We start from the raw sequence: 517,718 nt of genomic DNA on the forward strand, positions 1-517,718 counted from the left end.
GGACTGAGGACTCCCAGGGGAGGAAGCAAGTTAAACTGGAGTCTTTACATTCCTCCATTCCTCATCTCAACCCATACAGTTGACAAAACTCTCATTAGCAGACCCCTCCTGAGACTGGTGGCTCCTCCATTGGCTTGGAACAGCAGAGCCCACTGGTCGGGTGATCTGTGACGTCCCTGTGCCACAGGCCCTGGAAAGTGGACTTCAGAGTGAGTGGCTCCCTCGCAGGGCCGTCCTGAGCAGGTGGTGACATGGGTTCGCATGCACAGGTGGCACGGTCAGTGACAGGTATCCTGTTCACTGCGGTACCCCAGTGCCTGGTGCAGAGTAGGCGACCAAAAGCATTTGTAGAAATAATAAATCCCCTCTTGTCCTGGTGGAAACTGAGGCCCAGAAACACACTGATCCCACAACGAGCACCAAGCAGTCATTCGGCCAGCTGAGGACTTCTCTGCCTGCAGAAAATGTCTCGCCAGTCGTCCACCATGTCCTAACAAGAGCCTGGTAGCTGTGCCCACAGGTCCCAGGGGCTTCCACACCCCTCTGTCACCACCATTAAAGGAGATAATTCAGAGCAGCCCTGCCCCACACACAGCTCACACCCAGGACACAAGGCCCTGGACAGTCCACCTTCCCTCTGAGGGTAGGGAGTGGGGACCCTTGGAAGGAGCATCTTGTCCCTAACCCTGACCCCTTTTGTCCTCCTTGGGGTGGGGGGGGGAGGCATGATACATTTTCTACCTGTCACTCCTGACTTGATACAAAAGACTGCAACATCTTTAGGAATGACTCAAAGGGAGAACACACAGCTAGGGTGCTGACTCTATTTCCTGCAACTCAATTCTTTCCTGCTTTCACCAAGGGAGTGCCACTGGCCTGTTCTGTGACTCAGTTTCCCCTTCCAAGCCTCCAGAATTACACACAGCACAGGGTGTGGAGACCTTGTGGGCCTGGCAGGCTTCTGGCAGTGACATAAAGAACCCAGGGTAGGGGTGCTTTTGTCCCCCCGGCAAGCTGGGTAGGTGCTGTCAGAGACCTTCTCATCAGGGAGCCTCCTAAGAAACCCATTTGGATAAAAGGTCTCCACACCCACCTGGAGGGGAAGTGGAGAGTTACTCCCAGCTGGGCATCAGCAAAACCCGAAGCTGGGACAGCCAGCCGGGAGGCAAGTCTTCACACCCCACCTCTTGCTGCACCCCGGTTCACCTCCAGAAGTGAAGCGTGAAAGCCGGTGAGGAGAGTGGAAGGGCCAGACCCTAACAACAGGGAGGCTGCCTTTTGATCACGAGGGCCATCTGAAGCCCCACAGCTCTCACAAGATGGGGGTGTGGGGGCAGGCCGTGTTGCTTACTTGTCCCCAGGGCCCCGAGCAGTGTAGGGCGCTGCGGATGGCGCGATGGTGGAGCCTCCCACGTCTCGCCTCCCCTCTCAGCAGCCGGGCGACGGGGCCCACTCAAGTATGGCCACCTGGTATGGGAGAACCCGGGCGCCCCTTCCCACCCAACCAGGGCTGGGGTGCACGGCCTCAGGCAGCCTGGCAAGCAGCCCCGGGGAGGGGCCCAAACTTTCCCCGGGCCCCACCCTCCGTCCTCCACCTCCTCCCCAGGCCGGGCGAAAGGAAACTGAGGCGGGAGGCCGGAGGCGCGGGCGCCGGGCGTGCCCCTGGCACAGTCCCCGGGAGGCGGCGGGCGGGCCTGCTCCGCCCCCGCGCTCGGCCCGTGCAATCCGGCGCCCGCGGGCGGGGCGGGGCCGCTGGCAGCACCGCCCCGAGGGGCCGGGGAGGGGGCGGCGGGAGGCGTGCGAGTGGTGGCCTCCCGGAGCGCCGGCCGGGGCGGAGCGGGGGGCCCCCCATGCACTGCCCGGCCCGGGCCATGACCCCCGCTGCTCTCTCTTGCAGACTCGTCGCCCCGGCCCCCGGAGCCCGGCCACCGCCGCCGCCAGCACCCGGGCGGGCCCCGTGCATCCCGGGCGCGGCTCCGCAGTGAGCCCCCCAGGAAGCGGTGAGTGCCCCGTGCCGCGCGCGCCCCGCTGCCTGGCCCCGCGCTGCCCACCCACCCCTTCCAGAGCACGCCGCGCTCCCCGAGAGCCTCAGCCGACCAAGCGGCGTCCACGCCCCACCGGCTCCGGCTGCGGGAAGGGCGCGCCCGGGGAGGCCAGGGGGTTCCGGGGGGCGGTGGCGGACCCTCGCGAACCTGGGCGTCCCCCCAACTTCTCGCAGGCTTTTCTGCGGGGAGGTGGATTTAGGGAAAGTTGGGCCCAGAGCTCAAGTTGGGCTGTATTGCAACTTACCCCGGGCGGGTGGGGGTGTGTCCGCGCGTAGACACCTCTGGCCCCCCACTCTCCACCCGACACCCCGCGCTGTCACGAGTTCCTCGGGAATGGGCCAGACCGCCATTCCTGAGAGCTGGAAAGGAGCCCGGCCGGGGGTGGGGGCAGGAGGCCTCGAGAGGAACCATTTCCCCTCTATCGAGTATTTCAAACTATATTATTTATGAGGTGCCTCACTTAGGGGCCCCCTTGGCTCCCAGGGCATCAAAGCAGGTTTGCAACCGCAAAGGGCGACCAGTGTGAACCCACGCGCGACTTCTTCGGGCTGGCTGAGCTCAGCGGAACTGGGGGAGGCTCTCAAGAAGGGGGACCCGCAGCTCCGCTCGCCCGGCCGCGTGGAGTCGGGGTCAAGGGCGGTCGGACTCGGTCCGGAGGCGCCGGGCTGTTGGGCCGCGGTGGACCCGCGGGGAGAGTCAGTCTCTACTGGCCGAGCACCCGGTGGATCACAGGGGAAGGGGAGGTGGAAGGCACTTCTGAGAGAGTGGAGCCTTTGTGGCACGAGCGCCCCATCTTACAGATGAGGAAACTGAGGTTCAGAGAAGTAGAGCTGGATGGGCAGGCCCTGGCGTTTCTGCCCCACCCCCAGGAATCCCCTCGCGGGTCCCGCCCTTACCTGTCCAGGCCACACCCACCTTGGGTTCTTTGTCCCCACCCTGGGTACCGGTTCCTCCGGATGAATGGGTGGATGGATGGATGGATGGATGGATGGATGGATGGATGGATGGGAGAGAGGAAGGGAGGGAGGGAGGGAGGGAGGGAGGCCAGCGGTGTATTTATGGAAAGACTTAATCCCTCTGCAAGCCCCAAGGAGGCCGAAAGCTTCACCACCTAATCTCCTCTCCCTGGAAGCCCTTCCCTTGCTTGTGGGGTGCAACTCAGTGGGCACTGAGCCGGAGTTTAGGTCACCTCTGAGGACTGGAGCTGGGAACTTCTCCTCAGTGAGCGTGGAAAGGGAGCAGTGCTATTTAATGTGTACCGAGCACTTGCAGTGTTCCAGACCCTGCGGTTAAGAGCCAGTCCCTTTTCATCCTCTGACCAAGTAGTGGTGTTATCCCCATTTTACAGATGAGGACACGGAGCTTTGTGAAGGTCATAAGGTGGGTAAGTGGCAAGGGCAGGCCTTGAACCCCTAGCCCCCACAGTGAATTGCTCTTGAATATGGCAGGGGCCAGGCCAGGCCTCTGGGACCAGCAAATGCAACACCTCTGCCCCATTAAAATCTTATGAACATATAATATACACATGGTAATATGTGCACATCAAAAGTGTAAACCAGAAACAGAACTTCCCCAGGAATGTCCTCCTGCCCCTCCCAGCAGCAGTCACCTCTGGAGCCAGCGGTGGGTCCCATGTCTCCCAGAGGCAGTGCCACATCCGAAAAACTTCAGGAGGTGAGCGGGCAGGTACTCACTGCTGTAGGCTCGTAGTGTGTGGCTCCTGTCATCAAGGCTGTTGTGAAAAATAGTTGCATGTTTTTCGAGGCACCTGGCTGGCTCAGTGAGAAGAGCATAAGACTCTTGATCTCAGGGTTGTGAGTTCGAGTACCACATTGGGTGTGGAGCCTACTTTAAAAAAAATTTTTTTTTAAGATTTTATTTATTTATTTGACAGAGATTGAGAACAAGCAGGGAGAGCAGGAGGGAGAGGGAGAGGGAGAAGCAGGCTCCCTGGCTGAGCAGGGAACCCGATGTGGGGCTCAATCCCAGGGCCCTGAGATCACGCCCTGAGCTGAAGGCAGATGCTAAACGGACTGAGCCACACAGGTGCCCCTAAAAAAATTTTTTTAATTGCATGTATTTTTTAAAGGTTTTATTTACTTATTTGACAGAGAGGGAGAGCACAAGTAGGCAGAGTGGCGAGCAGAGGGAGAGGGAAAATTACGCTCTCTGCTCAGCAGAGAGCCCAACATGGGGTCGATCCCAGGACCCTAAGATCCTGATGCAAGCCAAAGGCAGGTGCTTAACCAACTGAGCCACTGAGGTGCCCCTAATTGCGTATTTTTTAAACTAACCCTGTGGTTAATTAATCATTAACTTGACTTCTAATAGCATAACCCTTATTTTTAAATAAACATTTTTATTGACATATATGAAAAGGTACACAAACCTTAAGCATTGAGCTTGACAACACAGAGGCTCAGAGCGGACAGTGGGCAGGTATTTTGCTGAGAGTTACATGGTCAATCGCAGGAAAGCCAAAGCTGAACCCCAGGTGGCCCAGGACCCTTCTCCATGACAGAAAAGTAGGTGGGGATTTCAGTGGGTGCCTTTGCCTCCCCGCCCCCATCGTTTTTCACTTCCTGTTGGTGAGCGGCTGTGGGCCAAGCAGCTGTCCCCGCTCCCCCCCCCCCCCAGAGAGGAGCTCGCAGCCTCCTGCAGGTCTGTGGGCTAAGGCCAGGGAGATGCTCATGTTTGCACTCTGTGTACCAGGATGGGAGGCATGTTAACGCTTGTAGCATCTGCTCCCAGCACAGACCCTTTGGCTGGAATTGCAGGAATTCTAATCCTGTTACAAAAAGCAAGTGCCTTTTCTAAAGAAGGAAGAAAACCAAGATGTTCCCTGTGCCTACTGGGAGCCCAGGGTGGCCAGCCTGTTAGAACCTTCTTCCCGTGTTTGCAGGGAGGAGACGGGCGTGGAGAGATTGCCCACGTCCCTGGCTGGGAGCGGCACCCGGTTCCATCCTTACTTGGTGGGCGCACCCACCCAGCCCAACTGTCACATTCCTCAACTACGCTTCTTCACCCCACGCCCTCTCCTTGGGCTTCGGGAGGCCTTTGTGAAGCAGCCGAGGTGCCACACTGCTGCGGCGAGTCATGACCTCCCGAGGGCCATTCCGACTCCATCCAGGAGGTGGCTCTCCGGAGACCAGCATCAGACTCCCAGTCGGACCCGGCCGTGCACTCACTTTCCCGCTCTGGGCCTCCAAGTCCTCATGTAGGAAACCCGTGTGAGCACCAAGACCACCTCCATGGAGAGCTGCCGGATTTCACAAACAAAATACAGGATGCACCTGGCTTGCGACTCTTGATCTCGGGATCGCGAGTTCAAGCCCCACGGTGGGTGCAGAGACTACTTAAAAGTAAAATCTTAAAAAAAAAAAAAAACCCAGACACCCAGTTAAGTTTGAATTGCAGATTAATGGTGAAGGCTTTGGGGTCTGAGTATGTCCCATGCAGAAATTGGGCGCTGTATATTTTATCTGGAGCCTTTTACCTCTGGCCCGCCCCTTCCAGCTCTTGGTGCGTATCATTCACTCCGGAAAGACGTCCCCTCACACTCCGGAGCCCAGCCTCTGGGCCACAAAAGTAGTAGTCAGCCTGCACTGGGGCCAGACTTCCAAGAAGCAGGGTTCCCCCCTCCCCCCGTCAGTGGTTCTGTGTCTTGGGCAGGCAGCGCCACATCGGAACTACTTTTCACCTTGTGCGGAGAACACACTGGCTTGCTTTCCCCCGCAGTGCAGACGTGTAGAAAGTGAGCCGGGACGCGCTCACCGCAGTGGGCTGGTAGTTTCTTCCAGGGGCTGTAAAAACCGTCACAGACAGCTTGGCCAAGTGCGTCCTTCCCCTGGAGATGCTCTTTGAGAACGCCGTGTGGTGTGCAAAGCAGCTGATACCCATCTCTCTCAGTGGCTCAGAGGAGAGGCGGCCCGTGCAGGAGGAGGAAGCGTGCAGCATTGCCGTCCTGCCACTAGAGAGGATCCTGTGGGGGCCATTTGGCGGTAGAGCGATTTTTATGCCTGGGTGCAAGAAAGAACCTGTTCTACTTCAAGCTGTTGTGCAAATAATTAACAATCCGCTGTTTCAAAGAGAACGAGCAGCCCGGTGCAATATGAAAGGGAGGTTTTTCACACTCCAGCAAAAGTGTGAAAGAGAGAACATTTATACCTACACTAGTGGTTCTCCCGGGCCTGACTGCACTTGTGCCATCTTGCCGAGCAAAGGGGACCCCTCCCACTAGATCGTTTCTCCCCTCCCATTAAATCTCTTTTTCCTTGTTGCAGAAATCTGTACCTTTTTTTTTTTTTAAGATTTTATTTATTTATTTGACAGAGAGAGAGACAGCCAGCGAGAAAGGGAACACAAGCAGGGGGAGTGGGAGAGGAAGAAGCAGGCTCCCAGCAGAGGAGCCCGATGTGGGGCTCGATCCCAGACCGCCGGGATCATGCCCTGAGCCAAAGGCAGACACTTAACGACTGCGCCACCCAGGCGCCCCAGAAATCTGTACCTTTTAACAAACAGAGGGCAGAGCCACGGCGTATAGGATGATGGGGCCCTGAAGCCGAGCGCCGCTGGGACCCCTCGGAGCACCATCCCCCCGGCTGTAGAATGGGGTGGCAGTAATGTTTCTCTCTTAGGGCACTGTTAGGGTTGAGTGGAGTAATTTTTATAATAATCTTGGCCCAGGACTTGGCCTCTTAAAAGCATTAGCCGGATATCTGTCAGCTCTCATTGCCGTGATGCTGCTAGCGGGGGAGTTTAAGGTGGAAGCAGCCGTAGTCCCGGCAGTCGGGCCTCCATTCACACAGTTGGAGAATCAGGCTTCAAGTCCTCCCCCTCCAAACGGCTCGGCCCGTTCATGGGCTCTGTCTGCGGTCTCTGGCCAGGCTGGCCCTCCACCAGCAGCCCCATCACAGAGGGAGTGGAGTGCACCACCCCTGGGAGCATCTCCTGAAACGGCAGCCCAAACCAGGGACCACTCCATGGGCCGCCCCCCGGGGTGGTCTTCTAATGCAGCGCCCTTACAGGAGTGCTGGTGGCAGGGTGCCTCTTTGACAGCCGAGGACACGGAGACTGGGGGGGGCCGAACTTCAGCACCTCTGGCTCAGAGAGGGAAATGACTTGCCTGAGGTCACACAGCTCTTGGACCCTGGTTCTTCCTTGTTGCTCCGGGCCACTTCCCACCTGCTGCCTACCTTCTGTCCTGTGGGGAGGTAGAGGCAGAGTGACCGACCAGAGTTACGGCCTGTGTGCTGGGGGACAAGAAACGTCAGTGTGTGAAAATTCTCCATTTGGGAATTAGCGAACACAGAATCGCAGTACACAGACATGACCCCTTGATGTGACCTTGCCTGACCCTGGTGCAGCTGCTGCTTTTTTTTTTTTAATATTTTATTTAATCATTTGTCAGAGAGAGGGAGAGAGCACAGGCAGGGGGAGCAGCAGGCAGAGGGAGAGGGAGAAGCAGGCTCCCTGCTGAGCAGGGAGCCCAATGGGGAACTCGATCCCAGGACCCTGGGGTCATGACCTGAGCCGAAGGCAGACACCTCACTGACTGAGCCGCCCAGGCGCCCAGGATTTCTCAAACACAACAATCCGTCATGAGCTCCCACCTTTCAGCCTCAGCGCCCCTACCCTGACTATGTCATCTCCCTGAGCCCACAGCACCACAGTGCTTTTTCTGGGGCATTTTACAGCCAAGTCCTAACCTTACTTCCTCTGGGAGGCCTTCCCCCGTAAATCACTGCCTAAACCCTGGGATGGGACGCCCGTAAGTGCACAGTGAAGTCAGGGTGCACTGTGCACGGCGTGTCTATACTAGGCCGTGATGTGTGAGCTGCTCACCATGGTCAGTGGGGGTCCTGGGTGTGTTCATGAGCCTGACCTCAGGGGTGCAGACCCCCAGGGCGGAGACCCAGCCTGGGGCGGGTTGGGAGAGACAGAGGTAATAAGGTCTATGCCACCCCCTGCTTACCCCCCACGCCCAACCCCAGGGAACCCTGTAGTTGAAAATGTTGTCGCTCTAGGGTCCAAAGTGCTGGGTTTGAATCCTGACCCCACCTCTTGCTACCCATACAACCTTGTACAAATTAACTAACCTTCCTGTGCCTCTGTTTCCTCCTCTGTGGAATGGGGATGGGGATGGTCCCAACCTCTCAGGGCTGTGGCAAGCATTAACTGACCAGCAATCTCCATCCAGGGGCTCTGAGGGGCACACAGGGAACACTCAAGAGATAACACCTGTTACTCCCACAGGCCTGGCCCTTCCTCTCCCCCTGAAGGCTACCCTCTCCTTGGCATCGCATCCTGCACATTATTAGAATCCCCTGGGGAGCTTTTAAAAAATCCCAATGCCAGGCCCACAGCCCAGGCCAATTACCCCAGAATCTCTGGGGGGGTACCCAGGCATCTGTATCTCCTTAAGTGCCCAGGCGAATTCGCGGTATTGTCAGAGGCAGGGCTGTGTCCGCCGCAGTGATGAGCATCCCCTGGGTCTTGCTGAGATGCAGCCCCCGAGCCTGCCGGCGGGGTGGGGCCTGAGAGCCGGCACCTCTCACATGCTCCTGGTGGTCCCATGCTGCTGGCCCAAGACCACGGTCCAGGTAGCATGGCCGTGGAGAAAGGCCCCCGCTGGAATCCACTACCTGTCTTCCCTCTGTGGCTGTCATAAGTACTAGCGTCAGACACTTGCCGGTCTTGAGCCGTATGCCCTCTGATAATTCAGTCCTCATGCTGCTCAGTGAGACCCCAAGAGCATCATCCCCATTTTAAAGATGAGGAAAGTGAAGCCAGGCTCTGGTCCGGCCAGGAGGGCACACAGCTCCAGGGCCTGCCAGCAAGTCAAGAGACACTCCCCCAGTGTCTGTCCCTCTCCTGCCCTGTCTCTCTCCCTCCCACTCACTCGTGTTCTCTGCCTTGTCCCCAATCCCCCCACCCCGTCTCCTGGCAGCTGTCTCCTGGCCCCCTCTTTCCTACCTGTCCCACAAACCCAACCTGGATAAAATTGAAACCCTTGCCTTGGGTTTCTCTAAGCCAGCCCCTCCTGGTCCCATCTCCTAAGACTGCATGTCTCCCAGACTTCCAGCTGCTTCTCCGCACCCTCACTGTCCCCCTACACACACACACCTCCCGCATCCCTGTCTTCCATCCTAAGGTTCCACAATTTCTGGCCCAGAGCGAGCAAGCGTCTCTGACCTTCACAGGCACATGACTCCCCGGGGGGCCTTGTTAAAATACCGATTCTGGCTCAGTGCGTCTGGGTGTGCCTGAGATGCTGCATTGCTAACAAGCTCCCAGGGAGGGGGGGGCTGCTGGTCTACCAGCACAGCCTGGGTAGTCTGCGCCTGGGGAACCCCAGGATTTCCTAGCCCTAGATGCCAGCCTCTGTGCAGGGCAAGGAGAAGACGGGTTCCAGGGCACAAGGCCAGGCCTCAGTCACACACCCATGTTGGAGATCCGAGGGGCTCCTCTCGTGGCCACCCTCTACCCTCGCCCCCAGCCAGCATGGCACACAAGCAGCTCCCTGTGAATGGAGGGATGAGCCTCCCCTTCCCCAGGAGGGCCTGCAGAGCCTCACAGGCCCCAGGCGGAGGTTGGGGCCGCCCCAGGTTGGAACGGCAGCTCCCTGAGCCTTGATTTCCCTGTCTGTGAGTGGGGATGGTGGTAGCACCTCCCAGCACCCCAGCTGGCACTGAGGGTCGTCAGAGCACACAGGTGCTGAGCATGGCCAGCTGCTGCCCATTTCATTCCTCGTGCAGAAGGCTAAGGACGCATCCTATTGCTGGCAGACTGTGGGAACGCTGGCAGGGGCCGTTTTAACTCCCGTGGACTGAGGCCCAGATGGCCTTCAGCTGTTAGATCTCCATAGAACGTGCATTTAAATGAGGGGCCGTGCCCTCACAGAAGGTAAGCCCATCGTGGTAGCCTGGGGCTGCCCTGCAGCCTGGCCGAGGAGCCTCACGTCCTCCTGTCCCTACTGCTGAAGCCAGCCACCGCCTGCAGCCCCTAAAAGAAAAGGCCCGGTCAGCCCCCCACTACGCCCTCCCCTCAGCCGCACCCCACACTCCAGATCTCCCGTATACTTAGCTCTGAGGCGCCTGAAAGTTTTTCCACCAGCACAGACTCATCTTTGAGCAAACTCAGCTCAGATGTAGTCAGCACGCACCCTGACCTCACCAGGCCCCAGCGGTTTCTCTCCCCGCTGCTTCCTGTTGTGTCCTGGTGGGGCGGGGGTGGGCCGCACGTGGCCAGCACCAACAAGCCCTCTCTCCACAGGCCCGCAGACGTGCTACCATGGGGCTTAAGCTGTCCTGCCTGAAAGGTAAGGGGGGGGCAGCTCCCCCACCAGCTCTTCTGGGGCTGGGAGGGGGGAGGTGAAGGAATGAGGCTGGAGAGAGGGGGAGGATACACCCTGGGAGGGGGGAACCACCACTTAAGGCAACATCTGTACACAGCAGGTGCCTTATAAATGCTTGCTCTGACTCTGAGCACCCCTGCAGGCCTTCCCTGTCACTGGCAGGTGAGTGATGTGGGAAGGTCGCAGTGCTCCTGGGCCTTGGCTTGTTGCTCAGGGGGATTAACCCCAACCATGGAGAGTAAGGGAAGAAGAGCCCCCCACAGGCACACGCCAGGGGTGTTTGCTCTCTACCCTGTGGGCCTGTTATCACTGACAAAGGAGGTCCGGCTTGCTGGGTGCTGGGGAAGACCAACAGGGAGAAGGTCCTGGAAGGACACAAAATCACTGTGGAATGTGGTAGGTGTTGGCAGAGGCAGCCCAGACACCTGTCCTGTGCCCTAGAACTTTCTGACCAGCATCTGGATGACCCAGAGACACCTCAGACTCACGTGGCCCACACAGAGACCTCTCCCCTTTAAGCCCATTATTCAGCAACAAATGCTCCCCAGCTTGAAATCCAGGAGTCGTTCTCATGGCCCTTGACCCATGTGTGGCATGCCCAGCAACGCTGACTCACCTCCTGGATGTTTCGGGGGTGCCCCTGGCCCCGTCCCTTCGCCGCAGGAGGTCAGGGTTGTGGGAAGGTCCAGGCCAGAGTGAAGGGCCCGCTTCGGTCTGGCTGCTGGGATGCTGGGATTCGGTGAGCTCAGGAGAACATCTGGTTGGCCCAGCTTAGGCCTTGTGCCCCGCCCCCTTGGCCAGGGGGTGGGGCATCTTGATGGACAGTTCCTCCAAGAGGATGCGCAAGTGCGGGCAGTGGTTCCCCTGGAGAAAATCAGAGTGTCGTTGGCAAAGTGGGGTTGAGATGCTGGAGAGCCGTGTGCAACCCACGCCCTTCCAGGGCTTGGCTCCCCTGAGGCTGCAGGCTGAGCCCACGCAGGAGTCGGGGGCGTTTGTCAAGCAAGCATCTGTGGAGGTGGAGGGCCAGTGGTTGCATCCAGAATGAGCCCCTGGTGCTCAAGGACCCTCCTCCTTTAGACTTTGCATTGGTGTCCCCAGTGCTGGGCACAGAGTAGGCATTCAGGACAAGCTTTTTGTTTGGGTTTTTAACCGTGGTAAAAGACACGTAACATACAATTTGCTGTCTTAACCATTTTTGAGTGTACAGTGCCCAGGCACTAAGGACAGTCATGTTGTTGCGCAGGGGTCCCCACCATCCACCTCCAGACCTTCTCCACTGTCCCAGCCCCACCAACTCCTCAGCCCCTCCCCCAGCCCCATCTCCCATCATCCTACCTCCTGTCCCTGTGAATTTGCCTCCTCTAAGGGCCTCCCATGCCTGCAGTGATACGGTACCCCTCCTTTCAGGACTGGCTTATTTCACTCAGCATCATGTCCTCAAGATTCCTCCCTGGTCAACCGTGCTGCAGCGGGTGTCAGAATAGCCTTCCTGTTTAAGGCTGACTTATATTCCCTGTGTGTATACACCACGTTTGGTTTATCCATTCCTCCATGGGCAGGGGGTGCCTCCACTTTTGGCTGCTGGGCCAGGACATCTTTGACGAGTCAACCAAGGCCCTGGAGGGACCCTCGGGGCTGCTTCCCTTCCAGCCCAAGGCGGGGATCCACCCAGGGGAGGAGACCCCAAGAGCGCAGACCCTGAGAGTCCCTGGGGAACATCCAATGCCCCCCCCATTTCCTCTTCTCTGCAGGACTGAGAGCCCAGGAGCAGGCTGAATGCTCCCCGTACTGGGGGGCTTTTAAAAGGGCCACCTTCCAGCCAGGCCTTGGAGGAGCGAAGGGCTGGAATGTTGCTGGAGCAGCGAGGTTTGCTCGTCAGGGCCTGCCACTGGCCCTGGGCTGCCAGCCCTCTACCCAGCCCTGATCTCTGGAGGTGGCAGGTCTCTTGAGTGAGACAGGCAGGGGGAAGGCGTGAGGGGCAGGGAGCCGAGCACAGGACCCTCTCTCCATGCTTAACCAAGAGGACCCAGGCCCGCGAGCCCAGAAGCCCCAGACCCTCCCCCTCCCTTAATGGACCGGCCACAGCGCAGCCACCGCAAAGCGCCAGGTGCTGCTCGGCCCCTCCCCTGCACACTGTTGTCCACGTTACCTTCCCGGCCCTTGCCGCCTGGGCACTTGTGCCTGCAGGCATGGTGTTACCCCACTGTGGGGCTGCGACGTGTCTGTGTGTCATGTCTGGCTGCCACTGGTATGTGTCTTTCCACACTCTCTAACGCCTTTGTCACATCCCACCAAGAGTTGGTCTTCGGGTGGTTTCCAACTTGTTGCTTTTGTAAATAGTGCCATTTTGAACATCTTTGATTTCTGATTTTTTAAATTATTACTTCTTTGGGATAAATTCCAGAAATCAGAATGACCCAGTCAAGTAATTAGAATACATGGTGAATTCTTACTGGGGGCTAAGACTGCACAGAGCCCTTTTCTGTGCATATTCTGTGTGGATCCACTCCCCTGGCTCCATGACAACCGAGTGAGTTCTCCTGGGATCCCCAGTTTCCAGACGAGGAAGCCAGGGCACGGAGAGGCAGTGCAGTTGGCCCGAGGCCACACAGCTGGGACCCGGTGGGATCTGAACCCAGGCAGGCTCGTTCCAGAGGCCTTGCTTCAACCACTTCAACCACCACTGGTATGGCCGCTTCTGAAGAAAACATTTTAAGTTGACATTTGAAGCAGTCACTGTAGCCAGAAACGTTTTCAACACGTTCTCGTTCATCTTCACAGTCTATGAGATGGTGTCAGAGTTTCCTGGAGCTGCCGTAACATATTACTACACACTGAGGGGCTTCAAGCAACAGAAATGTGTTCCCCTACAGTCTGGAGGTTACGAGTCCTAAATCAAGGCGTCAGCAGGGTCGCCACGCTGCCTCTGAAGTCCTCCCTGTGTCTCCCTGCCCCTGGGGGCTCCAGGCGCTCCTGGGCATGTGGCCACGTCCTCCTGTGTCTGCCTCCGTCCTCACATGGCCTCCTCCCTGTGTCTCTCTGTGTCCTTTCTCTTAGAAAGACACCAGTCTCTGAACTTCCAGCCAGCCTTAAATCTGGGTGATCTCATCCCAAGATTCTTAATGAATCGCATCTGCAAAGACCTTATTTCCAAATAGGGTCACCTTCTAAGGGTCTGTGTGGATGTGGATTTGGGGGGACACTCTTCACCCCACCACGAGTCACTTCACCCCTAAGCCCTGCACGTGCGGGGCAGGAAGGTACTTCTCTGGTCTGACAGCAAAGACTCAGCCCAAGGTGGGGACTGGTGGAGGGCGTGACACGGCAGAGAGGAACACAGCTGCGCCGAAATCCTTCTGTTTCTGGTCCCAAAGGAGAGTGGGTATAGCGGAGCACTGGGAGTGGGGTCCTGCTGCTCAAGGGTCTGGCCGTGGCAGCTGTGACATGTGGGAATGCTCTGCTGTCCAAAGAGCGCCTCCTGCCCCGAGCCCTCTGTTGGAAGGGCTGGCGTGGGCCGGGGGTCGCGGTGAGCCAGGTGCTGCTCCCAGAATGGGGTCTCTCCATTCACCTATTTCATGCTCACTGCAGCTGGACAGTGTAGGTGACTTCACAGAGGGAAGACCGAGGCACGGGCCGCTCTCACTGGCCGGTTGGGAGGGGCTTGGCTCAGCAGACGGGGGAGGGGTGAGTGGTTCTCTCCAGGTCAGCAGAGGGTGGCACGGCCCTAGGAACAGCACGGTCGGGCCACCAGACCTGCGGGCTCACATCACCTGGGAACTGGTCAGACATGTGGGCCCCTCCCAGATCTACTGAGTCAGAAACTCTGGGGGGTTTTAACAAACCCCCTGGGGGATTCCAGTGCCTGCTCAAGTTTGAGAACACTGGGGACCTGGCTCTGGGGTCAGAGGGATCTGAGTTCAGATCCCACGGGTGTCCCTGACTGCAACCTCGTACAAGTCACTTCACGTATCAAAGCCTCAGCTTCCCTATCTGTAAAATGGGGTGATGAGTGGGGACATCTCCCGGGCCAGGTTTCGAGAGTGATCTGAGCTAGATTGGCACTAAAGATGGTGCCCAGTGGACAGGGTTTCCCGTCTGCCCCGGCCCTCTGTACCTTCCCACTGTGGCGGCAGGTGCAGGTGCAGGGGAAGTCAGTCTGGAGCTGTGGCCTTTCCTGCAGGGGCCACCTCAGGGGCCGGTGTGGTCTCTGGGGTTCCCCAGAGGGTGCCAGCACCAGCCCCAGCCAATAACAGTGTCATCATGAAGACAGGCTCCTGGGCCGGGCTGGTCCCAGCGCACTGTCCTTCTGGGGCCGCCTGGGACTGGGCGGGAAGGACACCAGGAGATGGAGACTCTGTCCGGGCTTGGTGGCTCATTCATGTGTTTTAACGACTATTTTTCAGAACAGTTTTAGATTTATAGAAAGGGCAGTTTCACATTTACAGTTTCCCCTCTAGTTAAGGCTTGCGTCGGCTCTGTCCCTTGGTCGCGAGCCCTGAATTGGTCCGGATGCATTATTACCAGTAATGTCCCTGCTTTGTTCAGCTTTCCTGTTCTCCCCTCAGGCCCTCTGCTGTCCCAGGAGCCCACCTTACAATTTCTTGTCACGTCCCCTCTGGCTCCTCTGACTGTGACAATTTCTCAGAAGCTCCTGTCTTTGTGACCTTGGCCGTCTTAAGGAGGACTGGCCGTCTGTTTGGGAGGACAGCCCACTGTTGGGATCTTGCCAATGCGGGGGGGAGGGGGTCTTTAGTCTCTTCTGCCGAGCAGGTGACGATGGTGATGGTGGCGACTAGGGACACGGGTATGCCCTCCCTAACGCCCCTGACCGTCCAGGCATTTCCCCCACTTCCCTTGCAGGGGGGCTCAGATCCTCTCCTCTACTCGGCCTGTAACCCAGGCATGGGGTGTTTGGGGGCTGGCAGTCACGATGCCCGTTTTTGATTGATGTCAGGAGGCCTGAGGCTAGCCGCAGGCCACAGCGAAGATGAGAGTCACAATGCATCACGCCTTCTAGCGCGAACTCTTGGTCCCAGCTGCCCGACGCTGCGGGCGGAGTTGGCCGAGAGACTGCTCATTACACAAACATTGATTGCATCCCTACTGTGCGCCGATCCAGGCCCAGGTACGGGACTTCAGACAGGAGCAAAGGAGTCATGCTTCTTGACCGCGTGGAGCTTGGAGAGTGAGAGAGAGGTGAGCGTTACTCAGAACAGCCACTTGAGTGCCGACTGCCACGTGCTACGACGGAAACCTGTGGCCCAGCCCTCAGGCAGGGATGGCACCAGGGAAGCAAGCAAGCCTGGGAGAGCTGGTCTGGGAGACAGTGGGGAAGGGGAGAAATGGGAAGAACAGCAGGTGGTCAAGGAGAGAAGCAGCGGATGGTGGGGCAGGGAATTTGGGTTTACTCCAGTGGGGGCTGGGAGCTCCATGTAACGGGAAGGATAAAGGCATCCATTCGGCTAATACATTTTGAGCCATTTTCAGAATGCGTGGGGGGCTTCATACGTTTGAAAGGAAGGCAGCATGGTGGGGCCCGCATCAAGGTAGAACATGGCCAAGGTCACCGTCTTAGTGTACTGAGCTTCTGTGTTCCATTTGTGCAGTGGGCTGCAGCTTCCTGCCCACGGGGATCCTCGCTGCCTGCCCTGTACCCCCTCCCCGCAGGGAACAGAGCCGAGACCAGCGCTGTGTTCCCCCGCAACCTTCCAGCTGACCGGCAGGCAGCTGTCGGGCATCCGCTCTGGGCCAGGCTCTGCACCAGGCCCCAGGGAAGGGCCGTGGACGGCTCAGAGCCCCTGCCCCCATGCAGGAGAGGCAAACACGAGTGTGTGAACAGAGAGCCAGACTGGTGGGTTGTGTGGTGACAGCAGTAAAGGGAATTAAAGTGGTGTCATAGTGTGCACAAGGCAGGTGGGGGCCTCTTGTAGCACAGACATCAGAGCCAGCCACACAGAGGCCAGGAACAGTGCTCCAGGCAAAGGGAACAGCAGATGCAAAGGCCCTGAGACAGGAACAAGTTTGGTGAGCCGAAGAGCAGTGTGAAGAGGGGAGTGGGACAGGAATGAGGGGCTGAGAGGCCAAGCAGGAGGAGCTGAGGTCCCTGGGCGGGCAGGACTGTGGCATCTGAGGTGAGGTATCGAGAATTTCTTGTATTAGGAGTAGGGAGCATTAGAATCGGTGCAGACCAGGGGTCTAAGCCTCCATGTGATCCGACTTGCAGGGCTGCAGCCCAGGGCGAGCGCCACTATCTGGGGCCAGCATCCTTGCTTTTCACATGAAACCTGGGCTGGGGACTGACTGCCTAAAGTGAAAAGGTTGACTTGGCTGGAAACCCAGGAGGCAAGGGCCCAGAGGGCAGAGAGACCCCCACCTGCTCCAAGGAGGGGTGCTTAATCACAGACTGTCTCAAATGCCGAAGCAGATGGTACTTAACTTGGCCCCGCCCTGTCCCCATGGGAGAGCCAGCAGCCCTCCTGGCTCATGGCCTGGATTTAGCCCCATGTCCTGCTTAAGCTAACCCCCCCACCCGTGCCGCCCCGCACGTGCTGTCCTGAGGAAGGAGGGAGGGACAGCTAAGAGGGCCACAGTCAAGTTGGCTAGCCTGGGCATGCTTGAGGACCAATACCCAGGGGAGGCTTGGGCTTCCGTGCACTGGGGCTCTGGAGCTGAGCTGGCCCTGCACAGTTGTCCCAGATCAAGGGGACAGGCCTTTTACCTGTCCATCTCCTGGTCGTGCTGTAGGGCTATGCCAGGAGGGGCATGACCTTGGGCAGGGCCTAGATGAGGAGAGTGAGGGTGTGTCTGGCCCTGAGAACAGGGCCCCCTTAAATTGTGTATCCTAAGTTCCTTGAGTGCCCCACTTCAGTCCCTCCCAGCTTGGGGGTGGGCAGGTCCTAGGGACCATCAGCAGGCAGCACTCGGTCTATAGGTTCCAGTGGGGGACTGTGGGGACTGGGGCTGTGGGCCAAGAAGGCACAGGCCCCAAGGATGCCTGTCCTTGAAGTCCTAGTCCTGTAGTCCCTACAGCCGGCCTCAGCTCCTGGCAGCCCACACTAGTGTCCTAACCACGCACTGCCCATGTGTCGGTCAGAATGGGGGGCCATGCAGGGGAGACCATGAAGGTGTAAGAAAGGACAGGCATCTCCGTCTGAACAGCTAGGGAGCCATGTCTCGCACACATGGTTTAGGCAAAGGAACAAGGGGCAGAACGACAGATCTCATACCACCACGCACATTGGAAAAAGGAAACAAATATGCCCAGGAGAGTGTTTGCACATGTAGACAGAGAATGCTCTGGAAGAAGACACAGGGAACGGTAACCATGACTGCCTCCAAGAGGAGAAGCTGTGAAAAACAGGGTGGCTGGGGGTTAGCCAAGAGCTGGGCCCAACAGACAGGCTGGAGTCTTCGGTGGCCAATGTCTCTGGCCTGGAGGAACCAGCTGGGCCCAGCGTCCCCATTCCCAGGACTCTGGGGACTTCACTCTCGACTTCCCTGGGCCCAGTGACCACACACTGGGCCAGTCTCCTGAGAGGAGCATTCCCATCCCTGCTCCTGCCTCTCTCTACCTGTTTACTCTCTCAGCCCTTCACCTTGATGGGAGTTCTCCTGCAGCAGCATGGTCCACCTTCCTCCTTCTTCCCTCCTAAGTCTGTCTGTCTGTGTTAGCTCCCCTTCAGAAAATGCTTTCTTCTCCTTTTCATTACTTTATTTTCTGAATATGTAAAATACCTCGTGGTACAGAATGTAAAATGTACAAAAGAATATGTAGGAAAACGTAAGTCTCCCCTTGCTACTCTCCTGCTTCGAGACAGCCATTGTTACTGCTTCCTTGGGTCTCCTTCCAGAACATTCTACGTCTGCATGCACAGACATGGTCCTGGGCGTATCCCTTTCCTTTTTCCAACATGCATGGTGGCATTAGACCCGCCATTCTGCCTCTCCCCCCATTCCTTCCACGGATCTGCAAGTGTGGGAACGGGCTTCCTCGTGGACCATGGTGCCCGTCCTTTTGCACAGTGACACAGTATTCCCTCGTGTAGCCCGCCCTCAGGGTCTCACCGTCCCCACCCTGTCTTTCACCCACCAGGGAGCCTGGCCATGGGACATTCCCAGAAGTAGCACTGCTAGGTTAGAGGGCGTGCAGCCTTGTCATTTTGAGAGTTGTGCCATGTGACCTCGGGAGTTGCAGCCAAAGGCCCTGCATCCTCCACGTGGGGAATGACTAAGCTAACAGTGGTAACGGCCTTTTTTTTTTTTTTTTTCATTCTTGCTGATCTCATGGGTGAAAAGTGCTATCTCGGGGAAATTTGTTTCACGTCTGCAAGAAAGGTTTGCATTCTTGTTGACGTACGACGCACGGGCCGACCAAGGATGCCAGCTGTGACGGAGCCGCTCCATGTACCTTTTCACACACCCGCCAGCGTCCTCGTCCTCCCCCAACCCCTGCCAGCACCGGTCAATTCTCCTGCCTCTGTCCTTTCCCTGCCCCCGACCTCTGCGTATGTCACCTCTTTCGTTGAGCAAGGAGCTTCGAACCACCCAAGCCATGCCCAAAACTCCTCTGAGACCCTCCTCTGTAGTGGCTGGGGAGACCCACTGTGAAGGCACAAACTTCCCCAAGCCTCAGTTTCTGCAAAGTGAGGGCTGAGATGCTCTGGGACAGAGCCGGGGCCACTTCCTCTCTGTCACCCTTGCACGTGGCAAAGGGAATTCTACAGCTGACACGGCACTGCCTCCGGGGCGTGTGCCGTGGGCAGCAGCTATGCGATCAGGGGCAAGTGGTGCAGTGTGTCTTTGCCTCAGTTTCCCCCACTGTCAGTCAGGGCCACCGCAATCCCCTTCAGGGTGTTGCTTAGATAATCTCAGGTGCTGACACCTGTAGGGGGCACAGGAGGCCCTCCATACGAAGTGTTGGGGGGTCATCATCACAGCTCCTGTCTTTCCTCTCCACTGAGGCCAGCACCCACTCTGGCCATTGGAGGGGCTCCCCTCCTGCCCTGTCCAGAGCAGCCCCCTCTGGTTTGCTGAGCCTGCACTGGCACCAAAGGCGTGCAGGGCAGTGGCTGTCCGGTGTCTCTGCACCCAGCCAGTGCCAGATCCCAGAGCACTTGGCTGCCCTCAGGCCCAGGAAAGGCCTGTCCACATGGAGCTGGCCGTGGAGCTCACCGGGGAGCACAGGGAAGGAGGCAGCCCGGCCTCCCAGGAGGACTCCCTGGGTAGAGGCACAGCCTCAGCTGTCCGTGGTGGCACTCGCTGCCGCTCTGCTTCCCAAAGACCAGATGCCACTTGGGCCTTGAGCTTTTGATCTGCTCTGCTGTGTGGCCACCCATCTGTGGACCCTCTCACGTGTCAGCTGCCCATAGCTGGGAAGACACGTCCCCGTCCTCAGGGCTTGGGCTCCTCCAGGAGCTCACGGTTTTGCTCAGGATAGCCCCGCTCACCTCCTGCCTCGGGGACTAGCTGGAATCTACTTCCAGTGGCCCCTGGTGGCAGTAATAACAGTCCTAGCCCCACTAAGCGCATGCTGTGGGCCAGGCTTCCCCAGACACCTGCCACTTAATGAAACACATCCTTAGGAGAGCGCTGTGGGTTACAGGTCACTATCCTGGGTGAAAATTTGAATCTTTATCCTAATAAGGGAGGCAAGGCAGATAGCCCCCTTTCAGTGGTCCTCTCTGTGAGTTTGCAAACAGAGGCTCAGAGAGGGTAAGAAGGATGCTCAGCCCACACAGCTGGCGGAAGGCAGAGTAGGACCACCAGTCCCTGTGGCTCTGGGCATCCTGCAGCCCCCTCCTGTGGCTCCAGACCAGCCACAAGGGACAAAGGAAACCAGCAGCTCTCAGGGGCCTGCTCAGAAAGGCAGAGCTATTGTGGTGATTAGTAACAGCTATGACCGTGGCTCTCGACTTCTCAAATGGGGGGGGATTTTGCCCCCCACCCTCACCCCATTACCTAGAGTTGTCAGATTTAGGAGGGGAAAAAAAAACATAAAACAGGATGCCCCAGTTACATTTGAATTACAAGTAAACAAGGAATAATTGTGTAGTATAAGTATGTCCCAAATATTGCATGAGGATTTGTACTAAAAAATTACTGGTATTTTTTAAATTTGTATTTTATCTGGTAACTCCACCCCCCTAGGAAACGCGGGCAGCATCTGGAGACCGTTTTTGGTGTCACAGCTAGAGGGCGCTACAGCCTCTAGAGGCCAGGGCCAAACTGTGCACACTGCATCCGCACCGCACGGGGTGGTCAGCGGTGCCCGCTCAGCCCCACCTCCCGCGGGCCGGGCCGCTGCCAGGTGCTGTGCCTGCTTTCTCTGACTTGGGTTCTCACTCCACCCTCACCCCATGGCCGAGACCCACGAAGCGCCCCAGAGAGGCTGGGGTCCGGAGCCAGGACGGGACCCCACCAGAGTCCAGAATTTGCCCTGGCGCTCCAGGCAGGCGGGCAGGCGCGCCGCGGGTGGCAGGGAGGGGGCGCCTTCGCCCCACCTCACCGCGCCCCACCCTCTCTCCGGCTCCTCCTCCCGGGCTCTCCCTCCAGCGGCTCATCCCTGACGCAAGCTGGGGCTTTTTCCTTAATTAAAAAGAGATTTAAAACATCCACCGCGGGCTCCACTGGGCCCCGGCTGCCTCGGAAATGTAGGACCGCCCTCAAGGCCCTGGCCTCATCCATAATAATGCAAGGCTTTCTGCTTAATTGGAATAAAAAAAAATAAAAAGATTAAGTGCATCTGAAACCCTTGGAGGCATTTGTCGGCTTGTTTTTTGAAAGACCTACACTAAATCCGACATCTGACATCCGGTCATCTCTGAGGAGTTAGTGCCGGCCCCAGTGCACCCCATTCCTGCCCCAGGGCCTTTGTGCCTGCTGCAGCTGACCCAAGTGCCCTCAACTTCCCTCCATTTTTCCTGCCACCGCCCTCCGATTGGCCCCGCCGGAAGCCTTTTCTGACTCCCACCTTCTAACCCTGTCCTGCTCCTTCTCATCATCGGCTTCTTACTACTGATCCAGGCTCCGGAAAGTGTTTGCTTCCTTGTCCTGGGAAGGCAGGCTCCATGTCAGTTCCACATGACCCTGGGCACGGCCCCTGAGTCCTCTGTGCCTCGGTGTGCCCATCTGGAAGATGAGCTTCTCACACTGTGGGCCTCACTGGGAGGACAACATGATGACTCCCCCTCGAGGAGCTCATACAGCCCCACCTGCCCCCACCGCAGCAATGTGAGCCCTCCCGACAGCGGCGTGAAACACCAGGGCCCTCTCTGTTTTTTCCCAGCTGCCCCTGAAATCTTTGGGGCCTCACTCCCGCTCTGGGGCCTGGAGGGTGGTGGAAGGCGCAGAACGGTGGGAGGAGCAGAGAAACATGCTGAGACTCTTTCCTCCTCTGCTGTGTCCCCAGCACCTGAGACGACACCTAGCACATAGTGGGTGCTCACTAACTGCCTGCCAGCCGAGCACCTCCCCTGGGCCCGGCTCTGTGCCGCAAGGGAAGGGAGCGTCAGGTGAGAAGGCCGGGGGCCAAGCGAGGCGGGGTCACAGCCAGCCAGCAGAACTGAGAGTCAGGGTCTGGAGCCCCCGGAGCCCGGGGTCAGTCCAATCCAATAAGGAAAATACGTCTCCAAGGGTTAGGGTGGAAAGGACTATTTTGTCAGAGCCTTCCCCACTCCAGCTGTCCTACAGCAAGGGTGGGACCAGGTCCCTGACCTGCGTTCAGGGGGCTAGGAGTAACAGCCACTGGGTGGCACCCAGTAGGTACTCAATATTGGCTGAATCAAGAAGTGTGAAGGCCAGAATCTCATGCTCTTAATAACCACCTATGTTCACTGAGCGAGCTCCGTGTGGCCAACTGTGTGAATTTCTCACCTGCAAAATGCCCATAATGGTTGCACCCCCTTGGCTGGAGTGAGGATGTCAGTGTGGGTCTTAATCCCCCTTAGCACCCCCTGGAGGTGGGGACGATTTTTTACCTTCATTTTGCAGGTGAGGAAACAAGGCCCAAAGGGGTGGTGTCATTGCCAGGTGTATTGAAGCCCAGGTGAATGTTCTGGCCTCCATTACCTTGTGGGCCCAACAGAGACACTGTGTGCGCGACGGTGCCTTTGGGAAGAGTGGACACAGTCCCAGGGACGCGGTCCCAGGCAGAGTCTCCAAGCCAGTCCGCATGCCATTTTCAAAAGAAGCAGCAGAGGGCGCCCTTGAGCCACGAAGCCTGCGGAAGGCAACAGGTGTCGGCGGTGGCCTCGGAGTGGCCTGGAGGCTTCGGAGAGCTGCACAGGGAACTGGAGCAACCTGAGCAGATCATAGGCCTGGCTCAGGGCTTCTGAAGGATGAGAAGTGGTGGCTGATACCAGAAGGGGCAGGGCAGGAGCTCAGGCCTGGAGCCACCTGGTCTCCACGTGTCCTCCCAGCACCTTCTTTCTCTGAACCTTGGTTTTCTCGCCTGGAGAATGGCCATGGGTCCAGTGTCCACCCCAAGGGGTGGTGTGAGGAAGCGGCATGGTCCTCAACCCCAGTCTCCCCCAAGCGCCAGCCCAAGGGCTCACCCTTGGCCATGCCTCCTGCACTAGGCAACCATACGCCGAATGCCAGGTACTTCGTGCCTACAAGACAGGTGTAACTTAGAGTAGGCTCAGAGTAGTGCCCCATGTTCCCACAGTCACCCTAGCTTGTAGGTTCCCTGCCCTGGCTGTTAGACTCATGTGGGTGCTTTTAAAAATCCTGGCAGCCCCAGGGGCACCTGGGTGGCTCAGTCGGTTAAGCATCCGACAACCCTTGATCTCAGCTCGGGGTCTTGATCTCAGGGTCATGAGTTCAAGTTCCATGTTGGGCTTCATGCTGGGCCTGGAACCTACTTTAAAAAAAAAAAAATCCTAGTGGCAATGAAATCAGGCTCTCTGGGTGTGGGGTCCTCGGTCAGTAGTTTTCACACTTCCCACGTGATTCCCAGTGGGCGGCCAAGATGGAAAACCGCTTCCCTCAAGCTGGGAGAAGGGCAGAACCAGGTTTCAGAGGAAGTCTGTCTGGCCTCACAGCACAGCGTCTCCCCATATCACCTGCAGAGAAGGCCGGCTCCTGGAAGCCAGGGTTTTGGCAGTCGGGCCTGCTCTAAATCCAGGACCGAGAACAGTACATGCCCCAGAGCAGGGGCCCAGTCAAGGTCAGGTGACCGCCACCCGTTGGAAAGCCTTCCGCACAGGCTCCCTATTGCACCCTGAAACCTTTCAGCATTTCTGGGGCTCTGGGATCTGCTCCCCACCCCCTGCTTCCTTGGGGCCTAGCCCCCTGGAATCCCAGCCAAGCCCACCCCTTCAGGAAATGGGCTTTTAATGGCCTGAGGCGGGCACATAATTAACAAGTAACAATTCTGGCTTTAGCACAAATGAGCTCCTTGTCTGGGGCAGGGTGGCATTTGTTTTTAATCCCCAAAGTAGGCTTTATCTCCTGAGAGCTTTTTCTCTCTCGCTCAGCCACCTCTGCTAGAGGCTGGGCAGCCCCCGGGGGGATTTGAGAGGTGCTGAAGTCCCGCCCTCCCTCTTTCCTCCCTCCTCTCTCTTTCCACCTCCCTCCTCCCCTCCCCTCTCTCCTCTCCACCTCGAGCATCTCTCCAGGGCCCACTTAGTGACCTGATGCTTCCTGATTAAGAATGTGGGCTTTGTCGCCAAGCTCCCAGAACCTGTTAAAATGCAAATGTGGGGCCCGGGAGGAGTGTGGCTCTTCCCTATTAGCATTTTATTTTAGAACTTGGGAATATTCGCGGGGGAAGCGGCCTTGGAGAGGGAGCAGGGAGGCTCCCTCCTGTTACAGATAACAATAATCAGGGCTTCCTTTTGTCGCCAGCACTCCATGAGACGCTCTTTACGGATGATTATAGAGAAAGCTAACGGGAATTGAGCACCCTCTAGGCCCCTGGCTCGCTGGGCAAGTGCTTTACGCGAATGCATTCATTTCCTCAAGCCCAACACCCCTCCGGTGTAGGTACTGTGGCTCACAACAGCAGGCAGGTCTTGGGTTTTGTTCTTGTCTTCGGCATCAAGCAGCCTCAGCCTTCTGAGGTTCTGTCACCTCAGGCATGTTCCAGATCCACACCCCCTGACTTCTGGGTGTTACAGGGCAGGGATTGGTGGCCTGCAGCCCTTGGGCCAAATCTGGCCCTCTGCCCATTTTTGTCAATAAAGTTTTATTGGGGGGCACCTGGGTGGCTCCGTCGGTTTCAGCATCAGACTCTTGGTCTCTGCTCAGGTCTTGATCTCAGGGTCGTGAGTTCAAGCCCCGCGTTGGGCCCTGCAGCCTACTTTAAATATAAAGAAAGAAATAATAAAGTTTTATTGAAACACAGCCGCTCATTCATTTGCATATCATCAGTAGCAGCTTTCCTGTGACAGTGGCAAAATTGAGCAGTGGCAGGAATAGACTGCAGAGCCCCCAAAGTAAAAAATACTTCCCATCCGGCCCTTTTCAGAAAGCTTGCCAGCTCCGTTATCTAGAATTGTGGTTACGAGAAGCACCAGCTTGCGGAGTTGGACAGATTGGGTTTGGGTTCCAACCCAGGCTCCAACCCACACTAGCTGTTCAACTGACTGCAACTGTTTCCTCCCTCTGTCCTCAGTCTCCACATCCGTGAGATAGGGCTGGTTAGACTTCGCACCCCAGTGAGGCACAGTGAAGACCGAAGGAGAAAGCGTCCATGGGGCGCGCAGCACCACGTCCAGCATGCGGCGAATAACCCGTACATGTCAGCCATGGCAGGTGATAACAGGACCGCCTCCTCCCAGCGGCTTCCTTTCATCCGCCTTAGGTTCTGGGTTGTACTGCTTTCAATCAAGGTGGCGGCAGCCTCGGTGGGTGCTCCCGAGGGGCTCGGCATCTGATGGGGAGACCTGGCCTCTTCCCGCAGAACTAGCTGGCCTCGTCGATTTGGGGGGCACCGCCCCAGGGAGGAAATAGGGTCAGGGTTCAGGACGCAGAGGTGGCTGGGTCGTTGCCTGGGAGAGCCACTCCAGGCTCAAGTTTGGTGTGAGTGAAGGAGGAAGCCGCGCAGGGCGGGAAGGCTGCTGTGTTCATGGGGAGCAGGCCGTCTGCCAGGCGCCCTGTCATCCTCTCCCCAGCCCACAGACGTGGGTCCGGCCACCCTGTTTTGTCAGTGAAAACAGGAAGTCAGAGGGAACACAGTCCAGAGAACACCCTCACTCCTGACAGCAGCTGCAGGCGCGGGGGTTCCATGATTCCCTAGAAAGACACACAGAACTCGCTGAAAGCTCTTGTACTCGTGGTGATGATTTATTACAGGGGAAGGGACGCAGATTCCCATCAGCCAAGCTGAGGGAGTGTGTAGGGCGGAGTCCAGGAAGGTTCCAGACAGAGCTCTCATTGTCCTCTCCCCACGGAGTCACAGACGCATTACACTCGGTATAGCCGTGAGATACACACACTCACACACTCACACGGTGGTGGCAACCAGGGAGGATCGCCTGAGCCTCAGTGTTCAGGATTTCTACTGGGTGTTCTGGGCTGCATTGTGTCCCCCAAAATTCATATATTGAAGTCCTAGCCCCCAGGACCCTAGTATGTGACCTTATTTGGAAATGGGGTCCTTGTTGCAGATGTGATTAGTTAAGAAGAGGACCTGCTGGAGTAGGGTAATAATCGAGCAGGGGTTACTGTGGATTGTAATCCATGATCCAGTATGACTCGTGTCCTTATGAAAAGGGGACATCTGGACAGAGACTCACACACAGGGAGAGGTCGTGTGAAGACAAAGGCAGAAATTGGGCTGATGTGTCCATAACCAAAGGACACCAAACACTGCCTTCAAACCACTGAGAGCAGAGGGGAAGCACGGGACACAGTCTAGGAGGAGCCGGCCCTGGCGGCACCATGCTCTTGGCTTCTGGCCTCCAGACTGGGGGAGAGTAAGTTCCTGTAGTTGGAGCCCCACAGTCTGTGGTCCCTTGTCACAGCAGCCCAAGGACACAAATACAGCGGGACTCCATGACAAAGGCACGGTTGATTGCCAATGAGGCAGATCTGTCCCCAGTCCCTTTGGGTGTCACCCAGAACCCGCGTGGCTGGACTGTCCAATGTGACGAGGGTCCCAGGCAAACAAAGGCTCTCCTGCCAGGCATGGCAGCCCAGGGGCTTAGAAGTGGCCTCCCAGAAGCTGAGCGCAGAGGCCAGACCTCTTTACCCTGCAGAGGCCCAGAAAGGCGGTGTGACTTGCCCAGGGTGGCACCGAGAGCAAGCAGTTGGCCTGATTTGAGCCAGTGCGCTCACCACTGTGCCCGCTGCTGACAGCTTTTCTGAGCATGCAGCCCAGGTCAAGCTGCGGATGGGCCAAGAAATTGGCCTGATTCCATTGCTTTAGGTCACCTGATGTTCACACTTTTGTGGATTCAAACAGGCCGTCTTTGACAGTCCAGGCATGAGCTGCCCATCAGAGGAGCACCCCTTAGGTGACCAAAGGTCACCCTGAGAAGCCCCTGTGACTTTTGCACAGCACAGTGGGTACGGCATTCCTGCCATGCACCTGCTGTCCCTTCCTCCTCCTGTAGTCTGGGTGAGCTACGTGGGCTGCAGCAGCTTCCAATGCCGTGTAACAAATTACCCTCCAGCTCAGTGGGTTTAACAGGCATTAGCTCCATGTCTGTGGCTTGGGAACTCAGGAACGCCTTCGCTGGGGCTTTTGACCAGGGTCTCTTGTGGGGCGACATTTACGCGGTCAGCCAGGGCTACAATGTCATCCAAAGACTTGACCAGGCAGAAGGACTCCCTTTGCTGGCGGCTCCCTCACAGGGCTGTTGTCCGCAAGCCTCGGTTCCTCACCACACACCCCCACCCCTGGCTGCTTGCTTGTCCCCACAGCATGGTGGCTGGCTTCCCCCAGAGCCAGAGGGCAAGGAAAAAGTTGCAATCTTTTGTGACCTCGTCTTGGAGGTCCCAGGCCATGCCTTCTGTCCTGTGCCATATGCAAGAATCCACACTAAGTCCATGCACACTGAAGGGGAGTGAATCAGACTCCATCTCTTCAGGACATGCTTGAGATCCACTGACCCCCCCCCACCCCGCCCAGGGACCATCAAGGAGCAGCAGCAATGACAATCACCCCATTCCTCCGCTCCTGCTATCGACCAGGGACCCAGATACCAGAGCAAATGTCATCCCAGTCCGGGGCTGCTTGGGCTGGAAAACAAGGTGGTGTGGGGTCTAGAGACAAGGATTTTACACCCAGTTCGCGCTGCCTGAAGTTGATTCTCATTTCGAGTTTAAAGTATTCCACTTGCTCTCTCCCAGGCACTATGTGGGCCCAAGGGAGACAGATGAGCAAGACACTGGCCGCCCTCCAGACGCTCACGGTAAAGGGAGAGAGAGTTAAGAAATAATGTCTCCATACAGTGTGATCAGTGCTGGAAGAAGATTGATGAACGAATTAGTGTAGATGGACAAAGGAGGCAGGGATCACATTTGCTGGGACATCTTCCCCAAAGAAGAGCCTGTTTTGCTGGGCTTTGAAGGCTAAGTAGTAGGCCATTGTCCGGCAAAGGAAGACAGAGCATTCCAGGCAGAGAGAGTAGCACGGGCAAAGGCCCGAAGGCATCGGGAGCCCAGGGTTTTGGGGAACTGTGAGCCATCTGGGGAGTGTGGGCAGGTGGCAGGGAATGAGGCTGCAGGTAGTTTGGGCCAGACTGTGAAGGCTGGCTGTGATTCACGATCACCGTTTCCCAAAATGTGTTTCATGACTCATGGTTCTGTGAGATGTTAACAGGCATTCCTTCAAAAACAGACTCCGAGGTTACTTACGTTCAGGAAGACCAGGGTTAAGCTCAATGAAAGCTGCTTCCCTACCGCAGGACTTCTCAGAGCCTTTAATTCTCTAACATGCATGAGAATCTCCAAGAGAAAAATGGATTAGATGGGATCCAGTCAACATTCAAATATGTGGTATTCCCAAACTCGTGATCGTGGAACCCCCTTCCTAAGGGAGTCTCAGGAGGCCAGTGTTCCAGGGAACACATTTTGGGAGCTACTGCTTATAGCTGGTTGTCAGGAGGTAGTGAGGGCCCCGCAGGTATGTGGCATGATCAGGTTCGCAGTTTCTGGCTGAGAGACAGGTTAGGGGCATGGGGAGGGAGAGGGAAGGACGGCAAAGACGCTGAGGGATGGCACCTACAGGCTTGTCATTGGTTAGGTTGGCTCGGGGTTGGAGGCTGAAGATGAAAAGGGAGGAACCGTGGCGGACACTCCGGTTTCTAGTGTGTTGTGGTTCCATTGACTCTGATAGGAAGAATGGAGCAAGGCGTGTGGTGTGGATGGCACCAGTGCTTTTCTATCAGCTGGAGGTCTGCAACCGGGTGTGGCCGGGTCACCCAACCCTCATTAGCAGCGGCCGCAGGACCGCAGATTCACCGACGTGGAAGAAATGGACAGATTCCTGGAAAAGCACAGCTTACCCAGTCCGACACAGGAACGAACAGACAACCTGACCAGCCCCCTGCTGATGAAAGACACCAAACTCGTAATCCAAAGTCTTGCACAAAGGAAATGCCAGGCTCAGACAGCTCCTCTGGGGAATCCAGTCCCATGCGAGCCCCATATCACAGACACCCTTTCAGAAGGTGGCGTGGGGGAAAGGTATTGGCAGGCAAGGCTCCGCGTGGGACAGGCCTGGCTCCTGTTTGAGCTGCACGGCTTGCGTCCATTTAGAGCCCTGTTCTGGGGGCCCGCTGTGTGTCAGACAATGCTCCGGGCGCTGGGGCCACGTTAGTGAACAAAGCAGGTAAAACTCAGTGCCCTCCCTGAACGGTGCAAGCTTGGACAGGTCATCCAACGGCCCTGCGCCTCAGTGTCCACGTGTGTGCACAGCGGGGCCAGCACTCCCCTCCTTCCCGAGAAGCGGCTGTGAGGGAGGGAGGCAGGCAGCCCACAGCGGGCAGTTCCCAGCGGCCACTGATGCTTGTCTCCCTGTCGTGTGTGTGTACGTGTGTGTCCCACGGCCTGCCCTCTCAGGCTTTAAAATGTGTGGCAGCAGCAGCGGCAGTCATGACGAGGCCCCCGTCCTGAGCGACAAGCACCTGGACGTGCCCAACATCATCATCACCCCCCCGACCCCCACGGGCATGATGCTGCCACGGGACTCCAGGCAGACAGGTGAGGCTGCCCTGCCACGGCTGCCAAGCGTGTCTGGGGGGCCTGGTGGGGGGCAGCTCACGGGGCCCCTCTGTGTCGTGGGTCTGAGCTCATGTCCCCCCCGCCGGAGTTTGTTAGAAATGTATGATCTGCGTACGCCACCGAGGGCCCCTCGCAAGCACCAGCATCAGCAAGATGCGGCATATTAAGTAATTAGCTGGACAGCCCCTGCCGGTGGCCAGGGTGAGTGATGGATGGGGCTGGGCGGGCCCAGCCTGGGAATGGATGGATGTGCCTTCCCCTGGCAGCTGGGGCGGGGGCTCCGCTGGACACGACAGGCTTGGAAACACCCCGTGTCTGGGCCCAGCTGCTCTCCGGGTCTCCTAGATGCAGCTCGCTGCAGGGAGTGGGGAGGAGACAGGCTTGTTCCCAGAGAGAGGCAGAGACCCGTGCCCCCACGTGTGGACACTGTGGACACTGTGGAGCCGGTGGGACGACTGGTTCATTTGTTCATCAAAGAGATTTATGGGGCCATGGCTGTGCTAGGTGCTGAGGCTGCTGTTGTGAATAATGGTAATAAAAAATACTGACGTTAGCAGTGAGCAGTTTCTCACTGAGTCCTTAGGGTAACTCTGGGCTAGGTCCCGTTTTCATCCATTTTATAGACGGGCAAACTGAGGTTCAGAGAGGGTGAGATGCTCACCATATAGCTGGTAAGTGGCAGGGTTGGGATTCAGACCCAGCCGTGTGACCTGGAGCTCGCCCTATGGCCCTACGGCTAGGCGCCCTCCCAGTGGCTGGCATCGTTCAGCCAACCGGCCGTCAGGACACCGGTCCTGCCTGGCTCCTGCCGGGGGCACAGGCTGACCAGGCTTGATGTGGGGCTTGAGAAGTCGGGGTGGCAGGGCTTGGGTAGACTTTTCCAGAAGTGCTGAGCTTGCCCACCAGGCCGGATGATCTGGAGGAAGCCACCAGACCCCCTGTGGGCCGGGCCCTTTGCAAGGACTGGGGCTGGGCCATTCTCAGTAATGACTCACCATGGGTCACCTTCCTGTGTCACCCTCCCAAGTGCCAGGTATCAGGCTGAAGCCTTCTCACAATGTTTCTTCTCCTGCCAACCCTGAGGGCTGTGAGTACCACCCTTATCTCTAGTTTACAGATGGGAAACCTGAGGTACAGAGAGGATAGTGACTTACCCAAGGGCACACAGCGAGGTGGGAGAAGAGCTGGGCTCTTGCTTCAGGGTCCAACCAGAGAGCTCAGTGCAGGCAGCAGAGTCTAGGGCCCTTCGCTCTGCCATTAGGCTCCCTGCCCTGCCAGCCTTGGTGTCCCCATCTGTAAAATGGGGTCGTAACCACCTTCCCCGCCCCCAGGGCCAATGTGAGTGTGGGGAGACTTGGGGTTACTTGACAAGGTCAGAGTCCCTGAGCTCCCAGAGGAATCCCAAAACCCCGGAAAGGCCCCTTTAAGTATAAGCAGGTCCGGGACAGATCGGTGCAGAGGGCCTGCACGGGCACACCCTCCTGTCCTCCCTGGCCAGACCCCATCCGTCCGCTTTTCCCCTTTCTGAGAATGGAGGCACAGGAGAAAGGGTGCAGACCTCGGGGTCAGAAAACCCTGAATTCAGATCCCTGCTCTGTGACTTAGCGCCTGGTGATACTGAGAAAGAGGCACAACCTCCCTGAGCCTTGATTTCCCCATCTGTAAAATGGCACCTCAGAGAGGCTGGGGAGGACCAGTGACAAGGACGAGTCTGACTTTACGCCCCGCACAGTGTGTGATGTTCATATTCTCACCGGTGGTATTTAGGGCAGGAGGAGACCAGCAGACCCGGGTAGCACTTCCTCCAGCGCTGCTGGGTCCAAGTGATTCTCAGAGACCTGGGCTTCCTCCAGCGGTGAGGGGCTGGGCCCCCCTGGCTCGGTTGGAGCAGCTCTCTCCCTCTCTGGGCCTCAGTTTTCCATTTCTAGGACAGGGGCGTGGAGGTGCTGACCTCCCGTCCTGCCCCGGCCTTGAAGGCGCCTCCCAGAAGGTGCTGAGCCACGAGTTGGGCCCGGGGGTGCAATCCGAGGAAACTCAGCCTGGGCCTGGGGTGAGCTCCGCATTGGGTGTGGGCGGAGGGTGTGTGGGGAAGGCCCATGAAACCCGGCATCACCCGGGTCCCCCGTCATCACCTTGCCAGCTCGTATGTGGGGGAAGCTCAGGGAAGTGGTACAAACAGGGAGCCCAGAGGCTCTGGCCTCGGAGCTCTGAGGGAAAGGCAGCCTGGATGTCCTGGGTGCCCATCCCGATGCTGATTCCTCCCCTTCCTCCTAGTCTGGCTGGATGAGACAGGGTCGTGCCCAGAGGATGGAGAAATGGACCCCGAAGCCTGAGGAGGAAGCACAGGTCGGAGCTTGTCCTCCCCGGCTCCTCCAGCCACCCCCAACTCCACAGGTCCTGGGGCTGTGGCTGCCTGGGACAGAGGCGCTGAGCACCCCCGAGGCTGGATGGGAGAACGGAGGATTCCGGCGCCTGACCAGTTGCAATGCGGGGAGAAGAGGAAGGAATCAGTCAGCCTGCCTGCTTCCAGAGCCATGTTTCCGGACCCCGCCGAGCAGACCAGACTTCTCACACCCACATGGTCCTGGTGACAGCTGCCAGGGTGGCAGGGACAGGCTTTCTTCTGGACAAACGTACCCTCCCTGAGCCCTGGGCCACGCAGATGGGCGCGCACGAGGTCAACACACATGAGAACTTGCGGAGTGGCTCCGTTTTTTTACAAGTTGTTTTACAGACATCAACACAGTCCAAAAAGTGATTTATAATTCCTTTTTTGCATTATGAATAAAGGTCATCAGTAACGAGCAGTGAACCCTGCTTCTGGGGCTGGGCAGAGGCGATGGTGCGCACACACGCACAGAGGTGGAGAGAATCACGTTCTATGGAGGGAGGGGAGGGCCGGCCGGTGGGGGGCCTTCGGATGGTCGTGGGCCCCTGATTCGCACCCTGCCGTGGAAGCCTGAGCGTGGCCAAAGGCGCGGACTCTGAAGTCATGGGGGCCCGAGTCCCAGCTCCGGCCTCACCGGCTGTAGGATCCTGGTAAGGCTACATTATCTAAGATGGGAGGTAGTGGTTCTGGGTTTGGATTTTTTCAAGAACATGGAATCCTTGGTGTCCCCGTCCCCTCGTAGACTGTTCTGACCGAGGCACCTGTGTCTGGCTTCTGTCAGAGGCTCTGTGGCCCCTCTGTGCTGTCTGTCGGTCCCGAAGGAGCAGAGCCTGTGCACAGGCTTTGTGAGGAGTTCACCTGGAAGGTGATCCCGGCGCACACAGGGAGGGGGGTGCAGTTCAGTGGGGGGGACCCCAAGACCACTCTCGGGTTTAGGAATTCACTAGAGGGACTCAGAACTCAGAAAAGCCACTATGCTATGGTGTTTATGGTTTCTTACAGTGAAAGAATGCAGATTACAATCCTCAAAGGGCAGAGATGACAAGGGTGGGGCCCCGGAGAGTTCATGGGAAGTCTTTCGGCAGCATTTGCTTCTCCAGCCTGCGTGATGACGCACTGCCAACCAGGGGAGCGCACTGAGCCGCCGGGGCGTCTGCCGTTTTCACGGCGGGTTGGCCACATAGACATGGCTGGCCGCCCACATGGTGACCTCAGTCTCCAGCCCCTCTGTAAGTGACACCGTCAGACTGTTCTGTGTGACCGAGGCTCCAGGTAAACAAAGATAGTCTTATCAGGCAGAACATTCCTAGAGCCTCCAGGTCACCTACCAGAAGCCCAGGGCAAAAGCCAAAACTCTCTGGGGGTGGGGGGTCCTCTCTCTCCCTCTCCCTCTGCCCCACCTCCTGCTTGTGCTCGCTCTAAATAAATAAATAAAATCTTTAAAAAAAGAAAATAAGATTCCAGAAGGCAGTGTCACAGTCTCACTTGCCAGCATGTTCCCAGAGCTCACACACAACAGGTGTGCAAGGCTTCTGGTATTTAGCGCGGATACTGCTGGCTGTGTGCCAGCCACTGTTCGGAGCACGTCTAACTCAGAGGATACTCTTGGAGGAAACTCCCAGAGGTAGCGTATTCGTCAGCATTCTTTTCGCTGTGATATTGCTGTGTAACAAACAACGCCAGCTCTAGGCTAAATGTGTACCACCACCACCCCCCCCCCCGTGTGTATGTTGAGACCTAATCCCAGTGTGATGGTGTAAGGAGGGGGCCTCTGGGAGGTAACCAGGTCATGGCGCTGGAGCCCTTGGGAATGGAGGGCTCCCTTACAAGAGAGACCTCGGAGAGATCCCACCATGTGAGGACATGGCCAACTGTGAACCGGGAAGCAGGCCCTCCCCAGACACCCAATCTACTGGTGCCTTGATCTTGGACTTCCCAACCTCCGGAACTGTGAGAAATACATCTCTAGCAACCCAAACAGACTAAGACACACGTGCTCCCCAAACTCAGGGGCTTAGGACAGTGAACGTCAATGTCTCACTCCCTGGTCTTTGGGTAGGTGGGCCATGGCTCTGCTGAGTGGCTGTGAGGAGCGGGGTTCAAATTGTTCTGTGTGTCTCCTGTGGTGGCCAGCCGCTACCCCAGCATGCTGTCATGGAGGGTGGCAGGAGCAGAGAGCCCAAGCCAGGCCATGCGAGTGTATTCGCAGCTTGACTTGGGGCCCCAGTCCCTGACTCTGGGCAGTGGGGGGATGCTGGGCCAGAGGGCTAGCGCTGGGCATGAGCCCTGAAGACTGGCTCTGTCTACATATCAGGGTGTGGGAGAAGCCCCCACACCTCCCCAGCACAGCTCAGAGGCCTCCGGCCCACTCAGCAACCTGCCATGGCTAGTCCCAGCTTCACCCCAGGCTTTTCGTGCCCGTGGCAACAGGAAGAGGGCTGTGAGCTGGAGCCCAGGCAGGAGGGGGTCAGTCAGAGGTCACTCAGTCCCAGGATGCTGGACATGGCTTTCTTGCAGGGGCAGAGTGAGTTCCCTTGCTCTCATGGGGCCCAAGGTGTCCGTACCAGCCCCTGGCTTTGTGCCTCTTATCCCTGCTGAAGCCAGCATCCATAGGAGGGTGCCTGCTAAGCAAGGGGAGAGAGACCTTTCCTGGTGAGCTCTACACCCCTGAGCTGCAGCAAACGCCATGACACTGCCCAGCACCTATCCCTAAGCCTCCTCCTTCAAGCAAGCTCTCTCTCCCCACAAGGGAGGGGCGAGGTGGACGGGCTCGCTCAGTGCATGCTTGCCCAGGGAGGGCATGCAAGTAGGGAACAGGGCACCCCGCTGCAGCTTGAGCAGCCCACGTGGGAGCTGTCAGAAAGAAGGGGGGAGTGGGTACGAGCAAGGGCTTTGGTGTCAGCAAGATCCATGTTGTACTATGTGACCTTGGAAAGTCTCTCGACCTCTCTGAACCTTTTTTTCATCTAGAAAGTGAGGATAAGATGGGGAGCATCTGAGGATTAAGTAAAATAGTCTGTGTGAAATCCCTCCGTGGTCCCTGGCAGGGATCAAACCATCAATCCATGGTAGTCGTTCCCATCAGACAGGTCACCAACCTCTCTGGGCCTCTGTTCTCATCTAGGGAAGGGAGACAATGCCTGGGGGACCTGAGGATTATGTGACATTGAAGGGGTGAAAGTGGGGTGGGTGGTGAGAGTGGGGACCCTGGACCCGTCCGCCGAGGATCATACCTGCAGTGGGAGCTATAGGAGCTCCCGTTCCTGTAACGGCAGCATTGCAGAGCAAGCCCCCGGGGCTTTCTCAGGAGCAGGAGCAGGTGGGTTGGGGCCTCCCAAGGCCAGCTGGTAGTACCAGGGTCACCCCCTCTGGATGGGAGTTAGCAGATAATGACCCCCCTCCCCCACCCCACCCCCTTGCGCTGGGCCCTTTGTGGTGTGGTGAGGCAACTCTAAGGAATGTTCTGGACTGTAGTAGTGCTTCTCACCTTTGAGGGTGCTCCCAGTAGCGATCTGGTTCAAATGCAGGTTATGTTTTGGGAAGTTTGGGGTGGAGTCTGCGATGGTGGATTCCTGCTTCCCAGCCTAAGCCCCAGTCTGCCCCAGGGCTCCATTCGTCAGTGGGGGACCTTGAGCAGTTTCTTTGCCCCCTGAGCCTGTTTCCTTGATTTTCAAGTGGGGATGGTAACTAGGTTTTCAGAAAGAGTAAACGAGTGAACACACACGAACCTAGAATAACATGTGGCATTGGGGCCAGGGAGTCCTCTAGAACGTAAGCGATAATGCTGACGTTAGCACAGCTGTGTTTGAGAAGACCCACCAGGCCCACCTGGCCGCTCACAATCTTGGGAAGTTGTTCAGCTTTGCGTGCGCTTGACCCTTCACGGTGTGGCCCAGGACGCAGGGATGCCAGAGTACCTGGTTCCGGGGTTCCCGAGCAGACCTGGTCTGGCCACTCGCTACTGACAAAATCCGAAGTGGTAGGGAAACAAGAAAGGAATTTATTTCAGCGAGGCCAACACCCGGAAGACAGAGGACTAGCAGCTTGAACCGTGTCTCCAAAGTGCCGAAAATACTTCCAGTTTATCTGAGGAAAACATGGGGCAAAGGTTGGTGGGTGCGTGCAGGCAGGCAGTGAAGGTCAAAGGCACGGCTGTCCTGGGTCAGTCACGAGTCGGGAGGTCTCGCAGGCTCAGGGCCGTCCTTATCGCTTGAGGAGGTAGCTTCTGTTCCGTCACGGGATGCTTTGCCCTCAGGGCCTTCCACCTGAGCCGAGAGACTAGCTGGAAAGAAGAACCCAAACTAGCAAGCTTGAGGTCAGGGGCACCCGGCTGACTCAGTCGGTGGGGCAGCGACTCTGATCTTGGAGTTAGGAGTTCAAGCCCCATGTTTAGTTAGAGATTACTTAAAGACTCAAAAAAAAAAAAATTTGCAGTCAGAATGGAGGCAGCCGAAGTCCTTTTTCAGTGAAAGGCCAGGGGTGCTTACATAGGAGGGGTGGATGGGGTGGGGGGTCTCCGCGGGGCTAGTCTGGAATGATGACTTATAGGAGCCCAAAACATGGCTCCCTGCCTCTTACTTCTTCAGTCTGTTCTTCCTTGAATACATCCTGGGGGAAAAGGATACTAATGTCTGTACTTTAGTTTTCATTTACTCTTAATGCCAACGTCGTGCATACCAATTAAAATCAACAATAAAAACTCTCCGTGAGTGGTGGCCCCCCCAAAGTGTATGTTGGCGGGGTGTGGTGCAGAGCCTGCGGTCATAGCAACAAGGAACTAGATGGACGCTAAGGGCTCTGACCCCCGAGAAGGCCCTTTGGCCCTAACCCCAGCGTGTTCCGGAGAAGCGTCCAGGTTCCAGGAGGCGCGGGAACACTCCGGCCCACGACTAGGGATTCGTGCTGTGTGCCTCCAGGAGGGGAGGCTGGGAGGGGAAAAAAGTGTGAAAACAGATGGAAATGTAATGTTTTAATGACAGCAGCAGATGGCAAAAAGACACACGAGTGTATTCGCACCATGTCAGAGCCATTTGAGAGCGCCCGCCCGGCTCCGTGGAGATGTGTGCGGGCGGCTGGCGGGACAGCTACCCTGCCAAACCCTGGAGGCCTGTGAGCTGGGGGAGGGTCGCGCAGGGCCCCCCGGGGGGGGCGCGGGGGGGGGGGGGGACACGGCCGCCTGGAGCCACAGGTTGATGGGAAACTCCCTTGGCCACCTGGGGGCTGCAGGGTGGGCCCTGGTGGGCATTGTATGGGTTCTGGTTTCACACAGTCCCTACTCTGGGCCCGCCTGGGGCTGCCCGAGGCCAGGCCATGGCCAAGGCTCACCTGGACTTCTGCTCACAGCCTCCAGGTGAGCCTCGTGCTGCTAGACCCCACCCCACGCCCACCGCGTCCAGCAGAGTTGTCGTCCTAGAACATGAATCTCTTCTTATCACTCCCCGACCTGACCTGCCTCCCTCAGAGGGCCTGCCTTTGAGCTCACATCCTTGGAAGCCACTCACCCAGCGGGCCCTGGAGAGCTGGCCACTGCTCGTCTTTCCGGCCTCGCTTCTTAGCGCGCTCCGCAGGGAGAACGGTACCTCGTCGTGGGCTGTCTTGAGAGACGCCACTACAGCTAAGCCCAGGAGCCACCACCATGCGGCGGGACCGTGTGGGCCGTCCCAAGCCTCACGGCGGCCGCAGGAGGTGGTGACATTGAGAACAGGCAACAGTGGGAGCAGTTGGGCCCAATGGGCCGGAGTCGCTGATGGCCAGATGATCGTGTTATCGCCCCCGCCCTGGAGACCTTGGAGGGGAGACAGCCCCCCAAGTCACGGTAGGAGCTGTGGCTTGGGCTCCTTGAGCACCGTGGGATGGGGGCCCCATTAGGGGAGTGATCCTTCCCTGTCATCCCTATCACCCTGCTCGGTGCGATACCACAACAGGTTTCGGGGCAGGCAAGGGAAGGAAGAGGCACCAGATGAGGTGATTTCCCTTCTGCATTTTTCTTTTGCTGCTGTGACTGTAATTCTAGCCCCGTCCTTAGGTGGGTAACACCAGCTGCCGGTCACGGCCTCCCCTACCTTCCCCTCCAGAGGCCGCAGGAACCAAGGCTGGACTGGGTTTATCAGACCAGTGGCCCTCAGCCTCTCCCCAGAGGTTGTGGTTCCTTCAGTCCAGGTGTGGCCTGGCCTCGGGCAGGTGATTCCCAAGCACAAGAAGGGCTGACAGTCCCTGCAGCCTGTCCCCCACCTCCTCCATTGGGCAGTTCGTCATTGTGCTTGGCTGCTGGTCGTCATGAGAAAATTGCTCCCGCGTGGCCGGGATTCAGACTTCGAGGTAAACTAATCAAGGATTCAGTGAACACACTCCGCGCCGATGGTCCACAGGTCCTGGCCAAACGTGCTCAACCCCAGAATCACCTGTGCGGATGCCTTGGCAGGCCACGGGCCCACACCAGGCACAGGCCTGCCTGACCCTTCACAGGACCCCAGGCCCGAGGCGCTCGCTGATGCTGCAAATGCTGTTTCCACACAGGGCTAAGTGGCCACCTTACTGGGCGGGACGGCTGCAGGACACTTCTGTCATTGCAGAAAGGTCTGCTGCTTTAAGGTCTGAAGTCCAAGGTGCCTTTCTGCCCGCCTGAGTTCTAGTGACCAAAAGTACTGTAGCACGGACTGTCCTCAAGGGGGCAGTAGGTTCAACGTCAGGAGTGTTTGGGTGCCTGGGGAAACCTGGAGGAGAGACTTTTTTTTCCCCAGGTAATCTCTACACCCAGCATGGGGCCCAAACTCATGACCCCCGAAGTCAAGAGTCACGTGTTCCACCAACTGAGCCAGCCAGGCGCCCCAAGATTTTTTTTAACAAGAAATATTTTTTCCCAAAACAGCTTTAGATTTGGGGCGCCTGGGGGGCTCAGTCAATTATGCATCTGACTTCGGCTCGAGTCAAGATCTCGGGGTGCTGGGGTGGAACCCCATGTCGGGCCCCTCTCAGCGCCCAGTCTGCTTGTCCCTCTCCCGCTGCCCCTCCCACACCCTGCGCACGTGCTCTCTCTCTCTCAAATAAATAAAATCTTAAAAAAAAAAATAAAGGAATAGCTTTAGATTTACAGAAAAGTTGCAAAAATAGTACAGAGGGTTCCCATAGAGTGCCCACCCAGTTTCCTCTGACCTTAACCTTCCCTTACTCTTGTCTATTCATCAAAATTAATGAACCAATTTTGAGACACTATTACTTTTTTAGGTGCAAGACTTTTATTTCCAGTCAGTGAACAGAGTGGAGTATTGGTTTCAGGTGTACGACGTCGTGATTGAACACTTCCACACATCACTCGTGCTCCTTACAAGTGCACCCCCCACCCATCCTCCACTCTCCTCCCCAGCAATGTGTTCTCGAGAGTCCAGAGTCTGTTTCTTGGTTTGTCTCTTTCTCCCTCTGCTCATTTGTTTGGTTTCTTAAATTCCCTGTATGAGTGAAATCATATGTATTTGTTTTTCTCTGATTTATTTCACTTAGCATTATACTAACTCCATCCGTGTCGTTGCAAATGGCAAGATTTCATTCTTTTTACGGCTGAGTAATATTCCATTGTATATATATATATATACCACATCTTTATCCGTTCATCTCTCAGTGGACACTTGGGCTGCTTCCATAACTTGGCCATTGTAAATACTGCTGCTATAAACATAGGGGTGCTTGTAGCCCTTCAAATGAGTGTTTTTGTATTCTTTGGGTAAATAGTGGTGTAATTACTGAATCATACGGTAGTCCTATTTTAAATTTTTTTAAGTAATTTATTTAAGTAATCTCTACACCCAGTGCAAGGCTTGAGCTCACAATTCTGAGATCAAGTCATACATTCTCCCAAATGATTGAGCCAGGCACCCCTCTATTTTTAATTTTTAATTTTTTAAAAAAGATTTTATTTATTTATTTGACAGAGAGACAGCCAGCGAGAGAGGGATCACAAGCAGGGGGAGTGGGAGAGGAAGAAGCAGGCTCCCAGCAGAGCAGGGATCCTGATACAGAGCTCCATCCCAGGACCCTGGGATCATGCCCTGAGCCGAAGGCAGGTGCTTAACGACTGAGCCACCCAGGTGCCCCTAATTTTTAATTTTTTTTTAAAGATTTTATTTATTAATTTGACAGAGAGACAGCCGGCGAGAGAGGGAACACAAGCAGGGGGAGTGGGAGAGGAAGAAACAGGCTCCTAGCAGAGGAGCCCGATGTGGGACTCGATCCCAGAACGCCGGGATCACGCCCTGAGCCGAAGGCAGACGCTTAACCGCTGTGCCACCCAGGCACCCCTAATTTTTTTAATTAAAAAAATTTTTAAAGATTTTATTTATTTGAGAAAGAGCACGAGAGAACACGAGCGGGGAAGGGGGCAAATAAGGGCAGAGGCAGAGGGAGAAGCAGGCTCTCCACTGAGCAGGGAGCCCGACGTGGGGCCCAATCCCAGGACCCTGGGATCATGACCTGAGCCAAAGGCAGATGTTTCACTGACCGAGCCACCCAGGGCCCAAGGAAGAGAGAATCTTAAGCAGACTCCCTGCTGGGCACGGAGCCCTTCACTTTGCTGGTCTTGATCCCATAACACTGAGATCATCACCTGAGCTGAAACCAAGAGTCAGAAGTTCAACTGACTGAGATACCTAGGTGCCTCTCTATTTTTAACTTTCTAAGGAACCTCCATACTGTTTTCCACAGAGTGGCTGCACCAGTTTGCATTCCCACCCACGGTGCAAGGAGCAAGAGGGTTCCTCTTTCTCCACATCCTCGCCAGTGCCTATTGCTTCTTGGTATGCTATTATTTTTTTAATATTTTATTTATTTATTTGAGAGAGAGAGAGAGCACGTGTACGCAAGAGCAGGGGAAGAGGGGGGAGAAGAAGACTCCGCACTGAGCAGGGAGCCCTATGTGGGGCCCAGTCTCAGGACTCTGGAATCATGATCTGAGCTGAAGGCAGAGGCTCAACCAACTGAGCCCCCCAGGCGCCCCCTTGGTATACTAGTATTACCTAAAGTCCATTCCTTCGTCACATTTTCAGGTTTTCCCTAATGCCCTTGTTCTGCTCCCAGGTCCCATATACATTCAGTCCTCATATCCCCTTAGGCTTCTCTAGGCTGCCACTGTGTGTTTTTTTTTTAAGATTTATTTATTTATTTGACAGAGATAGAGACAGCTAGCGAGAGAGGGAACACAAGCAGGGGGAGTGGGAGAGGAAGAAGCAGGCTCATAGCGGAGGAGCCTGACGTGGGGCTCGATCCCAGAACGCCGGGATCACGCCCTGAGCCAAAGGCAGCCGCTTAACGACTGAGCCACCCAGGTGGCCCTGCGACTGTGTTTTAGACTCTGTTTTTGACAACTCTGACGGTTTTGAGACACGCTGGCCAGGGGGTTTTCAAAATGTCCACCTATTGGGATTTGTCTGATGTTTTCCTCAGGATGACAGTGGGATTGTGGGTTTTGGGAGGAAGGCTCAGGAGGTAAAGAGCCCTTCTCCTCCTTTCTGTCAGGGGTGCATGCCCTCACCTTGACTTGTCACTGCTGATGTCGACCTTGACCACCTGGCCGAGGTCGTGTTGGTCAGGTTTCTCCACTGCCACGTTCCTCTGTTTTTCTCTATGTCCAACCTGTCCTCTTTGGAAGGAAGTGGCTATGGGCAGCCCACCCTTCAGGAGTAGGGAGATACAGGCCACATTCTTTTCTATTTTTATTTATTTATTTTAAAGATTTTTATTTATTCATTTGAGAGAGAGAGAGAGAGAGAGAGAGACAGAGCACAAGCAGAGGGAGCGGCAGAGGGAGAGGCAGAAGCAGGTTCCCCACTGCACAGGGAGCCCGACACTGGGCTCCATCCCAGGACCCTGGGATCACGATCTGAGCCAAAGGCAGACACCCAACCAACTGAGCCACCCAGGCACCCTTCCTTTTTGTTCTTAAATGCTCCTGAGTCACTATTGGGGTGCCTGGGTGGCTTAGTTGGTTAAGGGTCTGACTCGATTTTGGCTCAGGTCATGATCTTGGGCTCCTGGGATCAAGCCGCACATCGGGCTCTGCACTCGGGGAAGGGTGGGGAGTCTGTTTGAGATTCTGTCTCTCTCTCTCCCTCTGCCCCCTCCCCTCCACTCCCACATATTCTCTCTAAATAAATAAATAAACAAATAAAATCTTAAATAAATGATCCCGAGTCACTTTTTTAAAGATTTTATTTATTTTATCTGAGAGAGAGAGCGAGCACAGAGGGAGAGGCAGAGGGAGAGGGAGAAGCAGGCTCTCTGCGGAGCAGGGAGTCTGATGTGTGGCTTGATCCCAGGATCCGGGGTCATGACCTGAGCCGAAGGCAGACACTTACGGCAGACGACGCTTAACCTGCTGAGCCACCCAGGCACCCCCAAGTCAGTATTTTTTTTAAGTAAACCCTACCCCAACATGGGGCTCAAACTCATGACCCCAAGATCAAGAGTCCCATGCCCTCTGACTGAGCCAGCCACGTGCCCTTGTGTCACCATCTTGAGGGCAGTCTGTACATATGTCGTTTGTCGTTTGGAATTCTTCTGCACAGTAAGGTCGCACCTTCGTTCCCATTTACTACATCTCCAGCTCTTAATTCACCTGGGTCATTCCCATCTTCTCGGGGAGGCGTTTCTTACAACAGGAGACAGTGGTGTGAGGGTTCTGACCACCTTGCCTGAAGCAACAGCCCAGCCCCACCACACCCCTCTGGGCTGCTCCTATGCCTTTCGTGCTCCTCTCATGTGCACGGTCTCCCCGACTTTCAGAGACAGGCATGAGGATAGGCATTTAGAAGTCTTCTCTGGAGCTCAAGTGTGGCTCACAGCTGGACTGGATTGGGGCAAATCCCTTCCATTCCCAATTTTCCCAATTATAAAAACCACCTGGGAGCCAGTTACATGTGTGGTCACTGAGTCAGAAAGTCTAAATCAGGAGCTTAGGGAAGGGCATTTAAAATAACAGCTTTACTGGGAATAATTCACAAATTCACCCTTTTAAAGTATACAATTCAGTGTTTTTTAGTATATTTACAGAGCTGTGAAAACACCACCACCGTCTAGTTTCAAAACATTTCCATCACCCCTAAAAGAAACCCCATACCCGTGAACAGCCACTCCCCTTTCCCTGTCCCCCAGCCCTGGCAACCATGAATCTAGTTTCTATGTCTAACATCTAATCTAGTTTCTAGATTGTTCATATAAATGGACTCATAATATGTGGTTTTTTGTGACTGGCTTTTCACATAGCATCCTGCTTTCCAGGTTCATCCACACTGTAGCACGAATCAGTGCTTCGTTCCTGTTTGTGGTGGAGTCATATTCCGCAGGACGTCGGACCACATTTTGTTTACCAATCCCTCAGTTGATGGGCATTTGAGTGGTTTCCACCTTTCAGCTGTTGTGAATCATACCTCTGGGAATGGAAAGACATTTAACAAGCCTCCAGGTGCCCCCGATGTTTGCTCATGTTTGAGACTCCGAGGCGCCGTCCTGTTGCAGTGTGCAACACTGCACACCATACCAGCTGGTCTTGCTCTCTCAACAGCCCAGTGAGGTAAGCAGCGGCACTGCCCCCATTTTACAGACAGGGACGAGGACACTCAGCTAATGTGGACACCAGGCCTGCTAGTTCTCCTACTCAACCCGCCATGCGTGGCCTCTCTGAACCTGGGCTTTCCTGCCAGCTCTTTTCCTTTGCTCTTTTACAGGCTATGAAAATCAGGAAGGGAAGCCTCGCCAACTGTGGAACACAAATATTTGCCAATCAAGAAAACATTCCCCTATCAGTCAAAACCCAGACAAGCTGGCACACATTCTCTGCAGATGCCTGAGGGAGCTTCTATTTTAGGAGAGACCAGGTGGCCTGCAGCTTCTCCCCCTCCCCAAACACCCCAGGCTCCTTCTCACTCCTACCTCGTTTGCAGATGAGAAAACTGAGGTTCAAAGTAGTCACTTACCCTCCATTACACAGCATCCAGAGGGACCTTTTATTTATTTTCCTTTTTTGTTTATTTTTCAAGTAATCTCCACACTCAATGAAGGGCTTGAGCTCAGGATCCCAAGATCAAGAGTAGCTCCCTCTGGGATGCCTGGCTGGCTCCGTTGGTAGAACATCTGACTCTTAATCTTGGGGTCATGAGTTCAAGACCCATGTCGGGTGGAGAGATTATTTTAAAAAGTCACCAGCTCATGGATTGAGCCAGCCAGGCTTTGTATTTGTCTTAATAAATGGCACACGGCGAAGGTGATTTCCAATGCAGATAAATAGCAGACATAGCTTTCTAGGCCATGTGAGTGGGCAGAACTTAATTATGGCCTTATTTCATCTCTCCAACAACCTTACATGGGGCGGGTTTCAGGGGGCTTAGGGAGGAAAGCATGGGGTTATCTGGGGTGGGGAAGATTTCCGGTGGGGATTCAGAACACTGGAATCCTCCTGTCTCCTGTGTCTTTTTGCAGGGCCTAATGATCAAGGGTTCAAATTCAGCCCACTGCCTGTCCCTAACAGCCTGCCCTGGCAGCTTCACTCCCAGGAAGTTTTCTGGCCTGGTTAAAATTCAGTTTTCTGTCCTCACCCCAGACCCCTGACTTAGAATTCTCCAGGAGTGTGCATGTTTCTTTTCTTTCTTTTTTTTTCTTTTTATTTATTTGAGAGAAAGAGGGAGCACAAGTGGCTGGAGGGGCAGAGGGAGAAGCAGACTCCCCGCTGACCAAGGAGCCTGATGCGGGGACTGGATCCCAGGATGCTGAGATCATGACCTGAGAGACGGAAGGCAGACACTTAACCCACTGAACCACCCAGCCCCCCCCACCCCCCCCCCACGGAGTGTACATGTTAACACTCAGAATCTTCTAGGGGATTCTGACACAGAACAGAGTGTGAGAACCGCTGCTATTAGGTTTCACACAAGCCCAGTGTATAAAGGGATGGACAGAGAAGCCGTGCAAACCTGCCTTTTCTGAGTCTCACCTGGGATGCTTGCCAAAGCACACATTCTGAGTTTCCGAATCGGAAGATGTGCGTGGGGCGGGGGAATCTGCCTTTTTATAGGTTCTAACCAACATGTAAAGAGAGAAGATTGTGAAGTTAAGGGAAGCAAGGGCCCCATTCGTCTAGCCGGTCACAGCCATGACCTAATAATAAATGCATTTACTTCTGGCCGGGTGCGGGACCCGGTGTCCACGTGCCCCGAACTCCACCTCCAGTTTGACTCAGTGTAGGCGCCCGTGACAGGTGAAGGGACATGGAAGCGTGGAGACGCACCAGGAAGGCCCACAGCGCCAGGTGCACCGCGCTGTGCCCCGCCCACGAGAAGAGGGCGGGGGGCGGGGCCGGGCCGCAGGAGGGGCGGGCCCGGGCCTGTCTCGAGGAGGACCGAGCGGGGACGCTGTGGGCGTAGTCTGCTTAGCCTCGTTGACGTTCGCCAATCCGTGGGCTCGAAGCGACCGCGGTCCCCGCCTCCCGCCGCCACGGGGAGAGTGCCGCGTCGCTATTGGCTGGCCAATTGGCTGGCCTATTGCTATAGGCTTCTTCCGGCCGGGGGGGTGGGCCCCGCGTATTGGCGGGAAAGGAGCTGCCACGATCCTTTACCCTCGGCTGGTGAGGGGCGGCCGGCGGCGGCGTGTCCCGGGCGGGTTGCTGTGGCCAGCATGGACGCGGCGGAGGTGGAGTTTCTGGCCGAGAAGGAGCTGGTCACCATAATCCCAAACTTCAGCCTAGACAAGATTTACCTCATCGGGGTAAGGGCTGGGTCGGCCATTGTCCTCAGGCCCAAGCGCCGGCCAGAGGCGGTAGCGTTGGGGCTTCCGCTGACACCCCCCCGGCCTCCGACTCGCCGAGTGGTCGGGGTCGGGGGGCACCCGGAGCGGTTGGGGAGAATACCTGAGAGGGGGGAAGCCAAGTGGTCGGGGGGACGCGGAGGGGGGGGCGGGGTGGAGTACAAGAGGTATGCGGGGGGCGACGCCGAGTGGTCGGGGGGCGTACGGCGTGCGGGGACCCCGAGTGGTGCGGGGACCCCGAGTGGGGGGACGTACGGGATGGAGGACGCCGAGTGGTCGGGGGGCGTACGGAGGAGGCTGGGGGGTAGAATATGGGGGCTACCGGGGAGGAAGACGCCGAGTGGTCGGTGGCGGGGTGGGTGGGGAAGGCTATGGGTTGGGGGGACGCAGAGGGTCGCAGGGATGGGCGAGCTTCGCAGCCTGGGCCCAGTGCCTCAGCTGTTCTGAGGGGTTGGCAGGAACCCGGGCTCAGGTGGGTTGGCCGGGTGTGCCCGTGAGGCCCGCGCTTGGGGCGTGAGCGCTCGCCCGGAGCTGCCGCACTGGGAGTGTGTTCACAGTTGGGCGTTAGACTTTTCTGCAATGCCCTTTGCCTTGTTGGACAGCAGTGGGGTCCGGTAGTGCCTTTTGCCCTGTTTTGTCTGACCAGGACTTGGTTTTCCTTTGGCAGGGGGACCTGGGGCCTTTTAACCCTGGTTTACCAGTGGAAGTGCCTCTGTGGCTGGCAATTAACCTGAAACAGAGACAGAAGTGTCGGCTGATTCCTCCCGAGTGGATGGATGTGGGTAAGGACCTGGGTGGAGCAGGGCCAGGTGACACCCTCCCTCAAATGGAAGCCCCAGGCCCTTTCCACCTACTCCATCATCCACTGGTCAGCTGAAATTAATGAGTGGTTGGAGTTTCACCTGTTAGTTTGCTGACCACTATTACTAATGTCATGTTAGTTTGAGGCATCTGTATCAAATTTCGCTCAGATTTTGATTTTAAGATATTTCAACTTGCTTTAAAATTAAGAATATTGGGATGCCTAGATGGCTAAATTGCTTAAAATTCTGCCTCCTCAGGTCATGATCCCAGGTCCTGGGATTGAGTCCCACAATGGGCTCCCTGCTCAGCAGGGAGCCTGCTTTTCCCTCTCCCTGCTTTTGTGCTCACGTGCATGGTCTCAAAAATCTTAAAAAAAAAATAAAATTAAGACTGTTGTGGGGCACCTTGGGGGGGCTCAGCAGGTTAAGCATCTGCCTTTGGCTCAGGTCATGACCCCAGGGTTGTGGGTTTGAGCCCAGAATTGGGCTCCTTGCTTAGTGGAGAGCCTGCTTCTCCCTCTCCTTCCCACCCCCCGTTCGTGCTCTTTCTCTCTCGCTCTCTCTCGCTCTCGCTCTCTCTCGCTCTTTCGCTCTCTCTCGCTCTTTCGCTCTCTCTCGCTCTTTCGCTCTCTCTCGCTCTTTCGCTCTCTCGCTCTTTCGCTCTCTCTCGCTCTTTCGCTCTCTCGCTCTCTTTCCCTCTCTCTTTCCCTCTCTCTCTCTCCCTCTGTCAAATAACATCTTAAAAAAATAAAATTGAAATAAAATAAAAAATAGTGTATGACTTTGAAGAAGCATTTCTTTTAACTTTCAAAAAATAACCAGAGGTGCCTGGCTGGTTCAGTCAGTAGAGCACACAACTCTTTACTTTGGGATCGTGAGTGAACTCAAGGTTGTAAGTTTGAGCCCCACGTGTAGACTAGCATGTTAAGGCGTAGAGTCCTCTCACATTGAACAGAATGCATGAAAATAATGCATCATCCAAACAAGGGAGTATTATTCAGCTATGTAAAGGAATGAAGTCCTGCTCGTGCTACAACTGAATGAACCTAGAAACATTATGCTAAGTGAAAAAAAGAAAAGGTACAAAGATCACCTACAACTCTGAATATACTAAAAACTATTGAATTGTACGTTTTATTTTTTCATTTTATTTTTTTTAAGATTTATTTATTTTGGAGCAAAAGCTCGAGGGACAGAGGGAGAGGGACAGAGAATCTTCAGCAGACTCAGCAATGAGCTCTGAGCCTGATGCAGGGCTCCATCCTATGACCTTGATGAGATCATGACCTGAGCCAAAACCAAGAGTCAGACGCTTAACCGACTGTGCCACCCAGGCGCCCCTGAATTGTACATTTTAAACGGGTGGAGTGTATGGTGCATTAATTATGTCTTATTAATGAAATGATGGGGGTGCCTGGGTGGCTCACTTGGTTAAGCGTCTGCATTTGACTCCGGTCATGATATTAGGGTCCTGGGATCAAGCCCTGGGGTGGGCTTACTGCTGAGTGGGGAGTCTGCTTCTCCCTCTCCCTCTGCTTCTCCCCCCACTCATTCGCACAAACTCTTTCTCAAATCTTTAAAAAAGAAACTGATGTATTGATGCAGACCGACTTTATCCTGAGCCTTGGCAATCTTCTATCTCAGAGACAAAAGTGGCTCATTATAGCAAGGAACATTGATTTTATTTGGAATGGGGAGGGGGATGTAGAGTTTGAGAAGCCTCTGAGTGATTTTGATTATCCCCTCTAAATTGGGAATCAGTTGGGGATACTTCTTTCCTAGAAGCAATGACACTTTGGGACCCCTGGGTGGCTCAGTCGGTTAAGCGTCTGCCTTCGGCTCAGGTCATCATCCCAGGGTCCTGGAATCGAGTCCCGCGTTGGTCTCCTTGCTCAGCGAGGAGCCTGCTTCTCCGTCTGCCTGCTGATTCCCCTGCCTGTGTTTTCTCTTTCTTTCTCTTTCACTCTCAAATAAAATCTTTAAAAAAACCCAAAAACTAAAAAACCAAGGATGCTATGAGCCGGGCAGTCTCAAATACAGTTTCAGAAAGATTGGGCTTTTTTTCTTTCTGGTCCTAAAGGGGAGGCGGTGAGGGGGTGGCCCTGGTGGGTCTGCAACAAAGGGAAACTCCCAATCCCAGTTCCTTTTGCTAAGGGGCTCTTTGTCAGTGAACCCCTCCACGTCTGGCTGTTAGCGCTGCATCTCCCTCAGGCAGTTTCGGCCTGTCCAAACCGAAGGTGATAGGGGCAAGAGTCCGCCTCATTGCAGGCCAGTCAGAAAAGTGTGGAGAGAGTTAGCCTGAGCTTTTTCACAGGCCAGAGCCATGCTGGGGTGAGCAGTAGTGAAACCTCACTAGTTGGTCAGTAGAGCATGCCAGCTGCCCTCTAATTCTGCCACTGCAGAGTTCTGTCTGCTCTTGTCCTATGAATGGGATCACCTAGTTAGTCCGTTTTTGACTGTCTTCTCTGATGCTGTTTTGTTTTTAAAGACCTTACTTATTTGACAGAGAGTGAACAAGCTGCGGGGGTGATAGGCAAAGGGAGAGGGAGAAGCAGACTCTCCACTGAGCAGGGATCCTACTTGGGGCTCCATCCCAGGACCCTGGGATCATGAGTAGAGCTGAAGGCAGACGCTTAACCAACTGAACCCCTCAGGTGCCTTTTTTTTTTTTTTTTTTTTTTTTTAAAGATTTGAGAGTTCACACTTGTGAGTAGGGGAAGGGGCAGATGGAGAGAATCTCCAAGCAGACTCCCCACTAAGCAAGGACCTCTAGCCCATGACCCAGATATCATGACCTGAGCTGAAACCAAGAATTGGGCACTCAGCCAACTGAACAACCCAGGCACCACTCTGACACTGTATTTGAGATTCGTTCCCGTAGTTGCACTTAGCATTACATCGTTCTTTTATTGCTAAGTACTATTGCATTCATGGTAGAGTATTCCACGGTTGGGTCACCCATTCTGCTTTTGGTGGATGTTTGGATCGTTTCCCATTTTTGGCTATTGCTAATCAGGCTGTTACGAACATTCCTAAGTCTTTTTGTGGACACATGTTTTCAATTCTCTTGGGTAGAATACCTAGGGTCATAGGTCAGACCGTGGTTGACTTTATAGGAAACTGCCACCCAGCCCTTCAGAGTGATTGAGCTATTCTGATCCCACCAGAAACATGTGAGAGTTCCCAGTGTTCCACATCCTGGCCAACACTGGGTGACATCAGTCTGTTTGATTCATCGCAGTTTGAACAGCAGTATTTCATACTCTGATTTAGATGCTAGAAAAGAATCTGTCAACTGTATAGAGAAGATGTGTGTGGGAAGAGGGCAGGAGGAAGTTACCCAGGCTGTGAGTAGTTTGACCAGTTGCTGGAGGTGGGCAGACATGGTTGGAGTCTAGGTGTCTTTCGAAGGAAGAATCTGCAGGATTTGCTGAAGGACAGGCTGTGGGATCTGAGAGAGGAGAGTGAAGAATGACTGCCGGTGTTGCTGGCCCAAACTACCAAAGGACATGGAGTTGCTGTGTCCTGAGTTGGGGAAGGCTGCGGGAGCATGAGTGCTGGGGTAGGGACCAGGGTTTGACCGTGTCACACCGGAGGTGCCTATTAGATAACTAGGTAGAAGTACTGTGGGCAGGAGTACTTAGGAATTCGGTGAAGGGGCTTATTTGGGGATACACATGTGGAAGTCCTCATGAATGCTCAAATGCGGCAGGATGACATCACATGGGATGTGAGTTTAGGTGGTGAAGGGGTCAGGGATCTGAGCACTGAGCTACCCCCAGTGTTGAGAGGTCAGGACGGCTTGGAGGAATCTGAGATAAGAGAACTCAGTGTGGTCTTCCAGAAATCAGATGATAAATATCCTCCAAGAAGGATTAATCTTTGTCAGATGTGAAGACAGATGGAACTATTGGGCTCAGCTGAGCAGAGGTCGTGGGCCTTGGTGTTGAGTATTGTTGGTAGAGGGGTAGAATAGACACCCACCTGAGTGGTCGAAGAAAGGAAGTTAACTCTTGAAAAAAAAAAAGGTTTGGTAGCTGGCGTTGGGAGGGTTTTTTTTTTTTTTTTTAAGAGTTAATTTTTTAAATTTAAAATAATTTTACAATTCAGTTAATTAACATATAGTGTATTATTACTTTCAGAGGTAGAGTTCAGTGATTCATCAGTTGCATGTAACACCCAGTGCTCGTTACATCACGTGCCCTCCTTAATGCCCATAACCCTGTTACCCCGTCCCCCCACCTACCTCCCCTCTAGCGACCCTCAGTTTATTTCCTATAGTTAAGAGTCTCTTATGGTTTGTCTCCCTCTCTGATTTCGTCTTATTTTACTCTCCCTTCCCCTATGATCCTGTTTTGTTTCTTAAATTCCACATGACTGAAGTCATATGATCATTGTCTTTCTCTGATTGACTTATTTCACTTACTAAGGTTTTTTTTATTTACTTTATTTAAACAGTCTTTTTTTTTATTTTTATTTTTAAAGGTATTTTATTTATTTATTTATTTGACAGAAGACAGCCAGTGAGAGAGGAAACACAAGCAGGGGGAGTGGGAGAGAAAGAAGCAGGCTCCCAGTGGAAAAGCCTGATGTGGGGCTCGATCCCAGGACTCTAGGATCATGCCCTGAGCCAAAGGCTGATGCTCAGCTGAATGACTGAGCCACCCAGGCACCCCTTATTTTATTTTATTTTATTTTATTTTATTTTATTTTATTTTATTTTATTTTATTTTTTTAAAGATTTTATTCACTCATTTGTCAGAGAGGGAGAGAGAGCACGCACAAGTAGGAGGAGCAGCAGGCAGAGGGAGAAGCAGGCTCCCCGCTGAGCTGAGCAAGGAGCAGAATGCGGACTTGGTCCCAGGACCTGGGATGATGACCTGAGCTGAAGGCAGATGCTTAACCAACTGAGCCACCCAGGTGTCCCTTATTTTTTTTAAAGATTTTATTAGAGAAAGCAGAGAGCATGAGCTGGCGGAGAGAGGCAGAGAGAGAGGGAGAAGCAGGCTCCCCACTGAGCAGGGAGCCTGACATGGGGCTGGATTCCAGGACTCTGGGATCATGACCTGAGCGAGAAGTAGATGCTTAGCTGACTGAGTCACCCAGGCGCCCATACTTAGTTTTATTTTTTATTTTTTAAAAGATTTTATGTGAGAGAGCGAGTGAGCAAGAGAGAGCACATGAGCCAGGGGCAGAGGGAGAGAAGCAGACTCCCTGCTTAGTAGGGAGCCTGACTCGCAACTGGATTCTAGACCCCTGAGATTATGACCTGAGCTGAAATCAAGAGTCGGGTGCTCGACTGACTGAGCCAGCCAGGCACCCCTAGGATTTTCTTTTTAAGATGGAAGATGTTGCAGTGAGTTTGATGGAATGGTTAAGTAGTGAGGGCAACAGCAAACACTCGAGTGAGACAGTTGCTGGGGTGTGTTGGGTGCAGCTCAGAGAGGAGGGAGGTCCAGGACACACCTGGAAGTCTGTTCCTCGTGCACAGAGACAGGTGTAGAGGGGGTTGGGAGCAGTGTGCTGGCAGGAGCGTGCAGGCTCTCAGAAGGGCATTGGGTTAGAGTGAGAGGGTGAATGGAGCAGGGGAATAGATTGGGTTGCAGCATGGCACCAAGGGCCCCTGAAAAGGGGGCCCATCACTGAAAGACCCCGTTCCCCTGCCCCCCCACCCCAGCACAGTTGTGTGTGTGTCCCTCAGCATCAGTGGCCAGTCCAGATTCAGGACTTTCTCAGATCCATAAGATAGGGAGAGAGGGGTGCTGCTGCTGGGTAGAATTGGGACTCCACTATTGGATTCTAGATGCTGGGCTTCAGGCCCTTCATGATCATCGTCCCACCCCCAGGCTGGAGTGGCTGTGGTTTTATGTCCTCTTGCTCCCCTCTGAACAAGGCTTCGTATATATAAGTAAATTTCTCCAGTCACTGGTTACTCTCATCACCTTTTGCATCAAAGGTAGAATGCTTGTTTCTTTCCCTAAGAAAAGAGCTTCTGACTCAGACATAATTTCTTCAGTAATATATCCTGTAGGCCAGAGCAGCAACACGAACACGAATTTACCACCTTCTATAAGAGAAACATTTTTTTTTTTTTTTAAAGATTTTATTGCTTTATTTGACAGAGCACAAACAGGCGGAGCGGCAGGGAGAGGGAGAAGCAGGCCGCCCAGCTGAGCAAGGAGCCCGATGTGGGGCTTTATCCCAGGACCTCAGGATCGTGACCTGAGCCTAAAGCAGACGCTCAACTGACTGAGCCACCCAGGCGCCCCTCTAAGAGAAACTTTTGAGGAAATAGGCCCTGAATCATCTAGTTAGTGATATGTTATTCCAAAAAATGTTTTTTCTTCATGTTTTTGTTAGTTGATCCAATAGGTAATGTAAACACTTAGTAAATTTGGAAAGCTTAAACAAATATTTTGGGTATGGTGATGGTAAAATGTATACATTTCTGAATTTCAGAAAAGTTGGAGAAGATTAGGGATCATGAACGAAAGGAAGAAACTTTTACCCCTATGCCTAGCCCTTACTACATGGAACTTACCAAACTCCTGTTAAATCAGTAAGTATTCTCCTTAGAGCCACCTGTAAGGCGGAACTCCTGATTCTCGTCCTTCACTCTGTCCTTCCTTTCTTGTTCCACATTCGGCTCTGAGGTGAGGCGAGTACCCCTGGCCACCCACTTCCCTGGGTCAGTAACCTGGGAGGCATTTGTGGCACACACTCTTTTGCCTGGGCTTTCCCATTTGTCCTTTACTTTTCCCACCCCTCCCTCTCCTAGGGAGACCCTTGCTGCTTTATCACTTGACATTGAACCCCGTGAGTCTCCATTATCCTCTCTAGCCTTTTTCTTTATTTTTTTTTTTTAAGATTTTTATTTACCTATTAGAGAAAGAAAGCCAACAAGAGGACGGGCAGAGGGAGAAGCAGGCTCCCCACTGAGCAGGGAGCCAGCCCTATGTGGGACTCAATTCCAGAACTCTGCGATCATGACCTGAGCTGAAGGCAGACACTCAACCGACTGAGCCACCCAGGGCTCCCTCTCTAGCCTTTTTCTTAATTGTGGCTGTGTTTTACTGGTAAAGCTTTACCCCTTTGTCTTCCACTATGTGCATTTAAGTTCCTGCATGTCTTTCATAGGAAAGGCCAGAGGGCTAGCACTTGCTCTGAACCCTAGCTGTAATGAAAACCCACTGGTGGCAAAAAGTGTGGTGGTGTAGCTTCTGGTTCCCGTATGTTCAGTTCTGGCTTCCCACTGGCTTTTAATTCATTCTCTACGTTGTAGCCAGAGTGGACTTTTAAAGATGGAGCTGCCATGTGACACCCCTGTTCCTTGGAGCCTGTCCAGGGTTTAGGCTAAAGTCCTCATGATGGCATGCAAAGCACTGCCTAGCTGGGCTCCTTTGTGGCTCCTATAGTTTTTCTCTCTGATTCCCTGGGTTCCAGGCTCACATTGGCCTCTTTACTTCCTTCCACATACCAAGGTCCTCAGGGCTTTCATATACTGTTTCTTCTGTTCAGTAGGTCCATCTATTATCTGTTCTTTCCTTTGGCTTAGCCTAATTGGTGCTGTCTCACAGGTTAAGGATGCCTGTCCTCTTGGCAGCTCTGTAGTCCCCATGTTATTTGTCAGCTATAATCTTCTAATCACTAGTCAGGCTGTGCCCTCCCAGCCCCACTCCAGTTCTAAAGGGCAGGGACTGGGGCCCCTGGGTGGCCAGTTGGTTAAGTGTCTGACTCTTGATTTTGATGCAGGTCATGATCTCAGGGTTGTGAGATTGAGCCCTGTGTCAGGCTCCACGCTGGGCATGAAGCCTGCTTGAGAGTCTCTATCCGCCTCCATCTGTGCATGCATGTGCTCTCTTCCTCTAAAAAAATAAAAGTAAAAAAGGTCAGGGACTGCATCTTGTTTGCACTAGTATGATGCCTGGTGCAAACGTGTTTGTTGAATGAATGAATGAAATCAGCAGAGGGGGCCAAGCAAGTGTGGATGATTTTGCTTATTAGACAGTAATTTGCAAAATGTCAAGCTTTTTAAGCCCTGAGCATGTTCTCTTTTTTTCTTTTTTCTTTTTTTTTAAGTAGGCTCCATGCCCAGCATGGAGCCCAATGAGGGGTTTGAACTCGTGACCTCAATCAAGACCTGAGCGGAGGGGTGCCTGGGTGGCTCAGTCGTTAAGCGTCTGCCTTCGGCTCAGGGCGTGATCCTGGCGTTCTGGGATCGAGCCCCACATCAGGCTCCTTTGCTGAGAGCCTGCTTCTTCCTCTCCCACTCCCCCTGCCTGTGTTCCCTCTCTCGCCGGCTGTCTCTCTCGCTGTCAAATAAATAAATAAAATCTTAAAAAAAAAAAAAAAAAAAAAAAGAACCAGACCTGAGCGGAGACCCAAGTTGGTCACTTAGCTGACTCAGCCACCCAGGTGCCCCCTGGGCTCCTTTTCATTGATGGAAACAAGAGCAGAGCTAGAACAAAAATTGGGATGGTCCCTATTGTCTGCTCTAGAGCAAGAGCCCCCACTGAATGACACTATTGAATTCAAGTGAAAATTTGGGGTATGTAACATGGATTTGCCCTTAAATTGATATGAGACTGTAGTTTACGCCAGACTAAGCATTCCACTAGATAATGGAAGTAGTCACATGGGCGTGAGCGCCACTCTGTCTGGGAGCAGTGTGGGCCTGTAAACCAGTAGTCCCACACTGCAGCATGATTAGTCCCGTTCAGACCGTAATGGGATGCAGCCCTAATGCCTGGTGGTGTCAGAGAAGGGGTCCCTGGCTTGAAGAAGGAGGGAAAATGTACTAGGGAAGAGGACACTGTAGGTAGAAGGCAGGGACATGTGAACGGGCACGGAATGTTTGGGGAAGCAGAGTTGTTGGGGTTGGTGTAGACTAGGTGGAGAGTCGGGGAGCTGAGGCTGTTATTCTGTGGCTGCAGTGTCCTAGGGAGGGTGTTGGGCAGGGGTGTGTCATCTGATGAATTGGAGAGCCTTCTGAGGCAGTGGGCAGGGGTGACTTGGAAGGGAGAATATGGAAGCAGAGGTGAGCCCCCGGTTCACCTTTAGTTGTTGAAGTTCAGGATCTTATGTATGCAGTTTCTGTTGAAACTTCGGCTTTTTGATTCTTTGTAATTAATTTGGCCAAGGAACCTAATTTTACCACTGTTCCGCACTTCAGTTAACAAATTGATGGGGTCCTTTGTTCTTTAACCTGTCTGTCAGTGCATAAGATCCTAATGTTTGGGTCTTACATACAATCTGCTATGTAAGTTTTATTTTATTTTTTTTTTAAAGATTTTATTTATTTATTCGACAGAGATAGAGACAGCCAGCGAGAGAGGGAACACAAGCAGGGGAAGTGGGAGAGGAAGCAGGCTCCTAGCGGAGGAGCCCGATGTGGGGCTCGATCCCATAACGCCACGATCACGCCCTGAGCCGAAGGCAGACGCTTAACCGCTATGCCACCCAGGCACCCCCGCTATGTAAATTTTATACCACTGATTCCCTGCTACTAATCACAAGCTACTTTCAGCATATGGAGAGGCCACTTCAGCTTTCCTAGCATGCCTGGTGATGGACAGTGTTAGCTTCTGCTTTCATCTTCTTCTTTGTCTTTTCCTTCAAAGATTAGTTTAAAATGTAGCTCACAACAAGCAGCACCTGAATGGCTCAGTCGGTTAAGCGTCCGACTCTTGATTTCAGCTCAGGTCTTGACCTCAGGGTTGTGAGTTCAAGCCCTGCATTGGGCTCCACACTGGGTGTGGAGCCTACTTAAAAAAAAAAAAAAAAAAAAAAGAGTAGGATGGTCTAAAAGGATCCAAGATCCAAAATGTAGCTCACGACAGGAAGGCTGTCACTGACCCTTGCTGACTCCTGTTCAAACTTTTACCCAGAATTTGCCGTGTATTGGTATGGCTCGGTTTATGCTAATCTGCAATTTAGTCTGTGGTTTCTGTAACTGTACTTGTGTTTTCTCTGATTTTCTCTCTGGAGTGGGATAGCACCTAGTCTTCAGAGCTTTGGGAGGATAGAAATGCTTTGTAGTGCCTGGCATAGAGCCGTTGTCTTCTTTCCCTGGTGGGTTGTAAGCCCTTGGATAAATGCTGTGGTATGAGCAATAGCAGTCATGACCTCTGACCCAGCCCTTGAAACAAATTCCTTCAAGATGGAAATTCTACAGCACAGAACACTCAGTTACCCTGCAATGGAGGATGTCCAACTTAGAGCTTATTCTCTGAAGTCCTTGTACTGCAGCCTGCCATGGAACAGCTACGTGAGCACGAATAGAACTGTGTGGATCATGGCTGAATTTTTTTTTTTTTTAAAAGATTTTATTTATTAGCGAGAGCCACAGATATAGCGAGAGAGCACAAGTGGGGAGGAGAGGGAGAAGCACACTGCCAGCTGAGCAGGGAGCCTGATGAGGGGCTCTGTCCCAGGGCCCTGGGATCATGACCTGAGCCAAAGGCAGATATCCAACTGATGGAGCCACCCAGGCATCCCCATGGCTGAATTTTCTTGGCACCAAGCTTAACTGCTAGAAATTTGTACATCTTAAAATTGAAAACAAAGGAAAACACATTTTGCTTGTGTTTTCCTGAAGCCAAGCAGCAATTTTTTAAAAGCCACTTCCACCTGGTGGGGGGGGTGGGCGACTGCCGGGCTCAGTCCGAGGAACATGCAACTCTTGATCTCAGAGTCTTGAGTCTGAGCTCCACGTTCCGTGTGGAACCTACTTAAAAAGTAATATAGGCCACTTCCACCTGGATGTTGCTTTAGTTTACCGAGTGCTTCCTTATGTGATTCCCCCTCGCCTTGCTGCTTTTAGTGCTTCAGACAATATCCCGAAAGCAGATGAGATCCGGACCCTGATCAAGGATGTGTGGGACACTCGCATAGCCAAACTGCGGGTGTCTGCTGACAGCTTTGTGAGACAGCAGGAGGCACATGCCAAGGTAGGTGCATGCAGGGCAGGGGCACAGGGGCCCTTCCCATGGCACCTGACTCTCCTCGTATGCCCACGAAGGCCTGTGGCTGCCTGCTGGTGCCAACGAATTGCCCCCAGTATCCTGTCTGCTTGGATTATTCCAAGCAGGGTTTACTAGCTGTGCCCTTTTTTTTTTTAAAGATTTTATTTATTTATTCGACAGAGATAGAAACAGCCAGCGAGAGAGGGAACACAAGCAGGGGGAGTGGGAGAGGAAAAAGCAGGCTCCCAGCAGAGGTGCCTGATAGGGGCTCGATCCCATAACGCTGGGATCATGCCCTGAGCCGAAGGCAGACGCTTAACCACTGGGCCACTCAGGCGCCCCACCTTTTTTTTTTTTTTTTAAATATTATTCATTGGTTACTTATTTTTTATTCAGTAGATTTTACATTTTCTCAAATCGAACATACCTCACCAACCCAGTTGGTTTTCTCTTGTTTTTAGCTGGATAACCTGACCTTGATGGAAATCAACACCAGCGGGACTTTCCTCACACAAGCACTCAACCACATGTACAAACTCCGTACAAACCTGCAACCTTCTGAAAGCATCCAGTCTCAAGACTTCTAGAGAAAGATCTGAACTTATAAAGGCCTTGCATCTACTGGCCAGAGGCTTGCCAGGTGGTGTGTGAGTGCTCAAGACATGACTGAGGTACTATTATCTCTGGAGTTCTAGAACCCCTTTTGAATGTATGAAAAACTGTAATGAAACAAGGAATGGGTTCATAACATTGTTGGAAAGCAACAGGTTTGTGCTTAGTCCTCGAGACATTCTTTAATTCCACATCTGTCTTTAGGAGCCGGCTGTTCTCTTTATGGGGAAAGGAAGCAGCCTTGGCACAACAAGTGATTTTCCCCAGCACAGCCCGTGGTCTCCTGCTCTGCATTGTCACGGGCATGAACACATGTGACATTAAATGTGTTAAGATCAATACAGCAGTGGCGGTGTGGCCTGGGGCTTTTTTCCTTTCTTGAGCCTGATCTCTTGGGCTAAATTTAGACTCTTGTTCACATAGAGAAGGATGGCAGATGAGTGACAATGTTGATCACAGTTCGCCATCTAAACCCAATAAAGACGGACTCCACCCAGATCTTGCGTTGGGTTTTTTCCCTGCGTTACTACCAAGTGAAGGGAGCAAATCGTGTGGCCAAAATGGTCTGACCATATGGAGATGTGTGGCAGGAAAGGGTGATCTTTAGACTGACCTTCTGGGTGTCTCTCGTTCTCTTGGCTACTTCTGGTTAAGTGTAGCAGGTTTTTATCAAGAGGAAAGGCGGGGAACTCCCTTGGCTGCTTCACGCTCAGCCACCATCATGAATGACAGAATAACTGTCAGATGAGGAAGTTCATGACCAACTGGTCTCCTTCAGTGGAAACAGATGGTCATTGATGTTCTTCACCCCAGGAAGGCAATAGTAGCTAAGAATTCAGGAGAAACTAAGCACAATGTACAGGACCACACTAGATGTCATCTTTGTATTTGGATTAAAAACCCATTTTGGTGGTGGCAAGACAACTGGCATGATCTAGGATTCCTTGGATTATGCAAGAGAAAATAGACTCAAACATTGACATGCAAACACAGCCTGTATGAGAAGAGAAAGACCCCAGGAAAACAGCAAAAAGGAACACCAGGGCAGAACGAAGGAAGTCAGGGGGACTGTGGAAGACAAGGATGGTGTTGGCGAACAGCTAGAAATTGGATGACAGGAGTACCGATTCTGCAGTGACTTTATCTCTGCCGATTGTGCATTGTGCAGATCTTTCACGTTAATAAACTTAAAAGCCTGGGAAAAACAGATTGCATGTTCTGGGGTGTGTGAGGCTGAAGTCCAGATATTTGGAGGGAAAGTCGGGCCCATATTACTGCTCTTGGTGGACAGAGGGGAGAGACCTAGTTGGAGGCAGTAGTGTCTCAACCAAGGGTCTATTTCTTTTCCTAGGAGCAATACTTTTCAATTGTAGTGGTTGGAATTGCTCTAGAAATGACCTTACCTTGAGCGGAGAAATGTAGAGGGAGTCCTACAAGGGATAGGACGTTTTGTAGCCAGCTAGTTCTCGACTGTAGCACCGTCAGAGCACGTTCTCCCTAGGGCTTTTCAGAGCGTACATGCACGATCACCTGAGCCTAAAGAACAGCTTCTGGTTTTTGCCCTTCAGTGTTCAAAGCCCAGACTGCCCTCCTGTTACTTGAGCACGGTTTCTCAGTTCCATATCGCTACCCAGCTGTCCCTCCAACAAACAGCTGAGGATCATTTGAACACTGAAGGGCCAGGAATGAACACCTGGTCTGTCATTTAAGGTGACTGTTCTAGAGCGTTGCTTTCAGATGACAGGACTTGCCTTTTCATCTGGGGACTCTTCTAGAATGAAACCACATGGAGGGTCAGAGTCTCGTAGATCCTAGATCTCACCCCTTAAGACCTTGTGCTCTTGAAACCTGGCTGAGGTTATTATCCAATTTGTCTTCGTATTTTACCCGTAAAGCTTGATGATTGAGCTTTTCTCCCCCACCCCGCCACTTTTTTTTTGGCCCTCTGATAACAAAGATTTTCCTCTTAACATGATTTAGGAAGATTTTATTTTTTTGGATGTTGTCAGAAATTACAGCAATATATTCATAAATACCTAATTACTACAGTCAACAAATAATATTACAATACAATTAATTCAAACAAGTACACTTAGAACAGGTTTAATTTCACAGCATCTAAACTGCCCCCAGAGTGACCAAGGCAGTCTTCCTCCCTCCCATGTACTGGTTGTACTGTTCTACCTTAAGCACAGGGTACATACAGAGTAACACAACCAATTAGCCTTCCTCAGGTCAAGGCAGAGGTCAGAGTTTCACTTAAGCGCTGGATGAAAAAGTTGGGACAAAGAGGCTACCGCAGGTACTGAGGAAGGCAGTAACTGGTTTCCTTGAAGGAGTGCAGGGATGGCTGCGAAGTGGCTAATACACACCTAAGAGTAACAGAATCGGCTTGTGCTGACCATCTCCATCTTGTGGTGGATCCTTGGAATTTTCTACTTAAAAACAGTTCACAGGGAAAGGGGGTATCTGATTTTTGAGATTTGGCAGCCTTATTGAGTGAGCTACTTGAGGAAAGAAAATGTCATTCCATGTATAATCTTGAGATTTCTTGTGTTGTAATTCTCAGCTGCTGCAAGTGTGTGTGGGCTCCTTTTAATATTCTTGGAATTTCCTTAAGGATAAAATCTATTAGAATGTTAATGCCAATTAAATGTTTAGCCTCTATTCTTTCTATAGGGAAAAACAGTCCTATCTTGGTCACTTATCTGAGATAATGGATTAGGATCCTATTTTATGTCGATTTGGCTCTAAATATGTGAAACACAACATTACCAAATGATGAGGTTATATAGTGCCAAATTTTGGGGAGAGCTCTGGGTTGTTTCTAATGATCTGATTAAATGTGGAACCACATGACTCAGCTTTGGAAGAGCACCCTCACGAGTTGAGCAAAATCCCCTTCAGGACAGATGGCAGCCCTCTCTTCCAGGTGCGGCAGGAAGACACAAGGTCGTGAGAGACGGAGGTCTTCACGAAAATACTGACAGAAGTTGCATAATCCATTCTAGAGCAAATTCGGTATACTTCCGAACTTCATCTTTTAAACTCAGTGTGAACTAAACAAAAAGCTCCAGAAGTTATGTGTGTGTCAAATTTTAAGCCCAAACTGAAGAGACTTAGGTGCTACTGTGCTGTTTCTGAATCATCTGAAAATTACTGGATGGGGAAAAAGCATTAATGGTACACTTTTGTTTTCTGAAGATGCTTTCTTACCTTTTTCTGAGTTTCTTCATGCTGCCTTACTGGTTTATATTCTGATTGTCTTATTACAGATAGGTGAGAGTGTGGGGAGGCAGAGTGATGGAAGCAGGAAGGCAGGGGAAGGTGGGGTTTTCAATCGGAGGGACAAGAGCAGTTCCTCTAGCTCAGGGACACAGCTTGTACCCATGGGCAGAGACCTCTCCCGGATGGCTGCATCCCTTTACCCCACGACCTCCCCCCATTACAGAAAACCCCAACGAGGGACTCCCCTTAGCTAGTGAAGGGCTGTGGCTTCCTGTTTCCTCTGGCCACGGCCAAGCTGACTAGCAGGGGCATCTAGCCCTTTCCTGTGATGGTGGGGGACAGGGAGTGAGCTGCTACGATGTCGCTCTCACGCTTGCTGTTTCAGACTAGAAGGAGCAAGCAGACTTTAGAGAAATTCGGTAATAGTTTTTCCCTGTTGGCAGTAGAGCTCCCTCTGAACACCTGTCCCCACTTGTGGAACATGGTGATCTCTCAATGTCTTTGCAGGGGAGGAGGCCCACAGAACAGGCCTTCGTTCTCTTCAAGTCGTTTTTGTGGAGAGGAAGGCGCTTGTTGACTGCTGATAATACTGGCGGCACTTTTTGTCTGAGTTTGCTAATAACTGGAAGATTCTTGGCAGACATACAAAGCAAACGCTGTGGGAACAGATAAAGCAACACAGTGCCATCTGCCAGCAAGCTGTTCTGCACAGCTAAGGTCTGGGGCTGAGGGCGCGGCCACTGATCGCAGTGAGTAGCCTTCCTGAAGGTCAGCCAGCCCTTCCGCTGACCCAGGGTGAAGGGGACAGCGGCCATCAAGATTCCTGCCTCCACCCTCACCCCCGGCAGACTAACCACTGGCTGCTTTGGCCTCTGGTGTGGGCCCATTCGGCAAGACATTACCTGCTTGATCTAGATTAGACACTGCCTGAATGAGCAGTAACTGGGACAAGAAGGAAACACTGCTTTGCACTGAGATGGCATTCCTAGTTTCTAGCCACTCCTGTGCTCATGACAGTAAGTTCTAGAGGAGGAGGAGTTCAGCTCAGACATTGTTTACCCTACTTTTAGGCTTTTACAAAGCTTTGCATCTAAATAAAGCTTCTAAAGTTTCTACTTTGCACCTGTTCTCAGACTGCTGTAAGACACCTTAGAATCCTATCACAGAACTCGCTCACTTCCTGACCGGTTCTTTCCACAGAGCCGCGTGCACACGCAGGTGCACACATGGCAGCTGCTTGTTCCCGCCTGGGGACGAGCCCCTCCTCAATAGCAACTGGTTCTGTTTGTTTGCTGTCCAGAGCCAGGGGGAGGGGACAGGAGGAGGTAAGAAGTAACACATGGCTTTCTACATCACTTTCCGGTGCAACTCAAAAATGAAGTGATCGCATAGGCGCCAGTGGTAAGCTCTTTTACTTTTCTTCTTCTTTAATTTTTAAAAACACTTCAATATTTTAATGTCCTGACCAGCAGCAGTACAAACACTAAAAGCAAGTTTTTTTGCCCAGAAAAACAAAAGCAAAAAAACAAACAAAACCCCCAAACAGGAAAACAAACAAACAAAAATCCCCCCAAACCACATATTAAAAATGGCAGGCTTTTTATAACAATAATTAAAGTAATAAAAACATACAAAACTTTGTTTTTTAATATATATACACAGTACAAGGCTGAAGCACCTTTGACTTTTCTCTCAAAATTTACGTTTGTATGAAAACACAGCCCACTGCAGTAACAATTTGGTGGGTGTGAGCATATGTATACATAGAGCTCTGTACATTTCCCCCACGGAGTAATAAAAAGGTACCTTCAGTTTGTTGATGCACTTTAGAGAAGAGCTTTTCCAGGGAAAAGCCTTTGGGTGAGGCTTCAGTACTGTTGCTTTGTGTGCTCCTAGGACCTGTTGCTTCAAAAATTTTGCCAAAAAGTAACAAACAAATAAGCCCTTTACCGGAAATGCACCCCACCTTCTTCCAGCTGAAGCAGGTCTCAGTCCTGGGGAGGAGCGAGGCCGACCCCACGCCACAGTGAAAGCAGACTGGGTTCTTGGGATGTGCTAACACGGCCACACCAGGAACAAAACACGCTTGGTCTGATCCAGTCTTATGCACCCAGGGGCCATAAAGGATCAAGTTTTAGTGTTGGTAAGGGAGCCTTCACTTTCAGATTCGAAAATAATGACCGGGGGAAGAATAAAACCACCTTTAAAAAGAAAGAAAGATGGGCATCCTACGTTGGTTGCTCGCTGAATGACAAAGGTGATTCAGTTGCATTGAAGTCAAGGCGAGTTCGTTCATTTGTCTGGAGCCTGGAATCCTTTGCTTCATGCATGGCACATTCTTTTTTTTTTTAAGCTTCAAACCTCCCAGTGAAAAATATTAAATATTCAAGGTAATAAAATAGATAATATTTCTATACTATAGGTTCGGCCTAGTGCAAGGGAAACCGTCACCTAGGATATCCCTTAAAGTAACCTCTAGGCCAATGCATTGCAGGCAACGCAAGGCACTTCCTTAAGTGATCCAGTTCTGCCTGGAGTCGCTCCCTCTCCGAAACAATCTTCTGTTTCTGGCTCCTCAACTCCTGGAGACAGAGATTGAGGTAAAACATTCATTTTGCAATAGGGAAATGGGTGTGATGCATGAATGCTCTGGGGGCCATGAGGAAAGGCACACCTTCTAGACTCCACGACCTCCCCTTCCCGGCACAGGATTCGGACCGTGGTCTCTGGGAGAACCAGTTCACTCCCATGGAACCAGGGTACACTGCTGGCTCAACATCACCCCTAAGATTTTAAAAATTCGCCCTATTATAAAACTGCTGCTGCTCTGAAGTGGCCAAGATCTACAGTCCCATGTCCCCACGCGGGAGGAAGCCAGGGCGTGGATACACGCGCACGGCTGACAGAGCAGTGGAGCCAGGCTCCAGGAGTAGGAGGGGTCAGCTGTGCCAGAGCTTTGCTCCTCCTGTTAAAACCCTCTTCCATCCTCAGCAAAAACTTGTAGGGGGAGATGGATACAGCTGCTGCCTCGCCCAGAGGGATATGCAAGTAACATCTCCCTTCCAGGATCAATATTCTGTAAATTAACAACACCTCCCTCCTTAGCTGAATCTTGGAGAACCAATTGGCTCCCGAATGATTACAAGTTGTAGCTTCCTCAAAGAGCAGCATTACCCCTCAAAACTCATCTGTAGGGGTGATGAACACAAACTGCAACATTAAACAAAGCATGGGGTGTTTTAAGACCCCCCCCCCAAGCTGATCTGTATTCCCTTTCGAGGGGGGTGGCACCCGAGACTCACCGCCATGCTGTGGGAGAGCTGCTCGGCCGTGAGGCTGAGGCTGTAGTGCTGGGCCTCCAGCCGTCGGCACTGCGTCTGCAGCACCTGCCGCTCCAGGTTTTGCTCTGAAAAGATAAGCAATGTTGGTAGGTTTTCTGTACACAGGGGCCAAGGGCCTAGCCAGGGCTGCCCTCTCCAGGAAGCCAGGGCTCTCCTTAGGACCACACTGCCCCCAGCCCCCTGCACTGCTCAGGGAAATCCAGCCCAGTGGCATAAAGACAAAGGACCTAGCATCAAAAGGCCATTTAAGACATGCAGATTAGGAAGTCAGTCTAAAAATACATTTTTCAAAAGAAAAGGTTTAGGTATGAAAGCTTTTAATAAGCTGCTAGAAAACAAAGGCCAGAATAAATTTGGACATTGAAAGTGTAATTTTAATTAGGAAAATATCTGCCTTCCCAAAAGATCCTGGGCCTGGTTTTAACAGGAGTGACTTCAAACTTTCAAGGATAAATCTCTGCTTTCTATGAAGTGTTTCAGGAATGAAGGCCAGGCTGGTAAGAAGCCTCTTTGTGGGCGCATTACTAGAGCTTTTCCTGCCTCAGTTGTGGAAACCTATACAGAAAACGGGGTCAGAAACTCCAAATAGTTTGGAATGCTGAGCCCTCTACCTGGAGAGTCCCGCAGTCCTGTGACAGACTTTACAGGAATGAGAAGTTTTTTTTTTTTTTTTTTGTAGTTTAATAAAAGGAGTGAAAGCCAGGAAAGGCTAGCTGACTGAGCTACAGAAGCAGGAACAACTGCAGGAGCAAAATGCAGGGCAATAGAACCCATCTCCCACCACTGAAGAACACAGACTAAAAATGTTAAAAGAACTAACAAGTTCAGCAAGGAGCAAGCAACATCAGAAAACATCAAAGGTGAAAAAAATAAGGTTGTCACCTCCCTGGGCCTAGGCACCACATGAACCGACAGTGCTGTGCCATCAACGCGGCAGCCAACGTGAACTTTTATTTCTTGCCAGTTTCATAAACCAGAGAAGAGCTCTGTTAGTGCTGTGCTCTGTTCAACAGCCCAGAGGTCCTAGGCACGCAGCAAGACAAAAAGTAAAAACTCGAAAGAACTAAATTTGATTCACAGAAAGTCTGACCACCTATCATCATGAAGGAATAAGGGAAAACAAGAACTAAAAAAATCCATGATAAATCAACTGACACCTAAAACTCAATCTAAATAAAAGGACGTTGCTTACAGCCAAAAAAACACTGCTTACGGCCAAAACCAAAAAACAACAACAAAAAAACGGGGGGGGGGGGGGCGCGTGGTAAATGGTTTAGTGCAATTTAATACCATAATCAGAGAGTATTTATAGCATTGCTATCAAAAGTATTAATTCTCCCCAAATCTGTAAATTCAGTGCAACTGTAAATTCTAACAAGAATTTTTTGGGGAACAAACAAGGTGATCATAAAATCCATGGGGGAACCCTAAGGGCCAAGAACAGTGGAGATGCCAGAGAAGCACAGATCCGAGCGTGCTCCTCAGACAGCAGAGAGCAGCAGAGCGGGTGCACCCACAGGGCGGCCCAGAGACGGCTGGGTAGAGGAGGGCGCCACAGCTCACCCTGGGCACAGGTGGGGGCGAAGATGGCACCCCATAAACTGCCAAGGTAACTGGCTGTTCAGGGGGGAAAGATGAAGTTGAATTTCTACCTTAGTCCATGCATAGAAATCAATTCTAGGCCTAACAAAAGCAGAGCCTAAAGAATTCTAGAAGAAAATGGAGAGAATCATCATGTCCTGGGGCAGGGAAGGATTCCCAACAAGGCACCAAAACCAAATCCAGATAAGATGGACACATTTCACTCTGAAAAAATGCTCTCTTGGTTCTGGATATGTATGCATTCACTAGGCAACAACATGTAAGGAGTGAGCAGTTCAAAGTAGGGTTCCTCGTGGAGGAGGGAGCAAAGTGCGGGAGCAGACAGGCTGCGTGCGGCTACACAGACATTCCTTTTTTAAGTGTTAGCTTACAATGCTTTTTCAAAGGATTTGCTATGACGAGGATATTCCATAATCAAATGGAGAAGAGGATTCACAGTCCCTGCTCAAAATGAAAACTCTCTGAATGGTAAGGCATGAGTCAGGGAGTGGTAGCCCCAACCCCGGTAGCCCCCTGCTGCAGCCAAGATGGCACGTGCGGGGTGTGGGGGAGGCCAGCGGTCAGCGCCCAGCTCACCACCTGCCCTTCCACAGACCGGGGGGCGGGGGGCCACCGAAGTCACAGCATTGCAGCCTCCAAGCTAGATGCCTCTCGAGGAAATGGAGGAGCAGAGAAAAGAGCCAGTGTGCTAGAAGCACAAGGACAGCTCTCAAGCCTTGTGACCCCCCCACCCACCGCCCCTCACCCTGAAGCACCAGGCCGGTGGGGAGAGGTGTGTGGTGGCTGCTGAGGGTGCGCTGCCCTGCACAGAGCACTACTCCAGGAGGGTGATGGAGGGTGACAGAGCCTCTGAGGGACCTACCAGCAGCCTGGAGGCACTAGAGGGGAGGCAGGCTCTGGCAGTGACGAGGCCTCACTATTTGGGGCTCAGCTAAGTTCACAAACCTTCCGTTTTCAGGACCCTTGTGTGTAGTCACAGTCTATCAGGACTGCTAGAGTATTTAGAAGCGTGATGGAAGACAGCAAGCACAGAGAGCATGTCCCAGGTTTGGGCTGTCACACTGAGTAGTGGCAGGCACTGGTACTTTTAAAATTCCTCCACTGACACTGGCCTCCGGTCCATAAACTGGGGCACCTGCAGAAGCCTGAGGAATAGTTCTTGCCATAGGCAGAGCAGCAGAGGAAAATTACCTAGTCACGCCCCAGGAATGCCGAGTGTCAGTGCCAACACTTGGAAGGGCCCCCAGGGTTGGCAGGGAGATCCCACAAGGACGGGTCAAGTAGGCTTTTACTTTCTTCCCACGGCCCTTGGCCCCCTCTCCCCTCCCTTATTGTACCTTCTATATGTTCCTGGTAAGCTTCAAAGATTGCCTCAATCCCTTGCCACTTGCGCCTAGGGGGTTCCTCCTCATCCTCCTCTCCGTCTTCCTCATCCTCCTCTGAGTCCTGGTCCATCTCCTGCGTGAGGGGGCCCTTCCTCCCAGAGGGGGCGTCTTGCCCATTATGCTGGGGCAGAGGGAGCCGGCTGGAGGACTGTAGCTCGGGAATGTTGTAGTGGATGGATGTGTCAACTTTGTGGTTCTGCTCTGCAGACAGCACGGCTACGTTCCCTGTGAAGAGAGAACAGGCTCGTCACAGGCCTGCAGGAGTCTGTGTGACTGCAGGTCTGCTGACTAGAGGGAGTACGGAGAGGTCAAACATGGCACCCAAGGGCAAGGTTGGAGAGCCATAACGACCGCAGCAGCCCTGTATGTACTCCAGTCAGTCCTAACAGGTGTGCGGTCTCAGCCACGCCAATCCCCAAGTGTCAGCGTCCTGTTCTAGGAAATGGGGCTTGAGCCTGGTCTGCAGCTGGCCCTCTGTGGATACCAGTGCCCACCCTCTCGGGAAGTGCAGGTCCTGTGGTCCCCAGGCACACCCTGTATTAGCTGTTGTTGGGACCTGTTCAGACAAGGTCAGCGCTGCCCCGTGGCATAGCCCCGCACGGGATGTCCTACCAGGTACACACTGCCTCTACTATAGTCTGGGACATGCTCAGGCAACGGACTTGTAGGGCTCATACTGGCAGGAGACGGATGGCTTTAAAATCCTGGGGAAGGGGCGCCTGGGCAGCACAGCTGGTAGAACGTTCAACTCTTGACTTCGGTTCAGGTTGGAATCTCGGCCCCAGGGATGGAGCCCTGTGTCGGGCTCTGTGCTGGGCATGGAGCAGCTTGGGATTCTTGCTCTCCCTCTCCCCTGACCCTTGCACGTGTGCTTTCTAAAATAAATGAATACATCTAAGAAAGAAAAAAACCTGAGGAAATGGTTGAGTATGACAAGACAGGAAAAATGTGTCCTAGGGCCACAGAAAAGCTCTGTGAGGTGTGTCTGGGAGGGCATGGGGTATTTACCCTGGTCATCTAGTCAAAATATTTTCTCCTTGAAAAACAGGATTCATTCAAGTAACTTCATGACAAACACCCAGTCAAGAACTCCTCCTGGTTTTTACTGCAAAAACCACCATCGTTTGTTTTTTGGTATCATTTTGTCTCTGTTGATGGCGGCGTTAACTTACCTGGGAGAGGCTGACAGTGTCAGAGCTGCATGTCTAAGATCTTACCCATGCAGCTTCTGTAGCTTGCAGTAATAAACACGTTTAAAATGGCTTTGGCCTAATACCCCAATTACTCTCTTCTGGCGACTGGAGCGTATGACAATTTTATACTCAGTAGTTACTTCACCTCTGGGGATTCTCTCCCCTCCAGTCAGTCAGTTTCAACCTCTGATTCAGTGAGAATGAGCTGTAGTGACCCCTGTTCTCCCACCTTCACGGACTCCCACCAAAATGTCCAAAGGGAGTGGATCTGGGGCTTGAGTATTATCCAGAGTGCTCTCTGAGGTTGTTGGAACAGACACCTGCTGGTCTGGTTATCAAAGAGCAGGGAGATTTCCAGGTGAGTGTGTATGGGAATGCTAGAAAATCTACAAGCTACAGAAGGAACAGGCTCTCTGGACCCCTCACCTGGCCTTACGAAAAGGAAGGGCTTCTAACTCAACTCAGATGACATCACTTGCCACCTTTTCTTGAAGTGTGGTCGGTAGACCAGTGGCAGCAGCATCACCCGGGCACCTGCTAGCAACGGAGAATTCTCGGTTCCATCTCAGGTACCTGTGCACACTGAAGTTGAAGGGCAGGCCCCTGGCTGCAGCTGAGCGCTCCAGGAACATTAGCCAGCTGCTCCAGTGACATGGGAGCAGGACAGGGACAGGCAGCCTCATTACCTTTATGCTTCTGCAGGGCCTTCTGGGTGGACTGCAGCACAGACTCATGGAACTGATGTGCAAACTCCTCCGCCATGAAGGGCTCCCACGGCTTGCTCTTCCCGTTGATGCTGTGGGACAGTGGCACAGGAATGTCCTTGGGCGCAGGGCCCCGGATGTAATGAAGCATGCTTAGGCTCTTCTTGCCCCCGGGGGCCTCGCTCAGCCTAGCCTTCTCGCCGCTGGCAGGAGCTGGCTCCTGGACCCGCGACAGCTCCTGGGGCCGGAGCTGCTCCAGTCGCCCCGGCTCCGTGCCCTTTGCGACGTCAGACAGGGAAGCAGCAACACCCACAGGCTTCTCCGTATCCAGAGAGGCTGGCTGCGTGGCTGGTTCTTTTAGAGACAGAAAGCGAGCAAAATGTTAAGAGCGGCAAGTGAATGGGCGGACCCTGACCTCTAGAGCTTACATTTAATAAAGACCTAGAGCAAAGGACCAAGACTCAGGGGGCCATTTAATTAAAAGTCAGTGAGCGCGTGTGGTTGGAAGGTGGGGTTGTGTTCAGCAGCAAGTCCATCCTTGAAAGGCGCCTCAGGAAGGCATCTGGAAAGAAAGAGAATCTGACAGAAGAAGCAAGTTGCTTCAGGTCACGCAAAAGGTAGATGTTACGTGGCCCAACCCGCTAAGAAAGACCATGTTAAGATTTGAGAACAGGAGGGCTGGACCATAAAGATTTCCTGCTCCACTCAGCAGCGCAGGGAGGTTTAATCGAGGCCGAGAGAGACGGAGGGAGGGAGAGATAGGGGGAGAGAGGAGGTGTGAAAGCAGGTGTCAGAGAGGCCTGCAGGGCAGAACAAGGAAGGCGGAGATGCCGGAAAAGAGTGCCAACTCGGGGCCGACAGGAGCATCAGAGCCGAAGCAGAAGGTGCCGGAATCGGGGCACGGGACTTCCGAGGTCCGAACGGATGGCAGCTGTGACTACACTGACCGACTGCAGACAGCCCTGCGGAAGCCGGGACCTTCCCCACCGGCTCCCAGCCCCGACTTCCCACGCCTGCTGGGTCCCGAGGACAGCTTTCCTAACTGTGCAGGGAGCTTGTGTGAGAGAGATGGAGAGCAAAATGCAACTGTTTCCAGGAGGAAAGATTCGTGATGAAGAAGACCTTGAGGGGTCGCCTCTGACCTCGGACAGCCCTCGGGACAGTCCCAGGCAGCAGAGGAAGGGGCTGTCCTTCCCGCCCTGGGCCTTACCGCTCAGGGAGACAGCAGGACTGTCCCTCGGAGAGTTCCTGAGCGGGTCTGCCACTGCTGCGGACAGTGCCTTCTGCTTCACGGCACGGAGCATTTCAACCAGTTTCTCTTTGTCTATGAGAAAAGCAGCCTGAGGTTAACACCACCGTGGCACACGCTGAGAGGGCAGGGGAGCAGGCTTGTAGCCCAGGCCGCAACTGGCAGGTCCAAGTCCTTTAAACCAAGAACAACAAAGCAAGCACCAAGGGGACAGGCTGTGTTTAAAGGAAGAAACCTTCATTTTAGAGTGAGCCCAGATTCCGCTCAGCTTTCACTACAGAGTGTTCTAGACCCATTCCAAAAATAACCGTGTGTACGACAAAATAACGGGTTCTATGATCTTCGGAGGTGATTTCCGACGCCGTGTTCTTATTTAAAAGACTCACAAGCACAAAAGGTCCCAACACAAAGAAGCAACCCCGGAGATCCACACAGCAGCTCAGGAAGCACAGGCTGCTTCCAGGCGCGTTCTCCTCCTCTACAGCGCCGGGCACGCGAGCACAAGCCCCAGGATGGTTGCCATCTACCGAAACGGGACCAGACCCCCGTGACGCCTGCCACTGCCGTTTCTGTGGCCGTGGCACTTGTTACTGACTGGCTTCCTCTAGCAATTCAGTCAGGCAAAAAGATGCTTGTTACAGATAAGACTGTGGCTGCTCCCAGGGACCGGTGCTGGTGATCAACACATCATTGGCCCTGACAATGCACGGGTTCCACTTCACTGGTGAAAGGCAAAACGCCAACTGCTACACTCCACTAACGAGCTAAGCAGAAGCAAGTCCGTGGCCAGTAAGTGCTTCTGCTTTCATCTGAATTCCTTCGAGAGAGAAGTGACCACCTAGGTGTCAGCAAGCTGGACTCGGAAGTGTGCAAATGAGCGCACCCAGACAGGCCAAGTTCGCACCTGAACTCACATCCTGGCGCTATGCAAGTGTGTGGGGCAGGCCAAAGAAGGGAATACCAGAACGTGTTCAGACCGCACCACTCCTTCTGCACTATGGACTCCAGCCCAGAGAGGCGGCCCCAACATGGCCCCGGGTGGCTGGATGGACCTGGAAGCACCTTCCAGGGCAAGCTGTCCCATCACAGCATGTGCTGGCTCTGCCTGGCCGCCCCGGGCCTCCTGCCGTCGTAACACAAAGCACCGTGGGCCACGTCGGCGCCCACCAAGAGGAAACAGCCGCTACCACAGGAAGGTGCAATGCAACCCGGCACCGGGGGGAGGGGGTTGCCCTACTTGCCGCCCCAGGTGCTAGGAGGTCTGACAAGTGACAAGAGCAGCTGACAAAAGTGGGCTTTACAAAGAAAACAGAGGCCACTGATGAGATAAGAGAAATGTGCTCCAAGGAGGGGGATTTGTGTTTGGGGTGGAGTGAAAGTCGATGCCAGAGAGACACCGGGGCAGGCCTGTGAGAGCAAAGCGGCCACCTCCTTGGGGGCCAGAGGGAGCTGAGACAGCCCCAGGACGAAGTGGTTTCAGATCCCACCAGGAGCCCTGGGCCTGCTTTTCCAGAAGCTCGTGGCCACAGAGTGGCCCCACCCTGTGAGGCCCACAGCAGGCCATACCTTTCCTCTTCTCGGCACTGATGTGAGTCAGGTTGAAGATGGTCAGGAACTTCTTCTTCTCCTCGAAGTTGGGGCTGTTGTTCATCTCGTCGGGACTATAGCGGGTGGACAGTGCGAGTCTCGGTGAAGGCGTCTGCCGCTTGCTCTGAACCGTCGGGGGCGACGGGCTTCTCTCCCTCAGCATCCGCCGCCGCTTCCTCCGCTTCTGGGTCAGCAATTCCTCCTTCTGCTGTTGGGTGGTCAAGCCAAAAAGTTGCAAAAACTCTAGCTTCTAGATTGGGAAAGAAAACAAATGAGTTTGAAACCACTGGCAGTGGCATGCTTCCACTGTCTCAGGGGCCCCTCCGGGAGTCCATGCAACCCATGTGCCGTGGCCAACTCTACGCCGGGCCACAGAGGAGCAGGGCCCGGACAGTGAGCACACCCAGACACCTGCAGTCCGCGGGAATGTGGGAGCGCAGGGAGGCCTGGCAAGTGCACCCAGGACAGCGGGAGGGAAGCCAAGGAGCAGGCAGTGACAGGGCCACCAAAAGCCCAGCCCAGCCCCGCAGCAGGGACCATGTTCCAGGTACCTCGGAGGACGTGTCCAGCTTGAGTGGCGGCTGCTCGGCCACGCAGCGGAGGTGGGCCCTGACCTCCTCCTCGTCGCTCTCATCGTAGGAGTCATCCAGGTCGTAGTAGTATCCTGGGGGCAAGAACAGGTTTGTTCGGCTGGGCCAGGAGCCTCGTGCCCCAGTGGATGCACACACGGGGCCCCTCTGTGACGTGTGTACAGACACACCTGTCAGACCAAGCCCTGCCGGCCTCTCTGAGCACCCCAAACCCCAGATTCCTTTTATTGCAGGTGGAAACGTGCAGTAACCCCCAATCCTAGGATTTTAGCACGTTACAGGGGTGGCAGCTGGGGGGGTGGGGGTGGAGGACGCAGGAGGCAGATGCCAGGCTTCCTCTGGACCCCAAGTGACCAGGCTGAGGTAGTCTGAATGGACAGTGATCTCTCTGCAGGGAATCATTCATCCCACAAGCCTGGGGCTGTGTCCATGGCAACCCAAGGCTGTGTGTGCACATTCACTCCCTCCTACTGTGGCCATCTGGGTCCACTACCCAGGAGCGGACAGGCACAGTCAAGTCCCTGCCTGAGGCAACAGAGCATGCACCAAAACTCAAACGCAAGGAACCGTAGAACCCCTGCACCAAGGGCACCAGGGTAACCCCTCATCCTTCCTCACGGGGCAAGTGGAGGAGGAAAGTACTTGTCGGGTCCTATAGCTACCCGAGAGTGACAACCTGGGAAGACCTGGCCTTGGCCCCAGCTTGTGGCTAAGAGGCTGAATTCAACAGGAGAAAAGAAACTGATCTGGAGCAGCTCCTCCTGACCCTTCCTGATCACACAGGGTGTGCAGGTCGGGGAGAGCCAAGGGCACCGTGGGCCTGCTGGCTGACGCCCCCCACCCCCACTGCAGGAGCAGGAAGGGGAGGGGGCTAGACCTGCCCTTGCGCCACTCCCACCTGGGTCTGCCTGCCCACCCGCCCGCACCCGAGGATGGCAGCCCCTATAAGCTCCCCCCAACCGGGCCCAGGCCTGTTCCTCCCGTTATATTGCACTATTAATATTTAAAACCGTCTTATTAGCCTCTGTTCATCACTTAATAACTGTGCATGTCTGTAGAACCGTTCTTCTAGAAAGCTTTGATTAGTTAGGTTTTTTGGGGCAATTTTCATTGTAGCAGGACCGGCAGGGACCCTGGGTCTGTCTCCCCAGCAGAGGTGTCAGAGAGCAACACAGAAGCCAGTGAACCTGCTCCCTGACTGCTAAAAGCCCACGGCAGGAAGCAGGAGTGGGAGGAGGGCTGGCACCGCTGCCCCCCAACCCCAGAAGTCAGAGCCTTCAGGGAGACCGCACCTTTCTCCTGGGCCTCTCGCCGCCTGCGCTCCTCCAGGTCCAGCTTGCTGACCAGCCTCCGCCGCTGCTGCAGGAACTCATCGTAGATGTAGGCGGGGTCTGGGACCCGCGGGGCTGTGGGCCGGTAGGGTGAGCCTGGCTTCAGGGGCCCGGTGAGCTCCCCGAAAGGGGCAGGCTGGGTGAGGGAGGCCCGCTGCTGGCCCAGGATGGTCTGGGTGGACTTCTCGAGCTCGGCCAGGAAGGGCCCGGGCCCGTGAGGAAAGGCCTGGTGCTCCAGGCTCCCTGCCTCTCTTGGTGGTGGCTGGTACTTGTCCAGGGGGATGGCCTCTCGCTTCCGGGGCCCCTCCTCCGCCTTTTCTGGGCAGTAGACCCGTTCCACCTTCACCAGTGGGACGGCTGCCTGGCGGCTGGGCTCGAACGGAGTGGGGTGGCTGTGCAGAGCGTGGCTCTCAGGAGCCCGCCGTGTCTCCAGGGTGCTGTCCATCAGGGACACTGGATTCCAGAGGCCTGTGGGCACAGAGTGGTGCTGGGGCTTGGGCGAGATGAGCGGCGGGGGTCCGCCGAAGTGCTGCGGGGGGTCTCGGCTGCCCGGCTCTGGACGGTTTGGTCCTGGCCTAGGGAATGAGCAGAGCAGGCCATCAGTCATGATGGCAGCCACCCGGGCTGCCCAGTTGGGAACTCCCCGGAGAGCGGAGCTGGAGGGGCACCTAGGCCGCCACCTCTAAGACCCCTTGACAGGCTGCTGCCTGTGGACTCCATTTCCCCTGCACACAGCTGGAGGCAGGTAGATGTGGACTCCTGAGAGGATACAGAAGCTCAAAGATGGACGCTGCTTGCTGAGGACAGAGACAGTCTCAGGCCAGACCCGCTTTTGCTCCTCTTTCTCACCCATGGCCTTGCAATAGCTCTTTCCATTCCACCACTTCCAGAATTCCTCTAAACTCTGTGTAAGGACAGACCCTCGCCTTTGTTTTCCATGGGGAGACCCACTGTGGAGAGAATAATGACAAGTTTCTGACGCCAAAGGTGTGGCCTTGTCACTGGCACCCACCACTACATGTGCCAGGCAGTGGACAGAGGGAGAGGGCAGGCCAGCATTCAACGGGGCCACTCTCCTCTCTCCCAGGTGTCCACCTAGCCTAGTGGGGTGGGGGACACCTTCCAGGGCGACCCTCACACCCAGTGGTCCCCATCGGAATGGCAGCAACCGGGGCGCCTGGTTGGCTCCATCGGTTAAGCGTCTGCCTTTGGCTCAGGTCATTGATCTCAGGGTCCTGAGATCGAGCCCCACGTTGGGCTCTCTGCTCAGCTGGCTGTCGGCTTCTCCCTCTGTGCTCTCCCTCTCCCTCTCTCAAATAAATAAATAAAATATTAAAAGGGGGGAAAAAAAAGGAACGGCAGCAGCCCCATGTGGCCCCAAAGCAGCAGCTACACCCAGAGAGTCTTCATGGAGCCAAGCCACTCGCGGGAGCACAGCACCCCCACACTCAGGCAGGGCGGGAACTAGAGCGACCTCCTATCAGGTAAGACACTTTGCCTCTATCTCAGCAGGCTTCCAGGGCTCTCCCCACATGGCCAAGGAGGGGGGCTGGGGGGGGGGGGGACAATGAACCATAGCCACCAATTTACTCCCAAATGCAGACAGGGAGAAAACCTCCCAATGCCACCGCACCACTGATGAGCAGCGTACAAAAGGAAACCATATCAAGAAGCCGTATGCCCTAAAGCAAACAGCCAAGGAATAAAACCCGTTAGCAGAATAAATATTTCATGCACCGGAGCGAAGCACCGAATGGTTTTCTAGCTCGGAACACAAGGCCCCATCAGATGTCAAGTTCACGCTGCTGTAAGGCCACGTGCGCTGCCAGCTGCTGGGGGCCAGATTCCGCCCCTGTTGCCCCAGGCCCACACGAGGCTGCTGGTCCTGAGGCAGAGGCTGCCCCTACTGGGGACAGCAGCGCTGGGATCCTCAGGCCTTGGGCAGAGGCTGACCCCCGTGGCAGTCAGAATACCCAGACTTTATCAGGAGGTGCTGAGGTGTGCCGGAGGAGCAGAGGTCAGCTCACCGTGGGTGGACAAAACCTCGCCTCTGAGCGGCCTCAGAAAAGCAGAGGGGCTCTCACTGCAGCCACAGTGGGCAGTGTAGGCTGTGCGGGGCGGACATGCCATCTCACACCAGATCAGCCCGTGAATCCCTACCGCTGCCCTACCCAACGGCAGACGCCACAGCAGGGCTGCCGAACAGGCCAGCAGCGCCCAGGGCACAGTCGGCCAAAAGCTGAAGGAAAGAGAGGGAAGGAGCATGTGGACGTTGAAGTCTCCGACCCAGACAGCATCCTCGACATTAAGAGCTGGAGAGACACTCCCAAATCTTCCCACCCGGCCTCCTTTGTGCTCAACTGGGGAAACTGAGGCCAGTATCCCCTGTCCCTGAGACGTGGCCAGGCTCTCTGCCAACTCTGGCTGATGAGCCCTGGAGGGATGGACGGGGTAGGGGACGCTACTAAGTGACAGCTAGACCAACAGGTGGGAGTGGGGAGGCCCGGGGGCAGCTGTAAGTGTAGGAAGGGGCCCAAGACGGGCACGAAGACCTCCCGGAGGATCCCAGAAGTGGGCTGGGAAACGGGTATTATTTATTGCAATAGCAATAAACTTAATTTCTTATTTAAGTAAAAATTAAACACAGTCCCCTTTCTCATTAAAAAAACGTTTGGGCTTGAAAGCAGAGGCAGACAGAAACAACGGGTGTAATTATCAATTAAGGTTTCTCTTGCCCCCTCCAGGCGCCACGACTGTCCCCGCGGGGACGAAGCCAGGCTGCATGGGAAGGCCCTGGCTCTGGCCGGCGCCATCACTTAGGAACAGGCACCTCCGAGCGCCTCTTTCCCTGCTTAGAGTCTCTGCTTCTTTGCGGGCCAAACACGATCGGGGGCGGGCGGGGAGTGTGTGGTAGCGAGTGAAAGACTCAGGAGGCAGGGCAAACTGCAGGCTATGAGCAAATCCAAGCGTGAAGACCCCCGCCCCTGGGTTCCCTGGCACTCCCCGACCCCGCCGAGCCCCACACCTGGCGCTCTCCGGCCTGTGCTCCGCTTCCGTGGGGACGGGGGGCCGGCCCATGTCCAGGTGCTGCTCCAGCACCTGCTGCCGAAACTCCGACACTTGCGACTGCCGGTCCTCCTTCTCCTGCCGCAGCCGCCGCTGCCGTGCCAGCCACTTCTCCTCCTCGTTGGTGCGCTGGATCAGCAGGGCCGTGGCGGTGCTGCTGCCCGGCAGCGAGAAGATGCTGTGGTTGGACAGGAGGCTGGGCACGGTGTGGTGGGGGGTGGGTGCGGGGTGCAAGGGGTGCTGCATGGGCTTCGGTGCTTGCAGGCCCGCCTCCTTCAGCTTCTCTGTGGGGGGGAGAAACCGCCACAGCAGGATCTCAGCACCGGGGCCCGGCCCATGCCTCCCCCTTCTCTCCACCGCCGCCTGACCCCAGGGGCGCTATGGATGCTTCAGGAAGCACGGCCTCCGGGGATGCTTGGTGGCTGGTGGGCACCGCTCCTGATCGGACCCGCCGCGGTGCTGCCGCGGGCTCGCACTGGCTCAAGAAAGCAGACTGAGTTCTCAGAATCATGCAAGCCCCTTGTTAACAAGCCATTATTAACTGACGACATATACCCGCGATGAAACAAAGTATGTTCAAGACAAAGGCAAAGAAACACTCAAAACGCATTTCTCCCTTCCTGATGCTTTCACTGCATTTTACTATCATGCGTGACGGGATCTACGTCTCTTGGTTCGGGGGCCCACTGGGCACCTCTCCCCAACTCCCGCCTGGCTCCGCGACCTCGCGTTTGTAGCCTACGATGGGCCACGCGGCGCATCTCTGCACAGAGGCCGGCAGCCGGCCGTCGGGGCCCCGCGGTACCTGCTCGCGTTGGGGTCAGCTGCTCCGAGGGCTTGCTCCGCTCCTCGGCCGCGTGGCTCCGCAGCCCATGCAGCTCGGCCACAGGCAGGAAGGCCGGCTCCAGCGCCTTGGCCGCCAGCAGCTCCTTCTCGCGGGCCCGCTGCTCCCGCTGGCGCTCCAGCTCCCGCTCCCGTTCCTTCTCCCGCTCGCGTTCCAGCTCTTTCTCCCGCTCGCGCTCCTTTTCCCGCTCTCGCTCGCGCTCCTTCTCCCGCTCGCGGTCTGCTTCCCGCTCCCGCTCGCGCCTTAGCTCTTCATCCAGCTGTAGCCTGTGGTGAAGTGGGAGGAGGAGGTAACGGCCGCTGTGCTGGCGCGGGGGGGACGAGGCACGGGCCCCGAGAGAACTCCCGGGGGCGGGAGACCAGCACTGTAACCTGCGCCACGACAGCAGATGCGCAGGCCTCCGCTTTTATGAAGTCACCGAGAGACTTGAAGTCCCCCGGACCGAGCTTCACAGCACGTGCTGCTCGTGCCAGGAGGCTGGCGACGGACCACCGAGCCGCCAGGCACCGGCTGGGAGCGCGAAGTCTAGCACCCGTCCCTCCCCACCTCGTGGGTGAACAGACCGCGGACACGAGCGGCCGAGCCAGGCCCTAGCGCGGGCCACGCTGCGCTGTCAGGCAGCAAGAGCAGGGACGCCCCGGCCCAGGACGTGGCTTACCTCTCGGCGCTGAGGCTGGACATCCGCTCCGAGTGCAGCGCAGCCAGGGACGAGTGGGAGAGCTCGGGGGGGTAGCGGACCCCAGAGAGGTGGAGATGCATAGCAGATGGGTGCAGCGGGGGCAGGGAGCCGGGGGTGGGGATGGGGTAGAAGGGGGACCGGAGGGCTGACAAGCAGTAGGAGTCGTCCATCCTGTGCAGAGAAGATGGGGCCCAGTGAGAACCAAAGTTCAAGGAAACAAAGCCCAGGCCCATCCAAAGGTACCCCCTAGCCAGGGCGGAATGGCCGGGAGCCTCCACAAAGGCCCTGGCGACAGAGGCCACGGCCAGCCCCAAAGCCCAGCCAGGACCCCTCCAGGCCCGACTGCAGGCCCCCTATGAGCAGCAGCCCCTGCTCTACAGACACGTTGGGCTGGGACCTGGGAGGCTCCTGCACGGAGCAGAGACGGGGGACACGCTTGCCCTGGGGCTTCCCAGTCAAGCAGCAAAGTGCTCCCTCCTCTCCGTGAAGCCATGCACTGTGCCACCAGCAGGCTGGCAGCGGCAGCACGGCTGATGGGGGACTCCCACCAGGAGCAAACCCCTAACGGCTAACTTGTGGAAGGCTGGGGAGCCTGGCCCCAGGACATGAGGGGACTCCGTGGGGTGCCTCACCTGAAGGCTGGGTGGGGGAACGGGTGCGGGGCCAGGTAGCTGGGGTGGTAGTAGGCGGCGGCGGCGGCAGCGGCGGGGTCCAGGCCAAGGGGAGGCAGGGAGGACATGCGGAGGTCCTCGGTGGTGTGGTAGGGCCGGAAACTCCTTAGGTAGTCCTCAGTCACGGTGCTTGGGGGGACCACATGGTGCACAGGCCGCTGGAGGCTGCGGGTGGGGACGGACGGACGGACGAGGGGAGGACAGCAGTGAGCAGAGCTCCTGCTACGGGCTGGGCAACGGGTCAGTCCCCTGCACACCGCTGCTCCCGCCTCCGCCCGAACGAAGGGTCTCCAGGGACAGGTCCTGGCTCCCACAAACAAGAAGTGGACAGCTACCACTCCTCAGGCCTGCTACCGTCTCAGCGTGCGGATGGACAGCAGGCACAGACGGGGCTGCGGCCCAGGGCTCAGCCACCATCTGGCGGCTCTCAGCCTCAGCTGGTGCAGACCCGCCGCCAGGCACCGCCGCTGCCGGAGCCGAAGGCTCCAGACCCCCACACACCCCCGCCCCGGCCCCCCATCTGCAGACTTACTTGAGTGGTGGGAAGCGTGAGTCCTGCACCACAGAGCTGGGGGAGATGCCAAAAGGGTAGGGAGTGCTGAGCAGGTGGGAGGGGATGGCTGGGCCCCCCGCTTTCTCCTGGGGCAGCGGGGGCTCCACGATGAGGCGCTCCCGACCGCTGCTGCTGCCCCGAGAGCCGGCGTCCTGCTGGAGGACAGAGAGGACCGGGTCAGGACCGGGGTGCAGGGGACGGGCCAGCTGAGGCCGCTGCCGACAAGGCTGGGGCCTCCTCCAGACTCAGAGCGGCTCGCGTTCTGGTGCACGGTCTAAGATGCGCTCTCCTGAAGGGCTTCTACCCCATCCTGCGGGGCACATAGGAGGTGGTCCCCCCTTCCGAAGGACACAGGTTCTCATGGCAGGAAGGCTGGACTGAAACCCATCTCATTGCTGGGACAAGGCACAGAGCGGGGGCCCCCGCCCGCACCGACATCCACACCCTCCCAGCGTGCACTTCTCACAAGGTGAAGCCCGCTCCAAACCCACAGCGGAGAGTTAGACGGGGTCGTTCCAGCAGCTGCAGGAAGTGAGCTCCGCTCTGCAGCAGGGAGCAACGGAACCAGCCGGAGCCCCCCACACGCGGCTCACCAAGCGTGCACAGGCGACCCCCAGGGGTTGAGGCGTCAGCTGTGCTGCCAGCTGCCGGCGTGCATCACAGATCCTCGGCCCCCTGACGCCCACAGTCGCAGACGAGAAGCTGGCACTGCCCACGGGCAGAACATGCCAGGCGAACCCCGCTGCCAACCCCCCGGGGGGGGGGGTTCTGGCAGCAGCCACAGTAGGCAGCTATGCTACCCCGACTGGTCAGACCTGTCTGGGGACACCTTTGCACGCACTGGCGGTGGGCTGCGGCCCTGCCGACCCCACACTCGTGGGCACACAGAAGGGCCTGGGGCCCGGCGGGGAGGCAGACCCTGGGGTACCACAGAAGGGCCTTGCTCAAGGCAGGAGGGGGGAGGAGGAGGAAGAGGAGCCCCAACCAAGACCAAGGGCAGAGCATGCCATGCCTGGCCACACGGAGGAACCAACGGCGTGTCTAGCCCTGGGAACACATGCCACCCACAGTTGTGACTGCTCTTGCCATTTGCGTGGCTGAAGGGAGCTGAGCAGTAAGACGGGCACAGCGACAGCAGTCGGGGGCTCCTGAGGTCTGTTCAGAATCTTCTGGAGCGGGGAGGGATATCCATCGTCATGACAGCCCTTCTCAGCCTGAGCGAGGTCACCACCAGCCCCAGCTTAACCTCAGCCACAGGGGTTCTGAGGCCATGGCCACAGGCTCCCGGAAGCCCCAGGAGCTTCTCAACCAGGCCCTTCCTTCAGGTGGCTGGACTGTCATGCCCCCCCTGCCCCCCGCATCAGGTCTGGCCACTCCTGCTGAGCAGACAGCAAACCAGGGCCACAAGAAAGCAGGAGGCAGTCGTGGGGGTCAAACCCGGCCTGCCCACCCCAAATCCATGGTGTTTCCACCGTGTCACAAAACACTAAGCACGCTCTGAAAACAAGGGGGGACCACAACCCTTTGAGAGTCTCCTCAGTGAGGCGGCTGAGCCCCGCCCCCAGGGAAGACCCTGCTGCTCCCCACTCCTCCACCCTGTGTTCCTGGCTCTGCCAGGTCCAAGGTCCTCTGGCACCGCTGGGGGGAGGGGAAGCAGCAGAGCTGCTGCGGCTGCGCCCTCCGAGCCCCCCGGCCCCCCAGCAGCAGTCACAGGCCTGTGGACCAGGCGGGCTGGGCTGGGGGGCAGCTGACATGGGCCTGGCCGGTGCCTGCCGCGCCCTCCACGGCCTTCCAGAAGACACAGTCGTGATAATTAATTGAAGGAGACAGGCCGCTGATTGGAATTTTTAATGAGAGGCAACAGCTGTTCCTGCCTGCACGCTGGCACGGCCCCTCTGCCCACCGCGGGGTCCTCGCAGGTTCGCAAACTCTGACTTGCCCTTCCCCGAAGGGGCATTCACATGGCGGGTATCAAGGGGACACACGCATGCACACCACACCCCGGGTCAGAGCGAGCAGCCCAGAACTCCCACCTCCCACCATTCCAGAGACTTCTATACAGGGGCCCGCACCTGGCCTCAAGTCCCACAGATGCCTGTGTGGACAGCAGGCTGGGCTCCCGTCCAGTCCTGAAGACCCTAGAGGAGACCCATCGCTGCCCAGTGCCTCAGTTTCGCCATCTGCCAAGGGTGCCCATAAGAGCACGAGCTCCTGGTGCAATAGGGACAGATGCACGGACATCAGGCGGAAGCAGGGTGAAGGACCAGCCCGTGGCCCACCCACGCTAGCGTCACAGTGGCTGTTTGGAAGTCAGGGCTTGCTGGGTTATCTCGCACACCTACCACCTAGCACGGGGCCGGGCTCGCACACGTGCCCCACACCACCCTGCAGCACGCTCCGTTCCTCGGGGCCGCCCCGGGACGGAATGAATAGGGCACACCCTCTGGATAAGAAAGCTCCCCAGCTGCCCGAATGGACAGAGATGGTAGCCGAGGGGCTAGACCATCCATGCGGGCTGGCAGGAAGCCTTGGGGGGGGAGTCCCTGCCCCGAGGACAACGTGTGGGGAGAAGCTCCGGACGGCCCCCCGCATGTGCTTCAGGCACCGTTGACAGAACCCAATGGCAGAGCCGAGCCCCCAGGGGAGCCCCTGCCACGCGGGAGGGGCCCACAGCGCAGCGTCCCCAGAAGTCCCTTCTCCCCTCAGCGGGACAAAGCCCGGCTTGAAGGCGGCCAGGCCAGATGGCACCTTCCCGCTGGCAGAGGACACACGAGGTGCCGGAGAGCCTGGGGGAGGGGCGGGCGGGTGGGCAGGGGGTTCGGCAGGCCAGACCCACGCGCCTCCTGTCTGGCTGGAGCTCTGCCACGCTCGTGACGGGCACCTGAGAATGAGGTCGGCCGTCCTGGGGCGCGCAGAGGCCGCCCGGGCGGGGGTGGGGCCAGGCCACCCCGGGGCCCCCCAAGAGCGCACTGGGCTCCCACTGGCGTCCCGGCAGACAGGCGCGCGGCAGGGAGCGTAGGGGGGCAGCTTTGATTTCTGAGCGGCGGCTGCAGGCACAGCTGTAGAGATGAAGGGGGGACGAGGGGGAGGGCGGGAGGGAGGGAAATCCTTCATTCTCCGGTGATTAGAGAGAGGGTTCCAGTCACACAGGCAGGACATGCCCCGTTAGCTTGAAAATAGACCATTTTTCATTTCAGCTGTCCTGTGCGGCTCCCACTACCTGGGAAACAGGACCCCAGCGACCCCGGTGACGGACGGACGGACGGGCCCAGAGCCCCGCCCCCATGACTCCCCACCTGGCGGGAGCCCCCCCATCACCCCCCTGCCGCCGCGCCTCTTGCTGGCTGCCCTCCCCAGAAGGATTACGCTCCCCGCCGCGCCTCTGTGCAGAGCCCATGAGCCATACACCACCTGCTAATCCAGTTCCCTGCCGGCCGCCCTCCCTGCGCGCGTTAGTGTTTCATTCAGCGCCGTGGTCGGAAACGGCTGGAGCGGGCCGAGCAGGGCCCTCTCTCCGGGGTTGCTAACTATTTCTGAGTCAGGCAGGACCCTTGGAGGAGTCCCGTGGCGCAGGCACTGGACGAGGGGCGTACACGGGAGGCACCCTAGTCTGGGCGGATAAGGGGGTAAGGGAGCCCCTCTGGGGCAGGGTGGGGCCCAGCCGGCTGTCACCAGCCACTGCTGAGCCAGGGACACGGCAGGCAGGACCCAGGAATCCCCCCGGGGCCCTGAGGTCAAGGCGGATCGCCAGGTGGCTGACGGCAAGAGGCAGCGAGCCCCTCTGGAGGCAGGAGATCCCGGAGAAGACCCTTCATCCTCCTCAAACCAGGGCCAGGTCAGGCGTCGCCAAAGCCCTCTGGCTGCAATCTGCCCACCAGGCCCTACCTGGGCTCTCCCACCCCCCAACCACACGCTGGGTAGAAAGAACAGAGCCAAGGGCCAAGAGGGCAGCTTTGAGATGCACACAGGGCCACACCCAGGAGGGTCCCAGCCTAGAGCTGTTTCCAGGAATTCAGGGATCCCAGCTGGGTTCCTTGCGGATCCGCACCCTGGGTCAGGGCCTGCCTAATGGCCACCCCCTCTGTGGACAGAGGCTACCCCCACCCCCCAGGGCAGAGCAAAGACAGATCCACCAAGATGATGGGGGTGCGTGCGTAGTGGCCTTGGTGCCCACCCGCCTCTCCACTTCCATTTTTCTGGTGGTTTAATTAGTATTTCCAAGTACTGCAACCCCCTGGGAACTCGGCAGAAAAACCCAGGAGGGAAGCCTGGCCGGTGTTCTCCATCCCCCCCTGCTGGGTACCCACAGTGGCTCCCCATCCCCCCACCCCCTACTGGGAGTCCCCGAGTTGTTGGAGGGGTGGAGGTGGTGGTGGGGGTCAGCCGGGACAGGGATGAAGAAACGCTCCCAGGGCCTTCTGCAGGGCAGGCCCCTGGGCAGCAGACGCACCAGGGAGCCCCCGGGTACCAGCGTGGGGGGAGGGCGGCTTTGGAAGTTAAGAGGGAAATGCTGGCGTCCTCCCTACTTGGACCCTTGTGCGAGCAATCATCACAACCGCTACCGTTTGCCAAGTGCCATGATGTGCTGACACCATGTCAAACGCTTCACATGGGGCTATGGACGGAACCGTGTCCCCCCCCCGAACGCTCATGTCGGGGTACTGACCCCCCAGTCCTCAGAACAGGAGCATTTGGGGAGGGCCTCTGAAGAGGTCATTCAAGTCGGCCGTGATCCAACATGACTGGTGTCATCAAGAAAGGGCACAGAAGGAACGCTGGGTGAGGACACAGGGAGAGGGACTCAGGGGACGGCTGCCCTGCCCACAGCAGGGGTGCGGACACCAGCCTCCAGAGACACAAAGAATAAACCCGTCATGGGAGCCCCTGGTCTGCTGCTCGGTTGTGGCCACCTGACCGGCACCCTCAGATTTCCTCCCAACACGAAGACCCTCCAGGTGAGCCCCACCCCCAAGCGGCGTCCTTCTTGCACCGTCGGCTGCCCCCACGTGCCCTGGTACTCACCTGCCGGCTCTCGCTCCTCCAGACGCCATTGACGGTCTTGGTTGGGGCGATCGTCACCACAGGGGGCGTGCTGGGCACACTGTGGCCCCCAGGGGGGACGATGATGGGGCCCATGGGCACGCGCTTGGGCGTGCTGGCCGGGGAGCTATGGTTGGTGGCCGGCGAGGACACGGGGGACGATTCGCTGCTCAGTGAAGACCCTGCGGGAGAAGGAAGGGTACAGCAGCGTGAGCAGGGGTCACACCCGCCGAGGGCTCTGGCTGACCCCCGCCAACTAGGGGTGGGCCCAGCAGGGGCACAAGGTGCAGGGAGCTCCAACTCCCAGGGCCTCTCACGTTTGCCCCGACCCCCGACCCAAGGGGGAAAGGAGGCGGGAGCGCAAGCAGGGCGGGCAGGAAGGGCGACCCGGCCACACTCTGATGGAGACAGGAGCCCCCGCAGAGCAGACATATTCCCACGCCCAGGGGTGGGTGCAAGACCCCCAGGCTCCAAACAGGGCCCTGAGCCTTCCGTGTGCTTGTGGGCGGAGGGGTTACAGGAGGCCCTGGGGGCCAGCGCGCCGGATGGGCCTGGCAGGTGGGGACATGGAGAAGTGGCCACGGGCGGCTCACCTCTTTTCTTAGATAGCGACTGCAATCTATTCTTACGTTTTAAACACTGAGACCTAATTCATCATTTAAAGCATAAAGATCACTGATTTCTAGCACGCTGAGTTGTGCCACCATCACATTACCTGACTTCCCCACCACTTCTGTCACCCTGAAAAGAACCCCGGAGCCCAGCATCACTCCTACCCGCTGTTCCCCTGGAGAAGGGGTGGAGGGGGCAGAGCTGGTGGGGGTGGGGGGCCCGGGATGGGCAGGGCCTAGGGCGGGGCCGGAAGGCAAGCGCTCCAGGGTCCAAAGCAGAAGGCCCCCAGGCAGCCAAGCCGGCCAGCTGCTCAGGTCAATGGCTGCTCCCCCCACGACAGGCGGCATGAGGGGCAGAGGGTCAACAAAGGTGGTCACCGTGCTCCCCAGGTCCCAACCCCCAGCAGGCACCCGCCTTGCCTCCGGTGGCCCCACACTCTCCCTGTGAGTCTCTAGTAGCCGCGACCCGGACATGTCCCGGCTGAGGGGCAGCTGGAGTGCAGGCAGGGCCTGGCCCAGGGGCATCTGGCACTGTCTGGGGGTCCTCGAGAGCCCTGCCTGAGCCCGGCGAAGTCTGCAGCACTCACACATCCACCCTGCACTCTGGGGGCAAGGAGACCCCCTCATGTGCCCACACCACGGTGGGTCCACAGACACTGGCTCACGCCGCCCAAGCCTCCGGCACAGACTACCCACGTGGACCCCAGGTGGACCCCACTTCATCCGGAAGCACGAGAGTGGCTGGGGCCACGTGCAAGGCAGGGCACATGCTGAGCTATGGTCCCGGGGGGGGGGGCGGGTACAGGGGCTCCGGCAGAGCTGGATGAGGGGGTCGCTGCTGACAATCCCAGGCAGAGACGTGGAGACACCCCGTCCTGCTCCTGGACTCAAAGGGCAAACACTGACCCTTCCAAAGGGTCCCAAGGGCACCTTCTGTCTGCAAGAGCCCTACGTGGGTGGGGGGGGGGGAAGGAAGCAGGGTCAGCAGAGACAACCCCTCGCCGAAGGAGAATCCCACCGGTGTGCAGGCATCCTCCCGGACTTCACTCCAAACCTGCCTCGTTCCGGGGCCGAGGGACCCTCCCCATGTCTCCACACCACCTCACGTGGCCACACTCACGTTACCGGATGGAACCTTTGTGCAGAAGGGGAGGGAGGGCAGCCTATGGCTCACAGGCGCCCACAGCCTCCCGGCTGCCAAGGTACCCCCGCGGTGCCCTCCGTCCTTCCTGCCCCAGGGGCCCTGACCCGCCAAGCGTGGCCTCAGCACTGTCACTAGGAAGCGGAGCGGCTGGACGTGGAGGACCCAGAGACATCGGGACAGAGCCTTGATCTAAGCAAGGTGCTCTTGTCCGAGACCCTTCGGCAGGACTCCCTAGGCTTGTACACAGTGCGCACAACTGTACAAGGCAGCCCCATGGAGACACCCGGTCCCAACCCCACAGGCCAAGCCCCAGAGAGCACATTCTGCTCAGTGAAAGCAAGAACACGGAGGCCGGGTTCCTCAAGGAGCTGCCCCTGAACTGTGACCCCCGAGTCCCCAGAGGAAACAGCAACCACAGCCCCACCCCAAGAATTCTGCCGCCCCATGCTGGCCAGTCCAAGCCCGGCTCTGCTGCCCGCTCGCTCCTGGTCAGAGGTCATTACCACCGGGGAGAGCCAACAGAGCACAGCGTGGGCCACCTTCCCTTCCCAGTGGGGACGGCCTGAGGTTCTGAAACAAGCTACATCTGGCCAAGGCAGTGACCACCCCGTTCTGCACCCGAAGCCGGTTTCAGGACCGCCGCAGCTGGGGGACGGGGGTGTCACAGGCAGATGCAGCCGGTCCCGTGAGCAGAGCTGCCCGGCTGGAAAGTGACCTCCATGAAGTTCCAGAATGGCCCTCGGGGGCTGGTGGGCTGCCACCCATGCTCACCGGCTGACGGAGAGAGATCTGGGTGGTTAGTCCTGGACCCTGACCCAGGTTTGCTCAACTTTACAAAACTGGAGGCACCTTCTCAAGGCCGGCAGCCCCATTCCGGGGTACGCACCCAGCAACGCGGGGCTGACACCCCCCAGGGCCGGTTCTCAGGCCGCGGGGACAGGAAGCAGCACCACCCACAGCCACGCGGCTGGGTCGCACAAGCCCCACAAACCCCACCAAGCGCAGACAGACGGATGGCGTAGACAGGTCGGAATGCAGACGGCCCTACCGGCCAGGGGCCGAGTGAGAGCAGGGGTCGGTCCCTGACGCGGGGGAGGCTCGCTCCGAGACCCTGTCCCACTCCACAAGGACCATCGAGGCCGTTTTCCGCAGGTTATCTAGACTTTGATAAACAGTTCCACTTTGCGTTGTTGAAAAAAACAAAACAACACACTAGATGAGGAATTGTTCCCTTAAAACTGAATCTCCATGGAACCTCTGAGGCTCTTCTTTTTGGGCGGCAGGGGCACCGCAAGCGGGCAGTCCGACGGTCCCGGCAGATTCACAGCGGGGCGGCCATCACCCTAAAAGGGAAGCCCGTACCGCCAGCCCCCAATCCGCGTGGTCTCCAAGGATGTGCCTATTTCAGGCACCTCTCGTCAATGGTCCCACAGTACGCGACCTTCCGCACCAGCTGCCCCTCACTCGGCGTGGTTTTTACGGTGCCCGCGTGCGGCCGCGGGCGTCAGCACTCCCTCCCTCTCCCCACGGCCGGCTACTGCTCCCTCGTATGCGGAGACCCATTTCGCTTGGTGTGCCCACCCCTCGGCTCTGTGAGGGTTGCTGTGTCTCCTGCACTCACGGCTCATCTCCCACTCAGCACCGCGCTCGGCCACCAGGCTCGCGCCCTGAGTGACCCTGTCTACCCCCTGCCCACGGGGGTGTAGAGGACGGGTATGTGTATCCTGGAGCCAAAACAGGAACGAAGGAAAACGCACTCAGGCCAAGAGCACCGGTGGTCAAGGCACAGGCTGCCAAGAGCCTGGAAGAAAAGCTGCGGTCAAAGGCCAAGAGGGTTCTGGGCCTCCAGGCGCGGGGCAGATGGACCGGAGCCCACACAGCTCGGAGCCCTGCGGTGAGACAGCCTAGGGGCCTCACAAGCAGGAGCGCCTGACAGCACCAAGCCCCGGGCCTGCTCCCCTTCCTCAGACCACCCACCCCCAGAAGAGGCCCCGCCTCGTGCCATTAGCTCGCCTCTCTGGATTAACCTCGTTTCTAATCGCCAGGGGGTGAGGGGCGGGGGGAGCCTGGGGGCCCAGGTGCACTTGGACCGGGAGGCCAGGGACAATTAGCAGCCTCATCCCCCGGGGGGCGGGCGTCCCCGGCCGGCCAGAGCAGGCGATCGATCCCTGACCACGCACCCACAATTAGCGGGCAGCCACCCCGGCCCCGCTCTGGCGCGGCGGCAGGAGGGCCGTGACCGCCCTCATTACCTGCAGGCACGCGGCAGGAGCCAGGCGGCGGGCGCAGGCAGCTCAGGGACGACAGGAGGCAGCGCACGCGCGTCACCTCTGCTGTCTGACTTGGGAGGATTAACGCCAAGGCCGCCGGGCACATGTAATTAACAGCTGAGACCCCAGACTCGGGAGAGGGGAGTGGGGGGGGCCTGGAAACGCAACTGCAAACTCACGACGCCGTGAGCTCTCCCACACGCACACGTAGCCAGCCGCGAAGGCAACCACGCAACGTGTGCTGGACCCTGGAGCGAGGACCCCCACCCATCCCGCACCGAAGCGCGCAGGGCGAGGCCAGCCCTCCCGCACACCACATCGGCCTGGTTCCCCGGGCCTCACCCCTGATGACAGGCAGGAGACGAGAGAATGGTCTCCCTAAAAAGGAATCCTTGGGACATCTTCCTGGGACACCTGCTTTGGGGCTAGGGCCCCCAAGCTTGGTGGGGCTGGAAGGGGGAGCACCGCAGGGCCCCTGTCCCACCGGGGCTTTGCCTGGCTTCAACCTACCAGTGCAGGCATCAACCTCGGACCCACGGCCACAACCAGGGTGGGGTGGCGGCCCCTGAGGACCCTGCATGCACCTGCTCGCCAGGGCCCTCTGCTCATTCCCATCTGTTCTGTCCCAGGCGCACCTCGGAGGGTCCCCTCTGCCCTCCCCAACCTCCCCCGCCACCTCCCCCGAGCCTGGTGGGCAAACACCACTTGGACCCAGAAAGCAGACTGGCCATCGGCGTGGCCCCTCTGCTTCCAAGACTGAGGGGCCGTGGGGCCCACAGGAAGCCTCCCGGCTGGCAGTCAGGTAGACACAATCCCCAGGACGGCCCCAGAGTCGGCCTCCCTGGAACGTGCCCAACAGAGCAGCAACGGCGGCCCCTGTGCCTTTTGGGAAGTGAAGCGTGTAAGTGACAGAGGCCAAATGCCATCGCGAGCACACGAAGACAGGGACATCCCGCAGGCCCGGCACAGCGGGGACAGCGGGCGTGGGGGGCACACACAGGGCAGTACCGGCCCAGCTGACGGCAATGGCTCCGATGACCCGTGGGTCTGGGAAGAAGCGCTGGGAAAAGGCCTCGGGGCCACCGCCCACCTGCTTCCAGGCCGGGGTCTCCCCACCTGCCCGCCAACCGAAGCATCTCCACGGCGCAGAACAGTCGGAGTCCTCATCCTGCCTCACGGCCACTGGCCACCAGTGCGGTCCTGTGCCCAATTTACTATCATGTGACAGTCCGCAAACCCAAATCAGCAAAGGCAAGGCGGGGTCTTTCTTATGAACCGCATTTCCAGGGGCCTGTTATAGGTGGGTGGGTGGGAGGGCGGCGGGCTCGGAGAGCTGGGGGCAATGCCGCAGTGCTGGGATGCGCTGAGCAGCGGGGGCGGGGAGGACGGAGGCAGGGGGAGCACGGAGGCAGGGGGAACACGGAGGCAGAGGGAGCTCTGGGGCGGTGAGAGGGCCAAGTCAGCACTGTGTCACCACAGCCAGAGAAGGCCTGCGTGCCGAATGCCCCAGTGCCAGTCACTGCCCCCGGTCCATTCCACTGCCCATACCCATCCTGCCCACCCAGCCCTCCTCCCGCCACCTCCCTGCATCCAGGGCACACACCTGTCGCCCCCTTCCCCAGGCCTTGCTCTCCTCCAGCTCCGGCCTCCCTTCCCCTCCGGCCCTTGCCTCCAGAAACCCCAGGGCCCAGTGGACGACGAGAAGGTCCCCCCGCCACCGCGAGCGCGCGCCACAGATCCCCGCAGGGAAATGCCAGCACCCGGCTGACACACACGCGGGGAGTATGCCAGGCAGGATCTTTCCTTCCCTGATTTGGCCGTTTTCTTTGAAAGAGATAGACTTCAGGGGGCAGCAGGGAAGACCCCCCCTTGATCCATCAGGCCCGCTGCGTGACGGCCACGCCGGTGGGCAGGTCACACCTACAACTCCCACCAAGGGAGAGACGCGCCCCCGTCTCCCTCCCTGGGGCTCAGGGACAGGACCTCGGCTGTGGCAGCTCCCAAGGCCCTAAGGTAACCAGACCCGCCTGCGAAGCCAGCGACAAGAAGAGGCAGGCAGCCAAGCAGGGCCGCGGAAGGAAGCCAGGCAGGGGTGCCGTATTCGGGGCTCTGGACCTAGAGAGTCAGAAATTCAAGTCCAGCTGCCCCCGCCACGGGGCTGGTGCTCTTGGCAGACGCGCCCCTGGGGAGGTGGCTCGGTCACCCCATGGAGCCCAGGGTGGCCATGCCACACACCTGACACACTTTGCTGGGATCGGAACAGGCCCCAGAGGCTTCGGGGCCCACCCTGCTCCCCCCGCCCAGCCAGGGCCCCAGGCCAAAGCTGCCCCAAGCGTCCCCAGAGCTGGGACTGCCCAGAGACACCTGCCGTCGATGGAGATGTGGAGGGGAACGGTGTGCGGGGGGGGGGGGGGGGGGGAAGGTGGTCGGGCGTGCAGGGCGGCGCACAGCCCTGGGGGTCTCTCGAGTCTTCCAGGCGCCAAGGCGGTGCTGGGCTCCCCGCACTGCAGCCCCCGCCCGGTGGCCCCACCGGAGGCACCTGCTCGGCGTGGAGCAGACCGCACACAGCCTGTTGGAGCCAGCGCCTGGGGGTGGCCTCTGCTGCGTCATGCTCCGGCTGGCAGGGACGTGGGCTCCCAGCCTCGCCCTCTGCAGGGAGCAGAGGGGAAGGGTCAGGGCCGCTGGGGGGGGGGGGCACCTAGGGCAGCTCCTAGGGCAGCTCCTAGGGCAGAGGCAGGAGCTGTCAGACTCCAGGCGTGGCATTTCCTGACTGGCGGGCACGGACTCACGCCCTCACTCAGTCATTCAACAAGCACATCTGGGCACACGGGTCACCTGGTGATCCCGACAAGCCCTGTGAGACAGGCCTCGGAGGAGTATGGGACGCTCTGAGGGTCAGGGGTCATGACCTGCCCGAGGTTAGGAGGGTCTTGGGGTTCCTAGGCTGGGGCTCATTCCAAGGCTCAAACTGGAGCTTCAAATGCCGTTGTGGGGGGGGGGGGCAGGGGGTAGAGTCTCTGTCCAAAGAGGCTCTGGTGGGGGGACAGGCAGGGAGGAGGCAGCCAGGCCAAGGTTGGAGCTGGAAAAGCAACTTCAGGAGGGGACAGAGGGCTGGCCAAGTGGCTCAGAAGGACATCCTTTTTGTGGCCAGAGAAACAAGAGGGGCCCCGGCAGCCACAGCAGCCACGGGCTCCACGCATGCTGCCTCAACTCAATGGGGCACCCCCTGGCCTGTCATGGAGACACGGTCTCCCAGGTCAGAGCCCAAGCTTCTTCCAGAAGAATGTGCTGTGTGGGTGCAATCACTCTCTGGGTGCCCTTTTATCCCAAGGAGTAAAGAGGAAGGACGCGGGGACAGAGCGCAGCCAGCCTGGGCCGGAACACAGCCCGTGCGGGTGGGACAGACAGGGGTAGCGGCGGTGGCAGCAGCCGACCCCCAGTGCGGAGGGGCAGGGCCCACGAGTCCAAGCCCACGCCCCTCCCACAGAGGCCCTCTCCTTTCTAGGACCCTCCCAGAGAGAACCCTTCAGCCCCTCGCTGTGCATGATCAGGGGGGTGGGGGGAGGACGGATGCCATGGGCAGCCCCTGTTTGGTGCACGCAGCTGCCATGCCTGGCCCTAGTGTGTTCTCTCTGAATCAAAATCTATGAGGATGAGATCTCTAAGAAAACAAAGAAGCCCAGAGAGGTCAAGCGACGTGCCCAGGTCACACAGCAAGGATGTGAGCCAGGGGATCAGGCGGGTCCAGGCCCTCGAGGCACCCACAGCCCCTACAGGAGCAGCACACCTCCACTTTCCATGGCCCCCGGGGCAGGTCTGGCTGCAAAAAAGGCAACCCAGAGCCTCGGGGCACAGAAAATTCCCCACCAAAGGGCCGATTTCTCAGTTCTCATTCTTTCTCTTAGGTAGAGCAAACCATTCGGCACTGAGATTACTTCCTCTAAATTGAATGTTTCAACTGTACCCTCGGGACATGACGACGTGAGGAAAGATATTAACCCAAGAAGCAGAGGGAAGAGCGTGGGCCACAGCTCAGAACAAGGGGGCGCTTCACAGCAAGGGAGGGGTGGTGGGGGCAAGGGTCAAAGGTGAGCCAGAGACGCACCAGGTTGCACGCCGTTGGCAGGACACGCCGTTAGCAGGACGGGCCCTGACGCTCCCACCAGTCCCGTGGAGGTCTGGTCAGCTCCACCCAGGGCCTCTCCATCCAAAGGGACAGGAGCCCTGGGGGGAAGGTCAGCAAACAGGCCAGGGAGGGGCCGGAGGCTATGGGGTCTTGGGACCCGAGTCCATGGCTTCCAAAGTCCCCTCTGCTGCTGACGACGAGGGACGGCGGCCAGCCTGCAGCTCAGTTGTGCACTCCGGCCCCGCAGACAGAGAACACAGCAGGAGACTGGCTGGAGCGCGGCTGGCACTCAATACAAGTTGAGCCGCCGCGATGGAGGAGGGGGGCCGCACACGCCCAGTGACAGGTGCGGGGTGCCAGCCAGCCACAAGGTCATTCAGCCATGAGAAGGAACGGAATCCTGGCACATGCGCGGGGACGGCCCTGGAACATCAGGCTGGGCGCGGGAAGCCAGTCACACGTGCTGAGCGCCCCCCCAGCCCCCAGCAGCCAACCCAGAGCGCACCAGCCGACTGTGGCTCCGGGGCGGGGGGGCTGTGGTGCTGACGGGGACAGTGCTTCCGTAGGGGGAAGGACATGGTCTGGGATTTAGGGGTGACGACTGCACGACTCTGAAGACCCCAAAGACCACGGCACCGCGCTGCTTTAGAAGAGAGCCCTTACGACACTGAATGAACCTTTCCAACCTAACAACAATCCTGCTCCTTCCCAACCACCAAGCCCACCAAAGCCAGCCCCCCTCCCCCACCGCGGGTCTCCGGTTCCAGGCGGAAAGTCAGGGCACCGGTTCCAGGCGGGGGCACCAGGGCCTGCCAGCTCTCTCCTCGTGCCCCCGCTGCCCCTAGGCTTCCAGAAGCCGACAGCCCCTATCACCCATGGCCCCCGGCCTCAGGCCCAGACTTACGAGTGCCCCCCGCACCACTGAGGTGGGTCTAGGGGCGAGGGGGCTTCTACCCAGAGTTGCCGTCCTAACCCCAGCCTCACGAGCCCACTTAGAAGGCCTGCGTGGGGGCAGCAGCAGCAAGGGGCAATGGCACGTCCTCATGAGCTATGTGCCTCGGGCTCATGACTTAACCTCTCTGAGCCTCAGCCTTGCCATCTGTACGCTGGGCGACCCCGGGCTGTGAGCCACTTCTGCTGATGGGGGGAGACAGCAAGGTCATAGTTGGGGCGAGTGAGAAAAAGGGGACCGGGCATGGGGTGCGGCCCAGGAATACTCCCGACAGTGACAACACCTCCTTGTTTCTTCCAACTGAGGCCTGATGGGGGTGGATCAGACCAAGAACCGAAAACGGCTTTGAACTCTCCAAACTTGGCTCGTGGCTGCCAGAAAGCCTACAGTTCTCAAGATACAGCGTGACAAGGGCCGAGGGGCACACACAGCCGAATGTGAGCTGGGGGGGGGTCCCCAGGTTCAAACACTGCTCCACAGATGCTGAGCTTCCCAAACCTCGGCCTTCCCATCGAGAACAGGGTGACCTCAGGTCAGCCAGCTGCAGATGCTGTGCTCCCGCGACAGTAAGGGCTCCGGCCAGTGTGGCTGGTGCCCGTCTTCCCTCTCCCAGCCCCTTACTGCGACGTCGCGCTTCCCAGGGCAGCGAACACGCAGAAGGCCCGGGTCACAGCTGTGAGGAACAGGGCCCCACGGCCACCGGGCCCAGCCGCTGCCAGCAGCACACTTTGTTCCCAGCCAGCGAGGCCCGGAAGCCTCTGGCATGTTGGCTGCCCGCTGGCCATCCTTCCAGCCGGACGCCAGGACCAGCCCGGGGCAGCAGAGAGCAGACAGGGCCATCGAGGCAGGCGCCTGTCCTGCACCCATGGCCCTCACACGACCTCCCCTACCTGCCACTGCAAGGAGGAAAAGCGCCCTTCCATGGCCGCGTCCTCTGCAGCAGTGAGGGGTCACCCCAGGACGAGCCCAGTGCACTGGAGGGACGGCTGGCGGGGACTCAGCGCAGGCAGAGCCAGCATTTCCCCACGTGCTGACACTCGCCTTCTGAAGGCTGAGAAAGCAGCCAGAGCAGGGAGCGGCCGGGCCAATTCTGCCACGGGGGCATCCCCTCACCTCCGAGGGGACCACCGAGCCTCCACCACCCCGTCCACACCGTGTATGCATCTCCAGGGCGGCTGGTCTGGGGGCCTCCGTGGGCCCGGGCAGGGAGCTCGCTGCCTCCTGCAGGCCATCTGCCCCCCAGCTGTGTGGCACGCCATGGACCGGAACAGCCGTGCTGCTGCAGCCGGGCTACCTCGGACGTGGCCAAGGAGTGTGCCCTGGTGGGCGTGGAGGGTGAGGAGGAGTGTGGAGGAGCGGTCCGCCAGCAGCCACGCTCTGCCCAGGAGGATGCAATGGCCCACGGCAGGCAGACAAAACCAGGCCCCAGCAGTCTGCCCTCCTGGGCCACGGCCCGCTCATTCCCCTTACACTTCCCCCTCTGCCCAACAACCAGAAAGAGGTGAGATTCAGAACTCGGAAGACCCCTCAGCCAGTTCCAGGCAGGACAAATGTCCCTTCTGACAAGCTGCTGGCTCTGGAGCCTCTGAAGACAGACACCCTTCCTTCCCACACCAGTGTTTTCCCTGGGAGGGCCCTGGGACACCAAGCCCTAGACTTCTGTGGCAAAAAACATGGTGGGCAGAGTGCCCAGGTCCCTCCTTCCTCTGCCCAGAGGTCAGCCCCACATCCGAGCAGCAAGTCCAGAGGCCAGCCCGGGCCTCCCGGCGGCCCCAGCCACAGCCTCCTACCCCTCTTGTCCAACCAGCAGCCCGTAACCCAGGCTAACATGGGCAACTGGATGGGGTCCCCAGAAGTGCCTGAAGCCAGAGGCCCAGAGAACCTCTGAATGAAGATCTAAGCTCAGAGAGGGTCAGCATTTGCCCAAAGCCACACAGCATGTCACTCCCAAGTGACCGCAGAAGCCAGGGCTCCGATCTGCAGGACACCCATCCACGCCAGCATGTAATCCTTGCCTCAGGGAGTTAGGCAGTCATGGGGGGAGCTGTCGCAGAGACCCCCCACTCTGAGACCAAGCAGGTTTCTAGAGACCGTGCCCCCCCCACCCCCGCCGCAGTGGCTCCCAGAGCCAAAGGCAGACAGAAGCAGCAGACGGGCAGAAGCAAAGCAGAGGTGCCAGGGTGGGGTGGGCCCGCCGGCCGGGCGGGGGTCCGGGACGGCCTGCAGTTGGGACGGCGCTGCCCCCCCAGAACGAAGCAGCAAGAGAGAGACAGGAGTGGCCGGAGCACGTGCGGGCCCTCAGCCTCCAGAGCCCTGTGAGCGCAGCGGCAGCACCTGCGCCTGCCCGCGGAAAACCGCTGTTTCTCGGCCGCGCACCTGCTTCTCCCAGGAGGCCGGGGCGGGAGCAAGGGGGCTGCGCTCTCCCCCCTCGGGCTGCAGCCTGGGGGGCGCGCCTCTTACCTCTGGGCTCCTCCGCCTGTTTGGCGAGCTTGCGCAGCGCGGCGGCAAAGCTGGAGGACGGCGCGGCCTGGGCCGACAGCGCGCTGCTGGTGGCGGGGCTGCCGCTGGGCACCAGTGCGCCATTGAGCGGCGAGGGGGTGAGGGGGTTGACGGTGGCGGTGGTCCTGGTCGCGGTGGAAAGCATCCCTAGTGAAGGGGACTTGGGCTCATGGCTCATGCCTGAAACAGGAAAAGAAGAACCAGAGGTCACCCAGAGAGTAGGAGGGCCCAGCACCAGAGCGGGGGTACGCGGGGCGTGGGGGTCCGGCGCCAGCGAGTAGCATGCAGGGACAGGGAACGGGAGCAGACGCGGGCGGCCCCGGCAGGACAGGCAAGGCAGAAGAGAGCCAGCGTTGCAGAGAACGTGGGGCCACGGCACCCGCACCCCCGCAGATCCACAGTCAGAGCCTCAAGTGCACCCAGCACCCCAGGGATTCCAGACGCCACACGGCTCAGCCCAGCAAGACCCACCAGCACCCGCTACGTGCGCGGGCCGGCCGCCTCATGGCACACTGGACCCCGTGGGAAGGGAGAGGCCCGCAGCAGTGCTCATGAGGCCGGCCCCAGAGCAGTACTCCCCGCCAATGTGTCTGCCTCCCCCCCTCCAGCAAAGTGGGTGAGGCCGGCGTGGCTCCTGCCCTCGTTGTAGAGAAAACACAGACTCAGGATGTGACCGCAGGCAGGCTGGCCGGGAGCCCCCCCTACTCCCACCCGGGGATGCCGGCAGGTCCCCACCAACACAGGTGCCTCAGAGAACGGCCCTGCTGGCACCTGTGGGAGCCGCAGGGGAGAGAACGCGGCCGCCCCGCACTTCCTGCCTGTAGACCAAAGACAACTGTGGCTCTAACCCCCCTGGTAGTGGGGAGACCCGCCCTGCCCGCTGGGGGCCAGGTTCAGACTTCACTGACCGAGGAGCCGCTGCCCACCAGGGGGACACCAGGCGCCACAGGGGAGGACACAGCCACCTTCCCACAGGCCCCCAGCCTCTCACGTCCCATCCAAGTGTCAATGAGGAGGCTGAACGGCCTCCCGACTGCCTGATCAATAAACGCCCAGCTCCATCTCAGACACGCTATAAATAAGTTTTCCATTAACGTTCCTGCCCTCTCGGGGCCACCCGCCCGGCCCAGGCCCCGCTCCCAGCCCCCTCGCGGTGGGTGCCTTCCAGGGGTGTAAATCAAGCCTGATGGCCTTGCGGCTGGCAGGGGCCACAGGTCGTGTGCAGGGAGAAGCAAATTGACTTCTAACCCCCCAGATGGACACCGGGAGGGGCAGGCTCCAGGAACACCACACAGCCATCTGGGGAAGGGTCCTTGGGAGTCGCGGGCGGACAATGCCATCATAGAACACTCAAGAACACAGCATGGCAAGAAACATGCACTTCTTGCAGGGTGGCGGCAAGGGACCCCCTCCAGGCCGCGGCCCACACCCCAAGAGGCTCTCCGTGGCCCCCAGAGCTGGTCTCACCTCTGCCGGGTTCTGCACGGAGTCTAGAGGAGTCTAACTGGAACCAACCCTGGGGGCCAGCAGGCTGGACGGCGGCCAAGTGAGAACAGGAGATCCCCATAGGGGGTCAGGCAGGGGTAGGCGCCCACCTGCTGCCCTGAGAACTCCTGGAGAGGCAGCGGGCCTGAACACATGTCCTAAAGCCCGAGTCCCCGAGCACCAGGAGGGGCAGGAAGAGACCTCCTCGGGGGCACAGGCTGAACTCCAAACAACACCATTCTCTCGGGTGAGGGCTTGTGCTTGGGAACAAAGGACCCCCACAAGGGCCCCTGTGCCCTCGGTCAGACTGCCAGCCTCCCAGCTGCGGGGCGGGCCACGTGGGCGGCCACCACACCAGGCAGCGCTGACCCCCTGCTGACCCACGTGTCCTTCTCTTTCAGGAATAGCAGGGGTGGGGGGGGGTGACCCCCAGCAGAGAAGCCCAAGAATCCAGGGGGTGTGGGGTCCCTTCCCCAGCAACCTGAATGCCAGAAAATAAAATGCAGGCCTTAGGCCCACATCATTCTTGGTTAACCCAGCACCTGGCCGGCCCCCGGAGGACCACGGAGCACAAAGGAGCACAATGGATGCTGTGCTCTGGGAGTGTGGCCCCAGGCCACCATCGGCACCCTCTCCTCCTCCAGTGGACAGCGTGGACAGAGAGGGCAGATGTGGCCAAGGTCACGGAGTGAGGAAGTGGGGGTTTAGCATTCACTTGGCTGCCAGGTACGTGGGGCATGAATCCCACTCTGCAGCCTCAAAGCTGTGTGACCTCAGGCAAGAACTCTGCCTCTCTGGGGCGCCTGGGTGGCACAGCGGTTAAGCGCCTGCCTTCGGCTCAGGGCGTGATCCCAGCATTATGGGATCGAGCCCCACGTCAGGCTCCTCTGCTGTGGGCCTGCTTCTTCCTCTCCCGCTCCCCCTGCTTGTGTTCCCTCTCTCGCTGGCTGTCTCTGTCTCTGTCAAATAAATTAATAAAATCTTAAAAAAAAAAAAAAAAAAAGAACTCTGCCTCTCTGGGCCTGCCTCCTTGTCTATAAAATGCAGTAAGGACAAAGTCTACCTTATAGGCTCATCGGGACAGGCTTCAAGGCAGTAATTTATACAAGGGGCTTCAGAATGTGCCCAGCGCACACCAGGGGCCATTTATCAAACAATCCACCAGCCTACAGAGGGGCAGAAACACAGGTCCGGATGAGCAAGGGGCCCAGCCGAGGCCACACAGGTCAGCCTCCGCAAACCGGGACACACACTTCCAGATTTGTGCCCCCGCCCCACCTGGGGGGCCAGGTGATGTGGCATCAGAAGTCTACATGCTGCTTGGGGGGCCCCCCACGGTACCCTGTGCAGCCAGGTGTGCACGCCACGGGCAGGGGGCAGTTCGCGTCCCTGAGCGGGCGGCAGCTGAGGACGGGTCACAAGCGGGAGCTGATGCAGGGCCTCCGGGGCCCGCTCAGCACCCACAGCCAGGGTGGTGATGGCTGTTTCGGGGAGGACAGACAGCACTTAGAGATGCTATGCGGTAAAACAGAGGCCTTGTGGGGACGAGGCCCGCTGGTCCTGGAGAAACACTTGGACGGTGTCACTACACAGGGCTGCCAGGACACAAGGTGTGTGAGAAGGGACCCTGGGGCGCTCTCCTGCAGGGGACATCAGTTAGACATGACTGGGTCACCTCCCAAGATGCCTCAGGATGGGCCTGGGACAGGCCAACAGAGCCACCAGCTACCACCCACGCTGTGCCAGCCCCAGACGATCCTGGAGGCTGGCAGAGCACGGGGTAGAGGCTGGGAACACAGGCCAGGCTGTTCACAGTCCGGTCCTGGTCACAAGGACAGCTCAAGGTCCCACAGTCAGGCAGCATGCCGAGGACTTGAACCCTGTCTCCCGGACCCACACGGCATCCTGCATACCTTACACCACCCGCCCGCTCCAAGGCTTCAATGGGACGCCTGACCAGAAGGGATAAACACGCATACACGCAGCTAAAATACGTGTCACCAAAGTGTCTTAAAAATACACCCACAAAGTCTTTGTTCTTCACCCCTCCAAGAGGTGGAGACGAACTCTCTTGCCCCACACGTGGGCCAGACTTACGGACTCCATTCTGACAGAGTATGTCGGCAGTGAGGGTGTGTGACTTCCGAGAAGAGACCGTGAGAGACACCTGCCCACTCTCTAGCATCGCTCGAGTGGAGCGTGCTCAAGTAGCCCAGAGAATCCCAGGTCTCCTGACGCTTCCAGACAAAGGCCCCGTTCCTCCCCTCAGCCCGGCTGAGCCTTCTGATGAGACCACAGCCCCGGCTGCCAGCAGGATCACAGCCTTCTTGGAGCCTCTGAACCACCCCACATCCCTGAATGCTTGTATATCTGGGAGAGTTTGTTACACAGCTTTGGATAACCAACAGAGTACCGCCACACGCTCTGCTGACCGAGCCTGCCGTCTTGCGCTCTCTCCCCATCTCCCTTCCTTCTTGGAGCCCAAGAAGTTCAATCATCTGCAAAGACTCTATGACTTTACCCACAGTCTCCAAAATAGCCCCCCCCACGCCCAAGACCATCAACCACACCCTCCCTGTGCCCTTATTCCTTAGAGAGGCAGCCACCTCTCTTTAACCCCCAATTCTGTGAGCACAGTGTCACTGTGCCCATTTTACAGATGGGGGAGGGCAGGCTTGGATCCAAGGGCCGACAGATGGTTAACAGTAGGGCTGAGATTACTGGAACAAAGCACCTGCATCCTGTTTATGCAAAAGTGGTCAGGGCCCAGATCCAGACCCATGCTGCCCCACACCGCACAGGGATGTAAGAGATGGGGATGAGGGGACAAGGGGCGGGGAAGTGAGGGTAGGCAACACACTCATTCCACCTCCCAGTGACCAGTCCCCAAGGCCCAGAAGCAGATGTGAGGCCACTGCCCAGTGGCCACATGATAGGCTGGCCAGCTGGTGACCTGGGTGGACCTGCTGTGACCGCCAGCTGACAGTGCTGGGAAGGGTGGCACGGAGGTGCTGGGATAGGCAGGCGGCCGCCACAGGACAGATCCCAGGCCAGACCCCAAAGATCACATACCCCTTAAGGTGCTAGGGGGTGTCTTCGAGTGGCAGCAAGAGAAACAAAGGTCTCACTTCTATCCTTACACTTACATTGTAAATCCTCTGCAGTAAAGCAGGTTTTTTTTAAAAAAAGGGGGGGGCATCGGGGCGCCTGGGTGGCTCAGTTGGTTCAAGCGTCTGCCTTTGGCTTAGGCCATGATCTCGGGGTCCTGGGATCAAGCCCATGTCAGGCTCCCAGCTCAGCAGGGAGCCTGCTTCTCCCCTTCCCCTGTTCAAGTGCTCTAATACAAGAAATCTTTAAAAATATATAAGTAAATATTTAGAAATAAATATTAAAAGGGGGGTGTCAGAGATGGAGACTCACCAACATGAAGCCAGCGTACCAACAGAGGCCCCGAGGCGCCCCTCAGATTAGGGCCTCCCCTGCTGGAACTCAGACCCAAATCCTCACCTACTGCTCCCCGCTCCTGCCTGGTGACCAGGGTCTTGGGGGGGGCAGATCCCCCTCTAGCCCCCTCCTCACGTCAGCAACTCCCTGAAGGACATGGTCACACTCCTGCTGGCGCTGAGTAACCAACCTCCTCTCCCGGCTAAGTCTCCCCTCCCCTCCTCAGACAAAGCCTGGCACCTGCCAGTAGCCCACTGGTTCCTGGGGGTCCCCCAAAGCCAGCATCTCTGTCGTAGTGTCAGCTGTGGGCTCCAGGGGCGCTGCGAGCCAGGAAAGCTACTGCTGATGTCAGGTCACTTAAAATAGAATCCCAACCCAGCCACTTCATTAAGGAGCTAAATTTAGCACCGCTCCTCAGCGTGTGCACCCGGGAGGGCGGGCTGCGGGACCACCAGCAGCAAGGACGGCAGGTCCTCTGCACCCAGGACGGAGAGGCAGGGGCCAAACTCAGAGGCCCCCGACGCACGGCAAAGGGTCACCCCGGACCTACTCTGGCTTGACACAGCCTCGGGGGAGCCCCCTGCCCCCCCACCCCTGTCACAGCCTGGGGTCACTATAGGACCCACAAGCTACTCTGCCCCCAACCCCTGCCCAGGGAGGCAGAGGCCCACGTCTGGTGCTGCCATGACTGTGGAGCCCGCAGGGGTGGGCTGAGGGGAAAGTGGGCCTTGTGGGGGAGCCCCACACCCTCAGGAGGCCCCGGGGGAACCTGGGGCGCCTGCTCCCTGTGCCCTCATTAGAGAGGGTATTTATTAACTTCTGTGCTCCTGGCCATTGACTGAATTCTTGTCTACATTATCAGCTCATGTAAATTCATTATCCTAACAGCTGGGAATAAGCTCCACGGGGTGAAGGCCAATGATGGACGAGCGCTGGAGGGCGGGGGGCGGTGCAGGAGTCAGGCGCTGCGGGCTCCCTCCGCACTGCACGCCCGAGCTCTCCCGACATGTGGGACTCGGGTCATGTGGCCTCCTGGCCTTCTTATTTACATCACGTATGGCTGTCCTCCTCTGGACAGGGCTCCTGCCACCATCAGCTGCCCACCCAGCCTTCCTGGAGAAAAGAGCCACCACAGCCAGACGCCCAGAGGTGAGACCCCACCGCTCCCGGGCCCCTCGTAGAGAGGTCAGGATGCCCCGGGGCCCCTTGGGGCCGGCCCTGCAGAGCCGAGAGCCCATTGCTATGCCAGAGGCTCAGGGCAGGGAGCAAACCCCACTGGGCCGTCAGCACCCGCCAAATGCCCCGGCCCCCTCTCCGTGGATGGGGCCGCCGGGCAGGCCCTTGCTGCTCCTGCCCCTTCAGTCCTCCCCAACCTGGTGTCTTTAATCAATACTTTTCCTCTTCTGCCTACATTTCTAATAGAGCCAGAAGCAGCACAAAGCTTTTAAAAAAAAAAAAAAAAAAGGCAAAACGAAGGAAAACCAGGTGCAGGGCCGCCGGCTGGCAGGGCTGATGTTGGCGGCTCTCCGGAAACCCACCTTGTTCTGCTTCTTCAGAACACACCCCACGCTCCGAACAGCAGGATTTATACGGGGGGGGGAGGCCCCCAACACGCCATTCCCTGTGGTCCCAGCCCGGCTCCCTCCTCTCCTCCACGGTGGCGGGTGTATTAATCAGCACGAGGGCCTCCCGCCTGGCCTCCCGCAGACCCTGTAATTACCGCTTCCTTTCATGGGCTCTACCCAGCACCAGACCTTGGGCCTGCTCCCTCCATGCTCTCTAATTACAAGCTAATGGCTCAGATGAATTTTCTGCTGGCTCCCGGTTCAAGCACCATTCCGCCCCTGCCCCCCCAACACACCCCCCCCCCGGTAATTACGCCCCGCAGGGCCGGGCCGGCGGGGCCTCCCTGTCCTGCCCCGAGCGCACAATCTGGACTGGGATTCTCCCATCACCCCTCCTGATGATTTTTCATTACCACAGAAAGAAATGTTTGTGAGCAAACACAGCGCGTCCCCTGGGCTCGGTGATCCCCATGCCCTCGAAGGGGGGATGCTCCTGCAGCCCTAACAAGGCCGGGGTGACCCCGCCGCCAAGACTGGGTGGGTGGTGGTGTGGGGCACCACGTGATCCTGGGAGCCGGAGCGGCTTCATAATAAATTCATTATTATATTTGCCTTTGGCGTGTTCTGAGCTCACTCGCACGAAGCAATTTTTCTTGGGGGTGGGGGTGGGAGAATCAGGAAGGTTTTCCTGCTCCGGAGGCACAGGGTGGCCTGCTTAGGCTTCGTGTCCTTTTTCGACTGAGGACAGCCCCTCAGGTTGTAGGCTGCTAAGGGGACTGGGGCCCTTTTCTTGTGCCAAGTCCCAGAAGAGGACCTGCTCCCCAAGGTTAAGGCCGCAGGAGCTGGCAGGCCGCGCCAAAGCCACGGGTAGCTGCCGGAGCCCAGGAAGAACCCCAGGAGACCCAGGGAGAAGGGCAGAGAGAGCGGGGAGGGGGAGGGGGAGGGGCGGACAGGGGCCAGTCCGCCCGTCCACAGGAGACCCCAGCCCAGGCCCTTTCCCATGCAGCTGCCACTCTCCCCTGCGCAGACATGTCACCGAGCAGCATTAAGTCACTATGGAGATTCTGAGCCGTGGAAAGTGTTCCCCAAAGCGCAATGAGAACGGGAGCCCAGCCCCAGAGTGGGTGAGTGGTTTGCAAAGCCAGTTTCTGGGGGCACCCGACAGCCACTGTGAACCCCGAGTGGGGTCCAGCCCAGGTCACACAATGGTCACACAGTGAACGGCGCTCAACAGTGCGGGGCAATGTTTAGGGTTCTCCTGGCCTCGATCCCCCACTGCCATGATAGTAACGTGCGTGGGGGCCCCGCGGGCAGGCCAAATCCAGGTTCTGGGGGAGGTAAGAGGGGAGCGTTCAGGAGAGACCTCTACACACACTTATCACTTGAGGTCCGCATACCAGGTAACAGCTACCACGTGTGGGCCGAGGGGGCCTGAGAGGGTCCCAGGAGGGATGCCCCCTTACCAGTGGGAGCCACAAAATGGGTGGAGAGTGGGTATGGGGTGGCACCCGGGGGAGGGGGGCCCCCGCCAGAGCCGGCCAAGGACAGTCTAGGGGTTGACACTGAGACCGGGGGTCGTGGTGGAGGCGGACGACAGAGTCAGGCAGCAGGTGCAGTGACATTTGAAAGCGGTTACTCTGAGAGGCTGCCGCCGTCTGGAGAAGTCCAGAGAAGCTGGGCAGACAGACGGACAGATGAAGGGCTGCGAGCAGCGAGGGGCGACCAGCCGTGCTGAGGGGGCGGGAGAGGCAGCAACCACAGCACAGGGAACCAGACAACAATAAAGCAAGAAAAGGCCAAGAGACAAGGTCAAGGCTGGAGCCCAGCTCTGTGACCCCAGGGAGGCGCTCCCCAACAACACGGACAGTCATCATAGCCGCGGCGGATGCACGGACTGCTTGGCCCAGATCATCAGAGTAACTCCATGAACAGACCTCAGGCAGTGGCGAGGTTGGAGAGGCCGCCCAGAGTCACCCCGCAGGGCAGAGCCGGAGCCTGAGCAGAGGAGGGCCCCAGCCAGCCTGGTCCCTCCCACGCCACGCCCACCGTTTCCGCACACCACTGCCTCCTGGAGATGGGCGGCCACTGCCGAGGGCCACTGGGGTCGCCTCCCATTCTGCAGACCCCAGTCCTGTGACAGCACCCACCTGCGTGCCAGACCCATTTTACATGTGGCAAACCGTAGAAGGAGGATTTGACTTTGGGACCCCCACCTCCCCACAGCTCCTGGCTGGATAGCATCTACCTGGGAGCCACGAGAGGCCCTGGTGACAAGCCTGGATTGGGACCCTTTTCTGTGCCTGATGGCACCTGAGCTAACCAGGCCACCTCTGAGCTGAGTCTCACTCACAAAGGAGTCCTTTCAGTGGACTCCCAGAGGCACGGGGTGCAGGAAGCGGGTGGGGGTCAAAGGTGTTCGATGCAGAGGAGAGGTCCCGGAGGAGAGAAATCCAACCCCGCCAGGAGGCAGCCACTGAATTCTCCAACTTACCATGGAGCAGCAGGTGGGGAAAAGGCCAGGAGGGCAGGGGTCAAGGCCAGGTCCTGCTGAAATGGATAAACCCGACTAAGCGGGACAGACGTTGAGAAACAGTGGGGAGAGGAAACAGGCCACTGCTTGACCAGCCTGGACCCCACTTCCTGCTCCCTCACTGCACTCAGGCTGGGTGCGGGCCAGGAGTCTGGGTGTTTCAACAGCCCCTGCCTTACCCCTCTGGTGAGGGAAGGTCAGAGGATATCAAGAGCCCTGTCCCTCCAATACGGAGTGGGCGTTGACAAAGCTGCCCGTGCAAGGCAGGCTTGGTCCCCCCCCAACCCTGCAGCCCCAGCCCCTAAGGACACTGGGTACGTCCTCAGCTAACAGAACAGGGACGGAGGTACACCAGCTGCACCTCACAAACCCGAAGGGAAAGGGTGATGCCCAGCATCCCTGCTCAGACGGGGGACCAGACTGTAGGTTGGAAAACCAGCCAGAAGACCAGTTCCTGGTCTGGCTCCCACCCCACTTCTCAGGGGGATCCTGCCAGGTCTGAACCTGTTTCCCCATCAGTAATGGGATTGGGGGGGAACTAGACGCAGGGGGGCAGAGGCTAAGCATGCCTTCTCTGACCCTCAACCTGTCTTTATTTGGCTTGTTGTCAAGCCATGTTGCTTAAATGCAAATGTATTGAGATTTGAAAATAGGACGTTTCCAGTCAAAATTAAGATGCCAGTTTCTCTTAAAAAATTAGAAGCCACCAACCCCTAACCCTGAGAACGGCCACTGTCCCAAGTCCCCACCCTTCCCTACTACTGTCTCCAGCAGGTCTGCTTGCTCAATGCAGGGCTGTATCTTACCAGGTGTGAAGCTACGTGGGCTTAGGCAATGAATGGTATCTGTAGGAGCTTACCGATCGACGGGTACCATGGACAGGACCCTAGAGCTGGACCCTCCTACACGGTCGATTTGGAGGTGAGGGCCCACCAGGAAGGAGGCATGTGGCTCAAAGCCAGAGCACTCCAGCCAGGACCTGCTCAAATCGTAAAACGGATTTCTGCTTTTGGAAAAAGGTCCATTATCATAATGGTCAAAATGGCAGACCAGACCCTCTCCTACTGGAAACGTACCTACTGAATTCTGTATACGGATCTGCCAAGCTCACAGAAGCCCCCGTATGTGTGGCATCCACGAACACAGGTTAGAGACCCCTAGGGCACAGAGTGCTTTAGGTAGAGAACACTGAGTATTAACATCCATTCCCAACATTACACACCTGGGCCAAAGGAATAAGCGGAATCAAAGATAAGAGCCCAAACATCCAAGTTCTAATGGTACTTCCTCCCGGGCTCATGTACCATCTGCAAAGCCCTGTGGGCTATGCCTAGACTTCAGTAAATGTTTCCCCCCCCTCCCCCGGCCGCCCCTGAGAAAACCAACTACCCTGTGGCCAAAATGCGACCTCGGAACAGGGCCCCCAGGTGAAGGTTCACCATGAGCCATGAGCTCCCGGTGCGAACCCTGCCGCAAGCCAGGCTGGTCGCCTTCTGTCCACAGCTGTCCTCCATCAACTGCTGAGAAGTGGACTGTCCAGGCCTAAGGAAACCTTCACTTCCTAGACACAAATCCCTCCACGGCTGCAACTGGGAACCTGGAAGTTTCCTGCAACCCAAGCGGGACGCTGAGGCCCAGAACCGGCTCTCACAGGTGCCAGGCTTCACCCTCGGGGACCGCAAAACCCAGCTCTTCTGGGTCATACAGCGAGAAGCACCCAGTCTGCCCCGGAGACCCCCCGGGGGGTGGGGGCAACAAACGCTCTGAGGAATGGGTGCTGGCTACATGAAGGGCTTTCTTCCCCTCTTGGGGGCCAAGGGTTGAGGGGTGCAGAGGGAAGCCCGCTTAGCCAGCATCGGGTCAACAAAGGTCTGGGTTGCTGCTGGTGAGCAGAAGCGCCGTCCTGACCCCCACTCCTAGCTGCCCAGCCTTTACACGTAGGCTTGCCCTTCTCGGCACCTGTTCCCCCGGCCAGTCCCATGGCAGCTGTTGGGGGGGGGAGGGGCTTGCTGCAGGTGGCATGATACCCCGAAGTGTGCCGAGGGCTCCCACTGTCACATGCTGGCATGGACCCCCTACCAGCCACAGCATGGCACGAGGGGACACGACACTGGAAACCAGCTACTGGGTTAAAACGCACTGCCTGTGACTGAGGTGGAAAGTCCGTGTGCTCAGACAGGAAAGGCCCGGACATCTGCCTGATTGAAAACACAGAATCTCGCTCCTCCGATCCCCCGTGAGCCCAAGCAGGGCTGACCAGACATCCCTCTGAAGAGACCATCTATCCAAATGGGGCCCGGAGGCCGAGGGCAGAAGGGGTGCCAGGCATTCCGCTGCGGGCTGATCCCGAGCTTGTTTTCTTCTCGGTTACAGGGGGACCCCCCCCCCCACTCCCGAAGTGGCAGGGAGAGATCACACAGCCCTGCGCTTCAGGGAGGCACCAGTCCCTGCTGAGAACTCGGGCTTTACGTATTCAACTTTGTATCTTCCAGGCTGGCGAGCCGGTCTGTGAATGAATAGTCCAACCCCCAGCACACGTAAGATGGTAACAAAGACGCAAAGCTAAATGCAAGCCGGAATTCAGTGGGACGAACCCACTCGCCACTCCTTCCCTTCACTACCAACCAGCAGTTACAGAAGGGCAGGCAGGCATGGGCCCCCTGGGGGGCCCCCATTTCTCCCAGCTAATGGGCAAATGGAGATAATTCCCACTTCACAGTCACGCCCTCCTCAAGGACAACACAGTCTGTGCTGCGTGTCCCACGAAGGCATCCGCATGCCCCCCCCCCATGGGCTGGGTGGCATGCCAGCTGGTGCCCCGGGCTCAGCACAAAGGAGGCCCCTGCCCACCTCGCTCGGACACCTGGTCCTCCTCAGCTTGACACACAGACTTTCCTCCGGGACGGCTTAACCTGCCCAATGTCGATACAGCCCTGACCAAAAGCTCACCGATCGGTTCCCTTTATTGCTGCCTGTGGCCACAGACCCATCATCTGAGCACAGGAAGGGCAGCGCTGGGGGAGGGGCCGCAAGCTGGCTGAGAAAAGGGATGTGCGCACGGATCCGCGGTTTCCAGGCCAGGGGGGGCTGGGGAAGCTCCAGAACATGCCTTTGGTGGCCCCAGAGGGTCAGCAGAAGCTGATCTGGAATCTTGAGCCTGTGAGCCTCGGTGAGAAAAGTGGCCTCAGCCCCTCCCACATCCAGGGCTGCAAGGTTCGGGGTGGAAGAACAGAGCCTTCCGGTTTTCATGAATTAAAACCCCAGGAATACTGGGGTCACCAAAAAGGGGATGATGTGGTATGTTTTCTTTGACGCACCCTCACACAAGAGCCCTCTGTGCCAGGCACCGCCCTGAGCCTTTAGGAGAAAGCGTTTGACCTCAACCATCCGAGGACACAGGTGCCCCCGTTCGTCATCCAATTTTACAGATCAGAAAACAGAGACCCAGAGACCCTTGGCGGGAACGGTAAAAGTGAGAGCAGACGCCTGCTGGGGGCTTACCTCATGCTTACAAGGTTGTCAGCTCCCCTGGGCTGCTGTCCATTCAGGGGCAGGTGTGGGGCATCTGTGTCCCCTAAATCCTCAACACGATGATGGCCTCTGCACCCCATGGTACAGATGGAGGGATGCCCCACACCCGGCTCTGGCAGCCCCGAAGCCACTACAACGTGCAACTCCTCACACAGACATCAAGTTCTCCAGCCGGAGGAACCGGTTCCAGCACTGGAAGGCTTGGCCGGAGCTCCAGACCGGCACAGAAGCCATCCACCCGAACACAGCTCTGCATCTGAAGGCCCCCTTAGGAGAGCTTGCAGCTCGCCTGGGCCAGGTAAGGAGCACTACCCTGAGAATCTCATCCCGGGTTAAGGCAGAGCCCAGAGCCATCCAGCGACCCCATCATGGGGTCTCCACCACCTCCTCCAGTCAGGTGAGGGGTTCCAGCTCACTGGGTGGCCTCACGTAACTCTGGGGCGAAAGGGACAGACTTTGGTTTCCTGGGTAGAACCCCAATTCTCCTTAAAAAGCATCAGTCCACCTTCCCCAAGGAGAGAACTCCTTTACGCGCTGCCCACTCCCCCGCCGGCAGAAGGCACTGGTCACTCAGCTCTGACCACATGCTGCAGGCACCTGGGGTGAGGGAGGGGGTGGGGTTATGACGTACAGATGTCCGGGCCCCTCTTCTAGAGACTGGGCTTAATTGGCCACAGGTTGGTCTGGGTGTTTTCATGTTCCCCAGGTGATTTACAAGTGCGGCCAAGAGTGAGTCCCCTCACCCCGATCTCCTTCAAGTAAGTCACCCCCATAAATCTCCAAATCCCTCTGGGGCCCACAGAGCCTCGAGTTCAACCCCATCCCCTCTCTTGCACTCTCCTGGACCCCTCCCCATAATCTGCAGCCCCCTTCCCTCCAGGGCTGCCCCCCCCATCCCGCTCCCCAGAGGCTACTTTCACTTCCCCTGGCCCCACAGTTGCTTCCCCTCTGCACTTTGGAACATGCTCAAGGCATGAAGAAGGGAAGGGCAGGGGGGCTGGTCTCAGGGACCCTGGGGGGCTTTGGAGCCGCCTGGAGAATCCCAGGCAGGGAGCAGCCTGAGCAGACATAGGAGCAGAGCACGGAGGCCGCGTGGTGTGGTCCTGCGGAGCCCGAGGCTGGTGGAGGGGAGAAGCGGCAGAGGCCAGATTAAAAGGCCCCCGGCGCGCATTCTGGCAGGCGTGCAAAGGGCTGCTCTGGACCGCTCCTGAGTTATCTGTCCCTACACCTCCCAGCAGCAAGCGCCGGCTGGGTTCATAGGAGGCGCTCAATAAATTCTCATTGACAGGAACACTCTGAAACGTCACCTCCCGCCTGTGGCCTCGGCTGGGAGAAGGGCCAGCGTGGGGAAGTGAAGCCGGCAGCTCGAGGGCCCACACTGCACTCCCAGAGAGAGAGAAATGAAAGCAAGACGGCCGGTCTCCAGTGCAGTGGCCAAGCTGAAATGTCACCTCCAACACGGATCCCTGCAGGTTACAAACCAGCTCTCCCAACACACCAGCGAAGGGGAGAAGGCGGCCTCACACAGCCCTGTGGTTTGGAGGCTCCTTGTGTTGCCATAACAAAGATAATTAACGTGCTACCACCCAACCCCAGCCCAGTGTGGACTTCGAGTAACCCAAGCTGGGAATTCCAAGCCTTCAGATGGGGCCAGGAAAAACCGGCCTTGCTGGCTGACTCCACAAGCCCCTACGAGTCCCTGGGGCAAGAAGAGAGGTAGCAGCCAGGTCTTACTCACCTGCATTCTTCTGGAAACGTAGGAGCCACCAGCACCCACCCCCCAGGTAGGGGCCCAGAGCAGGGGAGGGCGATACCACCTGCCCGAGGGTCAAGGGCAGTTGGGGACCAAGTGAGCCAGGGAGGGCTCAAGTTTGGAGGTGCAGGTCTCAGGTCTGCCACTGAGTGGCGCTGTGTAGATTTCGCTCTGGTGCTTCTGGTGGGAGATGCCGAGCCCGGGGGGCAGGCGCCTTCTGCTTTGAAACCCCAAGGCTCTATGGGACCTGCAGCCCCGGAACTTCCCCAGAGACAGGGAAGTTACGGGCAGGACTGCCTGAGGGGACAATTTTGCTAAGCCCCCCCGGAGCTTCCAGAGGGGTCCCCTTCTGTCAGCTTTGGGGCTGGCCCCCATGTCCCTCTGAGTTTGTTTGCCCACCTGTTAGGGGCCTGGTTTTCAGCCACAGCACACATTAGGATCACCTGGGGGCGGGGGGAAGGACTTCGAGCATTCTCTAGCCTAGGGCCAGGAACCCAGACACTGGGGCCTCACTGGGTTTGGGGAGACCAGGCCACTAGCAATTTTAGAAAACCAAGCCCGGGGATCTATAAACCCTTTTCAACCCTGACAAGCCAGGACTCTGAAAGCTGTCCCCAACAGGTCAGGGCCTGTACCAGAGGGCAGCCTGTTGCCTTGCTTGGAGCCTGGCCCCAAAGATAGGCCGGTGCCTGGAAGCAGGATGGGCCTCCCAGCTTCCCCTCCCAAGGTAGGGCTGACCCTGGCTCTCAGCCCCAGCTGCTCACCAGCTCCAGACTCAGAGGCTCTCAAGGTTCAGAGAAAGAAAACCTCCAAGTGTCAAAACCCGGCCGGCTCCAGCTGCCCGCACCTTCCCCCTTCCTCGCCGTGCCATCTACTCCCGCTTGGAGACCAAGTGACAAAAACCAACCCAGCACCGGCCACGAGGCGCCTCCTGCACCCCTTCACCCAGGGGTCAGGCCCGTGCCGATCCAGGCTACTCAAAACTACCAAGGCAGCTGCTTTTACAGAGCCAGGCCAGCCGGCTTCCTCGTCCACCTGGGCGGGTGGAGACTCCCCGGCACGGCAGGCAGGCTGGGATGACGCACAGCCTGCTAGTCGGAGCCTGCGCCCAGGGCCCCCTCACCTGTGGCGTGGCCCGGCTGAGTCAGGCGGCAGCCTGGGCCTCCCGTTCCGCCATCCCCGCGGGTGGAGGGGGCCTGTAAACACAGGGTGAGCAACTTTTACGTGCCCCAAGCTTAAGTAACACTGAAGCAGATCCAGAAACAGGATCATCACCTGGGGTTTCCCACCCCCTGCTCTCCAGTCCTTGGTGGGGAGGGCACAGAATCCCAGGGGAGAGGAGCCAGTTGGCCAACCAGGCCAAGCACCCCACCAGGACCTTCTGGCCCACCATCCCCGCCTCCTAGAAATCGGCTTAGGCCGGGAGGTTCCCACCCAGAGTAGACCGGCCTTTTGTTCCAGCGCCTTCATAAAAGGAGTCCTTTTTTTCATCTGGTGGTCTTGCTTTTTGTTTCCAAACCCCAACCTGTGCGGGTCCCAGATAAGGCACCGCAGGGGTTAACAAGGGTTTAATGTATTTTAGATGCACTTTGCAGACAAAAGCTAGTTTACAAAACAACAGCCAAATCGACTCAACTCACGGCTGGTAGCCACCACCCAGCTGGGGGCCAGCAGGTGCTTCCCCACCAAGCACACAGCCCTTAAAACTTAGAGCTGGCACTCCCGCAAGGGGCCTCCCAGACCCATCAAGTCGGGGGTGGGAAACGTTCAGGCATCTCTTCCCCCAATCCAGAGAACCCCCTTCTCCCCACGACCTGCCGCCAGCAGCCTCCACTGCACACTTCTAAGTGGTCCCCTTGTCCCCACCCAGAGCTGCGGAGGGCGAGCCCAACTCCCGCTCCGCCTCCACGAAGGGAATTTAATTAGCCTGCTGGAGAGGCGGGCGGGCGGCCGAGGTGTCTCTGCTGCTGCAATATAATTGAATCGGCTCCACTCGGTCGGGCCACTCGCCGCCCATCAGCGCGGCCGCGGGCCCGGGAGGGCTGGGGGCGGGGAGGCGCATCCAGGCGGAGCAGGAAGGGCTGGGGAGGGAAAAGGGCAGCGCGAGTGGGGGGCGGCGGATGCAATCACCCTCCCACCTCCGAGGCTGGGGCAGCCATCTTCGGCAGGAGGAGGGGCAGGGGCACCGCTCCAACGGGGGGAGGGGGTGGGGGAGAGGAGGGAGGAGAGAAGCAGCGGAGCCCCGGACGCGCCCTTGGGAAGCAAGGCGTGGGGGTCGGAGACCCTGGAGCCTGCAGCCCCGCCCTCCCGGCGATCTACCCCGCTCCGAGGGGAGGGGGAGGGGACCAAGACAAAAACCCTAACCGCGCGGTCCCAGCCGGCGAGCTCCGCCGCGCACCCCCTCCCCGCCAGCCCGCCCCAGCCGCCGCCAGCACCTGCCGCGGGGGTGCACGGCCGCCCCCTCGCTCCCGCCGCGGCCGCCACAAAGTTTTTGCCCCGGCTCCGGAGCGTCGACAGCTCGCCCAGAGCCCCCCACCTTCCCACTCCCCCCCGCCGCCCGCGCGCACTTACGCGCCCCTCCCTGGACGCGGCCACCGAGCCCGAGCCCCGCGGCGGCCTGTGTCCCCGCCCCGGGCCAGGCAGCCCCGGCTGCGACCCGCGCGGGAAGGGGGGGTTTGGTTGCCTGCCCGCTCGCTCGGCTCTTATCGCCGCTCGCACTCCGGGGGAAGTTGCCCGGGAGCCGTTGGCGGCCGCCCCCGGGGAACCCGCGAACTTGGACGAGGAGGCGGCACGGTGGGCGTGGGGGGGGTGTACGAAGACCACCTCCCCCCACCCCCGCCCAGCGCGGCGCGCTCACCTTTCATGCCAGGGCCCCGCAGCTCCGCCTCGGCTGACACATGCTGGAGCCACCGTCGCCCAGTGTTTGTCTAAACTGCTTATCTCACCCGGGGCTGTGCGGCGGCGGCGGCGGCGGCTCGGGCCCGCTGGGGAGGTGGAGCTTCCGGGGCCCCGGCCAAGAAACACCTGCTGCTGTCGCCGCCGCCGAGGACACACCCAAGCGCAACGCCGCCCACTCCCGGGCCACTGGCTCGCTCCCGGCTCCCTGACCTCAGCCAGCGGGAGGTGTCGGGTTTCAGCCACAAACACACGCGCGCGCACCGACAGGCGCCCGGGTACACCCGCGCGGGCACACGCCCCTCCCCAGCCCGGTGGGCCAGGTGAGCCGAGGACACCAGCAGGTAGGGGGAAGTGCCACCCTCGGGTTCCTGGGGGCCCCTCGCTTGACTGCTAAGGGGTCCCAGGTACAACGGTGTTCAAGACCGGCCACTTAATTCCAAAAGTAGGGAGCAGTAGCTTCCAACATGACCGCCACGCGAGCAGAGAGAGCCCTTGAAGGTCTCGTGACCGCCGGGTCTCCGGTGCCTACAACAGTGTCTAGCCCAAAGAAGGCCCAATAAAGAGCGGATCAACTCACATGTTCTAGAAGCCTTTGGGAGAACAACTTTTTTCAGCTGGTGTGCGTGTTGGCGTCGGCGCAGTGTGGGGTGGGGGGGCAAATCAAGATCGGCTGTGTCCATTTATCATCCCTACCGCACCGCACGAGATTCGTGACCTTACTGCCCCAACTTCAAAGGGTTGAACATGAAAAACTCAAGCCTCTGCGCCTTCCTGCCAAAATTCTAGGAACTACCCCCTCCCGTTGTTCTAAGTAACTTTTGGGAAGGCCACATGCGGGGGGCAGGGGGGGTACTTCTTTAAAGAACCTACGTCTCAGAGGCTGGAGAGTCCACGGAGGCGCCGCTCCACCAGGGGGATCATTAAGTAGCTGGGGTTGCGGTCAGAGGCGAGGCCGCCCGCCTCCAGAAACTGGCACGACCCACTGGGCCTCCGGCCCCAGCGCAGCGCCTCCCCATTCCTGGCACCCCCACCCACCCACCCTACCTCACCCAGGCACTTGACAGACTGGAATGACTCAGGGAGCGTCCTGAAATTCCTGGGCACCCACAGGCGGCAAGGCGAAGGACTGCGGGCCCCAGCCTTCCTCCCCCCACCCCCGCTCCGCCCCGCCCCCACCGGCGGCGGGCGCCTACAACCAGCCTGGAGCCCACCCCCCGCGCCGCCTGCGTCTCCAGGAAGCGCCGGGTTAATGGGGCACGCCTCGCCCGACGCCCCTGGCCTCGAAGCATTCCGGCGCCCCGGGGTCTGACCCCGAGCGCGTCCCAAGCTCCCGGCAGTGTTGCGGAAGCCCCAGGGTCTCTCCCTGTACATTCTCTTTTGAAAACTCTCCAACCTACAGCTTTCATACTTTTGAGCCTGGAGGCAAATCAGTACCCCCACCCCCAGGCGGCCGCCCCAGCGCCTCGCTGCGGGTTTCAACTTTCGGACCCAGGTGCCAGCCCGCGCTTCTGCCAGCCCCAAACCTGCCCCGGGACATGCCCGCGCCGCGCTTGGCAAGCGCGCACGCTGCCGTCGCCGCGGGCCCAGCCTCCCCCGCCTTCCTCCCTCCCTCCCCGCGCCAGCCCGGATTGCGATGGGAGGGAGCGCTGGGCGCCTGCCACCCCCCATCCATCTGTTCCAGATGACGCTGGCGGGCCTGGAGCTCTCGGGCCCGCGCCAGCGGGGAGCCGAACCCGCCTATGTGCCCGCTGTGGGGCTTGGGGCAGGGCCCCGAGGGCGCCCCCAAGCCACCCACTCCCCTGGTCCACCTTCGACCTGGCGCAAGCTGGGGCACACGGAGTGGGGGAGCACGCGGGTCGCCACCCCCTCCTTGCACAAGGCTCCTGGCCGACCACAAACGAAAAGGGAAACGGACCCGCGAGGCCCGGCCAGGGGCCGTTACTGGCTCCTACCTGCGGGCGCCGGTCGGCCCTGACACGGCGCGGGAGGGGCGCTTCCCCTTCCCCACCCGCCTCCTCTGGGACGCGCCTCCCTCCTGCGGGCCTCAGCCCTCGCGCGACACTGCACGCACCGCACAGTATCTCCGCAGCGCGGCCTCCGGTAATTTATACCCAGCAATGGCCGGCCGATTCACCGCGGCCCAGACGGCCAGGACGCGGGGGAGGGGATGCTTCCATCCCCGCCAGGACACCCTGGCGGGGGCAGGGAGGGAAGAGTCAGGAGGGAACTCAGCAACAGGCCTAGGGCCTTAAAAACAAAATTAAAAACCTCTGGGGCGGTTCCAGCCCTTTCCCACCTGAATTTCAGGCTGCCGGGGAGGCGGAGAGGGGAGGGGAATAACAAGCAAATGGCCAACTCGCACCTGGCCGGGAGTCTCCTCCCAGCATGGACTTCCAGGTCCTCCAAGGCCAGCCTCCAAATACCTCCTACCGGGCCTGACACCGAGCTCCCACTTACTTCCCTTCAACCGTGGGAGGCCCTGGTGAGGGAGCGGGAGTCAAGTTCTTCCACCTGTTTGAAGAGGACCACAAGAGCTAAACAAAAATTGCACCACCGTGCAAATTTGGCTAATTTTTAGAGTTGGCAGTTCCATCCCTGATAGACATCGGGTTCTACTGGATTACGAGACGGGTGGTCTGATCCCGTTTCACAGATGAGGAAGTTGAGGCCGCGAGTCGCTCAAGGTCACGTGGGCACTGCTGCAATGGAGCCGTGCCTGGAGCGGCTCACACCTGGAGTCTCCCTGCCCGGCACTGCCGCGGAGGCCAGCGGGGGTGCTGCACGAAACCGCAGCGACCACCGGGAGGCAGCAGCGAGCTGGCGGAGTGTGCTTTGCTTTGGTTGTGCTGGCGGCCGCCAGGCGGGCTGGCACGGGGGAGATGGATGACACTCACTGTCAGTGAGCCCAGCTCGAGGAAATTAGTAATCCGGGAGCACGGCCTCCGAGTTTAAGGGTGGGAATTGCTCTCCTGCAGCCCGCGCTCCTCGCTAACGAGGTTTGTAGCTTGACTCCTAATTTCCCGCCGCTCGGGGCTCTCAGGCTGGCGGTCCTCCATTTCCCTCTAGGCGCGGTTCTTTCTCTTCCCTCTTCAGCAGCTCCCACCCCGCAGCCTTCCTGGGCAAAGTTCTGCCTCCCTGGACCTCCTCTCCCTCATTCCCATTTGCCCGGAAACAGAAGGCAGAGACAAAAGGTTCAGGGTAAAAGGGCAAGGTGCCAGAGCCAGCCCTACACGGGTGATACAGGGACACCTCCAGGGGCTGGGACACCTGCCTCAACACTGTGTGCCAGGGGCAAAAGGATGCAGGTGCGTGCTTGCCTGCCCCTCACACCCCTGCCAGTCCGGCGGCCCTCCCCCGGCTCTGAACACCTACTCAGACGGATCCCTGCAAATCCAGCCCTGCCTCCATGAGCCTGGAACCGTGAAACCGGCACAGCCAAAAAGACAAAAAAGCAGGCAGTCAAGGATAAGCCCCAGGGGCCCCTTAAATCGCCCCCAAGGCTAGCAACTGAGAAGGCAGCCCATGATAGAGAGGCCCGGAAAGGATAGTCTGGAAAGGCGTGCCTCTGACCACGAAGGGGGGCATTCAGTCAACAAACGCACAGAGCCGCGCTCTGCTGCACTAGCCTTCCCAGACAGGCAGCCAGAAGTGCCAGGCCCACCGCTGTCAGCATGCTGCTCTGAGACCAGGCAGCAGACACCAGCGGCAAGCTGCGGACAGAGGGGTTGCAGGACAGCAAGGCACTGGGAAGCCACGAGTGCGTGTACCCAGTTGGGCCAGGTGAGGTTGCCAGAAATGTAGGCACCAAGTCCCAGCACAGGGGCCAGCATGTCGTCTCTGATGGCGCCTTGACACCACAGAGGATTATCCAGAGTCCTTGTGGGGTTAGCGGGAGGCACAAGGAGTTTAACAGCGCCCTCGGCCCTGACCAGGTGTTCCCAGCACACGAGGACACCGCCACCGTCACAGGGCCACAGGCGCCTCATTCAGCACCTGTGTCAGCACATTAAGCGTCAGGGCGTTGTGGGTGGGAAGGGAGTTTGGCTTTTGCCATTTACCAAACACCCAACTTGTGCCAAGACAGCTCACCCTAGGTCTTGCAAGGTGGGCTGCGTGACCTCCATTACAAAGCCTGGCTAGGAGACCAGAGGAGGTTGACTTGCCTAGGGTACAACAAATTAGATCCAAGCTTGATCCAGAGCCCAGCTGTCTGCCTATACCTGGCCTGTGTCTGTGATTACCTGCTGCAGATACACCTGGGAGGTTGGGGGTACCCATCACCCAGAGCCTGACACCTGGGCATTTGTGCAGCCCCTCAGCATGAGTGGTCCATCCTCTCCAAGGTGACCAGCCCAGGGGAGTCACATGAACACCAAGGGCTGCTGGGCAGAGGGTCTCCCCAGGTGCCCCCTCCACCTACAGCCTGCCCTTGAGCTGGGCTCAAATCTTATCTCTTCCAAGGCTCTTCCCATCCCCGCCTCTGGAATTTATCCCTCCAGGCACTGGGTCCCAACTGCAGTAGGTCTTAGACAGATAAAGGTGTGTGTGTGGGAGGGGTGTCTGTGTTTGAGAAATACAGATCCCCAGGCCACCCTACAGAGCCCCCGTCTGGGCCAGGAGGGAGCATCCTTAACAGGCTGGGAGAGGGGTGTCCCATCTCCAGGTGGAGGCTGGAGCCCCACGCTCCCATCTCCCACAAGGCAGGCTGGAGGGCAGAGGGACTCCATGTAGTTGTGACTTGGCCCCAGCACCCCGGCACACTCCTGCGCTGACTTCACGCAGATCTGCTGAATGGGTAAATGGAGGCAAAGAGCTGCCCCAGAGGGTGGTGGGGGAAGGAAGCTCGCCTGCCCGCCCTCCCCAGCCCCGTGGACCCTGCTGAGGGCAGAGCCAGCTGCCCCCCACATCCGAGGGTGCTGGGGGGACGAGCTGGCTCCCGGGGGGGGGGGGCCAAGGTCACCTGCGGGGGAGCAGCAAGGGTTAAGGCTCGGTCGGTTCCCTTGGCCGAGGTGACAGGAGTTTGCCTCTTAACCCCGGGCTGCCCCAGCACTTCCTGCCCTTCCGCCAGCCTCCAAGCTGCACTCGGCACACAGCTGCACTCCCTTACAATCAGTTAACAGCTGTTTTGCATAGATTTTCAATTCTAATTGCCTCGCTTTGTGAGCGCCGCCGAGCCCCGGTGAATGGGGAAGCCGCCGCGCGGCTAGGAAGCAGGCGGGGAGGGGACACTCAACGGGGACTAAAAGGAAGCCAGTGTGCGCAGGGCGGGCTGCCTTTATTTCTTTTAAATAAGAAAAGAACACCCCTGCCACTAACTGCCCCCGCCCCAGCTCCTGCCTCTCCCGCCCCAGCCGGGAGTCTGAAAGGGGGCTCCCCCCCCACCCGCCCCAGCCCGGGTCCCCTGAGGGCAGCTTCCAGCCCCGCCCCGCCGCAGGAGCCGAGCCCCTCCCCCAGCCCCCAGGCTCCCCGGTACCCAGATATGGGAAGCTAATTGGACAATAAAGTTGAGCTGCAAGGAAACGCGCTCTCTGGAGACAGCTGGCATCTATAAAAGAGAAATATTTGCATTTAAAACCTTTAAACTTTATACGGCGGGGCCAGGCCAAGGCGGGGGGAGGGGGTGGTCGAGGGAGGGGGGGCAGCCACTCCTAGGGGTCCACAGAGGCTTTTCTGCCACCGCTGACTCCCCACCCCACCCCCCGCCCGGAGGGCCCCCACTACCTGCACGATGCCAGTCCGCTAGCACTCGCCTGGGTGGCCCTGCCGCGGGGTCAAGCACTGACCCTCCTAGCTCTAACAACCACTGGGGAGCTCGGCATTCCTTCCCAGCTAAGCGCCCCGGGTCAGGGTCCCCCCCACCCTCGGGTGGGGCCTGGCTGAACCGCTGCTCATCCCCCAGCCACCTGGGCAGAGCCTTAGCAGCCCCCCCAGCTATACAACCTGTCCCTCCCCCTGGCTGCAGCTTCCGGCCAGAAGATGATTTGCAGCAAGAAAGCCCCCAAGAGTGGCACAGCTGTGTGAGGGCACTTCAGCCCTTCCGCATTCAGAGCCCTCTGGGGTGGTGCCACCCCACCGCCCGGATGAGGAAATGGAGGCACAGAGACATCACCCCACTTTCCAGGGTTGCCCGGGGCACCTCCTCCTCCACACTGCTGTCTGGGGTGGGGGGCCGGGCTTCATTTCCTGGCTTGCCTACTTCCCATTTTTCATATTTGAGAGAAACCTGGCCACATTTTCCTACTGTCAACGTCTGAGATGTAAAGCAGGAGAGAGTCTGTTCCTGAGTGGCCTCATTTCAGCAGACTTTCAGGAAATCACAGAGCACTCAGGATCCCCAGCGCCGAAGCCTGTCTACCTGGCAGGCCTACGCCACGGGACAGGTGCGTGCTCCCAGGGCAGGAGCAGAAGCTTCTGGGGCAGGGACGGCCCAAAATGGTGGCCAATGATGTCAATTAAGCAAAAACCCCACCAGAAACATGCCCCCTGTCTCATTTACAGTGGTGTCAGCCCTCCTCAAGACCTCTGTTCTCATCCGGAGCGTACAGTCCAAGCAGTGCCATCTGGCCTGCTGGGCCACCAGTGTCCTGGCTGGGCATTCAAGGCCCCAGATGAGCGGTTTTTCCACCATCACCTCCCCCTTGAGCCCCTGACCTGTGTCCACACCCCCAGCAGGTTTTTCCACTCTCTCTTCCTCAACATAACCTCCTGTGCATCTTTGCGCTAACCTCATTCAATGATCATCTGAAGAGCAAACTGCTGAGGGGGCTGAGGCCCTGAGGCCAGATGTATTGGCCTAAATAAGCCTGCAGGACCACTGGCCCAGCCGGCTGGGCAAACTGCCACCTCACCCCGCATTGACGGTGCCTGCTGTTGACAGGCGAGCAACACCCCCTTTCCCCTGCTTTAGGGAGGCCTCAACAGGATAATAAACTACGGGAGCCTTGCACAGTGCCTGGGACACAGCTGCAGCTCAACAGAACTGCTTACATTGGGTGCAAGGAGGAAACGGGTGGAAGGACAGCTGCAAAAGAGAAGTCTTACTGGGAAGCGCTTCTCAGGCGGGGGGCTGGGCGGGAGAGTGCGCCAGCTCCTGGGGGTGGGGGCTGTCAGGCCTGGCAGGGATGCAGCACCGGCCTGGCATGCTCTCTCTTGCAGGTCGTGGCAGGAACGGCCCTCCCTTTGCCCACACGCAGGAAGAGGCCTTCGGGAGCCCAATAATCACGCACCATGTCCCCTGTGGAGGCCTCAGAGTCAGTCCTGCTGGTGGGTCTCCTGCAGGCTCCTTGCAGACAAGACGGAGGGTGGAGCCTGCCAGGCCACCCAAGTCTCTTGGTTTTGCCACTTATTTTTGACGCTGGCAGCACCTCGTCACAGCACGTCCTTCCCAGAGATGGATCTTTAGATATCCCCCTGGGATGGAGCTCTGCACCATCGGGCTCTCTGCTCAGCGGGTCATCTGCTTCTCCCTCTCTTTCTGCCTCTGCCCCTCACTCGTGCTTGCTCGCTCCCAAATAAAATCTTTAAAAATAAACTAAAAAAAACCCCCAAAACCTCAACCCACCCAAATGGGGGGGGGCAAGATGAGTGGATGAACAAACATGGTCTAGCCACACAGGGGACTTTTATCCAGCCACAAAAGGGAGTAGAGTCTGGGCGCAGGCTACAGTGGGGTGTCTCCCCAGAGCGGGGGAAACACGTCCGCACCACGCTGGGCACGAACATCTGAACATCCGGGGCAGCGTCGTTCGTTAGCGGCCAGAAGGTGCGAACGACCTAAATGTCCATCAACTGACCAGGGGATATTAAAACCCCATGGGTTATCCACACCCTGGAATGTTACTCAGCCGTGCAAAGGAGGAGAGAGTGACACGCGGTCCCACAGGGAAGCACCTTGAAGGCAGCACACCGGGGGACAGAAGCCCGTCCCAAAGGACCACCTCTCATGTGATTCCACCCCCACCAAATCCAGAATAGGTAAAGACACAGGAGTTACTCATTGCCAGGGGCTGGGGGACAGGGACTGGGAGTGTGTGCTAATGGGGACAGGGTTTCCTCTTAGGGAGAAAAAGCATTTTTAGAGGTGGCGGTTACAAAACTTCGTGAATGTATTCAATGGCTCCGAAGAGGTCACTTTAAAATGGTTAATCCTACTGTTACGTGAATCCTACCTCCGTTTTAAAAAAAGATCCTAGCTGAAGCCCCCTTGCTTGTCCCGGGGAGGGGCCGCAAGGCAGGGCCCGCAGTTTGTAGAGAGCCCCCAAGCAGACACCGCCTGGAGACCTGGAGACAGACATCCCCTGGAAACTCCCTTCCCCCCACCCGGCCCCTTGAGGTGATTCCAGAGAAACCAGAGCTGTTCAAGCTTATTTTGCTTCCCGGGCCTTTTTCCACCCCCAGCCTCTCCCTGCCCCCCACACAGACCCGTTCAGTGCTGTCTCTGAAGACCAGACCTCTGAGCCCTCAAGGGGGGTGCGGGGGTGCACAGTGCTCGGTTTTGCCTTATCAGCAGTTCTGGGCTCCAGGGGGAGGGCAGGCCTTGCCCACGCGCTGAGCAGCTGGAGGTCATGCCATGGAAAGGCACACACCTGTCTCAGAGCAGGCTCCTGCCACCTGGCCACACCCGGCTGAAAAGCAGCCAGCTGTGATCTGGGCAGGCCTGGGGGACCAGGGAAGCTAGACGCAGGGCAGGTCACTGGTGGTGGGGAAGCCTTCCAGCCCTGGATGCCCCCCCCACCCCGTGTGTGCCCTTACTGTGGGGTGGCAAGAGCGCTCCCATAACCCCACACACCGACCACTGTAGAGGCCCATTTCCACCTTCTGCGCCTGGATGCCCAGTGCACCCAGAAATCTGGGTGGTTCCCTCAAGAGCTTCTCAGGAACAGCCCTTCTTTGTAAAAATTAATCAGCGGCCCTTGCGCTGGGTGAGGGGTTTTCCTCTCCCGGGCCAGTAGGCTCATTGGACAATGCGCCTGGACCCCCGCCCAGCCCCTCATGCAAGCAGGCCACAGGCCCGGAGAGCACTGGGAGAGGGACCCTGGGACCTCGAGTCACCCTGAGTCCCAGACAGATCTGGGTGGGCCCAGTCACTTAACCCCGCTCAGCAACAGACCAGGAGATGTGCCAGAATCCCGGCCTGGCCGAGGTCCGCAGGGTCACCGGGAGTAACCACTCCCACTCCTAAGGGATCCTCAGAAACTTACTTCAGGGCATCCATTCCCTGATTTTCTCTGCGTTTGAAAGCCTTCAGAGTTCTTGAAGGACCAAATCGCCCTGAAGAATGGTCCCCTCCTCTGAATTTGCACACAGGCGTGCACCCCGATGCTGCCCCATCTCCTAGGGCCTTCAACCCTCCCCCTCGGTGCGGGGGGGGGGGGGCTGCGAACCAGCCAGGCAGCAGCCAGGGTTCGCCCGGTGCCTACTTTGTGCCACGCATGCTGCTCTTGGGGCAGGAGGCTGAGCTGGGGTGAACCCTGCACCCTCCCCTCAGACTGCTCTGCAACTCCCCGCCCCAACCTTTCAGGACGTCAGTGCCTGACAAATTTCTGGATTAATTAATCTATGGCCTGTCATTAAAATCCCAAACTGTCACCAGGACAATAAAATCCCAGTTGCCCTTACCGCCCGCCAACTGGACAAGCAACGCACACAGACACCAAGACCTGATATGAGCAGAGGACCGAACCCCCCCACCCGGCCTCGGGCCCCCACTGCCAGCCGGGGGGCCTGGACAGAGGTCAATGCCAGGGCTTGGTCTCCCCCGGATGCTGTGAGGAGCCCCTCGCTCCAACTCTCGCTGTATTTATGTCTTTATAATTCGGTCTCACAAATGGAAATAATCAAAGAGGAAGGATTACACTGAAGTTGTCATTTTCACAGCTGGAAGCTGCTGGTGCCAAGGAGGAGGCAGTCTCAGACGCCTCTGGGTGTCCCCAGCCTCCCCACCACCACCCCACCCCTGCATAGAAAGTGGGAGGCGTTGCCCCCTGCATTGTCCTCCCCTCTCAATTTCTACCTGCGGGTACCAAGAAGGGCCTTCGGATTTCCTCCTGTGTGGCCCTTCCAGCCCCAGTTTGCAATGCTCCCATCCTGAGACACCTGTTCCCAAGCTCCAGCTTCCCACCTGGGCATCCACTTGCCACCAAAGGTTGCCCTGCCTCACCCCACTCTCAACCCGGGTGTCCCACTGTGACCCAGCGCCCTCCTGGACTTCCTCCAGCATCCCTCCTGGGCTCTGACCCTCCCACCCCTCTGACCCCACCTCTCCTGCTTTGGGTCTCCACCTTCACCCTCAAGACCCCAGGCCCCCATCTTTCCAATCCCAACATGCAGATCCCCGCACCAGCCACCCCACCTTTCCAACCTCCCCACACAGTCCGCTCCAGAAGTGTCTCACGTAGCCTCTTTAGACACACCGGGCCCCACCACACCGGCCTGTCCTGTGTCCTGCCATCCTCCCTAGACAGGTTAATGTGGACGAAGAGCGTCTCTTACCTTGGCTCTGGCTGTACTCACCTCCTCCGAGTAGCCTTCCTGGATGTGACTCTAACCCCCTCTAGTGGAAGTTGACCTTCCCATACCCGGGGTGACTTGCCCGTTCTTTACTACCTACCTGCCCTGCGCTCTGGAGAGGCCGAGCCACTGGAGAGGAAGCGGGCCTTACTTATTGCTGGGCCTTCACAAGCTCTTAAATAAACGTTTGCTGAACTGATTTAAAGGAAATTAGGAAGCCCCTAGGAGGACACAAACCCTGATCAGCAACAAATGCTGCACGCATCCCTCCTGCCCCAAAAATAAACCCAGCCAAAAACAGAACACAGGAACCTCCTGGAACATACACTTGGAGCCCTCGCTTTCTAGAATACTGAGTGCCTTCCCAGAGTTGATGCAGATGGATTTTTTTCCACCGACGCTTACAGAGTCCACATCTTCGATGCCACACCAATCCCTCCCCCTAAGAGTAGCTAGAACATTCTGCAGAGTCCCCAGGAAAACAAATGCTGAATTATTGGGGTTTTGGGTTTTTTTTCTTAAAACACTCCCCGATGATCTTAAAAGAAATACACAGACAGGATCACCGTGGGAGCCTTCCACTCTGCCATCCCCACTTAACACCAACCTCTGGACCAGAGTTCAAACCAGCCTCCTCTTGCAGGAATGACAGCGATACCGGAGAAGGCTCTGGCCTTCACCCTCCGCGAGGGATGGCAGCTCCCAGCCCCTCCCCTTGGCCCACATATAGGGCTCGTGGCAGCTGCGGCTCCCTCCTGACCCGTGTCCCACTCCCGGGCGGCTCCCCGCGGCTCCCCGCACAGACCTGCCTGGCTAGCAATTTGAGCTCGGGGTTAGCACGGCCCAGCCCAGGAGTTCTATTCCTGGCTCAGCTGGCAAATTGCTTCGTGACCTTGGGAAAGTCCCGACGCCGCCTGACCCCATCTGTGAGCACTGCGTGCTGCTGCGACCCAGGGTGGCACATTACAAGCGGGCCGGCTGGAAGCCTCGCTGTTGGAGGTGACCCCGGTGTCGCCAGCCTGCTGCACAGAGCTGGGGGACGAGTGCCATTTGCACAAAACCTGGACGGCCTCTCGGGGCACAGGGAGAGAGCAGGGCCCGGGTCGTGGCCTCAGATGCTCCCTGGGGGAACTTGCCCTGGACTTCTGTCACAGTAGGAGGACTGCCACCCTCCCCCTACGGAGAGGAGCGTCTCAGGGCCCTGACCGTGGGCTCTCTCACAGGTGACTGCGGCTGGCTGGCGTCTAAAGGAACGAGGAAGAGAAAGAGGGAGGGGCCGTACAAAGCGTTTCTCCCAGCCCCTCGGCTGCCTCTGATGTTTCTGGCGACTCTTCTTGGGATGCAGAGCAGTCAGGTGACGTGGAGACACCTGTTGTCCCAGCTGGCCAGGGCAGCGCCTGCACAGGAAGTGGCCCTCAAGACCTGGCGGACAGCTCCATTAACCTGTGACCTCCAAACTCCACCTCTGACTTGACACCTGCCAGGTGTTGCTGCCCCCATGTCCCACCCCCACGTTCTGATTTGGGGGTGGGTCCGGGAACCTACATTTTCAGCAGGTAAGCCTGCCCCACTCTGAATGGGGGGAGCCCTGGGGCTCGCCCCTTCCAGAACCTCCCTGTCTGTCGTTCCAGCTTGCTTTGTCATCTGACTTGTGGCGTGATCCTCTTTAAAAATTAATTTTAATTTATTTCTTCCCCGCCTCTCTTCCCCCAAAAGAATTCAAAGCAGCATTGCCAACCTCTGATATGGAGACGTGTTTATTATTTTTACGGTTTCTCCAGGAAGCTCCCTGGAACTCGAAGGGGAATTATATTCAGAGAGAATTGGGTCCCCAGCGTAAGTAAACATTATTCATTTAACAACTTCTATCGGCGCATGGAGATGTGAGCAGGGCCGTACCCAGAGCTGTCTCCTGTGGTTACTGTAAGATTTAATTCACAATATCCAAGAAAAATAATTAGGGGGGGGTGGGAGGGAGGAGGGTGTGGGGAGCGCCACGGCACTGGGGCTGCGGGAGCCACCCCCTGCCCTGTCACCCTGATCCACCCACGGGCTCTGTCACTGCGTGGCCCGTGCACGCTCATTCAAGTACCACTTGCAGAGACCAGGGGGCTGGTGCCCAGGAGCCCATCTGCACGGAACTTTTGGGAGAATGGATTTCCAAGCTCAGACCAGCCAAGCCACCCCTCCCCAGAGCTCAGCTGTTGGGGGAGCAGCCCCAGCCCAAAGGAGCCCCTTCCCTTCCTGGCTACCCAGTTACCCAGGAAGTACACTTCCCTGGCGTTGGCCTGGATCCTCAGAGATGGCTGAGGGACCCGGGGTTCAGGGGGGATTAGGTGTCCCCACTCAGCTCTCTGGGGGGCTGTGCTTTCATTAGCACCTGTAAATTATCCTGGCAATTCCTGAAAGATCAAAGTTGTTTTCACTGTGCACGTCTGGAGGCAGGACACAGAGCTAGAAAGTCAGGCTCTCTGGGAGGGGTGGGGGCACTCCTGTGAAACCACCACCTGCTGACCGGTGGGGAGAAACCCAGGCCGGGGGGCACACGCACCCCTCCCCACGTGACCAGGCCCGCACTCCTTTCCCGTGGCGGGCGGGCAGCCCACACTGTGGACACATCTGAGCGCAGCCCACGGGATGTAGACGGCAGGAATCTGCAGCAAACAGCCTCGAGGACGCCTTGTCCAGCCTGCTCTCTGAGAGATGACACGGTGAGCAAACAGCAGACAGGACGCAGGCCCAGCAGAAAGAAAAACATTTTTCCTTGCACACTGTCTCTGCAGAAGGGGTAAACATTCTCCCTGAGACCGCCCAGAGTCAGGCCAGAGGAACCACATCTCTCCACTTTTATGTTTTTATGTTCTGTTAACAAGCCCATCCTCTCCGAGCCCGGGGAGCACTCCAAATCCATGCTGGCCTGTGTCTTGCTTTCCCCCTACCATTCTAGAAGGCAGCAGGGACACCCCCTGCACACGCCCCCACAAATCTGACCTCTACAGTCCAGAGAGGTTCAGTGATGGGATCCAAGTGACAGAGCCCCAGAGACAAGAGGAAAATTCAAATCTGACTCCCAGCTCAGACCTCCCCTCCTAGTGGGAGAATCCAAAAAGTTCTAACCCAAGACCAGTAGCAGCCAAGGATGGCCTTTCAGTTAAGACTGCACATACGTGAATGCTTAAGACAGCGCAGTCCCATAGAACTTTCTGGATGACTGAAATGTTCTCTGAGCTGTCCCTTCTGGTTGTCACCGGCCACATGTGGCTGCTGAGCACTTGAAATATGGCCAGTGAACCCAAGGGGCTGAAGTTTTAATTTTAACTAATTTATTTTTATTTATTCAATTTTTCGTTTTAATGTAGGCTCTCCACCCAGCATGGAGCCTGACGCGGGGGCTTGAAGTCTCGACCCTGAGATCAAGACCTGAGCTGACACCAAGAGTAAGATGCTTAACCAATGAAGCCACCCAGGCGCCCCTGATTCTAACCAATTTAAAATGCAAAATTTTAAATTCAATTAGCCACGCATGACCGGTGACTACTGTACTGGACAGCAGGGAATATGAAAATAACCCCTTTTCTGAGCCACAGGATTAATATTCAGCCCGAAAGGTACATAGTGGGCTCATGGAGAAAATCATCTGAATATTTGAACTCAGGGCTTCCAGAAGAATGGGGCATGGAGCTACGGTGAGTTCAGACCCCCATCTGCCCTCAAGGGGGGGTCTCCTGGAAAGCCATGCTCTAGAGACATCACAGGGGTCTGAGAAATCTCCTTTCTGGGAAATTGCCTTGAGGCCTCATTTCCTGAGTTAGCAGGGGGTCAGTGGCTGAGGTTCCCCCACTCCCTTTAGGGGGACACATCGCAATGGAGTGAGAGGAACAGATGCATGTTTCCCAGAGGTGGGACACAGCAGCGGGAGGGGCAGCCCAGGCTGCCAGAGAGAAGAGCCCACTTAGGGACCTCGTACAGTGATTACGGATGGAGGAGCAGATGGATGGAAGGGAGCAAGGAAGGAAGGTGGTTCTCATGGACGCGTGGACGGATGGAAACCAGGAAACATTTGACATCCGAAGTCCCAGCCACAGGGACCGTGTCCAGAGCTCACCCAACAGGCCTCAGTGGGTTTTCAGGAAGGAAGATACCAATGTTTTCTGGTCAATAAGATCATGACACTCGAGAGCGGGGAAACTGTCTTAGGGGTTCCCGGCCGGGAGGCACATCACTCTCCCCTGGGCTACATCTCTGAATCGGGAAAGGGGCATTGAGCTCTCAGGCTGACAACTACAGGCCGAGCCCCCCACATAAAGGACACCTCCGGGGTCTTTCCTGGTGTAGGATGCGTGTGCAACCAGGGCAGGGCCAGCTGGCGAGGCCTGGGGAAGGCCTTCGAGGGACAACACTATGTCGTGGAGGGGCCCACAGGGGCCAGGGAACGGGCGAGGGGGCCCCTGTGCTGGTTTGGCCCCACAGATACCAGGGACGCAGGGATGGCAGCCCCCTCCCCCAAGTTTCCTCCCCGCAAGCCCCCAGGGGTCCCTTCCCCAGGCCTCCTCCTGCCCTGGGTCCTTTACACCACACGGGTTGCCTCTCCATGAGAGCCCTCTGCACGGCCTCCTGGGCCCCCGTGATGGCTAGAGGAGGGCAGTGCCAGCGCCGTCCCCATAATGAGCCATCGCGCACCTTGGCGGTCACAGGTACTCGGCCAGGCGTCGCCTGAAGGACTTCATCCCTCTCATGCTCTTTGACGCTCCCAGCAAGCCTGCAGGCAGAGGAGTACGGTCCCATTCTACAGATGAAGTAACAGCCAGGGAGCACGCTCAAGTCCCACAGCAAGGGTGACCCCGTGGGTCCATCTAGAACCCACTCAGATCGTAGGAAAACGCTCATCCCACGTCTGCTGAACGAATGAATGCACAGATGAATGAGCGAACAAAGGACAGTCTGAAGCAGCTTCTCATGGTCCAGGGACCGAGGCTCGGGGGAAGAGATGTGTGGAAGGCAGGCAGCCCCTGCAGAAGGCCCCGGCCAGGCGACCTGGCCAGCCCAGGATCCCCAATTCCCCTGGAGACTCCTGGGCTCACAGATGGGGCCTGCAGCACGGAAAATAAAAAACGCCTCCAGCGAAGAGCAGATGGAGAAGCTGACCGCAGTGGGCAGAGATCTGAGGGTTCTAACCCCTGCCCACCTGGCCCGCCGGCGCCCCAGGATCGGGCCCGGGCCCTCCACAGCGGGCCTCCTGCCCTGGCTGTCAGAGCCGCCCCGCAGACCTCAAGCAGGCCAAGCCTTGGGCAGCCCCCACCGGTCCCTCCCTCCCCCAGGCCTCTCCTCCCTCCCTTTTCTGCAAAGAAGTCAAATTTGCCACTCTGACGCATTAACCAAGCCGGGTAATGAATGGCGAACGAGAGAGACGCAGGCCAGGCGCGGACCCCAGCAACCGGGCAATTTTCCAGGCTCTGCTTCCGAGCCCCTCCACTCAACCCACCCCCCCACCGCCCGCCCTCCCCAGCCCCCCGCCCCCCATAAGAGAGAAGCAGCATGCTTCTGTCATCAGAACCGCATTGTTCTGGCCAGAAGAAAAAACGGGTCCAGCAGATGGCAGGTGTAACAAAAGCAGCTTGCTGTGGCCAAACCAATTATTTATCTAATTATGATTTACCACTTAACCACATGATCTTTCTGCAGAGTTGTGGGCAATTAAAACCAGGGTGACTATGTGGATTATGCAAATGGCTGGAGCCCAGCGAATAAAATTGGAGATTAGACATTCACACAGGCAGGAGCTGGCACAGGGCAGCCCCCCCCCCGGGGAGGGGGGGGAGCAGAGGGGCCTGGGGGGAGGGGAGGCTAAGGGGCCCGGGCTGGGGGGGGGGAGCAGGAGGGAGAGAGAGAATGGAGGGGAAGGGGATGGGGAGCAGGGGAGGGAAGGAGGATCTGGCTGTGGGAACCGCACCTCCCTGCTCAGGCCCCCAGGCTGCCCTGAGTGATGACATCAGGCCCTGGGAGGAGAGTCAAGGCAGCTGGCCCCCGGGGGTGACTTGCAGGCCAGGCTGGACCGGACATGCTGACTCCAAGTACCAAGGCCACGGGCAGCCATGCTCCAGGCGCTGTGAGGGCGTCTGGGGAATCCGAGGGGTGTGGGGACAGGAGCAGCTGGGCGCCTCCATCCAAGGCCCTAGAACACCAGCGACTTCCAGGGTTCCCCGAAGCCGCAGCCCCCGCCCGCAGCCTCCGCCCTGGCTCAGCACTTTGCTGTGAATTATCTCATTTGTTCTTCACCACCACTTGGGAGGCGGGCACCAGTGGCCCCATTTTACAGATTAGGAAACTGAGGCTTAATGAGGTTAAGTTACTTGCCCGAGTGGCCTTGCTGAGAGCCCGCAGGGCCAGATGTGGCCAGGCCAGGTCAGCCTCCAGAGGGTCAAACCCCCCAGCCTGCCAGGCCAGCTTCCCTCCTGGAGGGCAGGGCATTCCCTCTCTTCCTGAGCCTGTCCCTCTGATGGACTGCCCCAGGGGGAGCAGATGCGCACAGGCAGCTGTCAGCGGAACTGCCCGGTGAGGACGGGTCTGCTCAGGCAGGTGACAGCCACCAACAGTGACCTGCTAGTCAGAACTTGGGACACCCAGGATGGTCCCAGCTCTGGGACAGGCCAAGAGGCTGTGTGATCCCAGCCAGGTCACGGTGGTCTCTGGGCTCAGTTTCCAAACAAAGGGACCAGAGATGAGTCCTCCGTTCCTTGCAGCTCTGAAAGTGGAGGTGACACTAATACCCAAATGCGGCCCAGGTCTCCTCAAGATGGCTGAGCAGAGGAAGGAGGGGCCTGGAGAGAAACGAACGAGCAGCTGCTGGAAACGCCCGGGAACCGCCACTCCAGGCTAGCTTCCTCTATTACTAATAAAAGCAGCGTCTAAAAGCACCTACAGAGTGTCCCTGCCACACCCCACTCCAAATGCTTGGGTTTCTCCCCCCCATAAGCCTCATAACAACCCTGTGAGGTAATGCTGTTGTTACTGTTGTTGACAGAAGCACAGAGAGGTTAAGTAACTTGCCCACAGTCACACAGCTGGCAAATGGCAGCCCTGGGACTGTCATGCATTCGTTTATGCCTGCATTCATCACCCAAGTATTAGCAGCTGCTGAAATGCCAAGCTCAGGGCGGGACATGAAACGTAAGAACCAACCTAAGAGGTGGTCCCTGTCCTCAAGAGGCTGCTTTCTGGTGGCGTGCACCTGCCGTGTTAAAGGCAAAGCCCCACGGACACTCCCGAAAGTCCTCGCACACGGTCAGGGGGTCTGGAGAGGAAAACCAGGTAGAAACCTGCTCTTGCTGTGAGTTTTCTTTCCACTCGATCTATGCTGTCCAGGGGTGGGGTGGCCACTGGCCACAGGTGCCCCACTGAAATAAATTAAAAGTCAATGAAAGGAGAGCTTCACTCCCCAGTCAAGGTAGTCACATTTCAAGTCCTCCACAGCTCCACATCGGTGGTGGCTAGCAATTTGGGCATCGACTCTCTAGAACATTCCACCATCGTCAAACATTCCACCGGACAGCACTGCACTGGAAGGTAAGCTATGGAAGGGCAGGATTTTTGTCCCCAGCACCTAGAGAGAGCAGCCTGGCTGTTCACTTATGCAAAGAATGAATGAATGACAAGCCTGTCCTACGAACACAGTGTTGATGCGGAAAAGGAGCAGATGGGGCCCTGGTGAGGCCTGAGTGCTGACTACAGGGCCTGCTGACCACCGAAGTCTGTCAGCACCGCTGGCGGGAGCCTGCTGAGGTCTGGGGCACAAAGCTCCCACCCGGCCAGCTGGGGAGGCCCCCCACTGCTGCCGACACCTGGTGACTCTATCCAGGAGGAAGCCCATTCCCCACCAACACAGAGCCCTCAGGAAAAGGGGGAGCAGAGGGAGGGCACCCTGGGCTCCCAAACCTCCCGTCTTGTTGTCTGAACTGGCCATCCTCGCCTCCTCCCTTCCAGTGTCAGGGGCCTCAGTTCCAGTATGCGGGGGTGGGGGCAGCAAGTTCACACAAAACTCTGCCTTAACAATCAAAAGCCGGGGGTAACTTCAGGAGCCCTGGAATAAAGCAGGTGCAGCCCGGAGGGGACCCGCACCTTGGGGTCAGGTGCTCTATTGAGGATCGGATGATGGCAATGGACGCTCCGCTCAAAGACAGTCAGGATAGCCCCACTCATGCCAACGATGTCGGGGGGGGGGGGGCTAATGTGTCTTCACACACTGGGGAGAACAAGGCACAAGGCAAGACCCACACCTGGCCTCCCTGGAGATAGGTGGGAAGGACAGAAGGCCCGGGCCCTCCTCCAGTTGGGTCTCAGGTGGCCTCTGGCTCTGGCCTCAAACGCCAGGGCGAGGGGTCTATCCCAAAGGCACCCAGCCGCACACCATCCCCAGTCCAGTTCTAGAGCCTGTCCTGTCTCCCAAGAACGCTGTCCTTAATCCCCCCAACTGCTGGGCCGCTCAGTACGCACAGCACTGTCCCACCGATTCCCCCGCTGAAACCTGGGGACACTCTGCAAGCTGGCAAACAGGTTCCAAGAGCAAAAGCAAGCCGCGGAGGGCCACAAAGCAGGAACCCGGCCTGAGCCTAAAGGCCGGCTTCCCTCCACAGAGGAACCACCAGACTCCTCTGCGCCCGATGTGCTCCCCACGCCCCCCGCACGCTGCTATCTCACACTCCCACCCCCGTTCATGGTCCCACAGGCGCACGCGCGGGCTCGCTCACACTGTTGCTCACACACTCACACACCCTCATTCACACGCTCACACGTAATGCTTCATAAATGGTATTCCTTTGAGGAATTAACTGGTAAAACACAGCAGGGATCCACCCCTTTCCAGAGATAACCAGGGAAACTCCAACCAGGTTCTGGTCCAGGCCCCGTCCACCCACACCCAATCTAGCCTGTGAGATTGGTGGGTCCGCAGCTCAGGGGGCACGGGCGTGCGCCTACCCACCCCAGCCGTTGAGCAAGGGACCCAGCAGACCTACAGCCACCCTGCAGGTGCGGGGCCAGCATCCCTGGGCGTCGTGCCTGAAGGCAGGTGCCGGTAGCCCCCTCCCAAGCAAACACCCACCCCAGAGATGAAACTGAGGCCAAGTGCTCTCCTCGCTCTGACTAGGAGGGTGGGGGCAGGGGCAGACGGGGATGGGGGGGAGCTGAAGTCAGGACAGCCAGGCGCAGAGCCAGGCTGGGGGCAGAATGGCCACAGGTGTCCACCCCCGCCCCCCAGCAGCCTGCAGCCCCGCCCACGGAGGCCGGCCTTCCTCCAGGAAAGCACTCCGCCTCCTGCCTGAGTTGATAGGAGATTTATGCAGCCTGCAAAGTCGGGAAATACAGAGGTATTCCTGATAATATTTGTCCTAGCAAAGGGCACGGGCAGGGCCCATCAATCCCATGAAATAAAGAAGGTCCCGGTTTTGCTTGTTCTTCAGGGAAGGAGCAGAAGAGCCTTTTAATCGCCTCATTTGGAGAGCTGGCTGGGGTTGTATGTCATCCGAATTTCAGATTCAGCATTAATTGACCAGATGTGGGGGGCTCTCTCAGGGCCCCAGAGGACCATAAAGCCATTCCCACACTGGTAATTAGCAGACAGAGCGGCCCAGACTGGGCCCTCGGCCCCCCAGGGCATGCTGTGGGAGGGAAGGGGAGGGGAGCACCAGGGCCCTGGGGAGGAGGGCACCGGTCATCCCTGAGCACAGGCACTGTCTGCTCCAGGTTAGGGGCCTGAGGGGCTCAAAGGCCCACCCTCAACACAGCTGGACTGAGGCCACGTACGGGACATTACATCCGAAAAGCAGGTGGACAAAGCTCCTTTCTCCCCAGCAGCTGCGGTGGGTACGCGCCCCGGGTCGGCCCAGTTCTGCTCTCCTGAGGGCTGGACTGAGTGGGATGCAAGAAGCCGGGGGCAGAGAGGAGTCACCCCAGGGTACTGAAGCTGGTGAGGACATTGCTCCCACCCCCAAAAGGGTGGGCTCACCAGTTAAGGTCCTGGCAATGGGAAGGGCTGGAGAGGAAGGAACTCTGCCTCCCCGGTAGAGAGCCAGGAGGAGTACAGCGGGCAGGTTATGGGGTGGTAGCCCGGCAACGCCAGAGGCTGAAGCAGGGGCCCAGGAGCTGCCTGTCCTGCAAAGCCTGAACGCTTTACTTGCGCAGACATGGGAGGCTCTGAGGCTGGCGGCCGTGCGTGTGGGGAGACGGGACAGGAGTGGGTTCTCATGTGGGAGAACTTCCTGGGGCCCTAACAGCCTCTCCCACACCCCTCAACCGGGTCTCTTACTCAGCGAAGCCCCCACTGGGCCCAGGGGCACACCTCGAGGTACCGGGGCTGAAGGTGGGAAGTGAGGGCATGTCCCCAGGACCCCAGCAGGTGTGCCGGCGTCCCCCGCGCTCCCCCCTCGGAGCCCGACCACCCGGAGCCCCACATGCACACTGCCGCTCGATCGGTTCTGCTGTATTGTATTTTATGAACATGCAGATGGCATGGCTAGGGCCAGGGGGAAGGTTTTACCTTGGGATAAGAAATTAACACTGGAAATAGCAAATTTACTGCATGTATTTTCATTTTCCTAATACCAGCACCATCTGCTAGCAATTGGGGCTCCACATCGCCGTTTTCCCCCCTTATTTCTCCCGCCTGCTCTTATTTATTTTTTTCATTTTACGCAGCCGGGCCCTCCAGACGCCCGCCCGCGGGAGTGGGAGGTTCAATCCTCCCGCCCGAGTGTCCAGGTGGTGACCAGCAGGCCACAAGACCGGCCCTGGGGGCCGAGGGCCACCCCGTTTCTGCTTCTCCATGCTGTTTAAAGGGATGGAGGCACCCCCCACCCACATTCCATGCCTGGGGGGGGCGCCATCTCCCCCCCCCCCCGCCGTGACAAAGACAGACATCAACCAACCCGCACTCTGAACTGAGGGTCAATAGACACCAGCTACATCAAGACCCTGGCAACGGTGGGCACGTGTTCCTCCCTCGTTACTGGCTGGTTATTTAAAATTAAAAAAGTCAGCCAGCACTGAGATCTGCACGGCGTTCGGCCCCCTCCCCTGGGGGCAGGAGGCGTGATGTGGGCTGGGACACCTTCAAGGCACAGTTGTGGCTCCTGGCCATGCAGCCCGGCTGTGGGCCCGTGGGTGTGGCCAGGCTCCCAGAGGGAAGGCTCCATCGTGGAGGGCCCTGCCAGAGCACGCACCCCAGGCTGGCTGGTGGAAAGCCTGCATGGGGGTGGGCTCTGAGAAAGGAGAAGGCAGGATGGAGCAGGAGAAGCGAGGTCTCCCCGCTCCCAGCACGCAGGGCACTATCCTTGACTGGAACCCACTAGGGGAGGGCACGCTCACGTTTTAGAGCTGGAAGGACCCTGTGGTCCGAGGCCATGCTGAGCTGAGCTATGGGGCTGAACTGTGTCCCCCGAAAGTCACAGGTTGAAGCCCTAATCCCAGGACCTCCGAATGTGACCTCATGTGGAAATAGAGTCACTGCAGATGTAATTTAATTAGTTCAGATGAGGTCACACTGGAGCAGGGTGGGACCCTAATCCAGTACGGCTTGTGTCATTTTAAAATTTGGACCCAGAGACAGACACACACAAGGTAGATGATGTGAGGAGATTGGGGGGGGGGGGGAAGGTGGCCGTCTACAGGCTGGGGGGGGGAGAGCTGGGACAGATCCTGCCCCGCGGCCTCAGAAGGACCAGCCCTGCTGAGAGTCACCTCGATTTTGTACTCCAGGCCTCCAGAGCCTGGTGAAGATACACGTGTGCTGTTTCAGCCACGCAGCTGGGGGAACTCGGCCACAGCAGCCCTGGGACACTCACAGTGGATCAGCCCTTTCCTGGAAATCTGGTATGAAACAAGTCACTACCTTGGTAAGCCTCGGACGAAGACCATAGGTAATGGGTGGAAAGTTTATTATTATGATGATGGCTATCTGCTGTTCTGGGTACTTAACATTTAATCCTTGCAAAGCCCCACCTCTCACCATGAGGTAGATTTTTCTATTACTCTCATTTTACAAGCGAGGGAACTGAGGCACAGAGAGGTTAAGTATTTTGCTGAATGTCACAGGGCTTCTGAGTCCACGCTCCTTACTGAGGCACCACGTCACACCCTCAGGCCAGAAGAGGTAGACTGGCGGGGGGGGGGGGGGTGCTGGATCAGTGCCTTGCCTGAAATCACTTACGAAGGACCCTTGCTAGTGTCCTCACCACCAGCCTCACAAAGGAGGTAGGTGAGGCACAGAGAAGGGAGGTGACTCGTCCAAGTCCAGGATCCTGGTTCTGGGCCACCATCACAGGGGAGGGCTCCAGACTTGGGCTGGGATGTAGCAGGAACCTCTCCTTGCATCCCAGTCCAAATGGAGGTACAGCCGGGCAGAGAGACACCCCACACAATAGCATGCCAAAGCAGGAGGTCAGAGACACTGCTTAGCAACACTGGAGAAGCCTGCTGTCGCTGTCATCCGCGATGGGGGGTGCTGCCGCAAGCCCCCAGCAGCCGGCTCCGTCCCTGGGTATCCTGCAAAACCCCCTCACTGCCAGGCAGGGTGTCCACCGAAAAGGGCGAGAGGAGAAAGCGTGGGGCACCCCAGACAGGCCGTGGTCTCTGCAGCCTGTGGGGCCGGCAGGTAGAGACCTCCGGGTTCCAGAAGGCCAGTGCCGCACAGGCTTGGCAGGCAGAGCTCGGAGGCTGGTGCCTGGAGGCCAAGCATATTTTCTGGTCCTGTCCTCCCGGCCAGCTCCTGAGACAACAGCAGGTGGAGGCCTATGGCTGTCCCCTGACTCCCCTCTCCTTGCAAATGGCTCATAGTTCATCATGCCTTTTGGTGGTGGGTTCCCCCCCCCCTTTTAAAAAATGCCCTGGCAGCTCTTCTTTCTCATCAGCAAAAGGCAGGAGGGGGGCAATCCAGTCCCACACCACAGGATCTGGCCCTGGAATAGCTTCCCTGGTCCGCCCTGGGTGGGCCCGTCCAGGGCACAGTCCAGATCGTGTGGACCCACTGCATATCCCACAGGGGTTTGGGAGGGATGCTGGATGGGCAGTGGGGGTGGGGGTGGTCTCGGGCAGCCTCCGCGTTGGCACACACGCTCCGTGCAAACAGAGCTGGCCCCCGTAGCCCTGCTCAGCCAGTGCTGCCCCCACCAACTTTTCCGGCCAGAGGGAAGCAGAGCACGAGATTGGAGGATAAAATTTGATTTGAAAGAATTTTATCGCTCAGCCCAATGATGGCTTTAAATATTAAAAAGGCATAAAACGGAGGGGGAACGGAAAAGCAGTACCAAGTACCAGCCTCAGATGGCTTTTGCCAAATACGCTGCCATCTGAGTAAGGAGGGTGGGGAGAGAGGAAGGCTGCAGGCGGGGGTGGCAGGTTGGTGGGGGCGCCACTCTGCCTCCCCGACCTGCTGCTCTGCAGGCGGTTTCAGAGCCGCATCCCGGATCCCCCAAACCTTACCCGGAGACAGGTAATACATTCATTATTGATGGATCAGTACCCGGAGAGTGTAAATTACTGAAACAAACACGGCATAATTAGGGCATTAGAGGGAGCGTGGAGGGAAGGCAGGGTAAGCCACGCTTGGCTGTGGCTTTCATCTTTGCAGGTGTTCATCTCCGTGGCAGCCAGCATCCCAGCCTGCTTACCATATGCACATCCCGGCTAGCCAGTTCTCAGCTGGGAGGTCCGCTGGGAACTCCCTCCTGCCCAAAAAGAGGGGCGCCCCGAACCAGCCAGGCATCTTGGGGAGCGAGCAGAGGGGGCGAGCGCAGGTCTCCAAAGCACGTGCTTGCGCGCGCACACACACAGACACACACGCAGGCACGCACACAAAGACCCAAGGCCAGCGTTCGGGCTGTGCAGCTGGCGAGCCTGTGTCCCCGTCCCCATGCGTGCCCTCAGGATTTCATGACAAGAATGAAACTGATCAGGCAGACTCCAGTTCCATAATTAGGGCCAATTGAAGGAGACAAAGAAATCTATGGAGATCACAGTGGGAAGTGATAGTGATGAACGCGGGCTTTGAAATAGCATTTTGTACTCACTGGACCATCACTGTCTTTACATAAAAGCTGCCTGCCTCCTTTCTCTCGCTCCCTCCCCTGGGGCAGGGGCGGCCGGGGAGGCAGGCTCCAGACAGCCCCCTCCACCAATTGCCTTTCCTGGGTCAGGCCTCATTTTTGGTGGCACAACAAGGAGGAGGATGGGGAGGGGGCGAGGCCTCTTTTTTTGTTTTCTTTTTGTGTGTGTGTGTTTTGGCAGTGGGAGAAGACAAAAGACAGGCGTGGAGAGCAGGCTGTCTCCCAGATGCATCTGAATCAGAGGGAGCTGGGGAAGGTGACGAACTTGCCGGCTCTCTGGGACAGCCCCGTGGGTGCGTGCACGTGTGACTGTGTCTGTGCGTGCACCCGCATGACGGCATGCGAATGTGGGCGGGTGTGCAAGCGTGTGGGTCGTGCGTGTCCCGGGGGGACCCCGGGCACCTGAGAGCCTGGGAATCCGAGGGGTCCACAGGCCTTTTCTTCACCTCACTTTACCTCCTCAAAAGTTAGGACAACAAAAGCAGCCCTGGGCCCAGGACTGGAAGCTGTCAACTCTGGGGGACCCCAGAGGCAGGCAAAGAAAGGCGAGACTGGGGGGGGAGGCGCAAATGGGAGCGCGGGGCACGCACAGTCACTCGGGATCCTGCCTCCTGTCTCCCTGCAGAAGGGTGTGTGGGGGCGGCGGGAGGCTGGGCCGTCCTCATGCACTGCCTTCTAGAATTCCGCCTGGAGACCCCCAGGACACCCCCCTCTGGCAGGCGGCCGCTGGGCAGTGGGGGCACACCCTGCCGGGAGGTATGCGGGGCACCAGGAAGCGTCCCGGCTGGCATCCCCGCGGTCGTGCCAACCGGCTCACGCGCGCATGTGTGGCTTCCCTCCTCGCGCCCCCAGTAATCCTCCGACTTTACTGCAAATTATTAAAACTCACTTATGTTTAATCTGTCTTCTGGAATTAATTGAATTTTTACGCTCAGCAAATGCCACAGTTTGTGCTGCCTCCCGATCGCTGGCTCGGAACAGCTAAATGACAAGGCTGCCGACCAACCTCAGGCTCCGCAGACGGGCGCTGGGGGTAAAAAGGCACTGGCGGAGGGGTGTGCGTGCAGGATGGCCCGTCCCCACCCCCAACGCCCCGAACCGCGCAGAAAAGCAGCTCAATTTATCAACACAGGGAGGCCCCGGCTCAAGTCACCCCTGGGCAGGGTGCACAGCGGAGGGTTGGGGGGGGGGACTGTGCTTCAGAGGGCCCCCTGGGGCAGAAGCAAGCCAGGACGGACCCTTCCCCTTGCCAAAGGGGTCCTCTTGTTGATTTGGCGCCAAGGAAGCTCTGTCCCCTCCCAAGTGACCAGGCTCTGGCCGGCTCCCAGAAAGGCCGCGAGAACACTATCTCCTTTCCCCCCCGCTTGGCATCACCAACACTTGGGGGCTTCCCGAGCCCCCTGAACCCCAGCCAACGACCGCAGCCAACTTCCACCCCGGACGCGCTGAGGATCCGAGGTCACGCGGAATCTTGGCACGCTCCCTTCTTGCCGGGACACATTAATCCGGGGGTGCTGACACCTCCGGGGGAGGAGGGGCAATGTTTGCAGAGCCCTGTTTGGGGTGCTAAGTGCATCCTTTTACATCTGCCAGGTTTAGAGTTTTAAGTGAGATGACACCAGGGTTCACGCAGAAGCGGCTGTGTGTGCGTGTGCCCCCAACCCCCGCCCCCCTGAGTCTGCGCCAACCGCCCGCTCACGGGAGGCCAGGCGCTGAGTCTCCACGAAGCCCTCCCTGCTCTGGAGGTTCGGAGCACCCCCATCCCCTGCACTGGTGGTACCTGCTTCCTGAATCTGAGGGACCACCCAGGTGGGGTGACGGGGCTTTGAGCAGTGCAGACCCCAGGGCTCCAGCCCAGGTCCCCCGAACCAGATTTACTGGCTGGGGCCGGGAATCCACAACAATGGGGCACGCTGAACGAAGGCCAGAGGTCAGCCTGGTGCACCGAGTAGAGTGTGAAAGTTCCGGGCAGCTGCCAGCAGTGCCACGGAGACTCCCATCTAGTCCCTAGGATCAGAGACAGGAGGTGAAGCAAGCCTCAGTCCCCGTTGGTTGGCCAGGTTACCTGACCGAGCCTGTCCCTGTCCCCTACACGCACGCCCATACACCTCTGTGGAGTCAGGGAGCAAAGACCCCGGAGGACGGGTTCCCCAGGTGCCTGCCTTGCGGTCCTACCCCTCAACAGCGGCACAGAAACAGGGCAGGGCCCATCAACTCCACCGTCCCCAGCTCCCCCAAATCCGAATCCCAGGAGCATGCCCCCAGGATTTACTGTGGCACAGCAGCGCCCAGGACATAAGCTCCATAGGCACTGACCTCGTCAGGCCTTGTCCCGGGACACACTGAGCATTCTGGACCCCTGCAACCTGCCACCCATGGCCCGACCTTGAAGTCTGTCTTCCCTGCCTCCCCTCCCTCTTCAAAACTGCCACTTGCCTCAGTCCCAGCAAGGAGGGGGAGGGGAAGGCGGCTTCTTCTTCCCAGCCAGAGGCCCCCCCCTCTCAGGGAGCACCTTTCCTAGATGCTTTGCCAAATCCTTATAAAACCGTTCACCACGTCAGGCCCAGAGCCCGGCCCTGCAAGGCAAGTTAGCCAAGCTGTCAGGTTCACAGAGCGCCTGGCAGGCCAAGGAGACCAGGCCTGGGTTAGAGCATGGCCTCTGCTTGGGCCACCCAGACCAAGCAGCCTCAACAACTCGTTACTTATTTCCTCGTTTATAGGCCTGGCAGCTGGGGTCCAAGACCGAGATGCTGCTGGGGTTAATGTCCGATGAGAACTTTGTCGGGTGCACACGGCCACCTGCTCCCTATGTCCTCAACATGACGGAGAGAGCGAGGCCTCTGGTCTGTTCTCACAAGAACCCCAATCCTACCAGAACAGGGCCCCATCCTATGGCCTCATTTAACCTGAATCACTTCCTTAGAGGTCCTTTGTCAGAATACAGCCACAACCGGGACTAAGGCTTCAACTTAGGGATTTGGGGGGGACGGCACAAACATTCCATCTGTAACAGTGACCCCCTGACAGCCACCACTGCCAGGCTGCGTGGTCCAGCAAGACACTTGACCCGCTGGGGGTCGACTGGAGCATGGGTCGACTGGAGCTGAATGTGTCCCCTTGGCTGAGGGCGGAAGGGGCCAGACGAGGTCTGACAGGCTCCTGTGTGTCTCCACAGAGGAGCACCCAAGCTCAACAGAGTCTCAGAGACACCAGCCCTGCCCTCTTGTCCTGGGGTTCAGACTCTGCTCCACTTTCGAGGCTCACCGCCTGCTGCCCAAGGCCTGTGGCTTCTCTAGGAAGGGCCCTTCCAAGGCTCCTGCACACAGTCTCCCACCACTCACCCTCTCTCTGAGCCCATCCCTTTTTCCCTGTCACTACAGACTTTCCCACTGCGGGGCTAGAATACCTGTCCAACCCAGAGCCACCCCTTGATCTTGTTTGCTTTCCCCCATGGTATGCAGGAGCTCTACGAACACCTACAGAGCAGACATTTAGAGCTGGGGGACTCCGAACTTAGCGAAGTTCCCTGCCACAGGACCTTTGCACACGTCATTCCCTTAGTTTGGTGTCTCTTCCCCTAGAAATCTCCCAGGCTGGCTCCCTCACTGCCATCAAGGCTCAGAGATGCTCACCCTGGCCTGTCCAACTGAAACCTCCACCCCTCCCTCGCCTCTACACCGCCATCCCCTCTGCACCGCCCTCGCCTCTGCACCGCCATCCCCTTTCCTCTGTACTGTTGGACGTATACCTAATTTACCTTGTCCATTGTCTACTGTCCCAACTTCTAGGTCTGGTCTAGGAGTTCAGGAATTTTTGTCTGCTTAGTTCGGTCCAGGAACCCCAGTGCCCAAAAGAAAGTGAACGCTCCAAAAATGCTGGCTGAACAGAATAAGATCCACATCCATGAATTCAAGCCGAGCCTGGACGATCTTTAGGGCTGATTCTGACCCAAGACTTCACAGGCTATGCCTTTTCTCCTAGCCCAGACCACAGAGGGGTCTGCCACAGAAACCGCAGGCAAGGTGCTGAGATGGGGCTCCTTGGGGGCCAGGGTACCCAGGTGAGGGACAGGTGAGGGACCACACCAGAAACAAACCCTTAGCAGGGCCCCCCCACTCGGGTTGAGGGAAAGCCCCCCCAGCCCCAGGCAAAGTCCCTCAGAAGGGACACAGCAGGACCCAGCCAAACCCTGCAGTCCCCAGATCTCCAGGACATGTCACTTTGACCCCAGCCACCCTGCCCGCAGCAGGCCCAGGCTCCCAGCTGACACAGGCTGCCCAGCAACGGGGCCAGGCTGGATTATCATACATTACGACATAATTACTCGGTGGGAATTTACAATACAAAGCGCCCTCCCCAACAAGTTGGCTACAGAAGGGTTCCAAGGACACAAAGGACTGCTGTGTCTGTGACTGACCCCCGCCCCCAGCTGGCCCCTGCCAGAATTTCAAAAGAAGTGGGTGGGTTTGATTGTGCAGAAACCCCCAGTGCACCCCAGGGGAGGGCCCTAGGGTTCTCTAAGCCCCACCCTGAGGGGAGGGTCCTCTCTGTCCCAGCACCCCCAGCCCCGAAGCCCACTCTGGGTCCACCCAGGCTCAAGAGCTGGCATCACTGGGGTCCCCTGTGCCGAGGCTGCCTAAAGGCAGAGAACCACAGATCCTGAGCCACAGACTGGCTGCGACCTGCAGGGAGGGGGAGCGTCCAACTCACAGGCATTCGTGAGCATCTCCTGCATGCCGGAGCACAGGATACAACTGTGAACGAGACCAACCAGACCTCTCTCCCCGTTCTGGCAGGGCCCACAGTCCAGCTGGGGAGATAAACAGTAAAATACACAGGAAATGCATGTCAGGTGCGTGAGAGCATACGCAGGGTAGCAAGCAGCGGAGTGTGCAAAGGCCCTGGGGTGGGACCACGTGTGGTAAGGGGGCATGGGGCACAGCGCAACAGTACTGCTAAGATCACTGCTTTTATTCTCAGGGGGGTTTTGAGCAGGGGAGCCATCTGAAGGGACTGCTCAGCCTGTCGCGTGGGGAAGAGCAGGCCCGGGTTCCAATCGCCCTCTAGACTTCTGTTCTCCTGTGCAGCAAGAAACCAGTAAGAGCTACCACTTTTTTGCTGTGAAAGAACAAGGTAGAATATAAGCAAAGGGCCGGGCACACAAGCTGGGCAGTGGGAGGAAATTCTCCAAGCCTCAGCTGCCCCACCTGTAAAATGGGTACCAGCCCTGCCCCAGGGGCACAGAGGGACCGAAGGGCCAGCAACCTGCACTTTTGCCAACTGGGAGCCGAGGTGCTTCAGGCTGTGGCCACCCCCACACCCCGGGCCATGGCACCGGCCCTGAGTGAGGCCCTACCCCACTGGTCTGCACTGGGGCCCAGCAGCGAGGCTACTGACGTTACTAGGAGCATTAAGGTGGAAAAACTGACAAGGGGGTTATTCATCCTCCAGCCGTAAAACCCACGGCTGGCCGTGCGGGGGCAGCTGTCCAGCATCACCGTCCCAGGTGCCACCACAGTATCTGGGGCTGCTCTGGCAGTCCTGGGAGAGGCTGCAGCCAATCTCCAAAGCCCTGGGCGCCGCAGGAGGGCGTGATCTGAAGGACGGCAGGGCCCTCAGCAGAACAAAGGCCAGCAGGCTTGCAACACCAGCCGGCAGGCATCTAAGAGGCTCAGAGAGGGAAGGGACTTGCCTAGAGCCACACAGCACCAGCCGCTGCTCTGCCACCCTTCATCGTCCCTTGTGGCTGCCAAGCCCAGTCTCTCAGGGGTCCAGGCACCTGCTGTGCAGAAGGGAACCGAGCAGAGGAAGGCAAACCCACCTTCCTGTCCTTAGGAGCCAGCCCACCAGGCATTGGACCAGCTTGGAAGGCCCAGCTGAGAAGTACGAAGTTCTGGAGCCCTGGGGGCTGTGAGGCGGGCCAGGGACAAGCTCGAATCTGCACCTCTATCTGTTCTGCTGTGGGGGCACCTTGACTTGTCCCAGGAAGTGTTGGAAAGGTGGCAAGAATCCTCAGACACAAGGGACAGGTCGTGCCTGCCACAGGAGCTCTTCGGAGCTGCTGATCTGACCTGCCCAGCCACCCCAGGGCTCCGAGCCACGGTCACACCCTGCCTGGGTGACTCCCTCTCCAGGCTCAGCTTCCTCCTCTGAGCAATGGGAGGGTAAGAGGACTCGGAGGACTAAGGCAGGCACAGCTCGACTAGGGTGCAGGGCAGGTGCTCAGAGGGCCCTGCAGCAGGACGGCGGAGCCCTCGGTGGGCAGAACCCTCTTGCCCACTCTGGCTGGCTTCAAATCAGTCCCTCAGCAGGGGGCGGGCCCTGGGACAACAGATGAAAACAAGAGTGCCCTGAATGCACAGCCCACTTCTCAGCAAGGAACTTCCCCAGAACCCTGAGGCACTCATACTGGGTGGGCCTGTGTCCCTGTCCCCTCCTTCCAGGAGGTCACCCATGTGGCTGCATGTACACGTTGCTCAGCCTAGCTCAGCTCTGGGAGGGTGCCAGGGGCAGGTCATCCCACCTCCAGGAGGACTCGGGGAGGGGGATGTAAAGCCCCCAGGCAAGGCCTGCCATCAGGGAGGGCCCTGCCTTGCCTGGGGGGCCTGGCCCCCTGCTGTGGTGGCCCCATGACAACCCAGGGGCCTGCCACAGGTTCCTGAGGCTTTGCAGCGGCCAGGCAAGGCAGACCCATGAGGTTCCCAAGGTCACCCCGCGCAGGGCCAGGCGGAGCCTGCTGCCACGGAGTCTCCCTGGACCTTGTAGGAAGGAAATAGGCTTAAAAAACTACATCAGGCATCAAAACTGTCACCATACCCAGAACACACCCCTGCCCTTGGGAGGGCTGAGTTCCTAGGAAGACAGAGAACTTAGCTCTGGGAGTGTGGGCGGAATAGTGTCGCGGAGGCTGTGCTCAGGGGTCAGCTCCGGAACTCTGCACGGCCCCCAAGCCAGGAAGAAGGAGTGGGGGGGCTCACGGAGAGAGGGGCAGCGCCTGGCTCCTGCCGGCTTTTCAAGGGTAACCCCGTCTCTGCACTCACCCAAGTCCTGTTTGGAAAGATAAACTCTTTCCTCTGGGATTCTGCAACACCCATCTATTTTCAACATCCAGTTACATCTGAGACCACGTCCCTTCACATGTGCCTTTCTCTCCGGAATCCCCGCAACTCTGAAGCATTTGGTAACATTGTGTATTAAGGACGCGCCATAAAAATAAATTGCATTGTAAAAGGGCCTCTTAACAGACAACCTTGGCTCTAGGGTTAAATGCCTAATTTCACACTATTCTCCACAGCGGGATCAGATAAATCAGAGGGTGCCTGGGATTCCCAGCCTGCTCCTGCAAGGGCTTCGGCCTGGCGCCGAGCGGGTTAAACAGGGCCCGGTGGGTAAGAAACCTCTTTCAGGTAATGCTCCCCAGTGCTGCTTTAATACCAGAAGATTCCTCGGGACCAAATGCTCCTGAAGACAGCTGTCAGACACATTAAAAAACAGGAAGAAAAAACACACACACACACAAAAATGAGACAGTGCACCAAATGCCAAAATATCATGAAAATTCAAGCAGCTAAAACAAATATAACCATAAAAAGACTGGAATCCTAGAAAAGCGATCTCTGCAATTAAGCAGTTTTCTGCTATATAGTGATAATCACCTAATTATACTATTAATGACAGTTCAACCTGCTTTGAAATAAAAGGACATTCTTCCGTAACAGGATGCCAGCTGTTAGTTACAGATGTCAGACATCTTTAAAGCATTATTATTAAGGGGGAAAAAAACCCTATAAAATGAACACATCCATATTTCGCACCCCCACACATGAAAAAAAAAATCACAATTAGCCACGTCGCGCCCAAGCGAAAAAGTGAAAACAGAAGGCCACAGCCCGAGCGGGAGATCAGGAGATCGGAAGTGGGGAGACAGGGGCAGGTCACCCCTCCCTCGCCGGGGCCTATGCTTGGCGGGGGGGGAGGGGGGGCTGCAGCCACATGGGCAGACCGACCACCCCAAAAGAAAATATAAGGAGGAGCTGTATATATTTTAAGGCATGTTTAATTCCTTCCAATGAAATAATCTCCGGAACCAGGATGTTTATGCCAGATAATAGATCTCCTGGCGATCCTGCCAGAGCTAGCCTGGTAAACACACATTGTCAGACTCGTGGTGGGGGAAAGCACTTGGCGGTGGCCAAATCTGGAAGAGCTGCGTGCAGGTCACCGGAGGTGGCAGCAGCCAGCCCGCCTGCCCTGGACCCTGCAGACATATGCCGGGGCTTCTTCCCTGCCAGTGTTTCTGCAAACTGTGTGCGCCTTTGACATTCGGGAGCGCCAAGGTGTAATAAATACCCAACTTTGTCTTCTGACAATAGGCAGCCACATTTAATTAACTGGAGCGTAAAAAAAAAAACCAGGGAGGAGGGGGAGGGGGCGCAAGGAGCAGCAGCCACAGAGCGAGGGGATTAACCTTTTAAGCAAGCCGCTGGCCGGGCAAGGAGGGCACTAGCCTTGTCAGGAGGGTGCAGAAGCAAGCTTGATAGATCTAAAGTGGGGCTCCTGGGGTTACACCCCCCCTCCGGGGACCGCAGACCTCAGTAACCCTGTAGGGCTTCCTCAAAGCCCCTCCCCCCGCCCCGGGGTCCAAGGTGGCAGGGCCAGGCTGCCTCCCCCCGCCTAGCCTCTAGAAAGCACAAGAGAAACCCACCCAAATCTCAGCAGAGCTGGAAGGAGGGCAGCCTGGCTCTGTGCTTTCTGGAAAGAACATCTGCCACATTCCCAAAACTGCTCCCCCGCAGGCTCTTGGCCTGGTGGCTGGGGAGCCCTTTAGAGGCAGAGCGGAGGTGCCTGGAAGGCACACTTCTGTAAGGTCACTCCAGTGGCCTCCTGACCCCGGGGCCTTGTCAAGCAGAGGAAGGGGCAGCTTCGTGGAGCCCGGCTCCTGCTGACCTGCGGGGGCTAGAAGCGTCGGGTTTTAATGGGATAGAAAAGGCTGTGTCAGAGGGCAACAGAGGATTTCGGAGCTGCTGAAAGGCCGGTGTCAGGAGGAGCCTTCCCAGTTTAGCTTGAACTTGCTGTGTGACCCCAGGCGAGTCACGCTCCCTCTCTGGGCAGCAGCTGCCTAATGAAGGCTGGGATTTTCCCAGGCCAGATTCTCACTGCAGAGCTAAGGAAAAGCATCCTGGAGGGCCATTTATCCAGTTTACAACTCCCACGGCTGGCCCTCAATTGCTTCCTTTCTGTCCCACAAGAGCACCAGGGCCAAGCCAGCTCTGCACCAGTTGGATGCTCTCCAAGAAAAACTCAGACTCCAGGGGCTGCCTGTCAGAACCAGACGGGAGGCCCAGGTGCCCCTCCCCCCACGCAGGGGACCGGGCCTCTCCCAAATCCGTCCTCCCCAAGACCAGCACGGCCCTCCGGCTTCTGCCCCTTCTGCCCGGGCCAAGCAAGGAGTGCCTGCTCAAATTCTCCAGAAAATCCCCAGAGGAGGGTGGCAGAGGTCACCCACATGTCCCAGCATTTCATCCCTTTTTCTATGGAACTGGGCTTTGAAGAAATTTCTCTCAAATTCCCAGTAAGTTTCCCAGAAACACTTGACAGCCGCTCCCGCGCCATGGGACGGTTCTGAGCACTGAGGGCCCCCTACTCTGCACTCACCGCTGGGCCGGCTCTGGTGTGGCCAGTCATAGCGGCAAAAGCCACCATTCAGCTCCTGAGAGTTTCCGAGTAACGCATGTCACCGATCCAGAAAACCGGCAGGTCCCAAGACACTGCTCCATTTTACAGCTGGGAAAACAGAGGCTCGGGGAAAGGGTCTGCAGCTCCTTAAGAGCTCCCGCAGAGAGTGACCACAGGATCCATCAATTCCACTCCAGGGGCGTGGGGGGGGGTGTCCTCAGGAGACAGGAAAACCCATGTTTGCACAAAAACGCGTCTACGACTATTCACAACAGCTTTATTCAATAGCCAAGAAACGGGAACGGCCCAGACATCTATCCATGGATGAGCGGACACACCAGATGTGGTCTGCCCACACAACGGGGTACGATGTGGTCGTGAAGAGGAACGAAGCCGTGGCTCACGCAAACCACAGATGAACCTTACCGACACAGTGCTCAGTGGAAGAAGCCGGTCACAAAGGACCACATGGCGTGGCACTCCACTTGTGTGAAGTGTCTGGACAGGCAGATCCCTGGAGACAGACGCCCGATGAGCCGATGCCTGGGGTGTGGAGGATGGGGTGAACTGGGAGTGACTGCTAATGGGGACAGGAGTTTCCGTGGGGCGAAACATGTTCTGGGGCCAAACGGTGGTGGCGGCTGCCCAACTTTGGGAATGTGTTAAAAACCACAAAATTGCATACTTGAAACAGAGGCTGGAAAATGGGGGTCATTTCTGCTTCTGGAATTGGAATGTTGAAGTTCAAACCTTGGCTCCACCACTTCCTAGCTGTGTGACTTTGGGCAAGTCACTTAACCTCTCTGTGCCTCAATTTCCTTCCTTCTCTGTGAATGGGGCTGGTGATAACAGTACCTGCCTGACAGGGAATGTGACAGTTGGATGGATTAATCCACGGGAGGCCCCTCAAACTCCTCGCCCATGGTTTCAGGTACCCCTGTAAACAGGTCCCGCTGTGCCCCAGAACCCCACCAGTCCCAAGTTTGCCCCACACCCAGGCCTTTGCTTGTGACCCACACCCTGATAGGAGATGGAGGCCCCCTGTATGACTCCAGATCTCCCTTCACCTGGACCCTCTCCAGCACCTGGACACGGTCACTGAGATCCTGCAGCTGCGGGGGCCCCGAGGGCTGGGAGAGTCCCCAAGAACACCGGGGGAGGACAGCTGGGATCCACGATAGTCTGTTTCCAGATCTGTGCTCCCAGCGTGACATCTCACCTGCTCTGGGAAGTAAAGGCCCGGTGCCCTGTCCTTGCAGACGTGCCTGGGTTGTAGTGAGGATGAGCCAAACATGCGTGCACATGAGAGAGAACCAGCTTGGAGACCTTCTAGAGACACCACGCCCCCTGCGACCATGTGCACGCACACACACAGACGTGTAGACACACGTACTCCCCAACCCCCCAATTCACTAGACCTGCGCTCCAGGCTCCACCCGGCCCACAGGTCCAGGGCCACCTGACGATGGAAACTACTTTCATCATCCAACGGTCACCTGGTGGTTTCTGTCCCCGCCCCCATCCAACTCACTTCCCCGTGTCATGTCCCTCACTCCTACCTCCACGGCCCTTGTCACCCACATGTGACACGGCCAGCCTGACCTCCGTCATGGCTCTGGCCCCCGCCTCCCTCATGTGGCCTCTGGTTAGCTCTGAACCGTCCCCATGCTTCTGTCCTTCCAGTGCTTAATGTCACAGGTAGGTCACCTCCCTGCCCCCGGAGTTCCCTATGGCCCCAAACACAGCAAAGGCCCCGCGGTGGGCTCCCAGGGGCCTCCTGGCCCCCTGAGGGCATCCCCCCAGGTCATGAGCCCAGGGCCGTCCACAGGAACAGGAACTTCCTGTGATGACGGAGATGTTCTCTTCCTGCGCTGTCCCACAGGGTGGCCACCAGCCCCACGCAGCTACTGAGCAGTTGAAATGGGGCTAGTGTGACAGAGGAACGGAAGTTTGATTTTGTTTCGTTTTAATTAATTTATGTTTCAATGGTCACGTGTGGCTGCCACCTGGGAGGGTACAGATGACCGTGGGGGCTGTCCCCCTGCAACACCCACTGACTCTTCGAACTCTGCTTCCAATGCCACCTCCTGCAGGAAGCCCTCCCAGATCACTCCAGCCAAATGGGAACTTTCCATCCTCTGAGCCCCTGGAGCGCTCCGCATCCCTCCAAGCCCAGAAGCTTGCAGCCCACTCACAGCCAAGTCCCTCCCCTCCTCAGGTGGCCAGGAGGGCCTTGCAGGCATGACCTGTGACTCACTTTCGATCCTGCCCTCCACCCCTCTCAGGCCTGGCACCCAGCAGGTGCTTGGGAACTGCCCCAGCAGCTGCAGCTGCAAGAAGCCAACAGCTCTTTCCAAACCAGGGCAAGGAGAACAAAGTTGGTTGTGGGCTATTTGCTTTATTACTCCTTCCACTCAGCTCGCCCCACCGGTCTGACCCGCTGACTGCCTCTCTCCGAGCAGAGCACCTGGGAGGTGACAGAGCCCTGAGTCAAAGGCATCAAAACCAGGATGAAAAGCAGGCAGGTGGAGTTATTGGTTTCAATAAGCCAAATAAAACCTCACACGCTTTTCATGAACCTCTCTGCAGGCCGCAATCGAGTGCCACGGCTTTGTCACACAGCAGGTGTCAGTCCTCAGCACACCGGCCAGCAGCCCACCTGCAGACCCTGAGGGCCCCCAGAAGCACTGGCAGAGGCGGGGCAAGGGCGAGGTCTCCTCCTCCCCACCGCCCCGTATGTTCCCTCTTACAACCACACACTTGGCAGCCTCCCACACGGTCTGGGCTCCAAGCATCTCCCCTGATGCCAGGACCGCGGAGGCTCACACTGACCAAGAGCCAAGGCTGCCCACAGCTCCCCTGCCCTGGCAGAGGCCCCCAGAACCAGCCTGTGAGCCTGGGGTTCAGACAGGTGACATTTAGTCCCATTCAGCTGCTCAGCCTGCACCTCCCCCCCCCTCCAAACTGACTGCAAGAGCGGCTGGCTCAGCCTGGGAACCCGGGGCCGCACTTCATATCTTGGCTCTAACCCCGGAAGCTGCCAGAAACCTCACTTTTCCGTGTCCTCTTCTGCCAGGCAGAGGATCGAATCCCCCCCCCACCGCTCCCCCCCCCCCCCCGCCAGAGCTCAGCAGGAAGTGGCCTCAGCTCCACGCAGAGGCGTCCCCAGGGGCGACAATATAGATGGGCCTGTCCAGGCTGGGGGCAGGTGCAAGTGCCCCAGGGAGGGCCACCAAAACCTATACAAGCGGAATGCAGCTCTAAGGCCTTCCCCAGCGGCATGCCACGCCGGTTCCCAAGAAGCAGGGAAAACACACATTAACACAAGACCCCAGTCGCGGGCAGATGCCCGCCCCACCCCGTGCCCCGGCACTGAGCGGGGGAGGCCAGGAGCACCGAGCCCCGAAGCTCCAATCCCAGCAGCACACAAGACGATGGTAACGGTCACACTAACGACAATCCCGACAGCAGGTAAACACCACAAAGAGCCCACGACAGGCTGCCTGCCACGAAAGGCACTTGAAATGTACGGACCCTTTCAATTCCCACAGCAAGTTTGGGAAGTATAATCCTGCACACTTTCTGTGCGTGCAAACCGCGCACGGAACACCCGAGCCACCTGCCCCAGGTCTTGCAACGAGTAAATGGCAGAGCCCAGATTGGAACCCTGGCCACCTTGCTTCTGCGTCCCTGAGCTCAGGAGCTCGACCAGCCCTCGAGGCTCCCTTGCGAATAAGGAGCTACCATGGGAGGCCACTCCTGCTTGAGACAAGCTGGGAGCACAGAACAAGGAGGAGGCGGTCCTCAGCGGTGATCCCAGACAGGCTCTCAGACTCCAGGCGGCAGGCAGGGAGGGGCGGGCGGGACAGGCAGGCAGGGGTGGACCGTGAGGCCTCGCCTCCGCGATGGTAAGTCCATCGGGCGTCAAGGAGGAGGAGACTCCGGCGGAACCGTCCCACAGAGGCTGATGTACCGTGAGGTTCAAATACAGATGGGGGGGGCTCTTCCCTTGCACTCCAGCTTGGAGGGGACCTCGGCAGCACTAACCACATTCATCCTCCCAACCGAAGGGTGCCCATTGAAGGGTACCGTCATTTTTATGGGATTTGCAGCACGGAGCCCCGGGAGACCCTAAGAAAGGAGCAGAGGCAGGAGACTGGGGGCTTCTGGTTCCTGCCATACGGGCATCACCCTCATCAGTGCCTACACAGCGCCAATGGGCTGTTGTGAAACCCGGGGTGGGGGGTGTCAGGAACCCTCTGACTCATGCTCCCCTCTGTCGAGCCGGTCCCAGCCCTGGTCTAGCTGCTACCATGCCAGTGAGCTGGGAGTTATCAGCCCCATCGATGGGCCGAGAAACTGAGGAGGAAGAGTCCAAGGTCTCCCAAGGGCCTCCTCCCCAGAGAACTTGCCCTGTATCTGGGTCAGGAGTAGGGCTAGGTTCTCTAGCCACTGATCAACCCCCCCAGCGTGCTGAAGTCAAGATGAATATTCATGAGCCTATCCGGTTCTACACTTTCATTTCTGGCCCAAATTAATAATTTACCATGGCGTTTCATAAAAACCAGGCATAGCTCATTAGCAGCTCCCCAGAAGGCACTGCAGCCGTCCCACGGAGGCCGGTGAGGGGCTGGTCTTTCCTCTGGGACTAGGAACAACGGCCCCATCTCCAGAGACAGACAGCCCTTCTCTATGCGGGGCTGGCGAACCTGCGGTGGGGGGCCCCCTCTGCCACGGAAGGCCCCGTCAGCGTGCCAAGGCTTCTGCTCCAAGCTCCACTGAAATATCTTCAGGACCCTCTAGCAGCTGATTCTGGAAAAGAATGAACTCTTCTCCCCCTGGCAGAGCCAGAGCCACCACCTGCCTGGAAGTGGAGACCACAGGTGGCTGGGGTGTGTGTAACAGGCAGTTTCCCGAAGAGGCCAGATCCGCACCCCTATCCTGGATGCCCCCGAGCACCTTGCCCTCCCCCATCAGCAGCAAGAGCCTCGCCCCCTCCAAATGAACCCCGGGCTGGCACATCCCTCATAAGTGACACTGTGTGACGCCCCTCGCCCCCCCCCCGGGTTGGATCCCAGAAGGCCATGCAGTTTCCCCCTCGGGAGCCAGGACACGAGCCTCTGGAGCCCCGAGCCGCCCTGCACGAAGTACAGCTTTCCCGAACCGCCAGGCTGTGAGGGAACCCAAGCCACAGGCGCATAGGCACTCAGAGGGGCAGCCCCCCCTCACCACAGAGGTCCCGGCCAACAGCCAGCACCAACCGCCAGGCACAAGGGAGACAGGCCTTCAGACGACTCCAGAGCCTGGCCACCAAAATCCTCCGGCATCCAGTGTTCATGCTGAGGCCCTGGGAGCCATGGGGCAGAGACCAGCTGGACCCTACCATGCCCCTTCTGAACCCCTGAGCAACACCACCCGGCGAGAGCACAATAAAACGAGGTCGTTCTAGAACCACACCTGGGCTCAGAAGATTTCCTCCACCCCAGGGCATCCCGGTGCCCCGCAGACCCTCCCACCTCTCACCCAGCTGCCGGGCTGGCCTGCCCACCCCTGGCCGGGCATCCCGTGCTTAGTGCTGGAGTGGAGATGGGCTGAAATCTGTCTGTGAGTGAAACTTCCCAAAAGGGAAATGGGGGTGAGGGGAGCGGTAGGGGGAGTGATACCTTTGTCCCTGGGCCCTGAGGATATAAGATGAAGGCTGCTGATCGTTCTGACACTCTTTCCCAGAAGGGGCAGGGGGAGCCTGTGTGAACCGCCCCCCCACGCAGCTGCCGCCCTGCCTTACCTACCCCAAGCATTACTCCAACTGCTCCCCAGCAGGCAGCCCGCCCGCTGGGCCCCTCCAGTGAGCTCAATTAAGACCCAGGCATTGTCTCCTCCCCCCTTCCTTTATGTTCCCCGCTGGCCCCCCTTCCTCTTGTCAGATAATCACGGGAAACCAGCAAACGGTTGACACAGTTACCAAGACAACAGAAGTTAGGACTGGCGAGGAGGTCTGAAAGCTAATCCTAAATGAATTATAGGGCAAGAGTGACAAGGGGGTGGGGACCAGTGTCGGGCAGCTTCAAAGAGGCCCCAGTGCATGAGACAAGGTGCTGTCCGCCTCGGGGCGCTGGGCTCCGCGGGCTCCGTCACTCGCTTGAGGGTGACACCGGAGTCCTTCGGGGTAGGGAGGTTGAAAATGGAATTCATTAACATGAAATTCTCCACTCAAGATGGTCCAGCAACGACACCCTTCAACCGATAAGACGCAGGGTCCGGGATGCACCCAGTTCAGCTTTTCTGATGGGGGGCAGTGGGAAAAGAGCGGGGGTGATCTGATCAAGGCGATTCTGTTTCTTTACTTATTTAGAACTTGCCATCTTGTGACCAGGGCGCTGAGCACGCTCGGCTGGCTGACAGCCATTTCGGGAGTCTGAGCAACGTGGCCCTGAACTCCTCACTGGCCTGCCCAGCCCCATGGGGGCCGGCCAGCAATGCCTTCCCTGCCCTGGCCAGTGCCCCTGTCAAGAATGACTCAGCCAGGTCTCTTGGGAAGGGCCCCCTTCTCTGACACCAGCCCAGAGCCCGAGATAACGGGCAGCACGGGGCCCACACGGGCAATTGCAGCTAATAGTTCTAGAGCACGGGGTCTGCAAATTAAGTCCTCGATTGCTCACACCAACCCCACCGGTGCCATATAATAAATGAACAAATGAGGCCCAGAGAAGGTAAGTGACCTGCCCAGGGCCACACAGCCAGTTGGGAGTGAAGGCAGAACGGAACCCAGGGCTCTCCGCCCAGCATCCTTGATCTTAAGCAGGGCTCCGGCATCAGAAAAGTCTGCCGGCCCTAAGCTGGCACAGCAGGCCAGGCCCAGCCTGCAAACAGCCTCAGCTCTCGGTCAACACCCACCTCGTCCAGAAGGTGACCCTGAAAGACAGGATACCCCTCCCTCCAGATCCCTCTACACCCTCTCTCCCAGTCTTCCCTGCTTTCACTCACCCAGGACTCTCCTCCAAGGAACTTACGACTCCATTCTCAAACTTCTAGGGGACGACGTCACCCAGCTCAGTTTCCACAATCGGGACAAGTGTCAGGCCTGTGCTCACACTTGAGTGAACCTGGAGGGTTCACGAGCACACAGACTGCCAGACCCCAACAGAGTTTCTGCCTCAGCAGGACTCGGGGCGGGTGCCTCTGAGAATCTGTACCTCTAATAGCTCCCAGGGGGTGCCAATGCTGCTGGTCTGGGAACCCCACTTTGAGAACTGCCGAGGTCTTAGCCCAACACAGCCTCCACTCTCTGTACTTTGACCTCTACTTGCAGACCCCACACTCAGAGGCCCCCAGGCCGCCCCCCTCCTGCAGGACCCCAGCACTCTAAGGAAAGCCTCTGCTGACTGTCTGCCTCCACAAGGAGGCTGTTGGAGCCATCTTCCCAAAACAGATGGGCCCAAGGCGTGCCGCCATCCAATCTGTCTCCACCTCCAGACTCTCCCCCACCTCTCAGCGCCTCCACACTGCCAACATAGTCTAGCCTGCCACCTGTCTCTCGCCTGGGGCCATGGCAGTGCCTCCATGCTGGTCTCCCCGCTGCCCCCTGACCGCCTAGAATGTACCTGAGACCTCCAGCCAGAGGGGTGCTGAAGGCCAAGTCCTATCACCCCTCCTCTCACCTCTACCCTGCTCCCCAGGGTGCAAGCCCTGTGGCCACATGCACATCCTCGGGGCCCCAGGGCCTTTGCACATGCATGACCCTTTGCCTGGGCCCTTGCCCCTTTCTGGCCACCTGGATAAAGTAGCCTCCACCCACACCCCAAACTCTGGCTACCCCCTTCCCTTCCTCCAGAGCCTGCCACATGAGAAACAGCGCAATGTGCTTATGGCTGGAATGGGCACTCCAGGAGGGCGCAGCCCTTGGGGGTTCTCAGCCACACTGCTACATACCTGGGCCAGCACCTGGCACGTTGTAAACACATACTGAATGGACAGAAATAACCCAGCTGCTTTAACTGCCTGGAATCACCACCCCCAGCCCCACTGCTTACAACAGCATCAAGCTCACATGCTGCTGGCCTTACCACATCAAGACCTTCCAAAACATGGCTCCAACCCACCCTAGCACTTTCCACCACCCAGCTTTATCCCTCCTCACCAAGCTCTCCCTCCCTCTGAAACTATCCTTCCTGGGAAGCCACCAACCGGGGGCGGGGGTGGGGTGGGGGACGACAGCCCAGCCCCCTGCCAGGGTCAGCTCCACCTCCACCAGCTGGGCCTGTCTGCCCTGCCCCCACTCTGAGGGCAAGGCTGGACCGAATGAATCTGTCTGACCTCCAGGGTCTGGCACCTGAAGGGCCAGAGCCCAATTACTGGTGGCCAACGAGGCCCCTCCTGCCTGCTTAATCCTCCCCACACCTTGGGTCCAGTACCCTCATTCTGGAAGGGGTCACACTGGACACCACCCAAGAGGGTCCCCACTGCTCTTTGAAGGCTGCACAGGCTTCGGAGCCCTACCACTAGATGGCGCTGCTGAGAAGCAGGGTAGGAGGGGTGGCCTTCCCTCTCAAGTGTCCAACAGGTGTGGGTGGGTGGGTTTGCCCCCCCCCCCAGTATAAAGGCCAGCTCCCATGTCACCTCCTCCACTGCCTCCACCGCCACCTTAATCCCAGTAGGTGCCTCCCCTGCACTCCCAGAAAATTCTGCACAAACCCGCATTCGTCCCCCTGGATTTCTCAACCCGCACGTCTGCCACCACCACCACCGTCTGCCACCACCACCACCGCGGCAGGAATGGCCCAGCGTGCGTTCTCAGCCTGCCTGAAGTGCACTTAACATGCTGAGTATTTTAGGAGCAGCTTCCCTATTCTTGTTCATCCTTCTTCACTGTACCAGCCTCCTTCCACCCAGCCTCATTCCCTGTGTTCCTCACTTCCAAGGCCTGCCTTCAATGCCACTTCATCCAGGGAGCCTTCCTGGATTTCGTCCATCAGGGTGATCCCGGAAGATTCCAGCCTTGTTCAACTCACTCCCTGTTTGTTCCTGAAGCAACTGGGAGATAAGACACAGACCTCCTTCTCTGCTCCTGCCTCCATATCTCAACAGAGCACAGAGCCTGCACGGGAGTGGGCAGGTCTTGTCCAGCTGGGGGAGGGGGAGATTCTAAAAGGGGACAGACCCGTTCTGTGTCCTGGGAGGGCAGAACTGGGTCAAACACACACGCTGTGTGTTCTGCATGAAAAGCAGCATTCTAACAACCCACAGTGGCAAGGCATTATCTATCAGGAACGGGACCCCGAGGAGACCCCCAAACAGAAGGGAGGGGTTGAGCCATCTGACCTCTGAGGTCCCTTCCAAGTCCAATGTTCCGTGACTTCCCAACCCCGCAGGCCATTAAGCAAGTGGCCAAATGCCCACTGGGCGGCGGTCCAGGCCTGGTCAGAGGGCGCTTCCTGTCTCTCTGCAGGAGGAAGACAGGGCAGCTGCCGATCCTTCGAGGCTGAGGCCGAGGGGCTTCCGGGACAGGGTGGGCTCTGGCTCTGGAGCCAGATCTGGGCCTGTCTTAATTCAAACCCAGCGGGCGCCCACCAGCACCCCTCATCTTCCAGCGTGGCTGCGATCTAGGCTGAAAAGTAACCACCAACCCAAGCTGGAGCTGCGGAGGGCCTGGCATCAGTGGGAAAAAAGCCGGAAAAACGCATTTTCCCCTAAAGACTTGTAAAAAAAGTCTCACTGATTTTTTTCCCTTTTACCCCAAGCGTTCACAGCTCTAAATATGCCACACTTAGTAATTTTACGAGCAAACCAAGCTATACATCACCCGGTTTTATGTTCCTAAATTAACAAAAGGACTTTAAATCTATATGGAGCTCTTAAAAACACACAAAAAAGCACGGCATCTATTTTTATTCCTTCACCCCCAAATTCCCTCTTCCCTTCTAATGTACTCCCCCCCACCCCCACCCCGGGGCTGCAGAATTCCTGCTCATTGTGTAGCTAGACCACCAAGGAGAGACAACGCCAAATATGGGTGAGGAAGTCCCTTGCTGACAACCCCAAAGACGGGGTTCCGCTGCCCTTTGGGAAAGGCTACTGTAGGGGTTATAAAAGCCTGATCCCCTCCCCTTCATAGTGGATGACCATAGGACGAACCCAGGCAAATGAAGAGGCCCCAACTGCCAACCCGATTTCACTGAAATTCTTGGGAGAGTTACAAGTCCGCAGGTCCTGCAAGAGCTCCTGATGGCTTGTTTTCTTAGCTGCAAAATGCCAGAGTAGACCAGATGACTGCAGACAGGGCCCATCCACACTTGCCACGGGGGGGGGGGGGCAAGGGAGAGAAAGTACGGTGGGGGGGGCGAACACCCTTCACACATGTCCACATCCAGGGGGAAGAGGGACAAGGAACATGTAGCCCTAGACTGGGAACAGAAGCCCAACTCCAGATACTGCATCCCACGGCTGGCTCTGTCTCTGGCAGCCGGGTGGCCCTGGCCAGCTGCCCCTCTAGCCTTCCACCAGCTCCTCAACAGAAGGAAGACAACCCTCCTGTCCCCGTCTAGGGCAGGAATCCAGGTATCATCATGACTGTTTGCTCCAAGAGCATAAAAGAAAACTTTTCCTGACTCCCAGAGTCAAGGAGATAAGAAGCAGGACAGGTTCCAACGGGGCTCTATCAGATTCCCACCCAAGGAGTATGAACAACACATTTAAGCAAGAAAAAAAAATCTTAATGAGAACCAAATTGAGCAGGGGGGTGGGAACCAGCCCAGGCCCCTCGGAGAAGGGCTGGGCCACAGCTGGGACAAAAGGGCCCCTGGCTTTCCCAGCCGACAGATGGAAATGTGGCAGCCCCTCCCCAGTTCTCAGGGGTATCGGAAGATTAATTAGTGACTGCCTGGAAAGTGCTAGATGGGAGCCGAAATGCTTGTCCCCGCTGAGTTTCTGAGCTGTAAATAAGCAGCTTTCTCAATCACAAGTGAAATAGCAACGTTGTCCTTTTATCTGACTCAGATCCCTCAGAGCAGGCCTTGGGTGGTTCCAGGGCCCGCCCCAAAGCCATGCGTTTGCTTAGGACCCAGCAGCTTCCCACGGACCAGTCAGAAGCTGGGCCTGAACTCCATCACCCCTCCCAGCATCAGCCCCAGAGGGAGCACCCGGGGACGGGGAGCTGGCTGGCGGCCTGCCCTCACCACCAGTGCCCTTCCTCGACCCAGGTGGCCCTGAGCAGAGACCCCCACCCTGCCTCATTCCCTGGGGCCTTCTGGCAGTGGTCTAGGGGAGAAGCTCGCCTTCTCGCCACAGGCGGCCTGGGCACCGTCAGCTCCCCGGCAGGGGAAGCCCAGGTCTCTCACAAGCCTGTCAAAGGCTGTGCGGAGCCCCCACCCCCACCCCGGGGCCAGCGGACCCTCGGGAAGCGGCTGGGGACAAGGAAAATGTTCTGAGGGAGACCCAGATTGCCTGACAGCAACCACCAGCAGGCTCTGTGGCTTTGGGCCAAGCCCCAGCTCTCTCTGGGCCTCAGTTTCTGCACTGGAGTTTGGAGTGTCCTTCCCAGCAGTGGACGGTCAATCCTGAGGGGCAGCCGAGGTCACCCAGAGTTCAGCATGGGGCTGGGGTGGGGTGAGCTGACAGCTGCAGAGTCCTCCCTCCGTGAACTCCAGGAACAAGATAAGGGGGCCGGCAGGGCGCCACCACCGACACCAACAGCCAATTCCCTCCCTCACTCTCCTTCAACAAATATTTATTAAGCAGGGACTCTGGAGCCGAACTGCCTGCTGTCAAAGCCTGGCTGTGCCACTTACTGCCTGTGTGACCACAACCTCTTCGTGCCTCAGTTTCTTTCACTGCCAAGTGGGATTACATGAACACCACACCTGGTACTGAATGGGCGCCACGTAAGAAGTGGCCGCCACCACCTCTTCCTCGTAATTCTAGTATTGTTGTTACGGTCTGGTGCTGAGCTGGGCACGGAGGAAACGCACGGTCCCCTCCAGCACGGAGCTTGCAGTCTGGTGGAGTTCAGGAAAGGGGATAGCTGGGCGCAGGATCACACAGAAAGGAAGTTTTCCAAGAAGCATTAGAGACCCCACCCATGCACCAGTCCCCAAGCTCCCTTCCCACATGCCCACGCCTCCTTCTCTTGGCATAGGAAGCGTCCCTCTGCTGGATACCAACCCCACCCCCCACCCCCGCCAGTGAAGGAGCATGCGGAGGCCAGACACTGTGTCATGGGGTCCAGGGGTCTGGCCCAAAGACCTGAGTTCAAGTTCCAGTTCAACCACTAAGGAGCCCTGTGATTTTCAGCAAATAATTCCACCTTAATAATAATCACGGGGGGGGGGGGCTAGCTGGCTCAGTCCATAGGGCATGTGACTCTTGATCTCCGGGTCATGAGTTTAAGCCCCATGTTGGATGTTGAGCTTATTTTAAAAAGATTTTTATTCTAGCGATCACTTGCTAAGTGTTAAGTTTGTCGCAGACATGCAGGCACTGTCCTTACACCAGATGTAGCAAACTCCCTCTATAAAGGGACAGACAGTAAGTATTGCCAGCCTTATTGCAACTAGTCAACGTTGCTATTGTAGCCCCAAAGCTACCACAGACCACACATAAAAGAGCAGGCGTGGCCATGTGCCAATAAAACTTTATTTACAAACACAGGTGGTGGGCCAGGGATCACCACCTCTGCCTCACACTGATACTGAGGGAGACACAGTTATGGATCCCAGGTCACAAATGGGATAGCTGGGGCCCAGAGAGCTCAAGTCCCCTGATTAAGGTCCCAGCTTGGTAAAGGTGGAGCAGGACTTCGGTCCAACAGGAGCAGCAGTCGGACCGTGAACCGCCTCGGGGGTGAGGGCTGGACAGGCAGGTGCTGGGCCCTGGCTCCCTGCACTTACAGACACTGCCTCGGGATCTAGCTGTGGGGACAGAACGAGGTCCCAGCTCCAGAGCACTGGTGTCAGGCCTCCACAGGCAAGGCTCTGCCTCTGCTCTGAGGGCTGGGTCCAGGCCCCTCCTTCCTGGAGCAGGGCGGTGGGCAGCAGCCTGTTTCGCATCCCCGCTCTGCCACTTCTAAGCTGGCCAAATCACCAGCTCCTCCAAGGCTCACTTTCCTCATCTGTGAAATGGGCAGCCATCGCACCAATCTCAGGAAAGATTCTGCAAAGCACTCCCAAGGGGGCCTGACAGTGGTCAAGAGAACTGGGCCACTGACTACTCTGAGTTCCTCAAAGCCCAGGGAAGCAAAGCCGCTTGACCACGGTTCTTGCCAGTTAAGCCTCTATGCTGTAACAGCAAAAGTATAAATTACAAAACCCTAGTGGGGGAATTAAAAAAGAGAAAACTAGGGGAGGGAGAGAGAGAAACTCCAGGGGGTGACAAACCTCCCTCCACAGGGTGAGAATGACTTGTGCCCTGACCTCCCCTGGGGTCCAGACCTGCAGACTTCACCCTCCTGCCCCTAAGGGCTTAACACCAGCCAGGACTGATTTTCCTTAATTGCTCCGAATTTCCTAGCCTGACACTTCCTCCTTTTCTTTCTGAGTGTAAATAGAAAACCGGTCACCTGATGTATAGTAAGTGCCAGCACCACCCAATGGCAGGTGAAGTGGGGTGTAGATTACAAACACCTGTGCTTTTAAGACTCCCTGTACTTAAGAAGATTCATTCTTGCCACAAACATGCACTGAGTGTCTACGAGGGAAGGTGCAGCACGGGGAGGGGGGATGTTGCGGATACAGAGGAAAGAACTCTGCCTGCGTTCCTGCAGCTCGGGGTGCAGGGGGCAGGCCCACAGAAGAGCAGCTCCAGTGGGAATGCTAGCTACAGCTGGGGTTCCAGGAGCCCCCATGCATCTCGCCAGCTCTCGGCCGTCTGCTATCTTCTTATGGGGGAGATGGCTCCCCCCCTCCCAGCAGCCCTGTGTTAGAATGCAACCCTTTTGCACATTGGGGGTTCCTGGTACTAATTTGGATCAGATCCTTGAAGGGCAGTGTCGAGGGAGGGGAAGTGTTGGATTCAGGCAGTGAAGGGCAAAGAGACCAAGAATCAAGTGTAGACCCTGAAAAATACTCTTCCTACAAAAGCGATGTAGACACCAAGCAAGAAATGCAGACCTTGTCAGTTTCTGGGAAGGGCTGGGGACCTAAAACAGCCACAAAGAAACTCAGAATAACTGTACAGATTTCATCCAGAGCCCATCAGCCTTGCCTACCTTTTTTTTTTTTTAAGTCTGTTGGACTCTTGGACGACCTCTTCCCCTTGTCCTGGTTCAGGGCGGCAAGTGCCAGATCCAGCAGAGCTGGGCCCTGTCCAGGCCCTGCCTTCCCCACCGCCGTCCTCCCACGGCCTCCGTGGCCTCCGTGGGAGCCTCAACCAAAGGGACAGGGGCTTCTTACGAACGTACAGTGAAAAACCCCAAACCCCACACTCAGCCACCTGCACCTTTCGCCAGCAAAACAGGGCGAAATTACCCTCCACCGGCAGCCTCTTCTGCAGAATTTTGGAAGCTCCAGTATGAGCCCAGAACTTCCCCTCCTCCCTCCCTCCCTTCCCCTTCCTCCCCTCCCCCAGATCCATGGGCCCCCCAACTTCCACAGGAACTGTGTGAACTCCCAGGGCAGATGAAACTCTCAAAGGAAAGAAGGGAGAGAAAAACAGCTCGGCTGCCCTGCCTTCCTGACCTGCGCGTCAGGGGCCCACCGAGGGCAGGCCTAGTCAGTTACTCCCAACCCCAGGGGCACGGGAAGGGGGTGACAAGGAGGCAGCCGGAAGGGCCCCAGAGATCACCTAGGCTCCTACCTCCCTCGCCAGGAACCCCTGGCTTCCCAGCTTGCCCTCAGCCTACATGTCATTATTTTTAAGGTTTCAAAGTCCAAATAAGGTGAACTCAAGAGGGGCTCCCCAAACCTCCTGTCACCCCCTCCCCGCCCCTCCACTCTGGGTTGCAAGCAAGACTTGCCCCGAAACAGAAAGTTACACCGCAGGCTGCTGTCAGCGCGCAGGAAGGTTAGGGAAACAGGAAGCCACGCCAACCACCCTCCGGAGCTTCCCCCGGCCCCCTCCTCCGACCTCGGCAGGAACAAAACCTTCCAGGGAAACCCGGGCAGGAAGGGGGGCGGGGGGCAGGCGCGCCACGCTCGCGCAGAGACGGCGCAAGGGGCTGGCTGGAGGCAGAGGAAAATAAGCCCCAGGCTGGGGGCGGGAGGGGGGCGCATGCCACCCGATCGGGGCGGTCTGCAGCAAAGTAACTTCACACCCGGTGCTTAATTCACCTTGGAAGGCAGCGTGCCCCAGCCGCTCGCTGCACCGCCGCGGCGGAGCCGGCTCGGGGCAGACAAAAGGAGGGAGACGCGCAACCCCCGGCGGCGGCGCGGTGGGGGCGGCGGGCCGGGTGGGCGCTCCCCGCCGCACGTAGCGCACACACCGCCCGCTGGACCGCAGCGGGAGCGGCCGGCCGCGCGAGCCCGCCCGCCGGGGGCTCGGCGGACCCACCAACCCGACCCAGGCTGCGGGTCGGGGGGGGGGGGGTCAGGGGGGTGGGGGTCCGGGACGCGCCGGCGCCGCGCAGGACCCGGGGAGGCGCACAGCTCGCTTACCTGGTAAGTAATACAGAGGCGGCTTCAATCCAAACATGATTCAAATTAGAATTCCATAGTGGCCAGAGAGGGATGAAGAAGGGGAAAAAAATTTTTTTTAAACCCAGCAATGAGACAAAAAGCGCCGTCTGAGCCAAGGCGCTCAAAAATGTCCAAAACAATAAAATAAAGACGGAAGAGCGATCCCGAGAGCGACGGAGAAAAATGTCTTTTTTTCTTTTTTTTCCCTCCCTAAAATGATGAAAGGGCTCTCTCTCTCGGGCCAGCGCCCGGACAGTTTCGGCCACCTCGGCCCGGGCAGATCCACAATGGGGTGACTGACGACCGAGGACGGGCCGGAGCCTCCACGGCTACCCGGTGTCTTCGCCGCCGCGTGTGTATTTTCTGCCTTTTGGACTTGAGATGCAAATAAAAAAAGGAGGGGGGCGCACGGCGGAGGGAAGCAGGCGGGAGAGCGGAGAGGAGCGCGAGAAAAATAAAGGGGGGAGGTGAGGGTGATGAAATTGGGGGGTTAAGATCTTCAGGGATTACTCATTTGAAAGAAAAAAAGGAGAGACAGAGAGGGAAAAAAAAAAAAGCAGCCCCAAGACGTGCGAGTAGCAATCTCTCCTCCATTCAGCCATTTGAATGTCAAGGGCGAGGGTCAAGGGACCTGTTTCCAACAGGGTTTCACGTTCAGAACCAGAAGGAAAAAGGAAGGGGGGGCGGCGGGAGGGGGTATCTCTTGTTGCCAAGGAGAAATCGGCTTTGTTTTCGTTTCCCCTTAGCTACTGGGTGAGGAGGGGCGGGGTGGGGGAGAGGAGGAGGGGGCGAGCGGGAGAGGGGAGAGGAGAAAATTAATACCCAAACAGCCAAGAAGTACCGAGGGGGAGATTTCTTCTCGTAAATAAAGAGGCAGCGATTGCAAACAAGTCTCGGGCAGGAGAAAGCAGGCCGAAGAGCCGGCTCCCCTCCCCCTCTCGCCACCAACCCCCCCCACCTTTTTCTTTTCTCTCTCTCTTTTTTTTTTTTTTTGGTTATCTCCCCGGGCCGGCGTCCCACCACTGACTCAGAGCAGGGGTGGGGGAAGGTAGAGAAAGAACTCGCGGGGGCTCAGGCGCCCGGGCAGAAGGAGCAGGAGGAGAGCAGGGAGGCGAGAGCGCACGGCGGTGGAGAGCCCCTCGATCAATTTTCATGCAAGAATCATTATCGGTAAATTGGAAAGCTGGCTGCCTGACAGCAGATTTGTCTCCCCTAATGAAAGCGAAAGGGTAGGGGCGCAGCGGCGGGCGGCTGCAGGCGGCGGCGGCTCCTTCCGTCTCTACGCGGCATCTTCCAAGAGCTCCATGCTTTGCAGAGCGATAATAATAGTTTCACTTGCGAGCTTCTCCCCGCGCGGCAGCCGAGCCGGGCAGCAGATCCGTGCGGACTGGGATCCGGGCGCAGAGAGCTGGGCTCTCCTCTCCAAACGCGGGGAGGGTGCTGTAGCTGGCAGCGGGGCGCTCCGCTCTGCCCCAAAGCGGGGCCGTTTGCAAACAGTGGGCGGCTGCGGGCGCCGCCGGGCCCCCCTCGGCTGCCCAACTCCGCGCTCTGGCCGCCCGCCCGCCCTCCCCACCCACGGCTGACAGCTGCGGGAGCCGGAGTTCACCCGCCGCCGGGGCCTAGGAGGAGAATCCCCAAACCGTGCCCCGGGGGCTCTGGCCAGCCTTTTGTGAACCCACGCGGGGCTGCGGAAACGCACACACCGCCCAGCCCGGGTGAGCTCCTAAGGCGAGCAGCTTCTTTCTCTCCTTTCTTTTCCTCGCACCCCGCACCCCACCCTTAAAAATCCCTGTTGCAAGTGTAATCAAAGGCTTGATACCATCTTCCACACTCTCCCTGCACTGGTGCATTATCAGATCCGGGAAGGCATGCTTCCAGGCAAATAGACCTAATAAATGCTATTACTGGGATTCTGCAAGCCCCGGCTGCACCATAGTAACGAGAGCCCTGGCTAATTTGGTTTAAGAGAACGATCAACTGCACAGAGCGTGTGTGAGTGAGTGTGGAGTCTGTATCTCTCCTCCCCACGCCGCCTCTCTTTCACACTAGCTCAAGAAGGCCCCATGTGATAATTCCCCAAATCGAAGGGGAAAAAACCCTGCCGCCAAACCACATCCTGTGCGCTCATTGTCCAGCCCAGCGATTTTAAAGAGACAGGAGCCATTTACCCACGCCCCCACACACTCTTAAACGCACGCTGCAAAGCTGCCTCTTGATGTGACAATTTATTTTCAAGCCCTTTTACTTTCTCAAGGGCCCCTCAGTGGCACAACGAGCCGGAATCGCGACTTGGTGACACTAAGGGGTCACCTTTTGACCCTATACACAACCATCCTGGTTCGAGGAACAGATCTGGCCCGCAGGTATGCAGGGCGGGGCATAGCGGTCACGCCAAGCTTGGGTTCCTGCCAACGCTTTCCAGCCACTGCGTAAATCAGGGGTCCCCAGCGGAGGCCCCGGGATCCCTGCTAAACAGGGCGGCTTCAGATGACAACTGAACTCCCGGAATATGATACTCTAGAGAAGAGCTCCGGAGGGCAAACTGGAGGAGGTGGGGGCACCAAGCATGCCTCTTGACCCCTCTATGCCACTCACACACGCGTTCCACCCCCCTCCCCCCCGCTCAACGCCCACCCCGCCAGAAGAATCTGAAATGGGCTGGGCGGAGCGCTCGGAGCCGAGGGAGAGGTGGCGCTCCTCCCCGCCGCCACCAACGGCTGGGTAGGTGCCGCACGCAGGCGGCCGCCTTCTCTGCCGGCTGGGCTGCCGGGGGTGCGAGGAGCATCTTTTAATCCCCCAGCCCCCGCTGCGCCCCGCCCGGCGCCTCTTCCCGCGGGCGGCCGAGCGCGCGCGGTCACCCGGGAGAGCTCCGGGGCTGCTGACCTGGAGGAAACGGGCCGCGCGGGGCCGCCGGCGTCCGCCGCCGGCATCTGGCCGCTCCGCCCCGCGCTGACCCCGGAGGTCGCGCCCGGCCCTCGGCGGCGGCGGCCCTTTGTTTCCGGGGCTGCGTGGCGGCGCGCTCGGCGCTACCCGCGCCTCCCCCTGCGCTCGCCGCTGCTGGCGGCCTGGCGAGGGAGACAACGGCCCCGGCGCGGCGGGGTCGGGGTCCGGGTCCAGCACCTGCCCGCCTCCCCACCCGGGCTCGGACCCCAGCTTTCGCCTCCCACCCATTTATCACCCGCACGCTGGATAATCTGCGCCCCTCTGGGAGTGGGGGGCACCAGGGCGCGTAGGGGAGGGCTCGGGTGAGCTGCCGCCCACTCCCCCCTCCAAGTCCCTCATAAGCTTGGAAGATCTTTGATCCTACTTTGGGGAAAAAAACACTATTTTTAAAAGACCCTAAACTATCAGTTTCTGTTGTCATTCTTTTATTGGTTTTTAATTCTCCGGGATTACATGAACAACAGTAGTAATTAATACTAAACCTTCCTCTACTGTATATGCTAATGGCAGGAGCCATAAAAATTAATTTGCAAACATGTCATTACACAATAGCTATACAGGCAATAAACCTGTAATTATGGGCCAATCACAGGCAGGGTACAGAGGGAGGGATGTTCCCCCAATCTGTTAGGTGCCCCCCTTCCCCTGCTAAAATGGGGAAGATGATGCCAGCAAGGAGCCTGCCTTCTGAGAGCCACCTGTGAAGAATGCTCCCAGCTCCAGAAGATGGCAAAAGGGGTCTCCCGGCTAGAGCTCCGAGTGGCCTGGCTTCTGTGCAGGACCCCGCGGAGACAGCCTCTCCGGGGCCCATCAGGACCGATATATGGCGGGAGAGCTCCCCACCTAGCTGGTGGGAGGGGGGCAGGCGAGCAGTAAGAGGGGTAGGAGGCCCCACACTGGTGGGCCAGCAACAGCGTCCCGGCCTCTCCCTATAAGCACTTGAATGCCTGCATTGAATTATCTCAAAATGCTCGGGCCAACCCCTAATTGCTTTTGGCCACTCCCTCGGGGAAGAGGGTGAGCGGCAGGATTCTAAGTGACACCTAAGCCTCCTTTGGCCCTGGGTCTGGGTGGCTCAGAGTAGGTTGGTGACATTTCCTGGTGACAGGGAGTTTGGAAAGGAGGAAAGGAGGAGACCCACTATGAGAGCACGGCTGCACCACAGCTCCTGACCTGAAGCCAGAACAGCTGAAAAATAGAAAGCCACCCCCGCCGTGCCAAGCAGCCTGCTTAGCGCGCTCTCCACTGAATGGCTCGGTTGTTTGCCATAATGTGGCTGAACGAGGAGCTGGAAGGATTTTCCCTTTCCCACTGGCCCTTGTGGCTTGGCTGGCGTCTTTGGAACTCCTCACTATGGCTATTCATTTCCCAAGGGAGCCACCCCACCTCGGAGGGTGGCGATGGCCTGGCTGGGGGGGTGGGGGGGGTGGTGAGAGGGACAGCCAGCCTGGGCCACACCTGATCCAGGTGAGAAGGGCAGCACTCTCCTGGGAATGTCATTTCAGTGGGATTCTATGCAAGGACAAAATGTCTCTCTCCACCCCCTCTTCTCTCTCAGAGGCTGGTCACTGCCATAACCCTCCCCCTCTCAGTCATCTCACCTCTGGGGGGGGGGGAAGAGGGCATTTCTAGAAAAGAAGCAGGAAATGAGGCAGGCTGAGACTCCAGTGCCCCTTCTTACAGCCGGGGCCACCGCAGGGCAAAGTCACCCCCCCCACCTCCCTGAGAGACCCCTGTGCACACTGCAAGCCAACCCAGGGTCAGAGGGCAGCTCTGGGTCACGTCCTGGACAGGGTGGAAAGAAGAGAAAATCACTTTATCTCTCAATGGGAAAGCAAGCTGAGGGCCAGCTGCCTCCCTGGAAGCTGCATCAAGCCCTCCAGACACCCACTCTGAAGCTACAGGGCCCCCTCCCTTTCCGCTCCTTCAAAATGGAGGGGCCCGAGACTCCCCCTAGCGGGGCCGCCGTTGCCACAGCACGGAGACAGCCCTAGGCGGCCAAGAGCGTCAGCTGAACGCAGTAAAAATAGCCTTCCTGCACGTGCTGAGGACAGCGGCTGCAGCCGGGTCCGGAGAGTGCTGTGCAGGGGGGTGGGGGGTGGCGCTCACAGCCGCAGGGCCCGCCGCCTCTGCGTGCCCACTGGCACCCTGATGGCCACCCAGGCCAGGCCCAGTTGCCACCAGGCCACCGCAGCACGTTCTGGAGGTGCCCCCCAGGGATCTCAGGAGAGGGGACAGAGGGAATGCTGGGAGCGTGGCTAACCCGAAATGCCCCTTTGGGTCTGCCCCCTCCACTTCCCTCTTTAGGATAATCATGCCAGCTGATGTTTCCTGAGCACTCGGTCTGTGCCAGTTGCTGTTCTAAGCACTTTTCACAGGGAACTCGTTGGATCCTCATGACAGTGCTGTTCAAGGTCACCACGAGGAGTTTCATTTTCTAGATGAGGCACAGAGAGGTCAAGGACCTTGCCCACGGACACACAGTCGGTAAGTTAGGGCAGAGCTGAGATCTGAACCTACACCGGTTCCAGAGTTCAGGTTCATAACCAACAGCCTGGAGTTGGCCCTACCCGAGTTCAAGTGTCAGCTGGGCCCCCACCCACCGTATGCCCTCAGGCTGTGACGTCACCATCCGGAAGCTCAGTTTCCTCACCTGGAAAATGGGAGGAAATCACTCGGCATTCCAGGGAGACGCGGGTGTATAGCCGCCCTGGTGCCGGGCACAGAGTGAGGACTCCATAAACAGAGCTGTAATTACTCCCGTGTTTTGGATAATAGTGATAAATATGGCTATTGACCGGGCCTCAGGACACCCAGGGCTCCGCCTGGCATGCTTTGCTAAGAGCGTTATCTTATCAGAACTTGCTCCCAGCCTGTGAGGCGGACCTACAATGACCATCACCCCATGTCGTACCTGAGGACGTGGAGGCCGCGAGAGGTGAAGTCACTCACCCAAGGGCACACAGGAAGCGGACACACCCGCTTTCTCCCTCTGTCCAGCTCCACTCCTTAGGTGACCAGAGCGTGTGTGAACATTCCAAGTCTCAAGAAAAGCACGTCTGAGAGGTCGGAAGAGAAATGGGGAACCTCTGTCCAGGCGCACCGCATGGTGACATTTGCAAACCCAGGTCTGGTTTCCCTCCTGTGTTCTGCGTTTGCTTTTGCTTTCCTATGACCCAGCCCCTCCAGGCTGTGCCATCCTGTTTGGGGGAGGGGCTAACCAGGTCTCCTGGGGCCTCCTCCCCCTGCCCCAGTGTAGGGGGTTGAATGGTGGCCCACCAAAATATATGTCCACCCGGAAGCTGTGACTGTGACCTTATTTGGAAAAGGAGTCTGTGCAGACGTCATTAAGTTAAGGCTCTTGAAATGAGGTCATCCTGGATTATCGGAGCGGGCCCTAAATCCAATGGCAAGTGTCCTTATAAAAAGAGCAGACCAGAGAAGACACAGGGTGGAGGCCACAGGGTGGAGGCCGTGTGAGGAGAGGCAGACACCGGACGGAGGACGGGACCAGGAGCCCCAGGAGCACCTGGAGCCCCCGGGAGCTGGAAGAGGCAGGAAGGACCCTCCCCTAGAGCCTTCAGTGGGAGTGTGGTGACCCTGCTGACGCCCTGATTTGAGATTTCCGGCCAGAACTGGGAGAAAATAAATACCTGATGTTCTAAGCCACCCAGTTTGTAATAATTTGTTACACCAGCCACGGGAAACTAATACATCCTGTCACTTCTATAGAAACAAACACCTCAGTACTGCCAACCCAGGGAGGCCCGGGGTGCTGTCCAAGGCTGGACGCCACAGGCCTCGGGCCAGCAGGGTCAATCTCTCCTTCAGGTCTGTAGCAAGGGCTTGGAGTAAGACAAAGGGTCCAGGGCCCCTGGCACTGGCGTGTTCAGGTTGCCCGTCCTCCGTGAAGCTGAAGTCCACACCCCACTGGGATGGGGAGGATTTCTAGTGGCCTGCCCACCTCTGCTCTCCTCTCTCGTGACCCACATTTGCTAGCAGGGGGTTGGGCAGCAACCAGCCTGTAAGAGATCAGTGGGCGTGGCCATCTGCCCCAGGGGAACAGCCAACCGGCGGCCAGATCAACCTAGGAACCAAGGGCTCAGCTGGTCCTTCTGCACCCCAGCCGCCTCATGAGGCCTGGAGACAACCAGGAGCCCTGGTGGCCAGCTTTTCACCAAATCTGCTTCCCTCTCCTCTCGGGCTCATAGCCAGGCTAGGCTTCTCAGTCTCTCGTGCAGAAGAGGGGGGCCAGATGACCAAATGGTGGCCAAGAGAAATGTGGTGGGAGTAATCGCTCACCAGTCCCAGGCCTGGCCCGGAGAAACCTCCTGCCTGAGCCTCCATGTTCTGCTGTTGTGTCTGCCCACCAGACGTCCGCTCCCAGGATGACCCTGAAGCCATGGACAGAAGACGCAGCACCTCCAGGAACCCCTCAAAGGTTGTTAAGCGCAGAGGCCCCTGACGTGGCCTCCCACCAACTATACGTTATGTGGGCACTTGACTGAGAAAGATCTACTGGGTGGCTTCTACTTCACGGGCTGTAACACGTCACTTCCACTGTGATGAGCCCCTGGGACGTCAGGGCCTCTTTGTCACAGCAGCTCGTGTTGGCTTAGCACACGTTATCTACAGACCCCCTGAACAGGCATTTACTTAACACTTCGCAATGCACAGGATGCTTCAAGTGCATGACCTTATTTTGTCCCCACAACAAAATAAGTCTATGGTTATCTCCATTTTGCAGGTAAGAAAACTAAGGTCCAGGGAAATAAAGTGACTTGTCTGAGCTCACACAGCCAGTAAGAGGAAAAGCTTGGATTTGAACCCAGACCCTGCATTGTAAACTGCTCTCTATGGAACCTCCCCAGCACCGCCCCCCTGCACTGTATGGGCCTCCAGTAGGACCTTGTAAAGACGCTGGAGCTCAGATTCCTTTTTTTTTTTTTTTTTTAAATGAAAATCAAACAAAAAAGCCAGAAAGGGCAAAGGACCAGGCATGCTGCAGTATACGCAGAACTGGGTGCTGACCTGCCGTTCGGGCCTGCTCTTGGAGCTCAGGATTTGGGAACTCTTTAAAATTGTGGCTTGACTCGCCGTAAGCAGCGATATAGCCAAAGCGCTTTCTTCTCTCGGCTGCATGGATGCCAGAGAAATCAGCCAGAGACGGTGTCGGGGACTGCCGGGGCCACACAGTTCATCCCCAAGAGGCACCCCCCCACCCCTGCCCGCCTGTCCTCACACGCCTGCGATAGGCTGGCCACTTCTGGAAGCAGTCCATTCATAATCCAAGACAGCTCTGGTGGTGAACGCTCTGCCTCGTGCAGAGCCAACACGGGCCTGGCAAGCGGTGTCCGAAAGCACTGAGGGAGGTCTCCGGGGGAGGGCGCGTGCCGGCACGAACCGCACCAGGGACCTTCTGGGGATCCGGCCACAGCCCCACAGCCCGTGCACGGCCTGCCCCCGCGTTCGGCGGCGGCCCCTGTCCGGATCTGCTGCCTGGAGCAAGTCGACAAGGCTTTCTTCTCCCTGCCGGTGCCTGCACCCCGGGGACCAGGCGCACGCCTGTTCAAGGCAAAGAGGCATTTGTGAGCAGCTGTCCCGCTGCTTGCTGCTGGGAAGAAGTGACGGTGGGGACATAATTATCCGCCTGTGGATGACACGCATATCTCCCTGTCTACCTCTCGACCTAACGGCTTCAGGTCTGTGTAGCCCTCTGGCCGACACGATGTGAGTCTTAAAAGGCGGCTTCGGGCCTGCTCTCCCCCTCACGCTGGGCACTGGCTTTCAGCACGAAGGAGCCGGAGTGGGGCGCCCCAGGGCCCTGTCATCTCTCTCTACCTCTCCCTCCCAAAGAAATCCTGGCTCAGCCCCGCCACCTCCTTCCTCTGCACCTGCCCTGCTGTCCCCTGTGGCCTGACTGTTCTTTATTCACCCTCTGTGTGTCATGCCGGAGCCCATGGGATTCCTGCCACGTTCCCCGCACGAGACATTGTCCCGTAGACTAGCTCCTCTGGCCGGTGGGGTTTACGACGCACGGATGTGGCATGGGGCTCCCCACCCTCGGCACATTGACGAGGGGGCCAAAGAATTCCCTGCCGGGGGTGGCCCCGTGCACTATGGGATGTTTGGCAGCACCCCTGGCCCCCAAAATCTCTCCAGAATGGACACATTTCCCCCGGGGGGGGGGGCTGGCCGCAGGCACAAAACTGCCCCAGTGGAGAGCCATCAATGTAGCCTAAGGGGTCCGGCCAGTACAATGAGCAACCTGAGCTTCGGACCTCATTCCGCTGTCAGCCTTGGACAAACAACTGTCCTCTCTTGGCCCCAATTTTACCGCATAAAATTCAGGGGCTGAATAGGGTTTTCTAGCTGCCTCTCTTCTCTGATGCTGCTTAGAACCAATGGTTCCAAAGTGGGGACAATCTTGTGACGCAGGAAAAAGGATCCGAAAGGAAGGAATTCAGTGATAGAGTGCTCAGACAGAACAAGGCGGTTAATGGACCACCAAGTCAGGTGGCCCACCCTGGTGCCTTGGGCCTCTCTGTGTTTCTCCCTTTCTTCCACAGACCTCTTTCACTCCAACCTAAGGGAAACCTACTCTGGAAAAGAAAAAGAAAAAGAAAAAGAAAAAGAAAAAGAAAAAGAAAAAGAAAAAGAAAAAAAGTATCTGCTATCAGTCATTTACACTCTAGTATGATTTAGCCCCCCCTCTACTATCTTCACAGAACCAAGTATGGGCCTGGTTGGAGCCACCTCATGACTAACTAGAACAGCTGTAGGATGTGTTGGGGAAAGGCAGGACAAAAGAGCTATTCTGCCCACTTGGGTCAAAACGGTGGTTTCAATTTCACAACATCATGTGATGAGGTGAACTTCCGGGTGCCCTGGGTTATAGTCAGTTTCAACAGCTGCCACGGGGGGAGGAACAGTCTCAGTCAAGTGCTGGGGTTGGGAGGAGTTATGTGGCTCAGAGGAATTGGGATGAAGAGGTGGGTCCAGCAGGGACCCCCCACAAATCAGGCACCGAGCAGCTAGGTCCTCTGGGCTTCGTGACGACGTCTCCCACCAGCCCCTGGCAAACACCAGCGCATGTGGCGCTGCACGGTGCACCAAGGCTGGAACATTCTCAGTTGGCAACCACCGTCCTGACCCACGTGTCCCAAAGGCAGGATTTCCGGTTGTTTGTGGGGGTGGATTATCCCAGAATCAGCTCTGCTTTGGCTTTTAATTGGGAGGTAGGATGGCTGTTCCTGAGGTGGGGGGAGCATACACCTGTTTCATTCCGCAGAGTGGGAGGCATGTGGGTAGGGGGAGGATTTGGGTCCCAGCACAGCTCAGCCCCCATCACAGGTGCAGTGTGGCTCTGGCCTTCTCTGGCCTTCAGTCTCCTCCTCTGCAGGACGCACGGACTAAATGATCCCCCAGGCCTTCCAGCTCCGCGAGCCCATGATTAATAAAACTCAGACACACCATCTGCTCGCTCTGACATTTAAGCAACAGAACGGGTTTCCAAAGAGAAAGCTGCCCGGTGCAACTTGCTTCTCCTCCTTCGCCTGCCGATCGAGTGTGGGTTCACACCCTCCCCACATCCCAGCCCTGACTTGGAAAATCCCGACATGCACACACCCAAGCACACACAGAGCTTGTCTCCCCCATTCTACCCCCCAGGTCAAACATGGAGGAGCTGGCTGATGACACAGGCCTGCCCTGGTAAAACTCTGAGCCAACCCCCTTCTGGGATCTGCACCCTTTACGAGGCCTTCTCCGGCCCCAGAGCCAGGCATACATCTCACTAACATGTCCCCAAACTTCACAACTGTTACCACTGACTCATCTAGCCCACGTGTTTAGCTCCTCCTCGGTATCTGGGAGTGAGAACTGCTGCCCCCTTTATGGAGGGGGAAACTGAGCTTGAAAAGTGAAGGGTCAGGCCCAAGGTCACACAAAGGACAAGCAGCAAGGCAGGAATGGCATCCTGATCCAAAGTGGTAGTCTCGGGCCCGCGCTGCAGACACACCAGACCACAGACCCTCTGTGCCACACCAAGAGCCCTGCTGTGGCCTCTGACCACAGACCCTGGAGCCCAGGAGAAGAGAAGGTGGGAGGGAGGTGGGGGGGCATTCTGGGCAGGTGAGACCCTCCCCCCCAGCCAAACTCCAGAAGTGGTTTTAACTTAGCCCAAGAGCTGAGCAGGGGCAGCAGGGGTGTGGTCAGACGTGGTGCCTGAGCGGCAGCCGGGTATCCACATAGATCTGCTCTGCGGCTTCTGCCAACTGCCCAGGTCCTACCCCTGGCTGGGCCCCACAGAGGAAAGCCCTGGGGATGCCCCTGGCCGGGGATCGAGTATTCCCTGTTGGCTGAATCTCGGGAGACCCCCACTCAAGCTGCCCTTTTGCTGCTGTCAGTCCTCATGGGGCCCCTGCGGGTCGGCCGCTTTTCAGACTCTTTCTCTGCCGCTCTCCTCCTGCCCTGACCAGTGTGGACACCTGCCACTCCCTGACACGCTCTATGCTGAGCACAACCCTGGGCACTTCTCTGGTGCTCTGTCCACTGTCCCCACCCCCTCCTCACAGCTCGCCTGAACTACCCAACTTGGAGAAGTGGCCTGGACTTCCTGTTTCTCATAATAACCCATAAAATCAACCCAAAAAGCTGGATAAAAATAGTTCCCCAGTTTCTTAAAAGCACCGAACTGCTGACAAGACGATAAGGAATCACCAGGCCAGAGGGGCAGGGAAATCGGAACCAGGAGCTGACTTGCCACAGAGGCACGTTGGCCCCAAGGACATCTACAAATCCTGCAAAGTCTGCACTTCCGTTTTTACAGCCTTAAAGATCAAGGGGGACAGAGAGCAAAGCCTGGGGTGTCTGCACAAGTTGGACAGGACTAGGAGACCCTCCCCATAAGAAGGCAGGACCCCAGAGAACCACCCTCCCAGGGTAAGAGTGAAGGGGAAGCTGGCCAGGCCCTGTGCAGAGGTGCGGCTGGGCTCTAGCGGTTACTGCTGTCCTGGGGTCTTCCAACCCTGACCTGGACTAAGAAGGTTCTAAAGCAGTCGTGTCTCTGGGCATCTGCCAAAGACAAATGCAAGCCCTTCTGAAGGAAAGCACCTCCATCCACTTCAGGCTCCAAATTCTACCCACAGTTTCTTTTCTTTTCTTCCTTTCAAATATGACGGCCAGCGCATAGTTGAAGACAACCAGGCGCACGAGGCATCTACACTTCCTGGTTGAGAGTCAGCAGCAAGAACAGCTGAAACAAGCAGGTCCGCCGTCACGCCAGAGGCTGGAACTACAGACGCCCCCGCGGTTCTGCTGCCGGGATAAAGACAGAAAAGACAAGCCCGACAGGATCCGCAGAGAATGGGGGAACAAGAGAAGTGCCACGGTCCAACGTCACCCCAGAACGTGGGCTCCCCGAGGGCTCTGCCTGCTCACCTCCACGTCCCCTAGAACCACGCCCGGCTCACAGCGGGAGCTCAATCGATAGCTGTTGGCTCATTAAATATCCACGCTGGACTTGAGACCTTCCGGGGCAAAGGAACCGCAATCATCTGCTCCAGGTGAGCCTGGTGAATCATCCCCCGTGCCAGCAGACAGGCGGAGGAGGTGATGAACCCCACGTTTCCCTTCTGTGTGACATTTCTGTGTGCGAAGGCAGGTGCTAATGATAAAACAAACCCAGCCACAGAGCAGCCTCCACAGTGGAAAAAACAGCCCAGAGGTGTAATGGCTGCTGCAAAAAGCCTAATTCTTCAGGCCCGACCCAGCACCCCCTACCGCTATAATTCTGAGTTATCCGTTCTTTATTACAACTCACGACCTTGGCTCCCAAAGCATCTACCAGGGATTCTTTCTGTGGGCGCAATTTTGGTGCCTGCAATTAGCTGAACAGGCATCTTTTGTCCCTGCTGAAGCACTCAATTGCAGGTGTAATTAGGTCCCCTCACCCCTGAAATCTGCAGACAGCCGCCCGCCTTGACTAACTGCACCCACAATTAAGTGCTTACGGGCATGCGGCTGAAGCCGGCAAACATGTGCACGCGGCTAATAGCGGGGGCACCGAGCAGGCTTGCAAAAATAGACACTGTGTTGGAGAAATCCAGCCTTTTTGCATTTGTTGTTCAAACGGCTCTGTCCAGCTGGGAATAATGAGGAAAGACAAACACGCCAATTAGGCTAGGTCCATACATAAATAAACTGCACAGCTCCTTAATTAAGCCACTTAGGGGAGTGGGCAAGGCTATGAGAAGGGGGAAGGAGAGCAGTGGCCCCACGGGCAGCGTGGCATCGGGAGTGCCCGCCTCACGGAGGCCCAGATGCCCCACCCAGGATTGGGCTGTCGGCCGCCCGGGCAGGGGCTGGGGGAGGACAGGTGGGAGCGGGCAGAGCGGGACCAGGTGCAGGAAGGCGGAAAAGGTGGCTCGAATCCTGTGTCCAGAGGACGGCAGCATCAGAGGAGAGCCTGCCTCCTCTGCCCTTTCCCAGAAGCTGGCTCTGCCTGGCAGAGGACCTCTTCCCTGAAAACCTCCACATCTGTTCTTTCCTCCTCCGCCTTGGCCTCGCCAGGCCTCAGAAGGGTGGCAAAGCCCCAGATCAAACCACCTGCCTGCTTCCCAGGTCGGCTCCCTCAAGACGCCTTTAGCTGAGACCCTAAGCCCCTGCCAAGCCTCCCCGCTGTAAGCTGCACCCACGCGAGATGCACGCGCCGTTAAACAACAAAGGACACGTGTCGTCAGGGATGGGGCCAGGGGATGCGTGGCTGTTAGTGATGGCGGGCAGCTCTGCCCCCCTTCCTGCCACATCCACTTTCTGAACTCCCTGCCATGTTGCGGTATTGTTTCGGAACAATAAAACCAAGCAGATTATACGCACTGTAATCAGACAAGGGAGAAAAGCTTCCCGCGCCCCCAAGTAGAGCCACTGAAAGCTATTTGCCTTTTGCAGAGCGCAGCAGTCCCGGCTGGAAGCAAAGGGCAAAGGCAATATTTAGATAATTAAAAACCCATTGCTGATGGACCAGCCGGGTGACCACAGGTGGCTTCAGGGTGGACCAGCCATGGCTCAGAATGGCCGCCAAGCTTTTCTTCTTCCTCTTCCAGCCACAACTAAGGAAGGCAGACAGGTGACCACTGGGAAATTCTGCCCAGGCAAGAATCAGCCTCAAGCCCGGGATTCTGGTTCCATGGTCCCTGTAAGACTTAGAAGACATGACCCTGGCTCTGCCTTACCTCTACTCTAATGGCACCAGCCTCTCAACCCCCCTCCTGCCTCAGAGCCTTTGCATGGGCTGTGCCCTCTGCCTGGGACGCTCTTCCCCCAGCAATCCACATGGCTCCCTCCATCCCCCCTCTGTTCAGGACTGCTCTCAGACTCTGCCCTCTCAAAAGGAGCTTCAGAGCCTCCCCCCCCCCGTTGCCCCATCCCCTCACTCTTCTGTGGGGTTTTGGTAGCACTTCATCCCTGAATTTACAGCTAACAGTTTTGTCATCTTGTCTTTCTCTCTGGGACTTGATCAGGCTTCTTCACCACTGGGTCAATGGTGCCTAGCAAGGCAGCTGGCACACAGTGGGGTCTCGGTCCTGAATAAGAAACGGATATGAAGTGACCCAGGGCACTGCCTCGGAACAGGGGCTCAGCTATAACCTGCACTGGGACCGGGGCTCCAGAAGCTTCTGGGAGTGCAGGTCCCTGCTCTGTGGGCGCTGGAGCTGGAGCTGGAGCTGGAGCTGGAAGGCCTCCCTGGCCGCAGCCCTGCTGGAGCGCTCATGCCCTGGGCAGCCCCGGGCAGCAAGAGTGACCACAAGTCGGTCTGCCTGTGCAGACCTGTGTCTCCTCCTTTAGCCTTTGAATTTTTAAAGCTTGACTTGGTGCCAAGAATCACTGAGCTCCGGGGAGCGGAGCCTCGCTCCTCTGTCTGACCCTTTTCCTGCCCCCCTGCCGGAGCAGACGCCTGTGAAAATCAAAATCAAGATCGGCTCCTCTTTACAACGGCCGGACCTGGCTTATCTGCCGTCATGGGGGCAGCAGAGGCGTGAACTGCTGTGGGGCACAGATAACCGGAAGCCCCAATTTGAGGCCCTGCCATCGTCATCTGCCTCTGGATCAAACGTTGCCTGGAGCTGCTGATGAGCCACCAAAGGAGGGGCTTGCATTTCATTGCCTCCCTCCGTCCCTCCCAACCTTGGGGACTTCCCGGATAGGTGCCTGGCCCTCTGCCTCTCCCTTCTCCAAACCCCTGCAGCATGTCCCACGCACAGTGCAATCCGTCCCTTGTCTGTCGCCAGCCCGGGACCAGGCCAGGGGTTGAGTTTCTAGAGCCTTCCCCTGTTGGGACCAATGAGCAGCCCGGACAGTGGCTGTTGCTGGGCTGCCTGGTGGTGGAGCCAGCTCTGTCCGCCTCTCCTTGGAGGCCCCACCCTCCCAACCCTCTGGCTCAAGCCCTGCTTTCCCCAGCCGCTCAGGGTCGTGTCCGGGATGCAGGGAACAGGCAAGGCAACCATTCCTGCCCAGGCAGCCCCCCGCGGGGGAAGGAGCCCAGGGCCTGGACAGGCTGTGTTCCCACCCACCTGCCACCTGTGGCCTGGACCCTTCTGTACCTCACACCCAGCAATGAGTGTGGATGAAGGACCTGAAAAGTGCAGAACTTTCTGGGCCCTCAGGGAGGCTCGCACATTCCACTACCTGAGACGGTTGTATGGCTAATGTCCCCATGTCACAGACAGGTCACTGCCCGTGGTCGACACCGAGGGGGGGGATCTCGGAGGCAGACACCTTGGAGACCCTCCTGGCTGGGCCCTGGCTTCGTGAAGGGCCCTGCTTCTTCCACTCTGCATACAGCTGAGAGTAGCCCTACTTCTCCTTTTCCGAAGAAGCTCTGATCCAAACCCCAGTGTCAGCCCACTTCCCCAGAGGAAACAAGCCCGTGAGGCCCCACAGAGAACTCAGAACTTCCTGGCCTTTAGCCAAACCCACAGAAGCTTGGCTGGTGACCTGGCCCGTCCTGCTAAGCCTCAGGCAGTTGCCGGCCTCCCTCCTCGGGACACTTGTCCCACAGATGTCCCCTCCATGTTCTCCCAGGACCTCTCTTTCACGGCCCTCGGGGTCTGCACTGTCACGTGGCATCTTCCATTTGGGAATCCCCAAGCCCAGGCCCAGGGCCTGTATACAGTAGGTGCTCAGCACATGCACATCAGAAGACCACATGAAGCAGAGGAAGGGCTGGGCCCAGGGCCACATCTAAGGGCATCTAGAAAGCTGATCCTTCAGGCCCTGTGGTGATGGCACAACCTCCAAGCAGAGATGGGGTTGGGGGTGAACATACTGTTCCCAAGAGAACCTGGGCGAGGGGCTGATTTGTTGTGGCCTCTCAGCCCCTGACGCGGGGGGCGGGGCGGGGGGGGGCTGGACCACATGCAGTCCTGATTAGCAAGTGGCCCACCTACTTCTGCTTTGAGAGTGTCATCCCAAACCACCAGCCAGCCTTCCTCTTATCAGCAAACCGTCAAGCCCAGAGGGCTGTGGGCGGCTTTGTTTTTCGTTCTTTCCTCCAGGGAGCCCTGATAAGGAGGCCAACCTTTACCCTCTGCCACTTCCACTCAGTGGCCTGGAAAAGCTTCCCCATTAACCGAGGGACAAGGGACGGGCCTGGGGCTTCCAGATGATCGTTCCACTCTAGGCAGAGGGAGAAGGAAGCCCCTGGACAGGACAGACGTCCCCCAGGTGACCTTGCTCCAGGCTGTAGGAGGCGGAGACAGAGAGTGACCCCCAGAAGCCTCCTCGGCAGGCTCCGTGGGTGGTCTCAGTGCTGGAGCCCTTGGGGCCGGCCTACATCTCACTTCCATCGGCTTCCAGCACCGCCCAGCACCGAGACGCTGGTCCAGCTCGCTGTTCAGAGGGGCAGGCTGTGCATACACCGGCTCTGAGGGGCAGACGCGGCCCTGCACCTCTGACTCACTCCCGGAACAGCCCTGAGCGTCTGTACATCCGCAGAACAGCCTGCCACGGTGCAGAACCCCACAGAGGGACATCGCACCGCAACCAAGGGAACAAACTACGGACACACGGGGCAACCTGGACAAACATCTCAGACGGAAGGTGGAGCAGAGGCAGCCAGACAGAAGGGCACGCAGCCCCGCGCACAGGAGCTCCCTGAGCCAGTGGGCAACCCCTCCCCCCGCCCCCGCAGGAGACACCCAGGAGCACTGAAAAGCACGGCCTGGACCAGAAACGCATAGGCATGGGCCCATGGCGGCATGATCCACAGCATCCAAGGCGTGGATGCCTCCTAGGGGTGCGGCACGGAGGCACAGCCGTGGACGCACGATGCGCTATTCTAAAACCTTAAGGGAATGGGGGCGCCTGGGTGGCGCAGTCGTTAAGCGTCTGCCTTCGGCTCAGGGCGTGATCCCAGCGTTCTGGGATCGAGCCCCACATCAGGCTCCTCCGCTATGAGCCTGCTTCTTCCTCTCCCACTCCCCCTGCTTGTGTTCCCTCTCTCGCTGGCTGTCTCTCTGTCAAATAAATAAATAAAATCCTTTAAAAAAATAAAATAAAATAAATAAAACCTTCAAGGGAATGAAGCCCCAACAGGCCAGGACACAGGTGACCTCCAAGGACGTTATGCTCCACCGAGGCCAGTCACAAAACGACAGATCCTGTAGGATCCACTTGCAGGACATCCTACAGCGATCCAATGTGCCAAGACAGAGTAGCTGGGTGGGAAAGCCACTGGGGACAGAACTCCGGAGTGGGCGACAGCTGCTCAACACTGATATGCACTTAATGCCCATAACCGAATGCTTAGAAATGGTTAAGATGCGAAATTTTGTTTTGTGTATTCGACCACGATTTCTGCAGAATGAAGGAATGCCATTGGCGGTCGCCCAGCAGGGGTGGAGATGAGAAAGGCATGCCTGGGAAGGAACCTTCCAGAATGACAGCAACCTTCCAGTGCTGCCCGAGGGCTGGGGTAGTGGGTACACAGATGGATACCTGTGTCAGAACCCAAGGAGCAGAACTCTTGAAATGGCTGTATCTTGGGGCGCCTGGGTGGCTCAGTCGGTTAAGCATCTGCCTCTCGCTGGGGTCATGATCCTGGGGTCCTGGGATCGAGCCCCGCATTTGGCTCCCTGCTCCGTGGGGAGCCTGCTGTTCCTTCTTCCTCTGCCGCTCCCCCTGTTCGTGTTCTCTCTCTCCAATAAACTAATAAAATCTTTAAAAAAATTAGAACGACAGAGTTCTAGCGTATTCTTGGTTTGCTGTGTCCCCTCTTTGGAGGACAGGGTCAAGGCATTCTGTGCGAGGGCTGGTTTGGGGCACATGGGGAACATTCTGGGGGATATGGCCAGCCCCTGAAGTCTGTTGATGATAACCACAAACCTCAAGGCCATGGGCGCATGACTTGCAGGGGAGACCAGTCTTACACCACACACCCCTCTGTCTCCGTCACACACACATAAGAACGGATGTGGACCCCCCCAAATATCCATGTGGGCAGGTGCAACAGAACTCCCAAGGGAGTACAGTCCAGACCAGAGGGATGGATGCATCCTACCCTCCCTGGGGGGCTCAGCCTCTGCCTAGGGTCACAGCCGGCAGCAGAGCTGGGAGGGGGCAGTTCCAGAGAGTGTATGGGGGGGGGCAGCTTCCAAGAGTCAGGGTGAGGCAGTGATTATTAATGAGGGGTCTGGAGCAAGAGTACCAGGTGAAATCCCGCTCTACCACCCTTTAGCTGTATGGTCTTGGGCACATTCCTCCCTGCCTCAGTATCCCCATATGTAAAGCAGGGATGACATGCCCTGTGGAGCGGTTGCAGGAAGGAAGAGCTAACACATGAGGGCTGCACAGCAAACCGGGTGCTCTCCACTGGCTGTCACTTTCTCTGGACACCACCTCCAGCCTCTGTCCACCCCCACTCTGGCCACTTCTTCTTCCCAGGGCTCCATGGGCTACGGGCAGGGTCTGCCAACCTCTCTGCAACCCAAGTTCATGTCCAGGGGCGGGTCTGTGTTTATCCTTAAGTCGTCCTTTTCCTGCCCTGGGCCTAGCACCTGGCCCCTCCCGGGCCCATTGTCTAAGGACCCGGAGCCATCCGGTCCATCCTGGGGGTGGAACAAGGGAGCCCCCCACCCCCATTTCCTTACAACGGCTTGGACTCCAAGTCCCTGACCCAGCCCTCGGCCGAATAAACATAAGTGCACACAAAAGACATCCCAGCGAGGCTGTGAGGGGCAGCAGGAGGGCGGAAGGGGCAGGCGGGGACACAGCTCCCGGGCCGTCCGCTTAAGACGCCCTGAGCGCTGTCCTCATGTTCAGGGCTGTCCCCTCCTCACCCGCCCTCGGGTCCTGGGGGAGTTGGAGCCCACCCAGAATGGGTCTTTCAGCAGAGGTCCTCCCTCTCTCCCACCCAAACCCACGCAAAGGCCTCGGCCGTCCCCTTCCCGCCCTGACGGCTCTGTTCTCTGACCAGCTGGGATCAGACAGTCTGTGCTTATCTGTGCATGTGAGGTGGGGCCTGTGCCAAGTAAGGGCCACCCACTGACCTTAGGAGCAGGCAGGGGACAGAAACCATTGCTGAAGCATCATGGCTCCCCAGCAGCACCCCCTGGACAACTCACCCCTGATGCTCTCTGTCCCGGGACTGTGAGGACAACGGAGGAGTGTCCCCACCATCTGTCAGGGGTTCCCAGCAAGGCTGCCCATACCGGGCTCAGTGATGCTTGCTCAATCAACTCCTTCTGCTCCCATTTTCTACCCTCACCTGCGTCTCCCGGGATCACCTCCCAAATAAAACCCCTGCAACCCTAGTCCTCGCTCCAGGCAACCAAACCCAGCCAGAGGCCAATGTGTTCCAGCAGCATGGCTGTGTGGGTTCAGCCAGGGTGACAAAGCCCAGAGCGCCCAGAGATGGTTCATGCCCTGCAGACAGTGCGGTGGGCGGGGGAGAAGCCAGAGCTGAAAACTGCCCAACAGTGGGGGGCTGGGCGCTCGGCCTGGGACAGAGGACAGGAAAAGAATCATCACTGCTTGCACCTCAAAGCTTCCCTGCCCCTGACCAGTCTGGATTTTCTCTCCCTAGTTAGACCCCACTATCTCCAAAGGATTGGCCGAGGTGGCGGCTGTAATTGTTTCCTCCGTGTTCGATCCATTAACGGGAACTCAGATCCACTGGCTGGCTGCTCGCTGAGGCTTCAGGTAGCAATTTTCCATTTGTGTTTCAAATTTTAATGAACGTGCGTGTCCCCTGGGCCCACAACATGGGGCTATAATCCGCACGGAGCGGGTCGCAGGCACACCACCCAAGGCTGGGGCCCCAAAGGGATTTCTAAGGGGGCTTGATTTCTCCAGGGAATAGCTCCAACGAAAAATGGTCCTTGCAGCAGCCTCCCCCGCCCCCACCACCCCTCCCAGCTGGCTCAGTGTCGAGCAGGCTGCAAATTGTAAGATGATTATTTCTTTCCGACATCCCCAAAGTATCCTATATCCCAAGATGGAGAGTAAAGTTCAGCTCTGACAAGATTGCATCACCGGGGAGGGGATACATTCTCACCCCTGCTCCCTCTGCCTCCGGCTAACATAATTCCTTTCTGATCTTACCCAGGGCATCCAGTCAGGCTGGGAGGCAAACGGGATAATCCATTTTAGAGAGATTGATCAATATCGGTCGGAGCCTTTTAATGGTTCCACAGGCTTCAAGGAGCCCAGGCAGACAGCTGAGCTGGAAACTGGGGGGCCAGGGGTGACAGGAGGGCAGGCACAACTCGCAGAGATTTCCTGACAAGCCTCTCATTTCCTACCAAACTTGAAGAGCTGGTTCCAATCGGGGCAGACAGGCCAGATACATGTGGACAGGTTGTGCACTGCACAAGAGGCTGGGCCAAGGGGAGCACCAGCAGGCTGAAGCCTACAGAATCCTGCATTTATGACACTGGTGTCTGGAGCAAATAGAACACACACCCCTCCCAGCACAAGCAGGGGCAGTTCCCACCAACAGGTGCCCAAGCAGGAATGCAGACTTAGTGTAAAGAGCACTTCAGACTTTTTAAAGAGAAGCTAAAAATCTGGGGTTAAAAAAATATGTTTTTTTAAGTATTGGCAATACATTTTAGAAAATAAAACACTGTGTGGGAACCAAGTAAAACATAGCTGCAGGCCAGATATTGAGCCACCCCAGGTCTTCCACCAGCCCCAGCCAGGAGGCTCTGCTGGTCCTCCCAGACCTCCTACCCACCTGCCACTGAGCCGCCCACACACACTGGATCACGCTGCTTCTCCGCTAAAAGTCTCCCAACAGCTGGATCCCCTTTGCTCTCAGGCCCCAACACGATCCACCCGCCTGTCAGCCTCTTTAAAAGGTGTCTGGTAGGACCCGGTCTCACCGGGACCTCACCCGCCTGGACTATTGCAGTACCTTCTCCCAGCCTCCTGCTGCCCCCCCTGCGCCCCCTGCAGTCTATCCTTGGTACAGCAGCCTGAGGAGGCCTGTTAACACCAAAGAGGATTGCTGGTGCCACTTCATACAACCATCCATGGCTCCCACCTCATCTTGAGTGAGAGCCAAGCCATCACAACTCTCTGGGCTCTTGTGCTATCCTCTGTCTGCCTCTCTCCCCCTCAATGGCCTCCTGGCTTTCACTGCTGCCTCAGGGCCTTTGCCCTTGCCCTTGCCCTTCCCTCCTTGTAACCTGTCTTATCTCCTCTCCCAGACATCCATAGCACCGGAAAGGGGCTCTGTTAACGATCACGCTGGAATAAGAGGCACAAATTGGGACTGCCTGCAGCAAACAAGACATCCCTGGCACTTTTCGTTTCTCCCGGGCTCTGATAAAGAGCGTCTGAAAGGCTACCCCATAAAAAGCCAGCAGTCTGCCCTGCTGGCCGATCCCCCCAGCCCAGTACGCTGTCTCCACATCACTTTGCACCATCAAACCCAGTGCTTATTTATCTGTGTTTTGGTTTATCTATGGCCTCGATGTGACTGTAAGCTCTGTGACAGCAGGGGGTTTGGTCTGGGTGACTCCCCAGTGGCTGTGTGCCCAGGCTGGCACAGCACTAAATGGACGAACGTCTCCCCACTGCCTTCAGGGGCCCCGCGAGCTGCTTAGCATTGTGTTCAAGACCCCTCACCTCCCTACCCGTCCCTCCAGCTATTCCCCCAATTCTCGCCCTCCATGCCTACTGTGTGCTCAGCACCTGCTCTTCTCTCCGTTCCCAGAATACCCTTCCTCTCCCTGCCTAGCAGGTGAACTCCTAGGCATCCCTGAAAACCCAGGGAGGAAATCCCCTACTTTAAGAAACACCCCCTGACTCTGTCCCCACTCCCAGCCTCTGTTAATCCCTCCTTCCACGGGCCCTCCATGTGCTCTCAGGTGGTGTGTGCAGCCTTCTGCGGCCATCTTGGAGGGCAGGGCCGGGTGTGCTGTCCTCCAGATTCTCTGTGCCTGCACGTGTAGTGAGCCCACTGCGGTCACTCAAAGCTCTCCACTACTCCCCACCCGGGGCCGCTGCACTGTTGCCACAATCCCTCCACAGGGCAGCTCGATCTGGGGGTGCAAGACCTGGCTTCTGGAGCTTCTCTGTGCTCCCCAGCATGGAGTGACCCCCTTCTCTGATAAGCCAGTGCTGCCGAGAGAGGGTCGGGAGGCCCAGCTCCGGGCCCCAGCTCCACACACTGCTTCGCTGGTCCTCTCCCCACCCACCCGCGTGCTCTGAGCCAGCTCCTCCCAGGGTCCTGACTCTCTGGCCAGGTTCCCTTCAGTTCGGTCCTTTCTGCTGCCCTCCCCACGACGGGAGCAGCACTTTCCCATAACCATCAGCCGGAGGCGCTGGCCTTAGCAGCCTCCACCGCTGCCCTCCATGCTCCGGGCACATGGGTGGTGCAACGGCCAGGGGGCCAGGCAGGGGGAGGCGGAGAGCCAGCAGGTGCCGGGGCAGACGGTTCCTCCTAAGAACCTCGACGCATCCATCCTGGCTGCACCGTGCCCACCGGAAGGGACTCGGGCGGCTCTGGGGAGGCAGGGGAAGTGCGGGGTCAGGGCCTCAGCCAATGCATCAGGGAGAGGGCCCCTCGGAGGCAGGAGGGGGCCAGCTGCACCCCTCCCCAAATCCCTGTGCCACCGACAGTATTTTTATAACACTGTTTTGGCACGTCTGCTGTGAAGGTAATTTAACATCCACATTGCTGCTACTTAATTAAATAGATGAACTCATTCTACATTTACAAGTCTTAATTCATCCTGAACAAAATTGGCCATGCTTAGTTCTTTATACTCCAGCAGCTCCTGGAACAAATGGTGGCCTTTTCGAGTTAACGGCAGGGACAGGTTAAAAGCTAATTATCGGCTCTGGTCGCCTGTGTGAGAGAGAGCGGACGTCTTTATCCATCATCAGAAGTGAGCCCAGGGGCCACCGAGTTCCATCTTCCCCAGCCAGGGGGCAACCAGGGCCGGCAGCCCCCTACCCCGAGGCTCCCTGGGCCTCACTCCCCATCCCTACAGGCTTCCTGACTCCAGCTGGGGGGGGCTCTTTCTGTCCCATCCGCCAGGTCTCTCTCCTGGGGAGCCTCCGGCCCTCCCGCTTCTCACGTCTCCCGTGCCACAACCTTGGCCAACGGCATCCCTCCACAGGGCTCCTGACAGCCTGGCCTAGCTACTAACACATACGTTTGCCTGTCCGTATCACCATGTGGACCGAGAATGGGGTCTGTGAGCAAGGGGTATGGCGGGGGCCGCCCGGGGAGTCCCTGTGTCGTGGGGTCAGGGGAGCGCTCACTCCATGCTGGGGAGCAAGCTAACCCCCAGATTATAACAGGTGCTCACTAAACGTGTAGGTATTGGCACGGCTCCTAGCTTGGTGCTGGGCCCAGGGTGGGAGTGTGCAGAAAAATCTTGCTGGCAGACTGGAAGCCAGGGTGCTGGTGGCCCTGACCAATGGGGAGAGTGCGACATGGGGGTCCCATCTCAAAGCCACTTGACCTGGTTGGGACTACCATGCAGGCCTTGGAGCTGGGGTCTGGGCGATGGATGGGTAAAGTCACATCTCAGGACCGTGGGGGGAGACATCTGGCAAATCACCATCCTTGTCACTGCCAGCAGAGTCAAACAAGCAAATCTGAGGCCGCCAATGGGTGTCCTGGGGGGACCTCCTTTGCTTCCGGCTGCATGCAGGCCCTGGGCTGCAGAAAGAGAGATTTACCTAGGGGTGGGATCCCCTAGGCATTCCCCCCCCCCCCAACCCTGAGGCCAGGAGCTGTTCTAAGTGCTTTCCAGGTACTTATGCGTGTAAGCCTCACAGCAACCCTGTGCAGGGAGGAATTTCCTACCCTCATTTTACAGGAAAAGATTGAGCCCAGAAAGGTTAAGTTGCTGGCTCAGGGTCACACAGCCAGCAACTGTGGAGATGAGATCTGAACCCAGATACCTGGGGCACAGTCCACAGGCTAACCACAAACCACGCTGCCTCTCGCAGAACAAATGGAACCCCTAGAGGGGCGTGACTGTGTCCAGGCTCTGTCTGAAACTGACTCTCAGGCATGTGGGCAGTGCCCCACACACCACGAGGAGCTGGCCCCCAAAGGAAAGCCGGCTGACCTATCATGGGCATCGTGCCCTGGGCAGGAGGGGGCAAACCATGAAATAAGGAAGTCTGGCCTCCTCCCTCCTGCTCGGCCCCCAGGATCCTGCTGACCACCAGGCAGACAGCAGGTGCTCCCACAAAACTTTCCAGCTGAGCTGGTTGGCACTCTGCTCCCTGGTCCTTTCGGGCCTCTGCTAATGAAGGCTTGTGAGCGGGACAGGGGAGCTCATCCCAGTGGAGGGGCTGTTTGTGCCCCCAGAGCATTCATCCCACCAGCCTGGGATGAAGACAAGTGGGACCAAGGGGTCCAGCTGTGGGCAGGGGTGCCTTGTGTGGCCAAATGGGTCCCCCAGGCCAAATAAGGCCACCACACTGCCCAGAGTCTGCTGCCTGGCCCACTGGCCCAGGGCTCCACACCAAGGCCAGTGGGCCTTGGTGATGCAACCCCCAGGGCCGGTTGCAGCAGGAGAACCGGGCACCCTAGGGAGACAGCTGTTTGTCGGGAGAGGGGGAGCTGGTGGGGGGGGGGGGCACTCATTAGCCTTAATGCTGCTGTGGATTCACTAAGGTCTGCCTCCATGGCCTCAGGGGGGTGGGAGAGCCCGGAAATGCAGAGATGAGGCTTCAGCTGCCCTGGACAAGCCCTGTGGGCTGGCTGCCTCAGTTTCCCCAGTGTGTAAATGTCCCGTCCCGCCCTGCCTCCTGTGCACACAGGATGTCATGAGGCCATTGGAAGCAGGCTGGCCCCTCTGCCCTCTGCTCCTGGTAATTACAGGCCTGGCCCCAGCTTCCCAGCCTCGGGATGCAGACAGGTTGGAACAACACCCAGCTTCCCGGACCCTGGGAGCAGGCATAGGCACGCCCCACCCTGGTCTCCTGGCCTCAGCCCTGGCTGCCAGTCCCACTGCCGCACATGTCTACCTCCAGTCCTCCTGCCCTGAGTGTGAGGCTGTCTCAAACAGGTGCCCTAGGTGGTCTCAGCTCCCGTTGGGGCCTCCTCCCCGAGCAAGGCCGTATCTACCAACCCCCACAATAACTGGCCACGCGAGCGTTGATGAACGCCTCCAGGTTCAGAAGCCTCTTTATCTCCATGCCAGCTTGTTCTGTGCTTCACAAGCAGCTCCGATTTCTGGATAAGCAAACAGAAGCCCAGAGAGGCTGAGTTCCTTTCCCAAAGCCACACAGCCATCAGGAGACACGACTGGGATGGGATCCCAGGTGGATCTGGTCTCGAGACCTGAACTCTCACCACACTCTCCTTCCCCATCACCTTCTGCGCTAATGTCCAGGGAGCAAAGACCCACTGGCCCACGCCACCAACCAGAGAGGGCAGGCCACCTGCAGGCCGTGTTGGCATCAGAGAGAGGGGAGGCTCAGAAATGTGGGCAGGAAATCAGGAAGGTGAGGGAGTTCTGATGGGGCCCCCACCGTGGGCACTCAGGTGTGGGGGAAATAGTATCACCCCCCAAAAAGCTCCAGCCTCCATCCTAGGGAGAAACTGAGAGAGAAACTGAGTCAGCAGCCTGGCTCCCCACCCTGGGCTCTGTGTTGGGCTGTTTACACCCAGCATCTGGTCCTGAAGACCACTCACCTGCCTACTTATCTCCCCGGCTGTGAACGGCTGGGTGAGGAGGGGACAAGCCTCTTCCCTGGGGGTAGGATGACACAGATGGACCCTTGGAATTCTCCATTCTCCCAGTGTCCCGGGAGCCTTTGTGGTTGACACCTGGAACCGGTGGAAGGTTCTTGGGCACAGTAGGCTGAGTGAGGGGCCCCATCCTTTGGCCTGTTTCCTCCCTCTGCAATTGCATCAGCTCCAGCCCCCAGAGCTGGGGGCCGCAGGGGGGCGGGAGGCAGCTCCCAGGGTCCCCCAGCCCCGCCTCCTTCAGTCCCTAGAGATCTCCCCCAACAGCTCCCCTGACCCAGAGCGTGTTTCATCAGTCAACAAATATTTACCCAGCACCTTCCTGAGTGTGCAGAGGTCAGGGACGACATTTCAACAAAAGCAGAAGACGGACTGTGGCAAAGAGCTGGGCGCATGCATACACACACGCACACACACATCTGGCCCGAGGGGGCACACTGAACCTTCTCCGTTCCTAGCTGAGCGCCCTTGAGCAAGTCACTTCTCCTGGTGCCTCAGTTTCCCCATCTGTAGGATGAAAGTAATTGCGCACCCTGCTGTCACTGGTAAAGGGGTTCACCCACTCAGGACAGCGCTTGCCCAGAGCAATGCCCCAGGGACTGGGCAGCCCCACTGGACACACACTGACGGGGATGGAGGAAGCCAGGAGGGGAGGGCGTGGCACTGACCCTGGATGCAAGGTGGGCAGGGCCTGTCCGGGCATGGAGGGGAAGGGGAGGCAGGGCTGCACCTTCCGGGGTGCTGAGATTCGGGTGGGCCTCGGGCCAGGCTCATCTTTTATATAGCCCTGACCCCGTCCTGACTGCAGACCTCGGGCAGGTGTGGGGGAGGGCACCCCCATCACATTCTCTTTGGCGGCTGACCTTCATGGTGGGAGAGAGACAAGAGAGCTAATGCACCAGTCACCTCCTGGTAAATCCCACAATTCATCTGGGGCCTAAAGGAGGCAGCAGGGAGAAGAGGCTCCTTCATAAAGTGGGGCGTGGGGGGCTGACGGCTGCCCAATGAGATCCTTCCAGCCAGGCCCCTCCCCATCAGGGTTCAGGCAGCCCTTGTTGCAAATGGGGAAGCAGGCCTGGCGAGGGGGGAGGCCGGCCGGCCGACAGCGCCCGGCCTGGCTCCAAATGCCCTCTTCTGGTGAGGGCTCCTGGGATTTCGAGGAGTCCCTGGAGAGGTTCCACAGGAAGGTGGCCAAGGGGCCCGCTCCTCCGCCACCGTTGCTAGTTAGGAGATGCCACTGGCTTCTGTGAGTGGTGCCCAGTTTCTTGTTGGCACGCACAGACACGGGAACACTTGGCATTGCCAGGGCCCTCATTAGCACAAGATCTTAAAACAGTATGTGGAAACCCTTCAAGACCCCCTGGGCTGAGCGCCAGCACGCTCTGGATTTTACGGGGTAAGAACACTGAGACAGAAAGGCTGGCCTCTCTGGGGGCGGCTCTAGCCCATGACCAGGCCCCTGCTCCCACCACACAGCCTCCCCTGCTTTTGCAGGGGTGGGGCTAGACACCGCTTCCCACCCCCTAGGATGCGGAAGAACAAGAAGGCTGCAAACACACGTCTTGAGCGCAAGGGAAGAACGCCCAGGCAGAAAGTGGATCCGGGGACAGGACTGCATAGAAGAAACTGAGGTCCACAGAGGACCCAAGCACGCCCAGAGCTAGTCTGCAGAAGTGACACTGTGCCTCTTGATGCCCACAGGCCCAACACTGGCCAGGACTCTGCACCAGGCAGGAGGGAGGGCCGAGGCTGCCCAAGGAGGCTGGGCTGGGAGGACAGTGCCAGACCCAGAGCAGGAGGCCTGGGACCCACTCCTGGCTGCATCACTCACTCACTTGGGGCTCCAGCTCCTCATCCAAGAGGGCAAGTTAGAGGTGAAGTACAGGTGCGGGTCATTCTTTAGTTTACATCTCTAAGTCTGGAAAGAAAACCAGCTTCCAGGCCTTGACCCATGCCCTCTGCCCCCTAACCTGGGACCCTAGTAAGCGTCACAGAACTGCAACCAGAGGTCAGTGGGTCGCCAATTCCCAGCGCTGGTCAGTGTACAGGGGGCAGCCCCAGGGTCAGAGTTTCTGCTGCAACTGTGTTAATTCCGAGGTCTTCTGGAAGACCCTAGACTCACTCCTCAAGCCTCCCAACCCTGGAGCAAAGAAGACCTGTCGACCATTCTCGCGGCCAAGCTGCTGGTGGTGGGGCTGGCCGGCTGACCAGGGGTCCTGTGGCAGACGATGCTCTGCTCCTCCTCCCCAAAGGCCCCAGCCATTGTTACCCCCAGAGCCTTAGTCTCTGGCATCAAATGACAAGAACAGAAGGAGGGAGGGGCTCTTAGCCTCTGAAAGGTTGGAAGTGAAAATAGGAGCGGGGCCCAGAAGATCCTTTAGAAGAAGAGCTCTTCTGGAGACCCCCCTCCCATGTCTTCTCTTGGGGGTTCCTGGTCTCTCTGTGCAGCTAGAGGTCAGAGAACAAAGCATTGCGGGTCACCAGGGACCCTTCCCTGAGTCCAGGGTAAGGCCCTTCCCCCACCTCGTCATACCCAGGCTTCTGGAGCTGCAGACCATCATCCTCAGGGAGGACAGGTTCTCTGGGCCCCTCAGTGGTGAGTGAGGAGGGTGAGTCGATGAAGGTCAAAGCTGAAAACATGGACAGAATTCCCAGAACCTGCCCTGTCTGGGATGCCGTGGCCCAGGGGAGCTCAGCAGGCCTCACGATAACGCCCTGGGGCAGCTGCTTCTCTGTCCCAACTGCCCAGAGGGGAAACTGAGACCTGCAAAGGGAGACCGTCTGTGGTCATACACAGTGAAGGAGGGGCCAGGATCTCCACGCAGATGGCCAGTCCTGCCAAGGGGCACCCGGCCCAGGCCCGGGAGCCACCAGCCACATGCGAACATTCCCATTTCCATCAGTTAGCACTGGGTGACATCATCGGTTCAGGCCCTGGTTTGCCTGAGCCACATTTCAAGTGATCAATAACCACACGCAGCCGGGAGCTGTCCTATAGCACGGTGCAGATCTAGAACATTCCGCCGTGGCAAAAAGTGCTGCTGGACGGAGCTAGTCGAAGGGCTCTTCCGAGAGGGGGTCAGGAAGGGGTAAGAGATTAGTATGGGGGGCTCTTGCCTGAGTTTCCAGACCCCCATCCTGGCCTCTGCTTGGGAACCGACCTGTCCTCACACCGCAGCCTGGGTCCTCTCTTGTCAGCACCGCCGGGCTGGGCTGGGCAGACCCACGGCTGGGTCCCACGTGCGCCCCTCATTATGACTCAAGGAGCTCCCCGAAACTGATGGACAGACCAACAGGCAGGGCTGGGAGACAAAACTGTTGTTTTCCTGGCTGGGTGTCTCACGCGGACACGGGCGAGTCTCGAGTCAATGACAACAGGTCCCTTTTACATCACGTGGGCCCTAAACACACACCTAACTCTGTGTCCACACGCGAAGCGTCCCTGCACACGGGGGGACTGAGGACAAGGCCGTACCTACCAAGGACTGGCTTTAGGACTGATTTTGAACCTCATCCCTGCGTGGCATATTATCCCTTCACCACGGGGGAAACGGCGGCTCCGAGAGGGCAGCCGTGGGCCTGGGGCAGATCTAGGACTGGAACCTGAATGCGGCCACCTGGAGCTTTCCTGGGCAGCCCACGTCGGCTCTCTGGGCCTCGGTTTCCCCCTGCGTCCACTGCTGACCATCACAACTCTGCCTCCCAGTTAAGGAGGTGACACAGACAAAGCCCCTGGTGCAGTCCCAGCCTCGAGTGCAGCGGGCCTCTCCCTGACCCTCGCCTGTGGCTGGCCTGCCCCCTCCGCAGGGACCGTCCTCACGGCGGCGCAGAGGCCTCCCTTGCTCTCCCCAGCCCTGGCATCCCGGGAGGAGGGCCCTGCACCTGTCTGGGCCGCCGTCGCCGTGGGGCGCTCGGGCCCAGGCGGCACAGAGGCACTACAGGGGCCAGATAACTGGCGGGAGCCCCAGCCCCCCCCGTCCCCCCCCCCCCCGCACGCCTGGGCGGGTGGCGGCAGGAAGTGACAGGGAGGCAGAGCCAGGGGACAGGCCCCTCACAAAGAGCGTGTCCTCTGTAAGTGGAGATAAACCTTGGGAGGGAGGAAGGGGCGCTAAATCAGTTGTTGAGCCGATGTACCACATGCTGACAGGGCAAATGTGAGGCCTTTCACGGCCACGCGGCTTTCATCTGCCGTTATTCATGGAGGAGCCGGCGCTTTATCTCCCTCACATTATGTGAGGCCACGAGGCAGACACTTGCTCCGCTGTGCACTGGGCTCCCTTGGAAAATATTAATATGTAAATGTCACTCTCCGCAGACCAGAAATGAAATGGGATGACCGGCTGGAAGGCGCTCTGCTGGCAAGATAAAGAAAAGAAAGAAGAGAAAGCTGCTCGGTGCCGCCGGTGACCGGCGTGAGCAAGGAGGGCCGCGGCCAGACCCCGGGACGGAGGTCAGCCTCCTTCCATGGCCTCTCCCCGGGCGAGGGCCTTCGATGCTGCCGGGGGACCGGGCTGTCACTCTGCACCACGGATCTTCTGGGCGCATTTGCGTGCAAGGCCTTGTTTGGCCACTGGTACCCCAACGGCCCCATTTCACAGATGAGGACACCGTGGCACATGGAGTTTCAGCGGCTGGACCAAGGAATTTGGCCGGTTCTGTTCCCCTGCCTCGAGGGCCTCCACTTCCTTCAGCCCCCCTGGACTGAGCATGTCATGGGCCTGCCAGACTTGGACACAGGAGTCTGTCCACAGGCAAGGACCACGATGTGCCTGCTGCAGGGAGGCGCCTGAGTGAAGACACATGAGCCCATGGGGACGGTGGCCCATGGGTCCTCCCCTTCCAGCCTTGCCTGCGTCTACGCGCCACGCACGTCCCCCCGCCTGCCCTCTTCTCTGCATCCAGGCCCTGCTCCCCCGTCCTGGGGGCCCGAGGGCAAGAAAGCTGGTCCAGGTGGGGTGCTCACTAGCAGCAGACCCAGCAGACGGGACATGAACCCTCTCCCCCATGTTTTGCGGTATGCTAGAGAGAGCCTGCTGGGGCTCCCACTGTCCCCTGCCTCACCCCACTGCATCCTCCCACACAGCTGGCCAGGGGGCGGGGGGTCCCTGGATGAACACAGGGTCATCTCTGCAGCCCCCCCGCCCCGTGCTCAGGTGGCCCCCCCACTCACAGAAAATACTGCCTCTGGGCCCCGAGAAAACGCAGGTGTGAGCTGGCAGCCTGTGGCCCCTCTTTCTGAGGCTGCTGCCTCCTCTCAGCCCCCACCCTCCTGCTGCTGCCAGAGCTCATCAGCAGACTCCAGGGTGACCCCGGGAGCAGGAGCTCAGAGGAGCAGTTGTTTCTTCCTGGCAACGCCAGCTCGCTGCTTAACCCCGTCCAGCAGGAGCCCACGGGAGGCCTGTGCGTGCCGCTGAGACAACGCTGCCCCTGCCCCCGGGCCCCGCCCCCCCCAGGCTGGAGTGCAGGTCCCTGGGGACAGGGACAAGCTGGAGCAGAGGTGGGGCGGCGCCTGCAGATGGAAACTGTGACTTCAGAAAGCTGGAATGCTTCTGGGGAAACATCAGTGCTCATTCGTCAACGGGAGGCAGACTGGGAGCAGGAGGGCGGCTCCAGGGCACCCCCAAGACAGAGCATGCATGTACACATGCACACCCGTGCAAGCTCACTCGTGCTCGTGTGTGCACACGCACGCACACACACATGTATACACATGCACCCGCACATGTGCACACATGCAAACAGTGCACACTCACGTGTGCAGGCAGATACGTGTGCATACACATACAGGTGCACACATGCACAAACACGTGTGTGCACATGCACACATACATCCCCGCCAAGCCTCTGACTCACCAGCCCCGACCTTCACTCCCAGGATCTCTGCAGGCTCCAGGGCAGACAGAGGCAGGGGAGGGAGGGGGAGAGGAGCAGCTGCTTGGCAGGGGCTGGGGGCTCCGGAACCTCAGGGAGCGGGGCGGAGGGGGCACTTATGGCCAGGCCTTGTGGTCTGGACTTGAGAAATCTCCATCCCGTAATAGATTCTGGCAACAGGGCCTTCCCCAGAACAATGGGCTGCAGAGTCTCTGAGCTGGGCGGGCGCCTGTGTGTGAGAAACGGGGCTTGGCAGCCTTTCAGGGGGCTGCGCCAAACCTCTAGCGGGTTTGTGCTCCCCAGCAGGGCCGGGCCAGGGGGCTGCAAAGCCAGAAGGGCCCACCCTGGCCCAGGTCTGACTGCCTTCTTCCCTCCTCCAGGAAAGCTGTCCCAGGTAGGGGGAGCTCAGGTGGGGGGCACACTTGGGGCAGGATTCACAGGCACATGGGAGGGGAGGGGACCGGGGCAGCAGATTTGGTCTGTTTCCAGGGAAGCCCTGTAGGCTCCTGGCCACAGTGGGAGCCTGGGTCCTCATCTTCCTCCTCTGCACTGAACTGGTGGGAGGAGGCGAGAGGAGGGGGAGGGGAGGAGCCAGGAGATGTGAGGGAGAAGAGGGGGGAGGAGCGGGGGGGAAGAGCCCAGAGAGGAGAGAAAGAGCAGGAGAGGGGCCGCAGAGGCAGAGGGTTCCTCCCGGAAGTGAGCCCCTGCTGTCTCCAATCTCAGCTCTCGGGGCTTCCAGCAGCCCTGGCCACAGCCAGGAATCAACCTGGGGAGCTGTGGGCCTTTTGTTTGTTCAAGCTCCCAGGGATTCTCACACGTGCAGGTTCTCAAAGCGGGGTTCCCAGCATCATCTGGGAGCAGACATGCCAATTCCCACCCGTGTTTTTACCACACCGCCCAGCTAGTGCATCCAGGGGACTCTGATGCTTGGTGGAGGGTAGGACAGACCCCTGTCCCCGCCTGGGGGGGGGTGTACTCAGGGGGCCTCCAAGAGCCAGCTGCTTTCAGGAAGAGGAAAGTGCCGGGCTGGGGAGCTGCAGAGGGCCCTCCTGTTTCCCGGAGGGGGGTGGGGCTGAGGGCAGAGGCGGTGGGTGTCCCCAGTCCTTCTAGAAGTTGGGCAGACAAGGGACAGGGAGGCCAGTGATGGGGAGGCTCGTGGTCGCCTGGGGATGTGTTCACGCTGAGGAGCAGGAGAGAGGGGAGAGGAGAGAAAAGTTCCTCATCCATGGGGTGAGGTTGGGGGGGTCTCAGGAAGCGCCCCAACATGGGGTGTGGCAGGTGGTGACAACAGTGGCAGGGACAGCTAACGTATCCAGGTTAGCTGGATACAGCCATTGTTTTCCGGACTTGATGAACACCGTTCTTCCCGCAGCACACAGAGGAGCAGACCGGGCAGGGAGAAGGTGAAGAAGTGGCCCAAGGTCACCCCGCTGCAAAGGGCTGAACTCGGAGGGAAGCAGGATCCATGCTTTCAACTGCTCTCTCTGCAGAAGGAAGGAGGAAGAGGCAGAGCCAAAGGTGACGGGAGTCAGGGAGCCACACAGAGTCCTGGCTGGGTGATGGCCAGGAGAGATCCCCACATGGGCCCAAAGACCACAGAGCAGAACCACGGAGCAGCCATGCCCTGAGCAAGCAGACAGAGGCCAGGCCAGAAGAGTGTTTCAAAGGCTTCCACGGTCCTCAAGGTGACCGGAATGACAAATGCTGGGGTTTGGGGTCAGAAGTATGGCATGGACCTTCCAAAGGCCCTGGCTAGACACCTGCCCAACTGGCCCCGTGCTCACCAGGCCAGGGATGAGCAGGTGAAACTGGGGTCCCTCTGTCCTCTGTCCTCTTGCCGGATTAGCAATTAAATTAACATTTTGTCTCCTCGGCCATCAGGAAGCTAATGAGCCCCGCCCTCCGGATCCTGGGTGCTGGGACTGCTCTGATACGGGGCTGGACCCTAATGCACGCGGTGTGAGGGACCCTTAATTTATTACGTGCCGGTAATTGATGTTTATATAAAGTAGCTCTCACAGCTACTCAAAGTACAAGATGAAAAGCAATCAATCAGCCATTTGCCTCAAAAGAGAGAGAGAGAACACCACATGTATCGAAAGCAACCCCCCGAAGAAAAAATTAACTGGGCAAGGGCTGGATCTGTATGTCAGCACTTGGAAGCCTGGGGTTCCGACCACACAGACCAGTGGCGATAGCCGAGATGGGGAAAGTCACCACCAGGCTGCCCGCCAGCCTCAGAGCCGGGCGGGACTGGGGTCCCTTCTGAAGAACTCAGGCCGTGGTGCTGGGTGCTGGGTGTGGGTGCTGGGCACTAGGTGCTGCCGCCTGGCCCTCCCACCAGCTCCATTTCCTCCCTGGCCACCTGTTCTGTTCCCTGTGGGCCCCAGCTCTAAGGAATGTGGCTGGAGGCCCCGGCGTGGTTTTGAGGGGGGCTTGAGGAGCCTGCGGGTGACCCCACAGCTGAGCGAGACCCCCTGTACCCTGGCCTCCTGGCTGAGGTTTAACGATGCCCACCCGCACATCACATCTACCCTCTCCGCGTCTCCCACCCCAAAGCACCTCAATCCAGCAGCTTCTGGCACACCTAGGGACCCAGACTTGGAGCAGCTCAGGGAGGCTGGCTTCTTGGGGAGAGTGTGAGCCCCCAGAGGCCTGTGCAGCCCTCACTGTGCCGTTGGAGCTGACTCCCGTGTTGTCTCGAATAATGCCGGGCATTGCATGCCTGTCCTCCCGCTACCTCCAGAAGGAGGACGTCAGTGTCACAGGGCTGAAATGAAGGTGTCACAGGGCCAGGTCCCGTTCAGAGACTCTAGGGAGGAATCCTTCCTTGCTTCCTCCAGCTTTCGATGGCTGCAGGCTCTCTGTGGCTCATCACTTCATGCTCTGCCTCTGGGGTCACATGCCTCCTCCACTTCCAGGTCCCGGCTCTCCCTCTGCCCCCCTTGCACGGACACTCCTGGTTGCATTCAGGAACCCCCGAACAACCCAGGATCCTATCGCATCACCATCCCTAACTCCATCACATCTGCAAACTGCTTATACAAATCAGGTCCCAGTGACAGGATCCAGGAATTAGGAAGTGGACATGGGGGGGTACTTTTCAGCCTACCATACACAGAAAAGGAAAATCAAGCCAGGTTCCTACTTCCTTATGTCCAGCTCAGACGGCCAGGAAAGTCAGTCACTCATGCAGGAGCAACCTCACCTAGCAACTACTTACCAAGAGCCAGACACTGTTCTCAGTGTTAGCGATACAGCAGTGAGGAAAACAGACAGAAATCCCTGTCTTCAGGGAGCTTACGTGTGCATGCAGCTGAAGGGAAACCAAGGCAGGAGAGGAACTCAGGGTTCCATTTCAACAGGGTAGTCAGGGCTGAGCAGCTGACTTTGGAATAAAGGCCTGAAGGAACCAGGAGCATGAGCAGCGTGACAATCTCAGGAAAATTTCCAGACACAGGGAACAGCAGGTGCAAAGGCCCTGTGGCTGCAGTGTGCCTGGCATGTTCACAGAATAGCAAGGAGGCCAGTGTGGCTGGAGTGAAGTAAACAATGAGGGAGTCAGAGTTGGATGTAGCAGGAGGGAGTAGGAGGCTTGGGCAGGGTCACAGAGAGCTCTGTGGTTCTAACTTTTGCTCCTGTGAGGTAGGAGCTGTGGGAGGGCTCCTACAACAAGGCCAGAGCCAAGGGTGCCCACACTCGGGGTCCTGCCTCCTAACCAAGGCTGTGTTCTCCCCCTCTGCTTTCTAGTACTTTCTTCCAGCAGTGACCATCAGAAGCAGCCCCCAGCCTTTACTGAGTACCCAGTCCAGAAGCCTGTGCTCGCGCACACAGCAGCAGGCACCATGCACGGCTGCTGCTACGGTGCGTGTCCTGGCTGAGGCAGGATGAGCAGGCCACACACACACACACACACACACACACTGGGGGGCTGGTCCCGGGCTGGGGGTGAGCCGTGGGTGGCGCCGTGCCTACTGAAGCTACAGCCTCCATTAAAAATTTATCAGCCCAGAGGGAAGACGTCTTTAGCTCTGGGTCTCCCACGGTGGGGTCCTCGCAGTAGCAAAACTTTGCTTCTGGGAATAGAATGGAAATTCAGCCCCCGGGGTATAATGAAAAGCCGGCTCACAAAGCATTTCCCTTTGAGCTGGGCCGAGCGGCCCCTCATGACGATGGGAGCACTGGGGGGCACGTGGGGGCCCCAGGGGGCCCCCGAGCAAGCACACGAGATGGCAGCCGCGCTGGAGGCACTCAGCCCCCAGGGCCCCACCTGCTCGGCGCCGCCTGGCCTAATAAACCGTCTCTCTTTGGAGTCACATTTGATGCGGTTCCAACAGGGAGCCATACGTCACCAAATCCAGCAAAAATTTGTGCTAAATTGAATCAATCCATCTTGGAAATGGCTCTTGTCAGGTTCTGTCAGAGAGACCGTCTGCAGGGGACGAAGAGATCAGGAGGGGCCATCAGGATGTGGGGGCTGGGGGGTGCGGAGCTCAGCACCTCAAAGCCTCCCACAGCCTCTGGTGGGGTGGCCGGCCCTCGCACCGTCACTGTCACGGTCACGAGCGAGGCTCACGGCTCGCTGCTGCAGGACGGGCGGGGGGGGGGGGGCGGTACAGGCATGTCTGGTTATCAGTAGCCCCTCCCTGCAGTCCGCCATTGTACCACCTTCCACAGAGCCCCGTGGCTCAGTTCGAGACAGATCTAGAATTATGAGGTGCTTACTCATCGCCAGGTACACTAACGGCAGGAGGCCAGGGTCAGGCCGGCCAAGCGGACAGAACTCAGACGGGGCTGGAGGGGCACTCCAGGGTCTGGAGAGCAGCCGGGGGCCGGGGCGCAGGTGCCCTGGGGGGGGGGCAGCGAGGAAGATGCCCCCTCCGCCCAGGAGCTGGCTTGAGAGGATCCTTCGTGGGGACACGGGCTACGCCCCGGACACAGTGTTCACGCTGTGTGAGGCAGACCCTACATCCAGAGCTCCGGGCTCCTGGGAGAAACCAGGCACTGCCCTGCTGCTCTGGGTGAGGCCCCCACGACCCAGGAGGGAGAACCGCGAGGATGGCTGCCCCCGACCAGAATGTCACTACTGCTTCCCAAAATCTGTCCCGGGCACAGATACAACCCTTGTGGCCAGCTTGGTTTCTGCGCATGCCCACGCAAACCCCAGCTCCTGTCGTGTGGGCAGGCCCCTTTCCCCCTCCTTTCCCTCTGCAAGAGCAGCCTGCCTGGTCCCAGCCTGCAGTCCTTATCTGTGCTGTGCCTGTCTCCAGGCGAGCCTTCTCTCCAATCCTGAGATCATCCCCACCTCCCCTTCCTTCAGGTCCCTGCCCTCGCCACCTCCTAAAACTCCATCCCTGATCCCCACCCCCACCGTGGGGCTCCTGCAACCATGGTGTCTCCCTCACCCACATGCTCCGAGGGTCAGCTCCTTGAGAACACGCAGCCGACAAGCGCATGATGCTTCCCAAAGGACACACGCAGCTCAGGGCACACACGTTTCTGAATGTCAAGTTCACGGGCGCCAGGGTGCAGGTAAAGGACAAAAAGCACTATGAAGTTCTTGCAAGTTTCACAGTGTGATAAAAGCAAACCAAGAAACCAACGTCCCCCCAGCACACCGAATTCACCGGGTGCCCACCTCCCCACAGTTCATGTTTCTGGGGAACTGTTTGTTACGTGCCTGTGAAGCAGCGCCCAGACCCTCGGCGTTGGCCAGGCCCACGAGGCACGCCTGGGGCACGGTCATAGGGACAGCCGCATCACGTCTCCTCCCACGGCCTGTCCCCCATCTTGCCCCCGGCAGTGCAGAAATGGGGCAGCAGCTAGACCCAAGCAACCCAAAATATGTCACTTTGGAACATCACCCATTCTGAAAAATTATCTCATGGGCGTAGCAGTCGGGGCAGCGGCCTCCCCAGGGGACAGGGGCTCACCACGAGCCCGCGGGAGCTTCTGGGAGCTGGCCGCACTCCGTCCGTCTCGTATCCGGTGCTGGTTACACGGTGAGTTCAGCTTGTAAACACGCACGCAGGGCACATTTACACACACTTTCCTGATGAATGTCCTACTTCACCGACGGCCATAAAGGAAAAGGGCCCCTGAAATTCCTGTGTCGAAGTCCTCACACCCAGCATCTCAGACCGTGACTGTGCTTGGAGCCAGGGTCTTTAAAGAGGTCATTCATAACCTCAGGTCATTGGGGTGGGCCCTGGCCCAACATGACTGGAGTCCTCAGAAGAGGAGGTCAGGACGCAGACGGCACAGAGGGAGGACCCCGTGAGGACACAGGGAGAAGGCAGCCGTCTACAGGCCCAGGAGAGAGGCCTCAGGGGACAGCAGCCCTGGCCACAGCCTCATCTTGGATTTCCAGCCTCCAGAAGTGTGAGAAAATAAATCTCCACCGTTCAAGTCGCCGGGCCTGTGTGGCCCGGTGACAGCCACCCATGACCCAGCCCTCGACGGAGCAGAAGGAACCCCGAGGTCAGACCGGGAAGGCCGGCCCCCTGTGGCCACCACCTGGGTGGGAGCGGGGGAAGAGAGAGCCCCCTTTGGCTTCTGGGGGTTGTTTTCCCTCTGAGTCACCACAGCCCCCAACTCAATTTCCAAACCGGATACCAACTACGCTGGATGCCGAGGCCACAGGTCTACGGAGGGATTTATTAGCAGGCGGAGGAAGACAAAAGCAATCTCGCCTGACACAAATATAGATGAATACGTGTATAGGAAACCCACAGCTGGCGAATTAAAACGTGGGTCGGGCTGGCGAGTGGAGGATGCCGGCTGATGGATCTCCCCAGACAGCAGCCAGGCCGACCAAATACGTCACCACGACACGCTCTCGAGAAACCGCACCCCCACGCGTACCCCTGAGGGAGGGAAGGAGAAAGCGCTGTTGTCGGCTGGCAGGCCCTCGGGCCGTGGATTTGCAGGGTGGAAGCCAGCGTGCACGCACACCTGGCCCATGACTCCGGAGGAAAGGGGGTGTCAGCCCGGAAAACGCGGAGCGGGGGATGCGGGCTTGCACTGCTCTGTCTCCTCCCGGAGCCACGGGGCTCAGGAGGAGGGCAGCCCGCCTGTGGGGCGGCCTCTCCCAGAAAGCTGCTGGGACTCACAGAACAGCTGACGTGCACATGCATGAAGGGACGGACGGACGGACGGCACAGCGACGCTGATGCTCAGCACAGGCCGGGTGCACGGCGGATAAACGTGAGCCGGCGTTCTTGGCGTTCCTGTGCCAGCACCGCCTCCCAGGCTCAGAGCCGCACTGACACCGACCGGCATGGTCTCAGCCTCCAACCCAACACACAGCGCCTCGGGCGGCGCTCCCAGCTCGGCCCCACCCGGGCCACCTGCGCTGTTCCACCCTTCCAGCTCACTCCGCAACGGCCATGCTGGAAGTCTCCCCGGGGCCCCGCAGGCCCTGTCCCTTCTGGCTCCTTCCTTCGCTGGCTTCGTCCCCTTTTCCGGGAGCAACCCTCCCTCCTTCCTCCGGCGGGTCCCACCTCCTGGGCAGGGCTGAGCGGGGACCCCAGCCATCTGCAAAGGCTTCCCTCCATGCCTGCACAGACGGGCCTGCTGCCTCCGCAGGTCCCCACAGGATGGTGTCCCAGGAGGCAGCCACATGTGGCTGTTTATACTCAAGTATTAAGACGGAGAAAATGGAAACTTCGGTTCCTGGGTCTCCCTGGCTGCATTTCAAGGGCTCAAGAGCCACAAGTGGTCAGCGGCGACTGTCTGACAGCAAGGACATCCTTCCCGCCCTGCCGGAAGTGCTGCTGGACGGGGCCGCTGTAGCCCGTTCTGCTACGGGACGGCCGAGGGCAGGTCCCTCCTTGGGGGTGGTAGGCGCCCCATCCGGTTCATCAGTGAGCCTGTCTCCGAGCCTGGCATACAAGAGGGGATCAAAACTCGCAGCCTGGATTGGAGACATTTAGGGATGCTCTGGACACCCTTTGTTTACTGCCTGTTGTCTGATTCTCGGAAGGCAGAAGTCTGGGGATAATGAGCATGACGATGTATTATGGGCGTCTGTGTGCCAGACGCCGAGCAGGTGCTTCTCACGTGTCACCTCGCTCAATCTCTGTCAAGACTGTCCCCCTGTATGGTGACCAAGGCCGAGGCCACTTTGGGTAGCAGGGCTGGCTTTGAAACGGATCGTTCTGTCTGACTCCAGAGCAGTGCCCTTGAACTCCCTGGTCTCGAGCCTGGGCTCAATTCAGCAGGTCCTGCCCTCTTCTACAGAGAAGGGGCCATGGTGAGGCCAGGGCCCCCCAGGCAGAGTCCTGGGTGCTCACAGGCCTCGGGGGCATTCACCGTGTGTGAAGGATGTGGCAGGGTGATGGCCTCAGAGACGGAGGAGACCCAGGTCGGGTTCTGAGACTCAAGGGAGGTTGGGCTGGACGTAGCCTTGCGTCACCCAGGCCGCAGAAGCCCAAGCTCCGTGCACTCAAGTCACTGCTGCTTCCCGACACCCCAGCCTGACAACACCATACTTCTGCCCCGGGTGCCTCTCATGGTGTCACGCCCGGTTCACGGTGCTCGGCGCAGGCCTGGACCCCAGAGGGAGCGGCCCACTGGGTCTGCGTGCCCACAGACACCAGGACAGAGAAGCGTACAGAGCAAACATTTAATAAACACCAGGATCCAAATTGGAGAATGGTGTGTGTGTGCGGGTGGGTGTGTGTGAGCACGACTGCGTGTGCAAGTGGGCGTGTGGGTGTGTGCATGCATGCGTGGGGGGTGCGGATGGCTGGGTACAGGAGGAATTCTCTATGCAGGGGTTCAACAGCTGTGACTTCTTTCTAGAATGTCAACTTCCTCAACTCTTAACCAAGCCCAAGGACATTGCCCACCGAGAGCAGAGCCCGGCCGAGGCCCCAGGCCCGAGCCCATCTGACCTCCCTCTGCACCTCATTCTGGGGTATTAAAATCCCTGATCGTTTAAGCTGGCTTGGGTCAGGCTTTCTGTTACCCGAGCACCCAGGCATCCTGGCAGATGGACTGGCTTCATATTTGTCTAAATGGCCTCACTCACTACTGGACCGCCATCCTGAGCCCAGACACCCAGACCCCACAGGCTTCATAGGCTCACGGCGCATTCTCCGGATACACGTCCAAACGGAAGTCGGACCGCCCACAAGTTTGAAAGCACACATCTGCGTGCCACCCGTGACTGTTCGGGGGTGAGGGCTGACCTTCACCCTGCCCTGTGGGGAACCAGCCCCCAGGGTCTCGGAAAGCCTGTCCTGAGGACAGAGCAACCCAGCTCTGAGGACAAGGGGAGGAACAGAGCATCAGGAAGCTTGCGTGCACTCAGGCAGGGCAGCCTTTACAAACTGTAGAGTGCCACTCTCCCCACCCACCATCCCAGAGCCTGGGCTGTGAGTGCTGCCCGCAGGGAGGACCCAGGCCCCCTCTCACGAGACACCCTCTGCCAAAGAGGGAGTCCGCTCCTCCCCGTCTCCCTTCGGCCCAGGGGTGCACACACATCGGGTCCCCCGGACCTGCCTCCGCGTCGGGATTGGCAGTCATGCTGGCCGGGAAGGGATGTCTGGGCAGCCGACGAGGGCGGCAGGGTGCGTGGACCAGGGAGGCAGAGCTTTCCGCAGGGTCAGCAGCCCGGGTCCCTCCCGCAACCACTGCCACACCGGACCCTCCCTCCTAATGAAGGAAGGGAGAAGGTGACCATCCATCTTTTGCGCTGCGGGTCCTAATTAAGCGTCAGCCAATTCCCCAACCTGCCTGCTTTCTGTCCCCGGCATAATATGTTATTTACCTGCAGCTAATAGGTTCACGGGTAATGATAGTCTTGTATCAAATGACGGCCGTTTGGCTTCTGACAGTTTTAAAGACCAGTCTCGGGGACACTACAGTTTCTAATTACAGGGTCTGTCACTGGCGATGTTCAGTTCAACACCACTCCTTCTCCCGCAGGTGACACTTCTGTCCAGATAGGAAATTTAAGCTCGGCCGTGACAGTTAAGGTTAAAAATACTGCTCGGTAAGAGGCAAGGGATCATAATTTGGGTCGCTGCCGTGTTTAATTAATTGGACTGTGGCAATCAGCACTCCGTGGGCCGTAATTACAGGCGGGGTGAGAGGCCCCGCTCCCCCCTTGCCGTGTCTTACAGCTGTAATTTCGCAGGGGCTCTGACCTGGCTCAGAGCAAGGGGCCCTGGAGCTCTTTCAAGGCGCACGGTACTTCATTAGGCGGCCATGATTTGTGAGCAGGAGAGAGGAGCGGGCCTGCGGAGCCTGGGGAGGCCAGTCAGGAGGGACCGCACCTGCCCTTGCCCTTCTCAGCTGCAGGCTGCCTCCCTCCCACCCTCTTGTCATTCTGGCAGGCAGCATGGTGACAAAGACCAGCGATTCCTGGATGCCAGAGAAAGCCACCTGAAAGAGAGAATCCTGGCTCGTCCATCGGCGGTATCCATGCCCCGCTGTTCTCCAAACAGGCCAGACCAGCTCAGACCACAGGGCCTTTGCCCATGCTACTCCCTCGGCCCCGACCACCTTCCCCAGATGCCAACATGGTTTCGTCCCCTCTCTTTGTTCAGGTGGGGGGCAAAGGTTCTCCCTAACCTTACCCCTATCACCCCCTCCCTGCTTCCTGCCTCTTCCCTCTGATAATCCTCATCACCATCGGAGACCACATTTTGCTGTATGTTCTGGCCTCTGTCTCAGAATGCAGGCTGTTTATCGCCCCACTTGTCAGACCCAGTCCCCTGGGGCCACTGCCTGTCTCTGCTCAAGACTCATCTTGTTCAAGCTTCAAGGAGCACTACTGCCCCCGCCACCACTGTGCCCGACCGGTCAGGCTCGATGCAGCCCTTCCCCCTCCAAGAATACCTGCCTGGCTCGTGCCTCTGGATGGCAACCCCAGGGGCTTGCTCTGGTCCGTGGGTCAGGAGTGGCCTCACCTCGGATCACCTAGTGCTCCTTCCCCATCTTTAGTGTTTGCGGCATGCACATGGCCTGAAGGACACAGGCCGAGAACCTGGACCGTGACTCTGGGACCTGGGCTTGAGGCCTGGCCCTAGTGCTGACCAAAGCCGGGGAAGACAGTTCCCCTGGGAACCTCTCTCCGCATCCCTGGGCACAACCATGAATGGCGGGGACTCTCGAGGTAGATCGCTCTCTGCTGGGATATCAAGTGCGGTGACTTGGCCAAACCTCAGTTTTCCTCATCTGTAAAATGGAGCAGTCCTATTTCTTCTCACACGGGGGCGGGGGAGCAGGTCTTAGGAGCAGATGAGCTGAAACACAGAAGATGCTTAGGAAGGAGCGTGTAGGGCAGACTCCGAGAAGCTCCAGCTCATGTCACCCCGGGAAGTTGGGAAGGGTCAGGCTGACCTCCCCTGGCAGCTGCCAGGGTCCAAGCTGAGTGCATGTCCAGGTTCTCAGAACAAAGGGCTTGAACTTTCAGCAGCTTTTTGGAACCTCAGCCCTTGGCCTGCCATGCCCACATGCCTATCTGCCCCTCTGGCCAGGCCCCGAACTCAGCACTGTGGGCCTCAGTTCACTCTGCTGTGGGCTGCCTTCCCTCAAGCTCAGTGCCTGCAGGGTACACATCCCCTTCCCACTGTCCCCCACGGAGCCTCCCCCCCCCCCCCACTGAATTCCCTTCGGCCCCCAGCTCCCCCACTGGGCCTCCCATAATGAGCACAGTGCATGCACTCGGCTCCCAGATGATTTTTATGAATGCTGAACGGGGGCCTGTACCAGGAGCTCCCTCACTGCTAACTTCACCGTCCCCAGCCTCCACCACACCCCCCAGCCATTAGAGGAGAGCTTCGCCAGGGCCTGATGGGAATTCAGAAATGAACTGACTCATCTGCAGGGGACCTCCTCTCCACATGCTGGAGAAGGAGGGGAGCGGGCAAGGCCACAAGGCTCCTGGCGCACCACATGGCGGAAGGACTCCCATTCCAAATCCATGGGCAGAGGGGATGCATCTGTCAGCGGGCAGCCTGCTCTTTGAGGTGTTCACCCAAAAGAGAGTGTGGTGGACTGAACCGTGTACCCCCAGAAAGATATCCTGGAGCCCTGTTCTCCAGTACTTCCAAACGTGGCCTTATTTGGAAACAGGGCCTTTGCGGATGTAATTAATATATAAGCTAATACGGGCTCACGCTAGAGTGGGATCATTCCAATACGGCACTCCAATATTCCACACAGGGAGAAGGCCACGTGGCCACAGAGGCAGACACAGGGGGGATGTGGCCACAAGCTGAGGGACACTGAGGATGGCTTGGTCACTAGCAGAAGCTAGGAGAGACAAGGATCCTCCCTCCAGGTTCCAACCTTTGGAGGGCACACGGCCCTGCTGACACCTTGCACCCCATCATCTGCCTCCGGACGGAGAACAGAGTTCTATTATCTCAGCCCCCGGTTTGGCACTTTGCCACGTAGCCCCAGGACACTCCCACAGCGGTCACAGGAGAGGACAGGCAGAGTGGCGCGGCTGGCAGACTCAGGTGACCTCCGCGGGGTGGCCAAATCCATCACTGCCACACGGCGCCCCTCCTCCCGGACCCTCGCTGCGTGGTTCCCATGGAGCTCAGGGACCCGGGGGTGGGGGACGAGCATGCCTGTTTATTAATCGAAGGCCGGGCTGCGCGCATCTCAGTGGAGAGCTGCTTTTGAAGTGCTGAGTGATTTATTTTAGCCAATTATGGGTTCGCTTCCCCTTCCGAGGACCCCACGTAATTGATTGAAACCTATTGAAAACAAATTAGCCAGCACCAGGATGCAGAGATCTGTTTATCACTTCTCTGGAGGTTTTCAGGGAACCCACGTGAACTGAGAAACACATTCCCGTTTGTTTTTCCTTCCCCAGAAGGACAGGAGGAGAGAAAAGAACAGCCCTTTTCCAGGCCGCACGGACCCTCTGTGCCCCTGGCAGCCTGTTCTCTGCTGACGCCCACAGCGTCTGGATCGCGGGGAGGCCGCCCGACTCGCCAGTGTGCAACGGTCCACGCCCGTGCAGGGGTGTTCAGGGTGGCCCCGGTTTTCGCCGCAGCAACACACATCCGCACCCCTACTGCGTCGTCCACTGCTGTGACTGACTTCCTGAGGACAAAACCCCTGTGTGGGACCCGTGGCGTCCACGTGCAGGCGCGCGTCCACGGGTCTGGCTACAATCCGCCCTTTCAGTTTTCCGAAGACGCTCATCCCCTGGGCCAGCCACCATGTAGTGTTTATTACCTCTGGGAGCTGACTTAGCAGGGTATCAAGAGGCCTGGGAGGTGACTTCAAACGCAGTTTTAGGTGAATTAGAAAAATTATTTTTAATCGTGTCAAGACCCACGTAGAATTTACCACCTTTGCCATTTTTAACCGTACAGTTCAGTAGCATTAAGTATATTCACATTACAAAGCATTAAACTTCCTCCCCCCGTGTGACCCTGGCTTGGTGATGGCAGCTGACATTCTCTCACTGGTGCCGATCTGACGTGTCCTGCATTTGGCTCAGCCTTCCGTCACCGGGCCCGCCTCTCCTACGCGGTCCCGCCTCTGAGGAGTTACCAGCTGGCATGTTCCAGCCCCACCTGTACCCTGTGCCTGGAAAGGGGGATCCCTCCCTGCTTAAAACCCTGCAGTGACCACCCCTGCCCATCCCATCAGGCCTCAACTCCTTCTAGAAAATCTCCTTTCCCTTCCCCACCACCAAGTGTAGGTCACCCTGGCTCCCCAGACCCATTCACCTCCCCACTGACACCAAGCTCCCAAGTGCTCGAGCTGCTGCGGTCTTTCCCCTGCCCGGGAATGCCTGCCACCCCCAGCTCTGTCCCCCAAGCAAGGTGCGCGTGCTGCCCGCACAGACGCTGCTGCCCTGCGGGTTCCCTCAGCTGGAACTAACACAAGGCCCAGCTGGGGCCACCTGCAGTCCCAGCCAGCGGCACGGCGTCCCTCTCCGCAGCCACCCCAGACCACAGAGGGCCAGGGCTCCAGACCCCGCCAACACGGCCACCACCGACCTACGGCGTGGCGCCTGCTACTGTTTCTGCAAGACCCTGCTACGGTCAGCAGGCGCGGCCAGGGTGGACGTACAAAGCGCGTGTGGTGGCCCACACGGTCGCACGGGAGCACCGCACACAGCACCGGGGGCAGCCGCGCGGGCCTCCCTCTGCTGACCGTCATCAGCCCTCGGTGGAAGAGCTTGAGAAGGTGCACCTGGCCGGTGGAGCCCGAGAACCTGGCCAAGCCACGCTCCGGCCCCTCGGGGCTCACATCCACACGTGTGTGTGTAAGGTGTGTGCGTATCTACACGTCAGGTGTGTGTAGCCGTGTGTGCGTGCGTGCTGGGGGCAGGGATGAATAAATATAGACGCCAACCGGCAGGTCAGTGCTGCAGAAGGGAGGGCGTGCGGGGCACGGGCGGACAGCGTGAACTTCCTCTCCCGCCAAACTACACGACAGCTCTACCCCTTCTTCGTCAGTGGATGCGGCCTCTGCTCATGTGTCCCTGGGGTCCTGGGCCCAGGTCCGACCCAGCCCAGTGAGGCGTGGCACTCCCGAGCAGCAAGGAGACACAGCGGGCAGAGGCGTGAGTCTCAGAGCCCGGGTCACCTGGCTCCCCTGCTGCCCAGCTCTGAGACTTCAGGGAAAAGTGATGGCAGATCCCCGGGCCTCAGTTTCCCCATCTGCAAACAGGGATAACCAGAGCACTACCTTCACAGGGAGGTCACAGAGACAAAGCATTTCCATATCGGTGCCGAGACCATGAGGGCACCAGCGAGCCCTCCAGGGCTGTGGCACGCTGCCTGGAGCTCCCCGGCCTGTGGCGTGCTGTGTGCGTGCGCCAGCCCCTGGCATCACCAACGGGGACCTTATTTGGAGACTGAGGCTGTGCAGCCGTGGTGTAGATGTGAGTTAAGAAGCAGAGGAATTACCCAGCACATGAGGCTGGGTGCTGCTAGCATGTGTGTGTCTGGTTTCTTAAACTAGAAATATGGACTTAAAAAACCCAGCAAGATGCCTTCTGGGGACTGCCGACCTGTGCCAGGCAGCGGGCACAGGAGTTCACACACATGATCTCATTTACTTAAACATTCATGCCCCTAATGGATAGCCCCACAAGCCCCATTTTACAGATGGAGAAACCGAGGCGCGGGGCTGAAGCCTCTAGCTTCAGCCACACAGGTGCAGGGATTCTGGGATCCCTGACGTCAACTGCAATGGGTCAGGGAGGAAGGGGCTTGGAGGCCAGAACCGTGCTGGCGGCCCGGCCACGTGCAGCACGCTCAGCCGGTACCCCGGGGGACAGCCCACGGGCCACACTAAGTGATGCTTCCGCAGCACTAAGCAGGTGCAGACACAAGGGGGCCGTGAAAACACCCCACCACAGGCTCTCCTGAACCCCCAGCCAGCCGGTGGGGGACGTTTCCCGGCAACACCGTCCTGGGTCTTGGTGACGGTTCTCTGGGCTCCCACCCCTCCCTCTCCGGCAGCCAGCCGCTCCCACACCCTCCAGGGAAGCTGGCCTTGACATACACGTGCGGAATCTTCCCAACACTCTGGCTCTGCTGTTTGCCACCGACAGCAGGGGCCCAGCTCCCCTCTATAGAAGCCGATTTCTCCCCAGTTCTATTTCTGCCCTCAACCTGCCAAAACCGCCCAGCGCTTCGGCCACCTCCGGAGCCCCGGGCGCAGGCCAGGCCTGGCTGCCGGCGTGCAGACACACTCCAGGCCTCCCGCGCCCTGGGTTAGCCTCACCTGAGCAGCCTCCACTCCCTGGTTGGAAGCTTCCCACGGTATTTATTGCTCCGGTCTCTGTGAAGCGGCGTCTGCGGCGCTGTCGGTCCTGGTGGTGCCCAGCGTCAGCGGTGCAAACACCATCACTCACGAGGCATAAACCTGTTGTAGCAATTCCCGGCCTGGGCCCACGAGAGGCCCTGATCACTCATCCCAGACGCCGGCACGCGGAGGGGCAGGGCGGCGGGAGATGGATGGTTCTGGGAATTACTGCCGGCTGCAAAGTGGGGGCCTTTCACCTCCGGGGAGCGGGGTCAAGTCACTGTCACCGTGGGCCCAGACCCCAGGGAAATGAAGCAGGAGACCCCTGCTCTGGGTCATGTCCCCGCTCCCCACCAGACACAAGCATCTGCCCAGTTCTGCGTGGAATCCAACCCTGGCCCCAGAACGATCGATTCACTGGGGCCCCCAATGGTGCCCTGAGGCAGGTGCTGCTCGTGGCTTGTGACGAATGAGGAATCTGACATTGTAGGATGTTGGGCGAACTGTCCCAGGTCCCAGGGTGCCAGCATCCTTCCCAGCAGGATAAACAGCCCCCACGGGGTCACAGACTCAGCCTCCTCCCCAGCCTCCTGGAGGCCTTGATTAGGCCTGAACTCCCTCTTTCCCAGTTTAAAGATTTCAAAGCACATTCTCATTTGAGTCTTGAAACCCAGTGGGACAGAGCTATCTTTTTTCAGCCGTCTGAGAGCAAAGGTTCCAGAGGCCCTGAGGGCTTGAGCATCATGCCAGGACCAGACAGGGCCTGGACTCCAGCTCCAGTGCTCTCTCCTCCCCCGACAGCACCCCTGGCCTCAGAACACGAGGGGGAGGACCTCCCAAATCCGCTTGCTGATGCCACCCTGGACCTTTTCCCTCCTTTTCTCTCCTCCCCCCAAGAGGGCCACAGAACACTACAATAGCCATGGTGTAAATAATGCGTGCGGGAGAGAGCCCTGCGTGGTCACAGCCCAGAGGAAGGTCACGGGCCTGACCTAGACGCTCCCGAGGCAAGCTGAGCCAGGCTGGGCCCCGCACCTCCTCGCTCAGCTGCACGGAGCCCCTTCGCCGACCTGGGCTCCGTTTCCTCGCCCTCGGATGAGAGGCTCTCCCTGCTGAGCCCTAAAGCTCATCCTGCCAAAGGGAGTCTGTAGTGAGGTGAAGACTGTCCGCCAAAGACATGTCCACCCAGAACCTCAGAATGTGACCTCGTTTGGAAATGGGACCTTTGCAGATGTAACTACTTCAGGGTGGGCCCCAAATCCAACATGCCCTGGGTCCCTCTAAGAAGACAGATGTGACAGAAGCAGCACCAGAATGACGCAGGCCAGGGGTGCCTGGGTGGCACGGCGGTTAAGCGTCTGCCTTCGGCTCAGGGCATGATCCCAGCGTTCCGGGATCGAGCCCCGCATCAGGCTCCTCCACTGGGAGCCTGCTTCTTCCTCTCCCACTCCCCTGCTGTGTTCCCTCTCTCGCTGGCTGTCTCTATCTGTGTTAAATAAATAAATAAAATCTTTAAAAAAAGAAAAAAAAAAGAATGACGCAGGCCAGAGAACACCCAGAGTGCCAACAGACACTAGGCAGAGTCCTCCCCAGAACCTTTGGAGGGAGCACAGCATGGCCCCCACCTTGATTCCAAACTTCTGGTCTCCAGACTGTGAGAGAATCCACTTCTGTTGCTTTAAGACACCCAGTTACAGCAGCCCTGGGAAATGAACAGAGTCTAAAACCTCAAACCAGGCTTACTGGAATATGCTGAGGTAAGGGTCTGCCTCAGGACCTTTGCACGTGCCGCCCCAGCTCCCTGGAGTGCTCTCCCTGGACATCACAGGGCTTGCGTGCACCCTTCCTTCAGGCCTCTGCTCAAAGGCAGTTGCTCGCAGGCCTCCCTTGGCCACTCTATTGACTAGCCCCCCGGTTCTCTGTCCCCTGCCCTGTATTTTTCTTCTTAGCGTGTACCACTACCAGATGGATCAGCTATTTTGAGTGAGTTTATTGTCACACACTCCTTCCATCACATACACAGAACATACGCTCCTCCAAGATAGGCACCTACCTTCGTCCCTGCTGTGTCCCCGGCTCCAGGGAGAGAGCAGGATGAACACGCATGATTTGGGTGTAACACCAGGCCAGGCGACCTCAGGAAGGGATAGGAAAGGTGCTGTGAAGCCGCATGTCACAATCTCTCTAAGACAGATGCCTCTGGCAAAGAAGACACCTGAGCAAGCCCACCTGGCAGGGTGATAAGGGCACGGCGTCTGGAAACTACCTGGGCTCGAATTCCACCTCTGCCACTTCTGAGCTGTGCAATCTCAGGCAAGTTGCCGAACCTCTCTGGGCCTCAGTTCCCATCTACAAACTGGGGAGGTAACAGTACCTGCTCGGGGCACCTGGCTGGCTCAGGCAGAGCATGAGACTCTTGATCTCAGAGTTGTGAGCTGGAGCCCCATTTTGGGTGCAGAGATTACTTAAATAAATAAAACTGGGGGGGGGGAAGCACCTGCCTCATGCAATTGTTGTACGTGTTAAATGAGCCAACAGGCACAGGTAGGGCCTCGAGAAGGGCGGCTGCGTCTCCTAGCAGCAGGTGACACCCACTGATGCCGCCCTTGTTGGGGGAATTCCGGGGGGAAGCCCGTGAGGTGGGACAGGAAGCATGGATCAGAGAGGCATGGCTGGGTTCAGGAGGATGGGGACCTGCTAGGACAGAGCCTACCACGAGCTGGGACGGGACTGGAGAAGCCTCTGCTTGGGTCTGGCTGGATGGCTCCAGGGAGCAGCAAACTCATTCAAGAGTCAGACTCGGTTTGTTCACGGCTCAAACACACTTGCCATCAAGAGCCCAGCATCCCCAGCTGAAAAGCTAGTTCTGACGAGCAGGAGCAAGGCATCCTGGTACCCTGGCCAAGCCCATCTGGCATTGCGGTGGCCTCTGAGGGGTGGCCAGCGGTGGCTGGCTCTCCGGGTCTGGCTGCCCGCCCAGTGGTCAGCTCCCCAGCACCTCAGGGGCACCTGGCAAGAAGAAAGATACCCCAGCCCCCCAGGGCACTCAGAGCGGGCCTCGAGACCCAAGTGGGCACAAGGACGGGGGACAGAAAGCACCTCTTGTCCACATGGGTCACAGGCCACAATCACCACCATCACAATCACCACACAGCCAGGGACTGCGTCCCCCAAGTAAGGGACACTGTCTGGGCTGTGTGCCCCCACCTCCTGTCCAGATGCTTTGTCCCTGCTCAGCCCACATGCTTTCAGGGGTCCCCTTGTGGGCCAGGGCACCACTCTGTCCTCTCCAAAGGAGTCCCACTGTCCTCTTCCTCACCTCCCCCCTTGCTAGATGTCCCTGCTTCTGCCCCCAGCCCACGACAGCCAGAGGGGCCACACCTGGTCCATTCACGCCCTTCAAGGATGCCCGTGTGCCCCCTCACTGCACCTGCCCCCTGGCCTGTGCCCTCGCTCTCTCCACATCACATGCAGGTCCCATCCGTCCGTCCACCCAGAGCCCCTTCTCTCAGACATCTGGGCGAATCCCTGGCTGCCTGCAAAGCCTCACTCAGACACCAGCTTCCTGACCTACCTGCTTCTAAAATCTACAACCTGCCCCCTTCCCCAGAGCGCCCACACCTCCCAACCCCCACTTCTCCTACTGACGTATTAGGTTTGTTGTCTGCTCTGAGGGTACGGACCTATCGGTGTGGCTCTGATGTGTCCCCGGTGCTCCACAGAGAGTGGGTTAGAAGGACTGTGTCCCTTCTCCTGGCCCCTGGGACACAGCCAGAGGAGGCCTCAATCAAGGCCCACTGACCATGCGAGCAAGGCTGGGGCAGCCCACCCAAGACTGCCAGGGAGGGCATGGACAGGGAGGTGCCAGGCAGAGCAGCAGGAGAAGCTGCTGCAAAAGCTTTCTCCAGCTGCACCAATGCTGCCCCTGGGGTGATGGGGGCACATGCAGCCCCGCCATACCTCCTCCTCCTGGCACCCCCAGGAACCACCTGGAGCCTAGCTGGGGGGTCCCCGGAGCGTGGCGGGAGGAGCAGAGACGTCTACCCTGTGGTCGGGGTCCAGAGTGTGGCCCCCCCCGCCCCGGAGCGGCTGAGGCAGGAGCTAATGGCTGCGCCCCCATCCAGCAGACTTGGCCGGCATTAATTTGACCATATATACACACGCTAATCAGCTGTAACCGTAGCACCCAGCTCAATTCAAATTGATTTACTGAGCCTGGAAATGGATACAAATGTGATTAAAGGCTTTTTATTTTACATAGGTTCTCTATAAAATGATTTAAATCAATTGCCCGGCAGGCCCCACGCTATTACTGCACAGGGCCTCCTCTCATATTGATGGATACGGTACTCGGAGCAAGAGCCGGGGTGTCAGCAACTCTCCCGCCCGGCCCGGGGATCAAAGTCAGGGCGGCCAAAGCATCTGCCGGTCGTGTGTCCGCCTCCACACAGGGCGACCCTCTGCAGCGGGTGGGGTCAGCCTGGCATCTTCGAGAGGGCTGCGGTCACCACGGCAATGGCCTCCAGGGCCACCTCCCAGCCCGCTGACCTCTGGTCTGGGAGGCTCATCTCCGGGAAGTCTTAAGGGCCTGACCCTAAGCCTGGGAGGTCAAGTTCATAATCTAGGCCTCCAAGGACAGTGCTGGAGTGGATGCCCCTGCAGACATCACCTGCCCCGCCCCATGGTCCCTTTGCCCAGATGAGGAGACTTGAGGCTAAGGGGTGGCAGGAGTCAGTAAAGCAGAGTCTCAGACAAACCGGCCAGAGAATGCTGAATGGCCGGGGTGAATTTGCAGCACGTGTCTCATCCAGCTAAGACGGAAGATACGTGGGCTTCCTGGGAGCCCCCTCCCGGGGGGCGTGCTCAGCATGGACTTAGGGGCACAGCCCAGCAAGGGGACGCCCAGCAAGGGGACACCAGGCGGCCAAGGGCAGGTCAGTGCCACCAGGCCTGACATGTGCTGTCTAGCGCCACCGACCGGGAGCTTCAATCAACAGAAATTCATTCTCTCACCTTCTGGAAGCTAGACATGTCTGAAACTGACATGTCTGCAGGGCCATACTCCCTCCAGAGCCTCCAGGGGGAGGGCCTGCCTGCCTCTTCCAGCTCCCAAGGACTCCAGGTATCCCTGGGCTGTGGCCGCGTCCCTCCACCTCTGCCTTCCTCCTCCCACGGACTTCCCCGCGTGTCTCTCCTCTGCCACGAGGAAATCACTGCATTCAGGCCCACCCCGACCCCGCATCTTAACTCAGTCACATCTGAAAACATCCTGTTTCCAAATCACGTCCCATTCTGAGGTTGTGGGTGGAGGTGAATTTCGGGGACCCGCGATGCAACCCGCTAGAGATGAAATCTGAGTCCCCACACATGGCCGTGAAGGATCCATCCCTCTCTAAAGAAAACTTGGGACCAGTCACGGAACCAGAGAGGCAAGGCTCACGGGGATGGGGGGTTCTGGACCACGTGCCACGCCAGGTCCATGGCTGCATGGTCCCTGCTCCTTGGAGAGGTGCTGTGTCACCTCTGTCTCTGTCCAAGGGATTCTGTGGTCTGTTCTGGGCACCTGCAGAGGCAGGATGGGTGCCCCAGCTGTCTCCCCAGTCCCCCTGGTCCCCTGGTCCCCTGGTCCCCTGGCCAGCTGGGAGAAGCCTGCAGTGCCCACCGAGACATGAGGGCAGCGGAGAGAAAGGACACCAGTATCCACGCGGCAGAGCCCTAGCTCAGAACGATCACCCCAGCCCCCCTGGAAGCCCACCAAGACACAGAAGATGGGGCACTGGGGGCAGGGTGGGGGCTTTCTTGGCACTTTAGGGCCCTGCTGCCCGGTACAATAGCCACTAGCCACAGGCAGTAATTAAAATTCAAAGTTAAACTAATTAGAATTAAATACAATTTACAATTCCATTCCTCAGGCACAGGAGCCATGAGGACCTCGTGGCCACCACATGGGACGGTACAGCTGTGAAGCGTTCTACTGGACAACCTCTCCACACTGTTTTTTCTTGTGTATTTTGCACCATGGGCAAAAGGAATCAACACTAAATATAAAAGTAAAAATAAAAGTATGAAAAGCATACAGGACTTTGATTTCCCATCACACCCAATCAGACCCTGAGAGACGGGGCTTGCAGTCTGCAGGCGGTGGCTGCCTCACCGGGCCTCCCACCGCTGACCAAACCGTGCACCTCTTCCAGAGTCCAGCTGTGCCTCGACTCCAAGAGGTCGTCCACCACCTCCCCCCACTCTTGCCTAATTCTTGGCCTCATATGTTCCTCTGGTCTGCTCCGACTTTTCCCAGAGGCCTCACGAGGGTTTCAAACACTCTTGACCTCACAAACTCCTAGGCATCCTTCAAAACCCCAGTCCAACTTCCTGGCCTCTGGGAGCCCTGCTCCTATAGCATCTCGTACCTCCCTCTCTCACAGCCTTTCCTGCTAGGAATTGAGTCGCTCGTGCATCTGTCCCCTTTCCTCCTTGGCTATGAGCATTCTGTAACTGAACTGGTCAGCTGAATATTTGGCAGGGGCCAGGGAGTCTGGATATGCTGTGGAAGGGATAAGCCAGAATTCTCTCTCAACTTGACCTTGAGTTTCCTTGAGATGAACACCTTGCGGAGAGCACTGTAGACTCTGACAGGTGTTGCCATCGTGAATACATGATTGAGTGACAGACACCAGGGATCAGGTCTTAGAACCTCCCCCCACACTCCGAGCACACACGTAAGCACACAGTAGGAGCTTAAATGGAGAGGGGCAGACAAGCTGAATAACGTGGAGGAAAAAAAGCAGGAGCATGAGGATATTTGGTGTGAAAACAATGCTAGAAGGACCAACCAGACAATGAGGTGGGCGGCCCTGTGTCCTCCATGAGGACACACTTTACCCTGGAGAAGCCGGCCCAACTGCATGGGTTTGCCTCTGCCAGGCAGCCCTCCCTGGGGTCCCTATGAGGCTGGGCCTGGCTCCCTGCACGATTTAAGGCCACTCTGCCAGGGCCCCTCAGCTGCTCCTGCTAGAAGCCTCCATGGCTGGGGGCGGGGGCCGGGGGGAGGCTGCCTCTGCCTCTTGACCGTCTCACTCTGCTCTGCAGAGAGCTGAGCTGCGTGACCAGTGACATGGAGGGGCCCCAGGGATGCGTCACCGCAGCCTGACCGGCCCATCCCAAGGCTCAGGACTGGCCTAACGGAGCCTTGAAGGGCACGTTAACTGTCCAAGGTCTCACAGACCCTGCCTGCCTTCCACGGGCCGTGAACCTGTCCCTGCCCTGGGACTGCTGTGCTCACCAACTAAACAGTTTCTCTACTTGCAACTCTTCAGACACCACGCCGGGGCCTTTCTGGGGCATGCAGTCCTCCGCTGTCCGACAGGAACCGCCTGGAGCTGGCTCACTCCCACGCCACGGCCCTGACCTCAGACACCTGCCACAGACCCCGGCCACCCGCATCTCAATCAGCGGTTGTCGGGACCCTTCTCGGGTTCCACATTTTGCTAAAACGGCTCACGGAACTCAGGCAAACGCTGGACATTTGTTTATTGGTTTATTATAAAGGAAACCACTCAGGAACGGCCAGATGGAAGAGACACCTAGAGCAAGGGACGGGGGTAGCACGGCGCTTCCCTGCCCTCCCTGGGCACGCCACCCTCCTGGGCCAGCCCCTGCCCTGTTGGCCGCCTGGCAGCTCTGTGACCCCCGGGCTTGAGTGATGTTCATGGAGGCTGCACGGAGCAGTGACTCGGTCTCTGGCCCCTCTCCCTTCCCAGGAAAACGAGAGGTCCACTTCTAACTGTGGCTTGGCCTTTCTGGTGACCGGCCCCACACTGAAGCCCACTGTGGTCACCTCATCAGAACAAAAGATACCCCTACCTCCCCGGATATTCCAAGGGCTTTAGGAGTCCTGTGCTGGGAACTGGGACAGAGACCAAATACGTATTCCTTATCATGTCACCGGCCCCCTCCCCTCCCAAGGACACGGCCCTGGCCCCCAAGAGCACCCAGCTCCCCACTGGTTTCTCCTCAAGGCGGCACAGCAGAGGAGTCCCATGTCAACCCTGTGTTCAAATCCGGGCCCGCCATTCCTAGCTGTGTGACCTGCACAAGTCATCTAGCCTCCCTGTGCCTCAGTTTCCCCATGTGTAACATAGAGACAAAAATGGAAGGAATCACGAGGTGGCTGGGAGCCATAAATGAGCTTGTGTCCGTCTGCCTGCTCATAAGGAGCCCTCCGCAGGTGTTTGTTAAATCGGCTTGCCCAGGGCGCAACTACAGGCAGGCCTCTCAGACACGGCCCCATTCCAGCTGGGATGAGCCGCACAGTCTCAAGAACTCGGGTCTGCAAAGACACGACTTCTCCATACCCACTTGGGACTGAGCTTACCAGAAAGCTCTGAGCTTCCGCTGACGCAACGTAGGTACACCCATGCTGGGTTCAAAACCAGGTGTGAATGAACACAGCACCTTCCCTGGGGGGTGGAGGCGGTGACTGCTGGGGTGCTATTCACACCCAATCCATTTAGGGTGTAGCAGCCTGGCTGCTCCCTCCTCTGTCTCTTCCCAAGTGGACTGGGGTCGGGGGACAGAAGCAGCATCTGGAACCCTCTGGAATGTCCGGAACATGTTCCTCCCAGCACAGCTAAGGATCCCTGTGTTGGGATCCCCTGGGGGATCATCACCACCGAACGGACCCTGTGGGTCCCTCGGACGCCTACACCAAATGGAAACTGGGGTCCTGTCTCGCCCTCCAGGGTGGACATGGAGCTAGGCACGTGAGAAACTGGTAAAACAAATTCTGTTTTAGTTTTAATTCCATGGCCTACATCCAGCAACGCCTAAACTCCTTCCTACAAATGCACACTGAGGAACCAAAATGCAGACAGCGGAGTCCCCGGGTTCTTCTCCCACGTCAGGAATGGAGGACGGCAAGCCCAGTGTTAAAGGGGGTGGTGTGGGTGGGGGGCAGGGGGGGAAGCAAGGGCTTCTTCGGGGGGGAGGCGGTGTGAAGGGAGGGCTGTGGGAGGGGCAGGCCCAGCGTGCACACGGGGAGAGGTGTCCGCCAGCCGCAGGGAGCCACAGAGGGTTGTACGCAGAGGCCAGGCCACACCAGGCTTCACACCCTCCTGAACGGAGCCGCCTGGCACTGCCTCCAGCACGGGGAGCATCATAGCATCTTCCCGGCGCCCACTCACCAATGTTGAGCACACCCCCACTGTGTATGCGGCAGCGGTGCCGAGCGGGAGTGCACATGCATGTGTAAGAGCAGACATGGGGGTGCACGCGCGCACGTGCTTCTCAGGATGAGTGAATCACTGTGTGTGAGGCAGCGCAGGGGAGCGTGCGCACGAGTGTGAGTACTGCAGGCAAGCATACACGTGTGCGTGTGAGCTGACAGGAACTACATGCATGTGCGTCCATGTGTGTGACATGAAAAGAGCCACATGCGTGTGCATCTGTGTGTGTGAGCTGGCAGGGGCTACATGTGTGTGCGCCCGTGTGTGTGACATGAAAAGAGCTACATGCGTGTGCGTCCGTGTGTGTGAGCTGGCAGGGGCTACATGCATGTGCGTCCATGTGTGACATGAAAAGAGCTACATGTGTGTGCGTCCGTGTGAGCTGGCAGGGGCTACATGCGTGTGCGTCCGTGTGCATGACATGAAAAGAGCTACACGTGTGTGCGTCCGTGTGTGTGAGCTGGCAGGGGCTACATGCGTGTGCGTGACATGAAAAGAGCTACATGTGTGTGCGTCCGTGTGAGTGACATGAAAAGAGCCACATACGTGTGCGTTCGTGTGTGAGAGCTGGCAGGGGCTACATGCATGTGCGTCCGTGTGCGTGACATGAAAAGAGCTACATGTGTGTGTGTCCGTGTGTGTGAGCTGGCAGGGGCTACATGCATGTGCGTCCATGTGCGTGAGCTCATAGAGGCTACACGCAGGTGTGACCATGTGCGTGAGCTGACAGGAGCTACGCACATGCGCATCTGTGTGAGTGACATGAAAAGAGCTACATGCGTGTGCGTCTGTGTGCGTGAGCTGACAGGAGCTACATGCATGTGCGTCCGTGTGCGTGAGCTGACAGGAGCTACGCACATGTGCATCTGTGTGAGTGACATGAAAAGAGCTACATGCATGCGCGTCTGTGTGCGTGAGCTGGCAGGGGCTACATGCACATGCATGCGAGGATAGGACCTGCACGTGGGGGCTGGACGTGGGTGGACTCCAGTGGAGTGCAGCCCACGTCGGGCAGGCCCCCTCACTGCTCTGAGGCACTATTATTGTCCCATGTGTAGAAAGGACCGGGACAAGAACGGGGGCTCTGGGGAGGTGAGGCACCCCCAGCCAGGCTCAGGATGGGGCACTGGTGCTTGAGGGACAGGAGGGACAGGCTGGGCAGGGGTGGGGGCCTGGTGGGCAGCTTCCGCCAGTCGGCCGTCCCCAGGGAGGCTGGCATCAGGCTCCCAATTACAGGAACAATTAGGGCACACTGATGCACAGCCAGGCGCCTCGGCGCCACCGTGAGAGTGACAAGCCGGCCCCGGCGGGCTGCGAGCCGGCTTTAATCCCGGGAAGGCTCTCGAGTGTTAATGGTGCAAGCAGGCTCATTAGCTGTAATCCATCTGTCCTTAATGCGGCGGTGGCGGCGCAGGTCTGTGGGATGAAGGATGCCCTCCCAGGAACTGCGGGCAGGCGCAGCACTCAGAGGGGCCGCCTGCCTCCCTCCCTCCCTCCTTCCCTGCTCCAAAAAATGAAATAAAGGCATGGGGAAGGCACGGGGGAAGGGAGGACACAGCTCTCCACTTCCCCCTGTTTTGAGAACAGGCTGTGCAAAGGCTGGACCCAGGACTGGACCCCACCCTGCTGTGTGACTGTGGCCAAGACGCTTTCCCTCTCTGAGCCTGTGCCGTCCTCTGGGAAAAGGCAGGGGCTGGAATGGGTGGCTCCAGGGTTCAGGAAACCAGGGGTGGGTGACTCTGAGGTGTGGCCTCTTTCTTGGCTCAGGCTGCCCCCCCCAACTTGCCTGGGAAGGTGTGGCTGGCATGAATGCTGCGTGGAACGTTCCACATGGTTTTCTGACAACTATAAATCCTGCCTTTGTCTGTGGAGGCGGAAGTGACCCTACCACACCATCTGGGCAGTGGGTGACGTGGCCCAGGGCCAAGGACAGGTGCCGAGGAGTCAAGGCTGAATGCAGACTGAGCAGGTAGATGCCGCAGGCTCGGCTCAGGTGCAGCCGTGCCCAGGGCAGCTGCAGGTGTCCTAGATCTGAGGGGCGGGCACAGGGGAGGAGAACCCCCCACCACGTGTTGTCTTGGGAGAGCAAAGGCCATGAGCTGGAGGGGCTGCCCAGACAGATGGGAGGGCAGGACAGCTGGCTGCAGAGAACATGGGGGCTCAGGGCCGGGCTGCCTGGGTGCGAGTCCCAGCTCCGCTGTGTGTGATATGGGAGGTTACTTAGCCTCTCTGTGCCTCTGTTTCCCCATCTGCAAGACTAGGGAGAGTAACAGCCCTCCCTCAAGGGTGATGAGCAAGGGGCGCACAGAGCCACTTGTGACGCCATCCGCGTTACAGCCTCTCTGTGGCCTGTCACCCGAGGGCCACTCGGGATTGCCACCACGCCTGCACCTCTCTGTTATTTACTACTACGACTTAAAACCGGCCGGCTGTTCAGTTTCTAGAGGGCTCATTCACATCAACTAATTTTTTAGAAAACCAATTTATGTCCAGAAGGAAGCCGTCAATCATGAGCAGAAACGGAGGTGAGTACCCCATCCCTGACCCCTCCCGGGGTCTGCGGGTCGGAGTCTGACACCTGCTCTCTTTGTTCAAAGGGGATTCGCGAATGCAGGGGGTGTGCAGGGACCTGGCACCCGACACCCCTCTCGCTGCAGATCTGAAAGACCAGGCCAGGGAAAGCACAGCTCAGCCTTCCTCTCGATGACACTCCTGCGAGACGCAACGTAGTCCCAGAGAGCCCCACAGAACAGCAGGAAACCAGAGCCACCATCACCAGGCTCAGAACGCAGCCTCGGTTTCCCCATCTGGGAAATGGGGGCACTCGATCAACAGCCCTGTGCTGATGGTTGCCCGTCTGAAAGCCTCTCGGTGCTGTGGGCGGAGGGGTCGTCAGCAGCGCGGAGCTGCCGGTGGGGACGGCCCAGGAGCCAGCTGGCCGCGGATGGAGCACGGACGCTGTGCCGAGGGCTGCTGCTTTCTTGATGCTCTTCAATTATTCAAACAAGCGCCATACCCTTATTTAAAGTCTAGTCTTGCACTCGCTGCACCCGGCAGCGAGCACCGGAGCCTGCTGCTAGATTTACACGGGGACGGGCTCCCTCTCGCAAAGTCAATTAATTAAGCAAACACTGCTGCCAGCAAGTTCTCAGGTGTGCGCCGGGAGATCCACTGGTCTCAGCCTGCCGCCTCCGGGACACTCGATCCCACCCAACGGCCGGGTGGGCTGGGACTCGTGACCCCCGGCTGGGTGTAGCTGGCGCAAGAGCAGGGCACCCACTGCAGGCCAGGCCCGGGGCTGGGCGCTTCTGGCCCTCACGGCCGGCCCCTTCCCACCCCAACTACAGATGGGAAAACTGAGGCACAGAGCAGGGATCTAACTCCAGACACTGGCCTGCGCCCACACGCTTCTGTGCTCCCTTTCCCGCCACCCACCCAGGCAGGAAGCGAGAGCCGCTACTACACGACGTATCCAGGGGAGTCTGACATCGACTACATACCTCCCACCCTTGTAACTCATGTTCGGCTCCAGCTCAACCCCACAGGTGAAGACCACTAGGACCTGTATTTTATGGAGGGGAAACTGAGGCACAGAGCAGTGGACTAACTCCCTCAAGTTTACACAAGTGGTAAGGAATTGGGGGGGGGGGATTTGAGCCCAGGCTGCCGGGGCCCTGGTCCCCACCCCCAGAGCTGAGTGTCAGGCTCATCACCTCACCAGGCCCCACTCACAGTCTGCCCGCTCTCCTGGGGTTGTTCTCCGTCTCTCGCGCCTGGCAGAACGGGGCACCACCCAAGGTGCCCTAGATGACGTGCAGCTCATTGGGGGAGGTTCTGGAATGTTCTGGCAGTTCTGGTGGTTTGTGGCGCTGGCCCACGCCCCATCTCATCTATCTGCTGCTCTCCCCAGGTAATGGCAACAGCCAGCCCGGGGAGGGCACCTGGCTTGCAAAGGCCCTTCGCAAGCCAGGTGAGGACGTGAGATCCAGAGGTGAAACGACTCAGGCCAGGTCTCCAGGCACAAGCCGGCAGGCCTCACAGGGCAGGGCCAGCCTGTCCCGCCTAAGTGCGGAGCACTGCAGCGAAGGCCTGGACGCTGGGGCAGCGGGTATCCCAGCTGTCCCTTTCCAGCTGTTCACCTCAGGAGAGTCACAAGCAACGGCTCCGGGTCTCGGTTTCCTCGTCTGTAAAATGATGGTGAAAACAACTGTGTCCTCATTCCAGCTACCGTGAGAACGAGACGTGAAGGCAAAGGGAAGCGTGTCGCACGGGCCATCTTGTGCTTCTTGCCCCACCTTCCGCGGCACGGGGCACAGAGCACAGTCCTCCAAGCACGCTGCCTGCTCCAGTGGCAGAATTGGGGTCACCTGCCGGCCCGGTCTGCACCGAGCCAGCTCAGCTCCGGGAAGCCGACCGCACCAGGCACTCTCGGCAAACAGACCGTCCAAACCCTGGCACGCACACAGGATGGGGGATTTCAGCCCAAATCAAACCTCTCCGGTAACTTCCCCGCTTGGAAGGACGAAGAACACATCTATAAAGGGGACAAACTTCAACTCCTTGCTGGGGACTCCCTTTAACTGGAGTTCCCTTCCACCTGCTCCTCAGCCGTCTAGAAAACTGACCCCCTCAGAACTTTTCTGAGTGACACCCCCTCTACACCCCAGAGCTAACCACTGCCTCCCCCGCCCCGTCATCTGCAAGAAGGGAGGACGCCTCTCCCACGACAGAGACCACCGTGATCCAGACACGCTGAGCACCTCGCGTGTTTGAGTGCGCTTACTGGCTCAGAAAGGGAGGTACCATTATCTCCAGTTTACAGATAAGGAAACTGAGGCACGGAGCGGTTGAGCCACACGCTGAGGCTGCACAGCTGGCTAGTGGCCGAGCCCGGACTCGAGCCGGGGAGGTCTGGCTCTGACCTCAGTGAGGCTTGGCTGTGTCGGGAAGCGCAGGTGTCGGGATTGGCGGAGACCAGTGGACAGTAAGGGGACATCGCCAAAGCTCCAGGCAGGAGGCCACTGGGCCCAGAGAGGGAGGGAGCAAGGGCCAGCTTAAAAACAAAACTGAAATGCGAGCAAAGGCAGCACACGCCATCCCGAGACCTGCGGTTTCTGCACACGCTGCTCCCTGGGGGACCCGCCCGCAGTACTCCATGTGGAACCCAGCTGCTCGGGGATGAGCACTGTTTCAGGAGCGGAGGGAGGTGGGGTGGAGGGCTTGGGGCCACATGCTGGAATGTCAGGGAGCGGGTGCTGGGGGTGCCAAGCAGAAAAGTCAGACTGGGGGACCCAGGACCCCCTCCCTGGCACTGCTGGCCACCCAGTCTGGCCCCCGCCCTTCCCAGGGAGCCTCATGTGCCCCCACTGCACATCACACCTGCTATGAAAGTGACACCCTCGGTGGATGGTCCCTGCTGTGTCCCCTGGAAGGGCAATCAGACACCTGGAGCAGAGCAGGGACAGGCCGCTTGGGCCACTGGGGGTGGCTGGGGATTGGGGTGGGGGCTCTGCTGAGCCTCCCAGGAGTGGTGAGGCCTGAGGAGGTGGGCTCAGGAATAGTAGGGAGAAGCTGTAGGACTCCCAGGGACCTGGGAGCAGTCAAGGGGCTGGGGATGGAGGCTCACAGAGTCCCAGACTTGCCCCAGTCACACAGCCCGTAAGAAACTGAGACACAGAAGACTCTGAACAGCCAAGTCTCGCCTTGCCCAGGGAGGCCCAGAATTTGCCCTTGTCCCCATCCGAACATCTGCCTCTTACCCAAGTGACGAGATGTTGGGGTTCAGGCAGTAGAGTCTGAGGCCAAACTGCCCGAGTCCCACTCTGACCCTGACACCTAAGGCTGATGACCAAGACATGTGACTTGGCGTCTTATGCCTCAGTTTCCCCATCTGTCAAGCAGGAATGGTGCCAGTCCATGCATCGTAAGAGTCTGAAGGTTTCAGACAGGTGCCTGGGCGCAGCCAGGGCTCAGGGGCCACTAGAGGAACAGCCTCACTGCCACACCGCTCCCACGAGCCATCTTCCGCACCCTGTGGCCCTCAAGCTCTGGGTCCCCCGGCCTGGAAACAGGGCCTGGAGAGCTTTAAGGAGGAGACAAATCCTGAAGCTACAGCCACAAGCAGGTGGCCTGAGCCTCAGTTTCCCCACCGTGAACCGCTGTGTATGAAGGCTGAGGCCTCCGTGAACGCCAGGGCCAGCATCTAGGCACTTGGTGACATGCGAGAAATGGTCACGCCACTGTGACAGCAGACGCCCCAGCTGTCCCCACAGTCAACGGGAAGTCCACAGAACAGGGAGGGGCGGAGGCCCAGAGAATTGAAAACATATGTCCGCACGGAAACTCATACAAACATGTTCACAGCAGCACCATTCACAACAGTCAAAACGTGGAAACCACCCAAATGTGCGTCAACGGATGAAAGCGTCAACAAAACATAGTCGGCCCACGCTCTGAAATATTACTCAGCCATGAAGCAGAAGGCAGTTCTGCAGGACAGACAGACCTTAGAAGCATGGCTCAGTGAGAGAGGCTAAACACAAAGTCCCACAGTGTATGGTTCCATTGAGGTGAAACGTCCAGAAAGGGTAAATCCAGAGACAGGGTGTGCATCCACGGTCGTCGGGGGGTGGGGGAGGGAGAAATAGGGAGTGACAGCAAATGAGCACAGGGTTCCTCTGTGGAGTGATGAGAACATTCTGGAATGAAACAGTGGTGATGCCTGCAGTCTGCACATACACAAAAACCACTGACTTGGACACTTTAAGGTTTAAGGGGGTGATTTGTATGGTGAAATACATCTCAATAAAACTGCTAAATCAACGAAAACCCTTGAAGCCTAGTCCGTGTCCAGCAGGTGACTCCCGAGCGCCCAGAAGGCCTGGAGCACGTGAGGACAGAGCCTGAGCTCCCACATGGGGAGCGGCCTGACTGGGTGGGAGTCGGCCCCGGCCAGGGAGACTTGGCTCACAAGCGGGCAGCACGTGGGGGAAGGTCTCTCCCAGTTTCAGCTTTGGCTAAAGGGTTGGAAACACATAAAACATTTACCCAAATTCATTATTGGGCACCTCCTGCATACATGTGCAAGCCCCTGGAGACAAGCTCTTGACCCAAAGGGCTGACCCAGTCCTTGCCCTGGTGCAGCCCAGCTCAGCGGGCTGACGCATAGCCTTGGGAAGGCACGTGAGATATCCACACAGACTGCACCAAGAAAACACTCCACCGATGGAAAAGCTGGGGTCAGCAAGGAACAGCACGGCAGAAAGTGGGAAAAGCAGGTGCAAAGGCCAAGAGACAGACAGGAGCCTAAGGAACTAAAAATGGCTGGGGAGGCTGGGCCCAGGAACAAAAGGCGGGAATGCCAGCGGCAAGGATGTCTGTCTGGGACAACAGCCATCTCCCCACTCCATTCTGTACCCTGAACGCTGACGATGTCCCCACGAGGCTGTGACAACATGGGGCTTCCAATGAAACGTGCTGTGCCAGGATGTACCTGACCTGCCCGATTTGGGACCATCAGATGTGTGTGCGGGGGGGGGGGGGAATAGAAGGCACGAGGGGGTCCTGCCATCCCTACCTGTTCACATCCCAACCTAGGCGGGGTTCCTCCAAAATACCGGGAAACCCCCTCCAGGCACCCCAGGCCCTCAGGGAGCCTGTTGTGTTCTTAGGAGTCCTCACAGGCCTCAAGAACACTTCCCACTGGGATCCCCCTCTTCTTTCTCAGCAAGATGCCCCATTTCCTCCTGCGCAAGCTTCCTGCCTGGAAAGTCACGGGCTCAGGCAGCAGACACAGGCTCCAGCAGCCACCAACAGACGTGGGTCTGCAAGGCCTGGACCTGCCCAGCACTGCGCATAGAACCATGGCCCCTGAGAAATAAGCCTGCCGTTGAAGGCTGGAGATGGTATTATCGAAAGTCACCACCCGTCAGCACGATGATGGGCCTAGAGACACAGGTCTGTCTCTGCCTCAATCTGACCAAGTTGCACAGACAGGCATCCCGTGCCCTGGCCCTTACCTCCTTCAGGACACCTTCCTGTATTCCAAGCGGAGCTGGTGGCCCAGCCTCCAGGGGTTTGGACGCAGCCAGACACAGCGCCCCCCCCCCCCCGCCCCGCCCGATCCCAGAAGGCAGAGCTCTGGAAGCAGCACTCGGGCCTGCTGTGCACGGTCTGCTGACCACCAATCCGCCCACCGCCCGGGGGAAGGCAGCCTGAGGAGCTCCCGGCATGGATTAAAGATTTAGCAAGATGTGTCTACACTCACACATCTCTGAAAATTGGCTGCTTTGGCTGACCCAGAGGTGAGGACCTGGCTGAGGAGGGCAGAGATAAGGGGGAAGGAGAAAGAAAAGTTGGGCTTCTGTCCATAGGGTGGGGGCCAAGAAGACAGGGGTCAGGCAGCCCCAGAGTGGATCAATTAATCTACGGGCAAAGCCACAGCATATGGTCCCCCGGCCACAAGAGCTGTGGCCTGGAGGCTGGGGGGTTGCCCCGACTGAATCAGGAGACCAACTAGAGTGGTGTGGAGAACAGAGCCAAGCAGGACACTCCAGCAGGATTCAGATGCTGAGGCCCAAGCCTCGAGCCCATCAGCACCATGGGGTTCGTCCAATAAATTCGAGGGGTAAGGACTGAAGGATGGGGCATTAAAAGCAACATTCATTTTGGAAACTGGCATGACGACATCACAACCTCCCTCTCTCCCAACCCTGGGGGGTGGCTGGAGGCCTAGCTTCAGGCAGAGGGCAGATTGGAGCAGAAGGGGAGGGCACGCACGGGGAGATGGGGATGGGTCATGGGCGAGGGAAGTGCTTTCCCTGCAGCCCCAAGAGGCCATCAGCACGAGGCACTCAGGTTTAATTGTGGGCAATGCTGCAGAGAGAGAAATGTAATGTGACCCCCTGCCCAGGCTGGCACAGCCTCTCCGGTGTCCCTGCTGCTGTGCTCCCCCGCCCACCTCCGTCCCTGCATCTCCAGCTGTTCTCCCTGCTCCCACCAACAACAGCTGCCCACTTGGTGGGGTGGGGAGGAGGGTATGGAAGGAGATCACTATGGCGGGGCAGGCTAATTGGGAAGATACGACCATCAGAAATCCATAATCCATCAGAGAAGAGACTGTCCCCCTCCCCCTCACTCCATCAGAGGCTGCACTGAGATGCTCTCTTCCCCAGATAAGAGCCCAAACTGATGCCTCTCCTTTCCTGTCCCACCCAATCCCCCCTGCACCTTTCACCTGGACTGGTGCAGTAGCCAACTCGCTGGTCCCCTGCCTCTGCCCTGGCCCCTGAGCTCCATCCTCTGTGTGACGCCCACCAGAGGACCCTGCGAGAAGGGAGGCTGATCCACGTCCCCACCTCTGCCTAAAACCTCCCAGGCCTCCCACCTGGATCCCAGTGAAGGCTGTGTCCTCAGCACCACAGCCCACACACCCCCATTCCTCTCCTCCTGCCCTGCGGCCCCACCCATTGGTATCCTTGCCATTTCTTAAACATTTCAAGTGTGTTCCCCTCTCAGGGCTCTGCCCCAACTGCCCTGGCCAGAGCTCTCTCCCTCAGGTATGCGTGTGACCAGCTCTGGCACGAGACACTTCCAGGGGTCTTCACTGACCCCACTGCAAGGGGCTGAATGGCTCACATCCTAACCCTGGAACCTGTGAACGGGAACTTATTTGGGAAAAGGGTCCCTGCAGATGTAATTAAGGATCTCTAAAGAAGACCATCGGGACAATCCAGGTGAAGACGGGGCAGAAAAGGAGGTCCCACGCCAAGGAAGGCCAGCAGCTGCCAGAGCTTCAAGGGAAAAGGGGGCACAGCCCTTCTGGATCTTGGACTTCTGGCCTCCAGAATGGTCAGAAAATAAATGAAGCCCTGAGTTTGTGGTCCTGTTACAGCAGCCCCAGGACACTAACCACCTCCAACTGAACCCCCTCCCCATTTCTCACCCTGCCCTAACTTGGTTCCCACGGCCCCTGCACCCTCAGACAACCGTGGTTTGATAACGCACTGCTTTTATACTGACATTCGCTGCCTAGAACTACTCCAGCCCCTCACCTGCAAGCACGGTGGGGCAGAGGGGGCCCGGGCTGGGGATGGCAGGCAGCTCAGAGCCCCAGAGAGGCAGGGAGAGCTGCCTTCGCCTCGGTTCCTGGCCAGAAGCTCACAAAGTCGCCTCACCTGGCCCATGCAATGGCCAATGGCTTTGGAAACGTCGCCCTTTGCGGTCAGGTCATTGCGGAGGCCCGGCGAGCCTCCTCTCCGGAGAGGAGCTCAAACGTTTCTTGGCCAGCTGTATTCTCAGAAGTTTCTCTCTCCCTTTCAAGCCGAGTGTGGCCCCCTGGCCACCCCCAGAACAACACGGTACTCAGGCTGCCTGCTCCTGTCCCATGCCTCACTCCTCCCTGTCCGGTATGGGTGGGCCCCAGAGAAGCAAGCGTCCCCAGAGGGTGACCTTCCCTTCTCTTCCTTGGCTTGGCCTTCCCCAAAGAATCCTGGGGAAACAACACTGCCCAAGTGGGTAAGGGAGACCAAAGTCCTCACTTCCCCTTGGAAGGTGGGGTGTCAGGATCCTGGGGCTGACACGGCAAACTCCCCCACACGGGGGCCTCAACACACGTCAATGTATGCTCTCCCAGTTCTGGGGGCCTGAAGCCCGAAATCAAGGTGGCAGGTCCATGCTCCCTCTGAAGGCTCTGGGAGAGGGTCTTTCCTGCCTTTCAGCTCCTGCTGGTGCCCACCATTGCTGGCATTCTTCGCTTGTAGACGCACTGCTCCAGTCTCTGCCCCGTGGCTACAAGGCATCCTATCTGAATGTCTGTCTGTCACTGTGTGTCTGACGCCAGTCATCAGATTAGGGCCCATCAAAACCCAACAGGACCTCATCTTAACCCTATTACATGGGTAAAGGCTCTATTTCCAAATAGGGGCACAAGTACCAGGGGTTTGGACTTGAATTATCTTTTTGGGGGACCCAATTCAACCCACAAGAGGTGGCGAGCAAACATCATGGGAGAGGACCAGCCCTTGGCAGCTGCCCGGAGCCGAATCCTGGTGGCTGAGCCCGCCCCAGGTGGAGGAAGTGCCTGGACAGATGCACCCCCCCACCCCAGTTCTGCAAACACGGAGGGCAGCCTTAGGGAGGCCCCCAACCCGTGACTCAGGCTCCAGCTCTGTGAAATGGGTTTGTCGATACCTACCTCTTTAGATGGGCATGGGGAGCACTGGTGACAGAGGGGCTCTGCCAGCACCTTCTCTTGGGGTAAACCAGGGTCTTAAACCTCAGCTCAAAGCCACTCCCTGGGGGGAACCCACCTGCCCCCCCCCCCGGGGCAGGCTGGGCCACCCTTCTATGTGCTCCCTGTAGCCCATCCTATACTCTTCCCTTCGCTCAAGCATTGCTGTGTGGGTTCAACAGTGTCCCCCAAAATGCACAACGTACTCCTGGAACCTCAGAATGTGACCTCATTCAAAAATGGAGTCTTGGCAAATATAATCAAGATAAGATGAGGTCATGCTGGATTAGAGTGGCCCCAAAGGCAATGACTGACATCCCTATAAGATGAGGGAATCTGAACACAGAACTGCATATGAGGACACACACAGGAAGCAGGCCGGAGGCAGAGGGTGGAGGGACGAGGCCACAAGCCAAGGGACACCTGGAGTCCCCTGGAGCTTCCAGGGGGAGGGTGGCCCTGCGACACCTTGACTCAGTACTCTGGCCTCCAGAGCTGAGAGAGAACAAATTTCTGTGGTTTTAAGACTCCGGTTTGTGACGATTTTTATGGCAGCCCCTGGAAACTCTTTCACCACCTCAAGCTAGTTTTTCTCAACTGGGACCATTTTGCGCCCCTGCCGGGGACACTGGGTAACATCTGGAAACATTTCTGGTTGTCACAACCAGGGGCTGTAACGGGCATACGGTGGGTAGAGGCCAGGGAGGCTGCTAACGTCCTATGACTCCCAGAAAGCCCGTGACAAAGCAGCATCCAGCCCAAAACGTCAATAGAGCCTGAGTGCTTTAAGCTGTAGCCATCCGTGGGCGCCTGGATGGCTCAGTCCGTTAAGCGCCTGACTCTTGATCTTAGCTCAGGTCTTGATCTCAGGTCCTGAGTTCAAGCCCCACATTGATGTAACCACCCATGTGAACGTTTAAAGTGACAAAGGGAACAAACTTTTGATCCCTGAGCTGGATATCCAGGGCATCCCAGGGTCGGGCCACGAGTGGCAGCTTAGTACACAGGGGCTGAGGGAATGCCTGAGGGACTGGTGTGCAGTACGGGACAGGAACGCCACTGTGGCTGACACACGGTGGCCTCTGGATGTGGTGGACTCATGCCACCGGCCGGCTCCATGGGTCTGGCCAGAAACGCCGGGAGCCCAGGCTCTCCGATCAGGTCAGGAGGGGGTGTCCCCTCGGGAGGGTCTATGACATGAGGGGGTGGGGCTAAGAAAGCCCAGGAGGGCAGGTGAGGACCTCTACTGTGCCCAGGCTCCCGGAGTGGCTAGGGAGGGAGGAGGCTCCTGGCTCCAGGCCGCCAGCAGGAGCCCTGCACAGCCCCCTCCCTCCTGCTGCCCCCTCTCTCCCCAGCATCAAGCTTCAGTGGGCTTGTGTGTCTGCCAGATGGCAACGCGCTATGTGTCAGGAGATAATCGCTATTAAAAATTCACTGGGTTTTATTTCATCTTTTTTTTTTTTTTTTAGGTTCCGTTTGGGCTCTCTGCTTCTTCCTAAAGAAGCTACCAAACCGCCACCCGTTACACTGTTTTAATTGTCTCTAATTAAAAGAAACATTGAGTGGGTCACCGGGGTTTCTCCGCTCCGGTGGCTGGGGGGGCGGGGCAGGGCTGGCTCGCCCCAGGACAGCCCCAAGGCTGGGGGCCCCGCAGCTCACCCACCACAGGGAGCAGAGTGAGCCAGCAGCACCTCTCCAGGGAGACCTATGTGGTCCTCTCAGACACCCCCGCCCCACAGCTCAGCTCCCCTCCCGAGCCTCCAGACTCGGCTTAACTGCGTTTCTGCACGGAGGGTTTTCAGCAACATGGGCTGTGGGTCACCGGGTGCGAGGAGTCTCACATCCCAACAAGAGGCACCAAGGAAAAATCTAGAGACAAACAGGTCAAAGACTGTGTTTGGAAGATCCCAGGACATGGTGGCCAGGTTTGAGAAGTCTGTGCTGCAACTTGCACCCGAAAAGACTTCGGTTCCAGCTCTGTCTCCGCCTGCCCGGGGCCTCAGTTTCCTCGTCTGCCCAGGGGTGGATGAGGCTTCCCCCAACGCGCTGCGCTGAATGTGAAGGGGTGTGAGGTCGGGCGAGGGAGGCAGACGCCCCGCTGGCCTCACAGATCCTTGCAAGGCCGTTGGGCCTGTTCCAGCACATTCTGGGAGCTGAGGATACAGCGGTGAACACAGCAGCTGGCCTTCCAGGAGAGGGTGAAAGGTGCTAAACAACCTAACACTATGCACAAGGTTCCTGCAGAGCGGACCTCAGCTCCCAAAGCCATGCGCCTCATCCCAGAATGAGGCCAACAGGGGGGACCTGGGGGCAGTGGGGAGCGGCAGCATCTCAGGCCAGGGGTGACCAAGAGTGACAAGTCTCCAGGCCCCCGCCACCATCAGAGACGATGGCAAGAATGGGGTCCCAGGGCACCCTGTGACCTGGCCGGGGTCTCAGACAGGCAAAAGGCCCTGCCTCCTCTCTCCACCTGGTCCCCAACCCTTTGACGTCCCTATTCTCACACAGGGACAAGTGATGGCTAAGGCGTCTACTGGGACCAGGGCTGGCCTTGGTGCACTCAAGTCAAACTGGGGAGGTCTTCCTTTCTGTCACACCAGCTCGTTTCTCCCGCCTGAAATGGGGACCAGAGAGACAGTGACATCCCAGCCTCTCAGTTCCCTGAAGCCAGGTCCGTCTGTAGTCTCAGTCACCCCACAATACTGGGGTCCTCAGTCTGTGAGGAGTATCAGGTGGTCTTCTTCACCATTACATATTTTAAAAATACATAAAAGGAAGGGAATGAGGATACATCCGTGTCCTGGGGCTGCAAGGACAAAGAACCACAGACTTGGGGCTTAAAACAACAGAACTTACTCTCTTCCACTTCTGGAGGCCAGAAGTCTGAGATCCAGCTGTGGGCGGGGTGGAGCTCCCTCCAGGGGCTCCAGGGGGTGAATCCTTCCTGCCCCTTCCAGCTCCTGGGGGCTCCAGGCCCTTGGCTGTGGCCCCGTCTGTCCCCACATGGTCTCCGCCCTGTCAGTTTTCTCATAAGGACACCAGTCACAGGACTTCGGGCCACCCTAACCCAGGACAATCCCATCTCTGATCCTTAACTATCTGCATTTTTCCAAATAAGGTCTCATTCTGGGGTTCCAGGTAGACATGAATTTGGGGGACAATTTTCCCCCAGTAATAATCACCAACAATATCACCAGCACCCAAATGCTAGCACTACCCCATTTCATCCCAGAGCTCAGACTCTTAGAGGTCAAGAGAAAATACAGTCACTCTTGCCAACTTCTGTTATCAGAGACCCTTGGCAGGTGGGAGATGGTGGGGGTGGGGGGGGGTGACAATGACCGCAAGGGCATCAGCCCTCCCTGTCCCAGAGCCCTCCGAGGTGAGGCCTGAGGCCGTGGCCTCACCTGCCCTCCCAAGCTGAGTGAATCACTGAGCCCTAGGAAGCATGGACCCTAGAAGCTGGGCCCTCCCTTCCTAGGGAAGGCAGGGTCCCAAGGAAGCCAAGTGCTTGCCCAAGGTCACGCATTTGCTTTTGGATTCTTCCCTGTTGCACCAGGGCAATCTCCCCATTCTCATGGTTCAAGGATCCCTACACGCACACACATCAGACAGTTGCCAGGTGAGAGGAAGCCCACCAGGAGGGTCTATCAAGGGCTTCCAGGGGGGCGGTGGCACTCAGAAGGCGGAGGACTGGGCAAAAAGGTAGAGAGTGTGTTAAAGGCCAGAGGTCACTAAAAACAAGGGATGTGCAGAAAGGGAACGCAAATACGGAGCAGGTGGGCATCCAACCCCAGCCCCTCCCCGGCCCATCCCCCAGCCCCCCACGTCACTTAAGGAGCAAAGAATTTCTCTGGGACCTGGCTCTGAGGAGCGCTAACATTTACTTAGTTCTCTCCAAGTTCCAGGTACTGTTTCCATGGATCAACCATGTAGCCCAACAGCCCTAGGAGCTACGAGGGGATTTTGAGACATGTCCGCAAATTCTGTGACCCTTTTTCCATCTGGAGTTGGAATCTGTCCCCTCCCCTTGAACCTGGGTGGGCTCTGGTGGCGGCCCCCAGAAAAGGCAGCAGCAGAAGGGATACCAAGTGGCTCCGAGGCTGGGTGAGCAAAGGTGGGGAATCCCAGCGGCTCCCGTCTGCAACCACGTGCAACCCAAGAGAGCAGCGGGCTGTACACCCAATTCACGAGCAGACTCTCTGCGGGTTGTTGCTTTACGCCACGGCAGGGGGATGGTCTTTGGCACAGCTACCAGCAACAAGATGCATGCCCTGTCATGGCCTCTCGTTGATGGAAGAAACAGACACAGAGAGGTCAAGCGTCCTACTCAAAGTCACACACCCAATAAAGCAGATCCAGGAACCAAACTCTAGCATCGGGCTCCAGACTGGCCCTCCTACCCAGGAGGCCAGGCAGTACAGAGCTGCAGGGGCTGCGGGCTAACTATCAAGGGGCTGGCCTTCCGGGCCAGCTGCCCACGCCTCGGCTGAGCCCCGGACCAGCAGTGAAACCATCTCAGTCCCACGTCTTCATCCGCCTCTTCCTTTCCTGGTGGAGAATCTCTAGAGATGTTTTTTTCCCCCCAAATAAAGCAAAACTCATTTGCAAACCTGGAAATGGCTTATCTGGTTTACTGAAAGACAAAAGCACAAATAATGCCACCCCCAGGGAGCCTTCCTCGCTGGCAGAGACATGGCCACCAGACCCTATCGGAAGGGTTTACGAATGCCACCCCCACTTCCCACGGCTGTGGCACTAACCCGCTCTGCGGCCAGCAGCCAAGGTCAGGCCCTCGGAGGTGCGGAGTAGCAAGGGGCGAGCCTGGCCGGGGCCCATCAGCACTGGAAGCAACGACAAAGGGCTCAGGGTTCAGACGGCCCCCGCCAGCCCTCCAGGGGTGCCCCAGGACCCTGCTTTGGGAACAACCCAATAACCAAGACTGTATCCTAGCTTCTCCAGCCCTTCACTCCAACATGCAAGGGTGGAGCCCTGCCTCTAAGGGCCCAGCCGCTTGCAGACTGCACACGCCATACCTTGGGCGGGGGGGGGGGGGGGGGGGGGCTCTGAGGACAGAATGGAAAGGACCTTTCCCTGGGAAACCCCTGCCTGACAGGAAAGAGAAATGGGCACAAAGCTATGGATTCCCCGTAGGAAAAAGTATGGCCATGAGGACAGGAGGAGGCAGGAGAGATGAGGACAGGAGGAGGCAGGAGACACCGGAAGTCTTCTCAGAAGAGGTGGCATTCAAGGTGGCCTTAAGATATAGGAGACTGCAGGAAGTCAAAAGGGCGTTCCAGGTGGAAGAAAAAGGAATACCGGCGGACCTTTATTAACCTGACAGCGGGCCCCTGCTGTTAATTGGACTGGTACGTTCGTTTCTAGAAGGGCAGAACCACACCCCCCCCTACAGTGGGGAGACTACAGCACAGAGAGGTTAGGTCACCTGCCCAAAGTCAGACAGCAAGGAGCACAGAGGAGGACAGGCGCTCTGGGGTCTGGCACTCAGCCCTTATGCTATGTGCCTCCCCTGTGGCCAAGCCACAGCAAGGACGATACACAGGTTCAGCTGGCTGGGGAGAGGCTCTGATGGCAGGCAGGGGGCAGGCCAGAGAGCAGCCCTCACTTCCCACCAGATGGAGGCCTCCCACTTGCTACAGAGCAGGAGACTGATGTGTCTGGCCAGGGGCAACTGCCCAGGGGCGTGGTCCTGGGGTAGGACTGCCTGGTGCCCACCATCTCTCCCTCACCACCTCACGAGCTGTGTGACCCTGAGCAGTGAGCTGAACCTCTCGGAGCCTCAGCACCCTCACCGGCACAAAGCCAGTGCCTGTGTGGTGAAGCTGCCGTGAGGCCTGGTGCCAGGGAAGGATGGTATCGCGAATAGTGAGTCCTTGCCTGAGTTCAGCGAGCGGCTGTTCTGAGACCCCAGGCAGCTGACCCAGCGCCTTCCCCACGGCCGCTATAGCTGGGCTTCGGGAATTGGTGGGGGGGGGCCTTGCAACTCAGAAGTGGGTGGGCGGACACTGGCGTGGAGAGGAGCCTGGGATCTGACCACTGCACGGTGGGGGCCAACGTGCCACGCAGGTAGCAGTGCACACCCCTAGTGATCGTCCTCCTTGGACACCCTAGGGAAACTGGGTGCCCTTGACCTGGCCAGGGGCACACAACTGATCAGAGGCCTTCTGGGTCTCCTGAGGTCCCGTGGACTGCAGGACGAAGGGCCAGCAGAGGGGAGGGAGGGCTGTTTAAACACTGAGAGGGAGTTTTGTAGGCTCATTTCGCTGAGAGGAAAAAAGCCTCCACCTTGGTCTGAGCAGCTGCCCCCCCTCCCACCCCGCCCCCCCCAGGGGAGCACTGGAAACCACCTAAGCCGACATCTGATGGACGGGGATTTGTTTTAAGCTCTTTCTACCCACTGGACTATAATCATTAACTGTTCACGACCTCTCCACAAGCGATTCCTCCCCCCACACATACCCCCGAGTTTTCAAAAGGCAAAAAGCTTTAAAAGCTGCAGTTCAAACAGGCAGAGAGGCACACTCGAAGAGATGCAGGGCTGGAAGGGAGGAGGGGGCCTGGGAGACCCCCCGCAGTGTGAGCCAGGGGCTGGGCTGAGCAGGAGAGGCACCCTGGGGCCTGGCAGTTTCCACTGGCCACTTCCCTCTCCCCCAACTGGCCCACCTGGAGGAGAAGGCCATCAGGGGAGGCACCTGGAGGTCAAGATGCCCAACCTCCTGTCACAGGAGCGGGGAGCTGAGCTGATGCCATCATCCCACCCACTGTCACCCTATCCGAAGCAACCTCAGTAACCCGAGTTCCTGTCCACAGCTGCCTTCTCTCCACCATCCTACCCCTCCTGCCCCTCCAGCCACTGACCTAGGGGCTGGGGCTGCCTGCCCAATGCCACCTTCACACCATCAGCCTGCAGGGGTGCCCCTGGGCCTCGGAGTCCTGCTAAACCCTCTCCAGGAGGGAGCAAAGGCTCCCTGGCACTTCTTACCCTCCTGTGGCCTCACTAGTGCACCAGCCATCTGAAGTCATACCCTTGCCCACTCAGAAGGCCGGAATGGGCACGGGGTGACGCTATTACGACTTGGGAAGGCGGCAAGTTGGGGCAAAACACAATTTAAGCCACACATCCCTCCCCTGGTCCCCACCTGTGTGCAAGTAAAGAGGGGGAGAAACAGCCCTGCACCACATTTTGCTCCTGGATCTGGTTTCCCCTAGGCACAAAGGGGCCCAACCAGGGCTGACCGCTCCCGGCCCAGCTTGCTAACCAGCCTTGAGAAGGCAGGCCTCTGGATAGCGGTAAAGCTGGTGCAGGCCTGCCATCTCACCTGGACAAGATCTGGACGGGCCAGACAGGCGGGCAGATGGGGCTTTCTTACTTTAAAAAATAAATCGATTGGCTTCTTTTTCGAGTTGACAGGGGGGGGGAGGCGGCGGGAGGCTTCCCTGGGGAGCACGTGTGTGAACCTGGAGGTACTCCGGGGTCGCAGGGCCAGGCGGAGCGGGCAGCGCGCCCCAGAAAGTTCCATCCCGGGCCCTCCTCCCCCCCCACCCCCGCGGGCCGCAAGCCCCTCACTTACTGAGGTTGTGCAGCAGGTTCGACCAGGTCTTCATGCTGAGCATGTTGTGCCGCCCCCGCCACGGCCGCGGGGACCCCGGGGGCTCTAGGAGGGGCTGCCCGGCATAGCGGGCGGCGGGGGCGCAGGGCTCGCCAAGTGGCGGGGGCAGTCCAAGCGCGCCGCGCGCTCCAAACCCGGGAGGTGCCAAGGGGATCAGAGGGTCACGGGACAGCCGGGGATGTCCCCAGAGGGGAGCGGGGAACCGGGGGGTGGAGCCCCAGGACTCCTGGGGGGGTCAGGAGCAGCCGGGGGCGTCTGTCCGCCACGCGCGCCGTGCGCCCTGTCCGCTGTGCCCCCGTCTGCCTGCTGCAGGGACCCGGGGGAGGTGCCGTGGCGCCCGGGGGGCCGGAACAGCCGGTCACACCGCCCCCGGGAGCGCCCCGCGCCCCCTCGCCCGCGCCCCCGCCGGAGGCATCACGCACCACCAGCCGTGGCTACGCGGCCGCCTCGCAGCCACCATTTTATTCCCTTCCCGCTCGGCCGGGGCCGCGCGCCTCCTCCCCGCCACCTCCCGCGCGCCGCGGCGCCCCCGTCGTCCTCCCCCTTCCCGGCGGCCCCGCCCGCTCCACGGGCAGCCCCCGCTCCCCTGCACTTGATAACGCGCTTGTCAAGACTGCTGAGTTGTTCCTGACCTCTCCCCCGCCGCTGCTAATTAAGGCTCCGCCGTGACAGTTCAAGTGCCGAGCATCAAGTTTGCAGAACCAAAGCCTCTAATTGGGGCCGCTTTTCATTTCTCCATCCCGTGGGCTGGGGCTCCCCAGACCTGGGCACTGGCGCATTTTCCTTTTGTATTTTTCATCAGGGAGGAGAAGGAGGGGGACGGGCACCAGGAGAGGAGGGCAGACAAACAACCAAAAGGCTAGGGGTGGGGGGGCCCTCCTCCGCCCTCCAGTCGTCAGGCAGCCGCCACAGGACACCTCCCTCTGAACCCACCTGACACCTCCTGACCCAGGGTCTCTGAGCTCCCCGACTCAGGACTGCAAGGAGCCCAGCCCCACCCGCAGGAGGAGACTTCAGAGACAGCCCCTGCCCCCTCCCCCGGCCTCCTTCTCCCCCCACGCGGGGTGTGGCAGGGAGGGGCAGCCCCCACGCGCTGGGGTGGGGGTGCCAGGAGCCTTCAGTGCCCCCCACCCAGCGGAGCGTTGTGATGATGGCGGGCTTGCCACGCCCCCTCCCCAACAGAGAGGTGTGTGTTCCTTTATGGCCCAGCTCCCTCCCTGGGGCTGCGGCCTCTCCTTTCCAGATAAGTGCTGGCGAGCATCGGGGCTCTTAGTGACTCTTCAAGCTGCCTTTCTCCTCCAACGCCTACTAAATCAAGCCGGCGCTGAGAGCCACCGGCTGGGAGGAGCGGAGGAAGGAGGGGCCGGGCTGCCCGCAGGCTCTCCGGGGCTGGCAGAGGGGCGGGGGACTGGGATAAAGTCACAGGGGAGGAGAAGATGGGGGAGGTGAGCAGGAGGCCGGGACCCCGGGATGGGAGAGGAGAGGAGGGAGGGCCGGCGGCAGGGAGGAAACCCAGCGGGAGGCACCGGAGGTCCTAGCAAGGCTGGCTAGCCTGGGCCTTTCCGCTCAGAATGCTGGAGCCTCACGCCACAAGGGGCTCCGGGAAACTCGTCTGGCGGTTCGCACACTTGCCTGAGCCTCACAATTCCAGGTGATTCTAATTAAATTGGGACGCATTACTTAGAGCCATCACCCAGGTGATTCTTATGATGACTCAAGTTTGAGAAACAATCTACCCCAGGGGGTCTCAACCGTTGCTGCATATTAGAACCACCTGGGGCAATTTGAACCCCCCCCCCCCCCCGTTGTCTGGGCCTCACCCAGACCAATGACATCAACCCCTGGGCGTGGACCAGGCATCATTAAAGCACCCAGGGGTAAAGGGCCATTGTTCTAGTGAGTGGTTCTGTCGCCCCCAGGGTATATTTGGCAAGGTCTACAGACTTCTCTGGTTGTCACGATTCCGGGTGGGGGGTGGCGCTACTAGCATCTAGTGGGTGCAGTGCCGGCCCACCACAAAGAAGCTCCAGTGCCAAGTATCTGCAGTGCCCAGATGCAGGAACCCGGGCCACGCCAGTCCCCGGCGCAGGCAAGCACCCTTGGAAGCACTAACCCAAGAAAGCCCAGCTCAGCACCTGCCTCAAGCGGGCTCCCAGTGGAGCGCTGGCCCTCCCTCCCACTCCGGAGGCCCTCCTCCCCAAGAGGCTGGCATCTAGCTGGGATGCTCCTTTACAACTGTTTCCTCCAGTTGAGATGAAATCCCTGAACGTCCAGCCCTGTCATCAGACCTGGTACCTACCTGCAGCCCACTTTCACCCACCCTTGAGTCCTGTCCCTCCAGCACACGCCTCCCCCCCCCCCCCGCCTCGGTTTCCTCAGCTCATTCCCCATCACAGTCCCAGGTTCTGGAATGCTCCTTGGTTTGTCGCCATCTTTCTGAAAGTTCAGGCCTGCAGGACCACAACTGCGAGTGTATGTCCATTCCTCAGTGCTCCAAAGATGACAGCCCTGACTCTTCCCAAGTCAAGTCTCCCGTCCTCTGCTTGTTTGCTTTTTGAAACTAAACGCTGGGCTTGAGCTAACTGCACTTGCCTTGCTCAGCAGACTAGCAATCAACACGGTTTCAGGTGTAGTCTGGTGTCCCTCCCATATGCATGGGTATCTGCGGTTCTCATCTCTGCCAGACATGCCAATCAGCTGGGGAGTTTGAAAAGCACCAGGCTGGGGCCCCACCGCCGACCAGTGACATCAGATCTCTGGGGACAGGGCCCAACCGTATTTCTACTATGCAGTGTTTTTGGTGGGTCTAATGTGCAGCCAAGACTGAGAGTAGCCACTGTGAGCATTAGGGACACACACTCTCCCCCGCCAGCCCGTCTGACCTTGAACACACTTGGGTTTTCAGGCGACACTGGCCGTAGGGGAGTATCTTATCTGGTCCTGGGATATGGGCTGGGTGCAGTCTGCGTCTCCCCACAGGTCAGGCAGAACTCCAGGCAGCCAGGACAGCACCCACCACCACCAATGCCACCCTTGCCTTGCTGGTAGCAAGAGGGGCACCCTTGCTTATCCCCAAGAGCATCCATGGGGAAAGCCAGCCAGAAACTGGGTGAAGATGTGTCCTGTGGGAGGTCCTGGAGGCCCCTTCTCTTCATCCTACTGGGAAGAGAACAGGATCGTGGGAACTGTGGGGGCTGCTGCCTGGTGGGAACTCTTCAAGAAACTCCTGGGAGGAGACAGGAGTGTAGGCTCCAACTGCACCATTAGCTCACTGTGTGAGCTTGGGCAAAGTGCCCTCGTCTGTAGAGGACGGTAAACATTTGCTCAGCCCTGCACATGGTAAAGTATATAACACATGGGCAAAGGGAAAAAGCCAGGCAGTGGAAATGAGTATGATGCTCTCCCTAGGGTGAAAGGACTCCTAGGTGGTACTGGGTTTGTGCTCTGAGCCCCTAGCAGCCAAGTGGGGGTGGTGATGATGGGACTCAATGGGAGCCCTGGGAGAAGGGTGGCCAATCACAGTTGTCCAGGTCGTTCACTGCACAAGAGCACCTAGCTGAAATGGTGCATGGGAGCTAAAAGTCACCCTGCTCATCAACACACACCTTAGCACAGGTTATGTCTGCTTAGAGGAGGAGGCACAAAGGACCTGTATGGGCTGGTCATGGTGCTGCTGGAAAGGCCTGCTGCTTCCCAAATCCTGACTGCCTTCCTCCAAATCCTTTTCCTAGGAACAGTCTTCCCTCCCACTCTGAGAGCACAGACTGGAAAGACAGCTACCCAGGAAGGACACAGGCTCTGAAAGCCATGTGAAGGGATAACTGGTGGACATCCACCTGTTCCTGGGTGCAGGTGCAGTCAGAACGGAAAAGGGCACAAAGCAGTGTTCAGGGTGGGCAGGACTGCATATACTCTGCCTGCCTCCTGACTTGGCCCCGACGCCATGTTCAGGGTGAACGAGTGCAGGCATCTCCAGACATCACCCACCGAGGAGAAGACAGGGTGAGGTCACTCACAACAGCACCGTGGAGACTCCAGAGCCCCCCTGGGCCTGAGGACAGAGGACTAAAATGACAGAGGCAAACCTGAGCACCACCCCGCTCGGAGACACGGTCCAGGGATTTCTCCTCTGTCCTGGGATAACATGAGGCAGTGTATACAAGGCCTTCAGAACAGGGCCAGGCGCACAGTGAGCCCGCAGAAATGTTAGTCCCTATTCTGTGGTTCTTGGGAAGCCAGGGGTCATATTCTCCGTGCTCAGGTCAGCTCCCTCGGCCCCGTGTCTGTCCCCCTGCCCAGCCATGCTGAAGCCAGACACCCGGGGCTGAGGTGGAATCACCCTCAGTCCCATTCCTGGGGTATGTGGCCCCTGCCGCTCTGCTCGCAGGGAGCCCCTAGGAGCGACTCTGTCCCTGCACCGATCCTGCTCCCATGTACCAAGAGCTTAGGACTGCCAGATCCTGGCTGCTGACACATTTCCTAGGCGTGAGAGAGAGATCAGACAGGAAAGAAGCCAAGATGACCTGTTTCCTCTTCCCAGGTCCGAGCTGGCCTCCCCCTGGGGCTGCCAGATTCCTGGGATGGGTGGCCAGGCCTGCAGCAGAGGCCCCTATGCTCAGATCCTTCCCCAGGATTCCATGAGCCCGTAAGGAGGAGACAACCACAGGCTTTCACGTGGGAACAGACCTCTTGGGGTGGGGTGGGCTGGGCTGGCCCGGCCCCTCCTTCTGGGTTCAGGATGGAGACGCACACGCTTCTCCTCCCGCCCCTTGTCTGGCCCACTCTGGGGTTCTGACCTTTTCCAAATAAGCCCGACACGGCCTCTAACCACCTTCTCCTCTCCCCACCCTATCTGCCTGTTGGCCCTACGATCCCAGCAGCCCCGGGGGCAGACCAGCTGCCCTTTCCTGGGGACAGCAGAAAAGCAGGGGCGGCAGGAGCCCGCTGGCTCACCTCCTCAGCCATCCTGGGCTGGCAGCAAGCCTAGGACACCAACTTCTGAGGCTTATTTATCGGAAGATGTCTTAGGGCCCAACTGGCAGTCTTCTGGAGAGAAGGCCGCAGAAGCCCCTGGTCAGCTTTTTTGGGTACCACGTCACCTCTGTGAGTGGTCCGTTGTGATTCAAGGGGAAAGGGACTGTTTCTGTTCTCATGTGGTGAACGGTGGAGTGGCAGAGTCTCCCTTTTGTTTGTTTGGTTTTTTTTAAAGATGTATTTATTTCAGAGAGGAAGAGAGAGCGAGTGTGACCGGAGGGAGGGGCAGAAGGAGAGAGAGAATCCTGGAGCAGACTCCGAGCTGTGTGGGGAGCCCGATGAGGGGCCCGTTCCCAGGACCCTGAGATCACGACCAGAGCCAAAATCAAGGGTTGGCGGCTAACCGACTGAGCCCCCCAGGCGCCCCCCAGCAGTCTCCTTTTGAAAGTACAGCTTGCCCGTGGTCTCTCCTAGAGGGGTATCAAGGGCTGGTTCTCCTGTCCAGGGTCCGTGGGCCCACCAGCTGCACCATTCCCTACCTATGGACGCCGGAGTCGTCTTCTCAGACACCACTTGGCTGCCTTGAGTCCTTCCACACACACACGCACACACAACCGAGCAGGAAAAAGACCAGCCTTCCCTCCACGGCACTGTGAAAGGGCGGCTGCCCGCTGCTGGAGCCACCAGACGTGTGAACATTCTAGAGCACAGTGGGGCACACAGGCTGGCAGAGATGGTTGAGTCCTACCTCTGAGCCTTTCCTCTCGGGTCCCTCCCTCCTGGAGCGCGCTTTCTCCTGACCCCGCCTCCCCTGGGCCTGACCCCCCAGCTCCAAAGCCAGCCAAAGAGAAGAGAATGCTGACGGCACACTCCCTGTGTACTGCCCACAAAGCCATGGAGCTGGCACGCGGTGCCTGGACGAACACTGCCTGCCTTTTGGGGACCCTGCTCTAAGCCACGACTGTGTTCACTCAGGGAGATGCCAACCTCCTCTGGACCGGGCCAGGAGGAGCCATGGCTGGAGGGCAAGCAGACACCCAGGTTCAAATCTCAGCTCTGTTACGTGACATCGGCGTGTCCCCAGGCAAATCATTAGCTTCTCTCAGTGTCAGGTTCCCCATCTGGGAAACAGGGACACCACAAGCACCTTCTCCCAGGATTACAGTGAGGATGACCCAAGTTCGTTCGTGTTTGACAAGAGCACAGAGCAAGGCCTGACTCTCAGGGGGCCCTGGGAGAAAAGGGCATTTCAGCCCAGGATGGTTCAGGTGGCAGGACTCAGTGGTGACCTGCCCAGGAGGGCGTCCAGGCTTCAGATGGTGGGGCCTGGGGCTGCCACGGGAGGTCTGAGGGGCAAGAGGGCTTTAGAGAGGGGCACCCAGTGGGCAAGGCTGGCACTAGGCCTTCCTTGGTCACAGGTGCATGGGGGGAGGGGTTTTCCCAGACTGGGGTGGGATGCAACCTCTTTCTGCAGATGGGGAAAATGAGGCAGAGAGGGGAAAGTGCATGCGGGGGGGGGGGGTTGCTCACAGGAAAGGGGAAGGCTGCCCCTTCCCCAGGCCCCTGGGCTCTGGACACCAGGCTAGGTACTGTCCCATCTGAGCCCGGCCTTGGGGGCTATCTCCTGGACTGAGGGACACAGGCCCACCCCCGCCCTCCGCAGCACCTGATGTCACCCCTGGGTCACCACCTGATGGGACCTGCCCCACCCCCAGACTTCCCCCTCATTAAAGGGGTCCGGGCCTCAGCAAGAAGCCCCACGGCCCCTACCACCACACGGCTGGTGCTGGGCCGGCCTGCAGCCTCTCCGTTACCAATTAATCATACTTCTCAAACACCTGGTGTGTCCTACGCCCAGCGCCGAGGCTTCTCGAGCGTGTCCGCTCACCCCGCTTTGCACAGAACTCTAAGGAGGTGCTGTGGGAAAGGAAGGGGGGAGAGGGCTCGGTCAGCTGCTCTGGGGTCCCCTGACCCTTGGTAGTTTCACTGTAGAGATGCCCAAAACAGCTCCCTTCACAACCCCATCAACGGTGGTGAGGCCAAAATCTAGAACCCTCATCCAGCGTGGGAACAGAAAGTGCACTTTGCGGTTGGTAACCCACTGCCCCCGTTTAACAGAGGAGATCCGTACCCCATCCGAGGGCCCACACTGGGGTCTATGTCCATGCCAGTCTGCCTAGGACAGAGCCAGCAGCGTTGGGGCACTTCTTGGGGGGGCACGAAGCCCAAGAGACACAGGCAAGGGGGGTCACTACAGCCAAAACACACTCCCAGGGCAGGCAAGGTCTCCAGCCAAGACTCCTGGTGCTCCCAGGGTGGGGGTGGGGGTGGAGGCAAAGAGCAGCCCTCAAGCCCCCAGGCAGGGGTCTCCACCCCCCCACACACAAGGGGGTCATCTGGTAGAAAGGCGGTGCTCAATCAATGTTTGTTAACAAAGTAAACGGGGAGAGAAAACGCCAACACACTGCCCGGAAAAGACACCCAGAGTCCCGCCCACCAGATGTTTTTCTCTGGCAGTGTCTACACTGAGGGTCCCTGTGCTCGGATCCTTCTCCAGGATTCCATGAGCTGTAAGGAGGAGATAACCACAAGCTTTCGCATGGGAACAGCCTGTGCCCGCTGGAGCCGGGTGAGTCCAGGGAAGAAGGCAGCACCCAATTTGGGATTCTGGAAGGATCCGTGTCCTATAGGCCAGGGCCTGTCAGTCACACTCACCTGGGGGAGCTTTGAAAAATCCCAGAGGCCTGGCCACAGTCCCAAATCAACTGCATCAGAGCCCCGGGGGAGAGGGCCTGGCGTCAGCATCTGTAAGGTCTTCTGGTGATTCGCCCCTGAGCCTCCAGGCCGGGACTGGGAGCTCCGGAGGCAGGGGAGAGGTGGGTGGCCGGAGTGGGAACACACTCGGCCCGGCCAGGCTCACCACCCCGGCCCCTCCGGCATGTCCCAGCTCGTGAAAGTTGGGTAAATAGAGAAACCACCACACTGGCAAGGCCGTCAAGCACCACCAAATTAGGGATGCCGAGTCAGACAGCTTGACTCTCAAGACATAATCAGTTTAATTGCAGGGCCTTGGCGCGGGCCAGGGTGGTGAACTGCTTCCGCACTCCCATCCGTTTTATTAAAATCCAATTATTTGCGCTGGCCACGAGTCTCCAGCAGGGACAAAGAGGCAGCTTCCGCCAAGGTCGGACCCAATGCTGGCAGACAACGGGTCGTGGGGCACACACACCTCTGGCTCTGGGCACGCGGGCCCCAGGCTCTCTGGAGACCAGAAACAGGGAGGAGGCTGGCGGGGAAGGGCCCATTCCGTGGCCTCTCACGCTGCGTGGCATGTGTGGAGGAGGCCGGCAGCGTGACCCTGGACACCGTCCGTTGGAAGAGATGGTAGTAATGTCACAGAATTTATAGGAGGCTTGTGGGTTGCTGCTGTCGACTGAACGTTTGTGACCCCCACAAATCTCTCTGTTGAACTCCTGGCCCCAGGGCAACAGTGTGGGGAGGTGGGGCCTTTGGGAGGTGAGTAGGTTAGATGAGGTCATGGGGGATGGGGCCCTGGAGGGGATAAGTGTCCTTATAAACAGAGGGAGAAACACACAAGTCACGGGCAGACACCGCCTGCAGGCAGGAAGCACACCCTCCCCAAGGGCCGGTGTGCGGGGCGCCTGGATCGCGGCCTCGGGGCCTCCCCGCCTCTGTAAGCATCTGCTGCTGGGCCTGGCCAGTCTGTGGCCTTCCGTTACAGCGGCCTGAGTGACTGAGACAGTTGTGGAAGAATGAAACGCCCAAAGTAAATGCCCTAATGTCCATCGATGGGCAGCAAATGGACAAGCCCATCGTGGTGCGTCCACACCACAGAACACCACTCAGCCAGCACGACACTCACACCAGCTGGGGGGATCTCAACAACAGCGAAGCCAAGGGAAGCAGTCGTGAAAGTCTTTGTACCGATGCTTCTGTCTACATGACATCCTGGCAAAGGCAAAGCTATAGGGACAGACAACAGTTCTGTGCTTCCAGGGACGGGGGCGGGGGGGTGGGCGGGGGGACAGGGGAACGACGGCAAAGGAACAGGACAGAATTTTGTCATCATCGGATCCGCAAAGGGACCCTTCTCATCCAACCCCTACATTTCACAGGAGGCAGGATCAGAGAAGTCAGGCCACGGCTCTCAGGTCACACAGCTGTGCAAAGCCAGGCATGCTGGCCCAGGGCTCCTCCCATCCACAACCGTGACACGGGGCTGGCCCCTCAAAGGAGCCGTGTGTTTGCTGAGTGACTCTCAGCTGGGCAAAAAACAAGGCAGTCGGGCTTTCTAAGCTTTGCTCCCAGAGGAGTGGGGAGGAGTCACGGCTCGCTCCTATTTCCATCCATTTTTACTTGGCGAGTGTTCCTCGGCTCATGTGGGCTTTACGGAAACCTCCTTCTCAGGGGACCCTGTGGCGAAGGTGGCGCGACAGGGCCTGATCTGGAAGCCAGGCCTCTCCCGGGCTGCCTCACCCGGCCACAGGCCACTGTCTCCTCGAGGGCCCTGAGTTTTCCCAGCCAGTCCCGGCTTTGTTTTTCCAGGCCCTTCCAGGCCCAGCACCATCCAGAAACGTCGGTTACGCCACAACAGCTGCCTGGCGTCTCCTGAATACCTCAGATGTGGTGCGCGGCGGGAGCCCCGAGCCAACATGCTGCCACTAGGTGAATCGGGCCTGCCATTAGAGTCACAAAGACCAATTAAAACGAGAGGAAAAACAGCCTCCCCATCTCCCAGAGCACCCCGGCCAGCTGCTCCCACTCCCACCTCGCCCGCCCCACGGGGCTGCTCCAGGCGCGGTTTCCAGCCTGCTCCCTCCGCACCCCGGCCACCTGCCTCTGACAGCGTCAATATTGATGCCCGCCTCCGAAGCTCCCGCGTTGGTGGGTGAGGGCTGGGGTGGGGGGTGGAGGGGGAAGGGCACCGGGAGAGGCAAACAGCTCCCGGATTTTCGACTCAATTGCTGCGAGGAGAGATGAGAAATTGCCTTTCTGACCTAAAACCGGAGTTCACAGCTGCACTTCATTACGGATTTCTCCAGGAGGCCCTGGGAGAGACGCGGCTCGGGAAGGGCTCACCTGTTAGCAGCAGCTGTGCCTGCCTCACTCACAAGCACGTTGGTGGTTTCCTGCCCGGGGCTGCAGGGGCAGGGGGTGTGGGCGGCACGGGGCAGGCTGCCAGCAGTGCCCCGAAGCCCCCCCCCCGCCCCCCCGCCCCCTGCCAGTTTGCATGAACTCAGCGGATGGAGGGAGGGAAAAGCACCAGATCAGTGAGCAAGAGGGGGAAGAAATGGCCACAGGTCTGGGTCTCGCGCTCTTTGGAAGGCACCAGAAGGCAAGGGGTACATCTTTCCTCTGTGATCCCACCTCATTTCTCCAGGTCTCATGTCCACGTCACTGGGCAAACACGAGCATGTGTTGGGCACCTAGAGTATCTCCAGGTACACAATAAGTGCTCAATAAATGCTCCCTTCTTTCCTCCCTTGCAGTTGGCCTCTCTGTGCTTCTGAGATGCCACCGTTCAATGTCTGACAGTTATTGAAAGAGCACAGGCTCTAGGAGACCAGGCACTCTGGCTGCACATTAGAATCACATTTGCGGAGCTTATGGAAAGACCCAGATGGTCACCGGAGGATCCCTGAGGTCGGGTGTGTTTCCAAAGCACGGTGGGGCTGAGACGCTCAGACTTGAATCATTCTGATCTGACTTTTGATGTCAGCACATCCCTTTCTAAAGGCCACGGTAAAGGCACGAGTGGCGGAGCCCGGAGCCGGCTACAGAAGGAGCGCCGGGCTTTGGAGCCAGCCTCGCTAACCACCGGACCGTCCGGCCCTCGCTTGCCGGCTGTGCTCCTCCCTCTGCTGCAAAGACTTCCACTCAGGTCCCCAGTGCTGGGGTGGCGGTGGCCTCGGGGTACTGGAAGCCGCTCCCTGAGTCTGCCCCAGAAGGAGAGGGCACGTCAGCCTGGCTGCGAGAAGCTGTGCGACAGCAGGCAAGTCCCTTCTCTGGAACTTTGCTGACAAGGCTGAGTCCTGGCTGGGTGCAGACCGTTTCGGAGCCGTGCCTGGGAAGCTCCCCCTGTGGCCGGGCCTCACACCTAAAATCCAGTCCCATTGTTTCTCGTGTGCCTCGGTGATCTCTCCAGGGTCTAGGGGGGAAATCATTCTCTACCCCTTGCTATAACTGCAAGATGCTGTGAAAGCTCGAAGCCCCACAGAGCTTCACCTGCCTCATTTGGAAGGCAGGAAGATGGCCAAGCCCCAGGGGTCACTGAGAAGTTGAAATGGGGAAACAGGCAATGAGGACAGCTGGTGGGCCCCGAGCACCCCCGTGTGCTGTCCTGAGTCTTGTACACCCGCATGGCTGGTTCTTGTAGCACCCCATTTTACAGATTGGAAAGCCAAGGTCTGTAGAGGTTGCTTGCCCAAGATCAAGGAGTGAGGCTGCGATCTGAACTCCGAACTCGTGAGCCCAAGCTCTTGGCCAACACATGCTCATGGAGGCCTCCTTCTGGTGGCTTCTCTCACCCCATGCTCTCCCACCAGGGACCTTGGTATGGCTGGGCTGCTGATGGGTGAAGGAAGAGTCCTCGGCGGGGAACAGGGGCACTCCCAGGACCCCAGGCCACTGAGGGAGTGGAGGGCACTGCACCTTGCCACCCATGTCCTGGGTGGATGTCTGGGTGCAGAGCAGGCAAGGTGAGCCCGACTTGGCTGTGTGGGGACAGAGCACGTCCAGGGACGTGGGGTCCCAGAAAGAGGCAGAGTTGGGGGGCCCAGGGTGAGAGGCCCACACAGGGCCAGCACCTGGAGCACCCAGCTCATGTGCTGGCTGGAAACAGAAGCCCGGTCTGGGCCATGTGGCACATACTCGGAGCACCTGACATCACGGGGAAGGCTCCGGAAGGGGCAGGTGGAGGGAAGGAGAGGGGACGCTGGAGGAAGCTGGATGGCGCAGAGAGAAAAGAAGGTCAGGTGGGGCCAGCAGAGGCCCAGGAGGGGGAGAAGCAGCATGGGCATGGTAGCCCTCGGGGGGCACAGACGAGGAAGCCCAGGCTCAGAGATGTGAGCTATCGTGCACAGCCTCCCTGCCGCCCCTCCCCTCTGTCCTGTCCACAAGTCTCCCAGGCTGAGCTTCAGGCCCACCAGGGCTGGGCACACGGAAGGTCCGGTCCGGCCACCACTCGCGCTGAGAACCAAATGGTGGGCCATCTGTGGAGGCGCCCTGCCCTGGGGCACCCCTTCTGCTCTTCTCTCTCCTGCCCCCGAGGCCCTCGCACCTCAGCATCGCAATGAGGAACCACTGCCAAGGCCACCAGCTACCATGTGTGCACCTACTGGGTTTCGGGCACCAGCCCCAGAGCTTACAGCGGACCATCCCACAGAAGCCTCTCAACAGCAGTGTGAGGGGAATTCTGATATTATCCCCTCTCACAGCTGGGGAAACCGAGGCACGGAGCAGGGCAACTGCAGCCTAGGGTCTCACAGTTAGCCAGAGCCTTTACCCAGTGAGTGGAGGGACGAAGAGGGGGCGCTGGCGTCCTGGGAGAGTGGGGGTCCTCCGGGGGATGAGCCCCTCTTCCCTGACCTGACCACACACAGCTCCCAGCGGTGGCACGCCAGGGCCAGGCGCGGCCCTCTGGCAGCGGTAACCCTCGCGATAATGCTGTGACGGTGGCAGAGACACCAGCAGCTAATATTTACATAACGCGCACCGTATGTACTCCCGGCACCCTTCCAAATGCTACGTACGCAGCCATTACTCACAGAACCTCCCAAGCCTGCTCCGTAAGTGCCAGTATTTGCCCATTTCACAGACGGGGCTCCCGCAGCACAGAGAGGTTAGCTGGTCTGCCGGAGACACACAGCCATCAGGTGTCAGCGTTGCAATATGAACCCGCTGGCCTGACCCTGGGGCTGTGAGAGGGGCCCCCAGCAGAAGCCCCATGGGGGCAGCGCAGGTGGGAGTGGTCCAGCTGCCCAGGGCCGGGGGTGGGGTGGGCTACGGGGGAGCTTGCCCTCCCGCCAGGAGAGGGCCGCTGCTGGCGCTCTCCCCGAGAGGCCAGGCCTTGCAAGGGAAGCAGAAATCTGTCGTTAACACAGTGCCAAACCCAAAGTGGCTGCTCCCGGAACTGCAATCCAATAAAAGTGCGACTTGTCTATTTATCATCCTCGGGGCTTTTTATCACAGTGCAGATGGCTGCTACCTTCGGAAGGCTCAGCAGCTCGCTGCCAGCCGCCCACCACGCAAAGCTTAGCTCAACAGAATCTGGGCCTGCACCTGTGCGGGGCCGTGAGCAGCGGCCACCCGGGCACGCAGGGTCCTCCATCCCTCTCCCACTCGGTGCCCACACTCTGCACCCGCCCCCCACTTCACAGAGCCGGTGGCCTATGGTGCCTCATTCCTGGAGGAGGCAGGTACTCTCGGAAGGGAAGAGAAAGCAGCAAGGAGCCCCCATGGGGAGCGGAGGGGGCAGCAGAGGCCATGGGCGAACGCCCGGCACCCCACGCCCAGTGCCGGGCAGCTCAGAATAAGAGGGCCCGGTGGGGCGCCACTGGTGATGCAGGCAGCGGGAAGAGGAAGCCTGGGCAGATGGAGGGCGGGCGTGCAGAAAAGCCAGCGGGGGGGGGGGGGGTGGCGCCTCCCAGTGTGCTCGTGGCAGGGAAGCCCGCGGAATCTGAAGCTGCCCCAACATCACCGTAGGCTGACCACTGCCTGGGGCTCCTGAGACACGTCCCAGAAAGAAAGCATGCAGGAGGGGTGCGGGTGGAACCCTTGGGGGGGGGGGCGTCCCTGCATCCGTTTGAGATTCCGTGCCTACATCTGAACTGTGGAGGCTGGGGTGAGAGGGAGGGGCAGGAGGTCCCCCCCCCCGCCCGGATGGAGAGGAGCTCAGGCCTGAGGCCAGGTGCTGCTCCAGTCCCTCCCAGCTTCCACAGGTGGATGGCCAGAGAAGGCAGCTTTTCTATCAATACGGAGCCCTAGCTGTAGCCTGTGTGTACATGTGTGCGCACACACGTCTCTGCTGTGCATGCGTGTGCATACGCGTGCGTGTGTGTAGGGGCTGAAAGATTCGCCACCCACCCCCACCCCCCAGCCTGCAGAGGTCCAGGGGACATGGGGGACTGGGGCACCGTGAGCCATGACCTCTGCCCCTTGGGCTATAGCCCAGAAAACAGAACAACAACCAGAACACCCCCTCACCCGCCACCCCAGGTTTTCCTGGATGTTCCGGGTGTCTGCTCTCCAAATAAACCAGACTCGGCAGCTGTGAAAACGAATGGCCTTCTGCATCATGCACCTTAGGGATCCAGCTGGCCAAGGGGCTGCTGTTCTGGAAAAGACACTGAGCATCCTTCCAGACGTGTCTCTGGTCCCCCCTACAGGGCTCAGGGCTCTGGCTGTCCCAGACCAAGTCCCTTCCAGCTCTGAGACGTATGCCGCTCCTGCTGCCTGGAAAGCCTCTCCCTGTCCCCCAGACCCTGCCTGCTCCCCTTTGAGGGAGGAGCTCTGAGCCTCTGCACGGGTTATTTCTGGTTGCCACAAGGTACACAGGCGGGCATGGTCACCACCTCAGCAGAAGAGGAAGCCGAAGCTCAGAGAGGTAGGGGAACCCGCGCAAGGTCACCCAGCCTGGCACTTTGCCACTGGGCTGGTTCCTCGGTGTTCTGGACACTAGGGCTCCCCCTGCCCCAGCCTCTCCTGTGATGAGGAACCAGCCCAGGAGGGCTGCAAAGGGTAGCTGTGCCGAACTCCCTTGTGCCTGGCTAAGTTACAAACATCGGTCTTGTACCTTTGCCTCTAGGTTTGTTCTTTTTGTCAAAATACTTAACTTTTTGCCCCTAATAATAACAGCTAGCACAGAGAAATGTTCCCTGGGGCCAGATGCAGATCTAAGTACTTAACCTAGTATTTCCTGGGTCAGTCCTCCCAACATCACCAGGAGGAATGTATCGCTATCTTTATTTTACAGATAAGGAAGCAGCACAGAGAGATGAAGACACTGGCCCCAGGTCACACAGCTGGAGCCAGGACTGGAACCTGGAGTCAAGTGTCCCAGGCCATGGCTGGGCGCCGGAGCTGCACTGTGCAGCCCTCGTGGGCCCGTCTCCAATAGCGTCTGGTCACAGCCTGAGATTTTCAGGCTCTGTCTGCAGCTTTCCCATCGTGGAGTGGGGACAGGTAATGTCAAGCCACTTGTCACCTCAGAGTTCAAGGTGGCCAGCCTGCTGGGGACCGCACCAGGTGACCTATCCTTGGTCCCCAGAGACGGAAAGCTGCACCTTCTCCTTACCCCGCCCCCCCAGACAGACGTCACATTTTCTCAGTGGGCAGGGTGGCCACCCCAAGGACCATGGTAGGCAGCAGCACTCTCAGAAGGGGATGGGGGCTACACAGGGCTGAATAGTGTCCCCCCAAATTACATCCACATGGAACCTCAGAATGTGACTTTGCCTGGAAATAGGGTCTTTGCAAATGTATTAGTTAAGGGTCTCGAGATGAGATCACCCTGGATTTAGGATGAGCCCTGAATCCAATGACTGGTATCCTTAGGACAAGAGAGGACACAGAGAGACCGAGACATGGGGAGAGGCCATGTGAGAACAAAGGCAGAAGTGGGGGTGATGCAGCCACAAACCAAGGGACAGCTGGAGCCACCAGGAGCTGGAAGAGGCAGGAAGGACCCTTCCCTAGACCTTGAGAAGGAACCGACCCTGCCCACCCCTTGGTTTTGGACTTCGGGCCTCCAGAGCCGAATGGCTTCTGAGAGAATAAATTTCTATTATTTTAAGCCATCAAGTTTGCGATACCGTGTTACGGCAGCCCTAGGATACTTGTGCAGGGGCCTACGAAGGTGGCCACCGCCCAAGAAGGAGGCAGAGTGCTGTAGGGTCTGCACCCTGCCTGGCAGGCCTCCTGACTGGGACACACCCCGCCCCGGGGTGCTCTCTAGGTTCAAGGCAGGTATGAAATCTGGGAGAACAGATGCATCACACCCTTCTCCTGACCAAGAAATCCTAAATGAGGGGCGCCTGGGTGACTCAGTCGTTAAGCATCTGCCTTCGGCTCAGGGTGTGATCCCAGCGTTCTGGGATCAAGCCCCGCATCAGGCTCCTCCACTGGGAGCCTGCTTCTTCCTCTCCCACTCCCTCTGCTTGTGTTCCCTCTCTCGCTGGCTGTCTCTCTTTCTGTCAAAAAAATAAATAAAATCTTAAAAAAAAAAAAAAGAAATCCTAGATGAATCCTTGGCACCAAATGCTGCACACCGCCAGCCTCAGTTTACCTCTGCAGCTGGGTTCAACTTCCTGCTTCCTGACTCATCAGCTGCTATGAACTGGCCGATGAGTCCATCACAATGCCCTTCGTGCATTCATTCAACCAACACTTACCGACCATTTACTAACACCTGCACTCCTCCAGGTGCTGGGGAAGCCCCAGGAAATATCGTGAAAGTTCTGCCTGCATGGGGTTGATGCTGAGATGGGAAAGCCGACAGTGAACAAGCAGACAATCAAGGAATACCGTTTCAGCAATTGAAGACACTCTAGTGGAAAGGAAGCCAGGAACGGCTGTTCTTAACCCTAACCCTAACCCCAACCTAACCCTAAAACAGGGAGGGTTGTTAGCAACGGCTTCTGTGGGGAGGTTTGAACTGAAGCCTGAAAGAAGGGAGTTCTTAAGTCCTGCAAGTATCAGGCAGAAGAGAGCACCAGACAAGCAGAACAGCAAGTGCAAAGGCCCTGAGACAGAAACAAGATCTGTTTGAGGTCGAGAAAGGCAGTGAAGGTGGTCGGTGGGGCTGCAGCAGGGGCTCCCTGAGGGGGGCGGTGGGGGGCACTGGACAGAGCTGCCAGAGCACATGAGGCATTAAGTTGTCATGAGGAGCTGGGATTTTATTGCACCTGTTATGGGAATCCAGGTGGTTTTGACTGAGTGAAATGGGCTCATTGATATCCTACAAGTGTAGCTCTGTGGCTGCGAGGAGAAAGGGTCATAGCATGAGAAGGGAGGCGGTGGGGGGTGAGGAAGGACGGTGGGGCTAGGGGGCAGGACAGGGAGAGGGACCTGTCCCCTGGGAAGGGATTTAGCTGCGTGAGGGGTGGGGCAGAGCGGCAGAGAGTGAGCTCCGAAGTCCAGAGGGAGGAATCCACGCTTCAGCAGGCTGGTGAGCCCCGGAGGCGCAGAGCCATCTGTGGGTGAGCAAGCACATGTGCTATCTGTGTATGCACCTGTGTGTCTTCACGTGTGTGTCTGTGAGCCTCTGTGCTTGTGCGTCTGTGTGTCTATCTGTGCACATGCACAAGTGCGCACACATGAACGCGTGTCTCAGCCTCTGTGCCCGTGTCTGCAGAGAGCTGTGTGTCTGTGCATGCGTGTGTGTGTGCACACGCGTGTCTGTGCTGGCACGTTGAGCATCGGGCACGTCTGGACCCGAAGACTCATCAGAAGCCCGCCCCCCACTGACACAGGCCCGGAATTACCAACAGCCTCAGCCTGGCGCCTGGTGTGTGTGTGTGTGTGTGTGTGTGTGTGTGTGTGTGTGTGTGTTGGGGAGAGCACTCTGCCCCTTGCAAGTGCTTCTGAACCGAGTCCCCCCTCTACCTCTCCAGGCCCACCACCATCTGTCTCTCCCCCTCCTGCCGCTTGGCCATTTGAGCCGGGGATGAGGGGCACTCCCGACCTCCAGGGCTGAGAGAGCCAGATGGCAGAAGTCGAGGCCTCACAGTGCCCAGGGGAGGCGTCATGGGGCAGGCCTCCACCCTCATCCTTGGCGCCTCCTGGCTGTCCTGACCCCTGTCCCCGGGCCCCACCTCTAGTGGCCTTTTGCAGCCACCACATAAATCACCGTCCAGGTCAGAAAGGGGTGAGAGAGCAGGGCTAGGGAGGGCAGGGCCCCTGGGGCCCGCAGACAGAGTGGCTGTCGGTGACCCCTGACAGTCGAGGCCAGGGGCCTCCAGGCGCCAGCTAGGAGGTCGGCAAGGTACAGTGTCGCCCTGGGCTTCTGGAGGATCTCGGCTAGCCCCACTGTAGGGAGGGCCTGGGTCAGGGGAGCAGGCCAACACCTGTCCAGGTGGCCCACACGGATGGCAGGCAGAAGGCCACACTGGGTGGCCCTAAGTAGCTGCCTGCACCAGCCAATTCCTGGTCTTCATCTCTGCACACAACACCAGTGCCCACAGACGGGGCTGCAGCTGAGGGACCTTGGCCCTGTGTCTCTTTGCACTGACCGTATACCATGTTCCCCGACAATCCCCGCCGGGGGCATCATTCAACCAACACAGGCTGTAGAGGCAGTCGTGGTCTTGTAGGCTCTGGAAATGTTCAGTGTCCGTTCTGACGTCTCTCTTCCTAGCTGCGAGAGCTTGGGCAAGTGACTTGGCTGCTCGGGGCCTCAGTTTCCCCATCCATAAAAGGGGATGCTAGCACCCGCCTCCTGGCGGACCGTGAGGATTACACGAGGCAGTGATTGGAACAGGGCTGTCCCCTCCGTACAGGGCCACTCCTGTTCCTCATCCACTAAGGCTGTGGGGCAGGCTCTGGGGCTTCCCGCGGGCCCAGGCAAGGGCTCTCCCACCCTGGAGACCACCACTCACCACTTTGTGCAAGAGGAGTGAGGGTCCAGAAAGAACCCAAACACGAGGGCCTGCGGGGTCCCCCGGGCTGGGCTCGAAGCCCCTCCAGTCAGGTGCGTCATTCCCGCACTCCTTTCTTCCTCACTCATTCCACAAATTTTGCAGAGTGCCTACTGTGTGTTAGATGCCTTGAGGGGGTTCAGAAGAGAGTGCCAAGCACAGGCTCAGTCTGACAGGGGAGGCAGAGGCAAAAACACAGGACCCTATTCTGGCAGACACACAAGAGAGAAGTCACGCAGAGAGAAGCGCAGCTTCCAGGGTGCTGAGAAAGACCTCCCTCCCCCAGGCCTGGGGCAGCTTCAGGGAAGCAGACGTTGAGCGGTAATAAAAGTACTAAGAGTAGTTATTATTTATTGCATGCTGACTACATTCCAGCGTTTTACACTCACAACTGCCTGAATCCCCCACAACCCTACAATGTGAGGCAGGTACGGTTATAATCCAGGAAACTGCAGGCTCAGAGAGGTTCAGCAACTTGCCGGAGACCACACAGCGAAAGGGTCTCAAGAGGATTCCAACCCAGGGACAGTCCCGCCACTAGACGAACATCCTACCGGCTCTAGGGGTGGCACCCAGCCTCAGGGACATCCCACCCAACTCCTTGAGTCCCCCGCAGCCAGAAGGACGGTGGGCCAACAGCATACTGACTTCACAAGTGGGAGAACCGAGGCCGGGAGGGGGCAGGGGACAGGCAGTTAGTGGCCGCCCCGGAATTCCTAACAGACCCAGAGGCTGCCCCATTCCGGCCCCCTTCCTGGGTGGAGCCCACCCGGTTGTGCAAACATGCAGCTCCCCCCTCCCCGGGGGCGGCGTGGGTGTCGGCTCCCTAGATGGCATTATTTCCTTACTCCTCCTTCCTAGCACCATACGGCAGCCTCCTGGTCCAGCAGGAGGCCCCGGTCTTGGCAACATCAGGCTTTCTCGAAATAAAAATGAGGAGGGAAAAAGCCTTTCCAGGAGGCCAGTTCTCGTATTTACATGTAAAAAGGTTTCCTCGGCGATCCCCGCCCCTCCCCCACTTCCTTTGGGGGCGGGGGATTGTTTGGAGGGCGCGCAGGGGGCCTCTGTGACCCCAAGCGCCTCCTCCGGGAGCCCGGCGGAGGCGTCCGCCGGGAGGAAGATCAGATGGCCGGGGAGGGGGAAGGGAGGCGGCTGCTTCCTCGCTCCCCTCCCCCCTGGGATTTCGTGGGTGTGGTAACACGTGAGGCCGGCCGTCTGCGCCCGCGCCCCCCACCCCCGCCATCTGCTCCGAGGCCAAAAGTCGCCGGGGAGGTGGGGGGCGCCGCCGCGGGCTGCGCCGACCCCGGCGTTAACCTCCCCCCTCCCAGCCCCCACGTCTTAAAGCAGATGTCCCCTATTGATGGGCTCGGGGGCCGCTCCAGCCGGCCCCCACCGGCCCGGGGCCGCCCGCCGCGGAGGGCTGGGGAGGGGGCGGGGCTCCGACCCCGGGAAGGCCGCGGCGTGGGGTCCCAGCCCGGGAACCGGGCGCCCGGCCAGCGGGGCTCCTCCAGGCCGCCGTCCCGCCCCTGGGGCGGGGAGGCCGGCGCCCACGGGCCCTCCCGGGCTTGGGCCGCGCCCAGCTGGCTCGGCTGGGGCTGGAGCTGGCTGCCGGGGACGCCCCGGGAGGTCAGAGCCTTAGCGCTCCGGGCTGCCCGGGTCTGCGCCTTAACCCTCTGGGTGTCGAGTCTCGTCTCGTCTCGCCCCTGTCCAAGAGGGGCGGCACTGTCCCCGGGACTCCTGCATGAGGCCCAGGGGCTGCATCTGGATGAGGAAAGGCCCCAGTAACTTGGAAAGTTAACCCCTCAGGCCTGCGCCGGCTTCGATGCCACCCTCAACAGCCGGCTGGGACTGTGAATACTCCAGGGAGAGGCTCAGGCTGACAAAATCGCACTAGAGTGTTAATGACGGAGCTGATATCCCAGCCGAAACTCAGGGCCTGCATCTGGTTGAGCCAATTATCAGCTGTGTGTCCTGAGGTCAGTGTCTTGAGCTCTCTGGGCAGTTTCCCTATCTGTAAAATCAGAGTAAGAAATACCTCGCAGAACTGATCTAGCCTGATTCCCTCATGGGCTGCTCTCCGAAGGTCGGTCGAAGGTCGAAGGTCGGAGGAGGGAGAGGACACAGCCGATCAAACAGCCCCCCACTAACCCAGCGCTAAGCCCGGCTCAGGCTCCCTGCTGCTCCCTGAAAGGCTGCAGAGGCTGGGGGAGCCAACAGAGACTAAATACATTCCCAAAACACATCTCTGAGATTCAGGGACCTCGCCTCTTCTGGGACAGCCAGAGGGACACCAAGAGCTTGGGCTTTGGAGCCCACAACTTAACAGTGAATGTGGCCTGGTCCCCCTGCCTGATGATTGAGCACACACCCATTCGTGACCTCCCTGCCCTCAGCTTCCTGCCTGAGGGAAATGGGGCCCAGAGCATGCACTTGGCAGCCAGGAGGCTGACCTGATGCATGGCCCCATGGCTCAGACGAAGAAACCTAGGGGCCCACAGGAAGACACAGGGCCGAGGGGGCATGCAGGAGAGGGAATTTTAGGGTTCCCCCATTATCAGACCATCCTATACGGAGTCCGTGTCTCTCCTCTCCCTGACCTATGCATCACGCCCAGATTTCCCCCCAGACCTCCTGCAGCGGGAGACACTGAGGGTTGGGACCATGGGAAAGCGAGCAGGCTTCTCCCCCTCCTTGGCCCCAGCCCCTCCCCCCAATGCCCATCTCAGAAGTCCTGCGTGCTGAGCGCCTGCTGTGGGGGTTTTGACAGATCTAGGGCACAGGCCCAGCGTGCACAGGGCTCCAAGGAACTTCCACTGTAGCCACGGCGGGGGGGGGGGGCAGCAGTGCAGTGGGGGCAGGATCTCCAGGGCTGCGCAGAGGGAGGCCCTATAGCAGATCCACCCTTGGGAAGCTGCTGGGGAGAGCGCACTGCCCACCTGTGGCTGCAGCCCAAGGGCCCCAGCATCCTGGCCCCGCTGCCAGCCTCGCAGCTGGCTGGGGCCCCCTGCCTGACCGGGACAAGGAACAGGCGCTGTGAGTCAGGACCAGCCATGTCATTTGTGGGGCCCTATGAAAAGGCAGGGCCCCTTGTTCAAAAAGGACTGAATGTCAAGATGGCAACACCGGGTATGACACGAAGCATGGGACCTCAGGTGACTGTACAGTTCACACACCCATGAAGTCTCCTGCTGTGGGGTCCAGGTCAGGCAGGAAAGGGCCGTGACTACACGGGCCCAGGGGCAGAGGGCAGCAAGCACAGCAGCCCGCCAGCTCACGTCCTGGTTCTGACACTTGGGCCTCCACCTCTCTGTGCCCCGTTTCCTCATCTGTATGATGTGATAGCCCCTTTCTCACTGGGTTGTTGGGGGAATTAAAGGAGTTACATACACATGTAAAGAGGTGGCATGGAGTAATCATGATGTGGATAGCACTCATTTTTATTATTATAACCTTTGTTGTTGTTGTTATTGGCCACCGTCCTAGCAACTGCTAGATCACCGGCTACATGAAGCACATGGAGGAGACTGTGGGGGCCACTGGGCTCATGCTATGTGACAGGGATGAGGCTGTCATCCCTGTTCCCAATTCTGCTGTTAAGAAAACCCAGGACAGCGGCAAGTCTGTTTTTTCCCTGGTACGGGGAGGGGTTGGGTAGCAGTCTGACCCTGCAGAATTTCTGCTCAGCCTCATCTCTTCATTAGGGAGATGAGGAATTAGGGCTCTTCCTTCCCCTCATAGAGCCAGTTTTCTTTCCTTCCATTTAGTCACCTAACCAACATCCATCCATCATCCATCTGCCCATCCATCCATCCACCCACCCCCCAATATCTATCCATCCATCCAACATCCATCATCCATCTACCCAGTATCTATCCATCCATCCATCCACCCATCCATCCATCATCCGTCTACCCAGCATCCATCCATCCATCTATCCACCCATCTGTCCATCTATCCACCAATCCGTCCATCCATCCGTCCACCCACCCATCTGTCCATCTATCCACCCATCCGTCCGTCCATCCATCCGTCCACCCACCCATCTGTCCATCTATCCACCCATCCGTCCGTCCATCCATCCACCCACCCATCTGTCCATCTATCCACCCATCCGTCCATCCACCCATCCACCCACCCATCTGTCCATCTATCCACCCATCCGTCCGTCCATCCATCCACCCACCCATCTGTCCATCTATCCACCCATCCGTCCATCCGTCCATCCATCCATCCAATTCCATGAAAGTACCCATCCACCCAACATCCATCCAATCATCCACTCACCCATCTAGCCAACCTGCATCTGTCAGAGAGACAGAAATCAATGCCAAGCAGAAGGGCCCAGAACCTGTCATGGCCAGTGGCACACACTTCACTTCACTCTCTAAGGCTGGCAGAGGGCAGGGCAGTGACTTGCGGGTAGGAACAAAAAAAGGGACCCCGGGATCGAGGTCAGGCTGACCTGAGCTTAATCGAATCACAGTTCTGCTTTTCTGTCTGACGACCTAACCCAGGTGACTTAACCTCCCACAGTCTAGGTTTCTTTGTCGGTAGAATGCATAAGAGCGGCCTCGTTCGGGTTTTGTGCAACTAAAAGGAAGTGGCACTCAGAGATGAAGCCCGGGCATGTACTTGACCCACGCAGGGTGGACTACTTGTTCACGTCTTGTAGCACACCGTCAGTAACAGCATCCGCCGGGTTGGTACCCGAGCCTGCCTGAGCTCTGAGCCCCCGGAGCCTTCCAATTTCCTCAAAAGAGTCTCTGGGAGAGGGGATTTATCACCACCTAGGTCCCAAAGCAGACCTGAAAAAGCACAAGGTAAACAAGGAGGACCTTCGGGGGCACCTGGCTGGCTCAGTCAGTCCAGCATGGACTCTCAATCTCAGGGTCATGAGTTCAGGCCCCGTGTTGGGCATGGAGCCTGCTTAAGAAAAAAAAAAAAAAGCCCTTCCATGCACGGCGTGACCGCTCTAGAACTCCAGGCTGTCTGCACCGGCCAGACAGACCCTACTCCGGCACTGTGTGTCTGGGGTATGCTGCTTACGTGGCCCCAACCTCAGTCTCCCTACCTACAGCATAGCCGCGATGCCTGCAAAACATCTGCCACATAATTGTCCCTTGATGAACAACCGTGATCATTAGAAACCAGCAGAGAAGGGCCGTGGGGGCCATGGACCCACACAAAAGGGTATAAAAGCAAAGGTAGCATGCAAAACGGCCCCCCAGTGGTGCCTGCCGTGGTCCAGCAAGGTACACGACAAAGAACACGTGGGTACGTGTCCACAAGGGGCCGCACACAGGTGCGAGGGCAAGGCCTGGCAGGGGTCATGCATACGTGAGAACTGCGTGGAGCTGCCGGGCTCAGAGCCGTGGGACTCGGGTGCCAGGACGGACAGGCGCCGTCGGGGGCCACAGCTGGGCCTATATTTCAAGCTTTATGTCACCTGCCTCCCACCTGGTCTCTACCTGCTGGGGAGGTGAATGCCGCTGGGAATTCCTGCCTCAAGAGGGGTTTCCCTTCCCTCAGACCTGACTTCTGGCATCAGAGCACCGGACGGCGGGTAGGGCTGTGCGCCGGCCGCCCCCTCCAGCCTCCCCTATCTGGTCGCGCCCGTGCCGGCCAACGGCAGACAGTTCTGGAAGCACTGCAATCCATTCTTCATGCTTAGAACCTAATCTTATGACACTCGAAGGGCTTTATTAATAGCCTATTAGTGGGTAATTCATGCATTTTGATGAGAAATCATCTAGTGGTAGTTTATGGGGGAGGAGGGTTGCGAGGCAAGCAGGGGGCGTGGAGCGGGGGTGTCACCTCCAATTCGCTTCTCGGCACCTGCCCGGGTGACAGAGACTCCACCAGCTTCCACTGCGGTCGTGTGTCTGCAGTGCCCCTCCTGACAAGCCCGCCACTCATTAATCTTGATGAGTTTTCTGCTGAGTATTCTTCCAGGGTTTTCAAACCGTTCGCTAATTGCAATTAATCACTTACCGAAACAGATGTCAGGAACAATGGGACTGGGAAGGCTGCAGGCTTGATAAAGCTGTCAGGAGAGGGTGCGTGGGCGGCTGCAGGGCCAGGGGGCCCGACACCCTCTGGGCTCTGGGTGCTTAGGGTGCCAGGCGACCCACTCCTGCCCTGGACTCGGGCAGGGGAGGGAAGGCAAGGGGCGGGTTCTGGGTTGGGGCCAAGTGTCAGAGGGGAGCCAGGAGGAAGCCACCACACCCATCCCTGGAGGCCAATTTCCAGCTCTGATTCCCTAAAGGATCATATTGGGGGCCAGCAGGTGCTTGGATTAGAGAAGGAGGCTTTGCGAATGTGACCTGCAAACTCGGTTGGGGTTTTGTGTGTGTTTCGCCCTGTGGTAACATAAGAATTGTATATTCACATTAGTTGCCAACATTTAAAAATCAGATTTGACAGAAAAATCTGGACTTCTGGCTTCTCTTGAAAAATACAAAGATTTTGCCATACGCCATCTTGCAGCCACAATCAGCTGTGGCTGAGCCAGCCGCCCCCCCGCCCCCCCGCCATGGACCGGGCCCAATGCTGCATTTTGCCAAAGCCCCTCCACAGCCCCCAAGTGGTTCGTGTGCATTCTTCCTTTGGCCACCCTGTCCGGGAGGAGCCAGGAGAGGTTTTGCGCATTAACACCCTGGGGGCTCCTGCAATTCTGAGCTAAGCTCACAGGGTTTGAACACTCCCTGGACATAAGAAATCTGTCCCTTGGTGGTGGTGGGGGGGTCAACCTTAGCTGCACAGGGGAAGCTGCACAAGAAATCCTCGTGCCCAGGGCCCTCTGTGGGGCAGGGGATGTTCTGTGTCAGTCAGTGGTCCTCAAAGTGGGATCTCCAGAAGTGGCAGCATCACCTAGCAACTTGTGGGAAATGTGGCTTCTCAGGCCCCATTACAGACCCGGCTGAGTTACAGACTCTGGGGTCGGGGCCAGCAGTCTGTGTCTGAAGGCGCCCCCGGGGGCAATCTGGTGTGTGCTCCAGTTTGAGAACCGCGGTTCTGGATCTTGAGCTGGGGGGAGATGCTGCAGGTGCATTCATCCACACAGATGCCTCAAACTGCCCCCTTAAGATGAATGCCCAGTGCTGCCACATCTCCAGGCCCAGACTGCACCCTGGGCCAATCACGCCAGAATCTCTGGGGGTGGCAGCCAGGAGACAGCATTCTGGAAAGCTCCCCAGGTGACTGGTGCCCGGAGCCCAGGCCGAGATCCACTGCATGGACAACGCTCACCAGCCATGCTCGCCCCCCTCCTCCCTGGCCTGGCTTTCTAGGTAAGCGGAAGTGCTGCGGTAGACTCCGTCATCAAATCACCAGGCTGGGCTCTGTCAGCCACCCCCCTGCCTGGGTCCCTCTGGGAGTCCACTGAGCTGGTCCTGCCAAGCTGGGTGAGCTCAGGCAGGTTGCTTGACCTCTCTGTGTGGGCTTCTCCCCTCATCTGAACTGGGATGACGACCATGTAGGAGGCACTGCCTGTGTTGAGACAATTATTGTTGTTGATTATCATGGTTCGTCTTGCTGTTTGCATGGTCTTATTGCTCCAAACGACCACGAGGGGCTAGATCTTATCCTTCACCGTACGTTTGTGCTTGTCTTCTCATCTGCAAAGCAGGCTTCATGCTCTACCAGGTTGTGAAGATTCAGCCAGTGAACACGTGAAGCTCTTAGCCCAGCACCTCTGTGAAAGCTTAGAAAGTGCTAGATACTGTTACGATCCTGCTGCACAGCTGGCTGGGCTCAGGCTGAGCCCCTAATCTAGTCGCGGAGGAGACGGAACAGTGAACGAGATCCACCAACATTCGCTCACTCCACAGCCCATACTGCGCACCTGCCCTGGGTCAGGCCCTGTTCGCTGTCCCGGGAATAGTACTCTGAGCAAAACAAGTCCCTGGTGGAGTCGACAGTCCAGTGGGGAGACAGGTAATAAGTAAATACGCATATCGGTGCATATGTCAGCTGTGATGCCGAACTCTGGAGAAAAACAGGGGAGGGAAGGCAAATAGAGAACCTGAGGGAGGGGGGAGGGAGATCTCACCAAGGCCACACTGTAAAAGGAAGGGAGGTTAGGGATCACACAGGTGCATGTGAGTGGGAAGGGTGTTCAGGGCAGCAGACACAGCAATTGCAAAGGCCCTGGGGCATGTCTGAGGAACAGGAAAGAGGCCAGTGTGGCTGAAGGAGAGCAAGCAAAACAGAGTGTGGGAAGGGAGGATAGAGAGGCAACGGGGTTGAGGGTATGGGACGGATCACACTAGGCCTGGAGGCCAGAGTAAGGACTCTGGCTTTGCCCCAGTGACATATGAGCCATGGGAAGGTTCTGAGCAAGGAGGGACAGGTTGGACCTCATTAACAGATTCACACATGTCACATATAACAAGCCGCCCCCTGCTGGCGCATGGCTACCAGAGCCCCACAGGGATACATAAAGGGTCTTTGGCTCCCCGTTTCTCAGCTTCCAGGAGAAGCTGTTTCTGGGCAGCAGTCTGGCCCTTTCCTGGCCAAGCACTGCCTGGTCCCTCTGGGGAGTTCCCTGGGCTCTGGGTCAGGCAGCAGCACGTGTGCTGTGCACACACCTGTGACAGAATGTGATCATGGGCATGGGGCTCTATGGGGTTTTCTCGGAAGGTGCTCCAGACACATGTTCTGGACCGGACTTGTGTGTTGTGGGAAGGCGTATGTGTCCGGGGCTGTCTCCACGTGTGTGGCCCTGTGTGTCCCGCTCGCAGGTGTATGATGCAGGAATGGGGGTGCCCACAGGTGTCTGCTGCTCCCTTGTGTGTCGTTGGAAGTTAGGCAGCATGTTGGGTGTATGTGTGTGCTCAGGTCTCTGTGTGTCTCCTGTGTGGACATAGGCTCAGCTGCAGGTGTGTGAGGTATGGGCACAGAATCAACATGGCCAAGCCCATTCCTCCTGTGAGGTCCTGGCTTGCAGGCAGGGAGGAGATGGGGTAGACAGCCTCCTGGTTCCATTTCCCAGGTGAGCAAACTGAGGCTCCAGTCAGTATACAAATCAAGATATGTGGGACACAGCCCATGTTCTGCCTTGGCCTCCCCAGCCTCTACTTCAAGAACTTCCCACTAAAAGATGAGGGTCTTTGAGCCACCAGAAGTGGGCTAAGAAGTGGGCTAAGCAGGGTTAATCCAGTACACTCCAATGACTACACATGGCTCAGGTCAAGGAAATATTTTTCTGTTCATTCATCCATCCATCCACCATCCATCCATCCATTCACCTGTCCATCCATCCATCTGTCCATCCATCCATCCAACCATCTATCCATCCGTCTATCCATCCATCCGTCTTTCCAACCACCCATCCATCCATCTGTCCATCTATCCGTCTGTCCATCCATCATCTGTCCATCCACCCATCCATCCAGTTGTCCATCCATCCATTTGTCCATCTGTCCATCCATCCATCCATCCATCCATCCATCCACCATCTGTCCTTCTATCCATCCGTCCATCTATCCATCCACCCATCCATCTACCCGTTCTTCCAACCATCCATCCATCCAACCATCCATCCAGTTGTCCATCTGTCCGTCCATCTATCCATCCATCCATCCATCCATCCATCCATCCATCCATCCATCCATCCACCTGTCCTTCCAACCATCCATCCATCCACCATCCATCCATCCATTTCCCACAAATTCTTGGAGAGTGGTGACCAAAAGTATAGATTCTGGAGGAGGACTGTCTGAAGTCTGAGTCCTGGCCCTGCCAACTAAGGACCTGAGCAACTGTGGGTAGGCAACCTCATCGCTCCATGCCTCAGTCTCCCTACCGAAAAGAAGGAACGTTAGCCTGAGGAAGCAGCAGTGTAGGAATTCCAAATCCCTACTTGCGTCTTGCTATGCAGTCTTGGCCAAGGGAAGTCACTGCACCTCTCAACCTCAATCTCTCTGTCTGTAATTCAGGAACGAAATTGCTCCGTCCTACCAGTAAGAGGCCAGGGAGTGAACACTGTGCAGCACAGCCTGCTAAATGCTTAGTGTAGGATGGTGGGATGGGCAGGCTGGCCTGGTGAGCCTTGGAGGGCGGGGTGGGGCGGCTGTACCCTTCAGGTGTGCGGCCTGCAGCTCAGCCCCGGGCTCCCAGGCACACACCGTACCCCTTGGCCACCACGAGACTTGCTCCTGAGCTCACCCCTTTGGTTCCTGATGCCAGCTTGTCTTCTCTCCATGCCCCCAGCACCAGCTCAGCAACACCCTTCCTCTGAGGTCTGGCTCCCGGCGCCTTGGGTGCCTCCTCTGCCAAGCTAATGGCTTCTTTTTTTTTTTTTTTGTTAAAGATTTTATTTATTTATTTGTCAGAGAGAGCACGAGCACAAGCAGGGGGAGGCACAGAGGCAGAGGGAGAAGCAGACTCCCCCGCTGAGCAGGGAGCCCAATGTGGGATTCAATAGCAGGACCCCGAGATCATGACCTGAGCCGAAGGCAGAGGCTTCACCGACTGAGCCACCCAGGCGTCCCCGAGCTAATAGCTTCCAGCAAGCCCAGCCTTCCCCTGGCCCTGGGCATGTCTCAGCTACCCGTGTATCCTCTGTTTGCTTTTTCAGTCCCCCTGCACCTGTTCTGCCAATGCCCTGCATTAAGTTCTCCCTGTTGAAATGCTTCACGTGGTTTCTACTCTCTGGCCCCTGGCTGAGACAGCACAGAACACACAGCTGTTCAACAGCTGTTCTTGCATGGGGGCAGCCGGGGACACGGGCACCGCCAGGCCCCCACCCCTGAGCGCCGCGGGAGGGCTGCCGGGAGCCCCGGGTGTGTGGCCGGGGTCCCCGGGCCGGCCCCCCACCCCCGGTGTGGCTGCCCGCCCGGCCCTCTGCCCGCCCCGCCATCTTCCGGGATGAAAGGCCCACTGCAGCTGCCTGTCTGTGAGGCAGAGGCTCTGCCTGCAGCCCGAGGAGGCCTTGACACGTGTTAAAATAAATATTCTGCAAATATGATGTTCCATATGTATGACTTCGTGGGGTGATGATTTTCCTACTGATCGCTGTAAGTGACAGCTGTGCTAGGAACACGGGCTTGGGCGGCCCTCGCCGTGCCACGTGGTGGGGGGCGAGGGGGGCGCCATGGCGCGGGAGCATCTGGCGACTCGGGACGCGCGGGGAGCCCAAAGCCTGTCAGCGCTCAGTGCGGGCACATTAGTGATTCCGAGGGACGCATGGAGCAGGTGTTCCCAAGCAGCCTGTTCGTGATAATTACTTTTAGATTGTTTTAAAGTATTTAAGCAAGATCCTGGAGGGCTGGGAGAGAAGGGAGAGGGACGGGGCCTGGGGGAGGGGGCCCCCCACACCCCTGGAGGCTAGCCTCCCGATTTGCAGAGGTGGGCGAGGACCAGACTGCGCGACGCAGGTGGGTCCCGCTGGCCAGCGGGTCAATGTGTGCCTTGTATGAGCCAGTCCAGCTGGGCCAGTTGTTAAAATATTGACACACTCCCATCCTGTGGCCCAGGCCCAAGCAAGCTGCTTTAAGAAGGCCTGGCCTCTCTCCAGGAAAACCCTGGTTCCCTGGTGGAAGGCAAGCCCAGGAGTAGAACAGGTGAACTATCTGAAACATCAACCCTGACATCGCATCTCAAACCCTGATTTCTGACGGACACACTTGGCCCCTGCCTCTGCCAGTGGCGGGGGTTGGGGCGGGGGGGGCGGTTAGGTCCCCTCCTCATCCCAGCTCTGAGAACACACAGGGGAGCGTAAGCCTTCCCTGAATGAACGACTGATTAAGTGAACGAATGAATGCGTGAATGGGTGAACAGGGATTGTCGTTACCAGGGAGACGAGAGCTGCCTTTCTGGCTCCTTCAAGAGACCCCAGAATGTTCTCCATCTGAATAAGCAACAGCTCCAAACAGCATGCTGGTGTCTGGCCTGCAGAGCACTGGGGAGTGGGGGCTCTGGCCTCACTAGGGCCTCGGCCTGGGGACAGCGATTAGGACAGGAAGCTCCAAGTCTGGAGGTGCCCTCAGGCCAGCGCCCCAGGGAGGGCAGCATGTGCCAGGACTGACACCAACCAGGGGCTCAAACCTCGCCCCCACCAGAAAGCCGATGACGTGGGGGCTGCGGGGCCCTCCCATGGGAGCTGGACCAGGAAGCAGGCACCTGGGGGAGAGCTCATGCTGGAGGAAGGGCTGGAGCAACAGCGGGTGGACAGACGGACGGACGGCAGAGTGGACTGACAGACAGGTGCACACTCCCGCAGGTGCAGTGGGGGCTTGGTGGAGATGCCGCCCCTCCCCTCCCAGTACCCTGTCCCCTGCCCTGATTTACTTTCTCCTTTGTCCACAAGCCCTCTCAACCCCTGGCCTGTCCGGGGCACAGTGGTGCCCCAGGAGCATGTGCAAGGCCCAGCCTGCCTGGGTTGATGGGATTGGAAGCGCTGCGGGTGGGGCTCTGCCTGGGGGTGATTTCAGAAGTTCTCCTGGGGTTCTAAGGTATAGCAGGAGGGGACCATACTCCAGGAACTGTGGCCCAGGTGTGGAACCCCAGGCAGGGGTGGGGGCCGGCTGGGCATCCCCTGGGGGCTTGTCTCCAGCCCCTGGCCTTTGGGAGGAGGCATGGGGAGGGCAAAGACCTTTGCTGCTGCTTGGGAAGGAGGTCTGTGAGGGCTGAAAAGGGCTCCCCAGCCTGACGGGCACCTTTGCCCCTCTGTGGAGAGGGGACCCTCTGGCCATTTCCAACCCAATGGAACATCTTCACTTCTCAAGGGCAGGTCAGATGATTCACATTCTGGTTCCTGGGGAACTGACTGCCCTCCTTGCCCTCCGTGGTGTTTGCCCAGGCAGTGCCTGGGGCCAGCCGCACCTGAATGCCCTCCTCAGGCAGGGAGCAGAGGGCCAGGGGCTGGGAGCAGTGGTGTTTACAGCTGCTATTTAAAATCCAGGCAAGTTCAATATTAGCTCTGGGGTTTGTGCAATCTGTTGCCAAGATAAAGCAGCGGGGTGGGAGAGCAGGGTGCCCTGCCCTGCCCTGTTGGAGCCCAGAGCGGCCAGGCCTGGTTAATGAGCAGCCAGAGGGCTCCAGCAGCTGCTCCCCTGAAGCCCGCTTGCCAGGGTCCACCGAGTCCAACCCCAGGGCAGCAGTGCTCCATTCACGGGGACCCCGACAGGCCCCTCCCGCCCCACTCAGCAAAGAGGCCCAAGTCCTGAGTAGCAGGATGACCTGCCAAAGCCCCAGGTGACCTGCCCCAGCTCCTCACGGCCTCCCACCCTCTCCTCACTGCCGGGCTCCAGCCTCGAATGTGCCCAAGCACCTGCCTGCCTCGGGGCCTTTGCACCTACAGTGCCCTCTGTCTCCTCCCGGCTTCAGGCTGGAATGTCACCTCCAGCACCGTCAGCCCCACCTGCCCCTCTCCTCCCCTCCCCTGGCTTCACTGTTTCCAAAGATCTTATCATGCCCCGCCTGTGTCATGTGTAACTTCGTACACATGCTCATTTTCTATTTATGCTCCTCTGTGAGGGCAATGTCCTTATCTGCCCCCCCCCCCCTTTTTAAGGCTTTTTTTTGCCAGGGCAGCACTGGGCACCGAGTGCACGTTCAGTAAACATGTGTGCCCAGGACTCCCAGCACAGTGCTCCTCCCGCCTCTCCTTCCTCAGTGCTCCCCCCAGACCTCCCCGTGCACCGCTGGGCCTCCCCGGGAGCAAGCTGACATCCGTCATTTAGTGGCTTGGTGGGGGCGCCCAGCCCCTTCCCCACAGAGCCTCTTCCTGTCAGTGCTGCCGGGAGCCTGACAGTCACCCCCGCGGATTTCATCTTTTATTCATGCCCATAATGTAAACGGGATTGTGTCTGGAGCAAAGTCACTTAACCCATTAGAAGAAGCTGCTGCTGCATCAGCCCCGGGCGGGGGTGGAGGGCTGCGGTGGGGGAGCCTAGGGTGACCGCGGGGTGCCCAGGACCCCAGACGGATCCACACCCAGCTTCCCACATGGGGGCATCCCCAGAAACAGGCACGGTCAGTTCTGTGCGTTTATCAGGACCCTGACCAGAAGGGCGCCCCCTGGAGGTGTTCATTGGGGATGACAAAAAAGCCGGCCCCGTGGGGTGCGGTGGGGCCTGAGTGTGGGGGCCTTCTGTGACCGTTAACCACTGTTGGTTCTTTTAGGAAGGAAGCCCTTGAGTCAGGGCCCCCTGGGGACCTCAAAGGAACTATTAAGCATAGAGATACAGTTAGCCTCTGTCTCCCCCTTCCATAGTCTGAAAAGTGATACACTGTACCCCTTTGCACACGCGCACACACACACACACACACACACACGCAATGAAAGCGTTCACAAGGACAGCTCTCCCCAAAAGCCGCAGAGTTCGGGAAACCTGCCTTCTCAGGAGTAGCCCAGCTGCCTTGAATGAGTCCGTGAGGAGCCAGTGGGGGCCGCTGTGGGACCCGAATCTACCCCCTCTGACCTCGGAGACCTGGGCCTGGGAGCCTCCTTGGGCTTCGGGGTCCCCGGCTGTGCAGGGGGGAGATCACACACCTGTGCGTCACAGGCTGCTCCAGGCCAGGATTACATGACATAGGACGGAGTGAGCACTGCCCAGCTGGTGGGGTCGGGACCTCAGCTGGCTGTGCACCCCCGGGCAGGCCCTGCCCCTCTCTGTGCCTCGGCGTGCTTACTCTCCGCTGAACAACGGGGGAGTGATGCCCTACTTGCTGTGCTCCTTTGTGGGGTGCATCATTCAGGGCTGGGTGAGAAGGGCAATGGGGGTGACCTGTGGGGAGCAGGCACTGGGTAGAATCCTCCCATGGCCTCCCATGGTCTGGGGCCAAAGGCAGAGAGAGCCCTCTGATGCCCCGTCCTGGGCCCAGATGGCTGGGAGACCCGGTCGATGAGAGGCCAGGGCCCCTGCCTGCACCCCAACCTGCCTGGCTCTCCTTCCGGAGTTTATTTCACGAAGGCTCCCACGCGCTCACTGCCTGCTGGGTGCTGCTCTAAACACAAGTGTTAAGTCTACACCTCCCGACGACCTTGAGTAGGTCCTGTTAGTCTTGCTGTTTGACAGAAGAGGAAACTGAGGCCCAGAGGGTCCAGGAGACATCACCAGCAGGGCAGAAGGCAGCAGAGGGCCTCACCCAGAGGGAGCACAAGGGCAGCAGCTGGACCCGTGTGGTGCCCCCTTGTGGAGGCCTATGACACTGCCGCTCGAGGGTGCCCCCCACCCTCTCTGAGGGGCTCTGAAGGTGGGCCTCAGCCCCCCCACTGAGGGCCACTGGACACTACCTGCCCTTAGCTGCTGGCAGCACACAGGTGAGTGTCGGTAGCTCCCCGGCTGGGTGGGGCCAGGCCATGGGCAGGCACTCCCAACATTGGGGGTCCCATCAGCCAGCCATCGCCAGTTGGACCGGGTGGGACACGGTGGGGGGGGCACGCAGGCCCAGGCAGGGCCAGAGAGCAAGGGTGCAGAGCGGCAGTCTCGGGACCACCTGGGGCTCACAGCACTGGGGCGTGTGCTCTCCCTGGCTTCCTCTGAGCTGCAGGGAGGGGGAGGATAGAACGAGGGGGGAACCAGAAGCTGCCTGGCCCTGTAGGAGTTTCCTGTGGCTGTCCCGACCAAGTGCCATACACTGGGCACACTTATACAACCAGGGGTGTGTTCTCCCACAGGCTGGGGGCCACAGGTCCAAGATCAAAGCATTGGCAGGGCCACTCCCTCTTGAGGTTCTAGAAGGATCCTTCCTGCTTCTTCTAGCTTCAAGAGCTGCCTGCACCCTTGGCCACTTCATGTGGCTTCCTTATAGGGACCCTCGTGTTGGCTTGAAGGCCCACCCTGATCCAGTATAACCTCATCTTAACTACCTATATCTGCCAACGTTATTTCCAAATAGAGTTCTGAGGTTCTGGCCCAGTAATGTCACCGGTCCTAGACCCGTGACAATTTCCAGCAGAAGGAATGACCAAACGGTCCCAGAGGGGACTCACAGGTGCCTCCCCAGCGAGGATTCCCTCCCTGCCTGTCCTCTGTCCTGCCCGAGACTGGCACCCCACGACTCAGGCCATCCCAGAGCGGTTCTCAGCCCTAGCTGTGTACCCCGATCACTTGGGGGCTCTCAAAACTCTCCCTGCACAACCCCCATGCAGATCTCTTCTATCAGGATTTCTGGGGTGGGCCCCAGGCATCGGGGGTGGTTAGTGTCCCCCAGGTGATTTTAACGGGCATTCGAGGCTGAGGAGCATTGCACCATGGGCAAGGGGAAAAATGGCCCCTTCCTAAACTCCTGACCCCACTCTAGAGGGGGTCTCCTGCTGTGGTCCACGGCACCTTCCATGGTGAGAGCTGTCTCCAGGGCAGGGCCCGCGCACCCTCGCTGCTGTCCCTGCAGTGACCAGGCCAGCACCCCCAGTGTCAGCATGCCCCAGGGCTCAGGGCTCTGCGATCACCCCTCGCTCCCAGGTGTCTCCTCCAGGCTCCCAGCTTCATGCACCACCTGTGCGCTAAGGACACCCACATTCAGAGCTTCAGACTCAAATACCAGCTGCCAATTGGATCTCCACTTGGGTGTCTAGCGGCATCTCTTAACGGGGCCAGAAAGGGGCTCCTCTCCTTTTCCCCAAGCCATTCCGTCTGGCAATGCTGTCCTTCCAGTGGCTCAAGTCAAACTCTCCAGGATCTTTCTCCCCTCTTCCTCTAGTGTCCCCCTCCAACCTACCAGCAAATTCTGACAGCTCTCCATTCCAAATGGATCCCGAATCCAATCCCTCTCTCTAAAGCTACTGCCCTGGTCCTACAAACCACCATGTCTTGCTTTGCTTACTGCAGCAGAACCCCACTGCTATCCTTGCCCACCTCGGTCTGTTCTCCCCACAGCATCAGGGGACCCTGGGTCAGCAGCCTGGCAGGGATGACGCTGGGGCTGTCCATCCTTTCAGCTCCACACCACGTCCTCTTGGTGGTGCCTGTCTCCAACATCCCACAGACGCCGGTGGCTTGTCCTTGCTGGCAGGTGTGAGCAGTCAGAATGGGCTTCCTGGAGGAGGTGGGGCTTGTGCTAAGTGCTGATCTGGATGAGCAGCCTGGGGGGAGACTGGCGGTCCACCATGGGCAAAGAAGTGGAGTTGAGGGGACCAGTGTGGCCAGAAAGGCAGTAGGCAAGCTGTGTGGCTGGCTTCTGAAGGAGCCGGGGATCAAGGGACGCCTGGCACAGCCCCGGGGCCCTGAGCCTGCAGCTGGCATCCTGTCAGACCCCTTCTATGTCTCAGCAGTTAACCTGCTTCACGCAGCCCAAAAGATTCCTGCTCAGCCCATTTCCAGAAGCCCTGCCCCCACCCAGACCCACTGAGTCAGAAAGGCTGGGGTGGGGCCCGGCACTACTGATTCTAACACACCCTCCAGGGTGTGGTGATGATGCTGGAGTTTGAGAAACCAACCTAGCCTCGTGGACCCTGCGAATACAGGGCATCCAGAGCCCTGTCTGTTCCCACCGGGCTTGGATCCAGCCTTCTAGGGACACCACCTGCGCGTATGACCACGGGTGGCCTGGGCCTCCCCAGGGGGAGTGGAGCTGACAAACCCACTCACAAAGACACTCCGAGCCAGCAGTGAAGGGGGCGACCCTGCAGCTGTCCCCACACTCCTGTGCCAGCCCTCCCAGAACCATGGGAGCTTAGGGCCGAGCAAGTGAGAAACCCTGCCCTCTGACCCTGTGCTTTTATAGGTGAGGACCCAGAGGGCAGGAAAGTCAAAGGCACCGAGGTGCCACGCGCCTGAGCTGTGGCCAGAACTCAGGCCTTCGGACACCGAGTTGAGCCTCCCAACAGGACAGACGGATGGCTCGAGTTGGGGCTGCTTCGCTCCCGGGAGACAGTGGCACTATCTGGAGACGGCTGCTGGTTATCACAGCTGGGGGCGTGGGTGCTCACAGCACCCAGCGGGTGGAGGCGGGGGTGCCACCTGACATCCTCCAGTGCACAGGACCCCTCCCACGGAGGATGACCCAGCCCCAGAGGTCAACAGCCGCAGGGCTGAGAAGCCCTGGTCTAGATGCAGGTTCTGGGGCCTCCGAGCCGGTCCCAGGAGCAGGAAACCAGGGACCCATCAGAGTGCAGATGCCAGGAGCTCCACGTTCTTGCCAAACTCCTAGCAAGAAACCCACAGGCTGCTGAAATGTTCAGTAAGGTTCCGAGGGGCATCCCATAGGTCAATAAGGCCACACGCGTCACTGCCGTCAGCCCAGGATGCCTCCGGAGAACAAGCGGGCCTGTGCTCTCCTGGCCGGGCAGTGGGGCGGGCCCTTGTTCCTGGAGGGAGCCCGCTGAAAGCAGGGCCCAGACCTCCAGCCGCTCAGAGGCGGGTCAGCCTGCCCCTGCTTCCCCTACTCCATCACACCATTGGCTCCCACGTGGGGTCCGAACAGGAAAAAACCCACAGAGCAGAATTACACATTCAACCTTGAGAAATTAGGCGGCCCCTCCCAGTGCGGGGCTCCGCGCCCCCTCCCTTCTTCTGCTGGAAGCACTGGTTGCAAGAGCGGTTCATATTTAATAACGCAATTTATATTCCACTCTCAACATAAACTATTGTAAAGGCGCTCTAATGTAAAAATACATCTGGCTTGTCAATAGTTTATCTTCTGGATCTGCATCTAAATCCCTGGGCCTTTCTGACTTATGGCTGCACCACTGTCTAATGAATAAAAAGGTGCAAATTATAGGCCTGGCTTTAATGCTCATCATAAAATTAGACGGTAGTTGCAAAAGCTGCATTCTCCTGCCCACAGTGCAGCAGCGGCGGGCCATAAATAAAGTGTATTTAATGTATCCCAGGGCTGTGCAAACCCAGGAAACAGTGTGTTATTGCTCGGCCTTCGATGGGTCCGCCACAAGTTCAATGAAGTGATAACGGATCCATCATGTGAATTTATGTTAACTGTCTCCTTGCAAAGCCATGGCCTCAACACTGTAAAGAGCGTACAATCCTTCTAGCAGGCCCGCCTGCCAATAAACCTGTCACTGGCGGGCTGGCAGCAAGCACCTTCAGGACAGGGGGGAACAAGCCGTTAAGCTCTGGAGGCCATTGGGGGCCTCGCCTCCCACTCTCCCCGGCTCTTCTGCGGGGTCGTCAACTGCAAAGGGAATGAATCTTCTTTCAAGCAGCAGATTCCAATTACGGGGGTCAACGGAGGCCGCCTGCCGGGGACGGGTTGGCTGGGGGTGGGGCCAGCGGGGAGACAGGGCTGGCTGTCCCCTACAGCTCAGGGTGGGGCTGGGAGCAGGGCCGGGGAGCCTGGGGCTGGGGACGCGGTCAGTCTCCGCCCCGCCGCCCCAGCTCATCTCTCGAACACGGTGGGCACCTGCTGGGTCCATCCTGGCTTCGTGACTCAGCCATTCATTGGTCCCTGCACTCAATCATCGATGCTAGTTTCTCACTCAGCAGTTTCTATGTTCCGGGTCCTGGGGAGCCCTGAGGAGGACGCACTTCCTCTTCAGGGGGACCCGACGGTCGGGGAGACGAGATTCCCAAGCGCAACAGTTAAGCGGCGCTGCTATCTATGCCCATCTAATTTGCAACAATTTCTGCCTTCACCGAAGCCCCGTGGCACCAACCCTCGCACGCCTTTGTTGTTCAGATGGCAAGCTGAGGCCGGTGGAGAGTTTGTGAAGCCATTCGGCGGGTGGTACAAAACACAGCAGAAAAGACCACGGTCGATATATCTGTGTACCTGGGGCTGGCTCATGATATAAAACATAAAAATCACACTGTGGGTTGCAGACCTAAAAGTCTGAGAAACAGGGGCGCCTGGCGGCTCCCTTTAAGCGTCCCACTCTTGGTTTTGGCTCAGAGCGTGATCTTGGGGTCGTGGGATCAAGCTCCATGTCGGGCTCTGCGCGCAGGCCAGAGTCTGCTTGAGATTCTCTCTCTCCCTCTCCCTCTGCCCCTCCCCTGTTCACGCACATGTACTCTCTCTCTAAAATAAACTAAATAAAATCTTAAAAAAAAAGTTTCAGAAACACCTGACTGTCTCAGTCGTTTGGCAATAAAGCATCTGTTCTCCCTGTGTAAGTCCCATAAATGGGCCCCTCCCTGCCCTGTGTCTGGCCTGATGTCTCGTCCCATGGAACAGTGGTATCTAAGGTGAGGGCGGGCTGGGGAGCACGTACACCCTCCGTGGTGTCCTGGGAGTGACCATTCTTTGGACTAATATCTGAATCCTTTCTGAATTGATCTTCTGGGGTTGGTTTCAAAAGGCCCGTAGCCTATACATCACTATGTCAATACACACCTTCTGGAAGTGTGTGCAAAAAGTGATTGTAGGGACATGGGCTCAAGGAAGTTTGGGGACCACAGGGACCCAAGGTTCACCACTGCCCTGGCATCAGCTGTCACGGATGGTAACGATTAAAGATGGCACTCCAAGCTCAACTGGGAGAGTGGGCTGCTGTCCTTGGGAGTGACGGGGGAAGTGGTGACGTGAATCTTCCTGTCTTCAGTAATGTCCCATCCGAGGGCCCAGGGATGCCCCTGCCCCTCCCAGGGAGAAGTCCTTGAAGCTGCTCATCTCCCATTTCCCCACCCCCCAACGGACACCTTGCTTCCCACACCCCGGCTACCTCGAGTGTGTTCTGTTTCAGGACACAGGAGTCCCATGGTCTCCGGGCTTCAACCTCCCTCTGCGGGGAGCTGGGAGAACAGGGGCTCCCGCCTGGGGTGGAGCAGCAGTGTCCCTGTGGCGTTTGCTACCATGCAGATCCCAGGCCTGGCTCTGCACTCCGGAGCCAGGGATCCAGCTACCCACGGAAGCATGACAGCCACTAATTGTCGCACTGGGTTGGCAGGGTGTGTGGAAACGCAAGGGCTTTCAAACGGAACGCGTACTCCGACCCCACGGGTCAGCCAGGAAGCAAGCAGAACAGCTGGGGCTTGAAGGGGTGTTCCCTGTGGTTCTCAGCAGCTGCAGCAGCAGCATGGAACCTTCCAGAAGCCAGGACTTCTGTGAGCAGAAACCTGACTTCATACATGTAGGGCAAAGGTCAAGCTTTGTAACCTGCAGCTTTAGAAATGCCAGGACTGGCTTTGAGTGTGTGGCCGCAGCAGTCATGCAGGGCTGAATAACGGCCCCAAAGGTGTCCCTGTCCTAGGCCCTGGAACCTGGAAATACAGTATCCCACGTAGCAAAAAAAAAAAAAAAAAAAAAGAGTCTGCAGGTATGATGAAGTTAAGGCTCTGAATTAGGGGCTTAGCTGGATCACCCAAACTGCAGTCACATGTACCCTTTCAAGAGGGAGGCGGAGGGAGCTCTGACACACACAGGAGAAGGCCACACAGAGACGGAGCAGAGGCTGGAAGACGCTGGCCTTGGAGGCCAGGTGCCCTGCCCACCCGAGCCGACCCCCCCCCAACCAGCCCCACCCGAGGCTGCAAGAGGCCTGTCACAGATGCCCCAGAGCCCCGGAGGGGTGGGACCCACCCACACTTTGGTTTCAGTGCAGCCACATGGCCACGGACGTCATGGTGGTTTGTTCCAGCCACCACCGGACTCGAACACAGCCCCGTGTCCCATCCACGAATATGGGCTGTGTACTCAGCACCTTTATGCCCTCATCACTGTCTGTGAACTGGTGTCTCGTGAGTGAGGTCTGAAGGGGTAATGACCTGTGCAGGAGTGGGGGCTTGAAGCCTCGACCCAGCAGGGGCCCCGCCTCCCACGACCTCCCTGCCCCCAGCACAGCAGCCAGGCTGCGCAGAATGGGCTGTGGGTGGGGGGGTTGAGGAGGCTGTCCTCACCTCCGCCCCTGGTCCCCCTTACCCACCTCCACCCAGGCACTGGGCATATCTTGGGGCTGCGACCCACCACTCGGGAGTGGCCCCTCCGCCGTGGCTTGGGTGGCAGGCCCATGGGAAGGTGGGACGGGCCTCCATCTTGCACCTGGACCCACTAATGCTGGTACCAGCCCTGGACCAGCCCCCAGAAAGCTCCTGGACCCACAGGGGCACGTGGGTCTGCCCAGCAGCACTCTTGCTTCATGGCAGCCGGAGCCCAGGGCCAGGGTCACGGTGGAGACGTCTTAGAGAACTGGGATGAGCCCCCTGCCCCACACTGCACCAGCTTGGCCAGTTCCTGAACAGCCCTGCCTACAGAGGCCAAGGGTAAGCCCCTCAACCTCGCTCCATGCTCCTTGTGCCTCACAGAAACGTCCCCTGTATCCCCGATGATCCTCTGGCTGGTTCCTCTGCGGAAACACGGCTAAGTTCCTCCCTCCCTGAAGATTCGCAAGGCACACACGTTAACACTGAAAAGTTAACTGGTTGAGGGACCCTGTGTTCTCCTAACGCTCATCACTCATCGTTGGGACAGCTTTCTAGGCCCACCCCCTTGGGTTCAGGCCCCTTCAGCGGGGACTGGACATAGGGTCTGGCCTCTCATGAAAAGAACATGGAAAATGAGAAGGGACATGGCTGTGGAGATCAGTTTATAGTGGTTGCAACTTCCCTCTCCCACAGGCACAAACTCTCCTCCCTTCCTGGCTTGCTCACTTCCGTAAAGCAGGTTGCCATGTCGTGGGCTGCCACGTGGGAGAGGGCCACATGGCAAGGAACCAAAGGAGGCCTCTAGCCAACATCCAGCAAGGGACTGAGGCCCTCGGTCCAACATCCATGGAGGAACTGGATCCTGCCAATGAATGCAGGTGGAGAGAGGGGTCGTTCAGACAAGCCTGCAGCCCTGGTCTGGCAGCAGGAGATCCTGAAAAGCTGCACCCAGATTCCTGACCTACAGAGACTAGGAGATCATAAACTGGCTCAGAGCCACTCAGTTTTGGTGTAATTTGTTACGCAGCAAGAGCTAGCTGCTGCACCCAGCCAGACCTTCCCTGTGGCACCTCCTTTGGAAAGTACTGTCCTGTGGTTTTACAGCCCCTGCTCCCGTGGCCAGCCTCCGCTCCGAGCACAGCTGCCCCACGGGCTCATTCTCACCTGCGAGGCTGTCCTGTGAACTAGGCTCACTCCTTCCAGGTGCACCCCCGCCTCCCCTTCACGGCCGGCTTCACTGACCAACACCTGACTGCCCCCCCCCCGCCGGCCCCTCAGCAACTCTGGCCTCAGTTCTGGAAACACCCCGGCCCTGGCTCTGCCACCTCACCGGGACAGGTAGCTTCTTGACCGACTGCACACCAGATCCAGTAGGGTACACGCTAGGTGCTGGACGCTGGGCTTACAGGTATGGCACAAGGTTCTTGCTCTCTCCGGAACAGGGCTTCTCAGGCTGGGGACTGGAGGACTCAGGGGAAGTGGGTGCCCCATGATGTGTCCAGGCTCGTCTGAGAACCCCGGGTGTGTGGGACTCCCCATTGTCCCCAGGTGAGCTTTATGTGGATGTGACTTCACAGACCCAGGTCCCGAAGGCCCCAGAAACGCCAGAATATGCTCGTAGTAATTCCATTCAGACCATTTAGACTGCCTTCGGAACGGAGAGCACGGAGCTTAAAAATTCCAGAAGAGCGCAGGTGGCACCCAGATTGAGAAACGCTGCTCTAACAGCAGGGCGGCCACCAGTCCGCCCCGCAACGCACGGACTGCTAACGCCTCGGGGAGACGTCGAGGAGTCGCCAGGGGAGGCGCCCGGGCAGGATTCGGATTCCGTGTCTGTGACGGTGAACAGGGGGGCACCCCACACCTGGGATCACCCATCCCCTGACCCATCCACAGCTGCTATTCCCAAACGACGGGACCCGTGGCCTGACGGTGTGAGGACAAAGAGACTGTAAGTGCGCTAAACCCCCGGGAGGCCTGCCGCGCCCTCCACGCCGTGTGCGGAGCCTCGTGTACACAGAAGGCGTCCCATAAACTGCTGGCAAGCAGAGCCTCCCGCACGCTCGGCAACGTCTCACTCAGCACGCAGCCTCCGCGTGCCCCCATCTGGGGAGTCCCCGGCCGCCACGCTGTGGCCACGGCCGTGGCCACCAGCACCTTGGCCGCCGGCCCCTGGAAGGGTGTGGAGGTGGCGGGACCGGCTGAGGTCTCCCCCAGGAGGACCTGTGCACCAGCCAGGTAGACCGCCACCTGCCTCTGGGCCAGCTGGTCTTCCTGGTGCCTGAGTTTGGGGGAGGCGCCCACAAGAAGGTCACCATGGACCCCTTGAGGTCGGCAAACCAAACTGCATTCCCCTGAAGCTGGGGCAGTAGGATCTCTGAATCTCCCCCCACAACTCCCGCCCAGTGCCCCACCTGCCCCACCCTGTCCTGATGGTCCCAAGGACTCTCTAATAATAGCAATACTAAATCCTTGTGGCCAATTCTGCTCCATTTCTATAAATAATGTAGAATCTTTTTATTTACTGACAGGTTGTAAAAGTATCAGGGAGAATAATGTGAAATCAGGAGCTGCTGAATAATGCATGACACTGGTTCGCTCCCTCTCCTGCCTGGGCGGGCCCCCCCCTGGCGCCCACCCCTGGCCCCCACCCGCCACGGTGCCCACCTGGCAGGGCTCAGAAAGCCAGCGCCTTGGGTCCTGGGCACCATTTGCTCCCTGTTCACGCTTCCACGGTTTGGAATCCACACGGAGATCTTAGGAGGGAGGTGTCTCTGGGGCCAAGGGGAGGGGGGTGCAGGGTCTCTGGATTTGCACTCTTGCTAATTTGGATACTCAAACCAGGCCTTAGGCCCAGCCGCCTCCTCTTGCAAACAGATAGTTGCATGGTCTGAGCCAGGTTGGCTGAGTCTCCTTCCAAGTGGGTGCGTGCGCGCGCGCACACACACACACACGCACACACACAACCACACAAGATATACAACCATACAGACACAATCACGCAGACACACAGACACACGAGCACACACATAGATATAGACACAGACACAGTCACACACAACCACAATCACGCAAGACATACAACCACATAAATATACAGACACACATGTACAATCACACCACCCACATACAGACATAACCACACACACACACACACACACACACACACACTCCTTGTTTTCCCTTTGATGATCTTGAAACCTCAGCAGAGCGGGGAGGGCTGGAGCAATGTTTGGTGGATAATTCCATTTTTTTCCCTGACTTTCGAAGAATTAGCATTAATTATTCAAGGTGCTGGCTTGGTTTACTGCCAGCGGCTCAGTGTGGCCATAACCCGAGGCCCTTGCAGGAAGCTGCCTGGGCTCGCTCTGGGCCTGCTCAGGGACAGCTGCCTGCAGTGGCTTGACCTCACAGCTTCCGGGGCCAGGCAAGGCCCTCTGAAGCCCGGCTCGAGCTGGGCCTGCAGGTCCAGGGTCTGCCCCTGGCCAGCAGTGACCTCTCAGCAGTCGGCAAGATGGGAGTCGGGAGGGAAGAGCACTTCCTACCGGTACGGGCCATTCTAGGAGCTTCGCACATACCCTTATTTGCTCCTCCCCCAAACTCACTAGAATGTGTGCACCCCGTAAGGGCAGAGCCTTGGTTCTGCCTCACCGACTGCTGTACCCCCTGTGCTGAGGACAGTGCTTGGCCCCTAGCAGGTGCTCAGGAAACGTGCGCCGACTAACAAGCTTGGTAATTATCGCCACTTTATAGGTAAGGAAACCGAGGCAGGAGAGCTGGGGAAGCTGGTAAGGCTTACCCCGGGGCCTGCAGGGACTGGGGGGAGAGAAAACGGAGTGGGGTCCAGCCATGCTGGCAGCACCCTCCTCTGGAGGCCAGGTGGGGGCACGGGAGCAGCTGTGTGATTCTATATGCTTTCCAAATGCATCAACTGTTTCCCAGCGAGCCACGGGAAAGGCTCTGCAGCCCCTGGGGACTGACTCCCAGGGAAGCGTGGGCCCCTGCTGGGGTGGCGGGCAGCAGGGGAGGGCTCGGGGCTGTGGGGGACCCCGCAGGGCCTGCGAACGGGGCAGATCCCTCTGAGTGTGAGGGCCTGGAGCTGAGGCCGATGCCGCCGGCACTGCACACACACATCCACGCACACCTGCGTGCACATATGCACACCCATGCACTGCACACTCACGCCACACATGTGCACACATCCATGTCTTTACAAAAAGCAGACACCACACACAACTATGCATACAGCACACACACAAATGATACACGGCACATATCCACACATGCATGGTTACACACGTGTGCACATGCACACAATACTAATCATAATATGTCCACACACACACACACGGTCCACACACATGCACACACACTCCTCTGAGCAGGACCAAGTGACGAGGGAGGGTGTTGTCCCCTGGCCCAGGAACCCGGCACCAGGCTGAGTGGTTTGGTTCTCCCCCTTTGCTACGACCGAGAGTTGCAGGAATCTGAAATGGGTCCCTCAAGCCTAGCCTACTCTCCCATTTTACAGCTGGGGACACTGAGGTCCGTGTCACCTCCATCTATGCTTGCCACAGCCTTATGGAGCGAGTATACCCCCACTCCACACACACGGACGGGGGTGCCACTGTTTTCCCAAAGCCAGCCAGCAGTGATGCTGAGAATGAACTCAGGCTGACAAACTCCAAGCCTCCACCTCCTGACCTGGGAGGGAGCGGGTTCTCTTGTCCCTGCCTGGCTTCCTGTGCTGACCAGGAATGACATTACCTACACGCCCACCCCACTTACCCAGCAAGCACTTCTGCTTTCCACAGGCATGAACTCATGTAACCCTCACCACCGTCTGCGGGAGTCAGAACTACGGTCATGCCCATTTTGCAGAGGGGGACACTCAGGTGCAGAAAGGCAACATCCACGATCGGGGTTTGAATCTCGGAGACTTGGCTCTGGCATACTCCAGAATGCCGAGGAGCTTCTCCGCGAGGTTCTCGTCTGGGTAGCCCGTGGAATCACCCAGAAGCTCTGAAAGTACGCCCAGGCCTTGAATCTCCCACCCTGAGCTTCTGGTCTGTGGGGTGAAGCCCGGGCCTTGGGATTCTGTAAAGGGATTTGGTCAGGGGTGGCCCCCGCTCTCGGGGCTCCTTTGGCCCATTCAGCGTTTGAAGCCTCATACTGCCTCCTGTGAGGGCTTCAGGGGAGCGTCCCAGGGGCAATGCCTGACTATAAATCATCCCTGCAGGAGGGCCTCCCTTCCCTTGTCATTTCAATCCTGCAGCACAAGGCCGGCAGGTCCCCCGAGAGCTGGGGCGCAGACGCCCAAGGTGTGAAGCTGACGGGCGTCCTTGAGTGGGGCCAGATGGCTGCGCGGCCGGCAGGTGGTGCCGCCCGCGCGCCACAAGCCCTGGGGAGGCCCAGGGGCTGCGTCAGAAACCTAGGCTCCCTGCCCAGAAGGTGACTTTGAAACCTCGTGAATTCGGACGTGACAGCTTCAGGAGCTGAGAGGAGGGCTCCGTCTCCAGAATTAGTCCATCTGCAAGCCCGGCCATGGCAACCACGTGCTCCGGGCAGGGACGAAGTAAGGGGACACCAACAACGGGCACCTGCCTGTGGGGTGTGGACAGCACAACGCCCACAGCAGGGGGGCAGGCACAAAGAGGAGAATGTCTGTGTCTCTGTGTGTGTGTGTGCACACACGTGTGTCTGTGTGTGTCTGTGTGTCTCTGTCGGGGTGGGGCTTGTGGGCTGGCAAGCCTGGCTGTGTGGCTCTGGGTCCTGTACTCTGCCTCTCTGAGGCTCTATTTCTCCATTCAAGAAAGGGGAGGAAACCCTCTGCTTTTCCATGGGACCAGATAAGGTACTAGAGCCCCTGAGTGCATGGTGAAAGCAAGCCTCCCCTCCCTGCCTTCCTCCCTACATGAGTTCAGAGGGGGCAGGGAGCAAGGGAGGGCCCCGGGGTGCTGGCTCCTCTTCTTTTCCACCTGCTCCATACTTCCTCTGTGCCCCCCTGAGCCAGCAGGTCCCCTCCTGATCACTTGCTCCCGGTCCCCCCCCGCCCGTCATCTGAGGTTCACTGCCCCTGGGGTTACAGGCGGCAGCCCGTGGCCAGGCTACCCAGTGCTAAAACAGTCTACATGTGGCCTCCTGGGATGCCACCCCCACCTCCCATTCCCCACTGGGCCTGTGACCCCCAAAGGGCCCTGTGCCATTTGGGTAGCTCCTAGATAGTTACCGGGACCCCTCGGGAGAAGTTGGAAATGGCCTGGACACCCTGGACCGCGCACAGCCCCCCCTTCCCCAGTGGGGGAGCGGAGGGAGCTGCCAGGGCCCCAGGCCAACTGGTTTCCTCAGCTGGCGCCTGGTGGTGGGCAGCCCGCCTCTGGCAGCGGCGGCAGGGGCGCAGGGGGCGGCGGCCGGCTCCCGCGTGCAGCTGGAAGTGGGGGCCGCGGGGCTACGGGAAGGGAGCTGGCACCACAGCGGCAGCAAATCTGCTCTGGTCTGGAGTTCAGGCCCGGGCCTGTCTGCACTGGGGCCTGCGGCCGAGTATTTCCTGCCTCTTAAAACAAGATACACCCGCCCACTCCCCCCCACCAGCCTGAGCCTGCGCAGAAGAGGCTGGGGGAGGCTGGGGAGCAGAAGGGATGGGGCTGTTTACATCCCACCCTCTTCTCAGGGGATCGGAGGGGGCTTCCACGTGGCACATGAGCTGTGAGTGAGTAGGACCGGCTGAGGCTGGGAGCCAGCTGCCAAGGTCTGAGAGGATGCTCTCAACAATCCTATTCATATCTGAGAGAATGTTCCAGAGAAAGAAGGAGGAAAAACCCCAGAGTACCTCGAGCTCAGTGGTCACAAGGAGCTCCAGGCGCCAGACGGGGGTCTTGGGTCTAATCTGGGGTGACCCCAAATCCTGCGGGACTCCCCAGGACATCCCGCTGCAGGCCTGTGCATTTGCGGTTTTCCTCTCTCCTGATCTATTCTGGGCTCACTCTGCTCCCGGCCAGCATGGGAAAGGGGCTGAGGCCTGGGGAGGGTGGCGGGGAGGGCGGCGGGCAGCCAGGAGGAAGCCGGGAGCAGGCAGGCAGTGGATGATTTAGGAGCTGTTCTGGGCAGGCCCCTGGAGAGTGTGGGCAGGGGAGGGCGGAGGTGACAGATGGAAGGAGCATTTATTAAGGGTGAGCCGAAAGATGCAAAGGGTTTTCTTGGGAGCCCTGCTGAGAACGGAGGCTTGGAGCCGCTGCGGTGAGGGCTGGGCATGGCGCCCGGCCAGGAGCCGGAGCCGCAGACCTGGGCACTGGCCACCAGGAAGGTGTCTCCGGCTGGCACATATGCCAGCCTGTGTCCGGCCAGGCCTGCCGGCTTGGAGACACCCCTTTGCATTCTCACTCCACCCTTGGGCAGACTGGGCCCACTCGCTGGCCTCAGTCTGTCCACCTGTGAAATGGGGAGACTCATGCTGCCTTTCTCACATGGAAGAGCCTGGCGCACAGTAGGGATGTCCTAATCTTAGTTTCTTCCTTTCTTTCCTTTGTAACGTGCTCTGTAGCCAACACTGCCCTGAAGCCCTCGATTTTCATGGGCCTGGTCCGTTCCATTCTCAGACCAGGGGTTCAGGGCAATGTCCAAACTCTTACGCTGGTGTGCAGGGCCTGTCTTAACTTGCCCCAGACCCTCCTTCCTGGTCATCTCTCACCTTGCTGCCGCTGCTGTGCTCCAAACTTCCAGCCTCCCTTTTTCAACATGCCCAAGCCTCTGTCTTCCCCACATGCTCACTTTCCCAACTGAGAACTCCCAGCTAATTCCCCCCTACGTCCTATGAGACCCAATTTGAGTGGCCACCTCCTCCAGGAAGCCTTCCAGGAATGCTTCCAGCCTGCCCTTGGTTGAGTTTCCGGAGTATTCAGCCCGGGCCTACGCTGAGCTCAGAAACTGTATGTTGGTGGAACTGGGGGCAGCACAGAGGGTGTTCCTGGTACCCAGGGAAGGCCGGCTTTCTGGAGGCAGTGGGAAACAGGACGGAAAGGTTTACTTTGCGGCAAGAAACCAGATGCTGGGGGGCGGGGAGATGAGGGGGTTTCTAGTCCAGCTAAGACAGATGAGCTAATAGTGAATCTCCCAGGGACTTTCGGAGGGGAAGCGCGCACCTGGCTGCTAGTGGGGCCTGGAATCTTGAGGTGAACCCGCGGAGGGGAGAGGAGCGGAGGGGCTGTCCAGGACTAAACCAGCAACCCCACGAAGGACTGGCACGGGGGACAGTGAAGGCAGACCCCCCTCCCCCAGACCTGTGAACCCAAGGACCCATCTCATCACTGGCTTGAAGGTGAAGCTCAAAGCCCAATGTCCTCTTCATGTTCACATGAGAAAAGCAAGCCCCCAGCCTCCATGATTATTTGAGAATTCCCCTCTACACCCATCAAATTAGAGCGGTGTCCACCGGGGCCGCAGGAGCTCCGACAGGTATTAAACTTTAATGAGCACTAATGGCTTTGCCCTACTTTGTGAGTGCCGGGCCTACGTTTATGAACATTTAATTTCTCAGGCCTTGACCTCCTTCCTTCCCTCTCCTGCCTCCCCCTGGCCGGCTCCCACCCTCATAGAAGTTTGTAGCAGGCAGGGCAGGAGCCTGGACCTGGGGGGTCCATCCTGGACCACCTGACAGCCAGCTTCCTGTGCCGGGTGACGAGTCATTCTCCGGGGGAGAGAAGCAAAACTCGACAATCAAAACCCCCAAGTCAGCAGCCAGCAGCCAGCAGCCAGGACTGCCAGCCTGATGGAACGATGGCAGCATTTCATTAACTCCTTTGCTTTTGGGTAGATAAGCAGAAGTGTCAAGAAGGTCCCTGGGGGGGGCACATTCCGCTGCTGCCTGCATTGTGACCTAAACCCCCCCAAATTGGGACCAAACCTGGGGGGGGGCGCGCTGAACCAGGATGAAGGGGCCCAGGGCTGGCGGCTAAGCCCCTGCTGCTCCCTTGGTGGCGATGAGGCCCACCTGCCCTGGGAGGGTGGGAGGCAGGGGTGGGGGGCTGCACACCCGTTGGCTTAGGTCCAGCCACCAGTCTGAGGGCTGTATGGTTCTGGACGAGAACCCCTAAAGAGACTGGAGCACTGGATTTGGCGGCCATCTCGTGGGTATGGCTCCCATGGGGCCTTCGTGGGACAGCAAATCACCCACAGCCTGGAAGAAGGCTCTCCTGGAAGGTTCTAGACCTGTCTCAGGCAGCCACAGGTGGCCCTCTGGGGTCATCTCTGCAAAATGACGTAAACAAAACACCCTCCAGCTGCCTCAGCAGCCCTTCAGCTCCAGAACAGAGTCCATTCTAGCAGCATACACTGAGCACCTACTGTGCGCCAGGTACTGTGCAGGCCTGAGCTGAGGAGGGGGAGGGGTGATGGAGAGTGACAGCTGACAGGTGTAGGTTTTCTTTCTGGGGTGACCAGTATATTCTAGAATGGACTGTGGTGATAGTTGCTCAGCTCTGTGAGTAGGCCAGAAACCATGGAGTGGCACACTTTGAAGGGGTGAATTGTATGGATGTCAACCCCCTACCAGAGTAGGGGCATGGCCAGCTAACAGCATGGAGCAGAGAGATCCAGAAGCGATGGGGTTCTATGGACCTCTCTGCAGGTAAGCTCTGGGCCAGGCTGAGCAGATGCTGGCAGGGCCCAACAGCATCTGCTACAGTGACTGGAGTCAAGCGTCCCTCCAAACTCACGTCCCCTGGAACCCGTGAGTGTGACCTCAGATGGAAATAGGGTTTTTGCTCATGTAATTAAGAGGAGGTCATACTGGACCAGGGAGGGCCCTGTCCTAAGGCCTGCTGTCCATACAAGAGGGGCATTTGGACGCAGACACGTACAAAGGGAAGGCATAGTGTAAGGCAGGGGCAGTGACTGGAGGGATGTGGCCACGAGCTGGGGGACACCCGGGATGGCTGGACACACCAGAAGCTGGAAGAGAAAAGGAAGGATCCACCCCGAGAGCCTTCAGAGGGAGCACAGCACTGCCCACACCTCGGTCTCAGCCCCCTTCCCCCCGGGACTGTGTTTGAAGCCCCCCAGCGTGTGGCCTTTGGTCGCGGCAGCCCCAGGACGCTCACATGGCAAGTTGCTATCTCTGCACAGAGGCGCCTCCCCCTGACGAGGGATGAAACCACCCATCTCACGGGCAGCTGGTACCAAACGCGTCCCTAAACCTTGGGCAGGCAGCACAGCGCCCAGGCCGCCAAGTCCAGGACTGCAGGCTGCCCAGACTGCTTCTGTCGCGCCTCTGTCTATGGGGTCACAGCCGCTGCTGGAGCGTGCCGGCCTGACAGCCGGGGAGGGGGACCCGGAGTGCTGACAGCATCAAACCGTGGGAGCAGCCCCAGCTGGGGAGGCTGGCGCCCTTGTTCTGTCAGCTTCCGGGGCGCCGGCGGCTGGGCTGGGAGGCGCCGTCGAGTGGGCCGCTATCAATCCCCCGCGGTGCCTGGGCCGCCCCCCCGCCCCGCCCGGAGCCCAGCATGTGCCAGAGCCACGCATCTCGAGTGCAGACACGAGCTGTAATGTCATAACATTCCCAGTCCCATAACCTTTGCTTCAGGAGACAGCTCCGGCTGTCGGAGGAGCCCGGAGGTAAATATTGCAGCCGGCGGAGGCCAGCGCGGGCGCTTGACGGGCCAGGCTCCCCAAGGCGGGCAGGAGGGGCCAGGCACTGCCAGGGACGCTGGTGTCAACCTCCACCCGCTTAAAATATACGCACAGTAAATCCAAGGCAAGTAAGCGGGAGAGGCTAAAGCCAAGATAAAATATGAGCAGATATAAAGCCAGACACCTTTATTGTTCTGAAATGTCTTCCAACAAGTTATGGGACCACAGCTTGACCCTAACCTATCATCTTGTTATATGGTGGGACACGGAGCTGGCTCTTGGAATTTGGGCTCGGAGGGGGCTCGCTGCCCTGGCCAGGCTGTGGCCCTGCCCACCCTGGGGTGGGTGCCACCTTTGTGCAGAGCCGACCCCTGAAGACAAAGAGCCCGTCTCCACTCCTGCTGAGCACCTCCCATGCTCACCTGAATGCCCAGCAGAGCTGCGGTCCGTGGCCTTACAAAACGGTAGGCGCTGAGGATTTCCTGAGCACCTACTCTGTGCCAGCGACGGTCCTGGCCTCTAGGGACATAGAAGTACGTGCCCGAACATGGATGCGTCTTGGCGCACCCCCAGGCCTGGCTGCTGGTGCCCGTCCCCTGTCCCTCTCAGCTTCCTGTTTCCTCCCTCCTAGGATGGGCAAAGGGCCCCACCCTGTGGGGTCTCTGTGAGACTTCAGGTCCCAGTCCACACAAAGCGCTAAGCTCGGGCCTCCGCCCTATGTGACTGCTTGCGAACGACGCCCCTCTCTGGGCCTCAGTTTGCTCCTCTGTGAAGTGGGGGCAACAGCACCTCTCTACAGGGCTGTGAGGACTCAGCGGTTAGCACAGGTGGGGGGCTTCAACGGGAGGGGCTCTGTGACTGTTCTGGATTACTCTTATTAACACCAAAGAGATCCTGGAGGGTCAGCCAGCAGAGGAGGGCAGCCTCGTCCCTGGTTTAGGGTCTGCAGGAGAGTCACCCACAGTGGGTGGGGTGCGGGGAGAAACCAGACACGTGGTACCTGAAGGGACTTGGATCGGCCAGGTTTCACACCACCTGCATGCACATCCCAGGCACGTACACGTGACCCCCACCCCCACATGCCCCAGGGTGACCCTGGCAGCTTGCCAGCGAGGCTCCATCACACAAGCCCAAACTGGTGGCTGGCAGGGGGCCACGCCTCCGCTCCCTAGCACCTGGCTGGGAGGCCCCGGGGACTGAGGTCCCTCTCCCCATCGGCAACAGCGACTTAGAGGTTCAGAGAGCGCCCCAGGTGACACCGCTTTCCTCCACCCCCAAGGACTCATGATGTACCTGTGACCTTGCCTGCAGGTGTCTCGTCTAACCCACCTTCCTGCCACCGGTCATAACCCAACCACCTCCCACTGTCCCTCATCAAGGGTTAGAACCGGGTCAGGGGAAAGGAAAGAAGCCCAAATGTCGTCTGCCTTCCCTTCTCTTCTCTTTCTTCCGTCCACCCATCTACCCACCCTTAAAATGTCCTTTCTTCCTTCCATTCAAGTACCCACCCTTCCTTCTTCCTCTGTCTACCCATCCATCCTTCCAGTCACCCATGTGTGCAGCCAGTGTTTACTGAGCACCTACCACGTACCAGGTCCTACCCCATGTTCTGGGGGCACATCAGTGAACCGAAGGGATGGACAAGCTCTCACAATACCTACGTTCTAGCCAAGGGAGATGGATATTTTTTTTTTTAAAGGAGGAAATCAATGAATGAGAGAGTTTGGGGTCATTAGTGCCTAGTATGAGGAAGAAAGCAAATCAAGGTGCGAGTGAGTCTGTGAGGAAGGCAATCCAGGAGGGCCTCATGGAGGAGGTGACATTTGAGCTAAAGCCTGGAGGGCAGAAGGAACCAATCACACAAACTTCCAGGGAAAGGGAATTCCAGGCCCTTTTCACATGCAAAGGCCCCTCAGCAGGACCAGGAAAGACTGGATCACAGGAGGTCAGTGCCTGCGGGGTGGGGTGGCGTGGGGTGTGGAGGACAGTGGGGAGGAGGCTGGGTACTCTGAAGGGGCGATTCTGGGAAACCGGCTGCTGTAGCAATCGGGTGGGGCCTGGAAGCTGGACCCTCAGGTGCTGGGGGGAGCTCACACCCTCCTCAGGCCTGGACCAGGCAGTCGACACAAGGGACCATGACTGTCAGACAGAGTGCTGTCACCCTGCACTGCTCTCCGTGGTCTTCAGGTGGTTCCAGAGAGCCCCATACTCAAACTGGCAAGGACTCAGGGGAATTGGCAAAAGAGGACCTTGTGTGTGATGCCGTGTGGCCCTGGTGGGTCTCAGAAACTTCTGTGCCTTGGTTTCACCACACAGACAGCCTATCACTGCAGGGAGGCCACGAGGAGTGTTTGGCTCCCATAAACAGGCATGGCCAAAAGTCTCACCATCTAGGCCTACTGACCAGGAGCCCTTCCTTCCTCCCTCCCCAGTGTGGTTCTGGCTCGATACAAATGCCTGTTGTGGGCCCAGCTCACCCTAGCACACCCACCCCAGAGCACCACCTGCCCACTGCAGGGGCCAGAGGGAGGGCCGGGCGCAGGCCATCCGTCAGGCTCACCCTACCTGGGCTGGCCCTCTGGGCTCCTGCAGTGAGGGGAGCAGGGGGCTGCCCAGCCAGCGGGCCCTGGAAAGAAGACAGATGGAGGGCTGGTCATTTCAGCTCTTGGGCGCCCGTTTCTGGAAACCCAGCCGGGTAGGAGTGACTGTAGGGGGAGCTGTGGCTACTCTGGCCCCCTCTTGCTCCCCAACACACCAGTGGGGAGGCGTCTGTTAATGAGAACCTCAGAAGAAGGTTCTGGAAGGAGCATCCCAGGAGGGTAGCATGGGGTGGTCCTTCCTGGGCACTGAGCTCCGTGAGGTCTCCCTTCTAACGTTTTTCATGCATCAGCGTCTTCAATCCCCTCATCACCATTTTACAGGTGGAGAAACTGAGGCCCAGAGAGGGTAAGAATCTCCTGGAAAGTCACATAGCTGGGATCCAAGCCTGTGCTGTAAACCCACAATCCTGCCTCTGACAATAATAATATCAATCTCACTTCCAGAGTGCCCGGTACCCGGTGCTGTTGGGAGCACGCCACATGACACCTAATTTTTCATCACAAAACCCTGAGTTACTGTTCCACTTTACATGTGGGGAACTGAGGCAAGAGAGGACTAAAGGACTTGCCCATTTGCACAGCAAGTAAGATTGTGGGGCAGGATTCCAACCAGGTAGGACGGGGCTTCCGCCACCCAGAATCAGCTGCCCTTCCTGGTTTGGGGGCAGGAGGGCTGTAAATGTGGGCAGCCTCGGGCATCCGCTGCCTTGGTCCGCTTTGCGGGCCACACTGCTGAGCTCTGGGGGCGAGGGGCACGCAAAGGATTCCACCTGCAGCCAGCGGTCGCTTGTGTCAAACAGGGTGGGAGGTGGGGGTGGGCTCCGAGCAGACACCTGTCAACCCTGACCTGATACAGAGGCCTTGAGCAAGGGGCAGCTGTCACCCAGCCACTGGGAACCCCTGACAGGCTTCACTCTGGGCCCAGCAGTTCACCCCCTCAGTCAGGAAGACGTGTCCCCCCCTGCAGCCCCCCTCGTGGGGTGCAAACCAACCCTGAAAGGGTCCCATGGCCCTCTCCCACCCAAGTTCAGGACCGTGGCAGGTCCTGTCTGGAGCCGGAGCCGTTCTGGCCCAAGGGTCACCAGTGGTCATTCTTAATGGCTCGGTTCTCCTGTCCAGCTCTGTCTCCGCAAGGGAGTGATCTATGACCCCATTACCGCCGAGGCCTCTGAAGGGCTCCAGGATGGATTACCGGCTGCCTCGAGAGAGCGGGGAGGCAAAATCACACGCAGGTGAAAAATGAACTTCATCAGACTCCCCGGGTCTCATTACCATCCATCAGCAGCCAGCCCGACCCTGGAGTGGGGGCGGCCACTTGCCAGGCGTGGGGGCTCCAGACACCCCCCCCAGCTCCGTTCTGCTGCCAGAGCTCCACCTAAGCCCTGGCTCTCAGCTCTGCCTCCTGCCTCACTCCCCAGGGACCCTGAGAGGGAGCCCACTGCCAGGGCTGGGGGCAGGAGGCAGGCGTCCCCCAGCGGCCATGACTCTGTGCAGCTCCAAGTCCCTGTCCAAGCATCTGGGCTCCCCGCCTCCTGCCCAGACAAGCAGCCCCCGCCCCAAACACCTGCCCAGGTTGCCCTGCTCTGCCGGGCCCAGTATGGGCCCAAGGGCCACCTGGCCGAGAAGGGGCTTGTCTCCCATTTGGCAGAGTCCCCCCCCCCAGGGCTCGGGGCAGGTGACAGGGAGCCAGAGAGACCTCTACAAGGGGAAGCAGCTCTGGGGACCTCTGGCCGTGACTGGCGGGGTGGGGGCAGGTGCCCAGCGGAGACTCCGAGCAGCTAGGTCAGTAGAGCAGTAGAGCAGGCCCGCTCGGAAGGCGGATCTCCCACCTCCCCAGGTCAGTTGCCAAAAAGCCCCCAGGCACAGAGAAATAAAACTCAGATGGGCCTGCTCTGTGTCCCGCCCTGGCCCCACCCCTGCAGGACCCATTTCAAGTCACTCTTCCATCTTGTGTCCCCTCAGGTGGGCCAGGGCTTCACTAGCCAGAGCTCATCAAGGACCCTGAAGATGAAGCCTGTCAGGCATCCAGAACATTCCCCCACATGCCTGGCTGTGAGCTCTTGGCCCTTCTGCGGGCTGAGCCACTGGCTGCACAGGTCCCAGCTTGTACAAGAAGCAAAAGGGAAACCCAGGGATGAGGGACAGGCACCTGAAATCTTTTCTCGTGGTAATATTCGAGATGGCTGTTCAATGTCTACTCTGCGCAGGCTCATTGCTGAACAACCAGAAGGAGCTCATGTGATCTTCCTGGCAACCCTGCAGGTCTGGTGCTATAATCGGTTCTGTTTTATAGGCGCGGGCATGAAAGTTTAGAGAGGTCGAGAGAGTGGTCTGAGGTCACAGAGCAAGTCCACAGCAGAGCTGGGAGGGAAGCCAGCACCCCTGGGTCTCAGCCACATTATGGGGCCGGTGAGAGGTTGTCCAAGCTGAGCCTGGCCCTGCTGGGATGAAGGCCACCCTGCCGCCCCACCACATCCTCATGGGGGGTGGGGGGTCCCTGCCAGCATAGGGCATATTCCTTTTCTCTCAGAGGGGGTCTCCGGGGCTCTGGATTGGGGGGCCTGGGCTGAGCAGCCCCGACTCAGCTACCCCTCTCTGAGCCTGTCCCTGCCACTGAAGGCTGGCGAGAGAGACTATGTAGGGTGTGTGTTCTAGGGAGGGTGAAGCTGCTTTGGGAAAGGCAGGCTCCCGGATCCACAGCATGGTCAGTGTTAACCAGATTCTGAGGCAAAAACCCATCAGACTCTGAGCCAGAGTTGGGGGTGGCTGCCAAGGCCCACAGGGAATGGCCAAGGATTGATGAGAGCGGCCTCTGGGCCAAGGACACAGTCCACTCTGGCCCCAGGCTCTGCAGCGAAGAGGCACGTAGTGTCCTCCCATCCCCAGCTGCATGACTTTCTGCTCTCGGTGGGTGGGTGGGGGGACGGTCCCTTTAATGGAAGACACCTCTTATCCCAGCCAAACCCCCAAGACCCTGCTGCTGTCTCCTCCTGGCTTCTGTTCCCCTCCCCAGGCAGACAGACACCCACGAAGCATGAATAGTCAATTGCGGGCAGCCTCTGAGCAAACCTGCAGTCACGCAGGCTAGCCTGAGAGAGGAGTATATGTGTGTGTGTGTGTGTGTGTGTGTGTGTGTGTGTGTGTGTGTGTGTATGTGTGTACGCGTGCACGTGCCCGCACGTGAGGCTGTGTGCATGCTTGAATGTGAGGCAGACTGTGTGCACGTCTGTGAGTGTGCGCGCGAGTGTGTGTGCCTGTGTACGGAGGGCTGTGTGTGCACGTGTGCATGCATGCATGTGCGTGTGTGAGGGAGGACGTGCACTTAGGCAGGGAGCCCTGTGTGCCCACGCCAGGCCCACGGGACTACGGTAAAGCACGTAGTGACGGCCCCAGGCTGGATGGGGGAAGGAGGGCTTGCTTGGGGGCTGTCTGGTCTTATCCAGAAGCATTCTGACCTGCTCTGCATCTGTGCTCACAAACAGGACACCCCCGGGACCCACCACTACCCTTCCTGCTCACGCCGAGCCCGCGGTCAAGGCCCACAGGATCTGAATGTCCGGAAGACGGCGGGGTCACTGTGCGTCCTCTCAAACACAAGTGCTCACAGCGGAAGCCTCACGGCCGATTGGCCTCCTGTGGGGAGTAAACCCTGCCCCTCAGGGTCCAGGACTCCAAGGGGCTGGCCGCCGTCCCACTCCTGCCAGGGCTTCTGGGTAAAGGAAGGGCCCGGGATGCCAAGATAAGGCTGGACTCAGAGTGACCGGGGAGAGAGCGAGCGGGGAGATAAGCCACTGGAGCCGCCAGTGCCCCCAGGCCCCATGGCGCTGTGTGGCTGGGAGATAACCACATTTTTGGGGGTGGCCCCCAGCCGGGGCCAGAGCTGCGTGATTGATGCATGGTGGACAAGCTGCCCGCCCACCCAGTGAAAAGCAGGGGCTCTGTAGAAGTCCAGGAGCCCAGGACAGCGAAGCTGGTGGAGAGCCCACACCGCTGTCATCTACTCCTGGGCCTCGGGTGGACTCTTTCGGGCACCCCAGCTAGCCCTGCCTGAGGCACGGCCCCCAGGCCAGCGAGGTGCTCCAGACACCGAGAGGGACCCATCCCTAGCGTGTTCTGAGCAGATGTGTCTCTCTACACACAGAAACGCTGCCCTCAGGTTTACCCCACAGCCTCTGGAAGGGGGGTTAGCACAAGCGTGTCCTTCTGGGCCTGGCTGTGCTCTGGGCCCTGAGAAGTGGGTCACCGTCCCAAGCTGCTGACCCGAGATGTGGGCTTCCGTTCTGCATTAGTGGCGGCTGCCGTGGGGTGCCTGCCTCATTCACATCCTAACTGCCAAGCCTCAGTTTCCTCATCTGTAAAATGGGGCTAACAGTATCTACCTCTCAGGGATGTCGTGAATACCAAACTGGTACCCAGTACCAGTTAAATTAAGTTAATAGCATGAACTAGCAGGTTCCTCTCCTGGGGATATACCCAAAAGTACTGAAAACAGGTGTTGGAAGTCAAACTTGTATGCAAATATTCACAACAGCCAGAAGGTGGAGATGGCCCAAATGCCCATCAATGACAGAATGAACACAGTATGTGCACTGCCCACACATGGAATATTATTTAGTCATGAAAAAGGATTGAATTCTGGTCACACTACCTGCCGATGAACCTGGAAAACATGCTAGGTGAAGGAGGCCCATCACAGATCACCCATCACAGATGCCACTTACATGAAAGGTCCAGAAAGCACAAAGCCACGGAGATAGAAAGCAGGTTAGCGGTTGCGGGGCTGGGAGAGGGGAGGGGAAGATGCCAGCTGATGGGTAAGGGGGCTTCCTCTTGGGGCATGAAAATGTTCTTGCATTGGATAGAGGTGGTGGCGACATGACATCGTGCACGTTCTAGAAGCTACTGAATCCCTTACTATAAAATGGCTCTTTTACATTGTAAATTTTATCTCAATACAAAAAGTTTAAATGAACATGCATTGCTAAGACTTCACCAGACAACCGGCGGGTTCCTATGCCGACCTGAAATGTCCAGGTCCCCCCATAAAGTGCAAAGAACAGGGAGAAGGGGTCTTCCCTGCTTGGGCAGAATGGCACTTCCCGGCTGGAGGAGCAGGAGACGGCTGGTTTCTGAGCTGGATGATGGATCAGGGGCTGATGACACAGACCCCTTCATGAGTATTAATTGGATCTAATTAGATCCGGGGCCACCCCAAATGGAGCCAATTTGTTAACTGTGTTTATGTCAGGATTTCAAATTGCTACCATGTAACACAGAGCACAGACCAAATGTCCAAGATACAGCACTCAACTGGATCATGACGGAGGGCCACAGAGATGGCCAATGGCCCCCAGAGTGGAGTGGCCAGGAATTGGGGGCATGAGGGAGAGGAGGGGCATCCCTCACCTCACCTCACCCCCATATCTATCTTGCTTGTGACCTTGACCCACCCTAGGCCTCAGTCTCCTCATCTGCAGAACAATGGGGTTGATCCAAGGGCAAAGGGGGATAATGGGGGGGTTTCAGCATCTCCACAATTTACATGAGGCCCTGGGGCACCACCTCCTCCCCATCCCCAGAATCATCTCCATCTGCCTCCAAGATCTTCACCAACTACCTTTGCATCTTGGAATCCTTCAAGTCACAGCTCTGTCTCTCCTCCTCCAGGAAGCCCTCCCAGACTGCCGCAGCTACGTGCCTTTAACCTTTGGAGTGCCAAGCTGGACATTAAGATCCTGGAGGATAAGACCCCTGCTTCTGACCTCCCCCTGCCATTTAGAACCATGGTGACCACCTACGTTAGACTTTACTGGCCAGTCCTTATAACCCATCAGAATGTTCTGGAAAAGATAATGCTTTGGCTTCCCAAGGCCAAACGCCCAATGTCCTGTCTTTGGACTTGAAAAAGAAGCCCCTTTGCCCACCACGTTTGGCAAGATTGCAGCACCCAGTAGGTGCAGACCGGGCAGGAAGGCCAAAGGGCAATCCCCTCTCCATGGCATTGCCCTGGACCCTGCCAAGGTCTTATCTCCAGGGAGCAGGAGCAGAGGATGCCCACAGCAACTTGCTTCCCTCACATCCTGGGGGTCTGCCAGGCCCCAGGGAGTGGGTTCCAGGCCTCATAACCTGAGCTGGCACCTGCAGGGAGGGGGCGGTAGGAAATGCCCTGCAGGGATGGCTCAGCTGCGTCTGTTCTGGTGGGACTTGAGCTGGCCCACAAGAGCCAGAAGGCCCGGGAGACTGACCAGCGGCTTACCACGGGGATGGGGAAGGAAACTGATACTTGGACGCACCTACTATGTGCTGGGAGCACCTCTCAAATCTGTTCAGGAGCGAGGTGGGGGCAACAACCAGTTAATCAGTAAGAGGAAAGGTGCGAAGCTGCTCTTAGTTTTCTTACATGCCGACCCACCCATTCAGTCATTCGGCAAATAGTGATTGAGGGCCTACTATGCGCTGGGTGCTGGAAGCAGGAGCAGAAGGAAATGCTTGCTCTCTTGGAGTTGCACGGCCAGTGGGGACAGCAGACGGCGAGCAGGGAAATCTGCGGAGTGCACTGCTGGATGGTGGCAGGCGCCCAGCACAGGCAGGGGACATAGAGGAGTGGATGCTTCACAAGAGGTGAACGGGAACCCACGGAGAGTGTGATTTCACCTCCAGACCTGAGGGAAGGGAGGGAGGCTGGTGGCTTCCTGGGGAACAGCCACAGCCAGAACAAGGTGGGGGGGTGTCTGCAGCAAGGGCAGGCTCCCTGCATGACCAGGAGGGCTAGGCAGCTTCTCCAGGTCTGCCCAGCCAGTAAGTGCCAGAGCTGGGCTCCCAACTTGGATATTTTAATTCTGAGGTCCTCTCTCTGGCTGTTCGCACCGGCTAGTGATGGTCCAATTCTGCTACTCACCCCCCAGCAACACACACCCGATTAGTAAAACCCCTCCCCGAGGGGAGGAGATGTGGGACCAACACAGACGTAGGCGGATGGCCGGGGACCAAAGGGGACAGGTGGCCAGTTTCATCCCCCAGTTCCTGCTAGGCCCACCCAGAGACCACAGGGCACAAAGATTCACCCAGGCCTCAGTCTTGTCGTCTCTATGATGGGCTCACAACTGTGCATGCCTCCCTAGAGTCACAGGGAGGAGTCGAAAAAATGAATCCGTGTAAGTAGGGAGAGTGGGGCCTCCCTGGCCCCTAGTGGGGAGTCAGGGAGGCTAAGCAGCCTTCCCACGGCTCATCACCCTGGAATAGGCTTCTGGCTGCAACCCTCCCTGGGAGGTCGGCCCAAAGATAGCCCGAGTGACAGGCAGCCATGTGCGGGGTGCCGAATGCCTGGGCCAGGGAATGTGACAGGGTCTGGGAAGGGAGTCTGAAAGCGTGGCCCTTCCTGAGCGGTCCAGAGCCCACCATGAGGAAGGGGCCATGTTAGGGTCAGGTGGACGCACCCCCCTCCCTGGCCTCCCTCCCTCCCCAGCTCCCTGACCTGGCTGTCCCAGCCCTGACTGCTGGCACCAGGAGATGGGCTGCCGTCCCCAGGGAAATCCGTTTGACCACATGTGTTCCCAAGCCCACTGAGGCTCAGATGACCAGGCTGATAAACCCCTTTCCTGGGGACAGGGCTGTCTGCAGAAGGCCTCAGATAAGGCTGAGTGGCCACCACAGAGCCTGTTTTCCGGTGCACCATAAGGAACGTTCTAGCAAACTCTGCACCGGAGCTCAGAGAGCGAGAGGGCCAGGCTTCCCCCCACTACCCTGCAGGTGTTTATGAATCCAGGGTTTACCCCATGTAGAGCCTGCCGCTAGTCCCCCGCTTGCCAGGACCTCCAAGTGTCAGAGGAAAAGAGTTTGAAGCTCTGCCCGGGACACGTGGAGTGAGAAGCAATGGGCAGCCACTGTCTCTGCTCCAAGTGCTTCCCATCACTATCTCATCCAATCAGCTCTATGATGTAATCTATCACTGGCACGTTTCAGATGAGAAAACTAAGGCACAGAGAGGTGAGGTACATTGCCCAAGGTCACACAGCCGGGAGAGGTTTCAGCTGGTGTTTCTCTCCCCTGGTTCTGTTTGGCCAGCAGACCTATGTGAGCTCTAGAGTGAAGATTTTATATGTTAGCGAGGAGGGCCAGGAGGCAAATGAGGGAATGGGGTGGGGGGCAGGGAGGCCTGGTACCCATGACATTCTGACGCTACACGGATGCTCTGAGGGATGGTCATGGCTTCCTGCAACACCCCGAGCCCACCCTCTGTGGCCCACTCCCACGATCGCTGACACATGCCTCCCTCACCAACATTTCAGGCTTACAACCAAAGGTGACCAGAACTTCAGAACTGAAAATCGAATTGTGGTTGGTGGAGAAGACGGGAAGGGGACCTGGGCCACTGTATGCTGCAAATGCCCCCACCCCGCCCGCCGAGATTGCACAGTGCACAACCTGCCCAACGGTAGAAGCAGTCCAGAAACCCAGCAGGACCCATGCCCCCATGGTGGCGGCTGTGCAGGGGGGTTTGCAGATCCACCTGCAGATTGCCTCGGACACGTCTTTCCCCAGAACAGAGGGGAAGCTCTCCCACAAAAGATCCCCTCTTTGCTCTCCTGCGTGCCCCTTCACTTCTCCCCCCCCCACCGCCCCGCCCAGCCCTGCACCCAGTGGGACTCCCACTCACACCTTGTGCTGTGGAGGCACCTGTGGCTTGGCAGGGCCTGGTGCTGAGGGGTGAAGGCGCAGACATCCGCTGCCCGTCCCCCACTTCTGGGCTCACCTCCAGCTCCTGGCTCCCGCGGTGACAGCCCGCCTCCCACAGCTCTGAGAACAGAGCCAGGCTGTGTTCACGTGTCCCCGCTGGGACCACACGGCGGGCGGGCGGGCGGGGAAGGGGGAGAGGGGGGAGTAAAGCCACCGGCCCACACCGCCAGGCCACAGGCTCTGTCTGTGCCCAAACCTGCCATTAGGGAGACTTGAGGCGGCCAGACCAGCCCACCCAGTCACCAAACTCAGCCCAGACCAGCCCCTGGGGGCCCGGGGTGGTGGCCGAAGGGCAGGGCCCAGCAGCAGCACTCATGATGGCCCAGGCTTACCCGGGCTTATTCTGTGCCAAGAAGCATGCCCCAGCAGCCTTCCCAACACCCGGGTGGATGGAGATCCTGGGTTATCCCCCACTTTATGGAGGGAGAACTGAGGCTCAGACAGGACACAGAGCTCTGCCCGCGTGGTTCTGGTTCCTGAGACTGTTCTGCCCGGGGGGGGGGGGGGTGTAGAGGGCTTGCCGGCTCTATCACTGGGCAGGGGCTAGAGCAGCCCTTGGGGCGCCCAAGGGCTTAGGAGACAGTGGCTCAGGCCCCAGGACGGGGGAGGGAGCCTGCCCCAAAGTGTGGAGGTTGGTTCTTGGTGGAGAGCCCTGCTTCAGTATTGCTGGCTGGTCCTAGGCCCTGCACAGGCCTGGGGCAAACCTCCCACCCCAGTGACACTATTTCCTTATCTATAAAACAGGGCTAATGGCTTGAGAGCTGGCATGCAGTTGGTGTTTAATACATGCTCCTTCCCTTCCTGTACCTCGCTGGGTGATGGGGAGAGAGAGGCAGAGGCCAGGATGTCAGGGGTGGGGAAGGGTGGCCAGGAGTTGCCCCTCAGATGTGTTTTCCCTCAGTTTCTGAGCAGTTACTCCATTCTAGATAAGGGAGCTATGTCTCCCCCTTGGTGGCTGCCTCCTGCCCCAGGCCCAGTGAGGGTCCCATGGGGTCCTCCCTGGCCCCGTTGGGCTCTTGAGATTCCTGCATTTCCGGACAACGATGGCAGTGGAGCTGAGAACTCACTTGGCTCATGGGGTTTACGCCAGGAAGCAGCCCAGACAGGTTAGGTGGGTTGTTCGGGGCACACAGCTCTAAGCGGCAGTGCCGGAATTCGAACTCAGGCCAGCCGGGCCCAGAGACCTACTTTTCACACCGCATCTGGGGAGCGAGGGGTGCCTGGAATGGTCTCTTAGCTGCCATAAGGGAGGGCATGGTGCCTCCGTCAACGAGGTGAGGGGGTGGAGAGGCTGGCCCTGTCTGGGTGTCCGTCCTTGCCCTACAAGGACAGAGGCTTTCTTCTGGCTGTGGGTGGCAGAGGGCAGCCCAGCAGGAGGGGGTTTGGGGTCCCAAAAGCTGGCCTCGTGGGCCCTCCCCTGCAGAGCCCCCACCAAGCCAGAACGTCAGACGTGTGTCATGTCCATGCCCCTCACACCCTCCAGGGACGGCAGGGGTGGCTGGCCGCCAAAGCCACTGTCTGCTCACTCACCCCTCAGCCCGAAGCCACAGGGGCCACCTCGCCTGCCAGGCCTGCTGGGTGTGCACACACACATACACACTCAGAACCACACACCCCCACACACAGACTCAGAGTCACACGCACACACCAACGCACACACAGCCAGAATGACGAGCTGCTGGCCTGGAAACCCACTTGACTCGTCTGTCCTGATGGTGCCTGGAGGTGGGGAGGGAGGCCTGGGGGGGCAGCTGGCTCATGGAGGAGATGCGGAAAAGTCTGGCCCTGCCTTGGAGGTGGGTGACCATGGGGGCCGTGGGGACAAAAGCACAGTCACACTACCCCAGGCTGCGAGGGAGGAAAGGGGACACATTCATTCCCCCGTCAAGCAGCCACCCACCCATCCTCGAAAGGTTTGCTGAGCACCGACCATGTGCAGAGCCCCTTCTAGGCAATAGTAAGCACATCAGACACCAGCTTGGTGCTAGAGGGATGGAGGTGGACACAGGACACTGACTGACCCTTTGCTACATGCACTGCCTCGCTGACTCCTCCCTGCCACCCTCTAAGCTGCGGCTGCCAGCACCCCCACTTCGCAGATCAAGAAACTGAGACGCCACTAGAAAGTAGCAGACCCAAGAGCCTGTGCCTTTCCTTCTCTCCTCTCCCTCCTTCCCCTTCCCATTTCCCTCTGTTTTGTTCGAAATAACAAAGAGATAGAACCAGAAAAGCCAACACCCACACTTATGATACCACTTGGGCCACTGTATGTCCTGCTTTGCGTGGGACAGCCCTGGTTCTCACCTAAAATCCCACGTAATAAATAATAGCCCCTCCTGTGCTCTCCACCGTGCCCTGGTTCAGACTTAGTTGAAGCCAATTAAGCTCCCTTCCCACTCCGGAGCTGAGAAAAAGGGAGGGTCCTAGGACGGAGCAATCACGTGAGGCTTCCTGGAAGAGGTGGGGCGGAGCCACGCCTGGAGGAAGGGAGACATCACCTACGAAGGTCCCCTGTCTAGGACCCAGGACCCAGGCTGGTGCTCAGCTTTATTGCTCTGCTTGAGGACCATGTGCTCTGGGGGAGCCCCAGAAAGTGCAGAGCATGAGGAAGGGACAGAGTTGGGGCTGAGCCTGTGTAATGGGAACAGCCCCTGACAGCCCTCAGCGGCCCTCCCAGCACCCAGCTGCGTCCTGGCAGTGCTGCCCAGTGCCCCTGGGGTGGACGAGGTGTCCCACCATCTGTCCCCATGGGTGCCTCGTTCTGGCACCTGCCTGTCCCAGCAGGACCTGGGCCGTGCTCAGCCTCGCAGAGGACCTGGCCCTGGAAAGCCATAGCCCACTGTCCCTCCAGCCAAGGCCCTGAAGCGATTCTGGAGAAGCATCCGGACTTCTCCAAGTCCAGGGAGTAGTTAGTCCTAACTGGGGTTGGACTTCCTGTAATCGAGGAGACATCTCGTCCTGCACGGTGGCTCAGGATGCAAGCTCTGTGCCACACACCTCGGATCCCAGGTGTGCCCCTCCGCTGACGGGTCTGTGGCTATCGGCACAGCACCTGATCCCTCCCCCCAGGCTTCTCAGCTGGAACGTGTGGGAAGAACAGTGCCTACTTCCAGTGTTGAGAGCATTCTGTGAGCTGGCACCCACCGAGTGTGGCAAACAGCCTTGGTATACAGTCGGTGCTCACTAAATACCAGCCACCGTGGTGCCTCTTGCTGCACTGACGAGGTGCACAGAGAAGGGACGTGGAATCGCACAGAAGGAAGACTGTTCTGTCTGGTCTCGGCCCTTCCACAACTGTTCAACCGGTTTGGTGGACTCTGCTTGAATACTCTTGGGCTCAGGGAGCTTACTACCTCATGGCTGGTCGGCCCATCCACAGATGGGCAGTGGAGTGTGCTCCCTTTGTCTGTGTGTTCCTTCTTTTTTTTTTAAAGATTTTTTTATTTATTTATCCGACAGAGATAGAGACAGCCAGCGAGAGAGGGAACACAAGCAGGGGGAGTGGGAGAGGGAGAAGCAGGCTCACAGCGGAGGAGCCTGATGTGGGGCTCGATCCCATAACGCCAGGATCACGCCCTGAGCCGAAGGCAGACGCTTAACCGCTGTGCCACCCAGGCGCCCCCTGTGTGTTCCTTCTTAATCAGATTAAATCCCAGCCAGACCAGAGTCCGTGACTCCCACGCCCCAGCTGGGCACCCTGCATGTGGTCTCTGCTGCCCAAAACGCCGGCCGTGGGGAAGTAAGGTGAGGTGGGATGCCCCTGCACCCCACCTGGGGTGGGAGAGGGAGCCCTGGGCTTTGGCGTCACCTGGGCCAGGCACCCCTGCCGCTCCCAGGATCTCCTTGCAGGCTAAGCCCCAATCATGGGTCCTCGCCCTTCTCGACCTGCTCCTGAACTCCCAGCTCCGTGCAGCTCACATCCCAACCCTTCCTGCCCTTTCCCTCCCACTTCTTCCAGGAGCAGGAGGTGGCTCAGGAGACAGGTCATTTAGGTTCTAAGCTTTGCCCTGTCCCTGGCAGCTGGACAGCCCCCCAGCAGGGGTGCTCCCTCCTCTGTGGGAAAGGAGAGAGGATTCACCTGGCTCCCAGGAGGCGCACCTCTCAGACCTGCTCCTGTGCTCGCTGTCGGGTGCCCAGAGCCGGCACAGGGGCATGGAGGACACCCCTGGGGAGGGCCCCCAGGGGCTCCGGTGCTTGCTGCCACGCCTCACGGCCCTGCTGCACCCCTGCGGATTCCAGCACTTGCCCCAGGCCCCTGGGCTCTGACTGGGGCCACTACGCGGGCCCCCGGGGACCCGCTCATGCTCCACACATGCTCCGAGGTGCCCCTGCAGCCAGGACACGCACCCCTCACCACGGCACAGGCCAGCACTCTACTGCCCCCCCACGTCCGTCTTCTGTCCTGGAAGTCTGGCCAGCATCCCAGGACCCATGCCCCCCGCCCCCCCGTGGCCCTGCGGGGGGCCGTCCCAGGGGACTCACCCGGTAGGAGCACTTTCCACTTGGGGCTCTTCCGCTCCATGTGAACGGACTGTCCTAGCCCCTGGCCCCCCCCTGGCCTGGCCTGGTGGCCTTGGAGCAGCTCCCTTTGGCCTGGGGGAGGGGTGAGGGGGGCGGAGCAGCAGGGCCAGGAGGAGCAGAGCTGGGCTCTCTCAGCTCTGCAGTTTAGTCTCAAGAGCAGACTTCTGAGAAGTCCGCTGAGAGAGAGAGAGAGAGAGAGAGGCGGCTGCCCAGCCAGCCGCGGCACAACCACGCGGGCGGCAGGCCCTCCTCCTGCCCTCCCAGCCTCGGGCCCGCCCTGGCACACACCCCCGCGGGCTGCACATGGAGCTCCGGAGGGCGGCCGGTGGCGGGCGCTGGGAGCTGCGGTGGCCACTTCCTGCTTTCCCTGCAAACCCCGGCACTGTACTTCTCTGGGCAGCCCCAGTGGGCCAAGGTATTCATTGCTACGAGGCAAGAGCAGAAAGGACTCCAGGTCCCACAGGGGGTCCCACAGCCCACCCAGGTCCCCCTTGTCCATGCACATAATCACTGGGCAATCTATTCCGAGCACCTGCTACGCGCCATGTCCCCGCCATGTGCTATAACTCGCTCCAGGCAGAAGGAGCCGCTCACATGGCCGCGTTCCCAGAGGTCAGGAACACCAAGGGCAGTCATCAGGGAGGCACGGGCCAAGGACAGCTCAGCTCCAGCAGAAGGAAAAGGTGCAGGCCCGGTGACGTGAGGCCTCTGCAGGCGCCCCGCGGGAAGGCTGTGACAGGGTAGAGGAGAAGCAGAGGCAGGGGTCCTGGGGCTCTGGGGGAATTCCAGGGCGGGCTTGGGGAAGCAGGAAGCTACCCCCCTCAGGGCTGTGGTCTCTGCCATCTGGGACAGAAGCTGCCGTGGGAGACAGAGGAGGTCTCATAAGGGGAATGAAGCCCTCTTAGCTTTTGGGGTCTCCTCCCCGGAGGGGTCTCCTCTCTGCCCTATAAAGGTCGAGAGGCCCCATTCCAGTGCTCCCTCCTCCCTGCAGCCCTCCTGGGTGTAGTACACTTTCTCAGTCATTCTGCCCCTTGTGAGCTCCATCTTGGCCTGTGTGGGGACAGAAGGGGTGGGCAGTTGCTGGGGGTAGAGACCATAGCTCAGCTGCCTTCCAGGGCAGGCAGAGGGATGCCCGGTGCACCTGAAGGAGGGCCCACAGGCTGCTTCCTGGGCGTGGTGGTGGGAGGCTACGGGGGGCGGCAGAGCCTTGTCTCGGGGTCTGGGGTGAACCCCTGCCCTGTACCTGGGGTGGGCAGCAGGGCTGGGCGGCGGGGGCTTGGGGACGGTCCCGGGCTGGGACTTCAGCCACATTTCTAGCGCTTTGTTGCGTCACCTCCTGGGAAAACACCAAACTGCAGTAAGAACGTCCTGGGATGGGCGAGAATCCAGCCCCTTCCAGAACGCCCCCCAGCCAGGGAGGTGTGGGGACCCCCGAGGGTCCCCATTCCCCATCCTAAGTACGGTGCTTGGTTACTAGGGTCACCCCCACAGCAACAGTCCCGAGAGAAAGGTCCTGTCATCATCCTCATGTTCCAGAGGAGGAGACTGGCCCAGGATGACCCAGAGTGCACCAGCTGGGGCTGAACTGGGTTATCTCAGGCTCCTCCTGGAGCTCAGCCATGAAGTCTGAGGGGTCAAGCCCCGGCAACGCGCCCACAAGGGTGCTCAGTGTCGCGCCAGCACTCAGCACATCCCTGTATGCCCCCGCGGTCCTCACCAGCCGGCCCATGCTTTAGTCGAGAGCTCGGACCCCACGCCCCTCGGGCTGCACATGGCCAGCTCAGCCCGGCCGCTGTGGCCGGTGGGGTGGGCCAGATAACGGCTCCCCAAAGGTGGGCATGTGCCAAACCCTAGAGCCTGTGAGTGTGTCACGTCGCCTGGTGAAAGGGACTCTGCAGACGTGATTAAGCTAAGGGCTGCGAGACAGAGAGGTGACTCTGGAGGGCTCAGGGGGCCGATGCAATCACAAGGGCCTTCATAAGACGGAGGCAGGGCTGCGTGGTCTCCGACGTGAGTACAGAAGTGAGAGGCCGGAGTGATGTGGCGAGGAGCCACAAGCCTAGGGAGACTTGGAGGCTGGCAAAGCGAGGAAACAGATTCTCCCCTGGAGTCTCCGGGAGGAGCCAGCCCAGCCGCAGCCCCTGACCTCCCGACTGTAAGGTCATAAAACTGTGCTGCTCCAAGCCGCTGAGCTCACCGATTTCTTACAGCAGCAGCAGGAAAGGAGTACAGTGGGCAGAAAGCTGTTCCCAGACTCCCAGCTCCTGTATACAGCAGCTACTCAATAAATACTCTCCTCTCCATGTTTGCCCCAGGGAACTCACAGCCCCTCCTCAGAGTCATCCAAGTTCAAGTGAGAGAAAGAACCAATCATTTTCAGGTGACCTTCAAGAGTCCTTGACCCCTATAGGTCAAACCTCTAGAAAAGTGGGCAACACGGGTCCCTAGAATTTGGAATTTAGAATAGTTTGGAGCAGCACCCTGGGAGGGATGAAAAGTTCTGGAATGGAGTAAGAACCTGCCTGGAACATCAGCCCCCAGCCCAGGAAGCCTGAGGAGACATATGACCCCTATGCGTGCGTTTAAGAATCCCATTTTCTCCTTACCATCCCCCGCCGGGTTCCCCAGCCCTAGACTGAAAAACTCGTATTTGCTGTACAGATGTCTACAGGGTACCTATTATGTCCACTGTGCCAGGTTCAGGAGAGAGACAGGACAGTAAGATACAGTCCCTGCCTTCATGAAGAGGGCAAGTGTGCTGAGCACAGGTTGCCCCAGGGCCTTTGCACTTGCTCTTCCCGTGGCCCGGAACCTCCTGCCCAATACTCCCTCCTCAACAAGGCCTTCTGTGACCACCCTGCCTGAAGTCACAGCTCTCACCCCTCTGTGTCCCCCTACCCTATTTCTCTTCACAGCACCTAACACCGGTGGGATCACACGTTTTGCCTAACACAGTCTTTGGCACAGAGTAGTAGGTGCTCAATAAATATTTATGAACAAATGCACACACGTGAATGACAGAGTTGACGTGCACAGAGGCAGTCCTGGTGAGAACACAAGCAAAGGTCTGCTGGGAGAGGTGCCCAATTTTCAAATGGTTTCTGCTCTAAATTAGGTCATAGGTGCAACTTGGTGCGGGGCGCAGCAGGGCGGGGGTGAGCGGAGGCTGGGCAGGAGGGAGACAGGTGGCCACGGGGGCAGGCAACCTTGCAGGGGCGTGTGTGCCCAGCTCCAGCTCCCTGAGCCCCCACCCGAGCCCCAGTACAGCTGGTTCTGCTGCTTAGCTCACCTCTTCGTTTCCACCTGAAACCTGATCACAAACTTCCTCGGAAAGAAATGGGGGCTCAGGCATGCAGACCCTCTGGACAGCGGCTCTGCGGGGAGAGAAGGGCTCTGATCTCTGGGCCATCACGGACTGCATTTCAGTCAATGCTCAGTTTATTGCTTTATTAAACCGTGCACGTTAAATTCTCTTAGTTCATGAAACCGAAATCAGTCAGAGAGACACCAGGAGTCACACACCAACCAAGAGACCAGCTGAGAGCGAGCGGACCCTGGGTCAGCCGGAAAACAGAGAGAAGGGTCTTCAGGCCCGCGGGGTCAGTCCCCGCTAAGTGTCAGAGAGTCTCCTGGGGCGACACGGACCCACAAGCAAAGGGCCTCTCAAGGCCACCTGGCTTTCTAACCTCCTGCCCCGACTTGCAGGCTCCGCGCTCCCCAGCATTACCTGAGTTCCCTAGAAGATAAACACGTGGCTAGCTGCAGAGAAAACAGGCTTCGGATCCCAGCTCGGCTGCAGCCATGCACGGGAAGGGAGAGAGGGGAGAGCGTGGGGAGGGCCTCGGGCGGCCAGACAGTGCCTTTCCAGCAGAGCTGGTGAGAGGGGGTGCGCGGGGCTGGAGAAGCCAAGGCTGGATCGGCCCCCGCGCCCTCGGAGCAGCTGCCACTTGGCAGCTGGGGCAGGCGTCCTCCGAATGCCTCTGTCAAAGCACTCAGCACCAGCGCCCGCTCCAAGTGAGGCCTGCCAAGCACTTCTTGGGGCCGGAGCCAAGGAAGCAAGCGGAGGCCCTGCCTTTCTGGCCCTAGAGGCCCAAGGCCGGGAGCCCATTTGCCCAACAAAAGAGACAAAAGCCTTTGTGGGGCCAAGCCTTCAGGTGGCCACCAGTGTGCTCTCTCTGTGGGGCCAGGGATGGCACCCGGCACCCGTGCTCCTGAGAGCCAGGCCCCGCGCTAAGCCCCGTGTGGGGAGCCACTCTGGGATCCTCACAGTGACTGTGCAGGAACCGGGCTGTGGGAGGCTGTCTGCCTCATACCAAAGGCAGGGAAGAGCCGAGGCAGGACTGGCACTTTGGGAGCAGGAGTTCGGAAACACGAAGTAGCCCCAGGATCGGCACCTATACAGTCCACCTCCGGGCGAGTCATATTGCCTTTTTCCCCTGGACCCCCGACTCCAGGAACTCAGCCCGGGGCGTGAGGGGCTCCGCTCCAAGGAACCTGCCCGATTCTCCACTGCCTTCCTTTGTTTGTGTCCTCGGCTGGACTCTTGAAGGGCACCTTGCCCAGGAGAGCTGGGTGAGCTGCAGCACCTGTGTGCAAAGCTACCCTGTGTCCGGGGAAACAGAGGTGTGCATGCCTTTTCCTGCTCTTTGCACAGACAAGGCTGAGCAGGATGGCCCTGGGAAATGTGCTGTGTCAGGTGGTTTCTCAGGAGCAGACAGGAAACAAGGATGTGTGTACAGGTGCCTTCTAAGGCAGAACACCCGGGGAGGCTGGGGAGAGGACAGGAGCAGGGAGCGAAGGCGGCAAGAGCCAATTCCAGGTAAGGCCCCAGCCCTGCAGGAGACCCGGAGGGTAAGCTGCATCCTTTGCTGGAAGCCAAGGGACTGGGCTTCACATTCCCACACCTGCCAGGGCTTGAGAACTCCCAGCCCTTCGCCTAAAGCACAAAGGGCCCAGGGGAGGGTGTCCAGGTGGAGCACCACAGGCTCGGACCCAAGTTCTCGGAGCTCACGGAGCACCGGATGAACTGCCTGCCGGAACAGGCGGCTGGGGCAGAGATGGCCAGCTAATCCTCTGCAGTGGCCGGCCCCTCCTACACCAGACTGCCCACGCCCCACCCCCTGCATCTGGGCGGGACGGGAACTGGTTCAGGCCAATGGAAGGGACATGGGTCACCTCGAGGCCAAGGTGGGTGAGTATCCAGTGGCTCTCCTGTGTTCTCTTCCTGTGTCTGCTGGTGGTGGCATTAGGGCACTCCAGAAGCCAAGACATGGCAGAGCCACAGACTGAGGGGACACTGGGACCCTGTGTCACCCAACAGGAACCACGATGGGCTCAAGATTATCTGTCCCAGCACCTGTCGGGACTTGCCCTGACTAACAATTGATTTTAGAAGTGACTTCGGGGTCGGCAAACCAAGGACCCTGAAAGATGTCCCTGTCTTACTTCCTGGAAGCTCTGAATCTGCCCACGCCATCCCTCCCACGGCAAAGGGGAAGGAAGGGTGCTGTTCGCTGACCTATGGCGTCGTGGGCTCTGCAGACGGAGCACAGGCCGCGGGCTGGGGAACACGAGCAGGCTCCCGAAGTCGGGAAAGCCCAGGACACAGATCCACCCCTGGCACGGCCGGAGGGAATGCAGCCCTGCCCACCCCTCTGCGTTTAGCCCAGCGAGACCACGATGGGCTCCCGGCCCCCAGAACTGTAAGACAGTAAATGTGGGTTGTTTTAAGCCACCCAGTCGGTGGTCATCTGTTACCGCTGCAGCAGGAACCACAGAGGACAGACCTCTTCCAAGCTAAGCCACTGCCATGGGGGTGGACAAGAGCAGGTGAAGGGGGGCATCTTCTGGGCTGGCGGGTGGGGGATGCACGGCCTCCTCCAGCCATGCCAGCCCTGTCCCTCGCTCTGCTGCCCCATGAACTGTGGTCCCCCAAAGCCCGGAGTAATGAGAGTGGAGGCTTTCTGGGTGGGAAGAGAGCAGCAGCTCTGGGTACAGAAGGAACCTACAGACCACCCCCAACAGGGGTGGCCGGCCCCAGTCCCCCAACATGGCAGGTGAGAAAGGGAGGAGCCCCAGGAACAAGCTCTAACTGCAGAGACAATTCTGGCCTGGTCTCTTGTGACCCCACTGCAACCCCTTTAGGGGGTCTGTTACTACCACTTCCTCTCTTTTTTAAAGATTTTATATATTTATTTGAGAGAGAGAGAGAGAAAGGGAGAGAGACAGAGACAGGGAGAGCACAAGCAGGGGGAGGGGCAGAGTCAGAGACAGACTCCCCGCTGAGCAGGGAGCCCAACACAGGACTGGATTCCAGGACCCTGGGATCATGGTCTGAGCCACAGGCAGACGCTTAACCGACTGAAGCACCCAGGCGCCCATCCATTATCTCTCTTAGTAAAGACATTATTTGCTAATTCCACAGCTCAGAAAGGACATCTAGGGCCTTTGGACACAACTACGGGGCTACCACTTAGCTGTGCAATATGGCAGCCCTGATGATCACACAAGAAGCACATTCACAGAGACCACAAGGTGAATGGCACACCCAGGAGTTGTGCAGTCTGCAACGTACACAACCTTGCACAGCAACCCTGAGTACCTCCTAGATGCTCATCCCACTGACACCATGCTACAGGAAGACTTCATTTTTACCACACCTCCTTGCCACTGGAACAGCTAAGCTTTGGGAAGATTCTGAACCTTGCAAAGTCTCCATGTCTGCAAAGTGCATTGCTGACTTGGAAACTTGGACCTGGGTCTTGGACACCAAGCCACACCCTTGTTTATCACCAGATGGTGCTGCTTCTCTCCCAAGGAGGCTGCGGCTGCACAAAGGTAATTGTTCAGGAATGCCTGTTCCCGTCCACTTGTGATGAGCTGGGAGTATCCTTTCGCTGGGTTTTACACCACATGTGAGTGTGCCGCATGAGAAACGGATCTCGCTTTGACTCAAGGCTTAACAATGTCGGACGGAGCTGAGCCTGGGGTCTTGTAACCCTACGAGAGGAGGCTGTCCAATGGCCAGGTTTGGGTGGTGCCCTTCTCCCACCCGCCGGAGACTTCTGGTCAATCCAAGGCGTGTGGCTTGCCTGAGCCCCCACTTCCCCTGCAGCCCCAGAACAGTACTCCCTACAATCAGCATGTGCCCACATCCTAGGTGGGTGCTCTGAACCATGCAACATCGGCCTCTGGGAGAGAACAAAGCAGGGGGGCCACCCGTGTCCCCAGGGGCACCCAGCCCAGCCACCTGGTCCGGCACAAGGGCTCCTGCTGTGACAGCTTCCTCCTCCTGGTAAACGCTGCTGTCTCTACTTACAGGATGTGTTCAGGGAACTGAGGGTCAGAAATGGACTGTGTTGGGTAGCTACCCTGCAAGGAAACAGATGCCCACGGCCCCCTGGGCCTTCTGGGAGAGGCCCCTGCCCCATTGAACACTGGGGCGGGAGCCACCATTGCAGGGGGCGGGGAGAGGCGGTGGAGAGACAGGGGTTCAGAGCTCTGGAGCGAGGAAGTGACAGGACGGTGTGTGTGTGTGTGGCACTGTGTGCGTACGGATACGGGTCCTGTGTGTGCCTGTGGTGTGTGTTCAGAGGTACGTGTAAAAGTGCCCCAGGGCCTATGTGTGCACCTTTGCGTGCAGTGCATTGGCTGGGTCTGCGTCTGCGCCCGTGTGTCCCGGCTCCTATATCCATGTGTCTGGGTGTGCTCGCCCCCCGTGCCTGCCCGCCATCCAGCTGGCAGTGCACAGCTGGCCCCGGAGGCTGCGTCCGCCCGCCCGATGAGAGGTGGCAGGTGTGTAATAAACCATTAGTCACTGTCATGTTTCTGAGCAGCCATCGGCGGCCTCCCGGGGAGGAGCCTGACTACAGGACGGCGCTCCTGGCAGGTCTCCGGCTGCGAAGCTGCCCACCCCCCTCCACGCAGGGCTGCAGCCTGACGGGAGCAGCTGGCAGACGTGGGCCTTGGGCCCCTGCCCTGCCCCTGGGCAGCCCCGGGGCTGGGGGGCTGGGCCTCGTGTGTGCCACTGGGGGGCGGGGAGGCGAGGATCCCCTGGGGTTGGGTTTTGCAGGATACTACGGAGAGCTGAGGCGTGGGTGGTATGGAGGAGGTGGGGCAGGACAGCATCCTTGAGGATGCTCCGTGCTGCCTGGAAGAGGTGTGGCCAGGTGCCTGGGAATCAAGTCACAGCCGTGCTGACACCAGCCAGCACTTGAGAGCACTCAGGGCCAGCCCCGTACTGAACCGCCTTTCATTCCCACGCCTGCTCGGTAAGCCAGGCCCTCTTGCTAGCTTACGTTCCCATTTCTCAGATGAGGAGGAAGAGGCATGGAGTGGAAGAAGACACCTGTCCGGGGCTCCGGGTGTCCTGGGGGCTGGGGGGAATGGCTCCCCAAATAGCATCCGTCCCCCCCGACCTGCATGCCCATCTGCCTGGGTCTGGGAATCCCTCCAAGGACTGCACGGCCCGGAGGCCCCTGGTCAGCAGGATGTGTCCTCGCCGAGAGCACTTCGCAGAGAGAAAGAGGTGGGTACTGGGGTTGTTCTGGAGACGGATGCCCCCTAGGAGCTGCCTGAACCCCACCACCCACTCCCCACATCGGCCTGCCTGGCTCCTCCCGGGGCGTGTCCTCTAATAAGCAGTGCTTTCAACGGGAGATTGCACCAGGGGCTGGCAGGGGTCTCGGGACTTGGTCCCCTCAGGGCAGTGACAGGTGAGACACATACAGGGACCCCCTCTGAGGGGGCTTGCAGACAAAAATATGGCCTAAGGGGCTGCTCTAGGACCCTCCCCAGATAAGAACTCAGGTGCCCACGCACACCAACATCCAGCCAAATGGCCTGCCTGGGATCCACTCACTGCCCCCGGCTTGGGTCCCGGAGGCCCTGCAGTGAAGGCTGCAGGATTCCACGCTCCCAGGCTGGTCACCCAGGGAGGGACACACTCTGTCGTGGACCGGGTCTCCAGGGCTGGCGTGGTGGCAGCAAAATGCATGCGCTGGGCTTTGGAGGGCACGTCTCCCCTCAGACACATGCCCTGGTTCCCTCTGGCCCAGCTGAGGCTAGCCCCCGAGAGAGCCGCGTGCCAGGCCCCGGCGCATTCACGATGGAGAAGCCCAGGAACGGTCCCCGCGGCACGGGCGGAGAGGGGGCGGGAGCGCACGGCATTGCGCAGGACGTCGGAACAGCACAGGGCGGTGACCACACAGAATGACCCGGGATGCCAGGGAGGGCAGCCGGCCGAGACGTGGCTCAGACCCCCAGGAAAAGTAGATAATCACGGTCTGAGCAAACACAGCGTGTTGGAGAGAGCCGCGTGCAAGCGGGCGGTTCCGGGGGTTGGGGGCACATGGGAGCAGCCAGGCAGAGGGCCCGTCTCAGCGCTCGGCCCGGCAGTGGGGTATTGGCCGGTAGTGGGTTCTGGTGACCCGTTACATTCGTTGTAAAATGCACGAGTGAATACAATGCAATTACAGGTAACAAATACAACACAGACAGGCCGTATGTGAATCAGGGATGAGAGGCCTTCGGGAAGCAGGGATCCTGATGAAACCACAAGCTGATTTAATCCCTGATGAGCGTGAAAAAAAGATCCAAACTCAAGGAAGGGAGATGCGGCCTCCAGGCCCTCCCCGAGAATGTCGTGACCGTTGGGTGGAGGTCTGCACCCAAACTCAGTGCTGAGAGCCACCCTCCCTGCTGGGGATGGCACGAGCCACGCCAGCACCCAGAGACAGGAACGCGCCAGTGTCTACCTGTGCCGGCGAGGTCTGCTCCGGCCCCGGCCACGCCGCTCTGCTGACACCGGGTGGGCCCCGGGTCCTGGGCCGTTCTGGGGCCTCTGGGAGTGTTCTCTGCTGTGGCACCTGGCCGGGGCTCAGGCTCCCTGGGGGGGCCGTGGGCAGCTGTCGATGCCTCGAGAGATGCAGACGTGACCTGGAAGGACAGGAGGGGACAGGGTGAGTCTTGGCCGGACTTGCCCAGAGGTGCCCAACGGGTGGGCCCCCAAGCTGCTGGGTGCCACTCCTCCCCCGTCATGGCCTGGCTTTGCCTGACTTGGCTGAGCTGACTTGGGCAGTGCAAGGCTGGTCCCCAGCAAAACCAGGGTGCGTGTCTTCCTTGCCCGGTGACCACTTCCCGAGGACACCAGGTTGGCCACTGGGCAGTGGGGTTCCAACAGACGGTCCCATCACTCCCCGAGCCCCTCAGCTCTGCACGGAACATGGCATAACTACCTGCCTGTTAAGTCTAACTATGATGATTGAATTGGCCAATCTTCAGTTCACTCTGCCTGGTGGTCACCCCATTCCCCGCAACCGCAGCCCCTTGTTCCGTATTTCTTTTATTGTGATAAGATATACCTAACGTACAGTTTACCATCTTGACCCTTTGTAAGCGCACTACCTGGTGGCATTAAGTACATTCACGATGTGCAACCATCACCTCAACCCATTTCCAGAACTTTCTTATCCAAACAGAAACTCCATACCAGACCCTCTGACATCCACCATTCTACTTCCCGTCTCTATGACTTGGACTATCTTGGTTGCCCACATCCTCTTCCCACATCTGGGGAAACTGAGGCTCAGACAGGCGCAGGAGGAGCCTGAGGTCACAGAGCCGCTCAACTCCCGGGCTGACTCCCTCCCAGTCAATAAGGGCTTCCGGTCCTGGGCTGGCACCGCCGGCCTCAGAGGCCCTGCCCTGTCGGCGAGGGAGGTGGGGAGCCAGGCCCTGCACGGGTTCCAGGGCTTCAAAGCCTACAGCTATCTGGGGGCCAGTCCCGGCGCCTGGCGACCCCCCACTTCCCCACTACGAGCTCCAGGGCTGTCGGAAAGCAGCTTCATGTTGATCCAGTTGTTTTAGGGATTAGTGCCATAAAACCAAAGTGCCCTAAGAGAGATGGATGGCCCAGAATTCCCTGGGTGAGCAGGGGCTCCACCAGCCCTCCCTGTGAGAGGCGGATATGTTTACCGTTTGTTTCCGGGAATGCTTTAATTTATGGGATCCATATGGTGACACTGCCCAGACCACAGCCCCCACAAATCCCACAGGCGTGCTGGCGGCTTAGGCTGGAGCCAGGAGGAGGAGGCACCTCAGCCCGACACACTTTTTTCACTCGCTCGCTCGCTCAGGGGCCGGGGGCCCGTCAGCATGGCAGGGACCCCAGAGCCCCATACATATCCCGTCTTGTCGGGCTTTAGCTGCTCTTGCAATCTTATCCTAATTATCCTGGGAAACTCTGCCAGGCGGAGGCTGCCGTGTCCACCATTAGTCATAGGATGGCTTGTCCAGCCAGCCCGGGAACTATCTACGGGGTGGTACCTGGTCAAACCAGGCAGCCTTCCTGCAAACCTCCTAGGGTGGGCTGTAGGGGGGAGTGGAGCAGGGCAGTGGAGGGAGAGGCTGGTTCTGACCCCTGCCCACAGGCTGGTGCAAGGGAGAGAGGGGAAAGCACCCCCTCCTGCTTCTCCTCCTGGCAACAGCCATGTACACACCAGGACACAGAGGCACGAGGAGATAAAGTAGCCTGTCTCAGCTCCTACCCATAATTGGAGGTGTCGGGATTTGAACCCAAGCAGTTGGGACCAGACTCGGCTGTCACAGAGCAAGTGGGGGACATAGCTTTTAAGTAGAGAAGAGCAGAGAGCAAAAGAGAATTTGGGCAAGAGAGGTGCAGATGACAAGCGCTGCAGGACTTAGAACCACCCGGGGTTGGAGAAATCTGGGCAGTCTTCTTAGAGCAGGTGGAATTTGAACCAGGCCTTCAAGGGAGCAGGTTTTGAAAGTGAGGGAGGATGGGGAGGGAGGAGAGATTTGAACCCTCATCCCTGAGGGGCCAGAAAACTATGAACAACGTCCCGGGTAGGTCAGGATGTAAGGGGAACGGCACGGTCTCAGTGCCACCGGTGTCACATGGAGGGGACAGAGCTCCATCTTCCCAGATCTGATTTTTCAAGAGGAGGCTGGGAATCCACTGTCATTTATTTATTTTTTCAAAGATTCTTATTTATTTGGGAGGGGGAAGTGAGCATGCAGTGGGGAGGGGTAGAGAGACAGGGAGAGAGAGAATCTCAAGCAGACTTCTCACTGAACATGGAGCCTAACCCGGGGCTTGATCTCATGACCCTTAGATCATGACCAGAGCCGAAACCAAGAGTTGGACGCTTAACCGATGGAGCCACTCAGGCACCCTGTACTCTCATGATTATAAAATACTGGCATCTAGTCCAAAACATGTTAAAACACTGTGTGAACCCTACTCATCTGCTGCTGGTAGGATTGTAAAATGGGGCAGCCACTTTGGACATCGACTGGCAGCACCTCAGAAAGTCAAACATAGTGTTACCGTGTGACCCAGCAATTCCACTCCTGGGTGGATAGCCAAGAGAACCGAAAACCCATGTCCACAGAAACACTTGAACGTGCGTGTTCATAGCAGCCCTCAGTTCCACAGGAAAATGAATCTGTGAGCAGAATTCACATGAACTTGGAGGCAGGTCCTTCCCCGGTCGAGCCCCCAGATGAGTGTGCAGCCGGCCGGCACCTTGACTAGCAGCCCGTGAGGCCCTGAGTGGAGGACCCAGCTGCGTTGTGTGAAGATAAACAGGTCGCTACAAGCTGCTAAATTCGTCACTGTTACGCAGTACTGGATAGCTAACACAGTGCCCAGCCCTGATATAAATGTTCCTTGGTACACTGCTGCGTGCCAGAAACATGACGGAGACTGGATGCCAGTCCCTCCTCCGTGCTAGCTCTTCCACCGCTGTGACTATCCCTGGGAGTGAAAGGATTTCACCCCCTTTCCTCTGGTCCTCGTCTGCAGCTGCCCATGACCTGGGCGGGGGGGGGGGGGGGGGCGGGGCTCAGCCAGTATTAATGATGGGCGAGGCTGCCTGCGGACACGTGAATACGGATCATCTCACGCCAGGCTCGTCTTAAGCGGATGCAAAGGTTCTCAGTCAGACCATCAAAGGGAGGTAAAGAGTCGCCTTTCCTCTCGCTTCAAAGCCAAATGTATGACAATTCCTGGCTAAGAGAAAGCAGGCCCTGAGCAGACATATTCATCGTGCCCTCTCTACCACAGTCGAGAGTTCCAAGCTCTCCACTTAAGGTACTCGGAGGACCAGGCCTGGGACATACATTGTTCCCTGCCCTGAGGACCCTGGCAATCGGCAGCATCTCAGAGTAGTCCACGGGGCCCCCGCAGATGGAGTGGGGTAAAGACTATTGTTCCCTTTATTTTCCTGGACTGGGGCCACTATGATTAAAGCGGTAGGCGGTTAGTGGGGCAAGGCAAAAGGGGGCAAATTCCCAGGGTTCTTTCAAATAAAAGGGAATTTGCAGCCTACCACTGACTATCCTAATGGGACCTTGTATTGTTACACTTTCTCCAGGGAACTGAGTGATTTCTGGAGAAAGTCGACTCCAGGCAAATTCCGGTGCTGGGGAGGAGGCGGATGCCATGTCCCTGCTCCAACAGGAAAACCATGCCATGGCGTTGTCAGCACCCAGTTTTGTCTTATCAATCTTACAGGTTCATGAGACCCCCAAGTCTGGAAACCCCTGCTCGATTGTTTTTAAAAACAGTCTTATTGCAATATAATTCACATCACTATCCAATTCCCCCATTTAAAGCGTACAATTCAATGGCTTCTAATATACCCATGGAGTCATGCAACCATCACTAGAATCCATTTCAGAACATTTCCATCTTCCCAAAGGAAGCCCGACCTGCTAGCAGCCACTCCGCATCCCTCCCCGGCCCTGGCAGCCACGACCTCCTTCCTGTCTCTAGAGATGTGCCTTTAAATGCGGTACCTACGGCGTGTGGGCCTTCTTTCCCCCAGCACGTTTCCAGGCTCATCTATGTCGCAGTGTGCAAAGCATGTGTTTTTGAAAACCAGGGACGTTCGCATGGGAGGGCCCGCAGCAGCCCAGGGGCTGGATTTCTTCCCCTGCAGCCTCTGTGGAAGAGCCGGTGTCCGCCTCCCTCCCGGTACCCAGCCAGACCCGAGCTGTCAGCCGCCCTGCCGTGGGTGGGCACATGCCTGGTCCCGGCCACTCTCCCCGGCTGGGACATCTTAGCATAGTGACCTCGCCGGGCTTCTTTTCCTCTTTCATAAAAAGGGGTGGGATGACAATGAGTGTCTACTGCCCAAAGGGACAGGGGAGAGAATTAGACGCTAAATGTACCTGGCACATAGTAGCTGCTCAAGAAACAGCAGCTGGTCTCGTGAGCAGCAGTATAAGCATGAGGAGCAAGAGCCAAAGGGTGCAGCGACCCGGGGACCCCACAAGGCCTGGAGGGGTGCGTGCTGAGGAAGGCTTCACTGCACTGGCCTCCATGGGGGGGGGGGCTCACCTGGCCTCTGGGGGGTTTCGGCGGCAGCCAGCAGAGCCACCTTCCAGGTCCTCTCCCCTGCTGCTGGCCTAGAGCCCTGAGTCAATCAAGGGGTCCCTGCAGGAACTGTGGCAGGGTCTGGGGCATGGGTCCCCCCACTTTCCCTCATCACCCTGAATCTTATTTTAGTTCCAAGTCAGCTCAGGATGCACTCCAGGAAGCCAGCTGTGCCAGCCTTGAATAAAGCACACGTGGGACTGAGTCCTAAGCTGCTGCTTACTGCTGCCATAAGTAAGGGTGAGAGGCAATCATGACTCTCTGAGCTCAGTCTATGCTTCTGAGAAATGGGCTAGTAATGCCTACCCTAGATTTACTGAGCACCTGCTATGTGTCAGGTGCCCACCAAGCTCCTGACATCGGTAGCCCATTAAATCCTTCCAACAACCCAACCTTAACTCCCACCTTGCAGAGCAGAACACGGAGGCACAGAGAAGTCAAGTCAATTGCCCAAGGTCACCCAGCAGTCACAATCACGGTGGAGAATCAGGCCAGTGCTGTGTCCTCTGTCCAGCACCTAGACCCCACAGAACCTGGCACACAGCGCTGTTCACTGAGCACCAGCAGGCCTGATTCCCATGCTCACTACCACAGCAGACACAGAGCAACGCCGACTGCAGTCTCCAGCACGCGAGTCTGTGCTGCCGGTAAACGGCAGTGGGTTTGCTGATGGGCTGTGACTGATTTATTTCAAGAACAAGGCTGGGAGGATGAGACAGGGTGTGGAGCTGCCAGAGAAGAGGAGGAGATGCCAGCATCCCAATGGCACAAAAGAACACAGCTCCACCTTCCCTTTGTCCCCAAGGAAAAATCGGGCACAGGCCAGAAGCCAAGTTTGGGGAGAAAAGTCACCTCCCTCCTGAACAGTGATGGCCGGATGCATGGCTTGGCCGGGAGGCTGGGTGGGCACAGCCAAGGGGCACCTTCTGAACCGACCGGAGACCTGTCTGCCAACTGCTGGGGGACGCGGAGGTCACAGGACTGCCGGGGAGAGAAATAAGGGGACATGGCCCAGCCCTGCCGTGGGGGCGCCCCTTCCCCCTTCCCAGGCCCACCAGAGCCCCCGCTGGAGCCCACCCACAAAGACACTGTGCTCCACACTCTCTGGTGGGACTCCATGCTTTGCTCCGCAAAGCTGGTGCATCAGGGGACAAAAAACAGTATTTTATGCCCCTTAATTCCCTGTAATAGCTCCATGAGGGCAAGTAGAGAGCTCCAAACACTGCAGTAAAGGGGATGGTAAGGCTCTGGGTCAGGGGGAGACGGGGCTGCCAAACGCAGAGTCCCCGATGCGCAGACAACTACAGGGTTATTAAATGTGCGGAGCAGACCGGGCGTAATCAGAAACTTATTAGATGTGGAATACACACAGCACCCAGTAAGTGAGTAATCAGGGACTAATTAAGCTCACGCGACTCGGCAGAGCGCGCTGGAGAGGCTGGTGGCTGCCGCATCTGTGACAGCAATTAGGGGCACTCGGCTGCGGCACCGGGGGGGGGGTGTGTGTGTCTCGATCCAACTCCTCCCCACCTGAGTCCTCCCAGGTGCTCCCACGTCTCAGGGGCTGGAGGGAAGGGGAGGAGGCGCCGTAAGGACAACAGAAGACCAAGAGGACTCGGAAAAATGAAATCAAGGTTTTGTCCCCGGCTTCACGTCTGGCCAGGTGACAAGTTGCTGCGACCACGTAAGGGGACAGAGAGGGTCCTAACTCTCCGCCTGGACAAGCTGTGGGGCGCACAGAGCCACCACCTGGAGCTCAGCCACCAGGCCCGGGGCTGGGAGCAGCCTGTTGTATGGATGGGGAGCTGAGGCTAAGTGGACAGGACGGAGACGGAGATCACCCAGCTGGGCTCCCCTGCGGCAGCCACACGGCACCTCCCCGTGCGTGTCCTGGAGGGAGGGCGGTACAGGTGCTTCCCAGAAGCGCAGCCGACCCCAGTGGAGCGAATGGCCTCATGTGGCCCATGAGCCAGCTGGTGGGTGCCGCTCCCAGCCTCCAGGCTGGGTGCTCTTGGACACGCTTGGTAACATCTCAGGGGCTCAGCTTCCTCATCTGGAAAGGGGGCTGCTGAGACTCACACACACAGCCTGAGCAGTCACGAGGATCCCCTCGGCCTAGCACCGGCCTGACACACAGGAAGTCCGCTAATGCGTTTGGTAAGCAGGACAGAGCCAGAGATGAGGGATCCCAACCCCACCTGCCACAAAGAGAAGGTCTCATGGGAGAATGAGAAAGTCCCACATCAAGACCAGGGGGCGGCTGGGGTCGACAAAATCTCCTGGTTGGGATGAAGCTGGGTGGATTCCAAGCCAGGAATGCTGTGTCTCTGAAGGGCTGAGTGGAAGGTTCATGGGGCGTGACCCCAAAGCAGGAGGCTTGCTTGCCTATCGGGTATGGCTGCAGCTACAAGTCCATAGCGCCTACGAAGGCCGGGCCTCTTGCTGAGCTTTGCAGGTGTCAGCCCATCAAGTCTCAGACAGCTCTGCACGAGGAGGGCAGGAATGGTGAGGCCCCATTACACAGATGAAAAAATCAAGGCACAGAAACCATAACTTGCTTGCAGTGTTTGGCCACATTGCGTGAGACGGGCAGGTGGAGTGATAGGTCTCTGAGAGCCTTACTGGAAAGCCTGAGTCTGCTGGTAATAGCACCCAGAACTCAGGAGACACACCTGGGTGGGGCAGGTGTGGTCAGGAACGGTGGGGTCACAGAGAGACTGGTAGGATATCTGGGCAGCAGTCCAGCCGGTGGGAACTTGTCAGAGGCAGACAGGCCCAGCTTCTGTTCTGCTCTTGTGGCTGAAAGGAACATTCTAGAAGGCATGTCCCTGGCTCCTCCCTCAAGACGGGCCTCGGAGGCAACTGACTCCCTCTCCTGGCCTGGGATGGGGCAGAAAGCTGCATAGAGTTTACTGGTTCCAGAGGCAAGAGCACTCCCCCATGGCTTGCAGGCATCAGAACATGAGGGTGCTGTTGGTGAATCCAGCCCAGGCAAGAGCCCTCAGGGACAGGGAGGCCCCTGAGTCCTTGGCATCAACCTGGAGGGCCACCTCCTGGAGGCCGGAATGCGGAGCTAGCCTGTCTCTGACCGGCTGCACCCTGACACCCCAGCTCTCCTGGGGTCCTCCTCTCCCACCCTTGTTGAAGCCTGATATGCCTGCTTATTTCCTCCCACTTCCCAGGGAGAGTCTCCCATCAGTCACTGGACACAGAGCCCTGTCCACTCTATTCCCAACTATGCCTCAGTCTGAGTGATCTTTGCAAAACACCACTCATCCTGCTTGCATAAAACCCTTTACCAAAGTTCTGACCCTGCACATGGCATCCAAGAGCCATGTGATTTGGCCCAACCTAGTTTTTCACACATCTGTCACACCTCACATCCATCCACCCCATCTGCCTATCCAACAAATCATGCATCCACCCACATGTCTATCTGTCCATCCATCCATCCATCCATCCATCCATCCATCCATCCATCCATCCATTCATCCATCTCTCCGTCCATCCACCCACCCACACATCCATCCATCCATCCATCCATCCATCCATCCATCCATCCATCCATCCATCCATCTGGCTGGCCAACTGTTTATCAATCCATCTGTCCGTCTATCCATCCAGCACCTGTCCAACAAACATTTATTATGTACCTCCTTCCTGCACTATGCCTGGAATACAGCAGCAAATAAAACAGTTAAAAATTCCTGCCTTTAAGGAGCTAACATTCTGGTTGGGGAGACATATTCACGTCAGTTGGTAGGCAGTGCCAGGAAGACAAATAGAAGAGAATAGGGAGGAGGATGGGTGAGTAGAGTTAGAGTTTTCTATAGGCTGGCCCCATTGACAGGAGACATTTATGCAAAGACTTGAAGGAAACAAGGGAGCTAGCCATGGAGATAGATATGTGGGGGAAGGGTGTTGCAGGTAGAGGGAATGGTAAATACGACAGCCCTGAGGTGGGAGCACGTTTGCAACCCTTTTCTGAAAACGCCAGATAATGAGTATTTTCGGCTTTAAGGACCATAGCATCTATTGAACCTACTTCACTTTGGCATCATCGCCCTAAAGCAGCCTTGGACAATGTGAAAAAAATGTGTGGCTGTTTCAATAAAACTTTATTTATGGATACTGAAATTTGAATTTCATATAATTTTCACATCATGAAATATTTTTCTTCCTTTTTTTTTTTTTTTTGCAGCTTTAAAAAAGTAAAATGCATTTTTGGTTCATGAGTTGTACATAAGCAGGCTGCCTGATGGAAATGGCCCACGGGCCAGAGTTTGCTGATCTCTGTTCTAGAAGCCGTAAGGAGGCCTGTGGGGCTGGAGGCGGTGGGGAAGAGGGTATATCATTTGCTGCTCCTTCTAAAAGGTGGGGGGGAAAGGGTCTGTGGGAGGAGGGGAGCCGAGCCCTGAGGCAGAGCAGAGGTAAGGTGGGGAGAGATGGATGGTGGGGCTGCAGGGGGCACACACTGGCTGTCTGGGTTAACGCATCCTCAGGACGCACCTCGCCCATGCGTGCACCTGCACCACTGAGCCCATTACCCTCCGTTCTCTCCTCCAGGTGTCCTGTAGGGGCTCAGTGCAGCTGCAGAAACCATCTTGCTTGCTTCTAATTCCAGCTCCACTGCCTAAGAGCTGTGTGCCTTCAGGCAAGTGACTCTCCTTTTCTGGGCCTTGGTTTCCCCATCTGTAAATGGTGAGGGCTCCCCAGGTCAGAACCCTCAGTTCAGGGTTCTAGGTGGAAGCAATCTGGGGGTCTGCTCAGGAGCCACTGTCTGTGCCCAGGAAGCCCCCTCCCACCCTGCAATGCCCCGTGCCTCTCTCCTGCTTGAAATGTCACCCCCCCAGATCCTCTGTCTCCTCCTTGGCCAAGGATGTGCCCCCTTCTGTGGTCTCTGTCCCCAGCTCCCCTCCCCAGGCAGAGCTGGACCTGCTGCCAGCCCACCTCCATTAGTGTCCTCGTCCTACCACCTTGGTGCGGGGCTTCCACATCTGCCCCAGACTGTTGCCCTCCCCCCGACAGCACTCTGAACCCCAGGCCCTGGCACGAGGTCCCCAACACAGCAGCTGGAGGAGACATCTGAGTTATGGAAGGAGCCATGCGGAGGCCTAAGGCCAGGGTTCCAGGCACAGGGAACATCCCTGAGGCAGGGATGCAAAGGCCCTGGGGCAGGAACGTGCCTCGTGTGTTTGAGGAACAAACAGCAAGGGGGCCCATGTGGCTGGAGAGGATCAAGGGAAGCAGTGGGGTCACGTTTCAGAGGGCCTCGTGGGTCCCTGTAGGCTCTGGCTCTCGCATAGAGTGAGCCAAGAGAGCGATCCGGATTTAGTTTCTAAGTTTCTCTGTTGAGACGCTTACAGATTCACATGCGGTCATAAGCAGTAATACCGAGCTCCAGCACCCCCTTCCTCACTTTCCCCGGGGGGTAACGTCTTACGGAGCTGTGGCACCACACGGCCGGTTGGACACCGCCGCGGACCAGCTGCCTATAACCCGCGTGCGGACCTCCCCAGTCTGGCCGCGTGTGTGCAGGTGTGCACTTTGTGCTACGTGGTGTCTCGGCTGGCTCCCGTCTCCACTTTCCACTCTGCCACAGTGCAGACACGGGTAGTGGTGCCACGACATCCCCTGTGACGGTCTTCCATAAGCACAGCCACCCACCCCTCCTGCCCCAGACACCAGACCGCGGCCTCCACCCACCTGTTCTCCACTCCCGGGGCCCTGTCACCACCAGCATGTGTGTAAACGCAGCGGCATGATTCCCTGGAGCCCCCCCACGTGGCTGGGCACAAGGGTGGGTCCTTCCTTTTTACTGGGCTGACTCAGGTGGAAGGAGGCCGGTTCCCACAGGTTCAGCTGCTCCCTTTGTCCCCACACCAGGCTCACAGCCCAACACAGCCCCATCCCTGCTCCCTCCTGCTGTGTTCAGAGTGTGTGCCTGGCTTCATTGCTACCCCCCTCCGGCTGGCAAACACCCCTCCGTCCATGAATGATGTCTCCATGCCCCCAATTACCAGGCCTGCTGCTCCCCACGCACCTGCCCCTGGCATTCCCTCCTTTCTTGCCCCGAGCCAGGGCAGTCAGCTGGTTCATTAGCCGTAACCCTATGCTATGCTCCCTGTTCTGATGTGGATCAGAGATGTTTAGCATCCTGCCAAATGCCGCACAGCCAGAAGATGGGCAGACACCCACCCCGGAGTGCCTAAATTACCACAAAGACAGATGTGGAGGAGAGGGTGAGGTGGGGGTGTGTGTGCCCTGGGCTCCGTGGGGGCTCAGCTCCGCCTTGCACCACCCCCAAAGGGGCCCTGCCTGCAGCAGGTGAACATGACATAATTACTATGGAAGGAACCGGGCCGTCTCACCCAGGGCAGTCAGTTTATCAAGCGCTGACAGTGCATTAGCTAAGTGATCACTAGACTATTAATTTTTTCCCCAGCCCTTGCCAGGGGTATTACAGTGAAAGATGGCAGCTTAACCGCAGGGAAATTCTTCAGGGTGACAAAAATAAAAATAGCTCTAATTGAAGTTGATAGAAATTATACCCTTTAAAAACACACGTCGGGGTGCACTGGCTATAATGTAAATTAACGCTGGGGCAGGGTTTCTGTCACAGGATCGTGAAACATGGTGACAGCCACCGCAAACAGCCTCACGGGACGTCACATCTGCTTGGTGGCCGCTTGGCCGGGCCCCACCCCCGGTGTCGGGAAGGTGGCAGGACAGGCTGGAGGCTGGTGCCCACGGGTCCCCCCGGCAGAGGGACAGAGGCAGCTGGGGGCACGGCCCTGCGGCTTCCCCTGCCGGAGCACGCCCGGCGTCCTGGGTGCCCCACGGGACCCAGAGAGAGACCCGCGGACGGGGAGGCCCGGCTGTCGGCGGGAGGCCCTGCTTGCTAAGGCCGGTTGCCAGCCCGGTTCCCACACGCTAGTGACGGAGGTCCCAGGAAACGTGGGAGAGGCTGTGCGGCCCAGTACACAGGGGCCGACCGCCTCTCCGGAGCCGAAAAGGTTCCAATGGAGCATATGAGAGAATTATAAACGTAACGGCAATAAAATAATAATAAACACAGGGATAGCATCTGCTCGGTGCTCCGCACCGTTTTTAAGTACTTTCCACATATTTTAATTCACTTAATCCTTGCAACAGCCCGTGAGGTAGACACTGTCATTATCACGCTCGTTTTCCAGACGAGGAAACGAGTCTGGAGGCCCAGAGAGGCTGCAGAAGCTGCTGGGAGGGACAGTGGGGCTCCGTGCCCCACACGGGGTGAAACACCCCCCCCACCAGCAGGTGCAGAACACACGGTCCGCTCAAGGCTGAGTCCGATCACGGGTCGCAGGGCGGACAGCGGCATCCAGAGCTGGGCCTGCACACTTACACTGAGTTTTAAGTAACTTGCACAATTCATTTCCATTTTGGTTTCACCTTCACCTGTCGAGACTGGAAAGTTCCCCTAAGCTTCCTAAAGCCCCCAGCCAAGCTGAGTTGGCTGGGGGCAGGGGGAGGGTCAAAGAACAAGACACACCCAGTCATTCACCTTAGACTCTTTCTCAGCCCCTGGCCTGTGCCAGGCATGGCTCCAGGCACTGGGGGCGGTCAGCGGTGAGCCAGACGGGAAGGTTCCGGAAAGACAGACAGTAGCACAGCTGCTCACTTGGGGTCCACAGGCAAACAAGAAAGTCATCGAAAATGAATCTACAAACAGTCTCGTGATGTAAAGACAAATTCGAGAATCTAAGACTCTGACCGGCAAAGGACTTTTAAGTGTACTCTTAAAAGAAAGAATAAAGGGAAAGATTAAAAGGAACCTCTCATTCTGTCTCTCTCCCTCTCTCTCTCCACACACAGGTGCACACACCCAGGTCCAGGGCAAGAGGAAGGAAGGGGCACTTAGAAGGCAGAGATTTGGGGGCTTTTCTCTGCTGTCTTCCCTGGAAAGACCAGATGGAAGCAAGTGGCGGGAGTCGTGGCTGAGGTGGGAGGGGGCAAAAAGGAGGGAAATACAGGTGGGGCCTCGAGGGGGGGAGCAGGGGGGAGGCACGCCCCGCAGGACAGGTCAGCTCGGCCCTACACCTGTTAAGAGAAGCCACGTGAGAAGTGGGCAGCCCCCCAGGGCCAGGCAAAGACACACGAGCCCCCTCATCAGGACGGAAGACACACCCATGATGGAAAGGATAGGTTTGCTAGGTTGGCTCTGACGCCCAGGTAAGACTCCGGAACAAATCGTCAGGGGGGTCATCGATGGCTGTCACATAAAAGAGCATGAGCATTAGCACGTGACATGGGCCCAGGCTCCGGGAGGGGAAATGACGCCAGAGCCAGCTAAGTCCCCGTGGTGCACGGATGGCGTTCCGGTAGAGGTGAGAGGGCGCAAGGGGGCCTCCTGCATGGGGGACTTGCTCTGCTTGTGACAGGCCCCGGGGCCACCTGGGGTCCCAGACGTGCAGCTGTGACCTCACGCGAACACCTGCCCGGCTGCTAAAACCAGCGACGCTCACAGGATGAGCGGCCGTGGGCCCCAGCCCTCACGTGCCAGGCCGTGCTCTGCACAATGACCCCATCCGGTTCTCAAGCAATAGCAGCCTCTCTCCAAACTCCTTCACCATGGGCTGTGTGGCCGCAGGGAAGTGACTTAACCTCTCTGCGTGCCCGTGTCCTCACCTGTAAAATGGTCATAATGACAACAGCCACCTCACAGAAAAAAAACAAACATGCTTAGAACACCGTCCTGCCTCAAGACTATGCAATAAAGCCTAGACGATCTTACGTCTCCTTACAGCAACCCCTTGACAATTATTCAGTGTCATCTGACGAACGTGTCAAGTGCTGTCCAAATGCTTCAGGAATCTTAACCTGCTTGATCCTAACCCGCCCATGAGGTAGCTTCTGCCATTACACACCCATTTTGTGGACGAGGGGACTGAGGCCCAGAGGGGGTGAGTCAGCTGCCCCAGATCACACAGCCTGCTCTGCACCCAGATGTCGTCACGCTGTCATCCTCAGTCTGAACAGTTAACCTCCACACGGAACTGTCCCCCAGAACAGCCCGGAACGTGCGGAGGGCCCTCAGGTACCGGCATCCCACGAAGGAGGTGGAGCAACTCAATACCGACACCTGCTGTGAAGGAAAGAGAGCCGCAGAGGGAGGGGAGTCTGGAGGCTTGGGGGGCCTCAGCCGCTAGGAAGGAGGGCAGAGTGAGAATCCAGTGGGAGGGGGAGATAAGGCCAGTGGGCGCTCTCCCAGCCTGGTGACCGCTGACCAGTGACTGGGATAGGGGGCTCGAGGTAAGAGCCTGGAAGCAGGAGGCTGCAGGAGCAGGAAGGGGCCCTCGATACTATGTCCATTTTCCAGATCTCCATTCTGATGCTGGGTTTCTTTTGACCACGTTGAAGAAGGAAAACCCCCACGGGCAGCTGAAGAGGTGTGGGTGTACGGCTGGGTGACAGGGACAGTGCAGGAGGCCGGGCGGGGTGAGGAGCTGGCTCTGCGCGTTCTCCATCCGGCGGCAAAGAGGAATGGGAGCCTAGGACGCTTCCAGCGCCCCCAAATCTCAGAGGGAAGAACCCAAATGGTCACCTGCCCCATGTTTCTCAAACTCTGCAATGTGTCCCACGTGAGAACAATTTTTATTTATTTACTTATTTTAAAAGATTTTATTTATTTGACACAGAGAGAGAGATTGAGAGCACGTGCACGAGTAGGGGAGAGGGACAGAGAGAGAAGCAGGCTGCCCACTGAGCACAGAGCCTGATGCGGGGCTTGATCCCAGGACCCTGGGATCATGACCTGAGCCGAAGGCAGCTGCCTCACCGACTGAGGCACCCAGGTTTTAAAAAAGAAACGGGATAGAATAAAAACACTGGCGTGCACCACAGGGAGTAAAGATATCATCCCTTGAAACGGTTTCAAGCACTGGGTGTATGTCAGCAGCGCCTCAGACCTGGGCCCTGGATGAGCGCTGCCCCCCAGTTCCGCCCCTCCCCAGGTGTCCCTGAGGGCGAGGAGGCGGTGAGGCCCCAGTGCCAGGACCCCAGGTCTCCGTGCGCGCACACCCAACTCCATGCCCAGAGCTGTGCAGGCGTCCCTCCTATCTGTCCTCTGAGGGGGCTGCCGTGCCCAAGAACCCCCCCCCCCAACTGCTGGAATCCCAGCCCAGAGTACATTCAGGGCTCCTGCGAGCCCCGAGGTGAGCAGAAGGCTAACGTCCGCACCTGTTCCCAGGCTGTGGTGTCCTTTCTTTGGGCCTTAGGGTCCCTGGCTCTGACGCAGGCGTGGTGCCTCCTCCTGTGCCTCTCCTGTCTTTCTGGCTTCGGGTGTTAGGATTCCTGGTGCGGCTGCTGTTGGAGCAGAGCACGGGATGGCCAGGCTCTGCGCCTGAGCGGGGGAGCCCGTGCACGGGAGATGCTGCCGGAAGTGGGGCTGGCCTAATGCACGTGTGTTTTAAATTTCCGCTTGGATTATTTAGGATACCTGGTGTCGCTGACTGAGGTGAAGAGGAACTAAAGCCCCCAAAGCCTTCCCTGGGCACTGAGGTTCACCGAGACGGGGTGCCCTGAGGATGGACGTGCTGCAACAGAAATAAGGAGGACTCCAGGTGGCCATGGAGGGGGGAGCGGAGGGGGAGCTTTGGAGCAGGGCAGGGCCGGTTTCCAGCTGGTGGGTGTGCAGGCTCAGAGGGGTGCCTTATCCGGTGCCACGGAGCCACGCTATGGACTGGTGGTGGCACCGGCTGGACGTCCTGAATGAGTGAGAGGACCAGCGGGGACCGTGTGTCCTTGCCGTTCTGTTTGTGTCATGGTGGCATCTCATGCCAACCCCCAGAGCAAAGGGCTCATGGCCCCAATTTACAGATCAGGAAGCTGAGACTCAAAGGGAAGGCGGCCCACTGGGGTTCCCCAGCCCAGGGTTGGAGGAGAGGAGCCAGACACCAACCTGGGGCTATAGCTCCCTGTCCCTGGTGACACCACCCACACCCCCGAGAAACTAGAAGCCCCCGCCTCTTCAGGAGCCCGGTCAGTACAGCACAGCCTTCACTTCCTAAAGCTCAGAGGCCCCTGGTGGACATATGCTCAGCCAGGCTGAGAGCCTGCCAAGGTGCCAACTCACTGGCTCCTTGCTAATTACTCATTTTTGCTAGATCAAAGGCCTCATTGATTAAAAAGCGGATTGAACTTGCCTGGTTGCCTCCCTGGAAAACAGCGCTAAGACAGCAGGCCCTCCGCCTCTTGGCCCTGCCCTCCTCCCGCCCAGCTTCGTAGCGGGCCTGTGGCGGTGAAAGGCTGGTCCAGCAGGCCAGCACTGGGTCAGCTCAGGGGACAGCCTCACCCGCACCCCGCGTCTGGACAGTGGTGGGGGGCTGGCTGGGCTCGAGGGAGGGTAGGGTCCCTGAGTGAGGCCCGCTGCCCCTGTACCTCGGAACCCACCCTCTGGTCGGGATCCCAGGATGAGCTTTGTGCCTCCAGGGATGAGCTGGACCCTGAGGGGAACAGACAGGAGCAAGGGATTCCAAGGAAGGGAAGCTGAGAAGGGGAGAGCTCATCGGGCGTGAAGGCGCCAGCCCAGGCCTGGGAGGACGGTGATGGGGGATGAAGGCAGAACAGACCCTTCACTGGGAGCCACGGGCCATGCGGCCGTCATACTAGCCACCCCCACACAGCCCCGCCCCCATCAAGGCCCTGTCCTCAAGTGTGGAGGGCTGTGACTCCCATTCTTCAGATGGTGAAATCAAGGCCTGCCCTGCTGGCAAACAGCCACCCCAGCCACAGAATTCACGCGGCTGACCCACTGCTAGGTTCCCGTAGGGCCACTTAGCCTGTGGGCAGTGGGGAGCCAAGGGAGGGTGAGGAGCGGAGTGCCATCATTGCGTCTGTGGTTGAGGGGAGACCCAGAGGTTAAGGGAACAGCTGGGTCAGTGACAGGCAAGGCCCAGTGAAAGCCAGGAGGGCCGGGGATGGGGGCGAAGAAGAGCGAGCTGGATCCTGGGCAAGTCAGAGGCCCAGGACCCACAGCCTGGAGGGGAGAAGATGGTGCTGGACCCAAAGCTGAGCGCCCTCAGGTGATGGGCACAAGCGGGGGGCGGGGGGAGGCCACGTCTGGTGACATTTTGGTTGTCACTGCTGGGGGTGCTCCTGGCATCAATAAGTGGGGGGCTGGCATGCTGCTCAATGTCCTGCGAAGTACAGATGGCACCCCCCCAAAGAAGGATCTGACCCCAGATGCCAAGAGTGCCTAGGCTGAGAGACAGGGGACAAAGAGACCCTCACCCCAGAGAGGAAGGGAGCAGGTGTGGGCAGGTAGGGGTGTGGTAAGGAGGAGCCTGGGGCCCCCCTGCGCTCAAGGGAAGTGGTACCTACAGGACACCCATGAACAGATGTGCAGAAGGCAGCTGGAGGTGTGGCCCCACAGGGGAGAGGAGCCCCTTTCTGGGCACTCAGGCACAGCCGTCTCGGAATGCCTGACCCCCCTCTAGCCCACCAGCCTGGGAGCACGGCACGCGTCCTGTGATCCAAACGCTCTCTGTGCCACGGGGACAGTGTGCTGCACGGATGGGACGGCAGTCTGTGAGCAGGTGACTTTCAGCAAGGAGACGGTTCTAGATTGTCTGTGCAGCCCTGGCTTGTTCAGCTGGAAGCCCCGAGAGCAGAGGTGAGGCTTCCGGAAAGGAAGTCCCGCGTGTGCACGGCGGCTCCAGCCCGCGCCCAAGAGATCCGGCCCCGCCATCACTAGCCAACCCTGGGCAGGGCACCTTCACACCCCTCTCCCTCTGGTTCCACTTCTCTGGTGGGAACTGATGGGTGCAGGGTTCCTAGAAGGGCCCACGCTGCTGGGATGTAATGGGGGGGGCCAAAGACCAGGAACTGGTCATGAGATGTCATGGTCACTAGCAGCCACCAGAGGTGGCCGGTCGCCTCTGAGAGCAAGTCCAGCCGAGGAGCAGGCTGAAACCTGCAGGGAGAGACGAAGGGGGAGCGTGCTAGAAATGCAGACTCCCAGGTCCCCAGGCGCTGTGTCAGAACCTGAACTTTAGTGAGGCCCCTGGGGGCTCAGAGGCTCACCCCAGGCTGACGGGCCTGAGACCACCCTGCGAGGCCCTGGTGGCTGGGGCTGGATGTGGGGGTGGGAGGGAAGCTTCTGAGGCTGGGAGCCCCAGCACGGGGTCTAGCCTCTGGGATCCTCAGTGACCAGCAGTCAAGAATGGCCTCTTGAAGGAGACACAGAGTTTCTGAGAGAGACACTTACAGGAGGCAGAATCAGGGCTTTCCATGTAAGGAAAACAACGAAACACACTGTGGGAACAAATGCTCCTTCCCCTCCCTGCTGAGGAGGACTCGTGTTTACCAGTCAGGACACACCAGAGCCCTGGTCTCAGTGCTGCCAGCTTGGAGAAGCAGAAGGGTGGGGAGGGCAGGGGAGAGGAGGGGAACACAGGGGAGGAGATGGCAGGGGAGGGCAGGAGAGGAGAGGGCAGGGGAAGAGAGGGCAGGGAAGGGCAGGAGAGGGCAGGGGAGGGCAGGGGAGGGTAGGAGAGGAGAGGGCAGGGAAGGGCAGGAGAGGGCAGGGGAGGGCAGGGCAGGGGAGGGTAGGAGAGGAGAGGGCAGGAGAGGGCAGGGGAGGGCAGGGCAGGGGAGGGTAGGAGAGGAGAGGGCAGGGAAGGGCAGGAGAGGGCAGGGGAGGGCAGGGCAGGAGAGGGCAGGGGAGGGCAGGGGAGGAGAGGGCAGGGGAGGGCAGGAGAGGAGAGGGCAGGGGAAGAGAGGGCAGGGAAGGGCAGGAGAGGGCAGGGGAGGGCAGGGCAGGGGAAGGTAGGAGAGGAGAGGGCAGGGGAGGGCAGGGGAGAAGAGGGCAGCGCAGAGGAGGGCAGGGAAGGAAAGGATAGAGGGGGAGAGGGCAGGGGAGGACAGGGGAGAGAGGGGAGAGCAGGGGAGGGCAGGGGAGGGCACATACAAACAGGAGAGGAGGTTTAATCCTATTAATCAAGACTTCCGGCTGTGGAACCCAGCAGAGCTGGCTGTGAATCACACTGTGTGACCTCAGGGGAGCCACTTCACCTCTGCAAGCGAGCCCTGCGGCCCCACCTGGAAAGTGGGGCCACTGGGGTCCTCATTTGGTAGGGGTGCTGGAGGAGTCTGTGAGTTAGGAAGTAGAGAGCACACGGAGGACGCTCTCCATATGCGCCGCTTGGAAGGGGGAGAAGGGGGCAAGGTGCACCTGGCTCGGGAAGCAGCCCACCGAGGCGCGGCCACAGGGGTGACGGAGGCATGGCCCCTAGAAGACAGCGCTGGGCAGCCTTGCTCCTTCCCACCTGTAGGCATGAGTGCGGCTCGGTACCGGCCCGCCGGCCACCTGTGACTGACAGTATGGCCCCCCACCCCGTGCCCCCCACCCTGGTCCGGAGGCTGTTCCCGGAGGCTGTCCCCGGCTCAGAGGTAGCCCAACCAGACCTATGCCCCGCGGCTCCGTGACAAAGCAGGAAGCGCTTGCGGCGGCGGCGGGCACAGAATGGCCATAAAGGTGACTCAGGTGTCCACACCCCTTTCATCCCGAGGTCCCAGGGCCTGACACACGGGCTCATTAAATGTCTCAGGCGTCCCCCTGAGGAGGAGGCCCGACGCCCACTCTTCCTGAGCCAGGCACGGTATGGGCCCTACATCCTTAAGTGAGATGCAAGGATCAGAAGCATTTTCCCATTTTCCATGGGAGAAGCCTGAGCTCAGGAAGGTTAGGTGTCTTGCCCAAGGTCACACAGCAGGGTCTGACCATGGTCTCTCTGATTCCTAGTCTGGTTGGTTGGATTAATTCCTGCCCCATAGTCAGGCGGGGAAATGTGGGCCATAACAGCTCCAATGTGCCTGGAACAGGGAGACAACCGGCAACCCCTCAGACCTCCCGATGGCCTGGTCCAAGCACAGGGAAGGTCTGGTCACAGCCGTGGCCATTGATATTTGCCAAATATCCGTAGGAGGAGCCTGAAACAGGGTGCAGAATTTGGAACGAGGCAGATGTTATTGAAAACATCTTAAATTATGAAATTTTTTCTTATTATGAAACACATTTCGTGCCTTCAAACAACAGTTTGTTCCCCCCCAGTCTGGAGGGCCGAAGTCTGACACGGGTCTCACAGGCTCAAGCGGAGGTGTCCACAAGGCTGGTTCCTTCTGGAGGCTCCAGAAGGTGTTTACTTGTCCCTTGGGAGTCTAGGGCTCCCGGCCCCTCCTCACCTGTCTCCAAGCCGTCTGTTATCACCTGTCCTACTGCCTCTTCTGAGGCATCCCCTCCGCCTCCCTGTCATCAGGACCCTGGGATGACACTGGTCCCACCTGGACGGTCCAGGATCATCTCCCCATCCCCCCATCCTTAACTGAATCACACCTGCAACATTCCTCTGCCACATGAGGTCACACATGTCCAGGTCCTGTGGATTAGAACAAGGACATCTCGGGGACCATCTTCAGCCCAGCACACACGCGTTTCATAAATGCAGTTCTGCCCTTGTCATTTCCCACCACGCCCCGTCACCGGAAGGACTTGTGGACCCCGAGGAGCCCACCAAGGCAACCAGGAAGCACGGCAGGTGGGGGCCAGAGGTCTGGGCAGAGCCCCTAGGGGAAAGGAGTCTTTTGCACCTGCCTCTGGAACCCGGCTCCGCCCACCATGTGCCATGTGGGGGCGGGTGAGGGGGGGTTCTGTCGGCTCTGCCAGGGAGGGGAGGGACACTCTGCTCTGGGTTCTCCCTGCCCCACCCCTCCCACCCCCAGCCATCCTTCCCAGGCAGTCCCCGGAGTTACTGTTTTAATGAGTTCTCTGCCCTCTAATTAGCAGGTGTGGCTTTGAAAGGAAGCGCCTGGTGTTTACCTTGCACGGAGCCTTTAATAACCAAACCCAAGGAATCGGCGGGCTGGCTCCCGCCTAATCCCCATCTGAACGGCAGCGCTTAATGAGCCTTGGCACCAGCGAACCTTCTCCTGCCCTCTCCCAGGCGCCCTGCAGCGCCCCAGGGGCTCGTTACTGAGCTGGCTTCAGCCCTGCCAGGAGGCGCCCAACAGCCCAGTGGAGTCTGAGGCCTGGGGCGGAGGGGGGGCAGGGGGCGCGTGGAGGGGGGGCAGGGGGCGCATGGAGGGGGGGCAGGGGGCGCCCGGATGGAGTGGGTCCTGCAGGCCATTCTGTGTCCCCTGAGCCAGCGGGGCACCCTGGCTCACATTGACCAGCACCCCCAGGAGTCCAGGCTGTTCTGAGGCTTTACGTCTCCAAGTGCCCAACACCCTCACCCCCACCCCCCTACCGTTGTCCCCAGAGGGGCCCCAGGGGAGCAGAGACTGGTATATATAGGCACTTTCTGGACTGACTGCACACAACAGTCCTGGGAGACCGGCAGTGTTAGCCCCCATTCTACAGACGGGAAGGACGAGGTACAGAAAAGCTAAAGACTGCGGGAGTCAAGGGTGGTGCTGGGACTCCATGGAGGGCTGGACTGATTCCAAAGCCTTCAGCTCTCTCCAGGAGCCCGGGGAGCTGTGGGAGGGGCAGGGGCAGAGGGCAGAATTCAGATGAAAAAACGGAGGTGCCTCCCCAGCCTCCGGCCCCATGAGGGGTCGGGGGCGTGACCTCCCTTTGCCTACCACTGAATGCATGCCCCCCAGAGGGTTCCAATCCTGGAGGCCCTCAGTGACCTCCTGCGGATCCAGCGTCTCCTGCTGCGAGGCTGCGGGCAGACAGCGACCAGCTGGTCTGGACGGTCGCCTCTGTGCCTACGCATCCAATCAACGCAGGAGACTGGGTGGAGCTGGGCCCCAGAAAGACCAGCCAGCTGCAAGGCCAGTGGCAGGCCTCGTAAATCACAGGAGAGGCGCAAGGACTCGGAGGAGGGGAGACAGGCGTGGCATGGGGTTAGGCTGTGGGGTGCACAGAGGCCCATCTTCTCTCTCCAATTCCCTCCCTGGTGCCCATTCTGCAGGACCCAGAAAGGGGCCTGCACTCTGAAAAGAATATTCGAGATCATGGGGTTTTTTTGTTTGTTTTCTTTTAAAATAAACGGATCTGCCTCTGGGTTGCTGGAGAAAGGCTGAGGCGCCTCCCACCCCATTTGTGCTGTAGTTACCACCCCCCCCCCCCCCCCCCCCCCGCCTTGCCTCTGAATAGCCCGCCAGTCTGCTGGGGAGCTTGAAAGGCGTTTGGAGAGTTTAGGCAGGAGAGAAAAGGCCTCTGCTGGCTTCCTTTGTTGGGAAAGGGCCCCTGCTGGGCCTTTATCTGGCTTGCCGGCTCTTCCTGCAGCCTCAGAGACACCCCCAAAGGGGGAAGAGAAAGCCTAGCCCTTCAGGCCTCCTGTCCCTCCTGGGGTGCAGGACTCCACCCAGGACAGGACCTCCAGGTCCTCTACTCCCTGGGGGCTTGGTTTGAGAGAGCTTGACCACCCCAAGTGCTCTGCTGTCCTACATCCCTGGCCTGTCAGGACCTGAGCTCCCTAGCATTTATTGAGCACTTACTGCATACGGCACTGTCTGAGCGGTCTTCTGGGACATGATCTGGGTGTGTGTGTGGGAGGGGGATCACTGGGATTCAGGTGTGGCCTGGGCTCTGTGCCAGGCATTTGGAATGCAGAGTGGGGGCCCACAAATAAAGATGACTCAGCCCTCCTCCCCAGGACCTTGGTATGAAGCAGGGAAGATGCCATCCTTCTAATGACCTAATATGTAGCAGGGGAAAATGTGTGACCTTGAGAATTCCTTCCTCTGGGAACTTCCGTTCCCCCATCTGTAAAATGGGGTGTGTAGGGAGGGCCAGGTGATCTGAACCCATCCAGCCCGGAACCTTTATGTTGCAATAATTGATTGCGTTTCCTAAAATGGCCACAATGGTATTTCCCATCCCCCTGTGCTATTCTGGAACCTTCAGTTTTGTCTCCTGCCCTTGAACCTGGGAAGGGAGAGGGCTCTGTGATAGCCTCCACTAATGGGGAAGTGGCAGAAGTGGCTAGGTGACCAAAGAGGCTTGGTCAAAAAGCTGATTTGCTTCTTTCTGTCCATCTCTTTGACTTGGGACATTTGGGCTTGAGGCCGAGCTACCCCGGAGCACAGGCCACATGGAGAGGCCAACAGGGGCTGCGCTCTCAGCTGACGCGGCCCGCCCCAACCTGCCAGCTGTGCGCTGTGCGTGCATGAGTGCGTGCATGCGTGCAGCATCTCGGGGCCGGCCGTGGGGCAGCCTGTGTGAACGCGCCCCTTCCGCGGCAGCTCCAGCTCTGGTATGGTGGCCTCAGCTGACGCGGTGCCATGTGGAGCAGAGACAGGCCCTCCATGCCAAGCCTCACCCAAATTGTAGACCTGTGAGCAGAAGCAGTGGAGTTGGGGGTGGCTGGTCACCCAGCAGCAGATGACCAGGAGAAATGTCTCCGGGCAGTCTGCTCTTGGGCTGCCTGGGACCCCACAGAACTCAGGACACAGCAGGCCCCCGCAAATACTTGCTGGTGGTCAGCTCTGCAGCAGGGGCTAAAACTCGGACCGTAAGTACTTCCTAAGTACCAGGCACTGTTGGAAGCCTTAAACTCACTGCATCCTAACAACGTTCATTCCCCTTTTACAGATGAGAAAATTGAGGCACAGAAAGACGAAGTAATGAGTTTGAGGTCACACAGCCAAGAAGAGGTGGCGTGGGATTCAGACCGGGCAACGGGTTCCAGAGTCCTCACCCTTAACCATTAGGCACTCCTGCCCCTCCCAGTGGTTTCGATGGTCCCATGTCCCCGAAAAGGCCAGGAGGGCCCTGGTTCCAGAAAAATGTATACTTTCCAATGAAAAGATGTTAAGAGCAAATAGCAGGCCATTTTTCTGTGCCTGTAAAATTTTTCACGTGAATATATTTTAAAAATCAATTAAAAAGTGTCCTTTATGAATCATAAGGCCCAGTTTTCAATCTGAAAACCATGATCATGACAGAATGAGAACCTGAAGGGACAACCATGAACCGCGAGAGGTCAAAGCAGCGTGGGGCATAAAGAAATAAATTGTGTAGGCCAGGCCCAAGGCATGCCCTCACTACCAAGGCTTTTTTTTTTTTTTAAACTGAGATATAATTTACATTCATAACATGCAACATTTTAAAGCGCCCAGAATCTCCTGAGAATCTAACTCAGAACCTCTGGTCCCCAGGGCCGGCCTTCCACCTTTTCTTAGGGCAGTGACAGCAGACAGGGGATCTGACCCCGCCATCCTGTGGTCTCCACCAACCCTCAGAAGGTTCCAGACATGCCGAGTCTTTGGCATGGAGCGCTGTCTCTCAGACCGCGCCTCCCCCTCGGCTGTGGCACGAAATCACCTCGTCGGACCACGGACCTCATTTTTGGTTTGGAGACTGTGGCCCTCAGAGTCCCAGGCCTACCTGAAACTGGCTCTCCCGCTGTTCTCCGAGGTTCTGTCTCCACCGTGAACCACAAATGCTTAGAGGCAACAACCCACGGCGCCCTGTTCTGTTTTCCCTTTCAACAGCTATTTCGGGAGGCAGGAGACAAAGTGCAGCGAGCATTAGCTTTCCCCTTAGACCTACCCGGGGCCCTGTCCCTGTGGGGTCTCTCACCACCAGTGGCCCCAGAGTTGGCGGAGCCTTGGTTTCCTCAAACGTGAAACAGATAACAGGCCTCGCCCGCAGAGCCCTTGAGGGGCCCCGCATGACGTCCCTGGAGGAGCACAGCTCTGTGCTTGGACCCAGCCGCCCCCCATAAACGTTAGCTGTTGGCACAACCGCAACATAAACAGCCCACTGGCCATTGCATGGGGCAAATTCACCTCTGATTAGGTTCGTGTATTTATTTTTCTTTGCAATAGGGTTTGGAAGTGAAAGCAGTGTGGCCAGTTACAATGTTTCCAGAAAGCTCAGGGAGCTCTAGGCCACTCTGGGTGGGCTGCTCCCCACCCCCCCACAACCCCACACCCAGGGCTTTGAGGGGACTGACCCCATCGGGCCCTATCAGACCTTGACTGGCCTCCGGGGACAGTAGAGGGTGCTCTGTTTCCTGGAATGTGTGCCCATGTGACACGGAGCTGGCCTCTGGCGACAGCAGTGTTGAACTTGGAAACTGACGCTGTGCTCTGGGTGGCTGGGAGGGTCCATGCATCCTAGCCCTTCTGACCCGCACGTTGCTGGGTGCAGAGCCCTGGGTGCCTTCCCACGCACACCCAGGGCAAGCTCTGAGCAACAGGCACCCCGTGGCTGCCTGGGGAAGGAGGAGCTGCGGTCAGGCTCGGTGGGGGACACCGCCCTGGTGTCACAGAGCCAGATTCGGGGTCTGGCTCTACCCCAAGCTCAGGGACCTTGGGCATGTTCCCGGCCCCCCGTCCTCTGCTGTAAAATGGGGCTGTTAGTCAAGATTGGAATTCAGTCAGCTTGTGGGCAGAATTCTCCCCCTCCCCTCGTTTTAAATAAATACATAAAATAGATAAAAGCACACTAGCATTGCAGGAAGGGGGCCTGGGGCTGACCTCTTCACTTTCCCTCCCTCTCCTCCCTGCCCCGAGGCCCCCCCAGGCCCCTCTACTGAATACACCATGTTAAGGACTCTTTGATAGCCCATAAAGCCCGAACACTTGAACTACAAGCATTCATTCAGGTTACAGACTAGCTGAGCACCTACTAAGTGCCAGGAAGTGTTCAAGGAGCTGGGATACAACTGTGAACAGGACAGACGGGGCTTCTGGACTCCTAGAAGGGACAAGACAGAAAATAAGCAGGTGCTCCACGGGAGGGAAACTAAGAGCCATGGCGAAGAGGACCAGCTCCCAAGGGAAGCGAGGAAGGGAGCTCTGAGTGCCTTCCTGGCAGGAGGCCCACCAGTGAGGCAAGGGCCCTGAGGCACAAACACCCTCGGTGTCCTGGAGGCGCAGCAAGAAGGCCCCCGTGGCCGAGGCAGCCAAGGGCAGTGGGAAGAAAGGAGGCGAGAGAGCCAGCGACGGGGTCAAATCTCACTTTGGTAGGCTAAGTGTACGGAGTTCCCTAGCATCCCCCAAAAGTCATGCCCCCGGGACTTCAGGATGTGATCTTATTCGGAAGCAGGCTCTCCGCAGATGTGATTAGTTGACGTGAGGTTACCCTGGACTAGGGCAGGCCCCAATGAGATGAAAGTGTCTTTATAAGAAGGGGAGAGGACGCAGAGGAGAAGGCGGGGCGGAAGCAGAGGCAGAGACCGGAGGGACGTGGCCACAGGCCAAGGGACGCCTGAATCCTCCCCACCCAGCCATGGAAGAGGCAGGAAGGACCCTCCCCGGGGGCCTCCAGAGGAAGCGCAGTTTTGCACTTCTCCTCTCCAGAGCTCCAGGAAAGTCAACGTCTGCGGTCATCTCTCATGCCCCCCCCCCCCGGACACTCCTACACCCGGGGCAGGACCTTGCCCTCATCTGGGGAGAGATGCGGGTCAATGCAGATGCTGAGAGCAAGCAGGGCATGATCCGACGGGCATCTTCAAGGGTCAGGTGGCATCACACAGCCCACCCTGTCCGCCCCCGCCTCTGAGTTTGGAACTCAAGCCCGCATCCATGATACCAGGCTCCTGGCCTCAGAGGGGGCAGAGAGAGAAAAACTACCCATGGCCTCTGCTCACCCAGGAGCCCTCGGTGATACACACCTGCCCAGCCACCCGCATCCCAAGTGTCCACGTTCTCTGTGGGACGCTGATCAGGGCCCTGCCCGGGGCGGGCCCCAGCCGCCCACCTGGCTTTCCACACAGGCACCTCTGAAGGCCCCGGGAACGACAGCAGAATGGATGTGCTGGCCCAGACTGGTTCTCCCTGCTGCCTTATTTAAAGTTTCCCAGACAGATTTTCTCCTCTGAAAACTTGGAGCCTGTCATTATCCACCCCAGAACCTGTAATTTTTTTAAAAAGAACACAGCCCGGAAGGAGAAATGAGTCAGCTGGGTAGCGTCAGCTCTATGCTTTGCCCGTCGTGAGCCGGGGGACGAGGGGCGTCAAGTCAGGGATGGAGGGAAAGGTCACGGGCTGATGCAACAAGCATTTATTAAGCACCTTGTGTTTGCCAGGCACCGAGCTAGGCGTCTCCACAAACACAGCTTCGATAAGTCAGGCACTATTTTACCCAATATGCACAACTTGTGGAAAAGCCTCTAAAGAAAGGGCAAGGCGGGTAAGACCCAAGGCCAGCCGGAAATAAGTGGGTACAAGGCCGAATGTGCAAGTCCATCTAAATGGGAAGGGAAGGAGAAAGCCGAGAGAAACAACACGAGGGCCGGGACCGGAGGCCCTGTGAGTCTGTGCTCTGGGCAGAGCCTCAGCTTGCTCGTGGGTGAACGGCCCTGCTAACGGCTGACGGCGGGACCTTGCACCATAGCCACCAAGCTCAGATGGGAAATGCCCGAGGAGCCATCCCTACGGGGACCTCCTCTGGCTGACACTCACCACCCCATCCCAGCCCAGCCCGGCCGGATGCAGGGAAGGGGGAAGACACTGGGAGGCCCAGCTGTTGAGTGGACAAGGATGAGGCCCAGGAGCTGACTTCCCGCCTGCTGCAGCCTGGCTATGATGTCACTCAATCTGGAAGCTTCCCTAAGGATTCCTGCCGCACCGCCCCACCAGTGTGCTCACACCGACTGTCAGCCTCAGGTCATGTGCCCATACTTTTCCAGCACTTCCCTCACAAATTTCTGTCGACTGGCAGTGGAGAGCCTTGAGACCCCAGCCCAGCCCCAGGGCATCTGTCCGCACATCAGGGCGGAAGAGGAGGAAAGCGGGGCAGCGCCAGGCCCCATAGTGTCTCAGCAGGGGGAAACCCAGCCTATCCGAGCTACAGATTACACTGGCTTTCCAAAGTGAGCACATGGGCACCAGCCGCCGGGCCTCATGGACGTGAGCGCCGGGGCCCCGTCGGCCCCGCTGGTTCCTTAACAACACGGCCTGATCTATAAGCTTCTCAGGAGCCACATTGCTGAGGGAATTTGTGGTTGCCGAGACGATTTCAGAGGTGAGAACATTAATGCCCAAGGTCACTTTATGCCAGTTCAACATCACGGGGTGAGCCAACAGCTCAGGTGGCCCAAGATCTGACAGTCCGGGGAGCCCCATGTCTCCTGGCCCCAGCTCCAGGAGGAGAGGAGCTGAGAAGCCACATCCTCATAGGCCATTTGCTACAGAGCCTGCCCAATGGGCTTCGTATGGCCATGCCAACACCCCTGCCAACCATGACCCTGACAACAGCCCACGTTCCACGTGTGCCCGCCACTGCTCAGAGTACATCCACACCCATGCCCTCAGTCCCCAGAGTATGCACTATTGTCATTTCCATTCTACAGATGGGAAAACTGAGGTCCAGAGTGGATTAATGACTTGTCTTCCTGGGGCAGCCAAAGCCCAGAGAGAGATACCCCGTCTAAGAAGGGCCCCTTCAGCCTTCACTGGACGCCAGTGGTCACTGCTGGCAAAGGGCTGGCTCTCCTAAGGGGCCTGGAAATAGGTGCTCCCTCCCATGGCCTCCTGCCCACCTGGATGCTGGTCCCTGCCATGTCACCCTGGGACTGCTCACCTGCCATGTTCGAACCGTGTCCTGCCCCACTGCTAGACCTTGGCAGATGCTATTCTCCCTGCCTGGCATGCTAACCCCTCTCTTTCTCCGCTTTCTAGAACCTTCTGAGTTCTTTCAAGGGCTCGACTCTGGCCCAAATCGCCTGGGAACCCCAGCACCAGCCTGATATTCAGACACTTGGTATCTGTAAAATAGGGCTCTTGTCTGCATGTGGGTCCCCCGGAAGCTGACCCTGAGACCAGGACTGGGGTGGACAGGGGACCTGGATGCATGGGTTGGGGGTGGGAGGTGAGGCAAGAAACAGAGGAGCCAGGAGGGCGCATTACGGCTCATCAGGCTACACTGTGGGCGGCGGGGACTCTGGAGACCGAGGGTGCTGTGTAGACCAGGGCTGAGCCACCAGAGTACGAGGAGGCTGGAGGGTTTGCCCTCTCCTGCCCACTGCTGGCGTACGGGGGCCCCAGCCCTGCTGGCCAAGGAATGCAGAGAAGCCCTCAGGGTAGGGTGGGGTGGGGGTGGGCAGCAGGGGCAAGCTCTGGGAGGGGGGGGGTGCCACCAGGTTCTGACCAATCAGAGCAGACGCCTGCTGTCGGCAGCGGGAGGGCCCTGTAGCACCTGCCAGCTGCGGGTCAGCCCCAACTTCACTGGTGTTCCCTGACAAAGGCCTGGTCTTGCTCTCACGCTATCCTCAGAGCACAGCACCTGGGCCGCACACAGCTGGTGCTCAGTAAATGCTCGTGGTTTAATAGACACACAGCAACATGGGGTGGGAAATCTTTCCATACACTTAGGGGAGAAACATACGTCTGCCTTAGCCAGTGGAGGGCACGAAGGGTGCCAGTGGGCAGGGGCCTTGGTGCGTTCCTGCAGGGCCAGCCCCACGCCCTCTGAATGCAGGGGGCAAACACAAGCATCAGGGGGCCGCTTCTGGGCTCCCCCTGTGATTACTGTTGACGCAAGTGGCAGCTCATTCAATATGTAGGCTCTGTAAGGCCTTCCCCCTTCACTGTGCTGGGCTGCAGCCAAACCGGATTGGGTTACCTGAGCAAGACGGGTGTTCACACCTGCCCAGGATCTGCTCTGCACGCCCTTGTTGAGAGAACGGGTCCTCCTGCCAAGAGGACGCCGCCTCTCAGCTCCCCAGACACACAGGGAAACAAGCCACCAGGCCATCAAGGCCCATGACACCTGTGAAGCGCCATGGGGCCAGGATGGGGGAGTGGGACAGCAGGGGTTCCCAACCTCTCAGTCTGCTGCAAAGACCACGGGTGATTTCTGTGGCCCCTCTGCCGAGGACACGTGTGGCCCTTGCAGGTGTCCCGGCCCGTGACCTACCACTGCCCCCTACTGGCCACGAGCAGGACCCCACACGTCTGTGAGCAGCTCCCTCCCGAGCCAGGAGTAGAGGAGCCTGGACCAGGAGTCAGGAGCGTGGGTCCCATACCTGCTCATCCAGTGCCCTGGCCACAGGCCATACATGGCAGGGGAGCCCTCAAAATGCACCCCGTGTCCCTCAAGATGGACAGTAAGTGGACACACCAGGTTTGCTATGAAGATAAGATCCCACGAATAATTCAATGTATCGACTACATATTAAAATGATAACATTTTGGCTACACGTTAAAATGTATTTCACCTCTTTTTACTTTATCATCCAGTTTCATGCAGATATAATCGACGTTCAACACGACGATTCGATGGGTGTATTTACTGCAGAACGATCACCACAGTAGGTTTTGTTAGCACTCATCACCTTGTGTAGTTACATAAGTTTTCTTTCCTCGGGATGAGAATGTTTTTACTTGTTTCTAACGGGGCTATGAGGAAATTTCAGATTACGTATGTGGCTGGCGTGGTATTTCTACCGGGCAAGGGCGCTGCTGGAGAAGCTAATTGGCTGCTGTGAAGTTTCCGGTAAATCACTTGACCCCTTGGAAACCAGCAGACAGACCAGATGGCCTCTGGCGTCTGTCCGGCTGGGACACATTGTGGCCTGGAGCAGTGGCCTGGGAGCAGCCAGAGCACAGCCCTGTGGGGGCAACGGACCAGAGCATGTGGCCACTCCCCTCCGACCTCGCCTTCCACCTCTCCCCTCCCACCTGCGGCCCCACACCTGCCCTGCCCTGCAGAGAGCAGGCCCTGACAGCTGCTGGCCCCTCCACGCTGCTGGCCCGGGTCTGGCTTAAGGATGCACCGGGTTGTTTGGCCCTCAGGGCTGGGCAGGGATAAATGTGACCACCGGCCTCCTGTCCCCTCTCCCTCCACTGACCCCTCCTTCTCCTTCTCAGTCAAATCTAACTGTATAGAGGTGTCCTTGCAAGTCTCGGAGGAAGATGGTAAAGGCCAAAGGTCACTTGACACCTCAGTCGCTTGTGTCTAGATGGGGCAGAGCTGGGAGCTCTGGATATTTCTGAACCAAGCCACAGATATCAGCCAGGCCTCTGCGTGGTCCCGGGACACGCACATACGCATGGCAGATTTTCTGAGCTGGCTCTGACTTGAAATGCTGTGACCAGTTGTCCCTCTGAACTGTCCAAATGTCCCTGGGTGTTCTGACACATCAGAGTAAATGCAGGGACAGTGCAGTTTGCATCCCGAGCAAGAGATGAAGGCCCCAGATCTCTGAACTGGCAAGGACGGGCTGGGACGGCTCTGTCTCTCCCACCAGATGCCCTGAGAGATAGGTGAGAAACAGAGACCACACTGGTGCCTGCCCTCAGGGGACCCTGTCTGGGGAGATAAGGCTCCGGAAACAGCAGGAGAAAAATGCTAGCTGGAGAAAGGTTAGAGCCGGTGATGGGAGAGGCGATTCCGACGGAGATAAGACCCCGGATGGCAGCACGCACCTGTGAGAGCGCAGGAGGAGGCAGGCCTCAGGGAACAGATGGGGGGGGGGACGGAGGGAGCCCAGAGTGTGTGTGTGTGTGTGTGTGTGTGTGTGTGTGTGTGTGTGTGTGTGCACATGCGCGGAGGGGACAGCGGGCATCCAGCCTGGCCGCCTCCGAGGCCTGCAGCTTCACCCAAGCCCTGCTGTGCCTGCAGCCCTCCATCTGGCCCCCACCTGTCCTCTGCCCGGTTCTGGCCAGGTCACCGCATGCTGAGTATGCTTCCCCTCCATTTTTCACCCCGGGGTTTTGAGCTTAAAGCAAACATCCAGAGCAATCTAAAGGACTTTCCAGAGGGTTCCTGGGAGGAGGCAGCATTCCTGTCCCCCTACTTTGTGAGGCATTTGCAGATAGCCTCCGGGGCTGGGCTGTTTTTGTGGCACCAGCTAGCAGACTGACTTCTCCTTTTCTCTTCCCTCCCCCAGCTGCACGAGGCACTAGTGGAGAGGAAGGAAGGGGGAGAGGGGAACTCTCTGAGCCAGCTCGCTCTCTCTTTCACACATGCATGCACACACCCTCTCACCCTGGCTGGGACCAGTGCAGTATCATATCACCCTAGGACCTGCTCACATCTCTCTTAGGTCCCCTGGCTTCCCAATGAGCAGGTGTGGGGGTTCAGCAGGCCCAGGGTGGATATTGTCAGCTCAGCCCTGGCTGAAGGGTAGCAGAGGCCAGGCCTTGATATGAGAGCAGCCCCAGCAGCTCACATATCCCTTCTCTATAGCTATCTACTGCCCAGGCCTGGGGCCACCTGGTCTTAGCCCTCAGTTGCCTGTCTGAGCTGGCCCTGGAGTCCTGCTTCAGCCTGAGACCTCGCCACCACCCCCCCACCCTGGGTATGATGCCCCAACAGCTGTCCTGTGGTGACTGACAGGGTAGGAAATCCTCTCAGGGCACAGGGCAAGGAGGGGGCAGGAAGGGGCACTGAGGCAGGGGTGGGATTATTCTGCTTGGCTTCCTCAGAGCTGAATGTCACAGATTAACTCACTACAACAGTCCTCATGCAGCGGTTACAGGTGGGGCTACTCTCTGGGTGGGAAGATGGGGCTCAGCTGGGAAGGTACAGAGAGGGGACTTGAACCCAGAGCCCACCTGGCTCTGTGGGCTCCCAGCTGTGTTCTCAGGGACAAGAGGCCACTGCTGGGCCTGCCCTTCCCATCCTGAGAAAGAGCCCTGGGAGGCCCCACGGGCTTCCCTCCTGTCTGGGGAGTGGGAATGTCTCTGCCGGGGTTTAGGGGTTAATGGCCCACTGCGTGTCAGTCCTCGGGGCTTCTGTAAGCATCCGTGGAGGCAGGGCCTTCTCCCTACCCAGAGCCAGTCCCAGAGAGGCTGCTGGCTCCAAGGACCCACAACCCCTGTTCATCCCCTGCTGGGCAGCCTTGCACCTTGGGAAGCCCTGCCGGGAGGCTACCCCACAAACACTCCAGCCCAGCCAGGCCAACATGGGGAGAGGGACCCCGGGCCGCCCTTCCTCGACCTGGGTGGACAAGACCTCCTCCTGCTTGTACTGGGGTAAACAGTGCCGCCGACCCCATGAATGTCCTCCTGGAACCTATGGATGGGACCTTATCAGAAATTGGGTCTTTGTGGGTGGACTCAAGTTAAGCCCAAGTTATGCTGGATTGGGGGTGGGCCCTAAATCCAACGACAGATGTCCTTACAAGAAAAAGGCACAGGGAGATTTGGGGACACAGAGGAGAAGCCACGTGACAGTGGAGGCAGAGACTGGAGGAATATGGCCACGAACCCCGGAAGGCCTGGGGTCCGCCGACGCCCCAGCAGCAAGACCACCGCCTGGCAGAAGGAAAGAGCACATCCTTCATGGGGGGCCTTGCCCTCCCCCTCTTGCCTCACTGTCCGGGGGCTTAAGGTTTCCATTCATCTGCTGCGGGGAGAGCCCCAGAAATGGGGCATCTGGGGGGCCTTGGGAATTTGAGACTGGCACCCAGGAGCAGGCCGTCCTTCACCTCCCGGGCTGCCTCTGCTGCTATCAGACCCACCGCCCGCAGGAAGACACGCTAATCCTTCTTGACAGACCCACTGCCATGTCTGACAGCCGTGGAGGCGAGGCTGGCTGGGGCTATATTTAGCCTCCAACTGCTCCTGCCCAGGTGCTTCTGATGTGAGAAGGTACTGAGGCGGGTATGGGGGGCAGGGGGAGGAGAGGGGTCCTGCTGGCAAGCTCTGCGGCTCAGGGCTTCGGCTGGGATGTGCTTTACGGTGTGTGTGTGGGGGGCACAGCCCAGCTGACAGAGTGACCTCAAGTCCCGGATGGGGTGTCCCTCCCTGGGTGTCCTGATTGCAAACACCCTCCCTGGCCAGGCATCCTCCTCCAGCTGCCCTCATCCCGCCCCTGTGGGCCTCAGCAGCCCCCACGGGACACTGGGTGGTGTGGCCTCCCTCGGCCAGGGCATGGCTGATAACTGATGCCCGGAGGAGGAGGGAGGGCAACCAAGGGAGGAGGAACGGGATGGGCACGTGAGATGGTCTGAGAGAGGGGTGGGGTGGGGCATGAGGAAGGAGGGAGGGAGGGAGGGGCAGGGGATGGAGGGAGGCAAGGCTGATCCCCGCATTACGAAAACGGAGAGGAAGATGAAAACATTAATGAGAATGGGGGTTAATCCGTGCAGCTACCGTTCTCAGGCACTGCCCGCTGACGTACAGACATTCACAGCCCGTCAGTGGGGGGGCTATGGCTCTTAAGCCCATTTCCCTGACGAGGAAACTGGGGCCTGCAGAAGCTGCAGGCCCCCAAACTGAGGGCAATGCCCGGGCCCCACAGGGGCCACCACAAGGGCACCGCTCCCCGGGTCCTCTCTGGTCACCAGCAAGAGAGCTCTGCTCGGGCTGGCCCGCCAGGGGGCAGCTGGAGGGGGCCCCCCACCCCGGCCGGGCTCAGCAGCCGCCATGGGTCAGGGGTGAGGCGGCGCTAAGTGGCTTATGCCTCCATGCGGAGGCCAACTGACAGACGGCTGGATTAACAAAGACGCGCTCTGTTCCCCGGCAGGTCATGCGGAAAGCACGGCCACGGCCCCTGTCACTTCTCCTTTTTTATTTTTTTGTAAGAAGAGATGTTTGTTCCTGAGCCGAGGCGGGGGAGGGGGCGCCCGCCTCTCCACCAGCTGGAAGCACATCAGCTGCCGCGGGCACAATGGATGCTTCTCCGCCGTGTCCACGCCCCGGGCCTGGGCAGCCCCGCCGCACGGTGACCCTCCCGAGCGCCAGCCCGCAGAGCGGCAGCTGGAAGCCCATCAGCAGGCCTGACTGGAGCCCCCAGAAGGCGGCCGTGGGCGGGCCGCCGCGGCAGCTGAGGCCGTGCTCCCCACCGGCTCCTGGAGGGGTGCGCCTCCCGCCCCGCCCGGTTCATCCCACGCCCCGGGGGCACGTTGGTATTCCAAAGGAAATAAAACGTCTTCTGAACACCGATCTCACCCATCTCTCTGTATGTGTAAAATGTGGCTACGTGGGAATGGCACACAACATACGTGGCTGGGGTCCCACTGCCACCGGGCAGCCTGCATCCAGAGCCGTGGCCTCAGCAACACCCGCCCCCCCCCCGGGGGTGGGAAGGACTGGCCGGACATGCAGATTCCCAGGCCCCACCCAGGGCTGCAGTCAAATCCTAATGCCCTGGCCCATGGGGAGGCCCCTGACCACTGCACCTGTGACCTGTCACCAAACTGAAGCAGGCCTCTGGCACTGCCATGCACCCGTCCAAGCCCCAGGTCAGCAGAAGTGCCCGGCACCGACGCGAGGCAGTGCAGTCCTCAGCGGGGTGCAGGGGATGCGGGGGTGCGGGATTTCTCCTGTGGGTCATGGTGGCCACAACACAGGATCTCAGAATGCTGAACTTGCCCTGATCTCCCCCAGAAAGGTTTCTGGTCCAAACCTCTCTGATTTATACCATGTGGAAGGAGGTGGTCTGGTCTGCAGAATCCGAGGACCGTTTACTCAAGACCCTTCCATAGGCAAGGCACTTAAACATACATATTTCATTCTTTTGGGGGTACACAGCAATGTGAAGCCAGGCTGGCATCTTGAAGACCTTTGTGTGTGTGTGGGGGGGGATAAGCTTTAATAAACAGAAAAGACAGATTGATTTCCTCTTGGACTGACTGCCGTAGGCCTGTTGACAGTCCTGGGAGCCTTTCCTGAGTAGTTTAAATTAAGTCCCTGTCCTCGCGTCTGTGGTCAGCACGGCACTTGGGGGCTTCACATGCCAACATTCAAGGATGGCTTTCTAGGCCTGGCAGCCGAGAGGCTGTCTGTTTCGACACTCGCTCTAGCATCTGAAAAAGTAAGATGTGTCCTCTGGCCCAGCTGCCTCAAAAGGTTCTTTCAGGATCCTCTTGGAGGCTGGGCTTGGGGTCCACGACATAGTGGGGACCAGCCACCCCCAGGCTCGCACTACTGAGATATTGGCCACGTGCGGCGAGGTCCTCACAGCTGAGGGCTCCGTTGGACGCCTCCTCTGAGTTTACAGAGGCGGCAGCTCTGAAGTCTACTCCTGTGAGGACACCGACGCTCGGACGCTGATTTGGAGTCTCCACAAAGTTCACGGCTAAATCCCTCCTCTGCCCGCCGCTGGATGATGCCCTTGGCGTGGCAGGCACACTGCTGGGAGGAAATCACTACATCCATCCCTATGTTTCAAGAACCTGCTATCAGCTTCAACGGGGCTGAACCCAAACTTCCCAAACTCCCAAGTGATGGTGGGTAGTGGAGAACGAACTGTGCCCAGAGAGGTCAGGCCACTGCCGGCAGCTCCTGGTGGGGGTGGGGGGACGTCTACACCCCTGGGATGCCCTGGCCAAGAGTGTCTTTGTTTACCTGGGCCGTGGGCCACATGGCGGAGTGTATGCATCAGTGTCATTTCTGGGGGGCGGGGGGGCTACCTCTGGAAGGCCTGGAGATGGAGGTCAGCCACGGCTTTGTGACCAAGCCCCAGTAAGAACTCTGGACACCGAGGCTCGGGGGAGCATCCCCGGGTGGCAGTACCCTGTGTGTGTATCCCATCATTGCTGTGAGGGGTCAACACTGTCTTGGTTCCCCTGGGGGGGGGGCGATGGAAGCCGGACCCCTCCCGGATGCTGCCCTGTGTGCCTCTTCCTCGGCTAATTTTACTCGGGATCATAAACCATAACTTGAGCAGAGGAGCTTTCAGCTTGGACTCTGTGAACGCGCCTAGCAAAGTATCAAACCTCAGAGCGGTCCTGGGGAACCTTAGCTCTGCACCGGTGGGAAGGGAGGGCCGTCTTGTGGACTGCTCTCAGGTTTGCAGATGGCTGAGCCAGAGAGAGCAGAAGAGAGACAAGAGAACGGATCTGATGGGGGCACCATCTGAAGTCCCTCAGAGGCCACACGTCAGCAGGTGAGTCATGCCTGAGCCTTCCGCATGCCTGGGGGCGGTGGGTTTGCCTGAGCACAGAGCCTGGCTTGTGGCCCAACCCTGCAGACCCCCTCCCCTGCCAGCTGCCAGGGCCCCCACCCCGGCACTCAGAGCTGGAATACTCAATGTCGTGAGCTGGGTTTGGAGGCTTGGGCGTCCTTCTCTCCCAAAGCAGAGCACTGCGCCGGTGCACAACGGGAAGGGGCCCCGGGGACCAGAACACTCAGGTCCGAGCTCCATTTCTCTCTCTTTGTGAAGTGGTTCTCTGACAGGAGAACTCCCCTCTCTGCAAAATGCTTGGCCTAAAAGCCACCCTGTCCACCCAACAGCTTCCCCAGATTGGCCTCTGTACAGCCTTGCCCGGGGGCGGAGGCAGCCCTCTGTCTGGATGGCTCAGACTGCTGGGACCTGCCTTCCCTACCAACTCAACAAATTTCTCCTGGAAACCCCCCCCCCCCACGGCCCCAGTCTGAGGGGAGCCCTTGGCTCCATCCAGAGTAAATCTATTTACTCTCAGCACCGTGCATCCAATATGAAAGCACAACCACCACGCCCCCCCCCCCCCCCCGATGAAGTATCAACCCTTCCGCTGTCCTCGCGAGCGACCTGGCCTCCGGCACTGGACGTCTTGGCCGACCTCCCTCCTCCAGACCTGCTGGCCAGGCCACGCTCCACAACATCCACACGTGCCCTCCTGTCCCCAGCCCCGAGGGGGGAGGATGGGGAAGTGGAGCCGGGCAGGAAGGAAGCCAGAGCCACAGGGTGTTTTAGGGACACCGAGAGCCAATAAATGATCAGAGAAAGGTTCTCACTTTCCCTAGAGCAGCGATTGCTAACCCTGGCCGCATACCAGCAGCACTGGGGAACTTCACGTGCCCAAGGTCCACGGTCCGAGATTCTGGTGTAGTTGGTCTGCGTGGGGCCAGGGCCAGTGTTTTGTTAAAAGTTCCCGGGAGGTCGTAATGTGCAGCAGGAGTTGAGGACCGCTGTTCTCAGCCCACTGTGGGTGGGGCGCCCACAGAACCCCCAGGGAGCAGCTTCGCTGGGGCAGAGCCCACCAGCAAGCCCACTGGGATGTGCCTGCACCCAGGTAGCCTTCCCCTGTTTCCTGCCAAAGGGACACGCACCCTGCAGGACGTGGCCCACTCCATAGGGGACCTGGGCTGGGCTGTGGGTGGAGGGGCACCTCTCATGGGACTTGGGCTGAGTGGCATAGCCCCCAGGGGCCGTGAAGGAAGGAGGCCCCATTCTGGGCTGGATGATGGTGGAAAGCAGGGGCCATTTGGTGACAAGGGACCTTAACTGTTTCTAAGAAGCGAGAGGGGTCACAGCAAAGGAGCTGCACCCAGTGATGCTGTTGGAAGTGGGGTGGTCCCGCCGTCTGGCACCTGTCTTGTTCCTAGTGAGGTCACGAGTGCCCCAGCCCGTCCCGTCTGTACTCTGTGAGCGCTGCGTGTGTTCAGCGGGAATGTCATCCCCAGCTGCTGGCAGGCAGATTTTCACTTGCTCAGCCGATACCAGGCCTGGCAGGCTCAGGGAAAAGGGACCCCCCACCTTGGCAGCTGCCCGCATGCTCTCCAATCCCAAAAGCCTTCTTTCCTTCTCCTTTCTGAAGTCATGAGCCTTGTGCTTCTCCTGGCATGGAAACCCTTGGGGACTACCCTATCTCACCTACGATGCCTGGAGGGGCAGCCCAGGGGCCCCACTGACCACCACAGAAGGGCCCCCCACCCCACCTGAATGCCCATCCTCCCCTGTCTGTGGGCCTACACATCAGCCTGGGGGCTACTCAGAGCTCTGCACACAACTGTGGCGTGACTGATCCCTTCTCCCCCCCACGACTCAGTTTCCCCATCATGAACTAGGAAGGCTGTCTCTGAGGTCCCTCTGTGCAACATTCCATGATTTGGGGCATCTGGTACAGAAAGGGCGCACAGCAGTTTTCCTGTCCCATAGGCGTGGAGTGTTGCCCCTCACAGCTTCCGAGGCACTTTCTGCTGTCTCCTCTCATCAACTCCTCACTTCTGGAATCTTCTCCAGCCCCCCCAGGGGGTCCCGGACCTTTGCATTACCATGACTGGGTTGTGTCCTGGAACTCCAAAGGGAAGGCAATGAGAATGACCTCCAAGGGCAAGGTCTCGTGGCAAGCCTTTGGTCCCTGGGCCACCTTGCCTGGATGTCGGGCATGGGCTGGGCACTCTGCTAGGCCTGGATGAGGGAGAGACGGGCTGCCTGCTCACCAAGTCTGTTTCCCCTCTCTGGACACACAGCTAAAAGCAACGTTTTCCACCCTCTCACCTTCATTGGACTAACTCAGCTAGTGGGATGTAGGTGGAAGTGATGTCACCACTGTACCCCCTTCCACCGTCCACCAGCTGAACTAGCAGTCGGGGACTCTGGGGCCCCAGGAGACGGCAGTGCCTGGGGCCCTGGGCCATGCCGTGGAAGGCCCACTCAACATCCTGTGGAGCCACAATGCACAAGTGAGAACGAACTTTCACGGCATCAACCCGGCAGTGTGGGGCTACTTGTTACAGCAGCGAGCATGTCTGTCCTGCCTAACACACCAAGCCTCAACGCTGGCTGAGGGCCCTGGCTCAAGGGCTCACATGCTCTCAGGTTGAGAGGTAAGGGCCCTGCATCAGAATTACCAGGGCTGCTTGGTAAATATGCAGATTCCTGGGCCGCAACCTGTGCCTCCTTAATCATAAGCTTTGGTGGCAAGGCCCTGGAACCCTGTTTTTAAATCAGCACCCCTGCTGATTCGAGTGCATGAATGCATTCGAGAAGTGCTGGTAATAGAGCAGAAAATCACCATCTCTCATTCGATGCTGGAGAAGGGGACAGGCTTGGTCCTCCTGCCTGAGTGCAGCCCCACCCTCCCGCTGTCCATGAAAGGCCTGCCGGCAGCACTGTGGGGGCGGGGAGGCTGTGAGCCATTTGTGGCTGATGGTCATTCAGTAAACCGGGCAGACAAGAGATTCATTAGGGTCCTTGCTTAACGCAATGACGAATTCATTGAATTCTGATAAGGTCGTTCCTTAGCAGGTGGGGTAAATCGTGGCTGAGTCTTGTCAGGACGACTCTGAGTCATCCCAGATTAAATTAATAATGATTAATTGGGGCTCCTGAAAGCTGAGCCACTGAGCGAAGATTAGAGTGTGCGTTCGAGCTCGCTCTCTCTCCCTTTTATTTCCTCTCTCCCTTCCCTGGCTGCGTCTCCTCCTCCAGGTGACATTCTGAGACGGGAAATTGGAATGGAAGGTTTGAGGACCTGGAACAGCCATTAACAGCTGTTCAGAGGGTCGCCGTGCAGCTGAGCTGGGCGGGCAGGTCTGGGAGGGCCCCCGCCTGGAGAGTTCTGCTGCTTCTTGAGTGTCTGACCTGCTGAGGCGGGCAGGGCCATCTGCCCGGGTCACAGAGCCCAGCTAGCCTTGCTCCGGCCTTGTACCACTCGGAGCTGCTCTGGCTGTCCCCAGCCCCCCTTCTCCTCCCGGGCAGGGCCTGTCAGAGCCCAGGGGTGAACGGGAGGGGTGGAGGGCAAGGGGGTGGGCTCCTGGCTGTGCTCACTTAGTGACAGAAAAACAGCAGGGCCTCTGGGCCATCCGGAAGGAGGGTGTGCCCGTGCGGGGGCTGCTGCCTGCAGGGAGATCCCTCTGCTCAGCCCTGGGAGAGGACCCCGGGGGACAGGACACTGCTGTGAGGCCACGGAGAGATAAGACACACATAGCCACAGGGCTGGGGACCGTCCCACCTAGAAATCACAAAACGGAGACAAGTCCTGCATGAGCCCCCACAATGTCGCATTGGTGCATTTCCTTTCTACTGCCCACTTAGGGTGCTTGGGATTTATTACCCCCCCACCCCCACTGCTGGTCTCGTTTTCTCTAAACTGTGGCTTGTACAAGTGACAGCAGAAAAAGTCTGTGTTCAGTGGCAGAATTTAAGGAGGAGATTCTATTTTCTGGAAACCATTCATTATCCCTAGAGCCCATCTCCCAGGGACTGCCCCATTCAGGGGGCTCCTGCCGCCGCCCCCAACAATTCCACACGGCCCGCGCCCCAGTGGAGGCCGCTTCTGCCCACTGCCTGGCTTATTAGCAAACATTCGCCAAGGGCACTGCTCTGCTAGGCCCACATGGCTTGTAAAACGTAGCACGGACTCAACTTGGGAGGCTCAACCATAAACATTCCTGCAGCGGGCTTGGCAACCTTCCTGGCGCCAAACGTCAAGGCGCCCTGTGAGTGAGGCGAAGGAAAGGCGAGGGCAGTCCCGGCCAAGCCCTCCGGCTCCGGGGAGGTTTTGTGCCACCTCAGAGAGCCCTTGGCTGAGTCCGTGCAGGAAGTGTGCGTGGTGGGAGGATGCAGGGTGGGGGCGGCCCCGGAGGAGGGCAAGCTGGGACCCTCCCACCAACGCTCCCACACCACACTCAAGAGGGACAGAGAGGCGAGTCTGTCCTGCAGCGCCAGCTCATGGGGACCGGTTTCTGAAACTCTGCCCGTCTCCTCCTCTCCCAGCCCACTGCACCCTCAAGTACCAGGGGGCAGGCTGGCTGGAGGCCTGAGGTACACGGTGCAGAGCACGACGACCAAGGCCTGTCCCAGCCCAACAGCGTGCTAGGTGGCCGGGCCCAAGCTGCTTCACTGAGTAGACCCTCCAGCCTCCTGGTGCACAGTCTGGGGGCGAGGCTGGAATCTCAGCCAGGGCCACCGTGAGAAGTCAGGTGCGTGCATGGTAATTGCTCACAGACGCAATCCTTAGCAGATGATGGATGAACGAAACGGGGTCTAGCCACACAATGGAATATTACTCAACCACAAAAAGGAATGAGCCACTGAACTCGCGCGTGAACGTGAGCCTGGGACACATTATGCTCAGTGACAGAGGCCAGACACAAAAGGACAACTATCGTAGGAACCTGTCACACGAAATCTCCAGAACAGCCAATTTCACAGAGACAGAAAGTAGAGATTACAGGCAGCTGGCTATGGGGAGGGGAGAGAGGAGGTATCACTGAATGGGGACAGAGTGTCTGCAACGATGAAAAAGTCCTGGACACATGGGGGTGGCTGGGTGACGCTGTGAATGTACTTAATGCCACCAACGGTATCCCTGGTGGTTAAAATGGCAAATTTTATACTATATACATTTTAATACAATAAAAAGCATAATTGTTAAGCACAGTGAAAACCGTTTCCATTGCTGTGGAGGAAGGGGCAGGCCAGAGGTCTCAGATGGAACGTGCTGCACTTGAACTCTAAAGGCGACAGCACGGTCACCGGATGCCCCAAGGCCGCGTGCTCGAGGACACTGCCCTCTCTGTAAGGTGGTTGTGGGCGTGGAGGCAGCACGGGCTTTCCCTGCAGCCAGGTGAGGGCTGGACGCACGGTAGGACACGGAAGGCCCTGGGATGAAGAAGGCAGCCAAGGACCCAGAAATCCGGGTTCTGCTCCAGCTCTGCCACCCCTGCAGCTTTCCACCCTGAAGACCAGCCAATTCCCAAATGGGCACAGGAATTCAGCCCTGTCAGACTGAGCACCTGGGACATTCAGGACCAAACCTGTTAACCAAGGTACTGTGTGGCCAGCATATATCCTAGATTTTGCAGGTTAACCCCAAACGCGTTTTCCTCCCTATGGGGGGGGGGCTGGGAAACATGGCCGTGGAGTGTCAGGAAGACACAGATAGATGGGGGTTACCTACAACCATAGCTACTGGCAGTGAGGGACTGGCTTTGCCAGCCAAGAAGGAAAACTGTCCAACACCATGTACATAAATACCTAGATTCCCTCTGAGCCCACGCCTGCCAGGTCTGCACCATCTGCGGTGTCCAGGACCCAGCCTTCCCATCAACAAGGCCTGAACCTGTTTAATTATTTTACAATACGATGAGGTCTCTTTTACCAAAGAAATGCTCCTCCCAGTGGTCCCTTCTCACAGACCAAGGACATCTACCAACTGAAGAGGGTGTTCTGGACCCCAAGGGCAACACTGGGAAGAAACCCCTTCACCACACACCTTCCTGGAATTTTGGAGTCTTCCATCCACAGAGAGTCCTACTGCCGAGGCTGGCTGCAGGGCTGCAGAGACTCTCAAGGTCAACTGACCTTGAGAAATGGAAAGACACCTAGGGTTGGCCCTCTGCCTTGTCGGTGCTCTGTCACCACCCCAGGCTGACCCTGGCCCACGCTCCCTTATGCTGTAAACTTGCCTTCTCAGGGTGGGGGAGTCCGCCTGGGTCCCTGGGCTCCAGCTGGCTTCCACCTGAGTGGCCCGCTGGTCAGCCAGGTGTGGCGGGCAGAATAATGGCCCCCAAAGAGAAGTCCACCCTAGTCCCCCGAACCTGTACGTATGTGACCTCTCGTGGCCAACGGTGTGATGCAGATGTGATGGAGTTCAGGACCACAGGTGAGGAGGTGGTCCTGGGTTCTCAGGTGCAGAGGAGGAACTGTGATGACAGAAGCAGGCCAGGGAGGCGTTGGGCCTCAGGCTTTGAGGAAGGAGGGGCCAGGAGCGGAGGAAAACAGCCCTCCAGGAGCTGGCAGACGCCAGGAAATGGATTCTCCTTCCAGAAAGGAACCAGCCCTGCCCACACCTTGATTTCGGCCCAGGGAGACCCGTGTGCGACTTCAGCACACACGCATCGTTTCAGCCGGCCAGTTTAGGGTCATTCGGTGAGCAGCTGTGGAAAGCCAGTGCCCAGGCTCAGGGCTCACCTGAAGCCGTGAAGACACCACACGGATGCTGATCCGCTGAGCTCGGGGTGGGGTTGGGGGTGTCCCCCGAGCGACAGGCAGGGTCCAAGGCATGCAGGGCTCTGGGATCCGGTCGGGCTCTACCACAGCCTCTCCGGCAGCATGAACTCAGCCCCTCCACCCGCATCTCGGGCAAGGTCTGCAGGTGGAGGCCGGGCCACTGAGTGCCTAAGCCGGCCCCTCAGCGGGCCACTCGCAGACGTCCATGGGAAGAGCTCTCCCGGTGTCGCTTGCCTGACCGTCCAAACCTGCGAGTGCCGCCCTGCCGCCCACAGACTCATCCCCGCAGGGACACCCTCCCTGCTCCCTGTAAGAGCCTGCTCCTGAAATCTCACCTTCCCCTCCCCGCCCCGAGCGCTGGGCCTGCGGTGGGAATGCCCGCCCAACCAAGCCTCTGTGAGGCAGCCGAAGCCCTACCCACCCCAGCACGGCCCCCCACCCCAGCAGGCGCCCCTGGGCCAGACTTCTGTCCCGCCTTCCGGGGCCCCTCAGCCGCAGGACACCGGAGCAGCAGGCCCAGCACGGCGCACAGGCAGCTGACCTGCTGACAAAGTGGTGGCCTGACCACGTTTGCGTCAGACTTCTGCTTCTGATCGCAATCCTCTTCTGAGGCAGGGAGCCCTTCTCAGATTTCTGAGAAGCCGTCATTGATGATGGCAACGAGAAAGCACCGTGTACAACTCATTCAGAGACGGCGCGGGTGGCAGCCCTGGGGTGGAGAGGGGGTTTCTCTTGCCCCTGGCTGATGGCACGAGGAGCCTGTCCTCTGCAGCAGGGCCCCGGCACCTTTCCCCTCTTCCCATTTCCAAGTTGAAGAGATCTGGGAAGACCCCCGCCAAGTTCTGGGAGCCCCCCTCGCCTGGGACCTGCAGGGCTATCACCTCCTCAGATGTCAGAGCGAGGATCCCACCCACCCCTCAGGGTTCTGTGGCCCAAGAGGGGGGCACTGAGGCAGGTGGAACTCGACCCCACCCACCCCTGCCCCTGGACGACAACCGTCAAAATGCAGGGTCAGGCCTACCCAGCTGCCGCCGGACAGTGCACAGGGGCCATGCGGCCCCGCTACCTGGAGGACTCTGTGGTGGGGCCTGCTGCCCGGCCGGAAATACCAGACCCTCCAGGGCGACATCTCATCTGCAAATGTTCTGGCCCAGACTTGGCGCTTTCCTGGGAGCCCCTCAGCAGGTGTGGCTGAAAGCACAGCTACGGCAGAGGTGGGGCGTGAAGGACAGACTCTGGAACTTTCTGGAATCACCTAAGCAGCGGTGAGTGATGCCCTTGTTGAGCGGGGATGCCCTGGAAGGCCCTCGGGTTGGAGAGGAGTGCTGATAAAAAGTTTCTTCCAGGACACGTCAGGGGTGCCTCCTGGGGACATCTCAGCGAGGAGGCAGCAGGCGATGGGCCTAGGCTCCTGACCTCTGAGAGCCAGCCCCCTCCACAGGCCCCTGGACAGGCAGGGTCTTGGGCCCCACCCAGACCTGGGAAATCAGAATCTGATTTTTCTAACGAGATCCCGGGAGATGTGGGTCGCTTTACAGTCTGAGAAGCACGGGGCGTGCTAGCCTCCGGACAGGGAGACTCGTATCTCCTGCCTGTCCTTCTCGGGGGCCCATCCCGATGTGTCCTCCTCACAGAAGGCAGTCCTGGCACCGAGCTCGAAGGAACCAAGCCTGCTTCCCGCTTTCGACCCTGCGTTTCCAGACACAGGCGAGCGATTTAACTCCAAGTCACGGGGTCCCCCAAATGAGCTCTGTGGGTGGTGTCGGAAACCCCCGCGTGCCGGGGGCAGTCCAGCAGCTAGGGATGAGCGAGCAGTCACTGAAAACTAAAACGGCAGCCAGTGTCGCCGGAAACTAGAGGAATTTATAAATGTGTTCTCCACTTGCTAAGAATGGTCCCATCTCCAGAGTTTGTCTCCGTTCACTGTAGAGAAGGGGGGACCCCAGGGAGCCCCAGCCTGACCCCTGTGACCAAGAGACTCCGAGCGCAGAGCCCGGCTGAGCCCGGCCAGGCCCCAGATGCTGGGAGGTCACGGGAACGTCGTGGCTGCTGAGGTAAGTGGAGGACAGTCACGCCTCACAGATGACCAGAAGCCGCCCTCAAGGAAATATTCCTGCCCTCCAAGAAACACCCCAGGCTGCAGTCAACGGAGGCAAGGTAATCAACAGGCACAGGGGCTCTGTTGGGGTCCGCAGGGTGCGTGCAGTCAGAGGTCTGTGGCGGGTGGAACAGGCGGGAGGTGCTGCTCTCTCAAGGGGAGCAATGGGGGCTGACCAGGGTGGACACGGACATCAAACCATCACACTCTCCCATAAAACAGCCTACTGGGCTCAGATCCTGGCTCTGCCACTGGCCAGACGACTGGACCAGTTACTTAACCTCTCTGAGCCTTTGTTTTCCAGTCTGCAAAATGGGGACGACCCAGGGGGTGCCCGCTGCAAGGGCTGTGGGGAGCATGCGACCCAGGTTAACGGCAAGAGGGCAGCCCGTGCCCGTGTCTCCATACCAGGAAAGGCAGTGGCCTTGCAGCTGTCCTGGGCAGGATGGGGCCCCCTTCATACCCCGTGTCTTGCCATCCCTCCTTTCTCCTTCAGATTTCCACCCTGTTCCCAATTCTGAGGGTGCACACTGGCAAGGACTCGCGGAGCCTGGACTGTTTGCTACCCCGCTGGGAGAGGGGAAGCCGGAACGACTGGTTTGGCAAGATCGCCCTGCAATTCAGCCACAAGCCCCTGAGAAAGCCTCATACACGAGCGCAGGCCACGAATGAAGAATTGTCACACATGGAGCACGACGCAGCTGGAAAAAGGAGCAGACAGGACCGACGCAAGTCACTGAGAGGAAAGTGCATGCCTGGAGGCAGGTGCCAGAGGCCAGGTGCTCCAGGAAGCCGCACATCCAGGGTTGAAGGGCAGGAGGGCACGTGGAGCGACAGGTGGTCTCTGGCTGTAACCACATGTGTGGGACGTCTGAAACCTCCAGCTTTGGAGAGTGGGCTGCTCCAGGTGGGGGGACCCAGGGGCTCTCTGTGCCTGTTAGAACAATGCCCCCTGAACAGACGGCCAAGCTGGAGCACAGAGGGGGGGCTGCACGGCGTGGGATAGCATCCCCCTAAAATTCACACCCACCCAGAAACTCCGAGTGCGAGCTTCTTTGGAAATAGGGGCTTTGTGCATGTAATCAGTTAGGGTAAGATCATCCTGGATGGGTGTGGGTCCTAACTCAGACATGGTGTCTCTATGAGAAGGCCGTGTGAAGACACGGAGAACGCTGCGTGACCACAGAGGCACAGACGGGAGTGACGTGGCTGGAGCCAAGGGATGCCGGGGGCCACGGGCTATACCAGGAGCTAGGAGAAAGGCACGGACTCTCCCTCTGAGCCACCACAAGGAACCGACCCTGTCCACACCCTGGCTGCAGACTTCTGGCCTTTGGAACTTGAGAGAATACTTTTCTGCTGTTCGAAGCCACCAAGTGTGTGGTCACTCGTAACAGCCACCCCAGGACACAACACAGGTCTAGGAGTGGCCCCACAGCTAAAGGGAAAGGCGCAGCCTAGTGAAAGGGACAAACCTGGGGCCGACAGGGGCTCAGGCCGGCAGGGGACTGACTCCAGAGGGCACAGCAGAACGTTCTGGAGCGACGATGTTCTGTGTCAAGACTGTGGTGGTGGTGACTCAGCTGTACCCAGTTGTGAGTCCAAACTCGCTAAATTAGACACTTAAAACTCATGGGTCTTATTGCTGTAAATTTTACCTCATAAAGCTGAACAAGAAATAAAACATAAAACTATTTTGTCTGTATGCAAACACACAATCATTCTTCACGATTATTCGTCCTGTTTTACAGACAAGAAATCAAAGCCCAGAGACGTTAAGTAGTTTGCCCAAAGATGCATAGCAACTGGCCACAGAGGTGGGACCAGAGTGCCTCCCAGGCTGAGGAGGGTTATTCTGTTGACCTCCCAGCCTCTTTACCGGGCTCTCAGGGTCAGGAGCAGGCCCGTCTTATTTCTGTGTAAGTCCCTGCAGCCTGACCCAGTCAACGCAAAAGCCAGTGCTAATAAAAGATGGAGGGAAATAAGAGCCTTTTGTGGTAAGAGTCACAAGGAAGTGTTCTGTGCTTGGGAGGGAGGAGGGCAGAGCCGGGCCAAGAGTTTAATGACCCCACAGAGAAGCCTGTCAGGTCTTGCCAGTGGATGGCTGTGCCGGCCCTGACCTCCACCCCCAGCCTTCTGCAGGGCGAGGACAGCACGGGGAGGGTCTCCCGGGGGTCAGGGGCTCAGTCAGCAGCTGGGGCTGGCTCAGGCAAAGAAGGGCTGGGAGGAGGCCCGGTCTCCCTGTTGGGCAGAGGCCACACACTGCGCGGGAGCCAGGGCCCCACGGCCTGCGGGCACAGCTGCCCTGCAAGGACAGACAGCCCTGCATTCACACCCCGTGAGGCCAGAGCGCGCACACGGGCCAGGGAGGAGGCAGGGAGGTGTGCTGTCCTCTGCAAGGGGGGTAGCTGGTCTGCCAGAACGGAAGAATCCAAAAAACGCCGCTTGACTGCTTCAGGAAGGAGAGAAAATACAGCAGAAGCCAGACAAGCACAAAGGCACCCTCCCGCCAAGTGGCTGCTACGCTGGGCTTGCGCGCCCCCAGGGCAGGGGAGGGTGGGAGGCAGCCCCTGCCTCGAAGCCAAGCTCCAGACAGGTCTGGGGGGTTACGAGGCCGCGGTGGCATGGACGGTGCAGCCAGGTGGCCTGGTCTGGACCCTGGCTCTGTGGAGGAACTGACCCACTTGAAGCCTCAGTTTCTCCATCTATAAAATAGAGAGAGACAGCAACTGCCCCACGGGGCTGTCGTGATGGTTCAGTGAGACGCCAGACACCCTGTGTGTGAACAGCATGCGGCGTGTAAGAGCTTGTTCTTACGGTTCCTCAGGGCCAGCAGCCCCTGTTCTGACTTTAATAGCTTTGGCTCTCCTGGCGAAGAAACGCTTCCCTGCTCTCCCCTCCCCAGAGCCCTGAGCGTGCACTGCTTGGCCTGCGTGCTTGCACGGAGGTGGGGCAGGGGCTCCCTCACGGGCCCACTCACTCCCCAGTGTGAGCTGGTGTGGGGCAAAGAAGCACAGGGCATGGTCCTTCCCGGCCATCTGGTCAGCATGAGAAAACAAAAAGTACCTCAGAGACTACAGGGCAGCCTGCAAGGGACTGCATCCTCTCCTCTCTGTATCTATCTTGGCCCCTACCACGCTTTTATGCAGAGTTGGTTGATATTACAGATTACTACAAAAAAGGGGAGCAAAGTGTAAGAGGTATCAGTTAGAAATAAGTACTCTCTTGCTCCAGGCTTGGTGTGTAATGTCTAGGCCAGATTTCAGTTGATATCCTTGTGCAGTGTGGACCCTGCACAACTGTACGTGGGAGCCCTGAAATCATGAACAGAATGCCCACTGAGTGACACAGGGCTGAAGGCATGTTTCTTGCTCTCTAGAGGCCTAGCGTTTAGGTGCAGGAAAGAGACCCCCGTATGTTTCAGTTAACAGTATAAGGCAGGATGGGATCAGCCCCAAATGGAAAGGTGGTGCTTGGCAGAGAAGGATCCCAAGGCCAGTGTGTTCCTGGGTGGGGTAGCCAGGCAAAGGCAGGTCAGGTCACGGGGGTCAAGTGGACAATGTGGTGTGCTCAGAGGTCGGCAAGGGGAGTCCAGGAGACAGGCTGGGGCCAGGATGAGCTGAGGCCAGCTAATGGGGCGGGAAGGATGCCCTCTGGTGTGGCATGAGGAACACGACCTTCCCTTCAGGGAAAGGGCTTCATTGTGCAGTAACTGGCATCCAAACCACATCCCCTTATCGAGGAAAACCCAGACAGCACTTTTGGGAGGAGAGAGGAATTGTCTCCCTTTCCCACAGGGACAGCCTGAACCTGAGCCTGCCTGCCGGACGTGGCTGGGCTGAGGGACCCTGCTTCCCAGGGTTCTGCACCCTGAGAGCCCCGCTCCTGGCCTTGTTCTCCGAACACATCCTCCCCCAGCTTCCCTGGAGAAGACCCTCAGGTGCAGGACAGGTGAGCAAGCTGGTCATCAGCGGAGTCGGCAAACATCTTCGCTGGAGGGCAAGTCGGGGTGCACCGCCCTCGGCCATCCCAAGGGAGAGGGGGCAGTGGTCTCCATTCCCTCCTCGGCCCCACAGGGGCTGGCGTCCCTTCCTGTGCCAGTGATCTAGGCGGCTCTTGACGAAAACCAGGCCCCTCTCCAGGGGCAGCTGTGCAGGCCCTGGCTTGGAGGCTGACCCTCACCCCAAAACTTCAGGGGCCCCCACTGCCCATGGTCACTTTCTACTCGGCAACAAGGCCTCCCAGCCCCATCACCCTCAGCTCCTCCCTGGAGACCAGGGGTCCGTGCCCACAAACAGCCCCCGCCTGTCTAGGCCCCTGGGGCTCCCCCCACGCCTCTCCCTCTGCAGATACCCCTTTTCTCCAGCCCCTAAAACATGGAAGTGGGGTCGATGCTGGGACTTGCATGGTCCAGGCATGAGGATGCAGGAGTAGGCCTGCGAGGCCGTGGTTCCCGTTCTCATGTGAAGCTTTTCGGGTGTGACTCAGCTGACACCTGCCCCTTGGGCCTGTGGTCTTGATGGTACCCCGTCACCAGGTGGGGAAGCCCGTGCAGACGTCGGCTGCCCTCCCTGACTGTCGGCCCACAGAGTCTGCTGCCTAGTGCAGCCTCTGTAATCAGCCACCACATGGTCATCATCATTATGGTGGCATCTCGCTAAGCAACAGACAGGTGCAACAGACAGGTGCTCAGCACCTTCGTAAGTACCAAGTAACCCTCCCATTTTACAGATGAAAACACTGAGGCTCAGAAAAATTAAAGGCCCTGCTCAAGTTACTTAGTGACCTGAATCCTGGGTACAGGTGCAGCACATGTCCACCAGACCAGCCTGGCAGGGACACCAGGTGACACAGAACCTCCAGCTCACCCCAAGACCCTTGGACCCTGAGAGGTACCCCACAGTTTGGCCAGCACCGGCACTGCTGTGCCCTGGCCCCGGCGCCACCCAGAGGGAGAACAGGCCAGGAAGGGCCTCTTCACGTTCCCACCTGCCCGCAGGCCCGCTGCCACCCTGTGCCCGTTTGCCAGGCTCTGACAGCAGGGCAGGCACGTCCTCCCCATACCTCCGAGTCTCAGCTGGAGCCTGCTTACACCCTGCTCCTGGCCCCCTTATGAAAGGCCATGGTGGGGGGCTGTGGCCTGCCTGGCAGGAGACCCCGAGGCCCAGGCTGGCTTTGGTTTGGACTGCTTAGGGGTGCTGTGATTGGAGTTGGAACAGAAATGAACAGGGAATGGCCTCGGGGCCCCTTCTGCAAAGTGCCCCTTAGGAAATAGGAATGAACGGCTCTGAGCTTTCATGTATGCGTGTATGTGGGGGGGGGGGCTCTGACGGATGGGGACCCCAGGGGGATCTGCTCACTGTACCTAAAGTTCTCCAGTCCTTACCCACGCTGTGCCCTCGAGCTGTCACAGGGAGTAGACGGAGCAGTGGTGGGGGCCCGGGCTACCTCCCAGGGCGCCCCCTCCCACCTCTTGCTTTGTTTTGCATGGGGGTTTCAAAGAGGCCGGGAGGTCTCAGAGGGTCAGGAGCAGAAGCCACAGAAGCTTCAGGCAAGGTCATAGAGGTGAACAGTGGACAGCCTGTCCTACCTACCATTGTTGCAGAAGAAGAAACAGGTGCCAGGAGGCGCCATGGGGAGCTTACAGCCCTTGTGGTTAGATGTGCCCCCGGGGAGTCGGGCTGCCCAGGTGTCAATCTTGCTTTATTACCTCCAAGGAGCTGTGTGACCTTGGGCAAATTACCTGACCTCTCTGAGCTTCAACCTCCCCTTCCATACCCTGGAGCAGTACTGGTCCCCAGCATCCCAAGGTGGAGTGAAGTACTGGGAGCCATGCTGCCTGCCCCCAGCTGGTGCTCAGAGCACCAGGTACCCGCAATCACAGATCATGGGCCCCTCTCCTGAAATCCCCCATGGCTGTTATCAGATAAAAGCCAACGTGAGGGGGGGGAACGAAGATAGAGGTTTTCCTACCCCATCCGGACAAAGGCAGCCGAGTCGCTCTCTCCTGCAGCTCCAAGGGAGGACTGGGACTTGGGGTGCAGGGCCTCCTGTGACCTTGGGCAAGTTTTCAGCCTCTCTGGGCCTATGTCATCCAGCCAACAGGGATGAGAAAGCCCTTCTCGGGAGCCGGGGTCAGGAGGGCAAGGGAGCTCCGCTGGGCGCATGGCCCAGCCCCACCCCCGGACGGCTGCGTCCTTGGCCAACCTCCACTTGAAGTTCACGGACTGTCTGCCCTCCTGGGGCCTCTCCCACCCCTTTTTGCATTTCGTCTTTGGGTTCTGCGTTGGGATCTGGTTTTGGGGTTACCCCAGAGAAGGAACCTCACTGGCTCACATTTGCTTCTCGGCTTTTCTGCACGTGGCACCAACCACCTGGCCTATTCCCAGCTCACTGGCAACCACTGCTGGCCGGTTCCAGAAACCCATCCCCCACCTCCCGAAAGAGGAGAGTCCTCTGGGCTCCAAGGAGTCGCGATGGCGGAAGGAGAGGAGGCCTGTGAGTTTGGGCGGGTCACTGGACCAGGGTCCCGTTCGGTGGGGGGCGGGGGAGCAGTGTTTGTGCTGTAAGCACCGTGGGATTATTTGAAGAACCCACCGCGTTTCCCTTCCTCCCGGAGCACCCTAGCCTGGTGCATGGGACAGGATGTCGGGGCTCCCTTCCAACACTACATCCTCAGGGTTAGGGTTAGCGCAGAGAGCGCGCTCCCGCGGGGGGATGCAGCCTTCTCCACCCCGACTCTGGAGTCAGACCACTTGCATCCCATCAGCAATGTGCTGCTGCCAGCCGCCCACACACGATCCTGTTTCCCAAACACCACCTGGGGATAAAGATGGGATTAAAACGGGATCTTTGAAGATTACCTGGAAGGGGGGAAGTGAGTTTCCTCCCCAGGACCCTGCCATGTCCTCCACCGCTAAGAGGCTCCCCGCCTGAGTGCAGTGGGGTCCCCGCCACCAGCTCTGCACCTTCCTGTCTCCAGCACCCCAGTCCCTCCCCGGATGCTCAGCTCCTCTCTTTGCAACCCTCAACTTCACTGCTGTCTGCCCAGGTGTGCTGTGTAGGTAGGAAACAGCCGGGGAGCTCACGGAACTCCAGCGCCTACGCCAGTTAAAAACGGGGGCTGTGCACGATTAACACCAGCACCCCCTGGAAGTGGGGGGCCGAGCATCAGTTTTCCAGAGGCAGCTCCAACGGGCAGCAAGGGGTGCCTGCAGGCCAGCGTGGCGGTCCTCGTCGGCCTTCCCCAGGGGCAGGTGGGGAGTGCAGAGTCTCAGGCCTCAACCCCATGTTCACAACTGCTCTGGCCAGGTCAGGGCTCACACTCACTGGCAGAGGGCAGCAGGACAGCAGCTCCCACTCACCCCCTCCTGAGGGCGGGAGCTTTGTGTGGACGCTGACTGCCTGGCCTCCCTGCATCCAAGCTGTGTTGGGACTGAAATGCCTCCTGTCCCAGACTCCAATGACCCAAGCACAAATGCCATCTCCTATACGAAGCCAGCTGGAATCCCTCCTCTAAGGAGCAGACTGCATCCCGACCTCTGCTGTTCCAAGGGGGCTGGGGTGTCCCCCCCCAGACAAGGTTAGGGTTCAGATCAGGAAGCTCTTTGAACTTTCTCGGGTCCCCTGAGCGACGTTGTTGCAGAGTCCAGGGCCGCCCAAGGTCCTCATCACAGTCCCCACAGGCTGCAAGGTGGGTCGCTCCCGTGGTCCTGCTCTCTGCACGTTCACCTGGTGTCTGAGGTCACTCCCTGCTCCCACGCACTATATTCTGGAGTGAATTCTGAGTCAGTGCCTCTTTCGTCATTTTTTTTAAATGCCAAAGAAGGGGGGAGTGTTAGCACTTACTTCTCCCTGATCTGCATTTCTTCCTTCCACAAATACTTAGTAACTGTGTACCGGGTGCCAGGCACTGTTCTAGGCAGTATGCATGAACAGAACAGGCCACCCTGGGGCTTATGGAGGTGACTTAGGTCTCAGCGGAGTTGGGGAGACAGACACCAAACTGCATGCCAGCAACACATGTGAAGGAGAAAAATAACACTTGGGGTGGGGGGGATTGGCAAGGTGGGGGCTGGAACTTTACAAAGGGTGGTTTAGAAAGGCCCTACAGAGAAGGTAACAACAGGGAAGACCCAGAAGAAGTGAAGGAGTAAGCCATGAAGACATTAGGAGGAAGAGCATTCCAGGCAGAGGGAACCGTACGTGCAAAGGCCCTGGGGTAGCAACATGACTGGCGTGCTGGAAGAACAGCAAGAAGATCAGCTGAATTACAATGGAGTAAGAAGAGGAGGTTAGGCCGAAGGTGTGGGCCAATCACTAAAGGCCTCCTGGGGCACTGTGAAGTCATGAATGGTCATGAAGCTTCAAAGTCCTCCCATAAAATCCTGGAGTGGGTGGTACAAGGTGCAGGCAGGCTGTAGGTCCCCCCACTCTCTTGTTTGCTCTGGGCCCCAGAGTCGGCCCCCAAGGCCACCCTGGGAGCCCAGGCCTCCGCCGCCCCGCCAAGTGTCACCTGTCTTGCACAATTTCCGGGAGCCAAATCTGACAGGGCCATCTGTCTCGAACAGACCCCAGTGCTTGCCTCCAGCTGGTCCCTCGCACGAGCCAGAGTTCTCGGTGACACCGCAGAACCCTCATCTGCTGTCCCCGTCCCCCGAGATGCAGGGGGAGACCAGAGGTGTTGAGAGCCAAGTGTGCAGATGAGGCGAGGGGGCAGCATCCCCCCCGAGGTGGAGGGACACGCCCGAGCCTGCGACCCCTGCCCCGTCCAGTCCAGGTAGAAGCACAGTTTGCAATAGCTTCTCCTCAAGGGGAGCTGCTCCCTGCGCTGCCCCAGACCCCGAGAGACCCCAAGCCCCACACCACAGGACAAGGGAAATACGCACACGTGGCTTTACCTTTTTTTTTTTTTTAACTCCCTACATAGGGAATAAAACATCCACTCTGGCTGATCATACAATCTCGCCTGACTTGAAACTTCCCAAGTGATACCAGAACAGACGTTCAAATAGCCCCTCAATCTTCCCTCTCTCCACACACACACACACACACACTCTCTCTCTGGTCTGACGCTGTCGGGCACTTGGACTAATAGACGTGTAAACCACAGCGCCAAATAATTTCTGGCAAGCCCGAGAACTCCTCATGGTGATTATTATAGCTCAGACGTGCCTGCTCCTAATTTATGATAACAGGACCCAGGCTTCTGGGCCAGGCACTGCGCGATGATCTATTGTTAAGACGGGGGGGGCGGTCCTTGTGCCGGGACCACCATTCGGAAGCCCACCTCGTGAACAGACGCCCCAGCTCAGCAACGTGGGACGCCAGCAGTGATTCTGGAGGAGACGATGTCCTGGCCGGGAAAGTGGACGCAGACTCCCCCGTTTCACTCTCCAGGGCTGTGTTGTCACACTATTCCCTCAAATAAATGTTCCCATTTCGAATGAGTCACTTGGCAAGGAGACCAGGCACTGATGCCAGCACGCGGGCTGACCCTCCTGAACGCTTTCCTTGGAAAATATCAAGTGGCCACTGTGCTCCCCTGCTAACAAGCTTGGGGAGGGCGGGGGGGGGGTTTGGGGGGTAAGCCCTCCGCTGGGCCGGTTTTTCATGGGCCCTCTGCTGACCTGCTCCTGGCCAAGCGAGGCACACACGTGCGCCCGGGGTGGTAGGCACGGCAGCTCGGGACGAGGCGGGGTTCTGGGATGAGTCAGGACACTCCACTTTTCCGCACCCACAGTCCAGAGAACCACCCGTCTCCAGGATAACTGGCCTTGGCTTCCCGGTTTGCTTCCTCTGGTCTGCCCAGGGTCATGCCCTGCCGTTCTTTCCTGCGTGGTTCCCTGTGGCATTGGAACTGGATCAAAACCACACAGGGCCCGAAGGGGGAAGGTGCTCTAGAGTTCTCTCGAGGGCTGCTGCAGCCCCGTTCATGTGTGGGAAGCACCAGGGTCTTACCAGATGTGGGTTCTGTTCTTGGGTTGGGGACCGGGCCTGAGGGCCTGCATTTCTCACAAGCTCTGGGCAGGACGGGTGCTGCTGGTGCAGAGACGTGCTGGGTAGCAAAAGGCGGGCCCACACCCCTTCCCAGCTCAGACTCAGCGACATCGAGAAGCACCTACGTTCCTTAGTTTAACCAAATAGGCCACGTTGGGCCACTGTGCCCTTCAGTGTGGGACATCAGGGGGCCCATGATGTCATTCATCACACCCCCGACGGGAACACTGATCACTGGGCGTAGATGATGTCTGCCTGGTCCAAAGTGACCACTTTTCCCTCTGAAATCAACAAGGATCTTATGGAGAAACACTCTGATGATGCAAATACCGTTTCCACCCTCCTTCTACCCACTGAGTCCAGCAGCCACAGATGATTCCTGCCCCAAATAGGGGTTACCAAGCTGTCTACACATGAGAATTCTCTGTGTCTACCCTTCCGTGTTTATTAATGTTTTCATTCAAATTCCGGTCTGTTACTATAGAGCAAATGCAAAAAGAGAGCGAGATCCCACTGAGCGGGGCCTCAGCCACGCCCGTCCCGCCTGCGGTCTGAGGGCTGCGTGCAGCCGCGGGGAAGGCAGCCTCAGCGGGCGGCCTCGAGGCCGCATGTGTCAGCCCACCGCCCACATGGGCCAGCCTTCCCTTTCGGGTTCCACGGGCCCCCATTTTCCCAACCGTCCCTCCTGCCTGAAGGAAGAATCCCAGCAGGCCGCCGACCATGATGCTCCCAGCGGTGGTTAACATCCAGTTAGCGGACCCTCGCCGCCCCCCTCCTGGCGCGAACACAACATCTGCCCCGAGTTCCTAAGAATCGTCACCCCAGCAAATCCCTTAATTGGTGGACGTGACAAACCAGGGCCGGGCGCTGTAAGAACAGAGTCCCGGGGGCCAGGAAAGTGGTGCCGCCTGGAGTTCGGGCGTCTGGGCAGGAGCAGAGGGGACGGCATGGGGCAGGCCGCCCTGCCGCCTTCCCGGCGCTTGCGGAGTGGATGTGAGCGGAGGCTTTGGCCCGGCACCCGCCCACTCTGCCCTCTCCCGCCTCCTCCCTGTCTGATCGTTCTCCGCTGTCATGTTCTTTGTCCCCATGCCGCACGCTGTGATTACATGCCAGGAGTCATCCTGCAGCGACAGCTAAAGCACGACCGACCCGTCAGGCAGATTCTCGGGGCTCCCGGCCTCCTGACCCGCAGGGCCTTCAGCACCGGGGCTTCTCAAAAGCAGAACAGCGTGCATCTGAGGGCTGGCGGGCAGCCGTCTGGGGAGGAAGGCCACACCGAGGGCAGGCCCAGAGCTGCCGGGAGGGGCCTGGAGACGGTGCAGTCCTACCCAACCTCCCCGCCCCAATCCATTTTACTCATGCAGGAAACAGAGGCCCAGACGGGCAGAGATGGGCCCAAGGGCATCCGGCACGAGGGGCACGTGGCCCAGTGGGCAAGAGGAGGAACTCTGGAGCCACAGTGACTGCATCCAAATCCCAGTGCCACCTTTTCCTAGCTATGTGGCCTTAGGCAAGGGACTTAACTTCTCTGAGCATCAGTTTCCCCATCCACTCCCTAAGGGCCATCTGAGGATTCATTGAGCTAATATGCTTAGGAGGGTCCCGACACAGGACCCAGCTGTGCAGATGACAATGAATACCCTTTCCACTCCTGCTGGGCTGCTCTTGCTTTGGCCCACTGGGCCTGGCGAGGCTGCACAGTGCCAGGAAGGTCTGCCTGCTGGGGATCAGCAGTTCGGCCGCCCCTCTGCCCAAGCCAGATCATGTACTGGGGCCCCCGTGCCCCAGAATCAGAGTGTGTGCTCGTCTTCAGCTGCAGCTCCAGAAGTCAAAGGGACAGAGCCAGCTGGGACTCACGCGGAACCTGGGCACTAGGGGCTGGCACCCACTCAGCTCTGGCTTCTAAGGCTCCCCCCCACCCCCGCAGGGTTTTCAGCTTCTGCCAACTCAGCGCTTGGTTAGGGACAGAGCAAGGAGGGGGCGCTGGAGGCCTGCTGAGGCAAGGGCAGGGGTCTGCATGGCCGGTGAGCTAGGACAAAGGGGTAGTCGTCACATCTAAGACTAGGTTACTGGAGGAGTAACCCTTCCACCCTGCTCTCTTGAGCTCCTGGCCATGTTGCAAGGTCACTCAAGCAGCCTGGTGGAGAGACCCACCATGTAGACAGGACCCCACCCTCAGGCCGTGTGAGGACACCACTATGGAAGCTAATCCTTCCACCCAGGCCAGGCTGCAGACGAGGCCAGACCCGGCCAACGTCCTGAGAACCCTGGGTCAGAACGGCCCTGTTGGGCCACTTCCGAAGTCCCGGCCCACAGAAACCATAAGAGATACTCAACATGGTTTTAAGCCACTAAGCTTGGGGGGGGGGTGTGAATAGTTATGTGGCATTAAGTATTAATACAGCATTGAATTATACAAATTAATCAAGAAACTAGACCTTATATGGGAGGTGATAAAGGTGTATGTGGACTTAAGAAACTCTGGTACAGGGGCGCCTGGGTGGTACAGTCGTTAAGTGTCTGCCTTCGGCTCAGGGCGTGATCCTGGCGTTATGGGATCGAGCCCCACATCAGGCTCCTCCGCTATGAGTCTGCTTCTTCCTCTCCCACTCCCCCTACTTGTGTTCCCTCTCTCGCTGGCTGTCTCTATCTCTGTCGAATAAATAAATAAAAAATCTTAAAAGAAAAAAAAAAAAGAAACTCTGGTACAGAAAAAATACAAAATTATGAACAAAGAGAGAGAAGTCACATTTCACAATAAAAAATTCTCCTAGGGAAACAAGAGTCTTGGGGTACCCCCAGTCCTGCTGCCAGCAATGTGTACTGTGCAAGCCCTGTTCCTCTGGGGGTTCAGTGTCCTTGTAATCAAACCAACTGACTACCTGGTCACTTCTCTGGTCCCTTCTGACTCAGACATTTGATGGTCTTGGATCTGCAGCCTTAACCCGGTTCTATAAACACCACAGGTCCCCAAAAGACACAAGGACTCTGGAGCAGGCGTTTGGCAAAAGCAACTTCCACAAATCTGGAGCGAGAAAGTGGGAGATAGGTGGGCTACCCAGTCAATGTACAGAAACAGTGAAAACAAACCAGAGCCAAGAGCCCCGATGTTTGTGTGGCCCAAGACGCTACGCAGGGCCAGTTCGGTGTCTGAGGCTCCGAGGGAAGTGAGTACTCTGCACTTGGGGTGGCTGACCCCAGGGATCCCATGATTCCTGGCTAAATACTCCTGCGGATGTCACGGTGATCGGGCCCCACTCAGGCAAGATGAATCCAACCAGGGCTGTTCCTCGACCTCCCAAAAGCAAGACAGAGGCGAAGAGGCTCGGATGCCAGTCTCATGCACCCCCTTTTCCATCCTCCTGTCCCAGGACATCATCCAGAGTCGGGGAGCCCTCAGGATGTAACTGCCGCCCCGACAACCACGCCCAGGGAAACCCCACCGCAGGCTGGACGGGACGTGAGCTTCACGGCCTTCTGGGATTTTTTTTTTTTCTGGAGTGTGGTTTTTAAAACAAAACAACAACAACGGACTCTTGGAAACGGGGTGGAGGCTCGCAGCATGGACTAATTAAGAGGCAGGTTAGATGGAGGCCCGATGCAGAGCAACTTCTCCATCGGGCATTTAATCCACTTGCTCACCCCTGAGGGCCTCGGTTTAACCACCTACGGAGGGGATATGAGTAATAATTATCTCCTCTGGAGAGGTGCTGGGAGGGTTAATTAACTGAACTGCTTTGAGAGGCTCCACAGCCCAGCTCGGGGGGGGGGGGGCAGGAACATCCCCACCCAGGGCTGCTCCAGCAAGAAGCCACGGCTTGCCTGCTGTCAGGAATTCATGACCTCGGAGAAGTCACCTGGCTGCTCCAGGCCTCGGACACGTCCCCAGCCCGCCCCACGAGGCTCAGAACTGCTGGCCTGTTAAGATACCTCGCAGCTCTGAAGCTTAATGGTGCTTGTGCTGAAGGAGAGGCGGCTGGCATTGTGGGTCTATTTACTTCTTCACCTTCCTGGGTCTTTACTGACGTAACTTCAGAGCAGGGAGAGCCATTCTTCCCAAACTTCCCCGCAACCCACCCCGGACAAGGGTGCAGCAAGGACACCTGGCCCAGCTCTGCCACCTGGTTCAGGCCTTGCCACGTGAGCCCTCCCCTGGCCTGGCTGCTAGAGCAAGCTCAGGTGGGATGAGCTGAGCAGGCAACTGCGGGACTTCATGAACACCCGGGCCTGGGCAGCCAACCTGGGCCACACCAGCGTGGCCCATGGGACCTTCGCCTTGTCCCCGGCTCCCTCTGTTTCTCCTGCACTGGCTTTCTGAGAAGCCAGAAAGAGTCACACAGGACAATGTCCTTGGAAGGCTCTGAAAATGGAATAAGGAAGCAATGGGGACGTTTTCTAAATGAATGATAATAGTTTGCCAGAACAATGTGGGGAAAATCCCCACATAAAAGAGATCATGGGACTCCGTGACCTTGACCTGGAAGGTGACCCCTCGCTGGTAGAGTTTTGGGCACAGAGGCCTCCTCCTGGCCTGGTAAGGGACTTGCTCAAGGTCACCGGGCAGGCAGAAGCAGAAGCTGGGTGCACACGCCCCAAAGCCCCCAATGCCTGGCTCCAGGCCTTGAGTCCCACCTTCAGGAAAGCCCAGCCTCCGAGGGCCACATCCCTCAGCTCCGAAATAACACGGGCTTGGGGACGAGCCCTGCGGACCTAGCCCTGGGAAAAGTGCCAATGGATGTGCTGACTTCAGCAAACCTTGGGGGGGAGAACGCTTTCTGGGGCCCAGGCGGGCTCAGCTGCCCCCCCCAACTCTGCAGGTGCAGAAATCCAGTAACTCCCAGAGTCACACATCTGAACTTAACACATGGCATCCCCCCCGCTAACGATCCCACCCAATGAAAGCACCCCGTGTTCAGGAAAGGGGCTTTTCTCGAGATTTCTCTCCTAACGTGGGCAGGGGAGGGACAGAGTCTCAGGGACGTGAGTGAGCACAGGAGAAGCTGGGGCTCAGAGAACCACCGCCTCCAACACCGGCACAGCTCTCGGCAGACTCACGGGCATTTAGATACGGGGCTCATTTGCTCCCCGACAAGCCAAGAGTGGCAGGGATGGCGTGACCCCTGTTACAGGTGAGAAACTGAGGCTCTGGGCTGTGGAGCTGTTTGCAGTGGGACATGGCAGGTGGGCCTGGTAGAAGGAATTTTGTTCCTTAGAACAGGGAGGCACAGGTCCCCTCCCCGGGGGCTCAGACCCCAAGCTTCCTACTTCCCTCCCCAAATTTTCTCACCCTCTTATTCACAGTGCTCAAAACGTAAGCAGGAGGAGTGAGCCAGGCCCCAAAAACCTCTCATTCTACGTGACATAACACATCATTTGCCTTTTAAAAAACGGGGGTAAAAACATCCGCGAGACATTTGAAGTAAAACTACGGTAACAACAAGGGTAATGAAGTCTGGCTCCTGGGAGAAGCATTAAGTCAGTCCAAGATTAACTAAGTTTTAAAAATCTGCATTATTAAGGGCAATATCACTTTTCTCTAGAAAAGCAAAGGAGAACAAGGAAACAAACACCAAAGCACCGTTGATAGCAGGTTGTGGGGCCTCCTGCCTCGCGAAGCAGACGAAGACCACCAAGGCTCCCGCATCCTCATGGCTCCCAGCAAGACCGGCTCTCGGGCCGAGACCTGCAGAGCCCAGGCAGGGAAGACCCCCTCACTGCCCGTGGACGGTGAGCTCAGGTGCGCCCCTCACCTGCTTGGAATCAAATCCTGCACTTTGGCCCAGAGACCTGGACACCTCTCCTCAGTTTTGTCGTCTGTAAGATAAGGTGATGAGAAAGACAGTTCTTACAGGGCTGTGTGAGGCTTAAATAGGATGATATTAGAGCAAGGCTGACCACTATCATGCCTCCCCTGAACGGAGAGAGCAAAGCCCCCCAAGCTGCCTGTTTTACTGCCTGTGTCCCCTCTGCCTGCAGGGATGGCACCTGAGACCCAAAGTCCCCTCTGTGTGCAGAGCCCGGCTCCCAGGGACCTCCCAGGGAGGAGGAAGCCCAGAGGAAACTACTGGCCGCTCCCAGCCCACGGCTCAGCGGCAGGAAGTCCTGGGGTCACCTGGGGTCTCCCCCAGGTGCACACACCACCCTACCTATGTATCCTCCACCTTCTTCCTGGCCAGCTGCCTCTGGTCAGCCCTCCCTGCCAGCCTCTAGAGGCCTCCACCACCCTTTCTGAGCCAAGGATCCTTAATGCTGCTGGAGGCCCTGGGCTGTCTCCTGCACGGCCTGCCACGCAGCTGTTTACTGGCTTATGGGCTGAGTTCGCTAATGTCTTCGACAGCGCAGGGGTGTTGGGCAGGCTGGGTCACGGCAGGTGCTCAGAAAATGAATGACCCCACCCCAGCCTCGCTCTGATTCCGACTTCCTGGCCAACCACTGAGCCTCCTTCCTTTGGTCCTCCTGCCTCAGTTTCTTCCTTTGAATTAAGTGAGAAGAGTCGTGTAAGGTGTTCAAACAGTGCAGACAGCAAGTGTGCAGCAAAAGCCAGCAGCCACCAGAAGGGTCGTCCAGCTGCCCTATGAGGTGAGACAACTGGCCTGGTTTAGCCCTCCCTGCTGTGTGACCTTGGGCAAGTAACTCAAACTCTCTGGGCTTCAGTTTCTTCATCTGAAAAGTGGGGATGCAGTCTAAAAGTTAGGACTCCCTTCTCTGTGGCCCTGGTTTCCTACCAGGTGCTGTGCTAGCGAATGGCTCAATTAACCACGAGCTCCCCACCCTCTGAGGCAGGACATATGCCCGTTATGGGGATGGGGACCCTGAGGGCCGAGGACTTAGGAAGTGCCCCCTCCGGCTTTGTCCACAGCCGTGCGGAGTTGATGCGGGGCCTGTGTGAGGCTCTGCACCCATCAGTGCAGAAATGAACAGGGACCAGAGAGGGTGGCACACAGGCAGGGCTGCTGCGCCATCTGCTTGGTCCCTGGACGCCCCTTCCCTGCCCAGGCCAAGGGCGCCATCTGCTGGGGGCGAGCGGCTCGGCACCCCAGCGTGACCTTTGCTCAGCAGCCACCTGGGTCTGGGGTCTGGGCAGGGGCATGACCTCAATGAACCCACATTGGGCCTCTGGGGTCCCCCTGCCCTGACTGGCACCGCACCCAGGATAGACCCCCAGGATTCATCCTTGACCCCCGTGGCTCTGGGGGTGGAATGCTAGGTGCTAACTCCAGAACCTTCTCTCCTTTCATTGGTGTGGTTCACACTCAGTGGATATTTACCATGAGACTGGTGAGGCAGCCCTAGGCTCACGCCAATGGCCTTCCCCCAAGATGCTCCCTGCCAGTGCCTGGGGGAGGGCCCGCACCCCTCAGGACCCAGAGGTCACTCTTCCCTGCTTCTAGACCTTTGCCCTCTCAAGGCTGTTGGCCCGGGCTTTCCCCCTGCCCACCTCCCACATGGCTTTCATGTCTGGCCCTCCTTCAGTACTGAGGAGCCAGACTGCTGGGGCTCCGGCCGACTGTCCTGGCATGGAGCTGTCCGTCCTCCTCCCCATTCCTGAGGCTATGCCCTCTGGAATCTTCCTCTGCCCGTAGGTGGACCCAGAGCTGGCCTGGGTCAGCGTCTGCAGCTGGCTGGCATTTTCACGCCGTGCTCTGTGGCCAGCCCCAGCAGAACCACGTGTGGCCTCTTGTTCCTGACAGCCTCTCAACATGGGACATGGGCTGCCAACAAGCTATAATTAGGGACACTTTGATCCCCGAGGCTGCTGAGGGAGAAACTGTGAGAAATGCCTCACATCTCCCACGAACTCCAGAAGGTGCAGGGCCAGGGCCCTGGGAGACCTTCAGGGTCAAGGGCTTAGCTTCTGTACCGAGCAGGTGGCAGGTGGTAGGTGCCACGCCCGTGGGGGCAGGTGCCAGGCACTGGATCAGCCCGGACCAGCTCTGGGTTCCGTTCCTTCTGCTGGCAAGAGGGGGCATGGGTACCGGGCGACCTTCAGCCGCCTACCGCCCCTGTGCACAGAGGATAGGGATACCGTGGGTGCCAGCAGGGAGCAAGCGCACGGTGCTGGGACCCTGGGTCACAAACCTATGGCGCTGAGCCATGGGGCGCCGCCGCAGCCATCACTGACACGGGTGACTGAACACACCACTCTACCTACACGTAAGATAGATTGGGATGTTTTAAGTGGTTGAAACAACTCAGTAGGGTTTACTACATCCGCCAGGTTGTGATTTGTCACCCCAAACAGAAACGCCATCCCATCGGCACTCACACCCCATCCTCCCCCTCGGCCCCCAGCAACCGCTGACCTGCTTGCTGTCTCCACAGATTTGCCTATTCTGGATGTTTCTATGCATGGGATCCATACATGTAGCCTTTTGCGACTGGCTTCCATCACACAGCGGGATGTTTTCAGGGTCCATCCACACTGTAGCTGTACCAACGCTCCGCACAGTATGACCGGACCGCCTTCTGTCTAACGTTCAGCGATGGACATTGAGGCTGATTCTACCTTTTGGCTACTGGGATTCATGCTGCTGTGAATGCGTGTGTACGGATCCTTTAAAATGCTTCCAAGTCAGGTTTGTGGAGACTAATTACATACAGAAAAAGTCACCTTTCCCACCTCACTTAGCTGTGATGGCCCCTTCCCCCGAATCCCCTCTGTGCAGCCGATGACAATCACCCCAGGTTCGAAAGGAGGGCACAGGGCGGTGGTCACCCCAAGATGGAAACGAGGACACTGGGGCCCTGAGAGGCTGAGCGGTTGCCTGTGGTCCCCCCGCTCTGAGGACCGTGGGGCCCTCAAGCTGGCACCCTTCACATCTGTGCTGTCCTTGTGCCAACCGCCAGCCAGGCCTGGCTTCCGTTCTGGCCCAAGCAGGAGCCGGGCTCTGGAGCATGGACAGCGCCGTGAGGTTCTCTTCCTGCTCCTCCGCGAGGCCCTCCACCCAGCGCCTGCATTCGGCCTGCGCGGCTTCTCAAGAAAGGTGCCAGGTGCCTGGGGCCACGGGGCAGGAGAGACGGTGGCAGGTGCCGACCTGGCAGGTGCCCAGAGGGTTTACTGAACAGCATGCACCACAGAACGGCAGCACCGAGAAAGATCTCACCGAAAATGGACAATTTTCTAGCAAAGTCAAAAGTGCCAAAATTCATCCAAGAAGTAGCAGAAACAGGAACAGACCTCAAACTCGGGAAGAAACAGAAAAAGTTGTCAAAGGATTAACTCTAAGAATGGCGAAGGCCAGATGTGATTCTTCTACTTGGAGGAACGGGTGGGCCCCGTGCCGGAAGCCGGTGCACGTGCTCCCTGGCGGGGCTGCAGAGTGCGCGAAGCCCCCCCCCACCCCGACGGCACAGCCACGCAGGAACAAGAGCCTGGGGCTTGTCTGTCCCTCAGCAATGGCCAGCCGGGGGCTGCTCGGGCCACCTGCATGCCTGTGCCTGGCTGGCAGCTGTCTACACCACAGGCCAGCCACTTACAGAGCTGCCGAGCGGCTTCCCTCAGAGGGGAGGGGTGAGGTGGGTGGGTGTTCGGAAGATAAGAGTCCTTACAAGTAGGCATCCTGTGGACCTGGCCACAAGGGCCCCACAGGGACTCCCGAGGGCCCCCACCCTAGGCCGGGGGCCTCCACCCGCTTCCCCAGACTGAGGTACATCTTCACCAGAATGTGACCCAGAAACGGCCACCCGCCCCCCAGGCCCCTCCTCTCCTCCCTCCGGGCAATGCTGCCCTCCCCACTTGGTGTCTGTCCCAGGCACCCGAGACAGTGGGAAGGGGGGCATGGGGTCAGAAGACCCCTCGTTGGCCTCTGACCCTGCAGGCCCCTCGGCCTCTCTGAGCCCCTGTCGCCAGCTTTAAGCCAGGCCTGGCCCTCCCAGCCCCACCTGCCTCCCGACACAGGGACAAAAATGAAGTCCGGGAACGCACAAGACAGGTAAGCCATTTGTAAACTGTAAAGGACTCGTCCTGAGGGTTACTCCCTTCCCCTGGGGGTTTCCAGGCTTTGGGGCTGCCTCTCCTTTTGCCGCCTAGAGACTGCCAATGCCAATAACTACAGTGACACTCTGCCACCAGCTCCCAGGACCTTGCGTGCCCAGGCCAGACTCTGCATCCCACTCGACCCCAGGAACACACAGAAACAAGGACCCCAGCCCACCCTTTGTGTGACAGGTGTCAGCAGAGCAGGAAGGAGGGAGGGAGGCAGGGGAGGGAAGGACAGCAGTAGAGAGGGCCATGCTGAGAAGGGCCCCCATCCTCAGCTCTGCTCACCCGGCAGGGAGCTCTGGGAACCACTGTGAGCAATGGCTCAGTGGTTCTCCACGACAGGAGGGAGCTGGGCGTTTATACACCAATTCCGGGCAGCCGCGGGAAAGGGCGCTTCTGCCCTGCCCCCGTGACAGCCCGCATGTGCTCCTGAGGCCCGAGAACCACCGAGGAAAGACATCCATTCAGGGGTGGGCCGTTGGAAGGCGGGCCTGCAAGATGAAGGGGTGAGGGGGACGGGACCCAGGTGGGCCTGACGGTATCTGCTGGGCTTCCAAAACAAGCCGTGGAGACCAGGGCACTGGCGCCGGTTAAGAAATGAAGAATCGGAAGCTGGCTGAGCCATTACAAGGTGAGGTGGGGACCTGAGGGCAGGCGTGCGCGCTGGCACAGGGCGCTGCCCGGTTCCGTCCCCTCCTGCCCGTCGAGCCCGATGGATGGGCTGTCATGGGCTGCAGACAGGCACATTTACAAACTGCTCTTTCTGGAGCGGATGGCAAGAGCTCACGCAGAAGCCGTCCCACCCCAGAAACACCCAGGGCGACATTCTCCGCAGCTTGCGGGAGCCGGGCTTCCAAGGATTATTAAATGGATTTTTCCTCCCTCTAGTTGGAGTTCCCTTCAAGGCCGCACGCAGGACAGAGCATTAACAAAGCAGCCGGCCCAGGGCAGCATCAACCCAACAGACACAACAGCCTGCGAGCTTTGATTTAATAAAATTGGCCCCCACTGGGCTGCTTTAATTGTTTCCAGATTCTGAAAATATCTGAAAAGAAGATGCAAATGGAAAAATCCACCTCTGGCTACTGCAGCGTCTGGAGCTCGCTGTGCTGAATGTCCACGTGAGCCGTGTCCTCAAAGCGTCACCTGGGCAGAGGGAGCGAAACCCTGATGTCACCAAGACAAACGGCCCAGGAGGAGAAGGACACCAGGAGGAGAGGCTCCATCAGCCTGGGCTTCTGAATGAGGCCAGCGGGAGAGCAGCAGCTGGTCATTGCCCGGCCGAGACGGCCCCAGCGGGAGGAGGACCCGGGGCAGTCTCTGTCACCCGCAGACACCACGTAACTGTGCGGTGGCAGGCAGGGCGAGGGGCTGGAGTCTCAGAGTCTGCCCAGGGAGCTGGTGCCCCAGCAAGGTCACTCCTGAGCACCTGTCCAGTCCCCAGTGGCCATCGTGACTCCAGAGGAAGCCCCGCCCCACCCTGAGTAGAAGGCCACGTGGCAACATCTCAGGAGAGTGCGGGGCTGGAGTCCAGGGGACTCGGGGTTGGGTGGTGACTCTCCCAGTGTGCAGCCTTGGGCAAATCACTTGCCTCCTCTGGGTTTCGGTTTTCACACCTACAAAAGGAGCTGGCAATTCCAAAGGCCTTAACGGTGTCCACGGAATGCAGCTCCAGGCCACGCTGCCCCAGATGCTGCTTGGTCAGGGGCGTGCCATGTGTGAGTGAAGCATGGGTCCCCTGCCCACATGCCACTTCCTGCCCCGAGATCCCAGGGGAACCTGCTGCTAAGAGGAGGGCACAGGGCACTCCGGCTGCTTTTTGGGGGCACCGGGAGTCCTTCCCCAGGGCTGGGGTTTGAAGATGGGCAGGGGAGGTGCCGGGCGGGCTGAGCTTGGGAGGAAGCCCCAGGGAGTCAAGAATGCCCTGTTCCGTCCAGGTCCCCAGCCCTGCCACTTGCCCTGCGTCTATAAGGATCTCCCTAATCAGGAAAGATTGTTTGTTATCTCCATGAAACATGAGGCAGAGGACACACGGGCACGCACACATGTGCGCTCGCACACACACACACACACACACACACACACACTAACAGGTGCACTCCCACCCTGAGCCCGACACAGATGACAGCCTGTCACGGTCTGCATGTTACAAGTCAATTACGCCCACTTCCCAGCCAGCCTCTGATGCCGCTGGGGGCAAGCGTCTCACCATGTCGCGACACCGAGGAAGGATGTGGGATGCTCCCCCGGGGAAGGTTGGGGGGGGACCGCCGGGCCTCGGGAGGCCGCCACCTCTCAATCAGGAGGAAAGTGAAGGCGGGGGCAGCTCATTTATTTTCAACCCTCAGCCTCCATATTAAATAGCACAGTGATAAAGAAAAAATGGTGTGTTTTCATTGTGGCCTCAGGCAAGTTTCTGAACCCTGCCCTCGGTTTCCCCACCTGTAAAATGGACCTCGTGCCCCCCTGACTCCCCAGGGTTACTGAATGGGAAGCCCTTGGCACAGAGGAGGTCACTGCCTGCTTTTCCCACTTCCTGTGTTCTCTGCAGCCTTCTCTTCTCCTGCCCCTCCAGTGCCTCGGTCATTAAGATCAGACCCTTTCCCCTGGGATGTCTGGGTGGCTCAGTCGGTTAAGTGTCTGACTCTTGGTTTTGGCTCAGGCCATGATCTCAGGGTGGTGAGCTCGAGCCCCGTGCTGGACTCTGTGCTCAGTGCCAGTCTGCTTGTTCCTCTCCCACCCACTTTGCTCTCTCTTGCTCTCTCTCTCAAATGAATAAATCAAATCAAATGAAATCAAATCAGAACCTTCCCACCTATCTGGGGTAGAAGTGGGTCCTGTCTTCTAGACCCGAGTCTGGGCGCTTTGAGCATGGAGAGAGAGTGTGGGTGCCCCAGAGTCTACCCCAAAGATGGCGGCTCATGGGTCTTCACCCAGGAGGGCAGGCACAGGGAGTCACTGCCCTTCTGGAAGGGGAAATGCCCCGGTCCCCCATGAGGGATGCAGACTGGGATGGCTGAGACCCCTCCCGCTGAGTCTGCACTGGTGGTGAACTGTCCAGGCTCTGCAGGGCTCTGGGGACAGCTGCACCCCAACATCCTAACAGCAGCAGAGCCTCAGGCCAGCCTTGAGGGCATCGCTCCCTTCTTGACACCTGGATGCCCATAAAGGCTGTCCTTCGTCCTAAGAGGTTTGTAGCTCCTGACATGACTCCCTCCAGAACGGTGAGACCCACTGCCCCCACTGCTCCCCACCACGGACCCGGGTGTGGGGAAGGCGGGGCTCTGCAGTCCCATACGGTGGTCATCTCCAGGACATTCCTTATTACCATCCTGACCGTCAGCAGGGCCCGGGGCACGGCTGCTGCAGCAGCGGCATGGCCCGCAGACACCCTGTGCTGCAGGAATGCTCCTCAACCCCATTCCCTGTGCCCCGCCCGGCCACGCCTGTGCCAGCACTAGAGCTCAGGGACCAGAGGACAGGTGACCTATCCCTGGAGAAGAGCTGGTCCTGGGCCCCGGCATGAACACCCCCCCAGCACCGGGCCAGCACAGAGGTGGGAGATGGGGCTGGTTGGGGGCCGGGGGGCTGGGGCGGCTATGAAAACCACCCCCTCCTCACCAACTATGACAGACCCTGATAGGCCTGGCAGCGAACCGAGCTCTGTATAGGAATTACTCATTTAATCTTGACATGGGCACCTCCATTATCCCCATTTCACAGATGCAGAAACTGAGGCTCCGAGAGACAATTCAGCCCAGGTCACCGGCTAGTCTGCAGCAGAGCAGGGGTGGACCCAGGCATCCGGCTCCACCGGCCCTGTGTAACCAGCACCCGGGGCTACCTCTGGTGCCCTATAGCATAGCATGAGGGGCACTGGCTGGCTGAGGAGGGGCCCCCCGAAGAGGGCTCTTAAGGGTGAACAGAAGTTGGTCAGCAGTGGGAACAACTCTGGGGGCCAGGGAAGCGCGGATGCGTGCGGGAGAACGGAGAGAAGCGTCACCGCAGAGGAAGGCATGTGGGGGTGCTCAGTAAATATCCGTTGACCTAGGTGCTGGGGGCGGGAGAGCAGAAGACGCAAGCCTGGAGGGCCAGGCCGAGTCTGGCTCTATCCTGTGCGCGCACCTGCGGGCACACACACCTCCCCCATCCCCTCTGCCCGGGCTTCCTGCCAGCCCCCAGTGGTGTCCCCAATCGCCCAGGACAAGTCCTCTGCTGCCCAGCGTCCCCGCCCACACACGGGGGAGCATCCTTGGGGAGCACTGAGGGGACTCGGTGGGGCGTGGGGAGGTCCACTTTGCTTCTGGATTTCAAGGACTGGGTGATACACTGGGGTTGGGGGAGGGGAGCTGGCTGCTGCACCCCCACTTCCTGGGATGGGAGGGGGCTTCAGTTGCGCTCTGCCTCAGGCGTGGGGCGGGAAGCCTCGGGGGAGGCCGGCCGCGCAGCCACCACCGCTGCTCTGATAACCTTCAGCCCTGACCTCATTTCCCACCAAGGCTTGTGCAATTTCTTCCAATTTTCCACATAATTAGCTGAGCGGGAGACATGGCCCCTGCTCTGCGGCAGGAAGGAGCTGGCTGCTCCAGGGCCCTCAGGCCTATGGCTGAGGGCAGAGCCTCCGCCAGCTCCCCCCTCCTCCCCGGCTCTGTGGGCACTGGAGGATGTCAGTGTGGGGGGCTGTGGGGGGATGAGGTGGGAAGGTTCAGGATGGCAGGGGCAGAGTGCCTGCAGTCACACAGACCTGGGTTCAAGGCTCTGCTCCCCACCTGTGGACTCCGCGACTTCAGGTCAGATGTTAGTCTCTTGGACTCTAAAGATGAGGCCCGGGTGTGGTTTTCCTAGACGAAATCAGAGTATCCACTTGTCTCTGCCTCCAGCCCCCCGAGCCTACACACACTCCCTCATCAGGGCCCATAAGCCCTCCAACCTGTTGCTCCCCCTCCTCCTTCCAGGCCCTAAAACACCCCTTCCCATCCTGGGGGGGGCGGGGCGGGCACCGGCTCCATCTCCTGCCTGCTGTGTGGCAGTCAGTAACACAGGTGCGCTGGCCTCAGTGTTGCCATCTGTGAAGTGGGCATGACAACAGAAGCGACCTCAACATTGGGAAGAAACAGGTCCACACGCAGAAGGCCCTTGCCACAGGCTGCCCCACCCCTCGGACAGACACAGAGCCACTGCAGGAACCACTGTTTAGCTTTGGAAAGATGGGCTCAGCTCCCACCACTGGGCTCCTTTCCTGGGGGACACTGCCAACTGCCATCCCTTCCTACTTCGAGGGAGGCCCTGCCCAGACTCTGGAGGGCTTGCTGTCAGCAACCCCTGGTTTGGCCAAACAGAAGCAAGAGTGAAGGGGTCAAGGTCTCCCTGATGCCCTGATGGGCCCTGACGTTTACTAACTTGCTCCTTGGGTCTCAGGTTTTCTAACTGAGCAATGAGCAAGGTCATCCCTGCCCCACCATCCACATCACTCCTTCCTGGCTGGAGACATCCTAGAAGAAAAGGCGCATGAATGGGCCCCTGGCCCTGGAGCAAAAACAGGTCACCACGGCCCCCGAGGTGGCCCATAGCCTGAGGAGGAGGCCCCTCTTGGGCCAAGTGGGGTGGGCTCCCCAGGGAGCCACGGCCTCCTTGGAACGGCCTTCTCCTGACAGCATGAATGATTCCCTTCCTCCCTCTGGAGCCTGGCACCAAGGCCTGGAATCCATCATTCTGTGTCATCTGTCTAGGGCTCTGCAGGCCACCAAGCCACTCTCACAGGGAGGGTGGTAAATATGTTTGGGCGCACAGGGCACACAGTGCCCAGAGAATGTCAAGGCTGAGTGCCTTGGACCAGGACTCACACTTGCCCCATGACTATGGACTTGGAACCTCACCTCCCGACCCTGGGTGCTCACTGGAAAAATGTGCTCTCATAGGTCACGTGAGCCTTGTACACCTAGGGTGTGGGTAGGACTCAGGTGCTCTGTGTCCTGTGAATAGCAGAAAGCCCCCCAAGGCCTGATTGGAACACTGCTCCCTGAGGAAAACCAGAATGTGCCCTGAGCCTTTCGGTGCCTGCCCCCAGCCGTGGCAAGGGAGCAGTGGCCCGGAGCCAGGCGGTGGCTCAGTGTCTGCACCACAGCCACTGGGTGCCCCAGGGTCAGCAGGTGGCTGATCGTCTCTCTCACTGCAGGTCTTCATCTGGATCAGGGGGCAGCTTCCTACACACGGAAGGCACAGGACCTCAGAGATGGGGTCTGTGGACCCAGGTGGACCATGAATCAGCACTGGGGCCTTTGGGGACCTGTGCTTCAGGGCCAAGGGCCTTGACCCTCTGGGGCATCCACCAGGAAAGGCTCAGGGCCCTGGCTGCAACATCAAAGCTGAGAAATAAAGGCGTCCCACAGACTGGGGAGGTCAGGGAGGGCTTCTTGGAGGAGGGGAAATGAGGCTGCCTTGGAATGAGATAAACAGTAAAGACAGAAGGTGACCCAGGCAGGGGGCAAAGGGAGCCAAGCTGTGGGTGGGGGCTGGTGGGGGGGGAGACACGTGTGAAACCAGATACCGAAAGCCAATGTGGAGAGGGCTATCAGGGGAGACTTCCCAGAGGAGGTGATGCCTGAGATGAGTTCGCCGGAGAACAAAGGAGGGGGGTGAGTGGGATCCCAATGACAAGGGACAAGCTGGGCATACCCAGGAGGAGACCACAAGAAACGGGTTCCAGCCCCGGTTGACACTCCCCACGTCCACCCAAAGGCCCTCGTTCGCGTGATTCCCGTGCTTGGGTGCTCTCGAGGATAACAAAATGACAGTGACTCCCCCTTCAGGCCCCTCCCACTCTGGCACTGCAGGGAGGCACCCCCCCGCCGCACCCCCTAGCAGTTGCACAGTGAAGACAGCGAAGGCTTACTGCACGTTTTGAGCCGGCGATACCACTTCAAGCGGCATCCTGGGACCTGCCTGCTTACTCCCAAACCACAGGCCCCGCCCCCGTCGTGCCGTACCACCCACTTCTCAGAGGCAGACGCTGAAGCACAGAGCGGCCAAGGCACCAGCCTGGCATCACAGAGCAACCCAAGTAAGGACCCAGGACGTCCGATCTCAAGATGCAATGACTTAGCTCCAGCGCCCCACCCCACAGCCCCGCAGGCCAGGGCTGCCTGTATGCTCCCACCAGAGCCTAGCGCAGGGGAACGGAGGACTCTCACTCTGCACGAGTGGGATCAGTGGCTGCTGGGAAGCTGGCTGCAGACGGAGCGGGAGCACCCATGGAGCACCGCGGACGGCCGCAGCCGACCCCAGGCACACACGGACCTCACAGAGGATGGTACCCCAGGCAGCAGCCCCAGCCCTCCCTACTCTTGCCTCAGGCTACAGGCGGTTCTCAGGCCTCAGAGAGGGTGTGGTGCTGAGGACGGAAAGAGCAGGGTGCTCTCGGCATCACTAGGTCAGAAGTGAAAAATAAGGAAATGGTGAGGACAGGGCATCAACGCCAAATAAGGCCTGGGCCTCAGAAACATGCTCAGGGACTCCCCAGAGAGGAGACCTCCTGCACCACCTGGACCAGCGCCTAGCACAAGGGTGGTCCCCTCGGGGGCTAACTCCTAACCTCCCAGCGAGATGTCCCCTCCACCTGGAACAGCCATCCCACCTCCCCCACCTGGAGGCACTGAGAGTCTATGGAAATGTCACTCAGGTGTCCCCTCCTCCTGGAAGCCCTCCTTGATGGCCAGGCTGACTGGGGGCCCTGGGTTGAGCTTTATTCCAGCATATCAGCATCTACCTATCTACCCCCTCTGCTGGTCAGCAGCTCTATGAGGCCAGGATGGCTGTTTAGACCCAACATAGATGAAGCTAGACCATATGAAGTGGAAAAAGTGGTGATTTCACACTGTTTGATCTGATCTTAGGTGCCTGTGAAGTGTTTGTCACGGGAATCAGTGGCTCTCGGCCACATCCTGTAGGTAGAAGAAATTCAAGCTTTAATGCAGGAGCCAAGTCTATTCCTGGCCCAGACGAGGGATTGTCAAACTGCGGTCCCCGGGCCAGCAGCATCCACAGCACCTGAGAGCTTGTTGGAAATGCAGATTCAGGAGGAGAAGAGAAACCGTAGGGGTGGCCCGGATATCTGCGTCCAACAAGCTCCCCAGGGGTCCCTCATGCTGCTCCTGTGAGAACCCCTGCCCTAAAAGATATAAACAGACTGCTTCTCTAACAGGCCAAAAAGAGGGGGGCTAGTTTTTTATAAAAGGGGGAGTGATGATCTTTGTTATTCAGCCCTGTAAATAAACATGATCATAATACTAATCAATGATGGTGATGATGATAGGAGGCCTTTCCTGGCCACGCCACTTGAGAGTGTAACCTCCCCCACTGCCCGCAACTCTGCGGGGGGGCCCCCCACCCCGCCCTTCTCTCCTCCTCTAATCACCTCCAATTAGCTGTCAGGAGGTGAGGCTGGCCCCTCCCAGACAGCCCAGCGCAGACGAGGCTCCTTATCCTTCCCACTAGTCTCCTTCCCTCCTGGAAAGTCAACAGCCATTCCACGCCCTGCTCTAACTCGGCACCTAGAATAGGGCCTGGCACACAGCAGGTGCTCAATAAATACTGAATCGATGCAGGAAGGAACTGGTGTTTGCTCTTGTACCCAATTTGCAAGCGAGGAAAGTGAGTCTTGGGAACAGTGGACCTGCCCAAGGTCACATGGAGCCTCGGACTTCCACTCTGCACAGGGTCCTGAGCCAGGGAGCCCCTCTGTTAGACAACTTGGTCCCCAAGGGGATCATTGCTGCCCTGCCCTCCCACTCCTGCCGACATCTAGGACCCAGCAGTCCGACGGCATCACCAAAATGGAAACTGTTAGGCTGGCAATCTCCGGGGGCTGGAGGAGGGAGGCCACGGCGTGCAGTCAGGGCCGTGCCGATGATGCCTGCCATACGCGAGGCCCCCCGGTGCAAAGACACACAGCTAATTAGCTGTCAGGAGCGATGCAAACTCTGGCCCGGCCCCTCCCCGACAATCTCTCCTGGAATCGCCCTCTGCCACCGCATGTCACCACATGATAAAAGGAAGTATGTTCAAAGCCGAGGCACTAACAAGAGACGGGGAGGCTCGCAGAGGCAGAGAGCAGCAGATTGCCTCTGACACTCTCCGAGGAAAGGGGGATAAATTAAAACCATTAAAAAAATAATCTGTCATCGTCAGTTTTCAGAAAGAAGTTGTTCTCGAAGAGCAGGGCATTCTGAGTGTCATCTGGGAGGTGCCAGCACAGCGGCGGAGGGCCTGGGCTCTGGCTTCAGAACGGGCTCTGCGTCTTGCTACCCGTGTGACCTGGGGCGGGTCACTCCCGGGCCTTGGTTTGCCCATCTGCAGAGTGGGGGTAATACAAGCCCCTACCTCATAAGCTGTGGGGGATCCTAGCGCATGCACTGGTGGCACGCGGCACCAGGAGGACATCTTAAACACGTAAGTCGTCGGCGTTTCTCAGCCACGCCGCCGCTCATCTGTGCAAACATGGCCCAACTCCGCACATCTCTGTTTCCCCGTGTGCAGAATGGGGATGATAATAACCCCAGGGCTATCAGGAGAACTCAGTGGACGGAGAAGCATAAACTTCTCAGCACACAGCTGCGTAGACGTTTGCTGGGTCCTGTGGACACAGTGGATGCTGGATAGCTTCAGGATGAGGGGATCAGTAAATGTGAAGCCCTCCCCCACCGGCTGCCGTATCCTCCCCACCAGATGTGGCTCGGCAAATCTCTCACCCTGAGCGCATTCTTCCTTCTCCCAAGGGGCCCCCATGGAACCTGCTGGAAGTGCTGCTTGCTGTGCCGCCTTGCAGATGCGAGAACCCTCTCTGTTCCCCTCCTTCTCCGCAGGGCAGGGAGAAGCACACCAGCTGCTGATCCCCGCTGAGCCCTCACTAGAAGTTAGGCACGATTCTAAACGCTGCAGGAATCACGCACAGAGGTCCGGCAGCAGCCCACTGTACAGATGGGAATGCTGAGGCACCCAGAAGCAGTCCCTTCCCCCAAAGTCACGCCCCTAGTGAGTGGTGGCCCTGGGACTCCTGCTCCCCAGGGCTCTGGTGCAGTGTTGTAAGGATGAGCTCACGCTTGTCATGGCTTCCGTGCATGCTGGGCACCCAGAAAGCAGCCGGTGAGTGTTCCTGGGGCCAGGGCTGTGGCACAAGGATGGTCAGCAGAACAGTGCTGCTGGGACACAAGCTGAACAGGCCATCCCAGGGCAGAAGGACAGCACCTGGATGACGGCAGTGGCCTTGGCACTCTAGACCCCAGAGTGCAGACTCGAGGGCTGGTAGTTTAAAATACTGTCTCAACACCCAATTCTCACATGGCAGGCCTCTTCCGAGGTGACCTGAGCCCCTCCACGGACAAGATCCACTGGCGCACAGGCTCTGTGCAACTGGAGGTCACGGGTGGTCTTGGTTGAATCCATCCCCAAATGCTGAGCCAGGCCTCATGTCTTTTCTGCTCCCTCCCCTTCTCTCTGCAGCCACAGATGGATTCCCCGTGTCCTCAGGACAACAGCGCCGCACACCCCCCCCCCCCCCCGCCATGCTCACACAACGTGCTCAGTACCAGGTTCAGGGGCCCCGCTAGACACAATCCTGGTCCTTGCACAGCGTGGTCTGGGGGGGATGGGTAAGCATACAGCAGGACCAACCCGCTGTGGAAAGTGCTAGGACTGTGGACACGCAGGCTGGAGCAGAGAGGCAGCGTCCTGGGGGGAGAGCTCAGGGGACCAAAGAGGCTCCTGGGGGTCAGCCTCCGTTGCCATGGAAACCTGCTCCCTGCTAGATGAGTCCATGGAATTGAAATATTTGACCTGACAAGCATCAAGGTCACTGAAATTAAAGCCCTGGTATGACCTCCCCAGACCAGAGGCACTAGTAAAGCCAGGTGGCTGGGAGGGCTTACTGGAAGGGGAGGGGCTGGACTACCCCCCAGCCCCTGCATATCCCCTAGCCAATGCTGCTGGAAGGGGAGGTGGGCTGCCACGGGGACCCTCACAGGAGGGGCCCAAGCCTGGGACCACCACCTAGGGTCCTTCCAGGAGCTGTGCTGGGAGGGGTGTGGCCTGTCCCATTCCACCCCCCCACCTTCTCCAGCCCCGCTTCTCTGTCCTTTCAGCTCCAGTAGAACTAAACCCCTGTGTGCGGGGTTCTCCACCTTCAGGAAGCCAGGATCTGGGGCCCCCACTGCCTCTGAGCTGTTCCAGTGCCCCAACCCCCAGCAAAGCCCTCCACTGGCCTGGCCTCCTTCCTGCACACATACCTCCCCTCCAGTGCTTCCTTCTCTAAGGCTCCCCAGCGCTGGCACTGATGTTCCCACGGTGAGAACAACCCCTCCGACAGAGGTCTAGCTACAGCCCTGTGCAGCTCTGGCTGGTTGCTTACCCCCTCCAGGCCTCCAGGAGGGCCCCCAACTTTCCCAAACTCTGTGACTGGGGTCTCTATTCTGACAACCCCATAGGGCTGCTTTTAGAACTTCAGCCTCCTCACAAAGGAAAGTGTCTTTTGGTATCTGGCACGCAGTAGGGGGTGGAGCACACAGTGAGGGGTGGAGCACACAGTAGGGGATGGAGCACACAGTAGGGGTGGAGCACGCAGTGGAGGGTGGAGCACACAGTGGGAGATGGAGCTTACAACGGGGGTGGAGCACACAGTGAGGGATGGAGCACACGCTGCAGGGGTAGAGTGCACAGTGGGGTGTAGCACATAGTGGGGGGTGGAGCACACTGTGGGGGCACAGAGCACACAGGGGAGGTAGAGCACACAGTAGGGGTGGAGCACACAGTGGGAGATGGAGCACATAGTAGGGCTGGGGTGGGGAAGAGTGGGAATGGAACACACGGTGGGGATAGAGCACATAGTGGGGATGGCACACAGTGGGGTTGGGGCACACAAAGTCAGGGGTGCTGTGCATAGTAGGACCGGGTATTGCAGATGACTGGCTGGAGGTGGAGACCCAGGGGCACAGCACCCACCTTGGCTTATTTTACTCTATTTCTCTGTCCTTCCTCTTCCCACGTTCTCACTGGCCACCCTGCAGAACCCTCATTCTGGAGAGCCCCCATCCCTCCACAGGACTGAAGGCCTGGCCTGGACCCAGGACCCCACGGGGCCTCTGAGAAACTCTCCTCAGCCTGGCGGCCCCCAGGGCCTCCCAGAAGTGGCTCTGGCCCCAGAGAGAGATAAAGGGGGAATAGCAGGCCCCACGGAGGAGCTGAAGGATTGCCATGGCAACCGCGCAGGGCCAGGCCAGCTGGCAGGAGTGGAGTCTGGCAGAGCAGTGGGGCTGGCTTCCCACCAGGGAGTGGGCTGGGGCACAGCGGCCACACAAGGTGGGGCTGGGGCTAAGAAGTGCCCACACTGCTGGGCCGTGTCACTTTCCGAGGAGAGCGTGGTGACCCTGCAGATCAGTCACTGAGCAGGGCTGGGCACTGGGGAAGCCTGCCTCCCGCCTCTCCCACAGAGGGTGGGGGTGGGGGGCTCGTGCTGGAATTCTCTGATGACTTCTGAGCACTGGAGCCCAGCCAGAACGGGCAGCGAGGCTGCAGGCTCCCAGCGGCAGAGCTGGACCAGCCGTACGTGCCGTCTCTGCAGCACATAGTAGGTACTTGGTGACAATGTGCCAAATGGCAGAAAGAAGAAATGGGCAGCTTCCTAACCACCTGTGACTGAGGCTCGGGCAGGCTGCTGGGGGCAGGGCTGGGACAAGGACACACTGAGATCACACCCGGTCCTGTGGACACGGGAGGAAGCACGCCCTTCTGGACCTTTCTTGCTCTGACTTACATCCCTGGAAGAATATGGAGCCCCACACTGAAGACGGAATGCCAGGAAACTGTGCGTTAGGGAGCTCTGGGTCCTCTTCCCTCCCTCCATCCCACGACAGGGAAGGTGTCCTGGGCTCTTCCAGGCTCTGTGATGGACCTACGGGGAAGGAGCCTAACTCAGGCAGCACCTGCTTGGCGTTCATGGTGGGCGGGCGGGCAGGGGGAGGGGCCTCCTGGCACAGTCCCATCTATTCCGACACTTCCCAAAGGCCTCGGCTCCTGCTGGGCCTCCCACAGGTGCTGCACAGCTATTCCCTCATTAGATGCTCAGCTCAGTAAGGGTCATTTTACCTATTGTAGAGATGAAGAAACCGAGGCCCAGAAGCCAACCAAGTTGCCCAAGGCCACTGGGCAAAGCAAGGAACATTCCAGGCCCTGTGCTTCCCACCACTGAACCTGGCCTGCCGGAATCTCTGAGCTGGGGGCCTGGGAGATCGCACTCACGCAAATGTATAAACCGAGGCCTGGAGGAATGAAGATGAATGTCCCAGATGTTCGGAGAGACACGCAAGTTTAGTTTCTTTTGTCTTCTCAGTAAAGCAGTCTGCAAAACTTTCAACCAAATGCAATTTCATTTTTTGCATCCTAAGACTTCTATAAATCATGTTACAAATATATAGGAGGTCCCCCTTCTCAGACCATGTGCTCCAGTGTGAGGTTTGGTGAAACACGCAGGCTGAGTTTGCAACGTGGGTCCAGCATGTTCTCGTCTGCCCCGCAGACCAGGGCAGCAAATGTCACCCACCCTTCATCTCTCCAACCCCCCAGGACCTCCCTCCCCCACCCAAAGGCCCCGAAGGCCTAATCGCATGAGCAGCACTCTCCAAGAGCACTTTCTATGATGAGGAGCCTTCCAGATCTGAGCTGCCCGACAGGCTCGTGGAGCACTTGGAATGCAGCTAGTGTGACCGAGGAACCTGATTTCCAACTGCATTTCATTGAGGGGCCACGTGTGGCTGGTGGCCTGACACTGCAGCTCTGGAGTGAGACCCTCACTGTTCAGCAACAGCCTGTCCTGAGGGCAGAGAGTAAGCAAGCGAGGGCTGGGCCCCCAGGGCTGACAGCATGGCTGGGCCATGTGCGTCTGGGCTGGTGGGGGTCATCAGACGGAGGGAGGAGGGGCGGTGGGGTGCAGGACCCGGGACAGCAGTCCTGCGGGAGTGAACATCAGGATGGACCGGAGGAAGGCCTTGTGAAAACTCACAGAGCATGAACCCCAAGCAAGCGCCCCTAGAGGCCTGTGCCTCAGTTTCCCCATCTGTAAGACTGCAACCACAGTAGCACCAAACCTCAGGCTGTTGTAAACTGAAGCGAGTTCACGCATGCAGAGTACTTGGCACACTGCTGGCTACACAGAACATGCCGTAATGTTGGCTATGACCATACTCCGTGTGCCATCCCACAGCCCACGGCTCAGGCCTCCTGGCATCCCCTCCCCCGCCAGGAATCTACCAGAATCGACTCCTTTCAGCCCCACTACACTACCAGAGACAATTAGGACTCTCCCGTTTAACAGATGGGAAGACAAAGACGGGGAACACAGAGAGGGTAAGGACCCACCAAAGGCCACACAGTTCCACATGGTGGAGCCAGGATTCAATTGTCACTGACATCACCCCATTCTACAGATGGGAAATGGAGGTTGGGGTGAGCTAGGAGGGGGTCCTCATTGGTCCCAGTCCACACAGCCAGGACGAGGCTGAGCTGGGCTGGCAGCTGAGCCCAGCCTCTGTCTCCTGGACTCTCGGGCCTCCCAGGGAGGCCGGAGGCAGAGGGTTTGGGGGAGAAGCCTCTGGAAGGGCCGAGGAGGCAGGGTGGGAGGGAAGGTGCCGACAGCAGGCTGGGCTCCTGCCACCCGCTCCCGTCCCTGCCTCTCACACCCGCCGCCTCGGGGGAGCCGGAAGCTGGCGGCACCAACTGTTGCCGCCGCCTCCCCTCTCCCTGCCCATCTGCTCCTGTGCCGGGATCGGGGTGGGCGTCAGGCCCTTGCCTAGCCCGCCTGCTGCTGCTCCGGTGGGGGCTCTTCCCGCCCCGCCCCTTCTCCCAGGCTGGGCGTCCCCAGGGGGCACAGTACAGTGGGCAGAGCAGGCCCGATGCCCCCTCCCCTCCCTGTCGCGTGCATAACCGGTGTAGCAGCATGCCCTGGGGGTGGCTGGGGTCCCTGAACTAGCTCCTGCCTGTGGCCAGAGCCCCCTTCCCGTGTCCTTCCCTCCTAGGGTTTGCTGACCATGGGACCTGGGGTTTCGTGAGCCTCCAATTGCAAATGTTTCCTGCTGTTCCAGAAAGTTACCTTGTCACCTGTCGTGTGGCCTGATTTAGACTCACAGCAAGCAAGGCGGGGAGGGACCTCAGAGAGGTCTTCTGGTTGGTGGCAGAGGTCCCTAAACACTGAGGGCCCAGAGCCAGCTGTCTCAATTTGTGACACCCACTGCCCGACCTCCTGGGAGCTCAGGGGATCCCTCCCTGTGGTGCAGCCATGCTGAGGGGCCACCTAAGAGAAAACAGAGCGCATCCTGGACACCTGCTGTGTGCAGGGCACTGTGGGAGAGGCGAGGGATCATCTCTAACGGTCTGCTCGTGTCCCAGCCTGGGCAGCCAACGGGACAAGGCCTGTGGGGTACCTGGGCTGAGGGGGGCATAGGGAGGGTCAAGATGGCAGGCAAGCTTCCACAGGGACAAAAGATGGGTTCTGAGGGCTGCAGAGGGCTCACCAGGCACCCAGGGCCACCCCCGCTCCCCCCACCTCTGACACTGCCCCGTGAGAGAGCTCCATGCCAGGTCCACCGCTTCCTGGCTGTGTGACAACAGGCTAGTGACTTGGCCTTTCTGAGCGCCAAGTCCATCCGGACAAGAACAGTGCCCCCTTCTGAGCAGACTGCAAGGATCGCTGAGGAATGCCTGGCATAAGAGCATAAGTGCTCAATCTTGGCCAGGCAGCAGGACAAAGACAAGGTCCAGCTCCAGCCCCCTGGAACCTCCTTTGCTGCCCCCCCAGCCCATGCTACCCGGCTGCCCCCCACCTCCTGGCCTTTGCATATGTGGGGCCCTCTACTGGGAACACCCCTGCCTACCCTCCTTTGCCATGTGACTAATTTACACTCTTCCTCCAGGTCTCAACCCATGCATCACTGGCTCTGCAAAGGGGGCTGGGTGGGTGTCCCAGGGGGAGCGTGCAGGGGAGCAGCCCCTGAGGCAGATCCCACCCCCTGTCCAGGGCTTGTTAGGCTGTGGCTCTGGGGGATCTTGCAGGGGACAGCGACATCTAGTGGGCAGAGGACACATCGCCCTATCACCCCAGAGCACCCCAAGAGCCCAAGCGAGCAGAGGCTCACCCTCCATGGGAGAACCAGGGCACAGGGGTGCCAAGAAGGCCAGGCAGGCACAGTGCGTCACAGGCACCGACAGGGCTTAGCTCCCTCCCTTCTAGAACTCCTCCTGCCTCTTCCCGTGGGCAGCCGTGTTCCTGCGTGGCATATGCCCGCCATATGCTCTCCCTGTCACAGCATCCTCAGCGGGCCCGCAAGCAGCCTGCTGGCGGGGGTGGGGGTGCCTCTGAGCTGGAGCTCACCCCAACTGCTATAGCGAGCAAGCCGCTCAGGGAGCTGCTCCAAGACGTGCCAGCACCCCTGGGGGGAGGCAGGCCTATGGTCTCACATCACAGAAGCCAAGAGGCTCTGAGAGGCTGAGCAACTTACTTGAGGCCACATGGCCTGCAGAGCAGACAGGCATCTGTAAGGGGGGCTGTGTGGCACAATGCCCCGTGGCATTCTCTCCCTGCTGGACACTCTGCTCTGTGAGTCCCCTCTCTGGGAGACCCTGCACTCCCTCCTCGCCTGTGAGAGCTTCAGGTTGGTGACCATGGCCTGCTGGTCTCCTCCCGTTTGACAACCCCAGCAGGGAAATCTTCAGGGAACTCCCAGCCTGAAACCTGAAAGTGACTTTGCTTCCCCAACCGGGTTCCCCAGAGCTCTGGCGTTCTGCAGACAGGAGCTGGGGGGGAAAGTGAGGGGGTCAGGGGCTTGTCCCCTTAAAGCACAAAGTGTCTAGAGCTGATTTCCTTAGTAAGCACATGAGCACCCAAGTCCTAAGTGAAGGGGGAGGGGGGAGGAAGATTCCAGAGCTCTGCACCATGCAGGAAGTAACACTGGGGAATAGCAGGCTTAGCCCCTGCAGAAGCTGTGCTGAGGCAACTCCATGGAGCACTTTCATAGGCAACAGATGTTCACCGGGGATTCCGTAATCCTGGGCGGGGTCACTGAACCCCACGGCACAGGGTTTATTTAGGTCAGGGACCCGGAATCAGAATCCCTGGGTGGCAATCCTGCCTCTGCCACTTGTCACTTGTGCGGCTCAGGTGAGGGATCCCACCTGTTTGTGGCTCAGTTTCCTCATCTCTAAATGGAGCAATGACAGCTCCTCTCCAGGAACGGCAGTGAGGGTTCACTGAATTAACAGACTGTGTTACTTTTTCAGGGTTTATAACAAACTACCACAGGCTAGATGGCCTAAAACAACACAAATGGATTTTCTCATAGCCTGGAGGCCAGAGGTCTGAAGTCAAGGTGGGGGCAGGGCGGCCGTGCTCCCTTCCAAGGTTCTAGGGGAGGACCCTGCCTTGCCTCGTCCTGCTTCCGCCGGCGCCAGGCATCCGTGACTTGGCTTACGGCCACAAATTCCCATTTCTGCCTCCGTCTTCACGTGGCCTTCTCCCGTGTGCTGGTCTCCACATGCCGTTCTGACTGTGTCCAAATTCCCCTCTTCTTATAAGGACACCAGTCATTGGATTTAGAGCTACCCTAATCCAGTATGACCTCATTTTAACTGACTTACATCTGCAAAGACCCTCCTTCCCAAGGTCACATTCTCTCAGGTTCTAGGAAAACATGCATTTGGGGAAACACTCTCCAGCCCCTCCAGACATCCTCGGGGCTTGGAGCACAGCCTGGCACACGGAAGTGCTCCTGTGCACGTTGAGGGTACTGACCCTCACCGAACGCCTGAGACAGATGACCTAGGCCCACATTGACAGATGTCGACGCCAAGGTTCAGACGGTGAGCGTCTGCCTGCAATCAGCCTCACGACTGGGGCTCAGTCTTGTCCTCTCCGTTCCAGGGCATTTCCCGTGCTAATGTTGCCTTGGCCAGCGGCTGGGGCAGCCCAGGCATCTTCCCCCATGGCCATCACCAAATGCCCTGGAAGGAAGCCGATCTGAGGAGGCTTCCAGCCCACCTGGTCCCCACACCAGCCTCTCCTGTCTTCTGGATCCCCCTCTGTAGAAGGACGACCTTAACCTCAGGAGGAGAGCAGGAGGGCGTGGCCTGGTGGGGGCGTGGCCTGGTGGGGGCGTGGCCTCACAGGAGGCTATAGTCCTTGGGCGCTGAGCATTGTTATTTTCACCCATTACTAATACGGCAATGTCATCCTGGTGTAGGACGAATGTTGGATAAATGTTCACGGCTGGCGCAAGGCGCAAGAAGCTCAACCTGACTGCTGTGTTACCATCTATCAAACAAGCATCGACCCTCCTCTGCCAGACAGGGGACACTGCCCACATCACAGACAAGGTGAGGCCACCAGCCAGGCCGGCTCTGCCCCGAGCCTGGCTGGGCCGGCCAGGGAGGCGCAGCTGGGGGCACAGCACCCACCAGGGAGGTGCAGGGGGGAACACAGACCATCTCTGAGGTTGGCACATGGCAGGGCCTCATTATCCAGAGGACCAGGAGAATGACAGCAAGGCCCTAATGCAGACAGGAGGCAGGGACTTAGCTGCCTTGGACGGGGCTGAGGAAAGAGCTGGGTGCCAGGCTGCTGGGCAGCTGCCATATTACTCTGGCCTCTGGATGGAGAACAACCCAGGCAAGAGGAAAGGCCTTCTGGGTTTAGAAACAGTCTTGTATGCCCCCCAGGAGATTCGGACCCTGCCTACAGTTCAGAGGGCCTAGCAAGGAACAGTGGGCATCACGATGGGCAGGAAGGTCCCCAGGCCTCCTTCAGGGTTACCCCAGTTCTCTACTCCAGCCCTGTCTGGCTTCTGAGTCAGGCCGACCAGGGCCCCATGAAACAGAGAGAATGGCAGTGCCTACATCCCACCGAGTCGCTGATGTGTGCCAGGTTGGGAGCCAGGCACCAGAGGGAAGCTGATCCCTGTGCAGAGGGGCACCAAGGCTGGCTGGCGGAGGGCCAGGTTGCTGGCGCAGTCACCCACCAGTGTGTCCTGAGCATATGGTAGGACATCCTGGGACACAGCAGCAGACCAGCCCCAAGTCCTTCCCTGTAGGGGTGACCCTTAGGGGCGTCCAGGAGACAATGAGAGCAGAGGGGCAGGGCCTGGAAGAGCTGGAAGGAATTCTGTCCCAAAAGAGCACCGAGGCCTGGAGTCACCGTGCCACCTGGCAATTCCCCTGCTGGGAGTGCAACTGAGAGAGATGCGGACCTGTTTCCTCGCAAAACCTGTGTGCGTCTGGGTGCCAGCAGCTCTAACTCGTAATGGCCCAAAGTAAGAGCAGCCCGAATGCCCATTGACGGCGACAGATAAACTGCAGGCGGCATATCCACCCGCGAGGTACTATTCGGCCCTAGGAGGAAGGAAGCAGTGACACGCGGTGGCATGGATGAGCCGTTAAACAGCCTCCCAGGTCAGAGGAGCCAGGATGAAACGGCAGGTGTCGTGCGACCCCATTTATCCATGACATCCAGAACAGGCAAACCCACAGCGACGGAAAGCTGATTTGGGGCTGCCACGGCCGTGGCCAGGGAAACTGGAGAATTAGACACTGCAAGTACTGGTGCCTATTCTAATATCCACTGAACTCTACTTTAAATGGGTGAACTGTTATTAAAAATTGCACTTATAAAAGCACTTACAAAATGCATACTTTTTGTATGTCGGAGCGATTTCGAAGAAGGAATGAGCATGTATAGCTTTATGACCAGAGCAGTAAGACAGGTGAGGGCAGGCACCTGGCTTCCACGGCAAGGTGGTTTTGCTGGCGTGGCCAGGAAGGCTCAGGGAGGGGAGGTCCTGCCCAGATTCCCCAGGAGGCAGCATGGGCTGGCCACCCTGTCCCCGCCAGCCTAGCTTGCCAGGAGTCCTGGAGACAGCCAGCTGGTGCAGGAGGAGACCGCGAAGAGATGCCCCCGAGGCTGCTTGTCTGTACACTGTCAGTGGGTCCTTCTGGGGCCAGACCAAGACAGGGCACACATCTGGAGGGGGACAGGGGCTCCCCAGGGACTTCTCCCAAGGACTGTGTGGCGTCCTTGGGCAGAGACCTATAGTAAGGGGTCTGAGTTCCTTCTGAAAGAAAGGCTGCCTGCCTTCTCTCCCTGCAGTGGTCAGGGACAGGGGTGGCGGAGGGCTCTCGAGGGGCACAGCCAAGAGCTTTGGCTGGCCTCAGGGAGGTGACCGACATAATAATACACACCAGAAAGGTGAAGCATGTCCAGGTGGGTGCTGTCCCACAAATCCTACACACTCCCCAGCGGATCCCGCACCAGCCCGAGAAGACTTGTACCATCCCTGCTGCACAGATGAAAAAACAGAGGCAGGGAGAGGCACCCAGGTACGTGGACCTCAGCTCCATGGCATCAGCAGCCACAGTGCCCGTGACCCCGGCCATCCGCATGGAGGCAGTCAGGATGCTGGGCTGTGGGGGGCCATCTGCCCACCCTCCTGCCCAGTGGGAGCCTCAGCGGTTGCCCAGCACCTACCTTTGGGCACAGAGCTCTGGCAGGCAGACCTCACTCAAAGACAGGCCACCAGGCTATCAGAAAAATACCGTCCCCATGGCTACGATCGCTTCCACCCACAGGACAACACTTCTGAGAGCAAATGTGTGGCTTTTCCACACCAACCACCCACTGTGCAACAATGCGGACACCCGACACGGACTGGGTGCCCTGTGGTTTCATTCAGTGTTGACGGTGATGACCAGAGTCAGCCCCACGTGAGTACTCCACTCCAGACGCCAGTGCAAGTTCCCGGTCCCCTACGCCTCTAACCGACCAGACACTAGAAACTGAGGGCTCCCACGACCCCCACCTCGGATTCGCTACTTTGCTGGAGTGGCTCACAGAACCCAGGGAATCAAGACTGACTAGTACTGGTTTCTCGTCAAGGGTACAACTCAGGGATGGACACATGGAAGACCCACAGAGTCCCGCTGGGTGGACAGCTGGGCAGCGGGAGACCTGCTCAGCTCTGGGCCCCAAGAGCTGGCCTGGACGCCTGCCTGTCCCACGTGGTGGCAGAGAGCCCAGTGCTGCACTCTGAAGAGCTGTCGTGTCGCCGAGTGACTTCCACTGTTTGCTCCCCAGCTCTGTGTCTCAGCCTCCCAGTCCCGAAAGCGGGCAGACTGTCCTCCACTGGGGGCCGTTACATCTACGTGAGGCCCATCACATGCTGGACCCCAGCCTGGGTACGGCACCTGGCGAGAGCTACGTCAGACCCCTGCTGACCTCACATCGCTGGGCCCCATGCCTCCTTCCGTGAGGCCACAGGAAGGCTCTAAACCGGGGGTTCCCTGCTGCCCCATGGGACCCAGAGGAGGGGCTCAGCGGGGGTGGGCTCAGGCCCTGAGCCTCCCTCTGCAGCAGCTCTGCTCCTTTTGATTGGGTATTTGGGCTACTGGGTACAATGCGATCTAAACGAACACCAGTGTCGCTTACGAGTCCACTGCGCCTGGCTAAGGCAGGGTTGCTCGCTGTGCCTCCAGCTGCCTGGGCAAAACAGGGATCTGGCTGATTCAGTAAGGGAAGAGTCTGGGGCATGAAGGACTTCAGGCATGGCTGGACTCAGAGGCTCACACGCATCACCCGTGTCTGTGCCTGCTTCTCCCCGTCCTCCCAGCCCTGAGTTCTTCAGCACTGCCGTTGCTCTTGGCCATGCAATGCCCCCTTGAGCACTAACCAGAGCAGATGCTAAGTGCCCAGTGCCCACGAGGCTGGTCCAATCCAACCACCCCCAGCATTTAGCCTGTGCCTTCCAGGACTCTTGATCCAGAGCCTGGCCTACCCTCCCCAAGGGAGGAGCTCCCATGGACCAGACCAGGCTTGATGGGGGAAGATGGCACCATCCAGAGCTGCCTCTCCCTGCTTGGTTCCAGCTGAGATAAGGCTCCCAAAGGACTAATGCTGGTGTGTAAATATTAGATACTTCTGTCTCCTTCGAGACCAGTTACACAGAGCATGGCGGTTCCCCCAGGACTCTGCCTTCTACTTACTGTATCATCATTAACAGCCTATTAGGTAACAGCTGCTTGGAGAGCGAAAGAGAGTGAGGGAAAGAAGGAGGGAGGGGGATAAAGAGAGAGAGGAGAGAAGGAGGAAGGGAGGAGGAAGGAGGGAAAAGGGAGAGAGACAGGGAGGGAGGGGGAAGGGAAAGGGAAGGAGAGAAAGGGAGGAGAAAAGGGAGGGGGAGAGAGGGAGGAGGGGGGAGGGGGAAGAGGGAGGAGGGAAGAGGAAAGAGGGAAGAGGAAAGGGGGAGGAAGAAGGCAAGAGGGAGGGGGAGAGAGGGAGGAGGAGAGGGAGAGAGAAAGAGGCAGGGGGAGGGAAAGACACGGTGGGGGGAGGGAGAGAGGAAGGCAGATAGAAAAAGGGAAAGAAACAAAAGGAGAAAGAGACAGTGAGGATGACAGAGACACAGAAACACAGAGGGAGAGACAGGGAGAGTGGGAAGACACAGGACAGGTAGAAAGAATAGAGTCAGAGACATAGACACTGGGGAGAGAGGCAGGGAGGAAGCCCAGGGGGGCAGGAGGGAGCCGAGGAGAGGGCAGAAGGAGGGAGAAGAGGAGAAGGGGAGAAGAGGGGGGAGGAGGAGGGGAAAGGGAGGAGGAAGGGGGAGGAGGAGGAGGGGAAGGGGGAAGGCAGGGGGAAGAGAAGGGGAAGAGGGGGAAAGGAAGGGGAGGAGGGGGAGGAGGGGAAGGGAGGGGGAGGGGAAACGGGGAGGGGAAGGGCTGAAGCGAGGGGGAGGGGGGAAGCGAGGGGGAGGAGGGGGAAGGCAGGGGAAGGAGGGGAAGAGAAGGGGAGGGGAGGGAGAGGCGAGGAGAAGGAGGGGGAGGAAGAGGGGGAGGAGGAGGAGGAATGGGAGTAGGAGGGAAGGGAGGGGAAGGGGAAGGGAAGAGGCAGGGAGGAGGCAGCTGTGAGTTCTCTAAGGAGGCACAGCTCAGGCTGGCCTACCTGCGTGGCAGGGTCCCCAGCAGGATGTGCAGCCAGAGCCCACCCTCCTGGTCTGCCTGTGCTTGCAGCTGTGCTCTCTCCATAATGCCCTCGGCCCACAGGCAGGCAGGCAGGGCGCCTGCAGGCGGGGGAGGGGGGGGAGGCACCAGGCAGGCCACAAGAAACCCTTCTAGGGGTGGAGCTGCTCCCACCAGACCTTAACCCCATGGCTCTGAGCAATCTGTCCCCCAAGGATTCCACAGCAGCAAGATAAGCACTGCCACCCAGAGGAGCCCAGGACCTTTCTGCAGAAAGGCCTCCAGGTACTCAGTGGATGCCCAGCACTGTTCAGAAGAGAAAGGAGAGGGTCGGTGTCTCCAGGGCAGTTATAGGCAAGCCCCCCACCCCCTCTTATCTGCCAGGTGCCCAGCCCCTCCCTGCCTCCCATCTTTGAGTCCTAGGAACAGCCTCACGGGGCAACAATGATGGGCTCCATGCAGAGGCTGAGTGACCAGGCCACCTGAGGCCACCCAGCAGGGGAGTCCCCCACCAGGGTTCAAAGCCAGTGACCCAAGGTCAGAGCCATGCTCCTGAACATGAGCAGGAGCAGGAAGTCCTCTGCTGGAGGTGCAGGGACACAGCCCCCTTGGGGTAAGGGCCTGAGCCGGGTCCCCAGAGGAGGAGGAAAAGGAGGGCAGAGAAGCTGCTGTGCAATCAGCCAAGACCGGGAGCCCTCTGGTGAGTGTGACAGGGTCCCGCCTGCAGGATACCTCTCCCAAAGCCGCCCCCCGGGGATCCCAGTGCTTCGGAGCTGAGATCCCATCTACCCCAAGCCCGGGCCTCTCAGAATTGCTGCGACCTTACCATCCAGGTCCATCTGTCTGTACATCCCACCAAACCACAAATATTTCCTGAGCACTCACTACCCACCAGGTGCTTCTCAAGGCACCGGGACAGCATGCATGGCACACAGACCTGCCTACCTGGAGTCAAGGACACCTGTGGTCAAAGACCACGTGGTCAGGGAGGCCTTGGTGACCGCATGAATGAACCGCTGAAGGAACCGCATTCCCGGCAGAGGGAACGGACAGCGCAGCCAGAGGAAGCCGGTGGTGCCTGTGGGCACGGGGAAGGTGCTGCTCACCTCTGGAGACAGTCCCAGGGCCCTGGGGTGAGGATTTGGAATTTCCTTCCTTCCTAGGACACTGGGAAGCTGCCTCTGGGCCCTCGCAGAGGGTGACCCCACCAGGCCCCTCTACAAAGCTGCCTGGGGCTGCGTGTGGGGGCACACCCGTCACAGCTCCTGGAAGGAGGGCTGACCCCCACACCTCCCCCACCCCCCTTCAGCGTTCAGAAGTGGTGACAGATGCCCCCCAGCCAGGTCTGCTCCCCAGAGAGGGCTCTTTCATCACTTTCAGGCTGCCCTGCCCCCAGCCTCCGTTCCTGGTCCAGGGAGGTCTGGTGGGGTGGGCCTGCTGCCCCAGAGCCCCCGCCAGGACTTCAGGCTCCCTGGCCCTGTGAAGCATGTTACCTTCCCTCCTCTGGGGCTGGAAATAATTAGGTGACCGGGAACATAAATCACAGCCTGGCCCTGTACATCTGCTAATCACATCTGAGGATGGGCGAGGTGGGGGCACCTTGCAGGGGGGTCCACGCTCCTCACGGCCGCCATGCTCCCAGTGAGGGCGGGGGGCTCCAAGGCCCCCCAAACACACACCCACAGGGACACGCAGGCACTCAGACCCACCCCAGACACACTCACACATCCACACACGACTCCCACACTCCTACCACACAGGCACACACGGGCATCCACACCCATCCCCACACCCATCCGCTGATGAGGAATGGGAAACTGCTTTGGGGGTTTGGCGCCACCTAGGGTCCATCTCCTGGAACTGCCAGACAGAACCCGGCTGGCCCCAAGGCAGCACCTCCCACCCCCACCTCCCACCGCAGCCAGAGGAAGAAACTTCTTCCTACTAAAGACCCCAGTCCGTATCAGTTCTGGTACACAACCATATAAAAAGCACTGAATTAACTGGTAGCGGGAGGGAGCGCTAAGAGTTATTTTAAGAATTAAATATTTGAAACATTTAACATTAACTGCTTTCAAGTCAAGGTTAAGGCAAGTAACTTTATATCAATAATCCCACCAAAAGCACCAAAAGGGATCAGTTTTGAAGCCTCTTCCCCAACAATATTGGGCGGGCTGCCTACCATGGCTGTGATGGGAAGCTTCCTTTTTAAAAAAACATTTTAAAAATATTTTTATTTACTTACGAAAGCGAGAGAGCGCACAAGCAGGGGGAGCTGCAGAGGGAGAAGCAGGCTCCCCGCTGAACAGGGACATCCTAGGACTCCGGGATCACAGCCTGAGCTGAAGGCAGATGCTTAACCCACTGAGCCACCCAGGCGCTCCCAAAGTCCATGCACTTTGACACAAAACTGCCAAAACTGCCCCCCCCCGTCCTGTTCTCCCCTCCTCCTTCTAGGCGGAGCAATGGGGTCTGACAGGTGCACTCTCCCCAAGGCTGACTGTCATCATGCTACCCACCTATGGGGCTCCTTGCCATGTACCCCGTGACTCAGTTTACTCTTCGCACACACTGTGGCCCCTCACACACCTGACCCTTTAGCTTTCCCCCTCTCCAGGCTGGACTCCCTGTGGTCCCTCCTTACAAGCTCCGTCCAGCAGACACCTGGCCACTGGTGACCTGGTAGCAACAGGACCCAGTAGCAAACAGCCCCATCAGCACCACGTAGCTTGAGGGCACGGCAAGCGGGCACCTGCCCCCAGAGACTTCCTAGGGCCTCCCTCCTCCTCCAACGAGGGATGAATAGATGCCACCTCAGGACAAAACTGACCCGGAGAAAGCCAGCAGTAAACAGTCCCCTAGCCCCTGGGAACATTTCTTCTCATGCCAAAAGGCTTTTAAAAAATGTTAAACATTGAGACACAAGATTTTAAATGGTCAAACAGCACACATGCTGCACAGTTAAAGGGAGCGGCCCTCAGACTTCCAGGAATGGCCGATGTTCACACTTTGCTGTACATCTTCGCCAAATCTGCCATGCACACGTGTGTGTGTGTGCACGCACACATATTCTCATTTGTCAAAACACAAGTCAGAGCACAGCAGACGCACAGACCTGTAATACTGTGGGATGTTTCCAGCCCCGCCCTGCCAGCTGCACAGAGGTGCACGCACACCTCCCTCGGTTTACCTCTCAGCGGGGGTCCTGTTGGCTGCACAGCTGGGTGGGTGTCTGTGTGGCCCTCCCTCTTCCACACATGTCGGGCTGCTCTGTGGCCCCGGAGGGGAAAGTGACAGCAGGGGACACAGAACTAGCAGCAAAACCATTAGGTCAAAGGGATGCACGTCCCCACTGGGTAGAATCCTTGCTGGCTTCCCGCGTCATTCTCCTTTGGGGCGGGCGGCCCCTGGAAGCTGGAAGAGGGAAGGGACAGCTTCTCCCTGGAGCCTCTGGACGGCACCAGCGCTGCTGACACTGTGACATGAGTCCCGTGAGACATGGTGCACTCCTGGCTTCCAGAGACTACTTCGGATGTTATCCAGGCATGGTTATTATTAAGATAACAAATGTGTGTTGTTTTTACGCCGCTAAGTTTGTCTTCATGTGTTACAGCAGCTGCAAGAGACTTCAACGCGTGCGTGGCCCCTGGCCGGCTGCACGTCACGGTCCCCTGAGGAACTCTGTAAGTTATAAGCTGAGCCCAGGCTTCACCCCCACCCCAAATCAGAATGCCCAGGTACTGCTGGCATCTGGGTTTTTCTGAGGAACAGCCAGGGTGGGGGACACTGCCTGAGACCTCCCGCCCCCGGAGCCCCCTTTCTTGCCCCAGCACTGGCTGGGCTATGGCACAGGGCTCCCCCCACTTGACATCCCACTGCCACAGCCCCCATCCCCATGACCAGCAGGCCACCGTGGACCTCTCCGGGCCTATTTCGCCATCTGTAAAATGCCAGTGACAGCACTCTCCTTACTAGGCTGCTGTGGGTTTCAAATAAGGAGGTGTGTGTAGAGGTTGGCACAGGGCTCACCACCCAGACGGTGGTACTGAGATCAGCCTGCTGTCACCTTCGCCCCAGAGAGGACATGGTATCACGTCGCAGAGCAGAGCTGGACCAAGAACCACGCACAGCCCTGGTCCACACACAGCCCTGTCCCTATTCGCCCAAGGCCCCATCTGCTCCCGCACCTTGAATGCCCCCCAGCCCAGCAGCCCAGGTGCCTGAACGCTGAACACGCACAGGGTGTCACCGCAGAAGGCCTAGCCGCCCAGCCCCACTGGTTCCTTCAGATGGCGTCCATGGGACCCAGCAAGCAGCAGGACAGGCGGCCAAGGCCTGTGTGCAGAGCCACGTCCAGCAGGGGGCACCACTGAGGGCTGTGGGATCCTGGAGGGCGGGGAGGGGCCAGAGGGCAGTTGGGGAGAGGAGGAGGACATTTGGGCAAGGGAAGAGGAAGGCATTCAACTCCTCCTCAGTGCCAGGAAATCTGTGGACACTTAGCAGCATGCAGCTCTGAGATGCGGGCAGCAGGATGACCGCAGGAGCAGCGGGATGGTGGCATGCCAGGCCGGCCAGGGTGAGAGCTGTGCTGGGAGCAGTGGGTCATGGAAGGAGACCTGACTGACCTGGGGCTGCAGAGGGCAGCTGGGAGAGGCGAGCGGCCTTCCAGGGACTGGCTCCCTCCCCGGCAGCCACCACAAAGGATGGGCAGGCTGCCTGGGCCAGGCCAGAAGGCGCCTAGGGAGGATGCCATAAGGAGAGTCTGGACTATCCTTGGTCCTAAAGCAAGGGCAGGGGATAGAGCCCGGGGAGAGAGAATCCTTTGGGGCCTGGTTGCAAGCCCCACCACCTCCAGGAAGCCCTCCCTGACTATCTTTGCAGGGCTCAGTACTTAAAGCAAAGGGTTCTGGATTCTTGCAGACCTTAGCTTGAACCTTGTTATGGCCTATTCCTCAATGGCAGCACTAGGGGGCGGGTGGCGTGGGGTGCACATCAGGTAAAAGACACACTTCTTTCAGAGACGCACTGACAAGCCCTCCCCAGTGGTGCGTGGTACATGCTGAACAACCAGCTTCCGGAAACCACAAAAGCAAAACCAAAAAACAACTCTGATTTGTAGCATCTGCTTATTTCCACGGTATAAATACTCCCAGCGCAGCCAAGTTCAAGCTCCGGACGGGATGTCACTCAGCGTGGAGTCAGGAAGAGGTGTGCACGTTTGGGCCCCAGTGTGGAGGGAGTGCCCAACAGAAAGCATGGGGACCACAAGCGAGACGATCTGTGCAGGCAGGCCAGCCTGTGGCCTGGGGCTCCCTCGGAATCCTCCAGCGCCCCTGCAGGGGAAAGCCCCGAGCCCCACCTTGATGCAGATCAGGCTCAGAAAGGGCAGGCCACGAGCCCGAGGCCCACAGCGGGCGAGTGTCAGAGCCAGGTTCAGAGCCTGCTCTGTCTCCAAAGCAGGGAGCAAGGCTTAGGACAGGTGCAGGGGCAGGACAGGAACCTGCCTCCGCACGCACCCTGAGCTGGACTCAGGGCCGAAAGGACCCAGGCACAGCTGCTGACAGCTCTGTACTCACAAGGCACCTTCCCAGGCGCCTGGGGGGCTCAGTCTTGGTCAAGCATCTGACTCCTGATTTCAGCTCAGGTCATGATCTCAAGGTTGTGGAATGGAGCGCCACGTACAGCTCCAGGCTCAGCACAGAGTCCGCTTGAGATTCTCTCTCCCTCTGCCCCTCCCCCTGCTCATGAGCATACAAGCACTCTCTCTCTAGAAAAATTTAAATAAAAATTTTTTTTAAAAAGCATTTTTCAAAAGTGAGCCAGGACGGTCAAAACTAGGATCAGAATATCTCATTTGCCATCTGTGTGGATGCGGGAAGGACCCAGGCTGCACCAAGAGGAGGAGTGTGGGATTCCCACGGGGAAGCCACTGCCGGGGCAGCTCCTGTTGGGGGGTGGTGGTGCAGAAAACACCCGGAGGCCGCACGTGTGGCCGGAGCAGTGACTACAGCTGAGCACTGAACTTGTGTTAGTCACCGTCCCAAGACCCTGTGCAGGCAACACCAGCGTCCCCACTTTACAGATGATGAGGCTGAGGCTCAGAGAGATTCGATGACTTGCAAAAAGCCGCCCAGCTAACTGACTAGAGGTGCCGTGGGCCCGCAGACCTAATTTTCCCAGGTCCTCCAGCCTGTCTGCCCCCCAGATCACAGACCTCTGCACACAGCTCAACGCTCTGCCTGGTGCTTCAGGATGGATGGATGCACGCTGTCACCAGCAGCGTGAGACACGGAACATTCCCAGCCTCCTGGAGCTCATGTCCCTTCCCAATTGCCAGGTCTCACTGCGGGCCTGAGCAGCTGGTTTGCCCGTCCTTGCACCCCCTGGAACACATTCTAGTACAGAGATTCTTGACCCCACCCCTTTCCAGCCTGGGGGCCCCTCACTCAGGGATGTGGGATTTCAGGACCCAGCACGGGGTGCCCGCGGTAAAGAACAGCTATCAGCTGACCCACAACGAAAGGCAAAATCACAGACCCCTGGTGACCCACACTGTCTGGAGGGGGACAAACTATCCAGAAGGAGCCCTCCTGGCTCCATCCCTCTTACTTCTCTTGGCCTCAGCTCCCTCTCTTGCACAGAGGTCACAATCTACCTGGAGAGCTGCAGGCAGAGTTCAAAGGCAAAGGGTCTGGCCCTGAAGATACGGGGGCTGCTGGGAAGGTGTGCACCTGAGCCCCAGCTCAGAAAGAGGCTCCAGGGAGGGGGAAGGGCTGGTGGGAATTCTCAGAGTGTGTCCATGTCCCTTCTGGTGGCTCCTCCAGCATCCCCGTATCCGCCCCTCCTGCATCCCCTCGTCCCAGCTGTCGGAGGACGCATTTCTGCCTGCTTTGCTCCCATCCCTGGCCTTGCTTGGTGTCCATGTGTCCCCACGGAGGCAGCCACCTTTCCTCCCTTCTCCATATGAGTCATGGTGGTCTCTTACACACCCAGCTCTGGTCATGGCACCCTCCTGGCTGCCTTCCAATGGCTTCCCCTGATGTTGATACAAGGGCCACACTGCCTTCCCCAGGCACTGGCCTGCAGGGAGGGTCTCACCTGCTGGGCACATAGTATGTGTTCGTTAGGTGTCTGTTGGAGGAACTGACTGCGGGAGAGTAGAAAATGGGAAGGAAGTCCGCAGTCAGGGTAGGGGAGAGGAACAGGCATCAGCACCCTGTACACGCCCCAGCCCTGACCAGGCCTGGGCCAAGGGCTGGCCCCCACAAAGCTCAGGGTCCTGGGGCCATCAGAGAGAGCCAGCAGCCAGAGGCCGGGGGCCCTCCCCTGATGGAGCTCTGACCCAAATCCTGCCTAATTCCTCCAAGGGGGGAAGAGACAGAGCAAGCAGAAGGGCCAAGACAAGCAGAGAGCCTTCCAGAGCCCCTTCCCAGGACGCACTGAGGCAAGGGGACGCTCTCATGCATGCTCCAGATTCCACCAGCAGAACCAGGAGCCGAGGGCTGACGAAATCCCACCTATTGGAGGATGCCGCCTGCCTGCCCGCCTGCCCCAGGCCCCAGCCTCCCACAGCATCCCCTCCAGGGCTGCAAGGCATGGGCGGGCTGCAGAGGGCAGAGGGATGTCTCCAGAACACCACCTCCTCTGGATGACTGCCTCCATGGGAGGCATGGTTCAGGAAGAAAAACAAACACGCACTTGGGGGGAGGGAGGAAGCAGGCAGCAGATGCTGGCAGGCGAGACACAGTGTCTGGAGGAGGTCAGGGCAGGCTGGCGGGTGGCTGGGCTGGAGGGTGGCCCCCCGGGTGCCCTGTGGCGCCAGGCCAGGGTCGGGCCCCCAGGCTCTTCCGGTTGGGCCTGGCAGGGAACTTGGTTAGAGAAAGTATCCCTGGCAGAATGCCACCACCCAGGGGTCCTCCTGCACCCACGGCCAACATTCCCGGCCATCTTGGGTCTGACAGCACCGGTGGCTGGGTGGCCCAGCCCAGGGCCCCAGGCCTCAGCCCCTTCCTGTCCGCTGCTCTTGCCTGTGGTCAAGCCCTGGGCTGTCCTCCCCCAGCACCCCTTACTCATTCACTCACCAGTCATTCGGGAGCTCCTAGGCCCCACTCAAGGCACTGGGGTTACAGCAGTGGACAGACCTGTCTTGGCCGGCAGAGTTTCTGCTCATTTACCCTCCATGGCTCCCCACTACCTTCAGGACGGGACAAACCCCCACGCACATGCTCAAAGCCATCAACCCAGGCTGGAGCTCTCCTCTCTGGACTCCAGCACCCCCCGCACCCCCAGCCCTCCAGTCATCCGGACAGGCCCCTGCAGTGTGCACGGTACCCACGTTCATGAACCCCTCCAAGCCTCTGCCCGCGCTGGTCCCTCCACCAGGCACACCATCCTGTCCCCTCTGCACAGGACTCATTTTCACTGCTTCTTCAGGACGCCTCCCTTGTCCATTCCACGAGACGCTAGCGTTAAACTGAAGACCCCTGGTGTGAACTCGAGGTGACGCGCGCACTCGGGTGTATGTGAGTCACAGGAGATCTTACAGGAGGGAGAAGGATGTGGGGCCTGAGGAAGGGGTGTCAGGGGTAGCTGGGCAGAGGTCCTGGGATGGGGGACTGCCTGGAGCGGGCAGGAAGGCCACAGTTTGGAGGCTTTGCAGGTGGCAGGAGTCATTCGCTGACAGACCCTGGGGCCCTCCACTCACAGCTGGAAAGGGAACTGTTGTCCAGAGGCCACTCTCCTGCTCATGAACCTTCGAGAGCTCCCCATGGCCCAGCCACAAAGTCTAAGAGATGCTGGGCACCCAGGAGTGGGCATTCACAGCCCTCATGCTGGCCCAACCCACCCTCTCTCCTCCACTCCTGACCCTTTCTCCATCACCCAAAGGCCCCTGCTGTTCTCTAGTTCCCAAACGCCCCTCCCTCTCGGCTCCCCCTGACCCCCGGTTCTCAGCCCTCCTTGTCCTCTCAGGGAAGCCCCCCTATCCACCCCAGGCAGCCTGAACCCTGTCCCTCTGCAGTCTTCCAGGCCCGTCATCTTGGCGTTCCCCCCTTGAAGTAGGTACCCTGTCCAGCCCATTTTACAGGTGAGGCTGAGGTTAGGTCACACGCCCAGGCCACACAGCTCTGGAGTGAGGGGCTGGGCTGGGGACAGGGCCGCACTCCGGAGTGCCTTACACAGCTTGGAGAGGTCACAATATTCCTCACTGGGTGCCTTTCATTCCCTACCGGGACCCTGCCAGCCAGGGGACCCGAGCTTCTAGCCCAGCAGGCCGGAGATATAGCCCCAGCGGGGAGAACGCCACACGAGGGATGTGACCGTGAACCTCTGTGGACTTGAGCAGACTCAGACCTTTAGGAGTTTAACAACTGGGATCAGCATCTGCCCCGGCACTGGCCACACCACAGGGGACAGCCACATGACCCCGGACAAGGTGCCTGAGCGCTCCAGGCCGGTTCCCTCCTCTCCACAGCGGGGAAGTCGGGTAGATGGCCCCCGAGGTCTCCCGGACCACTGGGCACCACCGGGCACCACGGGAGAAGGCCAAGTCTTGCCACCCTTTCCGGTTGAGGCTGCGCCGCGGGCCTGCCCCGGACGGACAGCGGCAAGAGGAGGGAGGAGCCAGGAAATCCGGGCGGGGCGGCGCCCACCCCCAGCCCCGGGCCAGGCGCCGGAGGGGACGCCGGCTGCCCCCAGAAACGCGCTCCAGATGCGCGCGCGGCGCTGCCAGCATTCCTGGAAGGTAACGCCAGGCCGGGCGGGGGGCGGGGGCGGGGGCGCAGCCCGCCGCCAGATGTGCACGGCGCACAGCTGCCCCCGGCTAATAAGGTCAGCTCCTGGCTCCGGCGAGCCGCGCACACACCAGCCGCCTCCGCCCGCCCGGCACCCGCCGCCTCGCTTCCTGGGGCGGGAAGGAGGCCCCCCCTCCCCCGGCCACAGGGGGAGGGCCCGAGCCCCCCGTGGGGACCGGGAAGGGCCACTGGGCTAGTTGGGGAGAGGTCGGCATCCCCCACCCCTGGGGGAAGGAGCCGACCCTCCCTTTGGGGGGAGCAAAAACACCCAGCACCCTTCCCCCCCCCAGCCAACCCCTCCCTGCGAGGGGTGGGACCCCGAGATGGGACCCCACCCCCTTGCAGTTGGAGGAGAGGTGGGGATGAGCGGGGGTGTTGGGGGGCTTGCTCTGATTTTCTCTTGTATTAGCTGTTTCCCTTCAGAGATTGAGAGACCACATGCAGTGTTCTGTGTCCTAGCCTGAGGGGAAGGGCAGGCATTCCACATGCCCCCTAGGTTGGGGATCCCCACTATGGGCTGGCCCTGCTTCGGTGGGAAGCACAGCTGTGGGGAGCTGGGGCTCCTAGGATTCCCTGCCCTACAAGGGAACTCACCCCCCCACACACAGCATGTCCCCTCCACCTCACCCCACCCCGGGAACACCCTGTCCTCCATTGGGAGATGTGAGGTCACCAGCCTGGGGTCGTGGGGGGCAGGGGGAAGGGGAGCCAGTTGGGAGATCAGAGCCCAGATTCCACTCCTCCCTTCCATCCAGGTCCCCCACAGGGCCAAGGGCAGCCCCCCTCCTGCCCCCTCCTCCCTAGATAAAGGCGCCGGCAGCCGCCTTTGTTTCTCGGGTGTAAACCGAGCCAGATGCGGTCTAATCCCCCAGCTGGGCTGGATTTGCTGGCGGCTTTGGCTCTAGAGCCTCCCAAACCCTTGAGCCCCGCCTGCCCGGCTGGCATTTGCAGGGCTGCTGGGGGTGGGGGTGGGGGTGCTGGTAGCCTCAAGATCACTCTTCACCCACCTGAGGGCCAAGGACAGGGTGAGGCCCCTGGCTTTGGGGGATCCTGTCCTCCTGGGGCCAAAAGACTTTGGGTGAATCACATGACTCAGAGCCTTGGTTTTCTTATCTGTAAACTGGGAATGATGAGGACAAAACCCACAGGTCCTATAGCTCAGAGACTTTTATTAGAATGGTGCTCACCTCCCTGACTCCCCACGAAAAGCCTACAGTGCCCCATCTAACCACACACCCCATCTCCAGAGCACAGAGCAGTGGGGACAGAAACGGAGATGCCTACGGAAGTCTGTAGGCGCACCTCATTCCTTCCAAGAACCCGGAACCCAAGGAGGCTGGTGCTAATACTAATCCCACTGCACAGAGGAAGAAGCTGAGGCCCAAAAAATTCCCAAGGCTAGTAAGAAACAAGATTATCAGTAAAATAGAGAAATGGCCCAGGTCACTCAGCAAATGGAAGGCAGTGGATAGATGCCCCAGGAACAAATGCTCGAGCAGCAAGGGGGCACATTCTCAGCTTCTGCCCAAGTCCCCTGGTAGCACTAGGTGGGGTCTTCAGAGTGTGGTCTAAAGCCCTCCAGAATCAGATCCCTGAGAGTCTTGTTAAAAACTGCAGATTCCTCGGCACCGGCCTGCCGTACCCACCAGAGTCCCACGAGGAGGCCCAGGAATCTGCGTTTATTACAGGTGTGTGTATGCGATGGGGGGGGGGGAGGGGGTGAGCAGGGGAGCTGCGTTCTATGCTGCTGCCCAGGTGGTCTGTGCCCTCTGTGTAGGGGGGTGTGTGTGTGCCAGGGGGTATGCCAGGGGAGGAGGGGCCTGGGGTAGGCCCAGCCAAAGGCAACTCTGAAGGGGGCCCTCTGTCCCCTCTGGGGCCCACCCTATAGCCCTGGGCCACCCGGGTTGGGAGCACAGCCTCACCTGGGCTGGTCCAGCCAGAAGGTGGGCGGGATGCCAAGCGCAGAACCTGCCAGAGTGTCTGATGGATGCGGCGCCTCCTTCCAGAGGCCATTAATCATCCGAAGAAACTCCCTGTCAGTCCCTCTGTTCCCACTGCCTCCGCCCATGCACAACCCCCACATGCAGACGTGCAGACCACGCCCACATGCACACACACGCACACGCACCTCACGCATGCAGATGCACACCACACCCCCGTCTGCATCCGCCACACATGCAAAGAGCACACGCGGCACCCAGGCTGTGCACGCACATGCATTCCACGCCCGCAGCACGCAGGCTCTGCATGTATACACGTCACACACACACACACACACACACACACACACAGCACACAGCACACATGCACACCGGCACAGACTTCAGACACCACACACTGATCCCGCACCACACAGTGCGCTCACACCATACAGAGCACGTGCACACACATACATGTGTGACCGTCCCAGTCAAGGTCGTTCCCACCCTGTGACAGGGGGCAAACAGGGCCCTGGAGCTCTTACAAATTACCCCAAAGGCCAGACCACCCTGTGCAGCCTCCACTCCAGGGCCCAGCCAGGTTCCAGCCCCACGGTCCTTTGCTCGGGGCCACAAGGCTGTCAGCCTGGTACCTCTCGGGGCTTTGGCTGGTGGACAGAGTGATTAATAAAAAATGAGGAAATGAATTACTGATGGGCTGATAAACATGGCTTGGCAGACACCTTGCCTTTGCAAGCAGGGAGGGCAGTCATGGTGAGGGTTCTTTGGGGTGGGACCGTCCTTCCCCATGCATTTCACTGATGAGAACAAGGGCCGGGTGGGGGACCCGTCCAGAGCAGGCAACTCCCCGAGAGACCTCTGGGACAACAGCGTGGAGATCCCCGCCCCCGCCTGCCCATCACCCTCTCTGACCCAGAAGCCCAGCCCTGTGTGTCTGGCCTGGGCTCGTGCGCCTTACACATGGGAACCCCGGAGCCGTTCATTCATTCACCCACTCCTACCCAAAAGGACACAAACACAGGGTTGAGATTCTGAAGATGCAACCGGGTGGAGAGAGGCTGTCTTCAGCGGAGCAGTCGGGCCTCCAAGAGGAGGCGACACTTGAGTGTTGGATGAAAAAGAGCTGGTGCCCCGGACAGAAGGGCAGGGGGCTGTGCAGCAGGACCCCCCCCCCCCCACTCCAAAGCCCAGGAAGAAGCACCACCTGAGGGTCTGTCCATTTGGCTCCCACACCCACATCCTCAGCAGGACAAGGCACCAGGAGGCAGTCCTGTCCCTCTTTGCTCCCAATTCGGTCCACACCCTGAGCCCCCATCCACCCACCCACCTGAGGGTGTCTGATGGGGTAGTCTGAGTCCTCCCCCCAATGCCCCCATCCATCCTGTGCTGAAGCTTGAGGCCTGAGGGGAGCAGAATCTGCAGAACGTTTCCATTCAGATGGGAGGCCTGGTTTTCTCGAAGCGTGCCCCCAGGAAGCGCCTCGTGGCCAGGGCCTCTCACTGGGGTTTAGTATCCAGAAGGCAGCTCCCAAGGAAGAAGTCATGAAAGCACTTGGCTCAGTGTGGCCTTGTGGTGACAAGCATGTGCCTTCTAAGGGATGTAGCAAAGGCCAACGCCTTCACTGTGGCCCGTCTGCCAAAAAGCCTCACTCACTGCTTTCTGTCTCCCACGCCCAACTGTGGGGAAGCAAATCTGGCTGGGCCCAGGCCCCAGGAGCCTGACACCCCCTAAACCAGGACAGAGGGGTTGCCAAGCGCAGGCACCAGCAGCTGTCAGAGAAGAGGCATGGAGCAACACCCACCAGCTGTGTTGGCACCGGGGGTCCTTGGAGGCCAGGACCATGATGACTCTACATTTGCTTTCTCAAGTTTTTCTAGATCTTCTAAGTTTTCAGGCATCATTTTGTGCTGGGGAAGCAGGGAGTGTTACAAAAGACACTCACGGGAGGAAGGAATAGAAATGGCCTTGATACAGAAGCGAAACCATCAAGGTTTGGATGGGCTTTGGGACCTCGGTCGGCAGCTCTTACAAGGAAGACCCTGCTGAACCCCCCGGCAGCTCCACGCGACAGCGCTGAGGAAGGCAGAGAAAGGGGCTGCGTCCAGCCAGGTACTCCTCTGTTCCACCCGTGCGTCCAACTACTGGTCCATCCATCCAAGCTCCCATCTGTCTGGCCCTCCACACACTCAACTGTGCATGCATGCATCCATTCGTCCATCCGTCCTCTTTCCATCTTTCTGTCCTTCTGCCCACTCATTTGTAGTAAGCACCTTTTTTGCCTTACCTAACCAGCATCTGCCCCACCCCTCACCCGGCGGTGCTGTCAATCAGCACACTCCCTTTCCCTCCATAGAGGTGGGCAGGTGCTCTGGGGCTGAGCCAATCAGGATCTTCCCTGGGACATTAGCTAGGAAACTGCTCTTCTCCCCCATCTGGAGTCACTAGATGTCAGCCTCAAACTGCTTGCTGGTGGTACTCTCTGACAGCCTGTGAAGAGAACCTGCCAATGAATGAATCCCACCCAGGAGAAAGCGGAACTGAGGATGGAGAAAGGCAGAGGCCTGGAGGCATCCGATGAGCCAGAGACCCACGGTGCCTGAAGCCAGCATCGCCCTCAGTCTGTTCAATAATGCCCCATCTTGGGGCGCCTGGGTGGCACAGCGGTTAAGCGTCTGCCTTCGGCTCAGGGCGTGATCCTGGCGTTATGGGATCGAGCCCCACATCAGGCTCCTCCGCTATGAGCCTGCTTCTTCCTCTCCCGCTCCCCCTGCTTGTGTTCCCTCTCTCGCTGGCTGTCTCTATCCTGTCGAATAAATAAATAAAATCTTTAAAAAAAAAAAAAATAATGCCCCATCTTGCTAGTGTACACTGGACTTGGGCTTGTCACTGATGGACAGAAGGGGGCATTGGTCACACAAGCCCTTCTAATACAGTACCTGGTGATTTAGAACCTTCTAGATGCTCATCCCTGAGTTAGATAAGGATGCCCTAAAGACAAACGAGCTTTGTGCTTGCCTGCCAGCTGGACAGGCAGTTCTACAACAATGAGGAAAGCCACACAGGTATCAAGGCCAGCATGAGGTCAAAAGGGGACAGAAAAGGTCCCTATCACTAAGCCTCAGTTTCCCTATCTATAAAAAGGAGACAGCATTCCTATCGTGCAAGACTGCTCAAAGATCAGGGATGAAGTAAGCCATCTGAGCTGCCCACCCACCAGCCATTCCTACCCCCTTCTTTTCTGATGGCACAGCCTGCCCCCATGAAGTCTGAAAAGGTCAGAGACTCATATCCCTAGCACCCCGGCAATTACAGCTGGGCAGATGACCAGCCCTGGATAAGTGGACTCAAGTTTGCTGAAATCTTCTGGGAAACACTCTCCCCCAAAAGAGAAAAGGGCAAGAGAGCCCCCTTCCGCTTCCCATCCCTCTTCTGGATATTATCATGTGAGAACGTGATGCTTGCAGCTATGGCAGCCAGCTTGCAACCATGAGGAAAGGGTCAAGAGAATCATACTTGAAGAAAAAGGTCACCTCTTATACACTTGGGGCTGGGAGGTGGGGTTTACACTCGCTGTTGGTTGTGGGAGGTGGTCTCATGAAGCAGATAAAAGCAGTGATTCTGGAACTAGTCTTTTTGGGTTCAAATCGGAGCTCTACTACTTGCTGGCTGTGTGACCTCAGGCAAGTTACTTTACCTCTCTGTGCTTTCATTTTCATCTCTATAAAATGGGAATAATATTTAGGAGTGTTGAATAATTTAGTACAGCTTGAAAACCTCTAGCACGGCGCTCAGCACACAGAAAGTGCCCAACAGACATGAAGTGTAATTAGCCATCAGTAAGAAAATGTGGGGGTCAGGGAGGGCCAGGCTGGGACCGGGCAAGCCGGGCAGGCACAAAGGCCCAGCCCGCGGGAGCTGAACAGGAGCCGTGAGTCTGCTCCCGGCCTTGGCACCGTGGAGGCTGCTCTGACTTGCTCTGTGTTCGCCCTGCCAAGGCCGGAGCAGCTGGCTCCAGGCTGCCGATGACGCAGCCGCCTCGCCCTCCACCCGCTGGCTGTGCCGCCCTTGCCCACCGAGAGCCGGGCTGGCGGCCCGCAAGGTGGGCGTCCCATTGGCCTGGGGGGACGTTGGCCCCCAGTCCAGTGGTGGCCCCCCTCCTCCCTGCAGGCAGCACTCCCTGACTCCCCGCCAGTGAGTTTCACCTTCGGCGGAGAGAGCGGTGTCTCTCCGCCCCTCCCGCCAGAGCCGAGTGTGAAAGCAATTCCGCTTGGCGGCCTCGCAACAGTGAGTCAAAAACAGTTGTCTGGCTTGTCGGATGCCCAGGCCCTGCACAGCTCAGAGCAGGCTGCCGGGCTGGGGGCCACGTAACCCTCTCGGGTGTGTTCTCTCCAGCGAGGGCCGGACGCCCCAGGCTCAGGGTGTATGTGTGTGTGTGGGGGGGGACACCAGGGTGCTTTGCAGCAGGGTAGAAGGCGGCTCACATCTTTCTGCACCGTCTCCTCTTCTGCTCTCTGGTCTTCTGGGCTCAAGAACATGTTACTGCTGACCCTCCCTCTGCTACCAAAAGCGGATCAGACATGACTGAGCTTCCCTCCCTCTCTGCCAGCTCTATGGGGTTCTCTTGGGGCTGGGATGCTGTAAAGAGCGACGCTAGGCACGGCCTGCAGGCAGGGACTTGGCTGGACACACAAGCCTCCTGGCCTCTCCGTGATGACCCCAGACACAGGCACTGTCATTACCCCCATCCTACAGGTGAGCACACTGAGGCTCAGTGCGGGTGAGTACCCTCCCCAAGTCACACAGCAAGCTCATGGAAGGGCAGGAACTCAAACCCAGGCTTGGCTGACCTTAAAGCCAGGGCATTCACTGCACTGACTCAGCATTCCCAGAAGCTTCCGGCCGCAGGGCTTTGCCCTCCCCCTCCTGCACACTGCTGCCCAAGAACAGTGTTTACAACCCTCCCCTGCTCAGCAACCTTCAATGGCTCCCCAGCACCCAAAGGAAAAAAACAAACCAAACCCTTTGCAGAGCCCTCCCCATCCCTGACTCCTGACATCAGCCTGGAACCCACTGACTGTTCCCCAGAGCCAAGTGAAGGGCTCCTTGAGAGCCTGGACTGCACACTGTTTCCTCTAGCAGGCTGGCCCGCACCCACTGCAGGGCCTTTGTGCAGTGCCCTTCTCTGCCCGCGGCCCCTCTGCCTACCTGCCACCTCCTCAGAGAGGCCGTCCCGGCCCCTCCTAGGGCAGCACCCCCACTGCGCCCTCTCGTGCACAGATTTCTCCACCGCTCCTCACTGCCCGGCATGACCCTTTCTCGGTGCTGAGTTCTGTTTAACGTTTGAGGCCTCTGACTAGCCAGTGAGCCTGTGAGGGCAGGGCCATGCCTGTCCTGTTTACGGCTGCGCCCCTGTGCCAGCATGTGGCCAGGGTTTGGGGACTGCTGAGTGAAGAAGTTAATGAGCGCGTGTGTGCGTGAATGAGTCCCCATCTCCCAGGGCTCACGTGAGGCCAGCATGGATCCTGAGTCCTGGCTGGCCTGAAAGGAACCTCCCCTGGGCCCAACCACCCGCACTCTGGCCCCAGCCTCTCAGATCCCACCCACTACCCTTCCAGACCCGCCACAACCGTGTAGACTTCCCCAACTGTGCCCGCACAATCGTGCTGCTGGAATCACCCCCTCTCCCCCGCCTACCGGGCCAGCTCCTGCACATCCCTCAAGAGCCCCTGCAAGGATTGCCTCCTTTGCCAGGCAGAGCCGATCATACCCCCTCTGACACCCTGTGGCATGGACACACCCACTGTGAGGCCCACAAGGACTTGCCTTCACAAACCATGGCCCTGCACCCAGCAGGTGCTCACCGTGCTGCTACAAGAGAGCCACCTCCTCTGCGGAACCAGACCAGAGCGCTGACAGCGGTGGTTGGTTTGCTCATTGTTAAGTCCTCAGTGCAAACTCTAATGCCTGCCGGATGGATGGATGGACCAACAGACGGCTGGATGGGCAGATGGGTGGATGAAGAGAAAGGAAGGAGAAATGGATGGATGGCTGGGTAGATGAACTGGTGGGTGGACGCCCAAAAAGAAAAAAATATGGATGGATGGATGGATGGATGGATGGATGGATGGATGGATGGATGGAATGGATGGACATCTATGAATGGCTGGAAGAAGGAAGGAAAGGCAGACAGATGGACAATGGATGCATGCCAGCATGGATGATGGAAGGAGGAATGGATGGATGGATGGGTGGGTGAAGAATGGATGGAGGGAAGAGAGGGAGGGAGGGCGTGGGGAGGGAAGGGTGGACGAGCAGACAGGCAGGCAGGCAACTGGGTAGGGAGAATGAGCACTGCCCTGTTACTTACTCCTTCATGGGTCCCCCCTGCTTTCTGACCAGATGAAGAACCCCACAGAGTCGTCTCCCCCACCCTCACTGGCAAGGGCTGCCGCTGCTTTAAGCGGAGGGCGGGGGTGGTATCTCCTTAGCACCCCATCCACACAAACAGACACGTCCCACCCACTGGTGTCATAGGGACCAGCCCCACAGACAGCGTAGTGAGGCTGAGTACCAAGTCATCTCCTAGCAGGGGACACTCACGGAGCCCTTGCTCCATCCAGAGGCCTGTCTGTAGAGACTCCACACAGCCTGAGCTCCAGAACAGCGACAGGCAGCAGACTGTTCCCTCACTTTATCAAGAGGGAAACTGAGGTCCAAAGAGGCTGGATGGTTACCCAGAGTCACACAGCTGCAGGTAGCTGAGCCAGGATTCAAACCCAGGCAGTGGGGCTCCAGAGCCTGCATGCTTAGCCCCTCAGCTGCCAGGGGCCCCAGGCTGGGTCGCCATGTTCCACCTGCCTGCTCCCTGGTGTTTCTATTCTCCTTGTTCCTCATCTTAATTCTACGTAGGATTTCTTACTTCATGGTTTCCCTTAAATCAACTCACTTTCTCAGCTTAAATAAATCTGAAACGTATATGACTACCACAAAAGGAAAATCGGTATTAAGTAACATAAATAGAAGGTAACCCTAATAACCCATACCATGAAAATGAAGCAATGTTGTTCAACTTTAGCCAAATATGAATCCCAAGGAAGGCTCTGGGCCCGAGGCCTATTCTTATTAAAAAAAAGAGATCAGCGAGTGTGGTAGTTTAAAAATACGTCCACAGATGCTTCGACACGCTTCCCACGAAGAGGTGGAGCCCTTGAGTATGGGCCAGACTTAGTGATTCACTACCAACCAAGAGAAGAGGGTGGAAGTCCCAGCGTGTGGCTTCTGAGACCACGTCATTACAGGCAAACAGCCTCCTCCCGGTTCTCTCCTAGATCGCTCGCTCTGCAAAGCCAGCTGCTCTGTGGAGAGCCCCACATGGCAAGGGACTGCACCCTCTTGCTGTCAGCGAGCACTAGACTGAGGCCTCCAGCCACCAGTGTGAGGGCGCCATCTTGGCAGCTGGTCCCCCAGCCTCGGTGGAGCCTTCGGCTGAGACCACAGCCCCAGGCACCTTCCTGATTACACTCTCATTAGAGACCTGGAGCTGGAGTCACCCGGCTGAGCCACTCCCCACAGAGACTGTGAGATAATAACTCTGTGTTATTTTAAGCTGCAACATTTTGGGGTGCCTTGTTACACTGCAACAGATAACTCATACAGCCAATGTGAGAGAGGCGTTCAAGACAGCAATTTCAAACCGAGACTTTCTTTCAAGTAGTCGGGATGATCAAAGAGCAACTGGAAGGAGGGGAAGAAGACAGGACTCAATGTACTCTTCACTATCATGAATATTCTGAATTATGGTGCCTCTCCCGTCTGCTCTCCACCGAGCCGCCAGAGGGAGGGGGCTGCGTGAATCAGCTCACATCTTCCCAGGAAAATTCCCCAACAGACACCCTTCCTGCTCAGAGTGAACTCCCAGTGCTTCATGTCCTCCAGCCCCTACTGACTGCTCAGATCCCAGCACCCCTGCCCTGTTCTCCCTCCTCCCTGCTCCTCATCCATTCCAGCCACATGGGCCTCCTGCTTTCCCCACAAAACCCCAAACTCATTTCCACCTCTGGGCTTCTGCACTGTTCTTCTGGTCCCTCTGCCAGGACCGGTCCTCCCTGGTTTGCCCCTCACTCCACTCGGCGCTTTGCTCGGAGGCTGCCGACCGTGGTATCTCCTAGCCATTCCCACGAGCCCCTGTTCCCTGACTGCTCCCGACCCTCACTGGCTTCACTGCTACCCACAACACTGACCTTCGCATGATGCCACGGTGCACACCTACTCCCTCCTCACTGTCTGATGCCCAGCAGAAGGGAATCTTGACTGGGGCTGGGCTGGGGCCATGTGGCTCACAGCTGCCTCTCCCCTACGTGGAGCAATGCCCACACATAGTAGGTGCTTAACGAGCCTCTGCGGAATGAATGCTAAAGCCTCTCCATCCTGCTTAGAGTGTGGCATCCAGGAAAACAGGGAGTCAGACTCGAACTGAACGGAGTTACAAACTCAAACTGGAACAGACCACGCTAATTTGTAGAGCCTCGAGCTAAACCCAAATATAAAAATGTTTCTCGGCTGCCAACCAGACCGAGGATTTTCTTTTTCTTTTTTAATGAGTTTGGCTCCAGGAATCTCTCCTCTATGTTCCTAAACCTCGTCTTCCCTCGCCTCTCCCCTTCTCCTGGTTCTCCATACTCGCTGCCGTCACCAGCACGGTGAGTCCTCCCAGGGCTCTCTGCTCCTTTTTCTCCCTGAGGCATCAGGAGGGTGCCTCCCCCCAACACAGTAACCTCGGTGGGGTCCCTCCTCTGCCAGCCTTTGAGAGGTGCCAGGCGTTGCCCCAGGAAGCTGAGAGAAGAAGTGTCTTGGCCTCCAGAACATCTTAACAATGGTCCTGAGAATCGGTATAGGGTTTCCACCAGGGATGACAAGAAAGTTCTAGAACCAGATGGGCATGGTCATGAAGGTGGCACAGCAGTGTGGAGGTACATAACACCACTTGACTGCACCCCTGAAAACGGTTACAGTGGTAAATTCTACATTGTGTTTGTTTAACGTTTATTTTTTTAAACAAAAAAGGTGTTTAAAAAAAATGGTGCTGGCCCCTTTTGGCATCATCAAGTTGAGGAGTCCGAAGAATTTAAAACTGACAATGATGCTAGGTTTGAAGACTTTTTTCTGCGTTTCTCTGAGATAGAACAGAGAGCTTTGATTCCTGCCCAGCCAGCAAACCGACTTCTTCCCACGACGACGCAGAAAACAATCAGGATCAACCTCGGAACGCCGCCCACTGAAACATCTCACAAACGTGCTTCTGGGAGAGACAGTTCAGTTTAAAATTTTTTACCTTCCTCTTTCATATGCAAAATTAAAACAGAAGGAGGAGAAGAAACGTCACGGTAGGCACACAGCCCTGCGGTGAATCCGGTGAATCCGGTGAGTCCGGACTCCTGTGGGGAAGGCACGCTGAGCCGGAGGGGCCGCCCCCAGGACGGAGACCAGTGAGACAGAAAATAAATAAACAAAAGCTTCCCAACCTTGGACAGAGGGTTTTCAACGCGGACGATCCTCCGCCAGCAGGCCACGCGGCGAGCCTTAGATGTATTTTTAATTGGGCCACAGTTTTCGGCTTCCCAGGCGACATGTTCAAGGAGGTGCTGGACTTGGTCACATCGTCCAAGCTGCCTGATCCGACAGAGCCGTTGCCACATGGCTACTGGAAAGGGGAGCTGGCTGCTTGGGAAAAGAGGTGTAACTCCCCACCGCCCCCCAGCAGTGGCCTTCCCAGATCTAAAGCTGCCGGTGGGCAGTTTCAACCACGGAGGGTGTCATGGAGAGCGTTGAACCCCACTGTGCCGGGACATGAACACATCCCAGAGGAAGGGGGAGCTGACAGGTCCTGTGACCAAGGGCACAGCCTCCAGCCCCACCTGTGGTCCTGCTGGCCACTTCGCCGACGCTGGCAGACGGGGCCTGGCCAGAACTGGGGAGTCTTGCTGTGGCCGCCACCCAGGGGCTGGGTGAGGCAGACTGATGTTCTGGACAAACTTGGCCCCGAGGTCTTTCTTGGTTGGCCCAGCTCAGGAGAGTGTCCAGTGGAGGAAGAGGCTGGGGCCTCCCCCCTGAAGCACATGGGATGCTGCACCCGGGGCCTCGGGGAGGACGGAGGGCCAAGGGAGGGCAGGGCAGGTGCCTGCCAGCAGGGGCGCAGCCAAGAGGAAGGGAGCTGAGGAACCAGCCTCCTGGCCTCTCCCTCTCTCCCAGGCACCCCCAGCAGACCCTTGGCTGCCCCATAGCCCGGTGGGTGTAGGCCTCCCCTGCCTGCCCTGAAGCGGACCCAGCCGCATAGGGGTGACCCTGGGGGAGAAGGGCTGGGCCAGCAGCTGAGTCAGCTCCCGCCAGGTCATTCAGAGAGCTGACCTCTCCACCCAGAGGCGGGAAAATGCCCGTCTTCAACCAGGGCCTGTCCAGCCCAGGCAAGGAGCCTAAGTGCCATCAGCGCCCCCTGCCATGGTGCCGGGGTGGCTGGGGGCCACGCCCCACCCTCCTGCAAAGTGCTCCTCACTAAACTAGGGTTATTTACAGAGCTGGCTGTTCTTTTAAATCCTTGGCTTGTTTAGGAAGCCCCGGCAGTGAGGGCTGCAGGCTGAGCCCTCGAGGGGATGTGGGCTAGGGGGCAGCCCTGCCTGGGGGTCTGGGGCCTGCTGGCCTTTGAGCAGGGGACAAATTAATCCCTGTGGGGGCATGGGGGATGTGGCTCCCCCTATACAGAAGGAATGTGTGTGTGTGTGTGTGTGTGTGTGCACGTGGGTGCCCGCGCTAGGGGGATGGAGGAGTGGGAGACACACCAGCAGCCTGCAGCCGACCTCCCCAGCACACCAGCCACACAGTGGGCTCCTCGTGGGTGACCAGGCTCTTCCCCTCCCCCCTAGCAGGGACAGCTGCAGGCCGCCCCTGGCCTCCCTGCCTAGAGCAGGGGCTGAGCCACTTGACCTTGGAGGGCTGGTCTACTCCAGGATTTTACGGTTGGGGGCCTGGTTTTCCCAGCCATGGTGTCTCAGAGAGAGGACAGCCCAGAGGACGCAGAGTGGCCACAAAGGCTTGGCTGTTCTCCCATGTGCCTCACTGGGCTGGGGAGGCGGGAGGGGGGCTGCTGTGGGGGCACAGGCGGGGTGGGGGTGTGGTAGGAGGAAGCTGGAAGGAGCCAGGGAGCTGAGAGGACGTTTTGGGAAGGCTTCCTGAAAAAAGGGGTTGGGAGAGACACAGAGACACAGAGAGAGACAAGGAAGCACAGAGAGACATGGAGAGACAGAGACGAGAGACACATACTGAGAGAGAAACAGAAGGGAGAGAGAAACTGAAAGACAGAGGGACTCAGGCTGAGAGGCAGAGACAAAGAGAACGGGAGAAGGCGCACAACGAGGCCGCGGGAGAAGGCGCTAGAAGGCCGACATGTGTGTGGTGAGGCTGAAGTTCAAAAAGGAGGGGAAGAGGTGGTTTGACGACCAAAGTCATTGAAAAATGTTTGGCACAGCTGCCCCGAGGCTCCTGGCCGCGGGCCCGGCTCCACACTGAACTTAAACAAACCCCCGTAGCAGCCATCTGCTTGATTTTAAAATAAATCAAACAGTCTGCTGAGCCGGGTGATCGAGTTTCCATCTGTGCCGCCGCTCGCTCGCCGGCTTGGAGCCGCGCTTGCCTCTCCCAGCCAAGCCTCCTGGCAACATGTGGGCCGGTAATTCCTCCAGGAGCAGGGGAAACCGGACCCCCGCCCGCCCAGGCCTAACTGAAACCAAGTGCTATTTTTACAGCCACCCACTGCAGAGGGGGGACCGAAGAGCACTCTGAACACCCAGGCACGGGGTTATGCTGAGTGGCTTCGGCCCACGGGGTCCCCCCCCCACCCCGAGAGAAAGGGCTGAGGGGCCAAGCTGGAGGGGGGATGCTGGGCCCCCGGGAGCAGGAGGATGCTCCCACGTTGCGTGAGAACACTCAGGCCACCAGGTCTGGGCAGCTGCAGCTTGCTGGGGGTGGCCCCTGCCCGGGGCCCACCTGGAGCAGCTGAAAATAGCAGCGGGGATCCCCCCCCAGGCTGGGGTCACCCTGGGAAGTGCTGCCCACCTGTCCCTAAGTCAGCTCCTGTCAGCCGGGGGGCCAGGTGACCAAGGGAGCCTGCCTTCCCCGGCCCAGGCCAGAAACAAAGAAGGAGAAACCCCGGCCCGGCAGGCTTCAGTGATCCTATCCGCTCAATGGGCAGAAAGCAGCCTTCCTGGTGGTCGTGGGGGAGCAAAGATGGGGGCCCACGATCCTGGGGCTGCAGCTGCCACATGGGGCCTTTATATGCAATTTTAGGAAACACGGGAAGGAGAGAAACGACCACAAGAAAAGGGTCCCCACCCTACTCTGAAAGATAGGACCCGAGATGGTGAACGGGGCCCTGGCTGCCAGCTAAGCAGGCTGGGGTCTCTAGCCCCAGCCAGATGCCTCCATTCCACGACGCAGACTGCCCTCTGATCCTGCCAGAGGTTCCCTGATGCCAGCAGGGAGGTGTGTGGGTGAGGAGGGACCCCAATCTTACTCACTCAACACATGAACCATGGCAGGCCATGAGGGGGAGTCCACGGGACCCAGTGCCACCTCTCCCACAGTGTGTGGCTTTGGGCAAGTTGTGCTCCCTATGAGCTTGGGATTCCCCGGTCCCCTCCCTTCCATCAAACACAGGGGGCGGAGGAGTGCACGGCTTGGGGACCACGGCCCTTCCGAGGGATGACCAGGCTTTCGCACCTGCAAGTTTCCTCTGGGTCGCCTTGCCAATGGTCCTCTCATCCCCCAGTGCAGCCCAGAAATGAAGTCAAGCAGATTCCAAAAGGCACAGCATGTTCCCTCTCCCCTTGTCAGGCACACTCTCTGCTTCCCACCTCCCCCCACCCCATCACCTCCAGGCGCAGGTGCAGGCTCTGTGGACAGCTGGTGCAAGTGCCCTGCCATACTCCATACCCTCCTGGCCACCCACGAGGTCGGGGCCTCCTCTCTCTCATTTTCCAGATAGGGAAACTGAGGCAGAGAGGAGTCGAGTCAATTGCTTAAAGTTACCCCAGGATAACAACGGTGCAGACCTGGCCCCCTCTAATGCCATGCTGTCAACCATCGTGCCCCTCTCCCTTCTCCATGGGCGGGCAGTCCTCTCTCCGTCCCCCCAGGCCAGCCCTGGGTGCTTGTCAACCCGATCAGCCTTTGTCGAGACCCCCACAAAGGTCAGGCACACTGCTTCCCACAGGCCACCCCGCTCATTCCCTGAGAAAACCCAAAGAAGGGATGCTGCAAACCCACTTTGCAGCTGGGGACACTGCAGTCCAGTATGTGGCCCAGAGCCAGACGGGCAGCAAGAGGCAGGGCAGGGACGTGAGCAGTGGGCACTGTGGCCCAGGCTGGGCCTGGCACAGGGCCCCTACCTGCCCCCTGCCCCCAGAAGCCAGGACTGGGCCAGGAGGGGAGCGCAGCACGTGCAGGAAGGGTCTGCTCTGACAGTCACCCTTCCCTCCTCCTCCTGCTCCACCCCTGACCCTCCTACCCCTCCTGCCACGGCCCCCAGTGTCCCCCTCGTCCACTCAACAAACACTGACTGCACACCTACCCCACTGCACACCGCCCCACTGCCAGCCCCACCTAGGCCCCAAGGCCGCAGGAAAGACGCTCTCATCTCCTGGAACAGGCGCAGTAAGAGGGAGCGTGCCACGGAGGGAGGGCAAAGGCAAGGTCCAACGGGAGTGCACTGCTGTCCCACACTGGGTGGCTTAAAATGACAGAAATCTGTTCCCTCGGTTTGGAGATGTCTGGAATCACGCTCCTTCGGGGGCTCTGGGGGAGGCTCCTCCCTGCCTCTTCTAGCTCCTGGCGTTTCCGGGCTGGCAGCTGCACCACGGCCGGCCCTGCCGCCGTCCTCACTTGGCCGTGTGTGTGTCCCCCTCTTCCTGCAGGGACAGCGGCCGGGGGACTCTGGGCCACACTAAGCCAGCGCGGCCTCATCTTGACTCGACCGCGTCCACAAAGACCTTCTTCCCAAGTAAGGCACGCTCACGGGTTCGGTGGACGTGAACCTGGGGGAACCTTTCACCCCAGAACAGTCGGCTTCCCCTCAGTGCAGCCACCTGAGCACCTCTGTCCGAGAGAAGAGAAGCCGCCTCTGTGGACACGGGGCAAGCCAGCATTCCACTCGCCGAACCCAATACTTGCATGATGTCAATCTTTTTTTCTGTCTCTGGCCTCCAAACAGCCAGACCCTATTATGGGATATTATGTACCCGGAGGAAGGGCGCCAGTGCCAACTCTCAGCCTGGCAAGAGACGCCCTGGGATGGCCTCCGCCTCACTTAGCAGCACTTGCTCGCTCCCTCCTCCCTCTCTCTCTCATGGAACCAGTCACAGAAAATCTTTGTGGGGACGACCAAGGCCTCTGTTCCCACACAACTGACTCAGCACAGCTGTCAGCAGCCCGCTGACCTCCACCCTCAGAGCCTGTGAGCCAGAGCTGCCTGCAGGCGCCGGCCCCCCGGCCCCAGGCCCAGGGGTTCCTCCGAAGCTCCCAGCTCCCGTGAGAACCCCGGCGCAGAGTCTGTGGCCGGAGGACGGCCTTCGAGGTCACACGGTCCCCTCAAGGGTGCTGCTGAGGGTGTGAGCCCAGGCTCTGGGCTCCCCAGGGCTGGGCTGGGGGCAGGTTCCTCATGCGGCACACAGTAGGGCCGGCCTGGCCGACTGGGGCACCCAGCAGCCACTGGGACGCTTCTGGAAACGTGCCGTTCAAGGACGAAAATGGTAAAGTGCACCAAGAAGTTCTGTGCACTGTTGTTTCTTTATTTAAAGATTTATTTATTTGAGAGAGCGCACACACGAGCACGCACGCACGAGAGGAAGGGCAGAGGGAAAAGGAGAGGGAGCAGAGTCCCGGCTGAGCGTGGAGCCTGACACGGGGCTCGATCTCACCACCCTTAGATCACGACCTGAGCCGAAACCAAGAGTCGGAAGCTTCACCGCCTGAGCCACAAAGGTGCCCCTGCACTGTTATTTATAACCGGGGGGGGGGGGGGGCAGGGGGGCATCCCCTGCACTGTTATTTATAACCGGGGGGGGGCAGGGGGGCATATTCCAAAGGTCCAACAGGAAGGTAAGAAAACCCAGACATCCCCCGTTCAGATGCTGCTGGTCACCCTCAGCTGTCACCCTGCGAGGAGGTGGGTCCCCTCGTGCGGTATGTGGGCCGGCTGTTCGCTGGGGCGGCCATAACCGCGCCCCAGGCCGCGGGCTTTGGCAACAGAGAGGCATCGTTCTCGCACTGCTGGAGGCTGGAAGTCTGGCCAGAGGGCCTGGGCCGGCACCCGGCTCCAACTCGCAGGAGCTGTGAGGCCTCGGACGGGCCACCCCACACCTGCCTCGTGGATCCTCGATACCAGAGGCCGGGCCCCCTGCTCCAGACCCTTTCATCCTCGCTGCCCTACCACACTCCTGGTCTCGCCTAGATGGCAACAGCAGCTCCATGCGGGGTCACAAGGGGTCACCCACAGAGGGCGTGCAAAACAGGCCCCCCCAGAAGCTGCAGAGGTGCCACCCCGTTTCACAGATGGTGAGACACGGGCCGCAGCTCTAAGGTCACGCGGCTCACAAGCGGCAGAAGCACCTCCCTCACGTTTAATAAGACCAGCCACGGGGCGCCCGAGCAGCTCAGTCCACTGAGCATCCGACTCCTGATTTCAGCTCAGGTCATGAACTCAGGGTCGTGAGATTGAGCCCCACATCGGGCTCTGCGCTGAGCATGGAGTCTGCTTTTTCCTTCTGCCCCTCCCCCTGCTCACATTCTCTCTCTCTAAAATAAAGAAAATCTTAAAAAAAAAAAAAAAAAGACAAGCCGGTGACAAGAGTAGAGAGTCTCAGGGGGAAGGTGGGCCCCATCACCTCCTGAACGCAGCCACATCAACTTTCCAAACTCTCCTCCAGCCTGAACGGATGTGGACACGCCTCCTCATGGCGGTAACTGAGACACATACGCAACCTTGTGACCCGCTGCTCTCTAATCCACGCGAGGGCATCAGCGTCTCTGCTCCGGAGTGAGCTCCACGGCGGTCAGTCTGGAGCCCCACCACCCTCCACCGGGGGGACACACGGCCGTCTTCTTACGCATATCGGGCTGTTGGACATTTAGAATTCTCCCCACGATGATCAACAGTGCAAAGAGCATCCCTGTGTTTCCACCCTTACAAGTTACTTCCCTAGGATGCATTTTCAGAAACGGGCTGGTGGGTCCCACCAAGACGTGTCCGAAAAGCCCCTGATACCTACTGACAAACGGTTTGGGGGAAAGACGGTAGGATTCAGATTCATGCTGCCGCCAGAGACAGGAATGAGCCTTAGTTATATGATGTCGCCAGCGCCAGCTCTCACCGCTTTTCTGGGATTTTAATAGTTCTCATGTACATATTTCCCTGTATACTTACTACTTGTGTTCTTTCTCATTTGAGCTATTTGTCCAAACCCCACCCCCACTTTTTTTTTTTTTTAATAGTAACCCTAGAAGCTAGAAAGTTCAGAATTAGCCTCTGGTTGCTCCTGACTGGTTCAGGACATCAATGGGTCACTTCTTGTGCCTGGTGCCTGACCCGTGGCGAGGGACAGGCTCTCCCAGGGGCCTTCCCAGCCTCAGCTGCCTCTAGCGCCAGGGCAGGCCCTGCAGGCAACGTCTGGGCCGCCTGCCTGGGGCTCCTCATCCCCGCCTCAGATCACGTGCTCTGGCTGCGCCCATGTGGCTCAGATATAGGGTTGCAGAATGTGGGCCAAGCAGATGAAGGGACACCACTTTGCCTTGCGTGACCCGTGGGCTGGCCCTAGAGAAGCAGGTGCTGCTGAAGTTGTTTCTGGGGCTCTGAGTTGCTCCAAAGGGCATCTTTCTAATTTGGGGCAGGTGAAGGTGCTGGGGGAGAGGATGGGAGGGGGCAGACACCAAGGGGAATGCATGTCGCTGGAGGCCAAGAGAGATGCGGGAAAACCCAGGAATAGCATCTAGAATCTGGGCTTCCTTCACATTCGGGGTAATGGGGTGGGGGCAGAAGGCAGAGAAGCTAGGCACCAGCAGCCAGGCGGCAAGTCACTACAGTTCAAAACGAGGACACTGGTGGTCCAGGCTCAAATCCCGGATGCTGCCCTGACCAGCTCCAACACTGTGGGCAGGTGTCCTCGTCCCCTCCGGTCGAAGTTCCCTTATCTGTAAAATGGGATCATAGTGCCAATCACACAGGGGTGTCATCAGAGGTAATGGGGCCAATCTGTGTGCTCAGCAGGCCTGCGCCACAGTCCGTGCTCAGAAAACACAAACACGCAGCAAGCCCACACCCCACCCTGCTCGTCTACAGAAGGCTACAGCAAACTGCAACCCACCCGCCAGCTAAGCCAAGAACAGTCTGCACATTTTTAAAGGAGTATTTCTTAAATAGGTAAGTAAGGAAAGAAAGAATGAATGAATGTGGGGCAGAAACCCGGAGACTGGCCCACAGAGCTGAAAATGTTTACCATCTGGTCTTTTAAGAAGCAGCTTGCAGACTCCTGGTCTGGAGGCCCAAAAGTTTCCCATGGAATCGTTTGAAAGGGGACAGGTGGCGTGTGGGGCAAGGACTGAAGATGTGAGGAGAGAAGACAGCAAGAAGTCAGCATGAGAGTGAAGGGCTGCCGTTAAGGACCTGTGTGCTCAGAGCAGGTGCCCGGCCGGGGAGCAGACACCTGCTCGGGTCTTCACGGTGGAAATGGCCGGACGACGGTGCTGCTGCCCCCACCCCCCGGTGTGCACGGCAGCCTCTGCTGAGATACTGTGGGATGATGCCCCAGCCACGGGGCGTGGCCCCTCGCCACTGGAATTCAAGAACCCAGATCTGGGGGGAACACTGACATGCCGTGGGGATGAACCCCAGAGAAACTGAGGCAATGGAGTGTGATTCACCCAAAGTATCTGGCCAGTCTAGGATGCGAACCCAGGGGTCCCAACTCCCCAGCTGATACTCTATACTGCACATGGACTCTGGGTGGGTCCCCGTGGACATGGGAAGCTGGAAACCTCCTGAATGTCCTGTGTCCCCAGCAACCCTAGTTAGACCCCTGCCCATGGGGACACTCCAGCCTGGACAGGGTGTTGCTTCAGCGAAGCCCTGAGATGAGGACACAGGGGTACCAGCCCTGTCTCTGCTACACGCAGCAGAATCATGCCTGGCCTTCCCCACCCGGCCCCTCTGGAGAGCTGCCCCTGCTTCACACACTGCCCGGGCAAACCTCTGTCTTGGTTCATCGTTGCATGCCCAGCACAGCGTGGCCCATGGCAATCCTGCATGGGTATGTGCTCAGCCCTGTGAGGTCAGCTGTGACGTGGCACATGCCTCCCATTTTACAGATGAGAAAGCAGAGGCCAGGAGAGGGGCAGGGACGTATCTGAGGTCCCCCTCCTGGTCAGGGACAGGGCTAGGATGCCACCCAGCACAGTCTGGCTGCAAGGCTGGCTCCTTGGTTCCTACCAGCCAGGCACCGTGAATGGGAAGGAGCTTTACAGCTCAGCGGGGAGGGGAGCCTGTGAATGGTCCTCAGGTCCCACTGCCAGGGGACACCGGCCCCGCCCCGCTGGGCTGCCCGCCCCAGAGGACAGGGCCTCATCTGTCTTGCTCACTGCCATCACCTGGGGCCTGGCCCGTGCCCGGTGCTCGGCAGGGATCTGCTGAGGGCATGAGGGACTGAGGCTGGCCTGGCCAGCAGGCAGAGAACGCCCTGAAGTGCTGACCTGACCGCTGGGCCCTAAAGACCTGTCCGGTGGGACTCCGGAGCCTTGCCAGCAGAGGGTCTCCTGGAGTGGCCCGGGTGTGGATTCTGGCTGAAGGGGCTGGGAGGGGCTGTGGTGGGGACGATGCCTTCAGAAAGGGGAGCGGCCCCCTGGCCTCAGCCCCACATTTTCCCTGAATGTGAAGAAAACAGGAGGAAGAGAGCAGCCTAGGGACGGAAATAGCCCCCAGCCGCCAGCCCGTCCCCATCACCAAGAACCCTGCGCCGGGCCCTGCCAGGAGCAGGGGCCAGCAGCAGGGCCTGGAGAATAAACATGTCACCGCGAGGCCAGCCCGCCGGACCGCTGGAGCCAAGAGCCGCCGGAGGCTGTAAACAGTCTCTCCTCTCTTGGCCGCAGCCCCTGGCCCACCTCTCTGCGCTGGGAATTAGCACTTTGCCTGCCATAAAGAAAGGGCAGGAGAGGGTGGGGGCGTTTGAGGAGGGGGCGGTGGGTAGGCAAGCTGGGCTGGCCCAGGGCCAGCACCTCCATCCTCGAGGCCTGGAAACTTCCCCCTTTCTGGAGGAGGCAGTCGGAGATTGTGAATGAATGAGCGTGGTAAGGACAGGGAGGCCCAGCTGAGACCGAGGTGCGGCCGCAGGCAGAAGGGCAGGCAGAGGGGTGGGGGAGGGGGAGGCCTTTTCTCTAAAGCCCCTGGCTTTGGCCAAGGGAGGTAGATGCTTTACCCCCAGGGAACAGCCACTGTCTCTCTGCCCCGGGACAGCCCCTGCTGCTGGTGCAAATCAGGCTGAAAACCCGCCGCCTTCATTTTGGTTCCAGAACCATGCAGCTCCTCATATGGCCAATCTAGCCATGTCACTCCCAGCCGAAACGCTTCAATGGGACTTCCAGCCCTTCACATGGTGATGCTTCCAGTCCTGCCGGCCTCAGTCTCCCTCCAGACACAGCCTCCACACCACAGGCCTCTCTCCTGCCTCTGGGCCTCTGCACACGGAGCTCCTCCCTCCCCTCTTACACCTGGTCCACTCCCCTGTATTGTTCAGACCTTGGGTCAGCAGTCACTTCCTCCAGGAAGCCTCCCAGATGCCTCCACAAAGATAAAGGTGCCTGGTTACCTACTTTCCTCGTACTATGACCTTTTCCTTCTGAGCCCGTACCCCAGTGACAGGCCTGCACTTGTGCGTGGGACTCAGTGACTCGCACTGTCTCTCTGCCACCAGACTAGAAGCTCCATGAGGGAGGGGCTGGGGCTGGTTCTCCGAAGACCCCGTGTCTTAGTTGCCAGACATAATTTCACTCAACAGATCCTTGTGAGATAGATGGATCAGTGGATGAAGGAATGACCCAGAAAGGTCACCTGGAGCTCAGTTCAAATCCCCTCCCAGGCTGTGAGGCCTCTGTAGCAGGTCCCTCTCCCCTGCTCCTCAGAGCTCCCCAGGGCTCCTGGCTCACAGGGACGCCCCCCACAACTGACAAGATGACATGATGGGCTGCCCAAGCAGAAGGGGCAGTGGGCGGGGGCCTTCATAAGTGCCGCTCACCCCCACCGCACAATGTCAGGACTATGGGGACCAACGGGCTGGAGGAAACTAAAGGAAGTGAGAAGAAAGCAAGGCTGTGAAGCTTGAGCATGGACTGATTGGCCAAACACGGGTTTGTCTTGGCCTTGCTGTGCAGCTTTGGGCTAGTGGTCTGACCTCTCTGGGCATTCATAGTATTCACCTCTTCAAGGGCCGTGGGGAAGATCAAGCAAGCTAAGTCATGTGCACATGTCCAACAGATGAGAACCTTTATGACTCATGATTTGGGCAAGCCATCTGTCCAGAACATTCTGGGGGGTTCAAGGGCTTTTCTCCAGAATGCCCCAGCCGAGGGCTTTGACAGTCTGGACTCCAGAACTCTGAGCCTGTGTTCTACCACCCACCTAGGTCCTAGCCAGAAGACCTGGAAGGAGCTGTGAGTACAGAGCAGCCCTGGTTGGCTGGGAGTGGGGCACCAGGGGCCCAGCCTGCTGTCACAGGGGATTAGGGGCTGCATGACCTGCCCTCCAGGAGCTGGGCCTGCTGCCAAGGATGCTGGAGTCCCAGGGAGGACAGCCCCATCCAGGGTGAGCTCCTGTGTGGAAGGGCACGTCCCGGGGGGGGAGGGGCAGAAAGGCCACAGTTCAAATCTCACCACTTACACAAGGAGAGACCACGTCACAGCCACTGGGATGGCAAGAAGCAAAAACACAAGCAGTCACCAGCGCTGGTGAGGACACAGAGCGACTAGAACCTTTGTACACTGTGGGTGGGAATGCAAGATGGGGCACCACCATGGAAACACGGCATGGCAGGCCTCGCACGACCCGGCAAATCCACTCCTAGGTACCGCCCCGACAGCAGGAAAACGCAGGTCTGCACACGAACTGTGCGGCCACCCAGACGCCTGTCAGGATGAACATGTAAACAGATGGTGACAGAGCCACATGACGGAATGTTACTCAGCCACAAAAGGCCACAAAGACCTGACACACGCCCCAACACGGACACCCTTGGCAATGTGAAAGATGCCAGGCACACACGACAGGTGACAGGACTTTATTCACATCAAATGTCCAGAACGGAGAGACCCAGAGTAGACATGTGGTCCCTTTAGGGCTGGGGGCGGGGGGTGCGGAGTGAAGGCTAACGGGGTTTCCCTCGGGTGGAGGACGGGGGTGCAAGAGTGATGGCTAACGGGGTTTCCTTCGGGGGGGGAGGTGGAAGGGTCCTGAAACTGACCGCAGCAGAGGCTGCGTGAGGCCGTGAGATGCTAACAGCCGCCGAACTGTGTGTTGGGTGAGTGAGTTGCACGGTACCAGAATCCTATCTCAACACAACTTATAAAAGAGAAACCCCACTCCCTGGCCTTGGTTTCCTTCTGGTGAAATGGACTTCAGGTCCACCCTCGTCTCTTCCCACTCTCTCCGTGTCCTGCAAGGCAGATCTGCGTGCTGTGCATCAGCGACCTCGGCCTTCCCGTGGGCATTTAGCACATCATCACTTGGCCACGTGGGTCAGCTGTGCCCTCGGCCCCATGTCAGCCCCACAGCCCTGGACTTCCTAGCTCTTGGGCGGCTCCGTCCTCCTGTTCCAGGCTCCCGTGCTCCCGGCTTGCTGCCCTCACCTAGGCCTGCATTTTCCTGCACCTGCCCGGGCACACAGGCCCTTCACCAAACTCCCCTGGGCCCTGCACACAAGCGTGTCCCCACTGCTGTCAGGAACACCCCCCCTCCCCACCAAGCAGGCCTGATGTTCCCCCTTGCACCACTGTAGGCCCAGAAGGCCCACAGGTCAAGGCCTGGCCTGCGAGAGCCTCTGTCTGGGTGGCCATCTTGAATGGGGTGCTAAGAGGGACAGCTGGGGGGAGATGGCAAGGGGTGTGGGGTCCTGGGGAAGAGGTGGGGCTCAGGGAGAGGCCCCAAAGCCAGATGTGAACTCAGGTGTCCCTGAGGACCTGCTCCCAGAAGAAAGGATGGGGACCGAAGGCATGAGCATCTGGGGAGAAATCCTCTCTGGGGTGGACTGGGGCTGGGAGCCACATTCCCCAGGAGCACACAGATGTCCTGGCCGAGGGAGGAGAAGGAGGAGCTGGCGGGAGAGTGAGGCCAGGGCTGGCTGGCCTGCCTCCCCAGGAGCTGGGGCACAGCCAGAAGCCTGCAGCTTGTCGCCAGGGTAGCGGCGGGACGAGGCCTGACCCCTGGCCTCCGGCTCCCCCCAGGCCAGGCCTGGCTCCACTCTCGGCCTGGGTGGACCCCATGTGGGCTTCAAGGAGGGTACCCAGGTGAAAACAGACAAGGGAAATGGTGTGATTTCTGTCAGGCTCCCTATGGAGGTTCCCAGTGTGTCCAGGAGTTGCCTCCAGGACCACGGGCACCTTCCAAGGGACACACAGCTTCTCCAGAGAGGGCAATCTTGACTCTCGGGGTGTGTGGGGGGTGGCGATTCCTTCTTGTGGGTTCTCCTGAGGATGGCAGGGCACTGAAGATGCTGGTGGCCTTACATATCATGAGACATGTGGCAACTAAAAACACCCCACATATTTATAAATCTGACGGGGTGGGGACACTGCCCCCACTAGGACCCACGGCCTGGTGTGGAACCATTCGGGAAGTGTCGGCCTCCTTCCCCGCATCAGCACCTCCGGCTCACCTGTGCAACGCTCCACTCTGGGGGCCCCCCAGCTCCCCACAGCACAGCAGCGGCTCCCTGGCCCCAGGAGTCAGGCTGAGGCCTCAAGCAGGCCCCTCGTAGCCACTTGGGCCGCAGTGTCGTGGAGTGCTCCCCAGCCCTCGGTGGGAGGTCCCATGATCCCAGCAACCCCAGCACTCGGGCCCCTTTCTCAGAAGGTGCTGATTCGAGAAGGCAGGGGGGACTGGGGTGGACGGTTCTGGGACCAGAGGCAGCTGTCTGGCCCCTCCCTGTCCAGGGCTAGACACCTGCCCGGGCAGCCTGGTCCGTTCTAGAATCCAGCTCTCTCATATCGTGTACCAGGGAGCTGATGTCACCGGGGCCTGGGAGGGAGGCCTGGAGGGCAGCTCCCCATACCGCCTGCCCTGAGTGTAGTCTGGACCCCTAACACCCACTGGGACCACCATCTCCCTGAAATGTTCCTTCTCATCAACTCGTTTTTTAAGAAGATTTTATTATTTTTAAGTAATCACTACACCCAGTGTGGGGCTCAAACTCATAACCCTGAGATCAAAAGTTGCATGCTCGGGGTGCTTGGGTGGCACAGCGGTTAAGCGTCTGCCTTCGGCTCAGGGCGTGATTCTGGCGTTACAGGATCGAGCCCCACATCAGGCTCCTCTGCTAGGAGCCTGCTTCTTCCTCTCCCACTCCCCCTTTTTGTGTTCCCTCTCTCGCTGGCTGTCTCTCTTTCTGTCAAATAAATAAATAAAATCTTTAAAAAAAAAAAAGCATGCTCTACCGACTGAGCCAGCCAAGTGTCCCCTCATCAACTCACTCTTTAAAAACCTTGTAAAGACTTTTTTAAAAGCCAGTATCGTTCACCGTCCACAGATGGCAACTAAATCTATCGAGGGATTTGATAAAGTTCTACCATCTTCATGCTCAATTCTGAAATCTAAAAGGTCTGAAAACTGAAAAACCTCCAATATCATGGGTTTGTGGCAAATTTTATGTTATATCCATTTGACCACAATTAAAAAAAAAAACAAAAACTGAGGTTGAACGAGACACCAGCCCTGAGCCGTCTCCCTGCAGTAAGGCTAAAGGCAGAGTTAAAAAAAAAAAACAAAAAAAAACATTTTCTCTCCGTGTGATTCACTGTCAGGTAGGGCCGCATCTGTGGGTTCCTTAATGGAAGTCACCCTGTGTGACAGTGCCAGCCCACAGCTGGGAAACACCAACCCAGGGGACAGAGCTTAGGGCCTAGAGACCAGGGCCCTGAGTTCAGGTCTGGGCTCCACCACGGACAGCTGTGTGATGCGGGCCAGTCCAATGACCTCCCTGAGCAGTTTCCTTGTTTCCCTGTTCCTGACACGGAGAGGACAGGCAGCTGCTAGGACAATGAGACCATCCCGGGAAAATGCTCGACAAATATTAATTATCCCCATTATAACGGGATGACAGTAAATCACTGTGGCGTTGGCCTAGCTGCCTGATGCCGGAGCTATGGAAGACACCCAAGGGTTCTTTCAAGAAGTCCCTGCCCCGAGGGACCCTGGAGCCTCACGGGGAAAGATAAAATTGGCCCACAAGGACAAGCACCTGCTGGTGACAAAAATGAGACCCAAGTATATCTGAAGGTGGAAGGAAAGGGGAGGAAGAGAGTGACAAGGTGTCAGGGAGCAGGCAGGGGAGAAGCTGGGATTGTCCTCAAACAGCAGAGGGAAGGGTGACAGTCCTAGCTATTTTTATTTAGGAGAAAACAGAGCAGGGCAGAGTCAGAGCAGGTGGTCACGACTCCCGGCCTAGAAGCCTGTCTCCGAGCCCAGCTTATCCCATCCCACACGGCCGTCCATACTGCCCCCACATCCGTGCTCGGACTTAGGCAGTAGCCTCCTCCCTGCTCTCCCGGCTACCACCCTCTGGATGCCACCTGGGCCTCGACATGGGACTCAGCTTCGCCTCTGGTCACATCGCGCTCCTCCTCAAAACCCCTCCCGCTGCCCGCGGCTAAGTGGGCAAAGTATGCCCTCTGGACAGAATGCCCTGTTTCATCTTTTTTGGATCCCGAGCTCCCAAACTTAGATCTCAGAGAGAAAAAGTTAAGAGGCGCAAACTCTGAGTTCCCATCTGAAACGCTTTTTGACAGACAAGAAAAAAAACCTATATATTTACAGAGAAATGAAGGAGGTGAGTCTTGGTGAACAAACTTGCCTCTTTTTGCGGTTAGGCCAGGAGGCCTCTGAGAGAACACACAGCAGGACCCTCTGTTAGGTACTCTCAGCACCGGTGCTCTGCTCCCCGCAAGCCGCACCCGGGGACAGAAGGAGCTCCACGCCCAGAGACCAGGGAGCTGGGGCATGGGGGTGCTGGTAGGTGGTGTGCGGGGAGGGGAGGTTCTCTGCAACGCTCCTCAGAATCAAACAGCGGCGTCCAGGGTTGTCTGCAGGGAAGACAGGGGCTCTAAAGCTGCCGGGGCCTCCTACAAGGGGACGAGCTGGCACTCCTCCCCAGGCCAAGCCTCTGGCCAGCAGGACTCAGGGTCACCTCCTTCCTGACCCCACCATGGGCCACCAACTCTTCCCCAGGCCACCAGCAGACGCGCCTGCCCTATGCTCTGCTCATTCGCTTCTTTTTTGCCTGTCTCCTCGGCTGCAAGGTCAGCTCCTAGCCGGCAGAGACTCCTGTCCGTGCCGTCCACGGCCACGGGCACCCCCACCCTATCCCGGGACAGTGCCTGCCCCCAGCTGGCACTTGGGGAATGCTTGCTGAGCGAGCACACTGCATGCACTTGGCCAGCCGCGCACCCATCCATTCATGCGGCCCAAAGAGGCATAGCCCACGTCCCTTTTCTATCAAGGGACATGCGGGCTCCTTTCCTGGATGTTCTGTGGGTCTGAGGCTTATAGCAGAGAGGAGGGACGAAGGGGGCTGGAGGCTACAGGCCCAGGCCATGAGGGCTCCCCTTCCGGGAGGTGGGACCTCTCTACAGGCAGACCCACGCCCTGGGAGCGAGGACCCCAGAGGCCACAACTGAGCATCCCAGCATGTGACGTGTCCCCAGTCACTAAGGTACTCTCGGCAGGAAGTAAGAACTGATGCCTTCTTAGAGAAAACACATTCCGTTGGTTTCGAAATTGCCTCTAGAAAGTGCCCTATACACTCACCACACATCAAAGGCACAGTAGAAACACACTTTAAGACAATCACACTTGCCTTCTGCTCCACTCAGACCAACTTGGCTTACACAGCAGCTCCAGGCACACAACCCTGTCCCCCGGGGCCTCGGCCTCTCAGCCAGAATAGGATCGGGCCCTTAAAATTTTCTCTCTGTCCAACCAGGAGACCAAGGCACTCGATTAAGGGGCTCGCTCCAAGGTGACACAGAATAGGGACACCAGGACCAGGTACCTGACCTGCGTGACACATGGCCTTGATCCTGAGAGAAAACTGCCAAATGACCTGGCGTACAGAGATATTTAGCCCTGCCGAGGGGCTGGCGCCTCGTGACCACTGGCAGCGGGACAGAAATACGGCTCCTGCTGCTCTCATCTTCTAGAACCAGTTCGACATGCTGACTCCTCTTGGGGTTTTGGCCCTAAACTAGGATACAGATGCGGGATTTGAAAGCTACAAAGCCTGGCTTGCCCCTCCCCAAGTGAACGGGGGGGGGGGGCTCACTGTGTTCCCACAATCTTCCCCCTGCATGCTGACCCCAGCCCAGCCCTCATTCTCCTGGCCTGGAATCATCTGTCCATCTGTCCAGCTTTCCCCACCAGGCTTCGCGCTCCTTGGGACCGGTCTGGTCCTCCCCTGAGTCTGGCACATAGTAAGTGCCCGGTAGACGGCTGATCAACAGATGAATCACGTCCAGTCCTTCGCCTGACCCCGCAGAAAGTAAGCTGCTGGCCCAGGGGCACCAGATGGCCAGCGGGTCCCATACTGGGGTCTTGGGACCCGGACACGGTGTGGCCCACTCCAAGGCTGGTGGCCAGTCCTCAAGCACTGTGGACACACAGTCACCCTCAGCACTCCCGGAAGAATCCTCAGCACAGGGTGACCTTCAAATTCAGTTAAAAATGGATTTTGCTGATCTTAATAAAAGATCCATTTAGCTTCTGAATGAAAGAATGCAAATTCCAGCAGGTCCCCACCCCGTCTAAACACGCGGCTCCAGGACTCCCTCCCAGTGCCCCTGGGGAGCGTTTGTGCAGGACGGTGACACGCTGCTGGATGAAGTGGTGTAGCTGCTCAAGGTCCAGGCAGGCCTGGCTGCCAGCAACCAGGGAACAGGGTGGAGCGAATCGAGAGAATCTCCAATGCCCCCCCATGGGGGGCAGGGGGAGTCCCGGGCACACTGGGGGCCATTTTCTCCTTTTCTCCCTAAAATTTAAGAAGGAACACACACGCATTGCAGTCACACAACGCAGGGGTATATGAATAAGAAGTCCATTGCTTTCCTTGCTCTCTGCTACCTGACACCCCCCCCACCCCCCGCCGCCCATGTTTATAATCGGATGCTGCTCCCTCCCCATGCTTCTCAATCACGGAAAAATCCAAGAGAGGGACGTTCTCTCCCAGTCACTGAAACCGAGATTCTCCCGTACCCAGGGCTCCGCAACGCATGCACATCTGCTCGACAGTGATCCCTAAACCCTTCCCCCGAGCACCCAAGTCCAAAAGTTCTGGAGACCAAAAGTCTTCTTCACTCCTTTGGCAGCAAAGCCCACCTGGCCCGGAGGCCAGCTGTACCCGCAGCTCCGTCCCCACTGGGTGTGGACATTCACGTGTTTCGCACAGACGCACCACGGTGGCTGACAACAGGGTGCTGTCCAGGCCCTGCAGGGCATTATATAAAATACAGCCTCCGCACAAAAGAAAGGGTCTATGGGGCTAAAAAATTGAGAAGCATTTCTGACCCCAAAAGCATCCAACAAGGGCCTACAGGCCAGAAGTGGCCGGAAAACAGCTGCTAACTCTTAAAACAGGGCAGAACATCTCATTGTCTGTGTCCTTCCATGGTGTTCGGGGTGCAGGGACCCGGGGCATCCTGAATGTTCTCTGTCAGGCACACATTCATGGGGTCATGCTGCAGTGAAATCCTGATGTCCCCTCAACGCACACACTCACTCATACACACACGCACACACAAGTCTTGTTTTCTAGAGTGTACATTAGCAGTACATACCCTGAATGCTGGCGAAAATGTAATGCAGATGAAGACAGCGACGCGCCATGTGGCAATGTTCCAAGACTGAAATCACAGAGCTGTATCCAAGTCCCGGGTCTGCAGACCATCCGCTGTGTGACTCAAGGCAAGTGACATAACCCCTCTGGGCCTCAGGAAACCACAAAGCTGTGAGGCTGCATCCAGCTCTCCTCCCTGCTCGGCCACCACCCCTGTCCAGGCCAGGGCCACGGCAGCCAGCTCCCCGCAGTCTCTGCCTGTCCCCCTCCTTCTTCCAGCTCGCCTGCCCAACGCCACACAGAAAAATTCTTCTCTTAAAACCTCTTTTGTTAGGTCGCCTTCAACCCTTGCTTCAAACACACAATGGCTTTTTATTGCCCCAGTGAATGGAGCCCAACCTCCTTTGTTGGTTTAAGAAAGATAAATCTTATATTAAAAATAATAAATCACCTGAAATTTTATCAGCCTAAAGACAGCCGACTTCCTCTCCTTGTCCACACAGGCACACACGCAGAGGCACACGGCTGTGATCAAGGTGGGTGGAGAGATCTGCATCCCACTTCCTACACCTCACGTCACTCCTTAGTGTTTCCCATGCTGGGCAAGAGCCTCCACATTCATCTGAGGTCTGCTGGCCCCACAACCGGCCTCGCCAGAGCTATGGATGTCCTGAATGCTCAGAATCTCATGCTGCAGCGTGTCTTATCAAGCAGTTCCTGAAATACACTGTGCAGAATGGCAATCCATCCTTTCTCTAGAGGGTCAGAGCGTACATCAGAGCATCAAAGGCACTGATGAGTCCTGCAGCACGCAACCCAGTATAGACTTCTTTAACCTACTGTTCCCAAACATATGTGAGCAAGGAAAAAAGAGTTGCCGCAATACCTGAGTCATTAGTTTTCCTTGGCACACACTTGGGGGCACGCTAAGTGTCCAAGGTCACCTCCTGCCCAGGAACTTTCCCAAATGTCCTCCCCGCGCCCCCCACTGCTCTCTTCTTGGTAACTGATCTGAATCCTGAACCTGGTACTTGTGATCAACAGTGTCTTCTGTCCTTTTACCTCTTGGAAAAAGAAGTTCATTGCGGTCACTGCCACATGCAGACCTGCAGGGAAGAGACTCAGATCAGCCCCTGACCAGCTAGCTGGGGGATGTTAGGCAAACTGTTAACTTCTCTTAGCTTCAGTGTTCTTGTCTGTGAAACAGAGAAGCCAGCAGCTCAGCACCAACGTGTTACGACTCTAGCCCGTCTGTGTTCTCAGCTCACAGCTGCGGCAGAGACCAGTGGGGCTACCGAGTCCAAGAACAGCAGCAAAGAGTAAACGTGACTTTTTTTCCCCAGAGTAATTCAGGGACGTGGAGTCAGAACGCCTAGACATGGAGCCCAGCTCTGCTGCGCCCCAGCCGACTGGTCCTGGGCAAGGCCTTGACCCCTGAGCCTCGCTAGCTCCCTGTAAAATGAAACAAGCCACAGAGACACACACACTCATAGAGACACACACAGACACACACACACAGACACACACACACACATAGACACACACACATAAAGACACATACAGAGACACACACACAAAGACACAGACACACACACAAAGACACACAGACACACACATACAGAGACATACACATAGACACACACACGTATACACATAAAGGCACACACACAGACACACACACAGAGACACACAAAGACACACACACGTATACACAGACAGATGCACACAACAGACACACAAAGACACACACCAGACACACACACAGAGACACACACACACAAAGACACAGACACACATACAGAGACACGCACACAGACACACACACACACAGACACACAGAGACACACACACAAAGACACAGAGACACACACACACACAAAGACACACACACACAGACACACACACAGAGACACACAGACACACACACACAGACACATACACAAGTACGTGTAACACCGGAGAAATCAGTGGATTGTGTCAAGGTCGATATCCTGCTGGGGACACTGTGCTATAGTTATGCAAGATGCTACCGCTGGGGGAAATGAGGTGAACGGTACACGAGCTCTCTCTCTTCTGTCTCACAACTATATGTAAGTCTACGACGATCTTAAGACGAGTTTTTTCAAACGAAGCAGGCTCAGGCCTGTGGCATGGGGACACCATAGATATTCAACAAGAGGGTGTATTTATCATTCCCTCTGGGCTGCCTCCCCACACAGCGGGTGTTCACCAAACCAACCTTGAAGAATGGAGTAGGGGGAAGAAAATATGCAGCGCATAGTAGGTATTCAATATTTTTCCTTATTCTTTTGAGAAAGCCTTAAGAGCCCAGAGAAATGCACTCCTTGTAGCTGGTCTGCTGGGGGAACCATCAGCGGGGGAGGTGTTTCTGCTGGGGGCACCATGGGGGGGGTGTCTGCTGAGGGCACCATCAGCAGGGGAGGGGGACCTGCTGGGGGCACCATCAGTGGGGGGGGTCTCTGGGGGCACCATCAGCAGGGGGGCTCCTGTAGTCTCGCAGCGGAGGGGGGGGGCAGGAATGCAGGCAGGCAGCTGGGGAGCTGGAGCCAGGTGGGGAGCAGGCAGCCCAAGCCGACAGAACCATTCTTGTTTGGGAAGGCATTTATTCAAATCCCACCTCTTTCCCAGAAGGGCGGAGGCGGCTTCCAGCAGAGGCCCAGGTGCGAGACGGGCTGCCCCCACCCCTGCCTGCTGCCTCCTGTCCCGGTACTTTCTGACAGACAGCCGGTCCAGGGAAGCCGCTCAGAGGCTGCCAAAGACAATTTCCCCCTCCTGGTCTCACACCCTTCTGGCCACTTACTGCATGGCTGGCAGGGAGGCCAGGAGGCCCCCCGGCTCCCCACTGCCTTATGAGGCAAAGCCAGGGCAGTCCATGAGGCCACTCAGCAAGAGCCAAAGGGTGGGAGCCGGGGGCAGGGGACAGGCCTGGGGTAGAGGCCTCCTTGGGGCAGATGAGGTTCAAAAAGGCTTACTGCAGAGCAGTCCACATCTGGGAAAACCCAGAAACAATCCAGGTGTTTAGCAAGAGATGACCAGGGGTCACTATGCAGCCAATAAAACTCCGTTTCTCCAAGGATGCTATGTGCCATGAGGACTCTGGGTCAAACCGCTGGCGCTCTGCCCGAACACATTCTGCTCTGCCCAATCTTCCACATGAACATGGCTATCATCCCACTTTACAGATCTGGAATATACAGCACAGAGAGGCGATGTCACTAGCCCAAGAACACACAGCTAGTAAGGGGCACAGCCCAGATCTGAACCCAAGCATCTTGCTCCACAGTCCACAGTCTTAGCCCCGCTAGGAGATATGCACGATACCCCATGTGGAAACGATGTGTGAAAACAGCACACAGTGTGGTCCCACCAACAGTAGTGTGTGTGCACGCACAAGCACGCACGGGCACATGCACAGAGAAAACGGCTGGAAGCTCTGGGTTATGGAATCATGGGGGACTTTTATCACTTCCTTTCAGGCTCTACTGTCTGAGTTTGCAGCACAGAACATGTTAGACTCCAGGCAAAGGCTCCAGACTGTCGGGTCAGCTGCCCCTGATCCCTGGGTGCCATCTCCCACCTCTTCCCGGGCATCTCCGAGGGCGTGTTCCCACCCACACCCACACCCACACCCACGCTCCGGAGACTTCAGGGGCCCAGTCCTTCCAGGTCACCCTCGCACACCCACCGCCAAGGGTCCGTCATGAGCTCAAGGAAATAAACCTCCAGCTAAATCGCTTCTGCAGCATTGCCTTCTTCACATTTCACGGCTCCACATTCATCCATGACTCCATTCTGCCTGAAGGCTCACTCGGGGCTGGGCGGCGGGGGTCAGTAAGGCACGGCCCTGCTGCCTGGGCTCTAACACCCACATATTAAAATGGCACTTATACAACTTTGGGCAATGTTTATGCTAGAACACTGCATAGGATCAAGAGAACAGTGGCACAGAGAGGTTCATCTCTACTCGGTAGAAAAGAGGCACGGACCATGCCCAGGAGGAAACCGTGACAGTGGGGACAGGAGCCACCTCTGAGCTGACGCTGGGCTGGGGGCAAACGTCTCCTTTGTTCCTCTTCCACACGTCCCGCGAGCCCTCCAACGAGAACGCCATCATCATGTAACAATAACAGCACTTATCGCCAGAGACTATGCTGAGCACTTTATGTGCACTAATCCACCCAACCCCTCTTGGAGGCCAACACAGTCACAAATATTTTACAGTTGAAGGAACTAGGGCACAGAGAAGGAACGTTACTTGCTCAAGACCACACAGTAAGTGTTGGAGCTGGGACCTGTCCCTTTAAAATTGAAAAAAAAGGGGGGGGGGGAGAGTAATAAAATCCTCTTTTAATACAAAGGCTTAAGAATGCAAAAGAACTTTAATAGTTATTGAATGTGTCCTGACAGATAAACCTGCCCACCTGCCCTGGTCCTCCTTTGAAAGCAAGTCACACATAAGAATCCCCCTGCGTTGCTGGTGGGGGATGGAACCTCTGTGGTCGCTCTGGAAACAACCTGGCAGTTCCCCGAAGGCTCAAACAGTGTTAGGACGGACCTTAGCCAAGCCACTCCCGGGTAGACGCCCAAGAGAAAATAAAAATACATTCACGCAAAAACCCGGATGTGGATGTTCACAGCAGGATCCAGCGCCACAGCCAGAGGGCAGAAAGAGTCTAAATGCCCACTGGCAGACAAATGGATCAAACATGCAGCACACCCACACGCTGGAGTGTCACTCAGCCGTAAGAGGGAGCAGGGCGTCGACACCTGCTGCACCACGGATGAGCTGTGACGACACTTGGCTAAGCCAGAGAAGCCAGACGCAAAAGGCCAGGTGTCGTACGGCTCCCTCTACATCAAGTGTCCCAAACAGGCCCGTCCAGAGAGACAGAGAGTAGTGCATGTCAGGGACTTGGGCAGGGGAGGACAGGGTGTCTTTCAGGGGTGATGAAAAATGTTCTACAAGTAGACAGTGGTGATGGTCGCCCAATTCTGTGAGTATAATAAAACCGCTAAATTGCACACTTCAAAGGGGTAAATGCTATAGTATGTAAATTGTATCTCAATAAAACTGCTGTTTAAAAAATTATTTTTAAAAAGGGGTGCCTGGATGGCTCAGTCGGTTAAGCACCCAACTCTGCATTTCAGCTCAGGTCATGATCTCAGGGCGGTGAGATCGAGCCCTGTGTCGGGCTTCATGCTGGGCACGGAGTCTGCTTAAGATTCTCTCTCTCCTTCTCCCCCTCCTCCCCTCACCCCCTCCCTTAAAAATTAATTAATAAATAAATAGAATGCAACTCCTAAAGAAAAAAGCTCCCATAGCTCTAAGAGACACAGGGTGGCCCTGGAGATGGAGGTCCGCCATCTGGCCTCACCCCCACGAGCCCCCTTTGTACCTGGCACTGGGGATCCCATGGCCCCTCAAATCACGAATGCAAACACATCAAGATACCTGTCGCCAGGGGGACAGTCTTGGCTGATGAAGTGGAGATGTCCCAGGACACTAGCATCCTGCCTCAGCCTCTGATATGCCCCATGTTCACGGGTCAGTCCCTTCCCCTCCCCGGGCCTCAGAGTCTTTGACAAAGTGAGAGCTGTTGCTCTCTACAATCACTATGCTTCCTCCCAGTGTGAAGAGACACTCTGAGATTTGCCATAAATGCAAAGACAAAAGAAACAGAGGTCTCAATCATGGTTACAGATAAAATATACTTGACAGCAAATTTTATCTGTGTGACAGATATAATATACTTTGCAGTATGGGAGGACACAAACCTTTTTAACAGTGAATACTTTGTATAATAAGAAATGAAACATAATATTATTAGGTGCATATATTTCAAATAAGAGAGCCACTAATATATTAGAGAGAGCCGTCAATTCTTCACAATCTGCGGTTCTAAGATAACGTAGTTTCCTCTCCTGCATTAACAAACATTTAAGTCTAGTTAATCTTTGTTACTTATGCAAGGCTGGCTAAAGTCTCCTCAGGCACCAGGATACACCACCTTGACTACCACAGAGGTCATGAGGGCAGGTTCATTGACAGAAATCACTCTTACCTCCACTGACTCAACACAGAGAGAGGAGATCAGGCATGGAAAATGTTCCCGTAAGCATCAATAACCCGGAAAAAGCCTATGGCCTCACGAACATTTCATCTAGTTTTGCAAAAACAGAGCAAGAGAGGCTGCAAGCACAAAAGACATTACATTTCAAGGCCAAATGGGCTTGCTAAATAACTTTAAAAAGGCACAGTCTCTTAATATAAACCTTTTAGGAGACCAAATTGATAAACCTCTAGCTAGACTGATCAAGGAGAGAAAGAGAAGGCACCGACTACCAATATCACCTAAGAAAGAGGGGACATCACTACGGAACTTACAGGCATTAGAAAAACACTCAGGGGGGCGCCTGGGTAGCGCAGTGGTTGGGCATCTGCCTTCGGCTCAGGGCGTGATCCCGGCGTTCTGGGATCGAGCCCCACATCGGGCTTCTCTGCTGGGAGCCTGCTTCTTCCTCTCCCACTCCCCCTGCTTGTGTTCCCTCTCTCGCTGGCTGTCTCTATCTCTGTCGAATAAATAAATAAAATCTTTAAAAAAAAAAAAAAGAAAAACACTCAGGGAATATTCTAAAGAAGTGATGCCATTAACTTGACTACCTGGATGAAATGGATAAGCTCCTTGAAAAACACTAATTATCAGAACAGACTCAAGAAGAAAGAAACCTCAGGGAGAATTCTCATGCACATCAAGACGGTGGCCAAGTCTCTTATCCACCAAAGAACATAATTCAGGAAAAGTTTACCGACCAGAGCTGGTTTTTGAATGTGGACAAAGCTGGTTTGTGTTGGCAGAGATGTCGCCTAGAACTTTTATTTATGGTGGTTTTTAAAGACATATACTTAACGCCATCTTCATTGTTTCTCCCCCGCACCCCGGCTCCTATCTTCTCTGAGACTTTGATCTTGCCAGCCGTGCTTCTGCCAGCCATGGCACTCCTCGGGGATACCACGCCCACGGGCTGACCAGGAATCAATACACAAGAGAAAAACCAGTGGAGGGTCAAAGGATACAGATTCCAATTTCAGCTATTTTCTCTATCTAGTGGGAGAGACAGGGCTCACCCATGTGAGGTGATCAGAAGACAACATGAAACCACATATAGTAAAGTGTAATTTATTACCAAGCATGAAATAGGTGCATACAGACAAGTGCCTATGGCAGCCAGGAGAGAAGAGAAACTTCGGCGGACAGAAGTTAGCAGAGAAGGCCTCCTGGAGCGGGAAACAGGCAGAAAAGTAGAAGAAAGAGCAGGTGTCAAGACATCGTGATGGGAACAAGTGTGGCGGTCTCAAGGAATAAGGAGCTGGCTCACGCGCCTAGGGCTCACGAGTGCGAGTACAGTAAGTGCACCTGTAACACTGGCTCTTTACATTCTGGGGGCCACACAACCCAGTGAGGGTCTGATAAGAATTACTGATCCTCTCCCCAGAAAAATCCAGCCATGCATCAGACTTTGCATGGAGTGCTGAGGGTTAAGAACTGTGCACGTGAGAATGGGGACACAGCACTGAGAATAGTAGGTCTTTGTAAATTCTTCTAACTCGACTTTACAGTGTCCCCCCCCCTTCCTGGGTCCTGACCCCCACAGGGCCCCTCCCGGTTCACCTCGTTTCACTCCCACTGTCCAGACCCCTGTGTGTTTAAAGTCCACAGCTCAGCTCTCTGGAATGCAGAGGGCTGGGGAAGAAATTGAATGACAAATTGCAAAAGTAGTTAAGAGCCAACATTTACGGAGCCTGTACTCTGTGCCGAGCCCTGTGACACACATGCCACACTGATTCCCACGTACAGATGCATGAACAGGCCCCACAGACAGACAGACAAGCAGTCAGGTGGCATGTACCTGCTGACTGCCACCAAAGGCCAACGTGGGTGTTCTCGGGGCCTGGAGTCCGGGGAAGGACCATCCACCATTCACCCGAATGCCCCCTTCGTCTCTCAGATGAACACCGGGAGCCCAGAGAAGGAACGATGCAGCTCAGATCCCACGTGCTCCAGGTTTCCCATCCCCCATACTGCCTCATCTTGGACCAAGGAGGCCACGGCTGGGTGGTGGTGGTCATTTTGAACAGGGCCTGGATTCTCTGCAGTTGGCACCCAGGCTCATGGGAGACAAACCAGGAGTTCCTGCTATGGGCTATGCACGGCCCTGGTCGGGGCTCACGGGTAGGGGTGAGGGGTGTAGGGCATGTTCATTCCAGGGGCCCCTGAGGCCCGGCTGTCAGCGGGGCCTCACATTCCTCCCTCTCCTCCTTCCTCTGCTCCCAGTAACTAGTCACCACTTCCAGAGTCTGGACAGCTCGCCAGGCCCTCCACGAGGGACTCCACCTGCTTACGTCCCTAGGAGGGAGGTCCTAGGATTGTCCTGGTGTATGGGTGAGGGGCCGAGGCTCGAGAGAGAAAGTGACATGCTGAGGACCACACGGGTAGCAGGGGTGGCTGCCGACATGTGACTTCAGATCACCGTTAGCCAAACCGCACCATCCGCCCACCGAGAGGAGACCAGCATCACCCCACCTGCAGCCTTGGTTTCCCCATCAGTCTCAGAGGGGTGACACAGTGCTCACAGCACCCCTTCCGGATGGATGGCTGGGAGCAGCAGAGGGACAGAGCGGAGCAGCCCTTCAGAAGGGGAAAAATCTGGGAGGCAAGTGTCTCATGCACTTGTCTCTCCCCAGAGCAGAAAGGTTCCTAGGTCTGCAGGGCTCTCAGCCGGGTGGGTGGGTGCCCAGGCCCTCCCTGGACCTTCGTTCCAGCTGGCAGCAGCCCCAGCAGGGCAGTGGGGAGGTGGGGTCACAGCCTGGCCCTGCTCACGCTCCTCCCACCAGCCAGGGCCCCGGGGCCACTGCAGACAGAATCACGAGGCCCGTCACGCCCCCGGGCACCTGCATGTCACAGAGCCAGCCTGGCAGTGAGACTGCTCCCCAGCCCTGGACCCAGAGGTGACAGAGGCGAGACACATGCATCCCAAGGAGCACGGCTCCCTCATGGCCCTGAGTGTGGCTGTGTCGCTACCTCAAACCCAACCAGGGTCCGATCCTGGCTCAATGGGACCCACCTTGTTGAGTCCCTGCAAAGTCACCAAGGGGCCCACCAGGAGAGATGAGTGCCAACTTCCCTCACTCACGGGGTGGTAAGATAATGTCTCGCCAGCATTAACGCATGGCAGCTGTCACTGCCACTTCTGATCATCATCATCACACACATGTGTCCCCGCATCCCAGGGATCCGAAGGCCCAGACTCCGTCTCACACTGGAAGCTTTCTGCAATCAGGAGTCTTACAGTGGCTGGGGTGTCAGCTTCACGGCAGCTTTCTGGCCCAGTAGTATGTAAAACAGTAACGTGTTTACAACGGATGGCTTCTAGGAGGAGCGGGTAAGTAATGGCGTTCACACCCTCCGGCAGACACGATCATGGTCCCCCCCCCCACCCCATGTGCCCTGCTTCCCTCATTCTGCAGCATCCAGCACATAGTAGGGGCTCAGAGAAACCCTGCTGGATAGACCCACCCACCATCCTGGCTGATACCCCTGATATACAGCCCACAGCAAAGGTGCCCCCTTCTGAGTCAATCCCCCATACACACATCTCCTAGGCAACGTCCCCCCAGGCTCCCTGCAGGGCCCCAGAGTTTCCCAGAATGCCCTGGGAAGGCAGAGGCAGCTCTCCCCCGGAACTGGGGAGCTGGCAGGCCACCAGTGCAGAGCCCCCAAGGAGCTTCAGACCGTGGGCCTGGCCAGGGTGAAGCCACCAGGAGGTGGATTTGGCACAAGTTCCAAAAGGCCCCCACAGACTAGGGAAGCCAGGGAGGGGCGACATTTCTCCTGTCACCCACGGAAACGCTTTCTCCATGGGAGGACTCAGAAGGTCTGCCCAACACACTCGGAACAATCTCACCAAACAGGGTGGGGAGGGTTAGGAACTCCGGAGCAGAGTTTGGTGAGAAGTTTCCAGAGTGTGTTCCAAGCATGCTCAGCTGAGCTCCCGCAGGCTGTAGGCCAGATGCCGGGCTCCTGGGGGGTCCTCTGCTGAGGGCGGGCGGGGACACAGCCCTGGCTGCCTGACAACGATGACATCAAAATGCAAGCACCCAAGAAGTTACCAGGGAGGGGCTCCTCTCAGACCCACCGCCCCAAAGCGGCTGCTGGAGTGGAGGAAGCTTTGGGCCAGCGTGAATCTTGCCCCTGACCTGGACATCTGTATGGCTCTGGGCAAGTCACTTCCCTTCTTTGAGCCTCCGGGGCCTTGATTTTCAGACGGGGGATAATCCAGATAAGACAGACTCGAGACACTGTCAGAGAGAGGGGTGTACATCACTGCAACGGAAGGAGCAATCCATCAGAAAGACAAAACAATTATAAACATGCAGGGTCCCCAATTCATGGAGTAATAAAAACTCACAAAGTTAAAAGGGAGAAGAGACAAACCCAAACTGTAGTAGCTACTAACACCCTTCCCCAGAGAGCGTGGTGCAGTGAGCGAGCACACGGCCACAAGCACATACACGCGTGAGGGGGCGAGGCAGGCAGGGAGCCGGGGTGAGAGTGTGTGTGCACTGAGGGGACGGGATGGAAGAGAGAGGGTCTGGGAACACATGGGAGAGAAGGTGAGTGTGCTGGGGTGGCGGGGGGATGCGGGTGTACCTGGAGGGGGCTGGGGAATGTCAGAGGAAGAAGGACCCCTCCCCACCCGGCTCTCATGCCATCCCCAGCAACCCGCTGGCCTCCTGATTCAGCCAGCCTCCAGTGACACCCATCTCCTCCACTCGCCTTCCTTGGACCTGCCCTGAAGCCAGTCCTTAAAACCCCCAGAGAAAGGTCCAATTCGTCTAGTCACCTGACAAGTGACAGGTAACCGGCAAGCCAGGGCCAGGGTCTGCCCGTTAACCGGAAGCAATCAGCAATCACGCAGTATGAGAGCTCACAACACCAGGCCCACTACCGCCCTACCCAGTTTTGAAAAGGCAAGAAAAGCTCCTGCAGCTTCAGGAAGAGAAGGAGAGTCAGGCCACCGACCAAGCCTCCTATCCGCACACGGAGCACAAGAAGGTGGGGAAAGAGGTCACTGGGGGACAGTCTGACACTCTGGTACCCCAGCCCCGAGCCTGGTTTCTCTGGATGGTGGGGTTGAAGGGACAGAGGCCAGTGGCCAGTTTTCATGCCTAACCAGGGACGTGCAGGTCCGCTGGCAAAACTTCAGCTCCTGCACGAGAGGGAAAATGTGCGTCAGAAACGCATCTCCTCTCCTCTGCAACAAGACCCAGGCAATGGGCCCGCGGCAGGGGCCGAGCTGCTTTCTGCAGGGCTGGTGGCCCAGGGACGCCCAGCCCACTTCACCCTGTCCCTCCCGGGTGGCTCCCAGGGCCGAGATGCATTCTGCAAGGCTGGTGGCCCAGGGACGCCCAGCTCACTTCAGCCTGTCCCTCCCGGGTGGCTCCCAGGGCCAAGCTGCGTTCTGCACGGCTGGCAGTCCCTCAGCACTTGGTGCAAGCAGCCCTAGGAAAGGAGCATAAAGCCGCTCTGAACACTCCAGGCCTCCCTTGTCCAGCGGCCCCGGGATGTCGCATAATCACACAAAAGAAAAAACAGCACACGACTGTGAGAAAGGCCCTCTGGAAGGGAAGAGGGCAAGCCTGGAGAAATCCAGCCGCTCAAAGGAATCGGATTAAAGGAGCTGGTGCTGCAGCCAATGGCAAGCCAGGCTCTCAGGCCGTCTGAGCCTCCAATGCCTGAAGGCTCCTCCCAGCCTCCCTCGTTTCAGAGTGGCCCCTGTGCTGTGGTCACCGGGACCCCCTGTGCCCCCACACTCCGGTCCTGCCATGCCCACGCCTGCCTCCCACCTTCCTGTGTCACTGGCTCATCAGAAGCCACACAAGCCTGTTAATCCCCGTCTGCAAACCCTCCCGTCTGGAAGCCAGGAGATGGGGTTTACGGGTCTGGGACGGCCTATAAAATGCCGCCGCGGTGTGTCAATGCTCTGACCCCCTCCTCCGAGCCCCTTGCTGGAAGCTGGTCCAGGCAGCCTCCTGTGTGGCTGAAGCAGGGCAGGGCTGGATGAAGGCCAGGTCCCTGCCACCCCCACACCATCTCCAGGAAGGGCCGCTTAACCCCGGGCAGGGGGACGGGGACAGGCCCTGGAGCCAGACCACCCTGTTCTCACCGGTGGCCCAGCTCCACCACTTACTGCTAGTAATTTGATCCCCAGCTCCCAGATTTATGAGCCTTGGCCTCTTCATCTGAAAGGTGGGGCTCATGCCACCTCCCCACAGGCCAGTTCACACCACCCTCTGTGGTCAGGGGAGGAAGGGGCAGCCTGAGGAGGAGGCTGGCATCTTAGCCAAGGTCGCCCAATTAGCTGGTGGCAGAAGAGCCAGTGACAGGACCTACTGGGGTCCTGGGCTGATGGCCCATCAGTGGGCAGCTGCGGGAAACGGAGCCAAGAGGGTCAGCGGGACCCAGAGGGCAGAGCCGAACCTGACCTGTGGCGACCTTCCATCTGCTGGGCCCTCAGGTCTCCCAGCACTGAACCATACACACCAGGTCCACCAACCGTTACCCCCATGTGGCAGCATCCCAGCATCCCACGCTCCCCTGGGGCATCCTGGGGAGGGTGGCGCAGCAGTTAAGCGTTTGGATGCTGGAGCCAGACGGCCTGGTTCCAATCCCAGCTCCAGACTTCCCAGCCAGCTGTGTGACTCCGGGCAAGAGACTTCCCCTCTCTGTGCCTCAATTGCCTCATTAATAAAATCGGAAAACCTACCTCATAAGACAGGTGGTGGGTTGCATGAGGCACTACAGGACGACAGCTGGCAGAGTGAGTGCTATCAGCATGCTGCTAGGACCCTCAGTGTCCTCATCATCCTCTCTCTAGGCCTCACTGTGTCTTCACCAGGACCAGGTGGAAGGACAGAACCTCTGTGCCCTTCCCTGCCACTGGCTCTGCCCAACAGAGGATACTGACTGGTGGGCAGGCAGACGTGGCCTCCGTGGGCCCTGAGGTTTGAGGGAGTCTTCCGTGGACCCCCTGCTTCCTCTCGCCTCTTCACTCTCACCCAACAGCCCGCTGGGTGGAAACAGTAGCCCCCAGACACGCCTGCTGCTGTCCAGGGTCCCCACATGCCTACCCCGGCTCACTTGAGCCCAATTCTGACGGTGACCTTTGTGCTTTTCATTTGAGGCTGCTGGCATCACCGACCAGGGTTTCCGTACAGGGTTCCACACCAAACCGGCCAGCAGCAGAGAGCGACAGCCCATGGCTGGGGTGGCCAGTGCTGGGGCAGGGCACCTGAGACCCACTGGACTCAGAGTCTAGGGAGACCTCGCCGTCGGGGGCCTTCTCCACGCACCCCCTCAATCCCGCTCCCGCCAACGGGGCCAGAAAGAGGAGATGGCTACAGCTAGGCAGCTGTGCAGGCGCTAAGGGGCTCAGCCGTTAGTCCACGGTCTGCTCCCATTTTACAGATGGAAAACTGAGACCCAGACAGGGGAGAGTCTTACTCGAGGCCACTGTGAGTGCTGGCACCAGAATCTGGTGCTTCTGGTTTCCTGGGCTGGAGGTGGAGCTAGTCAAAAGCCCCGAGAGCAAGGGCAACCCCTTCCCAATTCTTAACACAACTCCCCTTCTCCCAGAGAGAAGACTGACTCCCATCTCCCAACACCATCGGGAGACCTAGGATGGCACATGCGGCTTTGGTCAGTGAGCTGACGGAACGACCTAAGTCCTACCGTGTCCTTAAAACCCCAGGGGGAAAGCGGAACTCAAAGGGTTAAACAGAGTTGCCAGGTGACCCCGCAATTCCGCTCCGGGGTGTCTACCCGCAAGAAACGCAAACAGGTATCCACACGAGAACCCGTCTGCAGATGGTCACGGCAGCCTCATGTGGCCGCATTCGCTGGAGCCAAAGGTGGAAGCAACCAGGATGTCTGTCAGCTGCGGCTGGGATAAGCGAACTGTGGTCTCTCTGCACACGGGGATGCTACTCAGCACGAAACACGCGTGCCGTGCAGACACCTGCTGTGGGGGGGTGCAGCCCTCAGAAACACGCTGGGTGAACGGAGTCACACAGAGACCGCGTGCATCAACTCGGTATATGCAAAGAGCCAGAAAGGAAATGCGCAGTTGCTGGGGCTGGGGGATGCAGGGTCACTGCTCCAGCCGTGCGGCTTCTTTTGAAGGTGATGGAAATGCTCCGGAGTAGACGACAGTGCTGGTGGGTGCACAACTCTGCAAATGTGCTAAATGTCACGAATCAGCCACTTTAAAAGGGTGAATTTTATGGTGTGTGAATGATATCTCCATTGAAAAACACATCAAACAAAAACAATGTCTTTTCAAGGTCAGTGCAAGAGGCCTGCCTGACTGGCCCCTCCCTGCCCTCAGGCACCCCAGCGTCCTCGCTGTCCAGAGGTCCCACCTCAGGCCCCTGCCCAGACTGTCCTCCTTGCTCAGGGGACAGCCCCCAGCCCGCTCACCTCTCCTGGGCCACTCCTTGACCACTGTTCCAGCCCTTCCCGGCGCCCAATCTGGTTTACTCACGGCTGGATCCTGATGCCCAGAACGGTGCATGGGACACACTAAGTACTTAGTAAAGATTGACGGAACGGAGGAATAGAATCCTTTTAGTGACCATCACAGCTTTCAAGGTGAAAGTCCCAAACTCCTGGGTTATGCTTGCAATGCCTTCCATCAGCAGTTCTTACCCCAGTGCTGGAATCTTCTAGAAGCTTTAAAATACCAGGGCCACCAGAGTCACGCCTCAGAGATTCTGATTTAATAGGTTGGGGTAGGGCCCAGTCACTGATATTATAAAATTCACGTTGATTCAAACCATATCCGGTCACTGCCAACCACTCCCACAGCATCACCTCCCACTTGAAAAACCTACTTAAGATTCTCCAGCAAATCCCACTCCCCACATTTAGGCCTTTGCACATACTCTCCCCTCCAGGAGCACATGATTCCTACGCGAACCTGGCTGAGTCCTTTCCAGCCTTCAGGACTCAGCTTAGATGTCACCTCCTCCAGGAAGCCTTCCCTGAACATACCAGTTTCCCACCCTCCTGTGAGGTCCCAGCAGACCCCAGCACAGAACTCAACACACTGCACAATCATGACCAGAACCCCCCGACCCCCAACATGAGCACCCAAGGGCAGGGCCTGCCTGATTCCACACTGTCAGCATTCAAACATTTGTTGATCTCACGGGTAGAATGTGTGGTTCTCCAGGTGTGTTTCTCCAGGGCAGCCCTGGACAAGGGTAGAAGCATGAGCAGAGACAAGAGGCAGGACTGCCAGAATTTCTTTCAAAACCTATACATCTAATTAGCTCATATTACTGAAAAAATAAGCCAGCATAAAGTGGCATTAGGTTGGGGGCTTGGTCCTCCTGGTCTAGTGTGGCCCCCAAAAATGTGATCCATGAAGTTTTTCTGCCCCTAACATGGGACAGAATACCATGGTGTTTGGGGGGCCCCACAACACAGTCTGAATTTAAAACCTAGACCCCATGAAAGGGGGAGATACTGGACAAAGGTGTAAATTTTCAGGGACAAGATACACATGTCTGGGGAACTAACGCACAGCTGGTCACTGCAGCTTCTGATACCTTCCAGAATGCGGCTAAGGGAGTAGATCTTAAATGTTCTCCCCACAACACAGAAAAAGTAACAATGTGGTGAGATTGTGGTGATCATTTTTAACAGATATATGTATCAAACCAACATGTTGTATCTTAAACTCATGCAATGTTCTGTGTCAACTGTATCTCAATACAGCTGGAAGAAAGGAAAATAAAGGAAACCTAGATTCCAGGAAGGCACCTTCTCCTTCCCAACCCCACAGAAGAGACAGCCAGTCAATTACTGGACATTTTATTTACTTATTTATTTTTTTAAGAGTCTACCTATTCATTTGAGAGAGAGAGAGACAGAGAGAGCACAAGCAGGGGGAGAGGCAGAGTGAGAGGGAGAAGCAGACTCCCTGCTGAGCTGGGAGCCCAACATGGGACTCGATCCCAGGACCTGGAGATCATGACCTGAGCCGAAGGCAGGCGCTTAACCATCTGAGCCACCCGGGCACCCCTCAATTACTGGATATTTACCAGCAAGTCCGGACACAGGCTCAGCATCCTCAACAGTGCCAGACGCCGGTCAGACCTCACATGAGGAATGCAAGCCGCCTGTGACCCCCGAAGACCAGACCTTTCATTTTGACAGATGGGGAAACTCCACGAAGGTCACATGGTGAATAGAAGCTCCTTCACAATGGCCCCCATGAATGTCCCACCTGGGGCTACATGGCCATCGGAAGCCACGTTCCCAGGTACTCTTCCTAGAGGGCCGAAGTATCACCCCTTTCCACCGCCCCAACCAGGCTGTGGATCCAGGGCCGAAGAGGAACCCACACTCCAGATGTGGGTGCTTCCCCAGCCCAGAGACTGTGCCAGTGGGGCAAGCCTGCCCACAGCCTACAAACCCTCCAAAGACAGTCGCATGGAGTTAACTTTCAAAGGGTGAGATCCCAAGAGATCTACGCAGAGAAGGAGCCAGGAAGCTTGGAGGACTCTGGACTTTGCCAGAGATGGCCTCCCTACCGCCCTGCCCCTCCCTGCTCCCAGGGAAGGCTGAGTTTTGGAGAACTTCTGTCTCCACTTCCTCTTTCCCAGGTGTCCCCAATCGTCTCCAGGTTTAGGACAAGGCATGTCTGGAGAGCTTACTCCTCTGAGCAGATGGCTCCCAACCCACCAAGAAAACCCCGGGCCCCCCCTTAGAGGAGGTGGTGGGAGCATGAGAAACACCCAAAGCCCGGCCACTTCCCATGTGCTGCCAGGGAGAGGGTGACGGTGTCGGCCCGGCCAGGCAGCCCCCTCTAGCACCTTCCAGAAGGATCCCCCCTCCATTCGCCTCGTTTAGGTGTCTCATGAGCCTGGCCCCAGGGAGGAGGGCTGCCAGGCCCTCCCTAAAAAGCAGGGAGCCGTGTGGGCGCAGAGAGCTGGGAAACACGGGAAACAGATGTGCGGACCGGCCCTGACAGGCGAGTGATGACAGACGCTCTCTGCAGGCCTCAGATGTCAGCGTGGAGAAAAGAAAGGGGCCTCAGCAGCAGCACCTGTTCCGGGCTCGGAGGCCACGCTCCAGGGGCTAGGCCCAGTGTCCCCGCAGTGAGGGGCCGGGGTGTGGTTAGGTAAACAGCTGCACGCTCCATTACCCAGAACGTTCCCCGGACGGATCCCTGGAAGAGGGCAGGACAGTCTGCCCGCCAACTGGCACACAAGGAAAGCCCATCGATCACGCAGCAGAGCTATTGGGGACGACCCGCAGCAGGAGGTCCCGGCCGACATCTTAACACCAGCACGATGCCGGGGGAACAGAGACAAAGGGTGGCACTTATCAGCAGGGCAGAGAACTGGGGGGAGGGGGACAGGATAGCGGAGCCCGCCGGTGGGGGCTTTCCCGGGCCTCTGGCCCGTGGAAGCTAACTCCCGCCTCTCAGCTGCTCCAGGGGCGGGGGAGGCATGTGCAGGGAAATTAGGACCATCTCCCCTCCAGGGCACTGCTACTGTCACGGCGGGTGCCCCAGAGGGGACAGAAAGGCAAGAGACAGCAGAGGTTGGAGCCCAGATGCCAGAGTCCGACTCTGGAGTCCAATGCCGTTCCTGCTGATACTATCTGCGCGACCTTGGGCAAATCGCTTGCCCTCTCTGGATTTGCTTTTCCTCTAAGAAATGGAGATGCTCACCTCCCTGCACAGGGCGCTGTGAGGATCCAATATGAGTGATAAAAGGGACGCAAGTGGCACGGTCTGAACACAGGGCGCATTCTGTAAAGCCATCATCATTGTTACCATATCCCCAGAGGCCATCTCTGGCAGCCTGGCCTGCTGTGCCCCCGAGCTCTGAACGGTGGAACCACCCAGCCTCCCCCAGCAGAAAGGTGGCGAGCAGAGGCTGCAACAGCATAGGAGCTGAGTGCCAACAAGAGACACAACCCCCAGGTACCAGCACCTCAGGGAGAGAGAACTGAATGAACGTGTCCTGAGTTCCTACCTCGCACCAGCCACTCCCACTGCAGACCTTCCAGAGGAAAGATCATCTCCACCTCTCAGGTGCAGCGAGAAGGGTAAGTCTTACCCAAGGTCACGCAGCCAGGTTTGGGTGAAGGCCGACCCAGGGTCTCTTCTGCGGCTTCACGGAGATGCCCGCGTGCTGGTGTTCCTCCTCAGGGAAGGGGTGCCGGGCCCCCGCGAGGGTGGGCTGCAGCCTGCCCCGCCCAGCCCCAACACTGCCAGACGCGGGCTCGGAGATCTGGGGACTCTGTACGGTACAGGGCGCCCTCCAGGAAGCAAGAAGTCTGGCTGGAGAGAAAAGCCACAAACACGATCCGAACAGAGGGTGTCGATGACACCTTCCTGTCTCCCTTTCTCTCTTGCTCCCTTTCTCCGTGTTCTTTCCTGGTGTTTAAGGCTGATTCACTAATGAATGAACGTGTACCAGGGAACAACTGAGGCATCACAGCAGGCGGTAGAGATGAGGTTCCAGAACATGCCGTTCCGGCTCAGTGGTTTCCCGGTGGCTACCTTCCAATGCCCCTAAGCCACTCCCCCTGAATCCTCAAACCACACACCAGAGACAGGCGGGACTCCAGAGCTGGCCCCGGCAGGGAGTCCCTGCTTTGTCTCCAGCCGCCGAGGCCAGCACTAGCTCGCCCCTCGTGCCCACCCTGGCGCCGGGGTTGTCCTGCTCTGTTTACGGCTCTGTGGGAAGTCGTGTTCTCTGCTGCTGCCGCCATGCCCTTCCCCCTGACACTGAAGGCGCTGCACTTGCCACCAGATCCCCAGCATCTGGAACAGTGCCTGGCTCAGAGTAGGCGCTCCATAAACATTTGTTAAATGAATGGGAGGGAGGAAGGAAGGGCAGGAGGCTGCATTTCCGGCTTTCTACTGATCATCAGTCAGGCTCTCCTCCAGGCAGAAGCTGATGCTCCTCCCGCCCTCTGGCTGTTGGAGCCTGGGAGCCACACTGCTGCCCTCCCCTGCCCCAGGCCCATGGCCTCACCACCCACCTGGATCACTGCCACGGCCCAGCCCTGGGTGGATCTCTTCCCCGCGCGTTCCAAGCCTTCTTTCAAGGACTTTTTATCTCTCCCCTGTGCCTCTGACTTCAAAACTGCCTCCTGTGCCTGACTCCAAGGCCTCCAGTTCACTGCAGCCTCAGTCCCCTTCATCCCCACTGGCTCTCCCATCTCCCCACCAGCCTTCGGGCCTCTCCTGCTGGACCCCCCACCCCTGAGCCGCCCCCCACCGCATCCTACCCATCTTCCAAGGCTACACCTCCAACAGGGGATGGATGGAGTGGGGCTCAGGGGTGGGAAGACCTGGGTTGAAGACCCACCTCAGCCACATCTACCGGCTGTGTGATAGTCACCAACGCTGTCTTGACTTCTCTGAGTCAATTTACTCAAACGAAAAATGGGAATAATAAGGCCTCAAAGCAGCAAACGAAATAACTTGCTTTAGAAATGATACAAAAGTGAGAAAGCCAGTCAGCCTTCCCAAACTCATGCTGACCCCTTCTGGGCAGACACCAGCTTGCGTTTCCATCCCCACGGGGCTACCCTCCACTGCCACCTTCCCAGCTGGACGGTTTCCTCCAGTTCCTACCCGTGAGGCCCACACTTGGCATCTCATCAACTCCTGATGAGTGAGCAAATCAACACAGGAAAACTCACCCCAGAGTGGATGTTCTGCAGAAAAGCACTCTGGCAAACCTAAGAGGAAGCGCTCTGACGCCTCTGTGTGCCACCATCCCCAAGCCTGAGATCCACAACCATCCTGCAGATGGAGAGCTCCGCAGACGATTGACCTGTATCCCAGAAAACCCTGCCCAACACATGGGGTGGATGGGAGGGTCCCACCATGTGCCGGGCACTTGACTACATGCTCAATCTGTTCGCATACTTGGCCCTCCAGGGGCAGGCGATCCCTATCTTCACTCCCCAGCCAACAGGACGAGCACAGGGAGGGTAAGACACGTCCATGCAGGTGCTCAGTGACCAAGAGACAGGGCAAGCCAGGTCTGTTCTGCTCCAAAGCCAGGCTCACCTCCCAGCTCCAGCCTTTCCAGAAGCTGGGCTTCTTCAGATACCCAGGAGCAAATCCACAGGCTAGACTGCCACAGGCGGCCAATGAGAAGTTCAGCATCTGCGGGGGGAGCGATCCGTGCATCCGTTTAGCGTGAGAGGCCCACCAAAGCCCCCAGTTACGTCTCTGCGGTCTGAAAGGGACATTGGCAGAGAGGGAAGCCTAGGCAGAGCATGAAGGCCCAGGGCAAGTACTGGAGGGCACTGGGAGGATGCATCCACTTTACAGATGCAACCACCGTCAATGAACCATGACCCAAGAAGCCCTGCAAGCGCGCAAGCGCACACGCGCACATGTAAGTGGGAGGCAGGACCAGGAGGCTCTCAAACGGATTGAACAATCATTCCTGAACAAGTTGGAGCCTCTCTTCCCCATCCACAGGGCCCTCTGCCGGCCCCTCGCCAGAGGCTCCCACTACAAGCCCCTGATTAAAACAAACCGGTCTAAGTGCTTCTAGCAGAGGTTAGGATTCGCGGCCCCCCACGGCCATCACGGTGATCCCAACTCACAAACACCTACTTCCCCAGACCCACTGGGGGCAGGCCCTGCTTTGGCCTTTGCAAAGCCAGATCCAAAATTAACTGAGCCCCAGTCTGGCTCCTCCTGGGCAGGCAGCGTGAAGGCAGGCGCCTTATAAACGGGGCGAACGCCAGCCCCACCACCCCCTCCGCCCTCCTCCTGCACAGCTGACTTGCAGAGAAGAAAGACTCTCTTCCCACCAGGGGGAAAGTCTGTTTAGGCCACTGTCCCCCGGGTCCCAAACCCCCACGTCTGAAAATCTGTTTCCATCTGCTGTGAAGCAACTAGAGAGTCTCAAAGGAAAAGTGTGAACTCGGGTGGAAAGCTGCAGGAGCTAAGCAGGGCCAGCGCTCCAGAGTGGAGGGGAACCGCCGCCTCTGCTGCCTTTCCAACCGGGTAAGCGCAGGGACCTCCCGGTGACCTGCACGGCTGGACTAATTACCAATGTTATCAGGCGGATGACAGACATGCCCCGAACTTCCTCTGTTTGACGGACTCCGCTGCAAACACACTCAAGTTCAGGCCCAAGCCTGCTGTTTTCAGCAGTGCCCTATTCTTCCACAAGACCACTCCTGGTCCCCTCAACTCCACGTGCCTCCCAGCTCAGCCAGGCCCACGCACTCCCCACGTGTCAGCCCGGTGACCCCGGGAGGGCACCTCCTACTGGAACGGATCGCAAAGAATCAGCACAACCTCCTCCCCAGCAGAGGAACAGAAAATAACAGGTCTTCCTTCCCTGCTTGAATCACAGAGGCTGAAGGGAAAACCGCCACTTACCTTCATCGCCGCTGCCACTGGGGAGCTCCAACCCACGGGACCCTGGCGGGCGAGCCCTGGGCCAGCACACACGAGGGTCCCACACTCCACACAGGCGCCGATGATCAGCTGCCGCCCATCGTCCACCAGCAGGCTGTGGCTGGCTCGGAGGGTGTAGAGAAACAAGGGTAGCCGGGCCACCCGCACGGCCTTCAGCCCAAGACACCGCTTCTTCTCCTGCTGGCAAAAGAAGCACACGAATGTCTCCACTTGGTACTGCCGAGACCAGGGGCTGACGGTGTGGTGGGCGCTGCGGGCCTCGTGCTGCAGCCACTGGCCCAGCAGGTCATGGTAACAGAGTATGCAGGTGGCCACCAGGCCGGTGGAGTCAGCAGGCCTGGCACGTGGGGCAGGCGGGTAAACAGTGAGGAACGGAAAGAAGGGCTCTTTCTCCCCCAGGCGGCTGGAGGGGTTCACGTTGAGCTGGAACTCCTTCCCAGGGCCCAGCTCAGCCCCACAGATGTAGCAGACAGACACCGGGCTGCCCTGGGCCGGTGCCGGCGGCTCGGAGAGAGCAGGGTCTGAGGCTGAGAAAGCCTGGTGATACCTGCCCAGGAAGCCCTGCACGGAGGTGATAAGCTCCTCGTTCTGGCAGGCCCGGTACAGGGCCCAGACGTCCTCCAGGACGCTGAAGCACTTGGGGCAGCTTCGGACTTCACAGCGCTTGTTGGGGCCCCGGGCGTTGGGGGGACAGGGCAGGAGGCTGAGGAAGGGGAAATGCATGGAGGCCCTGGCACTGCCATTGAGGATCCTGGAGGTCACTGCCCGGGCATCCTGGGTACAGTCCTCCCCGCAGAGGTAGCAGGCCTCTGGCAGGGCCCCAGCACGGGGGCCCTCTTCCCTGGGGAGCCTCCTGCCCTTGGAGGCCATGCCAGGGGCATGGCTGTTCAGGGGCACCACGTACAGCCGCTGTAGGACGGGCACGTTGGCCAGCTCGAAGCTCTGCCACTGTTGCATGAGCGAGGAGAAGCAGCAGGGGCACACCAGGGTGCTGCCGCCCTCGCTGATGGGCTGCGCCCCTGGAGGGGGGCTGTGCAGCCACAAGAAGGGGAAGAAGGGGGCCTGAGCCAGCTTTTCCTGCTTCTGCACGTGGATCTGGTGCTGCGAGGACGGGGCCAGAGCCGACCCACAAATGTAGCAGCAAAGGCCCTCTGGTGGCGCAGCCCTGCTCTCCAGGGAAGCCCAGGGGACACCGCCAGCGCGCTCCTTCTCTTTGAGGCCGAGGAGAGGCTGTTCCTTGCGGTCCTCTTCCTCACTGGTGATGTTGATGTCACTGTCCTCGGACATGCAGTAGCTCCCGCGGGTCTCCCCCAGCGGCCTGCTCTCAGGAGTCTTGGCGGCCCTGCCCGAAGGGACTCCTTTCATGCCGTCCGCGGAGGCCACTTGGACTGGAGGGCCTTGCCAAGGATCCTGAATGCCCCTCAAGACGCTGGCCCTGGCCTCGGGGACACAGTGCCTCCCCGCGGCCTTCCGTCTGCGCCTAACGCCGGTCTTGGACTCACCGTCCCCGCGCTGCTTCGAGGGGGCCCCCTCCTCCTCCACGTCGCCCTGTCCCAGAGGGGGTCCCGGCGCCGTGCTCCACTCCTGGCAGCGGCTTCCTCGAGGCCCGGGCCCCGGGGGGCCCCGCGCCACCGGCGCCCCGTCCTGGCGGGGACTGGCGGCGTCGCGCGCGGCCGGCTCGGTCTCAGAGAGGGGGTCGGTGTCCGACAGCTCCGACAGCTCCGAGTCCCGCGTCTCATCGCCCGCCGCGCCGCCCAGCGCGTAGGCGACGTTCCACTCGCGGGGGGCCCCGGCGGCCCCGCGGCGTCCGCCCGCGCCCGCGTCGCACTGGTGCGGCCGCTTGAGCCAGTACATGCGCTTGTCCACCGGCGTGCGGGCGCGCTCGAACGCGGCCCACTGCTCGCCCAGGAAGCAGCGGCACACGGCGCACACCAGCACGCAGCCGTCGGCCGGGCACAGCTCGCGCGCGCCGGGCGCCGGCTCCTGCTGCTGCAGGAACGGGAAGAAGGGCTGCGCCGCGGCCCCCGCGCCCGCCGCCGCCGCCGGCTGCTTCACCTGCAGCTTCAGCTCCTTGCCGCGTCCGATGCCGCCGCCGCAGATGAAGCAGGAGAGCGGCGCGCCGCCCCCGCCGCCGCCCGCCGCCGCCGCCCGCTCGCCCACGGCTGCCATGAGCCGCTGCTTGCGGGAGAGCGGCGCCGGCCGCCCGCTCATGGCCGCGCCGCGTCCGCCCGGCCCCGCGACCCGGGCCGCCCTCAGCGCCCGCCGCCGCCGCCGCGCCCAACTTGGGGCATGAGCGCGCCGCGAAGTTTGGCGGCGGGCGGCCGGCGCGGGCGCGGGCGCACGGCCGCTCTCAGGGGCGCCCCCCCGGCCTGCCGAGCCCCCGGCGGCGCCGCGGCGAGCGCGCCCGGAACGCAGCGGCGGCGGCGGCGGGCCCCGGGCGGCTGGAGCGGCGGCCGCATGTGCGAGCTCCGGCGCCTGCCAAAGCGTGGGGTCATTTAATTGGGGAGGAGGGGGGCGGGGCGGCGGGCGGCGCGGAGGGAGGCGGGGGAGGGGGCGGAGGGCGGGCGCGCGGCGGGCGGGGAATCCCTCCCTCGCGCTCCCGCCCGGCGCCCGGCGCCCCGCCCCCTCGGCCCTCCCTCCCCCGCGGCCAGAACTGCGCACAATGGCTCGCCTGCTCCTATCTATTTTGTGTCCAGCCGGGAGCCGCGCGCTGTGATTCATGGCCCCAATTAGGGGCTCTCTCCAGCGCGCCCGGCTCGGGCCGTCTGAAGGGTCTCCTCGGGGACCCGCGGAAACCCATCAGCGGCTGGAGCTGCTCTTTAAGTAAAGGGCAAGCAGGACGCGGGGGGAGCCCAATGAGGACGCGGCCGGCGCCCGAGAGAGAGACTGAGGGGGGGAGAGAGAGAGAGAGAGAGAGAGACCGAGGATCCCCGGAGGGACTCTCGGGAGGGGCAGCGCCCTGCTCATTCGGCTGGGGCTCCCCAGCCTCCTCCTCGTTTGAAAGGAGGGAGCACGTGAGGGTCATTTACAGCCCTGCGCAGCCCTGGGTTGGGGCACCTTTCAGGGCCCCGTGTGCTAATTTTGGAGACAGATGGAAGAGGAGCTGTCCTCTGTCTCCTGGAATGCGTCAGAGAAGGCACCATCAGGGGGAGAGGAATCCTCAACCTTCCACGCCTTTCCCCACCGCTGGCCGGGGGGGCCACCGCGCTCTCACCAGCAGCACAGGAAGGGTCCCCTGTGTGTCAGGGCTGTGTGTTCCAGAGCAAGTGACTCCACAACTCTGGTCCCTTTCTTCCTCTTAATAAATAGGAGCTCGGGCAGAGGGTGAACTGTGCCAACTGCTATTCTAAGCACTTTATATACATCAGCTCAGTTCCTGCTCCCAGGAACTCTGGGTCAAGTGCTGTGATCAGCCCATTTTACAGATGAGAAAGAAAAGCCACTGAGGGTCAAGTTTCTTTTCAGGTGTCATGGGCTGGGATTCAGCTCCAGGCACCCAGGCAGTGGACTCCAAAAGCCTCTGCTCTCAAGCCGCTCACTAGGCAGACACCTGGCCCATGTCACCCATCTGCTGATGGAAACTGTCCATGGCAGGGGACATGGCCAGGACCCCTCAGTCCTCCCCACTGCTCTGGCTCAGGCTGGGAGGCCTTGTGCAAATCCAGACCTTTCTGAGCCTCCATTTCCCATCTGTGAAAGACCACCTCTTCCAACTTCAAAAGTCTGTGAGTCTGACTTGTGAGCAATTGACAGCTAGCTATTAAGCCTGCCAGCTGGAACCCAGAGTGAGCCTGGGGACAAAGGTGCCAGGTGGGCCCCTCTGCCCTCTGGGGCATTGACATGTAAATAAAACTAGGCTTCCCCTGGGCATGGAGGAGGGCCATGCATTATAAATAAACGGAACAAGAGAAAAGGACCACCTCTTGGGAACCCTTGGTGCAGATTCGGGGGGTTACAGTCTAGGACTTAAAAAAATCATCATCATCATCATCACCACCACCACAAGAAATTCAGTACTGCAGGTCCTTATCCAGGCCCAGGAAAAAAGCTATGTCAGCAAAAACGGTCTGGAAGGAATGCTAGGGGGAGGGGCTCCCCCACTTCTGGCATTTTTCATATCTGGTGGCAGGAGGGGCCTGATCTGGAAACTTAAAGGGCTGGGGTCTGTTCATGGTGCCCTAGCACAACCCTCAAACCCCACACAGACCAAGAGGTTGCTGGTAAAACAAGGCCCGCTTAGGAAGTGCAGGTCCCGGCAGGGGGTGGGGGGGAGTAACACGTGAACCCTTGGAGGCCTGGCACATGCTTCCTCCCACCTCGAATGCCTCTGCAGGCCCTCCCTGCACCCCGACTCCTGTCCATCTCTAGGGTCTCGGCTGTAGTGTCCTCCCGGAAAGGCTTCCCTGACTTCTCTACCTCAGGTAGGTCCCCCTTCCATTCTCTGCCTCAGCTTGTTGGCTTAGGAATTTACCGTGGGTTTTATTTTTCTGTCAGCTGTTCCCTGCCTGGCTGACCAGAAGCCTGGGGACTCCCGCCCCCGGCAGGAACCAGGTCTGTCTTACTCACTGTGTATATCCAGGGCCCGTCTCAGGACCTGCGTCCCGTGCACTTGGGGCCCAATCCTGCTCCATCCCTCTCTCTCTGTGGCAGTCTTGGGCAAACCTCTTAGCTCCTCAAGCCTCAGTTTCCTGCTCTGTACAATGGGGTGGTGATCCTCACCAGATTTTTCTGTGCCAGTTGAGACCCTGGGTACAGAGGCCTGGCACGATGTAGGTGACAATGTGTGTGTTGCCTCCCCCCCCAACTTCTGGCTCTACCCAGTGGTTGACGAGGTTCTGCTACTGCCTGTTTGTACTTCAACGTGGGGGGGGGACCATGTGAGGGAGGAGGGCCATGGGGGTCAATGGGACAAAATGAGGGAGGTAGAGTTTTCTTGACTAAGCTGGTCTTTAAGCAGAACTTCCTGACAGTGTGCCGTGTGTGTGTGTGTGTGTGTGTGTGCGCGCACGCACACGCATGTGTGGGCGTGTGCATACATTTATGTTTGTGTGTGCATGTGTGTATGCAGCTGTTCGTGTGTGTGTCCTGATGTGTACGTGTGTGCATGCATACAGGTGCATATGTATGCGTGTGTTCATGACCCTGCCTGTGTGTGCATGTGTGCACATAAAGTGGACCCAGGGTGGGAGGGGAGAGGCATCCTGCTGGATGTTTTTGTTTTCCTCCATGACCAGTGACTCCGGAAAGTCCCCTGGCACACATCTCAGGAACCAGGAAGCAAGTGATCACAGATCAGAGCAGGAAGAAGGCAGGTGATGCTGCTTGGTCCTCTGTGAGTGGGGGCCAAGGGGTTGGGGCTGCTGGTACCCGCGTGACATTTACTAGCTGTGTGGCCCCGGTCTGCTCCTTAACCTCTCTGAGCCTCAGTTTCCCCATCTGCAAAGCAAGGATAACAAAATGACCCATCCCATAGGGCTGGGAGGCGGGTGAGCTGAGACCTGTGCCTTGCAGATGGCAACTCACCCAGTTTTTGCAACAAGCCTGTGGGGGAGGTTCTCATATACCCCTGGTCGACAGGTGAGGAGGCAAAGGCACGGGGCAGGGATGTGAAGGCCCCAGGTGGCACAGCTAGGTGGATCTGAGCTGGAATCCAGGCAGTGTGTGCCCGTTAACACCCTGGTTGGCCCCGGGGCCTGAGATGCCCGCAGGTTAGGGCAGGGATGGCCTCCGGCGCCCCAATCTCCTGCTCCTCACATGTGTTCCGAGCCCCTGACAGGGTCCTGGGTGGACACAGGACAGACGGCGCATGCACCATTGAGGCTCCATTGTATTAACTTCCCTTGAGAAGTGCGCCTCCCCACCCCGGCAGCCATCTCCCCGCTTCTGCTCTGAGCGCTCTCAGCGCAGGGCCCCCCTGCAGCTGGAGAGAGGGTGTCGGCTTCCCCCGAGGACACCCGCCTGCTCTCCCCATCTTCCTTCCTCGAGTTGGGTGTGGGGAGCTTGCAAGCAGCGACAGGTGCTCAGGGGCAGACCCGGCGCTGCGGACGGACCGTGAGAAAGCACCCCACCTCGGTTCTGCAGGAGACCAGAAGGCCGTCAGCATGGAACATCTGGGCACATCTCAGATTCGCGGCTTCCTGTGGGTTGTCTTGGCCCAGAAACCGCAGGAATCTGCCCTCACCCAGCTGGGGAGGCTGGTTTCCAGGCTCCGAGCACTTATCACACGTTATTTTGTGCATCTGCCTCTGGGCCTGCCTCTCCCCCTGGGGCAGAGCCCGACTGGCTTCCCCTGTGCTGTCCCACGGTGTCACAAGGCCAGGGACATGGTTGGGGCTCAATCTATGCTTGAACGTGGGATGCCAGAACCTCACTGAGCCTTCCAGGTTCCAGAATTGCCCGGCCACTCCGGCCAGCTTCCAGTCTCCCGCTCCCCCCAAGGGCCAGCGGTGGACGCCAAGTCCATCCTGGTGCCCCCAGCCTCCTCCCTTCCCAGTGGGTCATTGCTCTCCCTCCTCCCTAAAAACTGCACGTGTGCCTCGAGCTCCCCTTCCAGGACCATTTACCTCTGCAGGCTGGTCTGTCCTGCCTCTTGCTCAGGCTGCTTGTGCTGTGAGTTTGGCCTCTGGCTCGCTGGGGACCAGAAAAACAAAATTTATCATCTGGCTGCCCTATTTTTTTTTTCTTTCTTTCTTTCCTTTTTTCCCCCCCAAGAACGAAGCAAGCACTTCTCTACCATCCTCAGAAAGAGCTTTAAACATGGCAGGCCACTGGCAAAAAATGTCCTCCTTCTCAGAGGGAAGGAATGCAACCGTTAACAATAAAAAAAAAAAAAACCCTGGGATTTATGGGGGCCTCGGGCTTATGAGCCATTTCACACCCGTTAGCTCACATGACACAGCACTCTGGGGGCAAAGCAGAAATCATCGGCTCCATTTGAGAGACGGGGAAACCGAGGCCCAAAGGCACAGCTCCTGAGAACTGGGAAAAGCTCCCAGCCGCCGAGGCTGGTGAAATTTCCTTGCATTTTCTGTGTAAACCAGGCTAATCTGCTCAGTATAAACATGAAAAACGTATAGCATGTTTGGTGACCTTGTCTCAGCGTTCCTTCTTTTTCTAATAAAGGAGCTTCGGGGAGTGGAGGTGGGAGGAGGGCAGACTTCCCACCCTGGGGGCCTGAGACCCCGACACAGAAGCATTCTGTGTGCTGCAAATGCTTCGTTAAAAACACAACAGTGCTTGCATTACACATTTAAGGATCAGAGCATGGAGTACAGATCCTAAGACCAGAATCAGATGCCGCTAAAACCTTGCCTGGCTCCCATGAACCTGGAAAAAGAATCCAGAAGCGAACAGCCCAGCCCAGTCTCCCCTCCAGGTGATACCATTCCCCCGACCTCCTCCGCCTCAAAATCCGAGGCTACTGCCAGCAACTTCAGGGCCTCGTAAAACCCCTTTGATGAACGATCGCCAGGGTGGACCTGCCACTGGGGATGAGGGGACAAACACTCCACATAAATCTTGAGTGAACTCAAAGGCTCCCTGGCTGCTGGTTTCTAGCGGACCCTGATCTGCGGCACGAAATCACAACAATCATTTACGTGGTTAGCTGCCAGGCTTCCAAGCCAGGGAGGTTTCCTGGGATGGGAGGGGTGGAAACTAAAGTAGATGGTTGCTAACTTAAGGGTGCCTGGCATGCAATAGGCGCTCAATGGACAAACCGGCTCGTGTCCTCCAGCTTGCAATGGTAGTAAGCTAAGTTTTGCTGGATCCTGACGAAATGCCAGGTGCTCTGTTCAGAGCTGACGGCACAATCTAGTTTAGATTTCGTGACTGCCTAGAAAACAGGCGCTATTGTTACCTGATTTTATTGACACTGAGGAACGGGGAATGCGCGTCCCCAAGGTCACAGAGCTGGGAAGTGGCAGAGCTGGATTCAAACCCAGGCCGTCTGTCCTGACAGTCCTGCTCTAATCCACCCTGCTGTGTGCTCAGCTCCTGGTCTGCCGGCCAGCCTCCCCAAGCCTCTGCAATAAAGGCATCCTTGTCCCTCACCGGGTCCTGCCAGAGAGGCTAATGGCCAGGGCTTGCTGGACGCCTTCAAGTCCTGCCTATGGCTCCGCAAGTGGCCCCACCCCAGCCCCAGCTTCCTCGCCCTCAGGCCCTGGAACACTTGGGGGGCTGCGGCAGGTCCTCAGCGCTGGCTCACAGGGGGCAGGGGCTGGCAGCCAGCAGCAACGGATTCTTTCCAGCTGTTCCTCTGAGTCACCAAAGGATATTCCAAGCCCGCCTGCCAGCCCGCCTGCCCTGGTCTCTCACTTCTGTAGTTGCTTGGTGCTGGACTCATGATGGGGACAAAAAAATGGGACTGAAGTGTGTGTCTAGTACTAAACTGGGGTGTTGTTTTTAAAAACATTTCCCCGAAGTGTGACCTCCATGCTGAAAAGTGTGCCTCCCTGCATGGGGACAACCTGTGGGACTTCCACAAATTGAGCACCTCTGTGTTACCGGCACCCAGAAAAAAGCACGTCCAGCCTCCCAGAAGCCCCCCTTCTGGGGTACCCTCTGGGCACAGCCCCCCGCCAAGGGTAACGCCTTACAGCCAGAGCTCCAGGCATCCCGGCTTCGTGTTTTATTTTTCAGCACCTTTGTGGAGAGTCATTCACGTGCCACACAATCTACCGATTCAGCGGTGGACATTCAGCGGCCTCTAGTATATCTGCAGGTCTACATCACCACCCCCAAAAGGAACTCCATACCCTTTATCTGTCACCTCCCACCCCGCCCCCCGGCCCCTGGCAGCCCCTAATCTGCTGGGTCTCTGTGGATTTGCCTGTTCTGAACATTTCGTGGAAATGGAAATTGAGACGTGAGGTCCTTCATGCCTGGCTTCTTACCCTCAGCCTCAGCTTTTCGGGGTTCACCCAGGTGGTGGTGTGTATCAGTACACACTGTCTTTGTACTTTATATAAATAGAAGTATGTCATATGTCCCCTTTGAGTCTGGCTTTTGGCTCTGTATTATGTCTGTGAAGTTCTTCCCCATTGTTCCCCGTAGGAATACCCGATTCTCCTCCTTCTCCTCCTCCTTCTTGTTTTTTGCTAAGTAGTATTCCACTGGTGACTACGCCGTAACTTATTCATCCAGTCTGCTACTGATAAGCTTTGGGTAGATCCCGATTTCAGGCCGACGCGAATGGTGTTTCTCTGAACATTTTAGTCTGTGTCTTTTGTTGGAAACACATAATGTGTTTCTGTTGGACAGATAATAGGAGTGGGATTGCTGGTCCCCGGGGAGGCATATGGTCGGTGTCCATACATAGTGAGACGTTGGAAACCACGTTCGTGGGGGCTCATGGAATACCCAGGGCTCCCTGATTCCCGACCCCTGCTCTCAGCTTCCCACTCGCCAGTCCAGCCCTGTGTGTTGTCTCCTTGCAGGGCCCCCCCTCCCTGCCCAACAGCCTCCATGAAGCCCACACGGGCTGCAAAGGAAAAGGGCCCGGTGGTGGGTGTTTTCCTTGGGTTGTGCGAGCACGCGTGGTTTCTCTGCCCTGGCTCTGAAACTGTATTCCTTTCACAGGCCAGAAATACTTAGGCATGGCTTGCTCTAAAAGGGGAAACACATTTTAAAATTCCAATCTGCCCAGGTCTTAGAATGATTTAGAACATTCCAGCTGTCGAGAGGACGGCGCTCACCAGGAACAGTGACTTACAGTCCTGACTCCACTCCCTCCTGGATTCAAAGCATATTTCCGGGGGGTGGGGGTGGGGCTGGGTTCGACAATATGCAGGGTCCAAGCCTACGGACAGAGGGATGGTGCACGAAGGACCTGTACGCACTTGGACTGGGGAGATCTCAGATCCTAAATCAGCCATCCTCCATTCTAAATCTGTGTCCATCATCCCATTAAATCCTTTCAATTGACTCCATGAAGTAGGGACACAAGTGTCATTTCCACTTCATAGATGAGGAGTGTGAGGCGCAGAGAGGCTAACCTACTTGCCCAAGATCACACAGCATCCAAGGGACAGAGCTGAAATTCGAACCCAGGATGGCTGGCTCCAGAGCCCAGCTTTCAAGCACTGCACTACATTGCCAGTGGATTTCAACATCTGGATGGGAATCCCAGCCCTGCACATACTCTCCGCGTGGCCCTGGGCAGGTGACTGACCTCCCGAGCTGCATTTCCTGAGTGCACCTGCATGTGAGGAATAACCACACCTGCTTCCCCGAGTCACCGTGGGGCAATGGGGACCCCACTGACGACACAAGTGCCCCCCCCTGCCCTGTGGTAGGCAGTGAACCAGTGTCTACTCCTCCCCCTATGCTCCCTGAAGTGGCTCCTGCCTTGGAGAAGTGGATGCTCATACTTCTAAAGTATGCTCTCGGAAAGATGAGACTTTGGACCTTCTCCAGCCCATCCCCTTTATTTAACAGGTGGAGGGGCCAAAGGCCCAGGGCAGCCCCTGCTTGTCTCAGGTCCCGGGAACACAGAGTTTCGAGGGGAACTCTCAGCCGATCGCACTTCCACTCCTTCGGGACATGAGGGTTTCTGGTTTTGAGGCCAAGGTGCCCTCGCCTCGTCATTCAAGTAGGCCTTCTTGACTCCATGTCTTTCTCAGGACCCCAAAGCTTGGCTCCCGGGATGACCAGCTCCGGCCTTTAGAGAGAAGCAGACAGAGCAGGTCTGACACTCTGGGTGGTCTCCTGGGGCTCCAGGCTTGCCCCCTGAGGTCTGTGGGGCGGGGGCCCGCCGGAGGCTGGGAGTCAGGCCGGGGTGTCCCGTTGCAACTGGCTGGGCACCCTGACGCGCCTTCCAGAAAGACTATCTCCCAGCGGGGCCACCCGCGACCCTGCACGGCCATTAATATTTATCAGACCTGAAAGCCGATCCCTTGGAGAAGGGAGAGAGGCCATGAACAGGTGCCGTGGTGGCTGGCACCCCAGCCCGGACTGCAGGCAGCTGGGGGGGGGGGGCTTCGTGGAGGGCAAGGGGGCGGACGAGGCAGGCTGAGCAGGAGGTCCCTTCCGGGGCAAAGGTCTCAAAGGATGGCAAGCGCATGATCAAGGAAGCAGACACGTCATTATAAGAAGTGGGAGCTTTCCTGCTGTTGTGGGTGTGTGAGGCCAGAGGGTGGGGAGGAGTCCGAGGCCTCCTGTCCGCTTCCCCCTGCGGGGGCACCTCACATCTGCCCTCCACGAAGGAACTCTCGTGGGCTTTTCAAAAGTGCAAATCTGGTTGTGGCCTTCCTCCTACTTAAAATCCTCCTCAGGTTTCAATAGCTCTCGGGGCGGGGGCAGGGGGGACGGGGATCAAACCCCCTGTTGGCTGGGACCTGCCCGCATCTCCGGGAGCCCCCAGGACTCTACTTGGCCCCTTGTGCCCTCCGGGTGCTTTGGCCTTTCTAAGAGGTACCATGCACTTTGCTTCACGGGGCCTTTGCACGTGATTCTCGGTGGCCTGGAACGCGCTTGCCTCCCCTCTGTGCCATTAATTCCTGCCTGTGCCAGACGTAAGCCATTCCTCACCCTTCCGCTCTGCAGGCAGGCCCAGCAGACTCCATGTCTCAGCTTCCCTCACCTTGTGACCACCCCCTAGGTTCAGCCAACAGGAGCACCGGAGGGAGACAGAAGGGCAGGCGGAGGGAGAAGCCAGGTATTTCTTCCTGTCTCTCTTCTCTCCTCTCTCCCCTTCCGTCTCTCCTCTCTGCTTCAGGGAGTGTCTCCCAGAAATGGCCCTGTTTCCTCCGTGGCCCCAGCAACAGCCCTAGCAACACTCCTCTCTGTCCCTACGGCCTGGGGTGGGTGACAGCGGCTTCCCGCAGCTCCTCATGTCCTGTTGTTCCTGCCACTGTGTTATCAATTCTGGGACCAGGTCCCTTTGAGTCCCTCTCTTGAGCCACCTGAGGTAGATGGCCTTGTGGCACATGGTTCACCTTTGGGCTCCTGAGGGAGGGTCTAGACCTCGCTGGTACCCTCGCTGGTCCCAGGCCTGGCTCAGGAACCTCTGGGACAGGCTGGGTGATTTCTGTTCCTTCTGGGCACTCGCTGCTGTTTGCAATTACGAATTCATGAGTGTGGTTATTGGATTAACATCTGTCCCCCCCCAAATTTGCAAGGTCCATGAGGGTCAGGGCCAGACGCGTTTGTGCTCAACACTGTATCTCCAGCTCCAGAACCCAGGCTAACGACCGGCACTCGGGGGGACTCGATAAGCATCTGCTGAGGAATGAATGAACGAGGAGAGGTGTGAGCCACTCATTCAGTCAGAATTACTTATTCTAAGTGTATCTTCTCTGCCCTCCCCTTTCTCAGAAGGTTCTAGATAGATTGTTTGGAGAAACTCACCATTCATTCATTCAGCTACAATTTATTGAGCACCTACTGGGTTGCAGGGTGAATGAATGGATGGGTACATGGGTGGGTGGACAGATGGATGGAAGGAAGGAAGGAAAGAAAGAAGAGGGACAATGGGTGGTTGGCTGGCTGGCTAGCAGATTGATGGGTGGATGGGTGGATGGATGGAAAGAGGAAGAATGGAGAGGTAGATGGATAGAAGGATGGATGGAAGGACAGAGGAGGGATGATGGATAGATGAGTTGATGGTGGAAGGAAGGGAGAATTTACTCCTAGAAAACAAAAGAAAGCAGGAAGGGCAGAAGGGCAGGCTGAATTAGGATAAAAGATACAGCTATTTGGAGGAGAAGCACAGGGAGGGGGCATGACAGTGCTCACATGGGAACTTAGTTCCGTGTCCCTGAAACATGCAAGAAGGTCAGGCTCTGAGAAGGGAGCGGGCAGGGAAGGTAGTTTCTGAACTGAGCTGCAAGTCCCTTGTGTTAACCAAAATTATGACTTGGGTTTGGAGAGCCCATTCTGGGCCATGGCTTTGAGGCCAACAGGGTGGGGCGGGTCGTCCCTGGGCTGCTCCAGAGACCCAGCGTTCCCGAACTGGCAGGGCTGACATGCCTCTGGCAGCAGGGTGCAGAGGCAAAAACTGAGACAAAAATGGAGACCCTGGCGCCCCCGAGCCCACGTTACAATCATCTAAATAATAGGAGTTGGACAGCATTTCCCTTGACCCCAAGTCTCTGGAGCCCAAGGTGGATGGTCTCAAATTCAATGAGCCCCAGAATCACCACAAGCCTGCTTGGCAAGCTGATGCCTGGGTCAGGAGTGGGAGTGGGACCTGGAGATCTGCACTGTTTTAACAAGTATCCAGGGGGCATGGACCACAGTTTGAAGAAGACTGATCTCGGTGGTGTCTCAAATCGTATCAGGAAAGAGCAGGGAGGGAGGCAGCGAGGCAGGAGGCGCTTGAACTCGGCAGCCAAGGATCTGGGTTCAAGCCTCCATGTTTCCACCTGTGAACGGGATACAATGCACCCCCCCCCGCCCCCGTGTTGATGTGAGTACGAAATACAAAAGACCAGCAGAGTGCACCGCCAGCAAACGTAAGCTCCTGACGCACCCGCTCCGTTAAAATCCAGCACGTCCCCGGGACACCAGAGGAGTTCCAGAATTCAGAAGTCTGAGACTTTGAGAAATATCAAGGGCCATACTACGCGCAGTATCACCGTACCTCTCCGTGGGGTCTGACACAGCACCTCCGGCCACGCTCGTTGCTGTTTCTACAGCAAAATATCCAGATCTTCGTGCTGAGGCTGGGGAACGGAGGCTATAAATAGCCTCATCGTGTCAGCTCAGGGCAGATTTCTGTGACCAAATGAATTCCACACAAACTTGGATTTTTTGAGCTTTCGCGATTTTGGAGTCTCAGATAAGGACTGAGCCCTGTATAAAGATGCAGGCATCCCAAATGATGCTACGGAAAAGATCATGCCAGTGTTGACGCAGGAGATCAGTCCTATGTTGTGAAAGCAGAAGGTCAGAGAACCGTAGATACGCGTCGGCAGGAACGACGATGCTGGGTATCCCAGCCAGGCGGGGCCGTAGGTGATTTCCTCCTTTCTGTTTGTAGGTGTTCCGTATTTTCAAACGTTCCTCCCAAGAACCATGCATACATATCGCTTTGTGATATTTTTTTTTTATTAATAGGAGCTTCAAAACTCTTTAAATACCCAAAGACTTGGTGAGATGACTCCTCTGGGGGGCAGTGACGGGAAGACGTGGGGGGCAGACCTATGCACGGCCCCACTCGGCGTCTTCTCTGAGGGCTAAACGAAGCCCCCTTGCCTTTGTCAGCTAGATTCTTGCCTTCCCCCCAGCCTCTGAGGAGGAACAGGCTCTAAGGAAACACTTTCTTCCCTGCCCCCCCCCCCCGCCTCCGCGGGTCCCCCTCTCTATGAGAGTCCCCGGGCTGGAGTCCCCACGGCTGCCTGCAGGCCGGGGAAGGAGGGGGAAGGCAGACTCACAGGCAGGCAGGAGGGAGGGGAGCGGGTGGCAGAGGGGCCGCTGGGTGGGAGCTGCTGATTCGCGGGTCCCCCTTCAACAGGTGGCCTGCCATCTGCTACGGCTCCCCACCCAAGCCACGTGTCCAGCCCTCTTGAGTTTAACTTTGGCTGCGCACGCGGCCTGAGTTCATACAGCCAGAAAAAGAACTCGCTGAGAGTGGGCCAGGCCGAGGACAGATTGCGGGTCGCTTGTCCCCTAGGAGTCAGGCTAAAAATGACCAGGGACCTTGGAAAGTCCCTGTGCTCCGGCCCTGACCTGTAGTTCTCTCCACTGGGTTCCTGGAGTTTGGCCTAAAAGCTTTTTAGAGCTGGGTGCACCCCTCCTTTACCTGACAGATACCGAAACACAGGCCCAGAGAGGTGAAGGGGCTTGCCTGGGGTCACACAGCTTAATATCCATTGATTCCCTCACGGATTCCCTAACTGGTTATCAGCTGGGCTCCCTGCCAGCTGCAGACACAAGGCCTCAGGGAGCCTTATAAATCCAGGGAGGAGACGCCGAACAGACACCAACATGTAGCAGTGCACGAGCTTCCTAGCCCTGCTGCTGCCTGCCCGCAAGAAGGACGCTCTCTGAGCCTTGGTGTCCTCATGTGTAAAACCCAGACCGCTCAGAGCTGCAGTGTCATAGGTCACTGCACGACATGCTGCGGGGTTATCCTTCCTTTCAGCTTCAGCGTCACATACTTTTATTTTATTCTTGGAACAACTTGTGCGGTCAATCCAGCCCTTCGCAGATGAGGGAAGGGACATGTCAAGTATTTTGCCAGCATGTGCAGGGCAAGCCCAGACGCAGACCCAAGTCACTAGGACCCCAGCTGCCCCCCGCCCCCCACGGCCCCCCTCCTCCCTCCCTTCTGAATCTGCTTCCACTCTGGAAGGAACGTGTTGGAACCTGTTCCCAGGGCAGAGCTCAGCTGTCACCCTCCCAGCTGCCGGGACCCTGGTGTGTGGCATTCGGTGCCAGCCGGCTGGCTGAGGCTGGAGAACTACATACAGCTTCTGACCCATGGGAGGCAAGGAGGGGGGCTGGGCAGGAGGCACAGTTAAAGTGTGTTCTACCCTGTGCTACCTTCTGCCCCCTAATGGGCCCCTTTCTCCAGGCAGCCAGGCCTGCCTGACCCCTTTCTTCCCACCGGGCCATGTAATTCCCCCATACTGGCCTAAGGAGCATGGTAGAGAGGCCTTTCTGGGGGGGGGGGGGGTTCTGGGATGGGAACTGCCTGCCCCCAGTGGCATCTCAGGAGCCCAGGGTGCACAGCGGCTCATCGGGACTTGCTGGTTTTCGCAAGTGTCCGCTGGAAGAACACACTGTGAAGAACTACCGAGAGCCTTGAGCACGTGCTTGTCCTCTCCTCACGGGGCAGACGCTCTGGGCAGCGCTGCCCGTGCCAGGCAGGGTGGTCGCTGGGTAATGACGGGCCGATGTTTACCGCAGACATCTGTGGGGCCATGGGCCCTGTCTGTGGTCTCAGCCTTCCTGGGAGATGATGACCTTGAACTCGGACACAAGCAGGCACTGACACGGGGGGAGCTGGTCCGTGAACTCAGATTGGTCAACTCCAAAGCCACGCTTGACCCACTGGGCTCTGTCTTTTCAAACAGATAGCTGTTCTGGGCGGGCTGGTGGCTCTGGAGTCCGGCTTGGCCAGCCTTGCCTGGGGGCCTCTGATCTCTGGGGTCCTGCCAATGGCCTCAACACTCAAAGCTGGGGGGGCTCCCCAGCAGCTCATCCAAACAGGGGCCAAAAAGTACAGATAACAATGGGGGAGGATGGCGACTGGGGGGGGCCCAAGAGGCGCAAGGGAGGCCAGAGGCAGCACCAAGGGGTGGGGCCCAGTCCTCAATACTCCCCCCACAGGACCCCAGGACATGCAGAGTACAGGCCCTTGAGAGGGAGGCAGGGCCTTCCCCCCAGTTCTCAGGGCCCTGGAGACCCAGGGAGATGAGTTTATCCTAAGGCGTAAAGGAAGAAAGCCAGCCAGCTGTGGGGGGCGGGAGCGGGAGGGCCTGTCCCAGGAAAGGCCTGCCTGCCAGGCCCTGGCCTCCCTGGGCTGACTGCCTCTTCCCACCGGCCCAGAGGCGCCAGAGCTGGCCTGGGAAGGAGCCGCGCCAGGTCAGAGCAGGCCTGTCCCCTCCTCGGGTCCCTGCCCTGAGAAGGGTTTTCTTCCCACCAGTGCTGGAGGCAGACACAGACACCACAGAGACGGAGACAGAGATACAGAGTGACAGAGACACCAGAGAGAGAAAGAGATTGACAGAGACAATAGAGATAGAGAGATACAGAGAGGAGAGAGACAGAGACAGAAATACAGAGTGACAGAGATACCAGAGAGAGACAGAGACAAGAGAGTCAGAGAGTGATACAGATACAGAGAGATACAGAGAGAGACAAACACCAGAGAGAGATAGAGTCAGGGAGATACAGATACTCAGGGAGAGACAGAGGCAGAGAGAGAGAGAACAGAAGCAGAGATAAGAGCAGGAGATACAGAGACAAAAGAGAGACAGACACAGAGACAGAGATGGACAGAGAGACAGAGACACCCAAAGAGAGACATGGGTACACATGCAGAGACATACAATATGCATAAACACAGAGACGCAGAGACAGAGTCAGAGATGGAGAGACAGAGAGACACAGAGACAGACAGACAGACAGACACACACACACACACACACACACGGACTCTTGCACAGAGACCCTCCAGACACAGGACCCTCCCAAGCCTGCCACCCTCATCAATCCCAATCTGCCACCTCTTGGGGGAGGATCTGGAGCAGACCCTGGGGCGGTCCTGAGGGCCGTGACCCTAAGCCTGCTGCTGCCCCAGCCTCCCGGGTGCCTGGTGCCGCACATCCCAACATCAGTGTTTTCCCTGTGCCCTGCGCTGGAATCCTAGGCCTGCCACCCACCCGCTGAGAATCCCAGGTCAAGGGTCAGCCCCTCCCAGAGCCCGTTTCCTCATCTTCCAGGTAGAGAGGGGGTGGCTACGGACCTGCCAGAGGGAAGGGAGGAACCTCAGCAGGTGCCACCAGGCTGACTGCCCTGCTATGGCGACGTGTCCGCACCACCAGGGCGAAGAACGCCGGTGGTCAGAACCCTGGGGTCCAACTGGAGGCCTGGCCTCCAGTCCCAGGGAGGGTCATAATTAGCGGTATGGCCTAGGGCTTGGGCTCCAAACGGAGTCCTCCCAGGGGTGCCTGGGTGATTCAGTTGGTGAAGCACCTGCCTTTGGCTCAGGTCATGATCCCAGAGTCCTGGGACCGAGCCCCACATTGGGGCTGAGCAGGGAGCCTGCTTCTCCCTCTGCCTGCTGCTCCTGCTATACTCTCTCTCGCTCGCTCTCTCCCTCTCTCTCTGTCAAATAAATAAATAAATAATCTTATAAATGAATGAATGAATAAATGAATGAATGAATGGAGTTCTCCTGATCTGGGCTCTACCCTCCTTCCAGGGTACCTCCACGGGGAGTCCACAGACCTCGGTCAGCCTGAAAAGCAGGTTTCCCAGCAGGCCTACTACATTCCAGGCACCAGCAGGCTCAAAGAGCGTGCACACTCAGGGACCCAGCAGGATAAAGGGGCCCAGCCTGCGTGGTCCAGAGAACGGGGACCAGGGTGGGAGCCAGGAGGACTACGGGTGTGTGAGACCGGGAGATACAGCTTCTTTTCTTAAGCTGACTTATGCAGACACCATTTAGACCATAAGATGCATCCATTTAAACTAAGTCCAACACATGTATACACCCGCGTGGCCACGGCCACCATCAAAATAATCAATATTTCCATCACCCCCCAAGTCTTCCCTGGTGCCCCTCGCCAGCCCCGCCCCACAGCCCCTGAAAGGCACCGTTCTGTCCTCCGTCACCACAGGTTTGACTTTCGTAGAATTTCATGTAAATGGAGCCACACACGTGTCTGCGTCCTTTCAGCCCCACATCAGGTTTCTGAGATTGCTCCAAGTGCCTGCGTTGAGTCAGCCATTCCTCCCTCTCTGTGGGTGAGTAGTGTTCCAGGGTACGATGACCACAGTGTGCTCCTCCATCCCCACTGGTGGGTATGTGGGCTGTTTCCAGTGTGGGGTTACTATGAATAAAGCCTCTGTGGACATTCACGTACAGCTCCCGGTGTGGACGTGTGTTCTCATTTTCTTGGGTAAATGCCTCAAAGTGGAATTTCTGGGTCATAGGCAGGTGTTGACCTTGAGCCAGTAGCTGGTGTGGCTCTGGTTTCCTTGCCTTTCAAACGGGGATAAAAAAGTGGAAATAACTCCGATGTCGATCAACAGATGAAGGGATGAGCAAAATGGGGCCTGTCCGCGTGATGCACATTACTCACCTATAAAAAGAAGTTTTTTTTTTTTTTTTGAGAGAGAGAGAGAGAGTGCGCATACGTGAGCGGCGGGGGAGGGCAGGAGGGGGAGAGGGACAGAGAATCTTCAAGAAGACACCCCATTCAGCACGGAGCCCACGCAGGGCTCGATCTCATGACCCTGAGATCGCGAACCATGAACACACCATGCTAAGTGACAGGAGCCAGACACAATGGACACACGGTGAGGGAGTCCACTGAAGTGAAATGTCCAAACAGGCAAATCCTTAGAGACAGAGAGCAGATGCATGGTGGCCAGAAGTGGGGGAGGGGATGGGGAGTGAGTGCTCATGGGCACAGGGTCCCCTTTCCTGGTGATGAAATGTTCTGGAATTAGGTGAGGTGCTGGTTGCACGACCCTGTAAATGAACTACATGCCATAGGAATCGTGCACGTTAAAATGGTTAAAATGGTGAATTTTATGTGATGTGAATTTTGTACCAATTTTAAAAGGGGGGGATGATCTGGTGGTCATAATGCCTTCTTCATAAGCACTGCTGGGGAAGGTCAACAAGACGGTCCCCAAAATGAAGGTTTGAGACATTCAGGGGTTTTGTCTGCTTATTTCTCTGTGCCTGGAACACGGCGGGCACATAGTAGGTGCTCAGCAAACATTGTTAGGCCACGAATAGCTAGCTTTATGATTGCGATCTCCCTAGGCCCTGAGGCCAAACCCTGCCAGGAAAACCCAGTGAGGAGCTTGTTTGCAATGCTACTCTGACCTTTGCATTCATTATCTTCAAGAAATCTTCAAAACAATCTCATCGGATGGGAATCTTTTAACATTTATTATTATTAATCTCCCCGTGTTTACTGAGAAGGAAACCAAGAGAGGTGAAGGAACCCGCCCAAGGTCAGCAACCAGCCCAGGCTGGCAGACTGCTGGGCCTGTGGGGTGAGGTGAGCCGGCCGGGCCTGCGAGGTCGAGGTCGGCCGGCCCCGCGCCCCCAGGATACACACAAGGCAGGGCTCCCTGCAAGGGCAGATGGGCCCTGGGCCATCTTTGCAGGGTGAGGTTCTCTCCCCTCGGGAATTTAATAGGTCTGAGCAGAGGGGACACCAAGTTGTGTCCCAGTGAGCTAGCCCTGAGAGCCTGGGCCCCCAGCGGGTGGCAGGATATGGCCTGACTGGGGCTCCCTGGCTGAACCAGGAGGAAGGGCCTGGAGGAGGCCTGGCTAGCAGGGAGTTCCCAGGGACTCCGAGTCTGTTCTGGGTCGCAGGGAAAGAGGGCGTAAGGAAAACATAGCAAAAAATAAGCCAGGGAAACCTGCTCGAAGCTGCCTGGGAAGGCCTCTGTCTCCAAGTGGCCAAGACCCTCCCACGGACTCAGCCCTCTGCCTCTTGTGCCCAGAACGAGGCTGCCACGGGCAAATCTTGTCCTCCTTGCCGTTCTCCAGAACCTCGCTCTTGCCTGCGTCTCAGCCTTGTGGTCCCCTCCCCACGAGGCCCCACCATTTGCTGCCTGGAATGGAGGGCAGTCTTCAGTAGAGGCCTCCACCTCTGCTCCCCCAACCCTGTCTCCGCTCCACTCCCCACACAAACACAGGCTTCCCCCAGCCAGTCCACACCCAGCCTTCCAAAACTCCATTTTGCTCACATCACTCCCCTGCACTCCGACATTCTGTAGCTCCCTAGTGCCTCAGAGGGGCATTTGGAGATGGGTTCAAATGACTTTCGCCAGGATTTCTGCATTTGAATCCTGGCTCAACCACATACAAGTTAAGAGAGGTCAGGCAAGTCTCTCCACCTTCCTGTCTCTCACTTTGTCCATCTGTAGAATGGACTAATGATCGCCCCTCCGGCACCATGTTACTGGCATGAACGAGCTGATACGTGGTAAGTGTTTAGAACATGCCAGCTGGTTGCTGTAAGTATTGTATATATTGAGGAAAGAGGTGGTCCATGTTGTTCTGACCCAGGCAATGGTGTCCGGGTCCACCCTGGCCACCACGCACAGCACCCCCCCCCCCCGGCTGTCCCTGCTGCTGCTCCAACCCTGTGATGTCTGCCCCCCATCTTCCACTCCTCCAGAGGCACACCGCTTTCTACAGCTCAGCTTGCCCACACCCCTGGCCCGCTGGGTCACCCCGCTTTGCCTCCTGCTCCCATTGTCCAGACCTGCGCTTCTCAGATGGGCAGCACACACAGAGCGCTTGGAAATCTTGTTCGAATGCAGATTCTGACTCAGTGGGTCTGGGTGGGGGCCCAAGATTGTGTGGCAGGCCCTTTTCTCCAAACAAACTCTGAAGCCAAGGGTCAAGTCCCACTGCAACAGCACCGAGTTAGCGGGCCGGGAGGCACAGGGCGGCAGGCTCAGCAAAGCACTGCCTCTGCAGCTGGGGGCACGGCCCCTCCATCAGTGGGTGAGGAACCAGCAAGGTTGCGCTTGGCTGTGCGTCCTGGCTTACCCAGGCCCACGGCTGCATGTGGCAAGAGTCAGCCCCGTGGCCACGCTAGGTGGCTGGTAAGCCTTCCTATGGGCACTGCTTTATCCAGGGGCAGAGGGCTCCAGAGGTCCCAAGCAGAAGAGCAGATGCTCTCTGCACGTCATCCCTCGCTGCACCCACTGTCTGTACTTAGTCACATGTCTCCTGGGGCTTCGGGGCCTCCATGGTCCTGGACCTGTGGCTGCCCACTAGGAGCCATCCCATGGATAGCAGCCTCTGGGCAGGACCCAGAGCTGACCCAGGCTGGCGCATAGCCAGCACGAGGTCACTGGTCAGATTAAAGGACTTTACAGTGGAAGGGGCACCTCTGGGAGAGGGGACACCTCTGTCTACCCCCAACCCCAGCCAGCAAACCTGTCCCTGGGCACGGCTCGCCTGCCCCTACTTCTCCCCTGTGTGGGACCCAGGGCCTTCCGCTGTCTCCCCCCACCCCCCTCCCCGACTTGTTCATTCATTCTACATACATCCATTAAGCACCTACTGTGTGCCACAATGAGGTCTCTGGTCTCTGCTGTCATTACGGCTGTTCTTCTTGGGACATCCTTTACTTGCTCACCTTTTGAGACGGTCCTGGGATGGCCTATCTCACCCTAAGTGTGACACGATCTGGCCTGGTTCTCTGGGTGGCCCCAACGTATTCACAAGGTGCTTAGAAGAGGGAGGTTGCAGGGTCAGACCCAGACAGAGAGAAAATGAGGTTGCCGGGATGCTGGCTTTAAAGATGGAGGGAGGGGCCACAAGCCAAGGAACACACGGCCTCTAAAAGCTGGAGGAAGTAGGGAACCAGATTTCCCCTGGAGCCCCTGGAAGGAGCCAGCTCTGCTGACAGCGTGGTCTGGCAGTGAGACCCATGTCAGCCGTCTGACCTGCAGCACTGTAAGAATGAGTCAGTGATGTTTTAAGCCACCATGGTTGTGGTCACTCATCACAGCAGCCACAGGACACTCATACACAGCCCTGGACGTGCCCTCCTATTGTTGGGGTCCTGGCCACACCTTCCCTTCCTTCCCCACCCCACCCTGCCCAGACCCGAGGCCCGAGGAGGCCCTGGCCATCGCAGCCCCTGCAGCTCTCGGCCGCCTCTGGGCTCCTGCGCCCTTACCGGCTGGTCCTGCTCACCTTCTTCCCCTGCCTGCCATTGTTAGCCACTTATCACGCCTCTGCATCTCATCTCACATTTAATTGGAATTTCCTCAAAGGCAGGAAACCTGATTTAGGGCTCTTTGTCTCTCCCACAGCACCCAACGCAGCGTGGGCTTACCCAAGTACAGGCAGCCTTCCCACCCCCTCGGCCCTGGGGGTTGGCGCAGCCTCACTCGCCACGTTCCGGGGGGCAGGAAGGTTCAGCCTCCTGGCAGAGCCTTTGCCCAAGTAGCTCCTGGAGATGCAAAGCTCTTATTCTCAAAGCTCAGCAGAGCATACATGAGAATGTCACCTCTTCCGAGACGGACTCCCTGATTGCCTATTGGAGATGCCCCACGTGGCATACTCACAACTGGAAATCATTTCATTTATGGCTTAGCTTTATTTTCTAGAATCTTCTTGAGGGCAGCATTGTGCCTACACCGGGGAGGGGAATCCGCAGAGCCTTCACAGGGCTGACCCGTGGGGGACATTGGGTGAGCCGCGACCCCTTCCTGAGTCTAGGTGTTTCGTCTGTGACACGGCCGTAACAGCACCTGCCCGCCAGGACGGTGAGGGCCAAACAGGACGCCCAGGTTGGTGGCCTGGCACAGTCCCACACAAGTGCTCAGTCAATAGCAGCTCTCGCTTCCACCAAGGTGACCCCTGACCCACGGGCCTGGAGGTGGATGCTTTCCCGGGCCATGGAAAATATAGCCCACGGGGCATCCTCTCCTCCCTCCAGCTGGGCCGAGGGTGAGGGGAGACCCATAGAGATCTGATCCAGCACCACCTCTTGGGCGGGGCAGGGGGGATCTCCAGGTGAGACAATGGAGCTCAGAGCAGGGAAAGGCCTTGTTCAAGGTCACGCAGCCAGATTTCCAAGCTGCTCTGATTTCCCCTAGGGCGTTTCACTGTGGGTCCCGGGGAGGCAACAGGGCTCAGAGGCACTTTGTAGGTGGATGAAAACACCCCAATCTGTCCTCTGCTCTGCAGGATGGGAATCGGGTGAGCAGCTCGTGTCAAAGGTCCCCAGGCTACCGGGATGCGTGTGGGCAGGACAGGGGACGAGGTGTCCCAAGTGGTGGGAGGCTTGGGGGCTGAGAAGGTGTTTCCTCCAGTCACCCTGGGGCAGAAGTCAGGCTGCCGACACCCACCTCAGCCCCTGACCCTGCCCTAAGTCCTTGGTGAGCTTCTCACTGGAACAATTGGGGTCCTGTCTGGACCCGGGCCACAGAGAACACATATTAGCCTCGGAAGTTTGGTGACAGGAAATGTTCTGCGGCCTTGGCTCTATTTTGGAGGCTGCAGAGAGTCAGCCTAGAGCCCCAGAGCCTGTCGGGGAGGCGGCAGTCCACAGTTGGGGTGTGTGGAGGCGCCCTCATCCCTGGTGTGGGAGAGCAGCAGGAGGTCTCCCCTCCCTCACTGTCCTCCCTGGTCCTTCGACACCCATTTATTGAGCCCCTTCTGGCTGCTAGGCCCTGGGTGGATGCTACTCGTATAAATTCAATTCCGTTTTGGCCAGCGCGTGTTCCTGCCCGCAGCCAAAACCGGTTGGAGGCCAGGAGTGACAAGCGTCGCACATTCTCTGTGCAGGGGGTTGTTCCCCCAGCCTGTGCGAGGTGGGCAGGGGGCAGAGGTCAAAAGGGCCCTGATGAGGAGGGGGACACGTCCCAAGGTCCCTGATGTCCCAGATGTCATTTCTGCTGGATGCGAAGTGCAGAGGAGACAACAGCCAGCCGGGATCAGGAGACGGTGGCCTGCCACAGGGTCAGAGCCAACAGCACCCACTGCAAAGGATGCTGGGAGGTGACCCACACCCAGAGCCTGGAGGCTGGAGGTCCTGCGGCCCAATAGCAGACAGCATCCACTTCCTCCAAGGCCCCTCTCCTCAAGGTCCCCTTGGCTTTGAGCAAACCCCCCTCCTGCCACCTCCTGGGCCTGACCCTGGCCAGGCAGCATGGGGCTCTCCGGGGACGGTTTCCACAAAGACCCGTCCGGCCCTGGGCTGCTGCAGGAAATCCTGGAGGCCAGCACTACAATGCATTGCTTCCGGCGACCGAGTGGTCCCCAGGCACAGGAAAGAGGTGCCAGTGGCCCTTGTGTTTTCCAAAGGGACTGGGCCAGGTGGCCCCCAGGAATGCCACGGGTCCTAAACACAGGGATAGAAAGGCTGCTCTGGGGGAGGGGATGGACATGTAAGCCCATGAGGGGCAGCCTTCCTAACATCCCCCTTTCTCATGCCGCTCCTCTGTTCACACACTTTCCTTGGATCTCCATTGCCTAAGGGATGAAGTCTAGACACCGAGGCTCAGCATTCAAGGCTTTCTCCGGCCTCCCCACCAATGGGAGCCTTCTCTCCAGCCAGGCCCCTTTCTGACTCGAAATGTCCCAGTCCTGACTGAGGCCTTGGTCCCCACCGTCCCGCTTACCTGGAAGACCGTGATCTCTCTTGCTATCTCAGCTCTGACTGTTGGTTCAACTCATTTCATGCTAATCATGACCGATTCTGACAGCTCCTCCAACTCAAACATTGAGTTGCTGCCCCAGCTATTCCCACAGAGACGACGTGCACGGTGCGGTCAAGACAGCCGGGCCTGCCTTGGTCCTGGTCCTGCCTCTGCTGTTATGACCTGGGAACTCTGGGGCCCCACTGATGAAATGGAACTCTACCTCCACGAGAGGGGCCTTGTGGGTTGGTACAGAGAGCACAGCACCTGGCAGGTCAGAAGGCATCAGTGACGGTTCACCATCATCACTGTGGTCGGCAGGATAATGACTCCAAAGATATCCACACCCTCATCCCTAGAACCTATGAATATGGGACCTTACCTGGTAAGGGGACTCTGCAGATGTGATCCCAGTCAGGATCTCAAGATGGAGAGGTCGTCCTGGCTTGGGTGGGGGTGGGGGGCGAAGTCATCTGAAGGGTCCTTGTAAGAGGGAAGTAGGAGAGCCTGAGTCAGAGGGGATGCAAGACGGAAGCAGAGTCAGAGACGGAGGAAGAGACTGGCAGATGTTTTGTTGCTGGCTTCGAAGAAGGGGGAAGAAGCCGCGTGCCAAGGAACACAGGCGGCCTGGAGAAAGTCAGAAAGGCAGAAAAACAGTCTCCCCTAGAGCCTCCAGAAGGAACGCGGTCCTGACAACACCTCCGTGTTAAGGTTTCTGACTTCCAGAATGGCAGGACAGCACATCCGCGTGGTTGCAAGCCACGGCATTTGTGGCAAGTTGTTACAGCAGTGGCGTTCACACTGACATCTTCGTGTAGCCCTCAGGGTGATGTGTGAGGGCCGTGAGGGGATGGCCACGTGACCCCAGCCCATCGGGCTGGAGTCCAGATCCGGGGGTCTCAGCCTGCTGTCCATCCTCTGGGGGCTCGCTGTGCTCCTGAACATTTCCTGATGAGACTGTATTTCATTTCACCTCGTCACATTTTGTGTTGTGCCGATAGCTCGCCATTTAACCACACTTGACTTCTCTGCCGGCCATCTCTTTGTCCGCCAGCTAAGTTGTCAACTCCTTGAGGTCAGGCGATGTGTCCCCTCCAGATCCATGGGCATGGCCGTGGTGTGGTGCCCAGGTGCTTCACCATGTGGAGAAGACTGTGTCATCCTGAGTGTGCTTTCCTGTGAAATCACCTGGCAGTTGAACAAAAACCGAAAAACCACTTCCCAGTCTGCACGCTGAACCTATCAAATCAGCACTTTGGGGGATGGGCACCTGGGAAGTGTACAGTTTAAAGCTCCCGAAGGGCCGTCTCGTGTCCCAGCAGTGCGTTATACGCACCAAAGCCCTTCCCCCGCACTGGCTTATTTCATCTGCGGGACAACCCCGCAACGTGGGTACCCTCATCATCCACATTCTACACCTGAGATGGGTGAGGCACAGAGAGGCCCATTAACTTGCTCAAGGTCACACAGTTCGTAAATAGTGGGACCAAGGGCTACAACTCAGGCACTTAGGCTCTTCGGACCCATTCTTTTTTTTTTTTTTTTTTTTAAGTAGTTTCCATGCCCATCATGGACCCCAGTGCAGGGCTTGAAATCACGACCCTGAGATCAAGACCTGAACTGATATCAAGAGTCGGATGCTTAACTGACTGAGCCACCCAGGCGCCCCAGTCACACTCTTCCTCAGACACCCCCAGGAGGTGTGGTAGAGGAGAGGAAAGATTTTTATCATCGATATTATTTACTTTAGTTGGTTTGTTTTTTAAAGTAGATTCCGCACCCAGCATGGAGCCCAACGCAGGGCTCGAACTCATGACCCTGAGATCAAGACCTGAACCGAGATCAAGAGTCAGATGTTTAACCAACTGAGCCACTCAGGCGTCCCAATATTATTGAGAATAAAATGCAGCCTGAAAAGGCAGATCCTAAAATTCATACAGAAACATAAAATTCATATGGAAAATTCCAAAAACAATCTTGAAAAAGAAGAACAAAATGAAAAGAGGGACACTTTCCTGATTTCAAAACCTACTGTACACCTATAGTTATTAAGGCTGTGTGGTTCGAGCTTGAGGGTAGATATATAGATCAATGAAGGAGAATTGAGAGTCCAAAAATAAATCCTCATCTTTATAGTCAGCTGATTTTAACAAGGGTTCCAGGATCATTTAGTGGGAAAAGAATAGTCTTTTCTTTTTCTTTTTTTTCTTTTTAGAGGTTTATTTACTTATTTGACAGAGAGAGAGAGAACACAAGCAGGAGGGGTAGAGGAAGAGGGAGAGAGAATCTTAAGCAGACTCCACACTGGCACAGAGCCTGTTGCAAGTCTCGATTTCACAACCCTGAGATCACGACCTGAGCCGAAATAAAGAGTCAGACACTCAGTCGACTGTGCCACCCAGGTTCCCCAAGAATAGTCTTTTCAACAAATGGGCTGGGACAACTAGACAGCCACAGGCAAATAGATGAAGTTGGACCCCTGCCTCACACCATATACTTAAACTTAAAAAATATATCAAAGACTTACATGCAAAAGCTTAAATGATAAAACTCTTAGGAGAAAACTTTGGGGGGAAATATTCATAACCTTGGTTAGGCAATGGCTCTTAGAAGTGACACCAAAAGGAAAAACAACAAAAGAAAATACAGAGATGTGGGAACTCATCAAAGTTAATAACCAAAGAAGACTGTCAAGAAAGTGAAAAGACAACTCACAGAATGGGATAAAGTATGTGCAAATCACATATCTGATAATGGACCTCTATTCAGAACATAGAAAGCACACACACAACTCAACAATAAGGAGGCAAATAACCTAACTTATTTGCCTAAATGGGCAAATGGCATGAGTAGACATCTCTCCAAAGAAGACACACAAATGGCCAATAAGAACATGAAAAGTTGTTCAACGTCATAAGTCATTAAGGGAATGCAAATCAGAACCACAGTGAGACACCACTTCCCACCCGCTAGGACAGCTATCATCAGAAAGACAAACAGGAACAAGGGTTGGTGAGGACGTAGAGAAAACAGAACCCTCGAGCCCTCACATGTGGCTGAGAAGAATGTAACATGGGGCAGCTGGTCTGGAGAACAGTCTGGCAGTTCCTCAAAAGGTTAAACGTAGATCACATATGACCCTGCCATTCCGCTTTTTAGGTCTATGCCCAAGACAATTGGAAACATGTATCCACACAAAATCCTGTACACAAATGGTCCTGCAGTGTTATCCATCACAGCCCAAAGTGGAAACCACCCAAATGTCCATCAGTGGATGACTGAATCAACCAGTATTGTCCAGTCATGCACTGGAATATTATTCAGCCACAAAAAGGAGCATAACATGGATGACCCTTGACAACAGCATGCAGAGTGAAAGGAGCAAGTCACGAAAGACCACACAGTGTATGATTTCATCTGTGTGAAGTATCCGGAATAGGCAAATCTCTAGAAATGGAAAGCAGCTTCCTGGTGGCTTAGGGTTAGGGAGCTGGAGCGAAATGGGGAAAGAATACAAGAACAGAATATAGAGTTTCTTTTCAGGTTGATGAAAACGTTCTGGAATTAGGTAGCAGTAAAGGTTGCACACGCTGAGTATTCTAGAAAACACTGAACTGTACACTTCACAGGGATGGAGTGTGTGGCCCTTGAATTATGCCTCAATGACACCGTTACAAATGATAAAGCAGACCGACTTCTAGCTGGCTCCATCATTAGGAACTTCTTGACAGCCGGTGCCCCTCACTGCCCACCCTGCTCACACAGCCATGCTCTCAGCCACTGGGCCACGTTGCCGGGCAGACACACGAAGGTTCTGGGCAGGCCTGACTGTGGGAGTTACTCAGAGAAAGGGAACTGGAATTCTCTTCCCCATGCTCCTCCTGCAAGCAGAGCTCAGGGCCCTGCGGTCTGTCCCTGGCGCTTTAGACACCCCTCAACCATTCACGCGCGTGCTCTTCCCCTCCGGTGATACGGTGGGGCTGCCCCGACCCCCTCCACCAGAACGTGTTGTCACAACCACTGGCGGTGCTGTCCGTAGATGGTACTCAGCTGTTGACCCTGAGGGTTAGCCACACCCAAGGTCAGGCCCTTCCCACGCAGTCCGTGCTCAGTGACCCATGGACGCTGGTGCATAAAGGCCTGGCTGTCTCAGCCCAGCTGGGGACAACTCTGGGGGCCACACCGGCTCCATGGCTCCCAGGGGACCGGCAAAGGCTGTATGGCAGTTCTACACCCCCTACCCTGCTGGCTCCCCTCCCCCCACAGTGCTGATTCCAGGGCACCCCAACAAATGACTGTCACCTCCCTCCAGAGTTGGCTTCTGAGCACCCTGGCATCTAGTGAGGAGGGAGGTCAGGGATGCTGCTCAATGTCCCAAAGGGCACAGGACGGCCCCACCACAAGGGAGGACGTGGCCTCCATGTCCGCAGCGCTGAGCTTGAGAAGCCCCGACACAGTGCAGTGGTTTTTTAAACACACACACACACACACACACACACACACACACACATGAATTACTACTTAGGGACCATGTTAAAATAGACTCCCAGGACTGTGGGACTCTCTCCAAGACAAACAACCCTGTTTCGTCAATAAATACATTGTAAGGACAGAAAGGGAGGAGGAGAGACAGAGAGAGACAGAGATGAAGAGGGAGGCAAAGAGAGAAACAGAGACAGGGACAGACAGGGAGAGAGGACAAGAGAAAGAGACAGAAAGTCACAAAGGAGAAACATATATTAAAGAGTCTCTATAGTAAACTTACATATAAAATTCACCCTTCCCAGTGTGGACCTTAGTTGGATCCTGATTCAAACAAACCCCGGGGTCAGGACGGGGGGAGGCCGTGTTAAAAGGGAAGTAAGTGGTGTGTATCTTTGGTCCCCGAGTGGAGGGTCTTCATAGAAGCTCTGTGGAACTTGCTTTCCCTGGACAAGGCCCACGGTGGATGACAGGCCAAGGCGAAGTTAAATGGGCTCATTAATGCTTAAGTTAAGAGTTACAGGGTGACGGCGATGAGCCTCGTAAATATCTGTGAGCTTCACTCCCGTGCTCTGTCCTCTCCTTCCCTTGGCCCACCTCTCCAAACACTGTTGTATGACTGAGAGCCACGTGATGGACTAGCCTCTACAGCTGCCCGAAAGCACCTTGCAAGGAGGGACTGAATTGTCGAAAATATTTTAAAGTTTTTTTTTAAAGATAGGCTATTCATGCAATAGCTTTATTTATTAATTAATTAATTTTTAGTTTTCTAATTTTTTTATTTTAAAGATTTTATTTATTTATTTATTTGAGAGAGAGAGAGCGTGTGAGCTTGAGTGGCTGGGGGGCAGAGGCAGAGGGAGAAGCAAACTCCTCGCTGAGTGGGGAGCTAGACACGGGGCTCGATCCCAGGACCCTGAGATCATGACCTGAGCCGAAGGCAGACACCTCACCAACGGAGCCACCCAGGCGCCCCCGTGCAATAGCTTTCATAGTCAAATATATTACACGTTTTCTTCTTTTAATTCAAAAAAATCCTATACATCCAAAACAGAAAAAGATGCTGACGCCTGATCTCAGTGATGCTCTTTCCCGAGGCTGGAAGTGGGGCCCGCAAGTTGGATGTAGGTAGACCAGCCCCAGACCAGCACGAGGCACCAAACCCAGGAGGAGAGATTGAGCCATCAGGGCTCCAGGACCCACAAGATGGAAATACCCTGCCCGAAGCCTCGCCTCTCTCGGCCTGCCCGTCTGTCACAGAGCCAGACGGGAGCAGAGCTGGCACGGAACACCCATCTTCCCAACCCAAGAGCCCACTGTGCCACACCACTTGCTACCTCCCAGGTGAGGCCTGGCTGCTGGGTAGCTGATTATCCACGGAGGAGCTTGGGAAGGCGCTGCTGAGTCAGAACCGCACACGTCTCCCCGACCCCATGCCACCAGCAGCACGGGGATCTCTTTAAACTACAATCGGACTGTGACCATGAGGCTTAAATCCCCCAGTGGCCCCCAGATCCCAGCCTCACTTCCTCACCTGTGCCCAGGCACATTGACCTTCTGTAGCCCTCAAACGTGTCTGCTGCCTCTTGTCCCAGCCCTGGCATGGTTTGTTCCTACCGCCTGGAACACCATTCTCCTGTTGCACCAACCCCCTTTCTCCTGGCTCTTACTCATCTTTCCATTTTCAACTTAGATGTCTCTTCCTCCAGGAAGCCCTCCTGATCATTCCAAGAGTGGGTTAGGTGCCCCTCATTAAGGACTCCTGCAGCCCCCAGAGTTCCTCCTGTATTTGATATTTAAATACCTGTTTAATCGTTCCCCTTACTAACTAGGCCCCAATGAGGGTGGAGAGTCTTGATTCTGCTGATTTAACCTGGTGTCCTACTTCCAGAGCCTCTACCTGTCCAGGCCACCATCACCTTTGCTTAAACAATTATACTTGGCTCCTCCCCACCTCTCTGCTCTGTCTCCCCTTATGTTCTCCTACCATCTGGTGATGCTTCCTAAAACGCAAGCCACGTCAGGACACTCCCTTGCTTTGAAGCCCATGGAGTGACTTCCCCATTGCTCTTAGAACAAGTTCAAAGTCCTGGCCAAGGCCCACAGGACCCCTGTGATCAGGTCCCATCCTTCCCCCAACCTCCCTCCTCTCCTTCCCCTCTCCTTGCTCCCTCCACAAAAGCCCCCCCAGCTTCTGTTCAGATCCTAGAACCCACCAAGCTTTTCCTACCTCAGGGCCTTTGCACCTGCTCTTCCCACAGCCTGGGGCATCCTTTCCACTCCTCACAAGACTGGACCTCTCTTCCTGCCCTGCCCAGGATGAAGGAGCATCACCCCTCTGAAGCAGGTTGACCTTGGCCTCATGGGTTCTGGTGCCTAGTTTACTTATAGGCCCACACTAATTACAATTACTTGCATCTAGTTACTGGATTTGTTTTATCCCTAACATTCTGTCTTGTACACTGTTATAATCCAGATACTCGGCACGTGCCTTAAACCAGATGGTTTGGTCACTGTGAAGAAAATGAAGGAGTGACCTCAGGGGATGTTTCTGCCTGAGGCTGGGAGGTGTGGAGAGCCTCAGCAGCCCCTGAGGACTTCTCTGTTGTTCTGGCTTCAAGGAGATCAGGGATTAGCACCCCTGCCCTGCCACCCTGGGGCCACCTGGCTTTCCTGGTGAGGTTCTTCATTTGCAGAAGAGTTGATGCTTTTAAACAAAATAGACACTACATGAAGTGGCCTGGCGTTGATGGGGGTCTGTGCAGGTAAAAGTTGGAGGATGCCACACACAGATGGACAGATGGATGTTCGGATTGATAGATGGAGGGCCAAGAAGCAACGCGCTCTTCAGTACCCAGCCAGTCGGGCCTGGGGGCAGTGTGTGGTTAGAGCTGGCAGGGCTCCTTAGAACCACAGCACAGGTCACAGTTCTGCTGGGACCTGTGAACCCCGCTCTGCCCCCGTGTCCACCTTGGAAGCAAGCGTCCGTGGCCCATGAGCACCAGGAAAGCTCTGGCCTGTGGTTGAAGGTTGAGGGGTCATTTCTCTCTTTTCAAAGGTCCAAGAGGAAGGGGTGCAACACCTGATGGGGGGGTAGAGAACCCAGCCCCCCCCCCAACCCCGGGTCATCTTTAGAAGCAGAAAGACTAGGTTTGTCTAAAATAATGTTTGTTCAGGGGCACCTGGGTGGCTCAGTCAGTTAGGCATCCAACTCTTAATCTCAGCTCAGGTCTTGATCTTAGGGTGGTGGGTTCAAGCCCCACCCTGGGCTCTGCGCTGGTATGGAGCCCACTTAAAAAAATACATAAATTAAACAAAAATATTTTTAAAATAATGTTTGTTCAGGATCTTGCCTCCTGTTCAATTTCAAAGGTGAATCTTAAGGTTGTGCTCTTCAAGTGAGAAGGTGCTAAGTTTTGGGGAGGAGAGGAGAGAAAAGGGGAGGGAAGGAGGAAGAGAAGGAAGATAAGAAAGAAGAAAGGAAAGAAGGAAGTAAGGAAGGAAATGGGGGGAGTAACGGCTCCTGAGCCCTAATCAGAGAAGCCCCAGCACCACCCCCCATCACCTCCCCATCCTGAAACCACCCCCAAAGGCCCCTCTCTGGACTTGGCAGGCCAGGCTGGATGGTGGGTCCCCACCCTGGGCCCAGGCCGTCCCCTCCCTCCTGGACAAGGCTGGTTACACAACCGCCCCTGTGGCAGCCGGCCAGGAGCGGTCACACGGGGCAGCTTTGCGGGAGGGGTGGGGGGGCGGCGCTTCCCAGACCCAGGCTGTCGCCACCGCCGCACCCCCCCCCCCCGCCCCATTAGCTTGGCCAGGAGTCAGCTCTTCAGCCCACTAGCTCGGCCAGACTGATCCAGAGTGTTCCCAGATGTGCGCTGCGGGTAATAAAAAGGCGAGCTGGTTCCTGTCAGCAGCGGGGAACTCCAGGAGGCGACCCCCAGCAGCCGCCCTGCCAGGCAGATGTTTGCAACATGTGCTCTAGCAGCAGGGAGGGGCTGCCCGGGGCACCAGGACAGCCTGGCCACCACTCAGGGACCGCACAGGAGGTAGCACCACACCCCTTCTTTTTGGACACATGGCAGAAGGCGTGGGGGTCCCCCGGCCTGACCCCACACAGCCCGCTCAAGTCACCCCACCTTGGACTAAGACTGAGTGTGGACATCTGGTTGGGTCTGCCCTGAACCCCCACTCCCTGCCCATGGCACTGTGCCCTGACCTTGGGGAATGGGGCTCTCCGGCCTGACCCTGCAGTTCTGGGGGCACGTGCCAATCACAATAGCTTGCCCTGGCCCCTAGGCAACACAGGACAGCATGTGACTCAGTTCTGGCCAATCAGCATTTGCCATTCTCCTAGCCACTGTGATTGGTGCAGGGGTGGGCATGTGACTTAATCAGAGCCAATCAAAAGTCCTTCCCTGAGATTTTTCCAGGTGGACGGAGGTGGAGGAAAGCCCTCGCGAGGTGTCACACCTTGTGGGATGCACTGCTGGCAGAATGTTCCTGATCCCCTAAGTCGCTCCGCGTGCAAGGAGCCTGGGGTCCAGAGCTTGCACAGAGTGTTGGTGGCAGAGCGTGTTGGCCAGCCAGGCAGGGCTCTGAGGGGCCTGGTCAGGGATGCTTATAACTCTGGTGCTGGCGGCCACCGTGCTGGCTCCTTAGCCAGGCTTGTGGGCACAGGAACCACACTGGGCGACCCACTGACCCTGAGCATCAGAGCAACTGGAAGGGGGTGCACGGACAGCTGCGGCCATGCTGGGGTGAGGAGAAGGACCGTTCCTGCAGGGCCCTGAAGGGAGAGGCCTCTTTTTGCCTTAAAATGCAGACTGAGAACAATTAAACCAACCTGGCCAGGTCGGGCCCTGGCGAAGCAGCGGAACAATGGAGGCGTTAAACGAGCGGCATTTCGGAGCAGGAAGTGGGCCAAACTAAGGCCAAGCCCCGGAGGAAATAGAGGATTCTTTCCCTCAACCCTCAAACTGACCTCCTGGGATGGCCTGAACCTTCTTCCTTTCTTTCCAACTTGTGGGAACACCAAGAAGCACTTGGATTCATCACGATGGCTTGTCTACTCCTCACAACCACCGCCCCTCCCCACCAGTGAGGTAGGAACTATGCTTCACTCACTTTCCAGATGAAGATACGAGGGTCAGAGTGGTGATGTATCTACCCAGGAATACAGCTGCTAAGAAGTGACAGGACTGGGCCAGGACGAACCTCTCCCGACCCCCAGACCAGGGCTCTTTCCTTAGCAGCAGAGCGGCTTGTACTGATAAGGCTTTGCTGGGGAGCTGGGGGCAGACAGACCCACCTCCAGGCCCTGGTGGCCCACTCCCCCGGGAACTGCCCTTTCTTTTCCCTTGCACTTCACTCGGGTAACACACAGCCTCCTGGTCTTGTGGCTTGACTTTGGTCCTTGTCTCCCTTCCCCTTACTTCTTTCATCCCTCCTGCCCTCTGCCTCCCTCTTCTCCCTGACAGCCCGGCTCCTGGGAGACATCTGCTCACCACGTGTATGTGGTAACACACCCACACCCCAGGGTCTGTCCTCGAGAAACTTCAATCACTCTGGTCTCCCCCTAAGAACTGCTCTTTGGGCAAAGGCCTCTCGACTTTCTGGCCCATTTAGGCTGTTTTGTTGGATGTTACAGGAGCCGGGAGCTGGGCAGGTGATGGGGGCGGAGGGGGTTCTCTCTGATTCCAACATGGCCCCAGCATCTCTATCAGGCACGAGAAGCGCAGGTACAACCTAAGTGAGCTGAAGCCTGCTGAGTCCTGGGGTTTGTGGAGCCCCTGCAAGGCAGCACGGTGGAGTGGTTAGTCACTCTCAGTTTGGAGGTAGATATGCCTGAGCTTAACCCTTGCCCACGGCTGGGAGCCTCAGTTAATGTCACCTCGTTAAGTCACTCAAGCCCTGAGCGCCTCAGTTTCCCCATCTGTCAAGGGAGGGTGACACGTGCACGCCTACTGCTGAGCAAAGCCCAAGTGCGTCCGTGTGAAGGGCGCCCACGTGCTGGCTATCACACAGAGGGGTGCCTGGTCTCAGAACTCACCCCCCCACCGCCAGGCATGACAAGCCACTCAGGCACTCAGGCCACAGCCAGCACCGCCCCTGCTCTCACCTCATCACGCTGTCACCTCCTTTCAGGGGAGCAGCCCCGAAAGCCTGGGGGTGGTGGCGGGCAGAAAATGGAGCCGCCTGGCCAGCAGGGTGGGGGCCGGGAAGAGAAGGGGCGGCCACAGGAAAGGTGTGGCCGGAACCCCCGGAGCCAGCAGCTGGAAGGAAGGAGTCGCCAGGTGGGTCCCACCCTCGGAAAGCAGTGCCGGGCGGGCAGAAGGCCAGGGCACTTGGCAGGACCGTTCTCGTCTCTGGAGACCCCGGGATGTCCTTCGGGACTGAGGGCCAAGCATTGTCCCTGATTACAAGAGGTTCTGGCTGGTGGCTTTCACACGGTTCAGTGTGTCCCGGGGCCTGTGGGAACTGGCTCCCGTTCCCCTGGCTCAGTAGGGTTTCAGACTGTGGCCCCTCCATCTGCCACCATCCCTGGGCTCAGTGCTAGGCAGGCTGCAAACGAGGAGGGAGGGGAGGGGAGGTGGACTTAGTTTCCATTCATACATACAGTTGTTCATTCCGTCTGCATTCATGAGTACCCACTGTGTGCCAGGCCCTGTACTAGCCCTGGGGAGAGAGTGATACCAACTGTATACAGTTGGCACTTGAACAACATGGGGGTCAGGGGGTGCTGATTACCCCCCAACGCAGTAGAAAATCCATGTTTAACTTTTGACCCCCCAAAACTTAACTACTAATAGCCTATTGTTGACCAGAAGTCTCACTGATAATATGAACAGTCAATTAACACGTAGTCTGGAAGCTATGTTTCATATGCTACATTCTTACAATAAAGTAAGCTAGAGAAGAAAATCATAAGAAAAGACACTTACGGTGCCGTACTGTGTTTGTCAAAAACAATCCTCAAGTAAGCGGGCCCATGCGTTGTTCAAGGGCCAGCTGTATAGTCCCTGCACCCTCTGTTCCTTTTATTCCTTTCTGACCCGTCAGTGCTCTTTGTCTTCGTGGTTAGAAGCTGGGGTGCAGCCACATCCCAAGCCAGTTAAATCATGGGATGAGCCTGGGTACCACCCCAAGTTCAAATCTGCTTATGCATCAGGGGTGCTGTGGACAGTTGTTTAGGTTGCACATTGCACAAGGTGCCACATCTAAGGGGATGTTGTTCACGTTGTGGACATCTTCATTCGTTAAAAAATCTTCTTGTATTTTTATTATAGCTTTATTGATGTGAAATCTGGGCTGTTTGCACATCAGGTATGTCAGTTTTCTGTCAGATGGCAACAGAGGGACTTGATCTAACAAAATCCATGTAATGCAATTGTCTCTATTATTCCTTTTTTTTTTTTTTAAAGATTTTTTATTTATTTATGTGACAGAGAGACAGCCGGCGAGAGGGAACACAAGCAGGGGGAGTGGGAGAGGAAGAAGCAGGCTCCCAGCGGAGGAGCCCGATGTGGGACTCGATCCCGGAACGCCAGGATCACGCCCTGAGCCGAAGGCAGCCGCCTAACGACTGCGCTACCCAGGTGCCCCATGTTTCTATTATTCTTAACAGTTGTTATGAAAAGTTTGAATTCCGCATTATTTTATGTTCAACAGTTTATACAGAATGCCTTTATGTTTGGTATACTGTTGTTATTGAGAATATGGTACAACTTAAACTATTTCTAAGAAGCCTGGGCCAGACTGTTTGCCTCTCTGAGCCTCAGTTTCCCTGTCTGTCATGGGCCTCACGGCCTGTCCCTTGCAGGGGGTGCTAAGGATTCGGGGAGTGTATTGGAAGTCTGTGGTGCACCGCTGGTGCTCAGCAAGCGGTACTGATGCTTATTCTCCTTAGACACGCAGCCCTCCTGGAAATTTGCTCTGCAACATGGAGGCATCTTCATGCCTCAGTTTACCCTCCCAAAAAGCAGACGCAGCTCTCCCCAGGATCACGGTTGCAGGAGGATGCTCTGCTCCTACACAGTCCTGTTCTGCCTGGGCTGAAATTCTTGCCCCCGAGTATCTCCAAATTTGGTCCTGTCCAGACTCATGACCCCGTTTCCTGTCCCCCGCCCCCGCCCCTCTCGTGCTGGCCGCCAGAGGGACCGTCATTGATGGGGGCCCTCTCCCGGAGCCCCCAGAAGCTGCCCAGAGAGGAAATCCTCTTCCTCCTCTTACAGGCTGGAAGCTACAGAATGTTTCTTTCGGAATTTTTTGCCTTCCACGTTGCAGAATGTTCTGGCCTCGTCAGCCACAGGTCAGCCGCAGGCTCCCCCCACCCCACCCCTTCCCTCTGGGCTGGCAATTCTTTGGCCAAAGACGTGCTTGGCCCTTACCTCCCCTCTTCCACCCCCCCCACCCGCCTCCACCACCCCTTCTCCTATGTTTGTTGCAACCAAAACAAAATATGCCAAGGAGCCCAGAAGAACTGACCGGAAATTACCCAAACTCGCCCACAGCTGATCCTTTCCAAAACTAGAGACGCCGGAGTAGCAGAAACATGACAGCTTGTGGCCCCCAACATGACGAAGGGGCGGGAGGATGGGGGAAAATCTGAAGGGCTAGATCGGATCCTGCCTTGGCCTTTGAAAAGAAAAATCCAGTTCTTTATTCATTTAGCTTTTAACCCTCCCCTCTTGGCAGCAGAATAATTAAATATTCATGCATTTTCTCCTTCCCCTAAGAAAATGATAAGTCAGATTTCTGCACACACATAGAAAAAGTGCCCCAAGGCGAGGGGTTGGAGCCAAATTTCAGTTGAAGACAAAGCCTCCACTTAAATTTACGAATGAAAACACCCTTCACCTTTACTGCTGTGAATTTCCCAGATACACACGGTCAAGACAATCGGAGAATTATGAGGCTCCAGGACCAATTATGGCTGTTTGTGTTGACGTAAAGTCTGGGGGAATTTTTTCTTCCCCTTGCAAGTATTTATGATACTGACAGATGCAACAGGGGAAAAAAAAAAAATCCCAGAGCAGGAATAAGCCTGTGTGGCCACGTGGATAAGGATTCAATGTGAAAAGCAGTCTCTGGTTCTGTGCAGGCCGCCAGATCTGCACCCCAGTTCTGCCACTGCCGGGGTCTCCAGCCTGGGAAAGAAAGCAATGACCACATGCCTACTGTGTGCTGACCCATTCCCAGGCATGGGGTGGGAAGCAGGCCATGGAAGTCACACACCAGACCTGAGGGCAAGCTCTCCAACCCATTTTGCAGGTGAGGAGACCAAGATCTCAGGCAGCGAAGTACTTTCCTCGAGGCGGCACAACCGGGGAATGGGAACTGGAACACTGGCTGTTGCAGCTACACAGACTCCTGTGCTGCTGGGAATTCCACTCCACTTAGGGCCTACTATGTGCCTTTAGGTCCTACTATGTGCATGGCTCGGTGGGGGGCCATCCAGCAGGACTCTGTCCAGTAACAAGCCTCTCCTGGGCATGAGGAACGTCAGGGGAAGCTGGGGAAGAGAGGAAGGGTCCCCATCAGGCTCAGAACTGCGTGGAGAGGTGCTTGGCCACTGGCTTTCATGCACCCGCCACCCTCAAGCAGGCATTTATTCAGCACCTACTATGTGCATGGGGACAGTGCAACAGTGTAAGTATGGCCTCCTTCACACTGGGCCTGGAGCTCTGGATAAACACCTGATGCCACTGACGTCAGGGTCCCATCTGGAAAATGGGCACAACGAAAGAAGCCCTGGATGGATTGTTGTGAGGACTCCCTGAGATGAAGCAGCATGGGATTCTCACGCGGTTATGTAGCCAGATGCCTGGGTTCAAATCCTGCCGCTACCACTTACTGGATGATCTCAGGCCTGCAATTTACCCTCTCTCTGTCTCAGTCTCCACATCTGGAAAATGCGATGGTAAAAGCAGCTACTGCACAGGGCTGCTGTGAGATTTAAAGTGTTTATAATTTGTTAAACAGTATATACACGTTTTACATCGTTTTCTGTATACGTGTTGTGCTTCGTAATATAAAGATTGTGTGTGATGGTGAGGAAGGAATACTGCATACAAACTCCCTTAGCACAGTCTGGCACATAGTGAGTGATCAGGAGATCTGTTATTATCATCATCCTATAGGTCAGCAAGAGCCATGAGGAGTATTAGAGTGAGGGGGTCACCCTTAGTCAAGTTCTGTTTTAGGCATATTAGAAGGAAAGAGACAGGAGCCAGCGTCACTAGCCCGTGCAGTACCGTTGTATGTGAGGGAAAGGCTCTAGCTGGGTAAGAGAGCCCCATGCCAGGACACATGGCTTGTTGGAGTGTACCTGGCTCAGGTACTCTCACAGAGTGAAAAACCTGCCCAACTATACTCAGCAACCCTGGCCAAGAAGAAAGGACAGAACGATGGTTGATTAGGGCCTTCACCTCTGAATTTCTTGGCCTTCCTGGCTCAGCCCCTACAGCCCCTTCCACAGAGCGGGCAGCTCTGAGACTAGAAGCCCACGCAGCAGATGGAAAGGCTCCCCAGCTGGCATGTGTGTGTGGGTGGGTGGAAAGGGGGAGGACATAGCGATTTCCTGTGCCCCAATCCCAGCTCGCTCGCTCTCTGACCACATTTTTCCACCTCACTTTTTTCCCCATAATGCGCTCACACGTCTGAAGATCTAGATTGTTTTTTGTGAATGGAATGTAATTTGAGAGCTGGAGAGGCAAGTCCCGGTGAGGCTGTACAGATGGAGAAGGTGCCCCTCTCCATGTGAAAGGCAAGCTGGGCGGCCCTGCAGGGTCCCTGGCGGCCAGGGCAGCCAGTGAGACGGACAGGGCCAGGTGGGGAAGGTCACGGCGCTGGCAAGGCCGGAACGGGAGAGGCCAGGGCTCCCTCTCCAGCTCCCCCACTGCGTGGTGGCCCCTCCAGCCACATTTTCTAGGCTTTGTGCTGATCAAACTGCAGTGCAGGACCACCCACAGAGAGCCCGACCTCTGCCCAGGCGGGGGCACCTGGGGGCTGTGGCCTCTTCTACCAGGGGTCTGGTGACTTCCAGAGGCCCATCCTGCAGTCTCGGGTCCATACCCTGCACTAAGGAGAACTCATTCATTTGTTCAAAAACTATTAATTTCAGGCTTCCCATGTGCCAGGAACTGCAGGGGGCACTGGGTACCCCTGTGAACGGGATAGCTGAGCCCCCTGCCCTCAGGGACTGGTGGTGAAAAGCAGTCAACATGTGATTCTGAACATTACCATGGACTGGGGTTTCTCCATGTTAAATCGTTCAATCCTTACAGCAACTCTAGAAAGATATTATCACTGCCCACTATATAAAAGAGGAAATAGAGGCCCAGAAAGAGTACAGAGCTCCCATAAGAATAGAGCCAGCAAGGCTGGACCAGGTCCTGTTGTCCTGTTGATGCCTGACCCGAGCGCTTCACCACTGCCCTTCCCAGCTACAGGCAGGCTGCAGGCTCCCTTGGTGACCTGGGGTGGTAGAGAATTCCCAGCCCCTCCTGGTGGTCTGGCAGGACCTGCTCTGCAGGAAGGCCAGGCTCCTGCTGGAGTTGCATCCCTCCCAAAGCCACTGTGAAAGGAGGATGAATTTGGGGGAATCGTTAAACTTCCCAAGGTTCCTGTCTTCATAAACTGAGGATAATAACTCCCTCACTGAAGGGTGAATGGGAGGATTAAGCAAAGTTCATCACAGGTAAAGTGCTAAGTACAGTTGCTCGTATATAGCAATGTTCAATAAATGTTGCACAGTAGACAACCTGTCCAACAGTACCTGGCAGTACTCTCTCTATTCTCTTTCATGAAAAGTCTATACACTTAAACTGAGAGGAGCCAGCAAGGGCTAGCTTTGAAGGGCAAAAGGCTTTTGCTGGCGTTTAGACCTTCAGAGAGAAACAAAGAGGTGGCCACCTCAGACTTCCCTGCTGTTCCTCACATGCCTGTCTTTGTGGATCACTTAACTATGTTCAAAATGCACCAACCCCTTCCCTGGACAGTCCAGGCCATAGAAATAACCCCCAGCAAGAAGACCTTGAAGAAGAGGTTGCAGTCATTGGCTTTGAAGGCCTGGGAAGTTTCAAAGACACGAATATTGTATATACTTTCCAGGACTTATGAGCGGAGAGAGCTGTGAGAGATTGAAAGCCCCCGTTTCCCAGCTGTTTTCTCTGCCTCGTATTTAATATTAAGGTATAATTCATATATTATAAAATTCTCCATTTTAAAGGGTACAATTTAGCAGTTTTTTAAAAAGATTTTATTTATTTGTTTGAGAGAGAGCGTGCTCACATGTGGAGGGAGTGACGGGAGGGAGAGGGAGAATCACTCAAGCTGCACTGAGCACCTAGCCTGACCCTGAGATCATGACCTGAGCTGAAATCAAGAGTCAGACGTTTAACCCACTGAGCCCCTGAGGTGCCCCCCAGGCAATTTTTAACATATCCACGAGGGTGTGCAATCACCACTATGTAGCTGAGAGCATCTTCTTCACCCTCCAAAAGAAACCCCATGTCCTTCGGGGTCACCCCGCTCTCCCTCCCCCAACCCTGGCAACCATTAATCTACTTCTCTGTCTCTCTGATGTCCCTATTCTTGACATTTCTCATAAATGGAATCATACCATATGTAGGTCTTTTAAAACTGGCTTCTTTTACTTAGTAGGGTGTTTTTAGAGTCCGTCCATGTCATAGCCCAAGTCAGAGCTTCATCCCTTGTGAGAGCTGAATGACATCCCGTGGTGAGGTCAGGCCGCACTTGCTCATCCGTTCATCCACGGATGGACATGTGGGTTGTTGGCACTTTCTGGCTATTGTGAACGGTGCTGCTGTGAATGTTCACGAACACCTTTCTGCGGCTGTTTTCCTCTGTCCTGGGCAGCAAGCTGGGAGGGAATCGGCTGGGTCACATGGTACGTCTGTTTAACCCCTGGAGGAAGGGCCAGGGCGACTGCTCCTGTTTCCATGCCCGTGGGTGGCGCACCTGGGTTCTGGTCTCTCTGAAAACCTGCCCACGTGGGTTATTGTCCGTTTTTCTGACTCCAACCATGGTAGTGGGGGTGACTCCTCTCCTCTCTTAACTTCCTTCCTAGCTGATCTTGCTAATGTAGTCCTCACCCCCCAGAACTAACCATGGTGCTCTGGTTAGGGGGGCTCCCACTAGCCTGAGATTCGGGGACGTCAGGGCACGCACCTGTCCTGTTGACCGCTGTCCCCAGGGCCCAGCCAGAACAGCTGCTCCAAACAAGTGCTGTGGAATGAATCCTCACTGCGTGCTGCTTTGATCTAAAGTTTTTTGTTTTTTGTTTTTTTTTAATCAGTGGGATGTCCGAAAGCCAGAGTGACAATGGTGTCGTGTGGAAATTTCCAGGTCCTCAGCAAGCTCTGCTCTGACAACTTGCCGCGGCTTCAGCCCGGCCGGGGCGGACCCCGTCCTCGGAGTGACCGCCCGGGGAGGGACTTGGTGTCGGGGCGGGGGTGACGGCCAGGCCCCAGGGCTGCAGTTTTGCTCCTGGATGGCGCCCTGGCCTGGCTGGGGCCCAGCCCCCGCGACTTGGCCTCCGAGGTGGTCATCTCGGCCAAATGTGGCGGGACGTCAATTCATCGGGGTGGTTGTGCCGAGGCCGCCCTGTGAGAGAGGAAACGCAAGCGCTCGGCGCTTACTGTTTCAAGAAAGAAGTTCTGTCCAGCGACACTGAGTCGTCCCCATGGGATCGGGGAGCCTGCGAGGAGGTCACCCTTGTTCCCTCTGACAGAGGCAGCTTGGACAGTGGCCGCGAGCTTCAGTGGAACCCTGATGTCAGCAGAGTTGCTCTTGGGTGCCTTCCCACTTTCCTGGCTCACACCCCCTGCGCTCCCCGCTCTGCCAGGCAGCTCCTACCCCAGGCCCCGCTCCTCCTCCTGCTGTGGGACACTTGGGAGCCCCTCTTCTACGCCAGACCCCATCACAGTGCAGTGGTGGTATTTACCCTCCCACAAGGAAGGGGGCTGTCTTACTATTCCCATTTTACAGGCGAGGACACTGAGGCCCGGAGCAGATCAGAACTGGTCCACAGTCATCTGACTGGGAGGCAGAGGAGCTGGGATTTGAACCAAGCACTTTGGCTGTGGCAGTCCCCAAAAGGTGGGTTGGGGGTCAGTGAGGAATAGGCTGAAGCTACCAGGAGCTCAAAACAGAGGCACGAAGTTAGGACCCCACATGTTTAGAACACATCCATGGGAGGGGACAGCTGTCTTCTGAGCTCAAAGCTTTTTTTTTTTTTTTTTTTTTTTTGGTGTTACAGAATCCTTTATTTGAATAAAATGCGGTGATAGGAAGACCTCAATTTGGGGAGCTTTTAAAAAATATTCTGACTTGGCCAAATAGCAAGCTGTCAAGTCTGCATGGGTTTCCCCTTGATTATTATTATTTTTGTGTTATTTTTGTATTTGTATTTTGTATTTGTATTATTTTGTATTTTGTATTTTCCTGGTGGAATCAAGATGCAGTGGAGAGGGGAGGCTCAGGCTTTGGTGCCGGCTCTGGTCTTTCCAGGCACAGAATAGACCATTCCCGACTCAGTTTCCTCCAGTTGGAGAACGGGCATGAATGTGCCACATCGCCTGTCCCATGCAGCCAGATTCCTGGCACCGAGTGGGGTTTCCCCTCCCCCTCACAGATCCCCGTAGTTCACCTGTGTCCCAGGTGGTTCTGCCAGTGGACCCTGGGACAGGCCGGGCAGTAAGAGACCAACAAGATATACCAGATGGCAGTCCCCAGCCTTTAAATGCCATACGTTAGTGATTCTTTCTTTTCCTCAGTTTTGGGGACCAACAGAGGGTTGCCAACTTTGTGTTTTGCCAAGTGGGGACATTTTTCAAAATACCACTTTCAGCCACTGCCATTTTGCACCGAACAGGAGACACGTGACCCCCAAAAGCAAAGGAAATCAGCTGTTTGGGAATTTTTTTTAAAAACTGGGATCAGCCCCACTTTGTGAGTACGTTGTTGCATTTTCCATGTTCTTCCCCGTTTGTTTGCTTTGGACTGTAAAAATGCCAACCAGGCCCACTTTGGCATGTGGCCGACTGGGGGCCATGGGTGGGGCCCCCCTGGTGGTGGCGTCCTACCCACGGCCAGTGACCGCCATGGAGATGTGGCTGGAGAAAGTGTGGGAGCACTCGGCACTGGATTCCCACTGGTGGGAGGGGAGGGGGAACTCCCTGGTGATTCCCTCCCACTGAGGGAAATGGCCCCGAACTGATGTGCCACAGGCTCCTGGAGACCTTCCCCCACCCTAGAGGTGCCCTGGGCGCCCAGCAAGGCTGCTGGGATGACTTTTGCACTGTTAGAAATTTGACTTCTCCCAAACCTCGATGGTAGGTAGACAGATTGCAGTGTCCTACTGTTTCCCGTTGTTCTATATATTCAAAATCTTTCTTAATAAAAAGTTGGAAAATAATAAAAATCACACCAATGTGGAGTTTGTACTGAACAACCTGGGAATGCCTGTGACATGCAAAGAGTAGAAGATTGCAGATTATTTACCAAAAAGATAGTAAAGAAATGTTTCCACATGTTACTAATGGACACCTCTGGATGGCAGATTATGGGCTTTTCTCTCTACCTATGTTTCTGGATCTTCTGTAATTAGGGAAAAATGCTTTGTAAAAAATACGATTAAGATGTGTCTCGGGGTTTTATGCTCTGCACCACCCTTCCCTGTCTCTCTTCCCTAGGGAGCTACTAATTGCTCCTACATCGTCTTCCCTTTGGCTAGGAGGGATAAGGCTCTCCCGTTCTACAGAAATGTCTATGTGTCCACAAGTCCAGCAGAAGAAGGAAAGAGAGGAACTGGGGCCCAGCTCCCAGGAGCCAAGGGTTCCAGGGATGGTGCTGAGCTAGGAGTGGAGAGCTTGCTGTTCATCGGAAGGCTATAAGAGGGTCAGAGTATGTGGGGCTGTGGGGTGTGGGCTAGATCTCCAGCGTTGCAGAGATGGGAGGAGATGTGATCCTGCCCTCATACAGATCAGAACATGAGATTCAGAGAGGGAAAGTGACCTGCCCCAGGTCACACAGCACAGTCTCCCCAGGGCAAGATTTGATGACTCCTGAGACCTCCCCTCTGAGGGCCCTTCCCCACAGCACTCCTGGACTTTTCTATCTGGTGGGCCCAGAGAGCAATGACTCCAACCCCTTCCCGACTCGTGCATCATCAGGTTTTGAAATCATCCCTGGGTTTTCCAAAGGAAACATATTTTGGGTTTTCTTTCTTTTCTTCTGCTCATTTGAAGAAATCTGAGAGTCCTTTCTAATTGTTTGGTCAAGACTGCAAACAGGCAGTGAGGCATGCCACAAATATGATCTTGAGCCCAGGGAACCCGCTGGCCTGGAGAAAGACAGGACATCGGGCCTGTCACTGGTGCTTGGTCAGCACATGAGCTCTGAGTTCGAGAGAGTACAGGGTGTCTGCCAAGCCCCGGATCCCTAACATTGGGTCCCCATCGGGGAAGACCAAGGAAGTCTACATCAAGCTTCCTGAGGCTGGGGCTTTTGTGGGTGTGAGTGCCAACTGAGCCCATGGGGAGTTGGTAGATGTGGGTCCTTCCAAAAGTGGAGCCCTGTAGCCTAGACTACATTCCCTAACCTCCTTTGCAGCTAGGTGTGGCTGTGTGACTAGGTTCTGGCCTGTGGGATATGAGCACAAAGTGATGTGTACAACTTAAGTAAAGAAAGGGGCATTTCTTTGCCCCTCTCTTCTTACTGACTAGATAGATGGTGGATGTGAGAGCTGGAGTCCCAGTAGCCATTTTGGACCATGAGGCAACTCTAGGAATAGAAGCCGATAGAAGAATAAGATAGGAGAAATCTGTATTCTAACATCATGACTTCACACAAGTGAGAAATAAATGTACATGTTCTTAAAGCCATGATTATTTGGGGTTTCCTTTTACTTGGGCCAATACTATTTCTAAATGATGTACCATTTTTTGGTTGGGGGTGGAGTTGTAGTCAGGTGCAGAGGGGCTGAAGGGGACCTACTATGTGTGAGAGGCTGGGGGAGACTGAGATGAGACTGATAATTATTAGGCATAATAGTAATTGTGACATGTATCAGTGTGTATGTGTAAAACATTTAGCCTAGTGCCTGGCCCAGGGTAAGAGCCCGAAAAATTTTAGCAATTATATTGTCATTATAGGTGAGTAAACCCTATATCCTGGTACATGGGATCCAAAGGGCTGTCTGCGGTCAGAGGGAAGAGCCCAGGTGCAGGAGGCATTTGAACATGGCCTTAAAGATGGGATAAGAAGAGCAAGTGACATCATCAGGCACAGTGACAAAGAGCTTCATGGATATTATTTTACATGACACCCTGGGAACCCAGTAGAACAGACGCATTCCATCCTTATTATACTGGTAAGGGAGCTGAGCCTCAGAGAGAGTAAGTACCTCCCCAGGGCACCCAGCAGGGCTGGATTTGGACTTGGACACTCTGGCTCCACAGTCCTGCTCCCTGCGGGTCTGTGGGCTGAGAATCAGGGCTCAGGCAGCGGAAAGAACAGGAGCACAGTGCCAGGGGTCCAGTCTGCAGCTTAGGGCCCACGTCCAGGAGGCGGAAGTATGAGAAAGCCCGTGAGGGCTGTGGGGGCTCCATGGTCAGGGCTCCATTCTCTGGTCCTTCGGGGTTTGTATTACTTCTGTGTCCTCCGTGGCCAGCTGCAGAGAAGGAATAAGTGTCCAGGCTTGGAATTTAGAGGGAGTTTCCTGTGGCTGTTGCAGCAAATGACCACAAACTTAGTGGCTTAACACAATACACACTTATTATCTCATGTCCTGGAGGTCAGGAGTCAGAGCAGGAGGCAGAGTCTGGGGGTGTGAAGGGCAGGCAGGATAGCAATCCCACCCCCACCCCTTCCAGAGGCTGCCCATCATGTGGAACTGGGACACTCTGCTTCATTCTTTATTGCTCTTTGCCAATTCAAGGCCCAGCGCCTGGGGAAGCATACTCTGCCATCTGCTTCCCCAATGCCCCTACGAGCCATACCCCTCCTGGGCTGGCCTGATGCCCCCCAATGCATCCCCATGTGGGATGGAGCTATTTCCCGGGGGTCTGGACCACCCTGCTGCTTTCACCAACCAGGACCCAGCTGGGGGGCTCTACCCAACCCCACTCCCCCTAGGGCCTCTTAGCATGACCCCCAAGATACCTGCACAAATCCCCCAAGCCAGACTCAGAGTCGGAAGAAATGCTGGGGCCTGGCAGGGTCACAAAACTGCTGCCAATTGTGAGGTCTGCAGCAGCCCCGAACTGAGCCCCCATCCTGAGTCCGTGCATTACCCTGTTGGCTTTGCACAGTCTGTGAAATGTCAGCACAGTGTAATGTGGCTGATGGAAAAAAACCAACTAATTCAATCTTTGGCTGCACTGAAAACGTCTGAGGCTTGGATCCTGGATGGGAAGAGCTCCCTGAGTCCAGCAAGGTTGGACTACATGTGGGGATGGGGCCCCTCCAGGCCCTGGCAGGCCCTCTCCCATTTGGACCTGACACTTCCATCCTGCTCTGGGTTACTATGGCCAGACACCAAGGGTCCTTCCCAACATCTCCCCAAAGTGACCTTTTGAGGGCAGACGATTACTATCCCTACTTCACTGAGGCTCAGTCAGGAGTCCTGGCCTGTCCTGGGTCCCCAGCCAGGAGCCCAGACTTGGCCCCCTGAACAGAAAGTTCCATGAGGCAGGGATCTATGTGCTCATGGAGGGATGTGTCCCTACCGGGAGCCTGGAGCCAGGGTGGAGGGGACCCTCAGCAGCGCCTAATCCCAGATAGAGGATGGTTTGAGCCCAGACCAGGACCAACTCTGACTGCTCCTCCCAAGCGTGCAACCTGATGTTCCAGGAAACATCAATGACCCCAAATGGAGCAACAATCTCCAAAACAAGTGGCCCGGAGTCCACAAAAATATCTGAGTCTGGCCCGCTAAAGACAGCAGGTGAGCCTGGATCGGATCCTGGAGCAGGAGAAAATGACGTTTGCTTATCGACTAAAACGACACTATTAGGACAACAAGTATGAATTCTGAACAAAGTCGGTAGATGAGATAACAGAATAAAATAATAAGTGTTAGTTTCTTGATTTCGCCATTTGTACTGTGGCTGCATAAAGGCCCGTTCTGCTATTAGGAAACACCCATGAAGTGTCTGGGTAAAGGGGCATCGGGTCTGCAGCATGCACTCAGAGAATAACATTCACGCACAGAAAGAGAGAGAGAGAATGGTGAGACAGACTCAGTAAAATGTTCCCAGTTGGGGAATTTGGGTGAAAGCGTTCTTGCATTATTTCTGTACAACTGAAATGATTTCAAAATAAAAAGTTACAGAATAGAAAAGTCAGTATCTTGAAAGCAAACAAGGTTGAGGAGCAATTCCCAATTTAAGGAGACCAAGTAGACTCAGGCAGGAATTGCAACCCCTCCCGAATCAGCAGGAAAGCCAGCTCTCAGGGACACGTGTGGGACACGGGAATTTCGAGAGCAGGTATCGCGTCCGGGTTAATTTCCTGGGTGTGACAGTCCCATGAGGGCTCATAGGAGAATGTCCTTGCTCTTTGTAGGTGCACGCTGGGGTCTGGGCAAAGGGTCAGGATGTCCGCATCCCTCACGGGGTTTGGCAGAAATATTTACAGGAAAGAGAGAGTCCACAGGCTCTACACCCACCAGTTCCAGAGGTGATGTTCAATTTTTCTCAAGGACTCAGGGCAGCCCGCCCCTGAGAAGGGGTGTTGGGTGGAGAGGCAGCTGGAGACGGCAGGAGGGGGCCTCTGCAGCCCCGCCCTTCCCTGTCCCCCAGCTGTTCTCTCTCTGGCCGCAAGAGGTCTCCATGTGGCCCTACATGAAGGGGTTTTCATTTTTCAAAGTTCCTTAAAGTTTCTAAGTCATGAATTAAAACATCACCCTTTTTCTCTGACACCCCCTCTCCCCCGCTCCTTCTGCCATCCGTGTCAAGGTGGTGTTTTCTGGGCTGTGCTTCCTGCGCTGGGTTTCCATGTCCCTGGCCACGCTGCCCGCGCTCTGGAAGTCCCCATGAGGGGGTCTCTGCTGCCCTCCTGTGGCCATTGCTGACAACACAGAGGCCCCTCCTGGAGGGCAGAAGCCTGCAGAGCTTCAAGAGTCTCCTCGTCCTACAAGTCCTTCAAGAGCTGCAGTGTCCAGAGAAGCGGAACCAGGCCCTCAGAGAGATGAGGGGCTTATTCTAAGGAGCTGGCTCGTGCCATTGTGGGGACTGGCAAGTCCAAAATCCATCGAGCAGGTGTTGGCCTGGATGCTGCTGGCAGGGGACATGGCCGAGGAAGGGCAGTGGATTTAGTGACAGTGAGGAATGGAAAGGCATGAGGGAGTGAAGGGAACTGAGACGGAGGAAAGGCCACTTGTTTGCAAGGTTCCACGAGGCGGGGAGTAGAAGAGAGGAGGGATGGGAGTGTCAGTTGGGGAGCATTTCTCCATAAGGACGAAAGCCTTACTCACGCTGAAGCTGGCAGGAGGGAGAGTGGAGGGACAGGGACACAGAGTGGGGATGCTTGTTTGACTAGGGACCGGATCCGGAACCCGTTGTGGGCACCTCTCAATACGGATGAGACTCTTCTTCAGGCTTGCTCCGGAGGGGATTCATCAACCAAAGGGATAATCAAAAGTATAGGGTGCAGGTGTGAAGTCAGAGGACCCAGAGAAACCAGCCCCTGTGCCCAGAGGGGCTGATGACGTGAGAATACAGTGGCACTGCGGGGAAGGAGGGGCGTGTGCCAGTGTCCTGGGGCCGCGATACCAAACGGGTATTAACACAACAGAAGTTTATCCTACAGCCTGGAGGCCAGAGGTCCAAAATCAAGGTGTAGGCAGGGCTGAGCTCCCTCTGAGGGCTCCGGGGGAAGATCCTTCATGCCTCTCCCAGCTCCTAGTGTTGCCGGCCGTCCTTGGCCCGTGGCCACCTCCCTCCAGTCTCAAACCCTGTGTCAGATGTCCCTCTCCCTGGGTCTCTGCTTTCTCTTCTTATAAGGACACCGATCGTTGGACTAGAGCCCATCCTACTCCATCATGACTCATCTCAGCTACTTCTATCTGCAAAGACCCCCTTTCCAAATAAGGTCACTTCTGGAGGTTCTAGGAGGACATTTTGGGGAAGACACTATTCAACTCATAGCAGCCCCCAAGAGTGAAGGGGGTCAAGAATGTGAGAGGGATGGGACCACGTGTGCTGCATAGGGCAGGGGCACAGGAGACCCTGCCTGCCCAGCGTCCTGCAGGGAAGAGCCTCAGGGTTACGGAGCTGCCACACAGAAGGACGCTGAGTCATATTTAGGCGCTGCCCCGGGCCTGCAGGGCACACAGGGCACAGAACAGTGTAGGGAGCCGGCAGGCAGCAGCACAGCGCGGCGGGGCGCCCAGGACCAGCCACAGGGGAGCCATCACTACCCTAGGCCAATGCACACGGAACTGCGGTGGGTGTCCTGCCCTGCCCTGTCCCCCTACCCTCACACCAGAGACTTCTTTCTCCTAATCAGGACAAGGCAAAGAGATATTGTCAGGATCCCATTTTACAGGGAAAGTGACTTGGCCAAGGTCACACAGCAGGGCTGAGGTTTGGGATTTAAAATTATTTAGCTGACTCTAAAGTCCTTGCTTGTATCTGCGCCTTTTTTTTTTTTTTTTTAAGAAAAAAAAAAAGGCTCTCCACTCTGAAAGCCTGCAGACGTACCAAATGAACAGACTCGTCCGGGGGAGTCCCACCACAGCAACAGTTGCCAACGTTCTGCTGTGTGTTTGGTCCACACCTGCCCCTCCTCCCACCCCATCTCTTACAGTGTTCCTACCTTCATACTTCTTTAGGTAAAATGTACACACAGTGAAAGATACACAGTTTACACTTAGTAAAATGTGTTGTACTTTAGTACAATTTCATCATGTGGTCTTGGATTTTCTTTCTGTGTCTTTACTTTACTTTTCTAACAATAAACAAGAACCGTTTTTATAAATAAGGGGAAAATAATAAGATGACGTTTGAAATGTTAAAGAAGTCCCTTTGGGCTGGAGTCCCGACCCCTCCATTCAGCTACAAGGCTTCAGGACCCCCCCCCGATTGACTCTGTGCTTTCTCATACTGCCCTTCCTGAGTAACCAGGTATCCTAGGACCCTGCCGGCTGCTCCCAGGCTTTTGGGGGCGGCTCGGCAGCAGCCCCTCATGGCCGAGCCACAAGCAAGTTGTCCTGAATCCTATCTCTGTCGCATCCTAGGGAACCCCCACACTGCCTGGTTTCGCAGAACTTCCACCTTCAAACGAAGGGCAGGGGGCTCTCTGGGACCCCTTCC

General features: G+C 58.0%; 3 protein-coding genes and 1 long non-coding RNA gene across 8 annotated transcripts; 3 read left to right on the forward strand and 1 right to left on the reverse strand.

Moving 5' to 3' along the window:
• Nucleotides 1-1,777: 1,777 nt before the first annotated feature.
• On the forward strand, nucleotides 1,778-32,371 carry CLMB (calcimembrin). The gene is made up of 4 exons (XM_045772771.2): nucleotides 1,778-2,000; nucleotides 10,320-10,365; nucleotides 29,410-29,550; nucleotides 31,846-32,371. Exons 2-4 carry the CDS (start codon nucleotides 10,338-10,340, stop codon nucleotides 31,902-31,904), a joined length of 228 nt encoding a protein of 75 aa, XP_045628727.1. The 5' UTR covers nucleotides 1,778-2,000; nucleotides 10,320-10,337; the 3' UTR covers nucleotides 31,905-32,371.
• Nucleotides 32,372-45,522: 13,151 nt separating this feature from the next.
• GINS2 (GINS complex subunit 2) lies at nucleotides 45,523-58,619 on the forward strand. The gene is made up of 5 exons (XM_045772844.2): nucleotides 45,523-45,703; nucleotides 46,410-46,524; nucleotides 53,005-53,104; nucleotides 57,368-57,494; nucleotides 57,971-58,619. The coding sequence occupies exons 1-5, from the start codon at nucleotides 45,614-45,616 to the stop codon at nucleotides 58,094-58,096; spliced, it is 558 nt and encodes a 185-aa protein (XP_045628800.2). The 5' UTR covers nucleotides 45,523-45,613; the 3' UTR covers nucleotides 58,097-58,619.
• A 1,474-nt stretch (nucleotides 58,620-60,093) lies between these two features.
• GSE1 (Gse1 coiled-coil protein) lies at nucleotides 60,094-468,513 on the reverse strand. 4 transcript variants are annotated; one of them, XM_045772840.2, is made up of 17 exons: nucleotides 466,048-468,513; nucleotides 316,361-316,541; nucleotides 96,748-96,966; nucleotides 85,167-85,366; nucleotides 80,124-80,296; nucleotides 79,553-79,756; nucleotides 78,900-79,091; nucleotides 78,203-78,507; nucleotides 77,357-77,681; nucleotides 74,293-74,906; nucleotides 72,962-73,074; nucleotides 72,390-72,660; nucleotides 70,785-70,898; nucleotides 69,557-69,928; nucleotides 67,630-67,902; nucleotides 64,652-64,755; nucleotides 60,094-63,931 (listed from the first exon to the last, which is right to left on the reverse strand). In XM_045772840.2, exons 1-17 carry the CDS (start codon nucleotides 468,295-468,297, stop codon nucleotides 63,797-63,799), a joined length of 6,045 nt encoding a protein of 2,014 aa, XP_045628796.2. In that variant the 5' UTR covers nucleotides 468,298-468,513; the 3' UTR covers nucleotides 60,094-63,796. The 4 variants fall into 4 exon arrangements, with proteins under 4 accessions (XP_045628796.2, XP_045628795.2, XP_045628798.2 ...); XM_045772839.2 differs by having other exon boundaries at nucleotides 80,124-80,299; nucleotides 466,048-468,512; XM_045772842.2 differs by lacking the exon at nucleotides 70,785-70,898 and having other exon boundaries at nucleotides 80,124-80,299.
• Nucleotides 414,291-419,236, forward strand: LOC123776686 (uncharacterized). Of its 2 annotated transcripts, none has more exons than XR_006775446.2 (4): nucleotides 414,291-414,418; nucleotides 416,085-416,155; nucleotides 417,416-418,516; nucleotides 418,894-419,236. It is a non-coding gene; the product is annotated as an uncharacterized LOC123776686 (long non-coding RNA). The 2 variants fall into 2 exon arrangements; XR_006775447.2 differs by having other exon boundaries at nucleotides 414,292-414,418; nucleotides 418,276-418,516; nucleotides 418,894-419,235.
• Nucleotides 468,514-517,718: the final 49,205 nt, after the last annotated feature.

Source organism: Ursus americanus, chromosome 21 (assembly GCF_024610735.1).
Source record: "Ursus americanus isolate L20-20 chromosome 21, mUrsAme1.1.p, whole genome shotgun sequence".
NCBI lineage: Eukaryota > Metazoa > Chordata > Mammalia > Carnivora > Ursidae > Ursus > Ursus americanus.

Bases quoted from the DNA above. Each gene is read 5' to 3' on its own strand.
- CLMB (XM_045772771.2), top strand. From the start codon at position 10,338: ATGGGGCTTAAGCTGTCCTGCCTGAAAG. The intron at 10,366-29,409 runs GTAAGGGGGGGG...CTGCCCTCTCAG, and splicing joins TAAGCTGTCCTGCCTGAAAG to GCTTTAAAATGTGTGGCAGC. The intron at 29,551-31,845 runs GTGAGGCTGCCC...CCTTCCTCCTAG, and splicing joins ACGGGACTCCAGGCAGACAG to TCTGGCTGGATGAGACAGGG.
- GINS2 (XM_045772844.2), top strand. From the start codon at position 45,614: ATGGACGCGGCGGAGGTGGAGTTTCTGGCCGAGAAGGAGCTGGTCACC. The intron at 53,105-57,367 runs GTAAGTATTCTC...TGCTGCTTTTAG, and splicing joins ACCAAACTCCTGTTAAATCA to TGCTTCAGACAATATCCCGA. The intron at 57,495-57,970 runs GTAGGTGCATGC...TCTTGTTTTTAG, and splicing joins AGCAGGAGGCACATGCCAAG to CTGGATAACCTGACCTTGAT.
- GSE1 (XM_045772839.2), bottom strand. From the start codon at position 468,297: ATGAGCGGGCGGCCGGCGCCGCTCTCCCGCAAGCAGCGGCTCATGGCA. The intron at 80,300-85,166 runs GTGAGTACCAGG...TCTGTCCTCCAG, and splicing joins GGAGGAGCGAGAGCCGGCAG to CAGGACGCCGGCTCTCGGGG. The intron at 72,661-72,961 runs GTACCTGGAACA...TTCCCAATCTAG, and splicing joins AGCTGGACACGTCCTCCGAG to AAGCTAGAGTTTTTGCAACT.